The sequence below is a fragment of the Schistocerca nitens genome, chromosome 12, assembly GCF_023898315.1.
Source record: "Schistocerca nitens isolate TAMUIC-IGC-003100 chromosome 12, iqSchNite1.1, whole genome shotgun sequence".
In the NCBI taxonomy this organism is placed as follows: domain Eukaryota; kingdom Metazoa; phylum Arthropoda; class Insecta; order Orthoptera; family Acrididae; genus Schistocerca; species Schistocerca nitens.
Genome location: NC_064625.1, coordinates 5334896 through 5800507, shown reverse-complemented (window position 1 = coordinate 5800507; position 465612 = coordinate 5334896). Strand labels below are relative to the sequence as shown.

At 42.0% G+C, this 465612-nt stretch overlaps 2 protein-coding genes and 1 long non-coding RNA gene across 4 annotated transcripts; 1 reads left to right on the top strand and 2 right to left on the bottom strand.

Moving 5' to 3' along the window:
* The first annotated feature begins 16416 nt into the window (after positions 1 to 16416).
* On the top strand, positions 16417 to 165570 carry LOC126215082 (uncharacterized). The gene is made up of 3 exons (XR_007542081.1): positions 16417 to 16615; positions 59515 to 59595; positions 165475 to 165570. It is a non-coding gene; the product is annotated as an uncharacterized LOC126215082 (long non-coding RNA).
* Positions 165571 to 165630: 60 nt separating this feature from the next.
* On the bottom strand, positions 165631 to 294835 carry LOC126215304 (uncharacterized). The gene is made up of 9 exons (XM_049941986.1): positions 294530 to 294835; positions 280902 to 280967; positions 266482 to 266852; positions 246487 to 246655; positions 223787 to 224097; positions 218989 to 219177; positions 180169 to 180342; positions 169578 to 169802; positions 165631 to 165757 (listed from the first exon to the last, which is right to left on the bottom strand). The coding sequence occupies exons 3-9, from the start codon at positions 266841 to 266843 to the stop codon at positions 165631 to 165633; spliced, it is 1557 nt and encodes a 518-aa protein (XP_049797943.1). The 5' UTR covers positions 266844 to 266852; positions 280902 to 280967; positions 294530 to 294835.
* Positions 294836 to 341560: 46725 nt separating this feature from the next.
* On the bottom strand, positions 341561 to 437749 carry LOC126215092 (probable mitochondrial glutathione transporter SLC25A40). Of its 2 annotated transcripts, XM_049941738.1 has the most exons (8): positions 437423 to 437749; positions 437126 to 437307; positions 424614 to 424884; positions 419954 to 420052; positions 419762 to 419859; positions 400345 to 400426; positions 390667 to 390738; positions 341561 to 343803 (listed from the first exon to the last, which is right to left on the bottom strand). In XM_049941738.1, exons 1-8 carry the CDS (start codon positions 437538 to 437540, stop codon positions 343487 to 343489), a joined length of 1239 nt encoding a protein of 412 aa, XP_049797695.1. In that variant the 5' UTR covers positions 437541 to 437749; the 3' UTR covers positions 341561 to 343486. The 2 variants fall into 2 exon arrangements, with proteins under 2 accessions (XP_049797695.1, XP_049797696.1); XM_049941739.1 differs by lacking the exon at positions 390667 to 390738.
* Positions 437750 to 465612: the final 27863 nt, after the last annotated feature.

The following is a 465612-nucleotide window of genomic DNA, read 5'->3' as shown; positions in this document are numbered from 1 at the left end:
AGCGCGACCTAGACCGGTGATCGTCGCTCGAGAACTACCGATTTCCAACCGCTACCAGCCGCTACAAGGAACGGGGGCAAATTTAAACGAAGCCATCGCATCGTTGGCAGCACACCAGCGCGGCCGCGATGAGCAGCAGCAGCGCCCTGAGCACACCGAACAATATCGTGAAGCAGACATCGGCGAAAACACCGATCAAGCACCGCCGACTGTAGCCTCAAGAAAAGTACCACCAATCATCCTGCAATTCAACCAGGACTACAAGAAGTTACGAAACTGGCTGAAAGATAACTGCAAACAGCCATTTACAGTAAAGCAAATCGGAGATGACCTACTGAAGCTGATATTGTCATCCACGGAGGATTATGTACTAGTAATGGATACACTCGGGAAGCAAGGAATCCCGAATTACACTTTTCAGGCGGACAGACCGCCCACCATCAAGGCACTGATAAAAGGAATCCCAAAGAGACTTCCACATGAAGATGTGAAAGAAGAACTGGAAGAGATGGGCTACGTCGCTACCAAAGTCGACTACCACCACATGCCAGGAACTAATCAACTCTCGGGCCACAGGGTTGTCATCTTACAGGATACTCCGCAACATCGCAGTATCTTCAACGTCACGCGATTTTACAATTTATCTGTCACAGTAGAAAAACTGCGGAAGACGCGGGGCACAATCCAGTGCTCCCGCTGCCAGGGCTTCGGTCACGTCGCCCGCCTCTGCACGATGCCCATCGTGTGCGTCAAATGCGGCGGCGCTCACGACAGCCGCACCTGCACACTCCAAGAGGGCAAAACACCTACGTGCGGACTTTGCGGCGGTCCTCATACAGCCAACTTCCGGTCCCGCCAGAAGCACAAGGAGGACAACAGGAGGAGAAGAGGGCTCCCACCACTGAAGAACGAGAACACTTCTGCAACACAGCGACGGCAACCACCGCCACCACCACCGCCGCCGCCTCCTGCTGCTGACGGACGCTCCTGGCCTGCATTACGAACCCGTACCCCGGCCCAGGCACGACTCACAACGGCGTACGCTGCTGCAGTCTCTGCCCAGCAAACACCAAGCTGCACCTACAGCACCATCACGCATACCCGCCTCTCAAAGACCACGCCAACAGCCTCAGACAGCACCGCAGAGCGACGCAGATATCATCAAACTACTGACCAGCATCGTCACCACTTTGGTTGATGTCACCAAACAGCTAACACACCATCGCCGCCGCAGTCGACACGGCGGTCCCAAGAGCCGTCACGGCAGCTATTGAAGCCTCAAGACCACCCCAGCATGCCTAGAGCAGCAAGGCTGGAAGACCTAAGGATTGTTGCATACAATGCAAACAACCTTACACAAGACATTGCCGAACTACAGCAGTTTCTGCACGACCACAACATTGACGTCTGCCTCGTTAATGAGACGTTTCTGAAACCAGGCATAAGAAGCAACATCGCAAACTATCGCTGTTACCGAAGGGATAGACTGACTCACGGAGGGGGCACCGCCATCTTCATTCGCAACTTCATCCAGCATCATGAAGTTCATCCACCCACCACCCAGCACATCGAAGCTTCAGCAGTTCTTCTTGAAACGCAAACAAGACCCATCACATTCATCTCTGTCTACCGCAGCCCACGCAGAATCATCACCCTCGAAGACGCAAGATCGCTCCTCCGACTGCCAGGCAAACTCTTTATCGCAGGGGATTTAAATTGCAAACATGCAGCATGGAACTCCTCAGTAACCAACTGGAGTGGACGAATACTTCTTCAAGCACTTGAAGAAGCTCACGCTCATGCATGCAGCCCTGAAGAGCCCACATGCTATCCCTCAAGAGGTGTACCAGATGTCATCGACATTGCAATAACGAAAGGAATACCACAATTCCTCGACGCCGATGTCATTCGTGGACTCAATTCAGACCACCTTCCGGTCCTCTTCAGCTTACGAGTGACGGCAGAACATGTACCAGGAGGACTAAACTTACGACGAACCAACTGGGACCGCTTTCGCGAGCATATCGACTCCGCATTCACCGCCATCGACGAAGACGATGACATCTCTGAAGAATCATTTACTCGACTCACCACCATTATCACCGACGCCCTTCACGATGCCACACCGCCACCGCAGCCGCATCGCCCAGTGGTGCCTAGCCTGCCACAGGACATCCTCGCCTCCATCCGGACGCGGAATCGACTGTGCAGAGAGTGGCGCATTACGCGCAATGCAGCTCTCAAACGACGCATTAATCAACTCAGAAGAGAAATCCGAGCTGGTATTGCTGCACACCGTAACGAGAGATGGGCAGACAAGCTCCGCAGCTTCACGCCCGATCCACTAGGATGGCAAACAGTGAGCCACTTCACAAACCGGAAGACGAGAACGCCACCGCTGACGACTGATGACCGCACAGCCTACCGACCTGAAGAAAAAGCCGACATGCTCGCAGACGTCTTCGAAGCCAACTTCCAGCCGTTAGAAGACCGAGTCGACTTGCAGCGCACTGCTGATATCGAACGCGACGTCACCGCACTACTACAAGAAGACGTTGACGAAGAAGAACCAATCACCCCAATTACACCTGAAGAAGTGCAAGTGGGCATCAGGCTGCTTCCAAACAACAAGGCACCAGGATAGGACGACATCGCCGGCAGAGTACTCAAGCAACTACCCTGGTCGGCGATCGTTCATCTTGCTGCACTGTTCAACTGGATTCTTACGACGGCTACGTTTCCTGCTGCATGGAAGCACTCAATCGTCGTCGCAGTGCCGAAACCGGGCAAAAACAAGAAACACCCCACCAGCTACCGACCCATCAGCCTGCTTCCTCACGTCAGCAAGCTTTTCGAAAGACTTCTTCTTCAACGCCTCCAACGACTAGCGACACAACTGGACATCCTACCGCCGGAACAATTCGGTTTTAGAAGCGGGCACTCGACTACACAGCAAATTCTTCGAGCGGTTGAACACATCAAAGGCGCCTTCAACCGACGGGAATTCTGTGGCGCAGTCCTACTAGACGTAACTAAGGCGTTTGACAGCGTTTGGCACCATGGACTACTCTGGAAACTGCACACACTTCCCCTGCCAAGAGTGTATGTAAAGCTGATAGCATCTTACCTCGAGCATCGGACGTTTATGGTACGACTCGACAACGAAGTCTCTCGTGCGCACAACATCAAAGCCGGCGTGCCCAAGGATCGGTCCTTGGACCGGTACTGTACATAATGTACACCTCAGACATGCCAACGGCCCCCAGAGTGGAGAAGGCTATTTACGCTGACGACACCATGCTGTATTCCAGCAGCCGATGGAAAGAAGTACTTGTTCCAAGACTGCAGAGCGCCCTCAACAGATTGGAAGACTGGGCGGCTCGCTGGAGAATCAGCTTCAACCCGACGAAGACACAGACAATCATCTTTACGTGGAAACGGACAATGCCGCAACGACAACTACGACTTTACGGAACACAACTACCCTGGCTGTCATCAGTAAAATACTTGGGAGTTATCATGGATAAGAAGCTTACGTGGCACCAGCACATCACAGACCTTCGAAAGAGGATCCATCAGCGCCTAGGGGCTTTATACCCTATTCTCAACGAGCGGTCTGAACTACAGTATCTATCTCGAACGGCCTCCTCATTTATCGGATGTACCTCCGCCCTCTGTTTGACTACGCTTGCGAAGTCTGGGGCGTTGCTGCTAAGACGCATATTCAATGACTACAGTCGTTACAAAATAAAATTTTACGCCGAGTGTATCATGTAAACTGCCAGTTTCCACACCAATACCTTCACGACGCTGCAGAACAACTGGAAGTCCTCGACAGACATAAGAAGATTGCAAGACATTTCTACGAGACGACGCGGACATCGACAAATCATCTCATCCGGGACCTTGGAGCACCACCACGACCACGAGAACGACACAGACGGCCAGTTGCAATGCTAGACAGATGAGGCACTGCAACCTTAAGAAAACAACGCGATTAAGTAAGGAGAAAACAAAATAAATTAAGATCCTAACACAGCCCACGCCCCTCCCATAAAACACACAAAAATAAAGATGACAAATTTCCCCCAAACCTTAAGATGATGGCAATGCCTACCGGTAAATCCTTCGTAAATACACTCCTGGAAATGGAAAAAAGAACACATTGACACCGGTGTGTCAGACCCACCATACTTGCTCCGGACACTGCGAGAGGGCTGTACAAGCAATGATCACACGCACGGCACAGCGGACACACCAGGAACCGCGGTGTTGGCCGTCGAATGGCGCTAGCTGCGCAGCATTTTTGCACCGCCGCCGTCAGTGTCAGCCAGTTTGCCGTGGCATACGGAGCTCCATCGCAGTCTTTAACACTGGTAGCATGCCGCGACAGCGTGGACGTGAACCGTATGTGCAGTTGACGCACTTTGAGCGAGGGCGTATAGTGGGCATGCGGGAGGCCGGGTGGACGTACCGCCGAATTGCTCAACACGTGGGGCGTGAGGTCTCCACAGTACACCGATGTTGTCGCCAGTGGTCGGCGGAAGGTGCACGTGCCCGTCGACCTGGGACCGGACCGCAGCGACGCACGGATGCACGCCAAGACCGTAGGATCCTACGCAGTGCCGTAGGGGACCGCACCGCCACTTCCCAGCAAATTAGGGACACTGTTGCTCCTGGGGTATCGGCGAGGACCATTCGCAACCGTCTCCACGAAGCTGGGCTACGGTCCCGCACACCGTTAGGCCGTCTTCCGCTCACGCCCCAACATCGTGCAGCCCGCCTCCAGTGGTGTCGCGACAGGCGTGAATGGAGGGACGAATGGAGACGTGTCGTCTTCAGCGATGAGAGTCGCTTCCGCCTTGGTGCCAATGATGCTCGTATGCGTGTTTGGCGCCGTGCAGGTGAGCGCCACAATCAGGACTGCATACGACCGAGGCACACAGGGCCAACACCCGGCATCATGGTGTGGGGAGCGATCTCCTACACTCGCCGTACACCACTGGTGATCGTCGAGGGGACACTGAATAGTGCACGGTACATCCAAACCGTCATCGAACCCATCGTTCTACCATTCCTAGACCGGCAAGGGGACTTGCTGTTCCAACAGGACAATGCACGTCCGCATGTATCCCGTGCCACCCAACGTGCTCTAGAACGTGTAAGTCAACTATCCTGGCCAGCAAGATCTCCGGATCTGTCCCCCATTGAGCATGTTTGGGACTGGATGAAGCGTCGTCTCACGCGGTCTGCACGTCCAGCACGAACGCTGGTCCAACTGAGGCGCCAGGTGGAAATGGCATGGCAAGCCGTTCCACAGGACTACATCCAGCATCTCTACGATCGTCTCCATGGGAGAATAGCAGCCTGCATTGCTGCGAAAGGTGGATATACACTGTACTAGTGCCGACATTGTGCATGCTCTGTTGCCTGTGTCTATGTGCCTGTGGTTCTGTCAGTGTGATCATGTGATGTATCTGACCCCAGGAATGTGTCAATAAAGTTTCCCCTTCCTGGGACAATGAATTCACGGTGTTCTTATTTCAATTTCCAGGAGTGTAGCTGCCATCAGCCTTCAGAAGTGGAAGTAGCATGCATAGCCCCAACACACCCTTTAATGTTGTTGAAAAACTAAAACATAGCAATACAGTCGATCCTATTGCTTAAACAGAAACAAATAGGAAGGCCAGCACCAATTCATCTTTGTGTCTGAGTGCATTATCTGGTTAGTGGTTAGATTCCAAAGTCAGTTTAGAACCTTGCGCTGCATTCATGTCTTATGTTGAGAGACGAGCAGTAAAGCAGTACTGTCATATAACCGTGTCATCTCCATTATTAGTGAGATTCCTGCATCTAACAGGGAAAGATATATAGCCTGTGTGTAGTGTATGAAATTCTCTCTGAAATATATAATGGTTAATTATTTTTATCACAGATATTCTTACATCCTCTTAAGCTGTACAAATGTTAATGCAGACTTATCACACCGCACACTTCGGTGTGCTACATAATTGATTGTAATTATTTCCTTTTATCGAACTTACCTTAACGTACATACGTACGTTATTGCACGCCAAAGCAAATACAACATATGAACATGACCTCTTTTGATCTCTGGGTTTGAAAATTTAGGCTTCTGAATGTATACCTATTTATAACACGTTGGTTTGTTAATTTTAACTGCACAAAGGATATTCAGTTATAGCTCTCTGTGATGGTGCCTATCTGAAAAATAACGTACTCGACGTTAGTGGCCCAGTGCAGCAAAATTTGCACCAGAAAATGAAAATAATGACAAAGATACTTTACTACCTTCACATATGCATAAAATGAATCAAGTATTCTCAATAATAGGTTTGTTGGAAGAGCCGTAATTACCAAAAATAGTTGACCCAACCGCAATGGTGGACAACAATAGAGTAAGATCGTAACTAATAAAACTTTCAATAACTGCAGGAAAGGAAAAAATTCTCCATAAATAAAAGATTGTTTCAATAGCTACAAATAAAATACTGCATTATGAAAACGATTTACATAAACTAATAATTATTACACCTATTACAGACCTCTAAATAATGAAGGTAGGAAGAATGTGTCTTTCTCGGTCAACGATACTACTCGAAAAGGTGCAACGTCTTCTCTCTTATCAGTCAAATGAAAGTTAACGGAGTATATATTATCTTCTTTAATCATTGTCTACACTGATAATAAATCGTGCTTATTGTCTTTGTCCTTTTCACTCGATGCTCTTCACATGAAAGAATGTCAATGTTTTCCACAAATTACAGAAAAATTTTAAGTCCTTTTCTCAAGCATACTCACAGGGAAAAAATACGTCAGGAGACGGTAGAATTGGTGACCCGCAACAACCGCGTAACATGACGGGGAGATGTCTCATTCCGCATTGTGATAACTCATAATAACAATGCATCCACCGTTCGTAAGTTACAGTCCCTTTGAAACTGCACCTTAAGGATTAGCGTGAGTGATGTGCATCATTAATGTAATAACTATCGATCACTGCTCATATGCAAACTAAATATGATCATGGGTGTTTCTTCTCAAAAGGATATACGCTCAGGCGCACCACATCAATGGCTGTTATCCAACAATCTGATGTTGGATCTTGTACAAGATTTGGCATCAAGTACTTCATTTCACGATTTAGCATGAGAAACTGGACTTAATATGAACAATAATGTGACGCCCACGCCAATCGATTTGCACACACTAATAGGGAAAATGACCGGTATCTATACTGGAGTGCAACACACCACACGCTACCCAGACGCAACTACCGATTACACAACCGTTCCACAAGTGCTCCATGATACTTAGTCGGTTACATCATTTTGCTCGAGAGGATCAGTGCAACCACAAATAGGACATACTTCAGTTCTGAGATAAGGCACACGACACAGGCAGGCAGTGTTCTCGCCCACATAACTGGCACTTTCGTTTGTTATAGTAGAATGTGTGTTTACTTCATTGGGAATTCTGAGTGGTAACTGCTGATTTGAGACATTAATTTGCCACGTAGTAGAGCATACTGAAATTATGTTGTCATCCTCACACCACTCTAGTGAACCAAACATGAAGCAGCAAAATCTGCTTTCCTCCAATGCTTGTCACACACCCCAGGACGATGACTGAAACAGGCAATTTAAGATAGACGAACTGCTGTCCCAGCAGCAATGCCGGCTACTGAAATTGCTTAATCCGAACCTTGTGCCAGATGCTGCATTGTGGAGCTTCTGCTGCAGCTAAAACGTGCCGTGACAGCGCATGAAGCAGGGCTCTGCTAGCGAAGCAGCCATGTCTTATCGACAAAATGTTCATTCTGCTACAGCATAGACATAGTATCAGTACTAGATCTCAGTCAAACTCTACGTGCACTAAACACTCCAACCTGTGTCAAAAGCAGATAATAGTGACATCAAACCCACCCCCGGCAAGGATCTATATCTATCTACATTATCGGTGTCCCAAGATACAATGTGGCTTTTTTTTTCGTGAAATCGAAAACACATACCCTCTATTCTTTCTATTTGACCTTAATAACTCACATACTAATTATTATTACAATTAAATTATTATAACACGTGCCGACTTGACGCTAAACATGAGACTTGAAAACTTTTGCTATGTGGAATATAGGGATTCTAGTACTTAATAATTGTTTGGTAAATAAAACGCTAAATTGGCCAAATCGTGTTTATTCACTATTTAGTCTCTAAATTTTCGTTTCAAAGTTTGTTTTCTGCAGTCAGCATAAATCTTTCGGTGTTCTTGAACGCAACGTTACAAAAATTGCTTTTGTTCCTCGTTGACTGAGATTAATCCATGAAAGTCTTGCATCAACTTGACCGCTGTTTCAGCTGTATCATTCACTGCTCTCATTGCTGTAACCTTCTTTCTGGTTTCTTGAAAGGAAGCATTGTTTGACCGTATGCCATCAATTTTAAGACAATGGAACAATGACTTGCTTCTGACTGAAATGAAGTCGTAGATGTTTTTCTCTGTAATTAAGAGAGGGCAAACCAGTTAATAAAATTGTGCTGTAAACAGAAAACTAAAGAAACAACGTCTCTATTCATTTATTTAACTCACCATACAATGGACGGCAAAATTTTTCCTTCGAAGGGATGTAACGGTTAGCATGAACTGATAAATTAGTTTTGGTTAAATTTTCAACCATTTTTACTTTTGCTTCTAGATTCACATAATCGTCAAACAGTGACAAGACAGAAACTTCATCAGTCAAATACCATAAATGCTGGCTTATCTTCAGTAGAGCTGCTTTTGAGATGACTTTATCTATTTTTTCGTATGCCTTCGTTGACTTCAAAAAGCACAGATCTTGGTAGGGTACCTTTACTGCCAAACTACACTGGAGCCATGGCTTGACGTAGGATGTCATGATGAACAGGCAAATATCAAACAGCGCTACCTTCTCCTGGCTCGAAATTTTTAACTGAGCACAAAGTAATGATATTCTTAGGGAATATATAGCTCTGCCATCCATCGAGCTTGGTGTATTGCACCTGGAGGCCGTATCTCGAATTTTCTGTGTATCTCCACCTAAAAATATAACAGAAAGCTCTATCAACTCTCGGTAATCATCTCTGGTTATTTCTTTTGTCAGTTCAGTACGGTAAAACTCACGCAGATTGTCAATTTCTGAAACATTCAGGTGCATTCCGACCTTTTCTTTGTAGCAATGTATGTTATGTGGATCTACACTTTTTCAGTTATCTCGGAACTTTTTGAAGAGTGGGATATCAGGACTTATTGTCACTGAACTGATTTTTACCTGGAACATGTTTTTTAACGTTAGTTCATACACGTGGTGGCGGCAAGACACCATTGATATGACCTGTATTTGAAGCCGTAGAATCACAACAAAGAAACTGCACTTTGTCTTCGAGATTCTAGTCCACAATCGCCTTCCAAACAGCTTTCGCCTGTTCACATCCTGAAGAGTTTTCCAACCTTGGCACAGCAATAAGTTGCTCTTTATTTCTATATGAAATAACTATCGGAAGACGTTCTTCTTTTGATTCCCGATCATGTGTAGCCGGCAACAGCTTGCATCCCAATGAACAGTCACAACATCTGGTACCTCGTTTTCAAAATTAACTTTTATACCTTCCGCACGCTCTTTCCGTTTCTCTGTACGAATTCTCTGAATCGAGGACTTACTTATACGAAATTCATCACTATTATATCCATGTGCCTCAACGGTAGTTTCAAGAATATACACTGAATCTCTCTCTCTCAATTGACATCTATCTAGCGCTGCTATTAATTTTGGAGTAATGAAATTTTTCCGCATAATTGTTTTAGTGGTTCCAGATTTTATGTTCTCAATCACAGTTGGGAAATTTTCTTGCAAACATATCTCATTTTCATTACAGTCTGAAGACGAATCAGTTTGTAATGCATCATAAGATGCTCTCGAAGGAGCTGACGTGGAAAAATATTTAGCAAGTCGGTTTTCTTCCTCAATAGTTCTGATGCGCAACCTTTCCTCTTTATTAGCCAGTTTCTTCTCCACTCCAGCTAAGTGAGCAGGTCGACGTGGCCCTTTCCGTCGCTGTAAAAAGATTTTATCTTCATTTATTTTCATTAACTGAAGTGCATCGATATATGCAATGTCGAACAAATCATCCAACTTGTTGACGAACTCTTGCGACGCTGCTCAAATACTTTGGGTTTTTTGTGCAGTTTTTTGCAACTCCCTCCAAACTTGATATAGGTTCACTAACTTCTTCACACAATTAGGTACGGACTTGGTAGCGGTATACATGCCTTTTCCCAAAAGATCATACATGCCCGAATAGTGAGATTTCTACGTTCACTGACAGTTAAATTCACTTTCCGGATATTATAAAATAAAACTGCTAGAACTTGTCCATTAGATGAGAGTTTTGAACCTTTTATCTGATGTTTTACCGCACCTATTAAAAATATACACGTTTTAGTACTACTACGTAATTCCACTGACATTTTCACTTACTGACAATTTAGACTAACAATGTTAGAGACATACCGATACGAGGGCGCCTTTCTTACCAAATACAGCCAATCTGACATGTTTCAATGCAAGTCGGCACGGGTTGCCAACATCCTAAGGTTCTGAAATTTTACATATAGTTGTTTTGGCATCGTGCAAATAAATTAAGAGGGTATGCGTTCAAATAAAAACTACCGTGCAAACCACCACGTGGTGCATGGCGGAGTACTGTACTTTGTACCACTACTTGTCATTTCCTTTTATGTTCCACTCGCAGATAGAGCAAGGTAAAAGTGGTTGTCTGTATGCCCTAATCTCTCTAAACTTATCTTCGTGGGCCTTATATGAACTTTGCATTGGCAGTAGTAGAATCGTTCTGCAGCCAGGGTGGGTGGAGTCCAAAGAAGTCATACATACATATATACATTAATCCTTGTTTCATAAATCATGAATCCGAAATTTCGTAATGATGTGGAACGTGTCACTTTAACATAAGCTTTCTTTACACAAATTAATTAATTAATTAATTAATTAATTTTTTTTACAGTTACCACTTCACATCTAAGAATTCATCTATTGAGTAGAAAGAGTTGTCATTCAGAAATTCTTTTAATTTGCTTTTAAATGTTGGTTGGCTATCTGTCAAACTTTTTAATACTATTTGGCAAAGATTTTTGTGGCAGCATAATTCGCCCCTTTCTGTGCCAAAGTGAGATTTAATCCAGAATAGTGAATATTCCTTTCTTCTAGTGTTGTAGCTATGCACTTCACTGTTATTTTTGAATTGGGATGGGTTATTAATGACAAATTTCATAAGTAAATATATGTATTGCGGAGGTACTGTAAGTATCCCAAGTTCCTTAATTAAATACATGTCTGCAAGGTGATCTCGGGTGGGCTCCAGCGATTATTCTGGTTACACGCTTTTTTGCAATGAATACTTTCTCACTTAATGACGAATTGCCCCAAAATATGATGACATATGAAAGCAGTGAATTAAAATAGTCATAGTAGGCTAATTTACTGATACATTTAACACCAAAATTTGCAATGACCCTAATAGCATAAGTAGCAGAACCTAACTGTTTCAGCTGATCATCAATGTGTTTCTTCCAATTCAATTTCTCATCAGTGGACATACCCAGAAATTTTGAGTATTCTACCGTAGCAATAGACTTCCGTTCATAGTCTATATTTATCAATGGTGTTATGCCATTTACTGTAAAGAATTGTATAAACTGTGTTTTCTCAAAATTTAGTGAGAGTCCATTTGCAGAAAACCACTTAACAATTTTCTGAAAGACATTATTTGCAATTTCCTCAGCTGATTCTTGCTTCTTGGGTGTAATTACTATACTTGCATCATCAGCAAAAAGAACTAACTTTGCATCTTCATGTATGTAGAATGGCAAGTCATTAATATATATTAAGAACAATAAGGGACTCCCTTCTTGATACTTCCCCAGTTAGATGACTGCTTGTTTTTGTAGACTGTCTGTACTGTTAATTTCAACCTTCTGTATTCTTCCAGTTAAGTATGAATTAAACCATTTGTGCACTGTCCCACTCATACCACAATACTTAAGCTTATCTAGAAGAATTTTGTGATTCACACAATCAAAAGCCTTTGAGAGATCACAAAATGTCCCAGTGGGTGATGTTCTGTTATTCATTGCATTTAATATTTGATCAGTGAAAGCATATATAGCATTTTCTGTTGAAAAGCCTTTCTGAAACCAAAATTGACATTTTGTTCGTACTTCATTTTTACAAATACGTGATGCTACTTGTGAATACATTATTTTCTCAAGAATTTTGGATAAAGTTGTCAGAAGTGAGATTGGGTGGTTGTTGTTAGCATCAGATCTATCCCCGTTTTATGCAATGGTTTAACAATAGCATATTTCAGTCTATCTGGAAAAAATCCCTGTTTCAGTGAGCTACTACATGTGTGTCTGAGAATCCAACTTATTTGTTGGGAACAAGCTTTTAGTACTCTGTTGGAAATGTCATCAATTCCATGTGAGCTTTTACTTTTGAGTGAATTAATTATTTTCCTAATTTCAGTAGGAGAGGTGGGTTGAATTTCAGTTTTATCAAATTGCATAGGTTCTGCCTCTTCCATGTACTGCCTTGCATTTTCTAATGAATAGCTGGAACCTATTTTCTCTACAACACTTAAAAATGATTATTAAAAATGTTTTCTACTTCTAACTTCTTGTTAGCAAACTTTTCATTGTGTTTGATAGAAATACAGTCTTCCTGTGCTCTCGGTTGCCCTGCTTCCCTTTTCACAATATTCCAAATTGCTTTAATTTTACTACCAGATGTGCTAATCTCAAACATAATGCACATACTTCTGGACTTTTTAATAACTTTTCTTAATACAGTGCAGTAGTTTTTATAATGTTTCATAGTTCGGGATCATTACTCCTACTAGCTATAAGATACATTACCCTTTCCTTTTTACAAAATATTTTTATCCCTCCAGTAAGCCATGGCTTTTTACATGGTTTCTTACAATTATATTTCACTGTTTTCTTAGGGAAACTGTTTTCAAATATACTCACAAATGTATCATGAAATAGATTAAATTTGAAATTAGCATCATGTTCCCTGTACACCTCATCCCAGTCTAACTGTTGCAAGCTTTCCCTAAAATTTTGAAGTGTTAAATCGTTAATGGAATGCACTATTTTGGAGGACTGTTTTGCATTACTGAGTGGAGCTATATCATACACTGTAACTAGCTGTGCATTGTGATCAGACAGACCATTCTTAACCGGAAAAGTTTTTATTTGATTGAATTTATCTTGGTCTATGAAAACGTTACGTATCAGTGTGCTGCTTTCCTGTACCACCTACGTAGGAAAATCAACAACTGATCTCAAATGGAAAGAACCAAGTAATACATCAAGGTCAAGCTTTCTATCTGGCTCTTTCAGAAAATCTACTTTGAAATCCCCACAAACAATAATTTGCTTTTCTGTGTCTGACAGGTAGCACAACAAAGAATTCAAATTTTTCAAAAACAGTAGAAAATTTCCCAATGGGGATCTATACATGGCTACAATTATAAAAGTGCCTTTATTTAGTTTAATTTCACATGAACATGCTTCTGTGTGTTGCTCTATGCAAAATTTTTTAGTTTCCAAATTTTTCACACTATGACTGATTTTAACATATATGGTAACTCCTCCTCTCTCTATAGTGTCTCTACTTACATGTGCTGAAAGCTTGTATCCACCTACATTTACCATTTCCATACCTGTGACTATATGATGTTCAGACAGGCACAGTACATCTATTCCACCCTCAGTGTTTAAATCTTCCATACAAACAAGGAGCTCTTCTACTTTGTTTTTCAATCCCCTGATATTCTGATGCAATATATTAACATTATTTTTTACTGTGCTTTTATGTGAATCTTGTGACATACTAACATTATTTTTCACTGTACTGTTATGAGAATGTTGTGATTTTCACATCACTAGTACCTGCCTGTCTGAACTTTTCATTAGGCTTAATTTCAATCAATGTCGGATGATTGGATACTGATCTTAGCCTAAAACAGTACTCCCATGAGTTTCTGTGCTCCCTCTTAAAGATTTTGCTATCATTCCTTTCCTATTGAGATGCAGGCCATGTCTTGTGAAGTCCCACCTACCAATACCATCAACATGAACCAAACCTATGCTTGACAAAGTATCCACCCGAAGCAGCTGATCTAGCTCCATATTGACCCTCCTGACAGAGCTATTCAATCGGGGCTGGTCATACCGCATGAAAGCAGGAACCAAACCAACATTTGTATGGTTCGTTGGAGATGCTATTTTTACCAGGTCACACTCAATATTGTAGCCCTGATCCCTGTCAATACTGTTTCCCGCTCCACCCACTACCACAACATGATCCTGCTTTGTAAAACCTTTGAACAGTGATTTTACATCCTCTCTCACTTGGCTAAGACATACACTGGGCTTAGAAATACTTGTGACCTTGTACCTGTCACCTAATTTTTCCTGCAAAATCTGGTCCACACCTCTTCTATGGCTACTACCTAACAACAGAACTTTCCTCCTACTTTCTACTTTTCTTGCAACAGTAGGTTTCCTAGTGAAAGCTTGTTGAGTGCTGGCTGCACTTACATCTTCTTGAGCCTCTTCCTTAGCTGACTGAGGTAGCAAGGCAAATCTATTGTTTGTGCCAATGATGAAACTGTCTGATACTGTTCTCTTTCTGTGGCCCCTGTTCCTTGCTACCACTTCCCACCTGCCTTCATCCTCCTCCCCACTTAACCTCATCAGTTCCTCCCTAGCACTATCCAGTTCAGCCTGACGGGCTCTAATCTTCCCTTTCTGTTCCGATATTTTCCTATCCTTTGTACATAATCTGTAATACCGTGGAAGAGACCCATTTACTTCCCCGATGCCAGTGCCAATATATTCACTCCCCTGTAACCATCTGCCACAACAGCTGCACAGCACCCCAGAACTGACTTTCCTACGGCAGCTCAAACACTTCTCACTCGTGGTTGTTTACAATATTTTTTACAAAATTTATCTAGGCAACCTTGTACTATGTGGATGTCTTGTACATCAGAAATGATCAATAAAGCAGTATTATCATGTCAACATCTCATCCCTGCTATTGTTATGATTCCTGTTGCCAAATAGGCAAAGCTACAACAAATTCATAGGTTCACACCAAGTCTGCTGAGTGCAAGCATTGATCATCCAGGACCCTTGGCTTTTAATGTCCTGATTTTAGTAGAACTAGTTACGAAGTTTGCGGTCTTATGTGTGACATGATCATTTCTTTGAACTGTGTTGGTTAACTTTGCTGCAATGTACTTTACATAGAAAGATATTAAGTTACTGAGTTACAATGTCCATAGGCCATTTGAACGATTCTTTTATTGAAATGATGTGGGATGAGTCAGTTTACAGGATATGTGTACATGATTACTGTTAACATTAATGAACACATTATTATTCCTACTAATGCAACTACACTTGAAGACAAGGTTTTTTATTTATTTTAGTGGCTCCCAGTTTTCAAGTAAAAATTCATCAATGGAATAGAAGGAGTTGTCCAGGAGAACTAATTGAAATTAGATGCATAGAGAGTAGAACTACTCGCTGTGTTAGATGTAACACTTGCTTCGCTACATGTCAGTCATTTTTGTGTGATTGGGCAAATGATAAAATAGTTTTATTGCTGCAAATTGAACAACGGGTAATATAGGTCACTTTCCCTTCTGGTGTTGTGGGTACGTACGTCACTTTTCTTCTTCTTGTTCTGCAGCATTCCATAACTCAAACTTTACAATAAACAAATTTCAGACTGAGTAAACTTGTAAAACAGCTCAGAACTCTCACTCAGTTAGCAGCTACAATGCCTGAAGTTACGTATTGGGCCCTTCCCCCCTGCCGAATATAACACTTCGTTAAGTAATTAACGTGAAATTGGTTGTTGTATATACCTTGAGTCAAATGTACGGCGTTTATTAAAAAAATATACACTTATTTATTATGATTAAATAGTAGTTACTGTCGATATTCTCTAATACTGCAATCTGTAATAAAACGTGAGCACACATTTGATAATAAACGTTTAAAACTGTTGGTCAAAAATTTTACTCGGATTAATACTGTCAGTTTTATATGAAACAAAACAAAAATCTTAGATACATCTCGGTCAAAACGTGCAGTCTTGCGTCAAATACTTTTCCTTCAAAAACGTTTTATTCCATTACAAGCAGGTCGTACTTCTGAAATTTGCCGCTGTCTTGAAATAACGCTAACAACGTTGTAATGATGTCACTTCAAATGGAGCGCGACGAAAGTCTCACTCGCCAATAAAAGTTGAAGTACGTGACGTCATAGCCCCCTCAACTGAGGCGGCAGTGAACGAAAAACACAGAGCGACGATTGACAGTTGGAACTGTAAACAAACCAAACCAAAACACAGTGATCAGTGGAAGTCGGGTGTTAGCCGAAATGTATTCTTCAAACGCCGGAAATATGAATCCTGTGCATGCGGATCATCTAAGTACAACTCCAGGACGGCATATATGCACTAATAAAGTTACAAATCGTAAGTAGAAACAAATTTTAATTTAACATCACGAAATTTATGCTACAAAAAGTTGTTTCTCGCATAACAACAAAAGAGTAAGGAAAAAACTGTAATATAACAACAAACCTGTAATTATTATACAACTCAAATGTTGTATACAAACTGGCAATGAAAATGCTCCACAGACAAGAAGGAGGGAAACGCGTATGTCACAATGAAATCAGCCCTTCATGTAGCTGCATAGATGATCAGATCTCAGGAATATTTTCATGTAACTGAACTACAGTGTCTTTATTAGCCATTAGAAAATTATCTCCTTAACAATTAAATCTGGTGACATTAGGCCCGAATACGAAATTACCAATTTTAGGCAATTGCATAATATATATTCTGTTAACAAAACACGATGAAACAAAGAAAAAGAAAAAGTCTTACTGTCTGCAATGGTATAAGAAAAAGTAGACGGTTCGTTACATCCAAAGTAAATAACTTTTTACTCGCAGAAGCGAGCAGGGAGAGTGGTGGGTAAATTGGATTAAGAAAAATAATGTTGTTGTTGTTGTGGTCTTCAGTTCTGAGACTGGTTTGATGCAGCTCTCCATGCTACTCTATACTGTGCAAGCTTCTTCATCTCCGAGTACCTACTGCAGCCTATATCCTTCTGAATCTGCATAGTGTATTCATCTCTTGGTCTCCCTCTACGATTTTTACCCTCCATGCTGCCCTCCCATACTAAATTGGTGATCCCTCAATGTCTCAGAACATGTCCTACCAACCGATCCCTTCTTCTAGACAAGTTGTGCCACAAGCTCATCTTCTCCCCAATTCTATTCAATACCTCCTCATTAGTTATGTAATCTACCCATATAATCTTCATACTTCTGTAGCACCACATTTCAAAAGCTTCTATTCTCTTCTTTTCCAAACTATTAATTGTCCATGTTTCACTTCCATACATGGCTACACTCCATACAAATACTTTCAGAAAACACTTCCTGACGCTTAAATCTATACTCGATGTTAACAAATTTCTCTTCTTCAGAAACACTTTCCTTGCCATTGCCAGTCTACATTTTATATCCTCTCTACTTCGACCATCATCAGTTATTTTGCTCCCGAAATAGCAAAACTCCTTTACTACTTTAAGTGTCTCATTTCCTAATCTAATTCCCTCAGCACTTAATTTGACTACATTCCATTATCCTCGTTTTGCTTTTCTTGATGTTCATCTTATATCCTCCTTTCAAGACACTATCCATTCCATTCAACTGCTCTTCCAAGTCCTTTGCTGTCTCTGACAGAATTAAAATGTCATCGGCGAACCTTAAAGTTTTTGTTTCTTCTCCATGGATTTTAATACCTACTCCGAATTTTTCTTGTTTCCTTTACTGCTTGCTCAATATAGAGATTGAATAACATCGGGGAGAGGCTACAACCCTGTCTTACTCCCTTCCCAACCACTGCTTCCCTTTCATACCCCTTGACTGTTATAACTGCCATCTGGTTTCTGTACAAATTGTAAATAGCCTTTCACTCCCTGTATTTTACCCCTGCCACCTACAGAATTTGAAAGAGAGTATTCCAATCAACATTGTCATAAGCTTTCTCTAAGTCTACAAATATTAGAAACGTAATTTTCCTTTCCTTAATCTTTCTTCTAAGATAAGTTGTAGGGTCAGTATTGCCTCACGTGTTCCAACGTTTCTACGGAATCCAAATTGATCTTCCCCAAGGTCGGCTTCTATCAGTTTTTCCATTCGTCTGTAAAAAATTCGCGTTAGTATTTTGCAGCTGTGACTTATTAAACTGATAGTTCGGTAATTTTCACATCTGTCAACACCTGCTTTCTTTGGGATTGGAATTATTATATTCTTCTTGAAGTCTGAGGGTATTTCGCCTGTCTCATACATCTTGCTCACCAGATGGTAGAGTTTTGTCAGGACTGGCTCTCCCAAGGCTGTCAGTAGTTCTAATGGAATGTTGTCTACTCCGGGGGCTTTGTTTCGACTCAGGTCTTTCAGTGCTCTGTCTCCCATTTCATCTTCATCTACATCCTCTTCCATTTCCATAATATTGTCCTCAAGTACATCGCCCTTGTATAGACCCTCTATATACTCCTTCCACCTTTCGCCTTTCCCTCCTTTGCTTAGAACTGGGTTTCCATCAAAGCTGTTGATATTCATGCAACTGGTTCTCCTTTCTCCAAAGATCTCTTTAATTTTCCTGTAGGCAGTATCTATATTACCCCTAGTGAGATAAGCCTCTACATCCTTACATTTGTCCTCCAGCCATCCCTGCTTAGCCATTTTGCACTTCCCGTCGATATCATTTTTGAGACGTTTGTATTCCTTTTTGCCTGCTTCATTTACTGCATTTTTATATTTTCTCCTTTCATCAATTAAATTCAATATTTCTTCTGTTACCAAAGGGTTTCTACTAGCCCTCGTCTTTTTACCTATTTGATCCTCTGCTGCCTTCACTATTTCATCCCTCAAAGCTACCCATTTTTCTTCTACTGTATTTGTTCCCCCATTCCTGTCAATTATTCCCTTATGCTCTCCCTGAAACTCTGTACAACCTCTGGTTCTTTCAGTTTATCCAGGTCCCATCTCCTTAAATTCCCACCTTTTTGCAGTTTCTTCAGTTTTAATCTACAGTTCATAACCAATAGATTGTGGTCAGAGTCCACATCTGCCCCTGGAAATGTCTTACAATTTAAAACCTGGTTCCTAAATCTCTGTCTTACCATTATATAATCTATCTGATACCTTTTAGTATCTCCAGGGTTCTTCCATGTATACAACCTTCTTTTATGATTCTTGAACCAAGTGTTAGCTATGATTAAGTTATGCTCTGTGCAAAATTCTACCAGGCGGCTTCCTCTTTCATTTCTTAGCCCCAATCCATATTGACCTACTACATTTCCTTCTCTTCCTTTTCCTACTGTCGAATTCCAGTCACCCATGACTATTAAATTTTCGTCTCCCTTCACTACTTAAATAATTTCTTTTATCTCATCATACATTTCATCAATTTCTTCATCATCTGCAGAGCTAGTTGGCATATAAACTTGTACTACTGTAGTAGGCGTGGGCTTCGTGTCTATCTTGGCCACAATAATGCGTTTACTATGCTGTTTTAGTAGCTTACGCACACTCCTATTTTTTTATTCATTATTAAACCTACTCCTGCATTACCCCTATTTGATTTTGTATTTATAACCCTGTATTCACCTGACCAAAAGTCTTGTTCCTCCTGCCACCGAACTTCACTAATTCCCACTATATCTAACTGTAACCTCTCCATTTCCCTTTTTAAATTTTCTAACCTACCTGCCCGATTGATGGATCTGACATAGTGAATTCAAATGAAAACTGGAAATTATACCTTATCAGCGAGGCCTCTTAGAAAATTCCTTTTAGGCTTCTGTTGTTACAGATGTAAGTATTTAATTTAGGGAACATCAGTTTGTGGAATTATCAAGCTACTAATATGATATAAATAGGAGGTGTATATTATAAATAAGGATCTTTATTGCCCTTTGCATACAGCAAAATTATCACTGAGGAGAAACAGGTGAGGATAACTAGTGAGTGGTGCGTGGTGCTACAGGCTAGGTAATGTTCTGCAGACTGGAAACACACCTGAACAGGTGAGCACAGCCATTAGGAGTGCGGAATTTTTCATGTCACTCTCAGTAAATAAATCATCCCAAACAGTTTGTAGCAAGGGGCCCATTTGAAATCACAACAGTGAAGAAAACAAAAATTGTTTGGGAAGTAATCATTAATAGTGATGAGCATAAATTTTAAACACGTTGAAATTCCTAAAAATGAGGGTACGATACTTGAAGAAAGTAAGTGCTAATTTTAGGGGATTTCAGTGAAAATCTCAGTTTTGTTGTTAAAGATGAAGCAATGGTAGCTGCGCTCTTCACCCTGTTTTTATATATTACAAAATAGTCAAACAGTTACATGCAAACAGTTGTTGTAATATTCCTCTGCACTGAGTTTCCGAAAGTGTGAATTTCCTGCTAATTCCCCTTGCTTCTCCTGAATATTTCACTGATCGGTGTGCTGCTTGGTAGAAAAACTGTAAGAATTTCAGAAATCTCTGCTAGGATAGACACAATTTCAATGTAAAGGGGTTATTCAACGACAAATCAACACCGAACACGGGGTCTAAACCTCACCATCTCAGATTTTCTTTAAATGTGGCAAATGTGTAGGCCTACTTTATAAATAGTACATTGTTCTTATGATGAACATACCATAACAGGAACAAATAAGCTAACACATAAACTTATGTGTGAGTTATTATAATTGACTTCTGGATGAATATACAGTTATACATACATTTCAGTTTTAAATCACACTGTAGGTAGACAAAGAATGATGGTTATGCCATGAAGGCCACAAAAGTAGATTTAAGCATACTCAGGAGGTATTATGCATTTTGGCATAGAAATTTCTCTGTACTATAATAAGGTGCATCTAGAAGGAACTGCCTTAGCTTTTCTTTAAACTTGGGTATGTTTCCAACCAGTTCTTTAATTATTGGTGGAAGGGCATTAAAAATCTGGGTGTCATTGTAATAAAACCCCTTTCTGCATCATGCTCATTATTATTTTCTTCTGGTGTTATAATCATGGTAAAAACTATTGGTTTTAAATAACTTGTTGTTTCTTGAAAAAAAAAAAAAAGCACATCAGGGAAAAATATATTGAGCAGTTGTTGTAAAGATTTGAAGATCTCTGAATAGATTTCTGCACGAGTGCCTCGGATGTACTCCACACATAACTCCTATGGTTCGCTTCTGTGCATGGAACACTTTTCTTGCTGTCTGTTTTTTCTCCAGCATGTTACACTGTAGGCCACAAAACGATCGTATGGCATTGCTGGCCAGGAGGCCCCATCCGGAGAAGTTCGGCTGCCAAGTGAGAGTCTTGTTTCAGTTTACATCACATTGGGCGACTCGTGTGCCAATGATGAGGATGAAATGATGATGAGGACAACACAACACCCAGTCCACGAGTGGAGAAAATCTCCAACCTGGCTGGGAATCGAACCTGGGACCGTAGTATGGGAGGCGAGCACATTACCATTCAGCCAAGTAGGCCGACTACCGTAGGCCACAAGTTGACGGAAATAGCCAAAGGATGCTGTCTTTATTGTGGTCATTTCCCTACCGTCTGATATGATTCTAAAGCCAAATGTTGCTGAGCTAAACCTCTTACACAGATCTTGAATATGGTAGTGTGACTTAAGTTTGCTGCCTATATGCAGACCCAAGAATTTGGAGAACTCAACTTTGATTGTGTCTCATGTTCACCTAGTTTTAGATTCATTTCATTGCTAACATTTGTATTATAGGAAAAAAGAACATAATTGGTCTTTTTTTAGATTGATGGAAAGATCATTAGTTTCAAGCCACTTTGTCATATCTGCAAAGGATTTATTTACTATCTCATTTGACACATTCCCTGAGGGACTATTAACTACTATGATAGTGTCATCAGTGAACATGTTGATTTTCTCACGTTCTGTGCATAGTGGCAGATAATATTAGAAAAAGAAGTGGGCCCAATACTGAGCCTCGAGGTACTCCACTGGCAGTGGATCCCCAGTCTGAAGACATCTGGTCACCATGCAGTCCTTCAATGGTTGCCTTCTGCATTCTACCACACAGAGAGGATTCCGGCCATTTGTGTACTGTTCCACTCATTACTATGGTGTTGGCTTTATTCAGAAGAATATGGTGACTTACACTGTCAAAAGCTTTTGGTAGGTCACAAAATATTCCAACTGTCAGAATATTATTATTTTTGGATTCTAAAACATTGTCAACAAATGCATGTATTGCATCCTTTGTTGATACCCCTTTTCAAAAGCCAAACGGGCTACTGCTGAGGGTGCTGTATTTACTAAGGTGCTCAACCATTTGGCTGTGCATCAATTTCTCTAATATCTTTAAAAAAACTGAGAGTAATGAAATGGGCTGATAATTTGTAGCATCAGTCTTTTCTCTCTTTTTATAAATTGGTCGTATAAGTCCATATTTTAGCCTTTCGGGGAATATGCCTTCCTCCAGTGACATATTTCGATAATTTGCTAAAAATGTTATCAACTCCAGCAGAGTTTTACTTTTTAAGGACAGAATTACTTTTTCTATTTCTTTCACTGCCGTTTTCCGAACACACACCTCATCTATTTTCTTAGTTAAGGTGTTATGCATGAATTCTGTAGCTTTCTTTACAGAACCCAGGCACCCCATTTGATTTGTGACTGTTAAGAAATGATTGTTGAAAATATTAGCCACTATTTACTGTTGGTATAGACTTAGAAAAAACATGAAACTTTACTAAAATATGTCAAATCATTTCTGAATTAAAGAGCTGTAAAATCATCATAAATGAGCCCAAAAATAGGGAACGGCAGTTTTTAGAGTTGCTGCAGAAGCTTTCCTACGCCCCAACTGCTGGAACTTTGCACTTGACCTATGTCATTCGAGTTGGCATCATAGTAGGGTAACAAACGAAGAACGAAAAGCACCAGGCTGTAGGCACGGGGCACGAACCCATCCCTGTGTGGTACTCGCTGCTGTTCGTGGCGTCAAAGCTCCTGCATTGCCAACTTTGTTTGGAGTGAATATAAGCAATGCACATCGTGTGTCATTTCTGTCGTGTGCTTGTGTTGAACAGTGTTTTGTTTCACTGTGGTTGAGCAAATTCTAATATTTGAAAAAACCTCATTCAGCTAGTAACAATCCTTCTTGTCAAGGTATGTTGCTAGACAGCGGGATCCTGGAGTTACTACTTAGGACTTGTGAGTTTTACAAGCAGGAGAACATATACGCAAGTATTCATGGATAGCCAACAGTTCCTGCCGATAAAGTTGTGGAATGAACATCAAAAGTTCTTGAATTTAGTGTAAGAATGGTAGTAAGCAAGGGAATGTTATTGGAAAAGTTGAAAGATGTAGACGTGAGGCGTAACTATACCGATCCGTCTGGATCAGATAATATATTTCTAGCATCTCCTGGAATGAAGAAAAAGCAGCTTCACCCTTCACCGATTTAGATTCTTCCAAGACTGTTGGAATTCGCATGCATATATATGCTTAATACAGCAGAAAAGAGTACCCTACGGTAACAAAGTTACTAGTATCATTTAAAGAAAGAGAACTTTTCGGTGGTGGGAAAAGTCACTTAAAATTGTGCTTAAAAGTACTGACTTCTGTTACAAAGTGCTAGACGATCACAAATTCCTGTTAGAAAAGGTGGATATTCTTACAGCTTGAAGTATATTCGTGCACAAACTTATGGGTTAAAGACATTCATTCGATTTGTGTTTGTGAGATGACCACGAAGACAGTTTTGGTGCTGACTCCGACTACAGTGACAACGGGGAGCTGGATAGGATTGCGCCACTGTCACCATAAAATCGTGAGTGAAGATCTAGGAATATCCAGTTATTTATTGCATCATTGTCATTATAAGACATTTGTTCAAATCTAAGAGGGGAACAATAATTATTAAAATCAATTTCAATCAGCCACGATTAATTCACGTCATGACGACGTTGAGCCCATGCTCCACAGGTTTACTCTGCTTGACATCGGGTGGCGAGAACAGCTGACCCAGCTTTGTGAAGACGTGAAGTACAATTTCTCTCGAAATGATAATTGTCTAATGACAAGGTAATTGGAAGTGCTTGCAATAATTACCCTCTATTACGATTTGAACTGCATTATAAATAAAAATTTAATACACAACAGAATTAACTTCAGGCATAAACTGAAATCATTTAGTGGTAGAAAAGATTAATGCAAATGACTATTGTACAAATAGCCAGCAAGTTGTCATATTTTTCCTTGTTAACGAGCATTATGAGTGTAAACTAACACATTCAATATTACAGTGAGAGACCACTTTTATAATCCACTGAACAAGCAAACAATTAACCATTATCTACTTTGTTTCAAAGTCTACATTGTAATAACATTGTCAGTTCTATTTGAATCTGTTTCCAAACAATCTGATTGTAAATTACGAAGATAGGTTCAAGACTTATATCCGTCATCACTTCCTCATAAAATTATTCATTCTGAAGCTTTTCAGCATGCCACACAGACTGTGCCCACTCTACTGGTGTGATATTGTCTGTTACCCCATTGTGTAGGCCTATTGCTCGTGCACAAGCGATTCACTGTATGTTGCCTTGAATGTGTTGTTTTTTCCTCCCACACAGCCTTAAAACACTTTGACCAAATTAATTCATTGGGGTTGCAACGACAGTGACACGTTGATAAACGCAAAACTGTGTGATCCTGTTCACGTGCAAGGAAGTCAAGTTTGTTTGTTCTATCGTGTGACCTGTATAAATAAAAACACTTTGACCAAATTAATTCATTGGGGTTGCAACGACAGTGATACGTTGATAAACGCAAAACTGTGTGATCCTGTTCACGTGCAAGGAAGTCAAGTTTGTTCGTTCTGTCGTGTGACCTGTATAAATTAACAGGCTGCAGGAGATCGGAACGAGTCTGGTTTGTACGGTGCTTAATATATTTATTTTTCAGCTGGGGAAAAAATATCCGCTTTTCTCGTATTTGTACTTGATGTTTTCTCTATAACAGTTGAATTATAACTGGCAATGACCGACTTCGAAGCAAGGTATGGCAAGAATTGTGAATCACATCACAAAACGGACAACGTTAGTTGCCGAATGGTAATCACTGCTGTTTTTTTTTACACGTAAATACAAGTTTATTCTCAGAAATAAAACCAGAAGAACAGTCAGCATGCAGAATAATTATCCAAGAACCTAACCCTGTGAGAACTTTAAAACCGCCAGTACCATCATCCATTTTCCAGCAGATCTTCTTGTGATAATTCCAATTGACCCATGTTTCATCAAGGTAATACACTGTTTAACTACCTCCTTCTCTTGTATCATGAATATTTATATGGGATATAGTTCGTGCTGCACCTACGTCACTTCTGTGAACTAAAAGCTCTTTTCTTAACATATCTGGAACCGACGTCTTTTAAAATTCTTTACCGTGATGAAGCGCTTACCATTGAACCCTGCATAACTATAACATGTTTTTGCTATGTCAGGTATTCATCATTCACATGGAGCACTTTAAAACATTGTTGTTAAAACTATGCATTTGTGTTACAGGTTCCTTGTTATTTCGATGCTTTCCAGATGACATGAAACCGACTGTTTCTACGGTTTCTACAGCTCTGACACTTCTGTTTCTCTTTACAGTTCTCTTGCTGACACCACATGGTTCTGGAGTCCATTCTGGAGTTTTCCAATGTCAACAGTATGAGACTTGCTTTAAAATTCATGTTTGAAAAAGTTATAAATGCGGTAAACAATCCACTTCATCTGCTTGTGAAGCACTTCACTTTTATTGCTGTCACCCGGTTTTTCTTCTTATCACCCTTAAACATTTATAAGATACACATTCACAGCTATACTGCTGCAAGAGAAAAAAGGAAAAAAAAATTGATATTTGAATGAATAATTCAGTTGTCGTGAAGTGCGGCAACAGTGCAACATGTAGGAGTGAAATTCTTGCTGTCTAGCTGTAACACTCTGCTAGCTGCTCGGACAGAGAATGAATATCATTGGCCGCTAGTGGCTAGTGGAGGGGGATGCGCAGAATGGCTGAAAATTGGACCGCCTTCTTACGTGATGCGAACTTTAGTATCATTGTAAGTCTCAGGCCAAAATATAAATTTGGGGTAATAATTTCTTCATTAGTGAAAAAAAATTAAGACTGAAGCTCTGTTTCCAATAATTCAACTGTGTTCACATGTTAACTGTTACAATAATACCCACTGCAGTAGATTAGAGCCCATCCTGGGTGAATGTTTTTTTGCATTGTTTGTGTGTAATTAGTTAGTTACTTGTGAACTGATATCAAAGATTATGTATTGTTTAGGCCAAATATTTAGTGCTTCAGTAAAAGAAGTTGTTATTGGAAGCTATAAAGTGACTTAAAATCAATCCTGAAAATGTAAATGTTACTGGCTAATTTTTAACAAGTGGGTTTGTACTTTAACACTAAATGTGTTAGAGTGCTTTTTTCCCTAAAGATGGAAACTGACACATTGTCCCACAATATGGAAACGCGCCTTTTTCCAAATTGTTACAGAAAACAAATCACTTTGTGAGAGACAGCAGCATGCCTGAACTGTATCTGCAAATTGTCTGTGGTTCACGAATCTATGATAAATGTAGGAAGGAAATTGTTATCTTAAAAAATGCACAATTCCTGAATGACAAAAATGTTGAACTTGATCATTCAGAATTTGTAACTACTTCAGATGTTGTTCAGTCACTTAATGTATCTCTTGAACAGTTGGCTGAATCTCCCATTCCTAAGAGAAAAATGAAATACAAGAAGTATTGCACATCGAAAGTAAGAAAAATTTCCACAACAACAAAATGTAAATTTTTTTCTGAGTCTGCTGAAAGTTTGTCATTAGAAAGTGATAGTGACGTGAAGTTGCAAAAAAATCTGAATAATAAGGTGTTGGAGGCTGTGGGTATCAGTAAGGGATGTTCTGGTGAAAGTAAATCCCGTGACTCCTACTGGAAGAACGTATATTTTACTTGAAAGTGATGTGTACCAAATGAATGAAGCCCTTTCAGACTAAAAATCATAAACACATCCTGTTACTTAATAGTTAGTTTTACTGTGGATTGTTTGCGTGAATCTTTATCACAAAAGTGTTCATGTTTATTTTCAGCAAAATGTCAGTATTGGTAATGTTGTAATAATTTAACATGAGAGCGCAGTCGAATTATAGGAAACATAGCTTCAGTCTTCATCATTTTTACTAATGAAGAAATTATCATCCCAAATTTATATTTAACAATGATACTAGCTACTCATGGAATAAATTTGGAAATTTTAAAATATGTAGTTTTTGAAAATAATTAAAATATGAGATTTTGTTTTGAAAAAATTTTCTTATATTAATGTGTATGTTACTATGTACTATAGGAACAGACATGAAAAATGCTGTGAAATGGTATCCACGCCATGTCTGTAGCTCAATTAGAAAAGCTTCTACAGCAACTCTAAAACTGCCATTCCCTGTAAATGGGACCATTTATGACAATTTTACAGCTCTGTAATTCAGAAACAAGTTGACATATCTCAGTAAAATTCATATTTTTCTAAGTCTATACCAACAGCGCGCCTGTGCCAAATTTCAAGAAAATCTGAGAACCCAAATTATGGCTGGTATTTTTTGCAAGCACTAATAGTGTATCTCCCTGTGGTGGTACTGTTGGCACTGTTAAGGCTTGCCACAAAAACAGGTGTGCTAAGACTATTAAGAGTCAAGGGTCAACGGAAGCATCCAATTCCACCCTTTTGCTTTGACCCTTGATGTAATGGTGTTGTGGTGTGTGACGTCACTACGAAATAGCTTTTTAGTTGGTTGTGTTTGTAGATGTTGTGTCACTGTATATGATGCTGCCCTTTGGTAGTGGATGTGAAGATGCTGTGTTTAATGTGTGGTATTGAGTTCATTTGAGTTTTGGTTGTCTTCATGATAATGTGGTTTTGATTTGGTGTTTGCTGTGTGGAAAGAAGTCTAAACTTTATTTTTTATGCCATAGTCCATATCAATTCAGGCAGACTAGGAAAAAATCTTACCTTCATAGTCTTGGATGTTATTGAATTTAGTATATGTTAAAATGAAAGACTAAGTAAGGAACATGTATTTTTTTGTTTTCTCCAAAAAAAATTTCTGCTCAAAGATACAGCCCTCCAAAGATGACACTGCGCATACCATTTTGAAGATGCGAATTTTGGAAAAAAATTTTAAAATGCTGTATCTCTGGAACAGTCCTTATGTTTTGTTGTTGTTTATTTTTATTTTTTTTTATTTGAAAGATAATTGCTTTATGATTACAAAGAAATCCTCCATTTGGCATTTGGACTTACCTGTTGAAGTTCTTTTACTATTGCATTCTGAACTTTTTTTTATAATTTATGGATTTTTTTTTTCAAAAATGTCTTTTTCTTCTTGGTGCCATACACTTGTAGTGCGTCGGCTGCTCACAGGCAGCGTTCCCTTGCTTCTTGAACCAGCTCTTCAAAGTTGTTGATGCCTCTCCATGTCTTGATATTCTGTGCCCATGATTGGTTCCTTCTACCTGGTGGGCACTTTCCTTCTATTCTGCCTTCTAGAATTAATTGCGGAAGTTCATATTTTTTTCCTCTCATAATGTGCCCTAGGTACAATGTCTTTCTTCTTTTATTTGTCCTCAGTAATTCTCTGTCCATCCCGGCTCTACGCAACACTTCAGCATTCCTCACTTTCTCAATCCGTGGTATTTTTAGTAATCGGTGCAAGAACCACATTTCTGTTGCTTCTAATCTCTTTATAGAAGCTGCTTTAATTGACCAAGTTTCCACTGCATAGAGTAGGATGGGGATAACATAGCATTGTACCACCCTTATTCTCAAAAATGCCAGTCCATAGAATTTTGATTTTTTTTTCTGTTGATTAGCACCATATATTTCTACATTTCCTGAAAAGGAGAGCGTCCACTTTTAGGTTGAACAGGTTTTGTAAACAGTTGAAATTTTTGCCATAAATAAAACCTGTTTTATTACCACATTATCACATAACAGGCTCATAAAAGTCAAAACCTAGCCTTATTTAACATAATTTTAGTTCTGAAAGATAAGTAAGAGACTCAGTTTTCAAGCATTTTAAATGGTTCCAAAATTTATGTGAAAGGTCCAAAGACTTAAAGGTTTCAATTTATTCTACTACTGTGCACTCTGTTTTGTACTGAAATTAGCCAATCAGGGAACTAAAAATGTGCTCCACTGCTTCAGTATCTTCCTTTGACAGAGAGTGATGCCTTCCTGTTGAACCAATAGGAACTGCACTTACAATCTTCAAAACATTGTGAACAGGAAGTGAGCACTGATGGCGCTGTTGTTGTCCTTCATCTGGAAACCTACATCCAGCAGCTGGTCCATGTTGTTGCGTAAAGTTCAGTAAAATTTCATTTAACTCATAACTGGTGTCTATAATCTCTGCAATCGACCAGTCACAGTCGTACACACTACTTCTTCTGATCCTTCGGCTTTCCCCTCCCTGGTCATCCCCTGGGAGGAGGGGCAAGCTCGCCGGCTCGGGTTGAAACCTTTCCCTCGGTACCTGGTTTGTACCAGAACGGATGGCGGTAGTTTTCCCACGACCGAGCCTTTGTTTTTTGTGGAGACGATTGAAGATAAGTATTGCGAAGTTGAATCGATGAGTGAAATGCGGTCTGCTGCTTTGCTCATTGAGACATCTTCTGTTGCCCGATCTGACGCCCTGCGTGCTTGTGACCGTCTCGGTGACGTCCCAGTCTCCGTCACGCCCCACCGATCTTTGAACTCGGTACAGGGCATTATTATCCACCGAGATCTCCTCCTGCAAACTGACGAGGAGCTCAGAGCTAACCTCGAACGGTGAGGGGTTCGTTTTATCCGCCGTGTGCAGCGAGGCCCTCCAAACAATTGCATCGCTACGGGCGCCTTTATCCTGGCCTTCGAGGGGTATGTCCTCCCAGAGAAGGTCGAGGTAATGGTGTATCGGTGTGATGTAAAACCTTATATTCCACCACCGATGAGATGTTTCAAATGCTTAAGGTTTGGACACACGTCTTCCCGCTGCACCAGTGATCCCCTCTGCGGTGACTGTGGATGCCCCCTCCACGAGGGGTGTGTCTGTGCTCCGCCGCCAATGTGTGTAAATTGTAATAGACAGCATTCTCCACGCTCGCCTACATGCCCGGTGTTTGTGAAAGGAAGGAGGATTCGAGAGTACAAAACCTTAGATTGGCTCACCTACTCTGAGGCTCGTCAAAAATATGACCGGCTCCATCCCTCCCGAAAGGCGATCTACTGCTCCACGTCGGCAGCACGATCCGCGGCCAGTGGGCGCCGAGATTGCCCGGTGTAATTCCGTGCCTGCCCTCGCTGAAGTCTGCCCTTCTCTTCCTTCCCGAGAGAAGGAGCAGAAACGCAGGAACGAGGGCGAGGCCCCTCCGGTACCCCCTGAGGTGCGACCTTCGCCTCCTGCAGTCAATGAACCGACAGACTCTGACCCCACCTATACGGATATTACCCCATCCTTATCGGTGACAGATAGCGACTCGGTGGCGCTCCCACACACGTTAGTGTGGCACACCGCACTTTCTCAACCGTTGACCTCTCCGTCTGCAGTCCCGGCCTTCTTCCCTCCCTTCAGTGGAACGTCCGCGATGACTTACGTGACGGCAACCGCTACCCGATTGTTTTGACCTTCCTTCGGTGTCTCTCACTCCGTCACCCTCCCCAGTGGGAGTGAGGGGGTGCCTTCTCCTCTGCTCCCATCCCCCCTGTATTGCCACACGACAGTGTTGATGAATCTACTCTGACCTTGACTGCCTCCATCCTTTCAGCATCTTCTTCAGATTCCCTCCGCTGGAAGACGGTCCCTCGGTGGACTCCGGAAATTGCCGGAGCCATAAAAGACTGCCGCCGTGCTCTTTGACGCTTCGAGCGGTACCCTTCTACTGCTCTTCTTCTGGTCTTTAAATGACTCCGCACCCGGGCACACTACCTAATCAAATTTCAGAAACGGATTTGCTGGGAACGATATGTAGCCGCCGTAGGACCCCACACCCCCTCCTCACAAGTCTGGGCGAAACTCTGGCGAATGTTTGGCCACCGTCCTCCCACCGGGGTTCCGGGAGTCTCTGTGCACGGCGTTGCTCTTACCGATCCGGACTTTGCGGCAGAAAATTTCGCTCGACACTTTGCTCGAGCTTCGGCATCGGCTCGGTATCCACCCACGTTCCTTCTCCTGAAAGAGTGTTCAGAATGACTGCTTTGTCTTTTGTTTCTTGCTGCTCAGAACCGTATAGTGCCCCATTTAGCGAGTTTGAATTTGCCAGCACTCTCGCCCTTTTTCCTGACACGGCTCCTGGACCGGATCGGATACGTAACCAAATGCTCCGACACTTATCGGTGGCTGGCCACCGTCGTATATTGACCCTCTTCAACCGCCTGTGGGGTGAGGGAGTATTTCCTACCCAGTGGCAGAAAAGCATTGTTGTTCCGGTGTTGAAGCCAGGGAAGCCGCCTCTTCAGTTGGATAGCTACCGTCCAATTGGCCTTACTAACACCCTGAGTTGGCGGCTGTTTTGGATCCTCGAATCCAGCGACCTTTTGTCATCGACTCAAAGTTATTTTTTCCTTGCAGTCTTCTTTGATCTGCATAAAGCCTATGCCACCACCTGGCACCACCACATCCTCACCACTCTTCACGAATGGGACCTTCGTGGCGCTCTGCCCGCTTTGATCCGTAACTTTCTTTCTTGTCACTCTTTTCGGGTCCGAGTTGGCTCCTCCTACAGCTCTCCCCGTCAGCAAGAAAATGGGGTTCCACAGGGTTCCGTGCAGAGTGTCCCTCTCTTTCTCGTAGCCGTTAATGGTCTGGTGACAGCTGTTGGGCCGACAGTGTCTCCCTCTTTGTATGCTGACAATTTTTGTACCTACCTCACCTCCTCCGTAATGCACGCTGCAGAATGCCGTCTACAGGGGCCAATCTGTCGCACCCACTCGTGGGCTCTCTTCCACGGCTTTCAGTTTTCGGCGGCCGAGACTCGTGTCGTGCATTTCTGCCGTCTCCGTACAGTCCGTCCCCGTCCGGAACTGTTCCTCGATGGCCGGCCCCTCGAGGTGGTGGACACCCGTCGCTTCTCGGGTCTGGTCTTTGATGCCCGGTTGACGTGGCTCCCTCACCTTCACCAGCTGAAGAGGACGTGCTGGTCCCATCTCAATGTCCTTATGTGTCTGTGCAGTACCACCTGGGGTGCAGACCGCTCTGTTCTCCTGCGATTGTATCGAGTATCGGTCCAGTCTCGTTTGGACTGTGGAAGTCCCGTCTGTGGTTCCGCGTCGCCTTCGACACTGCAGATACTAGACTCCATCCACCACTGTGGGGTCCGACTTGCGACTGGTGCCTTCCGGGCTAGCCGTGTACTTAGCCTTCTCGCAGAGGCGGCGATTCCACCACTGCGAGTTTTGTGCCAGCAACAGCTGATATCTTACGCGCTCTGCATTCGCTGCATCCCAAAGCACCCTAATTATGGTCTCCTTTATCCAGTCACAGAGATAACCCTGCCGCAGTGGCGGCCACAGTGTGGGCTTACCGTGGCTGTCCGCATTCAGTCGCTCTTTTCTGAGCTCTGGCAATTGCCTTTACCACCTCGCTTTTCTGCTCGCACACGTCCCCCTCCACGGTGCGTCTCTCGGCCGCAACTCTGTCTCGATCTCTCAATCGAGTCAAAGGATTCTGTCCCTCCGATGGCACTTCACCACACCAATGCGCGACGCATGGAACTTCGTTCCTTGCCAGATGTCTGTAGTGTTTTTACTGCAGAATTGGTAGCCGTCTTGGGCACACTGGACCGTATCCGCTCCTGCTCAGGACTATCCTTCACTATCTGTAGTGACTCATTTAGCGTTTTGCACACTATCGGCCAGTGCTTCCCTCGCCACCCGTTCGTCGGTCATAGTTATCCGGGACTCCCTTTCTCTCCTCGCTCGACGTGGATGCTCGGTGGTTTTCATTTGGACCCCAGGCCGTGTCGGGATTCCTGGCAATGAACTTGCCGATCCACTGGCTAAATTAGCTACTACCGGGCCATCTCTCGATATTGGCATTCTGGAAATATACCTTTGCTCGGCATTACGTCGTCAAGTTTTGGGCCTCTGGGATGCTCAGGGCAATTAAGGATTCTACAGCTCCGTGGCGGTCCTCCTTGTGGGCCTCTCGTAAGCCCTCTGTCGTCCTATGCCATCTCCGCATCGGCCGTACTTTTTTGTCTCTCAGTTATCTACTTCGTCGTGAGGACCCCCTCTCTGTCGTTGTGGATTGATGTTGACTGTGGCTCGCATCTTATTGGAGTGCACCAACTTAGCCACCCTACGACGGACTTTTAGCTTTCCAGGAATCCCTACCCCTGGTGTCGGCTGACGGTGCGTCAGCGGCGGATCTCATTTTACGTTTTATTCGTGATGGTGGTTTTTATCACTTTATTTAAGGAAGGGGCCTTCCACCTTATTGGTGAGTGGAGTGGATGGCAGGCTTTCGTGCTCCCCCTTCAGCCCGACTGGATTGGCTTCAACTGGCCCTCTACCTTCCCATTCCTTTCCTCGTGAGGTCTGTTATGTCCTGAGCATCTCTCTTGTCTCCTGTGCTTCTTCCTTCATGCCCCTGTCATTAGTCACTTTCTTTCCCTCACCTCATCTTCTGTCCTTGTCTTTCCTTCCCTGTCAATAGTTTACCATTTTACAGATGTTGTAGTTCCCTCTTTTAATGTGGGATTTAATCGGTTTTTGTTAATCTCAGTTCGGAGGGACTGATGACCGCGTAGTTTGGTCCCTTCTACAACCGACCGACCTCTTTGGACAAAAGAATGAGGGCTGTGGATGTGTAAGATTTCACAACTCTCGTAAAATCCTCAGCATTCTGAATCGCAGCTGTATTTGGTCTGGAAAGGTTATGCTTTGTAGCACGGTGCTTCGGCAGGCCGTCGACACCGTCACGAGGCCCCTTCCCGTGACCAGTAACACTGTGTACCCAGTCAGCTGGCACAAGCGACTTACTCAATTCAAACAGCTGGTAACAATTTTTAAAATGACTAGTAGCACCGTCAGAAATAATGATGGTCTTCTCTGCGCCTGTTTGCAGTTGAAGAATTTTGCACACTGCTAGCAAAGCATGTGCCGAGTCATGTCCTGTGTCGTCACTTATAACTGCAACACTTGTGGTCTTGTAAAAATTGAAACTGTTGTTACTCCAATGACACCCTCGTACTTCTTGCAGCAGAATTACAGACCGAACTGGTCTGAGAACTTCAGCAAAATCACAATGTGGTGTTGTAGCAATTTCTTCAGATGCTGGTGTGTTACTGCTTTCACTGACCATTCACCAAGTTCATTAATGAAACTGTCAAAGGCAACAGTTTTGTTAATAGTTTATTTTTCTCCCATGTCGCATATGTAATTTTTACAGAGTTATCTGCTATGTCTTCCAGGCCAAATGTCTGTAAAGACAGTCCTCCCTTTCCAGGGCAGTGACCACATTCTTGAAACAAAGGAGTGTCTCACTTTATGTCACAGACTAATAATGACTTCACACACCCAACCGAGGTGTCATATGTCACGTGCTCCAGTAAGTTCTTCAAAGTTACCACACAAAGTTCAAAATTCACACAGTACACACATAACCAGACATCTCTAGGTGTGTGTGGAACTACCCACTTAGGATGTACAGCAGAAAATTTTGAACCTCCAATATGTGAAATTGTATAGTTGCTCTTATAAATTGCAAAAGTTTCTATAATACTGCACGACTCGTGTACCTCTTCACTTTCTCAACTTTTTGACTTTCAACTGTTACAGATATAGTGTCTTGTTTCTTGGCACTCTGGTGAGAACAGTACCATTTATCATCGAGATAAAATGACTGCACTATTTGAACTTGAGCTGCTTCTGCAGGATGACCATAATAGGGATCTGGTCTTCCAAAGACTCCTTTTACAATTCTCACATTTCTTAGTTTGTCTAGCATGTACTTTGATACTGATGGAACATTGTTCAAAATTGTTTTCTGTGAAAATGTCTCAGGAATAATAGTTAAACCTTGCACCTTTTCACTGTAGGATGCACAATATTCAACAGCTGAATTGATATTGGTGACAAAGTCCCTCGCAAAAGGTGTAGGAGCGCTTTGGTTCATTTTCTTCTGAAGATGGAATTTCTACTTTGAAGAGTGTGGTCAGTTTTGCTGTAGTGAATTCATCCATAGCCTAGTAATTTCCTTGCACTTTCTTGATGCATAGAGTGTATGACTGAACTTCACTGACCACGGTTTCTTAACAGGACTAACACCTACCTCTGTAGTTGGCTGATTCAGGGTATTTAATTCTTCCTCTACTGATGCAAAATCTGCACCATGGGAGGCTTCACCTCATTCAGATACTATCATTGTCGTTACTCTGTCAAAACATTTACAACACAAAAAGTCATCAATGGAAACATCTTCACTTTGAAACAGAGTCTTCAAATGAAAACACTTATTCCCATTGTGAACAAAGTCTGTTTTTTTGTTTGTCTTACGTATCGCTCTTTTATGTATATGCAAATAGTCAGCACACTTCACTCAGTCAGAAGACGTTTCAAACAGTCCTTTTCACAAAACACACTGCGACTGTGTCAACTGGCAAATTCCTCACGAAAAAACAGAACTCGATGGATGGTCTCAAATTTCTTAGAAGCCTCTTCAGTAAACAAATTAGCACTGAACAACTACAATACAGAAACCTGCAATGAACAACCACAACAAAGAAACAGACAGGAAACTACAACAAAGTGTAATAAATATGTGCAACAATGAAAGTGAAAAGAAATAACTGCAACAAAGAAAGTGTTAAGAAATAACTGCAACAAAGACAATAGAAATAAACGTTTAACAAAAACTTCAGTGAAGACATACATTACCCTTGAAAGTTAAAAAAAAATGATTTTAAAAAAAAATAAAACCTGTCCAACTTAAAAGTGGAAGCTCTCCTTTACAGTGATTATAGTACTTCATGGTACTAATCAACAGGAAAAAAGTTTAACTTTTCTAGATTGGCATTTCTGAAAAAAAATTCTATAAATTATAAAAAAAATTCAAAAGGCAACAATAAAAGAACTTTGACACATACGTCCAAACGGAGGATGCGATTGTAATCATGAAGTAGTTATCTTTACCTCTAACAATATATCTAGAACAGTTACAGAGATAAAGCATTTTAAAATTTTTTCCAAAATTAGCATCCTCAAAATGGTATTTGCAGTGCCATCTTTGGAGGCCTCTATCTCGGAGCAGGAATTATTTGGAGAAAACAAAAAAAATATGTTTTTCTTACTTATGCCTACATTTTAACATATACTAAATTCAATAACATTCAAGATTATGAAGGTAACCTCCTGTCTGAAGTGATACGGATTATGCCTTATTTTTCTAGGCATGCTTACAACAGTGAAGTTCACGAGTGTGTCATTACGTTCTGAGATGGGTGATGATATGATATCTGTCATACAATTTCTGCCCCCCTGCGGGTCCGGGGTAAGAATAGGCCCGAGGTATTCCTGCCTGTCGTAAGAGGCGACTAAAAGGAGTCCCTCCCCCTCAAGGGGGTAGTTAGCACCTGCGTCCGGAGACGGACGGTTCCACGACCTCTATTTGCAGTCATTTTGCTTTTTCACTTCTCGTTTCTTCCTTCCTTTGGTTGGTTCCTTTCTTTGCTCTTCTCCACCTCACTGTCTTCCTTACTCTTTCCCCTGCATAATCTCCTTGCCTTCTCATTGCCTTCTTCTCCTTGCCTTCTCATTGCCTTCTTCTCCTTGCCTTCTCCTCCTTGCCTTCTCTGGTCTCCGCCTTGGCGTTTGAGACACTGCCCTCTCTCTCCCTCTCTCTCTCACCTTTTTCCTCTTCTTCCTTCCTCCTTGTGCGCGCCTGAAGGCCGACCCACGCGTTCGCATGCGTAGCCGGTGATGGGGTAACGCGTAATTCCCCGCCCTGGGTAGACATGTAAGGCACGCGCATACCCCCTGGTAAAGGCCAGTCCCAGGGAGGGGTGATTGCCTGAGCTGATACCTTCTGACCATGCCGATTGGTCCCTCCGTCTGTTTCTCGGGAGGTGTGACCTGAGGTGTAAACATTCACCTAAGGCGGGAGTGCCCTCTGAGAGGGTCCCCACAAGGAAGGAGCGCGCCATCGGAGACGCTGGCAATCATGGGGGATTCCTCCGCAATGGATTTCACTCCATCTCTCTCGACTTCTGCCCAAAAACGGAAACGTGACCAGCTACCAGTGACAAAAGTACTACCGCCTGCCCCACAGTTCCTCGTCGTTTCTCGATCTGAGGACGGAAAGGATTTTTCCTCTGTCAACCCTTTCGTTATCCAGAAGGGCGTCGATGCCCTAGCCGGATCTGTCAAATCTTGTACCAGGTTGCGTAACGGTACCTTATTACTCAAGACTGAGAGCGCCTTTCAGGCACAAAAACTGCTTTGGGCCACACTCCTGTACACATTCCCTGTCCGGGTGGAGGCTCACCGAACTTTGAATTCGTCTCGTGGTGTGGTCTATACTAGATCCCTCGACGGCTTGACTGACGAGGAGATTCAATCTTTCCTCGCTGAGCAGGGCGTGACGGCTGTCCATAGGGTCACGAAAAAGGTCAACAATGACCTTGTGCCGACCCGGACACTTTTCTTGACCTTCGATAGTGTTCAGCTGCCATCGCGCATCAAAGCGGGCTACGAGGTTATTTCTGTTCGCCCCTATGTCCCGACACCTACGCGCTGCTACCAGTGTCAGCGTTTCAATCACACTCGCCAGTCTTGTTCCAATGCGGCTAAATGTGTCACTTGTGGCAGGGATGCCCATGAGGGTGACTGTCCACCTCCGTCTCCTCGTCGTGTGAACTGTCAGGGTGACCATGCCGCATCCTCCCGCGACTGTCCTGTCTATAAGGAAGAATGCTGTATCCAAGAAATTCGGGTCAAAGAGAAAGTGTCCACCTCGGCTGCTCACAAGCTATTGGCTAGTAGGAAGCCCACGCTGCTCCCAGCGGGGAAATACAGTACTGTCCTCGCCTCTCCTCGGACTACCAGGGAGGTGGCAACCCAGACATGCGATCTGACCTTCAGCACCACGGTCGTCCGTTCGGCCAGTGCTAAGGTCGCGCGGTCGACGTCTCCTCTTCCTCCCATCACCCCACAGACACCAGCCCCTTCATCAGCTTCTGCTAAGACGAAGACCCAGAAGTCAGATGCACGGGCCTTCAAGAAGGAACTGTCCCGTGCAGACTTCCTACGTACCTCGACCTCCCAGCCTTCGACCGGTACTTCCACCAAACGACCTTCCAAGAAGGCTAATAGGAAGCACAGTTCTCCTTCTCCGCCACGGCGCATTTCTTCTCCTGCGCCACCCAGCGGTTGCCGCCCCAGGCCGTCCTCCGTTTCGCCTGGCCGCACCGCTGGTAGCCGAACATCTGGCCGTTCACCGGCGGAGGAAGCTCCCCCTCCCGGCCATCTTCCCAAGATGGCCGATGAACCTATAGACCCAATGGACGCTGACTGTCCGCCTACTGATAGCGGCGGCAGTGCTCGCTCGAAGGCAGGCCCTCAGCGGCCTTCGAGGTGACCCCTTCTTTCATCTTCCCTTTTTTTTTTTTTTTTTTTTTTTCTTACGATGGCACTTATTCACTGGAATATTCGCAGCATTCGCTCCAACCGAGAGGACTTGAAGTTGCTGCTCCGCTTGCACCGTCCGCTCGTCGTAGCCCTCCAGGAAACGAAGCTACGCCCATGCGATCAAATTGCCTTGGCACACTACACCTCTGTGCGTTTTGACCTACCCCCTGTGGTAGGTATCCCAGCTCATGGAGGGGTTATGTTGCTGGTCCGGGATGATATTTACTACGATCCCATCACATTGCACACCGGCCTGCAGGCAGTTGCCATCCGCATTACTCTCCCCACTTTTACATTTTCCATTTGTACCGTTTACACTCCATCGTCGTCTGCCGTTACCAGGGCAGACATGATGCAACTTATTGCTCAGCTACCTGCACCATTTTTGTTAACTGGAAGACTTCAATGCCCACCATCCCCTTTGGGGCTCTCCAGCATCCTGCCCGAGGGGCTCCCTGTTAGCAGACCTTTTCAACCAGCTCAATCTTGTCTGCCTCAATACTGGCGCCCCTACTTTTCTTTCGGACACATCTCACACCTATTCCCATTTAGACCTCTCTATATGTACTCCCCAATTTGCACGCCGGTTCGAGTGGTATGCACTTTCTGATACATATTCGAGCGACCACTTCCCGTGTGTTATCCATCTCCTGCAGCATACCCCCTCTCCGTGCTCATCTAGTTGGAACATCTCCAAAGCAGACTGGGGGCTCTTCTCTTCCAGGGCAACCTTTCAGGATCAAACATTCACAAGCTGCGATAGTCAGGTCGCACACCTCACGGAAGTCATTCTCACTGCTGCTGAATATTCCATCCCTCACCCTACTTCTCCACGTCGCGTACCGGTCCCCTGGTGGACCGCAGCATGTAGAGACGCTTTACGTGCTCGTCGACGTGCTTTACGCACCTTTAAACACCACCCTACAGTGGCGAATTGTATCAATTATAAACGATTACGTGCACAGTGTCGTCGTATTATTAAAGAAAGCAAGAAAGCCAGCTGGGCTGCTTTCACAAGCACCTTCAACAGTTTTACTCCTTCTTCTGTTGTCTGGGGTAGCCTGCGCCGGCTATCTGGCACTAAGGTCCACTCACCAGTTTCTGGCTTGACGGTCGCGAATGACGTCCTTGTGGCCCCTGAGGCTGTCTCCAATGCCTTCGGCCACTTTTTCGCAGAGGTTTCGAGCTCCGCTCATTACCACCCTGCCTTCCTCCCCCGCAAACAGGCAGAGGAGGCTAGGCCACCTAACTTCCGCTCCTCGAATCGTGAAAGTTATAATGCCCCATTCACCATGCGGGAACTCGAAAACGCACTTGGCCGATCACGGTCCTCCGCTCCAGGGCCTGATTCTATTTGTATTCAGATGCTGAAGAACCTTTCTCCTGCGGGTAAAGGTTTTCTTCTTCGTACTTACAATCGCATTTGGATTGAGGGACATGTTCCCGCATGCTGGCGCGAGTCTATTGTTGTCCCGATTCCTAAGCCGGGGAAGGACAAGCACTTGCCTTCCAGTTATCGACCCATCTCGCTTACCAGCTGTGTCTGTAAAGTGATGGAGCGAATGGTTAACTCTCGATTGGTTTGGCTGCTCGAGTCTCGACGCCTCCTTACCAATGTACAATGTGGATTTCGTAGGCGCCGGTCTGCTGTTGACCATCTGGTTACCTTGTCGACCTTCATTATGAATAACTTCTTGCGGAAGCGCCCGACCGCGGCTGTGTTCTTTGATTTGGAGAAGGCTTACGACACCTGTTGGAGGGCGGGCATTCTCCGCACCATGCATACATGGGGCCTTCGCGATCGCCTCCCTCTTTTTATTCGTTCCTTTTTAATGGATCGACAGTTCAGGGTACGTGTGGGTTCTGTCCTGTCAGACACCTTTCGCCAGGAGAATGGGGTGCCACAGGGCTCAGTTTTGAGCGTCGCTCTCTTCGCCATAGCGATCAATCCAATAATGGATTGCCTCCAAGCTGATGTATCCGGCTCCCTTTTCGTGGACAATTTTACCATCTATTGCAGCGCGCAGCGTACGTGTTTCCTGGAGCGCTGTCTTCAGCGTTCTCTTGACCATCTTTACTCGTGGAGTGTCGCCAATGGCTTCCGTTTTTCTGCCGAGAAGACGGTCTGTATTAACTTCTGGCGCTACAAAGAGTTTCTCCCACCGTCCTTACGACTCGGTCCCGTTGCTCTCCCATTCGTGGAGACAACAAAATTTTTAGGTCTTACATTTGACAGGAAACTTAGTTGGTCTCCACATGTGTCTTATTTGGCTGCCCGTTGTACCCGTTCTCTCAATGTCCTCCGTGTTCTCAGTGGTATGTCGTGGGGAGTGGATTATGGGAGCTTCGTATACTCCTCTGCACGGCCATCCATCTTACGCCGCCTCAACTCCATACACCATCGGGGTTTACGACTTGCGATCGGAGCGTTTTATACTAGTCCCGTCGAGAGTCTTCATGCTGACGCTGGTGAGTTGCCACTCACCTACCGGCGCGATATACTGCTTTGTCGGTATGCCTGTCGGCTACTGGCAATGCCCGACCACCCGTCTTATCGTTCCTTTTTTGATGACTCTCTCGACAGTCAATACGGGTTGTCTGTCTCCGCCCTGCTACCCCCTGGAGTTCGCTTTCGTCGCCTCCTTCAACACCTTAATTTTTCACTCCCTGCCACCTTTCGAGTGGGCGAGAGCCACACACCACCTTGGCTCCAGGCTCAGGTTCGCGTCCACCTTGACCTCTGCTCGCTCCCGAAGGAGGTTACCCCCGGTTCAGTCTACCACTCCCGTTTTGTCGAACTTCGTTCGAAGTTCATTAATATGACCTTCATTTATACAGATGGCTCTAAGACCAATGACGGGGTTGGGTGTTCTTTTATTGTCGGGGCACAAAGTTTCCAATATCGGCTCCATGGCCATTGTTCGGTCTTCACAGCTGAGCTCTTTGCCCTCTACCAGGCTGTCCTTTACATCTGCCGCCACTGACATTCTGCATATGTCATCTGCTCCGATTCCCTGAGCGCTATCCAGAGCCTCGGTGATCCGTACCCGGTTCACCCTTTCGTGCACCGGATCCAACGCTCTCTTCAGCAGCTGGTGGACGTCGGTTCTCCGGTTAGCTTTATGTGGGTTCCTGGCCATGTCGGTATCCCTGGGAACGAAGCTGCAGATGCCGCGGCCAAGGCTGCAGTCCTCCAGCCTCGGACAGCTTCTTGTTGTGTCCCTTCGTCAGATTGTAGCAGGGTAATTTGTCGGCGCATTGTATCGCTGTGGCATGCCGATTGGGCTGCACTTCCAGACAACAAGCTTCGGGCCTTGAAAGCTCTTCCCGTGGCTTGGACGTCCTCCTCACGCCCTTCTCGGCGGGAGGAGGTAGTTTTGGCCCGGTTGCGAATTGGCCACTGCCGGTTCAGCCATCGCCATCTGCTGAAGGCTGCGCCGGCGCCGTTCTGCCCATGTGGGCAATTGCTGACGGTCCGCCACATTTTAACGTCGTGTCCGGATTTTAACACCCTGCGTCTCGATCTTGGCCTGCCATGTACTGTAGAAGCCATTTTAGCGGATGACCCACGAGCAGCTGCTCGCGTTCTTCATTTTATCAATTTGACAACCCTCTCAAAGGACATTTGATTATGCTGTTTTCTTTTTTAATCCTATGCCTGTCAGTATGTCTTTCTTCGTGTTTTCCGTTTCGTTGCTGTTTTAAACTTGTGACTCGCAGTGCATTCCTAAAGTAGTCTGGGCGCTAATGACCGTTGACGTTGTGCGCCACAAAAAAAAAAAAAAAAAAAAAAAAAAAAAAAAAAAAAAAAAAAAAAAAAAAGAAAAAAGAAAAAATTCTGCAGATGTGTTCTGTCTTATTGCTGAATAGGTCACACGTTTGTGGCAACATGAGGTTGACGAGAGTTCTGATGGCTCAAACCAGAGACACGTGTGTGTGTGTGTGTGTGTGTGTGTGTGTTTTGAGCTCTATAGATCAAGGGAAATATTCGATTCCACTTTTTGAGGGTGTTGGTATTTTAGTACTGATAGCTGCGTTGAGCTATGTAGGCCAAAGGAAATGTCTGATTCCTCTCTTTTGGGTTGTGGTGTTGGTCTTTTGGTATTGGTAGCTGTGGTTGCACTATATAGGTCAAAGGAAACGTCTGATTCCCGTGGTTTTGTCGGTGTAGTGGAATGCTGTAATGTAAATTTTTTTTGATCATATTTGTTTTGGGATGTCACGGTGTTTTTTTTATTTTTGTACATTTATTTATCTCCCTCCTAAACCCCCAATTTTCCACAATTGTCTTGTTAGTTTCATTTTATTTTTGGAGTGAGACATCATTGTATCATTTTAATTTTTGTTCATGTGTTGGCGTGTATATGTAGTGACATCATTATTGTTTTGTACATGCCGGAAGTAGCCATTTGTGCTATATTGATGATGTCATGGCTCAAAGCAGATGGGTGGAGTTGGACGCTTCTGTAATGCCATATCAAAAATTACAATATCACAGCTATTTCAATTCTGCTGTGAGAACCTACAAGGCATTTCAGTTCTTTGTTTCAAGAGATGAAATGGCCCAAGTTTCGTCACTGTAAAAGTGCAAAAATCATTTCTGGAACATTGTCTGTTCATCACATTGTACCACTATACCAACCGAGATTGGAGCAGAAAGCCGAAGCTGTGATACTGGCTTTACTATCGTGTAAGATTTCTCTGCACTTCCACCCCTAATGCCAGAATGCTCTGTGGAGCCCAAATGCTGTTTTACGTGTGCATATGACTCTTCTAAGTATTTGGGGATTGTTGACAAAGTGAATGATAAAGAATGGGATCTTACAGTAGGTTTCAGGTATCCTCCTGGACAATCACAGCACTTCTATTACTATGATTTGCCCATTCTCTTATATTCCATATGAATTTGATATAACCACAAGAGGAAGTCTTACTAACCCCTCCTGCAGGTCCAGGGGTAAGAATAGGCCCGAGGTATTCCTGCCTGTCTTAAGAGGTGACTAAATAAGTTTCACATGTTTTGGCCCTTATGTGATGGCCCCCCTGTAGGGTTTGACCTCCATTCTTCAAAATTTTCCCAAAGACCGAGCCAATTGTGGAAGGGCATATTACATGTGCATCGTGTCTATCGTGCGCTGAGATCTTTAGCCCACTTTCTCGTCATCGCATTTCAGTCCCACTCATTCTCCATCTCTTGGGCGAGGACACCTTCCTGGGTGCGTTTTCCACCGTGCACTGTGCAGTGTCACTTTCTGTGTCGACGATGACCGTTGACTTCTTTGCACCTCATATCCGGCGCGGTAGCCAGTCCATTGTGGTGGGGCCGTCGTGTACCCTGTCGGTTGTAGCCCCCTGACCACACGCGGATCGCTCTGCTGATGCGCGGTAACTCCCCACGTATGCCGAGGGGTAGATGCCCGTCCCCCTGGGGCATCGGGACTCCCGGCAGTGGCCATCCTGCCAGGTGGCCTTTGCTGCAGCTGGGCGGTGCCTGCAGTGAGGGCCCCCGGTTGGAGTGGACGGCATCAGTGCGGATGACAAGCAATGAAGCGTAGTCCGTCACCTCTTGTCGGTGGTGAAACACCAGCAGTTTCTAAGTGTTCACGAGCTCAATTCATCGCACAGAAGTAAGACTCCAAATTGTTCCCCTCCCTGGCCACACCGTGGGTGGAATGTCAGGCTAAGGGTGGCAGCGGATCTAATTCACCCCAGTACCTTGTACGTTCGAGAGCTGATGGGGAATTTTTTCATAATGATGAAACCTCAGTTTTCTGTTGAGCGCTAGGAAAAGTTTGGAGAGGTGGAAGGATTGTCCAAAATTAGATCTGCATCAGTCTCGATCGAAACAGCATCTTCTGCCCAGTCACGGACATTAGTCACTTGTGACAAGCTGGGGGATGTTTCTGTAATCATCACGCCCCATAAGAGCTTAAATATGGTCCAGGGTATCACACTTCACAGGGATCTCAGTTTGCAGTCCGCGCGTCAATTTAGAGCAGTGAGGTGTACATTTTGTATGGCGTGTCCACCGGGGTCCCAGGGATAATCACTTTCCCACCGGCTCCTTCATCTTGGCCTTTGAGGGTGACACACTGCCTTAGAAGGTCAAGGTGATGGTCTACCACTGTGATGTAAAGCCTTATATCCCTCCTCCAATGCGGTGCTTTAAGTGCCGGAAGTTCGGCCATATGTCTACCCGCTGTACTTTCGGGGTCATATGTCGAGATTGCGGACGCCCGTCACATACCGATACTCTGTGTGCCCCGCCTCCCATCTGTGTCTTGCTTGCCAGACTGCAGGATTCTCCAGAAAGAAAGGAAAATCGTGGAGTACAAGATCCTGGACCGACTGACCTACACTGAGGCTAAGAGAAAATTTTAACGCCTGCATCCTGTGCTTATGACATCGTCTTATGCTGCCGCTACAAGAGTTTTGGCACTATCAGATCTGCCGACCCCTGTCACTTCTCAGAGCCAGAAGACTACACCTGCCCCCTTGATGGTGGGGGAAATTTCCTTCCCTGTTGATCCCACACCATCTACTTCGGGAGAAACACCCCTCTAACCATCGGGGACGTCCGTCCCCACTTCTAAGCCGGAGAAGTGTAAGTCTTCTTCGGCTTCTCTCGCTAGGAAGGGGTCCCTCGGGTCACTTCCTTCCCGGGTATCTGCTTGTGGGAAAGACGACACCTGCCAGTGGCTGAAGAGCTCAAAAGCAGCTGGTCGTAGGGCTTTACGCTCGTCCTCAGGTCCGGAGACTGAGTCAGTGAAGTCCTCCCAGCCACGGAAACCCGAGGAGCAGCGAGAGAAATCCAAAAATCAGTCCCCTAAGACCGAGGAAATTGCGATGGCACCCACACCGTCCCTACCTACGAGCCCTGTGCCTGGGGATGGGGTGGAGATTCTGGCATCCGGTAAGGACCTAGATCTCGCCAGACCCTCAGACACGATGGATATAGACTGCTCGGGCAATAAATCGGTGACAGCAGGTGACTCTGAGGTGTAAACTGCCTCATTGAATGTTCCGTGCCTTCCCAGTCTCACAATCGTGTTATCCTCCAGTGGAATCGCGGCGTTGTTTTCCGCCGCCTGACTGAGCTACGGCAACTGTTAAGCTTTACACCTGCTATGTGCATTGCCCTCCCAGAAACCTGGTTCGCGGCAATGCAGACCGCTGCCCTGCGTGGTTATAAGGGATATTACAGGAACTGTAGCGACTAGAATTGAGTGTCAGGTGGAGTTTGTGTTTGTGTCCTAAACTCAGTCTGTAGTGGCACTGTGCCCCTCTTGAAGCTGTGGCTGTCAGAATAAGAACAACGCAGGAAATAACTGTCTGCAATGTATATCTCCATCCGGGTGGTGCGGTACCCCTGAACGCATTGGCTGCACTGATCGATCGACTCCCTAAACCTTACCTACTTTTGGGATATTTTAATGCTCATAACCCCTTGTGGGGTGGCACTGTGCTTACTGGGCGAGGCAGAGATGTCAAAAATTTACTGTCAGACCTCGACCTCTGCCTCTTAAATACAGGTGCCCCCACGCATTTCAGCGTGGTACGCGGCACATATTTGGACATTGATCTCTCGGTTTGCAGTCGTGGTCTTCTCCTATCTATCCACTGGAGAGCATGTGACGACCTGTGTGCTAGTGACCACTTACCCATCTTCCTGCCACTGCCCTGGGGTTAGGCCCACAGACGCCTGCCCAGATGGGCTTTAAACGAGGTAGTCTGGGAAACTTTCACCACTACTGTCTCTATTGAATCTCCCCTAACGGTAACAACGATGTGACGGTCGAGCAGGTGACTACAACAATTCTTTCTGTGGCAGAAAAAGTGATCCCTCGGTCTTTACGGTGCCCCTGGCGTAAGGCGGTCCCTCGGTGGTCGCCGGAAGTCGCTGAAGCAATTGAGGAGTGTCGGCGAGCTGTGCAGCGGCACCCTGGCCTGGAGCACCTCGTAGCCTTTTAACAGCTCCGTGCCCGTGTTCTCCATCTTATCAAACAACAGAAGCAGGAGTGTCGGGAGAGACATGTCTCGACCATTGGGTGCCGTACGTCACCTTCCAAGTCTGGACAAAGATCAAACGTCTTTTCGGGTACCAGACCCCAACAGGTGTTCCCGGTGTTACTATAAATGGCGTATTATCTACCGATGCAAATGTGATTGCCGAGCACTTTGCTCGAGCCTCTGCGTTGGAGAATTACCCCCCCCCCCCCCTGTCAAACGGCGGCTGGAGGGGAAAGTCCTCTCATTCACTACATGCCACAGTGAATCCTTTAACGCCCTATTTACAGAGTGGGACCTCCTCAGTGCCCTTTCACATTGCCCTGACACAGCTCCTGGGCCTGATCGGATCCACAGCCAGATGATTAAACATCTCACGTGACTACAAGCGATATATCCTCATTTTCTCCAACCGGATCTGGTGCGATTGCATCTATCTCGGGAAAAACCTGCTTGATGTTCGTGGCTATTGGCCCGTCTGCCTCACCAACCTTCTTTGTAAGCTGCTGGAACGTACGGTGTGTCAGCGGTTGGGTTGGGTACTGGAGTCACGTGGCCTGCTGGCTCCATGTCAGTGCGGCTTCCACCAGGGCCTCTCTACCACTGATAATCCCTGTGTCCCTCAAATCTCCCATTCGAATAGCCTTTTCCAGATGCCAACACCTGGTTGCTATCTTTTTTGACTTGCGTAAAGCATATAATATGACCTGGCGACATCATATCCTTGCCACATTGTACGAGTGGGGTCTCCGGGGCCCGCTGCTAATTTTTATCCGAAACTTCCTGTCGCTCCATACTTTCCGTGTCCGAGTTGGTGCCTCTCGTAGTTCCATCCAGGAGAATGGAGTCCCGCAGGGCTCCGTATTGAGTGCCTCTCTATTTTTAGTGGCCATTAACGGTCTAGCAGCAGCTGTCGGGCCCTCCGTCTCATCTTCTCTGTATGCAGACGACTTCTGCATTTCGTAATACTGCTCCAGTACTGGTGTCGCTGAGCGTCGCCTACGCGAAGCCGTCCACGAGGCGTAGTCATCGGCTCTAGCCAGTGGCTTCCAGTTTTCCGTCACGAAGAGGTGTGTCACGCATTTCTGTCAGCCTCGTATCGTTCATCAGGAACCGGCACTTTACCTTAATGAAGATCCGGTCACTGTAGTGGAGACATATCGATTCTTAGGTCTGGTTTTTGATGCTCGATTGACTTGGTCTCCTCATCTTCATCAGCTGAAACGGAAGTGTTGGCAGCGCCTTAATGCCCTCCGCTGCCTGAATAAAACCGACTGGCTTGCAGATCGCTCTACGCTGCTGCAGCTCTACAGAACCCTTGTTCGATCCCACCTCGAGTATGGGAGTGTGATTTACGGTTCGGCGGTGCCCTCATCACTGCGTTTGCTCGAACCGTTGCCCCGTTGCGGAGTTCGACTAGTGACGGGAGCTCGTAGGCCGAGTCCGGTGACGAGCGTACTGGTGGAGGCTGGAGTCCCTCCATTGAAGATCAGACGTGGACAACTGCTCACCAGTTGTGTTGCACCCATTCGTAGCTGTCCCGAACATCCTAATTATTGTCTTCTTTTCCCAACCACCGTGATTCACATCCCGCATAGGCGGCCCAGGTCAGGGCTAATGATTACGGTTTGCGTGCAATCGCTTCTGTCTGAACTGGAGTCCTTTCCTTTACCACCTCTCCTCGAGGTCCATTCACGTACACCTCCGTGGTGTAGCTGTAGGCCGAAGCTTCACCTGGATTGTTCGTGTGGCCCTAAGGACTCCGTTACCCCTACGGCTCTCCGCTGTCACTTCCTCTCGATTCTCGAATTGTTCCGGGACTGTGAAGTGGTTAACAGCAACGGCTCAATGCCTACGGTAATGTTGCCTTCGCCTTTGTCCACATAGGCCATATTGAACAGCATTCCTTGCCTGCTGGCTGCAGTGTATTCACTGCAGAGCTAGTGGCCGTATCTCTCGCACTTCAGTATATCCGTTCGTGCCGCGAGGAATCGTTTCTTCCGTGTACTGACTCCTCGAGCAGTCTGCAAGCTATCGACCAGTGCTATCCTCGCCATCCTTTGGTGGTGTCCGTCCAGGAGTCCACCTCTGCCCTGGACCGGTACCGTCATTCGGTGGTGTTTGTGTGGACCCCAGGTCACGTCGGCATCTCGGGCAACGAACTTTCCGACAGGCCGGCCAAACGGGCTACGCAGAAACCGCTTCTCGAGATGGGCATCTCTGAGCCTAACTTGTGCTCTGACTTCTGCCACAGGGTTTTTTGGCTTTGGGAGACCGAACGGCATAACAGTACGCACAACAGACTGCGTGTCATTGAGGAGACTACGAATGTGTGGAAGTCTTCCGTGCAGGCCTCTCGCAGGAAATTAGTTGTCCTCTGCCGGCTCCGCATTGGCCACGCCTGGGCGACCCACAGTTACCTCTTGCGCCATGAAGACCTGCCTCGGTGTCGGTGTGACACCCAGTTTATAGTGGCCCGTATTCTGGTGCCCAGTGCTGAAATCACGGTTTACCGGACTCGTTGCCGCTCATTTTATCTGACAATACCTCATTGGTTGATTTAGTTTTATGTTTTATTCGTGAGAGTGGGTTTTATCATTTGATCTAAGTTTTTGCGCATGTCCTGTGTCCCTCTGTGTCCTCTCCTTTACCGTAGTGCTTGTAGGGTGGAGGTTTTAATGTGTTGGAGAATGGCCGGCCTTTCCATTTTTACTCTCGTGGTCGGCCAGCCACTGTAGTCTGCTTTCTTGCTTTGCTCTCTCCTTTTTCTAGCATCTCTCTGTTGTTTTCTTGTCCTCCTTTGTTCCGTTCAGTGCTCGTTGCCTTTCATTCGTTGTTGTGGTTTTTCCTTGTTTCCCGTTATGTGTTATATGTCTCGTCTATTTTATTCTCACACTTGTGGCATTGTTTTATTAGGAACAACGGGCCGATGACCTCGTAGTTTGGTTCCTTCCCCCCTTACCTAAGCAAAGATTGTGCAGTTTTGGTGATAGGTAAGTGGTCCCCATACAAAATAATGTTAATTGTGTATCATTAAAGCATGTTGTCAACATGTGTGGTTTCAAATGAACTTAAATGCAGATTGGAGCATCAGCATTTTGTGTAGTAATGACAAACTGTTGACGTACAAAAAATGGTAAATACTATAAACAAAATTCTAGGTGCCATTGCACTGAATTAATTCAGCTGTGACACTGAAGTTACCATCGTAACAAAGTTAGTGTTCATATGTTGTGTAATCTTTGGATATGTTTTATAGCTTGTAGTTTTGTTTTATACTACAATTTTTGTTGGATTTGTGTATTTTATCCTCACTTACGCTGTTAATATTTATTGGGTAGTTAACAATATTTCTCTCAATGATATTGTGGGTATGCCAGTGGCTAACAGAAATGCTCTGAAATTTACTGCTCCTCGCCCCTCCCCCATTTTTTGTGCCATTTATTCTCAAAGCTGACTTCTTTCGTGATGAAACATTACTGTTTATAGATCACTTTATAATTTTTTCAATGATTCTTATAGCCGGGGAAGTGTCCTGTTGTTTTTAAATTAAACAAAAAAATAAAATTAAAATACAAAATTTTATATAACCAATTATTGCAGTTTTTGTAAACTCCATGTGAGAAAGGATATTCACGGAAAAAAATTGTCAGCCCACTTGTTTCCATTTAAAAACTGCAGCCAATTTTCAAATTTTCACAGTTCACTTTGAAGCAATGCATTGAAGCAAACTTTTTGCAGTTATTACCAGTGCAATGTATAGAAAGCAACAAACAATTGCAGGAGTTCATGAAGTTAATTATAATGGTAATACACAAAATCTGAGTTCTCAGCTATATAGTGGGTGTTGTGGCGTGGGTGACTTGGCTCAATACAGAAATCAAAAGCCCTTTATTATGAGAAGAATATAGATAATTCTAATAATAAAATAAAACCAATTTGGAGCATTGTAAAAAAAGGAAACAGGAAGAGATACAACAAGCAAAGATGATGGTAATAAAATCAGATATGAAGGTAGCCCAGTAGATAACCCCAAATGTGCGACTGAGGTTTTTAATAAATGCTTCCTATCAGTAAGTCAACAGACTGGTCGCAAGCTCAGTATCGAAGAAGCCGTAACTCTTTGTCAAGCTGTATATTCAAACACAATTCCAGAAATGCACCTTAATCCTGTCACTGTAAATGAAATTTAAAAAAAATCATCATCTCTCTAAAAAGTTAGAACTCTGCAGGGGTTGATAATATTTCTAGTAATTAATTGAAATATTCTTGTGTGTGGATAAGGGACATTCTTTGTCACATTTTCAATGCTTCCCTTGAGAAAGGTGTTGTTCCCAGTAGACTTAAATGTGTCATTGTGAAGCCCCTGTACAAAAAGGGCGATAAAACTGAATTAACTAACTATTGACTTATCTATTTGCTGACAGCTTTTTCTAAAATTCTGGAAAAGCTAATACATGTAAGAGTTAATGACCATCTCATGAGGAACGGAGTTCTCAGCAAGAGCCAATTTGACTTTCAAAAGGGCTGTACAACAGGAGATGCTATTATGTACTTGCAAATGAAGTCCTAGAAACCCTTAATGAGACTTGGTGTCTTCTGTGATTTATCTACTAAAGTGTTTGACTGTGTTGATCACCAGATTCTCTTGCAAAAATCAAAATTAGTGGGAATAAGTGGTGTTGCAGGTAATTGGTTACAGTCGTATCTCCAAGACAGAAAACAAAAAAGTTGTCTTGAATAGCTCAGGGGGAGTATGTGATGTTTCCTCACATCCTGAATGGATTTCCATTACATGTGGAGTGCCCCAGGGCTCAATTCTTGGGCCACTATTATTCCAGATTTTTATAGATGATGTACCATCATGTACAAGCCTGCTGTGTAAATTTACATTATTTGCTGATGATACCACAATTTTTGTGAGCATTAGAACAGATAATAATCTTGAGGAATCCATCAATCACATACTCTCAGTTGTGGTTAATTGGTTCAAGGTGAATGGTCTCTCATTAAGTTCCAGGAAGACCAGCGTTATTGAGTTCTGTACAAAAACAAAAAGTGAGAGAGAGAGAGATAAGTGTGACATGTGGCAATTAGCCACTAGAAAGAATGGAAACAAAAAAATTTCTTATAGTGCACGTTGATAAGAAAATGAACTGGTCTTTACATATTGTAGATCTCTGTAAGAGGCTTAGCTCTGCTGCATACGCTTTACGGGTTGTCACTAGATGTGTCGAACCTAACACTGCGAACGTGGCATACTGTGGGCATTTTCACTCACTCGTTGAATACGGCATTATTTTTTGGGGCAACCAGCCATTAGCAAGGAAAGTGATCATTGCAAAGAAGCGAGCTTTAAGAGTTATACGAGACTCGTGTAGAAATAGCTTTCGAAAACGTGAAATATACACAATTACATGCCAATATATTTTTTCTCTCGTGTGCTTTGTATGTAAAAATATAGAGATATTCCAACCAAACAGTAATTATCGTGAGCACAAAACACAGAGGAAGAATGGCATACGCAGCGAGCACAGGAATTTGAGCTTGGCACAAGAGGGTGTCCACTACACTGGAACGAAACTCTTCAGTGATCAGAGATTCATAACAGGAGTAAGTTTAACAAAGCACTAAACATATTTTTACTAGAAAAAGCTTTTTACTGTCTAGATGAATTTTTAAGTAAAAAAATTGTAAAATTTGGTATTATATACTACAAGTTGACATAATGCCACTAAAAATGTTATTTAGCTTCAGCTCTGTATCTGTTTGTGCTCTGTATCTATTTTTCCATGCTGCTTTAATGATTCTAAGAAAATATGTATCGTCTTTTTTCTGTATTACTGCTCGAAGAATTTTCTGTATAAATTTTTATACGTGGAAGAATACTGGAGATACTAGAAGGTTTCAGATAGATTATATAATTGTAAGACAGAGATTTAGGAACCAGGTTTTAAATTGTAAGACATTTCCAGAGGCAGATGTGGGCTCTGACCACAGTCTATTGGTTATGAACTGTAGATTAAAACTGAAGAAACTGCAAAAAGGTGGAAATTTAAGATGGGACTTGGATAAACTGACTAAACCAAAGGTTGTACAGAGTTTCAGGGAGAGCATAAGAGACCTGGAAAAGATAACCACTCAGACTGGCAACACGAATGTGCATTTCGTGGAACTGTTTCAGCGTCACGATCGGCCTCGTCTTAATACAGCCGTCAGGCGTAATAACGTGAGACTGGGGGGTGCGCCGATGACAGAAAGCGTGGGTCACATTTCAGTAGTGTCGGTGGAGTCTATCGGCAGGACGGGTTTCACTAGACGTGGCCTGCACCTCAACAGGTATGGGAAGGGGAGGTTGGCAAAGCTTATAGGTGACAGCATAGGTGGGGTTGGTGGGATCACTCATGGGAAAATTCCTGCAGTAGTGGGTGTTAGAGCTGCACCTTTTTTAGATTGAAGTCAGCTGACAGGTATTCCTGCTTAAGGAAAGTCTCTCTAACAAAGGAACCACTTTTGACAAAGCTTAGGTATCCAAGTAATGAGGGAATTAGTATATTTCATCAAAATATACAAGGTATTAGAGATAAAGTTAGTGAACTGCTTATAGATGTTGACTCGGAAATTATTGGTATATCTGAACACTTCTTAAATGAGATAATTCAGAGGCTTCCTTTACCAGGATACAGGTTGGCTGGCAGCTTTTCTAGGAGCTCTTTGCGGTGTGGGGGAGTAGCCGTGTATGTGAAAAACAGCATCCCATTTGAGTCAATTGATGTTTCAAAGTACTGCACTGAGAAGGTGTTTGAATGTTGTGCAGGTGTTATTAAATTTAACGGAGCTAAACTTCTAACTGTTGTTATTTATAGATCCCCAGACTCCGATTTCACGGCATTTTTGCTAAAGCTAGAGGAGGTTCTTGGTTAACTTTATAGGAAATACAAAAAGTTAGTTATATGTGGTGACTTCAATATTAATTGTATAAGTGATTGTGCAAGGAAGAGGATGCTGGTAGACCTCCTTAATTCATATAATCTTATGCAAACCGTATTCTTTCCAACGAGAGTGCAAGGGAACAGTAGAACAACCATAGACAACATTTTTGTTCATTCCTCATTACTAGAAGGGCATTCTGTTAGCAAAAAGGTGAATGGCCTTTCAGATCATGATGCACAAATTTTAACTCTAAAAGATTTTTGTGCCGCAACACGTGTTAAATATAGTCATCAGCTGTTTAGGAAAGCTGATCCAGTTGCTGTAGAGACCTTTGTAAACCTTATCAAGGAACAAGAGTGGCAAGATGTTTATAGCGCTGATACAGTAGACGATAAATATAATGCTTTTCTCAAGACTTTTCTCATGCTCTTTGAAAGTTGCTTTCCGTTAGAACGTTCAAAACAGGGTACTAGCACAAACAGGCAGCCTGGGTGGCTGACTAGAGGGATAAGCATATCCTGTAGAACAAAGTGGCAATTATATCAAAATGTTAGAAACAGTCAAAATCTGAATGCAGCAGCCCATTACAAACAGTATTGTAAGGTGCTTAAAAATGTTATTAGGAAGGCAAAAGTATGTGGTATGCAGATAGAATAGCTAAGTCTCAGGATAAAATTAAAACCATATGGTCAGTCGTAAAGGAAGTGGCTGGTCTGCAGAGACAGGTCGAGGATATAGAATCAGTGTGTAGTGGGAATGTTCGTGTTACTGATAAGTCGCATATATGTACAGTATTCAATAATCACTTTCTGAATATAGCAGGTGAACTAAATAGAAACCTAGTCCCAACAGGGAATCATATTGCGCTTTTAGAAAAAAGTGTTCCGAGACTGTTACCTGAAATGCTCTTCCATGATACTGACAAGAGGGAGATTGAGTTAATAATTAAATCACTAAAGACCAAGAACTCTCATGGATATGACGGGGTATCTAGCAGAATACTGAAGTATTGTTCTATGTATGTTAGCCCAGTACTTAGCCATATCTGTAACTTTTCCTTTAGGAGTGGTAGGTTTCCTGACCGATTAAAGTACTCGGTAGTGAAGCCACTTTATAAAAAGGTAGACAGGGATAATGTTGACAATTATAGACCTATTTCTATGCCATCGGTGTTTGCTAAAGTTATCGAGAAGGTTGTATATACAAGGTTACTGGAGCATTTAAATTCACATAATTTGCTGTCAAATGTTCAGTTTGGTTTTAAAAATGGTTTAACAACTGAAAATGTTATATTCTCTTTTCTCTGTGAGGTTTTGGACGGATTAAATAAAAGGTTGCGAACACTAGGTGTTTTCTTTGATTTAACGAAGGCTTTTGACTGTGTTGACCACAAAATATTGCTGCAGAAGTTGGACCATTATGGAGTAAGGGGAGTAGCTTACAATTGGTCCGCCTCTTACTTTAAGAACAGAAAGCAGAGGGTAATTCTCCGCAATATTGAGACTGGTAGTGATGTTCAGTCCCAATGGGGCACTGTTAAGTGGGGCGTTCCCCAAGGGTCGGTGCTGGGGCCACTGCTGTTTCTTATTTATATAAATGACATGCCTTCTAGTATTACAGGTGATTCAAAAATATTTCTGTTTGCTGATGACACTAGCTTGATAGTGAAGGATCTTGTGCGTAATATTGAAACAGTATCAAAAAATGTTGTTCATGAAATATGTTCGTGGCTTGTGGAAAATAATTTGATGCTAAATCACAGTAAGACTCAGTTTTTACAGTTTCTAACTCACAATTCAACAAGAACTGATATTTTGATCAGACAGAATGGGCATATTATAAGCGAGACGGAACAGTTCAAGTTCCTAGCCGTTCGGATAGATAGTAAGCTGTTGTGGAAAGCCCATGTCCAGGATCTTGTTCAGAAACTAAATGCTGCTTTATTTACCATTAGAACAGTATCTGAAATAAGTGACACTTCAACAAGAAAAGTAGTCTACTTCGCATATTTTCATATGGTTATGTCGTATGGTATTATTTTTTGGGGTAATTCTTCAGATTCAAAAAGGGTATTTTTGGCTCAAAAACGGACTGTTCGAGCTATATGTGGTGTAAGTTCGAGAACCTCTTGTTGACCCCTATTCAATAGTCTGGGAATTCTGACATTGGCCTCACAGTATGTATTTTCTTTAATGTCGTTTGTTGTTAGCAATATTAGCCTAATCCCAAGAGTTAGCAGCTTTCACTCAGTTAATACTAGGCAGAAATCCAATCTGCATGTGGAATGCACTTCCTTGACTCTTGTGCAGAAAGGAGTGCAGTATTCTGCTGCATCCATTTTCAATAAGCTACCACTAGAACTCAAAAATCTTAGTAGTAGCCCAAACTCTTTTAAGTCTAAACTGAATAGTTTCCTCATGGCTCACTCCTTCTATTCTGTCGAGGAGCTCCTGGAAGAGCTAAAAAATTAAGCAAATTCCAGTGTTACATTGTTGATTTTCTTTATTTAAACTTACGACTTGTCACCTGAATATGTTTTTTTTATATTTCATTTTATCTGTTTCTAATATCGCGTTATAATTTCATGTATTGACACATTCCATGACCATGGAGACTTCTCCTTAATTTGGTCCCACGGAACAATAAATAAATAAATAAATAAATAAATAAATAAATAAATAAATAAATAACAATTGACAAGAATAGGGGAAATAAATACAGTAGAAGAAGAATGGGTAGCTTTGAGGGATGAAGTAGTGAAGGCAGTAGAGGATCAAGTAGGTTAAAGGACGAGGGCTAGTTGAAATCCTTGGGTAACAGAAGAGATACTGAATTTAATTGATGAAAGAAGAAAATACAAAAATACAGTAAATGAAGCTGGTAAAAAGGAATACAAACGTCTCAAAAATGAGAAGCAGGAATGGCTAGAGGACAAATGTAAGGATGTAGAGGCTTATCTCACGAGGAGTAAGATAGATACTGCCTACAGGAAAATTAAAGAGATCTTTGGAGAAAAGAGAACCACTTGCATGAATATCACGTTCTAAGCAAAGAAGGGAAACCAGAAAGGTAGAAGGAGTATATAGAGGGTCTATACAGGGGCGATGTTCTTGAGGACAATATTATGGAAATGGAAGAGGATGTAGATGAAGATGAAATGGGAGATATGATACTGCGTGAAGAGTTTCACAGAGCGCTGAAAGACCTAAGTCGAAACAAGGCCCCGGGAGTAGACAACATTCCATTAGAACTACTGACAGCCTTGGGAGAGACAGTCCTGACAAAACTGTACCATCTGGTGAGCAAGATGCATGAGACAGGCGAAATTCCCTCAGACTTCAAGAAGAATATAATAATTCCAATCCCAAAGAAAGCAGGTGTTGACAGATGTGAAAATTACCGAACTATCAGTTTAATAAGCCACAGCTGCAAAATACTAACGCGAATTCTTTACAGACGAATGGAAAAACTGGTAGAAGCCGACCTCGGGGAAGATCAGTTTGGATTCCGTAGAAATATTGGAACATGTGAGGCAATACTAACCCTACGAGTTACCTTAGAAGAAATATTAAGGAAAGGCAAACCTACATTACTAGCATTTGTAGACTTAGAGAAAGCTTTTGGCAATGTTGACTGGAATACTCTCTTTCAAATTCTGAAGGTGGCAGGGGTAAAATACAGGGAGCGAAAGGCTATTTACAATTTGTACAGAAAGCAGATGGCTGTTACAAGAGTCGAGGGATATGAAAGGGAAGCAGTGGTTGGGAAGGGAGTGAGACAGCCTCCCCCCAATGTTATTCAATCTCTATATTGAGCAAGCAGTGAAGAAATAAAAACGTTGAGGTTCACCGATGACATTGTAATTCTGTCAGAGACAGCAAAGGACTTGTAAGAGCAGTTGAACGGAATGGACAGTGTCTTGAAAAGAGGATATAAGATGAACATCAACAAAAGCATAACTAGGATAATGGAATGTAGTGGAATTAGGTCGGGTGATGCTGAGGGAATTAGATTAGAGAATGAGACACTTAAAGTAGTAAAGGAGTTTTGCTATTTGGGGAGCAAAATAACTGATGATGGTCGAAGTAGAGAGGATATAAAATGTAGATTGGCAATGGCAAGGACAGCATTTCTGAAGAACAGAAATTTGTTAACATCGAGTATAGATTTAAGTGTCAGGAAGTCGTTTCTGAAAGTATTTGTATGGAGTGTAGTCATGTATGGAAGTGAAACGTGGACGATAAATAGTTTAGACAAGAAGAGAATAGAAGCTTTTGAAATGTGGTGCTACAGAAGAATGCTGAAGATTATATGGGTAGATCACATAACTAATGAGGAGGTATTGAGTAGAATTGGGGAGAAGAAGAGTTTGTGGAACAACTTGACTAGAAGAAGGGATCAGTTGGTAGGACATGTTCTGAGGCATCAAGGGATCACCAATTTAGTACTGGAGGGCAGCGTGGAGGGTAAAAATCGTAGAGGGAGACCAAGAGATGGATACACTAAACAGATTCAGAAGGATGTAGGTTGCAGTAGGTACTGGGAGATGAAGAAGCTTGCACAGGATAGAGTAGCATGGAGAGCTGCATCAAACCAGTCTCAGAACTGAAGACCACAACAACAACAACATGTACTCAAATGTCTGTATAAGCTGTAAGATTATTATATTGTATTTGTAAAAAACTGACTCGTTCCACGTTCTTGTGAGCCCAACACAGTTGGACCTATGGAACACGAAATAAAATAAATTCAGACAACAAATTAAATCAGAATAACTCTACTCACACCTTTCTGCCAGCAGCATCAGTCAAACATTTTACTCCAGATGGAAGATTTTGAGAAATTTGTGTTGATGTCTCTCGGGCACTGTGCGTGTCCTGTAGCTAGAAGGGAAGCTTGCAGTAGGACTCGGCGATTTTTATTTTTATTTGAGGTCAGATTAAATTCTCATTATATATGTTATACATGCTACTGTGCTTAAAATGTGTTAATGTAAAAATCAGTTAAATTTAGGCAGTACACTGAACAGGCAAGAAGAATGTAGAAAATGAGATGCTTAGATCATTACTAATGAAGACCTACTCTATTGATTGGGTACCATATGGAAAAGAGTTGTACGGAACAACTTGACTAAAAGAATAAATAGGTTAATAGCGCACAACCCAATACTCCTATGAATAGTTAGTTTGATAATGGTGAGAAGAGAGTGTGAGGATAAAAATTGTAGTGCTGGACCAGGTCTTGGGAACAGTAAGCAGATTGAAAAGGATGTCGGAATGATGACCACGTAAAGTGTGTTGTCCAGTTCTGGGAAGCATAGTAGCAAAACTGATGTTTTTGATCAATGCCTGAGATACTGGGCTCTTCTTTGAGGAAGAAGGCATGAGGTTCAAATGCTATCTTGTTATCCTTATTTTGGTTTTGTGTGGTTTATCAGACCACTTTGTGTGATCGTAGTATTGGTTCGTTGAGTAAGATCAGATCTCCTCTCATTTCTGTACCTATAAATAATGACCTCACACCAGTCAGAAATTAAAGTTTAACCTTTGCCTTCCTTAATTATGTTTGTATTGTGAAAACCATGTAAGATGATGTTGATCTGCAGGTTGAGGGGTTGTTTTTTTTTTTTTTTTTTTTTTTCAGAAGAAGCCCTTCTAGAGAAATGCTTACTCGAATAACAGTCTTTTGGTGTGTCTGACTGCAACTCGACATCTCCAGTATATGGTGAGTAGCTATCTATCCCTTATGTAATTTTGTCATTATTTAACCCCAGATTTTCCTTTGTTTAATTATGTCCATATCAGACACCACAATATTTGTATTTCTGCCACGTTAAAGTATCGATGAATGAGCATACTAATTGAGGGAGACAGAAGAGACCGTGTGTGGTTCACAGCTATCAGTTAAGAATCTTAATCAGTTAAGAATCTTAATATCTCAAACACTCATATCATGCAGTTTCAAACTAACAATAATGACTAGTTATCACCACAAATGGGCATTAATTGTCATACACTAAACAAAGCACGGTGTGTAAAATTCCTTAGGGTCCAGTAGGATAGCAGGCTAAAATGGAGTAAACGCACGGATAAAATAATTGAAAAGCTCAGTTTGAAATGTTGTTCCTTTAGAAGCATATTTAATTGTGTTGGCTTTGAAGACAAGTGTGTTGGCCTATTTGGCATATTTTTACTCCCTCTTCTCTTATGGAATTATCTTCTGGATTAATGCGAGCAACACAGGTGATTCAGGAGAAGCGTGCAATTAGTATATTTTGCAAATTAGATTCTTAGAGGTCACCGGAACTTATTGTTACTGGATCTCTGCTTCATCCCAGCACATTATGATGATATGGCATGTGTGCATACAGAAAGAAAACAGAACATTGATAATATTTCTTTTGTGTGTATATTAGTTTTTGAAATGTAAATTGTGGTGACAGATCGGTTGGTTATGAAATTTTTGGTGTGATGACCTACTGATCTGTAGCATTGCCTGTGGTCCAGTTTAGACTGTAAAGTGACAGTACGTTTGTGACTCGGCGAAGGAGTTTTGAACACTTCAGTTAATATGACAACTTTACATCTCGTAGAAGCCTTCTTAAGGATAACAGTGCATTTCCAATCGTCCAGCCGAGTTTTTTATTTCAATTTTTCCGCTACATTCGATGACTGACTGCCTGTCTCAGTCATCAAATTGTCGTGAGGAAATTGAGATATGAGATGTACACCTGTATTCAGTTGTGTTGAGAATACTTGGGAGTTCACTCTTTAAGGATGTCTAATTTCTTCCATTCATTTCCCAAAATATTTTCTACTTAATGATGTTTGTTGCAGAGAGAGACAGTTTCAGCTGAACTGTGATTTGTGCAATGATAAAATGAGACAGAAAAAATAGCTTGCATGTTGACATCCTCCTCTTGTTTAGTGTTCAGAATGGACTTGAGGTTCTGGTGCACAAGTATTCAACTGACTCCTACAGGCGACAAAACAAGAAATTAGGAACCCCAACTGCTTCAGAAGGAAATTGAAAGATAGCCGATTACCTACTCTTTCTGTAAATTATCTGAGTATCTAGATAGAGAGATGGATAATGCACGAAATTTGTTTGTACAGGATCATAATTTTTCATAAGAAATAAGATGGAGGACCTTCCTACTGTAGGTCATAAATTGCTTCAAATGTCATTAAACAGTGGTTCATATATGTGAAAGAAGTATAATCATATGTATGCAACATAACAAAAGTAGTAACGTATCTTGTACTCGGATATCTGTACCATCTACTCTTGTGGGAAAGTTCGGAGTTGTTACATTACAGTATCTAGCAATAACACACATTTTTTGGTTCGTGTGTAATGATTGATGACGATCATATTATTGGAAAGAATGCTGCCCACTATACAGAGGAGATGTTTAATCGGAGGTGCGCGTGTGCAGGCATGCACGCACGCACACAAGTAGCTTATTCTGTAGTAGACATCACATGTGACCACTGTGTCTGGCCAGTGAGGCTGGACCATGATTTTGTCATAAAATTCCATCCTGGATTTTTCATTGTTTGATTTATGATGATAAGAAACATGATTTCTGACTATGCCCATTTTCCAGATGAACCTCATAATTTCTCTGAAATAAGAACACAGAGGCTCAATCTAAAGGTGGAAAGTCCACGTTGGGATAGCAACAATATGAAAACGATAAAATGCTACTCACTACATAGGTGAGGTGATGACTCACAAACGGACAAAAAGAAAAGACTGCTAAACTTTTAGCTTTCAGACTGAAAGAAAACACACACACACACACACACACACACACACACACACACACACACAGTCTCAGGGCAGTAAGGCCTGAGCAGCCCTAAGCAGGAAATTTCTGTCTGGAGTAATAAGTAAAGTAAAGAAAAGAACTCACCTGTATTGGATTGATACATGGAGCACAGAAATGACTTAGGTGTGAAGTTTTCCACAGAGACATCAGCCAGGGCACTGGTCTTGGCGTCAGGCTCGCAGATCGCCTCACCCCCAAATTGTAGGGGAGTGATGCTTTGGCCTTTCTTAAGAAGTACTTTGTCGTTTGCCATGCTGACCCATCGTTTATCTGCAGGCTAGCTATTTTCCCTTCCCATTCCCTGTTTCGGTGTCCGTCCACCGCCGTTTTCAGCTCTCTCCTGGGCCTGTTGAGGAGGCGCTTAGTGGATAGACTTGTAGTCACCTCCCATTCACGGAATACTCTATTTTTGTGGGCTATGGCGTCCAATACTTCTGGGGAAAGCTGGCAGGAGAAGTCTCTCATTTTTTGTGCGCCTCTGGGGGGATGCATTTTCTACAGCCTGTACAGTTCCTGCATTACATCTTCTGATGGCCTCATCAGTACCTATGTCTGTAGGGTCTGGTATGTCATCGAGTGTGCCTTGCTCTCTCTAAACTGCTCCCAGCTGACTTTCCCTAGCGGCCTACGGTGGCTCTGCAGTAGCTCACCTTTGACCTCCAGGTCGAAAATCACCGGGAGGTGATTCGACGAGAGCGCGTTTCGAGTCGTCGCCGTTGTGCGGTTGGCCACTCCCTCCGGCAGGGCGATGTCGAGCACGTCGGGACGGCCGCCTTTCGCAGGGTAGGAGGTGGGGTCGTACGGCCCCAGGGCGACTGCGTTGTGTCGACGGACTACCGTTAGCAGGCGACGTCCACCTGGAGTTCCACTCGGCATTGAGGTCACCCGCAATAAAGATTTTACCGCGGATGAACAACAATGCCTCAAAGTCCGCTGGGTCCAGAAGTTTACCTGGTGGTCGGTAGGCAGCTACGAATGTGGTTTCGCCTGACGATGTTTTTACTAAGACTGCTGTGGCTTCGACTGTGCAAAGTCGAGGCAGTTGCACAACGTGGTGCTTAGTGCAGTTTTTAATGTATCTAGCAGTGCCTCCTCCACGGGTTGGCCTACCTGTGCGGTGGCACGTGTAATTTGCCGCGCGTACGTAGTATGTGTTAGGCTCAAGTTTTGTTTCCGAAACTAGGCATATACCGATTGCCTCGTCTCGAAGAAACTGCCTGAATTCCCCACCTCGGGTGCGTATGCCGTTTCCGTTCCAGGCGTAAACTGTTAAACCATTGACGGGGCTATTCATTGGTTGTTATTAGTTCCTGGGTATTGTTGGGCCTTGTTAACCGTCTTAAGTGCAGTTACTAGGAGCTGCGGTAGTGATTTCACCAGTTCAGCTACTGATGTCATCAGGAGGCGCATCTCGCGGAGTTGTTCAGCGACGTTTACCGAGGTGTTGTTTGCAACATGTGAGTGTTCGGTGGCCGTAACCGTTCCGTTCTCGCTCACGTTCGCCGTGCTCACTGATGCGGTGGCCCGCTCGCTTAGGCTTCCCGCGTCGGCGCACTTGCTTCCCGCGGCTGAGTGTGCGTCATTTCGCGGACTGGTGATGCTAGAGTAGCACACGCCAGTTTCGACTTTCCTATTGGGTTTGTTGTTATTCCTAGCCGGTATGTTGTTGTTAAACTGTTTGACTTGGGCCTTCTTAAAAACCGCGCACCCCCTGTAGCTCGCAACGTGGGCAAGCCCACAGTTGCAGCACTGTGGTGTGGGTCAGTCTTTGCTTTGGTGCTCCCCAGCGCATTTCACACACCTTGCAACGTGGTTTAACCCTCGACAGGAGTAGCATTGTGCCCTGCGCCCTTTCCCGCGGAACTTCTCGTCCTGTACGTTAGTGATGTTCGCAACCCTGGTTACTTGGAATATCTTTCTATTTCGATGTTATCTACTAGGACGACCGTGAACAGTGGCGTTTGCCGATTTGTCCTCGGCGTCTTGATGCGGGATACTGCCCTAATTCCGTATCCTAGGTCCTCAAGTTCTTCCTTCAGATGGTCAGGATCCATTTGGAAGGGAAGCCCAAACTAGCGTAAGGAAAGCCAAGCGTTCAACGAATTCTGACGTAAAATTCTGTCTACCGACTTGAGAGAAAAGCCCAGGAAGTTTTTGTTTTATGTTAAATCAGTAAACAGATCAAAGCCATCTGTCCAGACATTCTCTGACCGTAGTACCATCGAAATGGGGGATGACAGAAAGAAGACTGAAATACCTAACGTCTCATTCCAAAAATGTTTCACTGAGGAAAATTCCCCCCTTAAACCGCCACATTTCATAATGACAGGAATCGAAACGAGTGACTGTGGCACAGAGAAAGCGACATCGCCCAACAGAATGAAGGCCACGGAACCTGACGGGATACTAACTCGACTCTACACAGAATACGACAAATTGCTTGCCCCCCTTCTAACAGCAGCGTAGCGTACGATTCTGCAAGACAAAGCACTCCTAATTGTTGAAAAAAAAGCGCAGGTAATTCTCATTTTCAAGAAGTGTCGTCCAACAGACAAGCAAAACTATACGCCTATATCTCTGACTTTGGTATGTTGTAGAAACTGGGGACACGTTTTATGCTCGAGTATCGTGACATTTCTGGAAACTGACTATCTCATTATAAGAACCAACACGGGTTCCAAAAACAACGATCGTGTGAAACCCAACTCGCTATGCTTGTCCCCGACACCCAGAAAGCAGTAGACATCCAGGCGCCCAGGCAGATGCCGTGTTCCGGAAGGCGTTCGATACAGGGCCACACTGCGACCTAATGAACAGAACACGAGGGTACGAAACGTCAGACCGACCGTGTGAATGGACTGAAGAGTTTCTTGCAAACAGAGAACAGCATGTCATTCTCAATGGAGAGAAGTCTTCAGATGTTGTAAGGTGGCATCATTTTGAGCGACATTACAACTACCACTCCGGAAGTATAAACATCGAGACAGGAAACCATTAACGATACCGACATCGGCTAGGGATCTTAATTTGTAGCAGAATATCTGCACGATGGGCGATAGTGAAGCGGACGGAGGCGGGAGGCTGGCAGGAGAACGGGAAAGACACGAGCGTGGCAGGGAGGCCTGAGAGCTGAAGACAACAGCGCCCGTAAGCTACTCTGGAAACCCTAGGCGGGTGGACCGCGGCTTAGCGAGAGCACGTGGCCGCGGACAAGGAGAAGACACAGGGGCTCGCTCACAAAACGAGTGGCGGCGTGTAGGTGGTTTTCCCAACGGCCGGAGCGGAAGCTTCTGGAACAGTTTGGAAGCTTCTAGAAGCTTCGGTCGGTTGCAAAAATGAGATTGGTCGGCGCTCGGAAACGAACGCCTTCCAGCAACATGATAGGCCACACACATTAAAAGGGGCAAGAAAAAAGAACAGGAGCACGAAAAAGCGTAGCGACTGAGAAACACTTGTTCCTGGAGCGTCGAGGAGAGAGGTTGGTCCTGGCGAGGTGTGCGACCTCGTTACTGGGACAGAGTACTTGTAGCGAGAGCCTGAGGATCGTCTGGTGTTCCACGGCAGCCGTGGAGGTGCCCACGGAAGCTTTTGGTGAAGTAGAATTTACGTTATCTCGCTGAGCCGAGAACCTTTGCAGCGATAAGCGTCAGATCACTGTAGTGGTCGTGCGTTCGCAACGACAGTTAGGGAAGTGAAGTAAATTGCTGATCACGTGTCTTTTTCGTTCTATGCTGAGGCTTCACGTTGCTAGTCGCGAGTGTAGTTCTAAATATAATTGCAACTACCATAGCTGATGTCAGTATTCCGCGCTCGAATTAACGACCGCGATTATATATCACAGGACAGTGCCAGACAGAGCGATTACCAAATGTGAATAGGCAGAACTAAAATGTTGCTCGTACTGTGTAATCTTGAATAGAGTGAATTGCAGAAGAGTAAAGAATTTAACACTACTGAGTGTATCATTTCATAGCTAGTACTTTCCTTTGTCTTTTTATTATGTCCTTATTTGTGTATTTCATGTTTGCAACCACCTGGCGGAGGCAGTGTTTGTAGGTCAGCACATCTGAATATTCTAGCGTATACTGAGGATATGGTTAGAAACTAGTCAGATTTGCATACGCCTAGTTAATGTCACATATAGAGCAAAGGATAAGCTTACCGTTCTGGAGAGCGTATTAGTGCCAGGGCGACAAATTAGTGTTATAAAATCCGTTGTGCAAAATTTTTCACTTATACGTTCGGCTCTCAGGCTTAACCATCAGCAGAAAAGAGCAAAATAGAAGCGGTAGCTTACAATGTAAAAGTGGGTTTGGGCGTATCCCAAGGAGGTATTATAGCTTCGTACATTTCACGCTATATACGACTGCCACAGCAGATAACGTCTGATTTTCCACGACGCTTTTCGCGGATGGTGCTCTTTTATGCAGAGAAGTCACGACGCTAGAAAATTGTAGCGAAATGCAGGAAGACCGGCAGCAGATCTACGCTCGCTACAGCGGGCGGCAGTTGACTCTCAGTATAAACGAGTGTAACTTACGGCATATACACAGAAACAGCCATTATTGCACGATTTACAACTGCAGAACAATCACTAGCATCACTTACTTCCATAAAATATCTCCGAGTATACGTGTGGAGCGACAGGAAGTGAAGCGACGAGCAACTCTAACACTGCTAGTCAGTCTGGGATCTGTACCAGATAGGACTGATAGAGGATATCCAAACAAGAGCAGCACATTTTGTTACAGGTTCATTTAGTATGCGTCAATGCGTGGCAGAGATCCTCAACCGACCTCGCTGCCAGGTGCTGCAAGAGCTGCTTCTGCATCACAGTGTGTTTTACAATTGTTACGTTACGAGACCGTACATTCCCTGAAGAGTGAACAAGCATACCGATCCCTTCTACATATATCTCGCGAAAAGACCGTGAAGATAAACTCAGATTCGAGCCCGCACAGAGGCTTGGCAGCATTCGTGTTTTGCGTGAACCACTCGCGTGTGGAACAGGTAAAGGGAGAGGTGACACTGGTGCACAAAGTACCTTCCGCCGCCCACCCAAGTCGCCCACGGAGTATAGATGTAGGTATTGATGTAGACGTGAATGATACGTGCTATTCGAGGGTGGAACTGTACAGAGAGAGTCTGCAAGAGGTTTTTCAAGGACTTGCATACGACTTGCAGAGTAGTCGTGTAGACATATAGGTAGGTCTCCACCAAGTCATCCATCATTCGAAATAACAAAGAGTCGCGTCGTACTGTGAATACGTACGGAAGGACTTAATGGCACGACGAAAGTTTCGAGATCGTAGCTCGCCTGTTTCGAGGCGATAATGAAAGCTTTATCACTACGCGAAGGAGAATTCCCGTGCAGCCTGAAGCAAACGAGACAGGAGTACAGAAGTTCCGAATTCCCAGCGCTCGCAGAGAGGACGGCTGATGACGAATTGTGGTGACGGCCAGAGCGGACAGGTAGCTCGATGTGGCGGAGGCCAGGTGTTTATAGAGAGAGGGTGTGCTGCCCAACTGACGACTCTATCCTGAGCGAGCCTCCGATTTACTCCCCGTACCTAGTCTAATTGTTCAGCGTCTACATCTATGCAGGCTGTTTAACACTTTCTGTTCCAACAATATAAAAAAATTAATTTTTGACAAAACTGACATTTATCACCACAGTAAGCACAGAATACAAAAAGAACTTTTGCAAAAAGTAAACAATCATTTGAAGGATGTGGTTTCAATCTGGAAAACAATTTTAAAATTTTTCATAAAATTAACCTTTACTTTCACAGTACACAACAAATACACGAGGAAATTGGCAGAGCGTAAATAATCAATTATTGTAAAGTTGTGGTTTCACTTTGAAACCACTGGAACATCAAGTTTTCAGTCACCCATCATTTCATTTCACGAGATATATTTGAAAGTAATTTCGAATATTTCCTATACACAGTCCCACATCTCGATACTTCCATAAATTCGTAATGCCTACAACAAATTATATTCCTAAATTACCAGCAAAACTGGGCTTAAAATTTAATAACTTTATATCAAAAGCAAATACTGGCCCAGTCCTTTCAGTTCGAAACCACTTATAAAAGCAGTAGTACAAACTCAAATTTAAGCTAAAATAACATTTCATATAAATACTTAAGGGTAAAGGAGATCACTTCCCGAAAAGCAGAAGCACTGAGTTGTCAATTGGCCCACGCATAAGAAAGCAAACTGCTAACTTTCAGAGTTATCCTTGGACGGGCTACAGTAAACGACACACACACACACACACACACACACACACACACACACACACACACACGTTGCGAACAACACCTCGGTAAACGTTGCTGAACAACTCCGCGAGATGCGCCTCCTGATGACATCAGTAGCTGAACTGGTGAAATCACTACCGCAGCTCCTAGTAACTGCACTTAAGACGGTTAACAAGGCCCAACAATACCCAGGAACTAATAACAACCAATGAATAGCACCGTCAATGGTTTAACAGTTTGCGCCTGGAACGCAAACGGCATACGCACCCGAGGTGGGGAATTCAGGCAGTTTCTTCGAGACGAGGCAATCGGTATATGCCTAGTTTCGGAAACAAAACTTGAGCCTAACACATACTACGTACGCGCGGCAAATTACACGTGCCACCGCACAGGTAGGCCAACCCGTGGAGGAGGCACTGCTAGATACATTAAAAACTGCACTGAGCACCACGTTGTGCAACTGCCTCGACTTTGCAGAGTCGAAGCCACAGCAGTCTTAGTAAAAACATCGTCAGGCGAAACCACATTCGTAGCTGCCTACCGACGACCAGGTAAACTTCTGGACCCAGCGGACTTTGAGGCATTGTTGTTCATCCGCGGTAAAATCTTTATTGCGGGTGACCTCAATGCCGAGTGGAACTCCAGGTGGACGTCGCCTGCTAACGGTAGTCCGTCGACACAACGCAGTCGCCCTGGGGCCGTACGACCCCACCTCCTACCCTGCGAAAGGCGGCCGTCCCGACGTGCTCGACATCGCCCTGCCGGAGGGAGTGGCCAACCGCACAACGGCGACGACTCGAAACGCGCTCTCGTCGAATCACCTCCCGGTGATTTTCGACCTGGAGGTCAAAGGTGAGCTACTGCAGAGCCACCGTAGGCCGCTAGGGAAAGTCAGCTGGGAGCAGTTTAGAGAGAGCAAGGCACACTCGATGACATCCCAGACCCTACAGACATAGGTACTGATGAGGCCATCAGAAGATGTAATGCAGGAACTGTACAGGCTGTAGAAAATGCATCCCCCCAGAGGCGCACAAAAAATGAGAGACTTCTCCTGCCAGCTTTCCCCAGAAGTATTGGACGCCATAGCCCACAAAAATAGAGTATTCCGTGAATGGGAGGTGACTACAAGTCTATCCACTAAGCGCCTCCTCAACAGGCCCAGGAGAGAGCTGAAAACGGCGGTGGACGGACACCGAAACAGGGAATGGGAAGGGAAAATAGCTAGCCTGCAGATAAACGATGGGTCAGCATGGCAAACGACAAAGTACTTCTTAAGAAAGGTCATAGCATCCCTCCCCTACAATTAGGGGGTGAGGCGATCTGCGAGCCTGACGCCAAGGCCAGTGCCCTGGCTGACGTCTCTGCGGAAAACTTCACACCTGTAGAGGACCCCATTGACGAGGAGCACATACGTTTAGTGCAGCAACGGCTCCCAGTCTTTTTCGAGGGGGAAGCAGTAGCAGACATCGAAGAACTCACAGACGAGGAAGTAGGGGCACAACTGGAGCAGCTAAACCAGAGGAAAGCCGGTGGGTGCGCCAAGCTCGTAAACGCTATACTACTTCAGCTTCCTCAAACAGCCATTCTCCCCATCACCGCGATCTTCAATCGAGTTATTCAGACCGGCAACTTCCCTTCTGCGTGGAAACGTGCAGAGGTGGTTGCTGTCCCAAAACAAGGCAAAGACATCACGATCCCACAGAATTACAGGCCGATCAGCCTTCTACCGGCAAACTCTAAGATATTCGAGCGCCTGTTCAAAATGGCTCTGAGCACTATGGGACTCAACTGCTGTGGTTATCAGTCCCCTAGAACTTAGAACTACTTAAACCTAACTAACCTAAGGACATCACACACATCCATGCCCGAGGCAGGATTCGAACCTGCGACCGTAGCAGTCCCACGGTTCCGGACTGCGCGCCTAGAACCGCGAGACCACCGCGGCCGGCTCGAGCGCCTGTACTCTAAAGGCTAATGCGGTATGTAAACGCGGAGGAGCTAATCCCGCCGGTACAATTCGGCTTCAGACGCGGACACAGCACCGAGCAACAGCTGATGTGTCTATCAGAGGACGCGATGAGTGCACTGCAGAACCGACAGCACGCAGGGGCCGTGCTGCTCGATGTCTCCAGGGCTGTCGACTGTATATGGCACAAGGGCCTCCTATACAAATTGTTCACCCTGGGGGCACCGACTCCACACGTCCGTCTTATCGAGTCCTACCTGAGTGGACGAACGTTCGAGGCCTATACAGGCGGGACCCCTGCTGCACTCTCTGTACACCTCGTACACGCCAAAGGCCACAGAGTCTCGCTCGCATTATACGCGGACGACACCGCGCTGTATACTATGATAACCTCGTGCGCCGCCGCCTGCAGACGGCATGTGACGCTCTAGGCACTTGGGCCACAAAGTGGCGGCTCAAATACAATGCCGGCAAAAGTCAGGCAATCACCTTCACGAGGAAAAAGATCCCCATCGACCTATAGCCAGAGCGGATCCTGGGAGGCCCCATCCCGTGGACCCGGAAGACAACCCTATCCACACGCTGCGGTATTACGCTGTCTCTCGCCCTTATAAGGCCGGTAATGGAGTATGCGGCAGTCGTGTGGGGCAATGCGGCAGACTGCCACATCCGAAGATCGTACGGCCTCCAGGGTAGAATCCTTAGGATGATCGTGAAACTTCCGCGTCACTTCCCAACTAGGGAGCTACATAATATCACAGGATAGAATAAGACAGACGGCTCCACTTTTCTACGAAAAGTCACAGCAGTCCGAAAATAGGCTTGTCTCGAATCCCTGGAACAAACCACACAGAAGGGGCACAACGAGATGGCCCGACCTGCTAAGGCAGTGAAAAACTGCCACAGTGATGTGTATTAACCACCATAAAATGTTCAACACACAATAGGACCAACACAAACAATAGGACCACCTAAAATACTCATTGGGAAGTGCAGGAATAGTGCAAAGCACTTAACTTGCATAACCTATAGACACTATTCAGTTGGGTAAAAGAGCAAGCGGCCGCCGATATTCGAGAATTCGCGCGCGATTTGTTTGCACCAAAGTCGGGATGGGGTTCCCTAGAATACTTTTTAAATCAACTGCGGGTTGTCAATTAACAATTTTATGCCCATTCGTGAAAGTTACAGCAGATCCGCACTCGACGACTACTTGATCGCGCACCCGAGCAACACGGAAGTTTTTATTCTTACAAATAGGAAGCATATCATGCATAATGCAACAAAGTTATTTGCTATGTCAAAACATATTTATATCTATCTCATTAAAACTCATTACCTATTAAATGTTGCACATAATAAAATTATTTACTCTGTAAATAATAAATAAAATTTAGAAATGATATATATATATATATATATATATATATATATATATATATATATATATATATATATATACTCCTGGAAATTGAAATAAGAACACCGTGAATTCATTGTCCCAGGAAGGGGAAACTTTATTGACACATTCCTGGGGTCAGATACATCACATGATCACACTGACAGAACCACAGGCACATAGACACAGGCAACAGAGCATGCACAATGTCGGCACTAGTACAGTGTATATCCACCTTTCGCAGCAATGCAGGCTGCTATTCTCCCATGGAGACGATCGTAGAGATGCTGGATGTAGTCCTGTGGAACGGCTTGCCATGCCATTTCCACCTGGCGCCTCAGTTGGACCAGCGTTCGTGCTGGACGTGCAGACCGCGTGAGACGACGCTTCATCCAGTCCCAAACATGCTCAATGGGGGACAGATCCGGAGATCTTGCTGGCCAGGGTAGTTGACTTACACCTTCTAGAGCACGTTGGGTGGCACGGGATACATGCGGACGTGCATTGTCCTGTTGGAACAGCAACTTCCCTTGCCGGTCTAGGAATGGTAGAACGATGGGTTCGATGACGGTTTGGATGTATCGTCCACTATTCAGTGTCCCCTCGACGATCACCAGTGGTGTACGGCCAGTGTAGGAGATCGCTCCCCACACCACGATGCCGGGTGTTGGCCCTGTGTGCCTCGGTCGTATGCAGTCCTGATTGTGGCGCTCACCTGCACGGCGCCAAACACGCATACGACCATCATTGGCACCAAGGCAGAAGCGACTCTCATCGCTGAAGACAACACGTCTCCATTCGTCCCTCCATTCACGCCTGTCGCGACACCACTGGAGGCGGGCTGCACGATGTTGGGGCGTGAGCGGAAGACGGCCTAACGGTGTGCGGGACCGTAGCCCAGCTTCATGGAGACGGTTGCGAATGGTCCTCGCCGATACCCCAGGAGCAACAGTGTCCCTAATTTGCTGGGACGTGGCGGTGCGGTCCCCTACGGCACTGCGTAGGATCCTACGGTCTTGGCGTGCATCCGTGCGTCGCTGCGGTCCGGTCCCAGGTCGACGGGCACGTGCACCTTCCGCCGACCACTGGCGACAACATCGATGTACTGTGGAGACATCACGCCCCACGTGTTGAGCAATTCGGCGGTACGTCCACCCGGCCTCCCGCATGCCCACTATACGCCCTCGCTCAAAGTCCGTCAACTGCACATACGGTTCACGTCCACGCTGTCGCGGCATGCTACCAGTGTTAAAGACTGCGATGGAGCTCCGTATGCCACGGCAAACTGGCTGACACTGACGGCGGCGGTGCACAAATGCTGCGCAGCTAGCGCCATTCGACGGCCAACACCGCGGTTCCTGGTGTGTCCGCTGTGCCGTGCGTGTGATCATTGCTTGTACAGCCCTCTCGCAGTGTCCGGAGCAAGTATGGTGGGTCTGACACACCGGTGTCAATGTGTTCTTTTTTCCATTTCCAGGAGTATATATATATATATATATATATATATATATATATATATATATATATATATATATATATATATATAATTCTCAAGTTGATATGACGCCATGGGTCACTACTGGTTTCGACTGCCGTACACTCACGTGACGCAAAGTAGATCAGACTATATAGGACATACTCATGTAATGTTACATTGCCCCCCACACCTTAATATCATTGAAAGGTCACAGATATTGGAGGTTTCTCTAAACGATGGCAATATAGTGTTGTGTACTGTTGTTTTTGAACCAGTCATTCACGCACTCATACGACAAGCTATGAACATGGTACATTGATCTTTACAAGATTGATTAAATGTGGAGCCTAACAGGATTTGCCCATTAAATAAACCACAGACTTTTTAAGCACCTTTTTACACAAATATTACACTTTCACTTCACTGCACTAACTTCACAACACTATTACTTGAGAAGCCCTTCTTTAACTGACTGCACAAAGCAGGGATTGCAACCAGTTCCGATGGAGAAATGACCAGGCAGCGGCTGCCACCGAGCTGTTCAGGTTGCTAAAGACAACTCGGTCGTGTTCTTCGGCTCTTCGTCTTTCGACGATCCCGGTACCGTCGATCGGCGATCCCAGATTTTAAACAGGCCGCTCATATTGCCGGGTTATTTAATAGTTCAGTTTATACGGTCGTCTCTGTTTCTCAACAGTGCGTCTTTCGAGTTTCTTTGGTGTCAGCATTGCATCCTTGACATTTCATGTTTATCAACACGTTGCATGTGTTAACGTAACCTGTTCCAGCTTTCATCTACAATTATACGGTGAATGATTTCCAACTTTAATTTAATAAGAGATATTATCATTATTAAAACATCTTACACTGGCGCATGTTTACTATACTCCATTTCTTCATTGTTGAATACAGACTTCACTATCGTGTGATACACTTCTGGCCATTAAAACTGCTACACCACTAAGATGTGCTACAGACGCGAAATTTAACCGACAGGAAGAAGATGCTGTGACATGCAAATGATTAGCTTTTCAGAGCATTCGCACAAGGTTGACGCCGGTGGCGACACCTACAACGTGCTGACATGACGAAAGTTTCCAACCGATTTCTCATACAGAAACAGCAGTTGACAGGCGTTGCCTGGTGAAACGTTGTTGTGATGCCTCGTGTAAGGAGGAGAAATGCGTACCATCACGTTTCCGACTTTGATAAAGGTCGGATTGTAGCCTATCGCGATTGCGGGTTATCGTATCGCGACATTGCTGCTCGCGTTGGTCGAGATCCAATGACTGTTAGCATAATATGGAATCGGTGGGTTCAGGAGGGTAATACGGAACGCGGTGCTGGATCCCAACGGCCTCGAATCACTAGCAGTCGAGATGACAGGCATCTTATCCGCATGGCTGTAACGGATTGTGCAGCCACGTCTCGAACCCTGAGTCAACGGATGGGGACGTTTGCAAGACAACAACCATCTGCACGAACAGTTCGGCGACGTTTGCAGCAGCATGGACTATCAGCTCGGAGACCGTGTCTGCGTTTACCCTTGACGCTGCATCACAGACAGCAGCGCCTGCAATGGTGTACTCAATGACGAACCTGGGTGTTCGAATGGCAAAAGTCATTTTTTCGGATGAATCCAGGTTCTGTTTACAGCATCATGATGGTCGCATCCGTGTTTGGCGACATCGCGTTGAACATTAAATTGGAAGCGTGTATTCGTCATCGCCATACTGGCGTATCACCCGGCGTGATGGTATGGGGTGCCATTGGTTACACGTCTCGGTCACCTCTTGTTCACATTGACGGCACTCTGAACAATGGACGTTACATTTCAGATGTGTTAAGACCCGTGGATCTACCCTTCATTCCATCCCTGGGAAACCCTACATTTCAGCTGGATAATGCACGACTGCATGTTGCAGGTCCTGTACGGGCCTTTCTGTATACAGAAAATGTTCGACTGCTGCCCTGGCTAGCACATACTCCAGATCTCTCACCAATTGAAAACGTGTGGTCAATGGTGGCCGAGCAACTGGCTCGTCACAATATGCCAGTCACTACTCTTGATGAACTGTGGTATCGTGTTGAAGCTGCGAGGGCAGCTGTACCTGTACACGCCATCCAAGCTCTGTTTGACTCAATGCCCAGGCGTATCAAGGCCGTTATTACGGCCAGAGGTGGTTGTTCTGGGTACTGATTTCTCAGGATCTATGCACCCAGATTGCGTGAAAATGTAATCACATGTCAGTTCTAGTATAATATATTTGTCCAATGAATACCCGTTTATCATCTGCATTTATTCTTGGTGTAGCAATTTTAATTGTCAGTAGTGTACATTCTACGAATCTGTTGTGAGTTTTCAATGTTGAATTGGTTTATTCTTCATACATACAGTGAGCATATTTATTGTGTTTTTGCTTGCAAGTCACTTTTACATTGTGTCATATTCCCATCCATCTTATATTAAAATCCTTTCCTATGTGCCGTTGTTTCTAAATTACTTCGGTGAACCATTCCAGTGTTTCCATGATTTTTGTGTTTACACGATGTTCGTTCTCCATTTCGTACCGTACTGATGATTATTTTGCAGTAATAGTCATAAAATTATTTTAGTATATCTCGTGTCCAGATTCACTGTAATTGACAATGAATTCTACGATGTGATCAGTTGCAGGTCATTTTCTCGATGATGTTGATCTCCTTTTCGATATACATGTTCCTTCGTATCAAGTCCTGTCCTCTCTCTCTCTCTCTCTCTCTCTCTCTCTCTCTCTCTCTCTCTCACACACACACACACACACACACACACGAAATTATTTTTTATCTTAATAGTATTATTAATAACATATTCGTCATATTGTATAAAAATGTAAGAAAAATATTTACAAATCTTATAACAATTCTTCATTCCCCTGATTAACACTTCTGGAATCCGCTAGCATTCCCTCTCTCTCCCTTTAATGGAAAATCTGTTATCCAATTATGTTTCGAATTCGGATACCTCTTTTTGCTTCTTATGGCTTTCTTCATTCCATCTCCTCTTTATATGTACATATAGTATTTTCATAACAAAAACAAAATACTCTTCTTAACTGTATATTACCGGCTTTCGTGAGATGCCTTTGTATTATTCATAAGGTTTCATTCCATTAATTATGATGTCTCAGTATCAAATTCCTTCTTTCTTTTTCTTTCTTGCAGTTTATTTCCATATTATTGTCCTTCACTTCTTACTGAAAGTATTTCTTAATTTCTGTTTGGTGAAACGGTCCCTTTATGGTATCTGAGTCACAATCAGCCAATATGTAACTTCCTTCATGTGGTATTTGAATTATCTTGTAAGGCCCGGTATACAAATACTGCCACTTTTTGTTAAGTTTCTTCTCGCTGGATGGTTTTGGGTGATTACTTAATAGTATTTTCTCACCAACTGTATATGTGATTTCGTTCTTTACACTTTTGTCAAACTTGGCTTTCCTTAGTTTAGCCTGATGTTGTAGGTTATCATAAAATTTTTGCAGAATATCCCCTTGCGTTCGATCATCTTGTTGAATTCTGGGCCAATTCCTTAACCAATCTTGAAATTCGTTTTTTCCACGCATTATTTGATTCGGCGAATATCCAGTAGAACCATGTGGTAGGTCATCCTCTCGAATTCTGGCAACCAATCAATCCATTGGTATCGTCGCTGTGGTGTATGTGCCCGTAGAAAGCGGTCTAATTCCCGACATTTGTCTTCCCACAAGGATAAAACCGGGATATGTATATATGTTTGATGTTATGTTCCTTCATAGTCCTTTTCCACTATCCACCAGTAAAATATGCTGCATTGTCAGTCAAAATCATTTTCGGTTTCCCATAATGAGTAATGTAACTGATGATAAATTTCCTTAACATTGGTTGGACATGTATACTCTGTAACGGATATAATTTGACATATTTTGAAAAATGTCGTAACAAGCCATTATATACTTAAATCTTCCTCGTACAGTCGGACACGGACCACTCACATCGCAAGCTATTAGTGTTAAAGGTTGGTGAGGAATTATAGGATGTAGTTCGATTCTTCGACAATAATTTATGGGTTTGCTCTGTTGGCATATTTTGCATTTACAGAATGAGATTTTCACTCTGCAGCGGAGTGTGCGCTGATATGAAACTTCCTGGCAGATTAAAACTGTGTGCCCGACCGAGACTCGAACTCGGGACCTTTGCCTTTCGCGGGCAAGTGCTCTACCAACTGAGCTACCGAAGCACGACTCACGCCCAGTACTCACAGCTTCAATTCTGCCAGTACCTCGTCTCCTACCTTCCAAACTTTACAGAAGCTCTCCTGCGCAGGAGAGCTTCTGTAAAGTTTGGAAGGTAGGAGACGAGGTACTGGCAGAAGTAAAGCTGTGAGTACCGGGCGTGAGTCGTGCTTCGGTAGCTTAGTTGGTAGAGCACTTGCCCGCGAAAGGCAAAGGTCCCGAGTTCGAGTCTCGGTCGGGCACACAGTTTTAATCTACCAGGAAGTTTCATATTTTGCATTTCTTCAGAATATTATTCGCTAGTCGTTCTAGGTTCGGATAATAGCAACATTCACCCAACTTGGCTTTACATTTAGATGCACGGTGCAACGTTTCTTACACAGCATAGTCGCAGTTTGCTAGCAAGCTCTGACATCATTTACAATTGTGGGGCACCTTACATCTTTTCTCGCATCACGGTTAATTTTTTGCGTCGATCTATGAGGTAATTCTTTTAAATCTAGCAGTAAACAGTAGGCGTCTAGATAGGACGAACCTGTGGCACGCGTCGACGCAGTCGCCGTCTCCTTATGCAGTTATGACTACTTCCCGACTTGCGACAATTTCTAGCTATTGTGTGTGTAATCTGTCCTGTGTCCGGTAAAACGACCTCAGCGCCTGGGGAGGCGGCAGCCCACCTGACGTGGCTGCCCCGCGTTACCTCGGAAGGCGGCCGAGGTACTAGAATCGTCCCGTCTACGGCAGGGTCGTTACAGACTGAGGACAAACTCGACACAAGGGAAGGGTGGGGAAGGAAGCTCGACTGTGTCGTTTCTCATGTCAAAACTGGAATTTCCCTTAAGAGAGTGAGGGAAGCCACTGGAAAGTGGCAGGCCGGTTTTTGAACCTCTGCGACCACTTCTCTAGGTTCTCGTCGTGCATCGTGTCGAGCAAATACGCGGAAACTTCTCGGTGGTGGTCGTTATTCAGGGAATCGTGTTGCGGGTGGCAGTGCACGCGTGGTCGCGGCTCTGTGGCGTGCAGGCGATGGCGCAGCACCGCAGAGGTCAGAAATGAGGCGCCGCTTTTAGGCCAGTGCTGTGCTGGTCTGCTTCCTTTACGATGCGGTTCCGCGACAGTGACGAGTCTCGGGAAGGCGGCGCTGCGGTGGCCTGCGACCCGTCTTCTCTTACGGAAGAGTGCTGGACTGTAAAGTCGCGCCGCAGCACGGAAGGTGCGTGTACGATCTTCTATTTGTAGCAAAACACTGACAGGACGAAAAGTGACAGACTCTCGGTATCAGATGAGCTCTAACCGAGTTATGCTTATTAAGAGTGTAGAGGATGTAAGATAAAAATTAAGTAATGTCGAGTATACAATTGCTAATGTGCTCCATAAGAGGAAGAGTGATGTCTGGAAAACTTTCAGCACTATAGTCCACAGTTCTTACCAGAAACACATAAGCTGCGTCCAGTCGAAAGAAATAATAAATGCAAATACTATCCAAGTATGCAGGTTGCGCTGTCGTATTCGGCCACGAATGGGCCACGTGCAGTCCCCAGTACGCTGCGAGGGTCACTCGTGGTCAGAACAGTGGCGTGTGTGGTCGCGAGTGCATCGCCTCGGACCTGAGTCAGTCGGCGAGTGAGCGAATTGTCGGTGCTCGTACTGTGGGTGCGTAGCCGAAGTGTTTGGTGTTTCGAGAGGCAACGTATCGTCAAAGATTCATACCGCATACAAGGAGAGCACAAAAACAGCAATCGCTAAATCACAAAGCGGACTCAAATGCGTGTTGAGTGATCCTGGCGAATGTCATTGAAGAGGACTCTGACGATATCTGGAACAGTCACTGCAGAACTGAATGTCTCTTTCGCGAACTCTCAGCACCAAAACAACACGAACGAAATTCCGTAAGCAGGGAATTACAGGCTGAGGTGGAATTCCAAAACCACTTACCGGTTATGCAAAACCCGTAACAGAAAAACTTGCCGAAGCCGTAAAAGTTGGGCTGTGGACCGATGGAAGAATGTCATTTGGTCAGATGAGTCGTGTTGCACACTGTTTCCAGCTTCTTGCCGACTTTCTGTACCGTGGGGGAAATGCGGCGGGAGTATGGTGACGATTTTGGTAGCCACATCGTGGTATTCCGTGGGCCCCGTGCTAGTGTGACCATTCCGGCCGATCAGGTCTCTCCCGTAGCACGACGCTTGTTCCCCAATGGCGAATGTCATTGAAGAGGACTCTGACGATATCTGGAACAGTCACTGCAGAACTGAATGTCTCTTTCGCGAACTCTCAGCACCAAAACAACACGAACGAAATTCCGTAAGCAGGGAATTACAGGCTGAGGTGGAATTCCAAAACCACTTACCGGTTATGCAAAACCCGTAACAGAAAAACTTGCCGAAGCCGTAAAAGTTGGGCTGTGGACCGATGGAAGAATGTCATTTGGTCAGATGAGTCGTGTTGCACACTGTTTCCAGCTTCTTGCCGACTTTCTGTACCGTGGGGGAAATGCGGCGGGAGTATGGTGACGATTTTGGTAGCCACATCGTGGTATTCCGTGGGCCCCGTGCTAGTGTGACCATTCCGGCCGATCAGGTCTCTCCCGTAGCACGACGCTTGTTCCCCAATGGCGAATGTCATTGAAGAGGACTCTGACGATATCTGGAACAGTCACTGCAGAACTGAATGTCTCTTTCGCGAACTCTCAGCACCAAAACAACACGAACGAAATTCCGTAAGCAGGGAATTACAGGCTGAGGTGGAATTCCAAAACCACTTACCGGTTATGCAAAACCCGTAACAGAAAAACTTGCCGAAGCCGTAAAAGTTGGGCTGTGGACCGATGGAAGAATGTCATTTGGTCAGATGAGTCGTGTTGCACACTGTTTCCAGCTTCTTGCCGACTTTCTGTACCGTGGGGGAAATGCGGCGGGAGTATGGTGACGATTTTGGTAGCCACATCGTGGTATTCCGTGGGCCCCGTGCTAGTGTGACCATTCCGGCCGATCAGGTCTCTCCCGTAGCACGACGCTTGTTCCCCAATGGCGAATGTCATTGAAGAGGACTCTGACGATATCTGGAACAGTCACTGCAGAACTGAATGTCTCTTTCGCGAACTCTCAGCACCAAAACAACACGAACGAAATTCCGTAAGCAGGGAATTACAGGCTGAGGTGGAATTCCAAAACCACTTACCGGTTATGCAAAACCCGTAACAGAAAAACTTGCCGAAGCCGTAAAAGTTGGGCTGTGGACCGATGGAAGAATGTCATTTGGTCAGATGAGTCGTGTTGCACACTGTTTCCAGCTTCTTGCCGACTTTCTGTACCGTGGGGGAAATGCGGCGGGAGTATGGTGACGATTTTGGTAGCCACATCGTGGTATTCCGTGGGCCCCGTGCTAGTGTGACCATTCCGGCCGATCAGGTCTCTCCCGTAGCACGACGCTTGTTCCCCAATGGTGATGCAGTGTTGTAAGGCGTCGTCTCGCACTGGTATGGCGAGCATGAGGATGAGTTGTTGCGTCTACCCTGGCCACCACAGTGACCATATATCAATATTATTGCCCCTCTGTGGTCTACTGAATAACAACTTTGCGTGATGGCGTTACGCCTATGGTCCCTCTGCATGCAGAGTCACGTTTGCTGCCCAACGGGTGGCCTAGCTGCAGGAGCTGGCACCTATAACTTTGACGCTCTGTAGCGTCATTCGGTGACGTTTCCGGAAACGGATCCTGTTCTAGATTTGTTCCTCAAGACACACTGTACGATCCCTCGAACTTTGTCCCAACATTTCTGGAACACTCTCTATGCATCTACAGGGTGTTCCATTGATCGTGACCGGGCCAAATATCTCACGAAATAAACGTCAAAAGAAAAAACTACACAGAACAAAACTTGTCTAGCTTGAAGGGGGAAACCAGATGGCGCTATGGTTGGCCCACTAGATAGCGCTAACATAGGTCAAACGGATATCAACTGTGTTTTTTTAAATAGGAACCCCCATTTTTATTACATGTTCGTGTAGTCCAGAAAGAAATATGAATGTTTTAGTTGGACCACTTTTTTCGCTTTGTGATAGATGGCGCTGTAATTGTCACAAACGTATAAGTACGTGGTATCACGTAACATTCCGCCAGTGCGGACGGTATTTGCTCCGTGATACATTATCCATGTTAAAATGAACCGTTTACCAATTGCGGAAAAGGTCGATGTCGTGTTGATGTATGGCTGTTGTGATCAAAATGCCCAACGGGCGTGTGCTATGTATGCTGCTCGGTATCCTGGACGACATCATCCATGTGTTCGGACCGTTCGCCAGATAGTTACGTTATTTAAGGAAACAGGAATTGTTCAGCCACATGTGAAACGTCAACCACGACCTGCAACAAATTATGATGCCCAAATAGGTGTTTTAGCTGCTGTCGCGGCTAATCCGCACATCAGTAGCAGACACATTGCGTGAGAATCTGGAATCTCAAAAACGTCGGTGTTGAGAATGCTACATCAACATCGATTGCACCCGTACCGTATTTCTACGCACCAGGAATTGCATGGCGACGACTTTGAACGTCGTGTACAATTCTGCCACTGGGCACAAGAGAAATTACGGGACGATGACAGATTTTTTGCACGCGTTCTATTTAGCGACGAAGCGTCATTCACCATCAACGGTACCGTAAACCGGTATAATATGCACTATTGGGCAACGGAAAATCCACGATGGCTGCCACAAGTGGAACATCAGCCACCTTGGCGGGTTAATGTATGGTGCAGCGTTGTGGCCCCCATTTTATTGATGGCAATCTTAGTGGTGCAATGTATGCTGATTTCCTACGCAATGTTACTACAAGATGTTTCACTGCATGACAGAACCTAAATGTACTTCCATCATGATCTTCCGGCACATATCTCGCGTGCGGTTGAAGCGGTAGTTGAAGCGGTATTGAATAGCATATTCCATGACAGTTGGATTGGTCGTCGAAGCACCATACTATGGCCCGCACGTTCAACGGATCTGACGTCCCCGGATTTCTTGCTGTGGGGAACTAGAAGGATATTTGCTATCGTGATCCACCGACAACGCCTGACAACATGCGTCAGCACATTGTCAACGAATGTGCGAACATTACGGAAGGCGAACTACTCGCTGCTGAAAGGAATGTCGTTACACGTATTGCCATATTCATTGAGGTTGACGGACATCATTTCGAGCATTTATTGCATTAATGTGGTATTTACAGGTAATCACGTTGTAACGGCATGCATTCTCAGAAATGGTAAGTTCACAAATGTAAATGTATCACATTGGAACAACCGGAATAAAATGTTCAAACGTACATACGTTCTGTATTTTAATTGAAGAAAACCTACCTGTTACCAAGTGTTCGTCTAAAACTGTGAGCCATATGTTTGTGACTATTGCAGCGCCAACTATCACAAAGCGAAAAAAGTGGTCCAACTAAAACATTCATATTTCTTTACGTACTACACGAATATGTAATAAAAAATGGGGGTTCCTATTTTAAAAAACCCAGTTGATATCCGTTTGACCTATGGCAGCGCCATCTAGCGGCCCAACCATAGCTGCTTCTCGTTTTCCCCTTCAAGCTAGACAAGTTTCGTCGTTGTAGTTGTTTTCGTTTGACGCTTATTTCGTGAGATCTTTGGCCCGGTGACGATCAATGGACCACCATGTATATAAATGTATGCATAAGCAGAACAATATTCACTGATGAGGAGTCAGTCAATGTATTGGTACATAATAGTTGTCATGCACAACAGCCAGTCAGATCGATCCAATGTGGCGCGCGCGTGTAAGTCGACCCGGGCAGCTCGTGGCAGCACCGGTGACGTCAGGTGGCGCCAGGGGCAGGCATTTATTAGAAAACCCCAGGTACGGCAAGCTTAGTCATGATCCCACATAGAAAGACAGGGAAGTGGTTAAAGGATTCTGGTGGTGAAGAAATTAACGCCTCGTGCCGCCAGACCTCCCAGGCTTTATGGATTACCAAAGATACACAACGAAGGTGTTCCCCTGAGGCCCATTGTTAGTGCAATCAGTTCGCCCACCTACAGACTTGCTAAACATCTGGCAGGATTATTAGCACTAAAATTGGGACATTGCGAACACCATGTTGTCAACTCGCAGAAATTTGACAAACTGCCTATTGGCTTCTGTCTCGGGTTCTTCAGCCGACGTTCATCTAATGATTTTTCTGACTTTTCGCCAGCACGAGTGGCTGGCATTGTCAAAGCTTCGCCCTCCATTGCCGGTGGTGAACTGGAACCGAGCTCGCAGCCGCAGACTGTATGTACCTGGCGCGCCAACGTCCGAGGGCTTCTCCGCGGTCATTTCCGGTGCGGTTCTCCTCTTGCTACCTGCGACGGTCGTTCGTTGCAGTACGGGAAGCCAGGATCCGTTTACCTTAAGGCTTTCCTCTTTCTTGTTGAAACTGTTCGCGTGTTTTTGTATTTCTACAGCTTCTCTGAACAAGCGCGTGTGATAGTGCTTCTCTACAGCCAGAACTTCCGTGTCGGCGAATTTTATCGTGTGGTCGGCCTCATTCAGTGTGTGCTCTGCCACGGCCGATTTCTCCACCTGCCCCAACCTGCAATGTCGCTTATGCTCTTTGATCGTGGTGTTAATTGATCGTCCAGTCATTCCGACGTAAACTTTTACGCATGTACATGGTATTCGGTATATTCCCGACATTGCAAGTGGGTCTATTTTCTCCTTAGACGATCTAAGACACTCTTTGATCTCCTCGTCGGTTTGAAAATCGTCTTTACGCCATGTTTGCGCAATATACGGCCGATTCTGTCCGTCACTCTGGGAAAGTATGGCAGAAAGGCCGTACCCTACATTTCTTTTTCTGGTTCCTTACTTCGCCGAGTGTTTGGCTGTGTTACACTTCTGATATAATTTGTGGAGTACCCATTGCTCCTCAGAACAGTTTCCAGGTGTTGCATTTCTCGTTTGAGGTGTTGCGGCTCACATATTCGTCCTGCTCTCGTTACGAGCGTACTAATCATGCCTCTTTTCTGGCTCGGGTGGTGGTTTGACAGTTTGTGCAGGTATCGGTCCGTGTGTGTCGGTTTTCGATACACGCTGTGTCCCAGGTTTTCGCCGTCCCTTGTGACCAGCACATCTAGAAATGGCAGTTTGTTGTCCTTTTCTACTTCCATGGTAAATGATATGTTGGCATGGAGGTTGTTCAAGTGTCTTAGGAAGTCACCGAGCTGTTCTTCGCCATGGCTCCACACCGCGAAAGTACCATCGAAGTACCTGTACCACATCTTAGGTTTGCAAGTCGCCAAGTCTAGTGCCTGTGCTTCGAATTGTTCCATGAAGAAGTTGGCCACCACTGGACTAAGAGGACTACCCATGGCGACGCCTTCCAGCTGTTGGTAGAAATAGCTCGTGGTGAGACATGCAAGGAAGAGCTTTTTGATGTCTTGCGGGAAAATGGAACCGATGTGCTCCAGAGCGTCACTGAGTGGCACTTTCGTAAATAATGAAACAACATCAAAGCTGACCGGGATGTCGTTTGGTGCAACTTTCAGTTTCTTCAGCTTCTCATTGAAATGTCCTGAGTCCTTAACGTATGTGTCGGTCTTCCCTACGTGTGGCTGGAGCAGAGAGGCCAAGTGTTTTGCCAGTTTATATGTCGGTGAGCCAGGAGCGCTAACGATCGGTCTCAGTGGAACGTTGTTCTTATGGATCTTGGTTAATCCATACAGCCGAGGTGGTAGGGCTTCTGTATTGCGCAGGTTTCTCTGCATGTCCGCCGGCAGAGAAGACGCCTTGATTAATCGATTCGTATTCCGTGTGATACGCTGTGTCGGATCTGCGCTTAGTTTTCGGTACGTCGTCAGATCTTTTGCTCATAATCTTCTGTCTTCATTACGACGGTCGCGGCAGGCAGTACCAATATACTCTTGTCGGCGTTGAGATTCTTAATGGCTTGTACCTCTTCTTTCTTCAGGTTGCAAGCTGGTGGTTTTACTCGGCGCAGTATCCTGGCTGTTTCCGTGCGTATTTCCTCTGCCCTTTCACAAGGAAGGGTCCGAATGGCTGCTTCAGTGTTGGCAATGATGTCCTCCATAGGTATAGTTCTCGGGATGATAACAAAATTCCCTCCTTTTTGAAGAACAGACGCTTCCTCTTCGGTCAATTGTCGTTCAGTGAGGTTGACCACTGTGTGTGACATGTCGGGAATCGCCTTGTCGGTATGCTTCCTGCATCTTTCAAACTTTTTCTTCTGTCGCTCGGTGCAGCGCTCGAGTTCGTTCTGCATGCCCCTGTGAGTGATGCTGTCGATCTTGTCCCAGTCGTCTCGATGCATTCTGCTACTTAGTTGGTAGAAAATGTCCAGAAGATCCTGGTCTGTTCTTGCCAAGTCTCTCCGTGTTGTATGAATTCGCTCACGAAGAAAAGCTCGTTCCATTCTGTCGTAGATACGATGTGCTTGGGCGGTGGTGAATAGGCGCTTACATCTCAAGAACTTCGGTGTAGCACATTCATCTCGGCACCGTGACAGAAAGGCGAGAGAGGAAATCAGTTGCGCTTTCTTCTTCCGTCGTTTGTTGAGACACTCAAGAGAATGAAGATAGGCCCAAACGACCTAATGGTTAGCCTGGATGTTGTGTCACTTTTTACGAGGGTACCAATACAAGATACGCTGGATCTTTTGGCCCAACATTTTCCATCTGGAATCATTAAGTTGTTCCGTCACGTCCTAACGACAATGTACTTTTTGTACTGCTATGAATATTATGAGATGACTGACGGCACAGCCATGGGATCACCACTGTCTCCAACAGCCGCAAATTTCTTCACGGAGCACTTTGAGGAGCAGGCTCTGCAAACTGCGACATTACGGCCATCTTGCTTTCTACGATACGTTGATGACACCTTCCTGATATGGCTTCACGGTGAAGATACACTACAGCAGTCCGTCGATCATATGAATGGTGGCCATCCCAACATTAAATTTACTTTCGAGGTGGAGAACCACTGCAAGCTACCATTCTTGGATGTTTTTGTTGAGCGGAAGGCAGGAGGCCAGGTTGGTCACTCAGTGTACCGGAAACCAACACACACTGATCGGTACTTGAACGCCAATAGTTTCCACCACCCTGTACACAAGAAAGCTGTCCTGAACACGTTGGTTCATAGAGCCAAGATTATCTCTGACGACGACCTCCTACAGTCTGAATTGCAGAACTTAAAACGTGTTTTCGGGGAAAATGGATACAGCAAAAGAGACATCGCAAACGCTTTCAAGGGCAGCCGACGAAAGACACCTGGTGAATCAGTAGAAGAGGCCGAACGGACTGTATTCCTGCCATACTGTGGAGCAACTAGCAGTAAGTTAGGACGTCTGTTGCAGAAACATGGGCTAAGACCAGTGTTCCGGCCCGCCCTCAAGATACGAGATATGTTGCGCCCTGTTAAAGACGACATTGCTCTCCGAGTGTCCGGTGTGTACGGTGTACCCTGTGAATGTGGCAGCATGTACATTGGACAGACAATTCTCACGGTTGCGGAGCGTTGAACTGAGCACAAGCGCCATATAAAACAAGGGGAGCTTGACAAGTCGGCCATAGTGGAGTATTGCCTAGAAAACGGACATAAGATACAGTTCGAAAATACAAAAGTGTTGGCTCATGCTTCTAAATATTGGGACTCCGTTATAAAGGAAGCGGCCGAGATTCGCTCGAACAACAACAATTTCAACAGAGACCAGGAATACACACTCAGCAGGGAATGGGGGGCGGGCGTTGGACATCGAAAGAAAGCAAAGACAGATGCGCGACGCGGGAGCGGCAGTTTCAAACGTGGCGCCTGGCCCTGGCGCCAGCTGACGCCACCGGTGCTGCCACGGGCCACAGCTCCGCTAGCTGCCCGGGTCGACTTAGGCGCGCGCGCCACATTGGATCGATCTGATTGGCTGCTGATGATGTCATAATGCCTATATAAGCGAGAGACCGTAACAGCCCCGGCAGTCAGTGAACTCCTGACGACGATGGCGGAGATGGCCATCGAAAACTCGAGCATTGTATTGGAAATGACGCGGCTGGAAAACCGAGAACGTTTTATTCGTGTATGCCGTCGCGAAAGACTCCGAGGACACACAGTAATAGTGATAAATATATCACTACGTTCGGGACGAGGTGCAGTAACCGGTCGTGGTGAAGTGAACGTGTATTTAGCGATATATCCGTGTGCGTATGGGAGTGAAGTGATGTGGGGCTGTGCCAGCCTTGAATAGAGCGCACTGTATTTGCGATACGCGCGTGAATGTAGCGATAAATAAATGTTCATTTCATCAGGATTTCTTACTGTACCTCGATGAGCTTCCAGCATGATCGCCAGTAGTTGTCAATTCCGTATAATGTACGTAAAGAAAATTTTTCATAAATTAGTGTCTCACGCCTTTACTTAAGATTACTTGCGTCCTCCTCTCCATGTTAGATTTGTATGTCGTACGTGTTGTGCCGCTTGTCACCTGACGAGGCCGGGATTGACTACCTATCTGTCTACGTGCTCCCACACTGCAGTTCAAAAATTTTCAGATGTGTGTGAAATATTATGGGACTTAACTGCTAAGGTCATCAGTCCCTAATCTTACACTCTAGTTAACCTAAATTATACTAAGGACAAACACGCACACCCATGCCCGAGGGAGGACTCGAACCTCCGCCGGGATCAGCCGAACCGTCCATGACTGCAGCGCCCTAGATCGCTCGGCTAATCCTGCGCGGCCACTGCAGTTCCTTAGCGATCGAGAAGATATTCAACTCCGACTCAGATGAAGCGGCCGGCCGGAGTGGCCAAGCGTTTCTAGGCGCTACAGTCTGGAACCGCACGACCGCTACGGTCGCAGGTTCGAATCCTGCCTCGGGCACGGATGTGTGTGATGTCCTTAGGTTAGTTAGGTTTAAGTAGTTCTAAGTTCTAGGGGACTGATGACCACAGCAGTTGAGTCCCATAGTGCTCAGAGCCATTTGAACCAGATGAAACGTCCACCAACGATTGCCTAATGATCGTACACCTCGATATACGGAACGGATATTTAATTGAACCGCCCATTTTTTTTCCCTCGGAAATATGTCTGATTGCTTACTGAAATGAGTTCCAAGTCGCAAGACAAAGATTTTATACAAATTAAGGAGACCAAACTCACAGCTCAGTTACCGTAATTACGGTCTACTTAAAATAGAAGTTGCGGGGCATGACAGTCACCGATAAATCGATATAGTTTAGCTTGTATTGTTCAAAGCAATTGCTCTGCATTTGAGATTTACCGCATACAGACGTAATGTGCTTCGTAAGTATCTGTCTATATTTTAAGTACTCTATTAATGAAAACGTTCAATTCAGTTTCTCCAACAGGAGCGCTGGCGGCGGAGCCGTTGCCGCAGTGCTGACACACACACACTCACTCACTCACTCACTCACTCACTCTAGTGACGGTCCGACTCAAGCTTAATTTTAATCTACATTTCCTTCATCACTGGTCGTATTGTTTAATTTAGAAGACAGTTTAAAGGTAATATTATTCAAAAGCACCTCTATATGCACGAAATTTTAGTGAATTTCAATTACTCGGCTTCTTACGATTTTAATTAAATGTAATTATCAGGAAAAGCGTATTTATGACTATCGACAAGTAAACGAAGGAACGCGTAGCGTTTCCCTGAAAATGTACGCCTGTCGTGATTTTCTGAATCCCTTATACGTGCAGTCCGGTAAGGGGCCCGGAACTGCTTTGCGCCTCGACACTTGGAGCTGCAGAGGCGGGCACCATTTGGCAGCGGTGATACGTGGCTAACGTAGCAACAGCGAGCAGTGTAGGTGTTAATTTTTTGAATGTCGCAGAATTTACACAAAAATTAAGGTTTCGGCGGGAGTCGAAGCGTCACCTCGTACGCGTCTGTCTTACGAAGCTCGAACGCTAACCAGTTGTCAACCACGAAGTCTAACGTCCGGGCACAGATACATCGGTTACACAACAGACGCGTAAAACTGCCCGCGCTACTTTCTCGGAACTGTCAGAGTAGTGGAGCTTACTACTAGCACATTTATGTTGTTTTCACGGCCTACTACAGGTGTACAAAGTGTGAAGAAAATCAGTGGTCCCAGCGTCACGGCCTGCCCTGCTGCTGCGGACTTATTCGACAAGAGACAGTCATCCCTCAGGGGCCACAGCAGCGGAGAACTTTTTCCTCCGAGGGCAACTGTTGGGAGGTGGGGCGGTACTGGCGCCTGTCTCCTAAGCCAGTGGTGACCCTGGCCGTGGCCGGGAATTCAGCTGACGTCAGCATCACTCGCGGCCACGCGGTGCCAGCTGAGGCAGACGGCCGCCGCTCTCAGGCGTCATCGGCACGGCCCCTGGACCGCGCGCCACGGCACTCCCACGTTGTACGGCTGGCCACTCTGGTCCAGCACTGCTGCCACCTCCACGCAGCGGCATCTTACTCTCCCGGCTCACGGTACTACTGCGCTCTCGTCTGCCGTCATCTGCAGTCCACGTAGCCTCTGCAAGACGTCGCCGGACGCACCTGCTTGGCGGAAAACGCGTCTTCCTACGCGGAGGCTAAACTGCGAAAGTATTCTGCTAGAGGGATCAGTCGAGTCTTCTTTGATATTTTCTGCCCGCCCGCTCGCTGACACTCCAGATGGGCCGCCGCGAGTCTGACTCGCCGTACTGCAGTGGCCGCTCGTCTGCTGGGGAAGGGAAGCCGCCGGTCCAGCCCACTCACTATACGCCACAGCACTGATCAACAGAGGGGGGCCGCATTTTGCTGCTGCTCTGGTTTCATTACGGCCGACACTCTGGCCAGAGTTCTGCTGCAGCTGCAGTGGAGTGGAGTCAAGTGGTCCGGTCCCGTCCCTTCATTCCCTTTCCCTTGTTACGTGCTGTGATGACAGGCCGAGTCTCTCTCTCTCTCTCTCTCTCTCTCTCTCTCTCTCTCTCTCTCTCTCTCTCTACCCGGTCACCAGACATGGCGGATCGTCTCGGCCTGATCGCCATCCTCGGGCGTCACATGTCGATTTCCCGCTCGGCCGCGACCATTTCGCCGGACAGGAGGAAGTCGCCCAGAGCGTAATATATAATCTCAGAGCAGAGGAGGAGTGGACTGGTTGTGGATCTCCGGCGCAGCGCGAGTCCTCAACACTGCTTCGCAGCGCAGCGTGTGATTCTGTGGCACAGTTATCGCACTGCACCAGTCTCATTCTTCGCCATTCTGTGCTATTCGAGTACGCACATCAACAATACACATTTGTTCTCACTGCATTCATAGAACCACTTTCGTACCGTTTAGCTGTCGTTCCACTCCCAAACAGTACCTGGAAAAAAAATAAATGCTTAAATCTCTTTGCGCGAACTCTGATTTACCTTATTTTATCTCTATGGCCACTTCTCCCTCTCTAGGCGGCAGTCGTCAAAACATTTTCGCATTCGGAGGAGAAAGTCGGCCATTGAAATTTCTTAAAAGGAACTCGCTGCAACGAAAAACGCCTTTGTTTTCGTGGCAGCCTATCCAATTCGGGTAACCTCAGTACTCCAGAACAAGACAATCGTAGTGCGGGCAGTCTTCGTAGCAGGCACGTTGCACCTTCTGAGTGTTTGCCCAATAAACTGCACTCACGGTTCCTCTCCTCCACTACATTTTTAGTGGCCTCCTTCCACTTTGTCATTCGTAATTGTAATGCCTAGGTATTTGGCTGACAACGCCTTAATATATATTTTTTTCATAATTTAATATTATACTGTATTCACGTATCAGATGTCATCCGCCAGTTGTATCTGGTCATCGTAAACAAAGGTTGCACAAATGCAGTCTTGGGTGAGAAGTTGTCAAGTTGAGAAGACAGAATGTTATGGAACAGTGGAGACAGTTGGCTGACAGTTTTTGAGTTATACATATGACAGAAAACAGTGTGTTTAATTTCCATGTTGACGACATGGCAGTAGGCACTCAGAACTTAAAGCAGTCACATATAGTGTACCTCAGGGTTCTGTTTTGAGTCCTCTGCTGATTCCTATATACAGACATTGCATTGTCAGAGGACGCTAAGTTTATCCATTTTTTCAGAACGTCCGATTATAGAAATAACAAACGGCACACAGATGTTTCTGAAAAGGGACCTGACAAAAAACACCATTAGGCGGTTGATGGCAAATGCACTGTCAGTACAGTTTCGCAAGGTCCAGCAGGTACTTGAAGCCCACCATTTGTCACACCACTCCACAAGCTGTGAAGATAGCCTCCTCGCACGACTCGCTGTTACCGTGGCGCTCTTCAGCGGTCACTCAAACGAACCTGTGACCGTTCGTGCTGGCCTCCTTTGTACTGGCCCAGTACGCCCTGCTCGCAGGGTCTGCGAGACTCGTGGAAATGGCCCACATCAAGCCGGCCTTGCCCTCGGCTGCTCCGTCCCTTCCTCCCTCCGTCCCTTCCTCCCTCCCTCCCTTCCTCACACTGCAGTGGGCCCTCTCAGCGTCCTCTTCCGCGTGCGGAACGGACCGCCGCGGTATCAAAATAAGTGCGATTATCACTTGAGCAGCGAGGATACACTGATGGAAAAGGATCGCATCGCCAAGTTTGTAGTCGTGTTTCTACATCTGAAAGATGTCTGTCCAAATGTCAGGCGTGCTATAAATACACTCTATAATGGTCGTGAGCGCAAGTTACCATTGAGATTGAGCGCCTTGACTTGATGTTTGTCAAGAATGCCTCCATTATCAACACCTGAGTTTGAACGAGGTCGTGTAACAGTGCTGCGAGAAGCTGCAAGTTCCTTTTGCGAAACTGCAGAAAGATTTGGCACGAACGTAGCCACTGTGCATGACTGTTGGCGGCGGTAGTCACGAGAACGTACGGTCGCAAGAAGCCGTGGGCTCCGGACGGCCACGTGGCGCTACCGAGAGGGAACTCCGTCGTACGTGTCGTACTGCGCCTGGAGCACAAATTTCATCTGCAGTTGAAGCCACAGTGACACAACAAAGTGTTGCAAATTGGTTACTACAAGACAGCCCCGAGCCAGACGCCTTTTAGCGTGCAATACACTGACCCAGAGCACCGCAGTTTGCGACTCGAGTGGTGTCAAGCGAGGGCTCATTGAAGGGCAGGGTGGAGGTATGTTGTGTTTCCCGACGGGAGCTGCTTCTGCCTCAATCGTGTGTCGGTTAGGTGGAGGCCAGTTGAGGATTTGCAGCCAACCTGTCTGCGTGCTGGACACACTGGATCTACACATGGAGTTATGGTCTGGCGTGCGATTTTGTATGACAGTAGGAGCACTGTCGTGGTTATCCCACGTACCCATTCGACTTCTTGTGCTGCCGTTCATGAACAGCACTCCGGGAGGTGTTTACCAGCAGGATAACGCTCGCCCACATACCGCTGCTCTACGTCGCCTCGGCCTGCTCGACCACCAGATCTGTCGAGCAGACGTGGGGCACCATCGGACGACAGCTCCAGCGTCATCTACAGCCGTCGTTAACCGGCCCTGCAATGGCCCACCAGGTGCAAGACGCGTGGAGCTCCATCCCACAAACTGACGTCCGTCACACGCACAACACAATGCACACGCGCATTTAACATTCTGGTGGTTACACTGGTTATTAATATACCAGCATTTCACTTTCTCAATCGCTGATTTCGCGCTTACGTTAACCGTTTAAAATGTTACCTAGGCAAACGTGTTCCCGAAATTTGATTACTCTACATTAATAAATTTTTCGTGTTGCGATTTCTTTTTCCGTTCAGTGTGTATACAGATGAAGCATCCCAAGAATGAAGATTGTCGACAATTTCTGTCTGTTTCTTTCATCGATCCTGGCGGGATACCAAACTTTGTGCCATAAGTGGCCGTATCTTTTGATTGCATTGCCGTAGAATCTTAAATTTCTTAGACGGTTAAGAGACTGTAGACTTTAGTACGCGACATAAATTTCAACTTCATACGTGTACCCGTTCCTAAAAGACGAAGTTTTTAACAATCGTAGACAGACTAACAGGGAAGTCTTAGTGTAAGAAATCGTTTTCACCGGATTGTCTACGAAACCCTAAAAACGAAAAAATAATTGTAGAATGCATTTGGGAATCGAACACAGGCTCTCCGCTCCCGTGCCAAATGCCTTTCTCGCTACGTCAGGGAGTGTTCCCGGTGAACAGCGTTTACCTTTTATGGGTACATATGCGACAGTCACAAAAGACCCTTTTCTCGATTTCTAGGGAAATATGCGTTTGCAGACTCCATATGTGATGATGAAAAATGCTCAGTTTTCAGTTACCTATCGATCCCCTCAATTTTTAGTCCACTGCGTGTCACGAACTTCAGGAGCCGTTTTCTCGAAAACGAGGGAGATGGTGAGTCAAAATTTCTTAGGGACTTTAGTTTTAGGTTGTACACAGGCGATCTGCCAGATATGATCAGAATCGTTCGGCCGTATGTGAGGCTTCTGCATTTTTAGATGAATAGAGCGGGCGCAGCGACTGGTAACTCTTGTAATACTAGCAGTCATCAGCCACAGGAGGTCTAGTCTCGGAGTCTCTTTTATTTACACAGAACAGCGAACTAACCGAAACTTGGGGACAGCAAAAGTATTGGCGGGAAGGAAAATCGAATTACATACGGCATCCCCTTCACCTCTTTTGCCGGGTTCTTCCACCGCCGCGTTTCACTCCAGTCCTCGACAGAAATCGGCAAAAATTTGAAGCCTTAGCCCTCCCTCTTCCCTCTGTGCCTCGGTGGGAGCCAGTCTCTCCATGCATTCGTCACGGCCCTCTTTTAGAGATGGCGAAATCACGTTTAAGGCGTTTTGAGGACAATGGAGGAGACGTTTTCAGTCGCCCCGAAATTGCGGATGAGACGAACCACAGGCTCCTTTTTATTGTCTCCGTGTCACTCCCATCCAGAACACTTCCTTCCAGACAAATATCCTCAGGAACGACTTCGTAACACTTAAATTCACAGGCAATTTCAAAATTTTGTTTTCTTTTTTCTAAGTTTTTCTTGCTTTCTACTTTCATCACAGTCAGTTAATTTGCTATTCAATTGCCAAAACCCTACTCTTAGTTTATTTCGTAATTTAATTCCCTCAGAAACGCTTGAGTTAATTCGACTATGCTACATTACCCCTGTTTTATTTTAACCCTCTCAATACCCAAAGAAGGCGGGAGGGGGGTAGGAGAGGGTACTTTATGACCAGTTCTTGAAAATATTGTAATCCACTTAGTTACTCTATATTTTAAAATTTTGAAAAAAAAAATTATAGCTTTTAATGAATTCTCCTACCAGGTTCCATATACGAGTATATATTACATTTTTGAGGTAAACTTAACCCAAAAATTTGTCGTAATAGAAGATGTCAGTTGGTTCAATGAATGTCGTTCCAGGATCTTGTATGTATTGTATGTTAACCGGCGACCTAGAAACGACGGAGAGGCTCCGTTCCCGCCGCAGCCGCAGTGGTCCACAACCCCACGACGACATCCGCAATCGACTTCACCCCTCCGCCGCCCCACACCGAACCCAGGGTTATTGTGCGGTTCGGCCTCCTGTGGAACCCCCCCCCCTCTCCCCCCTCCCACAAGGAACGTCTCACACCAGACGATTGTAACCCTATGTTTGCGTGGTAGAGTAATGGTGGTGTACGCGTACGTGGAGAACTTGTTTGAGCAGTAGTGTAACTGAGGCGGAATAAGGGGAACCAACCCGCATTCGCCGAGGCAGATGGAAAACCGCCTAAATACCATCCACAGACTGGCCGGTTCACCAGGCGCTCCTTCCCGGCCGGAAAGCCGTGCGTTAGACCACACGGCCAATCGGGCGGGCTCCAGGTCCGTACTTCCAGTATTTCTTTAAAAAGTATGTTGAGAATCAAAGTCAACAGTAGTGGACGAAACCTCCATTTTTAAAGTTTTTTATGGTGGTCATAAAATTGGTAGTGCACGGAATTGAAAGTGGTTCGATACTGCTAAGAGTGTGCTAAAGGGTATTTTCATGTAATGAACGCTGCTTACACGTCAGTACCGTTTTAAAAATTAATCTGTTAATACAAGCTAGCACCAAATAACGAATTTCGCTTTTTAGGATGGTATAAAGTGCCCTCCTCCCTACGCCGTTGGTAATGCGCGTCATGGAGAATGCCTTGGCATTGCTAGAGTTAGTCCATGTCCGTCTTATAACCTTTACTACATTGTTTCAAGACTAATCGAGTCCCTTCAGCTTATCTGCCATGTCCGTTGCTATGTCTGCCAGCATTACAATGCCACCGGTCAACAAAGCTTTTGAAATTTCCTGGCAGGTTTAAATTGTGTACAGCACTTTTGTTTCTCGCTGGCAAACACTCTACCACTTGCCTGCCATTGACACAATATGAATCAGTCAAGATCGCTCTGCTGGAGTGTGAAAAGTCGCTTCGGAAGCAGTTTTTATTCCTTCTCACTAATCTTTATTTCGTCTTCCGAAGTTCTCGTCGATTGCTTGTTCTATGCTGAATAGCCTCGCGGATAGGCTACACAACTGCTGTCGCCTTTCTCTTCAAATCCTAGATGACCTTTGTCCTCTATTTCATCTGTGATAACATATTAAAATCAAACTATCCACATTTGTCAAAGGTGTTTTCTTCGTCCATAAACGTGGGTTTGTCTTTCTTTAATTTCACTTGTTATTCGTACGGTGTTGCGTGTCCGTTCCCAATTGAACTTCCCTCAGATCGCCTTCTGCTAGTCCTCTAGATGATACGTCGCGTCCTATTTTACAACCGCGACAAGTTAAACTGATAATACTCGCACCAGTCGGCGGCAGCTGTCCTCTGTATCGCTATTACGCTTTTCGTGTAGTCTGGTGCTTTCCGGTCACGCTGACTGGCTCAGACGTTGAGTGAAGCAGCAGACTTTACTAGGGGGCAGTCCTCGCCAGAGCCCTCTGGCAGCGAAGGCCTGCACTACGGGCGGCTGACTGGTAGAGAAATCTACTAGCGGAGTGGCGAAAAGTGAGAGACTTAATTTATCCGACTGTAAAGAAACACAGTGTGTCACCACTGCTTTGTGTCAGTTACCGTATTTTTGCGTACTTTACATGCTACAGTGTACACAATGTGTTGCATAACTTGCCTTACTTGTAAATCAATATTAATAAACCAGTTTTATCCACGCATTTGAGATGGACGTGTGGCACTGAATTTAGTAGTAGCAGGTATTTATATAGCCAGGTTAGGGAGCGTTTATTCATTTTCGTTTGTGCTATTTTTACATTGTACAGTATCAAAACAGTCGCACTGTATTGTGGGTTCTAGAATTTTAAACAGCAAACACAACTATATATATCTGCATTGTAACTTTAGTTGTATAACAATAATAGACTTCAATCATACCTGTTTCTTAGATTGTTAGATTCAGCCCAACTTACCGTAATGTGTAGAGGTGGTAATATAAGTTTGCCGGATCCACAAGATTCCCTGGTACAAAGAAGAGCCAAAGTGCTTGTCATAGTAGCCCGGTTCATATTTATCAATTAATTCGTCCATCTGTGCTTTAAGTATGATTTTCGACAGAATTTTGTAAATAACTGGCAGCACTGAAATCCCCTTACAGTTACAGTTTCATCCCCTTTATGGCACACTACCATTCGTTACGGATTATTTCCTCCAGGTATATATCTGTAAGAACTAGTAGTATGTGATATGTATAGGTGTGTTAGTGAAATCGCTGATAAAATCATTTTTTAATGTTCAGTGTTAACTGTAAACGAAAGATGAATGAAACAATATTTTTATAACATCATTCAAAATAGTAAAAACTTGAAGAATATCACTTAGATGCAAAAAAGCATTTTACACTGTCTTTGTGGATATCATCCATTTCTTTTGACAGTGCGATAATTTAAGAAAAAAAATTCGTGTTCGTTATGGAAGTGTTTGTGGCACAGCACCACAGCATATGAAATTTGTATTTGTCAAATCGATGAAAAAAGTACAACTTGTTAAAATAAAGTATTGAGAATGAACTGTAATAAAAATGTGTTACATCTTTTTTATGGTAATGCCATTTAGCACACTAAAAACCCAGTTTCATATCGTGCAATTCGTTTTAACTGTTTTAGGAAAAAATATCGTGAAAATATATGAAGTGTTCGAGAAAAGAAAAATGAATAGAATCTTTTTCTGTAACCAGAATGAAATAGATGTGCCTATACAGAAAGGAATAAGAAAAATCTGGAGATGATGATAACGGTTAGTGTCAGCGACAGCATAATCGGGTGTTGTTCTGAGTCTGTGAGTGCGCTCCACGTGGGATCCGAAGCACGGACCCCACGGGGGTTCCCGGCATGCTCCACATGCCCGGGCGGAGGTGGAGGCCAGGGTAGAGAAATCTGAAAATTCCAGCGCCGGCCGGGGATAGAACCCCGGCCCGGCTGGGGCGAATAGCCCCAGCCGAGGCGCCGGAACTTTCCAGACCCTCTGACCACTAGACCACCGAGAACCCCGGCCGTGTGTGGCTTGGAGCCGGGGGTCGTGGCACTTCCCGCTGTCTCTCTCTCTGTGTTTACAGCGGCAGAGTGTGAGGGGGAAGTGTTGTGTTGTGTTCACCTCGGTCTCTCTCTCTGTGTTTACGTCGGACAGCGGCCGAGTCCACATGTACGCTATTAAGTTTTGTTTTAGAGGATTCCTCATTTATAGCGTTTATCGCTAAAACAACCGTTTTGCGGGTATATCAGACTGTTAAAAACGCTCAAAATAACCTTTTACTGAAATAAGTATGCTTTTTGTGGCTGTTTATGTATGAACAGAACAAAGGTTGAAAGGTTTTGTCTCTGACTTTTGCATTATATTTTTCGAGATACCTAAAACAAAAACAGGCAAATAAATGAAAATGTAGTCTATGTGCCGTTCACTAATTTTCGAGAAAAGTAATGAGGAGTTGAATACTACATTAAATTACCAGTGCTCTCCAACTGATTGTAATTTTTGAAAAATCCTGTTGTAATTAAACATTACGGATAGACAGTATGAAGGATGAACATTGAGATCGGAGCTATAGTTCATGTTGTCCAGTTCCAGGGGCTGCAAATAGATAGAGGCAGCAAATCAGCTGGTTTCTATTTTTATTATAAACACTGAATGAATTGTTGAGTTTTTAACCCATTGCTGTTGTCTTTGTGTTTTACTGTTTCACAGAAATGACAGACAAGTGATAAGCTTTCGTGTAAAATTTGGAGCATTCGTTTCCTTCAACTATTGTGAATGAAAAACCTTTCTTGTAGGCAAATATATTGATTTACTTTATAATATGAATTGGTATACAACTGATGTTTTTTGTAACATAAATGAAAATACTCTTTAAAGACATTCAAATAACCAATGTAGATAGTAATCAAAATACAGTATTTACCAGGAACAATTACTTGCCAATAGTTAACATTTCACGAATGAATTATCCCTCTTCATCCACTGCTTTTTTCGTTCTCGTGGTCCGACTACTCCGTACCGCGGCCGTGTGCCACATCTTACTCTACTGACTCTCTCTCCAGGCAGGTTGCTGATGCTGTAACAGCGAGTGTCTCATTTTTCCAGTTGCTGAATGACGAACGCGTCTTCAAGTGTTCACGTCAGTTGTGAATACAGATGGAATTAGCAGTAACTCATAACTTCAAATACATCATTCAGTATGTCTGACCACACTGAACTCAACATTAAGATCTCATTGTCAGGTGCACAGTCTCCACTTGCCTTGAACGTATACATTATAGTACGTCTGTATTGTCGAGGGTGTTCGTGACACCTTCAAGGGGCGCCACCGAGGCATAAGTGTCCAGGTCCAGGAAGACACCACTACCCTTCCTTGGTCAGCACAAGCGTCTTCAGTGGAACACATGTCATTTTACGATTAACCCCTCTTACGCTCCAGTCCTTCACTAAGCCGACAAAACTTCGTACCAACGACAAATATTTTTGTGCTACAAATGACAAGTCTGGCGTACACCTGCTGCTCTGTTCCCGTTGTTGTTATAACAACTCGACCAGTGGAAGTCTTACAAATAAAAATTACTCCCTTTTGTTTATAAAAAAAATATTTAAATACCAGAAATGTTAGCACCACTTCTATGACAAATTTGCGTATTACTTCTTTACGTGGTTATTAGTAAAACGATAGAAACAGACCTGTTACAAACGAGCACCGCTTCTATGACAAATTTATATATTGCTTCTTTACATGGTTATTAGTAAAATATTTAAAAAAAGTCGTGTTACAAACGAGACAGCACAAACGCCGAAAAATAACTGTTAATCAGAACAGTTTTTCCCATCGTTACTCTACGGAGAGTACGCTGTGGACACCCTCGTCCTCCAGGATGGCTCGGTTCGTCTTTAGAGGGCTACTAGGACATCACCCCCACGGGTTGATGAAAACTCAGCTAGCCTAAATCACCCAATGCGAGTACCACCGGGAAATTTTCTTCGCGCCCGTACCAGAATATCTGTCATTCGTTCTTCGCTGTTTCACTAACCAGAGTCTTCCCTGGCCCTGACCAGAACAACGGCCACGCCCTCTAGTCCAGTACAGTCCAGCAGCTTACGTTGTCCTGCTTCCAGTTTGCGGGTCTCCGGCCGGCAGGGCAGACGCGTAGCGCAAGCGCCGTTCCGGTTTACTATCTCGACACGGGACCAGAGATGAAATAAATTGTTTTAACTGCCATTGCAAAAGTTAGAAAAGTACGGGATAAATTCGAAATAATACGGCACACGCAGTCGGGCGGAAAAAAACCGCCAAAATTCGGGATTTCCAGGGAAATTCGCGAACCGTCGCCGGGGAGTGCTTTCGGTGAACAGCGTTTAACTTTTATGGGTACATATGCGACAGTCGCAGAAGACCCTTCCCTCGGTTTCTAGGAAAATACATGTCTGCGGACTCCGTATGTCATGGTGGAAAGTGGTCAGCTTTCAGTCACCTACCGATCTTCTCAGTTTTGAGTCGACTGCGCGTCACGAACTTTAGATGCGGTATTTCTAAAAAGGCTGAAGTATTGATCCAAAATATCTTAGAGACTTTTCACTTTACGGTGTACGCAAGCGATCTGTCATACATGACAAAGTAAAGTATCAACATAATGGCATTGTATTCTCGGTTCTAGAATTTGTAACAGCCATGTATCTTCAGCGGTGCAACAATGACACACTTACGTCATACGCATTTCATATTGTTCAGTTCCATTCATTATAGATAGCTAATGTTTTGCAAAAATGCTTGAAACATTCTCCAACGTCTCGTGATTCTTTTGGCGAGAGAAGAGTCAAAGATCTTATACGAACCAGTGCAACTACTGTCATATGAAATAAGTAAGCCTTTTAGTAAAATCGCTAAGAAATGAATTTCTTTTTATATGTAGTGTTAACGGGGACAACAAATGACGTGTTAAACGATATATTTCACAGTATTAGCATTGAACACATTAAAAATCACAAGAATAAGCCATTTACGTATCAAGACTTTTTTATTGTTGTTCTGCGTGACATCAGGCATTTGGTTTTGACACAGAAATAATTTAAGAAAGATAGTGTCCTTAAATCTAGAAGGAACAGTATACGAAATATGTATTAGTGAAGTCGTGAAAAATAAATTTTTTAACGATGTTCGTCATGTTGTCATTCAGAACACTAAAATACACAGTAAAAAATGTTTTCATTGTTATAATCCTAGAGATATCATAACGTCTATTTCGTTCTTACATTGAGACATTTTAAGAAAAAAATATGTGCCATTGCCTTTCGTAGAAGATGTATCCTAATATTTTCAGGATACTTGTATCAGAAATCTAGGATTACAAATTTACGTGTAGTGAGGTACTTCTGGAAGGAAAGGAAAACTACTTATATGATTAGCGCAATTGAGAGCATTTCGTTCTACAGTGAGTTACTTTAAGGGAAATGTGTCCTGAAAATATACGAAGATGTGCTCTAGAAATGAAAGTTTATATTGTCTTTTTTTCGTAAAATATCTCGCTATACTATATTATAAATCTAGGAGTACAAAAATGTAATATACATTTATACATAGAAAGGAAGAAGAAAAACCCGAATACATAATAGTGATCAGTATAATGGAGCGGTGGTTTGCAGCTGGAGTGTGAGCTCCACGTGGGACCCGTAACACGGACCCCACGGGGGCTCCAGGCATGCTCTACATGCGCGGACGGAGGTGGAGGCCAGCGCAGAGAAATCTGAAAATTCCAGCGGAGGTGCTGGAACGTTCCACTCCCTCTGACCACTGGACCACCGTGTGTGGCTGTGGAGACGGTGGTCGAGGCACTTCCCACTGTCTGGCCACCTGTCTTTCTCTGTGTTTGCGTCGCACAGCGACAGAGTGGCGCGGTCTGGGGAGAAGTGTTGTGTTCGCTACGTCTGGGGGACAATGTCTGGTGAATACTGCCACACCCACTCAAAAGAATGCAACGTTTTCGACACGTCACCATAGAGGTATGAGGTCTGACCTTGTCGTAGTGAAAGACGACATCGTGTCCCAGATCCGGTCGATTCTCATCAAAGACTGGATCGAGAGGATCTAACTGCGAACACTATGACTCGGAGGTGATAGTCTCGTTTGCAAGAAGTTCGTAATACAGGACGCCTTTCCAATCCCACCAGATGCATAGCACAATCTTTCTCGTATGCTGGCCTCTTCTAGGAACCGATAGTTGGGGCTGCCCTCTTGCGCCATAATTTACTCTTCCAAGTATTGTTGTACGTGATCCATTTCTCGTCGCCAGTTACCAGCCGTTCCAGAAAAGAGTCATTCTGATTCTGTCTCAACAAGAAATCACAGATGGACACGCGCTGAATCAAATTCGCACAAATTGCAAATATTTCTGTAACCCAGCTTCTTCAGTTTCCTGACTACGGTAGCACGACCGTCATTGAGCCCCGATGCCAACACCCACGTAGTCACTTGCGGATTGTTGACTGTCGTATCATTCAGCCGTTCCACGCCCGTAACCGTTCGCCGTCCAGATCGCGGTTTGTCTATTGGGGTGAAATTCCCAGCCCGAAATAGTCTAAACCACTTTTGACCTTCTCGGGCGTTTACGGCATCGTCCCCGTATTCGACACAGATCTTCTGCCGGCATTGCGAGGTGGTTCTCCCCTTACGATAGTGAAACAGCATAAGTTGTCGGAAATGTTGTTTCTCGTTTTCTGTAGCTTGTAAACACACGTTCACGCAGTTACCTCCAACGCCAGGCTCGAAGCACACGCTGACAAGTCCAATGGCGCGTCGGGTGTTCGACGTGCGTGGGCTAGGGGCGGTTAGGCAGCCGTGTCAGCCTGCAGGGTTCGGCGGGTACTCGGCTTACAGGCGCTCTAGGCGGAACACGCCAGCAAAACGAACCAACTTACTGAGACAGTCCAGTACTTGTCGTCGACTGATAATCGTATACGAGTTTTTATTTTTCTGTTGTATTTCCTTTAATCTATCGCAATTCAGGTGTGGAGGTGCCTTTGGTGGCATAGCAAATCAATACTAGCATGAAACCTGCGGACCCACAGCACCTCTGACGTTTCTCTTCTTCTGCTTTTCCACCGTTCCACTCACAACGTAAAACAGCATCGGTGCCCCAGTTACCAATTACTCGGCCAACGTTTAGCCTCTTCAGATTGCCCTCGAGCCGGTCCTCACGGCGTGCCAGGGTCCTTTTGCCTGTGCACGCCTTACTCTAAAAATTCTCCGAAGAACTCTGTTGATCCGCCACATCCGCTGGACGTGCCCGACCCATGTGATAACCAGTACCGGAGCCTTCTATACTGCATATGTTCGCCTTCTCAGAAACGGCTGTAGTTGATACCAAGTTCTCTCATTTCAAGTTCGTAATGTATCTGAACTTCTGATCACTGAGGTGTTTCAGTTTTTTCGAGGACGCGGCGACACCCCCCTGCGGGTTCGGGGGTAAGAATAGGCCTGCGGTATTCCTGCCTGTCGTAAGAGGCGACTAAAAGGAGTCTCAAATGTTTCGGCCTTATGTCATGGTCCCCTCTCGGGTTTGACCTCCATCTTTCTAAATTATTCCGAAGAGCGAGCCAATTGGGGAAGGGCGCCTTACATGGTGCACTGTATACGTCGTGCATTGAGACCTTTAGCCGACTTTTTCGTCGTTGCAATGGTGTCCCGCTCGTTTTCCGTCTCTTGGGCGGGGATACGTCGCTGGCTGCGATTACCACGCTGCACTCTGCAGTGTTGCTTTTAACTGCGACGACGACCCTGGACTTTTTTGCACCTAAGATCCAGCACGGTAGCCAGTCCGTTGTGGTGGGGCCGCCATGTACCCTCTTGGTTGTAGCCCCTGACAACACAGGAATCGCTCTACTGATGCCTGCGCCGTTAACTCCCCACGTATGCCGAGGAGTAGATGCCCGTCTCCCTGAGGCATCAGGACTCCCGGCAATGGACATCCTGCCAGGTGGCTATTGCTGCGGCTGGGTGGCGCCCGTGGGGAGGGCCCTCGGTCGGAGTAGGTGGCATCAGGGCGGATGACCCGCAATGAAGCGTGGTACCTCATCTCTCGCTGGCGGCCGGCCGCCAGCAGTCTCTAAGCGTTCTCGGGCTCAATTTAATGCTCAAAAGTACGATCCGAAAACGTTCCCCTCTCTGGCCACGCCGTGGGAGGAGCGTAGGTCTCAGGATGGAGGTAATAGTTATTCGCCCCGATTCTTAGTTTGCACGAGAGCTGATGGGTAGTCTTTTCTATGCACAAAGCCTCAGTTCTTAGAGGACAAGTTTGGGGAGGTGGAGGGCTTGTCCAAAATGCGCTCTGGGTCAGTACTGATACAAACGGCATCACGCAGGTTACTTGCTTGTGACAAGTTGCGGGATGTTCACGTTACCATTACACCACATAAGAGTTTAAATATGGTCCAGGGAGTTATTTTCCATAGGGACCTACTTTTGCAGTCTGACGACGAGCTGCGCGCAACTTAGAGCGTAGAGGTGTTTATTTCGTCCAGCGCGTTCATCGGGGTCCGAAGGACAATCAGGTTGCTACCGGTGCCTTCTTCTTGGCCTTCGAGGGTGATACATTACCGGAGAAGGTCAAGGTGACGGTCTACCGTTGTGACGTCAAGCCCTATATCCCTCCCCTGATGCGGTGCTTTAAGTGCTGGAAGTTCGGGCATATGTCTTCCCGCTGCACTTCCAGCCTCACATGTCGAGATTGCGGACGCACATCACATCCCAATACTCCATGTGCCCCGCCTCCCATCTGTGTCAACTGCGGAAAGCATCATTCCCCTTGCTCGCCTGACTGCAAAGTCTTTCAGAAAGAGCGCAAAATCATGGAATATAAGACCCTGGACCGGCTGACCTATACTGAGGCCAAAAGGAAATATGACAGACTCCATCCTGTGAGAATGACATTTTCTTACGCAGCTGCTACAACGACTGTGCTAGCCCCATCAGTTTCGAGACTTCCAGCCAGCTCGATAAGCAGTACGACTCCTCCTGCCCCCTTGCCCGTGGGGGACTCTACCCCACCGGTTGCTCCTGCACCACCTACCTCAGGAGCAACATCCTCCCACCCGTCGGGGACGTCCGTCCCCGCTTCTCAGTCGGAGAAGCGTCTAACTTCTTCGGCTACTCTCGCCCGTAAGAGTTCCCTTGGGGCCCTCCATTCCCAGGGTTCCACCAGCGGGAAGGATGACGGTCGACAGTGGCACAAGTCCTCACCAGCGGCCGGGCGTAGGGCTTCACGATCCTCCTCCGTCCCGGAGACTGAATCGGTGAAGCCTTCCCAGCCGGTGAAACCCAAGGTTCAGTGAGAGACGTCCAAGAGAAAGACCTCTAAGGCCAAAGAACTTGCGGTGGCACCAACCCCACCGCACCCTTCACGCTCTGCGTCTGAGGATGAGGTCGAGATTCTAGCGTCCGCTGAGGACCTTGATCTCGCCAGTCCCTCAGACGCCATGGATGCCACTCGCACGGGTACTGAGACGGTGGCAGTGAGTGAACAAGCGGCGTAAATTGCCTTCCCAGTCATTTCACGCCTTTCTCAGCCATGGACAGTATCATCCTCCAGTGGAACTGCGGCGGTTTCTTCCACCATCTAGCTGAGCTCCAACAACTTATCAGCCTTCACCCTTTCTTCTGCATTGCTGTTCAGGAAACTTGGTTTCCAGCAATGCGAACCCCCGCCCTCCGTGGCTATCGGGGTTATTATAAGAACCGGGCAGCATATGAAAGGGTGTCTGGTGGCGTCTGCCTCTATGTCCTTCACACTCTGTACAGCGAGTCTGCCCCTCTCCAAACACCTTTAGAGGCTGTCGCTGTTCGGGTGTGGACGCCACAGGCTGTTACCGTCTGCAGTCTTTACATTCCACCGGATGGTGATGTCTCGCAGCATGTCCTGGCTGCGCTGATAGCCCAATTGCCGCCACCTTTCTTGCTATTGGGCGACTTCAACGCCCATAACCCTCTGTGGGGTGGGTAAGTGGCAACAGGTCGAGGCGCCACCGTTGAGCATTTATTGTCGCAGCTCGATCTCTCGATTTTAAATGATGGTGCCTTCACACACTTCAGTGTGGCGCATGGCACATACTCAGCCATTGACCTTTCAATCTGTAGCCCTAGCCTCTTACCGTCTGTCCAGTGGAGTGTGCATGACGACCTGTGTGGTAGTGACCACTTTCCGATCTTTCTGTCACTACCACAGCGTCACTCTTCTGGGCGCCCTAGCAGATGGGCTATGAATAAGGCTGACTGGGACTTGTTCTCCTCCACTGCCGCTCTTGAGCCTCTCTCTAATGATATTGATGCGGTGGTTCAATCGGTCACCACCGGCATCGTTACTGCCGCCGAATCTGCCATTCCCCGTTCCTCTGGGTCCCCTCGGCGGAGGGCTGTGCCTTGGTGGTCGCCTGAGATCGCTGAAGCAATTAAAGATCGCCGGCGGGCGCTACAGCGTCACAAGCGACATCCCTGCATTGAACACCTCATCACCTTCAGACGGCTGCGTGCGCGGGCCCGCCGCCTTATCCGCCAAAGCAAGCAGGAGTGCTGGGAGCGGTATGTGTCCACCATTGGCCTCCATGTCCCTCCATCGCAGATTCGACGCGTCTACGGCTATCGGCCACCTGTCAGCGTCCCTGCGCTCTCACTGAATGGAGCAGTTTGTACTGACTCCGAGGTCATTGCAAACCACTTAGCAGAGCATTTTGCTATGAGTTCCGCTTCTGCGAATTACCCCCAGGCCTTCCGCTCCATTAAAGAGCGGATGGAACGTCGGAGCCTTTCTTTTCGCACCCACACTTCTGAATCCTACAATGCTCCATTCAGTGAGTGGGAATTTCACAGCGCCCTTGCCGCTTGCCCTGATACCGCTCCCGGGCCAGATAGCATCCACTGTCAGATGCTGAAACACCTTTCAGTGAACTGCAAGCGACGCCTCCTTGGCCTCCGTCTCTGGGTCGAGGGTGAGTTTCCGTCGCAATGGCGGGAGAGCATTGTCATCCCCGTTTTGAAACCGGGCAAGAGCCCTTTGGAGGTGGACAGCTACCGCCCCATTAGCCTCACCAACGTTCTTTGCAAGCTTTTCGAACGGATGGTGAGCCGGCTCTTGCATTGGGTACTGGAATCTCGGGGCCTTCTGGCTCCGTCTCAGGGTGGGTTCCGTAAAGGCCGCTCCGCCGCCGACAATCTGGTGAGCCTTGAGTCGGCCATCCGTACTGCCTTTGCCCGCCGTCAGCACCTGGTCGCTGTCTGTTTCGACATGAGGAAGGCGTACGATACGACATGGCGTCATCACATCCTTTCTACGCTTCATGGATGGGGTCTTCGGGGCCCTCTGCCGATCTTCATCAGAAATTTTCTGTCGTATCGTAGCTTCCGCGTGCAAGTCGCGGCCTCATATAGTTCCTCCCACGTCCAGGAGACCGGTGTGCCACAGGGTTCTGTTTTAAGTGTCTGCCTGTTTTTAATAGCCATTAACGGGCTCGCTGCGGCCGTGGGAAATTCTGTCTCCGCTTCCCTGTATGCTGACGACTTCTGCCTTTACTACAGCTCTACTGGCATTGCAGCTGTTGAACGTCAGCTACAGGCGCTATCCGCAAGGCGGAGTCTTGGGCTGTAGCGCATGGCTTTCAGTTTTCGGCAGCCAAGACCTGCGTTATGCATTTCTGCCGGCGACGTACTGTCCACCCGGAGCCGCGGCTTTATCTTGCCGGCGAACTTCTTTCAGTGGTGGAATCACACAGGTTTTTGGGGGTGGTTTTCGATGCCCGGTTGACTTGGCTGCCTCATATCCGGCAGCTTAAATAGGCGTGTTGGCGGCATCTAAACGCTCTGAGATGCTTGAGCCACACCCGCTGGGGCGCCGACCGATCTACCCTGTTGCGGCTCTACCAGGCGTTAATCCAGTCCCGTTCTGGATTATGGGAGCCTGGCTTATGGCTCAGCATCCCCATCTGCGTTGCGGGTGCTGGACCCAATTCTCCACAGCGGGATACGCCTTGCCACTGGTGCTTTCCGCACCAGCCCTGTGGACAGCTTACTAGTGGAGGCAGGTGTCCCTCCACTGCGGTTACGACGCCAACAATTACTGACTGCTTATGCTGCCCATGTTTTTAGCTTGCCCGGGCATCCAAATTACCGTGTCCTGTTCCCCCAGTCAGTCGTCCATCCACCAGAACGTCGGCCCCGGTCGGGTTGTCCGATCGCCGTGCGCGTCAAAGAGCTCCTCTCTGGGCTTGGGTTTTTCCCTGTTCCACCTTCTTTCCGGGCACCACTGCGCACGCCCCCGTGGTGTGTGCCTCGCCCTTGCCTTCGGCTCGACTTGGCACAGGGCCCGAAGGACTCAGTCCTTCCAGAGGCGTTCCGCCGCCGCTTTTATTCCATCCTGGCCACGTATCAGGGCTCTGGCATCGTTTACACTGACGGCTCGATGGTTGCTGGTGGAGTCGGTTATGCGCTCACTCTAGGGGACCATTCCGAACAACGTTCCTTAGCGGCTGGCTGCAGCGTTTACACTGCTGAGCTGGTCGCCATCTTTCGTGCCCTAGAGTATATCCGCTCCTGCTCAGGTGAGTCCTTCGTTATCTGTAGCGATTCCCTGAGCGGTTTACGAGCTCTCGACCAGTGTTTCCCTCGTTCTCGTCTGGTGATGGCTATCCACGAGTCCCTGCATACTCTTGCGCGTTGCGGCCGCTCTGTGGTCTTCGTGTGGACCCCAGGCCATGTTGGGATACCTGGCAATGAGAATGTTGACCGCCTGGCGAAAGAGGCCACTAGTAAATCATCTCTGGAGATTGGCCTCCCGGAGACTGATTTGCGGGCAGTCTTATGCCGCGAAGTTCTTTCGGTTTGGGACGCTGAATGGCGCAATCTGCCCACGCCCAACAAACTCCGTCCAATCAAGGCGACGACGACTGTGTGGCGGTCGTCCATGCGGGTCTCCCGCCAGGAGTCTGTTGTCCTCTGCCGGCTGCGCATTGGGCACACTCGGCTTACGCACGGCCACTTACTACGCACCTCTCTGTCGCTGCGGCTCCGTTTTATCTGTGGGCCATATTTTATTGGAGTGTCGGCTTTTAGCTGTGCCCAGGCAGTCGTTCGCACTCCCTGACACGCTCCCTGCCCTTTTAACAGATGACTCTGCTACGACTGGCTTAGTTTTACGTTTTATTCGGGCAGGGTTTTTTTATCATTTAATCTAAGTGTTTCTGTTTTATCTTATTGTTTTGTGTTGATTCTGGCCTTTGGCCTGCGGTTTTAAACCGATTTTTTAATGTGTTTTAAGTGGTTGGCTTTTCCTTCTTTTATTTCTATGGTCGGCCAACCACCGTCACACTCTGTGATTTTAGTTCGTTTTGTCTGGTCTTTGTCTCAGTTTCTCTTGTTCTGTGTCGTCTGTGCCCTGTTCTGTTACTCGTTTTTATTCTCTGTGGGTGTTTTTAGTCCTTGGAAAAAGGGACCGATGACCGTAGCCGTCTGGTCCCTTTAATCCCACAAACCAACCAACCAATCGCGGCGACACGGCGTTCAGGCTACAAACAGCAGCTACACAGGAAGACCCGACGTGTGAGGCGCGGGCAACACGAACCCTGTTCAACACGTCCTTCTCAGATGAACAGCCAGTTGATAGTTTGCTTCCTAGATAGAGGAAATGATCTCCTTGTTCCAAAAGTGTTTAGGAAATAAGGGGTATTGAAATGTGGAAAGGCAGTTCCAGGAGCTTGCTCCGCTGTGCGTGTACCTGTGGGTTTTTTTAAAAAAAAAATTTTTTTATATGTTGATAGTCGGGCGAAACAGTACATATTCCGAAGTGGGACAATCACAGACTATCGCAGCTCTGCGGGAGTGTGAGCAGGCAGCCCCTCTTATCTTCTGTTTCCCACTGAATGCCAAGCCATCTGAAGCCAAACAAAACGTTAATTAAAGTTGGCTCTTTGTGCCCCAGTACAGAAATATACAACGGATAACTGACTAGCTAGGCTTCGGATCTGCCGATGAGTGCTCTCAAGTATATTTCTCTTACGAGGTAACTGCGTTTCATGAACACCGGAGATGAAATGCCTGCGCGAACAATTGGGTGGGGCAGGGGGGGGGGGGGGGGGGGAGGGGGGGGGGAAGAGAGAATCTAAAAATCTTAAATCATTGAAAGTTGACATTTTACTAAAAGAAAGATGAAGGGAGCTTCTCGTCGTCGTCATCGGCAAACTTCCGACACGGATAATGTACTAACATTACGTTATAAACGTCACCAGTTAGCACGGATCACGTTATTGAGGGAACGAGACATGGATGTTCGTGTGCTCAACCACAAAGATCCACACATTCGGCACAGATGGGAAAAATTATTGTAGAAGGCAATTTTATCATCGGTATAAATAAAATGTAGATGTTCGTTTGTTCGAAACCGTGTACGTCCGAAAGTACTTGACCGGTTGCATTGACACAACGTTCCATTGCTATATGCACGTGTTTTTTGCCTTTTTTAAACTATATGTAGTAGGTAAATTTATATTAATTCAATAATATGGAAACATTATAAAATGTTAGCGAACACGAAAGTTGTATTTTCGGCTTATTAGTTTATAATTAAAATATTGCTATACAGTCTGAATTTGCAATAATAATAAATGAGGATCAAGGTCAGAGAGAGAGAGAGAGAGAGGGAGGGAGGGAGGGAGGAGAAGTGGAGATGGGCAAAGGGGTGGAAGAAAATTGGCATAGAAAACGGGGAAGAGGAGATGGAGAGAGAGGGGCGGCAATAGGAGAATGTGGACGAAGAACGGAAGAACGAGGGAAAGATTAGGGCGTACATCGAACGCGTGACTTCTATCTTTATTTTCCACTTAAGGCGACTGAGCCTGAAGCATTGATGGGTACAGCTAGCGCCTAACAAATTAGAATCGTTAAGCCTGGCGTTCGATCCACGAAAGTGTTGTTGAAAGTTCACCCAGAAGCACAGTGCACGAATCGAATCACGTGCAGAAAAAGTGAACGATGGCATAAGTAACACCCACATGATTCTTTCGGCAAACGAATTTAAACATCACTGAAGGTTCCCTCTTCCTAACACGAAAAACTAAACTGACTCCCCTGCGGTATATTGATCTCAAGTGCACGAGGAGGCAGCCCGCCACACTTCTAGACTGCATCCGACAAACACCGCAAGAAATCTCATACTTGACCAAAGACAACTTGTTGGGGGCGGAAGCGAACAGTCGCCATAATGAACCAGTCGCCTTCTCCGGCGAGGAGCAGCCTGGAACAACGCCTGTGTACACGCTGCCTGTACGACGTCTGGAATCTGGATGGGCACTACTGACCTCGAGTGTCGGTCCGAGCGACCAGTACCGAGAAAGCCGGTCCCTCACCCTACCAACGTACGTGCGTTTCCCATCATTCTCCCATTCATAGAACTTGGAGCTCGTCCGTGTGTAGGGGTACTGGGAATTCGCTACATGAAACGCCGTGTACGTGAACTGGTGAGGTGCAGAGTGTTTACAAAGGAAAGTTTTAGTATGTAACACAGAAATCTTTACGCTTGATTAAAAAATGTTATACTACGTGTCGTTACACGTAACAACAGACAAAAATTGAACTTTATTTTTTTATTTGTAAAACTGAAACATATTTACAGGAGGGAGAAAGAAATTGTTAAGTAAAGTTTTATACTAATATTAGTTACAGTCTTAAACTCTGCTTTAGTTTTCATTAGTTTTTAAATGTAATGAAGTGCGCATACAAGTTTAAATTTCATTTTTAGTTAAATGTTACGCTTTTGCGTGACATAAGAATGTCACCAGCCGTGGACACTGCCGAGGTGAAGCCTTCCGAAAATCCAGAAATACGGAATCGAACTGAAATCCCTTGTAAATAGCACTCAACACTTCATGTTTATAAAGAGCTTGTTATGTTTCACAAGAACGATGTTTACTAAACCCGTGTTGACTGTGTGTCAACAGACCGTTTTCTTCGAGGTAATTCGTAATGTTCGAACACACTATATGTTCCAGAATCCAGCTGCATATCGACATTAATGTTTAGGGCCTGTAATTAAGTGAATTATTCCTTCTGCCATTGTTGAATATTGGTGTGACTTGTGCAACTTTCCAGTCTTAGGATACGGATCTTTCGTCGAGCGAACTGCAGATATTCAGATTTAGGGTATGAAGTGAAGTGTTCGGTTTGCCTGCCATCATTGGCGATGATGTGGCCCAGACGAATAGCGAAATTCTGCATTACCTGCTGGAGTGTCGGAACATCGATGGTCCCCTAAATGGCTGTTTTCAGCTCAGCTACGGTTTTGGGGTTATTTCTGTACACCTTGTCTTTAGTATAGCGCCACAAAGAGAAGCCGCACGTGTTCAGATCCGGAGAGTATGGCGGCCAATCGATGCCCAAGCCAGTGGCTTCTGGGTATCCCAGAGCCAGAATGCGGTCCCCAAAGTGCTCCTCCAGGACATCAAGCACTCTCCTGCTTCGATGGGGTCGAGCTCAGTCTTGTTTGAACCACATCTTGTCGAAATCAGGGTCACTTTGGATGATGGGGATGAAATCATCTTCCAAAACCTTCAAGTACCGTTCGGCAGTCGCTGCGACATCGAGGAATATCGCGCCGATTATTCCGTGACTGGACAATGCACACCACACAGTCACCCGTCGAGGGTGAACAGAATTACTTTTTTCCAAATTTGTGGTAAGTTTCTGTGGGACCAAACTGCTGAGGTCATCGGTCCCTAGGCTTACACGTTGCTTAATCTAAGGAGAACAGACACACACGCCCGAGGTTGGACTCAAACCTCCGACGGGGGAGCCGCGCGAACCATGGCAAGACTTCTCGATCGTGAAAAGCGGATTCTCCGTACCCAAAATGCACTAATTCTGCTTATTGGCGAACCCATCCAAATGAAAGTGGGTTTCGTCGCTAAACCAATCCATATATGCACATACTAATTATCATCATGCCTTGCGGCCAACCGTGCAGTTTGAACGTCCTAACGCAAACCGTTCAGGAGATACGACGATTTTATTTCGTGTCACCCTGTACTATCTTCAAGACGGGTATTGCCGCCGTAATTTATTCTCGCGATAGAAATTACAGTGCCGGACACTCGAAGGTATGAAAACAGGGAATGGTCCGATGTGTGCTGTGGTACTGGAGAAATTGATTACAACATTCGAAAAGACAGTTTCTTTCGGTGCAGTGTGAGAGAGAGAGCGCGAGGACAGCAGCCGTTCCGACGTCTGTTGCAGTGCACAGATAATTGCCCGACTCTGGGAGCACGGTGCACCACATCCTACGTAGCAGCCTTCATTGCCACGCATAGAAAGTCAGCTATGATTAAGAATTCCTTCCTGCTGACATGCCAGCAACACAAACGTCCGGTCTGGAATTTCTTACTCGCTTGGAAGTGGAAAATGAATGCCCATAGGACGATGTGTGGACAGACGAAGCCCACTTCCATCTCGAAGGACGTGTCAATACGCAGAATTGCGAAATACGGCAACGGGAAACCCGCACGCACGTCAACCTGTAACACTTAATACCGCAAAGGAGCAGGCTGGCGGCATCGTTCCTCGTAGGGCCGTATTTTTACGAGCAGGTGAGTCCTGTTGTCTGCACCGTCACTGCGAGACTCTTTTGGGCACCGCCGTCATTCGAGCCCTCCAGCAGCGTGCATGGGATCATTTGGCGCTCCTGCGCGCGTTGCACAGCAAGTTTAGCAGCTGCTGCAGAGGCGTTTCTGAAGTGCGAGAATTGTCAGCCGTCATTTCCCTGCAGCCTGGCCGTCCAGATCAGCTGAGCTTCATCTGTGTGACTTCTGACTGTGGGGTTACCTGAAAGACGTTGTGTTCAGCGCTCCAGTTACAAGCTTAATTGAACTGAAGGACGCTTTGCGCAACGCCACTCCCGAGACACTCCGATGTGTTGTGGAAATACGCTGTTTAGCAGAAAACGGTGGACAGCATACTGAACGTGTCTTACGCCAGTATCACGACAGTTAAAAACTGATGACATTTTGATGTTTTGCGGTTTGTGGACAATTTGCGTATTATGCCAATTTGGCACCAGGACAATTAAATACAGATGCCTTTAATTTTTAATGGATTTTTGAGTTCAGAACAATTAAAGCACAATTTTTCCCATCCGCTGTATTACGACCTTGCCACGGCGGATCGGATTACCCAAGTAACAGCTCCACAACTGTTGACGCCGAACGTGTGCAGTCATGCACAGTGAACAGTACAGATGGTGTGATGTGTAACTGACACCATAGCCATCGTATTGCTATTGACCTGCAACCGACCCCCATCAACTGGTAAAATTTTGGTTAATTTTTTGTTTTTTGTTCCATTACGTTTCTCTCTGGGTCAGTAATGTACTGTTCAAATTTGACGTCACTCTGATCAGTGGTTATCTTTGTACAACATTTTGAAACTGGTGATGGAAACCCTGTAGACAATTCGCGTCACTGTTTTACAAGCGCGGACTCGTTTAACTGATGATTCGATAATATTCGCTTTCTTCGGTATCGTCATTACGCTTTTTGTGCAGTCTGATGATTTTCGTTCACGTTGATTGGCTCAGACGTTGAGGAGTGAAGCAGCAGACTTACCAGCGGGCAGACCTCGCCAGCAGAGACAGAGCCCTCTGGCAGCGAAGGCCTGCACTACGGACGACTGCTGGTTACGGAACTATAGTAGAGACATCTACTAGCGGAGTGGCGAAAAGTGAGCGATTTAATTTGTAAGACTGTAACAAAACACACTGTGTCACCGCTGCTTTGTGTGTCAATTACCGTATTTTTGCGTACTTTGCATGCTACGTTGTACACAGTGTGTTGCATTCGACTTACCTTACTTGTAAATTAATATTAATAAACCAGTTTTATCCACACTTCCACGCATTTGGGACGGACGTGTGGCACTGACTTTAGTAGTAGCAGTTATTTATGTTTTCATACCGAGAGTAGGAAGCGTTAATTCATTTTTGTTTGTGCTATTTTTACATTGTACAGTATCAAAACAGTCGCACTGTATTGTGGGTTCTAGAATTTTAAACAGCAAAGACAACTATATATATCTGCATTGTAACTTCAGTTGTATAACAATAATAGACTTCAATCATACCTGTTTCTTAGATTGTTAGATTCAGCCCAACTTATGAAATGTGTAGAGGTGGTAATATAATTTTCTCAGATCCACAAGATTCCCTGGTACAAAGAAGACCCAAAGTGCTTGTCATAGTAGCCCATTTCATACTCATCAATTAATTCGTCCATTTGTGCTTTACGTTTTTTAAGTATAAATTTTGACAGAATTTTGTAAATAACTGTCAGCACTGAAATCCCCTTACAGTTACAGTTTCATCCCCTTTATGGCACACCACCATTCGTTACGGATTATTTCCTCCAGGCATATATCTGTAAGAACTAGTAGTATGTGATATGTAAAGACGTGTTAGTAAAATCGCTGGTAAAATCATTTTTTAATGTTGAGTGTTAACTGTAAACAAAAGGTGCATAAAATCATATTTTTATAAAATTATCATTCAAAATACTAAAAACCCGAAGGATATCACTTAGATGCAAAAAAGAAAAAAAATCATGTTACACTGTCTTTGTGGATATCATCCATTTCTTTTAACAGCGAGATAATTTAAGAAAAAAAATCGTGTTCGTTATGGGAGTGTTCGTGGCACAGCACCACACTATATGAAATTTCTATTTGTCGATGAAAAAGTACAATTTGTTAAAACAAAGTACTGATAATGAATTGCAAGAAAAATGTGTTATATCGTTTCTTATGGTAACGCCATTCAGCACACTAAAAGCCGGAAGAAAACCGAATTTCATTTTCTAAATATCGTGAAAATATACGAAGTGTTCGAGAAAAGAAAAATGAATAGAATCTTTTTTTCTGTAAAGTATGTCACTGCACTATGTTACAAATGAAGGAGTGCAACAATGAAATATATGTGCCTATACAGAAAGGAATAAGAAAAATCTGGGGGTAATAATAACGGTTAGTGTCAGCGACAGCATAATCGGGTGTTGTTCTGAGTCTGTGAGTGTGCTCCACGTGGGATCCGAAGCACGGACCCCACGGGGGTTCCCGGCATGCTCCACATGCCCGGGCGGAGGTGGAGGCCAGGGTAGAGAAATCTGAAAATTCCAGCGCCGGCCGGGGATAGAACCCCGGCCCGGCTGGGGCGAATAGCCCCAGCCGAGGCGCCGGAACTTTCCAGACCCTCTGACCACTAGACCACCGAGGACCCCGGCCGTGTGTGGCTCTGAAACCGGTGGTCGTGGCACTTCCCGCTGTCTCTCTCTCTGTTTACAGCGGCAGAGTCTGAGAGGGAAGTGTTGTGTTCACCTCCGTCTCTCTGTGTTTACGTCGGACAGCGGCCGAGTCCACATGTACGCTATTAAGTTTTGTTTTAGAGAATTCCTCATTTATAGCGTTTATCGCTAATACAACCGTTTTGCGGGTATATCAGACTGTTAAAAACGCTCAAAATAACCTTTTACTGAAATAAGTATGCTTTTTGTGGCTGTTTATGTATGAACAGAACAAAGGTTGAAAGGTTTTGTCTCTGACTTTTGCATTATATTTTTCGAGATACCTAAAACAAAAACAGGCAAATAAATGAAAATGTAGTCTATGTGCCGTTCACTAATTTTCGAGAAAAGTAATGAGGAGTTGAATACTACATTAAATTACCAGTGCTCTCCAACTGATTGTAATTTTTGAAAAATCCTGTTGTAATTAAACATTACGGATAGACAGTATGAAGGATGAACATTGAGATCGGAGCTATAGTTCATGTTGTCCAGTTCCAGGGGCTGCAAATAGATAGAGGCAGCAAATCAGCTGGTTTCTATTTTTATTATAAACACTGAATGAATTGTTGAGTTTTTAACCCATTGCTGTTGTCTTTGTGTTTTACTGTTTCACAGAAATGACAGACAAGTGATAAGCTTTCGTGTAAAATTTGGAGCATTCGTTTCCTTCAACTATTGTGAATGAAAAACCTTTCTTGTAGGCAAATATATTGATTTACTTTATAATATGAATTGGTATACAACTGATGTTTTTTGTAACATAAATGAAAATACTCTTTAAAGACATTCAAATAACCAATGTAGATAGTAATCAAAATACAGTATTTACCAGGAACAATTACTTGCCAATAGTTAACATTTCACGAATGAATTATCCCTCTTCATCCACTGCTTTTTTCGTTCTCGTGGTCCGACTACTCCGTACCGCGGCCGTGTGCCACATCTTACTCTACTGACTCTCTCTCCAGGCAGGTTGCTGATGCTGTAACAGCGAGTGTCTCATTTTTCCAGTTGCTGAATGACGAACGCGTCTTCAAGTGTTCACGTCAGTTGTGAATACAGATGGAATTAGCAGTAACTCATAACTTCAAATACATCATTCAGTATGTCTGACCACACTGAACTCAACATTAAGATCTCATTGTCAGGTGCACAGTCTCCACTTGCCTTGAACGTATACATTATAGTACGTCTGTATTGTCGAGGGTGTTCGTGACACCTTCAAGGGGCGCCACCGAGGCATAAGTGTCCAGGTCCAGGAAGACACGACTACCCTTCCTTGGTCAGCACAAGCGTCTTCAGTGGAACACATGTCATTTTACGATTAACCCATCTTACCCTACAGTCGTTCTGTAAGCAGGCTCCTTTCAGATACGATGTCCCTCAAAAGTGATAAAAATGCTTGAAAAGCCACAAAACTTCGTGCCAACGACAAATATTTTTGTGCTACAAATGACAAGTCTGGCGAACACCTTCTGCTCTGCTCCCATTGTTCATATAACAACTCAAGCAATGGAAGTCTTACGAATAAAAATTACTTGCTTTTGTTTATAAAAAATTATTTAAATCCCAGATATGTTAGCACCACTTCTGTGACGAATTTATATATTGCTTCTTTACGTGGATATTAGTAAAATGTTAGAAAATGACCTGTTACAAACGAGACAGCACAAACACCGAAAAATAACTGTTATTCAGAAATGCTTTTCCCATCGTTACTCCACGGAGAGTACGTTGTGGACACCCTCGCCCTCCAGTATGGCGCGGTTCGTCTTCAGAGGGCTGCTCGGACGCCACCCCCACTTGGCTGATGAAAACTCAGCCAGCCTAAATCACCCAGTCCGAGTACCACCTGGAAATTTTCTTCCCGCCCCTACCAGAACATCTGTCATTCGTTCTTCGCTCAGTTTCACTAACCAGAGTCTCCCCTGCCTCTGACCAGAACAACGGCCACGCCCTCCAGTCCAGTACAGTCCAGCTTACGTTGTCCTGCGTCCAGTTTGCGGGTCTCCGGCCAGCAAGGCAGACGCGTAGCGCAAGCGTCGTTGTCAGTTTACTATCTCGACACGGGACCAGAGGTGAAATAAATTGTTTTAACTACCATTGCAAAAATTAGATAAATACGGGAGGGATTCGAAATAATACGGCACACGGAGTCTGGCGGAAAAAATCGCCAAAATTCGGGATTTCCAGGTACCGTCGCCGGGAAGTGCTTTCGGTGAACAGCGTTTAACTTTTATGGGTACATAAGCTACAGTCACAAAAGACCCTTCCCTCGGTTTCTTGGAAAGTACATGTCTGCGGGCTCCGTATGTTATGGTGGAAAGTGGTCAGCTTTCAGTTACCTACCGATCTTCTCAGTTTTGAGCCGACTGCGCGTCATGAACTTTAGAAGGGGCATTTTCAAAAAGGAGGGAGTATTGAGCCAAATTATCTTAGAGACTTTTCACTTTACCGTGTACGCAAGCGATATGTCATACATAAGCAGAATCGTATGGCGTGGATAGTGACGGGCACAACGGCTGACAACTCTTGTAACATTACTGATCAGTCACAGAAAGTCTGTTTAATTTACAAAGTACGTAGTATTACCCGAAACTTGGAGCAACAAAAGCACCGGCTGGATGGATAAGTAAAGCACGTACCGCATTCTCTGCAACTCTCTTGCCGGCTTCCTCGTCTCCCTCCAGAACCTCAGAAATCGACAAAAATGTTGAAGCCTTAGGCCACTACCCCCCCCCCCCCCCTCTGTCTGTGCACTTAACTTGGCATGGCTCTGTTTGGAGGTGTCGAAAACACATTTAAGGCATTTGAGAAGAGTTTTTCAGTCACGTAGAAACTGTAGGTGAGATCAACCACAGACTACTGCATATTGTTAATAGGTGACTCCTGTCTAAAAAGCTTCCTTCCAGAAACATATTTTCAGGAAAGACTTCCTAACACTTAAATTGATATGCGATACCAAATATCTTTTTTTTTTCCTTTTTAAAAAGTGTAGCTTGTAACTGCCAGTTATCTCTTCGTATCCTTTCTACTTCAGCCACCGTCTGTTACTTTACTGCTCAAAAATCAAAATTCTACTCCTAGTTCCTTTTTTATTTCCTCAGAAACGCTTGACGTAATTCGATTATACTCCATTACCTCTATTTTAACTCTCGCAATATGCACGCGCGCGCGCGCACACACACACACACACACACACACACACACACACACACACATAAATATAGAAATAAGAAAGATTACATAAATAAAGGGATTAATAGAAATCAATTATAGACATTAGTTTATGTTCATAATCTTTGATTACTCCTGGATTCTTATTAAAAATATTTGCGTATTTAAAAAGTAGGTCGGAAAGCTCTTGTCGTTGTGTAGCATGTAGAATATTTGATTCGTTCAGTTTTTGTTCTACTAATTCCTGGTTAACTTCAGTGTCGGTTATCACATTTGTTCACAAAATACACGGTGGGATGTGAATACTGTACAGTGACATGGGGTTCTGGGTTTACTGTGTCATATCTGTCGTTTGTGGTAATCGGGCACTTACCATTACCTATGTCTGTAGGTTCTAAATGTGTCCATACCTATCAAGCAGTTGACTATGAGTTTGTCTACTATTAAAAAATTACACTGCACAGAGAATTGTTCGATGTTCACGGTGATAAGAACTTTGTGTGTACTGAGTCGGTTTTGCTGCCTGTAGCGGTTTGTACTTTACAGTTTTGCACTGTCAGAACATGAAATTTATTCAGTCAAAAATGCTTCAGACCTTAAATTAGTCACGGACCCTGTGTCGAGCATTAACTGTGTGTCTATACCAAAAATTTTCACTCTGATTACTGCTTGCACTTGTTCTTCCAGTGTATTTTTCGCCGATTTTAGTTCATGTTGGTATAGATCGTCTTTTATGTCCCCTTGTTCATCGAATCGTGCGAAACATGTTTGCAAATCTGGTTCGCCGCCATCGCTTAATAAGATCTATAGTATGGGGCTCCACTACGACCTATTCGGGTTTTCCTGCGGTGTAGTCTGATCTACTTCGGTACACGGGACAACTTGTCAGTTGTACTGTGTGATCGTTTCTCCAGTGTGTGTCATTTCCAGTTTGCTGTTGTGAAATGTTGCCGTATTGTGGTTTTGCTGCGCAAAGGTTGGCTGCGCTACGGCGTGTTGTATGTTATTGTTGTTGCCGCGCGCCGGCCACCGATGCGGCTGACTCTTTCAATTACACGCGGTGTATAATTTTGAGAGGAGGGATTGAAATTAGCTTGTGGATGGTAATCGTTCCTTTTATACGGAAAGTTTTGTTTAAATCTCTTGTTCCTACCATTTCCATTACCTCGGTTAATGTATCCTTGCGGTTGCACGTACCACCTTTGCTGTGTGTTCGTATCCCTTTGTATTGACCATTCGAGTTAGGTTGTTAAGGTGTTTGGCTGTCTGACGCACTATTTGTTAATACTTTCTCTTGATATATTAGGTCGATTGAGTCTAAAATGGATAGAAAATATTCTGTGTCGTGCTCAGGTGTATAAATTAATTTTTCACAAATATGTGACGGCAAATGACTTTTTAAAACATCAACATGAGAAATAGGATTCGTCCAATAACGTATTTTGTTGGGATTCTTCTCAAAATATCTTCGCAAGCTACCATATTTGCTATTAAAAGGGGCGGGGTCAAAAACCTTTCGCCTAAGTGTCTCCTGTACGGCATCTGGCCAGTATATGTCAAGAAATGCCCAATCTAATTGTAAATATGTGGAACAACGGTCAGCTACCTCGGTCGCCCACAAAAGTACACCGCCTTGCGTGTACCCAACAACAAACCTGATCTTTTGTGCTTCGGTCCACTTCCTAGGTAAAACATGTCGAAAAGCACTAATAAAAACAACAGGATTCACCTTTGTACCTTCACTCGTAAATGTTGGAAATTGACGGTGTCTTAATAGACCTTCGTCAGCAAGTATAGTGGACAAGCTGTTAGCATTTTGTGCTGTGTTTTCATAGCTGTCATAATTATTTACACTTCTGGTAGGTACTGGTGTTATGCCCTGTAAACTTACACTCTGCGTTCTGTCATTACTACTGGCATTGTTTATAGGGTTTGCAATGATCTTTCATTACTTTGGTTTGCTGCGGCTGGCACTTAGTTTATGTGTACAAGTGGTGTCTCTGTACCAGTTTCACCTAAGTAGTTGCGTATCCTGTGCTCTGTAGCTTTCAAATTGATGTTCACTTTGTCGATAATGTCATTTTCCTTTTGTAGAATAACCCTTTCAACTACATCATCGATTAATTTACATTCCTACACTACCTTTTCCGCTGCGGTGCTGGTTTTGAATGAAGTACCTGCTTCAGCTTGCGAAATTACGTGAGATAAATTTTCATTAATTTTGACTCTTTCCTTTTTGGCACAGACTGATTCGATTTCAAGTGAGTTCAATTATTGCTGCTGGCATATTTTCGTACTCCTTGTGCAGTTTGTTTACTACGGCAGAATGGTTCAAATGGCTCTGAGCACTATGGGACTTAACATCTATGGTCATCAGTCCCCTAGAACTTAGAACTACTTAAATCTAACTAACCTAAGGACATCACACAACACCCAGACTACGGCAGAGACGTTCTTTACTGTGAAAGTTAATTGTGTTTGTGTAGCTTCCAGATTCTTGTGTGTCTTTCATCGCTTCTCTACTGTACCATTCTGCTTGTTAAGAGTGTCTAATTTCTGTTTTATACCCGTAATGTCATTGTCTGCTTCGGAAAGTACATCTAGTTTTAGCTGTTTTTCCATGTCTTTAAATTTTACATTCATCTCGTCGCGGAAATTCTTTTGACAAATCACTGATCTGCTGTGTGACTGTATCCTGAAAATTTCTTAAAACTACTTTTTGCTCTTGTTTTATGTGATTTATGTCTTGTGTGACTATGGTAAGTTTTTGCGACAAACTGTCAAATTTTGTATTTATGTCCGTTCGCAAATTGGTGTTTATATTTTTTATGTCTGCACGCAATCTGGTGTAATTGATGTTCATACTATCCAGTTTGTAGTATAGCGGCAAGTGCCTCATTTTGGCTGTTATTTAATGTACGTTGGTTGTTGACAACTGTACTCTGCAAATCAACATTTGAATTTCGTGTGATGGGTGACGGTAAAGCGTCGTCAAAAATCATGTTATCTGCGCTTCTATGTTTTACTGTGCGAACAGAATGTTGCTCGCAGAGATAAGTGATGTAGTCTCATCCATTGTCATCAACGTGTCCCCAAAGTTAGAACTCTTGCAAAAATGCATCAAACATCCCCCATCTTTGAGCAGGGCTTTCACAGACTGTTTCATTAAGCTCAGCTTAAATAATGTGTGTAGGTGGTACTGTAAATATTTTTCGGATCTACGTGATTCTTTTGTAGAGAGAAGAGTGTAGTGGTTAATAAAAAAAAGTGAGAAGAAAAGAAAAAGAAAAAGGTTGAAAATGTGGGAAGAAATCGCAAGTGAAAATGGGTTTTTTAAAATCGTCAATGACCGTGAAAAAAGGAAAGAATGAAATGCAAATCGGACTTCGTATTCCAGAAAGGCTATAGTTGGGGTGGTCCTTGTGGCGTTTTTGAGCAAAAGTTAAACCAATTTCCACTACAAAACTTACTGAAAAGAAACAGAGAATAACAGAATGTAACTGACAGGGGGAAGTGGCGTAAATGAGAGATCATCCTTTACCAGGTTAACTTGTCTTCTTTCGGGCGGCGTCCAGGTCTTCAAAAATCTCCTTCATTTCTGCGTGAAAAGTCTGCTCCGAAATCTTGCAATAGTCCAGGAACCACTAATTTATACCAAATAAAATCATCTTGATACTGTATGCAATTTAATTTACTTCGCTACTTCCATCCTCCGAATTTCTTAACAACTTCCATAGCATGTCTACACATTAAAATCAGATCAAGACTAGTTAATAAGTTTTGTTTAACATCTTCATCAGATCACGTCTGCCTTCAGCTTCGGCTAACAAGAGACAATTAAGAAACGAATAGAAAACTGCTGCGACGAGATATTTTTTATCTGAGGGACGAGTGTAGCGCGGCGAAATTCAAAGTCCCGCTACATCGCCCCCTCGACTGTTACGCTAAAACATTTAGCGTGGAAGGCTAGCAAACGTAAAAGTCAATATATGCATATTTTCATTGGAAAAGCCACGTGCATCCATAGGGGATAATCTTTCCCAACACTTACTTTCTAAACCTATAAACTAAATATAATTACTACAGTTTGGATCCTTTGTACACAATTAATATATATATTTACATGCAGTTTGTTTGAAAAAGCTGCTCGCCAGCGCAGTTAATGTTGTGTGCTCCCAGCGTTGGTTTCCCAATGCATCTCTGGCAGCACGTAGTCTTTGCGCACGCGCAATAGCATCACTGAATTTCGCGTGCGGCAGTTTCAAAATCGCTGTGTTATGACAGTCTTGAACAGTATTCACTTTCACATAGTGTTCATTACAAGTTGTTATTCCAGCATAAATGGCGTGTTAAGTCCGATGACACCATAAGATTGAGCGTGTGCGTGATCTGAAGCAACGTCCATGTCTTCTGTTACGACACAACACTCCAGGTCCTTGTGCGTTTTCATGACTACTGTTCCCGGGGCATATATGGTCGATGTAGTTTTTAGCCTCCACATCGCCTACAACAGGTGCTGAGTTTGTCTCCAAAGCATCTGAAGGCCGGCCAGGAACAACGGCGTCAATGTTCGCAAAGGTAGGTGTTTCACCACATTGTTTACACTTGTCAACAAATGTTCATTTGCAGTGTGAAAATCCTCATTATCGTCGAAGTAAATTACACTTTATATCGATTTACAAACAGTTATTTGGTTTATGCACCATAAGTTTCACAAACAACACAAAATTCGTCGTTAATAACGTTCACAGTTTAACACAGTTTGCAACACTTTGTACCACATTTACATTTTAACAAAGTTCACTTTGTCCAAGCATGTTTACATCGTTAATTCTGAAAGCTTACTTTTCGTGGTCACATTTCAAAATATGTTGACAATATGCAAAGTTTTTATACATATACAAGTACATATAAATTTACAAGAATATGCATGTGAAATATTTACACTAAAAAAAAATTATACTAAGTCCCATTGGCTTTCTTTTATTGGGGTATTAATTTTTTATTCAGGTTTGGGCGTGCCAAGGGATATAAGACTTAATGTTTAAAAGCACGGGCTTTTCTTCATTTATTATTTATCTCTTTCTTTTGATTCCATTTCTTGGTAGTGGTTGACCAGGCTTGAAATGCCATACTCAGTTTTCTTCATGTCGTTTTATTCATCCCTGGAAGTTTACTGTCACACAATATATTCTTACATTCCATAAACAAACAATACCCAGCTGCAGGAGGTGGTAGGATAATGGAGAAAGAAAGAAAAATAGACTGGAAGAAACTATTCACTACCTAAAAACTGCCAAATCCTACAGCTAATACATAAAAAAAGGGAACATAATACATTATAACGTTTGCATCACCTTCAAGGGGTGTGTGAAAGGAGGTGCTTACAATTTACCAAATCATGGGTAAATGTAAGTGTCCTTACGTGAAGGCTGTGTAGTGTAACATCATGACAGATTCTCTGTTTGTGTTGTATTTGTTCATATGACTTAGTGTATTATACCTTAACAAATCCTTGCATGAGTGAATCGCATATCTGCTCAGTACTTCCTCAATATCTCCACTTCTTGTGGATATCGTCTATACAAATGGAAAATGTATCTCAGAGATTGTCTCTCTCATAATGTGTATTATACAATGACATATCAAATTTCCTCTCAAGAGTTCAACCATGAACTTTCTTCTACTTTAGTGAAGGTTAAACATCATGTATGTGGTGTATATATATAATTTCTTTCTATAAGACATAAATAAAGAACATAGTATTATAATTGACAGTAAAATGTCTCTTTCTCAGTGTCCGTTGCTAATACATAAAAAAGGGAACATAATACATTATAACGTGGTCACTGCTCCTTTGCACTTACCTTGCATTGCCTGAAAAGTCAAATGTTGTCTTCAACATACATGTAATTTTGTCATCTGTTCGCTTAGGTGGAGGTATTGCACGAGTCGCAAAACGGCCTTAATAACTCCCCTATCTTTTGCTTCCTCAGGGTTTTCTGTTGTGTGTAAGCATAATAAAGGCTAACATGGCACTAAATTTCACTTTCGTAAAAAAAAAAAAAAATTATACAAATGTATTCACATGAGGGCTGTGTAAAAACTATATTTCTTTCAACTTAAGTTCCTTTAAAATATCATTCTCCTGTCTGAACACGAACTATAAATGTTTTCTTCCACACAATGGCTTAACAAAACTTAACGAAAGGTTACTAAGTTACACTTCTGAAATAAATTAAAGCTAATGTGTTTCCAAGTTACATTCTTATTACACTTCTTTCCACAGCTGTAATCATCATTATGTTCACTCTGCTTTTCTTGCATTCGTTCAGTTTCAAGGGCACCGTAAATAGATTCACCATTAACGCCTTGTACTCACGTGTTTTAACTCATCACAAATGTTTTCTCTCAAACTGAAATTCTTATGTAATCTTAAAGATGTAGACTGTTTACTCACTTCTCTATGTAGCACAATATTACCAAACATTCTCACTCATTCCTTACTCACATATTCATCACAATATATATATATATATATATATATATATATATATATTCTTATACATTAAACATATTCCTCATCAAACATTAATATATCACATATGTGGGCCATCTGGCACTTCCATTCTCATAAAACTCCAATATCATCTTCCTCAAATAATCTCTTGTCTCCATCGACTACTTCACAGTAACTTACCTTCTCATATTAACCTAAATATTAACTCATTCATACTGATCATTCATTCTTACGTCCTCATTCATTCTGCTACATACCTATGTCATTACTGATCTCAATAGCTATTATCTCCTCTCAATATAGCGCCTTGAAATAACTAACTAGTTGTTGATTCACCTTATAATTTACAATTAACAACCAATGTAACCTGCGTAGACCTCATTCCTATATGAATACCTTTTCTCATTCAGTAAGTGTACTCACCTGGGTTTACATTCTCTTCATAATTATGTGTACAAGTGTAACTGCAGTATATAATTTCCATAAATGAATGTTTGTGTTCTTAGGCTGTATAACTCAATGTTCGTGTATTCAATACAAATATTTTTGATCTCGTTTTCACAGCAACTTGCTCATGTTCAACTTAGTTATCATTGTTTTAGTGCACAAAGGGCTTCAAATGTCTGTGGGGGTGCAGCCCCCTCGGCTTGTGAGATAACGGGTATTCTAGGGAGTAACAACCTGGGTGAGGTATGCTTGCTATTCTGAAAGGACCTGAATATAATAGCTGCCATTTTCTGTTCAGTTGTTTTAACTTTGTAGACTTGGGATGTGAACGCAAAAGAACGAGGTCATCAACCTGATAGGTTCGTTAATTCCTGTTCTGCTGTCATTTTGTGGTCGTACCTGAGGAATCAAACCGTCTCAGCCGTTGCGCTCTTACAACACCTCACGACCGAAGCACGAGCGCTTAGCTCGGTCGCCGACTGTTTTCCGTCGTCTGCTGTGTTTGGCCGGGTTCATTGACCAGCTCCATTATGTTTACATTCCGGCCGTTAGGCGCCCACGCGTCAGCTGATGGCGCGCCGCAATTGTTATTGCTACTTCGTGGCGGGGAGTGCATAACTGTACTGGGGAACGGGGGCGGATTCCGTGGAGGGTTATGATTTGTCATGCGTGAATTTTGTGTGTTCCACATATTCTGTCGGGGATTGTTATTGTTTTGCTGGTAATTATGTCTGTTATATGGCATGTTCTTGTCAAAGTAGCCCGGGTTGTACCGGTTATTCTCACGTCTCCCATTGCGGTTGTTGTTGTACTGTCTGTGATTTTCATTTTGCTTGTAGTTACCATTTTGATATGGGTGATAATTATTATTATTATTCCACGAATATCTGCGGTTGTTCCTACTGTCATACACGTTTCCATTTGAATATGTTTCGCGCGCAGGCATCGTATTGTGTCGCGGCGCGGACGGATGGTTCCACCAACCACCGTCGCTACGGTTCCTTTGGGGTGGGTGCTGATTTTGGTTACTAATATGAATAAAATTTGTATGGCGTGAATCGCCTCTGTAAACTACGTCCATTTGATCTAAGAAGTTTAAGAAAGTCTTAACGTCATTCTCCGGTACTCCTATTAATCTGTCTCGGTATGGAAAGGGTAAGTGGCTCTTTAAAGTGTCAATTATCGCTGGCAAGTCGGTTGGTTTGGACCAGTACAGTGTCTTGTCTAGGTACCTCTCATAGTATTGTCTTAACGTCTCTTTTTTAGGGTCATAGGTCTCGGGGTTGCACACTTCTCTCCTTAGACTCTGTTGCTCATTCTCGGACCAGAATTCGTCCAAGAAGGCTTGTTCGAACTGTTCAAACGTAAGGCACCGCCGTTTCATAGCGGCACCCCACTTAGCTGCTCGTCCTCTCATGAGATTGGTAACGTATCTGATTTTATCGACTTCTGTCCAACTACGTGGAGAAACACCGTCAAATGATCTAATAAACACAATAGGGTGGACTTTGTGCTTGTCCTCACTGGAAAATGTCTGGAAATACCCATGTCTTACAAACGTGTCATCGGCCATGCCGGTTGGCATAACTGTATTGACGTAGTTTGTGTCACTTGCTACTCTAGGTGTCGTACCGTAATATTGCTCGTTTGGTGGAAAAGAAAGCGGCACATTGTAATTTTGATTGGAAATAGGTGATTCCACAATAGGTGTTCTGTCTGTGTCATTAGCCATGGTTTTAGCTGTTTTGTCGTTCCCTGACGATGCATTTGCACCAATCGCCAAACACGGCACAACATTGTCTCGTAATTTTGTCACTTCGTCTTCTATGTGTTTTGTCTCGTCTTTAACATGTGTCTTTGCTTTTGAAAGTATGTCCTGTGTAATTGTTTCAAGTTTTTTGTCCAGATAGTCGTCACACAATTTACATCCATGTACAATTCTTTCGGCCATGTTGGTGTCGTTGTTTAGTGACGCGAGGTCCGCTCGGTCTAATTTTTCTATCTTTTCTTTGAGGTGGGTTTGTTCAAGAACTACCATTGTGAGTTGTTGGGGAATATTTCCCACTTCTTCAGTCAGCTTTTCTTGGGTGGAGCTAGCTGAAGTGTGGGCCTGAGCTAACTCTTCCACACGAGTGTTCACTTCCTGCTGCACATTAACTATTTGAGTTAACTGATTCTCACATCGGGTGATATTGTGTTTTGTTTCGTGTGTGAATGTAACCAAAGTTTCTGCCTGTTTAGTGACTCGATCGGACAATGTCTCAAATCGCTGGCTGAGCTGTTGAGTGGTGGTGTTTAATTCTGTCATCTGTTTTGTCGTTCGTTCAAAATTTTCGGTCATAGTATGATTTAATATGTCAATTTTCTGACTAACGTCTCGTTTCATGTCTGCAAATAACTCTAATAGTCGGTCCAGTTTGTCGGTTTCCTGTGTCCGATTTATGTCACATTGCTGAATTTGTCTCATATTCGGTTCTGACATTGATGTTAACAATGCCGCTGACGGTCTAGTCTCGCGTCCATTCCACATTTCGTCATTTAAAGTTGCCATCTGTGTATTATCACAAATGTTGCGAGTTTGAGGCAAAATCATTGCATTGATCTGTGAACTCGTCCATGGAGGGAAACGCGGACTTTCTTGTTGGTTGCACGATGAATCTAGTTCACTTAACTCATCTGCCGAAACTATCTCTACCTTACCACGTTCCATTGTAATAGGGTGTATAATCGTAAGTCAAAAAGGGAATAATATGAGTCTGATTAATAAAGATTTGACTCAAATTTAGGTTGAAATATTTTCTCGTCAATGTAAATGATTGCTGTATTGCAAACAATGGTTGAGAAAGATGCAGCAGGGCGGACAAAATTTTTCGTAACAAATGACTGTTTGGCGGTCAAATTTACGATCTTCATATGCTACAACAATACTATAATTACCACAAACTACAATAGAGATAGATAATTTTGGAAAAATCAAGAAGAAAACTACAGGATGTGTGGAAAGGGAAAAATGGATTCTGCAGTTGGCTATTGAATGCTTGAATGAAACATAATTGTGTGACTCACCATTAAATTTTCTGTCCTGCAGCGACTGGTCAATCACTTCTGCGTAAATCGTATTCGTCAAAATATGGATTTTCTTAATACATCTCCATCGGATAATCACCAAAAGGTCTCAAAATAACAGTTTTGCATCAATATATGCCATGAAAAGAAAAACAGATTGAATTAGTTACAAAAATTCTTTACAATATTGTTGTATAATCATTTGCTTAGGTACAATAAAGTTGGTGTTTTCGTTACCATTTAAACTTCAGGATTTTTTTGTTATTCTCTGTTGGGAAAAAATACAAAGTAAAGTTTCAAATTTGCTCAAAAACGACACATCCGAAAATTGCGTCCTGTCGCGGGAGCCAGTTGTAGTGGTTAATAAAAAAAAAAGTGAGAAGAAAAGAAAAAGAAAAAGGTTGAAAATGTGGGAAGAAATCGTAAGTGAAAATGGGTTTTTTAAAATCGTCAATGACCGTGAAAAAAGGAAAGAATGAAATGCAAATCGGACTTCGTATTCCAGAAAGGCTATAGTTGGGGTGGTCCTTGTGGCGTTTTTGAGCAAAAGTTAAACCAATTTCCACTACAAAACTTACTGAAAAGAAACAGAGAATAACAGAATGTAACTGACAGGGGGAAGTGGCGTAAATGAGAGATCATCCTTTACCAGGTTAACTTGTCTTCTTTCGGGCGGCGTCCAGGTCTTCAAAAATCTCCTTCATTTCTGCGTGAAAAGTCTGCTCCGAAATCTTGCAATAGTCCAGGAACCACTAATTTATACCAATTAAAATCATCTTGATACTGTATGCAATTTAATTTACTTCGCTACTTCCATCCTCCGAATTTCTTAACAACTTCCACAACATGTCTACACATTAAAATCAGATCAAGACTAGTTAATAAGTTTTGTTTAACATCTTCATCAGATCACGTCTGCCTTCAGCTTCGGCTAACAAGAGACAATTAAGAAACGAATAGAAAACTGCTGCGACGAGATATTTTTTTATCTGAGGGAACGAGTGTAGCGCGGCGAAATTCAAAGTCCCGCTACAAGAGCCTAATATCTTGTCATAGTACTTACGACGTATATTAACCAGAGCAACCATTGCCATATGAAACATATTGGCCTGTTAGTAAAATCGCTGACAAATTCTTTTTCACAAGTAGTATTAACTGGACAGCAACTGATGTGTGAAACGATATTTTTCGTCAAATTAGCATTCAACACGTTAAAAATCACAGAATAAGCGAATTACGTATCAAGATTTTTTTTTCATTTGTAATGAGTTGGATTTCTTCGTTTAGACACCGAGGTAATTTAAGAAAAATGTCCTATGTCCGTTATTAAAAAATGTAGAAAGCCGTATTTGAAATATGTGTTAATACCGCCGTCAAAAAATGTTAAGTATTAACCGTAAAAATGTGTGGTATGTTGTCATCCTCAAGACTAAGGTGCTTCATTTGGAAAATTGTTTTTCATTTTTGTAATCCTGTAGCGTTCATTTCGTTTTTACAGTGAGATTTTTTAATAATATGTGCCATTTTTTCCCTAGAAATGTCTTCTTATATTTTCAGGATACTTGTAGTCCTAGATTTGTAACACAGCATTACATAAAGTGAGATACTTTAAGAAAACGAGGAAAACTACATAACATTATGTAATCAGTGTTAGCAACCGCATAATCGGGTTGTGGTTTGTAGCTGCAGTGTGGGCTCGACGTGGAATCCGAAGCACGGACCCCACGGGGGTTCCCGGCATGCTCCACATGCCCGGGCGGAGGTGGAGGCCAGGCTAGAGAAATCTGAAAATTCCAGCGCCGGCCGGGCATAGAACCCCGGCCCGGCTGGAACGTTCCAGACCCTCTGACCACTGGACCACCGAGGACCCCGGCCGTGTGGGGCTGTGGAGCCTGGGGTCGTGGCGCTTCCCGCTGTTACGTCGGGCAGCGGGGTGTTGCGCTCGCCTCCGTGTATTCAGCCTACGGCTCTCCTGTGCGACCGAGTTTCATTTTAATGAATACTTCATTTGTGTGGCCATAATGTTAGTAACTGCTTTAAAATTACTCAAACTAGGTTATCCTTGCCCCTCTCCGCACAGGTTGATCACAACAGCCATGTAAGGAAACCTGTATACACTTGCGTTAAATGTTTTTTTAATTCCAATGTAGCCTCATAATGAGCTGTCGCTAAGTAAATAATTTAGTAGTCGACAAATTTTGTGATTTGTAGCGTTATTCGAAAACCTTTTCATATTTTGAGACAGTCAGGGTCGATTAATGGTCAAATATGCTTCAAATTAAGGAAAAAGAAGTTCTGCAGTGCCAGGCGCTTTCTCCCGCTCCTGAAAAAATTTCCGCTCAGCAACGTGTAGAATGTGACTGGGCGGCCAGAGGAACCACGGGACAGAGAGAGACCACGCCACAAGCTAGCTTTAGAAACTTCCCAGGCCTCGGTACGGGAAAGCCAGTCTCAGTCTGCCAGTGCACGCGCGTTTCCCGTCACTCTCTGATTCGTAGAACTAGCAGCTCACCCGTGTGCAGGGGTATTGGCAATGTGGCAGAGAGGATGCTCAAATCGAACTTAATCAATATCGTGTCAGTTAGGTCGTTGCGCGACGTCGTCTTCCTCTCTGGCTTGAGAAATACTCGCAGAAAAACACGTTTTACATATCGCAGCCAAATTAAGAAACAACATATGGGGTGTATAACGTGCCGCCGTGGGAGGCCCTGCCGGGAGCCGTGCTGACACCTGGAATGTTCACAAAGGAAAGTCTTCGTATGTTACAGAGAAACCTCTGCGTTTAATTAAGACCGGTAAAAGAGTTTTATGGTTACATGCAACAACAGAGAAAAAGCTCAATTTACACTTGTGAAACTGAACCTTAAATTAACAGAGAGCGGAAAAAGGAAATCGTCAAACAAATTCCGTTGTCCAAATATTAATTACAATTGTAAACTCTACTTTTTTATTTATTACTAAACGTAATGACGTACACATACCAGTTTTATTTTAATTTTCAGTCAAATTACGGCATGTTGAAAGAGAGACTGAAAGAGGGTGGGAGGGTGATGTATACGTGCGTGTTATAAACCCTTTCTCTCCGTCGTACCTCCTGTGTGTTAGCACAGGTGACGTGTCACTGACCTCATTTGTACTGAGGCTGCAGTACGCGCGAGGTGCCTGTTTGTTTCCACAGCCCTGAGTGTAATCCTTAAGTTCTAACGAATGTTCAGCATCCTGTAGTCTTCCACACTTGTTCCCTAACAGCGCGTAGGTCGTGAATCCGTTATGTTGAGGCTGTAAAAAAACTCTTAGCGAGAATATTATACTATGCGAATAATGAAATTTTCAATTTTATAGTTTATACGGGATGGCACTCGCTTTTTATCGCAGAACACGAGAAGCTGCACAATTACATTCCACTTTAGAGTCACAAATTGTTTCTGTTCTTCAACAAATTAATGAACTGCCTATTCCTGCAATTACGAGCACACTGTCCTCAACTACAGGTCCATATAACCATTCATCGCTAATAAAGTCTTAACCTGACACCGACCGCGGCAGACAACATGTCTCTCCTGCGACACTGCCAAAACTATCCCCGATCTTACAGTCGAACCATCCAAGCTGGCGCGATCCGAAGTGCATCGTCTGCCTTTCCGTTTGGCAGTTGTATATCGGTTATTAACACTTGCGAAATAATGGAATGATAGCACGCTATTGAGAGATGCTTTAATTTGTAATGTAAGTAAATACGCTGTTTAGTTTGTCTAGTAATAATAATAATAATAATAATACATCGTCATTTTGGCGCGCAACTTCCGAACACAGCAGCCAATCGCGGAGAAGGAGCACAATGTAGGCGGTCTTTCTGACGATACCCGTACCGAACAAACCATCTGACATCGGAACGTCATCTTGCCACTGCTGCCTTCTCAACTGCTCTAAGAAGAGCTTCTTGTACTCGAATATGATGGATGCAAAGTCAGGAATATTACATAATGTTAAGATGTTTAGGTGACACAAAAATATCGCGAACCGTTGACCTCGCCGAAGTGACGTGGCTTCCCTGCCTCGACGACACAGACAGCCGTACCGTAGGTGCAGGGGTAGAGGTAGAGGCGGAGGCCAGACAAACGTGTGCTGCAGCCACTTCAGTGGTTGCAGCGAAGCCAGTCCAGCCTCGTGACGTGTCCTCGCCGTGTACAGGGGATGCGTAGGAGTACGGGACCACCGCAAACGCAGGTCATTAACATGCGTATTACAGTGTGGGAAAACCGTCCGTCGGCATTGAAAACACGTTCCAGTCGTCGCGGAATGGATAAATACAGGTCCTGTGTGGACAGATGGAGGGAGCATTGCGTACACGAGGTATAAAAGGACAGTGAATTGGCGGGGCTGTCATTTTGTACTCGGGTGACTCGTGTGAAACGTTTTCAGGTATCATTATGGCAGCACGACGGGAATGAAGACTTTTGTACCCGGAATGGTAGTTGGATCTAAACACACGGAACATTTCATTACAAAAGTCGTCGGGAAATTCAATATTCCGAGATCCACACTGTCAGGAGGTGCCGAGAACACCAAATCTCAGGCGTTACCTCTCACCACCGACAACGCAGTGGCCGACGGCCTTCACTTAACGACCGACAGCAGCGGCGTTTCCGTAGAGTTCCCAGTGCTGAAAGACAAGCAACACTGCGTGAAGTGCCGGCCGCGGTGGTGTCGCGGTTCTAGGCGCGCAGTCCGGAACCGCGCGACTGCTACAGTCGCAGGTTCGAATCCTGCCTCGGGCATGGATGTGTGTGATGTCCTTAGGTTAGTTAGGTTTAAGTAGTTCTAAGTTCTAGGGGACTGATGACCACAGATGTTAAGTCCCATAGTGCTCAGAACCAACCACTGCGTGAAGTACCTACGGAAATCAATGTGGTACGCTCGACGAACGTATCTGTCAGGACAGTGCGGCCAAATCTGGCACGGGCTGCGGCAGCAGAGGACCGACGCGAGTGCCTCTGCTGACGGCACAGACACCGCCTGCAGCGCCCCTCCTGGGCTCGTGACCGTACCGGTTGGACCTAGACGACTGGAAGCCCGTGGCCCCGATTTCAGTCGGTGAGAGCTGATGGCAGGGTCCGAGTGTGGCGCAGCCACGGACCGAAGCTGTCAACCGGGCACTGTCGAAGCTGGTTGTCGCTCCGTAAAGGTGTGGGCTGTGATTGCGCGGGACGGACTGGGTCCTCCGGTCTAACTGAACCGTTGGCTGCATTCGTTATTTCCGCCTACTCGCGGACCATTTGCAGCCGTTCGTGGGTTTTGTGTTCCCAAACATATCACTGGCCCACAGTTGTTCGCAATTGGTTTCGCGAACCTTTGGACGATTCGAGTGAAGGATTTGACCATTCACATCACGTGACATTAACTCCATAGAACATAATCGAGAGATCAGTTCGTGCACAAAATACTGCACACTGCACCGCCAACACTTTCGCAGAGGGTCAGGTATAGAGGCGACATGACTCAGTATTTTTGCAGGGGACTTCCAACGACTTGAGTCGATGCCACTTCGATTTGCTGTGCTACGCAGGAAAGGAGGAGGTATCCCATGACCTTCTGTCACCTCATCGCCAATCATTCTTCCAGCAAAATAGTGAGGCGTTCGGGTAACGGCAGTGAAAGTGGATAGCAATCACACACCCTTCTCTCCAAATTAGACTCTAAAGGGTGAATAATATTGAGTTGTGGTGTGGCCAGGTGAGATGGGACAACTTATGTTGGCCCTCACAAAACCAGTCTTGGACAATGCGAGCTGTGTGAACAGGACACTGTCCTCTGGGAACACTGCATCGCCACTGGGACACAAACATGGACCCCATCAGCCCAACTGGTCACATAATCCTTGACAGTATCTGCGTTTTGTTTAGCCCATGTATGTACTGACACTCTCGTATCATTTTAAAATTTTACGATAAATACGAACGAAAACGTTTTCCACTGGGAATCACTTTATTGTGTGTCAAAACATTAGCCTTTAATATTTATAGACTTTCGGATTGTGGGATGTTGAGTGACGAGTGAGGTAGTGGTTGGCTGATTGCAGTGCCGCAGTACCACCTGTTCTGTGACTATCGCCACCACCACCCATTTCACTGCTACTGCTACTACTACTACCCCCCCCCCCCCTCCATGCTGCTGCTACCACTACCACTAACAGCAGTTGTTTCGCTACCCCTGTTACAGCTTCTTCATGGAGACGCAAACGCATAGCTGAGACGGTTTTTGGACCCAATGATGGTTTGATCCTAGACCAAAATCGCTCATCCCTAATAAAATATACTGATACAGCTGTGTATTGTATAATGCATTTCTAATAATTTAAAACTAATGACCTGAGAATAAGCAAGAACGAAGTTCCATTTAACATATTCAGAAAAAAGATAGATCAGTTAAAAATCTATTCCTTAGTTGGCAATTTTATCCACATGGCTCAGAAGCTGTACAGAAGAAATGAGAGAATATCTATCGGAAAGAGAACATTTGAAAAAGGATGAAGAAGCTGTTACTAACATCTAGAAGAAAAGATTAGCTAAACGTTACATCTGAGGTGTAGTGTTATACAGTAGTGAATCGTGGACAGTTCAACAGAAATCAGAGAGATTTGAAATGTAGATATGGAAAAAGAATGATTAAGGTGAAGTGGAGTGACAGAGTTAAGAACTAAGATTATTGGAAGTGCTGTAATTAGAACGAGAAAAAAAGTCTTGACTGCGACATATACAGCGAAGGAATTGTCTGAAACGGAGACTTATATTGGCAAAAGTGGAAGGAATGAGAAGAAGGGGTAGGAAGGACGACATTAGAAGAGTACGAACATACAGATGACAGCAGATGCCCGAAACAGCACACGATGGAGAGCCCAAAGTTGACACCTGTCATCAGACAGATACACTGAAGAAGCAGATTGCATAAATTAATCTAATATTCATACGTAAAGCGTTTTGTTAAAATTCATTTTAATAGTTAAACATTGTTCAAAAACGTTCTTTAAGGACCGTATTTCGCTTGTGCGAAAGCTTATTTTTAACAGGTTTTTTTTCGAAACTGTTGCATCTGACACATTTCCTCTGTGTTTTACAGCCATAAAATTCTCTCTTTTTCATTTTTTAACGGAACACAAAGTTTTCTGCGTGTGCTGTGCTTTAGTTTCTGTAAACATCTTACCGACTACTTCAGCAATGTCACCGTTACTTACAGTGACTTGCTTGAGAACGGCTGTTTACTTTCTTTTCCTTTCCTTCGCCACATGTGTGACACGTGGAGCTATATGACGCAGAGGGAGACGCTACACACCACACAATGTTGTTACAAGTCTGCTACTGTGTTGTTCCTCTTATTTTACAGCTATTGACTTGGGTTCGTGCGGTAAAAATTATGATTTTTCACAACTTGTGATTAATCAGGTACAGTTTTAAACATTTTTAATCAGTCTCATCTACTTTGATAAGTATATATTTATGTTTTCTTTTTTATTGCTGAAGATGGCCAATAAGTGAGACTGTTCCAATAAATATTTTAAAAACTATACGGTTGCGGCAACTCATTTTGAAATAGTGTCATCTAAATGAAGCAAAGTACATGTAGTTGTACAGTTTGTTTTTTCGGATAACGTTGCTGTTTTCCTCCTCCTTCACTTTCCGTGTTAATGTCTGTTCACACAGATCGGTAGATGGTATCGCAACCAGATGTACGACACTAGGCGGAACGTCACTTAGCCCGGCCGAAGGATCAGAGAGAGGTTATGAGATACCGCCCGTGATACAAAGAGTCAGAGTATATTATCGGAACTAAGGAACCTGCAATTTCATGACAGACTGTCAGTGGCCTGGACAAGGCTCATGGCGGCTTTTCAACACAAATGTCGCATCGTAAACTCCAGAGCAGCGAAAGAAAAAACAGAAAAACGTCATATAAATATTTCAAAAGATTAGTAAATAAATGTCAGACTAAATTTCACTCTCGACAGTTGGCAATTCAAGTGAGGGCAGAGGAAGTTTGAATAATTGATAGAGCGATTTAACGAGAGTTTGGTGGCTGAAGGAGGAATCAAGAAAACTCGAAGTAGATTTTCCCTTCGTTTTCCTCTCTTCACGTTACAATCCCACCCCAGTAGGAGGTTGCTGTTTATTTCTTTGCAGGTACAGTAAATACTATGTGTACCAAGTTTGGTCGAAATGTACCCAGGGGCTCAGCCCCGGCTTTGCCTACATATGCACATGGCACATACACAGAAGAGCCGAAGAAACTGGTACACCTGCCTAATATCGTGTACGGCACCGTGAGCAACGCGACGTGGCATCGACTCCACTAATGTTTGAAGTGGTGCTGCAGGGAATTGTCACCACGGTTCCTGCAAGGCTGTCCATAAATCCGTAAGAGTGGAGATCTCTTGTGAAGAGCATGTTGCAAGGCACAATAATGTTCATGTCTGGAGAGTTTGGTGGCCAGTAGAAGTGTTTACACTCAGAAGAGTGTTCCTGGAGCCACACTGTAGCAGTTCTGGACTTTTGGGGTGTCGCATTGTCGTGCCGGAGTTGCCAAAATCCGTCGGAATGCACAATGGACACGAACGGATGCAGGTGATAAGACGTGATGCTTTTGTCCGCGTCACCTGTCAGAGTCATACTTAGACGTATCAGGAGTCGCGTATCATTCCAACTGCACACGCCCCACACCATTAGAGAGCCTCCGCCAGCTTGAACAGTCCACTGCTGACATGCAGTGTCCATGGAATCGTGAGGTTGCCTCCATATACATACACGACCATCCGCTCGATACAGTTTGAAATGAGACTGGTCCAACGAGGCAATATGTTTTCAGTGATCAACAGTTCAATGTCGGTGTTGACGGGCCCTGGAGAGGTTGCGCAGTCATCAGGGGTATACGAGTGGGCCTTCGGCTCCGAAAGCTCGTGTCTATGATGTTCCATTGAATGGTTCACGCGCTGACACTTGTTGATGGCCCACCATTGTAATCTGCAGCAATATGGGGAAGAGTTGCACTTCCGTCACGTTGAACGATTCTCTTCAGTCGTCGTCGGTCCCGTTCGTGTAGGGTCTTTTTCCAGCCGCAGCAATGTCACAGATTTGATGTTTTACTGGATTCCCGATATTCACAGTTCACTCGTGAAATGATCGTACGGGAAAAATCCCCACTTCATCGGAGATGCTGTGTCCCATCGCTCGTGCGCCGACTATAACACTACCCCCAAACTCAGTTAAATCACGATAATCTGCCATTGTAGCAGCAGTAACCGACCTAACAACTGCGGCAGACACTTGTCGTCTTATACAGGGTGTTACAAAAAGGTACGGCCAAACTTTCAGGAAACATTCCGCACACACAAAGAAAGAAAATATGTTATGTGGACATGTGTCTGGAAACGCGTACTTTCCATGTTAGAGCTCATTTTATTACTTATCTTCAAATCACATTAATCATTGAATGGAAACACACAGCAACATAACGTACCAGCGTGACTTCAAACACTTTGTTACAGGAAATGTTCAAAATGTCCTCCGTTAGCGAGGGTACTTGTTCCTTCTTAACTGAATTACTACATTAGGACCTTTTACTTCAGTTACAAGATATTGACTATCTAACTTCTTCAAGCGACTCCTTCATACGCTTTCATCCAATACAACCACCTCGTCTCCTATCTCAAACTTCCGTGGATTTTGTGTTTTGTCATAGTACCCTACCCTTTATTTTTAACCTTTGTTTGTGCCGTTAATTCTCGTGTGCTCTGATGCATATTTCGTAACCTTTCTTTCAGTGTAATAACATAATCATTGTAAATTACATCTTTGGGCCTTTTCTGTAATACACCTCGAACGTTGCATCTTCTTGCAAAGAACAGCTCACGTGGGGAATAACCTGTGGCACTATGCAGAAAAGTGTTAAATACAAACACTGCATATGGAACCCAGGTGTCCCAATTCATTTGATTTTTATTTATATAGTGTCTCAGTCAAAGTCCGATGTGTTCTCTCTAATGCTCCATTAGCTTGCGGATGGCAAGTAGTAGTGTGGACATTTTCTATATGTAATAATCTACACTCTCTTCGCATAGTTTCACTCATAAAATTTGCTTCCCATGTCACTTAATAATATCGATGGTATGCCGTCTCTTAAAATAATTTTCTCTAGCAACCGTTTCTGCATCTTGTTGCTCAATGGGCTCCGCTACTAGAAATTTTGTTAATGCATCTTGGAACGTAAGTATGTACTTTCGGCCTTGATCCGTTAGTGTGTGTGTGTGTGTGTGTGTGTGTGTGTGTGTGTGTGTGTGTGTGTGTGTGTGTGTGTTGGGGGGGGGGGGGGGGGGGGCGGCGGCGGCAACTATGTCAGCATCATAATGCTCAAATACGTGTTCCGGGATCCATGCTATTTCCATATGCATCTTAGTTTTACTTTGTGTTAGCTTATTTCTTTGGCAGTTTTCACACTTGCGAATATACTGCTTTCATACCATCCCATGTACAATATCGTTTAATTCTTTCATACGTCCTACCAATTCCTTGATGTCCCCTAAGTGGTGAGTCATGATACTGCTTACGAATTTTCAATTTCTCTCCTGGGGTTAGACTTTTTAATTGCTCTTGGGCTTTACTTTCATCTATGGCTTCTCCTGACTCGACACTATAATTTACTTCCTGTTCATTTACATTCGTTTCTACATTCTGACTTGTCTCAATGTTTCGTATTCGTGATAGCGCATCTGCTACCAGATTTCTTTTGCCACTTTTGTATACAATGTAATAGTCATACTCTTCGAGTTTGAGCCTAAATTTTAACAATCGCGATGAAGGATCTGATACACAACTTACCCACAATAGTGGTTTATGATCCGTATAGACAGTGAACTTACATCCAAACAAATATGGTCGAAAATGTTTGACTGCCCAACATACGGCTAACATTTCCCTTTTGATTGTACTATAATTTTTCTCAGCTTTATTCAAAGTTCTCGATGCATATGCAATAGGTAAATCACTTCCTAACATTCCTTGTGATAAGACTGCTCCAAGCGAGAACTGACTCACGTCTGTTGTGACAAAGTCCTTACTAAAATCAGGGTCCTGTAAAATAGGGGCATTCAACAGTTTTTCTTTTAGATGTTGAAACGCGTCTTCTTGCCCCTTTCCCCCACTTATAGATAGTTCCCTTTTTCAACAATTCGTACAACAGCTTTGCTATCTTACTATAATAAATAAATGAAGTTCCATACTCCTTTACTGAGCGCAGTGGAATGATGCGGGAGACCCGCACCGCTGTGCTAGGCAAGGTCCTAGTGGAGGTGGTTTGCCATTGCCTTTCTCCGACCGTAATGGGGATGACACAAGACCCAGTCATCTGGAGGCAGGTGAAAATCCCTGACCGCGCCGGGAATCGAACCCGGGACCCCGTGCTCGAAAGCGAGAACACTACTACGAGACCACCAATTACTATAATTGTCCAAAACTCGCTGATAATAGCGACCTAACCCAAGGGACGCTTTCAACTGAGTTGTGTTCGCTGGCTGTGCATACTGTTGCACAGCTTCCTTCTTTTCGAAGGAATTCGCATTTGTCTATCAGCAATTTTAAATTATACCATCTGAGTGTCTCAGAAACGCCTCTTCTAGTCTGCGAAAGGCAGAAAGGTGGAAGGAGTATATAGAGGGTTTATACAAGGGAGATGTACTTGAGGACAATATTATGGAAATGGAAGAGGATGTAGATGAAGACGAAATGGGAGATAAGATACTGCGTGAAGAGTTTGACAGAGCGCTGAAAGACCTGAGTCGAAACAAGGCCCCGGGAGTAGACAACATTCCACTAGAACTACTGATGGCCTCGGGAGAGCCAGTCATGACAAAACTCTACCATCTGGTGAGCACGATGTATGAAACAGGCGAAATACCCTCAGACTTCAAGAAGAATATAATAATTCCAATCCCAAAGAAAGCAGGTGTTGACAGATGTGAAAATTACCGAACTATCAGTTTAATAAGTCACAGCTGCAAAATACTAACGCGAATTCTTTACAGACGAATGGAAAAACTGGTAGAAGCCGACCTCGGGGAAGATCAGTTTGGATTCCGTAGAAATGTTGGAACACGTGAGGCAATACTGACCTTACGACTTATCTTGGAAGAAAGATTAAGAAAAGACAAACCTGTTTCTAGCATTTGTAGACTTAGAGAAAGCTTTTGACAATGTTGACTGGAATACTCTCTTTCAAATTCTGAAGGTGGCAGGGGTAAAATACAGGGAGCGAAAGGCTATTTACAATTTGTACAGAAACCAGATGGCAGTTATAAGAGTCGAGGGGCATGAAAGGGAAGCAGTGGTTGGGAAAGGAGTGAGACAGGGTTGTAGCCTCTCCCCGATGTTATTCAATCTGTATATTGAGCAAGCAGTAAAGGAAACAAAAGAAAAATTCGGAGTAGGTATTAAAATTCATGGAGAAGAAGTAAAAACTTTGAGGTTCGCCGATGACATTGTAATTCTGTCAGAGACAGCAAAAGACTTGGAAGAGCAGTTGAACGGAATGGACAGTGTCTTGAAAGGAGGATATAAGATGAACATCAACAAAAGCAAAACGAGGATAATGGAATGTAGTCAAATTAAGTCGGGTGATGCTGAGGGAATTAGATTAGGAAATGAGACACTTAAAGTAGTAAAGGAGTTTTGCTATTTAGGGAGTAAAATAACCGATGATGGTCGAAGTAGAGAGGATATAAAATGTAGACTGGCAATGGCAAGGAAAGCGTTTCTCAAGAAGAGAAATTTGTTAACATCGAGTATAGATTTAGGTGTCAGGAAGTCGTTTCTGAAAGTATTTGTATGGAGTGTAGCCATGTATGGAAGTGAGACATGGACGATAACTAGTTTGGACAAGAAGAGAATAGAAGCTTTCGAAATGTGGTGCTACAGAAGAATGCTGAAGATAAGGTGGGTAGATCACGTAACTAATGAGGAGGTATTGAATAGGATTGGGGAGAAGAGAAGTTTGTGGCACAACTTGACTAGAAGGGATCGGTTGGTAGGACATGTTTTGAGGCATCAAGGGATCACAAATTTAGCATTGGAGGGCAGCGTGGAGGGTAAAAATCGTAGAGGGAGACCAAGAGATGAATACACTAAGCAGATTCAGAAGGATGTAGGTTGCAGTAGGTACTGGGAGATGAAGAAGCTTGCACAGGATAGAGTAGCATGGAGAGCTGCATCAAACCAGTCTCAGGACTGAAGACCACAACAACAACAACAGTCTGCGATTATGTTCTTCTAATTAAGAACTGAAGAACTATCACATTGTCCAAATAAATGAATACTTTCTCACCTTGAAGTCCCATTAGAGACCATATTCATTAAATTTTTAAAAGCATTTGGAGCTGTTTTCAATACCATAGGCATCCTTTTATACTCATAATGTCCGGAGTGAGTGCTAAAAGCTGTCTTTCCTTGATCTCGTTCATCTAATAACATTTGATAATAGCCCTTGGCTGGATCCAGAGTGGGAAACTACTTTGCCCTACCCAATCCATCTAAAATATCATCTATCCTTCGTAAAGGATATACATTATTAACTGTCACTTCATTTAATCGTGTTTAGTCCGCCACTACACAATATTTTTGCTTTCCACTGGCGTCCATCTGTTTGGGCACTAATATTAAAGGTGAACACCAGGCACTATTACTGGGTACTACAATGTCATCTTGTAACATCTTATCAATTTCGGCCTGTAATACTTCTGTGCCTGTGGTATTCGATAAGGCCTCGTGTTAACTACCTTTCTCTTGGCTTCTGGAATTAGCGGAATTTCATGTTTAACAGCCTCTGTGTAGGTTAACTTATCTCCCACAATTGGAACACATCATTGTAAGCTAGACATATTTCTATTGTAGCTTTCTTCTCTTCACTATTTACGTGATTTACACGCAGCACTTCTTTTAATTTACTGGCTCTGGATTTCTTATCTGAATTTACTTTTTGTACCTGTCTTACCGTCGCTTCTTCGATAAGAGGTAGCTCCTCGGTTAACAGTACAGGATCCTCTAATTCAACTTTCTTTTCATTAGTATTTAAGACACTTATTATACACTTACTTTCCCCTACAGCAACTACTGCATTGGGTACAATTATACCTGACTGTAATTCTTGTCTTGGAATGATCACTTCCGATACATCCCATAAACTTACTCGTACTTTTACAATCTTTTCTTCTCTAGGGACTCACGGTAGGTTTACTATCATAACAGTTTTCTAATTCTGCAGCTCCAACTGCAGCCAGATCCAATTCTGCCCCTATTACATGGAATTTGTCTTACAATTCCGTCTTTTTCAACCTGTAACTCAATTTCTAAGGCACCTTCTGTTTTAACAGCATCATTACTAGTACCTTTAATTCCAATACTCTGAGTAGGATCACACTGTTAGACTTATTTGTGCCCCACTATCTATCAAAAGCCTCATTGGATTCCATATGCCGTTTTCACATCTTACCGTGATATACTCATTTCTGTTAGTGCAGTCTACCTTAAATATGTTGCCCGATAGGTCCAAATGCGCCTCCTCTTAGTTTCCCTTTACCCCATATTTCTTTCGCATTAAGAGTAAATTCTTACAGTATTAAGCGAAATGACCTTTTTGATTACACTTAAAACACACAATATTTGCCATTGTGTCGTAATGTTCCCCATAGACTTTACCTTCTTTCTGCAAAGCGTTCTTTGTCGCCCTTTTCTTCTTTTCGCAGTTTCATCTGCTCTGGTTCTGTGCCTACACTGCGCACCCTCTTATCATCAGAACACTTCTTTGCTATGTGCCTCAGTTTTGCACAATTAAAACACTTTTGAATTTTATGAGATTCTATTTTCTGAGCTCTCCTTTCCATCGGTTTCTCTCGTTCAGATGTGATCGCGCTTTCTTCTGTTGATGCAATATCTACTGCTTCGGAGAGCGTTATTGACTCTCCTCTAGCCCTTACTATTGTCTTAATATTGGTGTGATATAAGCCTTGTATGACCTAATTTGAACACTAACGCAAGGCTGTCCGCTAACTCTGATTCTGTCATCACCCCTTTTATTGCCTCACGGAACTGGTGCCGAGGTGCATATATTCGCGAACCTCATTGGGCTACGTTTTCCTACGGTTCCTGTCTGCTCGTGAACATTTTGCAAGCGTAATAGTCTAGCGTAACTTTCTACTGAGATAACTCTGACTGAAGGCCAAGTGGCAGTTAGATCTCGCACTAGCAATTTGCTTCTAGCAGCCCCAACTATACTTGCTTTTACAAATTTCAACAAAACATCGTGCTGCGCTAGTGCTACCAAGTCGAAAGCACTGACACAGTTGTCCAAAAATTCATTTAATTCTGCCTTATTTCCATCAAAAGGATGCGATAGCAATTTAGTAGACTCACTGATGTTCATTTATTGCTTTGGAGGTGCCTGACTATCAGAAACATTTTGTCGATTACTGTGGCGGACCCACAAGTCTGTCTTCTTGGCGATGTAGCTGCTACTGGTGCACTACCACGGCCTCCGATGTCGTCTTCTTCCGTGGGTGGAGAGGATGGAATGGCGTGCCCTGCGATGCAGGGGCCTGGTCGAATTCGCTCGATTGGCGGGCCTCCTTAGCCCGTCCCGTCTTCTTCTGTGTGCCTTGCCTCTGAATGTCTGCCATGACTAATTTCTCTTTCTAAGCTGTCAGTCAGTCTCAACTTCGGGCTGAGCTTTATCTGAAATAACAAACTTCACACCTTTTCCTCAATTTTATGGGCCGTAACTTAATGGTTGGCAAACCTACGCCAAATCTTGTCCAAAAGTTGCAAATGATGCCCAAACCCCACACATGGCACCAAATTTTTATGTCATGTCTGATTTGTTTCCTGCGAGCGGATCAGGAAGAGGGAGCTAGACACTAATCTGGCTGAGTGGGAGTGGGTTCGTCCAACTCTTAGTTCTGAAGCAGAATAACTTTAAACCAGGGAACTCGGTGTGATTGTAAATAAGCTTCTGAAGAAGAGTGTTGGAGTAAACATTACTCGAGCTTACGAGGCACTGACATCTGATCTGAACTGAACTGTGGGAGGTGTTACTAACATGTAACTACTACTCTGTGGAACTGAATGCCGCGAGAGTCTAAGTCCCGCCCCCTGAGGCGGAGTAGCGCAGCGATGACGTCGGAGGCAGAATACTATCGGAATCCCTGACAGGCTGTTAAGCTGTCGTGTATATAGTCTCCTGTGACGGTACTATGATGCCCGGGGAAACTACCATTGCTCTGTCTGCCTTCCGATCCCCGAGTCTGTCACGTAGCCGCTGTGAGTGGAAGTTTCCTATTATCACGTGCTGTGCCGCGCCAGCTCTAGCTCTTCTTTTCATCTGTCAAAGCACCTTAATCCCTATAACAGCGGCTCCTACTGCTATGTTACAGGACCGTAACGTCACAGACAGCTTAACATACGCCTATTCGTGATTTATTCACGACATTTTGTTTCATTCCGTTTTGTGTTTTAAGTCTTATTCTCACCTTTGTGGCATTGTTTCCTTCAGTACAAGGGACTGATGACCTCATACTTTGGTCCCTTCTCCCCCTCTTTTGATGATATATATATGAGGGAAACATTCCCTGTGGGAAAAGTATATCTAAAAACACAGATCATGTGACTTACCGAACGAAAGTGCTGGCAGGTCGATAGGCACACAAACATACACACAAAATTCAGGCTTTCGCAACAAACTGTTGCCTCATCAGGAAAGAGGGAAGGAGAGGGAAAGATAAAAGGATGTGGATTTTAAGGGAGAGGGTAAGGAGTCATTCCAGTCCCGGGAGTGGAAAGACTTACCTTAGGGGGAAATAAGGACAGGTATACACACACACACACACACACACACACACACACACACACACACACACGTATATCCATCCGCACATACACAGACACAAGCAGACATTTGTAAAGGCAAAGAGTTTGGCCAGAGATGTCAGTCGAGGCGGAAGTACAGAGGCAAAGATGTTGTTGAAAGACAGGTGAGGTATGAGCGGCGGCAAATTGAAATTAGCGGAGATTGAGGCCTGGCGGATAATGAGAAGAGGATATACTGAAGGGCAAGTTCCCATCTCCGGAGTTCGGATAGGTTGGTGTTAGTGGGAAGTATCCAGATAACCCGGACGGTGTAACACTGTGCCAAGATGTGCTGGCCGTGCACCGAGGCATGTTTAGCCACAGGGTGATCCTCATTACCAACAAACACTGTCTGCCTGTGTCCATTCATGCGAATGGACAGTTTGTTGCTCGTCATTCCCACATAGAAAGCTTCACAGTGTAGGCAGGTCAGTTGGTACCCTGCCCTCCATCTTTACGCTCTCAGGATTTCAAATCTCGTCTGGTGCAGTCGCCACCCCGCCCAACAAGTCACCCCTGATCCGAGGCTCTGGGCAACTTTTCTAACCTGTACCCCTTTTTACGAAACCTCTACAGTCCTTTTCCTTCCCCTTCAACTCTTGCATCATCAGCTCCAAAAGCTTGGGAGAGTTGAATCCTTTGTGTGTGTGTGTGTGTGTGTGTGTGTGTGTGTGTGTGTGTGTGTGTGTGTGTGTGTGTGCGCGCGCGCATGCGCGCGTGTGTATTGTGAGTAAGTATTAACTTCTTAATACAGCTATTGAGAAAGCAGCAGGTCTTTCCAGAGTACCAGCTCTCTTTTTAATTTACTTCATTAAACTCAGATGTCATAATCATGTACAGTATTAAGCACTTTCCTCCCCACAGTTAGGCCTGGAGCGTGTTCTAGTCTCGCCATATCTTCCTCAGTCTTCCCCAAACGTCTCTTTTTGATGTGTTTGCTTGTTTTGGAAGTCTTGTGGTGGCGTACAAAGTAAATGTAGTTAAGCACTAGACTGTTATTATAGTATACAGATTAAGTTTGTACGATTTCCTCGTCTCGTGTTAATGTATACTTCAACTTGTTCCACATCCCTGAAGGTTGTCCTTCTCGATGGGGTAGCTTTTCAGCAACTATAGTACATATTTCAGATTACAATTACGTCATTACTTGCAAATATATTTTTACTTTACTTCATCAGTTTCAACAAATTAATTTCTCATCTTTAAAAGATTAAAAAATTGAGGTATTATAAATCTTCAGACCTTACATTTACATAAAGTATAAGAACTGTCTCATAGAACCTTATTTTGCATTGGTTTAGCAGATGTCAATACCTTCTCTGCAGAAGTATAATAGCGTGATATGCCTAAAAGTGTACATATTGTATGTGATTATTATAGACACAGACTGACATGTGGATAATGTACAGTAATTGAATCTCATCTCATCTGTATACATGTCAGGCTGTTGTACCAGCTGCAAGAAACATACAACTAAGATCTAAGGTGTATAAGTAAGTTATATATAATACATTTGGGAGGGGGAGGAGAGGTGGGCATGGGGCATGGTTCTCATATATACAAGGAGTAAGTTGCTCACTTTCCACATTTTACAGAGATGCTATGCAATCAAAATAGTTTTTACTTTTGTAATGCAAGTTGCTCATTCAACAAATCTTTTGAATTTAGGGTGGGAGTATTTATATATTTCAAATTCTTCTCTAAGGTTCATTTTGTAGTCTTTGTAAACTGTATGCACTGCGGTACAGCACTTGTGGCTGCCACATTGCGGTCGCGAAGTGGGGCCGAGGCAGTTTCGGATAAGTTTTTACAGTCTGATGATAATTTATGGATTTGTAGTTTTAGCTTGACAATGTCCAAACAATAATTACTGTTATTCTGAAGAAGGTTGGCTTATCCCGACTGAAACCTAGGTAAATGGTGCAACTGAGGCTGTTCATTATTAAAATTAAGAAAGTTGAAGGCCCCGCCCACAGCAAGTGAAACACTGTTTCATTTCAGGTAAATTGTGCTAAACAGTGTTAGTCTACTTTGTGTATCTCCATCTTATCTACTTTACATCCTGTGCGATGCAAGAAATTGTCCAGTCTTTCTGAATAGCAAAATATCACTGTAATATACATGTGTATTGTGATCCAACTTATATAACTTACTTGTGGTTTCTATTTATTTAACAATGCATTGCTTTCAAGCCAGTATACTCTAGAGAGTTTCTTGTATATTTATATAGTTAACTTATACTGTTTCTCACATTATTAGTACCTGAGGAGTTGCTTGTTTGTCAGGTATATGCCTACTTTTCTGCCTCTAACGTCAAATCCCAATACAGGCTCTATTCCACAAGTATGGAACATTCTTGCTCCAACCATTTTCATCTCTGATGTAAGTCTATTTCATTATTGAACTAGACTGGAGGAAAACTTTCATACCATAACCAACAGTCATTATACAACTTCATAATTCTGTATTCACTGCACTTACACTCCTTCTAAGAGCAGTCACCATGTCAAACTTCTATACCATTATAGATGTGGGTGTACCCTCATTGGATTGACCAGACCAAGGTATAGACCATGCCTTTTAAGGGTCCATCTAACCTTACCTCTCTCATACCTGTATTAAATGGTACAGGTCATTCACATGACTGAGGTAAAGGCCATTCCCCCTAAGTATCTGCCTACCCTTTTCCTCTTCTACAACTCACCCACGATTTGGGTATGCCCCATCTGAACATCAGTAAACACAGTTACTAGTCCCCTTTTTGTATCTTTTCTCACTAAACTATATGTTTCTCCTACAATTGCTTACTGCAGACACTACATGATTGCTCTCTCTCAAAATATCTTAACTCCTCTCTTCTAACTTCTTTTTTTCTCTGTTGTTCATGATACATGTAACATCACTACATACACATATTTCTTACACTTGTGTATCTTGCTTGTACTTACAGATAAATGTAGCTGATCCTTTACTTTCTTATAATTACTAGATTTAGCCAATACAAAAGATTTTATTCCAGATATTTCTTGCGAGTACACTAGGATAATGTTAGTACTTCATCTCTTTTTAATAAAAAATTTATTCCTCATGGACCTATTCCTTGTTGAATACCAGTTATAAAATCTTCTCATTCTCTTGTTAACTCTTTCAGATCTTGCTTCTTATTTGGCCACACATCTTAGTATGCCATCAGTTTGTTTTGCCTTCCATCTCCTACCTAGACTCTTCTCCCCTACAATGTGTGGCAAGACTGACATGTCACTTACTTAACACTGGGGGGAGGGGGGGGGGGGATCCTGTTTGTCTATTGTCGTCGTCCTATGTGAAATAGGCGATGGTGCAATCCTACTGTTGTAGTTTGTAAATTCTGCTAATATAGACTGTAAAAAAAAAAAAAAAAAAAGAGAGAGAGAGAGAGAGAGAGAGAGAGTTCCTGCAATAGCAACTTTGCATATGGACAGAGAGAAGACAGATTTGGTAGTGCTAATGGAGAAGTAAGAAAAGGAAATAGAGAGAGACAAGTATGTTAGGATCAAAGAAGAAAAGACAGTACCATATAGATGGATTCCCTTACCACCCCTACCCCAGGAACCTCATCTGCTAAGGTACTTCACCAAGGCACAGGAGGGAGAAATTGTTAGGCATGGACTTGCCACAGCTTCTCCATCTCAGACAACCAAAATCTGATCCTAACAAACATCTATGAAATGCAATGGAATAGGCAAGTATTTTCACCTAAGTCATCATCAACAATCAGTATAATTTCTGATCCATGATTGATAGTGATGATATGATTAACCTTCCATAAAAATAATTCAATATGAATCCAGCAGTTCTATTATTTGTTCTTTATGTTTAAAAACGTACAAAACAGAGAGCTTCTTATTCTAAATTCCAGAATATTTAGCTTACTATCTTCATATAGCTCATCCAAAGATCTTGTGATTTAAAGCATTTTTATGCAAATGTCATAGTGCTAGAACTTCCTCCACTTTCTATTGTTATCATCACATGATAAATAAGAGTTAAAAACATTCTTATTCTTGGCTTTTCATGTACTACATATACACCGCACCTCCATAGAATTTTCCTAGAAATGTTGATTAATAGTTAAGTTAAATAACTACACTTGTGGCTATCTTCATAAATGTGCCGAAGCAGTTACTATTGAATAAACACGAGATGGTATGCGTACAAGTGTTTTTTTTTTTTTTAATAGTTCTATTTCTGGAAGAAAGTATAATGTTAATATAACATAATAGAATAGTCAAAGAAGATAGAAACTATCCCCGAGAAAAGTAAGATAGAAATACAGAAACAGTTTAAGTCAGATGGCTGGTGTCCATCAATCCAGCAAATTTGCAAAGGGTGTGAACTCTCCTGGGGCCTAAAATCTTTTAATCATATCTATATTGTATAATCCTTCATCTTGCTCTGTATCAGAGTCTATTGGATATAATGCTTTTGGATGTTATATATTCTGAACTTTAAGTGGTCCCCTGCAGACTAAAAAAAAATTTGCTCCTTTTCTTCCTTAAATTCGAGCTATGGTGAAAATCATACTAATCTTCCCATTACTGCTGCATCACCTATCAAAACTCGAGGCAAAACCTATGTTTTGCTATCTTCCCAGGTTTTTGGTAAAGATGTAGAAAATAGGTGGGGTGGTCTTCTCCATCAGGTTTGAATTTTGGAAATTGCTTTGATAAATTAATATTACTTCCAAACTGTAACTGCTCCATAACCCAATGTTATTTATGCTTGCCTTCTTAAGGATTTCCTGCTTAGTACTCTCAGTAGCCTCCCATAGACTCATTCATTCTTTTTTTGTGTTCTTCAGCACCTTTCTTGGAAAGATCATTAGTAGTACGATTGTATTTTCTCTCGTATGGTAGAATTTACAAATCCATTTAATCACTCCTCCAAATTAGTTTTAGTTGTGTTCATAATTTCTCTAAATTCCTTGCATTGTTCTGAAACAAATACACGCTTATTTACTGACCTATTTTGCTATCTAATTCTTTGAATTGCTCTTTTACTTCCTTGTGAACTAAATCACATTGGTTATTGATCTTTTCCTTCAACTCCTGAAACAACTGGGCCAAAGTGTTTGCAATGTTAGAAGCTACATTAACTATTTCCTGTTTGATATGTTCTTTTACCTCTAATTTTAACTCCTCTTTCATATTTTCTACCTCGACAGACAGTTCATTAATTTTTGGACCACTTTGTCAGATAGTTGCTTAATATTACAATTAATTTAGTCAGACTTTTTCGTAATAAACCTTTAAACCATTCTGGAGTCTCTGCGGCCATTTTTCTAGTAATGACAGGCATATAATGGAAATACTTTCTATTATGTACCCTCTATTATTCTAATAAATCGTTACTGCACATTTTTTCTTAAACACGGTAAAACTGAAACACTGTGTCACTGTCAAAAAGGTTTTCTGTATTTTCTGAACAGCTCACCTTTTCCGATGAACTGCACTCTACATCGTATAGCCACTGTAACCACCTGTACCAAAATGATTTGTACTGCCTGGCACAGCCGATATCTCAAACACAGCGATAGAGGGACTGCACTGTGTCGTACAGCAGCACCCCTGCAGTGTTGCTCAGATACGGTTCGAAATCTTCTTCTCCGAACCCGCCAAGCAAGTCTTCTCCTTCAAACCGCCAGAGAAATTACTCCGTCATTGTTAAAACATTCTTTTATTCGTGTGAAATTGTTTACTTGACACATAAATAACTGAAATTGCTGTAATACTTATACCACAATTATACGAGAATGGTCTGTATTCAGATTTAGTGAATTGTTCTGATATTGCCTTTCGCTTATTTTTCTTAACGAATCGTTTCAATGCTCCCTGTCCCATACTCTGGGAGCCAAAGGAAGTGTTTTTCTTGTCAGTTTGGGGTTTTATGTAGCTGCTGGCACACCTAGCAATTTTCTAGTATTACACACTTCCCATTTAATGTCTGCACATACCAAAATGAACACCTGTGCACAGCATATGTTATACTTAATATTATTCTGTTACTATCATCTTCCCTTGACCTACAAAAAAAAATTGTGAAATGTCATCTGTATACACAGCATGTAACACTTCAAAGTCCAATGAGGCAGTTCCCTTTAGCAAGTTCTTCATAATGGTGATAGAGGTGACCAGTGAAGGTGAAGTAGTTGAACTTTAGAATGATTCTCAAAAGTATTATAAATTCTTTTATTTAATTTGAATTGAATTTCTTGTATTTAATTAAATTGTCTTCAATATTTCTTATACTTTACATAAATGTAAAGACATAATTTAAATTATAATTTTGTAGGCTTCTAAAAGTGACAAATTAATTTGTCAAAACTGGTAAAGTGGGATAATATTCTGAAATATAAATTTCTATTCTGAATTCATTTATATGATTGAAGCCTGCTGCTTGTTGAGAGCTCACCTCTCAACCTGGTGCACGATGAAGTGGTAAGGATTGCTGACAGAGAGATAGTCTGACAAGTGTAAGTGCCGAACCTCGATCGATAGAAATGTACGAAAGGCCTATGCAGGCAACCGAGGATTGGTGCAGAGAGACTTTCTCTCTCAAATGCTGGCACCTGATATGATGACATGTCCTTCTGTTGTTTCTTACAGTTCATTCGGAACTTTGGCCGTAACGGCAACCTTGTACTTTTCATTGTAATAGCAGGCTCCAGACATATGGAATCTTTCACAGGGGTGCCATATGCACCCCTAATGACACAATAGATGCTGCAAGGATCTCCACATAGGTGTGTATGTCCCATCCTGTTAAGGGTATGGTTTTCAGTGTAATATTGAACTTCCTAATTTCACTTTTTTTTTTTTACGTAATGTGCATAAAATCCACTTTTTTTTCTTCCGTATTATGGAGCCCTTTGTTGGAAAATTAGGAAGTTACAAGTATTACCACACTTTATTTACACTTTCTAATGTTTTACTTACACTCGCAAAACAATGTAATTAGATAGAATCCGGAATGTAAAGAGAAATTGGGTGGAATGATAAGACACTAAAGACATAGAGAGACCAAAGCAATGAGTGCGGGTACTGGCAGAAGGCTTAAATGTAACTGTGTTTACATGAGTAAGACATGTAGCTTGCTGAAAACATTTTAATTCTGTACAAGATGACATAGGAGACATCAGTTAAAGGAAAACAAGGTAGAGGAGTGTAATCAAATTTAATCAGGTGCCAGAACTGCAGTTGATGCCTCAGAACGTGTCCTCGCAACTGATCCCTTCTTTTAGTCAGATGTACCACAACTTTCTCTTCCTCCCCCCCCCCCCCCCAATTCTATTCAGTACCTCCTCATTAGTTCATTAGTTACATGATCTACCCATCTAATCTTCAGAATTCTTCTGTAGCACCACATTTCAAAAGGTCCCATTATCTTCTTGTCCAAACTGGTTAGTGTCCACGTTTTGCTTCCATACATGGCTACACTCCATACAAATACTTTTAGAAGAGACTTCCTGACACTTAAATCTATAATCAATGTTAACAAATTGCTCTTCCTCAGAAACACTTTTCTTGCCATTATCAAGCTATACTTTATATTCTCCCTACTTTGACCATCGTCAGTTATTTTGCTTCCCAAATGGCAAAACTCATTTACTACATAGTGCATAATTTCCTAACCTAGTTCCCTCGCCATCACCTGATTTAATCCCACTACATTCCATTACCCTTGTTTTGCTTCCTCCTTTCAAGATACTGTCCAACTGCTCCTCCAAGTCCTTTGCCATCACTTACAGAATTACAATGTCATTGGCAAATCTCAATGTTGTTATTTCTTCTCCCTGGATTTCTTTTGTTTCCTTTACTGCTTGCTCAATATACAGATTGAATAACATCGAGGATAGGCAACAACCCTGTCTCACTCCCTTCCATTTCATGCCCCCTCGACTCTTATAACTGCCGTCTAGTTTCTGTACAAATTGTAAAGAGAGTATTCCAGTCAACAGTGTCAAAAGCTTTCCTTTCCTTTCCTTAATCTACACTCCTGGAAATGGAAAAAAGAACACATTGACACCGGTGTGTCAGACCCACCATACTTGCTCTGGACACTGCGAGAGGGCTGTACAAGCAATGATCACACGCACGGCACAGCGGACACACCAGGAACCGCGGTGTTGGCCGTCGAATGGCGCTAGCTGCGCAGCATTTGTGCACCGTCAGTGTCAGCCAGTTTGCCGTGGCATACGGAGCTCCATCGCAGTCTTTAACACTGGTAGCATGCCGCGACAACATGGACGTGAACCGTATGTGCAGTTGACGGACTTTGAGCGAGGGCGTATAGTGGGCATGCGGGAGGCCGGGTGGACGTACCGCCGAATTGCTCAACATGTGGGGCGTGAGGTCTCCACAGTACATCGATGTTGTCGCCAGTGGTCGGCGGAAGGTGCACGTGCCCGTCGACCTGGGACCGGACCGCAGCGACGCACGGATGCACGCCAAGACCGTAGGATCCTACACAGTGCCGTAGGGGACCGCACCGCAACTTCACAGCAAATTAGGGACACTGTTGCTCCTGGGGTATCGGCGAGGACCATTCGCAACCGTCTCCATGAAGCTGGGCTACGGTCCCGCACACCGTTAGGCCGTCTTCCGCTCACGCCCCAACATCGTGCAGCCCGCCTCCAGTGGTGTCGCGACAGGCGTGAATGGAGGGACAAATGGAGACGTATCGTCTTCAGCGATGAGAGTCGCTTCTGCCTTGGTGCCAATGATGGTCGTATGCGTGTTTGGCGCCGTGCAGGTGAGCGCCACAATCAGGACTGCATACGACCGAGGCACACAGGGCCAACACCCGGCATCATGGTGTGGGGAGCGATCTCCTACACTGGCCGTACACCACTGGTGATCGTCGAGGGGACACTGAATAGTGCACGGTACATCCAAACTGTGGTGTCACCGCTAGACACCACACTTGCTAGGTGGTAACTTAAATCGGCCGCGGTCCTGTAGTACATGTCGGACCCGCGTGTCGCCACTGTGTAATCGCAAACCTAGCGCCACCACATGGCAGGTCACAAGACACGGACTAGACCTCGCCCCAGTTGTACGGACGACATAGCTTGCGACTAGACCTACCAAGTCTTCCTCTCATTTGCCGAGAGACAGATAGAATAGCCTTCAGCTTAGTCCATAGCTACTACCTAGCAAGGCGCCATTTGTATCAGTGCTTATAGCTTACTACTATTCAAGAGATGTATTCCAACAAGAGAATAAAAGTTAAGTAACATCTACGTACTTTTCTTCTTATTCATTAATAAGTCTCATGTTCCCGAACTTCAAGCCCGTCTGCGTTAGTTTAGCGTGCACCTAGCTACCTCATTGTGTCTATGCTGTATGAGCAAGACACAACATTATTTGGCGACGAGTAAAAGAGTTTGTCTTAATTCGTTTGTGTCATGGCTTCGCCACAATCTCCAGATGTACTGTCCGAATTTTTTCGCTTGCAGAATCAGCAGACGCAGGCGTTACTGGAAGCCCTTGGACAGCTCGTCCAGGGTCAACGTGCGCTGCAAAACGATGCGGCAGCCGCCGCTTCATCGCTACCGCTGCCACAAAACGCTGTTGCACCGCCGTTTCGACCATTCGTGGCGGCCGATGAAACATGGCAAGAATGGTCCCGCCAGTTCCAGTTTCATCTAACAGCATACAGAATTCAAGGTAACGAGCGGCAGCCGTTTTTGCTTTCTTGTGTCGGTGTGTCTACCTACCGTGTGATTGTGAAATTATTTCCCCGACGCGACGTAGCAACTCTGACCTACGAGGAAATTTTGTCTGCTTTAGATGCCTATTTCAAAGAAACAGTAAATGTAGTTGCAAAACGGTATACGTTCTTTCGTACAAAACGTACGGCCGGTCAGACTAATAGGGAGTGGGTAGCAACTTTGCAAGGACTTACTAGGGAGTGTGCCTTTGAATGTGACTGTGGCCTCCCTTATTCAGATACTATGGTGCGTGATGCAATAGCACAGAACGTTTCTGATGTTCGAATACGAGAACAGATTTTGAAACTAGTAAATCCCTCCCTTCAACAAGTGATAGACATATTAGATAGGCAAGACACACTTGACTTTGCTCAGGACTCATTTGAAACTTCGCCAGCAGTGTGTCACATTAACGGGCCCGCCGGGCCCGCTGCACGGGACGCTAAGCGGCCCTCGCGCCTGTCGGCACAGCGGCAGCCTGGCTTGCAAACACGTGCGCCGCGTAAGCCAGCAAATGCAGTGAAATCATGCCCGCGGTGTGCAACTAGACATTCGCGTGAAAATTGCCCGTCACACCAAGCTATTTGCTTTTACTATCAAAAGAAAGGACATGTACAAAGTGTTTGCCAGAAAAGGCTTCGATCAGACAATCACAATAATTCCAGGCCCTTTGCTTCGCGCCGGAATCGAACCCAGGACACTCAGGCTCGTGGACCTTCACCCATGGACATTCATGTAGTTCATTCCCACCCGTCCAGTGACACTTTAGCTAACAGTGACTGTGTTCGTCCCACAAAACGTGTGCGTCGACGTCGCCGGAATTCCCGTAAAGTCGCAAGTGCTTCTGTACCTGTATCAGTTCAAATTGCACGTGACAGTCGCTCTTGTCGTCAGCAGGACAATAAACTTTTTGTGGACTTAGACTTTGAAGGCAAAGTGATACCATTCCAGCTCGATACCGGAGCTGCAGTTTCATTGCTCAATCACGACACGTACAAACAGCTGGGCGCACCGCCATTGCGTGCCGCAGATGTTAAGTTAACTAGTTACTCAGGACAGCCGATCCCTGTGTTAGGACAGTGCAGCCTTATTGCAACATACAAGGGACAGACAAAACTTGTATCATTTTACGTTCTTTGTTCTTCTAGTGCAGTGAACTTGTTTGGTTTAGATTTGTTTCAATTGTTTAATTTGTCTATAGTCACTCAGGTCGTATCAGTGAATCAGACTGTGCCTTCCGCCAGTGTTTCTAGTCTATGTGAAGAATTTGCAGACGTTTTTGCACCGGGCCTTGGTTGCGCTAAGAACTATGAAGCACATTTGGAATTGAAAGACAACGCGCAACCGAAATTTTTCAGAGCGCGCAATGTTCCCCACGCATTGCGTGATGAGGTCGCAAGAACATTGCACGATTTAGAATCTAAAGGTGTAATTGAACGTGTGCAGGCTTCTCTCTGGGCCTCACCCTTAGTAATTTTGCCAAAACCTTCCGGAAAATTGAGACTTTGTGTGGACTTCAAGGCAACTGTGAATCCACAACTTGTGACTGCTACTTTTCCTTTGCCCCACCCGGAAGATCTTTTTGACAAACTGTGCCCGGGACAATATTTTTCAAAATTGGACCTAGCAGATGCGTATTTGCAGATACCTGTGGACGAAGAATCCCAGCGCGTCTTAGTGGTAAACACGCATCTTGGCTCTTATCGCTTCAAAAGACTGCCATTCGGGTGTGCATCCGCCCCTGCATTGTTTCAGCAATATTTACAGACTGTTTGTGCGTCGGTCCCTACTGCTGCGAACTATCTGGACGATATCGTGATCTCAGGAAAGACAGAAGCCGAACATTTGCAAAATCTCCGAACATTATTTCAGGTCTTGCGTCAGAATGGTCTTCGCTTGAGGAAGGACAAATGTGTGTTTTTTGCTCGGGACTTACCCTACCTGGGGCATGTCATAAATGCCCAAGGTATACATCCGAGTCCAGAGCACCTCCGTGCCATACAGGACTTACCTGCTCCGCGGACCTTAAAACAGCTACAGAGTGTGCTGGGTAAAATTAATTATTATGCAAAGTTTGTGCGCAATGCTTCTTCCATTTCAGCTCCGCTTCATCGTTTACGCCGTAAAGGTGTTCCGTTCTTCTGGACGACGGAATGCGAACGCGCCTTTCGCCAGTTGAAATCGGCATTACTTTCAAATACTTGCCTTACGCCTTACGCCATTCGATCCCCGAAAACCCCTTTTGTTGATGGTCGATGCATCGGATTTCGGGATCGGTGCTGTGCTTGCGCACAAGGATGGCTCGCATGATCGCCCTATTGCCTTTGCGTCCAAATTGCTCTCATCTGCGCAACGAAATTATTCACAAATAGAGAAAGAAGCTTTAGCTCTCGTGTTTGGTGTTACCAAGTTCCATGACTTCTTGTATGGTCGTCACTTTACAATCATCACGGACCACAAACCTTTGACATCGCTTTTTCATCCAAACAAGCCTGTACCTCCACGTACAGCGCAGAAATTCATTCGCTGGTCACTTTTTCTCTCGCAGTACCGCTACGATATCTTGTATCGGTCCACTGCTAAGCACGGAAACGCTGATGCGTTGTCCCGTTTGCCTGTTGCTGAGGATAAAGCTTTCGATTCTTCTGAACTTGCTTGCATGTTCATTGATTCGGAAACCGATGACGTGGTCGCATCGTTTCCGATTGATTTTCGTCGTGTCGCTACAGCCACAGCTGCTGACCCTGTCCTTGCTACTGTTTTCCGTTTTGTTGCTACGCAATGGCCCTTGTCCAAGTCCCGGATCGCGGATCCTTTGGTTCGCCGTTTTTTTGCTCACAAGAAGAGACTTTTTGTACGACGTGGTGTTTTGTTGTTGCGTTCTGATAATGATCAATCCCGAGTCGTGATCCCACGTTCGTTACAGTCCTCTGTCTTAAAGCTTCTTCACCAAGGACATTGGGGTATAGTGCGTACGAAACAACTTGCTCGTCAGCACTGTACTTGGTTCGGAATCGATGCTGCGATTACGAATATGTGCTCCTCTTGCGTGGCGTGTGCCGAACAACAATCCGCACCGCCGCGGAAATTCTTTGCATGGCCGACAGCCACTTCCCCTTGGCAACGCTTGCATATCGATTTTGCTGGTCCATTCTGGAATGCTCGATGGTTGGTTGTGGTCGATGCTTTCAGTAATTTTTGTTGTCCGGATGTCTTCCACGACGTCTTCTGCCACAATCCAAGCCTTGTCTGCTATCTTTTGCATTGAGGGTCTTCCGCAGACTATTGTTTCCGACAATGGCCCACAATTCATGTCCGCAGAATTTCAGTCCTTCTGCGAGGCCAATGGTATTCAACATCTGACATCCGCGCCGTTTTCGCCTCAGTCAAACGGTGCCGCTGAACGATTGGTCCGGACTTTCAAGTCCCAGATGTTGAAATTGAAAGAGTCGCATTCTCGGGAGGACGCATTATTGCTCTTTTTGTCTTCGTATCGCTCTCAGCCCCGCGATGGTCGATCGCCGGCTGAGTTGCTCCATGGTCGTCCTCATCGCACCCTGATGTCTTTGCTGCATCCGCCGCATCAGGTTCCTGTGCAGCGGCAGACTCCTGTTTTTGCTCCTGGCGACGTTGTCTAATATCGCAACTATCGCGGTTCACAGCGTTGGCTCGCAGGGCGCATTCTTCGCTGCCTCGGCCGCGCGATGTATTTGGTTTTGGGGGCCTCTGGTGAGGTGCGTCGGCATCTCCATCAGCTGCGCCTCTGTCGTCGCCTGGGTTCTGCCGCTCCCCGTCTGCTTTCAGCGACGGAGCCGTCAGGTCAGCGCCATGGGGACCCATCTACTGGCTCGCCTCATCCCCAGGTGTTACCGACGCTGCCTTCCATTTTGCCCCATGGCGTCGCGCCGGCGCCGCCCGCAGTGGACGCGACGCTGCGACCACCTGGCGCCTCACTGGGTCACGCGCCACCGCTCGCTTCCCGTGACCAGCCGTCCTCCGCCATGGAACTCTTGCCCGCTCCGGACCAGATGTCGTCTTCGCCCGTCGGGTGCTCCGACCACATGGAGGTCGACCCTTCGGCCCCTCTTGTCTCATTACGTGCGCATACACCTCATGTTGACGTGCACCCTGGACTAGGTTTGCAGGCGTTTCCTAGCTCCCCTCGGACCGAATGGCCGGGTGCGGGTGGCACGGCCTCGCCTGTTGTTAGGCTCCCCACCTCATCGCATACGTCCACATGGGGTCCTCCACACGGCGGGCGGAAGCCTTATCTCACGACCGTTCGCCGATTTGCGGGGGAGGAATGTGGTGTCACCGCTAGACACCACACTTGGTAGGTGGTAACTTAAATCGGCCGCGGTCCTGTAGTACATGTCGGACCCGCGTGTCGCCACTGTGTAATCGCAAACCTAGCGCCACCACATGGCAGGTCACAAGACACGGACTAGACCTCGCCCCAGTTGTACGGACGACATAGCTTGCGACTAGACCTACCAAGTCTTCCTCTCATTTGCCGAGAGACAGATAGAATAGCCTTCAGCTTAGTCCATAGCTACTACCTAGCAAGGCGCCATTTGTATCAGTGCTTATAGCTTACTACTATTCAAGAGATGTATTCCAACAAGAGAATAAAAGTTAAGTAACATCTACGTACTTTTCTTCTTATTCATTAATAAGTCTCATGTTCCCGAACTTCAAGCCCGTCTGCGTTAGTTTAGCGTGCACCTAGCTACCTCATTGTGTCTATGCTGTATGAGCAAGACACAACACAAACCGTCATCGAACCCATCGTTCTACCATTCCTAGACCGGCAAGGGAACGTGCTGTTCCAACAGGACAATGCACGTCTGCATGTATCCCGTGCCACCCAACGTGCTCTAGAAGGTGTAAGACAACTACCCTGGCCAGCAAGATCTCCGGATCTGTCCCCCATTGAGCATGTTTGGGACTGGATGAAGCGTCGTCTCACACGGTCTGCACGAACGCTGGTCCAACTGAGGCGCCAGGTGGAAATGGCATGGTAAGCCGTTCCACAGGACTACATCCAGCATCTCTACGATCGTCTCCATGGGAGAATAGCAGCCTGCATTGCTGCGAAAGGTGGATATACACTGTATTAGTGCCGAAATTGTGCATGCTCTGTTGCCTGTGTCTATGTGCCTGTGGTTCTGTCAGTGTGATCATGTGATGTATCTGACCCCAGGAATGTGTCAATAAAGTTTCCCCTTCCTGGGACAATGAATTCACGATGTTCTTATTTCAATTTCCAGGAGTGTACAAATGCTAGAAATGTAGGTTTGCCTTTCCTTAACCTATCTTCTAAGATAGGTCGTAGGGTCAGTATTGCCTCACGTGTTCCAACATTTCGACGGAATCCAAAATGATCTTCCTTGAGGTCGGCTTCTACCAGTTTTTCTATTCGTCTGTAAAGAATTCATGTCAGTATTTTGCAGCCATGACTTATTAAACTGATAGTTCGGTAATTTTCACATCTTTGAACAGCTGCTTTCTTTGGGATTGGAATTATTATATTCTTCTTGAAGTCTGAGGGTATTTCGCCTGTCTCATACATCTTGCTCACCAGATGGTAGAGTTTTGTCAGGACTGACTCTCCCAACGCCGTCAGCAGTTCTAATGGAATGTTGTCTACTCCAGGGGCCTTGTTTCGACTCAGGTCTTTCAGTGCTCTGTCAAACTCTTCACGCAGTATCGTATCTCCCATTTCATCTTCATCTACATTCTCTTCCATTTCTATAATATTGTCCTCAAGTACATCCCCCTTGTATAGACCCTCTATATACCCCTTCCATCTTTCTGCTTTCCCTTCTTTGGTTAGAACTGGGTTTCCATCTGAGCTCTTGTTATTCATACAAGTGGTTCTCTTTTCTCCAAAGGTCTCTATCTTACCCCTAGTGAGATAAGCCTCTACATCCTTACATTTGTTCTCTAGCCATCCCTGCTTGGCCATTTTGCACTTCCTGTCGATTTCATTTTTGAGACGTTTGTATTCCTTTTTGCCTGCTTCATTTACTGTGTTTTTATATTTTCTCCTTTGATCAATTAAATTCAATATATCTTCTGTTACCCAAGGATTTCTACTAGCCCTTATCTTTTTACTTACTTGATCCTCTGCTGCCTTCACTATTTCATTCCTTAAAGCTACCCATTCTTCTTCTACTGTATTTCTTTCCCCCCATCCTTGTTAATCATTCTGTAATGCTTTCTCTGAAACTCTTTACAACCTCTGGTTCTTTCAGTTTATCCAGGTCCCATCTTCTTAAATTCCTGCCTTTCTGCAGTTCTTTCAGTTTTAATCTGCAGTTCATAACCAGTAAATAGTGGTCAGAGACCACATATGCCCCCGAAAATGTCTTACAATTTAAATTCTGGCTCCTGAATATCTGTCTGTCCATCAATATGGTGCCTCCAGGCCTTTTCCACATAAACAACATTCTTTAACCAAATGTTAACTATGATTAAGTTGTGCTCTGTGCAAAATTCTACCAGTCGCATTCCTCACTCTCATTCCATATTCACCTACTTCTCTTCCTTTTAATACTATCAAATTCCAGTCCCCCGTGACTATTAAATTTTCAGCTCCCTTAAGTATCTGATTAATTTCTGTTATCTCGTCATACATTTCCTCAATCTTCCCCTCATATGCAGAGCTAGTTGGCACGTAAACTTGTATTACTGTGGTGTGTGTGGGCTTTGTGTCTATCTTGGCTACAATAACGCATTCACTATGCTGTTCACAATAGCTTATCCGTGTTCCTATTTTTTTTTTTTTTTTTACTCATTATTAAACCTACCCATGCATTACCCCATTTTGATTTTATATTTATACCCCTGCATTCACCTGAGCAGAAGTCCTGTTCCTCCTCCCACTGAACTTCACTAATTCCCACTTTTAACTTTAACCTAGCCATTTACCTTTTTAAATTTTCTAACTTACCTTCCCATTTAAGGGATCTGACATTCCACACTTCGATCTGTAGAATGCCAGTTTTGTTTCTCCTGACAACAATGTCCTCCTGAGTAGTCCCTGCCCAGAGATCCGAATGGGGGACTATTTTACCTCCAGAATATGCCATCATCATTTAACCATACAGTACAGCTGCATGCCCTTGGGAAAAATGCTGGCTGTAGTTTCCCCTTGCTTTCAGCCGTTCGCAGTACCCACACAGCAAGGCCGTTTTGGTTCATGTTACAGGGCCAGATCAGTCAATAAACCAGATTGTTGCCCCTCTTCAGGAACCACATGTTTGTCTGACCTCTCAACTGATACCCCTTCATTGTAGTTGAACCTACAGTAAAGCTATCTGTATTGCTCAGGCACACAAGCCCTCAGTCACAATATTACAAAGTGACGCATTGTGATTGTAAGTTTACAAAATTAATACAAATAAAAAAAAAAAGACTTTTTGTTTCCACTAGCTGATACATGGTTTAGAATGTACGAGGGCAGTTCAGAAAGTAACCTCCGATCAGTCACAGTGCGGGTTGTGGGGGGAGTAGCGACGCCATCTGTGCGTTCATGCACTCAACAGGTCAGTCGGCATCAAGCCGTGGTCGAGTGAACGTCGTACCTGCGCTAGATTAGTTTTTGTGGCAGTTTGAAATGTGTGCTGCAATAGAAAACCCCGCCAAATGTGAAGTGCGTGCTGTCATAAGGTTTTTTACAGCCAAAGGATATTCTGCAGCAGCTATTCATCGTGAGCTTTGTGCCGTGTACAAACCAAGAGTTATGAGTGAAGGAGTTGTCCGTGAATGGGTACGTTTATTTAAAAGTGGACGAGAAAACGTTCATGATGAAGAGAGGAGTGGTAGACCATCATTGGTGACTGACGAACTCGTTCAGACAGTTGATGCAAAAGTTCGTGAAAATCGACGTTTCTCAATGTCGGAGTTGTCTACTGGTTTTCCACAGATTTCTAAGACTCTCTTGTACGAGATAGTGACAGCAAGATTGGGTTACTGTAAGTTCTGTGCACGATGGGTGCCCAAAATTCTTACCGACCACCACAAAACGCAAAGAATGGCCTCTGCATTAGACTTTCTGTCACGTTATGAGGACGAAGGAGAACCATTGTTAAACAGAATCGTGACCGGTGACGAAACCTGGATTAAGTACGTGAACCCTGAGACAAAAGAACAATCAAAGATGTGGGCACATTCAAATTCGCCTACCAAACCAAGAAAAGCCTCGCAAGATTTTTCTGCCAGAAAACTGATGGCAACAGTGTTTTGGGATGCCAAAGGGGTGTTGTTGGTTGAATTCATGGAACGTGGTACGACCATTAATCAAGACGTGTACTGTGAAACAATAAAAAAGTTACGACGGGCTGTACAGAACAAACGCCGTGGTATGCTGACTTCCGGTATCGTTTTTTTGCACGATAACGCCCGTCCTCACTCTGCTCGCAGAACAACGGCCCTTCTTGAGTCCTTCAAGTGGGACGTTATCAACCATCCACCTTACAGCCCAGACCTGGCGCCAAGTGATTATCACCTCTTCATGCATTTGAAGAAATGGCTCGGGTCACAGCGGTTTGATGACGACGAAGAGCTCAAAGATGCGGTCACAGGCTGGCTCCAGGCACAAGCGGGTGATTTTTATGCAGAAGGAATTTCAAAGCTTGTGAAGAGATACAAGAAGTGCCTCAATCGCTATGGAGACTATGTAGAAAAATAGTGCAAAGATGTAGTTGTAAGATGTATATATTAAAATATTTTTATTTAACTTTGTGTATTTTTTTAAATCAACCGGAGGTTACTTTCTGAACGGCCCTCGTATGAGTGAACATGTTTATGTATATAATAGAGGGAAACATTCCACGTGGGAAAAATACATCTAAAAACAAAGATGATGTGGCTTACCAAACGAAAGCGCTGGCAGGTCGATAGACACACAAACATACATACACACAAAATTCAAGCTTTCGCAACAAACTGTTGCCTCATCAGGAAAGAGGGAAGGAGAGTGAAAGACGAAAGGATGTGGGTTTTAAGGGAGAGGGTAAGGAGTCATTCCAATCCCGGGAGCGGAAAGACTTACCTTAGGGGGATGGATATGTGTGTGTGTGTGTGTGTGTGTGTGTGTGTGTGTGTGTGTGTGTGTGTGTGCGCATACCCGTCCTTTTTTCCCCCTAAGGTACGTCTTTCTGCTCCCGGGATTGGAATGACTCCTTACCCTCTCCCTTAAAACCCACATCCTTTCGTCTTTCCCTCTCCTTCCCTCTTTCCTGATGAGGCAACAGTTTGTTGCGAAAGCTTGAATTTTGTGTGTCTATCGACCTGCCAGCGCTTTCGTTTGGTAAGCCACATCATCTTTGTTTTTAGATGTAAACATGTTTATGTTCGTATATACATTCAGCATGCTCCAGCACATTTTATAATCGCGTAAAGAATTTTGAATGTAAAGATGCTGCATTTCTACAAATATACAGATGCTATTATTTCAAAGAATATAGAAAGCTATTACACTATCAGTTAGACAGGATATCATTTACATAACAAATATTTGTGCATGTCAAATATGGATTTGTTATCACAATAAAATGTTAAAATTACTGGATTAGACACAGTTTTTGTCTTTGTCCTCTTTTTTTAAGTAATTTTGAAGCTTTCTTCACTGTTGTCACACTGACCATTGTTTACCATTTTCTTATTTAGGACATCCAATGCCCTACTGAAGCAGAGAACAGTATAGATATGGAGGCACTGGCCGAATTCTGAAGTCAAGACGTGTGGAATACAAATGCAGCTTGCTGGTCCCACAGCTGCCCAGCTCCAGGTACTGAGTGTGTGTAGACACTGATAATGGTGTGACTAGTCGTCATCCTCTTGATCTGTGAAAAGTGCGCCAAGGCAGCCGTCCACCTTCAGGTCTGGCATCTGGGCAGCCATTCTGTCCAGGACATCTTGGTCTCCGTCACAGTAACCAAATTCCAGCTCTCTGTACAACAGCACGAGTGGTTGACAGGTATCACAAGGTGTTAAGTTAAATTTTTGTTCTATGTATAATCCCCTCAGCCACACACACACACACACACACACACACACACACACACACACACACACACAGAGAGACACACAGAGAGAGAGAGAGAGAGAGAGAGAGAGAGAGAGAGAGAGAGAGAGGCAGGCAGGCTTATACTTGTTCGTACGAAAATTTTATTTGCACTGTGGACAATATGAGGCAGGAAACTTATGTACTACTCAGGAGTGCATTGTCCTGAATAAAACAGGAGAACTATCAGAAATGAAACTTCCATTATGACATAAATAAAATAATGGAATAGTTACAGCACATTTATTAGAATCATCCGAAAACTTGTAAGGGGGTCTGCAGTCACATACCTAACAATGAAAACCTTTTTGCCTCACACAGGCTGACGGTAGGCAAAATCAATTGACAAGTGCCGCTGGCGCTAATGAATGAAGAGACAGTAAGTCAAGTCTGGGAAGAGTTCAAGTTTGATGCCAGGAAATGCAGGTGGAGACGTGAGCTACGGGTTGTGTTGTGCCGGCCGAGTGAATCCCCACCGCTGTTACATTACTAATCTGTGACACGTGATATTCCCCACAAGTATTTTTATTAAGGTCTTCTCAGTGTGCAATATATTTCCGTTCACGTTAACCGTGCCAGCCACACTTTGGGTTGCAGTGAGGACTGTGTGTGGTAACTTTTTACAGCATGTGACATAATTCCAAGAATTCTGACCCGTGATGAGGTTAAGTGTAACTAACAGTGTGAGACAAAAGTAGTGTCTGCCTCGTATTGTGTCTAAACAGAATTTGTAAGTCAAACAATGTGAAATATTTTGGCACTGGTTATTGCAAACACTTTATCACTGTGTGAACATTGCCGAGTAGCCACACCCTGATTAGAAACGACTCCTGAAGCAGCTAAATCTGATTAGCATTTACCTGCCACATCAAAATTAAAGCTAGGCTATTATTTTGGTTAATAACAACCAATGCTATCGTAATTGGGAATGTTTCATCCCAGCTTGTCGTGAAAACGTGATCTCGACCTTTGGTGAAGAATAGACTGCAGAAGGCAATATTTCATTTAGGTGTCTTATTTCCTCTTGGCTTGTTAAATGGAAAGTATACATAACTGGCACCTTACTACATTTGCAACCAGGGAAGAAGAAGGCCTGACTGACATGTAACTGTTCATTAGTGAGGTTGCAGTGCTGCTTTTAATATTGTTAGAACACAAGGAAGCTTCGAGACTAAATTTCCACTGTAGCGAAATCGAATACATTCCAAATGTTGCTACATAACTGTAAATCAGGCATTCGAAGTAAATATTAATTTAGTGTGGAAATAATGTGATAAATTCCCAGTGTTGCACATATGTAACAAGGGGAATTATAGGTTTAATTCAATTTTGTGATGATAATAATAATAATAATCGTTATGACAGAGCACAAGACCCAAACTTGAAACTTGCCATTTTGGAAAAGAAATTGGCAAACCTCTTGAAGTATTCTGTGAACACCCTGGCGTTCACGAACCACAGGTTCAGACAAATAGGAAACGTGTTAAATAGCATTTACATGGGGAGATACTCTCATATATAAATAATATGAAGTGTAGGGATGTTTCATATGATGAGAATAATGATGTGAAGAGAAGTTATGGAGAATAGAGGCATGTTTGTGTATTGCTTAAGGTAATTAAGGAGGATTAATAGATGTGGAAGGACCATAGTTGATATCATTCACTGTTCGAGTTTTAGAGAGATAAATGTAGTGGAGTTTTTATGAGAGTGAAGAGTTATACGACATATTTTAGGAGCTAATGGTTGAAAACTATCAATTTTTTTTTCACACACATTATTCTGTTTGTACATATTTATATTGTAATGACAGTAATAAATAGAAGATTCCTCATCAAAAGAAAAGGATGATGATTCTGAGATATAACTAGCTATTGAGATTGGTAATTAACATTTTTGTATTGAGTTTAAAAAAATGTTTGCACTATGCAAGAGATTAAAACAAAATTTGACATTCAATGTGTAATTTTGATTTATAGAGGCTTGTAATTCTTTTCAATCAATTCCTTGCGGACTTTAAATTTATACTTAATCAAGAAAACAGGCATTTGGAGAGAAAAAAAAGTGGAACAAAAGTAGCATAGACGGGTCTCGAACCCGAGTCGTCTGGACAGGAGTCTCGCTCGCTTGCCACTCAGCTACTCGCTCACTTGACACACTAATGAAACTTTTCTGTATATAAAGAGCTGCCCAAACTTTAACAGGCAATATTTCAAAAATGACGCCACATTGGCACCTACAGTTTCAGGGTGTGATAGGTGCCCACCCACACTATAAGCAGGTGAAGTGGGAGCTCATAACACAATGCACCTCCCAGAAGATCCCCTTGTGAGTGAATCCCCACCACCAATTCGTGACATCTGATATTCCTGGCTTTACAAATGTTTTTTCAGTGCCGTAGATTCATGTTTACATCAACCAGGCTGGGCACATTTTGGGAATTCTGACTTGTGGTGAGATTAACCGTAAGACAACAGTGGTGTGCCTCATATTGTGTCTAAACAGAATATGTATGACAAACAATGCAAAATATTTTATCATTGGTTATTGCAAACCCTTTATCATTGCGTGAACATTGTTGTAGCAGCCACATCCTGATTAAAAATGACTGCTAAAGCAGCTAAATCCAATTAGCATACATCTATTAGGCCACGGTCACATCTAAATTGGAGCTAGGCTGTTATTTCGGTTAACAACAATTGACATCATATTAATTGAGAGTGTTCCTAACTGCACGATACTTCTCTACACAATCACCATCCCAATTTATGTATTTATCACACCTCTTTAACGAGTTGACAAATTCCATCAGTATTAAATTCTGATATCTAAGATTGCAACTAGGTGAAGTTCTTCATAGTAGCCGTGTCTCTTTCTCATCTGTACAAAAAGATGGAAACTGGTACGAGCCCAGTCTAGGCTGTGGGGCACGCATTCAAAAATGTCCCATTCAAACTGACACGACAAATCTCGTGTCTGGCAGACAGAATGGTGCTGAGGACTGTCATCCACAAATGGAATCCCAGTAGTCGAGACACCACATTGCTCATTTTGAATGATTATTCTACATTATCTTAAAACCTTACACTATACTCAAGAATTAACTGTCCCCTACGTAGCATAAAACCAACAAACAGGAGTACATTAAGGTCCAAAAAGATGGTATCCTAAACCTCTCCAGTCAACAGTTCAGAGTGATTTTTTACGGCTTGTTAGGGTAGTCAGTATGACCACACACTACTGTCTGCTATTGTTTGCACATTAACATCAGAAAGATCTCGTCACTGGTCACAATTCCACTCAGAAGGGCTTCTCCTCGAGAAACATTCAATGTTGACTTTTAGTCATTCTCAGAAAGAATCTTTGGAGCCAACATCAAGCAATCCCTGTACGCTTCACATTTGGTCAGTATAAGGAGCAAACTTTGTGACGAATGTCAACAGATTTTTACCACTAATAATGTATTACAGAGTGGGTTTCACACTTGGCGAAATTATCAGTTCTGTCACTCATATTGAATGACACGCAGTGGCGTAATGTCCGAGTCTGCGGAGCAACTGTTGCATTTCACCCAATGCTTGAAAGCAGAGGTTACTCTCTGGATAGCCTCCGCTCAATACACACGATTAACATTACATTTGCATCTCCCTCACACAGACACACTCCTGCCACGTAGATTACTACACTACTATGAATCTAGTGTTACCTGAGGTTCACCAGTCTGCCAGGAAACTTGTCAAATGGTATGGCCCAGCAGATACACTCGTGGAGGTAAAGCCGGCGCAGCCCTGACATTTCGAGGATGCAGTCCACACTGGGTTTTAACTTTCCAAATTTAGTGCAGGTGAACTCCAAGGTGTGCAATGTAGTCAGCTTAGCAATGTATGACATGCTTCTTCCACCAAGGCATGTACAATAATTAATTTTTAATCTGAAAACAGTAAAAGTGTCCTCTTTTAAGACTGGTAATATTAAATATTTGAGCAGGAATCTTAGTAAGATTTATAAATATATTTGGATAATGTAAACAGCACACTACTGTTAGTCGCTCAAGTCATTCATAAATCGAGTAGCATAGTGTTAAAGCAGCAATATTTCACTTATTTACAATCCATCTCTCTCTCTCTCTCTCTCTCTCTCTCTCTCTCTCTCTCTCTCTCACACACACACACACACACACACACACACACACACACCATAAAAGGGATGTAACAATATTATGAAAAGGATAGTCATGGCCGTCACATCTGCAATGACGAGTGGTCACTCTCGAAATATGCCGAGAGTCTCACTGAGACCGTAATTATCCTCCCAACCTTGTACAAAAACAAATCTCCTATGTCTTAACATTTCAGTTACCCACCATCTCTTTAAGTCTCACTGTCCGGCTGCAGTGCAGCATTCCCCTCATAACTCAGTACCACCCAGGACTGGAGCAACTACACTACACATTCTCTGCCAGTGTTTCAACTACCTCTCATCATGCCCTGAAATAAGAAATGTCCTGCCCATTACGATTCCCACCCTCCCAGAGCGGTATTCCGCCATCCACCGAACCTATACAGTATACTCGTCCATTCCTAAACAACCCTTGCTCCCGACCCCTTACCTCGTGGGTCATATCCCTGTAATAAACCTATATGCAAGACCTGTCCCATACATCCTCCCACCACCCCAACTCCAATCCGGTCACAAACATTACCTAGCCCATCAAAGGCAGGGTTACCTGTGAAACAGGTCATGTGATCTACAAGCTAAGCTGCAACCACTGTGCTGCATTCTATGTGGGCATGATAACCAACAGGCTGTCAGTCTGCATGAATTGCCACCAACTAACTGTGGTCCTTTTCTTTGGACCGTTCCATGCAAATGGCACATAACATTCGGATAGTATTCGTTACAGACCGTACGACCAGAAGGCAGGAACTCGCGATACACTATCTTACTGTAATCAAAGAAAATGGCGAGAAAAACCTTTTTCAGTCTTTGCTCTTCAGGCAGTTTCCATTGGGACATCTGGGCTTCGATTTCAACACCGTACCCATATATCCACATTTCATCACCCACTATAACCTTCATTAGAAGTTCTGGATCATTGCTGACTTCGTTCAGGAATTCCCGAGTGATATCCACCTGACATTCAACAATTTTGGAACAAACTTTCCTACTACAAGGTTCGTGCCCTAAAAATCTGCAAAAATTGCTCGGCACGAGGGAAAGAATATGGCAACATCAGCAACAACCTCTCTCGTGGTGGTTCGATGATTTTCCAAAACGATTTTCTTGACCACTTCCATACTGTCAACAATAACTGATGGGTGGTTGTCATGTTAAATGTCCTTTCGACCCTCTTTGAAATATTTTTGCTGTCCGTAAACTCTTATCTTACTCATAGTAGTTTCGTCAAAAGCCACACTCATCATTTCGAATGTAGTGCTGCATTTTCTTTCACTTCTGTAGCAAAATTTAATGCAGATTATTTGATCTATCTTTTTCGAAAGTAAAAATTCACCGAGCACTCAAAAATTCGTATAACCTTTTCGTATGTCATCAATAAACAAAATATTAAAAACAGCTGAAAAAGCAAATGTAAATCAGGAACACGTGTGCCATGCCAACAATTTTTTAAAGAAATTTCTGTTACTTTTTGACCACACATAGTATATTGCACAAGTATAAAGAAAGAAAGAATGAAAGGAAAAAAGGAATTATCCTATTAAATGTTACCGATAATATCAAGTGGAAATATGGAGTGCTGCAGTCCCACAGTGTCTATATGCGAGCCACCACTGCTAGTACGTCCACTGAAGAGAGAATTTCTCATTTTTCATTATTACCAATCCAAATTATGGCTGTTCTGAGATGATCCTCAGATTGCTGCTTGCTGCCTCTCAAATACTTTCCAGCTGTAACAAATGTAATGTCGCCTGCACAGTGGACTTACACATCGTACTACTTGGCAAGTAATTCATCCCATAGGTCATGCAGAGTACACACCTGAACACAGAACCTTGTGGCACACCGTGAATGACAACCTTCCCCCACTTTTAAAACCTACCAAGATTCCCCTACATATCTGCACAACTTTTCAGGCTTTCTTTCATTATGGATAACTGGATTATCTGCAAAAGTCTTAGTTTGCTGTTAATAATGTCTGCCAAGTCAGAGAAAAGGTAATACAATGAAGTTACTTCTAAACCTGATGACGAATCCCCATCCAAGATAACATACTACTTCTTCCCTAGCAAACGAATCACATACTTTGTTCAGTATTCCATATGATCACACTTTTGTTAATAAACATCAATGTGGTATCTAGTCGAACGGTTCTCTCAAAACAAAAAGTCGAGACATACGGTGTCCACCTGATAGTACCGATCTGTCGCATTCCAGTTGTTGCATACGAAAACCAATAATATTTTTGGAATCTGACACATCATAATGGAAGAGGTCATTCTGTTCAAGGTAACTTACTACATTTGAGCACAAAACAAGTTCTAAAATAATACAAGAGGCACATGTCAGACATATTGGGTCTATTAGTACTGAAAAGTTAATAATTAAATGCTTTGTACAGTACTCAAAGTCCTATTTATACATGCAAACAACATCAGTGTAAATGTAAATTTTAATCTTATGTTGTCTAGGAATGTATTTTGTTTTTCTTTTCTTTCAGTAAATTTACGAATCCATATTTTTTTCTTTTCTTTTTGATACCTTGTGCTCCCCATTTAGTGTTATCATGCCCCCCTTAGAAGGTGCACTCCACAGGTTGAGAATAACTGTCTTAAGTTGAGGGCAAGTGTAATCTATTGTAATAATAGGCAGTAAAATAAGTAGCACGGAATTTTGCAATTTCTTGATGCAATCTATATCTAAATTCAACATTCGGTTCAAATTGTACGGAATTTTTAATCGAGTGTAGCAGTAGAATTCAGAAAAGTGTGAGGTTGCATACGGAGATACAGAATGGCCGTGGGAGAAGTGAGGCGGCTAAAAATCAGTGACAGTGTTTTCCCAGAGAGGGGCAAAAGGAGCACCTCGAATGTTCAAAAATGTTGACTTTGGAGTACTTCTGGTGAAGTAAGATGCAGACACACTCGTCGGAAACAGCAGACTGGAATACTGGAATTGTCCGTGTCCCTGAAGGAGGAGGAGGGGGGGAGGGAACAAAATAGTCAATCAGTAACAGTATTGTTAGGACAAGAAAGATACATTTTAAAATTCACACAAGAGTTGCTGCAAGTGAATATAAATGTTAGTGACAGTCGGATTTAGTGAAAATATTTTAATCACGGATGTCACAGGCCGAGAAAAGTTTACGCAGTTCCCTCGCCGGAGACAGACTGTAATGAGGATCGGCTGAGAGTGGACCCTATCGCTCGAGGTGGTCCAGCCTCTTCGACAACCTTACATCGTCATAAATGAAGTGTACGCACTGAGATGACAAACGTCACGGGATACCTCCTAATATTGCGTCGGATCTATTTTGGCCTGGTGCAGTGCAGCAACTTGACACGACATGGCACGGCGTGGGCTCGACAAATTGTTGAAATAATGATCAGTGCTGCTTGTATAGCCTGTGAATGTGTAAGCGTTGCCTATGCAGGATGAACTGACCTCTCGATTATGTTCAATGGGTAGCCGTGACCTGTGACATGATGCACTGTCATCCTAAAAAATTCTATTGTTATTTGAGAACATGAAGTTCAGGAATGGCTGCAAATGGTCTCCAAGTAGCCAAACGTAACTGCTTCCAGTCGGTGATCAGTTCAGTTGGACAAGAGGACCTAGCCCATTCCATTATGGAGCCATCAACAGCTTGCACAATGTCTTATTACAACTTCTGTCCACGGCTTTGTGGGGTTTGCACCACACTCGAACCCTACCGTCAGCTCCTATCGACCGAAATCGGGATGCATTTGACCGGGCCGAGGTTTTCCTGTCGTCTAGGATCCGACCGATACGGTCACGAGCCCGAGAGGGGTGCTGCAGGTGACGTTTTGCCGTTAGCAAATGCACTCGTCTCTCGTCGTCTGCTGCCACAGTCCATTAAAGCACGATTTTGCCGTACGGTCCGAACGAATACGTTCGTCGTACGTCCCACAGTGATTTCTGCAATTATTTCGTGCAGTGTTGTTTGTCTGTTACTACTGACAATAATATGCAAACACCACTGCTCTCTGTCGTTAAGTGAAAGCCGCCAGCCAGTGCACTGTCCACGGTGAGAGGTAAAGCCTGATATTTGGTATTTTCGGCACATTATTGACTCCAAATACTGAATTCCCTAACAATTTCCAAAACAAAATGTCCCCTGCATCTAGCTCCAACTAACATTCCACTTTCAATATCTATTACTTCCGAATGTCTGGCCATAAATCACCTCGGTACAAATGACATCTCTGCCACAGCACTGCTCTTTTATGCTTTGTGCACGACACTATTGCCATCTGTATATGTGCACGTCACTATCCCGTGACTTTTGTAACCTCGGCGTATTTCGCACAGGAACGTGCCGGTGGTAATGGTCGCCTATTGGCTTATATTCGACTGCTGTCGCTAGTTCTTAGAGAGTACGGTGGGGAGGTAATTACTTAGAACTACTGGGTCCCACAAGTTTATGGAAACAGCCATTTCCAGAAGGGAGATATGGGACAACCGAGTATGCTCGTCGTAAAGAACAAAACCCAATAAATGGATCTGGGTGACCACCGTCAGATGACAGTTATCGAGGCACAGCTCCGGATTGTATGGACTGTGGTACTGTGGCTGAAATGCACCACTCGAAATTGAAGAGGAGAGAATCGAAACCCACGTGAGGGAGTCCACACGACAGTGCGCCAAATGGCATCCTCGAGCTATCGCTCCGTAGAGGCTGCCGAGTGCGAACTGACCCGGATATGGCACGTATCCACACAGAGAGCAGCGACGACTGACGGTCTGTCACGGGCCGAGAGTCCATTTATAATGACACGCGGAAAGGAAGGGCACTTAATACGGAAATCTGTAGAGCGTCATTCTCCTGGGAGAGCAGAGAGCTGATGACGGTGCCGACCCAAACGCGAAACCACCAGACCGGTGGGACAGGAACTGGTAAATAAAAATGCCTTTCCACACGAATCGTGTGAGTACCGATGACAATTCCACCACGGCACGGCCCTTTTATACCTCGTGTAAGTAAGTAAGATGTGAAGGCGTAACGCCGCATCAAATGCCTTACAAAGATTGGAGAAAACTGCAACAAGATGGCAATGGTGAGGAAAGGCCTGCCTCTTTCCAGCCTCCAACCAAAACTGATGATCAATTGTGGAGTGTCCCTCCTAAAAGCTGTACTGATAAGAAGACAACAGGTTCTGATATTTGAGGATCTGACGGGGCCGATGAGCCACTGAAGGGAAAGGGAGGAGAGAAAGTGTTCTCGACAAAACTGCTTGCTCTATTTGAGTAACAAATGGGCTTTGCCTTGAAGGTATTAAATGTAATGGGACCTGCAGAGGACAGGTGCCACTTCAGGCATTGCAAGCCTCAATGGCAGTCACAAATGGCAGTGAGTAATCGTACTGAACATGTCACAGATGACTTCTTCAATACAACCTAACAGAGAGAGGGTAAACGTTACCTGGGAGGTTAACTGGCACAATGGAAAGCCCTGCGGGATAACCTGGCCGTCAGGTGGCAGGAAGGGAATGAGAGAATTGACGGGAATTGGTTGTTATCACACAGGTCATTGTGTGGTGACTAGTGTAATGACAGGAGAAAAGAAGGCGAAGTGAGCAAAAGATCAGTGGAAGAGAAAGTGCCACAAGCAGCTCTAATGTGGGTAGGTGAACTGTCACGAAGAAGGCACAGGTTGTGGTCTACAAGAATCTGGTCTATAAGGAGACCCCAACTAGACAAAAAAAGCAGTGCCCCACAAGAGGTGATGGGCACAAAATCCCCAAAGAGGAGGAAGGGAGATGAGAGTTGCTGAAGGAGGGCAGTTAGAGCAACAGATGTAGGTGGCCGGTCAGGAGGGAGATAGAGACTGTAATCCGTGACCACAAAGTGCAAATGGACACAGATGACAACTGCTTCCAATGTAGTACAAAGATGGAGATCCGTGTACTGACAACATCCTTACAAAGGTGCAAACACCACCTGAAGCCCTCAAAGGGCCAACCGGGTTCCGTCAGAAAACACGGAACCTACGAAGGGACGGTGAGTGAGCATCGGTAAAATGAGATCCCTGTACGACAACACAAGCTGCAGAATAAAAGGAAGTAAAGGATATCAGTTCTGGAAAGTGAGGGGAATACCTGTTACAATTCCATTGCACAGAATGCAGACCCAAATAGGAGGCGAAAGGGCCACATCGAGTCACACCGCCAGGTCACCATCTGTCACCGAGGATGGGGTGACATCCGTAAACAAGATGTCAGTCTCAGGTTGCGAGGAGGGAGTTACCACCTTTGGGGGCACAGGAAGTGTCTTGTCCTGGTACTTATGTTTCTTCTCCTCCTCCTCCTCCTCCTCAGGTCAAGGAGGGCAGTGTCTGGAGAGAGAGCAGGTTTCAGCGAAATCTGGAACTGATACAGAGCAGACGACCTAGGGGTGCACAGACTGTGGATTAAGTGGTTGATGTAAGGCAACAGGCCTTTGGTCTGGGAGATGTAAGGGGGAGGGATCCTGGTATTGGAACCCATCACTGATAAACGCCTTAGAAGGAGGACACGTCTCTGACTAGGTAGGGGGAGTAGCACCCAGAGGGGTGGGCACGGGAACTGCAGGGAAGGGGGAGAAGAGACGGGGTGGGGTGGAACTGGGATAAAGAGGAAGGGGAAAGGAGCTAAAAGAAGCAAAGTTAGATGGAAAGATGGTCATATTTGTGAAGAGCCTCAGTGTAGGATAAATGATAGAGGAACTCATACTTCTGCATCTTCTTTTCCTTATAAACCGGGCAATCTGGTGAGCATACAGTGTGGCAGTTGTGACAACCAATGCACACAGTTACCAGAACACAGGACCTCTCCTCACAGAGTGGGCATCCACATCGACCGCACAGAGGGCCCGTCATACAGCAGGAACACTTGCCCGAAATGGAAGCACTGAAAACACCTCACGGTTTGGTGAGATGTACTGCTTCGTGTCACACCGGTAAAACGTAATCCTGACCGGGAGGATAGCTGGGCCGACACTGCTGTGAAACTCAGCTTGCCATTTTCTCACACGATGCCCTGCGAACTAGGGATGAAAGGCAACAGGTGGATTCTGTATTCCCAAATTTCTGTAAAGCATCTGATAAAGTGCCACACTGACAACTGTTAATGACAGTACGAGCATATGCGATATGTTCTCAGGTACGTGATTGGCTCAGTAACAGAACCCAATATGTTGTCCACGATGGCAAGTGTTCGGAAACAAGGGCACTGTCAGGAATGCCACAGGAAAGTGTGACTGAACTGCTACTGTTTTTTATACATGGGATTATTGCAATTAAACTTTCAAAATGCTGTAGAAATAACACCACTGGACAGAATGATGTCAAATTGCAAAGGAAGATTATCGGAGAAAGGGGAAAACGTATGGCAGAAGGGAAAAAAAAAAATAGTGTGAAAACTGATAAATACATGGCACTGTATACACCTGTCACGCGCACAACCCACTTAAGTTGATATAAACACACCAGGCACACAGCTTTTCCTCATTTCGTGTCTGCGATGTTCACCGTGACTGTCTCAATGCAGGATCGCGCTCTGCTCGTAAAGCTGTATTACAACAATGATGGCTGTGCACACGTCGCTCTGCAGAAGTTCCGGACACTGAAGGGTTTGAAAAAGGCGTCGGTCCGATGAATCTGGATAGAACGATTCAGAAGACAGGTTCTATTGGTGTGCAACCTGATAGAGGGAGAAAACGAACTGATTCAACATCAGTGGCCACAGCAATGCAGGAAGAGACGAGTAGTGGTGAGCAAACGTGTAGTGCACGGAGAATTGCCCAAACATCGGACATACCCACGAGCACTGTGCGTAAAATTCTACGAAACGTGCTTCTTTGCAGTCCATTCAAAATTACCTATGTGTACGAGTTGCTTTCTGTTGGCCTGCCAGCAAGAGAGACCTTTGCTTTAGAATTTCTTGCTCGCATCGAAGTGGATAATGGTTGGCCGTGAAAGATTTTGTGGACAGACTTCCATCTGACAGGATATGCCAATACGCAGAATTGTTGAATATGGGCAACTGAAAATCCACACGGAAATCGATCAGTACCACTTCATCCCGAAAAGGTCACTGTGTGGTGTGAGTTTACGGCTTCATTTATCACAGGGACATATTTTTTTTTAAGAGACGGGTGCTTCCGGTCCCGTTACCTGTACCGTCACTGGTAAGCACTAAGAGTGTCTTTTGCACAACCACATCATTCCAGCTCTCCAACAGTGTGGATGGAATCGTTTCTATGGAAGATGGTGAACCTCCGCGCATTGCAAATCCAGTTAAACAGCTGCCAAAGTGCTATTTCGGAAATGCTAGAATTATCAGCTGCCATTTCCCTACAGCCTCGCCGTCCCGATCACCTGATCTTAATACGTGTGACTTCCGACAGTGGAGTTGTCTGAAAGATGTTGTGTTCAGTGTTCCAATTGCAAACTTAGCTGCACTGAAGCACACACTGCGCCACACATTCTGAACGTGACCCCGGAAACACTTCGATCAGTTGTGGAACGTGCCGTTTCTCGATTTCAACTTGTTGCAGAAAATGGTGGACAGCATATTGAACATATTTGTGCCAGTCACACGGAAATTAATAATCTGATTTGATTTTGATTCGTGCCTTTTATGCGGTTTTTGACCTCAGGACAATTAAAAACCAATAGGATTGATGCTTTTTATGTAGTTTTTGGCCTCAGGACAATTAAAAACAGATTTTTCCATCCAATGTGATGTATGGGCTTACATAACTAACAGTATCACACTTGTACACCCATGCACATTGAGTAGTACAGTTTGTTTAATGATTCATTTGTCATTTGTAGTTGATCACTATTAAATTATGATGCTTACAGTGCCATCTATTGCTACATTTTGTAACTATTTATTTTTCTTCTGCCAGACATTTTTCCCCGCCTCTGATTATATTCCATTGCAATTTGACGCCATTCCGACCAGTGGTGTTATTTCTACAGCGGTTTGAAAGTTTAACTTTAATTATAGTTACCCTGTAGATCAATGATCTGGTGAACAGAGTAAGCAGCAGTCTGCTGATGATGCTGCGGTGTACAGGAAGGTGTCATCATTGAGTGACTGCAGGAGGATACAATATGACTTTGACAAAATTTATAGTTAATGTCACAAATGCAACTAGCTCTAAAAGTAGAAAAATTTAAGTTACTGTAGATGAGTAGGTAAAAAAAGAAAAAAAAAGATATTTGAGTACAGCGTAAGTAACACGCTGCTTTGCACAGTCGTGTCGATTATATATCTAGGTGTAACATTGCAAAGCAGTATGAAATGGGATGAGTATGAGGCATATAGTAGGGAAGGTGAATGGTTGACTTCGGTCTATTGGGAGAATTTTAGGAAAGTGTAAACAGGATTGCAAATAGGACACTAGTGTGACCCATCGTTGTGTACTGTTCGAGTGTCTGGGATCTGCACCGTGTCAGATTAAAGGAAGACATCAAAGCAATTCAGAGGCAGGCAGCTATATTTGTTATCGTTAGGTTCAAATAACGTGCAAGAATTATGGAGATGTTTCAGGAACTCTAACAGTAACTACTGGAGGGAAGGCGACATTCTTCCTGAGTAGCACTATCGAGAAAATTTAGATAATCAGCATTTGAGGCTGACCAGAACCATTCTACTGCCATCAACTTACACACGAAGGTACGATCAGAGGGATTAGGGCTCATATGGAAGCACATAGACAGTCTTTTTCCCTCACTCTTCTTGCGAGTGAAATATAAGAGAAAATGTATTGGTACAGGGTACCCCCTGCTGTGCACCGTACGGAGGCTTTCAGAGTACGGCTGTAGATGTAGATGTAGACATAAGTGAGGACACCGAGAGAGGGGAAGGAGTGAGGACAGGGAGGGAGGGGAAGGGAATGAAGCCCACGAGGAAGAAAGAACTTCAATAGCTCGGGGCCCCGTGTGCGCCACGCTCGAACTCGCGAAAGAGCTGCGACCCCGTGGGGGGAGTTCCTTCTGTAGAGATGTCGTGTATGTTCTGCTTTTCACCTAGCTCGTAGAAGTTGATGTACTATTAAGAGAGAGGTGTCATCTGCTGTAGGAGAAATATACTATCACATTGCCCACTTACATTTCCAGCTTTTTGAGTCGGCGGAGTGTCTCGAAAAGAGCATCCGTATGTCCCTGGCAACCGTGCAGTTCGAGTTCCCGCAGCTCTGGGCAGTGCTCCACCACGCCGCGCATCGTCTCGTCCGCCACGATGCAAGCGAGCTGAAGCTGCTGCAGTTTTGGAAATCCTCCATTCCTAAAGACGTGGTAAATAGTTGTGAACTATACTTATTATAAAGAATACAATACACATAAATGATCTAATCATCTAACAGATAATGTCAGAAGCTCCGTGAGGCTTTTCTCGGGCAGTACTCTCGTCTACAGGAAGGCTGTAATGCCAGAACATTGTAGCAAAACACAGGAAAAGGGACTGGAAGTGAGTGCTGAGGGTAAGTAAATGTAACATGTTATACATTAATATATGGAGACACTCATTGAGGTTTGATTATGCTATTGCTGATAAATCAGTGAATAAGTCACCAATGAAATGTTTGAAGGTAACCATCTGAAATGACATAAAATAGAGTGAGTGTACAAAATTATTTCTATGAAAAGAGGATGCCGGGCTAAAATTCCATGGAAAAGGGGGGGGGGGGGAGGAGGAGGAGGAGGAGGAAAGGGGGGGGGGGGAATCCATGAAATTGTGTCTTAGAAACACTCATTTGACTGATCTTCACATACTGCTACATACTGCTTATAAGCCTATGGCCTTTAGCAGGCACTATTAAGAGAGCAAGTAGAAAAGATCCAGCAAAGGGCAGCCAGTTCTCACTCTTTGTACAGTGCATGCAAGAGTGTTACAGAGATTCCCAAACAACTCCGGTGGCACACGCTACAAGAAACGCCTGTAGTGTTGGTATCTTGTGCCTCCAGGTATGTAAAATGGTAATTTTTTATGGCAACATAAGCATAAGGACAATACAACATCCAGTGTCCCTGAGCAGAGATGTCCAACCCAGCCAGGAATTGAACCTGCACCCCTTCACTTGGCAATCTGTCTTTATGATCGTGCAGTTACCGAGGCAGGCAATAAATGATTCTTTTTTTCTGTGCTGATACACTGTGGTTTATCTGTCAGTGTATCTTCTTGGATAATAATTAAAATTTTAGGACATGGAATAACATTTTTATCACTACATATGTGGCTCTCAGGCTCAGTCATATGAACTTCCATTCAGTGTGTTCTGCAGATCTCCCTAAGTAGCAGAACCTATGTACGATGTGTCTGAAAATGGAGAAATTAAGAATTAACGCGATTCTTATTTTACTGGAAAGGAAGAGGATCAGATCAATTGAGATGTAATGTTATCAAAAAGTGTCGACAATAAGAAATGAGGAGTTTCTTCGCAGAGTAGGAGGGGAATGGCTCGTATCAAAAACACTGACAAGAAGAAGGGACAAATTAACAGGATGTGTGTTCAAAAATCACGGAATAGGTGCACGTATGAAGGTTATTTCAAAAGTAAGATCGGAGTCGCCAAAGCTAATCAAAAGTCACGCAAACACTGAAATGGGCTTGCGCATCAACTTCCTGATCACCTTGCTTGTCAAACAGCACCATTTACATTGGTACTGTTGCAGTGTGTTGTTACACTGTCAGTTCAAAATGTTTAAAACAACTGATCAGCCTGCCGACTGTGAAAGGACGCTGATTCAGTCTTTCACAGCTAGGAATGTTGCAGCAATGGAAACACACTGACAGATAAGTGAGACAAATGACCCCAATGTGACGGGTGACAGCAAAGTGTACGAGTGGGTGAGATCTTTCGAGGATGGGGTGGGGAAATGGCAGTGACGAACCGTAAGCAGGCCAACCGTCAGTGACCTCAGAATATTTGGTCAAAACTATTGACAAAAATATTGTGGAGATAGGCAGTTCACAATTTCAACTTTAGCACTGGAATATCTGAATGTGTGGAGAGCCACTCTGCAGAAAAGTTGAAATTTCGTAAATTGTGTACGCGTTGGGTCCCCATCCTGCTTACTGAGTCACACAAATTGGAAAGAATGGCTTGTGCTATTGTTTTTTTGGACTGATATCTTAAGGGAGGTGATTAATTTTTAGAGAACACTGTTACAGACCTGGGTTTTCTCACACAACAGTCTAATTGTGTCAATGGAATGGCGTCACGTGACATCACCAGTCAGTCGAGGGCGAGCACACAGTCTCAACTCCCACGGTTACAGCACCCACGTTTTGGTATAGTAAAAAGTTTCCTTAGTCAAGTTTATGCACCAACAGCAACAATACACGCAGCCACTTACTGCGCAACCCTGACGAAACTTTGGTGTAGTGTACAGAATAGCGAGGCCAGGGGCACAATCTCAACCCGCGAGGTTATATCGACTGTGTTTTGGGGCAGTCACTGAGTCTCATCAGTTGAGTTTATGCATCGAGAGAGGACAATAAATGCAATTGCTTATTGTGCTTAACGTGTCTAAAATTCAGTGTGTGGTACCGAATAGTGACGAGGTCTACTAATGTCTGGACTTTCGTTATTCCGTGACAATGCCAGACCCCATTCTGTCAATCGCACCCAAAATCGGATCAAATATTTCAGATTGGAACAGACTGCCAACTGTCCAGACTTGGCGTCAAGTGATTGTCATTCGTTCTGCTACCTAAAGGAGTTTCTCGGAGGCAAACACTTTGCAGCAGATGAAGCAGTTACACTGGTTATCCCCACAGCCGGCAGATATCTGTGACTTAGGGATACAAAAGCTTTTAGAACATTATGACAAATGTTTAAATAAATACGTAGAAAAATAGAGGAAACATGTACGGAATTAAATAAAAACAGATTTCTGAAAAAATCTGTGTCGTTTCATATTTTATAACAAATCAGACCTTACTTTACAAATAATCCTCATATACAGTGGTGCCACTAAACACAATACTTGAATGTGAACATCTGTACTCCACGAGACACCTCGTGGTTTGTGGTGGAGGAGACTTCTGCTTCCAATCTCTCTCCCTCTTTTCTATTTCATTCACTAGCTCTCTTTTCTCTGGTTTTGGTCAGTTCCCAAGACCCTGGTGGTGTTTTTTATTTTCTTCTGAATTGGTAGGACAGCAATTTGTGACTTTATGTTAGACAGAAGCTTGTTGAATATGTTACCTCAACAATAAATAAGCATTAAGGAGTACATGTACTGGGAAGTGAATGTAAAAATTCCAAGATCCTTAAACCTTGACCTGGAATATCTCTTAACTGTGGATAACTAGATACATGCAGTCTTGCAGACCTCTTAATATTTTTTTGTTGTGTAACTTCACATTAACTGGCAAAAATTAAGCGAACAGTCAACTATTTCGTGTTATAAGCAGGTAAAATACTGTTAAGCACTTCTAAAGATTTCATTGATTATGTTACTCGAAATGAACATGCAAAATAATGAGTATGTGTAGTCATTTAGTAAAAGTCTTGATATCGGTTATGAGAGTCATAAGAATAAATTAAAACAGTAAACAATGGCAATAATCAAATGAACTGAAAATATTAATTTGCAGCATTTTCGCACACTCAACGCACATCTTCCTACTACATTCCAGAGAAATTGGCTGACCACATTTGGTGCACTTATGCATCATTTTCCTTATTTTTGCTCCAGGACACTTCATACATGTCGTCCTCTTACATTCTATCACTTGACTTACCTCTAACATATCATCATCAAATAATTCTTCTGTCTGAGATTTTTGTGCCAAAATCTGATTGTGCCATCACATGCCATCAGTCCTTGCCTGTTTCACCAATATGATTCTATACTCTGAATGTCCTGCACAGTTTGTAGCTCCCATGGAGTTCACCTTTAATCTTGACGGTGTGAACTTTTGTGATCACTGTGGCACACCATTTTTCATTCAGTGTTCACAGTGCAAGTTAATAGTTTGTTTTGAACATTTCTCTATGCCTTCTGCACACACACACACACACACACACACACACACACACACACACACACACACACACACATTTCCTGTCATCTCCTGATGTGTCTCGTGAGTCATTAGCAGCTAATATTTTTCCTGTCGTGAGTGTTAACACAACACTTTCAGATGAGCCTTACTTGAGATTGAACTTGTGACCTCGCACTCAAGAGGTTCCTTGCAAGCTTCTCGATTAGTTTATCTGTGTGTTCGCTCCATCCTGACTTGTTATCCAGCTGGACATTCAGGAATTTTGCACGCTGTTTTACATTTAGAATATGATCCTTAATGACTACTCACAGTTCTAATGTGCCTTTTTTGGGTCGTCTGAAAGAAAGATATCAGTTTTTGGTAGATAAAAAAGGAAGTAAGGAAAACTAAGGTTTAATGTCACATTGACAGCAAGGTCTTCAGAGACAGAACACAAGCTCAGACCAATTGCAACTACAGAAGGCATATTTCATCTACGGTGAACAGCCGACACCTGATACTGTAGACATCTTCGCAGCAACTGTGGTCCTACTGGATACTTTACGTGAAAGATCCCTGCAACTTGTCACTGTTACCAGCCCTTGTGAGGAAACAAACTCCTTTTTTGAGAAAAATGTAATTCCTGTACTGTAAAAACCCGCTACAGGGAAAAGGAAATAAAAGGAATTCAGCTTGGGATTAAAAAAAGAGTAGAGAATTAGGGTGGAGGATTTAGGAACAGCTGTAGACTTTCGTGGACGATGTTGCCATTCTAATGAACAATAGAGAGGAAGCCAAACTTGCATTGGAAAAACTACACGAAATCTCACAGAAAACTGGGATACATCTCCTACGAGAAAACACAGTATATGGAAAACAAACCTGTAGATAATACGGGAAAGTGGCACAAGTTGCCCACTTCAGATATCTGGGAGAGATAATCGAACCATCAGGACTGAACTCGATAGTCAATAAAGATAGAATCTCCAGATTACACAAAGCATATAAGCTCACTTGGAATCACTATAAAAGAAATCTATTTCTGCCAATGTGAAACTAAAGCATTACAACACAGTAGTCCTGCCAGAAGCACTTTACGTTGCAGAAACTACAGTGATTCATGGTCATACTAAGATCAGAGCGACTGAAAAGCAGGAAGGAAAAATTCTGAGGAAAATACACTCCTGGAAATGGAAAAAAGAACACATTGACACCGGTGTGTCAGACCCACCATACTTGCTCCGGACACTGCGAGAGGGCTGTACAAGCAATGATCACACGCACGGCACAGCGGACACACCAGGAACCGCGGTGTTGGCCGTCGAATGGCGCTAGCTGCGCAGCATTTGTGCACCGCCGCCGTCAGTGTTGACCAGTTTGCTGTGGCATACGGAGCTCCATCGCAGTCTTTAACACTGGTAGCATGCCGCGACAGCGTGGACGTGAACCGTATGTGCAGTTGACGGACTTTGAGCGAGGGCGTATAGTGGGCATGCGGGAGGCCGGGTGGACGTACCGCCGAATTGCTCAACACGTGGGGCGTGAGGTCTCCACAGTACATCGATGTTGTCGCCAGTGGTCGGCGGAAGGTGCACGTGCCCGTCGACCTGGGACCGGACCGCAGCGACGCACGGATGCACGCCAAGACCGTAGGATCCTACGCAGTGCCGTAGGGGACCGCACCGTCACTTCCCAGCAAATTAGGGACACTGTTGCTCCTGGGGTATCGGCGAGGACCATTCGCAACCGTCTCCATGAAGCTGGGCTACGGTCCCGCACACCGTTAGGCCGTCTTCCGCTCACGCCCCAACATCGTGCAGCCCGCCTCCAGTGGTGTCGCGACAGGCGTGAATGGAGGGACGAATGGAGACGTGTCGTCTTCAGCGATGAGAGTCGCTTCTGCCTTGGTGCCAATGATGGTCGTATGCGTGTTTGGCGCCGTGCAGGTGAGCACCACACTCAGGACTGCATACGACCAAGGCACACAGGGCCAACACCCGGCATCATGGTGTGGGGAGCGATCTCCTACACTGGCCGTACACCACTGGTGATCGTCGAGGGGACACTGAATAGTGCACGGTACATCCAAACCGTCATCGAACCCATCGTTCTACCATTCCTAGACCGGCAAGGGAACTTGCTGTTCCAACAGGACAATGCACGTCCGCATGTATCCCGTGCCACCCAACGCGCTCTAGAAGGTGTAAGTCAACTACGCTGGCCAGCAAGATCTCCGGATCTGTCCCCCATTGAGCATGTTTGGGACTGGATGAAGCGTCATCTCACGCGGTCTGCACGTCCAGCACGAACGCTGGTCCAACTGAGGCGCCAGGTGGAAATGGCATGGCAAGCCGTTCCACAGGACTACATCCAGCATCTCTACGATCGTCTCCATGGGAGAATAGCAGCCTGCATTGCTGCGAAAGGTGGATATACACTGTACTAGTGCCGACATTGTGCATGCTCTGTTGCCTGTGTCTATGTGCCTGTGGTTCTGTCAGTGTGATCATGTGATGTATCTGACCCCAGGAATGTGTCAATAAAGTTTCCCCTTCCTGGGACAATGAATTCACGGTGTTCTTATTTCAATTTCCAGGAGTGTATATTAAATAGTGTTTCGGAAAGGAATTAGGATGAAGAGGCCAACTAGAGAGATTTACAGAGACATAGAAACAATAACAGACACCATTAGAAAGAGAAGGATGAAATTTTATGGACATATCAGCAGGATGAATAAAAGCAGGCTCACAAGACAAATCTTTGAGATAGTAAACAAGAGCAAAAACAAGACAAAGTGGATCACTGAAGCAGAAGAAGACGTTAAAGAACTGGGGATCACACAAGATAACATAAACAATAGAGAACAGTTTAGAAACATCTTACAGAAACATACATTTAAACAAGAACATACAGAGAACAGAACGGGAAAAAGATGGTCGGAAGTACGCAAGAGAGAACACAGTGAACATATGAAGAGAATTTGGGAAGAATGAAGAAAATAGAAGAAATCATTACTCAAGTTCAATTGCTCTCTCAAAAGGAAATAATCGAAAATAATAATAACAAAAACCCGCTTTTACACTTTTCAAGGGACTTGAAAAAAATAGCGTAAACTGTGGGGAAAATGTGAAATGTGGGAAATGACTTTTTCAAGTTTTACTGGTTGTGTATGGGGCCCCATTTCCATTTTCATAGTTTTGTATGATATATGTAGATAATGGGCAAAAAATACTCATCAGAGAATGTTTAATAAAAATAAAGGTTATCTGAATTTAGTGCTACGTTTAGCAGGTGACACGACATTCACTGACACTTTAGCGCACAACAAATCTCATTAAAAATAATGCAAACCACACAGCCACCACGTTGATTTACGTGTTTGCAAAGCTTAAGTGATGCAGTTGGCAGTTTTATTATCTATATTTGATGCCTACAAAAAATGCATGTCAAGTGTATACTGCATTAAAGATCTCTCTAAACTGCACCATTTTTAGTGTAACTTTGCTGTGAAAGTGGTGTCAGCAGATGTATACGGTGCCCGCCATTTATCTTGCCGTTTTTGATTTTGTATATACAGGTGCACGAAATATCGCAAAGTGTGTTAAATATGGCACTACACTACAGATCAATCTGTCACTGCAACCTTTATTTCACTCTCACCGACTTAGTCAGCTCCCTGCCAAACCGACACTTTCAAATCAACGTAGACATCGGGGTTACGATAGAGATCGGTCTGTATCCACAGCCAAAATTACAGGGAAGGAAAGCATACTATGCTTAAGCATTTTATGCACACATTTACAAAACATTAAAATGTCATTTATAATAATAATAATAATAATTTATTTATATTATACTGACCTAGTCTATAAACATGACATTAACAAATGAGTACAGTAGTTACTACTTTCTGGCAAAAAAATCCAAAATTGTGGGTTGTTTTTATTTTGAATTTTTTCAGTGTGGTTTTTGAGTTCATAAACACAATGGAAAACTTTGTCATTAACATCTGCAGCTGAAATATATTTTTTTAATTTTTTCCACTGCTGCATTAACAACTGCAAATCAGGGAACCTCTCACTGTAACTTTCACTTTCTGCATTTTCTTGTGCGTGAAAGTCGATAATGTCACCGACAGAAACACTTTCCACAGTGACAACATCTTCGTCAATGCTGAAGCTGCAGCTTTTCCCGTGATGAAGCAAGCAGTTTTTCACCGTTGTCACTAACACTCACGTCTGGTGCGTCAGATCCATCACCTTCGACGAATCCCGCTTTTCGGAAGCAATTCGAGATGGTGGCTGCCATAACTCCTGTACGTGCCTTCGCAATATAATGCAAAGCACTAAAACTGACACGTTAAAGAGGCTGGGTCTTTCCCAACTTCCATAAAAGTTAATGCCTTTCTGCACAATCGCCTTCCTATAGTGTGTTTTGAAGGCACGGATGATACCCAAATCCAAAGGCTCGTGCAGTTTGGTGGCAGAAACTGTAATTGCACATTACGCAGGCTTATATTTCTAGGATGCGCAGGGCAACAATCCACTAACATCCACACTTTTTTGTTGGCACTGTAGTTCATTGGGAGTGTCTTTACGTTTTTAAAACACCGTCGTTTTCTAGATTTGCCAATCACAAACAATTTAATTTTTTCGGTACCGTCCGCGTTCGTGCCTAGCATTACTATCGGGTGAACTTTGCTACGTTTACCTCCGTGGCAGTTTTCACCTTTAAAGGCGAGCGTTTTATTTGGCAATACGCTGTAAAAGAGACCCGTTTTGTCAATATCGAATATATCCTTCGTTTTATACCGTATCGAAGGTCTCATAACCTGATACTGAGCCAATCCGTAACAGATTTTGTGTCCACACTGTTTTCTTCACCATACAGTTTTGTACACTACACTGTACCGCTTCTCGAACCTATATATCGACCCGCCGGATGCTGTGAAGTCCTCGAGCCCGAGTACACTGGCGACTTTCGGTGCCTTTTTGCTAAACGTCACACCGTTTATTGGAATATTCGATGCACGTGCTGCCTGAAACCGGTTCTTCACAATTTCTTCCAGTTCTGCGTATTTCGAATAGCTGGCATATTTCATTTTTTTTGGAATCTGGCCCACTGTTACTTACACTTTCGAAAATAGTCTCTCTGTTTTTCACGATAGTGTTCAATGTAGATACCGGTAGTCCTAAACTGTGCGCTAACGAAACACACGTTCCACGGTGAGCGTCAACTCTTTCCAGAATTTTGACTTTTCCTTCCACAGAAAGGGTTTTCCTGTCTCTTTTGGCAGTACTTGCGTTTTCCGTTCTAAACTGCGACAGAAAACAACAGTGTGAAAGAAACAACTAACCACAGACTTCAATCACTTCACACGAGGCTACGAACACACTACGTGGTACAAAGCAACAAATACAAACTCTTCACACGGCAGTTGTCGAGATCAGCTGTGTCGACTGAAATCGACTCACTTCGGCTGTAGGAACGGGCTTGTCGTCGCGTTGCCGACCTTACACGGTAAACGACACTGTACAATGCGTATATGTACCATAAAGGAAACTACCGTATCCAGCAAGTTAGAAATACTGCAAAATGGATATCCTCTGTATGCGATCATTATTACAGGGTGAAGTTGATGCGGATACAATAAATTAAGGGTACTACTTATTGTAGCACACAGCACTGACAGATACAGTCGGTATTGACTCGAAACAAATTAACGTTCCTCGGAAGTTGCGCATTCTTCCGTCTTCTATCGCGACAGTTACTCCCGTCGACCACCACAGTGACCGCACCGAGTTGTGGTCGGCAGCGGCGGGATACGAATCGCATTTTTTTCCGACTCGAGATTTGCCGAGTGGAGCGAGCACCCTGGTGTCACGAAAGTTAAACGTATAACTTGTGTAAACACTACTTGAAGGCAAACGCTGTGCTTGCGTCATCTGGGGGCTGGGGATTAGCTAAAGAATGGGGAGGGTAATTTTTTGTTGCGGATTGAAATTGGCAGGCCTGTAAAAGCATTAAAATTTTATTACATTACAATGCATTACTGTGCAGCACTTATATTCCGTTTATCTTGTGGAGAGGCATTGTCAGATGTGGAAAAAAGTCAAATGTGTATATTTATTTGCAATTTAATGACATGGCCCATTATTGTAAAATATTATTGTTATTACAGTGCTAATACAAATTAAAAAATAACCTAAATACTAATTTTAAGTGTTTCTGTGAAGATACTCTGCAATGGACTACAAGGAATTATCGACAGAAAGTTCCAGCATAACTTCAGTGTGCTCTGGGGAGTTGTCGCATACGTGTGTGTCCACCTATCTGGCGCCTTTCAGCACTAATTTTAATGCTCTGAAGTCTTTCTGGAGATTTTTTTTTTCTTGGCTTTCGGTTCTTCTACTTTGATTCTGATATATCCGTAGTGCCTAAAATTTAACATATCGGCTTCTTGTACTTGTTCATTTGAGAGGACTGTATTTATAGTTTGTGCTGTTCTCTTGTATCATATGCAATAATTTAATAATAATCCATTTGGGTTAAACTATATGCAGTTATTTTCAAATATTTTATTACTTGTATCTTCACTGATGGGGTTGATATTACTTATTGCTATACGTGTATTATTTGCAAAAAGGACAACATTTGTGTTTTCGGAAAATACAAGTCAAAGAGATATATATACTAGAAGAAAACAAGGGTCCCAACACAGAACCCTACGGAAAACTGTGTCTGGTCGTAAGAAATCTTCTCGACATTCGGATCACGTCAAATTGGAGATAAAACTCTAACATTAATGCCGTCGTCTTCATCGGGAGATAATTGTCTGCTGGGAGTGAAGTCTGCTTCGTTTATAGTGGCGTCATTGGTCTAGTGATGTCACTTGGATATCAAACTTCTATTTGCAGTTCCGTCAGCTAAAAAGTGGGATTCGCACTGTCAAGTATAAAAAATACGCAAATAGAGCATTCCACTTAGACCAATCGTTACTGCCATCAGTTTCCCATTTACAAGCTGGTGAAACAAATGAAGAAGTTCTCGGTGCCTGAAGTCAACAACTGTTGCCGTCACAGCTGGAACTCTAAAACTTTCGTCGAGATAATTAAAGGCATACAGTCGGCCACGAATGACATTACAGTGAGCCTAGATAAATAAATGTAAATGTCGCGTGATTAGAGCCTCCTGTCTTGTAGAGCGTTCGGCCGGGTGCAAGTCTTTCGATTTGACGCCACCTCGGCGACTTGCGTGTCAATGGGGATGAAATGATGACGATGATTAGGGCAATACGACACCCAGTCCCTGAGCGGAGAAAATCTCTGACCCAGAGAAAACCTCTGACCCAGCTGGGAATCAAACCTGGGCGCTTAGGATTGACATTCTGTTGCGCTGACCACCCAGCTACCACGGACGGTGAACCTAAATGTGGTGTCTTTATTTACACAGGTAGCAATAGCATAAGCTCTGGAATTTTTAACTGGCTACTTTCCGCCTTGTGCTCTCAAATGTATTCAACATGTCTTGATGCTACTTATTTTCTGTACAGTAGGATATACTGGTTGGTTATAATTAAACTGAAATGTTCAGAGTGCTGCAGTGCGAGTTGTATACACTGGAGGAGCTGAAACATTGTAGGTATGTTCAATAATCTGTATGCTCACATGGTCGCTGAAAAAATAATAGTTCCACTTTCTGCACCAGGTGAACCTCGGTGTTGTAAGCATTCAGAATTTGTAATGTTGCCTGCTTTGATGTCACTATGCTGTTCGTCACTTGATGTCACGTGTTAATTTCTTTTGTGAAGCAACTGTCGGTGTAACGGGCTAAGAAGGTCGAAGTATTCTGTACGAAATGCAATGGCTATTGAGAACAAAGGGTGTGTGGTGGTGGCAAAGTTGTTTTATGAGAATGGCAGAATGGCTAAATCTTTTGAAATGTTGACCACGGGCGAGACAATTCCCGTGACACAGCTTGAGCACTGGCTGCCGATTTGAGGCATGTGCTGCACTTTTGGCTGTAACTACAGCAACAGCTGCCATGGGAATGGGCCACCTCCCTCTGCCGGGTGCACCAGAAAATTCAGCTGTTTCTTCAGATTTTGCAATCAGGTTCTTTAGCCCATTTGTTGACGCAGGGATCCTCTGCAGCTGTTTCTGTCAGTGATATTCCCACAATGCAGTGTCACTTACCAGATGAAAGATTTGCTTGTAAAAACAGGCATAAACCTGGTAGCAGATGGAAGAAGGAAAAACTGTGGGATTGTTTCCGTTCTATAATGTAATCTCACGCAGATACTACATAAATATAAGATTATGCCAGTATTACAACCTCCAGGGAAAATTATGGATTTGCTGCAGCCAATGAAAGGCTGCATGGATTTAGGAACAGCTGTTGTATTTTTGTCTTCAAAGATATTTTTAATTTTATTTTTTCTATCACTCTTTTAGTTTTTGTTTTTCCTGTGTATAAAATCCTCTGAATCTTTCTCAAAAGGCCAATTTCAAATGAATCAATTATACTGCAGTCCACTTTTTTTTTATTGTCCACTACTCGTGTATATATAAAAGTGTGGACGACGTCAAAGTTCCACATTGGAGCAAATGATGCCTGTCGTCTGGGCTCCGAGAGCATACTTTGATCATTCCAGGGACTGGCAGAGAAGGCTGAGAAGATTAGACTTTTGCATGGAGTTTCAAAGCAGCTCACAATTTGCACCATTGTCCCCAGAACTGATTGTAGCCCTTTGGTTCAGAGTCAAGTGGAAGGAGTGAACCAGATACTTGGAAGGTTCTGTGAGAAGCTAAGATATGACATCCTAGACTTGAGCCATAGGGTTGAGAACTGTAGGGTCCCCTTAAATGGGTCAGGCATGCACTGCACATCAGAGGCTGCTACTCAGGTAGCTCACTGTAACATCGAAAGAAACGTCTCTTGCAGATGAGAGCATTAAAATTATAATGGTTAACTATCAAAGCAGTCACACCAAAGTGCCAGAGTTTGAAGCACTCCTGAAAAGCAGTGAAGCTCACATAATACTAGGCACAGAAAACTGGTTGAGACCTGGAATTGATAGCAGTGGGACTTTTGGGGAAAATCTGAGAGTATATCGAAACCATAGGCAAATGGGAAATGGAGGTGGCGTATTTGTCGCAGCAGACGAGAAACTCAAATCCAGTGAGACAGAAACTGAAGCTGCACGTGAGATTGTTTGGGCAAGACTCAGTATCAGGGGTGGGCATAAAATGATAATTGCATCCTTCTATAGCCCACCAGACTCATCTGCTGACGTAACAAAAAACTTTAGAGAAAATCTCAGTTCACTCATATGTAAGCTCCTCAAGCGTACTGCAATCGTCGGTGAAAACTTTAATCGTCCAACAATTACTTGGCAAAATTCCAGTTTAATAAATGCATTCTCTGAAAAATACCCATAACAAACAGTTAGGAACACTCACAATGGAAATATATTGGATCTAATGGCAACAAATAGATCTGACCTCTCCGAGGATGTCCGCATCGAAATCGGTTCAGTGACCACGATGTGGTTGTGGTAACAGTGATTACTAAATTACAAAGGACAACTAAAACAAGCACAAAGATATGTATGTTCAATAAACTAGATAAAAAAATCAGTAGTGGCACACCTCAATAAGGAATTTGAAACTTTCAGCACAGGGCCAGGAGCATGTAGAGAAACTAAGGCTCAAGTTTAAAAGAATAGTTGACCAGGCACTCAACAGGTATGTACCCAGAAGAAAAGTTCATAATGGGAGGGACCCTCCATGGTATACTGTCACTGTAAAGAAACTTCTCAGTAATAGGTATAAATTAAAGAATAGGACTATAGATAGAGAGATGTTGAATGAATATGTGATACTTTCAGTGACTGCCATGGCAGAATGTTGTCCAGTGATCTCTCGCAGAACCCAAAGAAATTCTGATTGTATGTAAAGGCTGTTAGTGGCACCAAAGTTAGTATCCAGCTTCTAACGAATGAGACAGGAACTAAAATTGAGGGTGGCAAAGCAAAAGCTGAATGATGAACAGTTTTTTAAATGTTCCTTTACAAAGGAAAAACCGGGAGAATTGTCTCAATTTAATTGTCGTACCACTGAAAGGATGAATGAATTAAGTATCAGTGTCAGTGGTGTCGAGAAACACCTGAAATCGTTAAAATTCAACAAAACTCCGTGGCCTGATGGGATCCGTGTCAGATTCTCTACTGAATTTGCATCCGAGTTAGTCCCTCTTCTAACTATAATTTAGCGTAGATTCCTCAAACGAAAAAATGTACTAATTTCTTGGCAAAAAGCACAGGTCACACCCATCTGTAAGAACGGTAGTAGAACTTATACACAAAACTACTGTCCAATATCCTTGACATCGATTTGTTGTAGAATCTTAGAACATAATCTAAGCTAAAACTAATGAGGTACCTTGAACAGAATAACCTCCTTAATGCTAAGCAGCATGGATTTCAAAAACATCTATCATATGAAACCCAACCTGCACTTTTCTCACATGACATACTAAAAGCTTTGGATCCGTGCAGTCAGGGAGATGCAGTAATTCTTAGTTTCCAAAAAGCATCTGTCTCAGTACCACACCTACACTTTTTCTCAAACTTGCATTACTTTTGTGAATCCAATAATGGTACAAAAATGTCAGTGTCAAAAAGGAGAACAAATAAAAAACACTGATAGGCCAAAACAAATGTACCGGTAGAACCACTAAACATATACGATTGGCCACCACAGCCACGGAAATGTGAAATTAATTTACAAGTACAGGGGCTTTTAATCGAATTAAACTATATGGTTCCAGCGATCTTTTCAATTCTCAAACATCTATGAAGTATACGTGCAGACTGAAATGACATACGAAAATCTGTGCCGAAACCAGGATTTGAACCCAGGTCTCTTGCTCGGCAGGGAGATGTGCCAAGCACTACACCACCCCATCCCGGCACAACTCCTCCTCAGTCCAAATGCCCGAGTTTCAGGCAGAATCCCCATTTCGTTCAATGCCGAGATGCTATTCCAATGTTGTTGGAGAGCCTCTGCAGTCCTGTTTGAGTTTAGGGGTAATACCTAGTGGGCTGAGGCACGACTGGGAATTTGGACTGAGGAGTGAAACATGCCAGATGTGTAAGATGCTTTGCCACAGAGCGCATCTGTCTGGTGAGCAGCAGAACCGGGTTCATATCTGTACAATTTTTCATTCGTCACTTCAGTCAGCATACGTACATCGTATATGTTTGAGACTTGGAAAGTTCTCTGGAACCACACAGTTTTATTTGATTAAAAACATATGTTTCTCTTCTACTGATAGCTTCGTATTTACTCGCTTACACTGGAATTCCTCAGAGAAAACAGTTACCTACTGTCAGAGTTTCAACAGGTAACATCTCCGTGATGCTCTCGTACCTAATAAATGATACCGTGATGAAACGTGCCACCCTCTGTCGGATCTTCCCTCTAAGGGTCCCAGACTGACGAGCAATACTCGAGATTGGTTTAATGAGTGTTTTGCAATTCCCGATGAATGTCAGCCTGACACCTGTCTATCGGAAAATTTGTTTTATGCCACCATTCCACTTTAGGCCATTCCAGGTGGCTACTCACGAATATTTTATGGTAGTCAGCTGCCGTTTCCAGTCATCTGTCACTGACAGCGTGATCCCACAGTAGCGAATTTCTTCGCCTGTTCGTGAGCGAGTGCCAGTCCCTATAACCTATACCAGTCACACCTATGTGTCGTATTGCAGTTTCCTACTGTCTTCCGGCACAGAAATATCTACAGACGACAGCACCATCTCCAAATAACCTCTCACAGTCTCCGACATTATCCACCGCACTGTTTACACACAAAGTGCAGCTATAAAATATCGGGACTCGGGCTGTCGCAGCAGAGTTAGTACACACGCACCAAACATTGAGCGACCGATACCTGTGAAGCCTTCTCCGTCAAAACTGGTATTTCTGTCATCTCTAGACAAATCAGTGTGGCTGTTGCCTTTGTTTTTGTAGGAGCTGTTATACTGTTTTGCCAAAACAATGATAAGTGTAATAATAGAGCAATAAACTGTCACAAAGTTTCAAATGAATGATAGAAAAACTGCTACTTAAACCTATCATTTACTAAAAGAAGTGTACGGCGAAGACAGTTTATCGCGTATGCGAGTTTATGTGTGGTTCACGCATTTCCAAGACTGCTAAGAAGACACTGAAGGTGACTGACACTCAGGACGCCCTCTGACATCAAGAAAATGGTTAGAAGTATCGAAAAAGTAGGTAATCGATTCAATCTGACTGTCAGTCGAGTATTTGATCTACTGCTGAAACTGTAGGAATTGACAAAGAATGTGGAAGGAAAATTTTACCTAATCAACCTAACACGAGAAAGGTGGGTGTGAAACTAGTGCCGAAAATTACCACGAGTGAACAAAGGTTGTGAAAATGTTTGTACTGACATTTTGAATACCACTGAAAATGATCTTAATTTCTGGGAAAGGGTTATAATATGCAATGAATCTTTAGTTTTCACTTGTGATCCAGAAACTAAGTGCCAATTCATGCAATGGGAGGGACCAACTTCACTGAGAGTGAGAAAAGCTCGAAAGAGCAAATCGAGATTCAAAGCAATTATGATTGTTTTTCTGATATTCGTGAAATTGTGTCCACCTTCACTGGGTTCCAATACATGCAATTATTAATCAACATGACCACGCTGAGGTTCTTGCTCAACTCCGTGAGAAAAAACGAAAAAAAGGACTAATTGTGGACGAACAAGTCATGGGTTCTGAATCAAGACAACAAACCAGTTCGTAACGATTTGTCTGTGAAGAAGTTTCTAGTGAAATACAGCATTTCAGTGTTAAACTATCTGCCTTATTCACCTAACATAACACCACATGAGTTTTATCTATTCCCCAAGGTCGAATCTGCATTAAAAGGAACAATATTTTAGTCTGTTGAAGCAGTGAAATAAAAAAGCGGCACGAGTATGTAGCTTTGTTTACATACAGTTGCAACTAGGCCTAATTTTTGTAATCGTGTTTTTCTTCTTCTTTTCAGTAATCTAACTTACTGTCACTAAAGTAAGTTTGTTTACATACGATTGAGACTAGACCTAATCTTTCGTAAATGTGTTTTATTGTTTTTTGTAATTGAATTTGACTTATTCTGGCTAAAGTAAGATTTTTACCATGAGTGAAAAGTGCCTGACATGCCACAGAATTGTTAGCTACGGGGTTTGGTGTGATGGGTGCAGTAGTTTTTTTCCATTGGGGTGACTGTAGCGGCATGGGAAATGGGGAAGTGGATCAGACTCTTCAGTGGTTCTGTAGGAGATGCAGTAGAGATAGGAAAATAGTGAACAGGAGAGGAAAATTGCTGCCCTTCAGGCACAGTTAGAGCAGGCTAGGGAAGATCTGAACAGGTTAAGGAGGTAGAAGGGTAAAGAGAGGTGGGAAGTGGCAACAGGTAACAGACCTAGAACTTTGTCAGGCAGCTTTGTGGTGAATGTGAAGAATAAGTTTGACCTGTTGCTTCAGTTAGAGGCTGATGAGCCTCAGACGGAGGTAAGTGTAGCGAAGGCACAACAAACTTTCAGTAGAAAATTGAATAAGAATGTGGGGAATTTAACATCAGAAGAGGCACCAATGTTAGCACTGAATAGGGGATCATGGAGGAACTGTATAAGGCGGGCTATGCTCCAGACTGAACGCTGAAAGGCATAATCAGTCTTAAATGATGATGATGATGATGATGATGATGATGATGTGGGGAAGTCAGCAAAGAGAAAGTAAGTTTTGTTGTTAGGTAGTTCACATGCCAGAGGTGTAGGCCAACTTTCGCAGGACCAGAATACCAGGTCACAAATTTTGTTTAAACCTAGTGCTGGTGTGGGTCAGGTGACACAGGATTTAGGTTCACTCTGTAAAGATTTTACCAAGGAAGATACCGTGGTTATTCTGGGTGGGCCAGGCAATAGTATTGACAGAGCTCCTGGGTACAATATAGAGTGTGACCTGCCAAAGATTGCATCAGCAACGAGACATACCAGTGTCGAGTTTGTGTCTGTTCTGAGACGCCGTGACCAAACTCGTTTAAACTATTCTGTCGGGAGAGTTAATTTGGAGTTGGAATGGCTACTTGGGTCGGGTGCGGGGTCACATATTGGTTTGGTTCCTGTTGATTCTCTCAGTAGGTGGGATTATACTAGACATGGCCTACACCTCAACAGGAAAGGGAAGGATAACCTGGCTGGGCTAATAGCAGGAAATGTAAGGGGGAGGGGGAGGGGGGGGGGAGGGAAGGGAAGAGGCACTGCCATGAGTGGTAATATACCAGTGGTCATAGGTGTTGGAGCAGCGCCTTTTTTAGACTAGGTAGGACAGAAATAAAGTCAAGTTCTGAGAGAAGTAAAGATTGAAACAAACCTTCACTTTGATAAAGAAATCAAACAGCATAATCCTGCCACATTGGATCAGTGAACACAGCTGTTGGTTAAAAATTTACAGCAATCAGCAGATATTTTATTTCCACCCCATTTCATCTCGGTAAATGTGAAATGCCAACTATCTTTAGTGCATCAAAATATTCGAGAGCTTAGAAGTAAAATTAATGACCTACTTATGTGCACTGATGAGTTAGAGTAATTGAACCCAGTTGATATAATCTGCCTCTCTGAACATCGTGTGACCACTGGTATAGATATGTTAAATCTTACAGAATTTAAATTAGCCTCCTACGTCTGTAGGCAAAAGATGGAGAAAGGAGGAGTTGCCACGATTTGTTAAAAACAGTTTTCAATTTAAGATTATTGACATTAATAAATTTTGCTTAGAGCAACACTTAGAAGCATGTGCAACAGAGATAGAATTTCATAATAGGTCCTTTATAATAGTAGCCATATACAGAGCACCTTCAGGAAATTTCAACCTAATTATAAACGGTCTTGAAGATTTATTATCTCATCTAAAATCTAAAAAAAACCCAAGAACTAGTGGTTGCTGGTGATTTTAATATAGATGTCCTGAAAAACACTGTCAGTGAACAGTTACTGAAATCAGTTACATTGTCATTCAGTTTAATTTCTACTGTAAATTTCCCAACTATGGTATACAAATGTCATAATATATTTATAGACAATTCTAGGCAACTAAGCCACATTACAAAACCAGTAGTAAATGGGCTATCTGACCATGACATGCAACAACTAACATTAAATTTTGAAAATTGTCAGGGTAAAACATCTGTCAGAACTGAGTACAGAGGGCCAACAAAACAGTCAAAAACTGAGAAATTTAGGAGATTGATCAATGAAATTAATTGGATGGATGTTTACAGCATCCAAGACATATATGGAAAATACAAAACATTTATTAATAAAGTTAGCACCTTATTTGAAAATTTTTTTCCCCTGAAGGTAACTCAAATAAAGCAGAAGTCTAATAAGAAACCATGGATCACACAAGGGATAAAGATATCATGTGAGACAAAAAGGAAACTCTATCCGATACGTAGGGACACCTTTGATACTAGCATTATCGCTCATTACAAAAATTACTGCAAAATATTGAAGGAGGTTACCCAGAAATCTAAACACCTGCATTATGAGAAGAAGATAAATACATCCAGCAATAAAATAAAAACAGTATGGGATATAGTTAAGTCAGACAGGTAGGAACCAGAAATGAGGAGGAACAAATAGCTGTAAAAATAAATAAAACCCTGGTAACAAACGCATCTTGTGTTGCAAACCATTTAAACAGGTATTTTGTCTCATGGGGTTGTCAGGTTCAGTAAATAATGCAATGGAATAACTGAGACCAGTGCACACAAGCAATCTCAGTAAAATGGAATTGACACTTACTTCACCCAAAGAAACAGAATCCATCATAAAGTCCTTGAAGTCGAAACATTCTAGTAGTTATGATAACATATCAACAAAATTAATAAAAGAGTGCTCATGTGAGCCTAGTCATATCTTAAGTTATTTGTGTAATCAATCACTTGTCACAGGAACATACCCAGACTGGCTTAAATATGCTGAAGTTATACCTCTGCACAAGAAAGGGGACAAAGAAATGCCGTCAAATTACTGACCAATCTCACTTTTGCCAGCTTTTTCAAATATCTTTGAAAAGGTTATGTTCAAGCGTCTACTTAAGCACCTTAGTGAAAATAACATACTATCAAAGTCACAGTTTGTGTTCTTATATTGAGAAAGCTATTTACACTTACAGCGAAAATGTCCTTAATTCATTGGACAACAAATTAGAGGCAACTGGCATATTCTGTGACCTGTCAAAGGCATTTGACTGTGTGAATCACAGCATTCTTTTAAGTAAATTAAAATATTATGGCATCAGTGGTAGAGCTGCAAACTGGTTTCAGTCATATCTTACTAATAGAAAACAAAGGGTGTCATTACATAACACTTCAGCAGTAGGCAATCAGACATCATCTGACTGGGAAGAAATTACATGTGGTGTTCCCCAAGGTTCCATAATAGGTCCACTGCTGTTTCTTGTGTATATTAATGACCTGTCATCTATTACATTACCAGATGCCAAGTTTGTCCTATTTGCAGATGACACAAACACTGCAATAAATAGTAAATCAAATATAAATTTAGAAAGGGCAGCTAATCAAAATTTTACTGACATTAATAAGTGGTTCATAGCCAATTCACTGAAGGGAAAACTGTCTGGGTTGATTGCAGAAAACTTAAGGGGGGACACTGTCACAAGTGGTAAAATACCAGTGGTCAAAAGGTGTCAGAGGGATGCCTTTTTTTAGGATAGGGAAGGGGGAAAGAAAACGAGTTTTAAGAGGGACTGGCAGACACACTCAGTTTGAGAAAACAGATGAACAGGAGTCAGATTTTATCATACAGCCTCCATTTAAACAGTGTTTAACAGAAAGTAATCAGAAACTGCCAGTTCATCTTCGCCAAAGCAGTTACAATCCCATTAGTATGCAGTACCAGTTATCTTTATTACACCAGAACATTCCGGGACTTAGAAATAAAGTTGATGAACTACTCATTTGTATCGATGAAATGAATTCATCTAACCAAATTGACATAATCTGCCTCTCTGAACATCAAGTGACCACTGATATAGATATGTTAGACATTTCAGGATTTAAGCTAGCTTCCTACTTCTGCGGAGTAGATATGGATGGAGGAGGAGTTGCCACATTTATCAAAAACTGCCATAAATTCAAGAACATTGACATTAATAAATTCTGTTTAGAGCAGCATCTAGAAGCATGTGCAACAGAAGTAGAGTTCCATAACAGAACCTATATAATAATAACTATTTACTGAGCACCTGCAGGAAATTATAATCTATTTTTAGATCATCTAGAAGCTCTTTTGGGTTATTTAACAGGAAGAAACAAAGAAATTTTGATTGCTGGTGACTTTAATACAGATTTTCTAATGCAATCTTCCAGTAAACATTCACTGCAGTTAGTAATGTTGTCTTTCAATCTAACTCACACTGTAAACTTTCCAACTAGGATCACTAAATCCTCAAGGACAGCCATTGATAACATTTTTATAGACAAATCAAAGGAACAAAATCATATCATAAAACCTGTTATAAATGGACTATCAGATCATGACATGCAGCTCCTTGTTTTAGATGTAAATTCTAAGCAGATTATCAAGACTGCTAAATCTGAGTACAGGAGAGTAGTAAATCAACCAAAAATTGAGTGTTTTAGAAAACTGCTCAAAGATATGAACTGGAAAGATGTTTATAGTGCTCATGACATGAATGAAAAATATAACACATTCATGAACAATGTCAGTACCATGTTTGAAAACTGTTTTCCTCTAAAAGTTACTCAAATTAAACAGAAGTCTATAATAAAATCATGGATTACACAAGGAATAAAGATTTCCTATAAGACAAAAAGGAAAATGTATCTGTCGACCAAGAATAGCTCCAATGCTGATGATCTAGCTAAATACAAGAAATACTGTAAAACATTAAAAAAAGTAATTCAGACGTCTAAACAAATGCACTACGAGGAGAAGATAGCAATGGCAGGGAACAAAATAAAAACAATATGGGATATAGTTAAAGAGCAGACTGGTAGAAACAGAAAGGAACAGGAGCAAATAGCACTAAGGGTACATGACACATTAGTAACTGATGGGCATAGTGTGGCAAATCTATTTAACAAGTGCTTTATATCCGTTACTGATAGAATGGGACTCTCAGGATCAGTAAATAATGCCCTTGAATATCTGAAACTAGCCTTAACAAATAGCTTCAAGTACATGAATATATCACTCACTTCACCAAAAGAAATAACGTCCATAATAAAATCTTTAAAAACAAAGCATTCTAGTGGGTACGATGAAATATCAACAAAGTTAATTAAGGCATGTTCTTGTGAGTTTAGTACAATTCTAAGTTACTTGTGTAACCAGTCAATTATAACTGGGACATTTCCTGACTGGCTAAAATATGCAGATGTTAAGCCTCTATTCAAGAAAGGGGATAAAGAGGTACCATCAAACTACAGACCGATTTCACTTTTGCCAGCATTCTCAAAAATTTTAGAAAAAGTAATGTACAGGCAGCTGCTCAACCATCTCACCACAAATAACATATTATCAAGATCACAGTTTGGATTTCTGAAGGGTTCTGATATCGAGAAGCCTATTTACACCTACAGTGAAAAAGTACTTAATTCATTAAATAACAAATTACAAGCAGCAGGTATTTTCTGTGGTTTGTCAAAGGCATTTGATTGTGTGAGCCACAACATCCTTTTAAATAAATTAGAATTCTATGGCGTCACGGGCAGTGCTGCAAAATGGTTCAAGTCATACCTAGCTAACAGGAAACAAAGGGTGTCAGTACAAGGGAGTAGTGAATTAAGTCATCAGTCATCATCAGAATGGGAAGAAATTACATGTGGTGTCCCACAAGGATTCATATTAGGGCCATTGCTTTAATGATCTCTCATCAGTTACACTGCCAGAAGCAGAGTTCGTTGTTGCAGATGACACAAGTATTGCAATAAATAGTATGTCGAGTGTAGTTCTAGAAAGATCTGCTAATGATATTTTCATGGATATAAATAAATGGTTTAAAGCCAACTCACTGAGATTAAACTTCGAAAAGACTCACTATATGCAATTCAGAACCTGTAAGAGGTTTCCACCCAGCATATGCATAAAATACGAAGAAGAGCAGATGGAAGAGGTTTTAGTCTTAAATTCCTGGGATTACAACTTGATAATAAATTCAGTTGGGAAGAGCACACCACAGAACTGCAGAAACGCCTTAACAAATCTGTATTTGCAACCAAAACGGCCTTGCTGTGCTGGTACTGCGAACGGCTGAAAGCAAGGGGAAACTACGGCCGTAATTTTTCCCGAGGGCATGCAGCTTTACTGTATGATTAAATGATGATGGCGTCCTCTTGGGTAAAATATTCCGGAGGTAAAATAGTCCCCCATTCGGATCTCCGGGCGGGGACTACTCAAGAGGATGTCGTTATCAGGAGAAAGAAAACTGGCGTTATACGGATCGGAGCGTGGAATGTCAGGTCCCTTAATCGGGCAGGTAGGTTAGAAAATTTGAAAAGGGAAATGGATAGGTTAAAGTTAGATATAGTGGGAATTAGTGAAGTTCGGTGGCAGGAGGAACAAGACTTCTGAACAGGTGACTACAGGGTTATAAACACAAAAGTCAAATAGGGGTAATGCAGGAGTAGGTTTAATAATGAATAGGAAAATAGGAGCACGGGTAAGCTACTACAAACAGCATAGTGAACGCATTATTGTGGCCAAGATAGATACGAAGCCCACACCTACTACAGTAGTACAAGTTTATATGCCAACTAGCTCTGCAGATGACGAAGAAATTGAAGAAATGTATGATGAAATAAAAGAAATTATTCAGATAGTGAAGGGAGACGAAAATTTAATAGTCATGGGTGACTGGAATTCGAGTGTAGGAAAAGGGAGAGAAGGAAACGTAGTAGGTGAATATGGATTGGGGCTAAGAAATGAAAGAGGAAGCCGCCTGGTAGAATTTTGCGCAGAGCACAACTTAATCATAGCTAAAACTTGGTTTAAGAATCATGATAGAAGGTTGTATACATGGAAGAACCCTGGACATACTAAAAGGTATCAGATAGATTATATAATGGTAAGACAGAGATTTAGGAACCAGATTTTAAATTGTAAGACATTTCCAGGGGCAGATGTGGACTCTGACCACAATCTATTGGTTATGACCTGTAGATTAAAACTGAAGAAACTGCAAAAAGGTGGGAATTTAAGGAGATGGGACCTGGATAAACTGAAAGAACCAGAGGTTGTACAGAGTTTCAGGGAGAGCATAAGGGAACAATTGACAGGAATGGGGGAAAGAAATACAGTAGAAGAAGAATGGGTAGCTTTGAGGGATGAAGTAGTGAAGGCAGCAGAGAATCAAGTAGGTAAAAAGACGAGGGCTAGTAGAAGACCTTGGGTAACAGAAGAAATATTGAATTTAATTGATGAAAGGAGAAAATATAAAAATGCAGTAAATGAAGCAGGCAAAAAGGAATACAAACGTCTCAAAAATGAGATCGACAGGAAGTGCAAAATGGCTAAGCAGGGATGGCTAGAGGACAAATGTAAGGATGTAGAGGCTTATCTCACTAGGGGTAAGATAGATACTGCCTACAGGAAAATTAAAGAGACCTTTGGAGAAAAGAGAAACACTTGTATGAATATCAAGAGCTCAGATGGAAACCCAGTTCTAAGCAAAGAAGGGAAAGCAGAAAGGTGGAAGGAGTATATAGAGGGTCTATACAAGGGCGATGTACTTGAGGACAATATTATGGAAATGGAAGAGGATATAGATGAAGATGAAATGGGAGATACGATACTGCGTGAAGAGTTTGGCAGAGCACTGAAAGACCAGAGTCAAAACAAGGCCCCCGGAGTAGACAACATTCCATTGGAACTACTGACGGCCTTGGGAGAGCCAGTCCTGACAAAACTCTACCATCTGGTGAGCAAGATGTATGAGACAGGCGAAATACCCTCAGACTTCAACAAGAATATAATAATTCCAATCCCAAAGAAAGCAGGTGTTGACAGATGTGAGAATTACCGAACAATCAGTTTAATAAGCCACAGCTGCAAAATACTAACACGAATTCTTTACAGACGAATGGAAAAACTAGTAGAAGCCGACCTCGGGGAAGATCAGTTTGGATTCCGTAGAAATACTGGAACACGTGAGGCAATACTGACCTTACGACTTATCTTAGAAGATTAAGGAAAGGCAAACCTACGTTTCTAGCATTTGTAGACTTAATGAAAGCTTTTGACAATGTTAACTGGAATACTCTCTTTCCAATTCTGAAGACGGCAGGGGTAAAATACAGGGAGCGAAAGGCTATTTACAATTTGTACAGAAACCAGATGTCAGTTATAAGAGTCGAGGGACATGAAAGGGAAGCAGTGGTTGGGAAGGGAGTAAGACAGGGTTGTAGCCTCTCCCCGATGTTATTCAATCTGTATATTGAGCAAGCAGTAAAGGAAACAAAAGAAAAATTCGGAGTAGGTATTAAAATCCATGGAGAAGAAATAAAAACTTTGAGGTTCGCCGATGACATTGTAATTCTGTCAGAGACAGCAAAGGACTTGGAAGAGCAGTTGAACGGAATGGATGGTGTCTTGAAGGGAGGATATAAGATGAACATCAACAAAAGCAAAACGAGGATAATGGAATGTAGTCGAATGAAATCGGGTGATGTTGAGGGTATTAGATTAGGAAATGAGACACTTAAAGTAGTAAAGGAGTTTTGCTATTTGGGGAGCAAAATAACTGATGATAGTTGAAGTAGAGAGGATATATAATGTAGACTGGCAATGGCAAGGAAAGCGTTTCTGAAGAAGAGAAATTTGTTAACATCGAGTATAGATTTAAGTGTCAGGAAGTCATTTCTGAAAGTATTTGTATGGAGTGTAGCCATGTATGGAAGTGAAACATGGACGGTAAATAGTTTGGACAAGAAGAGAATAGAAGCTTTCAAAATGTGGTGCTACAGAAGAATGCTGAAGATAAGATGGGTAGATCGCATAACTAATGAGGAGGTATTGAATAGGATTGGGGAGAAGAGGAGTTTGTGGCACAACTTAACCAGAAGAAGGGATCGGTTGGTAGGACATGTTGTGAGGCATCGAGGGATCACCAAATTAGTTTTGGAGGGCAGTGTGGAGGGTAAAAATCGTAGGGGGAGACCAAGAGATGAATACACTAAGCAGATTGAGAAGGATGTAGGTTGCAGTAGGTACTGGGAGATGAAGAAGCTTGCACAGGATAGAGTAGCATGGAGAGCTGCATCAAACCAGTCTCAGGACTGAAGACCACAACAACAACAACAACAACAACAACAACAACAACAACAATTTGCAATTCGCAATTCGAGTGTTAGCAGACATAGGCGACATAAAAATGAAAAAGCTTGCATACTTTGCCTACTTTCATTCCATAATGTCATATGGTATAATATTTTGGGGTAACTCTTCAAGTCAAACAAAAGTTTTCAGAGTCCAAAAGCGTGTAATACGTATTATTTGTGGAGTAAATTCACGGACGTTTTGTAGAAACCTCTTCAAAGAACTGGGTATACTAACTACTGCCTCTCAGTATATTTACTCATTAATGAAATTTGTCCTAAATAATATATACCGAGCGAGGTGGCGCAGTGGTTAGACAATGGACTCGCATTCGGGAGGACGATGGTTCAATCCCGCGTCCGACCATCCTGATTTAGGTTTTCTGTGATTTCCCTAAATCGCTCCAGGCAAATGCCGGGATGGTTCCTTTCAAAGGGCACGGCAGACTTCCTTCCCCGTCCTTCCCTAATCCGATGAGACCGATGACCTCGCTGTCTGGTCTCCTTCCCCGAAACAACCAACCAACCAAATAATATATCTCTTTTTCCAACAAACAGCTCAGTTCATACATACAATACCAGGAACAAAAATGATTTGCACAAGGACTTAACAGCACTTACTTTAGTTCAAAAAGGGGTCCACTACTCAGGAACACTCATCTTCAATAATTTGCCAGTAAACATAAAAAAATTTAGTTACAAATAAAGATCAGTTTAAAAGGAGCCTGAAAGACTTACTAGTGGCCAACTCCTTCTACTCCATTGACGAATTTTTTAGTAGAAACAAATGATGTATATATTCATACTATAGTATTGTTATTTCAGCTTTAAAAAAAAAAAAAAAATTGACGTGTTCCACATCCACGAGGATCTCCTCAGCACGGATCTATGGAACGAAAACGAATCTAATCTGTCATTAAACTTTGAAAAGACCCACTATATGTAGTTCAGAACTTCCAAGAGATTTCCTTCTGGTGTGTGTATAAAATATGGTGACATGGAAATAGGATAAGTTGAGATTGTAAAATTCTTGGGATTACAACTTGATAATAAATTCAGTTGGGAGCAACATACTAACGAACTGCTAAAGCACCTAAACAAGTCTGTGTTTCGAATGCGAATGATGTCAGACATAGGAGATATAAATATTAAAAAACACTGGCATATTTTGCTTATTTTTACTCCACTATGTCATATGGTATCTTATTTTGGGGTAACTCCACAAACAGAGAAAAAATTTTTAGAGTACAGAAGCATATAATAAGAGTAATGAGTAAAGCCAAGAACATCATGTCAAAACCTATTCAAAGAATTGGGCATAGTAACCACAGCTTCTTAGTATACTTATTCCTTAATGAAGTTTGTTGTAAATAATACATCTCTTTTTCCAACTAACTGATTCGCACACTGTATCAATACTAGGAATAAGAACAATATACATAAAGATTTAAAATCAGAAAGGAGTCCAGTATTCAGCAACGCATAATTTCAATAAGTTACCAGCAACTGTTAAGAGTTTAGTTTCAGACAAGGCACAATTTAAACATAATTTAAAAGAATTTTTGGTGGCCAACTCCTTCTATTCCATCCATGAGTTTCTCAACAAGTGCAGTGGAACATTTTAATGAAAATTTATTATACTTTAATTGTTGACAATACTTGGTTGTAACAGCCAAGTAACTACCTACAGTGTGAATGATGGATGTATGGAAAGCAGATGTAAGTCTTAAGCCTGTAAATAGTGGAAGTTAAATTTTAAATCTTGTACATAATCTGACTGTTCTTCACAGAGGATCACTGAAATGAACAATTTACTTCAATTTTTGACATTACTTGGTTGTAACCAGCAAATGTCTGAATGATGGATTTAATGAAAGCAGATGTAAGTATTAAGCCTGTAAATATTAGAAGTTTAAATTTAATTCATGTACATAATTTTACTGTTTATTGACTGAGGGTCATTAATGTTAATGAAACTCAAGTTTTTCTAATTATATTTTTGTATGTGTTTATCTGACATGACAGGAGGATTCCCTCTTTTATGGGTCTATGGAATGAATAATTAATCTAATCTAATCTAACAGAGTCCTAATCTAACAGAGTCATCGAGGAGCACATAGAGGAATACTTCCAGCACTGTTCACATCAGCAGAAAATTCACATTGAGCATTGTAGGGATAAAGGAGGGGATATATTGTGAGCGACAATAACTATTTATGTATGTTTTTGAAATAAAATGTTTCAAGCAATAGTCCTGTTATTTTATAGCCACATCTCATATATACTGTAAACAACAATGACCCTATGACATTCCCTTGGGGTACTCCTGCAATTATCTTTGCTATTGCCAATTTTATTCTGTGAAGATCTCTGTAACAACAGTCATGTTTACAGTACTTTGCTACTTGTCTTGCAGCTTCAAAACGAACACTTCTACTTATCACATAGATAACAGAACCTTTCAGTGTCTGAATTCAGTTAATTTGTAGCAAGAGTAGATAATGAGGTGTGTTATTAATTTTTCTTTGAAATTGGCAAGGATTTCCAAATTATTGCTTTATGATAGATGAGAGATTGCTGAATATCACACTGCAAAAGAACGTAACTCCATTCTAAACCCTGAAGGCGGAGGAAAAGTCTACACAAAAATTATTTTTATGTCTCGTAATGTGACCGTGTAAATCACAAGTCATCAGAAATTAAATTTTATTGCAAGCAAAAAAAAAACTGTTAAGGAGTAAGTGAATTGAGAAATGAATATAAATACTGCAAGAACCTGAATAAGGCTTCTTTGTTTACTTTACACAATATTCTTATGGATTGGTTTTGCTGACCTAATACTTAATTAGTTCCAGGTTCACTGCAACACATACACAATAGCCAACACACTTGTATTAAGGACAACAAATGAGAAATACTTCTAAGGGCATAACATGATGAACTAAGCTTCTTGCTTTGTTTGTCTGCGTGTTGACCCCATCTCAACTTGGTATCCAGGTAGCAGAAATGAATTTTTCCCAGTGTGTTTAATTTCGAGTATGATCATTAGTGACTAATCAGAGTTCTAACATGCTTTCTGGCTTGTCCAAAATTGCAATGTATCAGTGTTTTCGAGGTAAACACAAAAAGAAGGAAGGAACACTAGTGCGGAATGTCCCTCAGTGTCTTACAACACTAATACAGAGGACCACGTTAATGGACAGTCGATCCCAGATGCACAGACATCATCACCAGTCTGTATCCTGTTATAACATACAGGTCGGGATTGATCTATGAGGTCCTGAATATCTTTTTTGTATCTGTCTATTGGTATGGAGAAATTGAAATTTCAGGCATTTCTTTATATAGTTTTGCGTGATTAAGTTCCGATGCTATGCAAAGCTGTCATTTAGTTACGTGCGATTTGCAATCTGTTTGGAATTGACTGAAGATGTATGCAGGTCAATTTTGTGACAGGCTAGTAAGCGTCGTGATTGTGTCGGGGTATCGAGACCTCTTTTGCACCGCCGACGGTTTGCTTTAAACTCACGAGAATACAATTTACGCGAATTCTTAATTATAGCGAAAGGGTAGAATATTTGATGGTTATCCCACTGTTGATGGGCCATTGTGGAGGACGTAAGTTTGTATAGAAAGATCAATTTCAAAATCCAGTATAAATCCTGTTGATCGAAGTAGCAACCCAAAAGCTCATACATGGTTATCAGCAGAAACAGTGTACTATTTTTCATGCATACATTTACACTCTACATCGAGGTGTGAATGATTTGTGGGTGCGAAATAAACATCTGAATGCATTTGATTATTTCATGAACAGTGATATTTTCTTACAGTGGTGTAGAGCCTTATGTATTATTAATATTGTGACAGACTGGTCATAAGTGCTCTTGTTACAAGTCGAGTTTTGGGCCTGATTAACAGTATCTGGTTCTTAGAGTCTCAAAGATTAAAATCACACTTAAATAATGCTGCATCAAAACCCACTATCTTTACACTATATTAAGCTAGCTATTCTGGAATCAGGTGGTACCATGGGCGTGTAGTTGTGTGTTGTCAACAACAAATAGGTAAACACAAACAAACATTTCCCATGCTCTGATACGGAGAAAGAAGAGACGACAACAATGACATACACGTATACATATGCAAATGGTATATGTGGCGCCTTACAATACAACACGACATTACGGTATATGCGGCGCCTCAACAAGTGGCTCGATCGTGGAGGATTTGCTGCATCGAGTCGAGTGCCATACGGATTCACGAACCCTGGAGTTGAAGAACACTGTAGCAGCCAGCAAATCAGCCCAGCAAAGGAGGCACACTTCAATAATAAATAACATTAGAATTGAAAAAGGAATTTTGATGGCAATGATGTTGGTATATATTGAAAAGTGTAAAATTTAGTACTGAATGATCATGTCGAAACGAGCCAAAAGAGTACGTGATAATGTGCAGTAGAGTATGGAAAAGATAAGAGAGAGGGAGGAAAGTGATGATGATACAGATGATGTCTCCAATGACCCTAGTATGGAACAGTAGACGTGTACAGATGATCATACTGTTATTGATTTAGAGCTATCAGTAGAACCAAATACAATGGCAAGTAGGATAAGCAACATGGAGAAACAAAGATATAGAGTTTTCATTGGAAATATTAATAAAGAAATGTTCGATATGTTAGTATCGATAAATACTCAGATGGGTTCGATGAATGTAAGACGTAGCTCGCTAGAAGAGGGTAATAAGCACTTAAAGGAGGACAATAAAAAGTTAAACAAAAAAAAAATTTGAGGCCAAATTTGATTTGTTAGAAGGGAAAATGGATTCGTTTTAAAGTAAACTTAATACCTTTGATCAGAAATTGGAAAATAATAAGAAAGAATTAAACGCCAACTGGGAGACCCAGTTAAATGCACAATTTAGAGAACTGGACTTAAAGTTTTCTGACACCTTAGAACATCAACAGAATAAATTAATTACAAAAAATCACGGATGTAGAAAACAAATATGAAATAGTTTTGAAGAGTTGTGATAATCTTTCCAACAGGATGGCAAAGTGTGAAAGTAGTTGTTTCAGTACTAATGCACAGATAGAAGACCTTTCAAAACAAATAGCAGAGTTTGAGTCAGATGTGCTCATAAGGGGATCGACAAATATTCAGTAGATCAAACTAAAAGGCTTGACGAAGATCTATCTGAATGGACAGAAGTAAAGAAAAACGAAATTACAGGTAAGGTCAAGACTGCTATTGAATCCCATCAAAAAGAAGCTACCAATGAACACCAAAGTAGTAATGATGAATTAGTTAAGCTATTCACTAGTGAATTTCAGCTAATTAAAGACAAAATAGTTGATGAGTTCCCTAAATGGCAAAAGGAAACCAATCATAAACTATCGGAGTTAGAACGAAAATCAACACACAATTTGTTCACTGAGGACGAACGTTCAGAGAGTAGATCGAAAAACAACTGAGTTTGTGATGATCCAAAATGCAATTGTTAAGAAAATCTACAGTGGGATGTTGATGATTCTTTTGGGAAAGAATATGATTCTTTTGGTCAGTGAGGATATTTGTCTTCCTTAAAGGTGGAGAATAGTATTTTCAAAAGTAGGCAACTCTCAACATTCTCCACTGAAAAGAACAATCTCGACCCAAAAATTTTTATCAATAATTTCAAAAGAATATTTCTACACAGCTGGTCAGAACACGACAGACTTCAATTTATAGTATCCAAAATTACAGGAGAAGCAGCATTGTGGGCTGCAGAAGCAAGTGAAAGTTGCAACACTTGCGCCGAGTTTGAACAACTTTTCTTAGATAAATACTGCGCACCGAGTAAACTGGAGAAATTACAAAAAGATAAACCTCAACTTGAATATTTTAACAGCAAAAGAAGTACTTTAAGGCAATACTTTGAAAAGTACATAAATAAGGCATGATATTGGAGTGATCCGATTTCTCACAAAGAAGTGATCAGAAGTTTGAAGGGAAGGGAAGGGAAGGGAAGGTAAGGTTGCCCATCCATAACGCGAAAAATTAATAAATGTTCCCGATTATGACGTGGAGCAATTCTTATCAGTATTAGTTAAATGTCTACTCACCCTCGTAGCAACTTGCTTAACAATCATAATAATATATATACTTCAAAGGAGAGACAGCACTGGTCGTGTATTTTTGTTTATTATCGCAAAATCAATTTTCGGTCACTTAGTGACCATCTTCAGTGCTGTAATATATAACTTAAATTAGTAAGCACTGGTGTCAATAAGCTTACGGCGATCACACAGACTCTATGTGATCGCCGTAAGCTTATTGACACCAGTGCTTACTAATTTAAGTTATATATTACATAGACTCTATGTCTGAGTCTATGTGATCGCCGTAAGCTTATTGACACCAGTGCTTACTAATTTAAGTTATATATTACAGCACTGAAGATGGTCACTAAGTGACCGAAAATCGATTTTGCGATAATGAACAAAAATATACGACCAATGCTCTCTCTCCTTTCAAGTATACCCATTATCTGGTCGTAGTGCACAGGACACTATGGAGTCGCCAATCAATCATAATAATAATTTGACCTATGATAATAATAATAATAATAATAATAATAATAATAATAATAATATGGAAAAGAATGTCAAACACATGTCACAAGATAGAGGACAACCTCAGTCCTATTGTTATAATAAGAATAATAATCGTAATAAATATAAAAGAGATACTTACTGAGCTAAAATAACGATTGAGGTAATGTTAACCAAGTAAATCAGATTAGTGCAATAAAGCCGAATTGTAAACATCGATATGGAGACGTGAATGTGCATAGCGGTAATACCGATAAGCGTAACATGTATCCGGAGGATGATCCTAATTGTATTTGACCATGGGAAGATAATCCGAAGCATAACGTTCGTTGGGATGATGGAAAAAATGCTCCGAGTCCTCATCAAACACAGGGAGGCTTACCGATGGGCGATGGAGATCAAATATGCGACACGATAGGCATCATAACTCGGATCATACTGTACGGATCGTGGAAGTACATGAACCACCACCAATGGCACAGCAGGAGAGATTAAACTAGAACTGGTCACCGAATGCCTTCCTAAGATGACTGGAAAGGAGGAGGAGGGCAGGCATCCTTTTGAATTCAATGTACCAAGGTATAATAATGATATGGATAGAAGGGACGAATTAATTGAAGAAAAACCTAATGTTTCTAACAAGTGCAGACAGATTTTACAGGCAGTAATTCCAGCAAGCATAAATAACGCTAATGTCGAAGTATCGGTTGATACTGGAGCGACCATTAGTGTCGTGACACGGGACTGTTTAAAACAGATAAGCCGAGGAGTAAAAGTGCTCACATTTCCTGTCACAGGATGTACCGCGGCTGACGCATTCGGCCCACGAGCACAAAGTCTTAAAATAGGTACGTGTTGATGGGGGGCTCAAATGGAAAGCACATTCCTGGTTGTTCCTAAAATGACAGTACCATGTATTTGGGGTTTGGACTTTTTATGTGAGACCGGTGCAATCATTCATTTGAAGGAAGGTGTGTGAGTATTTAATTCCAATGGTAATGTTTTGACAGCCACAAAGATAAAGGACAGAGAAGTTCCCAACCAATTTTGTCTGAACTTAATGGTGAATTATGTCAGTATCAATCATGAAACAGTAGATGATATTTACCTTATAGAATGTTCCAAAGAGACGATAAATGAAGTGTTCAGAAAAAGGTTTTGGAATCAGAATGTTTATCTGTGATCCAAAAGGACGAACTATACTACTTGTTGGACCAATATTTGCCAGTTTTCAGTAAATGGCTGGGTGTGATTAAAGATTTTGAATACACTATAAAGACATATCCGCATAAACCATTTTGTCGTACATCCTATGCTATACCTTGGACAAAGAAATAGGTAGTAAGAAAAGAAATCAATAAAATGTTAGAATGGGGTATTATTGAGCCCTCAGAGTCTGAATTTAGTAGTCCCCTCTTGGCGGTAATTAAACACAACGGTAGCATCACATTGGTGTTAGATGCAAGAGAGATAAACTAGACCCGAAAACTTAGAGGAATTGATGCAGAAATTTTATGGTGCCCACTTGTTAACTTCTTTGGACATGCGTGGCTCATACTGGCAAATGAGAATGTCGAAAGAATCTAGAAAATATACTGCATTCATTTTTCTAGGCCGGAGTTACCAGTTTACAGTCATGCCATTTGGACTGAATATAAGCAGTGGTGTTTTTATATCTGCATTGGACACTGTACTTGGCAGAGACCTTTTGGATAAAGTTATTTTATATGTGGATGATTTGTTAATTGCCTCTGAAACCTGAGAGGAACACCTGGATTTATTAAGAAGAGTTTTTGCAAGATTTTTAGAGTACAGGGTTACTGAAAATTTGAAATCCAAGTTTGCTCGTAACCAACTGAGATTTCTTGGACATATAATTACTCCTGAAGGGATAAAACCAAATGCTAAAAAGAAGGATGCGATTAACAGATGTCCATATCTGAAGAATAGAAAAGAATTAAAGTCTTTTATCAGCTAGGTTTCTTTTTTCCGACGATTTTTACCCACTCAGCTAGTCAGCCAAGACAGTTTGTTACAGCTATAAGAAAAAATGTCGTGTGGAAGTGGACGACCAAATGCACGCAAGCTTTTGATAACATTCGCAATGCGTTGGTCAGTGCTCCACTGTTGCATCATCCAAGACTTGAACAAGATTTTTATATTGCTGCAGATGCCTTGGAAATGGGATTAGGTACTCTTTTCCAGATGACGGTCTGACAGATATCAATATAATCAAAATAATTTGGTTTGCCATCAGAACACTTTGTAGCTGCGAACGTGCATATTGTACTACTGAACTGGAAGTACTGGCTGTAGTCTGGTCCCTTAGAAAGTTTCGCTATTTTGTTGACAGAAATAAGATTATCATATACTGTCACCACAAAGCTTTAAGAATGACAATGAATGCAAAGAATGAACTATCGACTTTAAAGTCATGAATTTATCAATGAGATATTGTGAGAAGCAGATTTCGCAGCTATGTAGAAAGCTACAACAGCTACAAGACGACGATATGTTGTGGAAGCCCATTAAGGATGCAGTTGAAAGCAGAATGATAAGTCACTTCAAAGAACAGCATCAGTTAAAATCCAGACTGTCATACAGAAAAAAAAAAGATGAAGATGATGATTGGAAATTTTATATTCTGAGTGAATACTTGGAATCACTAACACGGTATACTCACTTAAAATGGGGTCCTTTTGAATCCACAAAATGTACAGCCAAATTAGTGCAATACTGTTATCATCCAAATTTGGGACATTTAGCTATGGATATTCTCAAGAAGTGCAAGATATGTCAGAAGGCAAAACCCATAAATTATTGTCGTAAGATGGAACTACACCCGATAATTCCACAGCAGCCTTTGATGTTGGTTTCTTGTGACGTCTGTGGACCATGCCCTATGAAACATGGACGGTTCAAATATGTTTTGGCATTCTATGATCTTTTTTCAAAATATGTGAAATTATATCCTTTGAGAAATCTCCACATGTGACAAATGTTACGCAAATTTATTAACAACAATATAACCGAGCTTGGTAAACCTACGATGATTTTGACAGATAATGCTGCATATTATACAAGTAAAGTATGGACAGACACTATGAAAGAACAAGGAATCAAACATATTTACATCTCACGATTTTACCCTTGTGGCAATCCTGTTGCAAGAATATTCTGAAAGCTATATCAATTCCTAGGTACGTACATACCGAACCAACATTATAAGTGGATCGACTGGATTTACGAATTTGAAAAGGTGTGTAATGACTTACCTTACTTATTGACAGGCTATTCACCCAACCAAATAGTACTTGGTGAAAGTAGCTTGCCGGAATGGTTGAACGAATTACCTCAAGTGGAAGGAAAGAATATCAAGAGAGAAGGTTTACGAAAACTTGAAGCACCAAACACGATTCAGATCTCACCAAACGAGATAAACTGAAGACTGTTAAAGGCCTGAAAAGGGATTTAATCGAAGTGTATTATGTACGATATCTACATATCAACTGTTAGTGAACAGTTAATGCAATTAAACAATTGTAACAGAAAATGAATAACCTAACCATATTGCAGAAGTCATAGGAGTTTTAGCAAACTACTGTATTTAGAGAGAAATTCTAATTAACTGAAATGCCGGAGCTAACTGAACAAAAACATCATAGAAATCAGTAATAGTGTGAAAGGTACTCACATTAACGCTAGGAGATGATTATTTCGTAAAGCACCAAAGATCTTCATCAAACAGCTTCTTGAGGAATACTCAGCTGCAGTAAACAATCGACAGCTGATCATTCCTTCAAAGCACGCTCCTCGCGCGACGTAACAGATGAAGCTCATGCGTACCAACTTGTGACAAACAATATCGTGTCATAAGTCAACTATTACACGTACGCTACTTCAAAAGTTTCATGAAAGCATTGTTTTGACATAAACATCATTGATTCTCACAATTAATGCAACAAGGAAGTTTGTGGACAACTGTGATTTAATGTACTTTAATGTTGCTAATCCAGTTGCAGTGTGAGTAACATAACTGCTTTCATCAGAGATGAATTTGCAATACACTGTACAACGACGAAGGCAATATTGAGATCTGATGTGTCATCTAACCTGACGGCAAGAGTGGCCGATTTGAAATTGGAACTAGGAGAGGAAGACAATGACCAGGTTGTATCCAGCCAACTATGCAATCTGATGCAGGTCGCAGCCTCGGGCGTCAATCGTCGAAACTGGCTGTGATCCCTGCTTTGAACTTCTGCTGGGGAACTGAGGACTTCATTCAAGAGAATGTGTTGTGTGAATATGTGATGATTTTTCAAAATGTTTCTGATACAACCCAATAGACAGATTTGGAATTTATTTAAGGGCATTTTGTCTAGGCCCACTCATTAATCATAAAATTGTTCTAACATATATGTATGTACTTACTGAGTGAATAAGAGTGTGAGTGAATTCACAAGGACAAGTACACCATCCTATCAAAATACACAAGAGATAGTCTTGTTCTGCCTGGAACCCTCTTCAAGACATCACTGTCCCAGGGGCCGTATAACATTACAGGTCGGGATTGAACTATGAGGTCTTGAATATCTTATTTGTATCTGTCAGTTGGTATGGGGAAATTGAGATTTCGAGCATTTCTTTATGTAGTTTTGCGTCATTAAGTTCTGACACTATGCAAAGATGTAATTTAGTTACATGCAATTTGCAATTTGTTATGTTTATTTTTTGATAATAAATCATATTTTTTCTGATTACTGTTAAAATATGACGACGATAAATGTTTGAGATAATTTGGAATAATATTTTAATAACTATGTAGATGACGTGATGTCATTCTTTTACTCTTACAAAAAAAAATGTTAATTGTGGGTTTATGAACGGTTAGTGTCGGGATCAGTGATTACGATTCGAGAAATAATTGATTTGACGAAGTTCAATTGCACACAATCGCGTGGGGCGAATTATGATCTTGAAATTGATTGAAGATGTATGCAGGTCAATTTCGTGACAGGCTGGTAAGCATCGCGAGTGTGTCGCGGTATCGAGACCTCTTTTGCGCCGCAGACAGTTTGCTTTAAACTTGTGGGAATACAATTTACGCGAATTCTTAATTACTGCGAAAGGGTAGAATATTTGACGGTTATCCCACTGTTGATGGGCCATTATGGAGGACGTAAGTTTGTATAGAAAGATCAATTTCAAAATCCAGTATAAATCCTGTTGATCGAAGTAGCCTAGCAACCCAAAAGCTCATACGTGGTTATCAGCAGAAACAGTATACTATTTTTCATGTACACGTTTACACTCTACATCGAGGTGTGAATGATTTGTGGGTGCGAAATAAACATTTGATTGAATAAAAGGAAAAATATAAATAAGTTTATTCATATATTTTGTTATTTCATGAACAGTGATATTTTCTTATAGTGGTGTAGAGCCTTACATATTATTAATACTGTGACAGTCTGGTCGTAAGTAGTCTCGTTACAAGTCGAGTTTCGGACCTGATTAAGAGTAGCTGGTTCTTAGAGTATGAAAGATTAAGTGAAGAATAAAATCACAATTAAATAATGCTGCATCGACACCCACTATCTTTATACTATTCTGGAATCAGGTGGTACTATGGGTGTGTAGTTGTGTGTTGTCAACAACAAATACGTAAACACAAACATTTCTCACACTCTGATATCGACGAGAGGAAGAAGGGGAGACGACGACGACATATACGTATACATATAGTAAAAGTATACGTGGCACCTTACAATACGACACGACGACGTCACGGTATACTGTGATCACGATAACAGATTTTTTGTAATGATCACTGTGCAAGTGTGGACAAGGAGAGGTGCCACATTGAAAAGAAAGTGCGATACTTAATCTGGTGGAACTCACTCAAACACTGCAGGAACCAAGTGTCGGACATTCCAGTCGGTGACAATGAGGAGGAGCTGCCGCAGGTTGCGGAGCTGCCCCAGGGCGGTGAACGCTTCTGCGGCCTCCTCGAGGCTCACATTCTCGTAAAAGGTCAGCTCGAGTTGCTGCAGCGTCTCAGCACAGGTGGGCAGCAGCGGGGCAATACTCCTGCAGAGCAGAGCAAAGCATGGCTTTAGTCAGTTGGTTTGTTTCGTACATCATCTGAATGAGTCTTTTATCAAAATGATGTGGAACTTATATATACAGCATATACACGAGTATTGTTAACATTAATGAAGACATTATTATTTTTAATCATCCCTATGCGATTACACTTTTTTTTTAAACTGGCTACCAGTTTTTAAGTAAAAATTCAGCAATGGAATAGAAGGAGTTGTCAGGAAAAATGATTTTAAATTATACTTAAGCCTCAAGTGGGTGTGCCTATGTAAAAAGTACGCCAATGATGAAAAACATTGCATTGTACTATTCCACTGTTGTTTTACAACTGTGAGCCCGTATTGGTGGAATCACCAATGCTTCAGCTAATATTGTGATAAGTAGTATTGTCATACCTCCAAGTGAGCAGCAGCACTTTAAAATAAAGAGATAGCTTGGTGAAAAAAAAAAAAAAAAAAAAATTATGATCTGTCCCAAGACAATGATCCAGATTCCAAACTAGCAGCACAATCTCACACTGAGGCAATTATCTGCGAGATAATTAGTAATCGAATAAGTGGTTGGCAGGGATCTGATGCAATTGCACTGGTTGATGTTTAGAGTGGGTGATAGCGTGGGGTAACACTTGTACATGGTAACAGAGAGGTCTAATAGGAGTTTATTTTATTATTATTTAATTAAACAGTGATATATTTCAAATAATGTACGTTCATTTTATTGGTGTTTAATTAAACTAAGATTAAACTGTAATTTTGCTCTTACAAGTTTACCTTGGTGACATTAAGACAACTATTCTTGACATGTGTACAAAAGGAGCATTTGCTACTGTTATGGAAAACTGCTTGCCCACACGAGGGTTAAAACTTGCTTTGCTACCTGTCAGATATTTTATGTTATTGGGCAAATGATCAAATATTTTCACTGTTGCATAGCGAACTCCTTTATGAGCCACTGATGGCTTTAACAATGGGTAATACTGGGTTGTAGTTATGGACATCACTGTTCTTCACAAGTTGTGATGGATTATTTAGGCCCAATGTCATTAGTGAACATATATGTTGTGACAGTGCAGTTAAAATGCCTAGTTGCTTGAAGAGATACCTACATGACATTTGTGGGTAAACATCACATATTAATCGTACTACTCGCTTTTGTACAACCGTAACTTTCTTTTTAAATGACGTGTTACCCCCAGAAAATTATTCCGTGTCGCACTATTGAGTGGTAATACGCAAAATATGTCAGGAGTTCATACGTTTGTTTCCAAGATTAGCAATTACGGCATACGAAGAGTAAAAGTAGCTGAACTTAGTTGTCTGAGCAGCTCAGAAATATGGTTCTTCCAGTTAAAGTTTTCATCAGTACATAAACCTGAACATTTACAGCATCTTACCCTATTTACTGACTCCTGCTCGTGGGCTGCATCAATTGCTGGTACGACTATTTGTTGTACAGAACTGAATGCGGTGTGTTTTTTCAAAATTTAGGAAGAGTCTATTTAGGTAGAGTCTATTTTCAGAGAACCACTTAATAATTCTTTGGGAAATATCACTTGCCAACTCTTCTGTTGCGCTGTCTCTAATGTGATTTATCATAATATTAGTATTATCTGCAAAAAATACCAGTTTTGATTGTCGAATGTTAAGCGGATGGTCATTCACATATATAAGGAATTAGAGTGGACATAAAATTGAACCCTCTGAAACTCCGTTTGTGATTTTTCCCCAGTCACTAAAATTTTCTACCTTTCCAAATTTGTCTGAATTATTCATCACAACCTTTTGCATTCTGTTTGTTAAGTATGATTCAAACCAGCTGTGCCACCAATTTCATAAAACTTGAGTATTTCTAAGAGTGTGTCATAATCCACACAATCAAAAGCCTCGGAAAGAGCATAAAAAATACGGACTGACGAGGTGTACGGCTAAACACTGTGACCCGACTCCACCGAATTCACCTTTCTGCAACAGTCAAATGTGGCACGTGAGCATTCTATCGACGTCAATTGCTTCCTATTGAATGATTAAACTTTAAAAATTAATTGAACAGAAACAAATCTGTGCTATAGTGTTTATACATTCAGAGGAAGCTTTAGACATTTTTTCATGGAGTATACTGTTTACTGTTCTGAAGACAGTGGGGATAAAACACAGCCACCTTATCATCACCTACACCGTACATCTCACTCCGACGACACCCCGCATACTCACCTTCCACACGTTTCCGAAAATCCACAACCCCAACCACTCTGTTGGCCCCATTGTAGTCGACTGTTGTGTTCTCTCTGAAAGAACGTTCATTCTTGTTGACCGTCACCTCCAACCGACTGCCTGAAACCTACACTCCACAAAGATATGGACCACTTCCTCCATCAAGTTTCCATCATCCCCACCCATTTACCTTCTGGATCCCTACTCATCACTGTTGATACCACCTCCCTATATACCAACACCCCTCGTGCCCACAGCCTTGCCACTATCAAACATTACTTCTATCACCATCTTTCAGATTCCAAACTCATCACTTCATTCCTTATAAATCTCACCAACTATATCCTGCCCCACAACACTTGTCCTTTGAGGGGAAGGTATACAAACAAATCTGCAGCACAGCTGTGGGCACCCGCATATCACCCTCGTATGCCAACCTGCTTATGAGCCAGCTAGAGGAAACCTCCCAAAATTCCCGAACTCCAGTCTGGCTTAGGTTCGCGGATACCTTCGTGATCTGCACTCACAGCCAAGACACTCTATCCTCATTCCTTTACAACCTCAACTTCGTCTCTCTCACCCACTTCACCTGATCCTCCTCAACCCAGTGTGCCACCTTCCTAGACATTGACCTCTTCCTCTCTGATGGGTCCATCTACATCCCTGTCCACACGAAAACCACAGACATTAATCGCATTTCGGCAGCTGTCATCCCTTCCGCACCAAAAAATCCATTCCGTATAGCCTAGCCACCTGTGGAGGAACTATCTCCAATGACAAGTACTGGCTCAGCCAGTACGAGGAAGGCCTCACAAAGGCCTTCAAATGCAGGCAATACCCCCCCCCCCCACCACCACCACCTCCCCCAAATCCAGTCCACAAACAGATTTCCTGTGCCATATTCTCACACGGGCCCAAAGAATCCTAGTCCACACCCCAGCCATTCCCACTGCCAACCCCTCGGCCTGTGGCAGACCGAGGTGCAAGACCTACTCAATCCACGCACAAAGCACTTCCTATTCCAGTCACGTCATGGGTTTATTCTACCACAATAGAGGCTTGGCCACCTGTGATGTCATCACTTATCTAGCAACTCTGCTACAAACACTGTACAGACTTTTATGTCAGTACGACAGCTGTTGTCGTGAACAAAGTTGATCACCCCGTGGCACAACATGCAGCTGAGAATAACGTGCTCAATTTCAATGACAGCTTCACAACCCGAGCCATCTGTATCCTTCCAACCACCAGCAGCGTCTCTGAACCGTGCCGATGGGGTAAATGCTTACAACACAACCTCTGTTCCTGTACTTATTCTGGCCTCAGTCTCAAGTAACCCACAGTCCCCACACCCTCCACCCAACAGTTTCCCTTTCCTCTATCCCGTCACCCTATCTCCCCTTCACCACGTGCCACTTCCCACCGACCGCTACAATTGTGCCAGGCTGGCCTCGGCAGCCGGACACAGTTGTCACGTGTGTGAGAGTTGTGTCTGCACAAGTATATGTGTGCATATTGTCGAATTCAGCAGAAGGCCTTTTGGTCAAAAGCTTACTATTTTAGTACCCTTTTTGCTGTGCCTGTCTGCGACTCAGCATCTCTGCTCTATGGTGAGTAATAATCTACTCTTTTGGTAATATTGTTATTATTTCATCCTGGATTTTCCATTGTGCAGTAGTTTAACTAAACATTAACACATTTGATACATTACATACGACCCTGAGGCTGTATATCAAAGTTCTTTTTTAACATAAAAGTGATTCATTTATATTGGGTCTCCGTCGACACCGTCGGTAGCGCTTTTATTCTGAGCCACCCGTGACACCAAAGACTCGGGAGTGCCAAAGCATACACACAGCCCGGTACGGCAAGCCGACGGCGTGCATCACACGATTGCTCACTGCTGGCCTCGTTACGGTGCACGCAGGCCGAGGTGCACACAACCTGCTCCCGCATCACGATCGTCCTTAGCTGCTACGAATATCCACAGAGGACCAGCGGATTTGATACGAGGCCTTTTACATTACATAAGCTATCCTTTTCTAATATTGTTCATATTTCAATCTGAACTTTCCACTCTTTGAAGATGGCAAGCACTTGGAAAAACCTGTAATACAAATACTTTTCATAAATCTAAGAGATCGTGACATAATAAATTATTATAGAAATGTTTAAAAAGGTTGCTGACTTTCAACTGGCAATATGACAATTTTTTAAATAGAGCTCTGCAGCTAGTTGTTAAACTGTAAGCCGTAAAAGATTCAGGTGAGTCTGGCACTGAGCTCAAACACCAGTACGAGAAGATTGCACCTACAGTGAATGTTTGCAAAGACACGGCAGAGGTGCCGCAGATTGATACGGGACGAGTGCTACGAGTTTAGACAAACCTTCCTTCGACAGACGTCCACCTCATACGCAGGCGCTCCAGCACGCATCTGTGGGAACTGACAAAATACTCGGCATCTCGAATCTGGTAGCAAATGCCGTCCAAATTCAAGTCGCACAAATGGGGGCAGACGTCAGCTAAAATGTGCAGAGGTATCGCCATCTTTGTGTCTACAAATCCGTACAGGTGCAGCACTCGCAGGTCTGTCAGTCGTGCCACGGCCTCCAGGAACCTCACGTCCTCGCGGAGACCCCTTTCGGTAACGGCCAGCGTGCTGATCTCTTTACACCTGGTGAAGAGGTTGTCTGCTTCCTGCATCAGAGGGGGGTGGATGTCAGTCGGGCACATAATATGCTGCAAATCATCTACGAAACTGGTACGAGAACAAAAACAAAGTATATCTTGTATACACAGTACAGGTCTATCAAAACTGCGTAGCTTCAGGAATCGAATCATCGCACGGGGAAGGAAAAACAGTTCAGACAGTGCAGAATTACACAGATTGCTTTGTTAAGAACAGCTGAATTACTGCAAATTAGAATTTGGAAATAAATGAAAAAGGCGTTTTTGATTGTTTCAGGTTGTACTACCAGGGTCACAGCAACATGGCTTCGTATTCTTTGCTGGAGGCAAACCAACACTGTGCCAGACAGTGCACTTATTTAGTCAATGGTGTCCGACCACAAGGAGATAATACCATTTTGTTCTCATTCCCTTTGATCACTTATTTTAAACAGTGTGTGCGTGAGACAGAGAGAGAGAGAGAGAGAGAGAGAGAGAGAGAGAGAGAGAGAGAGAACACAAGCAGTGAGGGGGAGACTAAAAATTTGGGAAGGTGAGTGAAAGATACAGTATTTACTAAATAATTAAGGTGTACTGGTTAGCTGCAATTTGTTTCTCATACTGAAAGGTTGTTTATAACATACCTAAATGGAAAATCATGATGCACACAATGCTAGATGCAATTTTTTAACTGTGATTTTATACAGTCACAAAAGGTGAATGTAAATATTTATTACTGAAGTGTGAAATAAGCTAAACTTCATTACCTGAAGAATTTACTTTGTCAAGTTCCCCCCCCCCCCTTTTGAGTAGCATTTAATCATAGGGGTCCAACCTTATTTGACAAAAGGAAGGGCCACAACTGTTTACCTGAATTGCCACGTGGGCCAAAGAGCACTCGCACATGCACACATATTGGAAGATATTTAACTTAAACTATTACAGATAATCTTGCCTCAATACAAAGGAGACGAAAGAAATATTGATTGATTAAGTTACATTAAATTGACAGACTTGGGACCGCTCTTCAAGGTTTCCAATACCTGCTTTGATGCAACTTTACGTGAACGTTCCATATGAGTGTTAGTGATTCTAGATCACACTACATACTTAACACGTTTCAGTCTCGAGAACACTTGCTAGCTAATACACTGCTGGGGTAAAAATTAGTACACCTGGAAAGACACTGTCAGTTTTAATCGATTTATTGTTGCAACAGTGCTCATGGAGTACATTAAGTGATTACATTCCATATTAAAGGGTAAACACAGACAGTGCTCTAGTAGCTATGCCACTACAGTATCTGTCAACGAATGATGTTAAAATCATTATCAGTACATCTGCTATTTCCCAAGTGGCATATGCCAATATGCCACCTGGGAAATAGCGGATGTACTGATAATGGTTTGAACATCATTCGTTACAGATACCATAGTGGCATAGCTACTAGAGCATTGTAACAAAAGCCACATGAAAAGGAACTTCAATGAAAAAAACCTAACTATATTTAGCAATAAGTTAAGAGGTAGAATGGCCTTACGACCGCTGTATCTCAAGTAGTACTAACTTTAACAAATTTCTTGGTAGCTTTCTTGAAATATTTAATGAAACTTTTCCACTTAAAATCAAATGTAACAAAACGACTAGGAAGATTAAATGGATAACTCAGGGTATAAAAATTTCTACTGCCAGAAAGAGGCAACTACATAATGAACTGAAATATAACAAAAAGACATTTTGCCGTGTATGTGAAACATTATAAAGCCATATTCAAAAAAGTTGTAAAGGCAGCAAAACAAATGGCAAACAATAAATTTATTTTACAACATAATAGTAAGACAAAGGCAGTGTGGTCTGTTGTCAAATCAGAGTTAGGTGTTCAAGTCAGTAGTAATGAAATAACTAAGATTAAAGTAGATGATAATGTTGTTGTAAACCCAGCTCAAATATCAGAGTGTTTAAATGAATTCTTCATAAATGTAGCAAAGTCAGAAGTTAATGTAGCAGGATATCAGAGTAAAGTAAATCCCTTTGGACTCGAAGCTGAGTATCTCTCAGATTTTAACCCTTTATTTGGCAAATGGTGAAAACAAAAAATTTTTTCAGTGCTTATATTTATTTATTATGCTTAAAGAAATACAATTCAGTCAGTTTTAGAAATTTTTGACAAAAATTATGAAAATTATGAGATGTTGCTTATGAGCAACACTGCCAGTAGACCACATTTATACATATTATAGAAAAAAAAGTGTTTGCCAATAACCTCAAGCAAAAGGTTTCCTGTACGTGAATAATTTAATTTATAAACACATTTATGCATTCCTGCTGTGTAGTAGAACTGTTTCATTTTCCCTTATAGTTCTTCTTGCAATGGAATTTTTGGAAACAGTTCCTCTTCGGAACGAAACACAATACTAGATTGCATTTTGAACACATGACTGTAGAAACTCAGATGGGCAATAACGACAACGACCTTTGGGACCGTATACAGGCCAATGCTCCATATTATCAAATCGGACATCTTGTGTAACAGTCGCAGCTGTTGGCTTCCTCCTCGTCTTTTGTGGTGGTGTTATGTCTATTGAGGGCCTTCCTACTTTCCTTTTCCCTGAAAACATGAAACCATTGGCAATATCTGCCCTGAATGACTTCAGTGAGGTCTTCTTGTCCAGAGATTCTTTTCGAAATATCAGCCAGGCATTTGCAACACTCAGATCTAGCATAAATCCAAACAATCTCATGTACCAACACCTAGTTTTCATTGGTACTCTGTAGAGCTCTATCAGCATACCAGCAAGATCAACTCCTCCCATATTCTTGTTGTACTGACGTACAATACTGGGACAGGGCACTTCAATTCTTCTTTTTTCATTGCTGTCCCATCATTTTACTGTTGAGAGTGATTGGACACCACAAAATGAGCTTGCAAGTGTCACGATTTTATTATTTTGAATATCCGCCGTAAGCATATGTAATATACTAATGGCACATGTCCCAACTATGGGCAATGTTGCTCACAGGCAACATAAAAGTTTTATACTATTTACGTAATTCAAAACAACATTAGATTGAAATATTTCTACTGTAAACTCACCTCTGGGTATTTCTTGAAGAAAATCTGCTAAGATTACTGCCAATATATTGAAATCCACTCTTTCAGAACCAAAATAAGACACCCCTGTTGCTCACATGAGGAGATCTCTCTAACACCACTGCACAAACTGCCATCTCGTGTGGAAAACCCTGAACTATTACAACAACTGGCATTTGCAATGTGTAAAGGAACATTGCCTGGAGCCAACAATGCCAGTAAAAGGCACTGGGAAGTATTTGTTGTCCCATAAGGCCAACGTAAATTTGACGTTGCTTGAGAGCAATACTGCCACGTAAAGGGTTAAAAAAGTCACAATAAAGGATGTAAAAAATGTTATATTGTCATTAAAAAATAAAAATTCTGCTGGGTGGGATGGGACACCAAGTAAAGTGATTAAAGCAGTATACGACATAATAGCACCCCCGCTAGCTAAAATAATCGACCAATCTTTTGAACAGGGGTGCTTTTCTGATGTGTTAAAATATGCCGAAGTGAGACCTCTGTTCAAGAAAGGGTCAAGGGAAGATATGGGAAACTATCGTCCTATTTCTATTCTCCTAATCCTGTCAAAAGTGTTAGAGAAAGTAGCTGCAAATCAGATCAAAAATTTTATCGTAAAAATGATATTATTGTAAGTAATCAATTTGGATTCAAACAAGGAAAAACACACTGTATGCAATAAATAACTTTATTCAGAAAATATGCAAATCATTGGATCAGAGGAGTCAAGTTGCAGGTATCTTCTGTGATCTTTCAAAAGCATTTGACTCGGTGAACCATGACTTGCTTATCTACAAATTAAACAAATACGGGATTAAGGACAAAGCCCTGAAATGACTCACATCATACTCGCACAACAGAAAGCAAAGGGTAAGTGTTACATCAAATGCAGTGAAATATTATTCTAAATGGAGTACAGTGTCACAAGGTGTGCCTCAAGGTTCCATTTTGGGACCAATCCTGTTCCTATTCTATGTAAATAACTTGCTCATAAATATAAATTCCCCGTCAGTTCTGTTTGCAGATGATACTTCTGTTTTAATTGAAGATGATGCAGAAAAAATTCAGACCTCCATTGTGAGCACAATGGGTACTCTAGAAAACTGGTTCCAGTTAAATGGCTTGAAACTGAACACTGCAAAAACCAATATGGTACATTTCAAAACCAAACATTTGAAATGCGTGGATCTTAAAATACATCACAATCATCCTATGGAAGAAGTTAACACAGTCAAATTCCTAGGACTAAATGTGGACAACAACTTAAACTGGAGTACACAAATTGAGTTCCTATCAAATAAACTAAGCAGCTTTGCATGTGAAATGCAAATACTAGCAAACTCCACTGACATGAGTACACGAAAAATAGCATATCATAGTTATTTTGAATCTGTCATTAGGTATGGTATCTTTTTCTGGGGAAATTCAAGTAGCATATCTCGAATACTGAAACTGCAAAAGAAAATTATGAGATACATGTTTAGTGCACACAAACAGAATCTTGTCGCCCATTATTTCGGAACCTGCAAATCCTAACTGTTCCCCTCATATACATTTATGAAATTATAATCTTTGTACACAGCAGACAAAAATTATTTGAGGAAAATCATTTTAACCACACATACAACACAAGAAATAAAAATAATTTTATGTTACCCACACACCATTTGAAATTATATGCACGAACCCTATAGTATATGGGGATGACAATATATAACTAGCTAATGGGAAAAAATATATTTAATATGAAACCAGAGAGTCTAAAAATAAGGCTACAGCAGATTCTGTAGGAGAAATGCTACTATTCAGTAGAAGAATTCATAGAGGATGACATGATAATTTGAGCTAGGGGTAATTAATTGTTAGTCTTTTATTGTATGTGTAACAAAATTGCATTATTATTATGATACCATTTGTTAAAATCAGTTGTTGTAATTAATTGTTAGTTTTTTTTATTGTATGCGTATTTTTATAATGTATTAATATTATGGTACCATTTGTTAAAATCAGGTGTTGAATGTTTATGGTAAAACTTTACCAAAATTTTGACATGTCTCCTGTACCTGAATCAAATGATTTAGATTATGTACGTTATGAGAACCATGGACCTTGCCGTTGGTGGGGAGGCTTGCGTGCCTCAGCAATACAGATGGCCGTACCGTAGGTGCAACCACAACGGAGGGGTATCTGTTGAGAGGCCAGACAAACGTGTGGTTCCTGAAGAGGGGCAGCAGCCTTTTCAGTAGTTGCAGGGGCAACAGTCTGGATGATTGACTGATCTGGCCTTGTAACATTAACCAAAACGGCCTTGCTGTGCTGGTATTGCGAACGGCTGAAAGCAAGGGGAAACTACAGCCGTAATTTTTCCCGAGGACATGCAGCTTTACTGTATGATTAAATGATGATGGCGTCCTCTTGGGTAAAATATTCCGGAGGTAAAATAGTCCCCCATTCGGATCTCCGGGCGGGGACTACTCAAGAGTATGTCGTTATCAGGAGAAAGAAAACTGGCGTTCTACGGATCGGAGCGTGGAATGTCAGATCCCTTAATCGGGCAGGTAGGTTAGAAAATTTAAAAAGGGAAATGGATAGGTTAAAGTTAGATATAGTGGGAAGTAGTGAAGTTCAGTGGCAGGAGGAACAAGACTTTTGGTCAGGTGATTACAGATTTATAAATACAAAATCAAGTAGGGGTAATGCAGGAGTAGGTTTAATAATGAATAAAAAAATAGGAGTGCAGGTTAGCTACTACAAACAGCATAGTGAACGCATTATTGTGGCCAAGATAGACACAAAGCCCATGCCTACTACAGTAGCACAAGTTTATATGCCAACTAGCTCTGCAGATGATAAAGAAATTGATGAAATGTATGATGAGATAAAAGAAATTATGCAGGTAGGAAAGGGAGACGAAAATTTAATAGTCATGGGTGACTGGAATTCGTCAGTAGGAAAAGGGAGAGAAGGAAACATAGTAGGTGAATATGGATTGGGGCTAAGAAATGAAAGAGGAAGCCGCCTTGTAGAATTTTGCACAGAGCATAACTTTATCATAGCTAACACTTGGTTCAAGAATCATAAAAGAAGGTTGTATACCTGGAAGAATCCTGGAGATACTAAAAGGTATCAGATAGATTATATAATGGTAAGACAGAGATTTAGGAACCAGGTTTTAAATTGTAAGACATTTCCAGGGGCAGATGTGGATTCTGACCACAATCTATTGGTTATGAACTGCAGATTGAAACTGAAGAAACTGCAAAAAGGTGGGAATTTAAGGAGATGGGACCTGGATAAACTGAAAGAACCAGAGGTTGTAGAGAGTTTCAGGGAGAGCATAAGGGAACAATTGACAGGAATGGGGGAAAGAAATACAGTAGAAGAAGAATGGGTGGCTCTGAGGGATGAAGTAGTGAAGGCAGCAGAAGATCAAGTAGGTAAAAAGACGAGGGCTAAAAGAAATCCTTGGGTAACAGAAGAAATATTGAATTTAATTGATGAAAGGAGAAAATATAAAAATTCAGTAAATGAAGCAGGCAAAAAGGAATACAAACGTCTCAAAAATGAGATCGACAGCAAGTGCAAAATGGCTAAGCAGGGATGGCTAGAGGACAAATGTAAGGGTGTAGAGGCTTGTCTCACTAGGGGTAAGATAGATACTGCCTACAGGAAAATTAAAGAGACCTTTGGAGAGAAGAGAACCACATGTATGAATATCAAGAGCTCAGATGGCAACCCAGTTCTAAGCAAAGAAGGGAAGGCAGAAAGGTGGAAGGAGTATATAGAGGGTTTATACAAGGGCGATGTACTTGAGGACAATATTATGGAAATGGAAGAGGATGTAGATGAAGATGAAATGGGAGATACGATACTGCGTGAAGAGTTTGACAGAGCACTGAAAGACCTGAGTCGAAACAAGGCCCCGGGAGTAGACAACATTCCATTAGAACTACTGATGGCCTTGGGAGAGCCAGTCATGACAAAACTCTACCATCTGGTGAGCAAGATGTATGAGACTGGCGAAATACCCACAGACTTCAAGAAGAATATAATAATTCCAATACCAAAGAAAGCAGGTGTTGACAGATGTGAAAATTACCGAACTATCAGTTTAATAAGTCACAGCTGCAAAATACTAACGCGAATTCTTTACAGACGAATGGAAAAACTGGTAGAAGCGGACCTCGGGGAAGATCAGTTTGGATTCCGTAGAAATGTTGGAACACGTGAGGCGATACTAACCTTACGACTTATCTTAGAAGAAAGATTAAGAAAAGGCAAACCTACGTTTCTAGCATTTGTAGACTTAGAGAAAGCTTTTGACAACGTTAACTGGAATACTCTCTTTCAAATTCTGAAGGTGGCAGGGGTAAAATACAAGGAGCGAAAGGCTATTTACAATTTGTACAGAAAGCAAATGGCAGTTATAAGAGTCGAGGGGCATGAAAGGGAAGCAGTGGTTGGGAAAGGAGTGAGACAGGGTTGTAGCCTCTCCCCGATGTTATTCAATCTGTATATTGAGCAAGCAGTAAAGGAAACAAAAGAAAAATTCGGAGTAGGTATTAAAATTCATGGAGAAGAAGTAAAAACTTTGAGGTTCTCCGATGACATTGTAATTCTGTCAGAGACAGCAAAGGACTTGGAAGAGCAGTTGAACGGAATGGACAGTGTCTTGAAAGGAGGATATAAGATGAACATCAACAAAAGCAAAACGAGGATAATGGAATGTAGTCAAATTAAATCGGGGGATGCTGAGGGAATTAGATTAGGAAATGAGACACTTAAAGTAGTAAAGGAGTTTTGCTATTTAAGGAGTAAAATAACTAATGATGGTCGAAGTATCGAGGATATAAAATGTAGACTGGCAATGGCAAGGAAAGCGTTTCTCAAGAAGAGAAATTTGTTAACATCGAGTATAGATTTAAGTGTCAGGAAGTCGTTTCTGAAAGTATTTGTATGGAGTGTAGCCATGTATGGAAGTGAAACATGGACGATAAATAGTTTGGACAAGAAGAGAATAGAACCTTTCGAAATGTGGTGCTACAGAAGAATGCTGAAGATAAGGTGGGTAGATCACGTAACTACTGAGGAGGTATTGAATAGGATTGGGGAGAAGAGAAGTTTGTGGCACAACTTGATTAGAAGAAGGGATCGGTTGGTAGGACATGTTTTGAGGCATCAAGGGATCACAAATTTAGCATTGGAGGGCAGCGTGGAGGGTAAAAATCATAGAGGGAGACCAAGAGATCAATACACTAAGCAGATTCAGAATGATGTAGGTTGCAGTAGGTACTGGGAGATGAAGAAGCTAGCACAGGATAGAGTAGCATGGAGAGCTGCATCAAACCAGCCTCTGGACTGAAGACCACAACAACAACAACAACAACAACAACGGTATGAGACTAATAAACCACAATTCACAAATGTCTGTGTTTACCCTTTAATATGGAAAGTAATCACTTAATGTACTCCATGAACACCATTGCAACAATAAATCTTGAGTGAATTGGAAACCTCTAAAAACGTGCACTAATTTAATTTTGGGCAGTGTGTACGTGTTGCTGGAAAGTAACAGTACAATGAAAAGGATTGTTGCTACTCACCATATAACAGAGAAGCTGAGACACACACACACACACAGTCTCTAGCAGCTGGAGCCAGACTGCGAGCAGCAAGGCGTTATGGAAGACACAACTGGGTGGAGGAGGCTGGGGTGGGGAGGGGGAGGGACATCAGGGTAGGAGTTGGGGGATGATAAGGTGCTGCAGGTAGTGTGCAGGGATGAGGTGGACAGTGGGGCAGTTAAGTGCAGTCGGGAGGACAGACAGTGGGCAGAGGAGAGGTGGGGGTAGTGGAAAAGGAGAGAAGAAAAAAAACTGGGTGCGTTGGTGGAATGAGGGGTGTACAGTACTGAAATGGGAAAAGGGAAGGAGCTAGGTCGGTAAGGACAATGACTAACAAAGGTAGTGTGATGCGAACGAAGAATATATAGCAGGGAGAGTCCGACCTGCGCAATTCAGAAAAGCTGCTGTTGTCGGGAAGAATGTATCAGAATCCAGTAGGATTTCCAGTCTCTACTCAAATCCTCAGGACCATCCCAGAATCTCTTCCCAGAGTACATCTCTCTCCTCACCCCTACCATTCCCTGAACTCACTCCTTCTACATACTTCGTAAAGTCCACAAACCCAATCACCCGGGACAAGTTTACTGTGCCCCCACTGAGAGAATCTCTGTTCCTATAGACCTACACCTTCAGCCTTTACCTGGAACCTACCCTCGTATATAAAAGATACCTACCATTTCCTGCACCGACTCTCCACAGTTCCTGTCCCTTTACCACACAGAGCCCTGCTCTTCACTATTGATGTCACCTCCCATTACACTAACATCCCTAATGCCCACGTACAGCTGTCGAACACTATCTTTCCCGACACCCATCTGATTCCAAACCGACCACCTCCTTCCTACTTGCCGTGACCAACCCACAACTACTTCTCCTTTGAAGGCATTACCTACAAACAAATCCGAGGTACGGCTCTGTGCACCTGCATGGCACCAACCTATGCCAACCTACTCGTGGGTCATCTACAGGAATCCTTTCCATACACCCAGAATTCCGAACCCTATACCCGGTTCAGATTCAGTGATAACATCTTCACGATCTGGATCGAGGACGAGTACACCCTGTACACATTCCTCCGGAACCTCGACACCCGCTCCCCCATTTGCTTTACCTGGTCCTACTCGACCCGTCAGGCCGCCTTCCTCTATACAGACCTCTGCCTCACAGATGGCTACATCAGTACCTCTGTCCATACCAAACCTACCAACCACCAGCAATACCTCCATTTCGACAGCTGCCACCTGTTCCATACCGAGAAGTTCCTTCCGTACAGCCTAGCCACCCGTGGTCGTCGCATCTGCAGTGACGGGCAGTTCCTCTCAAAATATACAGAGGGTATCACTGAAGCCTTCACAGACCATAATTATCCTCCCAACCTCATACAAAAGCAAATCTCTCTCGCCTTATCTTTCCAGTCTCCCACCACCTCCCAAAGTCCCACCGTCCGGCCACGGAGGAGCATTCCCCTCGTAACTCGGTACCACCCAGGACTGGAGCAACCGAATTACATTCTCCGCCAGGCTTTCGACTACCTCTTGTCGTGCCCTGAAATGAGAAATGTCCTACCCACTATCCTTCCCACCCCTCCCACAGTGGTATTCCACCGTCCACCGAACCCACACAATATACTCGTCCATCCCTACACGACCCCTGCACCCGACGCCTTACCTCGTGGCTCGTACCCCGGAATACACGTAGATACGAGACCTGTCCCATACATCCTTCCACCACCACCACCACCTACTCCAGTCCGGTAACAAACATCACCTATCCCATCAAAGGCACAGCTACCTGTGAAAACAGTCATGTTATCTACAAGCTAAGCACAGTGGTGTACCTTAGGTATGTGGCACCCCAGGCAAGAATTTAAAATGGCGCCTTCTAAAGAACCCCCCCGGAAGCAAAGAATGCACCCCCTTATCAATACAGAGAGACTGATATTTTCCCTTGTCCCAAGAAAATGTGAAGGCGTTTCTTGGCAAATATATTGTTAATTTACAGAAATTTAAGACAGAACGAAACTAATTTACAGCCCAGAATCAAAGGTGTTATGAAGGATTAAGAAACAGAAACACACATTAAAATACAAAAACTCGTTATATTTTACAAAGTCTATTTCAAAATACATTGAGTTGCTAGGAATACCTATATCAAATTTAACTTAACTCTGTTATTACGCTCAGTTAATCTACTTAAAGGCTACTTTCCTGGCTTTGATTTTCACAAAATTATCAGTTAATTCCTGTAAGTTAAGTTTTGCTACCTATTCATGTTCAACCGATAAAATGGCTAAATTTGACAAATGTTCCTGTCCCGTGGAGGATCTTAAATAATTCTTGATGAGCTTTATTTCACTGAAGCTTCGCTCACGAGAGGCCACTGTAACAGGAAGTGTTAAGTAAATTCTAAGAGCTATTTGGATATTCGGATATATGTCTTCTAAAAAAAGCTCTTGAATCTTTTTAAGAATGTCAAGTGGTGTAGTTTTTTCAACATCGTTAATGAGTTCTTTAGCTTGCATTCGAAAAATTTCCAATTCATGTTTAAGAAGAACATCAATTGGCTCTTTTTTTAGAGCTTCTCCCGTTAGAAAATAAAATTCTGAAGATATTGAAGCCATTGCCATTGCCTCATACCTCTTAGTGAGTTCTGTCAGGATTTGATCATAAACCAAATTTATTTCCCTCTGAAATTCCTGTTTTGAGTCGAGATGGTCATCATGCATTTGTTTGTTTGATTCTGAAAGAAGTTGGCTCATGATCTTCCATCTTTTTTCAGCAAAATTTTCATCAATACCGATTTCTTGCACTCGCTTTGTTGCATAAATGACTGCTGGACCAATACCTTCATGTCGGATTTCCTAAATTGAATTTGACAATCCCTTTATAATTTTGCTAGCCTTGTTGACTGCAACAGTCTCTTGCTGAAGTGACTTACTGATTTTATCAATCGAAACTAGAATCCTTTCCCTCAGATGCAAAAGACATAGGAATGTGAAGTGGATTTGCTTGATGAGTCCTTGAGCCCCCACTGACGTATCCAGGTTCCATTTGTCTTGGTTAATATCAGCCATTTCCTCCACACTTGCATACAGTTCGTTCAGTGTACTTTTTAAAGTGGTGATTGCTCTTCGTTTGGTTGACCAACTAGTGTCACAATGACCCTTCAATGTAATGTTGAAGCTGCTTAACACAGCTTGCCACCTTCCTGTAGAGCCACTGAAGAAATCTTTTGAACTGTTCCAAAAAAAGTAATCATTAGAGGCGAAACAGCAACAGCTTGTGATACGACAAGGTTTAAACTATGTGCAGCACACGGTACAAACCGAGCACTATCATTTTGTTTGAGGATCTGAGCTTGCACACCGATGTATTTTCCAGCCATATTGCTGTCATTATCATAAGCCTGACCTCTGCAATTTTCAATACTTAGCCCATCTTTTTTAAGAATGTCCACTGAAATGCTTTCATCTGTTTTTTCATTAGTGTTGATAAAGTCAATGAAACTTTCTTTAACAGTTCCCACTGACAATTCAACAAATCTAATAACTTGGCTCATTTGCTCAATGTGAGCACTGTCTGGTGCACAGTCAAAGATGATCGAAACGCATTTTCCATTTTTTATTTGATTCAAAATTTTCTGCCTCACATTACTTCCAATTAAAGTTATGAGCTCATTTTGGACTTTAGGGGAAAAGTAACTGAGTGCTATTTTATTTGATTTAACGTATGCCATATGTTCTGCTAGTTTAGGATGATAGTGACTTATTAGTTCTCATGTGCTTAAAAAAACTCCACTTCTTGACTCACCAATGATTTCTTACTTTGCTGTTCCTCGAAGTGGTAGATTATTCTTAGCACAAAATATAATTACATCTATGACTACATTCAGTATGTTCCTCCACTTCTCTACCTCCTTCTGAACACTTTCTTGAATTTCATCATCTACACTTTTCTTTTGTTTTAGTCACTTTTGCAAATCTTTCCACTGCATGCAACACAACCTGTGGCTGGACAAGTTTTCGTGATTGTAAATGAGAGGGTTTAAGTGTTTCCAGTCATTGAAGCCTTTATTAAAATCTGAAAATGAAGATGACTTTCCACGATGATCCTTCCCAAAGAGGTGACAGGGAAAACAAAATAGAGAATCTTCCGACTGGCTATAAAGTAACCATTGTCTTCGCACACGTTCGCCATTTGTGAGCTTTTTGTAAAACCGCTTGCCATCAAAATGTCTATCTCCATCCGACACGGGAAACTTGAAGGTTGATAAGTCAATTATATGAGGGCCATGTTCAACCAGCACAATTCAAATACCATCAGTAATCAATGGATAGCTAGGCCATTTTTTTGGAACATTAAAAACTATTTCACCTATTTCTGGTGAATAGTCTTCTTCTAGTGGAGGTAAATCATGACAACCACCCGCTGATCCTTCCTCATCTAAAGAACTGTGTATGGAAGATTCGTATGCTTCATAGGCTTGATCTGTTGCAGTGTTACGTGTGTCCACCTCCTTGTTGGGTTTTAGCCAATTTTTCTAGTCTCCTGAAAGGAGACTGTAAGAGAGAGAAAAATAAACATCTAGCATTTTTCACACGTCAGGCTTTATTTCCATTTTAAAAAAAGTTATTGTTGTCGTTCTGTGTTCTGTATTCCATACAAACGCTTTGAGAAATGCAAGAAAGTTCTGCTAGATTTCATTAACCCAGAGTGTCTCAGTGAAATGTATGAAGGGACACTTCGTGCCTCATGTGGCAAAACAGCAGATAGTAGTACAGTGGAATAAATTCAGAGATACTATCAATACCTTGCTTCTACTTGGCATGTACATCAAAGTTGCTTCTTTAACACTGCTTGCTTTTATCAAAAACATTCATCTGAGATTATAATGAAATTAGCGTCACTTTGATATTTATCGAATGTGATGACATTTTGGATAAAACAACTGATTTCATCTTAATTACTATTAAATCTTATGTGTAATTTTAACTGGTACGTCTGTTATAAACAACATGGCAAATGGCCAAACCCCCTTAGATAGCAGATCAAATGTTACTGAAATAAACAATAAAGGTGCTACAATTATCAAACATGAGTATGTTCATATTTATAATTTTAGTAAATGAAATGTAGTTGTGAGAAAGAAAAATTGGATGACTGGCATTGTAGATGAATGAGTTCATATTATTTTGAATAATCAAAAGTTAAACTCTGGTTTTTTATGTACTCGTTAACAACAAGACTGATAATTTTAGTATCTTCCCTAGGGACACTTTTGGCAACACCTATGTCGATTGAAACTTATAGTGACATATTCGTGACTTTCCACAGATTTTGATATGTATATATTGTGATAATGTAGTTTTACCTACTGCTACGAATTTCAAATCAAAAAATTGACTGCGGGGGTGGGGGGGAACACCAGTCCATAAATTAAGCAGATTTATGTAAGAAGCATCAAATCGTAAATAGTGTGAATCTACTGCGAGAAAAATGGGGAAAATGTTTAACCCTGATAAAACAAAATAAGAGTTTCATTCAAACATGAATGAATCATAGCTGCTTATGAACCACGAGCATGAGCACAGGAAACATATTGCTATTACAGAACACACGACTCATCTTCCTCGATGTACGACCGGGTGCTTCCTCTTGCTACACGGCCACAGATGAACTGGTAACTGTTGAGTTTTGCAGGGTCGTATCACTGTGAATGCAGCTCCGGCGAGCCTTTTGAGGGAGGCAGTCAGCCTCACGGTTGACAGGATTAGTGTCGGCACCAAAGTCCTGCGAATTGGCGACAGACAACACGGGGGTGCATGTTCGGTCTGGGTTACTTCCGCTTGCCGGCCAACACGAACATCTACCACTACGAAGGTGGGTGGTGATTTTGAAACCTGCTGGAAAACCTGCTAGGATGGGGAGGTAGGCGAGTCGTCACTGCCAATGAACTTTTAAGTGCTAAATTATTTCTCAGTACGATAACGAGGTAATGCCGAAAGTGTACGCGGGGTGTTCCGCACGAGTCGTTCTATGTCGCTCTCGTAAGGCCTCGTGCTTCAAAATCCTCACCCACAAACGTTTGGGCATGTCGTAATTGCCCTGACCTGGCGAGAGTACAATTAAGCCAAAATGATCTATGTTCCTTCAAAACCTCAAGTCTGCTAATAAATTGTCGACTCAGCGGAGATAAAAGAAAAGAAAAAGGTAAAAAGATTTGATATGGCAATTCCCGTAGCAAAATTAATGAGGCCAGTAATATTAACAACAAATCTTGTTTATACGTGTATGTGATAATTGTTATTAAATAGGTCTAATATGACTTTCTGGGTACTTTGTTAAGGTAATATTTTGCAACTGTTGCCATAAGCTAATATCACAAGTAAATAATATTTACTTACCGTGAATATAGATTATACGTTTACTTGCCCAATTAAACAAGAAATATGCCAACTCGATCTGACCACAATCGCACCTTATGCATTTGCAGGAAGATGAAGATGTCAAAACTACTTTGCAAGGTGCTCTCATGCTCTGATAAAAAAGTTCATGGAGTAAGAAGGTTCAGCTTGGGTAATATATATTAGCTGAGCACTGCCAAAAAATAAAGAATAAAATAGTAGTAGTAGTAGTAGTATTTTTCAAAAGTTTATCTAAAAAGATAATACCGGCCACAGCGCACATTCTGTTTCGAGCAGGCTGCACATCTACGCCATAGCCTGCGTTTTTTGGACTGGTCACTTGGAGTGACACGAGGAAAGTGCCTCCCAGTAAAGCGAAGAGGATTCTAGTCATCAGAGCGTCTTCCTTTACTATCTCTTCTCCGCTCTGTAGCAAATTTTTCCAAGCGTTATTTTTTCAGAGGGTGGCACGGCGCTCCGTAACGTCATCGTCGGCAGCCTTTGGAATTTGCGCCACCCTTGCTCTTGCGGCCCTGGCAGGGGCCACTCCTGCCAACCTAGGTACACCCCTGGATAAGCATCGACCACTGTGCTGCATTCTACGAGGGTGGTTTGAAAAGTTCCCGGAATCACCACGAGAAGTTAGCGCAAGCGCAACGAGTTGTTCACGTGATATTCGTTGGACTGTTGCCTGTAAACACGTGCCACATCAGTGCTCTCGGAAGAGAGCTGTGGCGCTGACACGGCTCAGTTGTTGTTCCTGCATAGTGATTTGCGAAGATATTGGGAGGGAATCGAGATTCGAACAGTGATTAAGTTCTGTGGCGAAACAAGTTGGGATATTTTTATTTCCCCCTCTTGGTTTGCCATCTGCCTCCTTAAATTCATTTTTTCAATTTAACTAAGTACCATTAACATATGTGCGTGTAATCTGTATTTTCATAAAAGAGAAAGGTTGGCCCTCAGCCTTAAAGAATATACCACCAGATCTAATTTTGTGCTTAGTTTTATGTATGTAATAGTTTTATGTATGTAATTGAATTTCCCAATTTATTTCGACTATTCCTAGTTAATAACTTTTATTACAGGGTGAAATCAGTAATTGTTTCGTAATTTAAATTCCATTGTTGATGTATAAACAAATATATAAAGTCCGTACTAATTATAAACATTTGGAGGAACAACTAATAGTATTCTTAAAGCATTTATTTGGCTCTATTCTAAAACATGTTAGCAAAGACAGCCCTTAATTAGTGCTTATGTAATTACCAGGTTTGTCGAAAGTATTGTTTGTATAACTATATCTGTTAATTTCATCATTTAAACAAATAATTCGGCTTAACCCCTGTAGCAGAAGCAACTGTTAAAAAAAAATAAAAAAAAAGAATTTTTCCATGCATTCAAGTTAATTGAATGGAATACCGTATTTACTCGAATCTAAGCCGCACTCGAATCTAAGCCGCACCTGAAAAATGAGACTCGAAATAAAGGGAAAAAAATTCCCGAATCTAAGCCGCACCTGTAATTTCAGAATCGAAATCCAAGGGGAGAGAAAAGTTTTAGGCCACACCTCCAAATCGAAACAAAGTTGGTCCATTGTAATATGAGACACAATTTAGGTCGAATGAATGACGATACAGCTACAGTAGTTTGGTTCGAGTCGTAAGCATAGCAGTTAAGCTTTACCAGTTAGCCATTGCTATACGTCAGGCGCTCCGTCCGTATTTATTGGGGTACCCTTCCTTTTTCACGTGCTTCGTCTGGTTTGAATCAATTGCTTAGTTTGCTTCGATCTGACAATTGCCGTTTTCTTTGTTATAGGTGTTTACGTCACTCGTAAGCTGAAAATGCATTACTATGCTGTGTCATGCATTGATAGTGCGTGTTTATGACCTGTCGCGGCTCGCGGCATGGCTTGCTTTTGTGCGTACTACCACCCCTTACAAAAAGAGAGAGAGAGAGAGAGAGAGAGAGAGAGAGAGAGAGAGAGAGGAATCGTCTCATTAGCGAAACAATGGCAAGAGACTGCCATTTGTTGTTACTTACACTGCTGCTTTCTTTGATAATGATCAACAAGAACCAAATAATAGACTGCGTATGATAGAACATGTTCTGAAAGAGAGGTAGGTGAAAATTTTTCTCCGTTTGAAAATCTTTGCGGCCGCTTCTTTAGTATATCAAATTCTGCACAGAAATTAGAGCCATCTTAGGTTTAAAAATCTAGTCAGTTGCCGTACTTCATTTCTGACTGTATCACTATTAGGCATAAGAATAATACGAATATAAACATGACACGATACGTATATTCTTCCACGTTTGCTGTTGTCTCACTCTAGTTTCGTAGTTTATTAGGCAGACAGGATTTAAATGAGATAGCAGCAAACATGAAAAATACGTGGCAAAATGTTTATATTCGTATTATTCTTATGGTGAAGAGAATACTGCATGTGATTCACATTTCATCAGGTTCCTATTAGCAACCATCTCTTCTCACAGGTAGGAAAAAATTGAGAACGTAGAGTTGGCCATATTGACAAACAGTCTTGCCAGTCGGATTTTCGTAGTACATTGAAATTCTGCTACATTCAAAGATGAACAATACAGAATTTGTATTTACTTCGTTGCATAATGTATGAAAATGCAGTGGTTGAAACTCGGAGCGGAGAAAAAAAGCTCGTCTTGCACCCTTTTTTTTTTTTACTGGTGCAGATGTTTTGGCGCCAGTATTTATCTTTTTGCCTACAAAGCTTGCCTGTGTAGCGCTACATATATTCGACGGCAGAAGTTAGTTGTGGCGGCACCTACCAACATTTTTCAGAACTTCCGCTTGCTTTGCACTCGATTCTAAGCCGCATTACAAAAACCGAAAAAAAAAGTGCGGCTTAGATTCGAGTAAATACGGTATGTTTTAATTGTAATTTCTGTAACTTTAACATCAGACAATGTCTAGTTTCAGTACCTATTATTGTTATGATATATAAAGGCCAGATTTTCAGATGAAAAATCCGTGCTGGTTAGGTCACAACATTGGATCAACTTAACCATGAAACAACTGTTACACCAATAGTCCGTGTGTTAAAACAAAGACTGAAACACGTGGTTAGGTTTTTAACTGCTCGTAGATGTTCAACAGTAAACTATTGTAGCAGTAGCTGATGTTTTCCTGCAAACTATTACTGAAGCTTATCGAAAGGTAAACAATAGTGAACTGGCCATATAACTGTGTATTATTGGTCGGGGGTTGTGAACAGCGAACGTAAAGAACTATGAAACGCAACTGTCGGCTACATACTTTATAGTAGTCAGTGTTGAGCTTCCACCCCCCCCCCCCCCCCCATTTTTCAGCCAGTATCACAATGCAGTACGTCAACACCGAGGACCATCGACGGCAAAATAAAGCAGGCGAATGTCACAGTACTTCATAAAGAAAAGTATGACAGCAAAAGACATTCATGCCAATTTCCAGAATACACTGGGGGACCCGGCTCCTTCATATTCAACTGCTGCCAAGTGAACAAATGAATTTAAATTTGGTCAGGAGAGCTTAGATGATCCGCGTAATGGTCGGCTGAGATGTGTCACTACTCCAGAAATCATTGCAAAAGTGCAGAAAATGGTCACGGACGATTGCAATTGAAAGTGCGTGAAATTGTGCACGCTTGACAGATGTCGTATGAAAGGGTATATCACATTTTAACTGAAGAATTAGAAATGAAAAAATTATCTGCAAAATGGTGGCCACGACTCTTGACGCATGCCTGTACACGTGTGCCATCGCTATGGCAAAATTACTCGCACTAAAGTATGAATTGTTGCCACACCCACCTTATTCACCCGATATGGCTTCATCGGACTTCCGTGTCTTCCCGAGGCTGAAAATTTTTCTTGGGGGACGTAGATATACTTAAAACAAAGAACTGATAGCCAGCGTTGACAACTATTTTGTCGGCCTGGAGGAATCTCATTTTCGAGATGGGATCGAGGCACTGGAACACCGCTGGACCAAGTGCATTAATCTACAAGGAAACTATATTGAAAAATAAAAAAGGTTTCAGTGATGTAAGTACTTTTTCCCTATCCCGTTCTGAGAACTTTTCAAACCACCCACATACTCGTACACGGGCGTGACAACCAACAAGCTGTCTGACCACACAAATGGCCTCTGACAAGCTGTGGCCGAGAAACAACTGGATCGTACTATAGTTGAGCACATTGCCCGACATGACAGCCTTCATTTCAATGACTTCTTCATAGCCTATGCTATCTGTACGAATCGTCACCATCTGACAACTGAAGGACGATCACCAGAGTGGTATACAGTTTATCGTATCGGTATAACAGTTCTCGGACAAACTGCTTTTAACCAATATTTTCAAACCAGAGTATCAGCATTCTGGAAAAGGTATGTATCCAGCATCAGTTCCCGAGTTAAAAGTTTTGGATTTCTTCCAAATTTTTTGTCCCTTGTGGTAAGCAAATGAGAAGAAGCACATTCACTTGCAATAGCTCATTTTCGTCCACTTCACAGCCGTAGTGAGGCTTGTGTAAACACTTCTGACTCGGCTACATTTTTCTGCAAACATTTACCAGGCGTGCCAAGTTTGGAAAGAAGCTACCAGAAATCGGGACGAGAGAACTGGTGATGGGGTCTGGGGGCCCTTCCTTGGAACTTTAAAAAAAATTGACGACAAAAATCTTGATCTGAAACCAATTTGTAACATTTGAAAAGTAAGTATTTAAACACGGAAGGGTCAATTTAAATGCTTTATGCTCGGCAGTGACGTCACAGGGTGAACATCGGTATGCCAAAACGCAACTTAACTGCAAGTTCACACATTCGCAGTACTGAAGTTTGTATGTGTATACTATATAGTCCGTGCTAAACGGATGACGAAAGGGTAATTCATTACTTCTGAAAAAACACTGGTTTCAAAACAGTGCAAAGAAAAACATTGTATTATCAAACTACTAAAATAAATAAAATAGTGAATTCTATAATTTTAGCAGGGGCTCCTGTAAGACCGTAATTTTAGCTTAGAAATCGTGATAATTATGGAAAAATCATAATACTTGGCATGTCTGAATTCCAGGCAACAGTGGCCAGTAATGTTGGCATACATGTGGTTACAATTTGCACGGCTGCAATATTGCTGGCATAGCCCTTATAAATGTACTTTAAATGTCTGTCACTGAGGTTTGGGTCATTTTGGTGGTCCCTAAAAAGACTCCATTTGGGCCAGCCTCAATTCTTGGGAACAGGAAAATGGAATCTGTCTGCCACAGCACGTCAGTAGGGCTGATGGGGCGGTACTGTCAACACCACTCGGCTACAACTGGGGAAGGTGTGCCCCGAGCCTTGCTGCCGTGCTACCGACAAGTATCGGAGCTGTCCCCTCGTGTTAAAATGACCTCTCTCCTTAACCTCGCTAGTGCACCGACGTGGTAGGCAGCATTAGCTTTCTGTCCTCAGGTTATCAGTGCGCTGTCGAACTCACCGGTAATGTCAAAAAGGGCAACTCGTACGGTTTCACTTTTGACGCACTCGTCCTGACCACCTCGGCGCGAGGAGTCACCGAGGTGTGACATTTGAAACTCTAGTTCCTCATCTCGGTGTCATACTCTAGCACCGACATTTTGTTGCTGATAATGAAGTGACAAAAAAATGTATATTTCAAAATATTTCTCCCAACACCATACGGTTGTTCCCACAGCCAGCAGTCAACAATTTGAGGCTCGAATAGGCACACACTTCCTGCACATCGAGTGCGTTACTGTGTGTCACGTATAGTGATTTTCTGAATACTGACACAGTCTACGTTTGAAAAGTCACAAACATCGTGACACTTTTCATTACTTTTGCTGGTGGGAGACTCCAGAAAATGGTTCGCTATCCACGTCTTACTGGCACTCCTTAATGACTCCGACCATCTTGTAACTTGAGAATTTGACAAGGCCGAGTCCTCGTAAGCTTGCCAAATCATTTTGTATGTCACTGCAAGACTTTAATTTCAATGTAATTTGACACTGGCAAATTGGAACACCTGATCTATTTCAGAAAATATTTTCTTATTCAAAATTTTACTAACAGTTGTCCTGACCACACTGGATTTTTTACTGTTATGAGTCATCAGAGCTAAAAAATATAGAAATAATGAAATGCAAATGTTACTGTCATATATAAAACAAATACAAACTGGAAGACAGAGAAAAAAAATAATAATATAGCCAGTGTCTCTTTACAAAAGTAGTCACATAATGCCTGTCTCCCTCACTTGACATCATCTGTTGGACCTACTCATTCACCGTACTTGTAAAATGGAACAGTTATGTTTGTAGACGGTGCTCATTTTGCTTGGATTACAAGTCTGAAAAGAACAATAAAAAATAAGTTTAAAAAAAGTATAACTAATCATCATTTTTATTTTTTATTTATATCGGCCACAATTTTGAGTAGTTGACGAAACTAAGATAAATGCTTACTGCGACCTTACAGATCACTTGTTCAATAAACAATTGAGAAACAATGGCCTCGTTAGTGCTTTTTTAAACAAACATATTTTTAAATTGTTCTTTCTGCCCAAGTACGCCAAGCACAGTCGTGTACCCTTTGTGTGTCCAACTGTTCCACTTTAAAAGTACGACACACAAGCAGTCAAAGCAGATGATGACAAGAGACTGAGGTGGGCGGTACATGAGTGTTTGGCATGTTACTTTTGTATATTTTTACCCCCTTCCCCTCAACAGTGTCTCTCTCTCTCTCTCTCTCTCTCTCTCTCTCTCTCTCTCTCTCTATTTTGTAATATTCAACAGTAACTTCGACTTCAGTTTTTTCTGCACTTTTTAGTTCTGACAATGACTCACAACAGTCAAATCTGTTACATTGTTGCAAGTTCGCCAGCTGAAATCAAAAAGAGGACTTTACTTTGAGTTTGGGACAGAACTCAATGGTGGACATCAACACCATCACCTGGCCCCCATACTCTATAAGGAGGCTAATAGAAACATCAGTCTTGATGCTTCCCAAATTTGAAGGTAACCCAGCTAGGAAGTACTGGAAAGCCAGGAGACCCCTTTCCCCTCCCCACAATATAACTGATGAGTTCACATCAGTCAAGGTATGTGGGTGGCACCTTAAGCTGGGATCTACAGAAGCACCAAATAGAAGATAATTTCATTAGTCATTACTTTCTGGACACATTGTACAGTGTGATGTTTGCTCCATAGCAGGCATCTGTGCTCAGAGCACTGCAGCCAGACAGAATCAAATTTGTGCTACAGCATAAATACAGGACACTTACCGCGTATGTCAGCATCTGCCACGGACTCGTCTGCAGAGTGGTGAGGTGCGGGCAGCTCCTGGACAGAGTTTCGAAGACTCTGTGCGAAACATTCTTCTCCATTATCACAGTCCGCAGCTGTGGCACAGCGTCAAATGTCGCGATGGCCTCCTCTTCACTCGTTTCCCATCTGAGTGGAGAGCACAAGATTGACTGCACGAGCATAGCATTTTCAGAAATAACCCTGTTACTGCAAATACAGCACTATTGGTGCAATTGTGTCCATTGTCTGTCTACTACAGTATGAGAGAGGAATTAAGATCTCTTCACTTTCCAAACAGTGTACGGCTAAGGTGACCCGATCACAGTACAAGCATATTTCCGTCAACAAATTTGTTTGAATCGCAATCTAATTCAGAAAGCAGTTTCGCACTAAGAAGACTTGGTATAACTGCAGCTGCTGACACAAAAGCATTGTGTAAAATTCAGTCTCATCTACATGTCTTTTTGTGTATCACAATTTGTTTCAGACCTATCAGTCTGATTCCATGTGGTATCTAAAAAGAAACACCTTCAAAATGTAGTAGAAAATGGGATCTTTCTAACATGCTACTATCTAAAAGGAACATTTAGTGTACTCAGTTAAAAAAAAAAAAAAAAAAAAAAAAAAAATCAAGAACCTGACAGAACTGGTACACCACAATAATTATGAACAGCCCACTGTTCAAATTGGCACTCACCAGACCATATTATTTCAAGGTCATTCCATTCCAACTGGTCCGGGAAAAAAATTATTGGTTGCTCAACCATCTCAGAAAAATTTGATATTTGCTGGGTGAATTCCCTCATGTGTAGTGGCCTCAAAAACATTTTTATACTTTTTTTTTATTCTTTATCATTTAGAAACACTGGCCATTTTTGTTTCAGGCCACAAGCAATTTTTTTGCACTTGCAAGCATCTGTGGTTTTTTATATTATTCAGTAATGAGTTGCCCCAGACCCTTCAAATAAGTAGCATTTAGTTCAGCACGCACTGGGCTGTAAATTATAACTGTGATCACCTAGCTGAATATATTCCTTAATATATTTTTAGTGGCTCAAAGTATTTGGTCACAATTTTTGAACAGTATTTTTCCAAAGAAATAGTGATTTCTCAGCTTTAATATTTTTTGTGCTATTACACTATGTAGCATAGTTACTTTTTATAGAGCATCAACAATGAGAGAAGCTGACACTTAAAAATACAATATTTTAAAAAGAGGATTTTTTTATTTGTTTCATTCTTTGGCCTGCAATTTATTTGTTAGGGGACCAGATAAAAATCTGAAAATTACACACTTAATAGACTTTTATGATATCAAACTTCAGTATAAATTTCAAAGGGAAGTTACGGAAAAAAATTACCAATATGAGTCAAAAATACTTTTCTTAATATCTGCAACATCTGGACCAAAGGAATAAAGTATATCAATTGCAATAAAGTATATCAATTGCATAATTTAAACACACAAAACACACATGAGATTAAATAATGAATGATTATTTGTCGAAACAATCCTCCGCAGAAGGTTTCAGCAGGCTAGCAGAAAGTATTTGGAAGTCTGTGTGTTCTCTTCCCACTTTCACCAACGTCTGTTCACTCACACTAAGTTAACAATGTGCTCTTGAAGTGTTGAATCTTTATTAATGAAGCTCGCCATATGAGAAAAAGTGTTTTTACTTACAAGTTAGCTCACAGGTTAACTCAAGTTGCAAGTAACATGAAATTGACTATTTAAAGAAATTTCATCACCTTTATGGCCAGTATTCTGTGGACCCTTTCAAGAAACATTAGAAGCCTATAACAAAAGGTCTGAGAGCTACAATGTTTGACCATTATTTTAAAAATATAATTCCAGAAAAGTCATAATTTCCCACATGTTATTCTAAGATATTTGTCATTAACAAACAAAGGGATAATAATAGTTGAGATAAAGAATTTTGTGACTCATCAGAAACTGAAAAAAAGTGGATTTAGCTTGTGAAGTCCCAGGTGTGTTGATAGCTGCTAGTAAAATTAGAAAACTAAGCAAAGCAAAAAGACCTATTGCAATGAATGCAAAAATTGAGAATGTAGCAACTCCTGTCAAAAAGAATTTGAAGGCTTCCTTTCAAAGGACAATTGCACTACGCCAAATGAAAGTTCTAAAAATTCTCTGTCCAAATATGAAGATTTGACAGAAAAGCCAAACCCTAAATGCCATATTTCAAACAAAAAGGATAAAGCTAATATTATCAGTTTCCTACCAAATACCTGGAGCTGAGCAAAAGGTAGTGATGAATTTAATGTGTCAGAATGTTTGGTTAAATTAACAAGGCAGTTAGTAAAAAAGACAGAATTTTACCTGCACTACAAAATAAAAACACATCTAATTTCAGAGTCGAAAAGATTATTAAGTTTTATCACGATGACAATAACAGCTGTTTGATGTCTGACAAAAAAGTATGTGTTTCTGTAAAGAAAATGATACTAAGCCTCAGAGACAAAAAAGGTTAATATTGTGTAATTTAAATGAACCACTCACTAAATTCAAAATAGAAAATCCTGATTTTAAAGTTGGTAGGTCGAAATTTTGCAAATTGAGACCCAAATGGTCTATTGTTGCAGGGCCAGCTGGCACCCATAATGTTTGCATTAGTTTGTATCACCAGAATATAAAGCTGATAATAGATGGGGCCAATCTCAGAGTTGACTGTAAAGACATTTTGAAAATTCTGGTTTACATCATTGACATATACAATTGGATGATCATGGGAAAATATAAAGACCGTCCAGGCAAACAAGCTTGCTTTTACATACGCCTGACAATGCAGGATACAAACAATGGGTGACACAATGAAATGGTGACAATTACAAAACTGTGACGAGTTTTTTTAAGTGTTGATAACTAACCCTGAAATTCTAAAAATACATCATTTTATTACCAAACTCAAAGTAAGTAAATTTCTGAAAGACAAAAATGAAACATTGGCAGAAACTATTCCTTTGTTGTTCAAGATGAAGTACAAGGGCATCACTGGATAAACAAACAGGCCACAGTTCATTCATTTGTGATCTATTATAATAATCAAGATAAACGAAAGAGTCACAGTTTTTGTGTCATAAGTGACTGCCTTGAACACAACATTAAAGCAGTGCATGCTTTTCATCCGCAATTAACGAACCACATAAAACAGTACCATCCTTCCACAAATAAACTAATATACTTGTCTAATGATAACGAATAAAAACAAAAACAAAAAAAAAATTATTAATATCTCATTTACAAAGAAGGCCGTGAACTTGATGCAGAATGGCACTTGTTAGCATCATGCCATGGGAAGAATGCTTGTGATGCTGTTGGGGTTACAAACAAAGCAAGCTGTCACAAAAGCTAGTCTGCAATGGACCAATGAGAACCGGATCTTGGGACCTTCAGGAAATGTTTAAATTCTGTAAAGAACAGGTAAAAGGGATGACCTACATTTTTGTAAAATGTGAGGAAATACATGAACTCTACACCAATGACTTGGAGGAAAGACTCATCTCTTGTCAGAAGATTAAAGGGACATGATATTGTCATTATTTTGCATATTTTCATTATTATGCAACTTGCTCAAGTTTGAATTCACATCAATGTGCCCAGATAGTGAACTTCATAATACAGAAAACTTGTACCACTGATACTTCAAAATAAGGATACTGTGCCTCGTGTTTATGGCGAACAGTGGTGGATTGCCGAAGATTGTAATATCGGTGATCGGAGGAAAGATGTGTGTGTTCCATATTACCAGCCACTAGCACCTAGGACCCTGTTTAAAAAAGTTGAAAAGGATCAGGTCTTGATGCCTGTTAAAAATGTACTGAAGAAGCTCTCCCCTCTGAAACTTACAACTGCAACTCACTGAACTTTTGACCTAACACACAAATTGAGTGAAGAAATTTCTGTTGTTCAATTAACAATGAAGTAAAAATAAATAAGGTGAGAACATGATAATGTAATTAGTTGACTAATTAAAAAAAGTGATCACAGATATGTATAAATTATGGAACTGGTACACTTTATCCATTAGTGCAGATATCACAAATATTAATAAACGTATTTTTGACTCGTGCTGATAATTTTTTTTTCATAAACTTCCCATTGAATCTAAAAGTTGAAATTTATACTGAAGTTTGACATCATAAAAGTCTACCAAGTGTGTAATTTTCATGTTTCCATCTGGTCCCCTAACAAGTATATTGCAGGCCAAAGAATGCTTCTCATCACTGATGCTCTACAGAAAGCAACTACACTGTGTAGTGAAGTCGCACTAAAAATATTAAGGCTAGGATATTATTCCTTCTTTGAAAAAACACTGTTAAAAAATTGAGCTTTTTTTAATTTGCAACCAATAACTTTGAGCCATTAAAAATATATTAAGGAATACATTCAGCTAGGTGATCACGGTTTTTAATTTATAGTCCACTTTGTGCAGAACTAAATGCTTCTTATCTGAAAGGTCTGGGGCAACCCATTACGTGTCCAGGCGCTGCAGTACGGGACGTCGACAGTGTACAACACCACGAGAAGACCGATATCTCACCGTCAGTGCCCGCAGACGTCCGCGGAGTACTGCACGTAGCCTCACTCGGGACCTTACCGCAGCAGCTGGAACAGTCGGCTCCAGACACACAGTCTACAGACGACTGAACAGACACGGTTTATTTGCCCGGAAACCTGCAAGATGCATTCCACTGACCCCCGGTCACAGGAGAGCCCGTAAAGCCCGGTGTCGAGAACACAGTACACGGTCACTGGAATAGTGGTCCCAGGTTATGTTCACAGACGAGTCCGGGTATAGTCTGCACAGTGATTCTTGCCGGGTTTTCGTCTGGCGTGAACCGGGAACCAGATACCGACCCCTTAATGACCTCGAAAGGGACCTGTACGGAGGTCGTGGTTTGAAGGTGTGGGGGTGGGATCACGATTAGTGCACGTACACCCCTGCACGTCTTTGACAGAGGAACTGTAACAGGTCAGGTGTATCGGGATGTCATTTTGCACCAGTATGTCCGCCTTTTCACAGGTGCAGTGGGTCCCACCTTCCTCCTGAAGGACGATAATGCACGGTCCCACCGAGCTGCCGTCGTGGAGGTGTACCTCGAAACAGAAGATATCGGGCGAATGGAGTGGCCTGTCTGTTCTCCAGACATAAACCCCACCGAGCACGTCCGGGATGCTGTCTGAAATACGGCAATCCCGGCTGGGAGCCCACAGTTGAAATACGGCTTCCCGATTACAGACACAAATTGAAAATATGGTCACTATTTTTTATAAACTTAAATTTGCCGTATTTCGTGACAGTACCTTTTCCATTAGACTTTTGCAAGGCGAAATAATTCTTGGCTTCAGTTGTCTAAGTATGATTCCACAATGCATCGTTGTTGGCTGCAGAAAAGACGTGGTTCAAAGTGTTTCTCTCATTTTGGTGTTTCAAATACAGTTTCTTCAAATTTAATTTCTTCTTTTCAGTTAATACAAAAATAATAGCATCATAATTCAAAATTGTTTCTGACTTCGACCTTCACAATGTTCTTCCATCAACACCCACAGAGAGAGTTAGCTGCCGACTGTCTATAGTCAAAGACGACTCTAGCGTCAAAGATATTTTACACTACACACAAGCTTACACTTATAATCAGTCTCTTTGCTGTTCTTTGATACTTTTCTAATAGTAATCAATATGCTTTAACTCTTAAAAACAGAAGTAAATTAACATCTAATAAGGCAAATTATAATAGCTTCTGACAAAATATAAGAAAACATATACACTTCGGTATCGAAAAATATGGTAAAAAAAAAAATAACATCTCCCAGATCCATTACATGTCGGTCGACCTATCTTTGCACGTCTTCGAACCCCTACGGCACTTCGGGTGCTCCGACAGGCACCGGTGCGAGAATGGGAGGCTGTACCCCAGCAGCTGCTCGACCACCCGATCCGGAGACTGCCAACCCGTCGTGCGGCCTGTGTACGTGTGCACGGTGATCGTATCCCGTACTGATGTCGGGGTACGTGTGCAGGAAACAGTGGCATTTTGGAGCACATATGTTTCGGGACGGTTTTCTCAACTTATCACCGATACCGTGGACTTATAGATCTGTGTCGTGTGTGTTCCCTACGTGTCTATGCTATTAGCGCCAGCTTTGTGTAGTGCCACATTGTGTGGCACCACATTATGCAATTATCTTTAATTTATGAGCACGAGTGTATTTGAGACACACAAAATACCCTCAGACTTAAAGAAGAATGACACGATTCAAATTCCCAAGAAAGTATTTACAGTTATGAATATTACCAAATCATGAGATCAAAAAGTCATGACTACAAAATACCAACACAATTAATTTACAGAAGAATGGGAAGATCCTGTAAGCTAACAGGATGAGATTCACCAATAGCATTACACAATATGTCCTTTTAGTGTTCTTTATGATAATATAAGGTGCTTATGAGGTTTGTATCTTCGGCTGAGGGTCTCCCTCGGTATTTGTCGGGATTATTGCGGACACTGGGTCCTCGAGGCACAGAAATACACGAACTACGAATTATTAGCCATCACCACTTTATTTCTAGGGAGCAAACAATGAGCAGGATGGAATGTAACGATATTATGAAAAGGAAAGCTGCTACTCACCATACAATGGAGATGCTGAGTCGCAGATAGGCACAACAAAAAAAGTGTCACAAATAAAGCTTCTGGCCATTAAAGCCTTCATCAACAATAGATGACACACACACACACACAAATGCAAATCACACGCAGCTGCAGTCTCAAGCAACTGAAATCACACTGTGAGCAGCAGCACCAGTTCATGATGGGAGTGGGGACTGGGTGGGGGTAAGGAGGAAGCTGGGGCGGGGAGGGGGAGAAATAGTATGGTGGCGGCGGCAGACAGTGAAGTGCTGCAGGTTACACGGTGGGCAGGGGAGAGGTGCAAAAGGGGGAGCGGGGGGGAGACGCAGCGGAAAAGGAAAGAAGTAAAAAGACTGGGTGTGGTGGGGGAATGACGGCTGTATAGTGCTGGAATGGGAACAGGGAAGGTGCTGGATGGGTGAGGACAGAAGGGTTATAGGAACGTAGGATGTATTGCAGGGAAAGTTCCCACATGCGCAGTTCAGAAAAGCTGGTGTCGGTGGGAAGGATGCATCTGGCACACACTGAAGCAGTCACTGAAATAAAGGAGGTCAGGTTTGACAGCACGTTCGGCAATAGGGTGGTCCACTCGTTTCTCGGCCACAGTTTGTCGGTGGCCATTCGTGCGGACAGACAGCTATTCGGTCGTCGTGCCCACATAGAATGCAGCACGGTGGTTGCAGCTCAGCTTGTATATCACGTGACTGGTTTCGCAGGTAGCCCTGCATTTGATGAGATAGGTGATGTTCGTAACCGGACCAGAGTAAGTGGTGGTGGGAGGGTGTACGGGACACGTCTCACATCTAGGTCTATTAAAAGGGTACGAGCCACGAGGTAAGGGGTTAGTAGCAGGGGTCGTGTAAGGACGGACAAGTATAATGTATAGGTTTGGTGGATGGCGGAATACCACTGTGAGAGTGGTGCAGAGGACAACGTGCAGGACTTTTCAGTTCACGACGAGAGATAGTCGGAGCCCTGACGGAAAATGTAATTCGGTTGCTCCGGCCCCGGGTGTACTGAGCTAAGAGGGGAATGCTCCTCTGTGGCCAGACGGTGGGACTTTGGGGGGTGGTGGAAGACTGGAAAGATAAGGCACAGGAGCTTTGTTTTTGTACAAGGTTGGCAGGATAATTACAGTCTGTGAAGGAGCTTCAGTGAGACTCTCAGTATATTTTGAGAGGGACGACCACGGGTGGCTAGGATGTACGGAAGGGACTTCTCGGTACGCGACGGGTGGCAGCTGTCGAAGTGGAGGTATTGCTGGGGGTTAGTAGGTTTGATACGGACAGACTTAGTGATGTAGCCATCTTTGAGGTGGAGGTCAAAATCTATGAAGGTGGCTTGGGTTGAGTAGAGCAAATGGGGGAGAAGTTGTTGAGGTTCTGGAGGAATGTGGATATGGTGTCCTTAGCCTCAATCAAGATCACAAATATGTTGTCAATGAATCTGAACCAGGTAAGGAGTTTAGGATTCTGGGTTTTTTAGGAAGGCTTCCTCTAGACTGCCCACGAATAAGTTGGCATAGAATGGTGCCGTGCGGGTGCCCGTAGCCGTACCCCAGATTTGTTAGTAGGTAATGCCTTCAAAGGAGAAGTAATTGTGGATGAGGATATAGTTGGTCAAGGTTACTAGGAACAAGGTTGTCGATTTGGAATCTGTCGGAAGTTGGGAAAGGTAGTTTCAACAGCAGTAAGGCCATTGGCATTAGGAATGTTAGTGTAAAGGGAAGTGGCATCAATAGTGACGATCAGGGCTCTGTGTGGTAAAGGGACAGGAACTGTGGAGAGTCGGCACAGGAAATGGTATCTTTTATTCGGGAGGGTAGGTTCTGGGTAATAGGTTGAAGATGTTGGTCTACAAGGGCAGAGATTCTGTCAGTGGGGGCACGTTAACCAGACACAATGGGGCATCCTGGGTAGTTAGGTTTGTGGACTTTAGGAAGAATGTAGAAGAAGGAGGTAGGAGTGTGGAGAGTTGTGGGGATGAATACAAGAGATGGACTCTGGGGAGAGGTTCTGGAATGAGCCTACAGATTTGAGTAGCGACTGGAGATCCTGCTGGATTTCTGGAATAGGGTCACTGTGGTAAGGTTCGTCGGCGGAAGTATCTGACCGCTGGCGATGTCCTTCTGCCAGGTAATCCTCGCAGTTCAAAACAACAGTGGTGGAGTAGTTGTCCGCATGCAGGATTATAAGGTCAGGATCAGTTTTTACATGGTGGGCTGCAGTTCTTTCTGCGTATGTAACGTTAGTTTGCACGTTGAGGGATTTGTAAAATGATGTTGAGGCAAGGTTTGGGGTTAAGAATTTCTGGAAAGTTAACAGAGGGTGATCTGGGGGCAGTGGGGTCGGATCACGGTTCAATGGAAGAGAGAAGTGAGTTAGGCAGGGTTCAATATTGGTCTTTGGTTGAGTCTGAATGGTAGGGTTGGTGGCAAAAAACTGTTTCCACTGTAGGGACTGGGAGAAAGAGAAAGGTCTTTAACAAGTCCTGCATGACTGAATTTGAGAGTGGGACAAAAAGTGAGGCCTTTGGAAAGGACTGATATTTCTGTGGGGAAAGGTTCACGGAAAGGTTCACGACTGTGCTGCGAGCCTGTGTTCTGGATTCTGTGTGGTGGTGGGAGGGAGTTTCTGAGGGTGGGGTAAGTGAAGTAGGTCAGCAAGACAGGGTTTGTCAGCTACGATGGGACGTGGGGGAGGTTCGGAGATGGTTGTAGTGGTGGTGGACGGTGGTACTCCGAGGTGCAAGTAGGAAGTGAGCAGGATGGATAGTTTTTTTGAGGTGGCATTGTGCATGTTGCTCAAGTTCCTGCAAGGCAAGAGTTTCAATGTGTGTTATTTGTTACAGGAATTTGGGATTGCATAGCTGGAGAATTTTGTGAATGGAGAGGAGGTACTGCAAGAAGGTTTGGGCTAGGTTGATACGGTTTTGCAGGACTATGTTGGTGAGGGCTAAGGATTGGTAGAATCTGAACAGGTGGACGTCACTGTGGAAGGTGGGGTGGCAGCCAGAGATGGGTAATTTGATGGTAAGGCCATTTGGGGGGATTCCATGAGCCAAGCAACAACACTGCAACAGTATGTGGGACTGGGATCTGGCTAGGGATAAGGAAACTTTTCTGTACTGACGCAGATGGAAGGAGCAAGGATCCACGGTGGCGGAAAAAATTTGGAAAATTACGTAAATAACATAGAATTACCTCCAAAAAATTTCACAAAAATACACCCAAATACGTGTGAAAATTCACGAAAAGGGTGCAAAAGGGAGAAAACAAGATTTGAGCTGATACAGAGGCTACTGAAAATCATTTTTCCTGTGAGTTATTCACGACTGGAAGAAGGAAGGGAGGAAGTGATGATGGTGCACAAAGTACCCACTGTCACACACTGTCAAGTGGCTTACAGGATACAGATGAACATCGGGATCTAAATATGGACAAAAGCAAAACATGGGTAAAGGAATGTAGTTTAGACAAAGAATGCAATGCTGAGGGAGTTGGATTAGGAAATGACACTTGCAGCAGTAATGAGCTTTTGTATTTTGGCAGCAAGATGATAAATGATGGCAAAACTAAAAAGACACACATATACAATGTGCAACATTGAGTGTAAATTTATTATATGTGCCTGTGTCTATGACAATTTTTTTCTTTCAAAACTAGACCCAAAAACTGGGTGGATCTTATATGTCAGTATCAAGTTGAGGTAGCTTCCTATAAACTCCACTTCTTCAAAATTTCAATGTTTCAGTTTCAAGCAATTTACTGCTAGCTTGCTTCCGAACTTGAGCATTCCAGTTGTACAGACTTCAGTGGATGAACATGTGCCACTGTTAACAGTTTTCATATTGTTCGTTTAAGTTTCAGTTACTGTTGTGTTTAATGTGGAGATCCACTTGTGTTGCACCTATATTGTGGTTTTATTTGCAAACTATGGCTGAAAAGCAGTATTGCTATACTATTGCATTTAAGCTTCAAGTGATTACATATGCCAATGCACATGGAAATAAGGCTGCAGAAAAGTATTTCGAACAACCTCCAACCAAAAAAGCAATAGGAACATGGCAGAATCAAGATGATGTTTTAAAGAAAGCACTACACAGTGAACATAATCTAAGAAGTGGGACTGCTGAATGGCCAAAACTTGAAGCAGAACTCAATACTTGTATTTTAAAGAATACACATGTGGAGAAATTATCATTGATAAAGTGAAAGCGATATACACTAACAGAGGGATTGCCGACTTTACTGGATCAACATTATGGTGTTCAGTATTTATCATGAGGTATCTGCTTTGTATGCGGACTGAGTTACAAGTGACAGAACAGCAGTTCTTTTCGAGTAGGGAGGGCAGATACAAAAGATGTTCAGAGATAGGCTGAAAATGACATTCACATTGATAAAACAGGCAGCCAGAAAGCAAATTTTAATGTACACAATTCATGCATTGTTGTTGTTGTTGTCTTCAGTCTTGAGACTGGTTTGATGCAGGTCTCCAAGCTACTCTATCCTGTGCAAGCTGCTTCATCTCCCAATGCTCTGAGACTGCTATTGATAACATTTTCATAAACAAGTCTAGGGAAAACAGTCATATCACAAAAAAATAGTACATGGGCTATCTGATCACGGCATGCAGCATCTTGTGTTAAATGTTGAAACTTGTCAGGATTAAAAATCTATTAAATCTGAGTACAGGAGGGTAACAAATAAGTCAAAAATTGAGAAATTCAAGAAACAGCTCAGAGACATGAACTGGATAGATGTTTACAATACTTCTGGCTCAAATGGAAAATACAAAGCATTCATTAATAAAGTTACCTCCACTTTTGATAATTGTTTTCCCCTAGAGGTAACTCAAATCACACAGAAGTAAAAAAATAAACCATGGATTACATAAGGAATAAATATGTCATGTGGGACAAAAAGAAGACTGCATTTACTATCTATGAGCAGCTCTGATATTATCATAGCAATGCATTACAAAGAATATTGCAAAATATTGAAGTAAGTAATCCAGAAATTGAAGCAGCTTTATTATGAGAAAAAGTACACCGGGAAACAAAATAAAAACTTTCTGGGATATAGTTAAGTCAGAGACGGGTGAGGCCAAAAAGGAAGAGGAACAGATAGCTCTAAAAATAAATGAGACTTTGGTGACAAGTGCATGTAGTGTTGCAAACTTCTGAAGCAAGAACTTCATTTCTGGTTACCAGGTTCAGCAAACAGTGCAACGAAGTATCTGAGACCATTCTTTAAAAATGACTTCAGCAAAATGGAAATGGCACTCATATTTCCCAAATAAGTAGCACTCATCATAAAATCCTTAAAATCTAAGTATTCTAGTCGGTACGATAACATATCAACGAAGTTAATCAAAGATTGCTCATGCAAGTTGAGTCATATCTTAAGTTACTTGTGTAATCAATCTCTTTATCAGCGGAACATTTCCAAACTGCCTAAAATATGCTGAAGTTAAGCCTCTTTACAAGAAGGGAGATGGAGCTGTACCATCAAACTATCAACCAATTTCACTTTTGCCGGCTTTCTCAAAAATATTTGAAAAGGTTGTGTTCAAGCATCTACTTAAGCATCTGACTGCAAATAATATTGTCCAATTCACAGTTTGGATTTTTTACGCGTTCTGATAAAGAGAAAGCTGTTTATGGTAACAGTGAGAATGTAATTAATTCATTGTATAATAAATTAGAAGCTACTGGTATTTTCCGTGACCAGTCAAAAGCCTTTGACTCTGTGAACCACACAGCATTCTCTTAAGTAAATTAGAATATTATGGTGTCACCGGCAGTGCTGCAACATGGTTTGAGTCTTATCTAACAGGAAACAAAGGGTGTCATTGTGAAATACCTGTGCAGTACACTATCAGTCTTCATCTGACTGGGAATTAATTACATGTGGTGTTCCTCAAGGTTCCATCTTGGGTCCACTGCTTTTTCTTATGTACATTAATGACCTCTCATCTATCACACTGTCAGATGCTAAGTTTGTTTTGTTTGCAGATGATACAAACATTGCAATAAGCGGCGAGTCAAGTAGAGATTTAGAAATGGCTGCAAATCAAATTTTCACTGACATTAATAAATGGTTTAAAGCTAATTTACTGTCATTAAACTCTGAAAAGACCCACTATATGCAGTTCAGAATCTGTAAGAGATTTACCTCTAGTATGTGTATAACACACAAAGACATGCAGATCTAAGAGGTTGACAGTGTTACATTTCTGGGATTACAACTTCATAATAAATTCAGTTGGGAAGGGCATATCACAGAACTGCTTAAGTGCCTAAACAAATCTCTATTTGCAGTGAGAATGATGTCAGATGTAGGAGATATAAATATAAACAAACTTGAATATTTCACTTACTTTGATTCTATTATGTCAGACGGGATCATATTCTGGGGTAACTCTTCAAACCGAGCGAAAGCTTTTAGCGTGCAGAAGCGTTTGATAAGACATACTTGCAGTGTAAATCAAGAACGTTGTGCAGAAACCTGTTCAAGAATCTTTGTATTCTAACCACTGTTTCTTAATCCTTAATGAAATTTGTTGCAAGTAATATATCTCTATTTCCAACCAACAGCTCAATACATAGTATCAATATAAGGAATAAGAACAAACTACATAAAGACCTAAAATCACTTACCTTCCTCCAAAAAAGGGGTTTAACATTCAGGAACATACATTTTCAAAAATTTCCAGCAAGCATTGAATACTTGGTTTCAGATAAAGCACAGTTCAAACAGAGTTTGAAAGACTGACAGGCAATGCCTTCTAATCTATAGACGAATATCTTAACAGAGGCTGTTACGCCAGCTTAAGTAAAAAAGGCTGTTAGATTTCAGGTCACAAAAGTAAAGATTAGGTATTTTGTGAATGATAAATTTATTAAAAGTGCATAACATTGTTTCACTCTGACAGCATATTAATTCAGTAATTATTAGCTATTCCAGTTTACTGTATGAAATTCACCTATTTTGGCATCTCCTGACATATGACCAGGGAAGTAAGTATTACATTCAAATGTTTTATGTTTCTCTTTCTGACAAGTTCCATATCCACGAGAATCATCTCAATTTTTGTGTCTATGGAACAAAAACTGAATCTAATCTAATCACAAAAGATGTCACCAACTGAGTACAAAGTATAAATTGTTGAATTTCACCTGTTTGTCATTAAGATGAGAAAAACAGAAAAGTTTGAATTTCAGAAGTTGGAAACAAGGAAAATAACTCTGTATTGTAACAGCACAAAAAGCAGTCTTATTAAAACTCATTACAATCATTTTATCCTGCTGCACTAACGGGACAAAATTGGCGCCATTTTTTATTTTTAAAAGAAAGCTGCTTCCTAAAGACCAAAATTGCCAAAAGGAGTATTTGTCCACGAACACAATAAAGACTGGACAAATGGAGGAGAAATGACGTAGTCGACAGATAAAATTTTGTCTAGTGACATATACAGCTCTAGATGATGACAGATCAGCTACAGCTGCACATATACCAATCAGAGAAGAGAATGGCCTGAACGAGCCTGTCTCATTAGTATGTGATCAGTTTCGTTCTCACAGAACAGAATACATTAAAAATAGACTGAATGAACAGAAGATTCAGTTAGCTGTAATTCCAGCCATTAGATGTATGTATAAACAGACCATTTAAGGGACTCTGAAGTGTGACATTTCACTCTGGGAATAAGATGTCCCACTGGGCGACAAAAGATGTTCACGAGTTAAGGTAGAAATCACACCGCTTGTGGGAGATGTTTTACAGTCTGTGCAGATCGGAACTGTACCGATCCCACGCTATCGGGGATACGGGGCACTTCTACCTGCCAGGTAGAGTCGTCTGCTCTGTGGTGCCACAAGTGAATGGCGTGGAGAGAATGTGACCTCCACGATATCAGAGAAATCCTCGCCAAAGAACAAATGGTGACGATATATATTATTATAGGCAATAAATCGAGTTCAAACTATCTGGGAGTGTTATTCCGGCGGATACGTCGAACACCGGAAGTCTCTTTCGGTGCCTTTTGACACAAAAGGACAAGAAGTCAACTGACATGAGCTGATCCACATTAAACATTAGCAACACACACAATACAGCAACTGATCAATATATTGCAAGTACTTTGAAGAATTAATCTACAAAATTTGCACAGACTGACTAATACACTGTTGTGCCTATCAACACCCTTCACCAAATTAGGCCATTCACCAAAATAGGCAATGTAGGAAGAAACATTTCAATTTATGGAGGAAGTGTGGAGCAGATGGATGCAAACTACAGATTTGGAGGAGGGCGAGACAGAGAATTTCTCAAGTTTGTGAGTGGGTCAACACTTCACAGTTCTCTGTAAAAACTGAAACATCGATTAAATCATTAAATAAGTGTCGAATGAGTAATGCACTGCACGGTACAGAGGATAATTTATTGTATGAGGATTCAGATTCTGACACGGTGGCTTCAAGTATTTCTTCCTTCAGCTCTGAGGATGAATTTTGCAGATTTGAGAACAAAAATTAAAACGCGAACACTTTTTTCTACTTATATGGGGTGTTTCAGAAGTGACGGTCAATCATTCACGCGTGGAAAGTACAGGCCAAAAGTAGCTTAAAAGCTCCAATAAACACGAATCCACAAATTAACCGTTGTCAAGATACATTTTCCTTTGTACTTCGTAAGTGTCAGGAACACACGACATATCTAAACGTTAAAGAAGGTGTTCAAAATGTTGTCCACGTGTCTGAGTGCAACATCGACGTGTCCGGACAGAACGTCGAACTCGTCTCTGAAACGAGTAGCGAATCCTCTCGGGCAGTCCTGGGGAATTCTGCAAATGCCGGAAGGCTACTTCAATCTGCAAGAGTAATTTCTCAAGAGAGTTGACCTCAGTAGTGTAGACCGGGCTTTTGACGTGACCCCACATACAGAAATCCGTGGGATTTAAATCTGGAGACCTCGGAGACCACAGCACAGGTCCTCCTCTACCTAACCGATGTCGACCGTACGTCCGAGTTAGAAGTTGGCATACTCGTAAATGAAAATGTGCCGGAGCACCGCCACGCACGAACCCCACATTCGGGCATCGGTTCAGTGGGACATCACCACGAGTCCTCAGAAACGACATCTACTGCTGCCCGATTAGTCTCTGTGGTAGGAAGATGTGGTCCAATTACGCAGTCTCTGAGAAGTCCTGTCCAGACGTTTAACAAATAACGCTGCTGATGTCATGATGTGCATGTCGCATTAGGATTGACATCATCCCAAAGGTTATGTTAGTTCAAAATACCATCACGGGTGAATCCAGCCTCCCCCGTGAACGGAATACTGCTTACAAACGAGGGATTCAGGGTAGACTGTTGTTGCACCCATAGGTAGAGGGAAGCCAGCATATTTGAGAATCTACACTCACTGGAGATGATGTGGATGTAAAATCCACCACCACACTCCTACGACTAAGGACACACTCTCGGCTAGCAATCCTCCTTGTTGAAGTACTCGAGTGTTTATGTACAATGCGTAACACCCTTTCCCCAAAATTGGGTGTTACGGATCCCGGTCAACCTTCTCGTAAACGATGTGCGAAACTTACGGTTTCTCTAAGGCACTGATGTAACCACCTGTCTAACTGCTTACGGAGAGGAAAAGCTCCTTCATATAATCGTGCAGCCTGAAGGGCACTGCCATTCACTTTGCCGTATGCGAAGTGCACGTCAGTATATTCTCGATCGGTGTAACCTCTACCCGCGGTTCCTTCACGTTCGTAACTGACTGTGAGGCTGGTACAGCACAGTGCACGGAGGGGGAAAGGGAAGTATTTGCGCACGCGTAAAAAAAAACAGATAATCGACTAACGTCAATACCGTGGTATCCGGGGGCATTTACAGTCGGTTCCCGACTCGAACTCGTGCAATACCTCAGCGACGGTCGATTTACGGACCCACGTTTATTGGAGCTTTTTAGTTACTCTTTGGCCTGTGCTTTCCGTGTGTGAATTTTTAAGCATCGCTTCTGAAACACCGTGTATTGCCTAGATATTTGATGTACATGCACGTGTGTTATATTATTGTTTCACAGCAGATGTATTAGGTGAGATATTTTTCAAAAGTCTTAGAAAGTGGGGAGTGTCATTTACGCCAGTCTGTCTTACGTGCCAGCAAGTACGTTAAGTCTGAGGTAGTCACTTGTTACGGGAGCGACCTGGTATCGAAGCGCTGTTATAGAACATCTCATTCTACAAATGACGTGCATCTCAACTTGTGGGTTGCTGGAAGCTGTACATCACTGTTCTATTTAATATTCTACATTATAAATACAAGGACGATTTGGCAAGTCTGATAAGTTTCCACGAATAAATGTGACATTTCTGTTGTGGCTTCGTGGTCAGTAAGCTCGATTATTCTAAGGATCGTATAAAGAGTTTCAGCAATTTACATCGTACAGTTCATTGTTGACAGCCGTCTGAATTAGTCAGTGTCTCGACTGGGATTGAAAATGGAGTTTCGGGCTGTTATTAAACATATTCATTTTAAGGGTCGAATTGCCACGCAAATCAAAATAGAATCGGATGAAGTTCACGGTGACTCTGCACCGTCACTAAAGACCATTTACTTTTGCATTAATAAATCCAAATGTGGTTGGGCAAGCACCAAACCGTACATAACAGACACAGTGTATCGAGTACGAGATCTGTACGTATAACTCGATTATACGAGTGATAGCATTCAGATATTTGCAGATACGTTCTGTACACACACTTTTTTTTTTTTTTTAGTTTCTGACATCGGTTGGAAACACGAGATAAAAATACTGCATACTAAAGGTAAAACACTACTGGAAACTTTTAGAAACCATAGGTGTGTGGCATTTTGAGTTGCAGGGAGAATAGCAGTGAATGGCAAAGTAGTTTTGAAGCTGTACAACAAATGCGTCTGGGCACACTCATCAGTACTAGTCGACATGCATTATACTTTCTGGCTTTCATCAGACTGACAGTGAGCTGATACACCTGTTTGTGAATATTTTAACTCATTTATCTTGGGAAAGGGCACACTTTTCTTTCTGTGTCAATTTTTAGCTATACCGTTGATGGGGATTGCAACAGTGAGGTATCATTTTCTTTTTTCCATTTCACTCAGATCTTCACAATGTCAGGCAAAGCCACCTTCTACGACAGTGAGTGACTGCGGGAAGACGGCAGCCACTTTATCGAGATATCTTACGTTCTTTATTGGAAAATTCAAATAAAGAATAAATATTTATTGTGATCCCCGAAACTTTCCCAGTGTAGAATGTATTCCACAAAGTTTCGAGATCGCAGCCGGGTAACGTCAACTTCCGGCCGCAATACTTTGGCCGACGATCGTCAAGCCGTCTCGAGTCGAGTGTTTCGCCCCGGAGATTGCTATTTCACATCCCTAACTTCATACCGAAAGTTGTCACAACGACGCACGCACCACGGCAGTTGCTACACGAGCGACCTGTGTGCTCTCCAAATATTGCTGTGTGTACGAGATGCATGTGCGTGCCTAATGAGGCACTACCTGCACTTGACAAGTTAAAATTTGGATATCAAAATTAATAACATTTTATTAATTTTAATATCCCAATTTTAACTCCATCGGTGCACATTCTGACAGAGAGCGTGCACGTAGTCTCACATTTGGCACACGCCTGCACACCCTCGATGGAACAGTATTTGAAGACGGTGCAAAACTTGACGGAGGTCTTCCCGTGCAGCAGCTGCTTTCGCACGTGCATCTCCGCACCAATTTTTGGCGTAAAGGCAGTAACGTGAACTAGTAATCTTCGGAGCAAAACCCTCACCTGAAATACCGTGGCGAGAAGTCGACATTATCCGGCCGTAGTTCCGAAACTTGACCGAATGAATATTTATGGTAAATAAACTCTATCGTGTGCTGAAACGGTAAAGCAGTATTCGTCTGTCGATCAAAATGTACAGATCTGTCACTCGATTGTATGAAGTGGGGTGAAAGCACTTTTCTGTACTGAAACTAATTAACTCCGATTCAGTAAGATCTATTAAAGAAAAAAAACCGAGTGGGGCTACTTCCCGAAGAAACTGAAGTTTGCATAAGGTGAGTGATAGGAAGTTTTATCAAATCGAGTACCCAAAGAGAAATTAATCTTTCCAGAAGACCTCTTCTAAATCGAGTAACTCAGATGTTCGAGAAAAGAAAGAACCCGGAACAATTTATTTCAGTAATGAATTAGTTCACAGTTTTGAAATGTTCTGCAGCCTATACCCGTGAAGTCCATTAAGTACTCGATCAATTAAGCTTCAAAGACCGATATTAAGTCACAACAAATAGATAGAGTGTGACGAAATATTGATTCAGTTTACAGAAACACGACACACTTCGTTTTTTGAAACTCGGTGCCAGATTAGATTAAAGCTGTCTGTCGTACTGGGGCTCGAATCCTTACTGTCGCCTCTGACTGTCCGGGCGTGCCTCGCAACCCACCCTCACAGCTTTACTCCTGACAGTGCCTCGTCTCCAAAAACTTGCAAATTTCACAGAATCTCTCCTGTTTCACTTTTTAAACTGGATACAATTCTCTGGCCTCTGGCTAAGCCATTTCTCTGCGATTTCCTTTATTTCGGGACAGCTGTCCCTGCAAAGCACGCAGGGCACTTTCGTGAACTCGTAAGCTGGGAAAGAGATTCCATTGGAAGTGAAGTTGTTGGGAGAAATTCTGACTCGTGCGGCTAGCAAAGTTCATTCGACGAGACTGTCGCTCACAAAAAGCGACTTTCCGGGTCCCGGTCCTGCTACGGCACAAATTTTTAATCTCCCAAAATCTCCTCGGTGTTCGGACAGTATCAAATTGGAATTAAAACTCCACTGACACTGTCTTCTTTGTCCACACCTCAATAGCAGCCGATGGGGGTGGGGGGTGGGGGGGTTGATGTGCTGACTACCACATTACTGATCACCCACACTTGCACATGTGAATCCTGTACTCCAGATGATGTCACTGCCAACAGATGTTAGAATTCTGAGCAATGTCACTCGAACAGCAATGAGCTCAGCTTGAACACCATTTGGATATCACTTCTGCCAGACAGGCATCTCCCGATGAAGATGACAATGTTAATCTTTGAAAATTCTAGTTTTTATTCTGATTTTATGTGGTCTGAACACTGAGAAAATTTTATACAAAAATGCCACCCGGAAATTTCAATGTCATAACGCAGACAGTGCTGCAGAATGGAAGACTCATTCTCAAATCCTCATTACTGCTCAGCAAGTAACACTGAATTGTAGGTTCTTACCTGACAACATACTTCTTGTTAAGCCACAAGTGAGCATCCTGGGCCAGAATTTTCCAGCGAGTGCACACCTTCTGTAAAACTTCAATGTTTTCCCTGAAGCTCATGTACGAGAAGATCTCTACCATAAGTTCATCTGGGAGGTCATCGATAGTGGTGCCCCTTTTGTCCAGGTTTGAAGTGCTACTGCCTGCTTGTAATGGACTGTCTCCTTCCAAATGACTCGTGTTATTCAGTTGGAGGTTTGAAAGCAGCGGCACATCAGATACATTGTCCCCGTCTGTAGCAGACGTAGGAGAGACACTGCTGTCAGAAGCCGTATTGGCATCCTCTGATGCTCTCAAAGGCAGACTGGAAGAGCTCATGGTTGTAACCTGTAACAACCAAAACAAATTTCACAAGCATGTAGTATAACTCCACTTTTGAAACATAGAAGCTTGCACTGTAACTCCAAATGCGGTGCTGTTTAAACCGTTAAAGGCAAATAGACAGCACTACTGGTTAACGGTTTCCACAGTCTCAAAATCTAGCAGAAAATCCAGAGAGAAAGACACAATCAATACCTTCACTCCATGATAACAATTGGGATAATACTGATGACAGTGCCACTAAAGTAGAGTTAGTAAACACAGTTTTCCAAAATTCCTTCACCAAAGAAGATGAAGTCAATATTCCACAATACGAGTCAAGAACAATTGCCAACACAAATAACTTAGTAGTAGATATCCTCGGTAGAGCGACGCAGCTTAAATCACTTAACCGAGGTACGACCTCTGGTCCAGATTGTATAACAGTTAGGTTCCTTTCAGAGTATGCCGATACAATAGCTTCACATTTAGCAATCGTATACAACTGCTCGCCCATTGTAAATTCTGTGCCTAAAGACTGGGAAGTTGCACAAGTCACACAAATACTCGAGAAAGGAAACAGGAGTGATCTCATTAAATAGTTAGTACTATTAGCAGGGGCTGTCAAAATCACACCATATTTTTAGATTTCCAGAAGACTTTTGGCACAGTTCCTCACAAGTGACCTCTAATCAAATTGCATGCCTATGGAGTACCATCTCAATTGTGCAAATGGATTCGTGATTTCCTGTCAGAAAGATCACAGTTCCTAGTAACTGATGGTAAGTCACTGAGTAAAAAAGAAGTAATATCTGGCATTCCCCAAGGGAATGTTATAGGCCCTCTGCTGTTCCCAATCTACATAAAACTATTTAGAAGACAATCTGACTAGCCCTCTTATTTTGTTTGCAGATGATGCCGTCATTTACTGTCAAATAAAGTCACCAGGTAATGAAAGCAAATTTCAAAATGATTTGGACGAGATATCTGCAAGGTGCAAAAAGTCGCAGTTGACTCTAAATAATGAAAAGTGTGAAGTCATCTATGTGACCACTAAAAGGAATGGACTAAATTTTGGTTCACAATAAATCACACAAATCTAAAGGTTGTAAATTCAACTAAATATCTAGGGATTACAATTACAAATAACTTCAATTGGAATGACAACGTAGATAATGTTGTGGGTAAAGCAAACCAAAGACTGTGATTTATTGGCAGAACACTTAGAAAATGAAGGAGGACTACTAAAGACACTGCTTACACTATGCTTGTCCACCATCTTCTGGAGTATTATTGTGTGGTGTGGGATCCCCATCAGTTAGGATCACCAGATGACATCTAAAAAGTTCGAAGGAGGGCAGCTCGTTTTGTATTACTGTGATATAGGGGAGAGAGTGCAACAGATAAAACATGTGAATTGGGGTGGCAATCAGTAAAACAGAGTCTTTATTGTTGTGGCAGAATCTTCTCATGAAATTTTGAGAACCAACTATCTCTTCAAAGTGTGAAAATATTTTGTTGGTGCCCACCAATATAGGGTGGAATGGTCATCATACAAAAATAAGAGAAATCAGAGTTCACACGGAAGGATTTAAGTGTTCATTTTTCCCGCGTGTTATTCGACAGTGTAATGGTAAGGGAATTGTAGAGTAATCGTGTAGATATCTACTGGAGACACCATTTATTTTCCTGTCATACATTGACTACCTAAGAGGTACAAACTGAAAATGAAACATATAGATACCAATGAGATGATGCTCCAGCATCATCAATGGCTTAAACAGAACTATGAAACCTTAAATACTCTAAAATTGATTAACTTAAAATTCTACTTTCAGAATGTGTAAATGTCAAAATAATCTGCCAAAGGTAGCTAGCAGATTTTATAGGAGAAACAAATCTTGGGGGGACTCCTGCATTCTTGTTCATTCTTCAGGAACCTATAGTGTAAGAGGAAATTTTGATTATTAAAATGAAGAGAGACTGATCGAAAGTTGCTCTATAGAGCTAAGCGATCTGAATACTGTGATCACAGCAACTTTTAGAATTCCTGGATGTGCTGTAACACTAATGTTCTTAACAAAATTCCAATGCCTACCAGAAAAACTTCAGAATGAAGGTAAGAAAAAAGTTGAGATGGCAGCAGATTTCAACTTAATGTGAGTTTCAGGTTAAACTTTTCTGAAGGCGCTAGAGATACCAGGAGATCAATGAACCGCACTGACAACAGTACTAAAAACTACCAGTTTGAAAATGTAATAAGTACTGCTTAGACCTAGTTCACATCATTCAGTTCTGTTTATAGAGCTCCCAAAAGCACATACATTGAAACTTCCACATATGTATAAAAATGAATTTCAGCAAAAGTAATTGGACGTATTCTGCAGTAAAATAAGTATTGTAAGCTGGCCTGTAGACCACTATAGTTGAAGTAGCTAAAATATGAAAAATGATTAATTTCTTTTTGTAGGTATATTTAATGAAGCTTTCCTCCTAGATCTCGGCAAAAGAAAGTAAGTAATAAACAAAAATGAATTACACCGGAATAAAATTTTCTAGAGCCACAAAGAGAGACCTCAACAATGAGATAAAATCAAATAGAAATCCAGATTTTGCTCTGTATGTCAAATGATATAATAATATATTCAAGGAAGTTGTAGTGGCAGCTAACAAAAGCAAGCAGTGTGGTAAGGTGTTCAGTCAGGATTAGGGACCAAGTCAAAAGTCAGTAGATTTTGAAAATTAAATTTGAAAATGATATTATGGGAAACACTATTCAGATGTCAAAATGTTTCAACAAATTCTTCTTAAATGTAGCAAAATCAGATGTACATATGGTAGCCTATCAGGGCAAGGCAAATTTCATAAGCTTGGAAAACAACCAGAACACTTGTTTTAAACAATTTGAAAACAACTACCCAAAGGGACATGGAAAAGGAAATATTGTATTAAAAAAACAAAACCTCACCTAGATGGGATGAAATACACATATCTGCAATCAAGAGAGTGTATAAAATTAGTTTCAAAACCACTGTGTACTGATATAAACCAATCTTTTCAGCAGGGATATTTTTCAAATGTAGAGATCCATTATTCAAAAAGGGAATGACCGAGGATATGGGATATTACTGTCCATCTCTCTTGTACAGTCTTCTCTAAAGTGTTGGAAAATACTGCAGAAAAACAAATTCAAAAATGTCTTACTATAAATGATGCAATTGGATAGATTAAAAAATCTACCGTATTCACTCGAATCTAACCTGCACTTTTTTCCGGTTTTTGTAATCCAAAAAACCGCCTGCGGCTTAGAATCGAGTGCAAAGTAAGCGGAAGTTCTGAAAAATGTTGGTAGGTGCCGCCGGTAGGTGCCGCCACAACTAACTTCTGCCATCGAATATATGTAGCGCTGCACAGGCATGCTTTGCAGGCACAAAGATAAATACTGGCGCCAAAACCTCTGCGTCAGTAAATAAATTTAAAAAAAAGGTGGAAGATGAGCTTTTTTTTTCTCTGCCCCGAGTTTCGACCACTGTATTTTCATACATTATCCAACGAAGTAAATACAAATTCCGTATTGTTCATCTTCGAATGTAGCAGCATCTCATTGTACTACGAAAATCCGACTGGCAAGACTGTTTGGAATGTTTGTCAATATGGCCAACACTACGTTCTGAATTTTTTCCTACCTGTGAGAAGAGATGGTTGCTAATAGGAACTTTTATGAATTGTGAATCACATGCAGTATCCTCTACACCATAAGAATAATACGAATATAAACATTTTCCCATGTATTCTTTCCTGTTTGCTGCTATTTCATTTAAATCCTGTCTGCCTAATAAACTACGAAACTAGAGTGAGACAACAGTAAACGCACAATAATATACATATCATGTCATGTCATGTTTATATTCGTAATATTCTTATGCTGAATAGTGATACAGTCAGAAATGAAGCACAGCAATTGCCTAGATTTTTAAATCTAAAATGACTAATTTCTGTGCAGAATGTAATGTACTAAAAATGCGTCTGCAAAGATTTTTCAAACAGAACAATTTTCGCTAAACTCTCGTTCAGAACATCTTCTATCATACGCAGTCTATTATTTGGTTCTTGTTGATCATTATCAAAGAAAGCAGCAGTGTAAGTAACAACAAATGGCAGCCTCTTGCCATTGTTTCGCTAATGAGACAATTCCTCTCTCTCTCTTTTTAATTGTAAGCAGTGGTAGCGTGCACAAAAGCAAGCCATGCCGCGAGCGGCGACAGGGCATAACCACTCATTATCAGAATGCGACAAACAATGCGTGACACAGTACAGTAATGCATTTTCAGCTTAGAGTGACGTAAACACCTATAACAAAGAGAACGGCACTTATCAGATCAAAGAAAAATAAGCAATCGATTCAAACCAGACGAAACATGTGAAAAAGGAAGGGTACCCGTGCCTGACGCATAGCAATGGCTACCTGATAAAGCTTAACTGCTAAGCTTAAGACTCGAACCAAACTACTGTAGCTGTATCGTCATTCATTCGACCTAAATTGTGTCTCATATTACAATGGACCATCTTTGTTTCGATTTGGAGGCGCGACCTAAGACTTTTCTCTCCCTTTGAATTTCGAGTCTCAAGTTTCAGGTGCGACTTAGATTCTGTAAATCTTTTTTCCCCCTCGATTTCGAGTCTCATTTTTCAGGTGCGGCTTAGTTTCGAGTAAATACGGTACTCACCAGGCAGCAGCAGCAGAACACACATATAAAAAGTATTGTGTATGCAAGCTTTTGGAGCCAAAGGCTCTTTCTTCTGGCAGATGGAAGAGTCACCCAGAACCCCAGGTCAGTGGAGATTTACCAGACATGAGAAGGAAAGACTGATTGTTGGGGACTGCAACGGGAAAGATTTGAAAACCTGAGAGCTTAAAGATGGAAGACAAGGTAATACGTAAAACAGTGAGCACTACTAAAACATCACGAATGAGTTAAAAATAGTCAAAAGCTAAGTGCATTGTATGTAACAGAGGTGAGAGGGGGGGACAGTGACAAATAGACAGGTCAGGGAACGAAAGTAGTAGAAAACTAAAATGGAGTGAAAAAAGGAGTAGTTACAGTGAAGAAATGCAGAGACAGATGGAACTAGTGTAAATTAAGGCCAGGTGGGTGGCGAGAACTGAGGACGTGTTGTAGTGCTAGTTCCCACCTGCAGATTTCTGAGAAACTGGTGTCTGGGCGAAGAAACCAGATAGCGCGTGTAGGGAAACAGGCTGTACATTGTAGAGCAGGCTCTGAAACAGGATATTGTGCATTGCCGGTATGCACCCTCTGCCTATGTCCATTAATCCTGACTGATAACTGAGTGGTGGTCATGCCAATGTAAAAGGCCGAACAGTTCTTATGTGACAACTGGTATATGACGTGTCATTTCATTTCATATGTGGCTCTTCCTTTGGTAATGTATGCTTGGGGCTAGAATAGGTGGTAGTAGGAGGATACATAGGGCAAGTCTTCCAAAAGGGGCAATCACAGGGGTAGGAGCCACACGGTAAAGAAGTGGGTGCAAAAGGAGCATAGGGTCTGACAAGGATATTGCATAGATTGGGAGGGCAACAGAATGCTATTCTAAGTGTGGTAAGCAACATTTTAGACAGAATGGATCTCATCTCAGGGCACAATTTTAGGAAGTCACAGCCTCGTCGAAGAAGCTGGTTAATACATTCGAGACCGGGATAATACTGAGTCACAAATGGTGTCTTCTTAAATTGTTTTTTGCAGGGATCTGCAAAATCGGGACTGGCTGTGATGGTCTGGGAAATCTGCTTTTGAACTAGGCCAGTGGAGTAATTACGTCAAGTGAAGGCTGAGGTGAGAACGGAGGCGTACTGATGTAAAGAGTTTGCATCTGAACTAACGGTTTGCCTCAAATGCCGAGGCTATATGGGACGGGATAGTTGACACGGAAAGAATGGTAACTGTCAAAATGTAAGTACTGCTGTTCGTTAGTAGGTTCAACATGTCCAACACGGTGGCCAACGTGAAAGTTCAACACGTTTCTGCGCAGAAGAGAGTTGATTTTGCCGTTAAAATAAAGGTGTGTGCAAATTGTAAAGATGAAATTACGAAGTTAAACAAACGTGTGTCCAGCTTACAATTTATAATCAGTGCTCTGAAAGTGAATATCTCGAATTTTCGGCTCGGAAAAAGTGAGCCAAATACTCTACAAGTTCCACAAAGCGTCACGCCTGCTAGTGAAAAGTGGATTAAAGTCACTTACAAAAACAGCAGGCAAGAACTGCAAAATCGTGTAAATGGTAAAAGTACCGGTGACACAATATTTGTGCACGAGAACCCTTTTGAAGTGCTTTCAACTGTAGACCGTGATATCTCAATGAGCTACTTTGAACCACATGGAAAGAAAAAGGACATCAGAAACAAGGAATGACAGAGTCACTTTCAACCACAGGGAAAAAACAGTTCCACCACGAGTGTAGTCACCGATAGTGAATCAAAATCGAGTGTTCCTCAAGTTGGGTTATTGACTAATATGGACAAAAAAGACAAAACAAATAGTGCCACCACACAACATCCAAGTACCAGTACGCCTAAAAACTGTTATCATTCACCAGCAAAAAAGTGTAAAATAGACCTGTTTGCAGACAGCCAAGGACGGAACATAGCAGCCGAATTTCAGTCCAGAGGCAGTCACAAAATAACTAGCGTAGTGAAACCAGGTGCAAAATTTCAGGCAATGGTTTAAATGACTCTGAACATATGGCACTTAACATCTGAGGTCATCAGTCCCCTAGAACTTAGATCTACTTAAACCTAGGTAACCTAATGGTATCACACACGTTCGTGCACTAGGTAGGATTCGAAACTGCGACCGTAGCGGTCGCGCGGTTCCAGACTGAAGCACTTAGAACCGCTCGGCCACACCGGCCAGCTTTTCAGGCAATGACTTCCATGAACCGTGACATCAAAACAGCAACTACAAATAATGACTTTTTTGTGTTCTTAGCAGGAACAAATGACATAGTAAAAAAGGAAATGAAAGACCAAGTGATCTCACTTAAAAGAAGGCTACACGAGCTGAGAAGTTCCACATCGACATGGCTTGCCAATCTGGTCGTGTGTTAATAAAAACGTGAAGCACAAATAATCAGATCCTAAATATAGGCACAAGGTTCAAAAATGTTACATTAGTGGACATAAGCTGTGTAGGAAGAAGATTTCACACATACCGTCGCTTACATTTCATCAGACTACGGAAGGACTTAGTTATAAAATGCATCCGAGAACTAGTGACCAGCAAATTGAATGTGCATTTTTGTGTTACATGGGCCATCCCTCTCAAGGACAAAAATAATGAATACTTGGGAGAATCGACCATGAAATGCCAGGTCAGTAAAACAATACATCAACAGGACAAGGCTGATGTTTCTTTAAGATAATAAAACCTTCCACCAGTGCAACACCAGATGCAAGTGTAAGTGTTTCATATGTGACTCGAGCAGATGTCAGTCCACACGACAATAATTTATCATTTTTGCATTATAATGTACAGGATTTAGGAAACAAACTAGATGCTTTTGAATCATTTATCACAGGACTATCTCCACGTGTAGTAATAGTTACACAACACCAGAAAACAGTGAACAACATTCAATATTGCAAATTAGAAGGCTACAACCTAGCTACGTTCAACTGCAGAACACACAATAAAGGTGGTGCTGTTGCCATCTACTGAAGAAAAGGCAAGTTAGATTAGATGATTAGATTAGATTAGTTTTTCGTTCCACAGAACTGTGCTGAGGAGATCCTCGTGGATGTGGAACGTGTCATAACCACCACCACGGAAAAAGTGCTATGGGGAAACAATTTCTTTGTTGACAAAGATTTAGAAATTGCAATTCTTAAAATCACATTTTGCACTGTTCCTTTCTATGTTATAGGTGTATATAGGCCCCCCTGTGGAAACCTTGATGCTTTTGTGAAATCACTTGATGGAGTTTTAAGTAAATTAATGTCAGGCCGTAGAAGTGTAAATCCTGTCACAATGGGAGATCTGAACATCGACACTTTACATGATGGTCAGGAAAACAAATGGTTTACAGATTGTATTCTGTCTTATGGGGCTAAAGATCTGGATGAGTACCCACCAGAATAGCTAACACACATAGTAGTTCAATTGATCATGTTACCACAAAATATGACCACATCATCTCAACAGACGTAATAAATTGTCACCTCTCAAATCATTTAGGCCAAACAGTAGCATTAAAATGTAATACCAAATTCAAACGAAGAAATTACGGAATACGGGGAGTAGCTCACAATTGATTCACATCTTACTTCGACAACAGACAGCAAACAGTCATTATCATACACAATGTTGAGAGGGGCTATGATGTGGGGTCTGACTGAGGCACAGTTGTGTTCAACATTGGCATTGTTTCAAATAGTGCAGTTTATGACTTAAGTCCACGGCTTGTAGAAAATAAACTAATGCTAAATCACAGTAAGACTCACTTTCTGACACATAATTCAATAAAACCTGACATTTTAATTTCACAGAATGGGTATACAATTAGTGAAACTGAATAGTTCTAATGTTTAGGTGTTCAGACACATAGTAAAATGCTGACGTTCAGGATCTTGGGTCACAAGTGGTGCTCCAAAAATGAACAGTAATACTGTGCATTGACGGTCTGCCGCAGAGGAATGTAATACGTTAGGATAACACCGTCACAGTCGTACACGAGAATCACCGTAACTTTAGACCGCTCCAGTCGCACCATCAACAGAACAGGCTCTGCTAACGGTATACTATACCTTCCACATAGCTGGCAATGGGTTCTACACAACGCTGGTGACTACTTTGAAGGACAGTAACATGTGCAAACGTGTAACTCTTTTGTATCGGTTGTGAATAAATAGTTGCTACTATTTAAGTTCGAACCCTCTTATATTCTTTACTGGGATTTCTTGTTAACTATATCAGCTTATTACCAAGAATTAGCAACTTTCACTCAGTTAATACTACACATAAATCCAATCTGCATTTGGATCACACTTTCTCGACACTTGTGCATATAGGTGTGCAGTATACTGTTGCATCCATTTCCAATAAGTTACCACAAGGATTCAAAAACGTTAGCAGTAATCCACACTTTCAAATCAAAACTGAAATGGTTCCTCTCGGATCACTACTTCTTTTCTGTCGAGGAGTTCCTTGAAAAATTAAGCCGATTCCTGTGTTATATTGTTGATTGCATTTACATAAACTTACAGCTTGTCTTTTTTTCTTTAGTTCATAAACATTTTATTTTATCTGTTACGACTTTTATGTTGTAACTTTATGTACTATCACATTCCATGACCTTGGAGATTTGCTCCTCACTTTGGTCCTATGGAACTAGAAGTGCCAAAAAAAATAAAAAAACATCACGGACCTGCTTTTGCCCAGCATAGTGCAACAACTGGATGTGGTATGGCGTCAACAAGTCATTGGAAGTCCCCTGCAGAAACACTGAACCGTGCAGGCTCTATAGCCATCCATAATTGTGAAAGTGTTGACGGTGCAGGATTTTGTGGGCAAACAGACCTGTCAGTTACGTCCCATAAATTTCCAATGGCATTCACGTTGCGCGGTCTGGGTGTTCGAACCATTCACTCAAATTGTCCAGAAAGTTCTTCAAACCAGTCGCGAACAAAATTGGGGCCCAGTGACACGGCACATTCTCATCCGCAAAAATTCCATCGTGGTTTGGGAATGTGAAATCCACGAATGGCTGCAAACGGTCTCCGAGTAGCCGAACGTAGCCATTTCCGGCCGACGATCCATCTAAAAACAACCGACACCATTACGGAGCCACCATCAGCTCGCACGGCACCTCGTCGACAACTCGGGTCCACAGCTCTGTGGGGTCTGCGACACACACTAACACTACCGTCACCGCTTACAAATTGAAATCGGGACTCGTTTGACGAGGCCACAATTTTCCAGTCGTCTAGGGTTCTACAGACACTGTCAAAACCCAGACGAGGCACTGCAGGCGATGCCGTGGTGTTAACAGAGGCACTCGCGTCGGTCGTATGCTGACGTAGCCCACTAATCCCAAATTCCGCTAAACCGTCACAACGGATACATTTGTCGTATGTCCCCCATTAATTTCTGCAGTTATTTCACACAGTGTTATTTCTCTGTCAGCACTGACAACTCGACGCAAACACCATTAATCTCTGTCGTTAAGTAAAGGCCGTCGCTCACTGCGTCGTCTGTGGTACGAGGTAATGCCGAAATGTGGTATTCTCGGCACACTCTCGACACTGTGGTTAGCGGGATACTGAATTTCCCTAGTGATTTCCAAAATGGAATGTCCTGTGCATACAGCTCCAACTACCATTCCACCTTCAAAGTCTGCTAAATCTCATCGTGTGGCATCACAGATCTTTTCACATGTATTACCCCAGTAAAAATGAGAGTTCCACCGATGCACTGCCCTTTTATACCTCGTTTACACGATACTAATCAGTTTGCACTAAACTCTTTCCGTTTTGACCACAACTACAGAACTCGCCACAGAGACAATTTTATACTCCCGACACAAACACCAGATTATACAGGGTGTACATAAAGTCTGGGAGCACTTTTAATTATTTACTGCACAAGAGCCAAACACTGTACAGATATCGTACATGTCATTTTGAAGAGAAACCCTGAAAGTTGTTTTTCACGTATAATGCCACAGCGTAGTTTGGTAATTTGCCGATAGTCAGCGCTAGTAGCAAATGTGGCAGCCGTGCTACGGAAGGGGACAGCTGTTTCACGAAATGGCCTCCCCGATCACCAGATCTCACTCCGTGTGACTTCTCTCTGTGGGGACACATTAAAGATCTGGTGCACGTACTGCCTCTACCACGTGATGTAGCAGAACTCCGGGAGAGAGTACAGGAAGCGACTGCCACAGTCGACGACGCCATGCTGGAACGGGTACGGCAAGAATTCCATTACCGTATTGATGTCTACCACGTCACTCGTGGTTCGCATACCGAATGTTTGTAAAAAAGCTGTCAGAGTTTCTCTTCAAAATGCAATATGTATGACATCTGTAAAATGTTTAGTTATTGTGCAATAGATAATTGAAAGTGTTCCCACACTTTATGTACACCCTGTATTGGTTTAAAAATTTACACTACAATAAACTGCAATAACACATTTAATATAGAGCTTGTTTCACTAAAAATATTTCTCTTTACTCTTCTGCTAGAAAATTGCTATTATTCTATTAAAGAATTCATTGTGGGCAGTTTCATAGTCTGTACAATGCAAATATGGATTTTGGTTTTGTATACTGAATACTGTAGTATATATTTGCATTGCAGTATCTCAGAAATGTATAAAATCGTGTAAATGTTTGTATTTCTCTTAAAATAATGATCCTTATTGTAAATCTTGGTATGTCCCCAATACATCAAATCAAATGATTTGAAAATTGTATGTTACTAGAAGAATAAATCACATTCACATTTCAGCTGGTGCATCATCCCTCTTCCAGGCTCTTATTTTCCAAATACAAAAGCTTAACAGTTATAGTCACAGTGAAGGTACAAACCCGCGTGTTCGGTTCATTCTTTCATTGTGTTCTGTAGATCTCATCACGAAGAAAAACATTCATGGATGTGAAACAAGTAAAGGCATACAATAACAAGAGACACAGAAACGTCAGAAACTTAAGCTTTGTATTGCATTATCAGCAAACTGTCACTATCCCTTTTAATGCTAGGCATGATTATGGTAGCTAAATTTGGTTAAGTTAATCAGAAAGAAGGCTCTACTCCAAGAGCAGCTCTCAATTAGACTAAACAGATGCTGTTTGTCCAGTGTTGGTAGCTTAATAGTTAGGTGATTACAACAGTTTTTTTTTTTTTTTTAAATAAAGTCCTCTAAATCTGAAAATACTGAGTCATGTTTACAACACTGAAATCCTTGTTACGCAACTTTACAATGAACATTGTTATCTTTCATGTTTCTAAAAGAACTTTTCTATTACTGATATTCAGATTATTTGCAGGAAGTGTGGCTACCAAGGTATTTATTTGAGTTTGTTTTTAATTGTTTGCTATTCCCTATTTATTGCTTTATGGTGGATGGGAGCATGTTGAATACCTTACTACCAGCATATATGACTCCACTCTGGACCCTGTACCAGGAGACAAAATCCACAGAAAAATTATTTTCGTGTAGTATTCCAGTTGTGAAAATCACAGTTATGATTTTCAATGTTAGAAAAACACATTAAAGAGTAAATGTACTGAGAGTGAGTGCAAGAATTCCAGCATCCTTATAAAGTCTTCTGTAAGTTGTGAGATTATCTACTTTACATAATATTCTTACTGTTCACATATGCTGGATAAATATAATATTTACTTTACACGCACTGTCCCATAAGATAGCAATCAGAAAAAAATACGCAAAATACAGAAGCACTTTTGCCTTTATTTATCCATTTATTTACTTACGTGTTTATCACAACTGGCAAGGCTGGTGCTCTCAGACCCTCACTAATATATAACCAGACTTCCGCAGCATTACATGTGTTAGCAATACTATATAACTAGTACAAGACTATAACAATAGTAATAGTAACAAACATACGGATTTCTATAAATTTTGGTCTTAGGCCTATAAAAATTGTGTTAAGCACTGCCCGAGTATGTTCTCGTAAAATGTCAATAACTGAATGCCGACAGCACTGAAGGAATCGGATGTCAGAGGAAGAATGAGAAGTAATAGAGAAAGGCTGGCAGATGACACGGAAGTACGAAAATGGAAATAGTGGCATCAACGTGCACTTTGTCAAAATGCTCCAGTACTACAAGCAACTGTGCCTCAATAGTGCCATAAAGTGTATTAGTGCAAGGCTGGGGACTATGCTTACGATCACTGACTTCGGACATGTTGCACTGACATCAGCTGGAACTACTGATAGGCGGGTCTTCAAAAGGCAGAGCTTACATCCAAACACGGCTACAAACGGTAGGTTGGCTGAACTAACCGAGGGAAAGCATAGCGGATGGGTATCAGGTCACACGTGGAAATTTTAAATTGGAAATTTGTGGTAAGGTCCTGTGGGACCAAACTGCTAAGGTCGTCGGTTCCAGGCTTACATACTACTTAAGCTAACTTACGCTAAGGACAATACACACAGACCCGTGCCCGAGGGAGGACTCGAATCTCCGACAGGGGGAACTGCGCGAACTGTGGCGAGGCACTTCAGACCTCACGGCTACCCCCGTGTGGCGGCTTACGCGTGTTGTCGTTCGTAGGAGGACTAGGCCTTTTTTGAAATACACACAGACAACAGGTGCCCTTGCTTAAAAATGTTGTCCTTAGTGTAGAAATAAACTTCTCTAAACAGCTTACAAAAGACAAATTCCATCACAGGAAACAGCTAGCCTATTGGGATTCAGAATCGGAAAGAAGCCACAAGGGCAAGTATCATTGGAATTAATACAGAGCTAACATTCCTTCATCAAAACATTCAGTCAAAATTAAAATACAGCATTTTTGAAGTTCCTTTCTTTGGGGGGGGGGGGGGGGATGATCATGTCAAAGAGGAGATAATTTAAACTCGGACACAATGTTATGACACTCAGCGATGGAGATATTCTGAAATATCAGATACTGAACGAAGAGATACTGGCATTAAATATAAGTATTTGTGTGTATCGATCACCTAGTGGAAACATAGACACATTTTGAAATACATTAACTGAGAATCTGGACACAGTTTCAATACCAGAGAATGTGAAGACATAATTATAAATGAAAATCTTATGTTCATCTTTTGAATCAGCTACCCTTGTCATTTATTTTCCACTTTTGGAGTTAAATTATTGGATATAGGTTCTGCCTTTTTGCAAACACTCTGTTTTTTTCTTTTTACCCAAAATGTTTCAGCACCTCTGTGCCATCATCAGTGGGTTTTTGTTTATTGGAAACTGTAAACAGTGAAAATATTTTAGGTTATAACTGATTAATAAAGTGAGACCTAAAGGAAGTTTTTGTTTGTTTTGTTCTTACCGTGATTTTATATTACGTGGCTTTGCAGGACCAACTGTATGGTGTCCTGCACTGATAGCTTGGCATCTGCAAACCAAATGATGTAAATGTAAATTTCATCAGCGAGTTAACACATCACTTGGCTTTTAAAACTCACATGTGTGTTTAAGTTTCTTTAGCTGTTTGTGTTGTCTTTTCTGCAAGGGTCCTTTAATGTGTTAAATAATGTACCTTTACAGACTGTTTCAATTTGTTTAGAACTTGATTCCCTTCTCCTATTGCCTTCTGTATGTGGAAGTCCTCTTCTGTTGTCAGTTTTTGGTATAGGCTGTGGCTGGATTTCAGTATTTTCAAATCTGTTGCTACTGTGGCTGGGTGGTGGTTATGGGCTATTAGATGGTCAGCAAATGTACTATGGGTGCTGTTACTTTTTAGTGCTCTGAGTATCTTACTTTAAAGTTCATGTATGTTTGTCCTACTGGTGTTTCATGTGAGTTCAAATATTACTTATCTGTTGAATTTATCTATGGGTGCCTCCTGTGTTCCGAGTTTTTTCTGTATTGTATTGTTTTCCAGTATCGTAGCTGAAGTCCCTGTTTCTTCAATATGTTGAATTTTCTGTGAACTATTTTGTTATTGTAGGTGAGCATGTACCAATTTGTTATGTGTTTGTGTTTTTGTTGTTGTAATGTTGTGTCTTACATGCAGTCATTGTTTGTGTGTTGTGTTGTGTAAGATTTTGTGTGTGTGTTATGCTTTTGTTTCTTTTCAGTTTACAAATTTGTTGGTTTAATTCCTCTGCCCCCCAATGAACCATGGACCTTGCCGTTGGTGGGGAGGCTTGCGTGCCTCATCGATACAGATAGCCGTACCGTAGGTACAACCACAACGGAGGGGTATCTGTTGAGAGGCCAGACAAACGTGTGGTTCCTGAAGAGGGGCAGCAGCCTTTTCAGTAGTTGCAAGGGCAACAGTCTGGATGATTGACTGATCTGGCCTTGTAACAATAACCAAAACGGCCTTGCTGTGCTGGTACTGCGAACGGCTGAAAGCAAGGGGAAACTACGGCCGTAATTTTTCCCGAGGGCATGCAGCTTTACTGTATGATTAAATGATGATGGCGTCCTCTTGGGTAAAATATTCCGGAGGTAAAAATTCGGATCTCCGGGCGGGGACTACTCAAGAGGATGTCGTTATCAGGAGAAAGAAAACTGGCATTCTACGGATCGGAGCGTGGAATGTCAGGTCCCTTAATCGGGCAGGTAGGTTAGAAAATTTGAAAAGGGAAATGGATAGGTTAAAGTTAGATATAGTGGGAATTAGTGAAGTTCGGTGGCAGGAGGAACAAGACTTCTGGTCAGGTGACTACAGGGTTATAAACACAAAGTCAAATAGGGGTAATGCAGGAGTAGGTTTAATAATGAATAGGAAAATAGGAACGCGGGTAAGCTACTACAAACAGCTTAGTGAACGCATTATTGTGGCCAAGATAGATACGAAGCCCACACCTACTACAGTAGTACAAGTTTATATGCCAACTACCTCTGCAGATGACGAAGAAATTGAAGAAATATATGATGAAATAAAAGAAATTTTTCAGATTGTGAAGGGAGACGAAAATTTAATAGTTATGGGTGACTGGAATTCGAGTGTAGGAAAAGGGAGAGAAGGAAACGTAGTAGGTGAATATGGATTGGGGCTAAGAAATGAAAGAGGAAGCCGCCTGGTAGAATTTTGCACAGAGCACAATTTAATCATAGCTAACACTTGGTTTAAGAATCATGATAGAAGGTTGTATACATGGAAGAACCCTGGAGATACTAAAAGGTATCAGATTGATTATATAATGGTAAGACAGAGATTTAGGAACCAGGTTTTAAATTGTAAGACATTTCCAGGGGCAGATGTGGACTCTGACCACAATCTGTTGGTTATGACCTGTAGATTAAAACTGAAGAAACTGCAAAAAGGTGGGAATTTAAGGAGATGGGACCTGGATAAACTGAAAGAACCAGAGGTTGTACAGAGTTTCAGGGAGAGCATAAGGGAACAATTGACAGGAATGGGGGAAAGAAATACAGTAGAAGAAGAATGGGTAGCTTTGAGGGATGAAGTAGTGAAGGCAGCAGAGGATCAAGTAGGTAAAAAGACGAGGGCTAGTAGAAATCCTTGGGTAACAGAAGAAATATTGAATTTAATTGATGAAAGGAGAAAATATAAAAATGCAGTAAATGAAGCAGGCAAAAAGGAATACAAACGTCTCAAAAATGAGATCGACAGGAAGTGCAAAATGGCTAAGCAGGGATGGCTAGAGGACAAATGTAAGGATGTAGAGGCTTATCTTACTAGGGGTAAGATAGATACTGCCTACAGGAAAATTAAAGAGACCTTTGGAGATAAGAGAACCACTTGTATGAACATCAAGAGCTCAGATGGAAACCCAGTTCTAAGCAAAGAAGGGAAAGCAGAAAGGTGGAAGGAGTATATAGAGGGTCTATACAAGGGCGATGTACTTGAGGACAATATTATGGAAATGGAAGAGGATGTAGATGAAGATGAAATGGGAGATACGATACTGCGTGAAGAGTTTGACAGAGCACTGAAAGACCTGAGTCGAAACAAGGCCCCCGGAGTAGACAACATTCCATTGGAACTACTGACGGCCTTGGGAGAGCCAGTCCTGACAAAACTCTACCATCTGGTGAGCAAGATGTATGAAACAGGCGAAATACCCTCAGACTTCAAGAAGAATATAATAATTCCAATCCCAAAGAAAGCAGGTGTTGACAGATGTGAGAATTACCGAACAATCAGTTTAATAACCCACAGCTGCAAAATACTAACACGAATTCTTTACAGACGAATGGAAAAACTAGTAGAAGCCGACCTCGGGGAAGATCAGTTTGGATTCCGTAGAAATACTGGGACACGTGAGGCAATACTGACCTTACGACTTATCTTAGAAGAAAGATTAAGAAAAGGCAAACCTACGTTTCTAGCATTTGTAGACTTAGAGAAAGCTTTTGACAATGTTGACTGGAATACTCTCTTTCAAATTCTAAAGGTGGCAGGGGTAAAATACAGGGAGCGAAAGGCTATTTACAATTTGTACAGAAACCAGATGGCAGTTATAAGAGTCGAGGGACATGAAAGGGAAGCAGTGGTTGGGAAGGGAGTAAGACAGGGTTGTAGCCTCTCCCCGATGTTATTCAATCTGTATATTGAGCAAGCAGTAAAGGAAACAAAAGAAAAATTCGGTGTAGGTATTAAAATCCATGGAGAAGGAATAAAAACTTTGAGGTTCGCCGATGACATTGTAATTCTGTCAGAGACAGCAAAGGACTTGGAAGAGCAGTTGAATGGAATGGATGGTGTCTTGAAGGGAGGATATAAGATGAACATCAACAAAAGCAAAACGAGGATAATGGAATGTAGTCGAATTAAGTCGGGTGATGTTGAGGGTATTAGATTAGGAAATGAGACACTTAAAGTAGTAAAGGAGTTTTGCTATTTGGGGAGCAAAATAACTGATGATGGTCGAAGTAGAGAGGATATAAAATGTAGACTGGCAATGGCAAGGAAAGCGTTTCTCAAGAAGAGAAATTTGTTAACATCGAGTATAGATTTAAGTGTCAGGAAGTCTTTTCTGAAAGTATTTGTATGGAGTGTAGCGATGTATGGAAGTGAAACGTGGACGGTAAATAGTTTGGACAAGAAGAGAATAGAACCTTTCGAAATGTGGTGCTACAGAAGAATGCTGAAGATTAGATGGGTAGATCACATAACTAATGAGGAGGTACTGAACAGGATTGGGGAGAAGAGGAGTTTGTGGCACAACTTGACCAGAAGAAGGGATCAGTTGGTAGGACATGTTCTGAGGCATCAAGGGATCACCAATTTAGTATTGGAGGGCAGCGTGGAGGGTAAAAATCGTAGGGGGAGACCAAGAGATGCATACACTAAGCAGATTCAGAAGGATGTAGGTTGCAGTAGGTACTGGGAGATGAAGAAGCTTGCACAGGATAGAGTAGCATGGAGAGCTGCATCAAACCAGTCTCAGGACTGAAGACCACAACAACAACAACAACAACAACAACAACAATTCCTCTGCCATGTGGGACTTGTAACCATTTTCCTCTGCTATCTGTTTCACTGTGTTTAGCTTCTGTGTGTAATTCTGTTTGCTTACGGATGTTTGTTCAGTCTGTGGAGCAGGAATCTAAAGCTTGCTTGCGTGCCACCATTGGCAGATTGTGAACGGTGGTGCGCACGGATGTCGGTTTCCCGAATATTCCAAAATCGTGGGTGGCATTTGTTTTTAATATGGTGAGGTCCAGGAAATTTAGTGTTTTGTCTGTTTCTGTTTCTAATGTCAAGTGAGTTTTTGGGTGTAAGTTGTTTATTTCCTTGTGTAGCTGTTCTGTATGTGTTTGTGGTTCATCAATTAGGCATATTATGTCATCAGTGTAATGGTACCAGTAGATGACTTCGTAATTTTTTGGTCTTATGTGTGTGAAGATCCTATTCTTTTGTGCCATTATGGTCTTGAATATGGTTGCTACTTCATTAATGTGTGAGACTGCTGTGTTTCTTTGTTGTTTTAGTTTCTTTATGGTGATCTCGATTGTTTCAGTTATTGGAACAGAAGTGTACACCGATGCGATATCAAATGATATGATGCTTGCTGTATCTGGTATTTCTATGTTCTCGATTCTCTCTACTAGTTGGATTGAGTTCTCTAGGTTTCTGTTGTTTTCAATAGTGTATATGTTCTTTAGTAATGTGTGTGTGTGTATTTTGGGGTAGGTGGTATGATGGAGTGTTTCTGAAGTCAATGACTGTTCTTTGTGCACTTTTGGTAGGGATTTTTGAGTGGGTGCCTTTGGGAATTTTGTGTCTTTCATTTATCTGGGCTATTGAGGGCATATTTTTAATGTTTTTTAGTGTTTATTGGTTGTTTCTCTGATATCTTGCTGTTGGGTCACTGGTCAGTTTGGTGATGTTGTACTTCAAAACACTAATGTTTTATCTATAAATTCCTTTTCATTCATAATCACAGTGACATTCCCTTTGGCTGCCCGTGTTAGCATGGCATTGTTTTGTTTTAATTTTAGTTTTTTGGCTGTGTTTTCCTCTGGTGTTTCTTCATTACAGATTATGGTCGATTCGTGTGTTCTGATTATCTGTTATTTCTGCAGCAACTAATTCCCTTGTGAAGTTTCCATTAAAATTTGGTGTACCCAGTCTTTCTTTTTTTTAAAAAAATACGTTCAGGAACATATTCTACTATGAGATCTTCTATTGTTTTATGTGAGACATATGTGTTAATGTTGCACTGTGGTCCTTTTTCCAGTAGGCTTTTTTCTCATTCGGCGATATTAATGTTGGTTAGGTTGATGATTTTGTCATGGAATTGTTGTTTTTGAATAGCAAGCTTCAGATTCATGCTCCACAAATTGAACAGAACACTCATAAGCAAACAGAATTACACGCAGGAGCTAAACACAATGAAGCAGATAGCAGAGGAAAATGATTACAAGTCCCACATGATAGAAAATTAAACCAACAAATTTGTAAACAGAAAAGGAACAACAGCACAACACACACACACAAAACCATACACAACGCAGATCGACACAACATACAAACAATGACCACATGTAAAACACACACATTAAACGAAATGGCACATAATCACTCACAATAACAAAACTGTCCACAGGATATTCAACATATTGAAGAAACAAGGACTTCAAATAGGATACAGGACAGGCAATACAACACATGAAAACCTCACATAACTAATGAGGAGGTACTGAATAGGATTGGGGAGAAGAGGAGTTTGTGGCACAACTTGACCAGAAGAAGGGATCGGTTGGTAGGACATGTTCTGAGGCATCAAGGGATCACCAATTTAGTAGTGGAGGGCAGCGTGGAGGGTAAAAATCGTAGAGGGAGACCAAGAGATGAATACACTAAGCAGATTCAGAAGGATGTAGGCTGCAGTAGGTACTGGGAGATGAAGAAGCTTGCACAGGATAGAGTAGCATGGAGAGCTGCATCAAACCGGTCTCAGGACTGAAGACCACAACAATAACAATAACAGTAATCATAATATGAGTATTAACAATTACACAGGCAAAGCATTTTGGCACGTCAAAATCACATTTTTTAAAAGTGTGTTCAGTTGCTGATGAAACTTACATTTCCATAAGTTGGTTTGCAAATGACACGCTATCAGTGCAGGATACCATACAGTTGGTCCTGCAAAACCATAGAATGTAAAATCACTGTAAGAAGCAAAAACAAACAAACACTTTCTTTAGGCCCTTTAGGCCTCACTTTGTTAAATCAGTTATAACCTAAAATATTTTCGCTGTTTACTGTTACTAATAAACAAAAACCCACTGTTGATGACACAGAGGTACTGAAACATGTTTGGTCAAAAGAAAAAACAGTGTTTGGAAAAAGGTGGAACCCATGTACTACGATTTAACTGCAAATGTGGAAAGAAGGGACAAGAGCTGCAGATTCTAAAGATGAATATTTCATGGTCCAGCCAGGCATTCCCCAGCAGGCTCTACAATAAATGCAGAAGCACCTTAATGAAACTGCAGAAAACTGCCTAAAGCATAAAGTTTAATAAAAATTGTATAACCCATAATGTAATTCCAGACTATATAAAAAAAACTATGTAAATAGCGTATCATTTGTACTAAGTAAAGTGGAAAGGAAGGCCGAGATTATATGGTTAGAACACAAAATTAGGGAACTACACACTAAAAAACAGTTACTCGAAAACGAACTTTACAAAATACATTAAAATTGGTCAATAAATTTGCAATATCAGCTCAGTTTGACGAAATAACAGAGAGAGAAAAGACACACATACAGCAGATAATGCAAGAAGAACGGAATAAACAAAACAAAAAACTAAACAGCCCAGGCACACCCACTAGAAACAGGAACCACAACCAACAGCTATTCCATGACAGAATCATCAACTTGCCCGGCATTAATCTCACCGAACAAGAAAAAAGCCTGCTGGATAAAAGCCCGTAACACAACATTAACACACACATCACATAAAACAATACAAGACATCATAACAGCATCTGAACACATTATAAAAGAAAAAGAAAGACTGGGTAGACCAAATTTTATTGCAAACTTAACAAGGGAATTAGTTGCTGCAGATATAACACAGATAATAAGAACACAGAAATCCAACATAATCGCTAATGAAAAAACACCAAAGGAAACCACGCCACTAAACTAACCAGTGACCCAACAGCAAGATATCAGAAAAATATCCAGAAAATATTAAGAATACATTCTCAATAGGCCAGATAAAATGAATGACACAAAAACCAATCTCTACCAAAGGTGCACAGAAAACATACCCTTTAAAGCCAGTTATAGACTTCAGAAATACTCCATACCACCACCCAGTCCAACATACACACACATTACTAAAAATACATACACACTTTTAAAAACAACAGAAACCTAGAGAACTCAATCCAGCTAGTAGAGAGAATCAAGAACATAGACGTACCAGATACAGCAAGCCTCATATCATTTGATGTCGCACCAGTGTACACTTTTGTTCCAATAAATGAAACAATCGATAAGATTAAAACAATCAAAAAGACTAAAACAACAAAGAAACACAGCAGTCTCACACATTAATGAAGTAGCAACCATATTCAAGACCATAACGGCACAAAAGAATAGGATCTTCACACACATAAGACCAAAAAAATACGAAGTCGTCTACTGGTACCATTACACTGATGACATAATATGCCTAACTGATGAACCACAAACACATACAGAACAGCTACACAAGCAAATAAACAACTTACACCCAGAAACTCACTTGACATTAGAAACAGAAACAGACAAAACACTGAATTTCCTGGACCTCACCATATTAAAAACAAATGCCACCCACGATTTTGGAATATTCAGGAAACTGACATCCACGAGCACCACCATTCATAATCTGTCAATGGTGGCAACAAGCAAGCTTGAGGTTCTTGCTCCACAGACTGAACAAACATCCGTAAGCAAACAAAATTATACACAGGAGCTAAACACAATAAAACAGATAGCAAAGAAAAATGGTTACAAGTCCCACATGGCAGAGAAATTAAACCAACAAATTTGTAAACAGAAAAGGAGTCAAGCGTCCAATTCTACCCGTTGGCTTTGACCCGTGACTTAAGGCTGTTGTGGTGCGTGACGTCACAACGGCATGGAGTTTAGTTTGTGAGAGTGGCGTGTTTGTAGGTGTCATTTTGATGTGATAGGTGGTGCTCTCTGGTGGTGTGTTCATGGGTAGCGTGTTATGTGACGTATGGGGTTCATTTGATGGTAGCATTGCACGTGTATGGTATCGGTGGTGACTGTGCTTTCAGCGGAATATTTTTCAGCGAGTTAACGATTTTGGTTTTGTTAGGTCGAAGTTATTGTAGTTTTTTTTTCTGTTCATAATGTGTGAATTTTGCTAAATTGCTTTGTTTATGTCTTTGGTAGGTATGGATATGACTGACACGTCAATAGTTATCGGTTGTCTACAATGATGGGGGACAGTGCATTGTCTCTAACAAAATTTATTCAGCTATTCGACCTGTTGGCTGAAGTTGTGAAGTGTTCAGCATGTTGTGAAGAAATGAGGCTTACTAAAGTTCCGGCGTCTTGGACCAGGGACGGCTATATGTGGAGATGTCTTAAGGATAACTTATGGCGCTCCTTTAGGTGAGGTTCCTGGTTCAAGAAGTCTATGTTGGGCATGTGAGAAATTGTGTTAATGACATATCATTTTTGTTATAAATCCTCTCACAGTACCTGTGCGCATGAGGCAGGTGTGAGTGTGGGAACAGTGCTTGATTGGGATTCTTATTGTCATGAGGTGTGTCCTGAATATATTAAGTACAGGGGTAGGTTGGGTGAGCCTGGTGTTGTGGAGATTGGTAAGTCGCAGTTTGGGAAGAGGAAGTAAGGGAGGGGTAAGTCTTTGGTTGGTTTATGAGTGTTTGGGGGGACTGCGGTATCGAGGGGAGCAGGGGGGGGGGGGTGGTTCAGAATCTTGTCCCGTTATTTTCATTTTATTTTTGGAGGAATATCTGTTTGGTGGTTTTTCGATCTATTTTCATGTTTGTAGTCATGTTTACGTGATTACATCATAGGAGGAGTATGGGAGTTGTTGTGAATGGTTGTTTCCGCCATATTGGTGACGTCATTGGTCAAAGCAGAGGGGTGGAATCTGACGCTTACATTATCCCCAGAAAAGGAACAAAAGCACAACACACACAAAAACTTACACAACACAGTTCAACACAACATACAAACAATACCATGCATTATCTGAAGTTGAGCTATATAGGTCAAGAGAAATGTCCGATTCCTGTAGTTTTGTTGGTGTAGTGGGATTCTGTAATTTAATTATTTTGGGGTATTATTTGTTTTGGAATGGTATGGTGTTTTTTTTTTTATTTTTTTATTGTTGCATATGTAACTTGTCCCCACACTGAAGCCTCAATCTTCTGTGGTTGTCTCGTTGGCTTCATTTCATTTTTGGAGTATGACATTACTGTGGCATATTTATTTCTGTTCACATTTGTTGGCATTTTTTATTTCTGTTCACGTTTGTTGGCACACATACGTAGTGCCATCAGTGTTGTCACTTTGTATACGCTGGAAGTAGCCGTTTCCATTATATTTATGATGTCGTGCGTCAAAGCAGATGGGTGGAATAAGATGCTTCTGTAACCCCCAAAATTGTCCACAAAATATTCAACATATTGAAGAAACAGGGACTTCAAATAGGATACATGGCAGACAATACAAGACAGAAAAAAATTCAGAACACAGGTGCACTCAAGATATCAGGAATATGAACACCTGCCAATCAATATACATAGGACAAACATGCAGGAACTTTAAAATAAGACACTCAGAACACCTCAGAGCACTAAAAAGTAACAGCAGCCCTAATACATTTGCCGACCACCTAATAGCCCATAACCACCACCCAGCCACAGTAGCAACAGATTTGAAAATATTGAAATCCAGCCACAGCCTATATCGCAAACTGACAACAGAAGAGGACCTCCACATACAGAAGGCAGAGAAAAGTAAACAAACTTCAAATTCAGCACCCAATTCTCTTGGGAACAAATGAATGTCAATAGCATTAAGAAACAACAACCCCGTGATCACCGTATTTTGTGAAGTAAAAGGAGGTTTATAATGAAAGAAACTACACAAAGTACACTAATATTTTTGTGCAGTGTCCTTGGAACTTAAAAGAAGAATGTCCTGTCACAACAAAATGTGAGTTTTAAAAGCCAAGTGATGTGTTAACTCGCTGATGAAATTTACATTTACATCATTTGGTTTGCAGATGCCAAGCTATCAGTGTAGGACACCATACAGTTGGTCCTGCAAAGCCACGTAATGTAAAATCACGGTAAGAACAAAACAAACAAAAACTTCCTTTAGGTCTCACTTTATTAATCAGTTATAACCTAAAATATTTTCACTGTTTATGGTTTCCAGTAAACAAAAACCCATTGATGATGACACAGAGGTGCTGAAACATTTTGGGTAAAAAGAAAAACAGTGCATTTGCAAAACGGCAGGACCCATATCCTATGAAATCTTACGGACGAAGGCAGTAACAGTCTCAAACATTCTCCATAGTTTTGGCTTTTTCCAGTGAAAAATTCAGCAACAGCAGAAAAAGAGTGACAAAAACCTCAGTATCAGTAATTTATCATGTTGTTACAAGCATAGAAAGGGATCACTGAGTTGTACATGTAAACCATCCTTGATGCTCTTTTATCATTTTTGCCAGTTAATAAAGGTAAAACCTGCAATGCCTTGGATAAGCCCCCACCACCGCCAGCAGAGTGCTAATCTGCAAAAGAGCTCTTACACACACACACACACACACACACACACACACACACACACACACACACAAAGGGTCAAGACTTTTGACGAGTGTTATCAGACCAAAGCTGGGTTCAAGAGTCCCCAGAAACCAATGCAGCTGTAAAATTCTCCAAGTTCTATACAATATTTTGACTATACTTATTTCCACATTGACAGCGATGAAAAAACAAGCAATACAGTAACAGCAGGATGAGAAAGTACTCCCCAGAGCAAGGAGTATCTCAATATCATATAGTGAGCCAGAGTTCCAAAACAGTTATTAAAGATTCAAAATGATTTAAAACATTTAATAAGGTCTTGCTTGCCATAAACAGTCAGCAAATGACAAAAAAACTAAATCCTGGGAAAAAACCAGTCACAGAATCACAATAAATTACAGGTAAAAGACTGAGTTAGGTTGACAGATGGAACACAGAAGCTAGCAAATATGAATATTTTCAGGTATAGCAGAGACACAACAACAGAAATTCCTAAAATCACATTACTCCAATAAAAAAATTATACAGCAAGTACAATAATGAATTTAGGAAAACAGTACACAAATTAAAAATAAGAAGTCAGTAACCATAATGAGATTCCATTCTATGTACTTAAAGAATGCATAGGTAATATACAAGCCCCATTAACTGACATAGTACGTGTCTTTCAGCTAACGTAATATCCATAGAACTTGAAACAGACAAGTGTTGTGCCTCTACTAAAGAAAGGTGATGCAGAAGGCACAGAAAACTACAAGCCCATTTCTCAAAAATAATACAATCCATTACAAAGGATAGACTAATAAATGACCTCGTCTATGAAGCACAGTTTGAATCTAGAAGTGCAGAACTGGCCACAGCATAGTTTGCAGAAGTGGTACTTCATGCACTACACATCAATGGATGTGTCACTGGTGTAACTTTCAATCTATCAAAGGCCTCTGATAACATAACACTTCAAAAACTATAATCATTAGGGATAAGAGGAGTTGCCAATTATTCTTTCCGTTCATATCTGCATAACAGCGTCCAAAGGACAGAGGCAACACAGACTTCAAATAAAGCAAAATTTTTATGATATATCAACATATGAGACCCTTTGGGTAGCACCTTAGGAGCAATATTGTTTTTTATCTAGGCCTACATCAATGACTATCCAGACGATGTTAGAGATGGAGGAATAATTCTTTTTGCTGATCACAGCAACACTGAACTCACAAAACACTAAAACTCCTATCACAGATAGCAAATGAAACAATACAGTAAGTTTACAATTAGTTATCATGCAATAAACCTACACTCAATATACAGAAGAAAATTAGCATATAGGCCCTATTTTGCCTAAACGTGTCAAATAAATCTACAAAATTATATGTGACTGAAAAGTCATAGATTGTACAACAAATACAAAATTTTTAGGAATTAATATTGACTGTCCCCTCAAATGGAATGAATACACAAATACACCATCAATGCAAATGTAATCATCATGGTATGCCCTTAGTATCCTGTTGTCAGAGTGTAACAGACAACACTTACAGTTTCATATTATATGCACTCAATTTTTAGCTATGGAGTCATTTTTTGATCCCCATATACAGTGACACAGCCTTCAAACTACAGGAAAGTGCCATTATAATAATAACTGAAAGCATCAATTGAGCTCCCTGTACAGATCCGTTTAAAGCAGGGAATTCAAAGTGCACCATAGGTCATAAATGCTTCAACCTTTTCCACCTAAACTGTCTGCATAAAAAATTTCTCGTTTGTATTCTTCTCATAATTTCTCTCACTGTGATTGCACTGGCTGTTAAGCATTCTAGATTATGACACTCTCATTTTATAATCTATACCCAATCCAATTAAAATGTATTTTACTGTTTACATTTTCACTTCATGGTCATATTAACCATCAACTATTGATTCTATGTCTGAATCACTACAGGTTGACTTCACAGACAGGCAAAGATGCTCCAGTTACAATTGAATAACCTTATAAATGCTGTCAGTAGCTGCTGGCCCGTAAACTATCAGTACTACATGCTTGTGAATTTCCAGAATGCTGTGGCACTGCATTCACAGAGCTCTTCAACATAATGTTCAATAATCTGTAGTGTCGAGCGCGTTCGGCCTGTATAAAATTTTCTTGCCTGTGCAGATTTGGGATAATCGCATTTGCGTAATGTTGGTTGGCAATGAGTTTTCTGTTTTGTTGGACTTCAAATTTTGCTGTCGGAAGATCACTGAAATTTGCAATTCATTGTCAAGTCTCAGTTCTGCGTTTCTTTGATACATTTCTGTTCTACGACTTAGAAGTTTAAGGCGGTTTTCGTTTCTGGTCCTGAGTTTAAGCAGCTTATATGTTACCTTTTTTTAAAAGTGTTGACTACTGTCATCCAAACACGCTACTGTCGTGAAAATTTATTTCTTACAAACTGTAGTTGACAAACAAAAGTGAGCTACACAAACATGAAACAAGGCGACAGTCACCCAACAGTATAATGTAAGGTTAGACATCTCCAAATTTTCACAGAAAACTTTTTAACCAAATAATACGATTATCCAAAACTTAGGTTTACACTTCCCAACACAGAAAACTCTGTTATTCTTATTTAATTCCCTGATCTGTGGATCATTTACACAATAATTGCTAATTATATGGAAGGTTTAGAAAATTCTTAAACTAATTGCGGATTCGCAACGAACCTTTCAGGCGTTGTAATTTTCAAGCTATGGTACGACGTGTTGGTTTTTAAATTAGTGACATCAACATAGGGCTAGTCAAGCACTACTGTCAACTTAGTTTACGTCCTTCTTCAACAATTACGTTAAACTCAATCATTGTACACTGGCGGCTGTTTTCTTATGCCACGATATAACTACCAACTATCTACAAATACTTTTCGCCACCATGCACAATTTTTCACTGTGCTGGATAATGAGTCTCCTATCATATACGTCACAATTTCGAAGAAATACTTTCCCCTCCATTTCCCTAAGTTGTTTACCCCGCCCACGCAAACAGTCAACTTCTTTGTAAAAAGTGGAACTCCTGTGGAAGTCTCTCGTAAATGCAGGAGTATTACTACTCTGGCCAAAGCTGAAGCCAAACAGTTATTTTTATTTAATTAATTTACTTTTGCATATTGCATGACAGTATTTAGCACAGAGGTTTGACTGTGCTATTTAGCATGTTGGTAAAACCAAGAGGCGACGGCATTACGAGTTACGCAACGATCAGTCTGCGCAGACATCGGCGTAGATGGCTGCACATGCAAAAGATCGCTGCAAATGTGGTGTGTTCACACAACACAAACCCCAATCTACTACTCGCCCGCCATCTGTCGGTGAAGAAAAGAAATATCAGTGGCAAGCGACTACGCTCCCCGTAAACGTCAAAAATTTAATTCAGTTATTTTGAAATATAGAAATGGAGGAAGTTCTGTTGTGCTCTGTGTTCGCAACTTGTGTTGTAAAAAACATTCAGACCAACCGTAGGAAACAGAGAAAGCGGTCAAAATGGTGTAGACAGTGGCTGCTAAAGCGAAAGCAGTTTTCTCACGTAAATTTACTGCGAGAGTTGCAGGGCGAACCTAGAAAGCCAAGCAGATCAAAATACCATAACGTTGGCTGGTATACTTGATCTACTCCTACACCACATCATCTAGTTTTCTGAACTTTGGATAACTCTTTTCGGTAGAAGTTCGCAACGAATTTTTTTTTTATTATTACTGTTACTCTGTTTGCCGAGGCGTGAACTGCCCGCAATTTTTCAATTAGAGCATTGTATACTGCTGTCTTTTTGTCTCGGTCACTATATTCTTTACTTTTAATCTTCCACAAACGTGGGTGGTTGCTATATATTTCAATGAATTCACTTATAAACTCTCGAAAACAATGACGAGTATCAGTCATTTTAATGCCCTGTGCGCACAAAAACTAGACTGAGCAAACAGCTGTTTCGCGCCAGATTTGCGGCGATCTCCTGTACACACGCTCCAACTTGTCTGCGCAGATGTGGTTTGAACCCAACGATTTGAGAGGTTTCGCTCAAACCTCCAACTCCCAACTTCCAGGTTTGCACACACCTCAGGTTGGTGCAAATTTCTGTCCACACGCAACGATCTGTCTGCGCAGATGTGATGTGCGCAGACCGACCGTTGCGCGTGGACGGGCCTTTACGCTGTAGACTTGTTTTGAAGCCGGCGCCGCCATATTAGATGCCCCAAACATTAGCAGCCCCTAAGCTCTAGATTAGATTGGATTAGTACTTGTTCCATAGATCATGAATACGAAACTTCGTAATGATGTGGAACGTGTCAGGTTAATAAAAGATGTCTATACAAGGTAATTGGCACAACCAATAGACTTGCCTTGCTACCACAGTTAAGTAAGGAAGAGGCTCCAGTAGATGCAGATGTAGTTAAGATGCAACAGAATCCCACTAGGAAACCAACTGTTTTTAAAAAAAGTAGAAAGTAAGAGGAAAGTTCTGTTGCTAGGTGGCAGCCGTGGAGGAGGTGTTGGCCAGATTTTACAGGAAAAATTAGGTGACAGATACCAGCTCACAAATTTTTTAAAGCCAAGTGCATGTCTTAGCCAGGTGGTAGAGGATATAGATTCCTTGTGCAAGGGTTCCTCAAAGCAGGATCGTGTGATTATAGTGGTTGGAGTGGGAAACAGTATTGATAGGGATCAGGGCTACAGTGTTGAGTGTGACCTGGTGAAAATAGCCTATGCAACGACCCATACCAATGTTGGGCTGGTGCCTGCTTTCGTGCGGCATAATCAGTCCCAGTTGAACCGCTCTGTCAGGAGGGTAAATATGGAGTTGGATCAGTTGTGTAGGGCGGCCACTCTGTCTGACATTGAATTGGTTCCTGTCGATGCCATTGATGGGGGGGATTTCACAAGGTATGGCCTACACCTCAGTAGAAAAGGGAAGGGTAAACTGGCGGGGTTGTTAACGAAATCCATAAGGGGGGACACTAGTACTCACAGATGTACCTCTTTTTTTAGACTAATATCAGTGTCCAATGAGAAGTTTAGGCAGGCAGGTGCTAAAGAGGTCCAAAACTCACAAGATTCTCACAACAGTAAAGTAAATAATAATGTTACCATATTTAACCAAAATATTGGTGGATTAAAGAAAAAAGTAGATTCTCACAAAAGTAAAGTAAAAATTAATGTTACCATTTTTCACCAAAATATTCCAGGATTGAAGAATAAAGTAGATGAGCTACTGGTTTGTCTAGATGACATTGAATCTGATAATGTAATAGATATACTATGCCTGTCTGAGCATCACATTGGGTCTGACATGGAAAAGGTAAATATCAGTGGTTGTAAACTAGCTGCACATATGAGTAGAAAGAATAAGGTGAGAGGAGGATTTACCATAAATGTCAAAAGTTATCACTGTGTAAAAAGCTTAGATACAAAAAAGGTTTGCCTAGAGCAACATTTAGAAGCATGTCCCTGTCAACTTAAACTGAAGGAGGGCTCTTTTATAATTGGAACATTATATAGGTCCCCTTCAGGAAACTTTCATTTATTCCTCGAAAACTTGGATGCCTTGTTGTGCTATCTGTCAGATAGAGGAAAGCAAATTATTATTTGTGGGGACTTCAATGTTGATTCACTGAAAGAGTGTAATAGGAAGAACGACCTGGAAGTCTTGCTCGGTTCTTTCAATTTAACTTCTGTCATTAATTTTCCTACTCTGGTAGTAAAGGACAGCAGCACATTGATAGATAACACTTTTATAGACCAAGATAAGTTTAAAAACATAAATTCTTGTCCTTTTGAGAATGGCCTTTCTGATCATGGTGTGGTTTCAGCTCTCTGAGACTGCAGATGTGTGTGCAAGGTGCGCTTACGCGCGCCTACGCGCGCGCCCGCGCGCGCGTGTGTGTGTGTGTGTGTGTGTGTGTGTGTGTGTGTGTGTGTGTGTGTGTGTGTGTGTGTGTGTGTGTGTGTGTGTGTGTGTCAGCATCTCCACTATATGGTGAGTAGCAACTTTCCTTCTCTGGTATTATTACATTCCATCCTGGATTTTCCATTGTTTGATTCCACATATATAGTTTTCTTACACGATTCTTAAATCAAGTATTGGTGATGATTCAATTATGCCTGTAAAAGGATTCTATCAAGCACCTTCCTCTTTCATTCCTTTCCCCCGTACCATGTTCTCTTAATATTTTTCCACCTCTTCTTTTTCCTACTACTAAATTCCAGTCACCCATCACAGCTACCTGAACAATTTTCCTTATCTCATTGTACATCCTGCCAATCACTTCATCACCTGCAGAGCTAGTAGGTACATAAACTTGTACTAATGTGTTGTCTGTCAAGTTTATATATATCTCAGCTATAATAATGCATTTGTTATGCTGTTGCCTAATTCATTATTTGAACTGCTCCTGCATTATCCCTATCTAATTTTATGTTGATAACCCTGTACTGACCTGACCACAAGTCAGGTTCTTCCTACTTATGCACTTTACTAACTCCCACTATATCTAACTTCAGTCTACCCATTCTCCGTTTTAAATTCTCTAGCTTGCCTCCTGACTGTTGAGGTATCTAACACACTCCAACCCATAGATACCAGTTTTGTTTTTCCTGATAACAACTCCCTCCTAACTAGTCCCCGTGCATTATTTTACCCGAGGGGATGCCGTCTTTATTTAACCATTTAGTACAACAGAATACCCTTGGGAGAAAAAAGTCCTGGCTGTAGTTTCCCCTTGCTTTCAACCTTTGCAGTACCAGCACAGCAAGGCTATGTTGGTTGATGTCAGAAAGCCAGATCAGTCAGTCATCCAGCAACTACTAAAAAGGTTGCTACCTCCCTCTTAAGGAACAAAAGGTTAGTGTGGCCAACAATCCATTATTGTGGCTACACTTACAGTATGGATATATGTATCACTTCATTCATATAGCTCATTTAAGAAATATCTTTTCAATGACAGTTCGTTTATATTAAACCCGTATCCAGAAAACATCGAAACACTGCAAATTGCAAAAAGATTGTTTTTCTGGAGGGGAGGGGGGACAGGTAAGGCAGCCTTAGCAGTTTTGCCAAGGGCACAGGATCACCTCGGTACAGCTCTGGGTGAATTATGTTTAGGTTGAGTTCATTTTAGTAAACAAAACTGGGTTTCGGTACAGTATAATATATGTTGCAATGAAATGTGGAATATACACATAATAATAATAATAATAATAATAATTAATAATAATAATAATAATAATGAAAGTGATCATATGGCATTGTTGGCCGGGAGGTCCCATTCAGGGGAGTTCAGTGGAGTTCGGCCACCGTACTGCAATTCCTTTTTAGCTGACGCCACTTCGGCGACTTGCGAGTCCGTGACGATGAAAATGATAATGAACGACATACGACACCCAGTCACCTTCCGGGAATCGAACCCGGGCTTCTTGCGTGGTAGTCGGTAATGCTACTGCTACACTACGGAGGCGGACCGTAATAATAAAAAGATGCACCACAAAGGAATTATCTGAATGGATGAAACTCAGTAAGTGTGATGTACACTCTTGGACATAAAACTCGACCGGCGGCCGGCCACTTCAGAGGCTAAGTCCGCGCCGATCGCGACATGGGACAAAAAAACTGGCCAACTCGCTAATTCTCTAAGTCCGGTTATCTGCACAATCTGGCAACACTGTAGACTGCGGCACTTCCTGGAGGAAAACTTGTCCCATGATAGAGAAACTCTAGGCTGGTTACGCCTGTGGTCTAGTGGTAACGTGCGTTGTTTCTGTTCATAATGTCAGTGGATCGAGAGCAGCTGGCATAAAATATTTTTATAGCCTCTTCTGTCTGAATGCTTTAGACGTGAATGTAATGGTAGCGCAGATTCAACCTATTTCGCTTTGTGACACACTGATATCAAAATTTTATCCAGTAACGATTTTGCGGCAGATTTCCTGCAGACTGTCCTCCTCTGGACGCCGTATGCGGCAAAGCTCCGGGATCCATTTGCTGGCTACCAGCAGCGGCCGTGGCGACAGCAGCGGCGCTGCACTCCCCTGTTCTTTATCGAAAGCGCCTGCTACCGCTCATCGCTTTTGATGATTTAAAACGCTTTATTATTAAATGTCGCTCCACAGAAAATTTCTACAATTTCCATTCACGCTCAAAGGCAACGGAGACAGACGCCCTGATTAGTAGGCGGGTAATCGGCAAGAGCTGAGTATGGCCCGAAATTAATTTTATAGACTGGGACGAAATTAAACCACCTCACTACATTCGATGAATTTATAAATGCTTCATACCTCGTTTCTTTTCCTTTCAAACTCAATTATTTGTGCAACTTTTGGTCAATGTTTGGATGTTTTCGTCAAGCCAGAGTGAGCGTCTGTGGTGTAAAGTGTATTACAGTTCTTGTTTCATTCCTTATGGTAAGTCTATGCGATCAACTGTGTGAATACCTTGCAATGCATGCTCTGTAGCAGTGCAGGAACACTGCACATTTGGAGTTCCATATATGGGTTCATGAAGTATTTATTGTTGATCGGAAGTGATAGTTAAGGTCATCAGATTTAAACCAGAAAAATTTGTCGTTTTGAAGGTTTCAGAGAACGGAAAGGAAATTGCTAACGCAGGTGTTAGAAAACGTCTACAGTTAAATGCTATTGCAAAAATTTAGAAGAAGGGAACTATATTGATGAACATGTGCACTTCAGAAACAACCTTCTGACATGTTAGACCTATATGACGAACAAAGCTCAAATTTATATCGTTGACAGTCGGTTTGAATCTTTTCAGGACCTATTTTACAGTGAAGCACCTTGGAATTTGCAAAGCAGAAATCCATGATATTAACTTAATTTACTAAGTCGAAATCGGACGAAGATTGTTGTTTAAAGGCATTCTTCAGATTTCGCATAAGAAATTTTTACTAGCAGTTTGCAACTCCATTAATTAAAATGGAAAATAGAAGGTTGTAGTCAGTGGCTTCTACCGTGATTCGAACTGCTATGTCTTATAGTACAAGCACTGCAACGCACAAGGGAACCTCTGAGCTAACGACACACTGGCGGCCAGAGGCGGACTATAGTCACTGCGATGTTGCCTGAGCCTCAAAACGCAACCTTAAACACACAAACAGAGGAGGTGGAGATTACTGTTTTAACGTCCCGTCGACAACGATGTCATTAGAGACGGAGCACAAGCTCGGATTAGGGAAGGATGGTGAAGGAAATCGGCCGTGCCCCTCCTAAGGAACCATCCCGGCATTTGCCTGAAGCGATTTAGGGAAATCATTGAATACCTAAATCAGGATGGCCGGGCGCGGGATTGCACCGTCGTCCTCCCGAATGCACACACAAACAGATGTTACTTATGTGAAGAACGCCGTTCTTGGAGTCCAGAAATTAAATATACTTTCTAATTGTGTCATCTTGCAGTGGATTATATCGTACGAGTCTTCGATGTGGAAAACGAATGTCAAGTGAATTTAGAGAGGTAACGCCGACCTACACCCGGAAGTAAATGCACTATCAGAGTGTTGACAAATACTTGCTACGACGCTGCCATTTCTCGGCTCTCTGACGAGGCAGCTCTTCAGCGAAATGCTTGCCGTGATTCTCCGATACGGTTCTTCAGAGTGGAGACGCGCGCGCACGTTTGGTTTTTATGCGGCGTTCTCCCCTGATGGTTTCTGACGTCGCCTTGTGAGCTATGTATACATATGAGACATTCAATTATCATTAATCCAGAATGATACAAGTTTCAGCTTCCGTCGTGGAAGAAGGCTGTTGACGCCGACATTATATCATTTCAACGTAGGGAAAGCAAAACGGATCATTCAATGTTTCTCATTCAACATAAAGCATGTGAGATAAATTTCCGTAACGTTCATAATCATCTAAAAATACAAACGAAGTAGAAATACACCGGAAGCTTATTCGAATTGAATATAATGTAAGATACCAAACGCTTTGCACCTCGATGTCGAATTTGTCCACTTGCAATCTTTTGCAGCATACACATAGAATGTCATGATTACCACGAGAATGAAGAAATATGTTGGTAAGAATGGAAGCAAGAAGAGACGCAGTCAACAAATATTCTATTCCTCATGGCATTCATTTCATTTGACATGTAAGAAGAGGTAAAGCGGGAATTTACTTTCGTTAACACGAAAGATATGCCGCACATATTGATAACGAGGAAGTCTGCGTCTTCATACGTTTCCCCCTTGAGATCTGTATGCTCTATTATATACTAAGTAGCCCGATCATTGTTTCAGTAATGTTACCCTCTTGTTTGACCCCGTAACGATGAACAGATTCCAAATGCATGTCTCTGCGTGAAAGTAGCGGTTCGAACCCTTGCAGACCACTGTGCCTTCCCCCCTCGTGGGTTAGGTCTCAAAACTAAACCGCTTTGTATCCAATGGCATAATTTATTCATACAGCATCAGCATAAGACTCTTGCGAGTGAGAGAATGACAATAACAATCGTAACAAGAACAAGCAAATAATGAATGATGTTTATTCCAACGCAGAACGAGAGTGGCTTTAAATATAAAAATCTATATCCATATCTATTGATCTTTGAGTTGGCACAATGCAAATATATTCTTAGCATTTAGTTACTGAATTTAGTTCTGGATGTTTGCAGAGAAAAGGAAAAGTCGGTACTTCTCGCTAGTGTAATATAATGTGAACCAGCAACTACCCTTTCCTTAGAACACGACTCAAGCAGGTCCTCAAGTAGGTACCAAGGCACTGCTGCATTCTGTTCCCTGACATTGCTCTGATGACGGTTAATGCAGATAGTTCCGATTATGAAACACAAAACGTATTGCAGGTTAGTTCCTAGGATAGTAACATTAAATTTGCGTTGTAGACGGCACATGAACGTGACGACTATCCATATTACTCATCAATGTAAAAAGACAATATTTTGGGAATTTAGCAGGATTACTCAAAATGAATTCTGAAATTGGGTGACTGACCGCACAGGTGCTAAACGTCGTCAAGAGTATACGATGTCCTAATCGCATTAGGAATATGAAGATCGTCTTCGACAGCTCGCAACTTTCACATTGCTATCTCCACCCTACTCCAGACAGCCCTCGGTGGAGTTGCACTACGTTGCCGATGTTATGGAAGGCCTTCAAACCGACAACAGACCACATATTGAAAAATACAAGCGAATTCTCTTGCAGCGTAAGCTTATTGTAACTAATCTAAAAATTATTGGAGAGGAACATTGTCCTATTCAAAAAAAGTAAAATGTTACACACTGTTGACGTCAAACGGACATTATCTATGTCCTGTCTTGTGTCCTACTCATCTATAATATCAAGTGTACTATGAAAATGATTATATATAATGGATTACAAGGTAATGCATTGATACCAGATGGTGGGGGCCGGCCGGTGTGGCCGTGCGGTTCTAGGCGCTTCAGTCTGGAACTGCGTGACCGCTACGGTCGCAGGTTCGAATCCTGCCTCGGGCATGGATGTGTGTGATGTCCTTAGGTTAGTTAGGTTTAAGTAGTTCTAAGTTCTAGGGGACTGATGACCTTAGATGTTAAGTCCCATAGTGCTCAGAGCCATTTGAACTATTTAACACAAAATGACATTAAAAATTTAAGTTATTCACGAGCAGCTAGTTGAGAATATGTATGAACATTAAATGACACGACGAACCGTCTTGTTCTGCATATGGATTCAAACCCAGCTCATGCAGACTAAGCAAAGATTTCGTGACTGACGGAAACTAACAGTCATTCCTGATTAGGCATACAGAGAGTGATATACCTCGATTTTAGACAGTATCAGTTAGCAAATATCAACTTTAAATTGCATAACGCAAACATTTTTAACAGACGCGAATTCCTACCCAGCATCTATTGTCCCTGTTAACGAACTACGAGAGATGTTAAATATTGCTTCTTCACAAGTAACTTACTTGAAATGCCGTGAGGTAAAGCTGTGTGTTGGACACGGATTCGAACCCGGAACCTAATCGGATTGCTATCGAAGCACAGTCAAATGTGACATATCGGAATTTCGCGGCAGTAGCTAGATGTTTTAACTGAAATGACGAGACGAAACATTAATTTTTTCCTTCCCAGGACTCCAACCCGGCACCTATCGCTGTTATATTCTAGAGAAAACGAACGTTAAATATGGGTTTGTTGCACCAGCAGTGACATGTGAGCATGTTTGAACTGAAATAATATGACGAAGAGTTCAGCGCTCACTGGGAATAGAGCCCCACACATATCGTTGTTGACTACACACAAATAGACGTCAGCTACCGAATTTTTCTCCACCAGCTGCTCAGAATAGCATCTTGAACTTACAGTCATCTTGCAAATAGTTCTGTGTCTCACTGGGAGTTAAAAACGTCAGATATCGTTAGTGTTGACAGCGAATGAAAATACATTAAAAATCAAAATTATTATCCACTAGCAGATAGGTGTTCTCATGATAGAGCTTGATAATACATAATTAAATCTTTAGTGCCGCGCCAGGATTCGATCCCATTCACGCGTAATATGTGAAGGTGTTGAGGAATCTGCAGTTTTGAACAAACAAAAAATTGTAGCCGATCTGTATTGCCACGAAGGGATCAAATTCCGCGTTAAGGGCGGTCTGAGTTGCATTCCCAGTTCAGAACCAATTTTATCGACATACAGGAGCTCAAATAAAAGATGGAATAAGTGTCCTGTGACCATACATAGCGTTTGTGTCGTCACTTGAAATAAATACCTAGTATAAGAAAGGTTACTGGTGACAGAGTTTCTACATGTCGCCACTCCAGACTTTATTGTGGTTCAACCTACCGTCGACTTGGTAAAGAAGGAATATCATCTTTAATGTGAATTTTCAGACCACGCAGCCATTATATCTCCTTCACTTGGTGTAGCCAGGAGAGAATGGAATCTGTCTCTCCCTATCTAAAATCATTGACAGAAGTGGGAATCGAACACAGACCATAGGTATAACAACCTACCATCCGTCCAACAGACCACGAAATCCTCTTCTCTGCGAGTCATTTTTCTATCGTAACGCAGTTGCGCCACACTGGATGAGAATTCTGACACACAGGCTCCCTGTAGTAATTTACAGCATGTTCAGTAAATTCATTTACTTGGTTGACCGAATCACCATGAACTAGCTGCCTCGGCTACCCAGTGCATACATTCGACTATTTTGTAATCACAGAAATAAAATCACGTAACTGCCACCTACACACAACTGCCAACAGTGTAGGATGCAGAAGTTTAAATAGGAAGTGTTCCTTTCCACTTGAGCTATTCTATTGCGCTATCTGTTACTAGAAAACGTCGTTCAGTCCAAAAGAAAAGCTGTAACTGTTTGTCTCTCAGAAGTCAAGACCTGGCCATATGCATAATCTCACAGTGCTGTGGAATCCAAAAGTTCTGGAGGAATAGTTGCCGAGCTCTGGAGCTGTTGTAGCTACGTGTCAGCTTGTAGCATAGATAAGATGTCACGAGTTCGAATACATTCAGTGCTACATTTTTTAAAACGCAATTCTGCTCTCTGCTGAAGTTATCAATCTAATGGAACTTTGAACATAATTCCCTTCACTTCTCAACCCAAAGTAGTCGCATGTGGAAAAAGGACTAACTACTGTGACATTTTGTTCTATTCAGATTTAATAGACAGCAGGCAGCAGATGCATCTCGAAGATGTGCAGGGAGAGCGCATCGTGCCATAATATGTCAGAAAAGTATTTTCTGCATTATCCGTCGTGTGGTAGTGATATTTTATTCTTCTTCAAACTTTGTTTGACAGCTTTAACTCAGAACAAGTTTTCTACATGCATGTAATCAATAAACTGCATGTGCATTGTCAGACTGTCATAGGTAACACAGAGAATTCGCATATATCGTTGATGATTAATTTCTCTCTCATGTTTACTATTGTTTTAACAACACTAAAGGAAACCTTACGAAAATTGTGCACTGTATTATAAGAAATGAAATAAAACTAACCATGATAACCTTACGACGAAAGTATCTGTACACAATCATGCCTCTATCGACACGAATTAGTAAAATACTACTCTCTGTGCCGGCCGGAGTGGCCGAGCGGTTAAAGGCGCTACAGTCTGGAACCGCACGACCGCTACGGTCGCAGGTTCGAATCCTGCCTCGGTAATGGATGTGTGTGCTGTCCTTAGGTTAGTTAGGTTTAAGTAGTTCTAAGTTCTAGGGGACTTATGACCACAGCAGTTGAGTCCCATAGTGCTCAGAGCCATTTGAACCATTTTTGAAAATACTACTCACTTAGATTTTGATTGGGTCTGTGTTTAATTGGTATGCTGTGTCATACTCAAGAGGTATGCAAATGTGGCATTTCATAAATATAGTTACGTATTCGCTTGTCAGCAGCGGAAAGAGGCATTGCCTGTTGTGCAGCACTGTAAGTTTTTCAACATTGCACTATGAGCTGAAAGCATTTTCTTGCGATTTCCTTATTGATGTTTGATCTGACTGCTTGTAGCTCTTTCACAGAAGGGATAAAAACGTTACAGTCAGTGAGACTGGAACCGCGAACCGTAACAGACGCTGTTTCACAGGTCAGCACGTTACCACAGAGCTGGCGAGGAGGTATGGGTCTCACCTTCCTATTACGAGGGCAATAGTAACTAGAACTCGTAAACCGCTATTTAAAGGTCGAGATTAGTTGCGATTTCCACCTGCAACGACTTTCCTGGGCTGAAAACCGTAAATTTTCAATCTTTTGTTACCCTTCAAGCGATAATAACTCAGATTATTCAATGGAAATGACAGGTAAAATCAAGTGAACTTTGAGGCTTAATTCCGTGCACACCAGGAAGTAACTCGTAGATCACAGAGTCGCCAAACATACGTTGCCTTGTTGCCAAATCTCAGTTACAGTACCAACAGGAAGAAGACGAACCGATGTGATCCTACAGCGGTCTGGGAAGTGACCATAGCTGGTGTCTCCAAGTCGCGGCTGCTACGGCCTGGAATACGTAATGCGTCTGATTCGCTTTCTGTAACTAGGTTTAGGGACTGGAGCGTAGTTACTAATAATACTCAGAACTGACTGCAAACTGAGCATCATAAATCAGTAACTCTCATTGTTGTTTTTATATTTCTTTCGTAAGTGTACTCAAAACTAAGAAAGTCATTCACAGGCGTTTTCGTGCCTCGCCGATAGTCGAGCACAACATACAAATAAAAATAAAAAAGAATGTGTGTGTGTGTGTGTGTGTGTGTGTGTGTGTGTGTGAGAGAGAGAGAGAGAGAGAGAGAGAGAGAGAGAAATAAAAAGCAATGAGAGAGAGTGTAAAAAATTGTTGTAAAGAAATTGAATCATGGTATTTAAAGAAATCTTTCATTAAAATGACACGTTCCACATCATTACGAAATGTCGTATTCATGATCTATGGAACAAGAGTTAATCTAATGTAATCTAATCACATCATATTGATGATTAGCCATGAAGAGTCATGAATTACCGAAATTTTTGCCAATACCAGTAACCAAATCTAAACTTGAAAATAAAAGACGACAATTTTTGTAATAAACCGTGACTCCTATCAAGACCCTTTCGTCCCTGTTATCTAACCACGAAAGATGTCTGATATACGTCCATTCTGAAGTAACAAAGTGTGCATGCATTTAAAGATGAAGTGCATGATGTGAAGTTCTGTGACGGAGATACGAACCCAACACGTAATCCGATTGTTAACTAAGAAAAATCAAATGTTACGTATCGGTTTTTCTTACGAGCCGCTAGGTGTCTGAATCTAAAATAAGGATACAAACTTTTGTGCCTAAGCGACAATCGAACTGCACACCTACCGTGCATCCACGAATATAGCTTAAGTATCAGTTGCTTACTCATGAACAGTAAGATGTGTGCGTGTTTGACCAGAAATAACGACACCTGTTGCGATTGTTGGCAACACATGAACAGACATTGAAATTGCGCGTTAATTTTCACTAGCAGGTGGGTGTGCACTTGATAAAGCTAGAAATGAAATTATGAATAATTTTGTACTGGATCAGGTTTCAGACCCACATACTTACCTTTGGAGGAGACCTAGAGAAGATTGCAGTCTTGGGAAAGGGAACGAAATGACTGAACTATACTGTTCCGAGAGATTTAGATCCTCGAAAGAGGAGATACGAATTCGAATCACAGTCCAGCACCAAATTTTTAAACGTCTCTAGTTCAATCAAGTACAAGTAAAATAAGAGCCCTGTCCCTTTAAATGGCTATCGGTTCATCAAATACAATAAAATTTTCTAATGCAAGTAAGCTTACTGGCGACTGTATTTCCGTTTACCATGACTTCCGCTGTGTCATTTCCCAACGTAAACCGGCTCTGCCCAGTTGGTAATGAAGGAACGTGATGTTTAATGCGGATTCTGGATTATAACGTCTTTCTCTTGAGGTTACCAGAGGTAAAATAAATCTGTTTGTGCCTCTTAAAAGTAAATGCCTGAACCCACGCATTGCACCTGTGATAGCTCGTTCCACCAGACCATTGTGGCCACATTACCCAGCCCCAGGAGTGTGCTGTAACGGATGATGTGCTTAGCTTACAAAATTAGTCACGGTGGAAAAAATGCGAGTCTATTAAATGGTCAAGTAGAAGCAAGATTCTGACGCAGAGATTATGCTATTCTCATGTCAGCAGGATGTAAAGACTCTTCTAGGCATCATAGGCTGGATGTGAAGCCATTTTGATTTTTCACAAATTCAGCAAATTTCACTGTGAAGTGTGAAGTTGCCGGATAATTCGATTATTACTGTTATTATGAATATCATTTTATTCATGCCGCTGCTGTAACACAAGTGCTTGAACATCATTTAATGCCTTTTGGTCACTATAGAAGTAGTTTTCCAAGAACAGGTTCTTTCCCTGTCTACGGAATCCTTTTCATGTTAATATCAAACACCAGCAATTACTCGTAGATTACATTAAAACTAAAGTAATTGATGAAGACGTTACTTGGTAACAAAAACGCACTGCCTTTCTTCATTTACTTTCGCCTAGAAATGGATATCGAGTACTGACAAACCAAAAGGCAAGAGATCTTACTGCCTTCCGATATACGTTGCTGTTAGTTCTTCCACATGATTTGGTCAACATGACCTGTTTCAAGTAGTGTATGACAGTGTTTTAGAAAATCTATTGTTTCCCTTTGCAATAAACAGAAGTATTTTCATTCTAAGCTGTCCAAGTACAAAATTTTCGCAATAGTAGTTCAAATTTAATATTCGCTTCTATAATGTAGGAAAGTATTTCACAGTCGCAAAACTCGCATCCGAAACGTTGACCTTACACTTAGTCGCTGACCATAAATTCTAGCTCAGAGTGACACCAGTTTAAATAACCTTATGTAGCGAAGACTGTTTGCCAGTGCTCTTTCTCACCGGAAAATACGCAATTCACTCATTTGGCTCCATAAGTACACTGTAACAGTAATTTCTGTGTGAAATTTGTCAGTAAGCTTTCGCATTCCAACCGGCAAAATACGGAAGAGTACGGCCGGTAAACAATTCACTAACCACGATTTAGTGCCGATAAGACGATTTCTTTAAACATTGTCGAAGCTGAGGGAATTTAGTTTCTGCTTAACTCGTCTTAAGCAGCAACGTTCACAGATATCTCAAATAGGAAAAAGCTGAATATCCAGGTACGAAGGTTGTAAAACAAACTTCCCACAGTTTGTGTCAGGTTGATCTTTTCGTCTGATAACACTGCTTAAGTATTTTGTCTAAGAGGTATCACAAGTACTATCCCTGTAGCTGTGGGAATCATTGGTTGAAAACGAGTTTAACACCAATGGGTACAGTGCTGCTAAATTTTCAAAATTATTATCAACCTAAGTCTGAGTTCATCCACAAACTGAGGCGTATTTATAATATTGAAGCTAGACTGTGTATCCTTGTCTTTCTTGAGTGGTCATTGGAAGGCGTTTACACACACGTATACACTACTATGAATACTTCGAACGCTATGGTTAACGTTGCTCTCATAAACTACTTTTTTTTTTAATTCTTCTGGGTCTTAAGCGTGCAATATGTGTTGTAGATACAGTCTCAGACCAAAAAATTGAACGCCGAGTCGTTCACGTAAGGTGGACAATACAGTCATGCTCCTCTCAGAATTCTGTGTCTGGCAATATGCTCGATCTAGCAACATATAGACTGCAGCACTTCCCAGAGGAAGTCTTGACTCCAGTCTTAGTACATTACTCTTGACTACGACCGTACTCTTGAGGTAAAACGCGAGACCAGCTAATATGATATTGTAGATTCGCTTGAATTACACTCATAGCTTCAGCACCGAGAGGAAAGGGGCGATAAAAATTTTGTCGATATGTGCTTTCGGTCGCCAGACGTCATATTAGCTGGTCTCGCGTTTTACCTCAAGACTACGGTCGTGTTCCAGCAGCGGCATGAATAAAACGATAGTAATAATGACAGTAATAATCGAATTATCCGGCAACTTCACACTTCACAGTGAAATTTGCTGAATTTGTGAAAAATCAAAATGGCTTCACATCCAGCCTATGATGCCTAGAAGAGTCTTTACATCCTGCTGACATGAGAATAGCATAATCTCTGCGTCAGAATCTTGCTTCTACTTGACCATTTAATAGACTCGCATTTTTTCCACCGTGACTAATTTTGTAAGCTAAGCACATCATCCGTTACAGCACACTCCTGGGGCTGGGTAATGTGGCCACAATGGTCTGGTGGAACGAGCTATCACAGGTGCAATGCGTGGGTTCAGGCATTTACTTTTAAGAGGCACAAACAGATTTATTTTACCTCTGGTAACCTCAAGAGAAAGACGTTATAATCCAGAATCCGCATTAAACATCACGTTCCTTCATTACCAACTGGGCAGAGCCGGTTTACGTTGGGAAATGACACAGTGGAAGTCATGGTAAACGGAAATACAGTCGCCAGTAAGCTTACTTGCATTAGAAAATTTTATTGTATTTGATGAACCGATAGCCATTTAAAGGGACAGGGCTCTTATTTTACTTGTACTTGATTGAACTAGAGACGTTTAAAAATTTGGTGCTGGACTGTGATTCGAATTCGTATCTCCTCTTTCGAGGATCTAAATCTCTCGGAACAGTATAGTTCAGTCATTTCGTTCCCTTTCCCAAGACTGCAATCTTCTCTAGGTCTCCTCCAAAGGTAAGTATGTGGGTCTGAAACCTGATCCAGTACAAAATTATTCATAATTTCATTTCTAGCTTTATCAAGTGCACACCCACCTGCTAGTGAAAATTAACGCGCAATTTCAATGTCTGTTCATGTGTTGCCAACAATCGCAACAGGTGTCGTTATTTCTGGTCAAACACGCACACATCTTACTGTTCATGAGTAAGCAACTGATACTTAAGCTATATTCGTGGATGCACGGTAGGTGTGCAGTTCGATTGTCGCTTAGGCACAAAAGTTTGTATCCTTATTTTAGATTCAGACACCTAGCGGCTCGTAAGAAAAACCGATACGTAACATTTGATTTTTCTTAGTTAACAATCGGATTACGTGTTGGGTTCGTATCTCCGTCACAGAACTTCACATCATGCACTTCATCTTTAAATGCATGCACACTTTGTTACTTCAGAATGGACGTATATCAGACATCTTTCGTGGTTAGATAACAGGGACGAAAGGGTCTTGATAGGAGTCACGGTTTATTACAAAAATTGTCGTCTTTTATTTTCAAGTTTAGATTTGGTTACTGGTATTGGCAAAAATTTCGGTAATTCATGACTCTTCATGGCTAATCATCAATATGATGTGATTAGATTACATTAGATTAACTCTTGTTCCATAGATCATGAATACGACATTTCGTAATGATGTGGAACGTGTCATTTTAATGAAAGATTTCTTTAAATACCATGATTCAATTTCTTTACAACAATTTTTTACACTCTCTCTCATTGCTTTTTATTTCTCTCTCTCTCTCTCTCTCTCTCTCTCTCTCTCTCACACACACACACACACACACACACACACACACACACACACACACATTCTTTTTTATTTTTATTTGTATGTTGTGCTCGACTATCGGCGAGGCACGAAAACGCCTGTGAATGACTTTCTTAGTTTTGAGTACACTTACGAAAGAAATATAAAAACAACAATGAGAGTTACTGATTTATGATGCTCAGTTTGCAGTCAGTTCTGAGTATTATTAGTAACTACGCTCCAGTCCCTAAACCTAGTTACAGAAAGCGAATCAGACGCATTACGTATTCCAGGCCGTAGCAGCCGCGACTTGGAGACACCAGCTATGGTCACTTCCCAGACCGCTGTAGGATCACATCGGTTCGTCTTCTTCCTGTTGGTACTGTAACTGAGATTTGGCAACAAGGCAACGTATGTTTGGCGACTCTGTGATCTACGAGTTACTTCCTGGTGTGCACGGAATTAAGCCTCAAAGTTCACTTGATTTTACCTGTCATTTCCATTGAATAATCTGAGTTATTATCGCTTGAAGGGTAACAAAAGATTGAAAATTTACGGTTTTCAGCCCAGGAAAGTCGTTGCAGGTGGAAATCGCAACTAATCTCGACCTTTAAATAGCGGTTTACGAGTTCTAGTTACTATTGCCCTCGTAATAGGAAGGTGAGACCCATACCTCCTCGCCAGCTCTGTGGTAACGTGCTGACCTGTGAAACAGCGTCTGTTACGGTTCGCGGTTCCAGTCTCACTGACTGTAACGTTTTTATCCCTTCTGTGAAAGAGCTACAAGCAGTCAGATCAAACATCAATAAGGAAATCGCAAGAAAATGCTTTCAGCTCATAGTGCAATGTTGAAAAACTTAACAGTGCTGCACAACAGGTAATGCCTCTTTCCGCTGCTGACAAGCGAATACGTAACTATATTTATGAAATGCCACATTTGCATACCTCTTGAGTATGACACAGCATACCAATTAAACACAGACCCAATCAAAATCTAAGTGAGTAGTATTTTCAAAAATGGTTCAAATGGCTCTGAGCACTATGGGACTCAACTGCTGTGGTCATAAGTCCCCTAGAACTTAGAACTACTTAAACCTAACTAACCTAAGGACAGCACACACATCCATTACCGAGGCAGGATTCGAACCTGCGACCGTAGCGGTCGTGCGGTTCCAGACTGTAGCGCCTTTAACCGCTCGGCCACTCCGGCCGGCACAGAGAGTAGTATTTTACTAATTCGTGTCGATAGAGGCATGATTGTGTACAGATACTTTCGTCGTAAGGTTATCATGGTTAGTTTTATTTCATTTCTTATAATACAGTGCACAATTTTCGTAAGGTTTCCTTTAGTGTTGTTAAAACAATAGTAAACATGAGAGAGAAATTAATCATCAACGATATATGCGAATTCTCTGTGTTACCTATGACAGTCTGACAATGCACATGCAGTTTATTGATTACATGCATGTAGAAAACTTGTTCTGAGTTAAAGCTGTCAAACAAAGTTTGAAGAAGAATAAAATATCACTACCACACGACGGATAATGCAGAAAATACTTTTCTGACATATTATGGCACGATGCGCTCTCCCTGCACATCTTCGAGATGCATCTGCTGCCTGCTGTCTATTAAATCTGAATAGAACAAAATGTCACAGTAGTTAGTCCTTTTTCCACATGCGACTACTTTGGGTTGAGAAGTGAAGGGAATTATGTTCAAAGTTCCATTAGATTGATAACTTCAGCAGAGAGCAGAATTGCGTTTTAAAAAATGTAGCACTGAATGTATTCGAACTCGTGACATCTTATCTATGCTACAAGCTGACACGTAGCTACAACAGCTCCAGAGCTCGGCAACTATTCCTCCAGAACTTTTGGATTCCACAGCACTGTGAGATTATGCATATGGCCAGGTCTTGACTTCTGAGAGACAAACAGTTACAGCTTTTCTTTTGGACTGAACGACGTTTTCTAGTAACAGATAGCGCAATAGAATAGCTCAAGTGGAAAGGAACACTTCCTATTTAAACTTCTGCATCCTACACTGTTGGCAGTTGTGTGTAGGTGGCAGTTACGTGATTTTATTTCTGTGATTACAAAATAGTCGAATGTATGCACTGGGTAGCCGAGGCAGCTAGTTCATGGTGATTCGGTCAACCAAGTAAATGAATTTACTGAACATGCTGTAAATTACTACAGGGAGCCTGTGTGTCAGAATTCTCATCCAGTGTGGCGCAACTGCGTTACGATAGAAAAATGACTCGCAGAGAAGAGGATTTCGTGGTCTGTTGGACGGATGGTAGGTTGTTATACCTATGGTCTGTGTTCGATTCCCACTTCTGTCAATGATTTTAGATAGGGAGAGACAGATTCCATTCTCTCCTGGCTACACCAAGTGAAGGAGATATAATGGCTGCGTGGTCTGAAAATTCACATTAAAGATGATATTCCTTCTTTACCAAGTCGACGGTAGGTTGAACCACAATAAAGTCTGGAGTGGCGACATGTAGAAACTCTGTCACCAGTAACCTTTCTTATACTAGGTATTTATTTCAAGTGACGACACAAACGCTATGTATGGTCACAGGACACTTATTCCATCTTTTATTTGAGCTCCTGTATGTCGATAAAATTGGTTCTGAACTGGGAATGCAACTCAGACCGCCCTTAACGCGGAATTTGATCCCTTCGTGGCAATACAGATCGGCTACAATTTTTTGTTTGTTCAAAACTGCAGATTCCTCAACACCTTCACATATTACGCGTGAATGGGATCGAATCCTGGCGCGGCACTAAAGATTTAATTATGTATTATCAAGCTCTATCATGAGAACACCTATCTGCTAGTGGATAATAATTTTGATTTTTAATGTATTTTCATTCGCTGTCAACACTAACGATATCTGACGTTTTTAACTCCCAGTGAGACACAGAACTATTTGCAAGATGACTGTAAGTTCAAGATGCTATTCTGAGCAGCTGGTGGAGAAAAATTCGGTAGCTGACGTCTATTTGTGTGTAGTCAACAACGATATGTGTGGGGCTCTATTCCCAGTGAGCGCTGAACTCTTCGTCATATTATTTCAGTTCAAACATGCTCACATGTCACTGCTGGTGCAACAAACCCATATTTAACGTTCGTTTTCTCTAGAATATAACAGCGATAGGTGCCGGGTTGGAGTCCTGGGAAGGAAAAAATTAATGTTTCGTCTCGTCATTTCAGTTAAAACATCTAGCTACTGCCGCGAAATTCCGATATGTCACATTTGACTGTGCTTCGATAGCAATCCGATTAGGTTCCGGGTTCGAATCCGTGTCCAACACACAGCTTTACCTCACGGCATTTCAAGTAAGTTACTTGTGAAGAAGCAATATTTAACATCTCTCGTAGTTCGTTAACAGGGACAATAGATGCTGGGTAGGAATTCGCGTCTGTTAAAAATGTTTGCGTTATGCAATTTAAAGTTGATATTTGCTAACTGATACTGTCTAAAATCGAGGTATATCACTCTCTGTATGCCTAATCAGGAATGACTGTTAGTTTCCGTCAGTCACGAAATCTTTGCTTAGTCTGCATGAGCTGGGTTTGAATCCATATGCAGAACAAGACGGTTCGTCGTGTCATTTAATGTTCTAATCTTATCTTCACAATCCCTAAGTGGGCGATATGTAGGGGGTTGTAATATATTCCTGGAGTAAGCATTTAAAGCCAGTTCTTGAAAATTTGTCAATAGACTTTCTCTGGATATTTTACATCTGTCTTCCATTAAGTCTGTGACACTCTCCCACCGATCAAACAACCGTGTGACCATTTGTGCTGCCCTCCTCTCTAGACATTCAATATCCCCCGTTAGTCCTATTTGGTACGGGTCCCACACACTCGAGCAATATTGTAGAATGGGTTGCACTAATGATTTGTAAACACTCTCCTTTGTAGACAGATCACACTTCCCCAGTATTCTGCCAACAAACCAAAGTCAACCCCATGCTTTACCCACAACTGAGCCTATGTGATCAGTCTATTTCTACAAATTGTTACACCGAGGTATTTGTAATAGCTGGTCGATTCCAACTCATCGATACTAGAGTCAAAGGATTTTACGCTTTTTGTTTTCATTTTGTAAAGTGCAAAATTTTACATTTCTGAACATTTAAAGCAAGTTGCCAATCTTTGCACCACTTTGAAATCTTATCAAAATCTGACAGACTATTATGCAGCTTCTTTCAGTCAGTACTTCATTATGTATATCTGCATAATCTGCAAAAAGCCTGAGTTTACTATTAATATTGTCTGACAGGTCATTAATATACAACATTAACAGCAGGAGTCCAATCACACTTCCCGGGGCACATCTGAAATTACTTCTACATCTTACCACGACTCTCCATTCGAGATTTGTTCTCCCTACCAAAAAATCCTCAATCCAGTCACAAATTTGATATGATTGTACTTTTGACAATAAGTGTAGATGTGGTACTGAGTCATATGCTTTTAACACATCAAAGAATACTGCATTTACCTGACAGCCTCGATCCAAAGCTTTCATATGGCATAAGAAAGGAGTGAGTTAGGTTTTTGAATTATAGATGTTTCGAGATTCCACGCTGGTTGGCATTGTGAGGTCATTCAGTTAAGGGTACCTCATTATGTTTCAGCTCAGAATATGATCTAAGACTCGACAACAAATGGATGTCAAGAATACTAGTAGTTTTGTGGGTCACTTTTACTACCCTTTCCATAGATGGGTGAGATCTGTGCTTTCTTTGAACTATTGTTTGAATGACCTATTGACCGTAGTTAGAAGAGGTGCAAACAAAGCCACAAATTCAGTATAGACTCCAATAGGGATTCCACTGGGGCCTGGAGCTCTGTACAATTTTAATGATTTCAGCTGTTTCTCAACACCACTGACACTAATACCAATTTCACTCATCTTTTCAATGTCAAAGTTGATCAAATTGGTTGCGTTATTGACATTTTTTGGTTCAAAGTGAAATCATTTGCAAGTTTTTATTCATATTAACAATGTCTGTGAAGATCTGTGGCTGGAAAAATTCAGGAAGACACTGAATGATCCTTCTCCTCCACTGCTGGTACTTTTTATTTGTTACAGTTTCCAATTTTGAGGTTGTCTCTTTCATTACCAAATGTTACATAGCACATGATATCTGGCAGAGTAAAAAAAAAAAAAAAAAAAAAAAAAAAAAAAAAAAAAAAACTCAAACAAACCACTGATACAGTGAAGTTGATTGTGGTTTTTTATGCGTTCAAACCCCATCTCAATCAGACCGGTTAATGACTGCGAGAACCCACATTCAACTGTTACTCCCACTCTGGCAAACGAGTGTGCAAGCTAAGACCATGATCTACATTCAGTTTCAGTCCTTTTCTTCTCAGTTTTGAATCTAGTTTTTTTCCGTATCAACATTTTTTAGTTTTCTCTCCTGTTCTCAAGTGAGTGACAGAAGGGAAGTGAAAGTACTCTCAAGGTCATTACAGACAGCACACTTACTCGGGCTGATTGCAGAACTTCTGAGGAAACCAGCCCAGAATTCAACTAGAATAATTTATGTAAATCTGAACTCTGTGGTTCTCTGCACGAGTCTGGTGCCTTGACCACTTTCTTTCTGATGTACCTGTCATTCCTAATATTTTTCTTCACATTACACAACAATTGGCTTCTTTCATCTTTACAGTTGTGCTTGTCATTCATATTTAAAATCACACAACACTTTCAGGTATTTGATTTTGAACTGACACCAGAGGATATGGAGAAATTGGACACTCTCGATAGATTAGATTAGATTAATACTAGTTCCATGGATCATGAATACGATCTTTCGTAATGATGTGGAACGAGTCGAATTTTCCAGTACATGACATAATTAGGTTAATTTAACAACATACTTAAGTTAATATAACAACTTTATTTTTTTGTGTTTTTTGTTTTTCTTTATTTTTTTATTTTTATTTTTTAATTTATATCTAAAAATTCCTCTATGGAGTAGAAGGAGTTGTCATTCAGAAATTCTTTTAATTTCTTCTTAAATACTTGTTGGTTATCTGTCAGACTTTTGATACTATTTGGTAAGTGACCAAAGACTTTAGTGCCAGTATAATTCACCCCTTTCTGTGCCAAAGTTAGATTTAATCTCGAATAGTGAAGATCATCCTTTCTCCTAGTATTGTAGTTATGCACACTGCTATTACTTTTGAATTGGGTTTGGTAGTTAATAACAAATTTCATAAGAGAGTATATATACTGAGAAGCTACTGTGAATATCCCTAGATCCTTAAATATATGTCTGCAGGATGATCTTGGGTGGACTCCAGCTATTATTCTGATTACACGCTTTTGTGAAATAAATACTTTATTCCTCAGTGATGAATTACCCCAAAATATGATGCCATATGAAAGCAATGAGTGAAAATAGGCGTAGTAAGCTAATTTACTAAGATGTTTATCACCAAAATTTGCAATGACCCTTATTGCATAAGTAGCTGAACTCAAACGTTTCAGCAGATCATCAATGTGTTTCTTCCAATTTAATCTCTCATCAATGGACACACCTAAAAATTTGGAATATTCTACTTTAGCTATATGCTTCTGATTAAGATCTATATTTATTAATGGTGTCATACCATTCACTATACGGAACTGTATGTACTGTGTCTTATCAAAATTCAGTGAGAGTCCGTTTACAAGGAACCACTTAGTAATTTTCTGAAAGACATTATTGACAATTTCATCAGTTAATTATTGTGTGTCAGGTGTGATTACAATACTTGTATCATCAGCAAAGAGAACTAACTTTGCCTCTTCATGAATATCAGGTGTGATTACTATCCTTGTATCATCAGCAAAGAGAACTAACTTTGCCTCTTCATGAATATAGAATGGCAAGTCATTAATATATAATAAGAACGACAAAGGACCCAAGACTGACCCTTGTGGAACCCCATTCTTGATAGTTCCCCAGTTTGAGGAATGTGCTGATCTTTGCATGTTACGAGAACTACTTATTTCAACTTTCTGCACTCTTCCAGTTAGGTACGAATTAAACCATTTGTGCACTGTCCCACTCATGCCACAATACTTGAGCTTGTCTAGTAGAATTTCATGATTTACACAATCAAAAGCCTTTGAGAGATCACAAAAAATCCCAATGGGTGGTGTTCGGTTATTCAGATCATTCAAAATTTGACTGGTGAAAGCATATATGGCACTTTCTATTGAAAAACCTTTCTGGAAACCAAACTGACATTTTGTTAGTACTTCATTTTTACAGATATGTGAAGCTACTCTCGAATACATTACTTTCTCAAAAATTTTGGATAAAGCTGTTAGAAGGGAGATTGGACAGTAATTGTTGACATCAGATCTATCCCCCTTTTTATGCAAAGGTATAACAATAGCATATTTCAGTCTATCAGGGAAAATGCCCTGTTCCAGAGAGCTATTACACAGGTGGCTGAGAATCTTACTTATCTGTTGAGAACAAGCTTTTAGTATTTTGCTGGAAATGCCATCAATTCCATGTGAGTTTTTGCTTTTAAGCAAGTTTATTATTTTTCCTAATTTCAGAGGGAGAAGTGGGACCAAAGGGACGGATGTTTGGTGATAGCATTGGTCCGGAGTAAGTGTTTTCCTTCACGCTGAGTTGACTGTCAGATTCATCAGCACAATATTTTTGAATGACCATTATCTGTGTTCCAGGAGATTGAGACATCCAGAATACCCATTCAAGGAGCGCTACTAGAACAACAAAAGCTGCATTACACCATCTGCTTTTGGCAAGTGGATGATGGCGACAAGATTTATGCAGTAGTAAGTTTGTACATCATACTTAAGTTGCACCTGTACTTTTATTATTTACTGTTAACATTTTATAAACTATCTAAATATGTAATTATTATTGAACAGTAAAATAAATGGAAGAAGAATATATCCTTTGCTTTATTTCTTGAAGGGAAGAGACTTGGAAAAACCCAAATGTTTTCTAATATGTCAATCTGTAACACCGAAAATGCAGGATGCATGGCACCTGCTACTGGTATATAATTTTTTTTTTAACTGTATGTAAATATTTGTAATTTAAATGCTTTCTTTTAATAAGTAAGGACATTGCTTCACTGTATGTGTACATTTAAGTAGAAATCTGTGAACGTTTCATTGTATTTATCTGCATCTTACTGTGAAACTCAGTGATCACTATAGAGTATAGATATCACTGGTGAAACTTGTAAGCTCTGGGAAAAAGCCAAAGGAATTGTTATTTGCAGTGCTTGTCCGTTGTAAAATCTTTGGGTAGGGAGTTGCTGCGCAGAGCGCGCGGAGAAAGCGGGAGATGGGTTCCTGCGCTTGTAGTGTGCGGAAGTGTGGTGTTAACGCTCTCGCAGCAGAGAGTACCATTTTCGGGGGCATCATGTACGCGTGCCGGCCAGATGTCTCGAGCAGGAGTATGGACAGTGGACAGGCGGAAGAGGCTGTACTAATTACGATTGCCCGTTCCTATAATTAGCCGTGACTCCACAGTATGCTACCGTCTTCAACAACAGCAGCAATCCCAGCGACACAGTTTCATCATCGGCTCCGAGTTACGTTGTATGCACAGCACTGAAGTAAGACTGTTCATCGGTAGAAAGTATTAATGGCTAACCCAGCAGCACAACTGAATGTGATTTGATTGATAAGATTTATTTAAATAACAATCAGTTAAACTCAGGGCGATTGTGTCCTCATTGTCCCCAGACAGTGTTACCAAGCAAGCAGTGTTACCAAACAGCAAGAGGCTGCCAATTGGTGTCTTATGCGACCTATCAAAGGCGTTCGACTGTGTAATCACCAGATACTCTTCAAGAAGGCCTGTCATTATGGAATTACAGGACCTGTAGGGAACTGGTTAAAATCGTACCTCAAAAATAGGAAGCAGAAGAATATTCTAGATGTTTCAGATAGTGTATCACAATATATAGTGGACTCTGAGTGGGGAATTGTGCAGCATGGAGTGCCACAGGGATCAGTGCTTGGGCCCTTGCTGTTCCTCATATATGTTAGTGACTTGCCTTTATCCATCAATAAGCAGTGTAAATTTACAATGTTCGCTGATGATACGAGCATTGTGGTGGATAATGTGTCAACTACTGCCTTAGAATCCGAGGTCAATGATATCCTTAAACAAGTTCTGGGTTGGTTTAGTATTAACTCTCTTTCAATAAACCTGAAAAAAAAACCAATTTTATCCAGTTCCAGACAACCCACAAAAACCCAAAAGAAATAGTTATCACACAGAATGATCAGATGATAAAGCAAGTGTACTTATCAAAATTCCTAGGCGTATACGTGGACAGTAGGCTGAACTGGGAACATCACATTCTACAAACACTAAAACGGCTGACGTCGGCAACATTTGCTTTACGAATTTTGTCACGCTTCGATGACATTACCATCTCAAAGTCAGCTTACTTTGGCTATTTTCATTCAGTCACGTGTTATGGCATCATCTTCTGGAGCAATACACCTGCCGCAAAGAAAATCCTCACAGCACAAAAAAGAGCAATAAGAATCATTTGTGGTGTACCCCCACGAACCTCGTGTCGAAATCTTTTTAAACGACTTGAAATACTGACAGCAACATCTCAGTACATATATTCACTGATGTGCTTCATAATAAATAACCCCACTCTGTATGAAACGAATTGCCTACATCGAGAACATAACACCAGAAGGAAAGAGGATTTCCACTGTGAGTTAAAGAACTTTACACTTATTCAGAAAGGGGTAAAGTACGCTGGAACGAAAATTTTCAATTCCCTACCCAACAGCATCAAAAGTATAAGGAGTAGTACATCAGTATTTAAACGTAGCTTGAAAAATTATTTACTTGAGACCTCACTTTATTCACTAGAGGAATTCTTTCAGAGAAATAAGTAAAACCAAGATTGGAAAGATGTTTTTAAATTTTTTGACACTGTTTACTGTTAAACTAATGTAATAATGCCCTAATGTAAAAATTCCTGTTTTTCTCATTTCCATTTTTGGGTCACTTTTAAACCCAAAGTGGGAAGTTTTGATTACTGTTCAAGGTTAAAATAAATGCAATAATGCCCTAAATATGAAACTGCTATCTTCACATTTATGTTGACTAGTTTTTAAGCTAATAAGTATGACTTTTGTGCACTGTTATTAATACTATAACAATGTCTTTATTCTGTATTTTATTATGTACATTGACACGTTCCACATCTGAGTGACTTGCTCACATGTACAGATCTATGGAACAAGTATATAAATACATAAAAAAATAAATAAATAAAAATAATAAATCCTTGTTCCTTTTTTTCCCTAATGCGTTAACTGAGTGTCATAAGAAACAAATTGAATAGTTACAGCCAGTTCATTAATGAATAATTTCTCTTTTAAGAATTTTAGCCTCGGTCTACTTTCAATCAACTGTTATACAACAGAAGCTTCAATATATGACTAAAGTAAAGCAATTTCATTTTTCAAGTTTGAGAATCAATCATTGGAAAAAATCCAAATCTAAAGAAATGCACAAATTAAGAATGCGGAAGTTTTATTTATTTTACATATAGCTTGGAGCACATGGCTGTTTGGTTTGGTACGTATTCTAGTATTTAATTCTGTTCAATTCAGTAAAAAAGGCTCAGTTCTTCAGACAATAATATGAAACCCAATTTGCAAAATAAGTAACGGCAAAGTAAAAAGTGCTTGCTTTTTTTCTAAATTTCTTTGATGATGATATGCTGAGGTCACTGAAAGTCATTGTTAACGTAACGAAGTTCAGTACTAACATACAGTTTAATTGCGTATTTTCAAATCATTACTTGATTGCCTTTTTTCAAAATTTAATGCCAAACATAACGTAAGATTGGTTTCTCAGTTTTCTTTATCATTACATACTCACTTAAATTTAGTGTGGGTGGATTCATGATCAGTGGTATCCCTTTCTGTCCAATGTTGTTCGTGAGTGAATGCACAAAATAACTTTCATTTTCCAAATTATAGCCCCATTCGGTTTAATTACGTTTATTTTTAGTAGACTTTTCATCAGAAGGGTCGGTTGAACATTTTCCTCCTACCTATCGGTATCACTTCTTCGGGAAAGATAGCCTTATAAAATTAGAAAAAATCCATTAGGCATACACGCGATCCATGGTCGTATTTTATATCGAATAGCTCAAAAATTTCTCTACGAGATACAGCACAAAATATTAGGTCGACTCACTTGCGTTGTAGTATCTGGTCTGAGTGTTGCAGTGACCACCTTTGAAATCTCAGTTACTGTGACAGACCGATTTGTTGTTGTATCTGACGTCTACATTAGGCTGGAAGATGAAAATCTGCTTGCAAGTTGGTTAATCCAATGAATGTGGACATCAAATACATGTCGTGGCAACAGATTGGTCTGTACTACACAATAAGACAAGTTATCGACTAATATTTTGCCGCATATTATGTACGAGGGTGAGTCAAACAAAAACATTAAATACCTTTTTCACATGTCACGTACTGAACAAGAGTGGAACATGCACGCCATTTTTCAACACTGTCTTTCTGGCACAAACAGGAAGAGCACAAATTCTGCCGGAAACAAATTCTCGTGCTCGCACAAGCAGCTACCTGTGCACCTCTGCGTCAAAACAAAATTTCTTTCCTCCTGTCACTTCTCCGAGTAGTCGAAACGTGTCGTGATCACTTTGCATGAGAAATGGCAGGTATGGAAGATTTAGAAGAATATCAAAGTGTAGATCAATGCCAAATGCAACAGCTGCACGGTGGTCGGGTGCTACTATGTTGCAAAATGACGCCTGTCGTCAGACAGCCAAATCAATTTGATCTGACTGCAGGCCAAAGGTGATTTTTTCAAAAAATTAGCATAAGACATTGGTGAACATGTTTCCCTAAGTGTGTAGTCTTCCAAGATAATGTTTCATTCATATCAAATGAGAATCAGCACGGCCTTCTCTGCAGATGGCTGGGCCCGGATTAAGGATGGGAAAAACCAACCAGTTGAAACTGATACTGGTATTTTAGTCTGAATGACCAGTAGTTTGGTCTCAGTTATCACCATTATACTTCATTTTTTAATAATAATCGAGTAAGAAAACTGAAATAGTAACTAGCCATAGCAGCAGTGCTAAAACCTTTCATTTTTAAACAAAAGGAATAATTTTTATTCTTGAAATATGAACACATTTGAAATATTGTGTTGTTATAGAAAATGGGAAAAGTGACCAGTGCAGTTTTAATAACATTGTCAAGAGAAATGAGCAACAAACACGGGGCATAAGAATTGGTACAGCATTGCTGAGACAATATTGTTCCCATTGTCCTGTGTCGCAGCTCGAGGAAGGCACGTACACGCAGCGTGCAAGGCTCGCCCCGTGACGATGAAACGATGAGGACAACACGAACACCCAGTCCCCGAGCAGAGAAAATCCCCAACCCGGCTGGTAATCGAACCAAGGACCCCGTGAAACAGAGGCAAAAACGCTAGCCACTAGACGACAAGCTGTGGACTTTTAATTATACTGTCAACAACGCTGAAGAAAATCAAATGTCATGTTTTTAAGGTTTTCATTTCACTCATATGTGAATTCTCTGTCTTCATCTGAAAGATCTTTCATATGTTCAACACCCATTACATACACACTCAGTCAACCTGTACTGTTCTTATTTCAAAGACAACAAGTTCTTTCACCCAGATTATGCCGTCTTTGGATGTTGTCATCACCCAGGAGATTTTAACAAAGAAAGCACATTGGATTCCAGTTAGAAATTCCCTCTCTGTGAACTGAAAGATGTTTTCTGTTTGAGAGTCATTAACTTTGATGACAGCGCTTTTGAGAAGGCAGTCCAGTTGGTGATCAAAGCACGGGTCCCAGGATTTCTAGACCAACAGTCACTTCCCTTGCTGGCGACACTCGACATGCCGAACTTTGGTCCCTGGCTTTCTCCGACCGTGAAGCCTACATCTGTGATGTCGTCCTTGCCTGCCAACAGGTGTGGTACAGTTGTGGTCTATGGAAATTAGCTTACAGCTGTGTACACAAGTTCTCACACTTTAATTCATTTCCTAAGGCACACCTTTTTGAATGCAAAAATATTCTGTCGACTCCCATCTACACGAAGAGAAACTACCATCCTAATACACAAAGAGAAATTAAAGCTCGTACAAATATTTGGGTATTCACTTTCCTCGAACGCTATTCGAGTGTGGAATGTTCCGTGAACCCTCTGCTAAAGACTTAGGTGTTTATATCAGAGAAGTTGTGTAGACACAGATAAAATTTTCCTACCCTGTCATTTGTTACTCTCTCGACTCCCCAGACTTTTTGTGCCTCTTCCCGTTCTTAACCTTTCCAATCCAATTTTTCTATTCACTGTTCTCCTCGCATCTTATTTATTTGATGCATGTACAGGTGTAAGGCATTACAGATTGTTATGCTACTGTTTAAAAAGAAATGCAATATTAGGTCACTCGAACAGCTTTATCTTTGACACTAGTTTTTGAACCGACATTGGTGTCCATTTATGGTTGTTTACAACTCGTTTCTGTACGGTACTTCTCGAACCAGTCTCTCGGGTGAGGTTCAGGCTCCCTCTTGCATGTTTCACAGTAGAAAATTTCTTCTTTCTCATTGGGTTTGCAGCAAACCACGCAGTCCTTTTTTTCTCCATTCTGCATTGTAAACTGCATCTTCCCATTTAGCCTCTCCTCAGTGTCAGACAATAATACTCTTTCTCTTTTCTCTGTATTTGTATTTCTCACCTTGCCAACTAGCTATCTGATTAGATTTCTTCTGTCCGAAAGGTGAATCTGCAGTAGTTTTTCTACACACACATTTTTGTCCATTGAGTAAAGAATACAACTGTTCAAGACAGAATCTTCAATCAGCCAGAAGAATAATTTTTTTCCATCACTTGTACGATCGCCTCGTAAAACCGTAGCAACCACAGTACTGATCAGCTCTGTAACTGTTCCCATAAAGTTCGTGTATTCCAAAATGACATTGTGTTTCAGGAACTGCACAGGTTCTTTCTTCCTATAACTAGTGTGAAGGTTCTCTCCTCCTCGATGTAATATTATCACTCGTTTCACAGGGACCTCGCCTTCTATCAGACTTTTCCTGTGAAATGACTACTATTATGTAGTAGCAGGCACTGGTAGATTCACAAATAAGGGTTTATTATTCCAATTACAAATTGGTTTAACTTCTGATCTACAATAACTTCTTACAACCTGTAACGAGGACAGACTCTCATTATACTTCCGAGTCAAATTCAGTTCTGTGTTGTAAAGGGGTCTCTCTTTTTACCGAGTCCCACAACCGTGGAACTTCACCACAGATTGAGCTCCACAGCATGCCACACTGTTCTGCAAACTGAGCCCCTGCCTGCCCTGATGTCGTGACCAGCTGTCTGGTGCCCCAGAATACCTCCAACATAAATCAGCACAATGATCCAAACATAACCTAATTTCCTACACACAAACACACACACACACACACACACACACACACACACACACACACAAATTTCAAGCTCTCTCAACCCGAGCCAGAAATGAAAAATCAGCTGACGATCTGACGTGCACAATCTGCACAGAGACCGCACAAATCAGTTGTGAGCAGAGGCACAAATGTGCACTGGAACTTATGTTGCAAATATCACCTGTCAGTTTGGCACCGACACTATCGCGAGTCACGAAAATGGTCAGAAATTAACGAGCCAACCTCGAGTGGAAGCAAATACTGAAACACAATGTGTGGTAATAAAATATCTGTACAGTAACTAAAAATTGCAAATTTTCTGGGACGGGACTGCAACAGCTGCTTATATATCGTGCAGTCCTAGGCACCTGAGAAGTAACCAACTTGTCGTAAGATATCAAATGCAGTATAGTGATCACATCTGCTGTGTTTACTGTTATCTTTTACGTCCGTCGACAACAACAATAGAAAAGAGGTGTAACACAGCCTTCAGTCGATTTCACAGAAAATGAACTAAACACGTGACATCACGTAACCTGATGTTCTGCCGGCTGTACATCACAACCGATTTGCAAGTGAAATCGATGCCGTGTACGCTGAGCGAGCCAAACAGAATAATTACTTATCTACTTGCCAGCAGAAGACAGTGTCGGTGCAACGATGTATCTTCCCGTGTGGCTGTCAAGAATTATAATTTCATTACTCAGTTAAAAAAAATCTGTTAGCTTCAGAATAAACTTTTAGTGCTGGACCTTTTGGGCAATACTTCGGTCTATCACAAAATGAACATTTCTACGTGCCTCAAATAAACAGAAACTCGAGACAGAGATAATTTATTGGCACTCACAAAGAAACTTTCACAAGGATAAATTAACACAGGTCGACACGTGACAAAACGTACAGGCAGGGCTGCCGACACTTGCGGGCCTCACGAGCAAGAGCAGGGTGCGCCGTCCGGGTCGTCTGTGCCGCGTACGTCCACCTGCGAGCGCCTGTCGGCAGGGCACATACGCCTGTTACAAGTTTCTTTTAATTACATACAGAATTACATTGATAGAAGTTAATAAGATAACTCAAATGAAAACAGTAAATGTGGCACATCCCTCCCTTCCCGGACACTAAATCTGACAATAATTACAGGGTGTTCGAATACTTGCAAAAAAAAAATTAAAAAAATATATCGAGAGTAAGTCGTGAGATACCTCCCGACATCATGACAGACCTCCTTTTGCCCGGTGTAGGGCAGCAACTCAGTGTGGCACGGACTCTACAAGTCGAGCCGTCCGTAATTGCAAAAGCGTTATGTCCCGTAAATGTTCAGTTGGTGGCCAAATCGTTCACTCAAATTGTCCAGAATGTTCATCAAACCAATTGCAAACAATTGTGGCCCAGTGACACGGGTCACTGTCATCTGTAAAAATACCACTGTCGTCTGGGAACACGAGGTCCACAAATAGCTGCAAACGGTTACCGAGTAGCCGAACATCACCATTCCAGTCAATGACAGGTTCAGTCGGACCACAGAACCCGACGGATTCCGCCTAAACACAGCTCACGCCATTATCGTCTCACCGGACCGCAGTTTTCCAGTCGTCTAGGATCCGACCGACACGGTCACAAGCCCGGGAAGGCACCCGCACCTGTCATCTACTGCCGTAGCCCATTAATGGCAAATTTCACCACACTATCCAAACGGATACGTCCGTCGTCCATCCCACACCAATTTCTGCAGTTATTTCACCCCGTGTCGCTCGTCTGTTAGCGCTGACAACTCTACGTAAACACCACCGGCCTCGGTCGTCGAGTGAAGGCCGTCGGCCACTGTGTCGTCTGTGGTGACAAATAGTGCCCGAAATCTGGTATTCTCGGCACACTCTCGACATTGCAGATCTCGGAATATCGAATTCCCTAATGATTTCAGAAATGGATTTTCCTACGCACCTATCTCCGACTACCATTCTGCATTCGAAGTCTCAATTCGTCATTCGACCGTAATCGCGTCAGAAACCTCTTCCCGTAAATCACCCGAGTACAAATGACAGCTCCGCCAAAGCACTGCCTTTCGTCCACTGCGTACGTGACACTACCACCGTCTGTATATGTGCATATTACTATCCCGTAACTTATGACACCTCAGTGTAATGAAGATAAAAGGTGAAGAGGAGTCTGTGTAGCCAAACAAGAACAAAACTTCTCACCACCTGTTGCTCATTCGAGTGCTCCGGACTCAAAATGGTGAATACTATGGTTGCAAATACTTTCAAAATGTCATGTCTGCACTCGCTATGAAAATGAAATGTGGGACTAATATATTGTGATCCTACCCTGTATCTACATGTAATAACACAGTGCAATTTTTTACACAGCAACAAAAATTACAATGTTGTGAGCTGCAGATAGCATTTCCGCAGTTTCAATGTGACAGCACAACGCAGGTAATTCTCGGGAAGTCCGTATGCTGCACACCGGTAACAGTGGTCCGTAGTAGGGTACGGTATATTTATCCCAAAATTCGGTCCGGCGTGACATTCCGTACGTACGCCACGTCGATTCTTTGGAACAGTCGGTGAGGAACAGTGACATCTCGAGCGCCTCGGTCCCAGTCGGGCAGCACCCCGTGGGCTCGCCCGTGGTAACATTTGCCAGTGTTCGAGGTCTAACCGTTTCGGCCAAAGTTCTTCCGACACGATAACAACGGCCCATTTTGTGTCAAGTCCGGGTGTCCGCAGTCAGGAAGCTGGCCGTAAAAATCTTTCACGAGACGAGTGCCAACTTCTGCCTCTATTTGTAGCCTTATTTGGATGAAATTGGCCAAGTTGGGGTGGGTGCAGATGTAGCACCTAGTAAGTACAATTCTTTTCCAGTTGGCAACACGGTGCTAGTTACAAGTTCTTCTACGAGGGTTCAGTACGTCCGCAAATGGTGCAGGGCTTTTGCCGAGGGTCGCACGGAAGTTCACGACGAAGAACGGAGTGGAAGACCGTCGGTTTCGGATGCAGTTGTCCAGAATATCAAATCGACAGTGAGCTGCTCAAAGATCGGAGGAACACTGTCTGTGAACTTGTCGAATGCATTCCTGAAGCTTCCCACAGCACAAATGAAAGAACTTTAACATAAACGTCGTGTTATCGCAAGGTGTGCGCGCTCTGGGTCCCCCGGATGCCGACTGACGGACACGAGGAGCAACGCCTCGATTGTGCTGGCAAGTTTCTTCGACGAAATGAGGGGGTAGGCAAAAAGGAGAAGTAGTTTGACTCTATCATCACGGGAGATGAAACGTGGGTGTTTCATTACACCCCCAAAACAAAACGACAATCTCGTCAGTGGCGTCACTCCGGTTCACCGCCACCGAAGACATTCGAACAAACACAGTCGGCAGGAAAGGTTATGGCGATTGTCTTTAGGGATCGGAAGGAGGTACTCCTCGTCGATTTCGTGCAACCTGGTATGACAAACTCAGACAGATATTGTGAAACATTGACCAAACTCCAGTGAGCATTCCAGAATAGCCGAAGAGGGCGACTCGAGGAGGGAGTAGTGCTTCTTCACGACAATGCTCAACCCCACATCACTCGGCAAATACGGGAGCTTTCGGAGAAATCTGGGCGGACTGTTACGCCCCATCCCCCGTACAGCCCGGACTTAGCCCTTAGCGATCACCACCTCTTTCTCGAGCTAAAGGAACACTCAGGTGGCAAACGAGTCGAGAGCAACGACGAAGTCCGAGTAGAGGTCACACGCTTCCTCGACGGGTTTCGCAGGAGACTTCTGCGACTTATGAATTTTAAAGCCGGAGCACAGTCTACAAAAGTGTGTCGAAAAAATGGAGGCTATATTGAAAAATAAACAAAAGTGTAAGCTTTTCAACAATGTATAAATTAATAGCAATAAACAATGTTTTTTATTTGTAAAAAATGTGGGAACCTTACTTTTGGTACAATCCTGGTACTAGGAGCTTCTATTACACACTGTGGAGGGAGTCACATTTATGTCAGAGTCTGGGTCACGTGAGGGTGTTCCAAAGCATGAAGACAATACACTGATGAACCAAAACATTATGACCAGCTGCTAAATAGTTAGCTTGTCCATCTTTGGAATGAAAAAGAGCACTGATTTTGTGTATCACACATCTGAAACTTTGTCGGTAAGTTTGTGGAGGTACGTAGCATCGGACGTCTATACACAGATCACGTAATTTGCATAAATAATGGGCCGCCGATTTGCGTATGCGGTGAAGAAGCCCGATAGCGATCCAAGCGGTTTCCGTAAAATTTACATCGGGGGAATTTGGTCGCCGAGACATCAACTATATTCACTATAATGCACCTCCAACCACTGTAGCACAGTTCTGGCTCCAAGATGTGGACAACTATACTGCCGAAAGTTGAGACTGCCATCTGGGAAGACACCAATCGAGCACAAAGGGCAGTTTGCAGCTGTCGGCACGCCTCTGATCACTACCACAGGTCCGTGCAAGTGCAGGAGAATGTCTCCCGTATCGTAATACTGCTCCCACTAGCTCGCGTCCACAATGTGCCGCACGTTTCGAACTGCCGTTCGACTCTACGAGGGCATCTGTGGAGAGGACCGTCGACCTTTGTGGAGACGACCGTCGACCTAGTGTAGCAAATATGTGATTCGTCCGAAGAGCCAATATTTTTCCACTTATCAACGGTCGAATCGGTACGGTCCCGTGCCCATTGCAAACTTAACAGACAATGTCGTCGAGTCGATAAGTGAAAACGTAGGGGTGGTGGGCGCCAGAGCTCCATATTCGAAAGTGTACAATAAAGAGTGTGGACCGCCACAGTCCTCTTTCCACAGAGATGCTCTTCCTGCCGAGATGCCACAGATCGCCATCTGTCCTACTTTACAGAGCTGACAAGCTTCCGAACCCCACGTCCTGTGAAGAGTCGAGCACGTCCGACCGAAAAGTGCCTAGTGGTAGTTTCACTGCCGTACCTCTTTTAGTAGATACTCGTTCACGAGCTTTGTGTAATAATTATGTCCTTTGACAAAGTAGCTTATCAAAATGGATTTCCTCATTTCCCGCTCATATTTTTGCTAGGGTGATCCCCCATCCACCTCTGCTGCACTTACATACTTTCCGTAACACATCACACGCCCACAATGTCACCGGGTGGCATTCCACATTTTGGCGGGCACCGGTTGTAACGTTTTGGCTTAGCAGCATATTTTCACTACTGTGACATGTTACAGATAAAAATCTAAGTCACAAGCCAAAGCAAGTGCCAAAGCAAATAAATTGCAGAACTGAGAATCGTCCCGGATTTGGAGTGTGAATCGGAGACAAATGCGACGTCACGAGTGCCAGATACGGCCGCTCCGATCCGCAGCGAATGTAGACCGACTGTCGACTAGGGTCAGAGGCTGGCTGGCGATGACACAGTCACGTACGGGACAGTGGTAGATTGTCGGGGGGATCCGAGGTGACTCGGACAGAGCTTCTGTTCAGTGTGACGAACGGCAGTGTGCTTTACACGTAGATAAATGCGAGTTAATTTCTGGTGCACGTGTACACTGCTGGAGAGCTGTTAATGGTCCTCCTCTGGCGTTTTCAGTCAGTCTTGAGGCTGTAAATGCATGCAGAGCACAGCACCAGTAGGGAGTGTCCACTGGAGTGGCTGGCTGCATTTTTGTAGCCTCACGACCAGCTGAAGTGACCATTAACAGTTGTCAACCACAGTGGACAAGTGCCTCACAGGGTTAATGAGGACGTAAAGGACCTACCCCCACGAACCATGGACCTTGCCGTTGGTGGGGAGGCTTGCGTGCCTCAGCGATACAGATGGCCGTACCGTAGGTGCAACCACAACGGAGGGGTATCTGTTGAGAGGCCAGACAAACATGTGGTTCCTGGAGAGGGGCAGCAGCCTTTTCAGTAGTTGCAGGGGCAACAGTCTGGATGATTGACTGATCTGGCCTTGTAACAATAACCAAAACGGCCTTGCTGTGCTGGTACTGCGAACGGCTGAAAGCAAGGGGAAACTACAGCCGTAATTTTTCCCGAGGACATGCAGCTTTACTGTATGATTAAATGATGATGGCGTCCTCTTGGGTAAAATATTCCGGAGGTAAAATAGTCCCCCATTCGGATCTCCGGGCGGGGACTACTCAGGAGGACGTCGTTATCAGGAGAAAGAAAACTGGCATTCTACGGATCGGAGCGTGGAATGTCAGATCCCTTAATCGGGCAGGTAGGTTAGAAAATTTAAAAAGGGAAATGGATAGGTTAATCTATTGGTTATGAACTGCAGATTGAAACTGAAGAAACTGCAAAAAGGTGGGAATATAAGGAGATGGGACCTGGATAAACTGAAAGAACCAGAGGTTGTAGAGTTTCAGGGAGAGCATAAGGGAACAATTGACAGGAATGGGGGAAAGAAATACAGTAGAAGAAGAATGGGTAGCTCTGAGGGATGAAGTAGTGAAGGCAGCAGAGGATCAAGTAGGTAAAAAGACGAGGGCTAATAGAAATCCTTGGGTAACAGAAGAAATATTGAATTTAATTGATGAAAGGAGAAAATATAAAAATGCAGTAAATGCAGCAGGCAAAAAGGAATACAAACGTCTCAAAAATGAGATCGACAGGAAGTGCAAAATGGCTAAGCAGGGATGGCTAGAGGACAAATGTAAGGATGTAGAGACTTGTCTCACTAGGGGTAAGATAGATACTGCCTACAGGAAAATTAAAGAGACCTTTGGAGAGAAGAGAACCACTTGTATGAATATCAAGAGCTCAGATGGCAACCCAGTTCTAAGCAAAGAAGGGAAGGCAGAAAGGTGGAAGGAGTATATGGAGGGTTTATACAAGGGCGATTTACTTGAGGACAATATTATGGAAATGGAAGAGGATGTAGATGAAGATGAAATGGGAGATAAGATACTGCGTGAAGAGTTTGACAGAGCACTGAAAGACCTGAGTCGAAACAAGGCCCCGGGAGTAGACAACATTCCATTAGAACTACTGACGGCCTTGGGAGAGCCAGTCATGACAAAACTCTACCATCTGGTGAGCAAGATGTATGAGACAGGCGAAATACCCACAGACTTCAAGAAGAATATAATAATTCCAATCCCAAAGAAAGCAGGTGTTGACAGATGTGAAAATTACCGAACTACAAGTTTAATAAGTCACAGCTGCAAAATACTAACGCGAATTCTTTACAAACGAATGGAAAAACTGGTAGAAGCGGACCTCGGGGAAGATCAGTTTGGATTCCGTAGAAATGTTGGAACACGTGATGCAATACTAACCTTACGACTTATCTTAGATGAAAGATTAAGAAAAGGCAAACATACGTTTCTAGCATTTGTAGACTTAGAGAAAGCTTTTGACAACGTTAACTGGAATACTCTCTTTTAAATTCTGAAGGTGGCAGGGGTAAAATACAAGGAGCGAAAGGCTATTTACAAGTTGTACAGAAACCAGATGGCAGTTATAAGAGTCGAGGGGGCATGAAAGGGAAGCAGTGGTTGGGAAAGGAGTGAGACAGGGTTGTAGCCTCTCCCCGATGTTATTCAATCTGTATATTGAGCAAGCAGTAGGGGAACAAAAGAAAAATTCGGAGTACGTATTAAAATTCATGGAGAAGAAGTAAAAACTTTGAGGTTTGCCGATGACATTGTAATTCTGTCAGAGACAGCAAAGGACTTGGAAGAGCAGTTGAACGGAATGGACAGTGTCTTGAAAGGAGGATATAAGATGAACATCAACAAAAGCAAAACAAGGATAATGGAATGTAGTCAAATTAAATCGGGTGATGTTGAGGGGATTAGATTAGGAAATGAGACACTTAAAGTAGTAAAGGAGTTTTGCTATTTAGGGAGTAAAATAACTGATGATGGTCGAAGTAGAGAGGATATAAAATGTATACTGGCAATGGCAAGGAAATCGTTTCTGAAGAAAAATTTGTTAACATTGAGTATAGAGTTAAGTGTCAGGAAGTCGTTTCTGAAAGTATTTGCATGGAGTGTAGCCATGTATGGAAGTGAAACATGGACGATAAATAGTTTGGACAAGAAGAGAATAGAAGCTTTCGAAATGTGGTGCTACAGAAGAATGCTGAAGATTAGATGGGTAGATCACATAACTAATGAGGAGGTATTGAATAGGATTGGGGAGAAGAGAAGTTTGTGGCACAACTTGACTAGAAGAAGGGATCAGTTGGTAGGACATGTTTTGAGGCATCAAGGGATCACAAATTTAGCATTGGAGGGCAGCGTGGAGGGTAAAAATCGTAGAGGGAGACCAAGAGATCAATACACTAAGCAGATTCAGAATGATGCAGGTTGCAGTAGGTACTGGGAGATGAAGAAGCTTGCACAGGATAGAGTAGCATGGAGAGCTGCATCAAACCAGTCTCAGGACTGAAGACCACAACAACAACAACAACAACAACAACAACAAAGGAGAAACGTTCCTGTATAACGGTCAAATACATTATTGACAGTATACTGCTCAACTGTGACGTGTCGAATACGTATGTCGACATAATGTCAAAAAATGAGGAGGCAAGGAATGAGCACGTATCAGTTATAAGCACGTACAGAACACTCGTGTGACCTATTCCCCAGTACTGCTCCTGTGCTCAGGATTGGCATCACCTCAGATTAATGGAAGGCACAGTAGCAATTCGGAAATGTGCTACTAAGTGTATTACTGGTCAGTTCCATCAACACGAGTGTTACAGAAATGCTCTGTGAGCTCAGACGGGAATCCTTTGAGGGAAGCTGATGATCTTTCCACAAATTGCTATTTTGAGAAGGTTTAGAGAACCAGACTGTAGATCCACTGAACTGCTTACGAAACAGCAGGAGGAGAAGCAATGAGCTTTTCTACAGCAGTTGTTTTCCCCCTAAGATATGTAACTAAAGTGATCACCGTAATTATCAGGTCGAACAGATCGGCGCTAGTCATAATTTGTTGTCAGTACACTTTAAAGAAGTTGCTTGCAGAGGTCGCTTTGGCCTGTTAATGCAGAACTGCATTAGTTCCACATCCCTGTAAGCTCTTTTTCACGACAGAGTTTACGGAACACCGTTTGTGAACAAACGTACTGATGTCGTATAAAGCTCATTGTGAAGAAGTAGGAGAGACTAGGTCCACAGTGAGACACACAATCAATTCTTTTTGCTACAGTCAACGTATCTGTCATTGAAGAATTCAGTAACTGTGTCAATATTTAAAAGTTTTTGTGTACTGTTTATTTTTCCATTTCAGTCACACACGTATTTATAATATGATTAGCTTTGGTTGAAAGTGATCATCTTCAGACTTAAAAACTCAAGAAAGCAAAATGTTGTTTAGTGCAGACAATACAGATCAGAACACCATCACCCGGCACTCCGACACACAGTTTCTACGCGACAAGACAGGTTGCTAGTGCCAATTTGTAGGTCACAAGCCAATTGTGTTCATTAATATTGTGTTCAATGGATAATTATGCATGATAAGTCATAATAATGTGGAATTAGTCATTCTACATTACATTGCAAATTAATTTGTGATTATGACTAGATGCTCACATTTACATGGATTTGTTTCTTTTTGTGATCAAAAGTCGTCGTGCTGTAAAAAAATGTGGAACTGAGATGGAAGCATAACCAGTAGGCAATAATTTTAAATTATCTTTACCTTAGTCCATGTGCAAGTAGAATTGGAAAGGGAATGACTAGTGATGGTACATCAGGCACTGTACGGTGGCTTGCACAATATGGAATATGTGCCTACATATAATAAATACTAACAAAGAGATAGAGGGGCTGGCCAGTACTTACCTCAGCTCAGTACAGCCGATAGAACAGAACTGAGAATTTACATTCCTAGCTTTCGGAACTTTGTTCCTTCATCAGGGAGGAGAGAGGGGAAAAAAGGGAAGAAGGGAATGGCATGGCAGACGCTCTATCCATCTGAGCCACCGAGGACACAGAGGATAGCGCGACTGCAGGCTGTATCGGCTGTACTGAGCTGAGGTAAGTACTGGCCAGCCCCTCTATCTCTTTGTTAGTATTTGTTTCACATCTTAAATGAGATTTTCCATTAATCATTTAGATTGCCTACATATAATGTTTGTCAAATTCTGTTTCCTCTCTATAATCCACAGGAAACACTTTCCTTCCATATCCCTGTTCACTTCATTCTAGGGGAAAAGGAACAGAGGGGGAGGAACAGAGGGGGAGGGAGGGAGGGAGGGAGAGAGAGAGAGAGAGAGAGAGAGAGAGAGAGAGAGAGAGAGAATTTTGAGGTAGAAAAGATAGTTAACTAGGATATCTAGGACAACAAATTCACTGTCCTCTTCACACCTGGAAATGACGGGGTGAGTAGGGGGAGGGTCAAAAACATTACTTTCATCAAGTCTTACCTATTTTGGTTTCTTCAGAAGCAATCATCCAACGACTGGCCCATATGCGCAGAATTATTAAACTTGTAATAGATACCATCAGTGACCGTGCAGCTCGTTAGAATGAAATTACAATGAAATGAACACCCTTAGCTGCTTACAGGCGTTGACATACGTCAACAGGGACAGATGAAAATGTGTGCCCCGACCGGGACTCGAGCCCGGGATCTCCCACTTACATGGCAGACGCTCTATCCATCTGAGCCACCGAGGACACAGAGGATAGCGCGACTGCAGGGATTTATCTCTGGCACGCCTCCCGCGAAACCCACATTCTCAACGTATTGTCCCACACTACATTCGTAGTGCCCCCGCCCATTATACTCATTACTCGCAGCGCGTTGTCGATTTCCGTAAGAGTTCGGGCACTGTTTGTGCATTCGCACAGAAGAAGATGGTCAAGTGGCCGGTGAGCCTTAACTACATATATAATTAACTATATATATACACTTTCGGACATGTCCGAAAGAACAGATACCATCGTAGTATATCTGTCCCCGTTGACATATGTCAATGTCTGTAAGCAGCTAAGGGTGTTCATTTCATTGTAATTACACTTGTAATAATTTTTGACAAAAACTGGAAATTAGCTCAATGTCCCATCATGACCACAAAATTAAACAGTGAAAGCCGGCACATGCACACAGATGGTGGTCACTCAGCTGCACAGTGGAGAATGCGTCACCACAGCCTCCGGGTTCCTTACAAAGCATCAAAGCACTAGGTGTGAACTCCATTTCAAAATCTGTCACGACAGGCTGGACAGAGAGCTGTTCTTTCTAGAGCCATCTGTTCTACAGGTTACTGGAGAAACATCCGAGTTCTTCACACCTTCTAGTAGAACAGAATTTAATCTTCCGTCTGAACATTCCGTAAGAGAGAAATATCTTTAAACTGGTATTTCACACCTGCCTTCCCCTTTCCAGTTGGATATATTTCTCAGAATTTGTTTGTAAATATGAAAGACAATGACAATAATAATAATAATAATGACTGCAGGGATTTATCTCTGGCACGCCTCCTGCGAAACCCACATTCTCAACCTATTGTCCCACACTACATTCATAGTACGTGACATGACAATGTAGCAAAAATAATACATCAACAACTTGCCATACAACATAAACTAATAAAACAACACGTTCCCACATACAAGTATGCATCACAAAATGTACTGGAGAATGATGAACACAAATTATACTGGAACAGAACCATTGTAACAGATAAAAGACCACCACATAACAAACCTGACATCATACTCACCAATAAAAAGAAGAAATTAACACAACTAATCGAAATATGCATACCCAATACAACAAATATACAGAAGAAAACAGGAGAAAAAATTGAAGAATACATCCAACTGGCTGAGGAAGTCAAAGACGTGGAATCAGGATAAAGCTGTCATCATACCAATTATACTATAAACTACAGGAGTCATACCACACAATATCCACCAGTACATCAACGCAATACAGCTACATCCAAACATATATATACAACTACAGAAATCTGTAATTATTGATACATGTTCAATTACCCGAAAGTTCCTAAATGCAATGTAACTTATACTGTACATTTAAAAGGAAGTCACGCTTGATCAAGGTCCGGACCGAGAGGCAAGGTACTGGCAGAAGTAAAGCTGTGAGGATGGGGCGTGAGTCATGCTTGGGTAGCTCAGTTGGTAGAGCACTTGCCCGCGAAAGGCAAAGGTCCCGAGTTCGAGTCTCGGTCCGGCACACAGTTTTAATCTGCCAGGAAGTTTCATATCAGCGCACACTCCGCTGCAGAGTGAAAATCTCATTCTGGAAACATCCCCCAGGCTCTCGCTAAGCCATGTCTCCACAATATCCTTCCTTTCAGGAGTGCTAGTTCTGCAGGTTCGCGGGAGAGCTTCTGTAAAGTTTGGAAGGTAGGAGACGAGATACTGGCAGAAGTAAAGCTGTGAGGACGGGGCGTGAGTCGTGCTTGGGTAGCTCAGTTGGTAGAGCACTTGCCTGCGACAGGCAAAGGTCCCGAGTTTGAGTCTCGGTCGGGCACACAGTTTTAATCTGTCAGGAAGTTTCATATCAGTGCATACTCCGCTGCAGAGTGAAAATCTCATTCAGGACACAATATTCTGTTGCAGAGCATAGTCTACAACATTACAGTCATGACCTCGGTGCCCATTTCACCACTCATGCTATCTGGATTCTTCACGCAGGCATCGGTTTCTCAGAACACAAATGGAGCACGCGTCCTCGGTTCTCGCCACTCACCTGACCTTAAGGAGGGGTAGAGTGTCAAACGGGCCGAATTTGAGTAGGAGAGGCACCACAGGACATTTTAATTTCCACTGTCTATACTTCTACAAATAAATTCATAAAACTTTGTCAGCATGACCAAGAAGGATTCAGGATTCACCCTCAAAGCAGTGAAAGTTCAAAAATATAACAAAATAATTTTTCTTTCATGTGAAATTTCATCATTTTTTCACTTACTATTGGCTGCATTTGTTGCTATAGGTACACTTTTCTTCATAAGTAAGAGAGGTTCTGCACTGAATTATGCACAGCATACAAACCATACTTAGAGGTGTACGAAACTTGGGAATTTTCTAAATCTATTAAAGACTGTGGTAAAAATTGAGACAGTTAACTATAAAAAATTTGAGTTTTTTCTAAACAAGAAGTTTAAAATGTAACAGGTCATTCATTTTTTCATAATTTACAAAAATTCTAGAGTTTCATACACCTGCAAGTATGGTTTGTATGCTGTGCAGAATTCACTGACGAGTCTTTTTTGCTAATGAAAAAAACTGTACTATAGCAACAAGTGCAGCCAGTAGTAAGTGGAAAAAAAGATGAAATTTCACATGTAAAAAAAATTACTTTGTATGTTTTTGAACTTCCATTGCTACATGTGTTAATCCTGAATCCTTCCTGGTCATGCTGACAAAGTTTTATGAATTTATTTGTAAAAGAATGGTACAGTGGATATTAAAATGTCTTGTAATGCCTCTCCTGCTCCAAGTTGGTCCGTTTGACATCCTACCCCCCTTAATTCCTTTGTTGCCAGCATTGCTTATCTGTCACTATTCCTTTCTTCACAACCTTTTAGCTTCCTATATCTTATTTTCTTACCTGTTTATGAACCCCCCCCCCCCAAAAAAAAAAAAAAAAAAAAAAAAATATCTTATCACATACAGTGCACTTAGCTTTCAGCTCTTATTAACCCATGCACTATGTTTAGTCAGTAATCTCTGTCTTGCGTATTACCCTATCTTCCAAGTTTAAGCTCTCAGGTTTTCAGATCTCGTCCGGTGCAGTCCTCAACCATCAGCCTCTACTTCTCATCCCATGTGGTAGGTCTCTCCTGATCCAGGGTTCTGGGTGACTTTTTCTGGACCCTCCCCGCTTCCTAAACCTCATCAGTCCTTTTCCTTCACCCCTCTTCTTTCTCCTTTAAACCTTGTGCCAGGAGGAGGAGTCAGTGGCTCAAAGAGCTTGCAAATTTCAATACATTTTGGTACGTGTGTTCCACTGGCGCTTTCCGAGTATACTTTTTATCCATCCAATTACATTATATGTTTTCAAAAATTGATTATTTTTGTTAAGGAATCATAGCAACATTGTTTCTTTGAGTGAAGAATGTTGAACCTGTATGTCCAGCATGTAAGTTAAATACATACTTAATTACTGTTCTAACTTCATCATTGGCATGTTCAGAGTTGGCATGCCACAAACCATTTGATCACTGCCAAGGTTTTGGTTTGTCTTGCTACAATCATCTCTCAAATTAGTGGTACGAACATAATAATGATGAATTGAAGGATGACAGTCCTCGTTCATTCAATTCAACAGTAGATGTTTGCACTTACCGCCACAATATTTTAGTTCCTCAAAAGTGTGCAAAGAGACCTTTGTAGGACAGGAGAAAGAGTAAAAGTCTGTTACGAAAATGGTTAGCATTAACAGTGTTCTCAAACATTTTATTATAAGTATTTTATAGAGTACAAAGTTTATAAAAGAAATATATTTCCCATAAAAACTGCATTAAAAATGTATGTAAAAGGAACAGAGTATTCCATCTACCCACTGCCAAAGTAATAATACATCCAAGTTTACAATGTGTTGAGTAGTACACACAACTTGAGGCAACTGCTTGAAAAGCATAAAGTGATAAGCACAAATTAACTAAGATACAAAATGACACCAATTTGTAAGTAAGTGTGTTCTCCTGTATAGAAATTGGGAACAGAAAGGTGTATTCAAAGTGAAGGGGAAATGACAAATTAGACATAAATTCAAGTTAGGAGCAAGGAAAAATGTCAGGGTTCTATTGTACTGAGTAACAAAGTAGGAAGTACAACTGAACAATAGTTTGAATGTATGACTCTTGTTGCCAGGAATGGAAAATATGTGATACCCTCACAGTTTGTTACAAATGGTATACTACAAGAACATTACAATTATTTCATTGTAGCAGAGAAGGAAAGAAAAGGCATTGGTGGGAATCTACTCACTGGAATGAGTCAACCACCATTAAAAACCAAAAACTAACTCTGGACAGATAAAAAGACGAAATTGAAACAAGGACGTTTCTTCTATGTGGTGGGCCTGCAAGTTTGTTATACACCCTTGAAATAGAAATTATTCACTGGAGAGTGGATGTAGAAGCAGCTCATTCAGGTGTTCATATTATTCTTACTGGCCTTTTTTAATAATAGATTTTTTTAAAATTTGTGAGTTATGCTCTTTTCCTTCTCTCTCTCTCTCTCTCTCTCTCTCCTCCCCCCCCCCCCCCCCCCCCCCCACACACACACACACACACACACACACACACACACACACACAGAGAGAGAGAGAGAGAGAGAGAGAGAGAGAGAGAAAGTGCACTTTTCCCCTTGCTGGCAGTACATGATAAAGGAAGCACAAAAAACAGTTCCATTGATTCTGACAAAGCAATTTCAGACCAAATACTTCCTGAATCCACTCACAATACCATTTTCACAGTCCTTTATTCATACATTATTACTGTGTACATGTAACATGCCCTTCTCAACAGTCTCCTTGGGTAATTAAATCCCACACATAAAATTTAAAAGTCAGCATTTGTGATGCACAAGTGGGATATTGTGATGCAAGTGGATCTCCAGTCACAACTCTTAATGATTTAACATAACATTCTCACAATCAGTAAATTATCTTGCAGTTAATAGAGCAACACACATCTGCCAGTGCGAGCTTCACCTTGCTCAACACTAATAAGACTCCTGTGATCGACATTTAAAACAATTTTATAGGTTAATTTGAAATAAAATGCACAATTTTGCTGTTGCTATTTCTTATTCTTCTTGTTTCCTCTCCTTCTTTTAATTCTACATTGACATCAGACTTTAAACCTACAGGCACAGGAAGTGCCGTGCCACCGTTTTTCCCTTTATGGGACAAATGCCCAAATGAAACCACAAATATAAGCTCTGCAAGACATATCAGCTACAGTGCATCGTCACATCACTGCATTTCAGAATATACACTACATTTTAAAGTGGTTAACAAACATCTGTTGCCACATTACTACACATAATATCATAAAAATCTATAAAATCCATTAACAGAGCATAAATCTAAACAGGAAATCCTTTGGGGAAAACATTGCTAGCTGACCCATCCACCAGTATGTTACCCTTTATGTGGTGAAAACTATTATTAGTGGTAACTAAGGGTGTCACACGCTGAGCACAGAAATATAGGGAATCCCTGCGTGCAACTGTTCCAGCTTAAAACAATTATCACCAGGCCAGTACGGGAGTGACGGTTCGAGTCTCGCCCGTGTAGCCTGTGGCAGATCTCTCCAGCTACTTGCAGTGGAACCCTGGTCACTGCTGCCACGTCCTGCCCATCCACCACTTTGTGCTCACATCAGTCTGCCAGAATCATTCGACCCAAAAGTACCCAATTGCGTGGCAATCGACATTTAAACCTATACATGCATGAAATTTCCTGTAAGGAAGAAATAATGCCGCCAATACTGTACCAAATTCTAAAGTGACGAGATTTACTCTCTTTCCACTTGCACTCAGTCTCACTGTACTCCAATTTTCTATATTTCTAAAAAAATTCTCACTGAAATGTTTCTTCCATTTTTGCACACCTCTAGTGTATTCTCCCTTACTGTGTTGTGTTCATTTTGCTTTCTTTCGCACCGAAATCCTATTTCCTAGTTCCCTGACAGTCTGCACAATATTTAAGAGGAAGGAAATTACAAAAAATTCAAATACTAATTGAGGCATCTCGTGGATTTCACTACCTCAATATTATTTTCATTCAGAATTTAAAATAATTTTCTAATATCATACACTTTAAAGCCGTTTCTATTTATACTGGAGGTGAAGACAATAGAAGTATCAGAAAACTTGGAAACCATCCCAGAGGGGGCAAATAATGAAATAAACAAGAGCTAGTAACAGAATAAAAGAAAAATATTTGCATCACAAATTATTTATTCTGATGGGTATAGAAATAAATCATCTAGCTTTTACATGAAGTGACTTCACTGTGACCAGCCATACTTAAGAGAACAAAAAATTTCCCAAAAATATAGAAATATGCAGCATTCAACTCGTACTCTCAAGGGGATAAAAAATTTGCCCGGCACGCACTTTTGAGGGCAGACTGAGGGATCAAACCGCTACCGGCCTGCTGACAATTTCCGACCCAGCCAGAAACCTGCCCACCCTATTCGTCTGACCGGCGGCTCTGCCATGCCGGCGCCTCCATCGCCCCATTCCTGGCATGCACGCCAGTTGCGGGGGCAGATACAGTCGTCCGGTATTGCCCGGCATGCCGCTGCGGCATTCGCCGCTGTGGCGTTCGACGCTCGTTGTACCTGCGGAAGAAGCTCTTGCCGTACTCGAAGCTCGAGATCATGATTGCACACGCCGGTGCCACCTTGACGAGGCGCGGCGTGAGTCCTGCGAACAGCCCACGCATGCCGTGCTGCGAGTAGATGCGGCGCAGAACTTCCGCCATCGAGCTACCTCGCTTCGGGGGATCTGAAACAAGTACGATGGACCTGTGCTGAGCGAAAGGAGTCATAGAGAATGGCATTAAACTTTGCTATCCTAAGCTCAGTTAAAGGGAGCACATTCTGCGGGTCGTAAGAACTCCCTTCCCTATTAGAAATTCATTATATTTATTAATTACAGCTAGCCTCAGTTTGTTAATTTACTCATATACAGGGCAATCGAAAAAGATGCGCACAAGATGAAGGAGCTAACAGAAGAGTCAAAATACGACAACTGTGGAATATGAACTTTTGGTGTTGGAAGTAAAGTGCAAGCTTGGAAATATAAGATAAAAGGATAATCAATGCACCTGTGCCTTAAGAATAGCAAAGCAATGCACAGTTCACTCAGCAATGTAGTGCATTACAGAAGGTGTTCTAATGACTACATTCAATACAAGCATAATATCTTCGCAGAAATTTCTGTTGCACTCTGTTCAGAACATTGAGCACCAAGCGATCTCATCAGATGGTGCAGATATGCTGGTAAGAAGTGTTTCTACATTAGGAATAGCTGTCACATACACGAGGCTTTTGATATGACTCAAAAAAGTATATTATTATTTATACAAGAACAAGAAAGAAGCATCAGATCAGGGCAGGACAGTGGCCAGGCAACATGCAACTGGTTCTCCTTTTCCAATCCAATACCAGAGACAAGTGGTACTGAGTATGTTACATACTTCCACAGAAGTGAGTGCGGGAATTCTGTCTAGTTGCATGCCCATCTGATGGCACACGTTAAGTGGTTCATCCTCAAACAGTTTTGCATGTGCGCATGTGTGCACGCTCACATATTTTTGCAGTTTCACACCGACTTAAGTAGCTCTGAAATGCCAGGAGAAATGTGTCAATCAAACTTGGTACAAATATGACCTGTCTTCCAGAACAACAAAAAATTACTGGGGGTGGAGGTTGGATGATAGGTGCTCCATGTACCACTAGCAATCATAGTGCAGAACTGGGAGGTGAAGTGCTAAAAATATTGGAAGTGACAAACATTATCATCAGATCTATAGTTACAGTGTTACTAGGCTGACCAATGCCAGCTTCGATGGTATTTTGTCCTGGGAGATTTGCTGAGGACGGGGGATTAGGTGGAAGGGGGCAGCATTAACAGTTGTCGAAAACATTAGTGTCGTACCGACAGTATTCGCCGGTACTACACTGAACGATAACGCTACTGGCGACAACTGACCCGTAGGTGGTGGTGGAAACGGACAGATGTGTCCATTACAAGTGTGGAATGTGTGGAGCAATGTCAACCAAATTTGGTGCAAATATCACACATTAGCTGAAAGAGGACAGTGCAGGCTGCCTGGCACCTCCAAGGCAAGTGGTTGGTTTGGGAGTGGGGGTGGCACAGTGGTAACACGAGAAACAACTGAAAATGACTGACAGCACTGTCTTATCTCGAGGCTTTTGGAGTTATTGGGTTTCTACTGACAGCCTCCGTGACATTTCACTACTACTGGAGTGGCAGGGATGGGAATGGAGAGAGAAACAAAAAGGAATAACCGGGTAATCGTTACCCTTCTGTATTTGGAGCACTTTCGGATTCAAAGCTTTCCGAGATAAATCAATTCAGAAATTCCGCATTATTGAGTTATTGTCAAAAATAACTTTCTTCTCTAACTTCAGTTAACAGTATAAAGAGATATTTACAGAATCAATGTTTTTATAACGCAAAAACGTTTTGCCATATTGATGTATTGCAACTGCAAGGACATACTAGTATCTTGAAAGTTTTATGCCAAAATTATATGAACATTTGACAAATGATGCATACACTGCTCCCTGTGAGCTTGTCACATTAAATCCCTAAAAAACTCCGAGCTGCCTTCATCAGGAAAGTAACGGACCGAAAGAGCTGAGAGCTGCACCTATGTATTTAATGTAACAAGCTAACCCGAAAACAATTTTCTACAGCAAATCTACTTAAAACACACACACACACACACACACACACACACACACACACACACTCACTCACTGGAAGGGGTCTGTAGGCCCTTACTATAACTTTGCACTCGACACAGGTCGATAGGGCGAACAATCGATTGTGACGTGTTGAGAGAGCGAGTGTCGTGATGCGCCAGAGAGGTTGGTGGGAATGGTGTGTGTGTGTGTGTGTGTGTGTGTGTGTGTGTTATTGAAATACAGGGTATTTAACTGAGAAGGGTGTCACCATCGCCGTGGTTAGACACCTAAATAATAAATTAAGACCGGGAAAGTGATCAGTGACGTTACTAGTGCCGATATTTGGTTTCGGGTCTACCGCGCCGGCCTAACCTTGGATTGCAGTGTTGGATGCAGTGATGGATTAGCGTGTGACGATAATGGAAAATGAAGAAAGCCTGTGCTGAGATTTGCCGTAATTAGATATGTATGACGAAGGCAGTGGCTGTCTCCTTTTTGTGTTTTGAGCAGAATATAAGTTCGTAATTAGTAAAACTGTGTTGGTGTTTCTTATTACCACACATTCAGTATTATTGTATTGCAGAGGACGAACTGGAAAGTAACAACTTCCGTAGCAGTCAATTCCGATTACCAGCCCCATTAGGTTCACGGTCATGTTAATAATAAATATTGGGCTGCTATTCGATCAGATCAGGTCAGGATAAAAACGGAGGTGTTACAACACACACACGCACACACGCACACACACAAATTAAAGAGAGAGAGAGAGAGAGAGAGAGAGAGAGAGAGAGAGAGAGAGAGAAATAAGAACACTTAAGTAGCAAGCCTTGTTTCTGTACACCACATCAACATCTGGCTATCATTCATTTTGCATATTTACACCACTTCACACCATAAGTATCATATCCAAATTAAGAGGCCAGCTACTTCATTGGAGAATAGGGATAGGGAGCTGCTACTCCTTCAATTGCTTTGAGTAGCAATGATTTTTCTCCTACTGTTAGCTTAATATTTACATGGGCACAATGATATCTGTTATTATTTAACACCAGAAAAAGTAAAGTTATATAGTAATGTCCGCTGGGAGACCCAGAAACGTAGCTTCAGCTGTTTAATCGGAAAAGGGCCTTTGTTCCTCTACGCACAGCGGACCTTTCGCAAGCATCGTACGAGAGTCGTCTCTTAACTGTGTCTACTGTGTGCGAGTGACTAAAGGTAGGCTGCATTTTGTGTAGCACCACAATTGTGTTTTATGACTACGAGAGAGAGGAGAGGTTCAAAACACCGTGCTGACACGAGGCCTCTCATCTCGAATATCACCGACGGGGCCTCCGAGCTAAACGGCTCCACGTGACGGACAAACCGCCGTCGAGAGTGTCGCGTGCCCTCACTTTGTGTGACATTGTGGAACATTTGGGATTTGATCCACAACAAGGGAGCAGAGTTTGCCAAACAGGAACTATACGCCACCAGCACTAGCAGAGCCTTTAGTAAAAACTGGGGTGTAAACCCCAGGAGCGCACACTGGATGTGTGTCTCCGTAACAAAACTATAATAATATACGGGGCTACAGTACAGTGAAATGAAGTGGCTGCCAAGGAGCTCAGAAAGGCGCAGAGATTAGCCTGCCTAACCGTAACACATACAGTTACGATATCCAGAATGCAGTAAATACAGGAACGGTACAGGAAATGCAGGCCAACTATATAATAGTTTTCAGCTGCTTCGACAAACCTTTCGACATAAAGCTGCCGGCAGGAAGCAGTGGAAAAATAGACAACAATACTGCTGGGGCCTGGGTACACGAGGTGCAGCCTAGACCAGAGGGCACGATCTCACTTTGCATTATTTTGGGCAACTATATTTGCACTCAGAGTGCACAGAGAGGAGAATCGACAAAGGTGCTATACGAGTCGCGGTCCCTACATTTGTTAAAACGTACGAGTAGTTCCGAAAACTTCATCGGGCCCCGCGACGAGATCGAAGGTCGTCGCAGAATGCGACGATACCCCGGTGAGGTTAGGAGAAAGCGGCAAGGTAAACCTGCACCGGTAGCTGTTCACTCGGGAACTGGTGGTAATAAACAAGCCGATAGGTTTCCGACACAAAGCAACTGGAAGCCAAATGACGTAAAATATTTGGGTCACTAATTCCTCGAGAGAGTGTGCCTCAGAAAGAACCAGTAAGGTTCACCTACTACTCTTCAAGATTACTGCCTGGCTTTACTAGAATGGCAAGGAGAGATAACCCACAATAAACTTAGTTTCAGTTCGGGTAACAGGGAGCTAGGCCCACTGTTGTTTTGTCCCCCGATTAAATAAAATTAAATACGAGACCACAACTTCCTCCTGAACTGACAGAACACTGGCAGTTGCTCCACCACAGGATTCCAACCCACTACATCTGCCCTGCAGGTGTACCTTAATGACCTCAGCTAAGAAGGTGGGGAATGACAACACCGATCAGTATACGGGTCGGTCAAAAATAAGGAAACACAGCGAGAAATGTGTGCTCAAATGTAAATGCAGATGCTAGTCAAAACTGCACTGCACGTAGTGCTGTCATATTTGACCACGAACAGCGCCTGTACAATGTTCTCAACATTTTGCATTCTGTGTAGTGTGATAGTATCGTGTCGAAGCCGAGTGAAATCGAACGTGGGCAAATTGTCGGTGATCGTATCTTGGGAAGTTCTGTAACCGAGCCAGCCAAAGTGTTCGATGTTTCGAGAGGTAGTGTATTGAAGATCTATACCGAGTACAGGGAAAGCAGGAAATCGTCATCCGCTAAGTCACAATGTGTTCGAAAGCACGTGTCGCGTGACTGTGACGGAAGAGGCCTGTAACAAAAAATAAAAGGATGACAGTTTCAAAAGTCACTGCAGAACTGGAAGCCTGCCTGCACCATAACACGAATGGAGCTCCGTAACCGGGGAATTGCAGGGCAAGCTGGACTTCCAAATCCATCGAGGTGATGCAAAAGCCCGTAACAGGAAAATGTGGTGTCAGAGCAATAAAATCTGAATTGTGGAGCAATTGAAGAAACTAATTTGGTCAGTGAGTCTCGTCTGATACTATTTCTAACTTCTGGCCGACATTACGTACCGAGAGTGAAACACGGCAGGGTGGATCGGTGACGATTTGCGCAGCAATTCTGTGGACCCCGTTACAAGGTCACAGTACTGCAGTGGCCATCGTGTCTATTCCATAGTAGAATGTACGTTCCCCAACGGTGACAATGTGTTCCGAGACGACACGGTGCCATTCACACAGCTTGCATTGTCCGGGACCGGTTTTCTGGGCACGAGGATGAATCGATCTCGATATTCTTGAACCTTTGCAGTCTACTTTGAAGTGCGCACGATCACTATCCACCTCGTACCTGCCACTATTTTCCAGGAAGAATAGTATAAGATTCCCTACAACACCACACATGACCAGTATTTATCCATACAGAGACAAATCTAAACTGTTACGCATGCCAACGGGTTTCCCACAGAGTATTACGAAGATAATGGTAACGCTGTTTCCATATTTTTGTCTGTCTTCAAAAGAGACTTCCCTACACTTAAATTTTTATTGATATTAACAAATTCCCTCTTTTTCATAAATGCTTTCCTTGCTATAGCTAGTCTCCATTTTATATAGTATCTACTTTGGCGTCATTAGTTATTTTACTACCCAAATAGCAAAAGTAATCTTCTAAGAGGCAGTCAAATGGAAATGAGATGGATGAAAAAAAGTAAACTACTTACTATTTCAAAAGCAATCACTGTAACTGTTAGCACATTTATCCCACTGTGATACAAGACAGTCAATGCCTTCACAGAATAATGTTTGTGCTCGCCTTCAGAACCCCGACTGTACCCAGCCGTGCACCCCTTCGTGGACCGGTTAACGAGTTGCCGCGGTCGTTTCGACTACGCTGCAGAAGTTTCACCGGGAAGCCCTTACGCAGCATCCGTACGATCCCATTTTCTTCCCATATTTTTGGAACCCCGAAGAAAGACATTTGTAGCCATCAATGTGCTTTGGAAGAAAGGATGCACCACACTCACATACAATTGTGGTTATGTAGGCAATCGCAAAAATTTCCCACGACGGCACTAACCGTCTTGTCTCACAGTGGGATAAATTCAATAACACTGATAGTCGACAGTGCTGGCAACTTAAAATTTTGAGAAATCCCATACCTTTTGTGTATATGGAGTTTCTCTTCAGTTTAGGTGATACAACGGCTCTATAGAAACACAGAAAAGGGTTTCTCTCTATCACGGCCAGCCAATACATTTTAAGTACAAAATCTTAGCTCACTCTCTTTTGTCAAAAAATGGACAGGTGAGGTTTCTCAATATTCCCATTTAGTTATGGTGATTACTTCTGAAATAATGAACAGTTTACTTACTGTTTTCTTCCCGGCTTGTTTTCTTTTGACAGCCCTTATACTTCTCGGTTCTCATTTCCCGATCTAATCCCTCAGCATCTACCCAATTTTATTCAACTACAGTCCAGTACCCTTGCTTTACTTTTGTTATTGATCACTTTATAATCTCTTCACAACACACTATCCATTCTGTTCAACTGCTCTCGAAAGACACTTGCCATCTCTGGCAGAATTACAATGTCATCATCATATTTCAAAGCTTTATTTCTTCTAACTGAACTTTAACTGCCTTTCCAAATTTCTCGTGTTCCCCTTTATTGCTCAATCGACATATAAATTGAATAGCGTCGGGTGAAACCTACACGCCTGTTCCAGTCCCTTCTTAACAACTGATCCCCTTTCGTATCATTCGATTCTTACGACTGCAGTTTGGTTTCTGCATAGTTAGAAATGATCTTACACTCATAGTGTTTAATCCTTGCTACCTTCAGAATTTCAGAGAGTAATTGTAAACGAGTTGTGGGAGTCACTAAGAGTGAGTAGTTAGAACTGCAATGTTGCACAATGTGTGCACGCAGAAGGGTAGCTCAACGCCAGCAGAGATGCTACGAGGCAGGAGACTACATGACCAGCTGTAAAGCAGCTCCTGGGAGGAACAGAAGTCTGGAGAACAGTGCAGCATCATGTGGGAGGCGCATAATGCGTGCCTTTATAAGTGCTGCTCCCAGTGCTGGTAGATATTCTGCACTCGGTCTGCTTCAGGCGACGGACCAGAGTTACTCTCGCCCCTTGGCGGGGGTCTGTTTCTTGTGGCACTTACGATTGACAACACAGTCAGTGTGTTAGCACCACATTTGAGAGTAGTTTCCTATTCTACTTTGTTGTCGAGTCTGTCATTTACCAGAATTTCTCATCCTTCTGCCACCAAATTTCCCTACCTGCAAATATTCCAACTTCTATTCTCAGACACCAGATATTCTAATCAATAATGCTTGCCTTTCTTCAAGCTATCGAGATATCTGGGGTCACCCAAAGTGGTCTTGGGCCCTCTGCAATTCTGGACCTATAAAAATGGTTTAGGAGACAATACAAGCAGGCTTCTCAAATTGTCTGCCGACATTGCTGTCGTTTACTGAACAGTAAAGTCATCAGAAGATCAAATCCAACTGCAGTATTATTTAGACACAACGCCTGCACAGCGTAAACAGTGGTAACTGATGATAAACAATAAAATGTAAGGTCCTTCACAAGAGTACCAGAGAAAAAAAAATAAACCATTAACTCTCAGTTCCATGATAAACCTCACAAATTTAAAGTCAGTTGATTCAGCTAAATACCTAGGTCCTTGAACATATTCCCACTTCAAATATAATAAATTTTCTTGTGACTGAAGCTTATGTCCAAGAATCAGCACAGTTCTAGAAAGCATCACTCATGCACAACTCAGCTTGCCATTTTCTCTCAACACTGCAAACTATGAATGAAGGGCAACAGGCAGATTCAAAATGTCTACATTTCTGGAAAGCATCGGACACGGTGCCCCACTACAGGCTGTTAACAAAGGTACCAGCACATGGAGCAATTATGCAAATTGCTCAAATACTTTTTAAGTTGGAGAACCCAGTATATTGTCCTCAATGGCAAATGTTCACCAGAGACAAAGGTATTATCAGGAGTGCCCCTGAAAGTGTTACAGACCGCTAGCATTTTCTGCATACATAAATGTTTTGGTGGACTGGGAGGGCAACAATCTGTTGCTGTTTGCTGACAATGCTGCGGCGTACGGGAAGGTGTCAGAGTTGAGTGACATCAGGAGGGTACAAAATGACTTAGACAAAATTTCTAGCTGGTGTGATGAAAGGTAGCTGACTCAGAATGTACAAAAATATAAATTTATGCAGATAAATAGGAAAAACAAACCCACAATATTTGGATAGAGCATTTGTAGTGTCCTGCCTGACACAGACACGTTATTTAAATATCTGTGTGTAATATTAAAAAGCAATACAAAATGGAACAAGCATGTGAGCACTGTGATAGCCATGCAAGTTGTCGACTTCGGTTTATTGAGAGAATTTTAGGAAAGTGTGGTTCACTTGTAAAGAAAACTGCATACAGGACACTGGTGTGACATACTCTTGAGTACTGTTTGAGAGTTTGGGATCCATACCAGGTAGGATTAAAGGAAGATAAAGGAAGACATCGAAGCAATTCAAAGGTGGGCTGCTAGATTTGTTACCGGTAGGTTCGAACAACAAATGTTATGGATATGCTTCGGGAACTCAAATGGGTATCTCTGTAAGGAAAGTGACATTCTGTATGAGGAATATTATTGAGAAAATTTAGAGACCTGGCATCTGAAGCTGACTGCTGAACAATTCAACTGTCGCCAACATACATTGCACATAAGGATCATGAAGATAAGATACAAGAAATTAAGGCTCATGTGGAGACAGCCACTCTATTTGTGAGTGGAACAGGAAACAAAACGACTAGGTGGTATAGGGTACCCTCCGCCATGTGCCGTATGGTGGTTTGTGGAATATCTATGTAGATATTAGTGTAGGGATTACAATAACAAATAACTTAAACAGGGACAAGCACACAGCAAATATTGTGGGGAAGGTGAACCAAAGACTGTTTGTTTGGCAGAACACTTAGAAAATGCAACAGATCTACTAAAGAGACTGACAACACTATACACGTCCATCGTCTTCTGTATATTGCTATGTGGTATGAGATCCTTACCAGATAGGATTGATGCAGGACTTCAAAAAAGTTCACAGGAGGACAGCACATTTTCTATTATTGTGACATGAGGCAGAGAGGGGGCAGACAGAGTGGGGGGAGGGGGCAGACAGAGTGGGGGGAGGGGGCAGACAGAGAGGGGGGGAGACAGAGAGGGGGGGGAGACAGAGAGGGGGGGAGACAGAGAGGGGGGGGAGACAGAGAGAGGGGGGGAGACAGAGAGAGGGGGGGAGACAGAGAGAGGGGGGGAGACAGAGAGAGGGGGGGAGACAGAGAGAGGGGGGGAGACAGAGAGAGGGGGGGAGACAGAGAGAGGGGGGGAGACAGAGAGAGGGGGGGAGACAGAGAGAGGGGGGGAGACAGAGAGAGGGGGGGAGACAGAGAGAGGGGGGGAGACAGAGAGAGGGGGGGAGACAGAGAGAGGGGGGGAGACAGAGAGGGGGGGAGACAGAGAGGGGGGGAGACAGAGAGGGGGGGAGACAGAGAGGGGGGGAGACAGAGAGGGGGGGAGACAGAGAGGGGGGGAGACAGAGAGGGGGGGAGAGAGGGGGGGAGAGAGAGGGGGGAGAGGGAGGGGGGAGAGGGAGGGGGAGAGGGAGGGGGGAGAGAGAGGGGGGAGAGAGAGGGGGGAGAGAGAGGGGGGAGAGAGAGGGGGGAGAGAGAGGGGGGAGAGAGAGGGGGGAGAGAGAGGGGGGAGAGAGAGGGGGGAGAGAGAGGGGGGAGAGAGAGGGGGGAGAGAGAGGGGGGAGAGAGAGGGGAGAGAGAGAGGGGGGAGAGAGAGGGGGGAGAGAGAGGGGGGAGAGAGGGGGGGGAGAGAGAGGGGGGAGAGAGGGGGGGAGAGAGAGGGGGGAGAGAGAGGGGGGGAGAGGGGGGGAGAGAGGGGGGGAGAGAGGGGGGGAGAGAGGGGGGAGAGAGGGGGGGAGAGAGGGGGGGAGAGAGGGGGGGAGAGAGGGGGGAGAGAGGGGGGAGAGAGGGGGGAGAGAGGGGGAGAGAGGGGGGAGAGAGGGGGGAGAGAGGGGGGAGAGAGGGGGGAGAGAGGGGGGAGAGAGGGGGGAGAGAGGGGGGAGAGAGGGGGGAGAGAGGGGGGAGAGAGGGGGGAGAGAGGGGGGAGAGAGGGGGGAGAGAGGGGGGAGAGAGGGGGGAGAGAGGGGGGAGAGAGGGGGGAGAGAGGGGGGAGAGAGGGGGGAGAGAGGGGGGAGAGAGGGGGGGAGAGAGGGGGGGAGAGAGGGGGGGAGAGAGGGGGGAGAGAGGGGGGGAGAGAGGGGGGGAGAGAGGGGGGAGAGAGGGGGGAGAGAGGGGGGGAGAGAGGGGGGGAGAGAGTTGGGGAGAGAGTTGGGGAGAGAGGGGGGAGAGAGGGGGGAGAGAGGGGGGAGAGAGGGGGGAGAGAGGGGGGAGAGAGGGGGGAGAGAGGGGGGAGAGAGGGGGGAGAGAGGGGGGAGAGAGGGGGGAGAGAGGGGGGGAGAGAGGGGGGAGAGAGGGGGGAGAGAGGGGGGCAGAGGGGGGGGGAGAGGGGGGGAGAGAGGGGGGCAGAGGGGGGGGAGAGGGGGGGAGAGAGAGAGAGAGAGAGAGAGATGGATGATGATGCACTAGTTCGGGTGGCTATCATTAAAAAAAAAAGACTGTCGCGGCAAGTTCTTTTCACTAAATTTCAACCACCAACTTTCTCCACCAGAAGTGAAAATACGAAGCCTATCCAGAAAATAGATTACATTTTTGCCTGCAGCAAAAATGGCGGGGGCCAGTGCCGAGTGTTTATTCGTTCAGTTGGTATCCAGCCTTACCGGCATGAGGTTTGTGTCACTTTCCTTTATTTCAAAATAAAAGTTTTAAATATATGCTGAAATTTAAAATCCCCTAGTTGTGAAGTGCGGTCGGTAATAAAGTTTTTGGTTGGGGATAAAAACATAAACTGACTGAAATTTAAAGGCACATGTGTTAGGTGTATGGAAACAATGTAATCACTGAATGTGGAGTGTGCCAGTGGCGTGTAAGGTTTAAAAGTGGCCAAACTAATGTTCACAATGAAGAACGAGGTGGACAACCAAGCACTGTGACTGACGAACTGGTCGCAAAAACGAATGAAGATGCAAGAAAGCCGCCAAGTCAAAGTGACAGCTCTTGTTCAGTTACATTGGAAAACTTGAGAAAAGCAATTCAGAATAAGTGTAAGGAAAGTTGAGCTTAAAAATTTTTGTTCTCACACGGCAACATTCATTCACTCTGTACACAGCAAATCACACTTGAGAAGTAATCTATACTTTCAAGTGGGAGGCGTTTCCTCATCTGTCATACACTCCAGATCTCGCACCCAATGACTACCACCTATGTCCAACCACGAAGATGTGGATCACAATGCAACTGTGGGAAGATGTGACTGTTTTAAATGTCAGGAGGCACAATATTATCACAATGTAATTTCAAAGCTCGTTCACCGCTATTGCAAGTGCTCAAATTTGTGTGGAGACTGTAATGAAAAGTATCGCTTTCGAAAGAATAAAATAATCTTTTCCTATACTATTTTCTAAATACCAAAACGTAACCTGCTTTCTGGATAATCTTTGTACTTTGTGGGCTCCCACATACAGAGAAATGACTTTTATAATAAAATAAGAGAAATCAGATGATGTATGAGAAGGCTTAGGTGTCGACTTTTCTCATGAGCTATTCAAGAGTGGAACAGCTGTGAAATCCATCCTACAGTATCTTAACTCTCATCACATCTTCATTTACTTTCTGTACTCTTTCTAGAATACTGTCTTCAAATTCATTTTCCTTGGATAGCGCCTCTATATACTTCTTTGCTTGGGGCTGGTTTTCCATATGAGCTCTTGATATACATACAGCTACTTTTCTTTTCTTCAAAGATCTCTCTAACTTTTCCATAAGCAGCATCTATCTTTCCCAGTCATGCATACTTCTGCAGCTTTTCATTTCTCCCATAGCCATCGCTGCTTTGCCATTTGCACTTCCTATCAGCCTTGTTTTTTATATGTCTGAATTCCCATTTATCTACTCCACTTTCCTCCTCCTCCTCCTCCTCCTCCTCACGGCATTACAACAAGTTTCCTCCATTCTGCCCTCTCCTGTGCGGTTTTCCACCATCCTCGGACTCAGAGATTTTATATCTTCTCCCACATCATCTATCCACCGTTTTTGTGGCCTTCCTCTGTCTTCTTCCAGTTGGCCTCCATTCAAAAATCTTTTTAGTCATTCTTCCAGTATCCATCCTGAGGACATGCCCAAGCCAGGCTATTCTTCTGCTTTTATAATTCTTATGATGTCAGCTCCTCGTATGAGGCGGTCTAGCTCAGTATTCGTTCTAGATCTCCAGAAACCATTATTATCCTGAACTGCCCCATAGATCTTACACAGCACTCTACGTTCAAATATCCTTAGCTGTTGCTTATCGAGACGCATTAGTGTCCAGTGTTTCACATCCGTAGGTTACAACTGGACTGATGATGACCTTATATAGTTGCAGCTTCAGCTGCCTATTTTATAAACTAGAGGCCAACAATTTCTTAAACATGTGGAAGCATCTATTACCACTTAGGATGCGCAGTTTTATTTCATTTGACATGGAATTTGAGCTGTTAATATTGGAGCACAAATAGTCAAACTTCTGCACATGTTCAAAGTTGAAAATGTCTGCTGCTAATCTATCCAAGTTGTTATTTTCTTTCCTAGTGAAATTCATGTACTTGGTCTTTATTTAATTAATAGAAAGGCCTCTAGATCCTGTGACTTCTTTCAGCTCATATATTGTCCTCTATAGTGATACCCTTCCTCTACTAATAATTGCTACATCAGCATATGCACATATCTGAGTCAACTTTGCGCCTATGTAACCAGATATCTGAAGCTTCCGCGTGGCTGCTTCAAGAGTATGATTGAGAAGCATTGTAGAGAGTGCATCCCCTTGTCTGACTCCTTTACTAATGCTAAACCAATTGCTCAGTTCCCCATACCCTCGCACTGCAGCACTTGCTTGAATAAGTGAGACATACTTCAATGGTAGACTGAGCAGCAGCAAATCATTTAGCATTTGTGCTCTATCGAGACAATCAAAGGCCTGCTTGAAGTCTACGTAGAGGTTATTAAGCTCAATGTTAATAAGGCATACTCTTATGCCTTTTCATGTATTTGCCTCAACACAAATATCTGGTATCTTGTTGATCTATTAGGTCAAAATCCACACTGATACTTCCCCATAATCTCTTCTGCATATGGTGCTAATCTGTTGTAGATAATACTAGAGAAGATCTTGTAGGTTACATTCAGCAGGGTAATTCCTTAGTAATTTGAACATCAGATCTTGTCTCCTTTTTTGTGTATTGGTTGGATTACACCTAAATTCCAATCTTCTGGGATTCTTTCCCGATTCCGTACAAACTTTATCTGCTTATGAAGATCAGTTCCCCCATTTTTTAGCAGCTCTGCAGTTATTTCGTCAGTTCCTGGTGCTTTATAATTTTTTTAAACAATGCACTACCTTCCGTACTTCATCTAATGTTAATTCTTCTATTTCTGGATCTACGGTGTAATAGAGTGGATCCTCATTCTTGGTAGGATTGCCCTCCAAAATTCCCTTGAAATATTCTCTCCATCTGTCCAGAACATCTTGTTTATCTGTCAGCAAATTTCCCTCTTTGTCCTTACAAGCTGTTACTTTTGGTCTACTATATTCTTGAGTTCCTTCTTTAATTTTCTTGTAGAATTTTCTGCTTTCATTCCTCTTCCATCTCCTCTATCTTTCTCTTCATGGCTTCTCTTTTTTCCTCCTGCATAACCTTGCTGCCTCTATTCTCTTTTCATTATATAATGCCTGATTTGATGTAGTATCCCACTGCAAGCATTTGAGTCTAGCTTCCTTTTTCTGTTCCACTGCCTGCCTACATTCATCATCATATCAGTCTTCATTCCTACGTCTCCCTGCTCCCCCCAGTATTTCATGTCCTGTTGTCCTAATGGCATCTTTAATAGAGTTCGATTCTTTGTCTGTATCATCTCCACCATCTTTTGTTTATAACTCCTGTCTCAAACTTTTCTGGTACTATCTTTCTGTTGTTCTACATTCCATTTCTTTACTCTTGTACCACTTCCTCTGGCAACCATGGCAAGTTTCTGTCTCATTTTGGCTCCTACTAGGTAATGCTCAGAATCAGAATCAGGTCCTCAGAAAGTGTGCACATTTTCCATAATGGATACCCACCTCTTTGATATCAATATACGGTCTATTTGGTTTGCGTCATTTGTTCCTGGTATTTTCCATGTCCCTTTGTAGATATTTTTCCTTGGAAAACAGGTACTTACTGCCTTCAACTTGTTTGCAGAAGCAAACTAGCCAACCTTCATACCATCATTATTAGTTTCATCATGCAGACTTTCCTTCCTAAACACACTTTTGAACATCTCTTCCTTTCCCAGTTTTGCATTATAGTCACCAAGAACTATTTTGGATTCATATCTGGGTATTCTGTCACACACCTCCTGTTGTTAATCATAGAAGATGTCCGCAGTGTCTTCATCTGATTCTTCCGTTGGTGCATATACATTCATGAAGGTCACATTGTGAAATTTGCCTTTCATATGCAGAGTACATATTCTTTCATCATATGGGGTGAAAGCAATAATTGATCCTTTGAGACTATAAACCCACCTCCATACTCCCCTCGTCTTTCGTCTTTCCCTGAATAGTACATGGAGAATTTCTGGTTCCCTTCCACCTGATTTCCTGCAGTGCAACAACTCCCATTCCATACCTTAGCACTTCTTCTGAAACACTATTCATCACTCGTGTTTGCAACAGTGTACACTTGTTCCACGTTCCCAATTTAAGCACCGATAAATCCATATTCCTGTTTCCTGGCATAGTTTCTCTACTTAGGGGCCGTTCAGCATTTCTTGTTGAATTATTTGCAAGAATAGATTTTTTACAAGACAGGGGTATCAACCCTACACTCAATCCCCAAGCTGGAGGACCAGGCTTTGATTTCAGGGTTAGCTCCCCCTAGAGGGGTTGACGATCTAAGCTATAGAGTCCCTCCAACCCTATGGTGTGGGAGACACTTTGTCTGGCTCCTCAGTCAAGACCACTCCAGCTTGGGTGACCCTGCCAGTAGCTATGCTGCCCCCGTACAGCTCTCTACCTCTTCAGAACACACAAACCCTCCCATCCAGCATTGAAGGTGCCTAAGATAAGACGGTGTCCCCAGGGAGGGGATCTGCTCCACTAACTGTGTTGTATATTTGCTCCTTTCAGCAATTAAATTCAATATATCATGTGTTGCTGAAGTATTTCAACTGGGTCTTCGTCTTTCCGCCTAGACGATTCTGTGTTGTTTCCACAAACTTACCCCAGTCACCTTCTACTGTATTCCTTTCCCCCTGTTGCAGTCAATTGCTGGCGAGCGTCTCCTTTGAAACTGTCAAAAACTTTTGGTTCTTTCAACTGATAAAGGTCCCATCTCCTTAATGCCCCACCTTTCTGCAATTTCTTCAGTTTTAATATGCAGGTTCATTATCAAATTATTGTCAAAGCCCACATATGCCCCTGGAAATGTCTTACAGTTTAAAATCTGGCTTCACAATCTTTGCTTATCATTATATAATAAATCTGAAACCTTTTGCCACCAGATCACTCCCCAGTGTATATATCTGCAAAGATTAAATAGTGTTCAGCGCAAAATTCTACCTGGATGTTTCCTCTTTCATTCATCTACTCACGGAGTTCTACAATAAATATTCGTTTTAGATGTATTTAACAGTAAAATATTGTTTGGCTCATGTTTTAACATTGTGTTCTTTCAACACTAATGAGTGGAATATGGCCGAAGAATAAAAATGAAAAACAATTAAACAAAAATCAATATTGATCAAATGAACACACAGACATAGAAGGTGAATGAATAGCTCTGACGGATGATACAAGTGAAGGCAACAGTTCATCAAACAGGCAAAAAACAAGACCTAGTAGAAGTACTTCAGTACCATGTGGTAAGTATGCTAATTTCAACTGATGAAAGAAGAAAATATAAAACACATTAGGTGGAGAAGGCAAATGGGAAACAAACTTATAAAAAATGAGATTGACAGGCATTGCAAAATGGGCAAAGAAGGAATGTCTACAAGAGAAAAACAAATCTGTACGAGCAGACTTGACTGGGGATGAATAGATCCTGCCAGTAGGAAAATTAACCATTTCGTGACCAAATTCACTAAAATTTCGCATACTATTGTAAAAACTGGTTTCCTGCCTTTGGTAAGGATACAATTACATCACCAAATATAATATATAAATATTAAATTTATACAAAAATAAGAACAAAGGAAATTCTCTACATACAATGGCTGTATGGAAAACCATTAAATAATTTTAAAAGTGTTTTTTTTATTATTTTTTTTAAGAAAATATATGCACAAATCTGTAAATTTCTAGCAAACAATGTAAAAAAAGACAAACACCTTCATTGAGTTTATCTGTTGCCCAGAGAGAAAAAAAAATTACATAAAACCACCAAAACACAAGGCACACAATGCACAGCCGACTCTGGCTCCAAACATACATTCGCCACTAGACTGGAGCACCACGCAGATGTGGGACTTTCATATCCCTGTGAACTCAGGGAAAGAAACTTTTGTGTGGGACACAAATGACCTTCTGGTCACAAAAATGTGAAGATGTCTTTTGGAGAAAAGGCAAACAGCTGTATGAATATCAAGAGCTCAGATGGTAAGCAAGTAGTGAGCAAAGAAGGGAAGGGCTATACAAGGAAAATTAACTTAAATACAACATTACGGAAAGGAGACAGGAAGTAGACGAAGATAAGAACGGAGATGTGATACTGCGGGAAGAATTTGATAGAACACCGAAAGACCAAAAAAATCCACACGGAGTAGAAGACATTCCCTCAGATTTAATAATAATCAGAGACAATGAATCATAACAAAACTGGAGCTTACGGGCAGACAATGCCGAATTTATCAGCAATCTCATAACAGAAATATTCCACATAGTATGCAAGATATACGAGACAGGCAAAATATCCTTAGACTTTGAGAAGAATATAGCAATTGCAATCCCAAAGAAAGCAGATGTTGACAGATGTGCATATTACTGAACTGTCCGCTTCATACTTCACAGTTGCAAAATACCAGTGCAAATTATTTACAAAAGGAAGGAAAAACTGGTGAACACGAAGTTTAGGAAAATCAGTTTGGGTTCTGGATAAATTTAGGAACTCATAGCAATACTTATCTTAAAACATAGGTTGAAAGAAGACAAACCTATGACTACAGCATTTGTAGATTTAGAGAAAGATTTTCACAGTGTTGACTGGAATACACTCTCAACAGGGATGAAATACACGAAGTGGAAGGTTATTCACAACTTCTGTAGAAACCAAATGGCAATTAGGAACTGGATATACGAATAGGAAGCAGAAATTCAGGAGGTAGAGAGACAGGGTCACAGCCTAACTTCGGTGTTACACCGTACGTACTGCGAGTAAGCAGTAGAGGAAATAAAGGAGTAATTTGGGAAGGGAATTTATGTTCAGGGAGGAGAAATCAAAATTTTGAGGTTTGCTGATTACATTCCAATTGTGTCAGACACAGCAAAGGATTTGGAAGTGCAGTGTCTCGAAAATAAGGATATAAGATGAACACCGACAGAAGTAAAATAATGGCAAAGAAATGTAGTCGAGTAAAACTGTGCAAGATTACGAGTTCTGCTCTTTGGCAGTGAAGTAACTGACACTATCCGAAGAGGGAAGATATAAAATGCAGTCTGGAAGTAGGGAGAACATGTTTTCTGAAAATGATAAATCTGATAAGAGTGAATATAAATTTAAATGTTCGGAAGTCTATGCCGAAGGTATTTGTCCGGAGCGCTATCTCTTACACGTGCGAAATGTGCACGATAAACACTTCACACGAGAAGACAATAGATGCTCTCGAAATGTGATACTGTACTGAAGGATGCTGAACTGCTGAGGGTCGGATAGAATAACTAATGAGCAAATACTGAATCAAACTGGGAGACAAAAGAGATTTATTGTACAACCTGAATAGGCCAATCGTCGAGCGTTACCAACATTTGACTACACTAACAGGTTCAACTGCACGTATGTTGCAGTGATCGGTCAGAGTCGATAAGTTTGCAAAGCACTGACTAGTATAAGTAGTTGCATCAAACCAGTCTTCGGGTCGAACACGACACAACAACAATGACAACGACAACAGGCTCACTATCGAGTACAAATGTAGTCCTCGAAAATGGAGTTGTAGCTCCAAAACACATTGAGTTTAAACAGGGTAACGAAGTAATAGTATCTGACTATGGCGCATTATTAGCAAAAATATCCCTAACCTAACAAACAATCTGCACCCAAGTACAACAGTATGCCATATTTTTGGCTGACAGACTTGACACATCTTAAAGATCTCCCCACCCAGGCCTGCTGTGTGGATGCAGCCAGCACTCACACACACACACACACACACACACACACACACACACACACACACAGCTCTCCTGGCCATTTTGCAAACTTTACACGCATCAGTGTTGCTGCTTCTCAGTCTTCCGGACTGTAAGCGGGACTATATGATATATGACCCGAATGCATCAACTTAAATGTAGTGCCTCGTACAATTCCGCAGCTCTCGTCGTCTTTTATTTTACGTATTAGCAATACGAACACGGTTAACGAACACTGTCTTTTACATAGTGTCGTACGGTTTCCTTTTCTTTTACACAGAGACTTATCTCAGTACGTCGGCAACCGTAACCCCTCGGCAGCTCACGGTCGGCTCTGCCAGCTCTCGATCGCGGGGCCCCGTGTACGATTCCCGGCCGCGTCGGGGATTTTCTCCACTCGGGACGTACGTGTTGTCGCCGGTGCACCGGTCGCTGAAGTGGTGTCGACTGCAAAGACTCGCAATTGGTGCCCTAACACATTGGAAGGGGCCTCCCAGTTAACAGTGCAATATACACATATGTGGTAGCAGTAACACACTACGGATTGGAAAAACCGACCGGTTAAATCTGGTATTGATATTTTAGTTTTGAATAACCAATATTTTTTAGTATTTGTTTGGCCTCGGTTAAAACAGGTGGTTTTTTTAATTTTTTACTAATAACGAGGTAAAAAAACTGAAATATCAATTTAGCCACAGCATCAGTGCTAAGATTTTCGGTTTTTAAAAAACTTTTTTTTTACAAAAGAGAGTAATTTTTATCTGCAAAATTTCCATTGCTTTGAAATATTGCATTATAATAGAAAATGGGAAATGCCAACAGAAATGAGGGACAAACGTATCACATAAGCACTGGTACAGTCTTGCTCAGAGAATAATGCACCTGTTAATATGTGCGGTGACCTACTGGACAGTACACACGAACTTACAGGGTACGAGACTTGCCCCATCTTCTCTGTATACTAGTTTCTCACAGTGTCGTCGGACATCAGTTGTATTACAGAATAGCACCATCTCTAGTCTGGAAGTATTATAAGAAGTGTGATATCAATTAAGTACAATGCTCCATTTGCTTTAAAAGATAAAAATAGGAGGAGCCACAAGAAATCTGCGACATCATACGAGCAGAAAACTTGTACCCCACCAATTCATTCACGGTTCGTGATAAAAATAGAAAGTAGCTTACCTGCTGCCTGTGTCTATACGTAATATGCATTTATCTGCTTGTAGCCCACAGAAACAGACAAATCGGCTCTGAAGCTCATTCGCCACTTCACCTGTAGTTTCATTATCTTCCTTGCATATCATAGGCAACCTCTCCAAGAAAAAATGAACAGAAGAAAACTGTGCACCTTGAATTATGTTTAACCTAGCAACTTCAGCATGCTTTACCACATCATCCTCGTGTGGAAACTTGTTGATGATGTAGTCACAGGCAGTACAAAAGTAGTTTCTCACTGGTGAAAAGAAAAGGGACGTATCTGTTTCCTGTAGATCAGGGGCGAGCAAACGTCGCACGCGGCTCGTGAGCGCACAGCGTCGCACGTGTGCTGCTCGCGTGCAGGCGTCGAATGGGGCAGTGGCGACAGCCGGCAGGTTGCGGCAGTGTAGTACGAGGCTAAGCCGCAGACGTTGATTCGAAGCGACTACTACGTAGTGAACGTTGTATTTCAAGAACCGGAAAATGCAAAGCGAATCGAGGAAACGGAGACGTGGAGATTTGCTATCTTTTAAAAAGTAATGGGAGAATCATTTTTTCTTTGTGCAAAAACGTGAAAATTCGAAATGTTTAATATGTGGCAGTATTCTCGCTGGTCAGCGGAAGTTTAGTATCGAAGGCCATTATAATAAATCTCACGAGGACGAGTACAATTTATTGTCGGATTCTGAGGGGATGGGGAAATTGTCTGAGCTTGAGAAGAGCGACCTGACGATATAAGATGCATCTGTCCTAGTTGCCGTTGTCACGAGAGATCTGCGACTTTCTCTCGTCATGTCTCTCATCTAACTGATTTAACATTTTACGGAGCACTGTTTTCAATTTTTCAGGACGACAACAATAATAGCCCAGCGGTACGTGCAAGGTATAAAATTGCGCTTAATATAGTGAGAGCTGGAAAACCATTTGCCGAATTAATAAGCCTCGGTTAAGAGCAAACGTAAGTGATGGAAATTTACGTAACTGTTTGCTTTTGTCTGTATGCAGAAATTTTGTTCCAGATATTAAACGTATTGTAAACTCCACCTGTGATAATTAAATAAGACGTATCGTAGTTAATAGGTACTCTTTCAAACCATGATTTATTTCAAGCACTCCTGCTAACCTTATTCCATCATTCAATAAAGCAAGCTAGAAAAACAAAACGCATTACAGAGGAAGGAGTGGACAGAAGGTATGGTGGGGAGGGGAGGTAAGCAGGTGACCAGCTTGCCCCTGTGTGCACGCAGAGCACCTGTTAACTGCACGCGTGCAAGTGCACCGCACACATGCAGGGTTCCTGCCCGCCCCTGCTGTAGATCATTCACTATGTTTGAAGTCTGAATGCCAATAACTAACTCATCTTCACTTCTTTGAAGTTGAATCAAGTTGTACTCAACTTCAAGCAGTGAGGAGCTTTTGGCAGTATTGGGCTGCTTTAGCACATCCATTAGAAGTTCTAATAAAAAGTGAACTTTTGGGGAAGAAGTCAAATACAGAAATAATCACAGGAAGGAAAGTGCAAAAGGTCTTGTTCAAGTCTGAGGACAGGAACATAAACAATTTTTCCTTGCCTGTTGTAGCAGAAGTCTTATTTTTCAACTCTACGCATTCTGAAAGATGTCAAGCTCACGAAAATGTTTTGATTACATAATATTTCTGCTTCCTTAAAGAAAGAAGTGGATCCCACTGGTCCATTAGCCTATCCAAACATCTGCCTAAAGATTATCACCTAGTACATACATGCATCAAATTTTTTTGCCTCTACTGCACAAGTTCTGAAATTTCTGAAAGAGTTCTTTTCTTTTGACTCTCTTCTCTAAGAAATAAAATATATCAACAAGGATCTCATCCACTGTAAGTGGTAATCTTATAGCATCTTTTTCAGCTGTTAGATCACCACCACCACGTTTTCTGTTGTATTAGCAGGTCCTTTGCCTCTCTATTTTCTGTGATCCATTGCTTCCTTCTTAAGGCTGCTGTATGTTGTACCGTCCATCACGTCATCCAGTATCTGAAATCTCTTCCTTCCTTGATTCCTTCTACATAACCTAATAAAACTGTTTTTATCAGTCTGTCATTCTTTCTTAATATAGGCCCAATCCAATTTCTTTTTCTTCTTTTTATTACTTCTAGTAACTGTCTCTTCTCTCCCACTCTTCTCAGTACCTCTTCATTTTTTACTCTGTCCATCCAACTTATTCTTTCCATCCTCCACCATATGCACATCTCAAAAGCCTAGAGCCTCTCTCTGTCTTTCTTCCTCAAAGTCCATGTTTCAGTGGCATATAGAAGAACACCCCATACAATACATTTTGTGAGTCTCTTCCTGAGTTCTCTGTCCAGACTGCTGTAGAAAAATCTCCTTTTCTTATAAAATGCCTCTTTTGCCATTGCTATCTATGTTTTAATTTCTGTGGTGCACTTCCAGCCAGTGTCTATCCTGCTTCCAAGATACTTAAAATTTTGCACCTGTTTTAGTATTTCTCCATTCAGCATAATTTTTATTTCCTCCTAGTGTTAATACTTTTGTTGTCTTTGTGTTAATTTTCATTCCGTAATTTTTTTCCTTTAGCTTCAATGGTGTCCACAAAATACTGCAATTCTTTTTCCCTGTGGGTAGAAGGACCATGTCATCAGCAAACCTCAAACACCCTACTCTTCTTCCTCCAATTTCTACTCCTTTGTCATCTAATGATCATTGGTAAAACATATTTTCCAAGTAGAGGTTGAAAAGAGTAGGTGATAGATAGCATCCTTGTCTTACTCATTTTCCTAGTCTGATCCAGTTTGTGCTTTCTCCTCTCACTTCAACTGAGGCTTTTTGATTAAGATATAATGAGTTTATGAGTCTTCTGGTTTTCCAGTCAACTCTCTTTTCCCTCATTATAGTCACCAGCTTGTCCCAAACCACATTGTCAAATGCCTTTTCTAGATCGATGAAGAACATACACTCCTGGAAATGGAAAAAAGAACACATTGACACCGGTGTGTCAGACCCACCATACTTGCTCCGGACACTGCGAGAGGGCTGTACAAGCAATGATCACACGCACGGCACAGCGGACACACCAGGAACCGCGGTGTTGGCCGTCGAATGGCGCTAGCTGCGCAGCATTTGTGCACCGCCGCCGTCAGTGTCAGCCAGTTTGCCGTGGCATACGGAGCTCCATCGCAGTCTTTAACACTGGTAGCATGCCGCGACAGCGTGGACGTGAACCGTATGAGCAGTTGACGGACTTTGAGCGAGGGCGTATAGTGGGCATGCGGGAGGCCGGGTGGACGTACCGCCGAATTGCTCAACATGTGGGGCGTGAGGTCTCCACAGTACATCGATGTTGTCGCCAGTGGTCGGCGGAAGGTGCACGTGCCCGTCGACCTGGGACCGGACCGCAGCGACGCACGGATGCACGCCAAGACCGTAGGATCCTACGCAGTGCCGTAGGGGACCGCACCGCCACTTCCCAGCAAATTAGGGACACTGTTGCTCCTGGGGTATCGGCGAGGACCATTCGCAACCGTCTCCATGAAGCTGGGCTACGGTCCCGCACACCGTTAGGCCGTCTTCCGCTCACGCCCCAACATCGTGCAGCCCGCCTCCAGTGGTGTCGCGACAGGCGTGAATGGAGGGACGAATGGAGACGTGTCATCTTCAGCGATGAGAGTCGCTTCTGCCTTGGTGCCAATGATGGTCGTATGCGTGTTTGGCGCCGTGCAGGTGAGCGCCACAATCAGGACTGCATACGACCGAGGCACACAGGGCCAACACCCGGCATCATGGTGTGGGGAGCGATCTCCTACACTGGCCGTACACCACTGGTGATCGTCGAGGGGACACTGAATAGTGCACGGTACATCCAAACCGTCATCGAACCCATCGTTCTACCATTCCTAGACCGGCAAGGGAACTTGCTGTTCCAACAGGACAATGCACGTCCGCATGTATCCCGTGCCACCCAACGTGCTCTAGAAGGTGTAAGTCAACTACCCTGGCCAGCAAGATCTCCGGATCTGTCCCCCATTGAGCATGTTTGGGACTGGATGAAGCGTCGTCTCACGCGGTCTGCACGTCCAGCACGAACGCTGGTCCAACTGAGGCGCCAGGTGGAAATGGCATGGCAAGCCGTTCCACAGGACTACATCCAGCATCTCTACGATCGTCTCCATGGGAGAATAGCAGCCTGCATTGCTGCGAAAGGTGGATATACACTGTACTAGTGCCGACATTGTGCATGCTCTGTTGCCTGTGTCTATGTGCCTGTGGTTCTGTCAGTGTGATCATGTGATGTATCTGACCCCAGGAATGTGTCAATAAAGTTTCCCCTTCCTGGGACAATGAATTCACGGTGTTCTTATTTCAATTTCCAGGAGTGTATATAGGTCTCTTCCTTTTCCAATAAACCATTCTCTCAAGATTCATAGGAGCCCTATTGCGTCTCTGGTGCCCATATTCCGTCTAAAAGCCAAACTACTCTAGACAGAATACGGGCACCAGAGATGCAATAGGGCTCCTACGAATCTTGGGAGAATGGTTTATTGAAAAAGGAGGAGACCTATGTATGTGCTTCATCGATCTAGATTAATCGTGTGGCAAATGCAACCTACAATGGCAATACCTGGTTGAACATCTTTTAGAATTGCTGAAATCCCATTTTTGTGTTTTATCATAACAGGAGCACTGTCACAGCAGAAATCTACATAGTTTCAGTTGATATGTTACGAGAATACATCTGTGATAATATCAGGTTATCTATATTTCATCCTGTTGAGTAGCCATCTAACACTGGTATGGATAGCACAGCGCTCACTACTTTTCCCTGCAGCATATCATAGAATGTAACAACAGGATGCAACTCCATACTTGTATCACTGCTTCCATCCATTGCCTAAGAAAATGATCAATTCTGAAGGCACCTGACAACTTCAGATGATGCATTTTTTGCCATTTACAATGCATTTTGTTTTTGTGTGACCACAGCAATGTTTCTTAAAAAAGAAGTAAACGGACACTAGTTATGTCACTGTAAACGTTTCCAGACTTGGCTAGAAAGGTGTCGATTTTATTATTATCTTCCTTCGATTTAACATAACTTACATTTTTACTGCACTTCACATGAATACTTAAATCGTTCCTTCCACCACGTGCAATATTAAAATCACACCCACATAACAGGCAAGAGGCAAATTTTTCTCCGTTTCTTGATTTTAGTACAAACTGAAAATCAACAGAATATGATCCTTTAAATGTCTGGAGGTACTGTCTCTTGTTGGATTTATTCATTAATCCTACAATAGCAATATAGTGTATGAAAATGTCTAAACACTCAAGGCAGTCAAACACTTCATTGAAGCATGTCAAGGTACACAAAATCTTAAACCATTAAATGAACACGACACCAACCTCCTGAACAAAGAATATGCATGTGGTAAAAACACACACACACACACACACACACACACACACACACTACATTTACATGGAACACATCTTTCGAAAGACAAAAACTGAATTTCAGAAACCATTTTTCACTGTTTAGATGTTAAGGTCTGAAGAGGATGTGCTAACCCAGTTAAATATGGTGCCTGGAAAACATCTGTTACAGTTTATTATTTAGTCAGTACTATTTCTATTTGTCTCGAATTAGATGAGGGATAAACAGCTTCAGTCTAATTTGAGTTCAAATGGGTACTAAAATCAATTGCAGAATTGGAAAACTGGCAACAAAAGCAGATATCTAGAAATGATTTTGAAATGTTTACATGACCACAAAGAAGTGGTGTTGGGAAAACTGTTTACGAAATCCAGTTTTGGGAACCCCATGTAAATGGACTGGCAGACACGTGGAACGAATGTAATTAGTCCATACATGGTCAAAGAATGTGGGTTAAATCACAACAAGCAAATGGAGCAGAACAAAGAATTTTCAGAGCAGAGCCTGTCAACACACAAGATTCACATGGAAGAACTGTTACCACAGCTTTAAATTCAACTCCCGTTTACATCATCATCATCATCATCATCAACATCATCAGTTATCTGCTATATTAGCAGGTCCTTTGCCTCTCCATTTTCTGCGGTCCATTGCTTCCTTCTTAAGGCTGCTGTATGTTGTACCGTCCATCATGTCATCCAGTATCTGGAATCTCTTCCTTACTCGCCTCCTTTTCCCTTCTACATAACCTTCCCGTTTACATAGGGCTCTCAAAACCAGATTTCATAAACCAATTTCCCAATGCCACTTCTGGATGGTTATGTAAACACTTCAAATTCAATTCTGGAAATCTGTTTCTCATTGCCGGTTTTCCAATTCTGTAAAATTTTTCGTTCCTATGTAAATGCAACCAGTTTTGAAATGTGCTTTGGTTTTCAAGTTACATTTTAGTTTCAGATTGTTCTGTTAATATGGACTTACCGTGCAGTGAAGGATAAGCAGCAATAATTCTTGAAAATATAAGTAATTGGAAAGACCAAAAAATCTACTCACCAAGTGGCAGTAGCAGAACACATATATTAACACGTATCACAGTTCGCAAGCTTTCGGTGCCAGTGGCACCTTCTTCTGGCAGAGGGGTCGAATAGGAATGGAGAGGGTCGAAGAAAAAGGACTAGTGACGGTTCGGAAAAGTGGTAGGGTTCAGAAAAGTCACCGAGAATGCCCGAGTCAGAGGAGACTTCCTGGATGTGACGAGAAGGGAAGAAAGACTGTCGGGGACTGCTCTGAACGAGATTTGACAACCCGAGAGCTTAAATGTGGAAGATATGTTAAATTGCAAGACAGTGATTACTGCTAAAACAACATACACCAGTTAATAAGAGAGGAAAGTGAGTGCATTGTACATCACAGAGAGGGGATGCGGATGGCGAAAAATAGACAGGTTGGCAAATGAAAGGTGTAGAAAACTAAGACGGATTGAAGAAATGTATATTTACCGTGAAGAAATGCTGAGACTGAAGAAATAGATGTAAATTAAGGCCAGGCGGGTGGCGAGAACTGAGGACGTGTCGTAGTGCAAGTTCCTACCTGCAGAGTTCTGAGAAACTGGTGTCCGGGGGACAAATCCAGGTGGTACGTGGGGCCGACGCACACGTCGAGGTCTCAACTGTAATGCTGCAGTGCGTGCTCCGCGACAGGGTATTGTGTGTTGCCAGTATACACCCTCTGCCTATGCTCACTCACCCTAACTGATAATGTGCCGGTAAAGACCGAAAAGTGTTCACATAACAGCCGGTATATGACATGTCGTTTCACAGAAGGCTCTCCCTTTCGTAGTGCGTTTTGTCAGTTACAGGGCTGGTGTAGGTGGTGGTAGGAGGGTGCACAGAGCAAGTCTTACAGTGAGGACAGTCACAGTGGTAGGAACAGAAGGAGCATAGGGTCCGACAAGGATATCGCAGAGATTGGGCGGGTGACGAAAAGCTATTCTACGTGAAGTTAGCAAAATCTTTGACAGAATTGACCTCATTTCAGGGCACGGTTTTAGAAATACATTTTTATATCTCTATTCTCCTACAGCCGCTTATTGAGTAGATTTTTTATCAATCCAGTTACCTAAAGTAGCATAGTGTTTAGTTATTAGAGATGAGCAATAAGAACATCGAGTAAAACAGATCACTGTACATCTTGCAGGAGACTTTTTAAGGATTCTTGTAAGCAATCCCCTTTGTTGACTGACTGCATTTCCCAAGTATTCTACTAATAAACCAAAATCTACCATCTGCTTCACCAACAACTGAGCCGAAGTGATCATTTCATTTCATATCCCTACAAAGTATTACACCCACGTTTTTATATGAATTGGCCGATTCTAATACTGTAGTTATAGGCTTCTTTTTCGTTTTGTGAAGTGAACAATTTTACATTTCTGAGCATTTTAAGCAAGTTGGCAATATTTGCACCACTTTGAAAACTTATCGAGATCTGACTGAATATTTATGCAGTTGCTTTCAGACAGTACTCCCTTATAGATAACTGCACCATCGGCATTAAACTAAGGTCGCTATTAATATTGTCCACACTGTCATTAATATACAATATGAACAACAAGGGTTCAAATACATTTCCCTGGGGCACACCCAAAGTTCCCTCTATGTACATCTGATGACTCTCCATCCGAGATAACACGCTGCATTCTTCCTACCAAAAGTCCCCAATCAAATCACAAATTTCGCTCGATACCCCATACGATCAAACTTTTGACAATAAGTGCAGGTGTGGTACTGAGACAAATGCTTTTCAGAAATCATGAACTACAGCATCTACCTAATCCTCGAACCAAAGCTTTCGGTATGTCCTGTGAGAAAAGTGCAAGTTGGGTTTCTGGGTTTCACACGATCGATGTTTTCGAAATCCGTGCAGATTGGCAAGGAGGAGATCATTCTGTTCAAGATACCTCCTTATGTTTGAGCTCAGAATATCTTCTAAGATTCTACAAGAAATCAATTTCAAATATATATGGTAGTTTTGGGGATCACTTCTATTACCCTTCTTGCACATGGTGTTACTTACGCTTTCTTCCAACTACTGGACATGTTTTTTGTTCCAGTGATTTAAATAGATAGAAGAGAGGCTAACTCAGCTGCAAACTCAGTATAGAATCTTAATAGGGATTCCACTGGATCCTGGAGCTTTGTTCAATTTTAATGACTTCAGTTATTTCTGAACATTACTGACACTAATACTGATTTCAGTCAGCTTTCAGTGGCACAAGGATTAAATTGGGGCAATTCTCCTCAGTTTTCCTTCATAAAGGGACAGGTGGCTTTTGAGCCATGCTCCGGCTAGTATTTGTGCCGTGGACAGGTTGGCATCATGTATTCGGATTGTGACCTCTCGTTTTCTTAGTCCGTTCACTGGCGCCACTACGTTTGCTAGCGTTGTCTGTCCTCGAGTGGCAGCAACAGCGTTTATCGATATCTAGTACGTTTACTATCTTTGGAAGGACGTGAAGTGTTTTCGGGTCAGGTGTGTCGGTAGTTTGCTGGGAACGGAGCAGCAGTGAGGTCCGACAGTGCCAGCACAAGCCGAGGGAACTGGCAATATATGCACTGCCCAATGGAAGGACGTAGTCGTGAGAGTGTACAACCACGTCGAGGTCCAGATTCAGAAAGTTTAAGTTGAATGGATCGTTATATTTAAGTAGTGCAACTTTCACTTGTGTGTGTGTGTGTGTGTGTGTGTGTGTGTGTGTGTGTGTGTGTGTGTGTGTCCGTCCGTTGAAGTGACCTCATGCCATCAAGTTGTCAGACAGAAGAGTTATACTTCAACGTTTCCCTTGCCCGACTCGATTGGTAACGACCGATGGTCGGTCGTTCGGTCAGTCGTCTCAGTAGATGATGTGTATCTGGTCTTTCCACCATTTCTGTGTTCTTAGCGTTCATGTCTACACGCAATTAGTCCTGTAGCTGAATAGTGACTGCTTGTCATTTGACGATGTTAACTGTTATTTTATCATGGTGCTGGTTATCACATCTTAGGTGGATTCTGCGAGTGTGTTGGTCAGCGTTTAAGCTGCCCCTAGTTTGAGTTCCCATCCTGTTAAGTGAGCTTAACTCTTGGCTGCCTGTCTCACCTTAAGTTTGAGGGACTTTCCCAGGTCGACCTTTGGAGCAGTGTCTGTGGATCACACCCTTCTTATTTGGTCAGATTGTGTTAATTGTTTAAAAAAATAATAATATGTTTAAATTATTCCTATTGCAGCCTTCAGCTGACAAATGATTTGAATCTCTTCTTAATAAGTCCATCAGTCGTCAGCGTAGCTTGTGTTACAGTCAGTAATTTTACGATTGTTTTAGAATTTATTTTAGTATTTTCAACATGTAATTATCTTCCTGATTTGTAATTCAGGCCTTCAGCCATTAATCTTTCTGTGGTATTGCTTGTGGCCTTCAGCCGACAAATAATTTGAATTTTTTCTTAATAATGCCTTCAGCTGTCAGTGTAATTTGTGTTACACTCAATTCCTTTAAAATGATTGTTGATAATTATTACCTTAAATAAAGTGTGTGTGTGTGTTTACTGTGCAACCAACGCTAACTGAGTAAGGCCCCGTCCACACCTTTTCCTGCTTTACCGAAGTCCCATGCTTCAGCTTTCCAGCTCTTGCTTAGCTACCCTAAATTTCAGTTACTGTCTCACTCGCTACGGACTGGATACTAATTTTTGTACCACTAAGTCTTTTACATATAACCAGAATTTCTTTGGGTCTCATTATAGCTCATCTGACAATATTCTGCTGTGGTAGTCACCGAAGGCTTCCCGCACTGCCCTCTTGACAGCCAAATGTGTTTCATTTAGCACATCTCAATCTATTGTCATGTTTTTAATAGAGGGAAACATTCCACGTGGGAAAAATATATCTAAAAACAAAGATAATGTGACTTACCAAATGAAAGTGCTGGCAGGTTGATAGACACACAAACAAACACATACATACACACAAAATTCAAGCTTTCGCAACCAACGGTTGCTTCATCAGGAAAGAGGGAAGGAGAGGGAAAGACGAAAGGATGTGGGTTTTAAGGGAGAGGGTAAGGAGTCATTCCAATCCCGGGTGTGGAAAGAAGGACAGGTATACACTCGCACACACATACATATCCATCCCCACATACACAGACACAAGCAGACATTTGTAAAGGCAAAGAGTTTGGGCAGAGATGTCAGTCGAGGCGGAAGTACAGAGGCAAAGATGTTGAATGACAGGTGAGGTATGAGCGGCGGCAACTTGTTTTTAGATATATTGTCATGTTTTGTTTTACACAGATTTACAGTAACTACATACCATAGACGGTCCCACCTAATATGTCAGTGCTTCAGAAATCTCATGTGTTGGCAAGAAATGGCTTGACTACTTCACATTCTGTATCTGTAATTTGAGCACAACAAGATAACTTCTACTCTTATCAAGAAAAAGGATGTCCACTACTTTCCTTTTGCAAACATATTTCCTTGAATGGGTGTACTGATCATTAGAGTGATTCTTGAATTAGAGTACAACCAACTTTACATACTACATATGACTCAAAGGCTCAACATGATACTCTAGATTACAACATATTTCATTTTGTCCTCCCATTTGAATCACAACCAATGGGCCACAATCAGTACTGAGGACAATGTTGCAAATTGTGAGCTCCGTCGAAACTCCGTGCGAAAGGACGGTCTTCTCAAACTTCGTCATCACACTTTGGCATTTTCTCGTATTCTACACCTCCTGTTTAATGTCTGCACATACGAAAAGAAACACCCGTGCACGCTATCTCTTCCACAACTTACTCCCTACTCAATGTTATTCGGTCACGATATATCGTTGCAACCCTTCAGTAAATGTCTATCCGTTGCACGGTCAACTATTTTTTTAAAACTTGAACCACAGTTGCTCTACATGCTCCTGCCCTGTGTTGAAAGTTTAAAGTTCCTCAATAAGATATGACTACTGATTTTTTATCTAGTTTATTGAACATATGTATCTTTCTGCTTGTTTTAGTTGTCCTTTTGTACTCTGGCAATCACTGTTGTCAGAACTGCGTCACTGTCACTGATAGCAGTTTCAGTATGGACATCCTCAGAGAAGTCAGGTGTATTTGTTGTCATTAGATCCAACATACTTCTATCACGAATGGGCTTCCTAACTATCTATTCCAGCTGGTTTTCAGGCATCTAGCATTGTTTCACAGGACGTCATACCGTGCCCACCACTAACAAAACTGTCATTTTCCCAATTAATTGTTGGATGATTAGTCTCTTCCAATGATGACAATATGACTGAGGAGTGTACAAACAAGTGAAGTGTGCCTTTCTATAAAGTTTTTGGTTACATCAGGGGATGAGTCTGCCAGGATATAAATTCAATCATCATTTTATGCCCACCCCTGATACTGAGTGTTTTCCAAACTATCTCACATGCAGCTTTAATTTCTACCTCTGTGGATCCGAGTTTGTTATTTAGCGTGACAAATACACCACTTCCATTACTCATTTGCCTCTTCCTTCAATATACATTTACATTTTCCCCAAAAATCTTAGAGCTATCAATTTCAGGTTTCAACCAGCATTCTGTACCTTGTATTATGTAAGCCTCACTACTTTTCACGAGTGCTTCAAACTCTGGCACTTTGTTGCGAACGGTTCGGTAGTTCACCATTAGCATTTTAATGCTCTCACTTATGGGTGACATTTCTTTCGGTCTTATACTGATACTTCTGAGTTTCCTGTCACTATCGTTATTTGGATTTGATGGAGTCGCCTAACCTTAAAAACAACAACCACCTCGTGTACGCCCTGCACGCAGTCAGCTATCTGGGCAGCGGCCTCTGACGTGTAGTGCACACCCGATCCATTTAGGGGCACCCCGGAGTTCTCAGTCCTACGGTCCACGTCCCGAATGTCACAGCCTAGCTCGTCATCGAACTTTCGAAGTCTCCGGTTCAGTCCTCCCATCCGAATCACAACCGATGGACCACAATCTGTACTGTGGACAATGTTGCGAATTGTGAAATCGTTGAAACTCCGTGCGAAAGGATGGTCTTCTCAAACTTCTCTGCCAGTCACAGGTACGATCCGAGTATGACTTCGGAGCCCAGAAGACACCCATCATTTGTTCCAACGTGTGCCACAGTCTGTAGCTAGTCGCACCCCGTTCCCTCGACGGCTGTCAGCACAGCCTCTTCGACATGCCGAATGAGGCTCCCGGGCACAAACAGCGAGGGCACCTCCATCTTTTCTTGTCCCTTGCTGCCATTTCTCTAAGGGGTACTATCATTTGCCATACTTTTGAACTACTGACGATTAATAGACTCCTACCTTTTTGCATTTTCCACCTCCTGACACCGGACAAAACAGGTTTCCCCAAAACACGAGAAGCGAGTCCCACTGACTCAGTCTGTTTCAGAGACAGACAGCACCTGAAACTTGTTGGTTAGAGGGATTGGTACAACACCCTGAGTTATCCCTAGTACCCATCCACCCTGTACAGGACACCTAGATCTACCAATGACACACCACTTGCAGTCAACTGGCCAAGTAATGACAGATCCTGTGCTTTCTGCAGAGGAGACAGGATCCACAGGAGAGGATAGGACTTAAGGTACCTCTGTTACCGGTACCACAGATATACGGCTCTCGGGAGCTCTTCGAACACAATGATTTGTAGCTGCTGCCAATTTTTTGACAGCAGTCACTGTGATTTACAGTCGCTTGCAAACATCGACCAGCTTACTCGTTGCTCGGGAAAAGCATTCAATGTAGGGCTGCATTTTGGCACAGTGGCAATCTGCCGCCCACCAAATCTCCTCGATACCCTCGTCCGTCCCTATTCCGCCCCTCCTCCCTACCCTTTGGCTATTGAATCAAATCCCTGCAACAGACCTAGATGCAAGCCTGTCCCGTACATCTTCCCACTACCACCTACTTCAGCCTGGTCACAAGCATCACCTACCCCATCAAAGGCAGGGCTACCTGTGAGAACAATAAAGTGATGTCCAAGCTAAGCTGCAACCACAGTGCAGCTTTCTATGAGGACATCGTAGCTAATAAGCTGTCTGTCCACATAAATGGCCGCTGTGAAACTGTGGGGGAAGAGACAGACGCCAATCGGTTACTGAACAAGCTTCCTGACATGATGTGCTTCACTTTCATGGCTACTTCACAGCCTGTGCCATCTTGACCCTGCCTACCAACAACAGATTTTGTGATTTTTATAGGTGGAAACTGTCCCTACAGCATATCCTTCGATCCCGTAGTCCCTCTGACATCAACCATTGCACACACTGAACAAATAAACACATACGATGGAGATGCCACGAGGGCAGTTCGAGTACACCATTGTTGTGTAACAAGGGCAGAGCAAGTGTGTCAAACAGAACATCCATCTTGCTTCTTAGGTATCTGTACTGATAAGAAGCCTGGAGATACTGACAGGTTTCAGATAGATTATATAATGGTAAGACAGAGATTTAGGAACCAGGTTTTAAATCGTAAGACATTTCCTGGGGCAGATTTGGATTCTGACCACAATCTATTGGTTATGAACTGCAGATTGAAACTGAACAAACTGCAAAAAGGTGGGAATTTAAGGAGATGGGACCTGGATAAACTGAAAGAACCAGAGGTTGTACAGAGTTTCAGGGAGAGCATAAGGGAACAATTGACAGGAATGGGGGAAAGAAATACAGTAGAAGAAGAATGGGTAGCTCTGAGGGATGAAGTGGTGAAGGCAGCAGACGATCAAGTAGGTAAAAAGACGAGGGCTAATAGAAATCCTTGGGTAACAGAAGAAATATTGAATTTAATCGATGAAAGGAGAAAATATAAAAATGCAGTAAATGAAGCAGGCAAAAAGGAATACAAACGTCTCAAAAATGAAATCGACAGGAAGTGCAAAATTGCTAAGCAGGGATGGCTAGAGGACAAATGTAAGGATGTAGAGGCTTGTCTCACTAGGGGTAAGATAGATACTGCCTACAGGAAAATTAAAGAGACCTTTGGAGAGAAGAGATCCACTTGTATGAATATCAAGAGCTCAGATGGCAACCCAGTTCTAAGCAAAGAAGGGAAAGCAGAAAGGTGGAAGGAGTATATAGAGGGTTTATACAAGGGCGATGTACTTGAGGACAATATTATGGAAATGGAAGAGGATGTAGATGAAGACGAAATGGGAGATAAGATACTGCGTGAAGAGTTTGACAGAGCACTGAAAGACCTGAGTCGAAACAAGGCCCCAGGAGTAGACAACATTCCATTAGAACTACTGACGGCCTCGGGAGAGCCAGTCATGACAAAACTCTACCATCTGGTGAGCACGATGTATGAGACAGGCGAAATACCCTCAGACTTCAAGAAGAATATAATAATTCCAATCCCAAAGAAAGCAGGTGTTGACAGATGTGAAAATTACCGAACTATCAGTTTAATAAGTCACAGCTGCAAAATACTAACGCGAATTCTTCACAGACGAATGGAAAAACTGGTAGAAGCCGACCTCGGGGAAGATCAGTTTGGATTCCGTAGAAATGTTGGAACACGTGAGGCAATACTGACCTTACGACTTATCTTGGAAGAAAGATTAAGAAAAGGCAAACCTACGTTTCTAGCATTTGTAGACTTAGAGAAAGCTTTTGAAATGTTGACTGGAATACTCTCTTTCAAATTCTGAAGGTGGCAGGGGTAAAATACAGGGAGCGAAAGGCTATTTACAATTTGTACAGAAACCAGATGGCAGTTATAAGAGTCGAGGGGCATGAAAGGGAAGCAGTGGTTGGGAAAGGAGTGAGACAGGGTTGTAGCCTCTCCCCGATGTTATTCAATCTGTATATTGAGCAAGCAGTAAAGGAAACAAAAGAAAAATTCGGGGTGGGTATTAAAATTCATGGAGAAGAAGTAAAAACTTTGAGGTTCGCCGATGACATTGTAATTCTGTCAGAGACAGCAAAGGACTTGGAAGAGCAGTTGAACGGAATGGACAGTGTCTTGAAAGGAGGATATAAGATGAACATCAACAAAAGCAATACGAGGATAATGGAATGCAGTCAAATAAAGTCGGGTGATGCTGAGGGAATTAGATTAGGAAATGAGACACTTAAAGTAGTAAAGGAGTTTTGCTATTTAGGGAGTAAAATAACCGATGATGGTCGAAGTAGAGAGGATATAAAATGTAGACTGGCAATGGCAAGGAAAGCGTTTCTCAAGAAGAGGAATTTGTTAACATCGAATATAGATTTAGGTGTCAGGAAGTCGTTTCTGAAAGTATTTGTATGGAGTGTAGCCATGTATGGAAATGAGACATGGACGATAACTAGTTTGGACAAGATGAGAATAGAAGCTTTCGAAATGTGGTGCTACAGAAGAATGCTGAAGATAAGGTGGGTAGATCACGTAACTAATGAGGAGGTATTGAATAGGATTGGGGAGAAGAGAAGGTTGTGGCAGAACTTGACTAGAAGAAGGGATCGGTTGGTAGGACATGTTTTGAGGCATCAAGGGATCACAAATTTAGCATTGGAGGGCAGCGTAGCGGCTAAAAATCGTAGAGGGAGACCAAGAGATCAATACACTAAGCAGATTCAGAAGGATGTGGGCTGCAGTAGGTACTGGGAGATGAAGCAGCTTGCACAGGATAGAGTAGCATGGAGAGCTGCATCAAACCAGTCTAAGGACTGAAGACCACAACAACAACAAGAATTTAAACTGTAAAAGTACATTTTGGATATCCTAACTTAATTCAGCCACCTTTTCACTTAGAATCTCTGCAAATCCTAAGAAAAGACAAATCCAGAAGTTGACATATTCTGAATATTTTCATTCAATAATGTCATATGATATAACATTCTGGGGTAATTCATCTTTAAGAAAGAAAGTCTTCATTGCTCAAAAATATGCTGTAAGAATAATATGTGACGCTCACTCCTGATCACCTTTGAGACAACTGATGAGCCCGAGATGCTGCAGTGTGCTCGAGGGGTGTGTGTGTGTGTGTGTGTGTGTGTGTGTGTGTGTGTGTGTGTGTGTGTTTTACTTATGTAGGCCATGGCCGCGAAAGCTATATGTGAGTCTTAATTGTGCCTGTCCGTAACTTGAGGTGTCTTCTTTATGGTAAGTAGCAACGTGTCTTTTCCTACATTGTTGTTGAAGGAGTTAGGCATACTGATTACTGCTTCACAGTATATTCATACCCCCATGAAGCTTCTTGTAAATAATCCACTGTAGATCGAAAGGGACGATGATGTACGTAATTACAATATTAGAAGGAAAAATGATGTTCGTTACTTCGCGTTCAGACTGTCTTTAGCACAAAAAGGGATGCACAATGCTGCAACTAAACTTTTAAAACTTACCCAGTGACATAAAATGTCTGACAGTCAGCAAAATAAAATTTGAAAACAAACTGGTAATATTTCTCCTTAAAAACTTGACCTCGTATTCTGTAGAAGAATTTCTGTTACTGTAATGTGTAAAAGGTGGTAGGTAAGAATGACTAACTCACATCTGTTTATTGGAAAACAGTATATATGAATAAAAAAAACTTATTCATGTTCAGCATGTACCCATACTTACAAATTAATTTGTGATGTGAATGTAAAATGACTCTTTACCCCTTACTACAACTTATCACGCAAATTATTCACGGACCATGAAACTAACTCACCCCACTCAAGTGACTTTACCCAAATGATTTGTCATTTTACTTGAATCAGAAGGCAGAATTAGTACTGTTTGCAGATGATACAAGAATTTCTATACAGCTGAGCACTGAAAAATCGACAGAAAATAGTAAAACATGTTTTTGTGAAAATTGCTAAATGATTTTGCACAAATGGGCTAGCGTTAAACTTTAAAAAATAAAATAAAAAAAAGCTATCACACACAGTTCATCCAGTTTTGTGCTGCCAAAAATGTCACACCTCCTATGACCTTAGTATACCATCATGAACCAGTAAACAGGGTAGAAAATCTCCAGTTCTTAGTTGTACATAATGATGAACACTTAAACTGGAAAACCCATATAGTAGACCTATTAAAACAATTAGGCTCAGCTACTTTTGCTATAAGAGTAATAGCCAACTTTGGAGATTTAACACTCAGCAAGTTAACAAATTTTGCACATTTTCATTCATTGATATTTTATGGGATAATATTCTGGGGTAACTCCTCACTTTGCCAAAAAGTGTTCAACGTACAAAAGAAAGTAATTACGTACGGAGTTGACACACAAAAGTCTTCTACGTATCTCTTTACGCATCTGGGAACATTAAGCACAGCTTCAGTATATTTATTCACTAATGAGACTTGTCATTAACAATTCATCTAAGTTTCAGAGTAATAAAGATATTTGCAAGTACAAAACTAGAAGGAAAAATTATCTGCATTACCTTTTAATGAATATAATTTTGGCACGAACAAGGAAAAATAAACAGGTACAAAACTCTGACAATCTACGTGCGGAAATAAAACGACTGACGGATAGCAGAGGTGTTTTCAAATGTAGATCAAAGACGTTTCTCTCAAACAACTACTTCTATACGACTGAGGAATTCTTTAGTAAAGATAACTAGTTGTTTAAAAAAATCTGTAAATGGCCAGCATGCTGATTTATTCAGCTGTATGTAAGTGTCCCATGTGACCTATGGAAAATGTAACTAACTGCTTTCCCCTTGCAAGTGAGCTCTCACTTTCATCAATTGCACCAACGTAAGGTTTGTTCCCTGAGTGTAGAGACAGATCAGTTTTCCAACTACAGCCATATAAAGCACCCAGATGCTTTCCAACCTCCCTTCAGGTTTTCAAAATGCAATATCGAAATTTTCTTTGCCGACTGCATTCGATTTGCGCGAGACGGACAAGGAACCTGACACGATCCAAGTATCTGTGCAAGCAGAATTTCTTACGGGATATTGAGGCCTGTAGCAATACTTAATTTATCTGTACAGAGTATACCAACCGGTGTTCCTGTAGTCACCAGTTCGGAGACTAGCTCGATGCCACCGTCTACATTAGTCCGCCCCGTGCAGACCTCTCCGTCTCTCTTCGAGTACTGCACCCTGCGTACACTTGGACCTGCTTTCTGTACTCAAACCTCAGTTATTCCTCTACAATTTTCCTCTTCACACTTCCCTCTCAAACGAGATTAACACTTTCCCCGCTACAGAGCAGCTCTCTGTATTTCACGCCGAGGGTGACTTGTTACGGCTGTACTGCCTGCCGAATGCCGGTGCCTGTGCCGAGAGATGGCGTTCTGGCCAATACAAAATAATTATCGGCCGATTTTTTGAAAACTATTCGGAGAAAAGGATTTGAATTTTACACATATTGCAGTCCGATGCATTCACTAGATAAAAGAATGAGTTTCTTTTCATTATGCAATCGTACTTACTGTGCTGCATCAAATTACATAAAACTTTGCACAAAAAATAAAAAAGTTTGCAGAGGTGAAAACACACTGCATACACTTTACATACAGTCGATTTAAGCTCGTACATTGCAACGAATGAAATGCAGACGAGATATCGAAATTTTATTTAAAATTGAGAGCAGAACGATATCTCATTTAGTTCTCACATTACTGGCTTTTACATTCATCTGACACTCGTGCACCACACATCTGTTCGCATCCTTCCGCACTGCGTATCGTGCGGCTCTAATAATCGTTATATCTCGAGTGATTCCAGCCGTTGAAATGAGGTTTTCTGCAAATAGCAGCACACGTTGAGGCAGACAAGTTGTACGATAAATACTTGAAACTTTTTTATTTGCAAAGATACGGAAGTAACTTGTCTGCAGCAGTGAGAGGTCAGTGGCTCAGGACGCATACAAATGTCCACTGCACTGTGGGAAAACCCAAGCGGTGCACGTACGACGGCACGTAAACGGCAGCTGCAGAATGGGGCACTGGACGTGTACAGTGAAAGGCTCAACTGTTCCATGTTTCTGTCTAATATACTAACTGTGACATAACCAAAAACAGAATCTTCCACATTTGTGAAGTCACACTATTTACACATATACTCACTTCACCCAAATCAGTTTAAATTGGAAGCTGTCATCAATCTCTCATCCCGTTTTAATCAATTCTCTATTGTCTCTCCTCTTGTAGAACATTTTCACCTCAAGCCCAGTGAGAGCTACTTCACCTGTACGGAAGCCTACTGTGTTCAGAGTCGGGGAAGCAAACACGAAGGGGTAGGGGTCTGTCAATTGTCTCCAGTTCAAACTTCTACGTCTAGTCGTGTCCTGCCTACTCACCTATTTTTACAATTTGAATTAACTTTTAACGTGTTCTGGAGATAATGACAACCGTGTTGACGGCAATAACAGTATTTAATGCGCCTGCATAGGTTGTGTAAATCCTTTTGTTTTTGCTGGTCCTATCCACACTAAAAACTCAAAGTAGAGCGAAGAGCTAAGCGAAAGCCACACTTGCAGCTGTACGGTGACAGAGCACCGAATATAGCAAAAAAGGTTTCAGTAGGGACTTAAATGTCTTCACTGTCTGTCTTATTCTTGAAATTTAGCCACAAGTTCTTTCCTTCTGATCTCTTAGAAGGAAATGTGATTTGATAGGAAATGTTTTTCAACAAACAAAACTGTGCCCGGTTCCCTATTAAGTATTTGGCAGAATTCAATGAAATTTAACTTTTGTGAAAGACATATTTGTGAAGCTACGCTGTCAGCTGCTGACAAAAACTTTCTAGGTGTCGATACCAGTTTTGGTCCCGATCAGAAGTCTCCAAACATTTTAGCCACATGTTTTCTCGAAGCCGTATACCCTCGTTCCGCTCAGAAATCCTCGGTGCAATTCAGAAGTTTTCACGACGCTTGCCACAAACTGACACCGAGTGGCACAGCAGTGGTCATTATGCAGCGAGTTGCTTATTGTTTTATCTTGAGATGTGGCTCTAGTTTAATTTCATATACATTTCTACAAATACGTACCACTCGTGACCGTCTTAACACACTTTCGCAAAATCTCATTACTTCCGTTATTGTTAACATCACAACAAGTGGTCAGAACACAATGCAAGCACTGTAGGATATCTTCTTATCCTGACACTGCTTGGCACACACCGGTCGTAGGGGTTCTCTCAGTTCCCTGTGGTCACCGCTTGCACAGTTAGAGAAAAGTTGGACAGCATACTAACATACTGCAGTGTCAGATTGTGCGCAAATTTTTGTTTCGGGACTAGACACAGAGTGAGATACCTATGACACAGGGAGCAGGGGCGGACTCGACTCCGCAATTTCTGTTGTCACCTACGGGTGAGGGTCCACATCATTTCATTGCTGCAGTAACAGCTGATGTGCGTGCTGCACTTTATGTATTATTACAACTATTTCTGACAATGCTAAATTTTAGTATTAATGTCTTTGGGAAAGTAGAGAAGTGCAGTAGTGCAGCACTATCTTGTGGGTAGAAGCAACACGTGTGATCTGAAACGCAAAATATACTGGGACTAATATGTATCGTGACAAAAGTTTCTTAGTCGACATACAGTGTGTTTAACAGTGAGTATCTAGTTTAATCAAAATTGCCTTAAAGACAAAGCCAGTACAATTCTTTACTCAGAACCCTTGCTCTTAATACTATTAATTGGCATCATTTTGATTTGCAGTTACGTCCCTTGTGTAGGTTTGTACAAATATGGAAAAGTAAAGGAGGATAGAAAGCGAGTGCAGAAATTTTAAAAAGCAATGGGGGCATCAATATTTTGAGACTGAGTCAAATAATAAGGCAATCTGTATAATTTGCAATGAAACAATATCAGTTCTCAAACAATACAACATGAAACATCATTACGAGACTAAGCATTCTCACACTTAATTCAAATTCAATAGAAGTCAATGATTAGAAAAACACACAGACTGAGTCAAATAATAAGGCAATCTGTATAATTTGCAATGAAACAATATCAGTTCTCAAACAATACAACATGAAACATCATTACGAGACTAAGCATTCTCACACTTAATTCAAATTCAATAGAAGTCAATGATTAGAAAAACACACGTCTTTGAACAGCATCTGAGTAAATGTTGAACAAGAAGCAACAAGTCCTGCTAGTTTCTGCATGGCTCACTCAACAGCAAAGTATGTAAAAACATCTACTTACAGCAAATTGGTGAAGGACTGCATGATTGCAGCAGTTGAAGAGATGTGACCAGGAAAAAGTAGTTTACTTGAAAACCTCAGTTTGTCAGCAAACAATGTGGCTTGAAGAGTAAATGATATTGCTGAAATATATTAACTTGATTGTCTGAGAAAACTCAACACTTACAGCCATTCTCTTTGGCTCTGGATGAGTCAGAAGACGTTTCAGATACTCCAGAAGTGTTAATTTTGATTTGAGGAATAAATGAGAATCATTAAGCATATGAAGAGCTGCTTGACATTCACATATTCAAGGCATGGCCACAGAGGAAGAAACTTAAGTGAGTTGAAAATGCTGTTCAGATAAACAACGTTCAATGGAAAAACTTAAGGTGTATCACAACTGATGATGGCAAGAATGTGAGTAACAGATAAAGGTATTGTTGCTCTCAAGTCAGAGGAAGTAGAAAATGTCGAAGATGTCTGGACATGTCGAAAGTTTGAATGTCAGTCATGTTGGCTGTTAACTATTTAAGATCACATGCTCTCAATTATCATTAATTCTGCAAGTTTATTGAAGAGACTGAAGGAATGACTTACCATATTATACAGCAGTACACTGGCTTAGCTGCAGAAAAGCTCCAACATGATTTTTTGAACTCTTAAGAACTATCAAAATTTACTTGAACGAAAGGAAAACGTCCTCTGACTGAATTACAAAACAATGAGTGGTTATGGAAGTTGTTATTTTGTACAGATTTAACTAAACATATGAACAACCTCAATTTAAATTTACAAGGAACAAACTGGCTCCTGCCTGTTTTATACACTTATATTAAATCCTTTTGACAAAAAAATTGTTTTGTTTCACTCTCAATGAACAAAAAATGTCTCATGCATTGTAATACATGCCAATCATTCAGTCAGCAACAAGAAACTCTGTTTTCTGTATATTTTGCAACTGAAACTTTGAGTGCTTTAAAAGTCATTTTTGAACCTCATTTTTCAGATTCTAAAATTGCAATTGATATCAAGATTTTTCAAAATCCTTTTAACACCAATTTAGAAAGTCTTGGCCATGACCTTCAAATGGAAATGGTTGATTTGTAAAGATAAATATTTAATTCATCATTGCTGGAATTTTATACGAGTCTTTCACTCACACAGTTTGATCAGTTGCATAAGTTTGCACATAGCTTTTATTCCCATTTTTATACTACTTATCTCTGTGAAAAACCTTAGATCAATACATTCCATTCCAAAGAAACAGGTATTCAAACAGATTTATAATACAATATTGTAATTTTTTATTCATAATACAGTACAGCCTATTTTAGAAGAAAGTTGTCAAGAGATATTTGTTTATGCCCATGCTTCAAAATCTGTCAAAAGAGAGACATAGCATGATTATTAATTAAATTCAGAGCATGCATAGCTACTGCTTTACAGGCACATTTAATGAATTTGTGTTGATGACAAAAAATCAGAACTGGAATTCATAAACAGATACTGGAAGGAGAAGAGTTAACACACGCAGGTGAAGAAAAAAATCTTGAGACATCTTTGTGGAAAATTTGTAACACCGCTGTGAAAGCCCGAGTGGTGGTGATAATTGCGGTGTGAGGCACATTGCATTCAGTACAGCTGATTGAATATAGCTTCTACTTTACAGAGTGTTAGTCAATAGGACAATGCACAATTGTGTGCTCATTTATAATGGGTAAAGAGAGTGATCCAGGCCAAGTGTTGGTTTTTGAAATTGTTAGTACAGACTGAAGGGGAGGGGGACCAACAACAACCCACACTAAACAGACTCTTTACGTGAAAAATTGTTCGTTAAGTGATTCAGTTTCTTCTACTGGTTGTATATATTACTCTTTATGGGAGGTGCTCAATAAGCAACGTTCGACTGCAATAAAAGAAAATAACGGTGGGCCAGACAGGGGCACATATGACCCGTCACTGCGGGCCTGATCGACTGTGTTTGCGGGCTGGTGTCAGTCCCCGAGCCGTAGCTTGGAGATCCCTGGTCTAGATCATCTTCTGACACATGGTAATTATGAACAATGCAGACAATAATATCAGGATTAAACAGTAAAAAAATTAAAATCCTACAAATTCCCATGATGTATCAGTATGTACCTACTAGCCGAAAAAAATCATCGTATCATCTCTCCTTCTAATGCATTACATGCCTTAATATTGGGTATGAGTGTTGTTATTACATGTCACTAATGCACTCTCACTACCTGGAGACATCTGTACCTCTGTTCCTCACTGTGGCAAAAAAGCCTGTCATAAGACCTTCTGAAGTCATTCTTAATATGCCAACAGTGCAACCTTAGCAAAAACTTCATTCCTGCGTAGTTGAAACACATATTTACCTCACTACAGGCTACTGTTCTTCAGATTCACTATATAACTCCACTTATATTGAGCTCAATGACCACTGACAATATGTGAACAGCTGTATCCACCACACAAGTGACTATTACAATGACCCCTCTACCTCATACAGATAAGCTATGCTTACCATCGAATTTGTCTACTGTCTTTCTGTACCCATTTCTTAAATATAGATGTCAGTCTTTTCTTATGCAATATTATTTTTTTCTAATATTTAACTGGAGCTATTTCTACAGCGAACTGCAGTTTACTTCTCAATTTTCAGCTAGTTAAAGACGAAAACTGATAATGAATTCTGTACCTCGCATTGGTATTAACACAATAGTAGTAGTGGTGGTAGCAGCAGCAGCAGTAGTGGTAGTAAATAAGTTTTCAGAAGAGTTGTGATGTGAGCATATTAAGAATAATATAGGCAGGCCTGACGAGAGAGGTATTTGCCATTGTGTGCAATGAAAGACAAGATGTGTCCAGACAGTGAGTGATTATTAGTGATGTGTAAAACACACATCAAAAAAAGTTTTGCATCACCTCGGTTCCAAGAGTTCCGGAACCTGTACAGAAAATTGGAATAGAGATCAACATAAACATCATTTCTGCCCTTTTTATTGCTCATGAAAACCACACATTGCATGTTGTACCACCATACAGGGAGACCTTCAGAGGTGGTGGTACAGATTGCTGTACGCACCGGTATCTTTAATACCCAGTAGCACGTCTTATTTCACTGACACATGCCTGTATGCGTCGTGGCACGCTATCCACAAGTTCATCGAGGCACTGTCGGTCCTGATCGTCCCACTCCTCAGTGGCGATTCCGCGTACACCCCTCAGAGTGGTGGGTGGGTCACGTCGTCCATAAACAGCCTTTTCAATCTATCCCAGGCACGTACGGTACAGCTCATGTCTGGAGAACATGCTGGCCATTCTAGTCGAGCGATGTAGTTATCTCGGAGGAAGTCGTTCACAAGATGCGCACGATGGGGGCGCGAATTGTCGTGCATGGAGACGAATGCCTCGTCAATATGGTGCCGATACAATTGCACTATCTGTCGGAGGATGGCATTCACGTATTGTACAGCCGTTACAGTGCCTTCTGTAACCACCAGCGCTGTACGTCGGCCCCACATAATGCCACCCCAGAGTAGCAGGGAACCTCCACCTTGCTGCACTCACTGGACAGTGTATCTAAGGCGTTCAGTGTGACAGGGTTGCCTCCAAACACGTCTCCGACGATTGTCTGGTTGAAGGCATATGCGACACTCATCGGTGAAGAGAACGCGATGCCAATCCTGAGCGGTCCATTCGGTATGCTGTCGGGCCCATCTGTACCGCGCTGCACGGTGTCGCGGTTGCAAAGATGGGCTTCGCCAAGAACGTCGGGGAGTAAAGTTGCGCATCATGCAGCCTATTGCGCACAGTTTGAGTCGTAACACGACGTTCTGCGGCAGCACGAAAAGCATTATTCAAGATGGTGGCATTGCTGTCAGGGTTCCTCCTAGCCATAATCTGTAGGTAGCAGTCATCCACTGCAGTAGTAGCCCTCGGGCAGCCTGAGCGAGGCACGTCATTGACAGTTCCTGTATCTCCTCCATGTCTGAGCAACACCGCTTCGGTTCACTTCGAGACACCTGGACACTTCCCTCGTCGAGAGCCCTTCCTGGCACAAAGTAACAATGCGGACGCAATTAAACTGTGATATTTATCGTCTAGGCACTGAACTACAGAAAACACGAGCCGTGTACCTCCTTCCTGGTGGGACGACTGGAGCTGATCGGCTGTCGGACCCCCTCCGTTTGAGGCGCTGTTCGTGCACGGTTGTTTACATTTTCAGTCGGGTACAGAGACATCTCTGAACAGTCAAACGGACTGTGTCTGTGATACAATATCCACAGCCAATGACTATCTTCAGGAGTTCTGGGAATCAGGGTGATCCAAAACTTTGTTTGATGTGTGTAACAGAGATGCTCACCCATTTAACTCGATATTAACGGAACTGCAGGGTGTTTATAAATGAATATTGGGATTTTAATGCTTTATAACATTTATTACATTAAATTTACAGTTACAAATGATATGTCAAATGAAACAGCAACTCAAACAGTTTTACCAAGAACCTTATAAATGTTCAATGTGAGCACCATTTGTCACACGGCACACATCAGGTCTATAGCCCAGTTCTTCCCAAACATTGATAAGTGTGTCTTCAGTGATTGTAGCAAAAGCTGCTTCAATCTGGTTTCTTAATTCAGGGAGGTCTGCTGGTGGCGGAAGCACGTACACACGATCCTTGATGAATCCCCAAAGGAAAAAATCGCATCCCTGAATAATGAAACCGGACTGAAGCAGCTGTTGCTACAATCGCTGAAGACACACTTATCAACATTTGGGAAGGACTTGGCTATAGACTTGATGTGTGCCGTGTGACAAATGGTGCTCACATTGAACATTTATAAGGTTTTTGGTAAAACTGTTTGAGCTGCTCTTTCATTTGACATATCATTTATAACTAAGTTTAATGTAATAAATATTATAAAGCGTTAAAACACCAATATTCATTTATAAACACCTTTATATGTAATGGATTAGAAAGCAAAATGCTCTAATGAATTTTTAAACCAATACGTACATACTGATAAATTATATGAATCTGTAAAATTTTTAATTTTCTCTTTATTTTTTTTAATATAATTTACTACTGGTATCATAGTCTGTTTTGTTCATAATTGCATAACAATTACACAATAAATTTTTCGTGCATAATCCACATATAGGTCAAAACTGGTAGCAACGAAGCTTTTGTCAGCAACTGATGTAGCTACACAAACCTGCCTCCCAGGAAAAGCGGTGGGAGGGGGATTCGTAAACTTGCCAGTCGAAGTGTAGTGTCGATGCAGGTGATGACAGTGAGGAATATGCTAACGAATTTCAGTCGTGTATCAGTGGACCAGTTATTTGAGAAAAAACAGCAGTATTTTGAAATATTTTTGAGCACCCTCACAACGTATCTTCATACACACATCAATTAACAGTAGAAAATATTTTGCAGGTACTCACCGTTACGACAGTAGCACAAGGAAACAAAATCGATTACGAACAAAACGTCACAAGATGACGTGTAGAGTTAGAATGAGAGGTACGCACCTTTGCTGTGACGGAGAGAGCCCGCCATGGCGTTGGCCACAACTGACCACGGGCCGCCGGGCTTCCTCTTGCCTGCACATAAGCGACGGCCAACACTTCAGATTAGCGGCGGGGAAACTGGGAGGTGGGAGTAGGGGCGGGAGGGGAGGAGGGGCCCACCGGAAGCAGCACACACTCGGCACCCGCCTACAGACTGCAGCACCGACCGTGCAGTAACGGTGTGCAAAACTTCATTTTTCTCTACTTTCCGACCTCTGCGACGGGCCGATTTGTGCGCGCTACTTCTAGTAGACCTCTCGGTGAAGGTAATGAGGCATTTCGGAACTGAGGAAGTCGGGTGGTAGTCGCGTGTCGGAACGAAAGTGAGAGAAACTGAGTGCATTAAGTAACAGTGAAAACAGATGTAGCAGACAGCAAACACTCATGCCACTTTGTAACAGCCACAGTTGCGGAGGTTCTCGACACGACACAAATTAGAATGTGACGTGACACTGTAGAATCGGGCCTCTCAAACTGCAGAAATGGGAACGAACGGAGCAAACTCGGCAGAATCACATAAAGGGAGAGGCGCGAATCTAGAACTTTCTGAAGTGTTATTTCAATTTGTAGTAGGAGAAGGGAAATAAGGACAGAAAAAGTGTAAAACAGAGGTCATGCTGTAAATGTCTCTCTTCCACTCTGATTCCAAGAGAGGGTCTACCACTCTCTCAGAAAACCAACTTTTGTCTTCATAGAAATATTAAATTACTTTACACATATTGAATTCACTGAAGTGAATGGGATAGAATCAAATAACTGAATAGGAGTATGTCCTGTCCACTCGATTGAATTACAGTAGTTTTAAGTCACTGAGATGGATAGACAGGTATAAGAAACTGTCCAATCTGAAAAGCGTACAGACCCGGTAGCAAAATTTGGTTTTGCCACTGTTTTCAATGTCATTCAAGGCAGATTCTGGGACGGTTCCTACCGAGAGACCGAGGACACCACCTTCACCTATGCTCAGCCCCTATTGATCAGATAAATGGTTTAAGGTATAACAATGTATGCTCATATTATTATTATTATTTCTTTCTTTCCTCAGATGTTATGTCTGGTCAAAAATGGAAAGTGACGCAGACCTTGATCAAGCGTGACTTCCTTTTAACTGTGCGGTATATGTTATATTGCATTTAGGAACTTTCGGGTAATTGAACATCTATCAATAATTACGGATTTCTGTAGTTGTATATATAAGTTTGGATGTAGCTGTATTGCATTGATGTACTGGTGGATATTGTGTGGTATGACCCCTGTAGTTGATAGTATAATTGGTATGATGTCAACTTTATCCTGATGCCACATGTCTTTGACTTCCTCAGCCAGTTGGATGTATGTTTCAATTTTTTCTCCTGATTTCTTTTGTATATTTGTTGTATTGGGTATGGATATTTCAATTAGTTGTGTTAATTTCTTCTTTTTATTGGTGAGTATGATGTCAGGTTTGTTATGTGGTGTTGTTTTATCTGTTATAATGGTTCTGTTCCAGTATAATTTGTATTCATCATTCTCCAGTACATTTTGTGGTGCATACTTGTATGTGGGAATGTGTTGTTTTATAAGATTATGTTGTAAGGCAAGCTGTTGATGTATTATTTTTGCTACATTGTCATGTCTTCTTGGGTATTCTGTATTTGCTAGTATTGTACATCCGCTTGTGATGTGATCTACTGTTTCTGTTTGTTGTTTGCAAAGTCTGCATTTATCTGCTGTGGTATTGGGATCTTTAATAATATGCTTGCTGTAATATCTGGTGTTTATTGTTTGATCCTGTATTGCAATCATGAATCCTTCCGTCTCACTGTATATATTGCCTTTTCTTAGCCATGTGTTGGATGCGTCCTGATCGATGTGTGGCTGTGTTAAATGATATGGGTGCTTGCCGTGTAGTGTTTTTTTTTTCCAATTTACTTTCTTCGTATCTGTTGATGTTATGTGATCTAAAGGGTTGTAGAAGTGGTTATGAAATTGCAGTGGTGTAGCCGATGTATTTATATGAGTGACTGCTTTGTGTATTATGCTAGTTTCTGCTCGTTCTAGAAAGAATTTTCTTAAATTGTCTACCTGTCCATAATGTAGGTTTTTTATGTCGATAAATCCCCTTCCTCCTTCCTTTCTGCTTAATGTGAATCTTCCTGTTGCTGAATGTATGTGATGTATTCTATATTTGTGGCATTGTGATCGTGTAAGTGTATTGAGTGCTTCTAGGTCTGTGTTACTCCATTTCACTACTCCAAATGAGTAGGTCAATATTGGTATAGCATAAGTATTTATATCTTTTGTCTTATTTCTTGCTGTCAATTCTGTTTTCAGTATTTTTGTTAGTCTTTGTCTATATTTTTCTTTTAGTTCTTCTTTAATATTTGTATTATCTATTCCTATTTTTTGTCTGTATCCTAGATATTTATAGGCATCTGTTTTTTCCATCGCTTCTATGCAGTCGCTGTGGTTATCCATTATGTAATCTTCCTGTTTAGTGTGTTTTCCCTTGACTATGCTATTTTTCTTACATTTGTCTGTTCCAAAAAGCCATATTTATATCATTGCTGAATACTTCTGTTATCTTTAGTAAATGGTTGAGTTGTTGATTTGTTGCTGCCAGTAGTTTTAGATCATCTATGTATAGCAAATGTGTGATTTTGTGTAGGTATGTTCCAGTAATATTGTATCCATAATTTGTATTATTTAGCATGTTGGATAGTGGGTTCAGAGCAAGGCAGAACCAGAAAGGACTTAATGAGTCTCCTTGGTATATTCCACACTTAATCTTTATTGGCTGTGATGTGATATTATTTGAATTTGTTCGGATATTAAGTGTGGTTTTCCAATTTTTCATTAATATGTTTAGGAACTGTATCAATGTAGGATCTACTTTGTATATTTCCAATATTTGCAGTAACCATGAGTGGGGTACACTATCAAAAGCTTTTTGGTAATCAATGTATGCGTAGTGTAGTGACCTTTGTTTAGTTTTAGCTTGATATGTCACCTCTGCATCTATTATCAGTTGCTCTTTACATCCTCGTGCTCCTTTGCAACAGTATTTTTGTTCTTCATTTATAATTTTGTTCTGTGTTGTATGTGTCATTAATTTCTGTGTAATGACTGAAGTTAATATTTTGTATATTGTCGGTAGGCATGTTATGGGGCGATATTTAGCTGGGTTTGCTGTGTCTGCTTGATCTTTAGGTTTCAGATAAGTTATTCCATGTGTAAGTTTATCAGGGAATGTGTATGGGTCTGCAACGTAACTGTTAAATAATTTAATGAATATGACAGAGGGAAACATTCCACGTGGAAAAAATATATCGAGGCGGAAGTACAGAGGCAAAGGTGATGTTGAAAGACAGGTGAGGTACGAGCGGCGGCAAACAGAAATTAGAAATTAGCGGAGATTGAGGCCTGGCGGATAGCAAGAAGAGAGGATATGCTGAAGGGCAAGTTCCCACCTCCGGAGTTCTGACAGGTTGGTGTTAGTGGGAAGTATCCAGATAACCCGGACGGTGTAACACTGTGCCAAGATGTGCTGGCCGTGCACCAAGGCATGTTTAGCCACAGGGTGATCCTCATTACCAACAAACACTGTCTGCCTGTGTCCATTCATGCGAATGGACAGTTTGTTGCTGGTCATTCCCACATAGAAGGCTTCACAGTGTAGGCAGGTCAGTTGGTAAATCACGTGGGTGCTTTCACACGTGGCTCTGCCTTTGATCGTGTACACCTTCCGGGTTACAGGACTGGAGTAGGTGGTGGTGGGAGGGTGCATGGGACAGGTTTTACACCGGGGGCGGTTACAAGGGTAGGAGCCAGAGGGTAGGGAAGGTGGTTTGGGGATTTCATAGGGATGAACTAAGAGGTACATTTGTAAAGCGTCGTTGTGGAGGTGTTGTGAGGGTGACATGGTACTAGAAGGTCGAAAGTGTAACATGAGGCTGAAATGAAAATGAAAATAAATATAAAAATATATGGGGAGAGATAAAGGTGAAGTAGAAAGCAAATGGAGATCTGGTGTGAAAAGAGGCGAAAGGGGGTTGATTGGAGCTGGGTTATGTTGATCCTGTGGTGAAATAGTGTAGGTAGATAATGATGTGCATAAAGGTTAGGTGGTTGTGTTGCCGCCAAAACACGTTAAAGGGTGGAGAAATTCGGGAAAATTTCGAAAAAACTACGTGAGGATGTATTAAAAGTAGTGGTATGGTGGTGGCAGATTATGGAAATGAGGCTAACAATTGTCTGATGGAGAAATAATGACGTTAAAACCTGTGGGAAGCGGCTAAAAATGATCGGTGATGTGAAAAAACGGAACTGGAAATAAAGCAAAAGTTATTAAAACTAGCCGAAAAGGTTGTTTAATAGCTGAAAGGAACTGTTTGTGAACTAGAAAGCTTTACAAATGTACCTCTTAGTTCATCCCTATGAAATCCCCAAACCACCTTCCCTACCCTCTGGCTCCTACCCTTGTAACCGCACCCGGTGTAAAACCTGTCCCATGCACCCTCCCACCACCACCTACTCCAGCCCTGTAACCCGGAAGGTGTACACGATCAAAGGCAGAGCCACGTGTGAAAGCACCCATGTGATTTACCAACTGACCTGCCTACACTGTGAAGTCTTCTATGTGGGAATGACGAGCAACAAACTGTCCATTCGCATGAATGGACACAGGCAGACAGTGTTTGTTGGTAATGAGGATCACCCTGTGGCTAAACATGCCTCGGTGCACGGCCAGCACATCTTGGCACAGTGTTACACCGTCCGGGTTATCTGGATACTTCCCACTAACACCAACCTGTCAGAACTCCGGAGGTGGGAACTTGCCCTTCAGCATATCCTCTCTTCTCGCTATCCGCCAGGCCTCAATCTCCGCTAATTTCTAATTTCTGTTTGCCGCCGCTCGTACCTCACCTGTCTTTCAACATCACCTTTGCCTCTGTACTTCCGCCTTGTTAAATAATTTAGTTAGATGTGAATGTGTTGAGGTGAACTTCTTTAGCCAGAAATTTGCTATTTTATCTTTTCCAGGGGCTTTCCAATTGTGAGTAGAATTAATTGCTCGGGTGACTTCATGTTGCAAAATTATCACTTCAGGCATTTGTGGTATCATCTTGTATGTGTCTGTTTCTGCTTGTATCCACCGTGCATGCCTGTTATGTTGTACTGGGTTTGACCATATGTTGCTCCAGAAGTGTTCCATGTCTGTTATGTTTGGTGGGTTGTCTATTTTAATGTGTGTGTTATCTATTGTCTGGTAAAATCTCTTTTGGTTTGTGTTCAATGTTTGGTTTTGTTTCCTTGTATTTTCACTTTTTTTGTATCTTCTATGTCGTTTGGCCGATGCTAATTGCTCTATCGCTTCTTGTTGTGAGATTTTACCTAACCTTTTTCGTTTTTTGTCTGATATTTCATTTCTTATAAATTGTGTTAGCTGTCCGATGTCTTTTCTCAGTTTTTCTATTCTGATCTGTAGCCTGTGTTGCCATGCTGGTTTTGTGGGTTTCTTCTGTGTGTTGGTTGGTTCTGATCTCTGCCTAGTGTGTATATTTAGTGTAGTGAGTGCTCCTATATAAACCAGTAGTTGTAACTCTTCCATAGTTGTGTTTTCATTTATTTTGTTGTGTATGATTGTGTTGATAGTTGTTATTGTTGTTTCGACTTGTGGGTTATTTGGCGGTCTATGCAAGAATGGTCTAATGTCTGTATTTGTGTCTTTGTATTCTATATATGTCAGTTGAAATTTTTCTTCTATATCTAACATGTGTGTCACTTCGTGTTCTATTTGTGCTTGTTCTGGTGGCTGTCTTAAGATTTCGTTTTCCTCTGATTGTTTAATTGATGTGTGTTGTTCTTTATTTGTTTGCTCTGGGATGTTTGAGTCCATTACTGTATTTTCTTCTTCTTCTGATTGCACATTATTTTGTTCCATTATTTGTTGTACTTCTTGTTTGATGTTTTCTAATTCTGACTGGGGTATCCTGTTATTTTTGATTATTACACGGATCTGATCAGCTAGTCGTCGTTCTGTTAAAAATTTTAATTCTGGGTATCTGGTAATAAATGTTGTGTATACTTGTGATCTGTATCCAGTTGTGTTGGTTCCTAGGTTTGTTGCTCGGTAATAACAGAACATGAGGTGTCGATTAACTTCATCTGACCATCTCATCCTCTGCCTGTTTTCCTTCTAGGGTGGTTGCTGGAAGCATATCCTGCAAAACACCTCTATTTGGATTTAAATCATTTTCCAGTCGGCTAGCAGTGTCGTTACCATTGTGGGCGGGCATAGGGTTCAAACGTCGTCCCCGACTACGACGCCGCTTGTCCGAGGCTTCTTTAGTTCTGTCCTGAACCCACTAATCACACTAAAAGGGGGGTTAGCCCTATTAGTGTTTTGTTCTTTTTGTCGCCTTTTACGACTGGCAGACCATAGCGGAGGCCTATTCTGTTCGCCGGGCCTCCACGGGGTTGTTTATTATTATTATTATTATTATTATTATTATTATTTTTGTTTTTCACTTTCTCAGACGTTATTATTATTATTATTATTATTATTATTATTATTATTATTATTATTTACATTTCTACTATAATTTTGTCATTTCAAAGCTCAACATTTTATTACTTCGATTTCCTCTTTTAATGAGTTCTGAAGACCTTGTGTCATTTCCACATAGGAGGGGAACTAAATGATCATAAATTAAAGGCAAAAATAAAAATGTGAGTTACAAGAGAGAAGAGACAGTACAGGAGGCAGGACGAGCTGTTGCTCTCTGCGAGGCGGGGCCCTCGTCGAAAAGGCAGCAACACTACTGGACAGTTGTGTGGCCACTTTAAATTTGGACTCAAATTTCACAACCCTTCATTGTGCCTTGTGTACTTTGTTCCACATTGTCCAAGAGCTGATGTTCTGGCTGGGCTTCTCCTGGGCCAGGGCTGAACATAGTCTCTCAATCTTTTACTCCCTACCCCAACTCCCCACCCTCGTTTTTGGAAATATGAATACAAATTTTCTTCCAATGTACAAACATTAACTAATTTTGAAAGTTCAACTACAATTTTCGAATTTCACTATGAGCTATGGAATATAGATCTAGAGAAAATGGGTATACAACCAGAAGACAGATGAACTGAAACATCTTCACAACAGTTTTAATGATATTTGGGACTTTCTAATACATGAAATAGACAACTGGTGCCAAACAGCAACAGGAACACATTGTCAGTCACTGCGAATGGTCAATTGCTGCTAACTTATTGTTGGCCTTAGCCAACCGCGGCATGGTGGTGGTGGTGACGGGGGGGGGGGGGGGGGGGGGGGGTCCCGTTTCTACAATGTGCAAATTTCATTTTCAGCATGGAATGAAGAGGCAGTTGTAACCTATTGTAGACAATAGACCATCCCAGAATTTACCTGAAACAACCTGGCCCCAAAGTTCTAATTACAAAAATACTAATTTCTAGATTTCATCATTCCTTCAGTAGTAACCACAATTAAATGAATATAAGATACTCTTGCAGGAATTGAGAGGAATTTGACAACACAAAAACATTCAATCTTTTATGTTATCCATTTGCCACGTAACTGACAAACACTTTCCTGAATGACGGACACACCGTCTCGACATACACACCATTCTTCTGTCTCGTATTTGCCAGACCGATAACATAATGGATCTCTTTCTCGAGGTGATGTGCAGAAATTTCGGTGTACGAATCGTAGAGCTCGACGAGTAGAAACCTAGATGGGGACTGTTATTTAAAAATGACACGACACAGACGATGTTCTTCTGGACTCTTTACACCTTCTGTGGTTAAATCAATATTACACTAATTGTTATTTTACACAATATCGACAAACTAAAGCACACCGAGTAAATCGCCTCTAGCATATTGCCAGTGAACGGGTAACCGCAACCAGCAGCACACTTTTCTGGTCACTTCAATTCCCATTAAATGGCCGCCAGTTCCAAAAATTGTGATTACACGTCACTTCTCATTTCTGTTTTCTGGTAAACTACTTTAGTTGCCCTTATTTCTGCAGTTTTCAATGAGGCACTCTCTTCTGGTGTCACAGTGAAGGTATGTTAATTGGTTATCAACACACAATTACAACACAGTACACTTGACATACCAAAAAAACAATGGAAGCGGCAAAACATAATGTGTGCCAAATACCTACCAGCACTGAGGTTGATTGATATTACAATAGTTTACAGGCATTGTAAAGCACTTTGTTTTCCTTGCGGAAAAACAGACACAAAATCAAATACTGAAGGCATAATTAAGGAAATGCTATTTGTCAAGCAACGCCATCATCACGAAATCGTGTACATGGGCCCTAGAAAGTGTAGAGGAGAAATAGCTGGAGCCAACAAGATCTCCACAAGCCATTTCTCCTAAACTGCCGAAGTATGGCATCTGTCACAGATGGCCTTCCACTCACATGAGCCAGTAGTACCGAAACTGGATAAAAAGAACTGAATTTAGTGATAATGCATGTCAGAGTGGGCAACTAAATGGCTATCTGTGTCTGAGGGGAGAGAGTTTAAAAATTGTCAAGCAAATCACAAACAATGGGAAGCCCATGGCAAAATAACAGTAATATGGAAACAGCTGATTTTTACTCACCACATAGCAGAGCTATTGAGTCACAGTGGTGCACGATGAAAAAGAATACTAGAAATATTTCAGCTTTTGGACGAAGTCTTTCTTCAGAAGCACAAAACTGTCATACATTCTCACAACAAAAACTCATGCATACACGGCCACTGTCTCTGGGTACTAAGGCCCAACAGCGATGTAGATGGGCATTAGCACCCCAGAGACTGTGTGTGTGTGTGTGTGTGTGTGTGTGTGTGTGTGTGTGTGTGTGTGTGTGGGAGGGGGGGGGGGGGCGCACATGCGCGTTTTCTACTTCTGAAGGACTTTATCTTTATCCAAAGGCCGAAATATTTCTATCATTCTTTCTCACTGTGTCTGGCTGTGTCTCAATACGTCCACTATGTAGTGAGTAACACCCTTTCCTTTCTATATTGTTGTCAAACTAGTGATAATACTGTATGAAAGAGGTGTTAAACACCAGACATATTTGTATGCCAGAAATCCTGCCTGAACATTCTTTTAACTTCTTCCAGAATTCAGTTATGTATTGCGAAAGATAGCTCCACATTTACTCATACAGTACGAGATGGACATACATCAGAATTCCACAATATAGTTATCTGTTCTTTGTACGGCTCATAAAAAGTGTGGAGAAAGGAATGTTCAGTATAGAAAGGGGACAGAAGCAATACTGAATCTGATAAAGTAAAGGAATGGATACTACACAAAATATTTATGAGGGAATTTGTGCACAAGGAAGCTACATCCCAAACAAAATAACAAACAAGAAATTAAATGGCATGCAAAATGTGTGAGCAAGACACAGTAGATGGGAAGATGAAAACTTACACAACAACCATTACATTGAGCAAAAGACGAGTTATGGCTGCTAGCCCTACAATAAATAACTACAAACATAAAATATGGCACATGTAATCCCAAACAATATGGCTCAAACCTTCAAATCGGCCGAGTAAAAATTTTCAGTTTGACCTCGGTGATGGTACTTACATAAAAAAAATATGTGGCAGTCAAATGTCTTACCTGAGTATATTTCCTTTTCACCGACATCAATCTGCTGGTGCGTCTTCACCACGTCAAACGGGTTCGTTACAATGGCAGCAATCTAAAAAACGATAAGTCATTGCACACGAGTATTAGCCAATTTGATGTCTCCTCTTTGAAGCAGTGATATCATTGTAACTAGCGGAGTTGTACTGTTAGCATTAACAGGTAATACGTCCCTACAGCTAAAACAAAATGAGATACTGTTCCAGAATATAAGTAAAAACTTTTTTACAAATGTGGTTTACATTTCTTGTACTTTTTCACTCTTTCCCCCACGAACCATGGACCTTGCCTTGGTGGGGAGGCTTGCGTGCCTCAGCGATACAGATAGCCGTACCGTAGGTACAACCACAACGGAGGGGTATCTGTTGAGAGGCCAGAAAAACGTGTGGTTCCTGAAGAGGGGCAGCAGCCTTTCCAGTAGTTGCAGGGGAAACAGTCTGGATGATTGACTGATCTGGCCTTGTATCACTAACCAAAACGGCCTTGCTGTGCTGGTACTGCGAACAACTGAAAGCAAGGGGAAACTACAGCCGTAATCTTTCCCGAGGGCATGCAGCTTTACTGTATGGTTAAATGATGATGGCGTCCTCTTGAGTAAAATATTCCGGAGGTAAAATAGTCCCCCATTCAGATCTCCGGGCAGGGACTACTCAAGAGGACGTTGTTATCAGGAGAAAGATAACTGGCATTCTACGGATCGGAGCGTGGAATGTCAGATCCCATAATAGGGCAGGTAGGTTAGAAAATTTAAAAAGGGAAACGGATAGGTAAAATTAGGTATAGTAGGAATTAGTGAAGTTCGGTGTCAGGAGGAACAAGACTTTTGGTCAGGTGAATACAGGGTTATAAATACAAAATCAAATAGGAGTAATGCAGGAGTAGGTTTAACAATGAATAAAAAAATAGAAGCGCGGGTAAGCTACTACAAACAGCATAGTGAACACATTATTGTGGCCAAGATAGACACGAAGCCCATGCCTACTACAGTAGTACAAGTTTATATGCAAACTAGCTCTGCAGATGATGAAGAAATTGATCAAATATATGATGAGATAAAAGAAATTATTCAGGTAGTGAAGGGAGACGAAAATTTAATAGTCATGGGTGACTGGAATCAGAGAGTAGGAAAAGGGAGAGAAGGAAACTTAGTATGTGAATATGGATTGGGGGGAAGAAATGAAAGAGGAAGCCGCCTGGTTGAGTTTTGCACAGAGCATAATCATAGCTAACACTTGGTTCAAGAATCATAAAAGAAGGTTGTATACATGGAAGAATCCTGGAGATACTAAAAGGTATCAGATAGATTATATAATGGTAAGAGAGAGATTTAGGAACCAGGTTTTAAATTGTAAGACATTTCCAGGGGCAGATGTGGATTCTGACCACAATCTATTGGTTATGAACTGCAGATTGAAACTGAACAAACTGCAAAAAGGTGGGAATTTAAGGAGATGGGACCTGGATAAACTAAAAGAACCAGAGGTTGTACAGAGTTTCAGGGAGAGCATAAGGGAACAATTGACAGGAATGGGGGAAAGAAATACAGTAGAAGAAGAATGGGTAGCTCTGAGGGATGAAGTAGTTAAGGCAGCAGAGGATCAAGTAGGTAAAAAGACGAGGGCTAGTAGAAATCCTTGGGTAACAGAACATATATTGAATGTAATTGATGAAAGGAGAAAATATAAAAATGCAGTAAATGAAGCAGGCAAAAAGGAATACAAACGTCTCAAAAATGATATCGACAGGAAGTGAAAAATGGCTAAGCAGGGATGGCTAGAGGACAAATGTAAGGATGTAGAGGCTTGTCTCACTAGGGGTAAGATAGATACTGCCTACAGGAAAATTAAAGAGACCTTTGGAGAGAAGAGGACCACTCGTATGAATATCAAGAGCTCAGATGGCAACCCAGTTCTAAGCAAAGAAGGGAAGGCAGAAAGGTGGAAGGAGTATATGGAGGGTTTATACAAGGGCGATTTACTTGAGGACAATATTATGGAAATGGAAGAGGATGTAGATGAAGATGAAATGGGAGATAAGATACTGCGTGAAGGGTTTGACAGAGCACTGAAAGACCTGAGTTGAAACAAGGCCCCGGGTGTAGACAACATTCCATTAGAACTACTGACGGCCTTGGGAGAGCCAGTCATGACAAAACTCTACCATCTGATGAGCAAGATGTATGAGACAGGCGAAATACCCACAGACTTCAAGAAGAATATAATAATTCCAATCCCAAAGAAAGCAGGTGTTGACAGATGTGAAAATTACCGAACTATCAGTTTAATAAGTCACAGCTGCAAAATACTAATGCAAATTCTTAACAGACTAATGGAAAAACTAGTAGAAGCCGACCTCGGGGAAGATGATTCTTGAACCAAGTGTTAGCTATGATTAAGTTATGCTCTGTGCAAAATTCTACAAGGCGGCTTCCTCTTTCATTTCTTCCCCCCAATCCATTTCACCTACTATGTTTCCTTCTCTCCCTTTTCCTACTGACGAATTCCAGTCACCCATGACTATTAAATTTTCGTCTCCCTTCACTACCTGAATAATTTCTTTTATCTCGTCATACATTTCATCAATTTCTTCATCATCTGCAGAGCTAGTTGGCATATAAACTTGTGCTACTGTAGTAGGTGTGGGCTTCGTGTCTATCTTGGCCACAATAATGCGTTCACTATGGTGTTTGTAGTAGCTAACCCGCACTCCTATTTTTTTTATTCATTATTAAACCTACTCCTGCATTACCCCTATTTGATTTTGTATTTATAACCCTGTAATCACCTGACCAAAAGTCTTGTTCCTCCTGCCACCGAACTTCACTAATTCCCACTATATCTAACTTTAACCTATCCATTTCCCTTTTTAAATTTTCTAACCTACCTGCCCGATTAAGGGATCTGACATTCCACACTCCGATCCGTAGAACGCCAGTTTTCTTTCTCCTGATAACGACGTCCTCTTGAGTAGTCCCCGCCCGGAGATCCTAATGGGGGACTATTTTACCTCCGGAATATTTTACCCAAGAGGATGCCATCATCATTTAATCATACAGTAAAGCTGCATGTCCTCGGGAAAAATTACGGCTGTAGTTTCCCCTTGCTTTCAGCCGTTCGCAGTACCTGCACAGCAAGGCCGTTTTGGTTAGTGTTGCAAGGCCACATCAGTCAATCATCCAGACTGTTGCCCCTGCAACTACTGAAAAGGCTGCTGCCCCTTTTCAGGAACCACACGTTTGTCTGGCCTCTCAACAGATACCCCTCCATTGTGGTTGCACCTACGGTACGACCATCTATATCGCTGAGGCACGCAAGCCTCCCCACCAACGGCAAGGTCCATGGTTCATGGGGGGTTCTGAAGGTGGCAGGGGTAAAATACAGGGAGCAAAAGGCTATTTACAATTTGTACAGAAACCAGATGGCAGTTATAAGAGTCGAGGGAGATGAAAGAGAAGCAGTGGTTGGGAAGGGAGTGAGACAGGGTTGTAGCCTCTCCCCGATGTTGTTCTATCTGTATATTGAGCAAGCAGTGAAGGAAACAAAAGAAAAATTCGGAGTAGGTATTAAAATCCATGGAGAAGAAATAAAAACTTTGAGGTTCGCCGATGACATTTTAATTCTGTCAGAGACAGCAAACGACTTGGAAGAGCAGTTGAACGGAATGGATAGTGTCTTGAAAGGAGGATATAAGATGAACATCGACAAAAGCAAAATGAGGATAATGGAATGTAGTCGAGTGATGCTGAGGGAATTAGATTAGGAAATGAGACACTTAAAGTAGTAAAGGAGTTTTGCTACTTAGGGAGCAAAATACTGATGATGGTCGAAGTAGAGAGGATATGAAATGTAGACTGGCAATGGCAAGCAAAGCGTTTCTGAAGAAGATAAATTTGTTGACATCGAGTATAGACTTAAGTGTCAGGAAGTTATTTTTGTAAGTATTTGTATGGAGTGTAGCCATCTATGGAAGTGAAACATGGACGATAAATAGTTTGGACAAGAAGAGAATAGAAGCTTTTGACATGTGGTGCTACAGAAGAATGCTGAAGATTAGATGGGTAGATCACATAACTAATGAAGTATTGAATAGGATTAGGGAGAAGAGAAGTTTGTGGCACAACTTGACTAGAAGAAGGGATCGGTTGGTAGGACATGTTCTGAGGCATCAAGGGATCACTAATTTAGTATTGGAGGGCAGCGTGGAGAGTAAAAATCGTAGAGGGAGACCAGGAGATGAATACACTACGCAGATTCAGAAGCTTGCACGGGATAGAGTAGCATGGAGAGCTGCATCAAACCAGTCTCAGGACTGAAGACCACAACAACAACTTTTTCACTCATTTGTAAACTTATATTAAATTACCACTTTCAATGTACACACTATTATCATGCTGAAGTAAAAGGTGGGTTTAACAGCAAAAGTTGTGATCTACAGTAATTGTTATACAAATGCCTAATACACTGTGATGCAAAATAGATAAAGATACCTAAAACATATGAGAATTTGCACGAAGCACATAAAATCAGCTCAGAAAGGCATTAAGGTATCCTCCAAAATTACAAAAAGAGAGAATGGCTGGCTGGGGCTTATTATCAAGGGGTGATATTCGAGTATTGCCCAAAGACATATCTGAAAGTGAGAAATTATTCCCAGCTTTCGGTACTGTTAGTTTCTGCCTCAGCAATGAAAGAGGGAGAGGTTGGGGAAGCTCAGATAGTGGGATGACACAGAGAGATTAGCAAGTCGTCCTAATACCCGAGGCATTATACACAGATTGGTTTTCTGGTATTTGACATTGAAAGGACCACTTGCCAGTACAAGGGAGAAATCCCAACACAAATCAAAGTAACTGGCACATAACTGGCCTTCTGTAAACTCACACGGTGCAACAATACAATAGTAAAGACCAGTAAAGCAAGAGATGACAGTGCACTACGTAAGAGTTACGTAGGTAGATCGGTAATTCTATTTGCCCAAAAATATGTCTGTTGCCAAAGCAGTGAAAATAACATTTTTGATCACATTCTTATACTATATACCTAGTGTACAATAATTTGGTATAAAACTCGATGTACCCTTTGCCTATTGTCCATAATCTTTCCTTTGATTGTATACTTAGTCTGAGACCAATCCTTGTCATATGCCTTCCCATTCACTCTTATCCACAAATGCTTTGTAAATTCCCCCAGATCTGGCTCTTACCCTTAAACCACAATAATAAACCATAAAATATCACGCTGACTGTCATTAGGAGGTGCTTCACAAATGCAACTTGTGAACTGACATCACACCGATATCTTTCGAGCTGAGGAAAATTAGGGCACATGATGGCAGTACGTGTGTAAGTGAGGGAGAGAGTGGGAAGGAGTAGCACTGAAATAGCTAGAAATCGACTGAAATAATTAAACATTGACATAGAAAAGACGCACTCGGTACCTGTGCAGTACTACTAAAAAACCAAACCGGTATACGGCATTTTATTTGGATAATGCCCCAAATTTTTTTATATTAGGTTGGCGCATAGGTTTACAGTGTTTTTGTTTCGCACACTGGTATTCCAGCTGTTACGGATTTATTTATCAAATGTAATATTTATTTGTATTTCCCTGTAGCTATCTGAGTTTACGTATCATTTTGTCGTCTGGAGATAGTGAGTGGAGTTGTGGACACTAGAAAATGGAACGAGGGGAGAAATCTGAACATTTCCAACATATTCTTCTGTTTTGAGTTCAATAGAGGTGTGATAGCAGTGGAGGTAGCTAGAAACATTTGCACCATATACGGGCTTAATGCCATTTGACAGAGCATGGCAAGGAAAATGATTTCCCTGTTGTAAGGAGGATTGTTTTGACATTAGTGACACTCTACATTCAGTAAGATCTACGGGGTTGAGATGAAGATCATTTAAACACATTAATCCACAATGATCCACTTCAGTGTACTCGAGAATTGGGAAACGTGATGAACTGTGAACATTCCACTACGGTGTGACATTTGCGTGCAATGGGGATGGTTCAAACACAGGCAGTACAGGTCTGCATGGTCTAAGACAAAATCATAAATATCATCAGTGACAACATGCACATCTCTGCTTGCTTGTCAACAATTGGCTCCTGAACAACACTGATCATTCCTATGCTGTATCCTTACTGGTGACAAGAAATGCTAACATAAGGAAAAGAAAGGAATGGTTGAGCCCAAACAAAGCAGCAACTCCCCACACAAAGACCTTTGTGCATACACAAAAGGTAACGTTATACTACTATTTTGTCTAAAACTGACATAGTGAGACCACGGCTGTGTACAATTAATGTAGGTTGATTCTTACAAAGAAGAAGACAGCAACCAGCTGCTATTAATATTGCTATTTATTTAAGTAAATAACCAGTTTCAAACTGACAAGTTCATCATCAGACAGCTGTTCACACGATTTGCAAGATACACTTTACAGAATCATCAGTTTTCGAATTTTATTCTTCCACTGTGCCGAAATATTCTCGGTGTGTTGGTGCCATTAAAAATTCCGCACGATTTTGTTGCGAAATTGCAGGATTGTATTTTTCAAATATTCCAAACAAAATATATGCAGCACTTATATAATTTTCAAATCACCATATTGTGCAAAGCGACACACACACACACACACACACACACACACACACACACACACAAGTATTTGCCACATGTGAAGTTGACACAAAGATTTCGATGGCACCAACACACCAAGAATATTTCGCCACAGTGGAAGAATAAAAATCGAAAACTGACGATTACGTAAAGTGTATCTTGCAAATCGTGTGGACAGCCATCTGATGGTGAACTTGTCAGTTCGAAACCGGTTACAGCGCTATTTACTTAAATAAATAGCAATATTAATAGTGGCTGGTTGCTGTCTTCTTCTTTGTAAGAATCAACCTACATTAATGTTACACTCCTGGTGTGGTGTACTACCAACTGCTCCCTGAGGTGTAACCATCACTACTGACATTTATTGTCAACTACTGAGATGGCACGCAGACTTAATCCGAGAAGAATGACCGGGAAGACTTTGTGAAGTGATGCTAATCCGCGATAACTCCCAGCCACATATTGCTACACTGACAAAAAGCACTACACAGGAGTTGGCTGGGAAGCTATTCCGCAGTCACCTTATTCGTCCTATCTTGTGCCCTCAGATTTTCATCTTTTCTGCTCTGTATCAAACAACCTTGAAGGAACACGTTTTCCCGATGAAAATGCACCCGTAATGAGCCTCGACGAGTTATTCATCTCAGAGCCACACAATTTCCAGTCGCAGAATCAAAAAATTACTCCAACACTGGCAGACTGTTGTAAATAGTGAAGTAGAATGCCATACTTCTCAGCATCCAGAGACTGCAGTTGCGTGTGTGTGTGTGTGTGTGTGTGTGTGTGTGTGTGTGTGTGTGTGTGCGCGCGCGCGCGCACCTGCATGTGCACTCTCTCTTCTCTCCGACTAAGGCCTTGTTGCTCATTTGGAAAAATACTATGAACTTATGAATCAACCTCTTCCAGGCACTTAAACATGATTTGCAGAGTATCCACCTACATGTAGATGTAGAAGAGAGGCAGCAGCCTTTTCAGTAGTTGCAGGGGCAACATTCTGGACGATTGACTGATCTGGCATTGTAACACTAACCAAAACGGCCTTGCTGTGCTGGTACTGCGAACGGCTAAACAAGGGGAAACTACAGCTGTCATTTTTCCCGAGGGCATGCAGCTTTACTGTACAGTTAAATGATGATGGCGTCCTCTCGGGTAAAATATTCCGGAGGTAAAATAGTCTCCCCCATTTGGATCTCCAGGTGGGGACTACTCAGGTGTATGTCGATATCAGGAGAAAGAAAACTGGCATTCTACATATTGGAGTGTGGAATGTCAGATCCCTTAATCGGGCAGGCAGGTTAGAAAATTTAAAAAGGGAAATGGATAGGTTAAAGTTAGATATAGTGTGAATCAGTGAAGTTCGGTAGCAGGAGGAACACGACTTCTGGCCAGGTGAATACAAGATTATAATTACAAAATCAAATAGGGGTACTGTAGGAGTTGGTTTAATAATGAATAAAAAAATAGGAGTGCAGATAAGTTACTAACAACAGCATAGTGAATGCATTATTGTAGCAAAGATAGACACGAAGCCCACGCCTACCACGGTAGCACAAGTTTATATGCCAACTAGCTCCACAGATGATGAAGAGATTGATGAAATGTATGATGAGATAAAAGAAATTATTCAGATAGTGAAGGGAGACGAAAGTTTAATAGTCATGGGTGACTGGAATTCGATAGTAGGAAAAGGAAGAGAAGGAAAAGTAGTACATGAATATGGAATGGGGGTAATGAATGGAGGAGGAAGCCATATGGTAGAATTTTGCACAGGGTGTAACTATTTATTTATTTATTTATTTTCTGTGCATATAACGAAAATTTTTCGGACATTGTCGGGAAAATTTAGCTTACCTTACACATATACAGTAAAATATTTACATTCTTTCATAACATCATATGGATCAGACACATGTCTGTACACACTATTTTTCAAAAGGGCACTACAAGTAGATTCCTCTATAGTGTAACACAATTTAGCTTATATTTATAATAGTACAGTACACACAATACAGTGTATAATTACATTCTTTCATACCACTGATAGATCGGAGACATTGTCTGTATCACTGTTTTCCAAGATGGCACTACAACTTAAAGTCCTCTACAGAGTAACAACACTTCTCTATTAATAATTGCTTCAGTCTACTCTTTAGCATATTTAGATTTGCTTTCTTGAGTTCACAGGGTAGTGCATTGTAGAAAATTGCTCCCATTCTATGTGGGCTGTGGTCCGTTGCCTTTTTATTGGTCACAATTCTATGAAAATTTTTCCCCGTGTATCATAGTTGTGTACATTGCTGTTTCTCATATTAAATTCAGGATTTTGTTTCACGAACATGACAGACTGCAGTATATACATGGAGTACACTGTAAGAATTTTATATTTTCTAAAGATGTCTCTACAATGCTCTCTCTTCTTTACCTTGGCTACCATTCTTACTGCCTTTCTTTGTAATCTAAAAAGTCTATCTATATGAACTGCTGATGCCCCACCCCATATCTCAATACCATACTGAAGGTGCAGATGAATCAACCCAAAAGATATTTGCCTTAAAGTATCACGGTCCACAAAGGCCGAGACCCGTTTCAGTAGATACACATTTCTACTGATTTTCTTGCAAATATTATGAACATGTTCTTTCCAGGATAAGTGTTCATCAACAACGATGCCCAAAAAATTTATGTGAATTTGCATATGCAAGACCCAATGGGGATGTAAATATAGTATCAGTTATGGCAGCATTATAACTGAGGATGAACTTCATTATTACCGTTTTGTCTTTATTTACAAGAAGCTTGTTTGCTGTAAGGTATGCGGACAGAGTATTGAAACTGATCTCAGTACTGTTAGCTGCAGACTGCATATCACTGCCACAGCTGATGAAGGATATGTCATCAGCATAGCTTACAACTGTGCAATTTTGGGGTTCAAGTAAGTTATTCACATATATGAGGAACAGAAAAGGCCCTAGTATGCTTCCTTGAGGCACGCCACATTGAAGTGTCCTGAAGGTCGATTTAGTTGTTAGGAGCTGCTCATTATTTTTATAAGTTAGCTTTACACACTGTTTCCTGTCTCTCAAATAGCAGGTAAGTAACAGATTGTGTTTGGTGAAATATGATTCAATTTGATTTAGTATTACTCTCTAACAATTTGCCTAGTTCTGAGATTAATGATATTGGCCTGTAGTTTTTAGTGTCAGTTTTTAATCCCTTTTTATGCACTGGTATAATTTCAATAATTTTCAAAAGGTCAGGGAATACACCATTACTGAGGGATGGATGGAGAGGGTTGGATGGGCGCATGACGACAAGGTCTTTAGTGCCAGCTCCTTAACAGATTGAGACGGGTGTCAAGAAAATGCTCAGAACAGTAAGATAAAACAGAACGTAAAACACAGGTAACAAGCTTGGAAAAATATGTGCCTACCCACACTGAAGCGTGGGACGAAGCATGCCGTCAGTAGTAAAACACAGACAACACGGGAAGAAAGTGGTAGAGGGAGCTAAAACAATATAGTAGATGGAAGTGGCTGGCTGACCAAACGGAAAAAAGGGAGGAGCCAGCCACTTTGCAATACACTAAAACCTGAAAGTTTAGGCCAGAGTCCAGACACATCACAAAACTTTAAAACCGTAGACATACCCGTCTCATCATTAGCTAAAACACAGGGCTGATCCCCATCAACTTGTGCTTCTGCCCTTGCATCGCAGTATAAAATGCAGTCTGTTAAAATGTGCCGGACAGAAATGTGCACACCACAAGCATCACAAAACGGGGGATCTTGCCGCCATAATAGAAAGCTACGTGTGAGAGGACAGTGCCCAATCCGAAGACGCGTGAGCGTCACTTCTTCCCGCCCGAGCAACTGGCAGGAGGAACACCAAGACCGAGTTGTCGGCTTCACCGACCGCAGTTTATTGGCCGTCACCGCCAGCCATTCTTCCTCCCACAACTCCGTGCACTTCTTGTGGAGTGCAGAAATGACGGACTGCAAGGGAATAGGACACTGGACCACATCCTGCTCTCCGCAGGCCTCCTCGGCAGCCCGATCGGCCTGTTCATTGCCCCATATTCCCACATGACCAGGCACCCAGCAGGAGGACACCTCCTTACCCAGCTATTGGAGCAAGTACAGTTGGTCATATATCAGCTGGACCATCTCCTCAGTTGGGTACAGATTCTGCAACGATAGTAAGGCACTGAGAGAATTGGAGTAAGTACAAATGTAAGGATATAGAGGCATATATCAATAGGGGTAAGATAGATACTGCCAACACAAAAATTAAAGAGACCTTTGGAGAAAAAAGAACCACTTGTATGAATATCAGGAGCTTAGATGTAAACCCAGTTCTAAGCAAAGAAGTGAAAGCAGAAAGGTGGAAGGAGTATATAGGGGGTCTATATAAGGGTGATGTACTTGAGGGCAATATTATGGAAATGGAAGAGGACGCAGATGAAGATGAAATGGGAGATACAATACTGCGTGAAGAGTTTTACAGAGCACTGAAAAACCTAAGTCGAAACAAGGCCCCGGGAGTAGACAACATTCCGTTAGAACTACTGACAGCCTTGGGAGAGCCAGCCCTTACAAAACTCTACCATCTGGTGAGCAAGATCTATGAGACAGGCGAAATACCCTCAGACTTCAAGAAGAATATAATAATTCCAATCCCAAAGAAAGCAGGTGTTGACATGTGAAAATTACCAAACTTGCAGTTTAATAAGTCACAGCAGGAAAATACTAACACGAATTCTTTAGAGATGAATGGAAAAACTGGTAGAAGCCGACCTCGGGGAAGATCAGTTTGGATTCTGTAGAAATGTTGGAAGGGAGTGAGACAGGGTTGTAGCCTATCCCCGATGTTATTCAATCTGTATATTGAGCAAGCAGTAAAGGTAACAAAAGAAAAATTCAGAGTAGGAATTAAAATCCATGGAGAAGAAATAAAAACTTTGACATTCGCCGTTGACATTTTAATTCTGTCAGAGATAGGAAATGAGACACTTAAAGTAGTAGATGAGTTTTGCTATTTGGGGAGCAAAATAACTGATTATGGTCGAAGTAGAGAGGATATAAAATGTAGACTGGCAATGGCAAGGAAAACATTTATGAAGAAGAGAAATTTGTTAACATCGATTATAGATTTAAATGTCAGGAAGTCATTTCTGAAAGTATTTGTATGGAGTGTAGCCATGTATGGAAGTGAAACATGGACGATAAATAGGTTAGACAAGAAGAGAATAGAAGCTTTCGAAATGTGGTGCTACAGAAGAATGCTGAAGATTAGATGGGTAGATCACGTAACTAATGAGGAGGTGTTGAATAGGATTGGAGATAAGAGAAATTTGTGGAACAACCTGACTAGAAGAAGGGATCGGTTAGTAGGACATGTTCTGAGGCACCAAGGGATCCCAATTTAGTATTGGAGGGCAGCATGGAGGGTAAAAATCATAGAGGGAGACCAAGAGATGAATACACTAAGCAGATTCAGATGGATGTAGGTTGCGGTAAGTACTGGGAGATGAAGAAGCTTGCACAGGATAGAGTAGTATGGAGAGCTGCATCAAACCAGTCTCTGGACTGAAGACAACAACAACAGTTGAAGAAACAGATGAGCACCCATTTCCAGCACAAACTGCAGAGGAGTAGCAGTCCACCATCAGAAGATTATAAAGTTTATCAGAATGAGAAAAATTAAGAGATACTAGTGCGGCATTTACAATTTATTGTAACTTTAAATTCAACAGCACGTACATGTCAAGTGGCATTACACTCATCTTCACGACCAAAGTGCAGAATATGAAATATTTCTGTGCGGTGAAGAAAATTATTATATAATTTAAACGGAATCTGAAATACATCACTGTTGTCAAAACCAACCAGGCCAATGACAGAAATCACAGCAGTGCATAAACGAGTCTCCACACTGCATTTCAACAAATTTACAAAGAATTATTATGTTCACTATTCGTTATGGAAACAATATTCCATCAAAGACAATTTATTATAGGTCCACAAATCACAAGATCAGAGATTGCTGCTCAGAAGATTCGACAACAGCAACACTGATTCAGCTACCTTATGGGAGCGGCTGCAGTTCCGTCTACAGTTCATTGGTCTACCAGCTCAACCCGCCACCTTTGGTGAACAACACAGTTTGGCAGGCATGTCACACCAGCTTCCTGCCAGTGTCCAAGAATGTAGCCCAGAGGTCCGGACCCCCCCCCCCCCCCTTCCCAATCACCTAAATGAAATTTCACATGACCTATTTGCCATGTAGTAAATTGACAGATATTTTGATTTTCAATCATACGACAAGAAAGCGATATGCACTATTGATAGTCCGCAATAGCATTGATATATTTAAAGTATTTATGTATCCCCAACACTATCGGCTATCGCCCATCTCTACTTTAGCTAAGACCATATATAGTACACTGCTGACCACACTTGGGCTCAGTTGTTTTTTAACCAGTTCAGTTTCTACTTGCACTTTAAATTTAGTCTAAGTGCTGCAATTTATTGGTTTTGTGCTGTTGTGTCAGGCCTAGTTTCTAGTTATGGAGATGTCTGTAACAAGAAAAAAAGAGGAAAAATTCTGATTCGTCCACTAGTGTTATGGTACATTAAAAATAGGTACACAATACTACAACAGCCTCATTACCTATATATAGCAGTTTAATATTACCACATGAGTTACTTGAAGACTGGCATAACTTTGGAGCTGCAGTATTTTAGCAGGCAGTGAAGTGGTAAACATCTTTACAAATACAGAATGAGATTTTCACTCTGCAGCGGAGTGTGCACTGATATGAAACTTCCTGGCAGATTAAAACTGTGTGCCCGACCGAGACTCAAACTCGGGACCTTTGCCTGTTGCGGGCAAGTGCTCTACCAACTGAGCTACCCAAGCACGACTCACGCCCCGTCCTCACAGCTTTACTTCTGCCAGTACCTCGCCTCCTACCTTCCAAACTTTACAGAAGCTCTCCTGCGAACCTTGCAGAACTAGCACTCCCGAAAGAACGGATATTGCGGAGACATGGCTTAGCCACAGCCTGGTAGATGTTTCCAGAATGAGATTTTCTCTCTGCAGCGGAGTGTGCACTGATATGAAACTTCCTGCCAGGAAGTTTCATCTTTACAAATAACCTTAAATTAAAGTCAATGCATAAAAATACACTTGGATTTGCCTGTGCCGCCTAAAGCTTGCACTGGTCAACAAAAATATCATCAAAGTGGTGATGGTCACATTAAAAATAAAGTAATTGCTCAAAATTCTATCATTAGTAACCCAGACAGTAAAATATCACCGAATCTGTTCATCTGAGCAACGCTCAATTACCAAAACCAGTTTGTGAAGAGCGGAAGAAGTACGTGATGACAACACAGTCTATAGTTTGCATGTTTCTAAAATATTTTTTCAGTGAGCTGCTTGAATTCAACCGAGCTGACTGCATCCTGCATACCCGCTCACTGCCCCCTTCTCATCCAAAATCTGTTTATATTCTAATATACTGTAACAACTGTAGCCAGGAATTCCATGCACAATTAAATCTAAAAATGGGCATGCACTATCAAATGACAAACATGCACAATCAAAGGAAAATCATGCAATTTCAGAATTCCATATTTTGTTGTGGTGCATTTTATTTTATTTTTAAATCGAGTTCGACAACTCTTTTTCCAATTTCTCCACCGACAGTAGATTCAGGTGCTGAACTAGCAATGCCTGGATGCAGGTCGTGAGATGGGACTCAAATCCATCCACCAACAACCTTGGAAATAGTTTTCTATGGTTTCCCACTCTCAGTTTAGGCAAATTCCAGGGTTGGTCCCTTACTACAGACCACAGCCAGTTTCTTCCAAAATTCTTTCTTTCATGACAGATTCCTATCCCCTTAAAGATGCAGCCTCTCTGCTTGAATGGAAAGAGCTGCATCAAAGACAAGGCAAAAATCTCTTCAGAGAATCGTGGCACTAAAAGCCATACGATAAATAAATAGTAATCCAAATTCTCCTCATTTAGGCTCATTCGTTTAAGTGCATGACATTCTTTCCTGCAAAAAATTATCTCTCTATGTCACCAGAAATGACAGATGAATACAAAAATGAGGAAATTTAAGAAAGTGTAAGCTTGAATAATTCCAAATCCTTTGCATTTTCACAATCAAAAATTGTTCTAACTTCTGTAGCGAACAGAATCATATCATATCTGTTTATTCCAACAGCCCTGAAGATAATAATCAAATTTTCTTAAATTTCATGGCAGAAGAGGATAACTGAAGACTTTTACTAGGAAATAACTGACAAATTTCAATTAGAACAAACATATTTTAAATAATTAATTATCTAAGAAGATCATCTTACATGTAAAACAAATGGTTGTTTAATGTATAGCCCTATCCAATCTTCAACGAATTGTCTGATTTTATATGACATGGATAGTGTAAGCAAATAACATTTTCACTTCGTTGTACTACATTCAAATATTTTCATTTAAATCGGTTAACTCAGTTTGTAATTTGCCTGTTGCTATAGTGCAAAGATAAGTGATACAAGACATTCATATAACAATTACTTTAATCCATTTAAAATTACTCAAATCAATTATTTTTTATTTATATATTTGTGTTTATAAGTTCCTATTCTTTTTCAGAAGTTCTATTATTATCTCCAAACTGGAGTTTCTAAAGTTTTAGACATAATGATACAAAAATAACATTTTCGTTTTCTTGTAACAGTATTTATCTTTACTTGGGGTAAGTTATTTATTTCTCAGAAAGATAGTATTTAATTTTAATGTTGATTTGAGGAAGATTTCAACAATTTGGGTAGTTCAACGATATTTACACTGGAAAGAGGCTAGCGAACATCATGATGTACTATGTATCTGTGCATGAAGATTGCCCACTTGTGGAACAGCAATATATCATATCTTCAAGTTTTACTACAAGAACAATGTTCTACTGTGAAATGTTTCGCTTTTAATATCCTTGCAAAAGAGAGTTCAACTGTCACAACTCTAAGGTATTTGTAAATAAACATCATACAAACAACAATGTATGTTGTACATTGTATAGAGGAGTTTACCAGTATCACATGTTGTAAAACCATATTACTGTGGATTAAAATAAGCTCATTTGTGAAGTTGCATACATTGGAATTCTAACTGAAATCAATGCATGAGCCAATGCTAAAATCCCAAACCTGTAGCTCAAATTTGGTTGCTACAGTTTCAATATGATTATGAAATAATTTGTAGGAAAAAGTTATCAATTGACTTTTAATGAAATGAAAGATACTTTTATTAAAGTTGAGACTGAACTGGAGAACTCTGGATGCTTTGTTGTGCTGAAGGAATTCTGACTTTGTTTCAGGTAAGTTGTAATGTTGAGAATATGTGTTACACTGTTTTAAGAGAAGTTTTTCTTGCTATTTGTATGAAGGCCCCCTGAAAGCAAATTACATACATAAAATTAAAAAACAAATAACTGCGTTACAAAATAAATGAAAAAACATGGGCTTTTTAAGGTCATCTTTAACAAATCGGAACCCCCCCCCCCCTTTCCCAAATCTCTCTGACAAAATCCTGGCTACATCCTTCTAGTGCCACGTCGTCCTGAGCTTCAGAAGAAAACGGGTGATCTACATTTGGTCTGAGTTGAATTTCTGTGGTTGTTTGTGGTAGTGGTGGAGGTTGTGAGGTAATTACAAGTGGTTCAGCAATCAATTTATTGACACTGCTGAGTCATGTTCAGCACTGTAACAGTGAACAGTGGATCTGGACTAGTTTTAAGTTTATTTTTCTCTGTCATCGAATGTCGGTCATGACAAGAGGCTCGTGATAAATATACACACGTGGTTTAAACTTTTCAGTGAAAATTTGAATGCGAACCAAGATGAACTAGATGAAAATATAAAAGCTGTACAGAGATCAAGACAATTAAGACATGTTTAAGTAATGAGTTAGGTGCTGGATTAGGCACTCTGTTGCTGACTTAGTTACTAATGTAGACAACAAACGCTAATCTAAACATGGAGTCTTGTCAGGCGAAAGTGGACATTAACAAAAAGACATCTGAATTACAAACACTGTCTATTGTAACCGGTGGTACAATATGTTTACATACGAGATGAAGCACTCTTTTTATGATTCAGTGGTTAGTTGAAGAAACAGATAAGCGCTCATCTCATTTCCAGCAGACTGTAAAGGAGAGAAGTCCTCCATCATAAGATTATACGGTTTACCAGAACAAGAAAATCAAGAGTAATGAGATCAGTATTTTTAAGGTACTGTAATTCAAAATTCGGAGGCAATACCAGTTTACACTGAGCGACATTTCATCTCAATATTACGTGATTAAATACATGTATCCACGTATAGTGAAATACGTATAAGTTTTTGCGGTGACAGATCGTATAATTCGTGCCACCGTACATTATGGGGTTCCAAACTTGTGTGCATTACATCACATATGGACATACGTATTTCATCACGCAAAATGCAACTAAGGGAGGCATACTCAGAGTCCTGATGACATTTGGTCATTAGGGACACTTGCTTGTACAATATGTATGTACAGTAAATATAAATGATAACCATCTGCCAATCACATAATTAGGAATTGCTCAGTAGTGTTGTAGCTATAGATGAACCACTCCCATCACAGTGTACTCTAACCTCCTCAGGCCGGTACGAGACATACGACACGTGTAACACGTACTGCAGCAATACCTGCACAGCTTTTTGTATTGGTACGACTACCGATCAGCTGTCAAACAGGATAAATGGCCGAGACCAAAGTAACACCCCACGGCACACCGTGCACATGTATATAATGTGCCAGATTTCGATCGCCGCCGCACAACCCTAGCGGTCCTGATCCTCCCCTCCACCGACAGCTTTCCTGAGCTGCACAGACGGGAGTCATCCATATAACACAGTCTCCGCTTCTACAATTATCCCGGCCTCAACCTACGATAACTTACTGTGCTTGTGCCCTCCGCGCAATAGCTTCCATATCCCTCCGTTTTCATCACCTCCTTCCCACCCTCGTCTTCCCCATCTCCGTTTGCCGCCTTCTGCCAGTGCACCCTCCCATCTTTCCCTGCTCCTCTCCTTTTCCCCACCTCCCTTCCACACAACCCCCAGACGCTGCACATTTTGCCAGACAGTGTCCTCTCTCCCCCACCCGTACACTGCCGCCCCTTCCCCGTCGCCTCCAGACTGCCGCTTCCATTCCACGTGACAGTCGCGCTCTGGTGCGAGCTGCCAGATCTGGTGATCGTGTGTGGGTAAAGTATGTTTGCTTGTGTGAAAGACTTGTGCACGTTCTTCTTTCTTTTTCTGATGAAGACTTTGACCAAAAACTTATGTGTAAGTGTATTTATTGTGCCTGTCTGCAACTTAATATGTCAAAATAGCTCTGAGCACTTAACATCTGAGGTCATCAGTCCTCTAGACTTAGAACTACTTAAACCTAACTAACCTAAGGACATCACATACATCCACGTCCGAGGCAGGATTCAAACCTGCGACCGTAGCAGCAGCACGGTTTCGGGCTGAAGTGCCTGGAACTGCACGGCCACAACGGCGGGCTCGATATGTCATCTTTACAGTAAGTAGCAAATGTATCTATTCCTACATTGTCGATATTCTGACTGGCAGTTTCCATTGCTTAAAATACACCTGATGGAGGCGTACCCACAGTCCTGATGTTACTCTGTTGTTAAGCAATCTTGCTTGTTTAATGGGATGCATATGTACCGTAATTATTATATGCTGACCATTAGAGATATTGTCAAGTTTAGTTTAACCCTGGCAATAGCAGTGGTGGTGGTGGTCGGTGTTGTGGGAGGCGAGGAGCAGATTCTGTGTGCCCACCTTCTGTAAGTATAGTGTACATTATATTCTAAACCTTAGAAAAAATCATTAAAAACAATATTTTTCAATCAGATGCTGTAAGTATTTTAAATTTTCAACTAAACCTAATCCACAAAATTTAAGTCAAACAGACTCACACAACAAATAAGTGTTCAAAGATGTTTCAGGTTCTGGGACCCTACATATACATCAGTATCTCTTTAAAAAGAATGTTGTTAATGAAAGTCAACAACAACTTACGTGCGTGGGTTTCTTCTTCTCTCTCTCTCTCTCTCTCTCTCTCTCTCTCTCTCTCTCTCTATCTTTTTCCAAAGTACTCCCCCTCCCTCCTCTTGTGTTACTGATACTGCACTGTATTGGATATATTATTTTAGTAACTATCAACATTTATCTCAGAAGGAATCAAAGATAAATCAGCAATGATAGCCTTTTGTTCAAGAAACCACGTTCAACATCTGGCTACTCATTTCTTCTGACACCTAGGAGCTGTTCTCAGAACTGCAAACAGTTGAAGTGGTTGTTCTGTAGAGCTTCATAGAAAATACAGGGCATTTTGTGAAAAACAATCCGACTAGGCGATAAAGAGAATCAGCTTCACAAACGCATCTTGTATTTCCATTCTCCATCTCTACTTACAGAGTGGGATTCACACTATCAGAGAGAGAGAGAGAGAGAGAGAGAGAGAGAGAGAGAGAGAGCTTGTAATGATTATCGAGTCCCGACTTGTTCCACTTACGAGGTACAACAGCGACTAGACACTGTCACCTACAACCCACCAACCCAAAGGCAAATTTCTTAACAAAATTAAATACCACACAGACCAAATAAAAACCGTTCAATAATGTTGCAGGCATAAGGACATCCGACTTACCGAGCCCGCCACGGCGCCGGCAAAGAAAGAGAAGCTGACGGACGGTGTAGGCGGACCGAACTTGCTCTTGAGTGCCTCGTAATTCAGCCAATACAGTGCTGCAGACAGACGGGAGAAGAGGAGAGTGAGTACCGAGGACTGCAGACATGAGCAGAGTGACGGCAGAAATGAGCAGGGCAGAGCGAGCCGTACCTGAGAAGGGGACGTCACGAAGCAGTGTGGAGCCCAGGCCACGCCAGAAGCCCATCACCCCACGGGTCTGGTACAGAGTCTTCAGAGCCTCCCCGATCTCTGCGAACATTCCGATGTGCTCGATTAGTACCTATCTTCACACACAGACAAATGTGCACCTCAGCGACGCTCGTCACCTATTGCAGCTCTCGTGTGACAGCTCTTTAATTCTCAGACTTGTTCACCGCCCACCAGAAAACTAGTTGTAAGAAGTTGTAATGAAATTCTCATTGTCTAGCAAATGACACAATATACACCATTCTTGTGACAATGCAATACATTAATATTTCAAATACAATTTATTACACAAGTACAATCATCAGAAAGCCCATGACAGAACAACAACAAACTACACCTACATTCTGCACCGTGAGGTGCATGGCAGATAGTGGAATGGCTCTGTGTATGCAGTAATTATTCTAATATTATCTTCACAATCCCTACATGAGCAATACGCAGGGAGTTGTTGTATAGTCAAAGAGTAAGAATTTAAAGTGTGTTCTTGAAACACTTAATAGGCTTTTCTCAGGATAGTTTACATCTATCTTCAAGAGTCTTCCAGTTCTGTTCCTCCAGTATCTCTGTGACACACTGCCACAGGTTAAACAAACCTGTGACCATTTGTGCTGCCCTTCTCTGTGTACGTTCAGTATCCCCTGTTAGTCCTATCTATGGTCCCACCCATGAGAGCAACATTCCAGAACTGTTTGCACGAGTGACCCTTTCACACCAACTCGTTTGCTGATTGAATACACTTCCCCAGTATTCTACCAATAAACTGAAGTCTACCACCTGCTTTACCCGTGACTCATCCTATGTGATCATTCCACTTCATATCCCTATAAAATGTTACTTCCAGGTATTTGTATGAGCTGGCTGATTCCAGCAGTAACTCATTAATGTTATAGGCATAGGATTTTTTTTCATTTAGTGAAATGCAAAATTCCACATTTCTGAACATTTAAAGAAAGTTGTCAATATCTGCACCACTTTGAAATCTTATCAAGACCCAACTGGATATTTATGCAGCTTTTTCAGATAGTATTTCATTACAGATAACTGAATCATCTGCAAAAAAAACCTGATTTTACTATTAATATTGTCTGCAACATTAACAGCAATGATCCCAATACACTTCCCTGGGGGCATATCCCAAAGTTATTGCTACATTTGATGATGACTCTCCATACAAGATAACGTGTTGCATCCTCCCTACCAAAAAATCCTCATTCCAGTCACAAATTTCATTTCATACCCTATATGATTGCACTTTTGACAATAAGCATAGGTGCAGTATTGAGAAGTCCTTTTTTGGAAATCAAGAACTACAACATCTACCTGGTTGCCTTCATTCAAGGCTTTCAGTACATCATGTGAGATAAGTGAGTGTCGGGTTTCACATAATCGACATTTTCGAAATCCGTGTTGGTTGGCATTGCAAAGATAGATCATTACATTTGAGCTCAGAATACGTTCTAATATTCTACAACAAATCGATGTCAAGGATGTTGGATGGTAGTTTTGTGGATCACTTCAACTACCCTTCTTGTAAATGGGTGTGACCTGAGTTTTTTTCTAAGAACTGGGTATGGTTTTTTTTAAAGGAATCTACAACAGATTATAGTTACAAGAGGGGCTAACTTACCTGCAAATTCAGTATAGAAGGCATGCGGAGAACAACTTTATGTTGAGATAAGCCTCAATTAGATATTGTAGTTAAGCAGACCCCAACATATACTGTGTAACGGTACTTTGACTAACGCGCCGCTGCCAATACAAAGATATGATTTACGATCGCGCATGCATTTCTGATGCTATTTCCTTACAGTCGCTTATTGTAGTGTTGCCGACCCGGTCTGCCATGCACGTTCAAATTACAGCACTATCTCAATCAATAATACGAAGTCCACCTTATCTGTAACTTATTCCATCAAAACTCAAAACCTGGTGTGGTGATGTTGGGAGTAGGATTAAGGTTTTTCAAGAGAGATTGAGAGGCAAGGCTGGAAGTGAGAAATTCCTGGAAGGTTTGGAGAGGGTGATTTTGAGGAAGAGGAGGTGGGTCCCGCTGTGATGGAGGACGGAACAACTACCCTCCCGACCTGATACAGAAGCAAATAACCAGAGCCACTTCCTCATCCCCTCAAACCCAGAACCTCTCACAGAAGAACCCCAAAAGTGCCCCACCTGTGACAGGATACTTCCCGGGACTGGATCAGACTCTGAATGTGGCTCTCCAGCAGGGATACGACTTCCTCAAATCCTGCCCCGAAATGAGATCCATCCTTCACGAAATCCTCCCCACTCCACCAAGAGTGTCTTTCCGCCGTCCACATAACCTTCGAAACCTCTTGGTTCATCCCTATGAAATCCCCAAACCACCTTCCCTACCCTCTGGCTCCTACCCTTGTAACCGCCCCCAGTGTAAAACCTGTCCCGTGCACCCTCCCACCACCACCTACTCCAGTCCTGTAACACGGAAGGTGTACACGATCAAAGGCAGAGCAACGTGTGAAAGCACCCACGTGATTTACCAACTGACCTGCCTACACTGTGAAGCTTTCTATGTGGGAATGACCAGCAACAAACTGTCCATTCGCACGAATGGACACAGGCAGACAGTGTTTGTTGGTAATGAGGATCACCCTGTAGCTAAACATACCTCGGTGCACGGCCAGCACATCTTGGCACAGTGTTATACTGTCCGGGTTATCTGGATACTTCCCACTAACACCAACCTGTCAGAACTCCGGAGATGGGAAGTTGCCCTTCAGTATATCCTCTCTTCTCGTTACCCGCCAGGCCTCAACCTCCGCTAATTTCAAGTTGCCGCCGCTCATGCCTCACCTGTCATTCAACAACATCTTTGCCTCTGTACTTCCGCCTCGACTGATATCTCTGCCCAAACCCTTTGCCTTCACAAATGTCTTCTTGTGTCTGTGTATGTGCGGATGGATATGTGTGTGTGTGCGCGAGTGCGAGTGTATACCTGTCCTTTTTGCCCCCTAAGTTAAGTCTTTCCGCTCCCGGGATTGGAATGACTCCTTACCCTCTCCCTTAAAACCCAGATTGTTTCGTCTTCCCTCTCCTTCCCTCTTTCCTGATGAAGCTACCGTTGGTTGCGAAAGCTTGAATTTTGTGTGTACGTTTGTGTGTCTGTCGACATGCCAGCGCTTTCGTTGGGTAAGTCACATCATCTTTGTTTCTAGATATATTTTTCCCACGTGGAATGTTTCCCTCTGTGCCATGCTCGCTTGCGGAGCGTCAGTAGAGGAGGCATTTGACTACCGCGCCTCCGCCAATACAAAGATATGATTTACGATCGCGCATGCAGAAGAGCGATGCGCCAGCGACCGATTTATATAAATAATTTTGACTTTTTTTTGCGTAGGTGTTTGTTTTTAACAACGATCTGATTACTCTCTCTCTCCCTTGTCTTCATACGAAAGACGTGTATTTTTCGGCAGTGTGTTAAATATGCTTTTAAGTGGAAATTAAAACTATATTACGAAACGAAGATATTTCAATAGTCATTCGAAATGGTTATCGCCAAATTTAAGAATTAATCCTGACAGTGACAACTTAAAGAAATTTTCAACAGACGGAGAACAATGAAAACAGGTCATCCTACAAGAAAATTAAGAAGACAGCCACGAAGACTATATTATAATTAATACTACGTTCCTAACAGACTTATAAGGTAAATTTTAACTTATTTCTGATGCTACTTCCTTACAGTCGCTTATTGTAGTGTTGCCGACCCGGTCTGCCATGCACGGTCAAATTACAGCACTATCTCAATCAATAATACGAAGTCCGCCTCATCCATAACTCATTCCATCAAAATTCAAAACCCAATCAGATTTTATATTTTCACGGCAGAACCCCGAGGAAAGGAAACACTACAACTGCCGCCACCCTCCACTACAGCTGAAAGCCGTTCTGTATTCTGAACTAATGTTGATTGGTATTAATTAGCAAAGATTATTAATAAAATGTGGAAAAGTGAAAACAAATGGCCTATTGCATTCATTTAGTATTGTATATTGTAAAATTTGAACTCTGAAATCCATTTGGCACGCAGGATCATCTCACTGAAAACACTGTGCAACAATGGAAACAAGTTGTAATGGACACTCAAACGAAGCTAAGTAAAAAGTCTTTTCTTTCAACGTCATCTTAAAATTATTGAGGTTCTGACATTTATTCTCGAGACAATTAGGAAAGATCGAGCAAACAAATTCACAGAAATGAGGTTTGCTGGCCGACAAAAAGCAGCAATGTCATGGTAGAGTTGTAATTTTAATCAAAGTAGAGTAAGAGACAAGTCAGTAGGTGGACACCTAGCTGGTGTCACATCTGTCAAGTCACCCTTTCCTCGAGAACATCAGTCCGCAGCAGACAGTAAGCGGCAGTCCGATACTGCAGCTGGGTGCCAAACACTATGCTGTATACGGTGGGGTGTCAGGAGGGGCTGCAGAAACGTCAGATAAGCAGTTCTCTGTAGGTGTTAGACTGGGCACTAGTGTAAAACTCGTTCCGTCAGCGGCCGGAACGAGCTATCTACCGATTGTGAGCGACTGCTCGTCCGACATTCAGTTGAGGTGTCCCTACAACTCACCGAGGTAGGAGAGGCGGCGCGACTGCATCTTGGTGCGCACCAGCTCCAGTGGGCTGACGACAGACACGGACCACGTGCGCGCCACGGCACCCGCCACCAGTGGTCCCCACACGGGCTGCACACCGCCGTGCCGGTCGCGGATCAGCAGTCGCAGTTGTTCGTACGACGTGAAGTAGATCACCGTCAGTGGCACCGCCAGCACCAGCGTGGGGCTCAGGCCACTCCACAGTGACGTCACACCCTCCGTCCGCACGATCTTCACGAACGCGTCCTGTGAGGGACAGTGTCGAGAGACCGGCATCATTATTCGAGAAACGAATTATTTATTGCTTTTATTATACTGGATTAATTAATACGAGGATCGTCATTTTGCTGTATTCCTGCTGTCCTCCACTGAGGCTCTGTATTTGGGTGTCAGCCTCGTGCGCACGACAACATGTCCTTATTTCTTACATGCGTGTCTGAAGAAAAAAAAAAAGACAACTGATAATATACAGCTGTGCGAAATTATTGTTAATTGATTCAATGACTGAACTTTTGGACATCAGCTGTGTTAGGAATAGATCTACTACCCAATAGTGAGACATGACTGTCCAGGACTGGGACTCGATCCTAGATTTGCTACTTTTTGCGAACAGTCACAGCTATCCGTGCACGCTCCCCAGATCAACTCAAACTTTCAAACAAAACATGTCTACATTACTTGAATTTCATTCATATGACGCAATTGGGTAGTAGATCTACACCTAATGTAACTGGCACAATCCGTATCACTTCGGGGCGGGGGGTTACCTTCAAAGTCTTGGGAGTAAGTAAGAAACACACATCTTTTGTTTTCTCCAAAAAAAACTCCTGCCCCAAGATACAGGCCTCAAAAGATGACACTGCAAACGCCATTTTGAAGATGCAAATTTTTGAATTTTTTTAAAAATGCTGTATCTTTGTAACAGTTCTAGATATTTTGTTAAGAGTTTTTTATTTGAAAGATAATTGCTTTATGATTACAATAGTATCCGCTGTTTGGACATATCTGTCATAGTTCTTTTACTGTCAACTTTTGAATTTTTTTATAATTTACAGAAGAGTTAGATTTTTTCTGTTGATTAGAACCATGTAGTGATTACTTTTAAGTTGGACAGGTTTTATTTTAAAATATCTTTTTTAACTTTCAAGGGTAATGTAGGTCTTTACTTAAGTTGCTTCTTACTAATTTCTTTGTTACAATGTTTATTTCTATTGTCTTTGGTCGTTTTGTGGGGTCGAAGGGACCAGACTTCAAAGGTCACCGGTCCTTCTATCCATGCTTCCCGGCAGATTAAAACTGTGTGCCGGACCGAACTCGAACTCGGGACCTCTGCCTTTCGCGGGCAAGTGCTCTACCGAGTTCGAGTCTCGGTCCGGCACACAGTTTTAACCCGCCAGGAAGTTTCGTATCGGCGCACACTCCACTGCCAGTTATAAGTGTCGACACGTGACACGACTCGGCACACGTTTTGCTAGCAATGCGCAAAATTCTTCAACTGCAAACAGGGGCAGAGAAGATGATCATTATTTCTGATGCTGCTGCTAGTCATTTTAAAAATCGTTACCAGCTATTTGAATCGAGTACGTCGCTTATGCCAACTGACTGCGTATATAGTGATACTGGAAACGGGAAGGGGCCTTGTGATGGAGTAGGAGGCCTGCTGAAGCACCGTGCTACAAAACAATCTTTCCAGGCCAGACACAGCTGTGATTCAGAATGCTGAGGATTTTACCCGTGTTGTGAAATCTTACACATCAACAGCCCTAATTCTTTTGTCCAAACAAAGTGACGGGCGAACTCGTATCGCAAGCATGTTAAAGAGCGAGAAAGAATTAATTTCTTTCATTTGGCCAACACCTCAGAAACAGCAGGGTAATATTCAGATTCACAACCTGAGAAGGGGGGTGTTTGTAGCGTGTGTGGCGCGTGACTGTCACTGGTCGCTGTAGAGATTACAGCCACCAATTATGAGTTAAATGCTACCACACGGACCAGCTGCTGGATGCAGGCTTCCAGCTGAAGGACAGCAACAACGCCATCAGTGCTCACTTCCTGTTCAATGTTTTGAAGATTGTAAGTGCAGTTCCTATTGGTTCAACAGGAAGGCATCACTCTATCAAAGGAAGATACTGAACCGGTGGACCACATTTTTAGTTCATTGACCGGCTAATTTCAGTACAAAACAGAGTGCACAGAAGTTGTATAAATTGAAAACTTTATGTCTTTGGACCTTTCACATACACTTTGGAACCATTTTAAATGCACGAAAAATGAGTCTCTTACTCATATTTCAAAATTAAAATTATGTTAAATACAGCAAGAATTCGATTTTTATGAACCTGTTATGTGATAGTGTGTGTAACAAAAAAGGTTTTATGTATCGCAAAAAATTCACTTGTTTATAAAACCTGTTCAAGCTAAAAGTGGAAGCTCCCCTTTTCAGGGATGTTAGAACTACATGGTATTAATCAACAGAAAAAAATTTATGGATTGGCATTTCTGAAAAATCCATTAATTATTAAGAAGTTCAGAACACTATAGTAAAAGAACATTGATAGGTAAGCCCAAAAGGAAGATTTTTTTGTAACCATAAAGCAATTTTCTTTCAAATAAAAAAACCAATGAAATATCTAGAACTGCTCCAGAGATACAACATTTTAAAATTTTTACCAAAATTCGCATCTTCAAAATGGTTTGCGCAGCTTTTTTTTTTTTTTTTTTAGGGCGCAAAACTTCTATTGTCATTAGCGCCCAGCCCGTGACTTAGGAAACAGTAAAAAACCGAAATTGAAAACCAGCAGCAATGGGAACAAAGTCATAAAATTGGAGAAACTAAAAGCAGAAGGAATGCTTAAAAATCCACTACAGAAAGGTGTGGTTGTCCCCAAAAAAAGCCTCAAATGACTGACGTCATTTCACTGTCACTAATAAACTGGAGAACGCGGTCGGCTGAGTTCGTGTCATCTGCTAAAATCGACGATAGATCAGGCGATAGCTGTAGACGGGAGCATAACGGATTAAAATAGGGGCATTCAATTAAAAGGTGTCTTACCGTCCACAGCTGAGAGCAGTGGGGACACAGTGGGGGAGGATCGCCGCTTAAAAGATGTCGATGGCTAAAAAGACAGTGCCCTATCCGGAGTCTAGTTAAAATTACCTCCTCCCGACGACGCGTTCGGGAGGAAGAGGTCCAAGTGCAAGGAAGGGCTTTCACTTCCCGCAATTTATTACGCGGAAGTGTTGACCAATGCGCATGCCATAAATGAGCAACTTTGCGACATAAACCGCTCCGTAGATTGGTGAAGGGAAGCGACTGAATAGCTGGCCGAAGAAGAGAGACTGCAGCCTTGGCCGCTATATCGGCCGCCTCATTCCCACAGATACCAACGTGTCCCGGGAGCCAGAGGAACGCCACCGAGACGCCCCCCAGGTGGAGCAAGCACAAACAGTCCTGAATCCGGTGGACCAGAGGGTGCACAGGGTAAAGAGCTTGGAGACTGAGGAGAGAGCTGAGAGAATCTGAGCAGATTACGTACTGTATCCGCCGATGGCGGCGGATGTAGTGGACAGCCTGGAGAACAGCGTAAAGCTCCGCAGTATAAACCGAACACTGGTCGGGAAGCCGAAAGTGATTTGGGGTGTCGCCAACAATATAGGCACTCCCTACACCTAACGATGTTTTCGAGCCGTCGGTGTAAATAAATGTGGCGTCCGTCATTTGTGCACACAGAGCAGCAAATGCCCGACGATAAACAAGTGTAGGGGTACCATCCTTGGGAAATTGACAAAGGTCACGGAGCAGGCAGATCCGGGGACGGAGCCAAGGCGGTGCTGTACCCCAAGTTGTCAAGAAGGTTTTAGGAAAGCGGAAGGAAAGAGAATGGAGCAGTTGACGGAAGCGGACTCCCGGGGGTAGTAGGGAGGAGGAGCGGCCTGCATACCCTACATCAAAGGAGGCGTCGAAAAAAAGGTCATGGGCTGGATTAGCAGGCATGGAAGACAGATGGCTAGCATAACAACTCAGAAGGACTGCTCGCCGATTGGACAGCGGAGGTTCAGCAGTCTCAGCATAAAGGCTTTCCACAGGGCTAGTGTAAAAAGCTCCAGACACTAAACGTAATCCACGGTGGTGGATACAGTCGAGACGCCGAAGAATAGACGGCCGAGCAGAGGAGTAGAATATGCTTCCATAATCCAATTTCGAGCGCACTAAGGCGCGATAGAGGCGGAGAAGGACCACTCGGTCCGCTCCCCAGGAGGTACCATTCAGGACACGGAGGGTGTTAAGGGATCGCAGACAGCGAGCCGAAAGATAAGAAACGTGGGAGGACCAGCACAGTTTTCTGTCAAACATAAGACCCAAGAATTTAGCGACGTCTGAAAATGGAAGGTTGACAGGACCTAGATGTAAGGAGGGCGGAAGAAACTCCTTACGTCGCCAAAACTTAACACAAACGGTCTTACTGGGTGAGAAACGGAAGTCGGTTTCGATCCTCCAGGAGCGGAGGCGATCGAGACATCCTTGAAGACGTCGTTCAAGAAGGGTGGTCCGTTGAGAGCTGTAGAAGATCGCAAAATCGTCCACAAAGAGGGAGCCCGAGACATCAGGAAGGAGACAATCCATAATTGGATTTATGGCGATGGCAAACAGTACAACACTCAGCACGGAGCCCTGGGGTACCCCGTTTTCTTGGGAGAAAGTACGGGAGAGAGTAGTGTTCACCCGCACCCTAAATGTGCGCTCTGCCATAAATTCGCGAAGAAAAAGGGGCAGCCGGCCTCGAAAGCCCCAAGAGAACAGTGTGCGGAGGATGCCTGTCCTCCAACAGGTATCGTATGCTCTCTCCAGATCAAAAAATATTGCTACCGTTTGGCGTTTCCGGAGAAAATTGTTCATGATATAAGTGGAGAGAGCAACAAGATGGTCAACTGCAGAACGATGCTTTCGGAATCCACATTGGGCTGGTGTTAAAAGACTGCGGGATTCCAGCCACCAAGCTAAACGGTAATTCACCATACGCTCCAAAACCTTACAGACACTACTCGTGAGAGAAATGGGGCGATAGCTAGAGGGGAGATGTTTGTCCTTTCCAGGTTTCGGAACGGGAACGACAATAGCTTCCCCCCATCGTCTGGGAAAGGTACTGTCAGTCCAAATTCGATTATAAAGGCGAAGGAGGTAACGCAGACTATGGGTTGATAAATGCAGCAACATTTGGACATGGATACCATCCGGTCCTGGGGCGGAGGAGCGAGAAGAAGAGAGGGCTTGTTGGAGTTCCCGCATGGAGAAAACAGTATTGCAGCTTTCGTGATTTTGAGAGGAGAAAGCAAGAGGTCGCACTTCCGCTGCACGTTTCTTCGGGAGAAACGCTGGCGGGTAATTTGAAGAGCTCGAAATCGCAGCAAAGTGCTGACCCAATGAGTTAGAAGTTGCGATGGGGTCCACTAAGGTATCATGCGCGACAGTGAGCCCAGAGACCGGGGAGAAACTAGGCGCGCCTGAGAACCGTCGAAGCCGACTCCAAACTTCCGAGGAGGGAGTGAAGGTGTTAAATGAGCTAATAAAGAATTTCCAGCTCGCCTTCTTGCTATCGCGGATGACGCGACGGCATCGCGTACGGAGCTGCTTATATCGGATACAGTTGGCCAAAGTAGGATGGTGACGGAAAATGCGAAGAGCACGTCGCCGCTCACGTATTGCGTCACGGCATGCCTCGTTCCACCAAGGAACTGGGGGGCGCCGGGGCAATTCGGAGGTGCGTGGTATTGAACGTTTCGCAGCTGTAAGAATAACGTCGGTAGTATGTGTGACCTCATCGTAGACGCTGGGAAAGCGACGGTCATCGAATGTCGCGAGAGACGCAAAAAGTGTCCAGTCGGCTTGGGCAAACTTCCAGTGTCGCGAGCGCATATATGGCAGTTGAGGCTGCAGTCTAAGGACACATGGAAAGTGGTCACTCGAGTGTGTATCGTCAAGGGCGAACCATTCGAAGCGCCGAGCTAGCGGAACAGTACCGACCGCAAGGTCCAAATAAGATAAATTTGTCGTGGAGGCAGACAAAAATGTGGGGACCCCAGTGTTGAGGCAAACTAGATCCGCTTGGTGGAAGACGTCTAGCAATAGTGAGCCATGTGGACAAGGATGTGGAGATCCCCAAAGCGGGTGGTGGGCATTGAAGTCCCTAACCAGCAAATAGGGGGGTGGAAGCTGACCAAGAAGATGAAGGAGATCAGGTCGTGCCATTGGTGTGGACGATGGAATGTATACCGTACAAAGAGAGAACGTGTATCCAGAAAGGGAAAGACGGACGGCGACATCTTGGAAGGAACTGTTTAAGGGGATTGGGTGATAATGGAGAGTATCATGGAGAAGAATCATGAGTCCTCCATGGGCTGGAGTGCCTTCAACAGAGGGGAGGTCATATCGGACGGACTGAAAATGAGGGAGAACAAAGCGGTCATGGGGTCGCAGCTTTGTTTCCTGAAGACAGAAGATGACCGGCGAGTAGGATCGTAAGAGGATCGACAATTCATCCCGATTGGCTCGAATGCCGCGGATATGGGACGTAAGGGCGAACGGAAATTATCTCATAGCCTGCTTTGATTTTCGATGGGAGTTTAACTTTGTCAAATGTCAAGAAGACAGTGCGGGTTGGAATGATGTTCGTGTCAACCCTTTTCACAACTCTATGAACAGCCGTTATGCCCTGATCAGACAGGTAGTGCTGAATTTCTTTGTCAGACAATCCATCAAGGGAGCGTGTATAAACGACTCCACGCGAGGAATTTAAGGTACGGTGCAGTTCCACCCGGACAGGGAAGGTGTGGAGCAGAGAAGTATGCAGCAATTTTTGTGCCTGGAGGGCACTGTGTGTTTCTAACAACAGGGTGCCATTCCGTAATCTGGAACAAGACTTTACAGGACGTGCAATTGCGGCGACACCTTTCTGAATAATGAAAGGGTTGACCGTGGAGAAGTCGTGACCTTCGTCAGACCAAGAAACAACAAGGAACTGTGGCAACGATGGAAGAACCGTCTGTGGCTGAGACTCAGTGAACTTACGTTTGTGAGCAGACATAGTGGAAGGTGAGGAAACCATTGCGGAAGAATCCCCCATGATTACCGGCGTCTCCGATGGCGCGCTCCTCCCTTGTGGGGGCCCTCACTGAGGGCACACCCGCCATAGGTGATTGTTCACACCTCAGGTCACACCTCCCGACAAACGGACGGAGGGACCAATCGGCACTTTCGGAAGGTATCAGCTCAGGTAATCACCCCTCCCTGGGCCTGACCGTTACCAGGGGGTACGTACGTGTCCTACCTGTCTACCCAGGGCGGGGAATTACGCGTTACCCTGTCACCGGCTACGCATGGAAGTGCGTGGGTCGGCCTTCAGACACGCACAGGGAGGAAAAAAGAGAAAGGGAAAGGAAAGAAGAGGGGGGTCTCAAACGCCGCAGCGGAGAAAAGGGCAAAGAGAAGAGGGAAGGAAAAGAGAAGGACAGAGGAAGGACGAGGACTTACAAGCGTAGAAAGCAAGGAATTTGGAACAGTTTCGAGCGTCCGTCTCCGGACGTAGGCACAAACTATACTCCCAGAGGGGGAGAAAGGGAAGGAAAGAGCCAGAGGTGGGGGGGGGGGGGGGGCGAAGATGGGGGACGGGGAAGGATGCAGAAAGGGAAGGTATGCAGCCCGGAAAGGAAGGAGGGCCACATTAGCTCGGGGTCCCGTGCTCGCTACGCACGTGTCCACAAAAGAGTTGTGGACCCCCGGGGGGGGGGGGGGGGGGGGTTTGCGCAGTATCATCTTCGTTGGGCTGTATCTCTGAGGACAAGGTTTTTTTGGAGAAAACAAAAAAATTGTGTGTTCCTTACTTAGTCCTTCACTTCAACATATGCTAAATTGAATAACATCTGAGACTATGAAGGTAAGATTTTTTCCTAGCCTGCCTGAATTGATATGGACTATGTCAGTTGATGTCAAGGAATTCAAATTTGAACTATTTCATACAGCTGTGGATCGTTAAGTGTCTCTTCTTTCAGACATGCACGCAAGTGCTAAAAGTCAAGGTGAGCACATGACGATAACTTTGGTCTCACGATGAAATTTTCATTCTGTAGTGCAGTGTGCGCTGATATGAAACTTTCTGGCAGATTAAAACTCTGTAGCGGACTGAAACTCGAACTCAGAACCTTTCCCTTTCGCGGGCAAATGTTCTACTGACTGAGCTACGCAAGCAAGACTCACGACCCATCCTCACAACTTCACTTCCAATTGTAACTCGTCTCCTACCTTCCACACTTCACAGGAGCACTCTTGCTAGGTCCTGTGTTCAAGTCTCAGTCTGACACACAGTTTTAATCTGCCACGAGGTTTCATATCAGCACACACTCCACTGCGGAGTGAAAATTACAGTCTGGAAACATCCTCCAAGTTGTAGCTAAGCCATGTCTATACAATACCCGTTCTTCCAAGAGTGCTAGTCTTCCAAGTTTCACAGGAGAGCTTCCTTGAAGTTTGAAAGGTAGGAAACAAGGTACCAGCTGAAGTAAAGCTGTGAGGACAGGTCGTGAGCTGTGCTTGGGTAGCTCAGTCAGTAGAGCACTTGCCTGAGAAACACAGAGGTTCTGAAGAGTGTCTCAGTCTGGCACACTGTTTTAATCTGCCAAGGAGTTACAACTTTGGTCATCATTCCTCATTGTCTTACTATCCTTGTTGCAGGTATCCAAGTAATATTGTGTGCACCAGGTGGCAAATTTAGTTGACTAAGACATAAGGATGTACAAAAGTTTGGGTCGGCCCACAAAGCATGCACACGGATCACTGTGGTGGTTAAGGTAGCCACTCAAGATAAGGGTGAAAAATGCGTTCGAGTCAAGGTCCAGCACAAATTTTCATGTCACTATTGGGCAGAAGATCGATACCTAACACAGCCAAAACCAAGGAACCTGCAGTCAACAAATCTGCCAGGTGCTTTCTATGCAAAAAATTCTTATGATCAATGATGATCTGATATTCTTGAGAAACGTCTGTACCAGTTCAACAATTACCTTTTGAACCATTTGTCATCATCGGAGATCTTCCTTAATTAGTTTCTTCCTTTTCTCACCATTCTGTTACTCCTTTACAAATAATCCATTCGCAAAGCAACAGGTCTTTTTGTGGCCAGCATTTAAAATCCGTAGCATAGTGCAGATTAAACTATAAGTCTACCCGCTCTCTTCATACAGTTGTTGGAAACATTCTTGTCCCGCAAGAAACTTCTGCCTTGTTGTACTCTTACATTTTATATCTGTATCACCCACACCAGTTTTATCACTATTAAATACTTTTATTTTTCTACCTGCCTCATAACAGTTCTGGAATCTATGTGTACTTCAAACATAATGTCAGAACTAACTATCAGATATTTGGCTTTTGGCTGACTCACTGTAGTTCCCATCTGTCATATTCTGGACAAAAATCATCATATCAAACTCAGTAAAATTTCTGGAACTAAATCTGTTTGCTGCACTCTCACATTTCACCAGTGTATCTGCAAAGTTTGGAAAGTAGGACAACGGCACAAGCAGAACTGCAACTGCGAGACCACATTGTGCCCAAAAGAACATATGCTGCCCCTATCAGTTGTAGAATTTTGGAACACGTATTATGTTTGAGTATAACGACTTTTCTGGAGACTAGAAATCTACTCTGTAGGAATCAGCATGGGTTTCGAAAAAGACGATCGTGTGAAACCCAGCTCGCGCTATTCGTCCACGAGACTAAGAGCCATAGACACGGGTTCACAGGTAGATGCCGTGTTTCTTGACTTTCGCAAGGCATTCGATACAGTTCCCCACAGTCGTTTAATGAACAAAGTAAGAGCATATGGACTATCAGACCAACTGTGTGATTGGATTGAAGAGTTCCTAGATAACAGAACGCAGCACGTTATTCTCAATGGAGAGAAGTCTTCCGAAGTAAGAGTGATTTCAGGTGTGCCGCAGGGGAGTGTCATAGGACCGTTGCTATTCACAATATACATAAATGACCTTGTGGATGACATCGGAAGTTCACTGAGGCTTTTTGCAGATGATGATGTGGTGTATCGAGAGGTTGTAACAATGGAAAATTTTACTGAAATGCAGGAGGATCTGCAGCGAATTGACGCATGGTGCAGGAAATGGCAATTGAATCTCAATGTAGACAAGTGTAATGTGCTGCGAATACACAGAAAGATAGTTCCCTTACTATTTAGCTACAAAATAGCAGGTCAGCAACTGGAAGCAGTTAATTCCATAAATTATCTGGGAGTACGCATTAGGAGTGATTTAAAACGGAATGATCATATAAATTTGATCGCCGGTAAAGCAGATGCCAGACAGATTCATTGGAAGAATGCTAAGGAAATGCAATCCGAAAACAAAGGAAGTAGGTTACAGTACGCTTGTTCACCCACTGCTTGAATACTGCTCAACAGCGTGGGATCCGTACCAGATAGTGTTGATAGAAGAGAGAGAGTATATCCTACGGAGAGCAGCGCGCTTCGTTACAGGATCATTTAGTAATCATGAAAGCGTTACGGAGATGACAGATAAACTCCAGTTGAAGACTCTGCAGGAGAGACGCTCAGTAGCTCGGTACAGGCTTTTGTTGAAGTTTCGAGAACATACCTTCACCGAAGAGTCAAGCAGTATATTGCTCCCTCCTACGTATATCTCACGAAGAGACCATGAGGATAAAATCAGAGAAATTAGAGCCCACACAGAAGCATACCGACAATCCTCCTTTCCACAAACAATACGAGACTGGAATAGAAGGAAGAACCGATAGAGGTACTCAGGGTACCCTCCGCCACACACCGTCAGGTGGCTTGCAGACTATGGATGTAGATGTTGATAGATGTAGATATCTTGGAAAACTCTAGAAAACTGCAGCAGAACTGGCATCCAAATATTGTATGTAGAAACAGGATGCATATTTAGATCTGTGGAACACCTGGGGAGGGGGCTGACAAATAACCATTTGAATACCCGGAAGGAAGTTCTCAACCTGCACAACAATATCAAGAAGGCAATAAAAGACAAGCATCAACACTGCCACCAAACAAGGTAGCAGAGTGATCAGCACATTATATCCACATTCAAGAGGACGACAATTCTAGGGTTTCTGCAACTTTCCTAAATCACTGAAGGCACAAGCCAGGATAATTCCTTTGAAAGAGCACAGCCGATTTCCTTCCCCACCCTTGAAACAGGCCGAGCTTGTGCTCCATCCCTTGATGGAATATTACACCCTTATCTTCCTTCCTTGGACATCACTGGGGGCCTAAGCTCTTCTGGCTGAGATTTTGTTTTAGCTTTTTTTTTTAATGACACTGAAATCAACTAACAACTAATAGTTGTGGAGGTCGTCAACTGAAGCAATGAGGAAAGCAATATATGGGAAACAATTGGGAATCTGGACATTACAATAGGACATGCGTCGAGATATTGACGAGTAACTTCCACGGTACTATATACGGATCCACAGAGAACAAAACCTGATGGAGAAAAAACAGAGATCGGAATATATCCAACAAATAATTCTGGAAGCTGGGTGTAAATGCTACTTTGCAATGAAGAGGATGGCACAAGAGAGCCACACTGCCCCTCTCCTCCAATTTTCCTTATTTTGTGTGTGATATATGTACAGCATATGCATCAAAATACTGATCAGATATTTACCCATTACACAATGTAAATTTTCTGAATTTACTTTGTAGCTGAAGTTGTGACAATGAGTGAACCTTTATTTGGCATTCACATTTGTTGGATTTCTCAACTCACAACGAAATCAACACCTGAACTGAGGTTATGCTACAGATCAGTCTATCACAACAGCCAAGATTTCTGAGGAGGAGGGGCATCCAATAACAACACACACACCAGGCACATCAAACAAGAACAATTTCTGATAACAAAATTTTATGAAATTGCATCTTCTTTGCAGGATTATTAGTTTAGATCTATATACTATCCAGACAAAGACTACCAAGGGTTACAAAAAATACAGAGAGAGTCCAGTGCACAGGTCTAAACATATCCAACAACTTGTCAAATCCCACTTCAAGTCTTGAGATAACTACTGTAAACTTAATAGTGTGTTAAACAGACCTGTTATCGAGATTGTTAGATAAAACGTTCACAGAAATTCTTAAAACAAATTGGAAAATAACCAAGCACTTGTCATTATGATTTCTGTTAATACTCCAGTTCATGAAACGAATAAGTCCAATGAAATTAAACATGGAGACGAAATCACCGGAGATGCAACGACGCAAAATACTAATGGAAGCCATTCGTATATTCGAACAGTTATTACCAAATATATAACAACACCGTTCCCTAACTATACATATAGTACAATGTGCATTCATACACGTACATCATTTACATTTATCCACGACTTACTCAGTTCTGCAAACTACGATTCATGTGATATAAACACAAATACACTCACCACTGTTCCACTGAAATGTGTGCTCGGCGTAGGCATTCGTATTGGTATCTGGGAACCATTTGCGTTGCTGACACACGGACATAAATGATCCATAAGGCCATTACAGTATAAGTAGCATTTATTTGACAGTAGTCTCTTCTGTTGTGTTTGTAATCTCGTCTTCACCAAATCAAATGGCGTCACTGTAAGGTAAACAAATCAAGTATCAACATCATACCTTGCATGCACGCACCATGTTCATCAACATGATTACGTAATCATTCCTGGAGAACACACCAAAAAGAGTTTGAATCTCACCTACAAGAGATGTCAACAATGCTCCCGTACACGACGCAGCCATTTGCTGTGGCATTGTAATTCTATAGCGGGGATCATCCTGGTTGAAGGACTCCGACGATGTAGCATTTTCCGGCATTTCTAAATCGTGAGGCTTTGTCAACTTTTAAATTCTTCACTGTTAAGAACATCTATCCCATCCCCTCAAACTGATGTCTAGCGTGGTAACAAACTCATTTCCTATAACATGCATTTCCTTTTTCCATCTTCTGCACTATCTTGTACACATCTTCCACCATTCGTCTTTCCTCCCACCACTCGCCATTGCCAAGACATTTTGATAGGTACATCTATGGAGTCTGAGACTTTGTTTGAACCAAGAACAACCGGCACAGAATTAAAACGATCCGACGCAGGAGAAGCGACCTTCTTTCTGCCATTGTCAGTCTTCCAAAATTTTGTAAATACTATGGATACTGTTCGTAGAGTTTTAGCAACACGGTGGCTTTGTTCGGTGATTCACACTTAACGGCAAAGAGCATAGAAACATTTCATAATATACAAGGTATATGAAGACATGTAAGAAATATTAAGGTTTATTCGTGACATAAAAATTTTACAAAAAGTTCATACAAACATCGGTCCGAGAATCCCTCGTTTTGCTAAGGAGCTATGATTGAATATATTATTGATGCCGCAAAAATAATACATTTAAGAAAAACATTTATAAATATGAAAGAGCTTATTATTCATGGCAAAAAATGACCCATTTACTAAGAACAGTTTGATTTACAGAAATTGTTCCAAGTGACCACCCACTGCTTCTGTGCGGCAGCTGAACCTGCGTTTCATACTTTGCTGTACATTTTGGAAAACTCCTCATGTGTTCCACATTTGGTCAAATTCATTTATGATATGCTTCCCAGAATATCGACACTGACCACGAGAATTGAATACACAAAGGATTTTAAATGTCCCCAAAAAGGAAAAAAATCCACTAGATTCTCATCCACAGAGAGAAAATTTCATCCTGGAAACATCCTCCGGGCTGTGGTTAGTCACATACATGTCCACGATATCTTTTCTTCTAGGACTGCTTGTCTTACAAATTTCGCAGGAGGCTTCTTGTGATGTTTGAAAGGTAGGAGACGAGGTACTGACGCAAGTATAGCTTTGGTGAAGGGTCATGAGACGGGCTTTGGTATCTCAGTCTGTAGAGGATGTGCCCCTGAACAGCAAAGCTCTAAGCTCGAGTCTCAACCCAGCGCGCAATTTTAATCTGTCAGGGAGTTTCATATCAGCGAAGAATCCGCTGCAGAGTGAAAATTTCATTCTAGAATCACCCTCACTTTGTGGCTAAGCCATGTCTTCCGAATATATTTCTTCCAGGAGTACTAGTCTTGCAAGTTTTTCAGGACAGCCTGTGTGATGTTTGGAAGGTAGGAGACGAAATACTGGTGTAAGTAAAGCTAAGAGGGCAGGTCATTAGTCGTGCTTAGGTAAGTCACTCGGTAGGGTACTTGCTTGTGGAAGATTGCCTGCAAAAGGAAAAGATCCTGAGTTCGAGTCTCAATTCAGTACACCGCTGTAATTTCCCAGGATGTTTCATATGAGCACACACGTCGCTGCAGAGTGGAAATTTCATTCTGGAAACATCCCACAGGTGGCTAAGCCATGTTTCCACAATATCTTTTCTTCCAAGAGTGCTGTTGCTACAAGTTCTGCAGGAGAGCTTCAATGAAGACTGGAAGGTAGGACACGATGTACTGCCGGAAGTAAAGCTATGAGGAAGGGTCTGGAGTCGTACTTGGGTAGCACTGTTGGTAGAATACTTAAGGACAAATTTCCTGAGTTCGAGTCTCGGTCTGGCATACATTTTTAATCTACCAGAAAGTTTCATATCAGCACACATTCCACTGCAGAGTGAAAATTTCATTCTGGAAACATCCCCCAGGCTGTGGCTAATACATGTCTCTGCAGTATCCTTTCTCCCAGGAGTGCTAATCTTCCAAGTTTCGCAGGAGAGCTTCTGTGAAGTTTTGAAGATAGGAGACGAGGTACAGGCAGAAGTAAGGCTGTGAGGAAGGGCCATGAGTCGTGCATGGTTATCTCAGTTGGTAAGGTACTTGCCTTTGGAACGCAAAGGTCCTGAGTACAAGTGTCGATCCGGCAAGGAAGTTTCATACTGTATGGGCATTCTTGCCTAGGTGGGACATTAGTGGCATCGAATAATCATTCGATACAGCAAGCGCCGCAACGCGCCTTAACATCGCAATCCGTCGCCTGATTTCGCAGGCATGCTGCATTCACCTCAGCACACGACACATGTGCTAAGAAAACAATAATTCGGCACACGAAAAATGGTGGCAAAAGTCTACTAAACGGAAAGGAAAATCCTTTTAAAAATTGCGAATATCATTCGTCGAATTGGAAGAGTCCGCACTTAGATGACTGATGTTGCAACAGTCCTATCCCATGGATAAAGTAAATCAACTATAACTAATTTTCAACTCACATCTACAGTACGTTACAGTATCGGTATTTTTTCTTTACTTATGTTTTTTGTCCCAAACAGAAGGTTGCTGTTCAAAACAAGTTACTTTACAGTGAATTTAACACTAAGTTTTAAGCAATCTTAAACCATCTTAGCTTTGTGTCAAACCCTTATTTGTATCTGTGCTCACATCAGCCCGCTGCCTTAAGTTGCAAACTTGGATAGAAGAAATTCTGTTATCATAACTCTGTTCTGCACGCCATATGGTTCTTTTTTTACGTTTGCTATCAGGAATAGGTTTGCTATCCACACATGAGATTGTCTATACATTACGCTCCAGGTTCAACTACTAACCGTCCATCCCAGTTACTCAGGAAACAGGTTACTGATTCTTTTACACTACCGGCAATTAAAACTTCTACACCAAGAAGAAATGCAGATGATAAATGGGTATTCATTGGACAAATATATTATACTAGAACTGACATGTGATTACATTTTCAGCAATTTGGGTGCATAGATCCTGAGAAATCAGTACCCAGAACAACCACCTCTGGACGTAATAACGGCCTTGATACGCCTGGGCATTGAGTCAAACAGAGCATGGATGGCGTGTACAGGTACAGCAGCCCATGCAGCTTCAGCACGATACCACAGTTCATCAAGAGTAGTGACTGGCGTATTCTGACGAGCCAGTTGTTCGGCCACCATTGACCAGATGTTTTCAATTGGTGAGAGATCTGGAGAATGTCCTAGCCAGGGCAGCAGACGAACATTTTCTGTATCCAGAAAGGCCCATACAGGACCTGCAACATGCGGTCGTGCATTATCCTGCTGTAATGTAGGGTTTGCATGGATAGAATGAAGGGTAGAGCCATGGGTCGTAACACATCTGAAATGTAACGTCCACTGTTCAAAGTGCCGTCAATGAGAACAAGAGGTGACCGAGGCGTGTAACCAATGGCACCCCATACCATCACGCCGGGTGATACGCCAGTAGGGCGATGACAAATACACGCTTCCAATGTGCGTTCACCGCGATGTTGCCAAACGCGGATGCGAGCATCATGATGCTGTAAACGGAACCTGGATTCATCCGAAAAAAATGACGTTTGCCATTAGTGCACCCAGGTTCGTCGTTAAGTACGCCATCGCAGGCGCTCCTGTCTGTGATGCAGCATCAAGGGTAACCGCAGCCATGGTCTCCGAGCTGATAGTCCATGCTGCTGCAAACTTCATCAAACTGTTAGTGCAGATGGTTGTTGTCTTGCAAACGTCCCCATCTGTTGATTCAGGGATCGAGACGTGGCTGCACGATCCGTTACAGGCATGCGGATAAGATGCCTGTCATCTCGACTGCTAGTGATACGAGGCCATTGGGATCCAGCACAGCGTTCCGTATTACCCTTCTGAACCCATCGATTCCATATTCTGCTAACAGTCATTGTGTCTCGACCAACGCGAGCAGCAATGTCGCGATACGATAAACCGCAATCGCGATAGGTTACAATCCGACCTTTATCAAAGTCGTAAACGTGATGCTACGCATTTCTCCTCCCTACATGACAACAGCGTTTCACCAGGCAACACCGGTCAACAGCTGTTTGTGTATGAGAAATCGGTTGGAAACTTTCCTCATGACAGCACGTTGTAGGTGTCGCCACCGGCGCCAACCTTGTGTGAATGCTCTGAAAAGCTAATCATTTGCATATCACAGCATCTTCTTCCTGTCAGTTAAATTTCGCGTCTATAGCACGTCATCTTCGTGGTGTAGCAATTTTAATGGCTAATAGTGTATATAGAAAACTAATCCTGTTAGCGAGGTCGTTTCAAGTCACTATTCCACAGAAATTTAAAAATTAATAATTACATTAAAGTAAAGCCTGTCCCACAAGAACATCCACAAACCCAACCATGAAATTCATTACTTTTTCAATGCTGTACAAAATCCTCAATTGCTAGTACTTCATGTAACTTATGGTAAGCTGCTAACCAGATGACGCTTGTTACACAATGTGGAAATATATTCATAAACTTGTGCCTTCCCTTGAAACTTCATAGAATCTAACAAAGATTCATGGCTATGCTAAAGTTAATCTCCTAATCATTTTTTCTAGTTTTTCTGTCATGCCCTGGAGCATGGCTCCTGCCCCATGAAGTTCTATGTTTCCAGATTGTCGATTAGGAAAAGAGCTAACGATAGATACTTGGATTTCCCCATTAATAAAATCACTGGGAGTAATTACTTTGGGGAAATTAGTTGTCTAATTATTGCCCCTAGCATATATACTGCTTATGCACCTTACAGAACTTATTTTCTCACCTCTGTTGATACCTTGGTGGGTAACACTTATCTTCATTATTTTCGTCTCGGCAACATTCACCGGGCATAAACCACAACAATCCTTATTGAGCATTTCTAATCCTTCAATAAATGTTAATGAATCACTAACCGTTGACCTTCTCCCATACCAGATTTCTTTTCTCATACGTTAAGGAAGTCTATGACTACATGCTCTTCCTCTAAAAGACTGTTTAGATATTTAGATTTTGTAAGATGCTGTTTTGTGTACTTCTTACAATTCACCAACATACTATTGTAATACTTGGGATTGAGAAGTTCTAGTGTTAGTTTTTCCTGAGCACTTAGAGACAAGCACTTTCTTTTAAATTTTTGGAAGTCATCTCAAGAAGGAGATTCTTCAGAGTGTGCTGCTCTCCACAAAGCTACAATACTTTCTAAATAACTGAGCACAAAATATATCTTTGTCGAATTGTCCCACCATATATGGAGTGACCTAAAGAATACCACTAGAAAGTAAGGGGGTGCAAGTACACTATCGGAAAAAAATTAGTACGCTCTTTTAGACGGTTCCAATTAACTCAAGATTTATTGTTTTAATAGTGCATATAGAGTACATGAAGTGACTACATTTACAGATCAACAATACAAGCGTTTCTGAGGTATCAGGTATTGACCCATTCTTCAACACCAGTATTAGTATGTCATATAGCCTCCACAGTCGGCAATTCAGGCACTGACTCTTACATCCAGTCGATCATGCATAAGGCGAATATTGTCTTGGGATGCATTATTTCGCACCTGCTAGACCTGCTCAAGTACTTCTTGTAATGTTCTTTAATATTTACTTCTTTGAGTTACGTAATGTCTCCCTGTGCACATGACAAATAAATCTGGAGTTATTGTGTAATGTGTTATAACTGTACTTACTCTGCCTTATTGTTTTGGACAATGAAATTCACAATACCAATAAATAAATACAGTCACTGCCAAATACATTCAGCCCCTTATGCACTGTATCCTCTGGCGTTCAGAACTGATAACTTTGGTCCCAGTGCACATAAAAAATAAATTAAATTATCTTACTTGTAAAGCAGCAACTTTGGAATGAAATATATTATAGTTTCTCATAAAAAAATATGCTATGTACAGGCTCAGCAGTGTGCTATGCTGGCTGTAATATTTCCGAATGCACAAAAATTTCTTTTGGCTGACAAATGAAAACATTTTAGAAACTACAACTTCTTTGGAAAACGTATGACCAGGCCAGTACAGGGAGGAGGTACTGATTGTGGTGAATTACTAAGACTGATTTGTTTTAGTAAAATTATATTGCATGTAAAGTTTAACTGTTCAAAAACATCTGACAACTGAAGTTACATTAGTTAGAAAAAATATATCATATTTACTAATTGATTCAGTGCTGAGTCGTAACTGGGCACTGTGGACAACGTTGCAGAGAGCTCAGTTTGTGGTCACGCGCATGTTCTTGTGGAGTAATACTGACTTAAAATCAGAAAATGTTAACTGAGATTATTATGGAAGATAGTTTATTACAATAGTTCGAACTATTAACAGCATTAAGTCATTGAAATTACCATTACATAAATGCAAAAGACATATAAGAAGTGTACTGTACATAAGTAACAATAAACATTAACTGATAACATTATTTGTTACAACAGCTAAAAATGTTACTGGCAAATAAACCATAATGACTGAAGGTACAGTTCTATGAGAGGCAGATGACAGTATATAGCGTAAGGAAACTTTTAATAAGAAAAAACTATAAGTTAAGATTAACAGTGACTGACATATGTGGAACTTAGCTAAGAATTAACGCCTGTAAATGATAATAAGGACAATTGTCTCATACAGCTTAGCGGTTAGATACACAATATGAGATCAGCCATTAGTACATGAGAAAACCAGTTGGCTGTATGTCATAGCCAGCTACTGACAATCATACAAAGTAATGGATTTATTGGATAATAGGTGCGTGCAACGTCACAAAACATTATGAAGACAGTATAGCCAGTGGAGTTACATGCAAACTTCATGAAGCTCTTAAATATAAATACACCATTTGGTGTGTAACAAATTTTGAAGCAGCATTGAACATAGGTTAGTGTATTAAATATGCTTGGTATAGTCGGGGAATACCCGAAGTTACCATAAGAACATAAAGGCTGGATGTCATAGCTAGGTATTGGGGTGGGTAATAAGCTTTATGCAGTATTAGATTTAACGGGTTAATAAGCGGTATGTAGGGACTTACCACGCTACAAGTTAATATAAAGGCAGTTATAAGAAGTCATTTGTATGCAAACTTGACGAAACTCAGAGATACACCATTTGACATGTATCAATTGTGAAAAAGCCTTAAACTTACAGAAAATAACAACGATTACGTGAAATGCGTATGTAAACATAAAGATAAGAGGGCACTGGCATTGGGAGAAACAGAAAGTCCCGCATCATCATGGTAGGTGAAGCAAGGGGTGAAATCCTTCGAAGAAGTTTTTATTTTTCAACTGCAATTGCTCATTAAGCAAGTTGTCTTTATCATAAAGGAGATGTTTGAAAATTTGTATTTCTTCGAGTGTATCTAGCCTGCATCCTTTAGCTTCTTGGTTTAAGAGCCCTGTGTTTATAAGTGGGTTAGGTGCATGGGCCATTTGGATTAGATGTTCTCCAAATGTCGAGTGTACAGGAACATAATGTAAGACCCCCAGGATGCCGCTAACTTAGTATTTTATGAACAATCAAGGATAAAATACCGATTGAAAGACATTAATTAGGAAAGCGTAAACCAATTAATTAATTATTCCACATTCATGTTTTGATATACTGTTCTTTGTTTTTAGTAGTAGAACACAGTCGAGCTTTTTATCTCGTAAGAGAGAAGGATGTACATTTGTAGAGCAAAAGTTCTGCAGTCTAAGTGTATTTAAATGTGCATGAATAACACAATATAGAAGACCAATATAAAACATTGTTATTTATGGATTTGTGTGAATTTTTGTGTAATTGCGACAAGCGCCATTGCCCACGGAGTCCTTTAGCTGCCTGCATCTTCACCAAAATCGTAAGGAAGCCCGATGCACAAGCAGACATTTTCGACCAATTCAATTCATATTCAGTTACTAATATTCAATCCATTAATTATTAATTCATTCATTTTTTAAAATATATTACAATTGAAGATCTGCGTGCCAGGACTTCTGGGCACCGGTCATGAATTGTGTTTGTTAACTATTGTTGTTTTATGATATAAATTGCAAAAACTAATTGCCTGTATTTTCTTTTCACATGAATCACAATGGGGAGCAAGTATTACAAAAAGCCAAAAGTGGAGAGGAAAAATTTTGAATGGAATGACAATTGGACCCAAGTCACCTAAAATTTTCCATAGTAAGCTGTTTTATTCGGTGCAGCAAAAGGTAGGACAGCTATGCAACTTTTTTGCATGGCTATGCTTGATAGCACCTCCTTTGATGTAGATAGAAACCTTTTCTTCACTATTTTCATCCTTGAACATTGCTGAAAAAATAATAATTTACAAGAAATTTTCAGTGTGATATGTATAGTCAGTAAAGCAAAGAATTGTGACACAATAATTTGAGCATCATAATAGATGAACAAAACAGGCTTTGACATCACGTAATTTGCATTTATCAAGTGTAATAATTAATGTGGGAAACTTTTAATATTTTTTTGAAATTTATATTTAAAAGCTCATGTAATATGGCCGAAAAATATATGCCCATTATTGATACCGATGGCGAAAATGCAATCAGCCAAGATGGCGTAGAATAGCAAGATCGAACAATTGAAGTTCAGGCGCCATGCATAACTATTGCAGAAAGTTTAAGTAGATCAGAGATGAATTCCACAGGAGCGACGCTCCACCACAGAATGACCTTGACGACACAATGTTTGCAATTGATGAGACGATATCACACCTCTACCAGAGCGACATGCCGCTCATGACGGAAACATCGGAGAGTGGTCAAAATATGAATCTTGACAACATGTCACAAACACCACTTGGTCACAGCACCAATATTAACTTGGGAATTACAGTTGACAGCAACCACAATAGTGCAACTGAAGCACTCACTAACATAATTGCGAAATTAGATCATATAAAACAACAGCAAAAAACTGTTACACATGATATGAACTCGGTAAAACAGCAACAAAACACCAATTTCGGTAATCTGACACAATATATGAATACTGTCACGCAAGATCTACATGTAATGAAACAAGAACAAAAATAAGTATTCAAGGATTTGCAAGACATGGTCTCACAGAAATTCGATGACTTAGCCAAAAATTATCGCATTGAAATAGACTAAAAATGGAATAATATGAACACACAAGTAAAGCATGAAGTACTTTCTGAATTTAACGGTAACATTTCGGAGTTAAAACAGAAGGTAGATTCGTTTAATGACCATCACAATCTCGTAGAACAACAGATAAAGAAAATTACAGACACAAACATAAATATTGAAGCCACACAAAACTAGTTAGTTTCGACAGTAAATAATGTAACACTGTCGTTAACAAAGGAATATGAAAGTGTACCTCTAGCTGTAGAAGAGCTTACTTTGAGGGTAGCATCCTTAGAAGTTGACTCAGCACGTGCTATGAAGGAGAGGGAGAAGATTAATGAAAATCTGAGTGGTAAGGGTCACACCACTGCAGAGAACTTATACACAGATGTGGTAGATAAGGTTATTCAGAAAAAGGAAAATGAAATCGTGACCCAGGTAAACATTAAGCTACAAGCCATGGAAAATAGGATCTGCAATCTTTTGGAGGAAAATATTGCCAGATCTCGAAATATGAATGTAAATAATACACAGGCTACATTAAACAAACCACAACCTGTTGATATACATTCACAAATTGTCATGAGTCCCACAGCAGGTACTAGTGACAGTTGTGGATTGCAAAATGTAAACATACCGACAACTCCAATACCTGCACAATTACCAGCTGGAATTACAGATAACTACCATAATGACACAAATACGACCGAAAGTGCCATATGTTTATCAACTATTTTTGCAGACGAAGGTTTGCTGAGGCATAGACAATTTTCTACATTCACTACCGAAGGTAAAAGAATGAATCCCGTAGTATTTATTAGTGCTTTTTGTCATGTATTTCCACGCAACTGGACGGAAGCACAGAAAATCAGATTTGTAGTAGGATATACGCAAGGTGATGTGCTCTTATTGGCAACCAAAGTGGCCGAACGTTGCAACACTTATATTCAATTTGAAAGAGATTTCCTCGACAAATACTGATCTGAAGCAGTGCAAGAAAGACTCAGACGCGAGGTTTTCAATCCCACACCATTCAATGGCAAATACAGTAGTCTACATGGTTACTTTCAAAAATACCTGAACAAGAGACGCTACTGGACAACCCAATATCGCAAGTAGACATGTTAAGAATTTTAAAAATTCGTTTACCATTGCACACTAGAGAGTGCTCGATTCGATCGACTTAACCTATGAGGAACGACCTGTATCCCATAGCGCAATAGAAAGTCAGGTACAACAACATAATTACGTAAATCAGTCAGTAAAACGTGATTTAAACACACAGCAAGGTTGGTACACACAACAGCAAAATTACATATCCATAGCTAATGAGTTCAGTAACAGGAATGGAAAAAACAAACGATTTAAAAGAAATTTTCAAAACAACAGGGGTAATTCCAGCACACGGTCGAATTGCAATTCACCATCACAGGACCCTATGCTGAATATGAATGGAAGCAGTCAGCCGCAGCAGTGGTTGATGTGCGACAACAATGCCATGTCATTCTCTGTGCCGCAGCAAAATAAGTGCACAGCAGCTAACGACGACATAAATTGGTGTTGTACACGGACAATGCAGCTTACTGAAATTTCTCCAGCTAATGAACTAAGTCACACTACGCCATTGGAAAACACCAACCGGTCATAGTAAAGCCCCAGGCTATTGACCTCTCAGGGAGTGGGCGCAAGGCCTAACTACAAGCATGTATCTTAAGGTTTGACAAACGAGGCGACACCAAGGATGATTTGTATCCGTATGAGTTAGATATAGTAGATAAGGTCAAGGAAGAACAAGTACAAGCAATCATTGAGGTGAAAATATTTAACAACGAGACACAGTTAATTTTAGATGCAGGTTCAACTACCAACCTAATATCAAATGCATTTTTTTGTGAATTGAAGAAGAGCGGTAAGTTCCCAATATATCCTGTACAAAATTGCAAGGTGCAAACTGCTATTGGCAGTAAGACTAAATTGGTTACGCAATAAGCGCTTATTCCTGTACAAACTGAACATTACACAATGAAGTGCAACTTTCTTATAATTGACAAACTTATTGTTAATTGACTTATTGGCATGCACACATTTAGAGCGTACAAAACACAGATTGATATAGGTAATGGTAAATGCCACTTTTATGTAATAGATCAGATCTTTTCTATTGATTTAATCAAAACACCAGATGAAAGTAACAAAAACAAACCAGAGTCAAATGTCGTAGTACAATATTCCTTCCCAGCTGTGTATTTCACAAACATATTCGATACTGAACAAGAAGCAAACATTGAAATTAGTTACGAAATGGTAAAGTAGAAACTAAGTGAATCACAGGTACTAAATGAGACGCAACAACAAGAAGTTTCTAACTTGTTATTTAAGTATGCCAATGTTTTCAGTAAGGAGCCAGGAGTAATCAATGGCTATGAATGTAAATTTGAAGTCTATCCACATGACACATTTTGAGTAATGTCATATCCTATTCCATGGGAAAAAAGAGAGTCAGTAAAGGCAGGAAGCAATCATATGATTAAATGGGGAATTATGCAACCTTCATTTTCACATTATTGTAGTCCAATATTACCAGTAAGCAACCCAGATTGTTCTGTAAGATTAGTTCTCGATGCTAGAGGTATCAATAAGATTATAGTACCAGCATGCATAAGACCAGACAATTTGGACGAACAGCTTCTAAAGTTTTACAATACAAAATATTTCAGTATACTCAAACTCAAAATGTCCTACTCGCAAATAAAGCTCCACGAAGAAAGTCGAAAAATTACTACACTTCTTTGTGGGGCAGAAGTTACGAACATTAGCGCATGAGTGTTCATATGTGCATTGGACAAGGTCTTAGGCCCAGAACTGCTTAGCAAAATCACTGTATACGTAGACGACCTGCTGATAGCCACACCCAGTTGGTTAGAACATATCAGGCTCATTGAACAGGTGCTCCAACGATTTTCAGATTATGGAGTAACAGCCAACTTAAGAAAGTATAGTTTTGATAAGGAGCAAGTCAAATTTTTCGGACATGTTGTGCTAGAACAATGTATATTTCCTGATCTGAAAAACGTTGATGCCATACGCAACTGCCCAGCTCCAAGGAATAAAAAACAACTAAAAGCCTTCATAGGACTAGCTTGGTTTTTTGTAAATTTGTACCACAGCAACTGATGAACAGTGATGCATTTCTCAACTTGTTACGAAAAAATAGGCTTTGGTTATGGGATGATAAGTGTCAAGACGACTTTAATAATATTAAATGGGCATTGGTAAATGCAAACATACTTAGCCACCCTGACATGTCAAAGGGTTTTTGTCCATGCACAGGTGCCTCATCTCAAGGGTTTGGGGTATGTTTATTTCAGATGCGAGAGGAAGAGGGTTAGGAGGTACCCAAAGTCATTAGTTTTGCTAGTCGCACATTATCAGAAGCAGAAACGTCTTACTCTGTGTCAGAATTGGAAAGTTTAGTGGTAATATGGGTATTTAAAAAGTCTGAATATTTTTTGTGGGACAAGAATACCAAAGTTTACTGTGACCACTAGTCACTGTCATTTCTTTTAACATGTAAGCTATTGCACCGTAGATTAGCTTGGTGGTGTCTATATTTACAGGAATTAAATTTTAAAATCATTTATGGCAGTGGAACTCAGAATGTTATTGCAGACGTCTTGTCTAGACTACCACTAGGTTTAGAGGAATTTGATGAATTAACAGAGCAAGATGCAGCAATCAAAACGCTATTTTTGCAAGGTACGACACAACAATCTGATTATCATAGATTTTGTAAGCAGATGAAAATTATACAACAGCAAGATCGCAGATGGAGTATAGTCATGCAAAACCTAAAACAAGATGAAGGTGAAAAGATAAGTAAATGGTATCAGGAGTACAGGGGCGTTCTGTTTCATAGGAAACATGAGAAATCTGATCAATGGTGTGTGTGTGTGTGTATTCCTGAAGTTTTAATCTACGAATTTATAAGACACACACATGAAGTATGGGGACACTACGGAGTGTGCAAGTGTGCTGAAAGAATTGCGACACTTTTTTATTTTCCGAATTTGAGAAGATGAGCCCTACAGGTATCAAGAAAGTGTGCAGTATGTCAAAAATCAAAACAGTCACATGTGTCAAAATATACTGAGCTACACCCAATACTCACAAAAAACCCTCTAGAGATAGTATCCCTGGACACAGCTGGTCCATATCCGAGAAGTAAATGAGGAGTAAAATACGTAGTAGCACTATGACATTTTCTGAAAACATGTCAAAATGGATGCCATTAAAAATGTAACAGCCACAAATACCAGAAGAAGAATTGAGGGAGACTATTTGAGAAGAGTAGGTAAACCAAAGGTACTACTAACTGATAATGCTTCATATTTCGTTGGGCAACATTGGAAACAATTTATGTTGTCACAGGGCATAAAGCATATATTAGTAAGCTTTTTTCACCCAGAAGCAATCTCAGTTGAACGAGTCTTTAAAAAATTTAACAGGGTTATTAAGACATACACACCACAGGAACACACCAAATTGGTAGAATACGTAACTCCTTTCATGCAAGTTGTCAATCACCTTCCCCATTCTTCAACAGGTTTCACATCTAATAAACTGATGTTTCACACAAAGCAAACGAATGAGTGAGAGTCGCCCATACCAAAGGTACCCACTAAGAAATGACACTAGAAGATAAAATCAAACAAGCCATAGTTACTCTAGAAACCAGGGCCGAGTATAGAAAGAAAATTTATAACAAGAAACTGAAATGTGTTACACAGTTCTTTGAAGGGCAACGAGTCCTCCTACGGACGCCCCATAAATTGACAAAAATTGGTAAACTGAATAAGAAATGGCAATTACTACACTCCTGGAAATGGAAAAAAGAACACATTGACACCGGTGTGTCAGACCCACCATACTTGCTCCGGACACTGCGAGAGGGCTGTACAAGCAATGATCACACGCACGGCACAGCGGACACACCAGGAACCGCGGTGTTGGCCGTCGAATGGCGCTAGCTGCGCAGCATTTGTGCACCGCCGCCATCAGTGTCAGCCAGTTTGCCGTGGCATACGGAGCTCCATCGCAGTCTTTAACACTGGTAGCATGCCGCGACAGCGTGGACGTGAACCGTATGTGCAGTTGACGGACTTTGAGCGAGGGCGTATAGTGGGCATGCGGGAGACCAGGTGGACGTACCGCCGAATTGCTCAACACGTGGGGCGTGAGGTCTCCACAGTACATCGATGTTGTCGCCAGTGGTCGGCGGAAGGTGCACGTGCCCGTCGACCTGGGACCAGACCGCAGCGACGCACGGATGCACGCCAAGACCGTAGGATCCTACGCAGTGCCGTAGGGGACCGCACCGCCACTTCCCAGCAAATTAGGGACACTGTTGCTCCTGGGGTATCGGCGAGGACCATTCGCAACCGTCTCCATGAAGCTGGGCTACGGTCCCGCACACCGTTAGGCCGTCTTCCGCTCACGCCCCAACATCGTGCAGCCCGCCTCCAGTGGTGTCGCGACAGGCGTGAATGGAGGGACGAATGGAGACGTGTCGTCTTCAGCGATGAGAGTCGCTTCTGCCTTGGTGCCAATGATGGTCGTATGCGTGTTTGGCGCCATGCAGGTGAGCGCCACAATCAGGACTGCATACGACCGAGGCACACAGGGCCAACACTCGGCATCATGGTGTGGGGAGCGATCTCCTACACTGGCCCTACACCACTGGTGATCGTCGAGGGGACACTGAATAGTGCACGGTACATCCAAACCGTCATCGAACCCATCGTTCTACCATTCCTAGACCGGCAAGGGAACTTGCTGTTCCAACAGGACAATGCACGTCCGCAAGTATCCCGTGCCACCCAACGTGCTCTAGAAGGTGTAAGTCAACTACCCTGGCCAGCAAGATCTCCGGATCTGTCCCCCATTGAGCATGTTTGGGACTGGATGAAGCGTCGTCTCACGCGGTCTGCACGTCCAGCACGAACGCTGGTCCAACTGAGGCGCCAGGTGGAAATGGCATGGCAAGCCGTTCCACAGGACTACATCCAGCATCTCTACGATCGTCTCCATGGGAGAATAGCAGCCTGCATTGCTGCGAAAGGTGGATATACACTGTACTAGTGCCGACATTGTGCATGCTCTGTTGCCTGTGTCTATGTGCCTGTGGTTCTGTCAGTGTGATCATGTGATGTATCTGACCCCAGGAATGTGTCAATAAAGTTTCCCCTTCGTGGGACAATGAATTCACGGTGTTCTTATTTCAATTTCCAGGAGTGTATATTCAGGACCATATGTAATTTCTAAAATACCATACCCAGGGACGTACAGATTAGTGTATGAGAAAACATGAAGAGACAATTGTCTCTACCCTCACAAGGATATAAAACCCTTTATAGAATAATGAAGCTAGGTAACATTTTTCTATTACAAGACAACTGTACATAGTGTAAATAATTCTAAGTATAAATTTCTTCTCGAATGTATTTTAAGATAAAGTAATGTGTATAGGCATAAGTGATTGTTTTGATCTGTACACGTAGGCATAAGATTAACAGCAAATGTGGAGTAAAACACCACTTCATGCGAAGAGAAAGTATAAACAAAATCAGCTTGTGGCTCAGCGACCCGCGCTCCACAATTCGCACTGATGTTAGAAGCAGGAGAGGAGACATTGAACTGTACGCATGCATGACAGACTGGCTGAAGGCACAACCAAAATAGAGACGCAATGTGCACTTAACCTAAAAATAAAGTAAGCGGAAATCGCAAATACATCTACTGTCCAAGAAGTAAGGAACCTATTACTCTATGTACACAGAGATCTAGTTAAATACAAACTACAAAAATATTTACAACCAAAAGGAAACATTATGAAAAAAACTATATGAGACATGTAAGGGATAGACTAACAACAAAATACCGTGAGAAATGTCAAATAATTTTCTTTGTAGAATGAATAATCATAATGGGTAACAGAGTAAACGAAAGTCTATGAAATGAAGCAAAGTATGGAAATATCTGTGGATGTATGTAATGCCCAAATGTATCAGTGACCATCAAGCTACAAAATGCAATTAGTTTTATGTTAGTTTTAAGTTACTTTCTTTCAGCGAACAGTGCATCGTCATGGTACAGAAGAAGAGAATAACGTGAGAGTAGCACGTACCAAATGAAGAAAAGGGCCGCAACTCGAGTAAACAATTTAGTTATAAGGATATTTAAAGTAAAGGTCATAAGAAAAAAAATGAAATATGCATCGTCGTAGTATATTCCCGGGTCAATTGTCACTACCTATTCACTGCAGAGTACATATAATCATTTAAGCAGGAGACCTTACACAATGACATTTCCAGGTACCGGTATTTAAGAAAGATAAGTCTACGGTGGTGAAGACATTAGATTTCACTCTAAATTACACGCGATTTGGAGTAAACAGTATTAAAACATGAAGAAACAACATGACACTTTGTCAATGATTAGTCATTATACATTATTTCAATGAACCAAAGTTCCTTAGCAACTAGTTCATGACTGTACGAGTAACATTTCCTCATAAATCCTTGAACCAGTAGATGAGTATTTCACTTCTCGCCTCCGAAACAAAGGAAGCGGCGCCAAGCGTAGTTAGGCCAACAGTGCGTGATGTTTTAGTCTTATTTCCAATGTTCTTTTCTCTCCCTCCTCTAACTATGAAAGAAATGAGTTCCCATAAGTGATAAAAGTCTATCAATGAAATGAAGCAGAAATGTATAATATGCTTGTATTGTGTTATAAAAAAGTGATATGTAACTAATTTGCATACATGATGTGATCAAAGATGAGTTGACACAAACAAACAATCTGCAGTTAATGAAAAATTTTATGATGTTGTATAACTTATGGATGGAATGTCAGCCATAGGTAAAAGCTATCATCTTATGTATATTGTAACTCAATACTTGTATGAATTTTCAGTGAAAACCAAACTCTATACGAAGAAATAAACTCCAAGGACAAGCAGTTTATACAATATTAGAGGCTACATGTGTCTTTTAACAAGTGCATTTTCAAGTGTGGGGCATGAACATGTGTCTAAAACGAAATGAGTACCGTGGCTCAATGCTTGATACTAGGACAAGTGCACTAAAGTTGTTCGAGCAGAATCGGCAGATGTTGATGGGCGGGGTTCCTACTGCTGAAAATGCGAGTACGATGGGTAGTAGTGACGCCTGGGCCGTAAAAATAGAGATATTCTGCCACAGCGTCGGATTTTGAACACTAAGCAGACACTCACTGCACCCTGAGTGAAGACAAATGTCACAGAAATTCTTCGATACACGGGAATCAGATGAAAGTGTAACTAACACTCAATGTGACATCAACCCCAAGAAAACGAGTGGACACACGTGCAATGGTAGCTTATAACATGTTGACTGTCGGCGACTAGCTCTTGCTGCCCAATCAGCCAGTGCGCAAGTGGGAAACACGGCAGCAAGAATGAAACAAACTGGACATCATTGTTAACACGCAAAATTTAAATATGATCGACTCACATATTATATATGTATGTAATATTTTAATTTCTTGTAGACTTGTAGGATAAGCTGATATATACATTCTATAAAATAAAATAAGAGAAGCCGACAATAAAGTTCATTGACCCCTATCGGAAACAAACAATAGCACTGTATGTCTCTATAACATGTCAACATACAGAGTGGGGGCAATTGTACAGGAACATAATGATAGTATTTTAAGAACAAACAAGGATAAAATACCGAGTCTGCAAAGACATTAATCAGGAAAGTGTAAACCATGGAATTAATTTTTTCACATTCATCTTTTGATGTACTGTTTTTAGTTTTTAGTAGTAGATCAGTCGAGCTTTTTTCTCGTAAGAGAGAAGGATATACATTTCTAGAGCAAAAATTCTAAGTGTATTTAAATGTGCGTGAATCAATAAAAAGCATTTTTATTTATGGAAGTAGGTGAATTTTTGTGTAATTGCGACAAGCGCCAGTGCCCATGGAGTCATTTAGCTGCCTGCATCTTCACCAACATTGTAAGGAAGCCCAATGCACAAGCAGACATTTTTGAACAAATTCAATTCATATTTAGTTACTAATATTCAATCTATTAATTATTAATGAGTTCATTTTTTTAAATATATTACATGAGCCACAGGTGCCATCATCACTTTTTGTGGGTAAATGCTCTTTGTATCTAGCTGATAAAGCTCTTCATGTCTGACCTATGTAATAACTAGGGCAATCACTACAGGCAATTTGTAAACACCTGACCTTGACAATTTATCGTTAGTGTTAGTCACAGAGTGGGTTAGGTTCATTTTAAGGCTATTATTAGTGGAATAGGCGACTTTAAAGTCCCAATATTTTAAGATTCACCTTACTTTGTAAGAGACTTTGCCTAAAAATGGGATAGAAATGAAATTAATGGAGTGATCTTTATAAGTGGTACTCAGTGTAGATAAGGTCGTAATGTTTCTATGTGTTTTCTTGTCATAGATCTGTTTTACGATATTTGGGTGGCAACCATTATTTGGGCAATATGTATAAATGTCTTTAATTCATTCTGTAAATTGTCTGAAGAAAGCGGAATAGATAGTGCTCGGTGTACACTTAAGTGGAAAAAGGCCATTTTGTCAGGTTGGAGTGTGTGGAATCATCAGGAATAACATTATTGGAGAAAGTGTCGATACGGGAAATGTTAGAACTTATTTTCTTGTCAGCTACTGCCAAAGATAGGTCAATGTAATTCAAAGTTCTATTAACTGTTTCAGTTTATTGGGTGAAACTTATTTTCTCGTGCAGGTTGTTAAACACGGTAAAAATGTGATCTATATGAACGTGGGTGCCTACAGTTAGAAAAAGTAAATCATCTACATATCTTACATAAAAAATTATTCTGTTATCTAAATCAGGGTAATTTTGAAAAAAAATGTGCTCCATGGAATTTACAAAAAATTCTGACAAAATACCTGCCAACGAGCTGCCTATGGCTAGACCAAAAGGTTGTGACTACAGTCTCTCATTAAATGAGAAATAGTTGTACTTCAGAAGGATGTGTAAAAGGGTCATTAGTTCGTCTATCTTGATAATGGATAATTTTTTGTGAAAATGAAAATTGGCTTCTAATATATCCAAGGTTTGGTCTACTGGGATTTTTGTGTATAAACTTGTGATATCGAAAGACAAATCTTTCTTAGTATATAAATCAGCAATTCTACTGTGTAAAATCTGACATACCAGTTTCTTTTTCAAATTTGGTGACTTATTACAGAGCTTACTGATATAACCACTTACAAAGTTGGGAATGCCGGCCGCGGTGGTCTCGCGGTTCTAGGCGCGCAGTCCGGAACCGTGCGACTGCTACGGTCGCAGGTTCGAATCCTGCCTCGGGCATGGATGTGTGTGATGTCCTTAGGTTAGTTAGGTTTAAGTAGTTCTAAGTTCTAGGGGACTGATGACCACAGCAGTTGAGTCCCATAGTGCTCAGAGCCATTTGAACCATTTGAAAGTTGGGAATAACATTTAATTGCTTGCACTGATTAATATAAGAGATTGCCATACCTGTTTCAAGAATTTTGTACGAAATCTCCTTATATAGTTATGAGCTATTTTAGTCACCTGCGCAGGAACAAATTTGAATATTTTTAGCATGGTGCAGCAGAGTCAGCAACTGTAAAATGTAATTCTATTAAAATGTAAGACTCCAGTTCCATATGCAAAGTAATTTCACATGAGTTTTGGCTATAATAATGTAGCCATCTTCAGAAATGTCATAATATAAAATTAAATTTAAAACATACCAGATACTGGCCTTGTCAAACATAAAATGTTAGTACTATAGTACATAGTCATAAGATTGAGTCACTTCTACAAATGTTTTGCCGCTAGGTCACACAAATGGGTCAGACAGGTGGGCTGTGGACATTGAGTCATAACTAGGCACCATAGGCAGCGACGCAATGAGCTCAGCTGGTGGTCGCGCGCATGCACGTTTGGAGTAATACTGACTTAAAACCAGAAAATATTAACTGAGATTGTTATAGAAGATAGTTTATTACAATAGTTTGGACTATTAATGGCATTAAAATCATAACTTACTGAAGAAATTAGATCAGGACTCCGTACCACTAAAAAATAATTGCTGAATTTCGCAAAAAATGGCTTGTAAATATGAACCCTAAACCGTCTGTTTTGAGGAGTCAATTTAAGGTTCACAAGATTCATTACCCCCAGCCCCCCTGTTGTGGATAGTACCATAAGTGCACATCATAAATTAGCCAGGTTCTGACATCAAAATTACACTATTGAAAACTCAGTGGGCTTAGCTAATAAATTGAAAATTATAGCCTGTTCTGATTTGTCTAAACTTGTGTCTTTCGATATCACAAGTTTATACACAAACGTCCCAGTAGACCAAACCTTGGATATATTAGAAGCCAATTTTCATTTTCACAAAAGTTATCTAATATAAAAATAGATGAACTAATGACTATTTTACACACCATTCTTAAGTACAACTATTTCTTGTTTAATGACTGTATTCTCAAGCATTTGGTCTAGACATGGACAGCCACTTTGCAAGTATATTGTCAGAAATATTTGTAATTTTTTTTCAAAATTAATAGATTTAGTCATCAAAATAATTTTTTATGCAAGATATGTAGATGATTTACTTTTTGTAATTGAAGGCACCCACGTTCATATACATCAGATTTTTACCGTGTTTAACAACCTCCATGAGAAAATAAGCCTCACCCAAGAAACTGAAACAGTTAATAGAACCTTGAATTACCTTGACCTAACTTTGGCAATAGCTGACAACAAAATAAGTTTTAACATTTTCTGTAAAGACACTTTCTCTGATAATGTTATTCCTGATGATTCCACACACCCGCAACCCCACAAAGGGGCCTTTTTCCACTCAGGTATACACGGAGCACTATCTATTCCACTTTCTTCAGACAATTTACAGAATGAATTAAAGACACCTGAAAATATTGCCCCTAACCAAGAAGCTAAAGAATGCAGGCTAGATACACATGAGACAATTGTCCTTATTATCATTTACAGGCGTTAATTCTTAGCTAAGTTCCATATATATCAGTCACTGTTAGTCTTAACTTATGGTCTTTTCTTATTAAGAGGTTCCTTTACGCTATACAATGTCATCTGCCTCTCATAGAACTCTACCTTCAGTCATTATGGTTTATTTACCAGTAATATTTTTAGCTGTTGTAACAAATAATGTTATCAGTTAATGTTTATTCTTACTTATGTACAGTACACTTCTTATATGTCTTTTGCATTTTATGGAATGGTAATTTCAATGACTTATGATTTTAATGCTGTTAATAGTCCGAACTATTGTAATAAACTATCTTTCATAATAATCTCAATTAACATTTTCTGGTTTTAAGTCAGTATTACTCCGCAAGCACATGCGTGTGACCACAAGCTGAGCTCTCTGCATTGCTGTCTGCAGTTCCCAGTTACGACTCAGAGCCTGCGGCCCACCTGTCTGACCTGTTTGTGTGGCCTGTCAGCAAAACATTAGTAGAAGTGACGCAGTCTTATAAATATGTAATGTAGTACTAACATTTTAAGTTTGACAAGGCCAATATGTGGCATGTTTTAAATTTAATTTTATATTGTGATATTTCTGAAGAGGGCTACATTATTATAGCCAAAACTTATGTAAAGTTTCTTTGCTTATGCAACTGAAGGCTTCCATGGTATTGTAATTCATATATTAATCTAACACTTGGTGGCTTCACAAAGCACACCACAAAAACTGCCTACTCCATCCTCTTCCACTCACAGACAGCTACCTACTACTGTGCGCTAAGCGCTCTCTTACTCCAGCACTACAATCTCAGACCAGAAGCAGTATGTTTGGCTCTGTGGTCGTGCACAGTGAGCGATGTGCGTTATAAAACGTATCAAAGACATATATCGTTTATAATATCATATTTTCATTTTAGTTTACATTAATATAATTATCATATTTTGTACCACATACAAGTGTACACCAGTAGACTCCCTTTATTCTATAAGAGTTCTTGGTTGATGAGTCACACAAGTCTCTTCTCGTCCAGTTTCATGCCTCATGTACTCCTCTGTAGACTAGTCGAGATTGTAGTGACCAGGAAAGTTGCTGCACGTATTGCAGAATTTCACGGGCAGTGTGTGAGCGATTATTATCCTGTTGGAACAACACATTACCTTCGTATTACAAGAACAGTAAAAGAACTAACAACATTCTGCATGGGCCAAGTGCTGATTAGCAACACCTCCAGAAGCACCAAAGGTGAACGAGAGTGCGGCCAGAGTGTCTTGAACGAATGCACTTCCGAGACAGTGCTCGGTAGGTCTATGTCATATGCACAACCAACAATCACTTGCATGCTGCAAGAATCTGCTTTCATAGCTGAGGATCATGGCGCGACTTGTCATCTTCCAAGTGTTCTTCTGAAGGAACCAATTGAGCCATGCACAGCAATGCTGTGGTGTGAATGGAAGAAGGTCTAGAGATGTGAGTGCCCATAGTTGAACATTTAATAACCAGTTCACAACAGTTAATGTCGACATGTCTGGGTTCACAAGACCTCTTACTTGCGATGTGGTAGCTCTACAATCTGCCAATGCTCCTCTTACAATACGATGACCCTGGTCGGCGCCTGTGCTGCATGGACGACCAGCACCTCATCTATGAGTGTGAGAATGTTCACATGACCATTGACACCAGCAGCATTGCACAACTGATGCAGCATGTCCATCTTGTGCCGCAGTTCTCTGATAGGACCACCTTGCCACTCAAAAGGTCACAATTTGACCCCTATCAAACTCGCTCAGTTGGCTGTAGGAGCACGAGTGCATCTGCACTGTGGCATGGTTGCCTGCTTAGTCCTCTTGTTTGGACCAAACTGAGCCTTCTGACTGTGAGCATTCCCTGTTAGAGAGTAGGCACAGATGGCTCTCTGGTCGCTATGCCACTACGCTACCCGCTGGCAGACCATGCTGAAACCATTATCAGTACATCTATTATTCCTCAGATGGCATATGCCACCATCGGATCAAGATTGATGTCTTCTTTTCAGGTGTGTTATTTTTTCCAGCAGTGTATGTACATATACACTGAGGTGACAAGGCCATGCGATAGAGATATGCACATAAACAGATGGCGGAAGTAATGTGTCCACGGGGTATAAAAGAGCAGTTCATTGGTGGAGCTGTCCTTTCTACACAGGGGATTCATGTGGAAAGGTATCCGACGTATTGTGGCTGCACGATTGCAGTTAAGAGACCTAAAATACAGAATGGTAGTTGGAGCTACATGTGTGGGACATTCCATTTCTCAATTAGTTAGGGAATTCAGTATTCCGAGATCCATAGTGTCAAGAGTGTGTCGAGAATAGAAAACTCACGCATTATCTCTCACCATGGACAATGCAATGGCCAACTGCCTTGGTTTAACGACCAAACGCAGTTCATTTGCTTAGAGTTCTTAATGTTAACAGACAAGCAACAGCGCGTGAAAAGATGTGAGACATACGACGAATGTATGTGTTAAGACAGGGTGGCGAAATTTGGTGTTAAAGGGTCTGCAGGACCTCTCCTGGGCTCGTGACCCTATCAGTTGGATCCTGTATGAGTGGAGAATCATGATCTCGTCAGAGGAGTCCCAATTTCATTTGGTAAGAACTGATGGAAGGGTTAGAGTGCGGTGCAGACTCCCAAGAATTCACAAGCGCAAGTTGTCAACAAGGTGCCGTGAATGCTGGTGGTGGCTCTTAATAGTGTTGGCAGTGTTTACATGGAATGGACTTCTGGTCCAACTGTACCAATCACTGCCTTGAAATTAGTATGTTTGGCTACTTGTTCCCTAACAAGAATAGAATTTTTATGGATGAGAGTATGCCATGTTACTGGGTCACATTTGTTTACTCGTTTGAAGAACATTTTTGTCAATTCCAGCAAATGATTTGACCATCCAGATTGCCTGACATGAATCTCATCAAATATTTATGGAACATAATTGAGAGGTCAGTTCGTGCACAAAATCCTGCACTGGTTATATTTTTCAATTATGCATGGCTATAGAGGAAGCTCAGTATTTCTGCGAGGGACTTCCAATGACTTTTTGTGTCCATGGCATCTACATGATGGGCAAACGTAAATCTGACACGAAAGTAGAAGGTATCCATTATGCTACAAAAACGTGTAGCATATGTCTGTCTGGACGCTTATTACAGTATTAGCTAAAAATTTGAATTAATTCAGAGAAGAAGTTTTCAAGATTTTTGTTAACAACCTTTCCAACTTATACATAAATCGTTATATGCCATATACATTTAAAATGTGTAGCCTGTGTCTTTCAAATGTTTGTTAGAGCATCATGTAAAATATGAATAGAATCAATCAAAAACTTTTACACACACACACACAGTCACAAAATTTTAACGCTGGATAGCTGATGCCAGCAGGAACCAAAATTACTAATGTCCCAGACTGAGATTTTCACATCCCTCAGGCTGTGCCTAAGCTATGTCTCCGCAGTATCCTTTCTTTCAGGAGTGCTAGTTCTGCAAGGTTCGCTGAAGAGCTTCTGTAAAGTTTGGAAGGTAGGAGACTAGGTACTGGCAGAAGTAAAGCTGTGAGGACCGGCTGTGAGTCGTGCTTCGGTAGCTCAGATGGTAGAGCACTTGCCCGTGGAAGGAGTTCGAGTCTCGGTCGGGCACACAGTTTTAATCTGCCAGGATGTCGTTTGGGTCGACAACGCACCATTTTTAAACTACGGGGCGCCACGCTCACCGATTGGCTTCTGACATGAGGTGGAGACAAACAGCAAGATCTATTCGACACGTGCGCATATCACGTTGGGGCAGTGACGGTGCGAGGGACGTTTGTATGTGTGGACCGACAACCATATCACTGCCCCTCAAACGACGAATGGTAACAGGGCAATCCCACGCCCAATCTGGGCGCTTGTCGCCAAGTTTCCGTATTTTAAAAATGGTGCGTTGTCGACCTCCACAACATCAGTTTTTGGTTCCTACTGGCATCTACTGTCCAGGGTTAAAATTTCGAGACACAATTTTTCTCCGCCCTGTATATGAGAAATAATTGCTCTAATGGTTTTTATGCCTCACTACCGTAGCTGAAGATGAGTGCAGAAAAAGAACACGAACTGCACATTTTCACAACAGAACGCAAGATTTTCTTTCTTGCTGTCAGTTTTAACATAAAACTTCTACATTGTCCATTAAAAAAAATATACAGCTGCTATCTGACCGAGTATAAATTACAGCCAAAATTTGAAGTAACAATGCTTGTTCTTTATGTATTAATACACATTTAGATATTAAAATATATAGCCTATGTAATCCAAATTTTCATTGGAGTATCGTGTAAATGTTTGAGGTAAATTAGTCAAAAAGTTTTCGAGGTTTTTGGTAACAACTTTTCGTTTACATATTGCTTATAGACTAATATATTAAAAATATCTAGCCTATGTCCAACCAAATTTTCATTACAGTACGATGTAAAAATCTGATGTGCATCTGTCAAGGAGGTCTACAACACACCATTTTTAAACTACAGAAACTTGGTGCCACACACTCTGATTAGCCACGGCATTGCTCTGTTGCTGGATGCTCTGGACAACGCATGACCGACAACCATAGCGCTTCCCATCAACTGATGAATGGCAACAGGGCAATCCCACAGCCAAATCAGAGAGAGTGGTGCCAAGTTTCCATAGTTTAAAAATGCTGTGTTGTCGACTTACATAACTTTAGTAATTTTGGTTCCCACTAGCATCAGCTATCCAGGGTTAACATTTCATGACACAATTTTTCTCCACACAGTATATATATATATATGTGTGTGTGGATGGATATGTGCGTGTGTGCGAATGTATACCTGTCCTTTTTTCCCCCTAAGGTAAGTCTTTCCGCTCCTGGGATTGGAATGACTCCTTACTCTCCCCCTTAAAACCCACATCCTTTCGTCTTTCCCTCTCCTTCCCTCTTTCCTGATGAGGCAACAGTTTGTTGCGAAAGCTTGAATTTTGTGTGTATGTTTGTGTGTCTGTCGACCTGCCAGCTCTTTCATTTGGTAAGTCACATCATCTTTGTTTATATATATATATATATATATATATATATATATATATATATATGTGTGTGTGTGTGTGTGTGTGTGTGTGTGTGTGTGTGTGTGAAAAATCTCAAAATATAAATAAACTATTTAAACACTGTCGACATTTCAGATAACTGTAGTGTGATTATTTAGGCTTACATACAGTGCAACATCAAAATTACCTATGACATTTCTAGTTACACTCACATTGAGACATGTTCCATTCATTGTATCTTCTGTCTGGTGTACGAAAAATGACAGCCAAACAAAACATGTTGACTACTATGGCAAAATGCTAAAGGTAACATAGTTTCACCAGTTTATCCCCAGTTCTCACTACAACTTGGTCACTAAGTACGCAGCTGTTTACGTGCTCCTTGTGCCATATTGCAACTATAAAGTGCTGGCTTCAGTGACACCATTGATACTGTATATTATATTGACAGTCCAGTAACGTATGTCTATGGTATCCACATATGCTGCTGAATGTACCTACAAAATTTTTATCACTGTACATCACGTAGTTCAGGAGGTGTGAAGCGAAGAGGAGATGGACAGAGAGAAGGGGAGAAGAAGATGGACATAGAAAGAAAAGAAGAGGAAATGGACAAAGACAGTGGAGGAAGAAATAGACAGAAAGAGGGTGAGAAGCAAATTGTCATAAATAAGTACCAGGACAAACTGCCTTTTCCACTCCCACATCTTCTGGTCAATTCCGTCAGGTTTACTAATTGGTCTGCTAGTGCACAATTTATTACATGAACATCACACTAACATTAAGGTACATCCGTTATTGTGTAATGAATAATAGTTTCACTATGCTCTGCTACTCTGATGGGTTTATCTGTTTTCATTGTTCGGTTGTAAGTATGGAGCAAGTCTAGTAATGTTTTACTGTTGTCAGTTTACTTCCCATATGTATTGCTAAGTACAGTTGCACATTATGAAGTGAATGGTGGTGACAATAGGCCGAAGGGCCCAATGGATACATCATTGATAGAGAGAGGACCCTTTATCCAACTTTCATTACAAACTGTGTCGTTGGTTGTGTGAGGCAAACACGCCTCAATCTGCTGACCCTGGCTGGCACTGGCTCAAGGCTGACTGCTTCCGTCCAACAAAGAGATGCTCATCTAAGCACCCCACAATGCTGGCAGCTGGCTGGGTGACACCACTGAGTTATCAGATCCCACAAGGAACTCACTGCTGGCACTGGTTGGCCTTACTTCTCGAATTCATGGCTGCTACTGGTGATGCCTAGTCGTCTTATCGTCTGGCATGGTTGTGCCATTATGGAAGTGATGCTGGACTCCAAAGTGCACCTACCTCAACATTCAGACCTATTTATATGCATCTGGTGCGAATTTGTTGCACAAAACTGGTTTTGTGTCGTATTAGTACATTTATAAAGAGAAACATGCATGTACTATGTAAGCAGTAACAGAACAGCACTATAACAAACCTTTACTTATCTTTTTAAATAACATCAAAGATAACCCGCTCACATTACAGAGATGGAATGAATGAAATAAATAAAGGAGCCCTTCTTCATCTGTTTATCTCTTTATATTCCCCCCTCGAAATGATATCTAAAAGTAAACATGTATATAATTTCGAATATAGCATTTTCATACAACGAGATTCATGACTATTCTGATTCAACAGTTTTGTTAACAAGTCTGTTTGATTTTTATCTGCTGCAATGTCGAATGTCAGTTCCATCCATTACTTTCCTCCCAATGAAATTATATTTTATGGTACTATATTCAGTTCTCGATTTGTCTGTTTGATTCTTGGAGCATATGATTTCTGCTTGATTACCACACAGGTGATGACTCGCCAATCGGTTCGTTCAGGTTTAACCTCTTCAAGAATACCCTCATCAATACCACTTCACTTGTGCAGCC

Coding starts and splice junctions, on each gene's coding strand:
- LOC126215304 (XM_049941986.1), bottom strand. CDS start 266,843: ATGAGCTCTTCCAGTCTGCCTTTGAGAGCATCAGAGGATGCCAATACG. Junction 180,343..218,988: donor TTGGTTCCTGCAGTGTTTGA/GTGAGTTCCACC, acceptor CCACGTCTTTAG/GAATGGAGGATTTCCAAAAC. Junction 165,758..169,577: donor GGCAGACTGGTGAACCTCAG/GTAACACTAGAT, acceptor GCTGTTGTACAG/AGAGCTGGAATTTGGTTACT.
- LOC126215092 (XM_049941738.1), bottom strand. CDS start 437,540: ATGCCGGAAAATGCTACATCGTCGGAGTCCTTCAACCAGGATGATCCC. Junction 419,860..419,953: donor TCGTGACGTCCCCTTCTCAG/GTACGGCTCGCT, acceptor GTCTGTCTGCAG/CACTGTATTGGCTGAATTAC. Junction 400,427..419,761: donor CCGGCGCCGTGGCGGGCTCG/GTAAGTCGGATG, acceptor ATCGTTTTTTAG/ATTGCTGCCATTGTAACGAA.